The sequence below is a fragment of the Ahaetulla prasina genome, chromosome 6 (assembly GCF_028640845.1).
Source record: "Ahaetulla prasina isolate Xishuangbanna chromosome 6, ASM2864084v1, whole genome shotgun sequence".
NCBI lineage: Eukaryota > Metazoa > Chordata > Lepidosauria > Squamata > Colubridae > Ahaetulla > Ahaetulla prasina.
The window spans coordinates 64799663-65334783 of record NC_080544.1 but is presented as its reverse complement, the minus strand read 5'-3'; the positions used below and the strand labels follow the sequence as shown (position 1 = coordinate 65334783).

Below are 535121 nucleotides of genomic sequence, written 5' to 3'. Positions count from 1 at the left end.
GATTTTTGGATTGGCAGGTCCAGGGTAGTTCCAGCTTTGAGGAAGGTCTGGCCCAAATACTGTTTTCAGAGATTTCTCTTCTCTTAGAAGACGTTACAGGGGACAGGTTTTCTGAAAGAAAACAACAATGAAAAAGGCTGAGCCTAATGCATAATTTGGTTTCCTATAATTCTGATATAGCATTGTCATAAGACAATGTTGTCCCCTCACAAGGCTGTTGTGGAGATAAATGGAAAAGTTTAAAAAAAAAGAAAAGAAAGAAAAGGCAGATGAAGATGTCAATATCCAATAAGTATTTGCAGATTGTGTTTCAGCCTCATAAATAGCAATTCTGCCTCAGAGAAGACTAATTAAGCAATACTTCATAAATGTTGTGACCCAGGCCCAAGTAGGTAGTAATAAACTTCGTCCGTGGAAAAATAAACTTTATTTGAACAGCTGGGAATTACTTCATTCCCAGTGTCGTTCAACTCAAAGTAAAACAAATGCCTCCCAAACTTCTTCAATTATCTTACAAACCTTAGTCCAATTAGGCAAACTGTCAAAGGCCCTTCCTGGCAAATGTCCAGATGCCACAAAAACAAAGACGTACACGAAGCAGAGGATGCAGCTACAACCTTGTTTTCCGGCAAGCTGAAACACCGGTGCTGGTCTGTTTTAAGTCTTATGGGAGGGGCAAATCATCTCTTGGCCGTACTCCCGAGTTGTCCTCTCTGCTTGAGCTGCTCTTTCCTTTTGGCAGCTCTTCTCATGCGTGCATTAGGAACAGGCTCCTCCTGTTCCTCTGCCTCACTACTATCAGTCTCTGGCGGCTCTGGAGTCCGCACTTCACTTCCCGATAGCCCTGGCCACTTCCCTGGCCTCACCTCAGCCTCATCACTGTCCGACTCCATTGCCAGCTCCGTAGGCTGCTGACAGACCACAACAATAGAATATATACTATCATTGACTGTCACATTGATGAATTTAGCCAAACTTGTGTAATATATGTTGTTAAGTTGGAAAGTGAGGAAACAGGAGCCAGGTCTATGTGAACAACAGCTCTTTATTACATAGTGAGAATCCAGCAAATGTACAGTAGGACAAGCTCTCCTTACATAGTTTCTCACCCAGGGTGCTGACCAATCATCATCGAGTTTTTTCTGCTTAATTTTCCCTCCAAAATTAGATACATTAGATACATATGTATATGATAAAATACGGGACCGCCTGCTGTTACCTCATGCCTCCCACCGACCCGTACGCTCACACAGAGAGAGACTTCTCAGGGTGCCGTCCGCCAAGCAATGTCGGCTGGCGGCCCCCAGGGGAAGATCCTTCTCTGTGGGGGCTCCTACCCTCTGGAACGAACTTCCCTCGGGTTTACGCCAAATACCTGACCTTCGGACCTTCCGCCGCGAATTGAAAACACATTTATTTATTCGCGCGGGGCTGGCTTAAATTTTTATTGGTTTTAAATTTCTTATTATTAATTTTTAAATGGGTTTTTAGTTTTATATATTTTAAAGTTTTTTAGGCCAATTATGTAATAAGTTTTTTAATTTGTTTTTTAATTGTATATTGTACTGTTTGTTTTACCTTGGCTGTACACCGCCCTGAGTCCTTCGGGAGAAGGGCGGTATAAAAATTGAATAAATAATAATAATAATAAAAATAAAAATTCAGTGATCATGAACTTTATTTTTTTATTTTTTTATTTATTTTTGTCACAACAATATATGTAATTATCATACAGAAAGGTTATATAGTATATAAAGGTATAAGCATATATATATATATATATGAAGAAGAAAAGAAAAACAATAGGACAGGAACGGTAGGCACGTTTGTGCGCTTATGCACGCCCCTTATGGTCCTCTTAGGAATGGGATGAGGTCAATAGTAGAAAGTTTTTGGTTAAAGCTTTTAGGATTATGGGAAGAGACCACAGAATCAGGTAAAGTATTCCAAGCACTGATGATTCTGTTACAGAAGTCATATTTTCTGCAATCTAGATTAAAGCGGTTGACATTAAGTTTAAATCTATTGGTTGCTCTTGTATTATTGCAATTAAAGCTGAAGTAGTCTTTGACAGGAAGGACATTACAATAGATGATTCTATGAGTTAAACTTAGGTCTTGTCGAAGTCGACGGAGTTCCAAGTTTTCCAAGCCCAGGATTTCAAGTCTAGTGGGATAAGGTATTTTGTTGTTTACAGAGGAATGGAGAACTCTTCTTGTAAAATATTTCTGGACACGTTCAATTGTATTGATGTCAGAGATATGGTGAGGGTTCCAAACAGGTGAGCTGTATTCTAGAATTGGTCTAGCAAATGTTTTATATGCTCTGGTTAGTAGTGTAGTGTTTTTTGAAAAGAAGCTACGCAAGATTAGGTTTACAACTCTTAGAGCCTTTTTTGCTATGTATTTGCAGTGGGCAAATACATAGATCATTTGACATGAAAACTCCAAGGGGTCTTTAACGGGATGGGGGTCATCTGTAAGGTAATGTCCATCAAGCGAGTACTTAGTGTTTGGGTTCTTTTTTCCTATATGTAAGACTGAGCATTTGCTGGTTGAAATTTGGAGTTGCCAAGTTTTAGACCAAGCGGTTAGATGATCAAGGTCTTTTTGAATGATAGATGTATTATCAGTGGTGTTAAATAGTTTGACATCGTCAGCAAAGAGAACACAATTACTTAAGATATGGTCACAAAGATCATTAATGTATAGTATGAAGAGTGTTGGTCCAAGGATGCTACCTTGAGGAACGCCACTCTGGACAGGAACAGGATTTTATAGAGCATTGCCAATTTTGACCACTTGTTGTCTGTTAGACAGAAAAGCAGATATCCATTTGTGAAGGGGTCCTGAAATGCCATAGGATTTTAGTTTTAGGAGAAGTTTATCGTGTACTACTGAGTCAAAAGCTTTGCAGAAGTCTATGTAGATTGCATCTATTGTTTTGCCTTGATCAAGATTTGTAGTCCATATGTTTTTACAGTGGAGAAGTTGTAAGTTGCATGATAATTTTTTCCTGAAACCAAATTGTTTATTGGAGAGTAGGTTGTTTGCTTCTAAGTGTGAGGTAATGGATTGGTTGATGATTGATTCCATGACTTCGCAGGTGACGCAGCATAGAGAGATTGGTCTGTAATTTTCGACTAAGCTGGGGTCTCCTTTTTTGAAGATAGGGATGACTGTGGCCAGTGACCAAAGTTTGGGAAGGGAACTGGTAGTGAAAGCTTTATCAAAGAAACTTTATCAAAAAAACTTTATGATCATCACTCTGATTAAGGTGTTGTTTTTTTTTGCTGAAATAAGAATAATAGGATTAAATGCTTTGATTAAAAAAATATTAGTTTATTTAAACCAGGGAGACACAAATTAAGTTCCCATCCCTTCCTGTGCCTCTCCCTGTTCTTGACTCAAAAATTCGATAACAAAGTTTAATTTTCATTGTGATAGTAACATACAATTATTCAAGTCATGGGGCGTAGCCATGATATCTATTTTATTTTTAGTTTCTTGGAATAGGAAATGGGAATAGAAATGGGAATAGGAATACCTATTTCTTGGAATAGGTATAGCTCCTGCATGCCATCCAAGGGCCAAAGGATCTCAGAGCAGATGGCATATTTCAGATTTAAATTGTATAGCTTGTAAAACATCTGGTTTAAAACAATATTAAAAAGAGGACATTCATATTGCAAGCTATAACTTAACAAAAGTTGGCAAAGAAAAACAAAAGACAATTCAGATTTTTGTTTAATACAAAGTTTTATTTATATTGCTAGAAAGTTCACTGAGATCCAGCAGATACAGATAAAACTGGTCCAGAAAAGCAATACTGTTGGTTAATACGGTATAAGAAAGACCTGAGATAGTATTTTGAGTGTCGAAAGCAATTCCAGTCTAGAAACCCAGTGCAAACTATGATACTCTTGTGAAATATCCTGGTAAGAAATAAACACTTTTTTTACATTTCAGAGTAAAAATCCTCACATAAAATACTGGATTTTGTCGTATAAAGTAAGTACTGTAACTACTGTAAAAAGTAAGAGCTTTATAAAGAATAACTACATGAGGATGCTGTATGTTTGAACTGAGATAAATGTTCTTATTCTGATTCTGGAACCTACATTATAATCTTTTACGGAAAAATACATATGATCTCCAAATAATACTAATAATACAGTACTCTAAATTAAAGTACATTAGACATCTATTCAAATATTCAAAATCTCAAACTAGCATAACATGAGACTTTAAAATTTCTATTTCAGTAATATAAAGCTGATACCTAAAATGGATAAGTGTAAAATAACAAGAAGCCAAAGATAGTCACCCTTTTGAAAAAGTGGGGAAAAAACCCTATTTTATTGACCAATTTGGTGACCCAATTTTATAGCTATAGTATTTTTGTCTGTAGTTATCTACTCAGAAAGCCCCAGAGAGGTATCGGTAGAGGAAATCTTCCTTTCAAAAAAGCAAGAAAAGGAGTAGCACTTCCTGAATTTTTGCTAGCTTTCCTCCTGCTGCAGATGTGTCAGAGGGCAAAATCCCCATATGTGTCTCCAGAAGAATATACAACAATATTATGTGGTAGATTTTATGCTTTGGGAATAACTCTTCAGTTGACTATCTGAAAACACCAGGCGAATAAACTGCAAAGCAAACAGATCAAGAATATTTTTCAGGTTTGGCTGCATGTATCTTGGAAATGGAAATAGTTGAAAAATACTTTTTTGTTCTGAATAAATGGTCATAAATTTGATTAGTAATTCACTTGCTAGATAAAATGGCCTTTCTATTGCAATGTCTGTGATAGGGATAATTTCAAATATCTATCTAAGAAAAATTAAGATGTCCTAAGGGAATGAACTACTATGGACTGCTCTAGATTTTGAGCAGAATGTTGTGGCAATAAATCATATTCTTGGAGAAGGAGTCATGAATGTGAAGGGTTGAAGTAGGTGTCTTGAACGTCTGCAAGCTTAAACCATTAATGTTTTTCCCTTAAAAGCCCCTAAAATGCAAGGAAAATTCTGAAGACTTGCTCCTATCTATTGTGGAGACCTGGTGATGAGCTGAACTTTTTATAGCTTTGTACAATACAATCAATTTTGCATGAGAACTGTTGTACAGAAGAAATTCATGCATAAAAGAAACAAAGGCATGTGCCTGGAAAATGATAAACCTTTAAAACTACAAGGTTCAGAGCTATTTTAACTTCTAGTTTTATATGAAAATGGATGCTCAAAAGTCCAAGTGGCAGTGTAAATGCTGCAAAATGCATACGTTCTATGCCATGTAAAAATATGAGCATTGAGAACGTGTCAACAACAATAATATGGAACAGTGTTTAAATCCTTAAGCACCTTGTTAATTCACACATAAAGGCAAAGAACACCATGCCATAATGTAATAGGATTGTGTGGATCTTTGACAAGATACTCTGCTTAGTCAGATATCCACATGAAGCACCCTTTTAAAACTCTTTTGTGAGGAAATACCTGTGTTTATTTGGCAGATTAGTTCCTTCCTTCTACAGCAGTAGCTTCTGTAATGCAGACAGAGTTGCAATTGAGTAAGCAAGTAAAAGGTTGGTTGCAAAGGCTAGGGGAGATGAAAAACTGGTGGATACAAGAAGTTTTTGAAGAAAAGAGGATGGAATTGGCAAGAACGGTAAAGCATTCTCTCCTTTCCCTCCAAACCTTTTTATTTGATAGTTCTTTACAACAAAAGTCTAGCTGGAGTTTAGTTTTTGCTGTGTCATTTTGTTGTTGTTGTTTACATAACATGAATTTTGCAGACTTTTCTTAGTTATTCCCAAAAAGTTTGATAATTCCAGCAATATCCCTGAAGTAACTATATTGCTTCTTTGGGTAATCTACACATCATTCTTACTTACAACAGAGATTACTAATGTAAAGGTCCTGATCCTTTAAAGCTAAAGATCTCTGCTTCTTTTTCTTTCCAGAAAGCAAAACTCCTGTCAATGTAACAGTAGATATCATCATTACTGCAGTTATCTAGTTCAAAGTATTTCCCTGAGACCTGCTCTTCAGGCTCAAAAACACTACCTGATATCTTCGTTTTGGTTATTGTTGGATTTGTTTCTATTGACAGCCTTTGGAGCTCTGTGGTTTTAGTCATGTTGTTATTACCAAAAAAATGTTCCTTGATATCTTCAAAACTATCTTTCCAGTTTCTTTTGCCTGCTGCAATCTCATCAATCACTGCTTTGTGAAAGGCACGCACTGTTTCCCACTGATGTCTGCTCAGGTGATTGAAAACTTCAAAGCAAAGGAGATGTCTTCCTTTACGTTCTTCAGGTGTTAGATCCAGCTCCAGGATATGGAAATAGCCAAGCATAAATAGCTCAAGACTCAAACTGTTATAATCAGTAGGCTTACCCTTGACATAGGGTAAGAATTGTTCTGGAGAATATATTGTGTGTTCATGACTTTGACGTCTGATCTCCTGAGATGGCAGCAGAGAAATGACATCCTTCCAGTGACCGATTAACTTCTTGATAGCATATCTCTGATGAACTAAATGGACAAATCTCTTCATTTCTTTCAAGGGGTTCTGCAAAGGGTCCTGCTGTTTTCTGAACTCTGCTATAACCTCTACAAGACCTGCTTTTATAGGCTGCTGAGTACTTAGAGTCTTCCTAGTCAGCAGTTTCAAAGAAGGAGCATATGCAGACTTCTTCCAATGACTTAGAAAAAGTAGCACAATTCGTTCTTTTCGGAGGATGGCAGATTGTGTGATTGACACACAGCTCCCACCTGCTTTAGAGGACAGTTGCTTATAGACGATGTTGGAATCACTGGCACTTTCCACATCTCCAAGCTTATGTTCTCTACCACTTAATTGCCTTTTGGTCTTACAGATGCTAAATAATGTTTGAAGTGTCGACTCCTTGCTTGTGTCATGTTGCAAGGACATGTTCTTCAAAACTTGGGGTTCAAAAGATTTGTGGTAACTCAAAAGATTATGTTTTTCAAAATTGTCTCTCAGATTTTGTACAGAGACACTACTTTCTATGATTTTTTTATTGGCTGAATCGCTTAGGAAAAAAACTGTTTTGCCTGACTTCTCAATAGCCCTCTCTTTCTTGGTTTTATTTATATCGTTAAGAAGTAGAGACATATTTTTTACTATTCCAGACACATGGTTGCACCAGTCTAGTAGCTCCTGGTTGTCATCCTGGGAGAAAGATTGAAGAAACTGAGGGTTAACTGTGACACTGATAATGGGAGATGGAAAAACACTCTGTAGCTCTTCTGTTAGGTGTCCCAGCTCATTTTTAAACTCCTGGTATTTCTTCTTAATCTGCAGCTTCTCAACCTGGTTCTCTAAGTACAGCAAATCATCATTTGTTAGTAGTTCCCCAAAAGGGCCAAGGATAGCCTTGTGATCCCGTGAGTACTGCCAGACATCAGTATCTGGTGCCCAGCTTCCTTTGTTCTGGACAGGGCAAAAAAGAAAACAAGAAGAAATTGTATCAAGTCATGTTCACTTAAAGGCATAACTTCTCAGCCTGCCATGAACAAATCCTCAAGGACATTACTAGTGGAGTTACAGCATCTTAGATACATTTGGAGTCAACATGCCTTATTGACCACACCACGTATGCAATTGGAAGATATTTTAAGATAATCTAATGTCTCAATAAGAAATGAATCTAAGTGAAAAAGAACAAACTGAATATTATATGACATGGAACTTATTTTATCAATGGTTAGATAATAAAAATGGGAGTTAGAAACAGGGAAACAAAAGAAAAGGTTTAGTGAAATATAGAAGATATTTTAAGAGAGAGAAGTAAGTTTTATTATTATTATGTTTAATATTATCATTTTAATATTATAGAATTATTGTTGTAAATCTTGATTATCATTTTACAAAGATATTTGTGCCTGGATGACACACTGTTTAACTGAAGATGGAATTAGTGTATATATATGTATGTATGTATGTATGTATGTATGTATATGTTTTCTGAGGTTTTCGCAGGTGTTTGTATGTAAGTCTTTGGTTATTTGGGTTTTCTCCCGCGTAAAATTGGAAGTGTCTTGGCGACTTTTCGACGAAGTCTCATTCGTCATCTTCAGGCTGGTGTTTTCAGCTTCGTGCTACTAGGAGCAATGTGTGATCGCAGCTGTTTCTTCCTTTTAACTGCTAGTGTGGGTTTGAACTGATTGGTTGGGAGCTTAGCTGTGTTCTGATTGGGTGGAGGTGTGTTCTGATTGGTTGGGTGTGTGTTCTGTTTGGGTGGGAGCTTGGTTGTGCTCAGGTTAGTCTGAGTTGCAGGAGGATTTGAGTTGATGAGATGCATTGCTGTTGTTTGGATTATCGTTTGTGGTCATGCTGCATCTTCATGGTGGGTGTCAGTCTGCTGCATGTATGGATTGGAGGGGTTTGAAATGGCTAATGATGCAGCTGCGGTCTGGCTTCTGGTCCGTGGTCGTGCTTCATCATCGGTATGGGTTTGAGTCTGCTTTCCGCGTGGATGTGTGGTGATGACATGCTGTGTGGCCCTCGTGGGTGTGGTCTGGCATCATTCCTCATGTTAGGGACTCATTTGTCGATAAGGGCGGGTTTCCAAATGGCTGGTAGGCGGGAGGTATCATCTTGTTTATTCATGCAGTGTGGGCGTTTTTCTATCTCGATGGCTTCTCTGATTATTCTGTTGTTAAAGTGTTCAGTTTTGGCGATAGTTCTGGTCTTTTTAAAGTCAATTTTATGTCCTGTGGCTTTAAGGTGTTGGACCAGGGAAGAAGTTGGTTCTTCTTTTCTGACTGAGTTTTTATGTTCTTCAATGCGTGCTGTCAGGCATGCACTTATTTTTCTATTGGTTTGTCCAATGTATGTGGTGGTGCAGGCGGTGCATGGGATTTCATATACTCCTTGATTTTCTAACTCAATTTTGTCTTTGGGGTTTCTTAGGATGGTGGATATTTTTCGGTTTGGGCAGAATGCTGTCTTGATGTTGTGTTTGTGGAGGATCTTGCTGATTCTGCCTGTGGTGCCTTTTATATATGGGAGGAGGGCTTTGCCATTTTCTTGTTCTCTGTCTTGGATTTTAGTGGGGGTTTCTTTATGGATTAGTTTGGTAAACTTATTTCTTTGGAATCCATTGAAGGTTAGTACGTTAGTGAGAGTGTGTAGTTCGGTTTTTAGGTGTTGTTCATCAGCTAAGCATTTTGTTCTGGAGATGAGTATCTTGGCTACGGAGTTGATCTGTGCTGGGTGGTGGTGTGAGAATGCATGCAAATAGTGGTTTGTGTGTGTTTTCTTCTGGTAGATGTTGTGTCCTAGGGAGCCATTGGATTTCCTGTAGACTAAGACATCCAGGAAGGGAAATTGGTTGTTAGCTTCTGTTTCCATGGTGAATTGTATTTTGGGGTGTTGGCTGTTGAGATGTATGAGGAAGTTGTCCAGTTTTTCTTTCCTATGTGGCCAGATTATGAAGTTGTCATCTACGTATCTGAGCCAGAGTTTGGGTTTGTGATCAGATTTTTCTAGAGCTTGGGTTTCAAAGTGTTCCATATAGAGGTTTGCAATGACAGGTGAGAGGGGTGATTCCATGGGTGCTCCTTCTGTTTGTTTGTATTTTTGTCCATTATAGATGAAGTATGTGTTGGATAGGCAGTGGTTAGTCAGATCTAGGATGTGCTTGGGGGGGTTATATTTGTTTTGGATAGCTGTTAAGGCTTCTTTGATTGGCACTTGGGTGAAGAGGGGTATGACATCGAAGCTCACAAGTAGATCGCTGGGCTGTAAGTTTTGTTTCTTTATGATCTCTATGAACTGGAATGAGTTTTTTACGTGTGAGGTGATGGATTCTGCATAGGGCTGTAGTTGTTTGGTGAGAAATTCTGCTAGGTTTTGTAGAGGGGAGCCTATGGAGCTGACTATGGGTCTGAGTGGGGTTCCTTCTTTGTGTATCTTGGGGAGACCATAGAGCTTAGGGCATCTGGATGATTTCTCTCTGGAAATGATTCTTTGCTGGATTTCTTCGCTTTTATTTTGGATCTAGTGGTTTTTTCTAGGTAGGTGGTAGGGTCTGTGTTTAGGGGTTTGTATGTGGAGTCTTGGAGTAGGTTGGTTAATTTGGTTTGGTAGTCAGATGTGTTCATAACCACCGTGGCGTTGCCTTAGTCTGCTGGTAGGATTATTATGCTGGTGTCTTCTTTCAGGTTAAGTAGTGCTGTCTGTTCCTCTTTGGGTAAATTGCTTTTGGGTGGCTTGCTGGTGCAGAGGATGTTGGTGATTTCAAGTCTGATTCTGTTAGCGTCATCAGGGTTGATTTTGGTCAGGCTGGTTTCAACTCCGCATATAATGGTTTCAGTGGGGATGTATTTTGGAGCAACTGCAAAGTTGAATCCTTTGGAAAGGACATCGGTTTTGGGTTTGATGAGGATCCTATCTGAGATGTTATGCACTGTTTGTTTCATGTGTGGCTGTGAGGGTGGAGGGGTTTGTTTCTGGTGTTCTTGTAGTCTTCGGAGTTTGTTGGTGTGTGTGTCTGTCTTGAGGGTGGTCTGTGTTTCGGCTCTCCAGACGGCGAGTTGTTTGGATTTGTTCCAAAGTGCGGGGTGGATCTTGTTGCTGAGACCGGTAATTATCGTCCGGTCTCCAACCTTCGCTTCGCGGCAAAGGTTGTAGAGAGTATGGTGGCATATCAGTTTCCCCTGCACCTGGAGGAAACTGTCTATCTGGACCCGTTCCAGTCCGGCTTCCGACCCGGTTACAGCACTGAGACGGCTTTGGTCGCGTTGGTGGATGATCTCTGGAGGGCCAGGGATAGGGGTTATTCCTCTGCCCTGGTCCTATTAGACCTCTCAGCGGCTTTTGATACCATCAACCATGGTATCCTGCTGCGCCGGTTGGAGGGGTTGGGAGTGGGAGGCACCGTTTATCGGTGGTTCTCCTCCTATCTCTCCGACCGGCCGCAGACGGTGTTGACGGGGGGGCAGAGGTCACCCCGCGCCTCACTTGTGGGTGCCGCAGGGTCGATTCTCTCGCCCTTCTGTTCAACATCTATATGAAGCCGCTGGGTGAGATCATCAGTGGCTTCGTGTGAGGTACCAGCTGTACGCTGATGACACCCAGCTGTACTTTTCCACACCGGCCACCCCAATGAAGCTATCAAGTGCTGTCCCGGTGTCTGGAAGCCGACGGGTCTGGATGGGGAGAAACAGGCTCAAGCTCAATCCTCCAAGACGGAGTGGCTGTGGATGCCGGCATCCCGGTACAGTCAGCTGAGTCCGCGGCTGACTGTCGAGCGAGTCATTGGCCCCGATGGAAAGGGTGCGTAATTTGGGCGTTCTCCTGGATGCACGGCTGTCTTTTGAAGATCATTTGACGGCCGCTCCAGGAGAGCTTTCCACCAGGTCCGCCTGGTGCGCCAGTTGCGCCTTTCTAGACCGGGATGCCTTGTGCACAGTCACCACGCCTTGTGACGCCTCGCCTGACTACTGCAATGCTCTCTACATGGGGCCCCCCTTGAAGGGCATCCGGAGGCTGCAGTTGGTCCAGAATGCAGCTGCGCGGGTGATAGAGGGAGCCCCTCGTGGCTCCCGAGTGACACCTATCCTGCGCAGGCTGCACTGGCTACCTGTGGCCTTCTGGGTGCGCTTCAAGGTGTTGGTGAACGTCTTTAAAGCGCTCCATGGCATAGGGCCGGGTTACTTACGGGACCGCCTGCTGCTACCGAATACCTCTCACCGACCCGTGCGCTCTCACAGAGAGGGACTCCTCAGGGTGCCATCGGCGCGACAGTGTCGTCTGGCGACACCCAGGGGAAGGGCCTTCTCTGTGGGGGCTCCCGCCCTCTGGAACGAGCTCCCCCCAGGACTTCGTCAACTTCCGGACCTCCGAACCTTTCGCCGCGAGCTCAAAACTTACTTATTTATCTGCGCTGGACTGGGTTAGTTTTTTCAGTTATGGGTTTTTAATGGTGATTTTATAGTTTAGGGTTTTATATCGGTCGTTTGACCGTTTTTAGTTTTAAATTGGCCGGTTAAATATTTCATTTTAAATGTATTTTAAATTTATTGTGTACCTATGTGTTTTAATAAGGCTGTACACCGCCCTGAGTCCTTCGGGAGAAGGGCGGTCTAGAAATCTAATTAAATAAATAAATAAATAGTTTGAGGTGAAGTGTGAGGAGATCTAGGAGGAATCTTTTTGTGTGGAGTTCATTTCTGATTAGGGCCAATTCTGTTCTTTTTAGGATGCATTTGGTGGCTGCAGAGTTGGAGTGGAATTTCAATTGGAAGCATTTGGGGATTAAATTTTGATCTTGGCAGTTGCATAGGAATGCGAGGTCACATAAAATGGAAGCTCCTGGGACTTCGAGTTTTTCATAGGTCCTGTAGATGGTGGATTTCCTCCCCGTAGAGGTGCAATATTTGTTTTCTGAGGTTTTCACGGGTGTTTGTATGTAGGTCTTTGGTTATTTATATGTATATATATATGTAGGTCTTGGCATTTTCAGGTCTTTTCCAGTGTAAGGTTGAGAGTATCTTGGCGACGTTTCGACAAAGTCTCACTCATCATCTTCAGGCTGGTGTCTTCAGCCGACCAATCTGCAAACACCCACTCCATCTACCAATCAGGATGCAACCACAGAGCCAACCAACCCGCTCACAGCAACACTCCCCACCTCCCCACCAGTTTTTATAGAGAGATGGCAGCTCTGACCACTCTTGCTCGAGAAGCATGAAGCCGAAGACACCAGCCTGAAGATGATGAGTGAGACCTCGTCGAAACGTCGCCAAGATACTCTCAATCTTACACGGGAAAAGACCTGAAAATGCCAAGACCTACATACCTATACACACACACATATATATATATATTCTCCTACATCAGGAGGTGCGGGATGACCCTTTGCAGGGACGAGCCGAGGAGTTTAGCGGTTATCTATACGATAAAATCGCTCAGCTGAGGGACGGTCTGGATCGAATTTGGGATGATCCAAGCGAGGGAGAGGAGGCACGTCTTGTTGAGTCCATTTGGGATGAGTTCGACCCTGTGGCTCCCGAGGACGTGGACAGGTTGTTGGGGAGGCTTCACGGCACGACATGTTTACTGGACCCGTGCCCTTCCTGGCTGGTACTGGCCACTCAGGAGGTGACACGAGGCTGGCTCCAGAGGATTATCAACGCTTCTTTGTTGGAAGGGGTTTTCCCTGCCGCCTTGAAAGAGGCGGTGGTGAGACCCCTCCTTAAGAAGCCTTCCCTGGACCCAGCTGTTTTGGGTAATTATCGTCCAGTCTCCAACCTTCGCTTTGTTGCGAAGGTTGTAGAGAGTGCCGTGGCGTGACAGCTTCCTCAATACCTGGATGAAGACGTCTATCTAGACCCGTTCCAGTCCGGCTTCCGACCCGGATACAGCACGGAGACAGCTTTGGTCGCTTTGGTGGATGATCTCTGGAGGGCTCGGGACAGGGGTTATTCCTCTGCCCTGGTCCTATTAGACCTCTCAGCGGCGTTCGATACCATCGACCATGGTATCTTGCTGCGCCGGGTGGGGGGGTTGGGAGTGGGAGGCACCGTATATGGGTGGCTCCCCTCCTATCTCTCAGACCGGTGGCAGACGGTGTTGACAGGGGGGCAGAGGTCGACCGCGAGGGCCTCACTTGTGGGGTCCCTCAGGGGTCGATTCTCTCGCCCCTTCTGTTCAACATCTACATGAAACCGTTGGGTGAGATCATCAGTGGTTTCGGGGTGAGATACCAGCAGTACGCTGATGACACTCAGCTGTACTTTTCCACCCCTGACCACCCCAATGAAGTTGTTGAAGTGCTGTCCCGGTGTTTGGAGGCCGTACGGGTCTGGATGGGGAGAAACAGGCTCAAGCTTAATCCCTCCAAGACGGAGTGGCTGTGGATGCCGGCACCCCGATTCAGTCAGCTGCAGCCGCGGCTGGCTGTTGGAGGCTGTTATTGGCCCCAAAGGATAGGGTGCGCAACTTAGGTGTCCTCCTGGACGATCGGCTGTCGTTTTAAGATCATTTGATGGCCGTCTCAGGGGCCTTCCACCAGGTTCGCCTGGTTCGGCAGTTGCGCCTTCCTTGATCGGGATGCCTTATGCACGGTCACTCATGCGCCGTTACCTCTCGCTTGGATTACTGTAATGCTCTCTACATGGGGCTCCCTTGAAGTGCGCCGGAGGCTTCAGTTAGTCCAGAATGCAGCTGCGGGTTATAGAGGGAGCTACACGTAGCTCCCATGTAACACCGATCCTGCGCAGGCTGCACTGGCTGCCTGTGGCTTTCCGAGTGCACTTTAAGGTGTTGGTTATGACCTTTAAAGCGCTCCATGGCTTAGGACCTGGGTACTTACGGGACCGCCTGCTGCTACCACATGCCTCCCACCGACCCGTACGCTCCCATAGAGAGGGACTTCTCAGGGTGCCGTCCGCCAAACAATGCCGGCTGGCGGCCCCCAGGGGAAGGGCCTTCTCTGTGGGGGCACCCACACTCTGGAATGAGCTTCCCCCGGGTTTACGTCAAATACCCGACCTCCGGACATTTCGTCGCGAACTAAAAACACATCTTTTTATCCGCGCGGGGCTGGCTTAAATTAGTTTTAAGGGAAATTTTATTAATTTTAAATGGGGTTTTTAGTATGGAAAATTTTAATTTCAGGCTAATTTAATAAGTTTTTAAATGGTATTTTAATTTGTATATTGTGTTGTTCTTACTTTTGCCTGTACACCGCCCTGAGTCCTTCGGGAGAAGGGCGGTATAAAAATTAAATAAAATAAATAAATAAATAAATAAATAAATATATATGTTTTCTGAGGTTTTCACGGGTGTTTGTATGTAGGTTTTTGGTTCATATAAGATTCATTATTTATATATATATATATATATATATATATATATATATATATATATATATATATATATATATATATATATATATATATATATATATATATATATATATAAGAAATGAATCTAAGTAAATGTTTGTCTACCTACATCATAATTCTATTTGTAACTATAAATTATATAGGTTTTTAAGGCATCCTTAAGTAGAGGGACAATATATTCCACCCAAAAAAAGCAGAAGATGTAATTCCAGCCACCACCTACCCACTACAAATTTAATGATTTCTGTAGTACCTTGTAGCTTGCATGAATTTGGGGGAAAAAAGTACCGTATATACTCGAATATAAGCCGATCCGAGTATAAGCCGAGGTCCCCAATTTTACCCCAAAAACTGGGGTAAACTGGGGACTCGAGTATAAGCCGAGGGTGGGAAATGAGGCACCTACCGGTTGGGGAAACCCTCCCTCCCTCAGCTGAGAAAGCTGGCGGCTCCCCCGCCCCGCCCTCTCACTGCACCGGCAGGGCTTCCGCCGGGTAAAATGTGAAAAAAAAAAAAAGCAAACTCGAGTATAAGCCGTATATACTCGAGTATAAGCCGAGGGGCTTAAAAAAACAAAACTCGAGTATAAGCCGTATAGACCCGAGTATAAGCCGAGGGGACGTTTTTCAGCACAAAAAACGTGCTGAAAAACTCGGCTTATACTCGAGTATATACGGTAGTTTTCAACATAATGAGATCAAAACAAAATATTCAACTGGAATTATAAATAAATAAATATGAGTTAGAAAAGAAATGAAGAGGCACTTTTTATTCTATTAGCTGAGTGAAATACCTTCTTGTCCACCTCTTCTTCAGATGTTACTTGAGCCTGTAATTTTCGGACCATCACTTGCCGTTTCCATTCTGGGATACAGAAGCCTTGCTCATCATGGGTAGGCACCAATGCATCAAGATCCAGCGCTCCCAGACTGTCTAGCTTTGATATGGTATTTTGTGTCTTCGTTTTTCTACCCTATATAGGGACAACTATTTCAAAGTTTAAGAACACCTCACAATGGCTGCTCAAATAGTTTAAACAGTTATATAAGTAAAAAGTTATAACAAAATTTTCTCAAGAAATTAAGATTAAGGAAAGGAACAGAACAGAAAACTAAAATGTGTAGGTTAGCTTTATCTTTTCTGAAAATCTATGTTTGATTAGCCAAATAGCATGACCTTGCAACATTTAAAAAAAAATACAATTTAGAAGTTTAGCTAGAAGAAATCACCAAGAAAGATTATAGGAAAGCCAAAGAAACACAAAAAATATGAGACAGATTGAAAGATAAGCACTCAATGGACAGTCTTTGAGAATTCTACTGTGAATCTTTGGTTACTTTAGAGATTTATTTATCTTCAATGGACTCAATTTATCTTTAATAGACTTTAAAAAAATTATCAGGCAGAAAACCTATTAATAAAAATGAAACCTTAATAATATTCAAGAATAATTTATTCGACTGTTGAGCAATAGATAAAATAAAAAATTGAAAGAAAGCTGTTTTGACAGTGGATGCAGTAAAAGGAAGGAAGGAATTGGAGGACTCAAGCATTCTGCTCAGGAACATGTTAAGCTTTTTTAAAAGGTGTTGGGTAAAAACCTTACCAGCCTATGTTAAATTTCTGAGTAAAATACTCAGAATTCAGGATTAAATTTAACAATCTAATAACTGGCACCTGACTAATAAGAACTCTTTTTTGTGTTTTTAGATCATGAAATTTACAGTTAAGAAGAGGTTGGCTTTTCAGACATGATGTATCAAAAGGTTTTATGTTAACAATATAAAACAAGGAAGACTGTGGTATTCCAAATGAATTGTAGAGACCATCATACTGGGGACAATCTTCACAAGAGTTTTATCCTGGCATTGGATATTTCACTAGGACTTCCACTTCCCAGTCTCTCAAAAGCAGTTTTGAGACAATATCATCCCTGACTGTACAATACAGAGAACAAGTTTTTAAAAAATGTAAAAATCAGAAGGACAGCCCCTGAAGAAATGGAAATTTCCTAATCCTGGGCAGGGGTGTCAAACTGGTGGCCTGCAGGCTGGATGCATCACCCACAGGCCATGCGCACCAGAGCTCCGCAAAGGGGGGGGGGAAATCACGATACATCATGTGACAGCAACGTGACACAGTGAGTTTGACACCTGTACTCCAAAGGAAAATAAAACGAATTGCTTGCATGTGCAGTTCACTGATCCATGTCATTGTACTGTAGCAATTAAGCTAGTTCACCTGGGCCAGGAAGGTTTGGTTTCAAATCTTCAGTCAGCTACAAAACCCAGCAAGCTTCTTTAGAACAATCAGTCTCTCCAAGTACTATTTACTTCACAGGATTGTTGAAGGAAATAAAATTAGGGAAATGTGCCCTGAACACTCAGAACAAAGGCAGGAAATAAATGAAATAAATCAAATACAACAATAAATATTTGTTGTGTATAGTTGTCTGACCAAGCACAAAAAATATGAGCACCAAAACTGTTAAAATTTTTAATTTTAAATAATTTTAATCTGGGTTATTATTTATAAATTTTAAGGGTTTTAAATTTGATTGTTTTAATTCCGGCCATTTATGAATTATGCTCGTTTTAAGTTCTTGTTTTAATTGTATATTGTGCTGTTTTTTATGACTTGGCTGTGCACCGCCCTGAGTCCTTCGGGAGAAGGGCGGTATAAAAATTTAAATAAATAAAATAAAAATAAAATAATAAAACACCTTTTCCCTTGAAAATCATACTAAGGCAGCTAAGGCCTAAAGCCTGAGAGGCTTCCTAACATTAAAAAATTCTATAAATGAAGAAATTGATAAGTTCCTCAAAATAACAGAATTCCAAAGAAATATTTCTTTCAGTATAGTTTCAAATATACCAACACTGAATCAGAAAAGAATCAACTCAGTTTTCAAAAATATCAGTATCTTAGGAATCAAAGGTCAAGAATTGACCTTATTTAAAATTTTTATTTTTAAATATATTTTTAAAAGGTCAAAATCCCCAAAGCTTTAACCAAAGACTATCTACTATTGACCTCACCCCATTCCTAAGAGGTCTGTAAGGGGCGTGCATAAGAGCACCAACGTGCCTACCATTCCTGTCCTAATGTTCCCCTTGATTGTATCCAACTCGTATAATTATTTCATGCTTATACTTATATATATGCTTATATTCATATAATTATTTTATGCTTATGCTTATATATACCATTGTGACAAAATAAATAAATAAATAAAATAAATAAACTGACCTTAACCTGGTAGAGCTGTGATGTGGGAATGTCCTGGGACAACTGGCATATTCATAATCATATGATGAAATGTACAGCTAGTGCTCTTAGGTTTTTTTTTAATTATATATTTTTTATTTTTTTCATTATTTATTTATTATATTTTATTCATTTTATTCAATATGAACAATTAATATGGAATGAAAATAGATCAGTTTGCAGTTGCTTAATTTGGACTTTATTTTTTTCACGTTCTCATATTAGTTCTGTTTTAGGTGTTTGGTGAACATATGCTGAAAAAAAGAACTATGTTTGCACTTTCTGTTTCATTCCTAATTTGTACATGACCCTATTATAACTCTGATGAAATGTTTAGACATGACAGGGAGAACATTGAGAAATCTGTTTATTATGGAGTTGGTTGGAATTGGGGTCATATCCATTGCTCTCCCTGTCATTTACTTCTTTATTATTTTTAAAAGAATTTTCCGAGCTCTAGTACACTACCAGTTGGCTGCCCATTCCCAAGGGAGAGTCAATTTGGCATGCCATTTGTATATATACAATGGTTATGAGGTGGAGAGTTGGTTTTGCATTGTGAACTCACTCATAGTGCAATGAAGAAGACAAAAATATGAGTATGTGTATTCTTTCTGCAGCAGAGACATAGCATAGGAACAACCTCCTTCTTGGAAGTTTAGAAGAAGATAATTTGTATGCTTGTAATATATTGTTCTAAGTACACATGATTTTCTGAAGATCCTTGATATGAATACATCCAGGAATAGAGACAGGATTTTCCCTTTATGTGATAGAGTTCAATGTCTTTCTGCCATGTTTATCAATTATATTTGATAGTAATTAAGTTTAATAGAAAAAGTACCTGTGTAACTTTACTCACTGGGTTATCTTTGAAGAGTGTAGTAAGCTTCTTTCTAAATGATTGATGCCTAACTTATAGTTGACCAACAATATTTCATTGCCTATTCTATCTCAGAATAGAGCAAGCATTTGTCTTTGGAAATATAAAAGTAGTTTGTTGATTTTCTATGAAGAAACCTTAAACCTTCCTTAAATGGAAGTTGGGACTTCTATTTCAATCAGCTTAGCATAGCAAATAATGATAAAGGAATGAGAGAGTTATAATCCAATACATCTGGACAAACCAAGATTCTTTTCAGAGACATCCACGGAGACATGCACTCAGGCACAAATAGCAACTCTCCAGAATTTCTAAAGCAATTCGAAGATGGATCAGAATAAAAACTTCCAGACCTTACTTGCCTCTGTACCACAAATAACTCATTTAATTAAGAACTACTGTATGTCTAATCTTGCTTGAGAGATCAAGGCAATATTAACATCTACATACAACTACACACACATAAATTTCATAAATAATTAAAAAAATGAAATAAAGAATCCCCAAAAAAGCTTATAAGACCCAAAGCCCACCGATATAGCTATTACCTGGCTATTCTCCATAATTGTGTTTCCATTCAATATCTGCAGATAATTTCTAATTCTTAGTATTTGATCAATATTGGTGTTCTTTTGCTTCAGTGCTTTGACTTTGAAAACTTGAGCTTCTTCACTGTTAGAACAATATTGTTCATTGTCCTAATGTGACAAAGAGACAAACACATAGTTTGCTTTCTCTTCTTATTCCTGAGTACAGAAAAATGTAGTTATACCTTCTATGAGAAACCAAAAGTCAGTCTCAAAGACACCTTCAGATGCACTGCTGCTTACCCTGAGCATATGGCTTGTTGGTTTAAATATTGTTTACAAGTACCTTCTCTGTGCTGCCAATTCAGTCCCTGAGGTTTCTACATCTAGGCACAAAAAATAGATGAATAGGGTTTAGTTTTCACAAACTTTTTGTAGTCAGATATGCCCAGTATAAGTATATCCTCAGTGAATGAAGATTTTAAGGCATGGAATGGGTATTCTATTTATCATATAAGACTGGGTAGTGTATTTAAATCTATTTTATATTCAGTCTATTAAAAAGTTTTAAATGTTTAGTTGACCAATCATCTGTCTTTTAAAAACCTGATTAATCAATTAGTTTGAAATGTATTTGCTTGTTACCAGTATTTCAATATAATGTTGCCTTTGATCTTGGAAGCTAAGCTTTTTTATTTATTAAGAATTTTTATATGGCCACTCAACTCACTCTCAGTAATTCCGGGTGGCTTACAAAGATACCCCCCCCCCAAAAAAAATCTAATAACTCCACCCTTATCTTTCTCCCCTTGTTGGCCCTAGTTAGTAATTGGATGGGAAACTATTGAGCAAAACGAAGGATATAGACTAGATTGGGAAATTGAAAAACAATCCAGAAGACGATGGTGGTTGTGTAACCAAAAAATTCACCTTGACTTGAGGTGAACAATTATCATATAATGAGGTAACTTACCATTTATTTATTAAATTTATTGATCACCTATCTTACCACAAGGTAACTTTGGGTGGTTAGTATTACCCCTAGTAATATAATGTTACTGTTCACCTTTAAAAAAAAGTCTCAATATTCTCCCGTCCAATTAATGGAAATGCATTATCTGATATCAGGGAACCCTAACAGAGGAACAAAACAAAATGAGGTAGCAGAACTCACCCCATGAGATTTATATATTCTGAGACAGACATGCATTTCTTGGCCGCTGGTACATCTCTGAGCAGAGATACATCTCCCCCTAGAAAAACTCATAGTGTTTGTGCTCCAGCAGGCAGAAAAGATGACACTAATTATGGGATTTTCTCAAATTTTGTGGTCTTGTCTCACTGTTGAGTTAAAGTGTTATCTATCTGCCCTTCATTGGGCAGAAAGCAACACCAGTTGAAAATTGACTGTCCCCATTACTGGTCCCTATCCTTCTTTTGATTCTTTCCAAGTCTCTGCCAATCATCTAATTTCCCTTAATGCATGATTTAAGACTGTCTTTCATTTTAGGTCGGAACAAAATGAAAACAACGTATTGCCTGAAAAGCAAAGAAACATTGTCAGGGCGTATCACAGCTAGGTAGAACTGGGGGCATGGCCAAAGATTTACATACCTGTCTTGCATTGCCATTTGTTTATGGAGTCCATTTGGGAGAGAAGAAAGAAGATGAGGCAAATATTGTTTTCTCTGCCTAGATCCAGTTTTAGGAAGATCAGAAATTCTAAACAAACCAGTGAATATGAAAGAAATAAACAAAGCTAGAGAATTCATCATTCTTCCGGGAGATAGACATAACATGTACTGTGTATCAGTCGCAGCAGAAGGGGTGGGGGTTAGGAAGTTACAATTAGCATTGCATTAATATTTGAAGTCTGGGCATCAGATGGCAGAGTTACATGAAGGGTTAGAGCATTGGCACTGTGAAGAAGGGTGTTGTCTGACTGCCTTGGCTGTCCATTTTCTTTTTCACTTATTTCTTAAAATATACAGATTTTATAAACAAAGAAAACAGTCAGCTAAGTAGCCAACAGACAAAAAACACCTATTTGTCTGACAATGCTCAGGTTTCCAACTGTAGGAATTGAACTAGGTTGAGCAAATGCCCAAGCATTGGCTGGTTGCTTTTAATTTCACCTTGCACCTATGTGCAAAATCACTCTTTGAATTGATTTTTATTTTATGAGAATTTATTTATTCTTGGTATCTCTGTAGAGGTAGTCCTCGACTTACAGCCATAATTGAGCCCAAAATTTATGTTTTTAAATGAGAAATTTCTTAAGTGAGTTTTGCCCCATTTTACAACTTTTCTTGCCATGTTTGTTAAGTGAATCACTGCAGTTGTTAAATTAAGTACACAGCTGTTAAGTGAATCTGGCTTCCTCATTGTCTTTGCTTGTCAGAAGGTCACAAGAGAGAATCACATAAACCTGGGACACTGCAACCATCATAAACATGAACCACTTATCAAACATCCGACTGTAAATCATGTGACCATGGGGATGCTGTAATTGTCATGTGAAAAATGGTCATAATTTACTTTTTACAGTGCCATTGTAACTTTAACAACAATAATAACAATAACAACAACAGAGTTGGAAGGGACCTTGGAGGCCTTCTAGTCCAGCCCCCTGCCCAGGCAGGAAACCTTACACCATCTCAGATAGATGGTTATCCAACATTTTCTTAAAAATTTCCAGTGTTGGAGCATTCACAACTTCTGCAGGCAAGTCATTCCACTTATTAATTGTTCTAACTGTCAGGAAATTTCTCCTTAGTTCTAAGTTGCTTCTTTCCTTGATCAGTTTCCACCCATTGCTTCTTGTTCTACCCTCAGGTGCTTTGGAGAACAGCATGACTCCCTCTTCTTTGTGGCAACCTTTGAGATATTGGAACACAGCTATCATGTCTCCCCTAGTCCTTCTTTTTATTAAACTAGACATACCCAGTTCCTGCAACCGTTCTTCATATGTTTTAGCCTCCAGTCCCCTAATCATCTTTGTTGCTCTTCTCTGTACTCTTTCTAGCGTCTCAGCATCTTGTTTACATCACGGTGACCAAAACTGAATGCAGTATTCCAAGTGTGGCCTTACCAAGGCATTATAAAGTGGCACTAACACTTCACGTGATCTTCAGACTTTTAAACGGTCTCTAAACAAACTGCTGTAAGTTAAGGATTACCTGTACAGCTGTGCTTCAAATAACTCCCAGCAGTTCACAATAAAACCATAAACAAAGTAAACAAACAACATTATTCAGCAGTAAATCAATTAAATAGGCACTGGGACTTCATCCCACTGGCACTTAGTGGATATCAAAAGCTCTGCAAAACAGCATTGTTTAAATGGCCTTTGAAGGTCAATGGGTTAGGTGTCAATCTACCTTCTCTTGGGAAGCTATTCTAGACTGAAGGGGCTGCAACATCCTTTCACAGGACAAGTGAACAGATTCTTTTGAAAAAAATGTAATATGTATTTTAGTATATTAGTTTTTAATATATTAGTATATATATATATATATATATTATTTATTTTTAAAATTGGGTATTTGTTGTCTTAAAAATTAAGCAGATGCAGGTAAGTTGAAAAGCAACATTAGGAGGTGTGGAGGGGAGGGAAGTGTTTGATCTTTTTCCTGCTTCCATTCTATTGCCATTTTCCAGGACTAACTCATATTTCAATCTGCAGCTATTGCAAATAGAATAGAATAGAATAGAATAGAATTTTTATTGGCCAAGTGTGATTGGACACACAAGGAATTTGTCTTGGTGCATATGCTCTCAGTGTACATAAAAGAAAAGATACGTTCATCAAGGTACAACATTTACAACACAATTGATGATCAATATAGCAATATAAATCATAAGGATTGCCAGCAACAAGTTATAGTCATACAGTCATAAGTGGAAAGAGATTGGTGATGGGAACTATGAAACGATTAATAGTAGTGCAGATTCAGTAAATAGTCTGACAGTGTTGAGGGAATTATTTGTTTAGCAGAGTGATGGCCTTCGGGAAAAAACTGTTCTTGTGTCTAGTTGTTCTGGTGTGCAGTGCTCTATAGCGTCGTTTTGAGGGTAGGAGTTGAAACAGTTTATGTCCAGGATGCGAGGGATCTGCAAATATTTTCACGGCCCTATTCTTGATTCGTGCAGTATACAGGTCCTCAATGGAAGGCAGGTTGGTAGCAATTATTTTTTCTGCAGTTCTAATTATCCTCTGAAGTCTGTGTTTTTCTTGTTGGGTTGCAGAACTGAACCAGACAGTTATAGAGGTGCAAATGACAGACTCAATAATTCCTCTGTAGAATTGGATCAGCAACTCCTTGGGCAGTTTGAGCTTACTGAGTTGGCGCAGAAAGAACATTCTTTGTTGTCCTTTTTTAATGATGTTTTTGATGTTAGCTGTCCATTTGAGATCTTGCGATATGATAGAACCCAGAAATTTGAAGGTTTCTACTGTTGATACTGTGTTGTCAAGTATTGTGAGAGGTGGAAGTATGGAAGGGTTTTTCCTAAAGTCTACCACCATTTCTACGGTTTTGAGTGTGTTCAGTTCCAGATTGTTTTGGTTGCACCACAAGGCTAGTCGTTCGACCTCTCGTCTATATGCGGATTCGTCATTGTCTCGAATGAGACCAATCACTGTTGTGTCATCTGCGAACTTCAGTAGCTTAACAAATGGATCATTGGAGATGCAGTCATTGGTATACAGAGAGAAGAGAAGTGGGGAGAGCACACAGCCTTGGGGTTGAAAATGTGAGTTGAAAAAGAATTTAGGTTCCCTTTTCAGGCCTGTATTTAATCTGAGGTTATATTAAAACCCAAAATATCAATTTCAAAGAAAAAATAGCACATCCCTTACTCAATGTCACTGTTCTAATTAAAACTGGAATATTGTAGCTAGGGAATATTCACATTATATCTATTTATCACTTAAATAGATAACTTCTCCCATTAGGGCACTACTGTAATGATGTTACCTAGTTTGGGTAATGAAATGTCTGCAACAAAAACAACCAAACTCAGAAAGCATCAAGGACCCCTCACTGTTGCAAATCTCTGCAAGACATTATTAAAAATCCTCCACTGAAATTCTTATTTCTAAGATGGGAATATACTACTACATTACCCAGTTTTTGAAGCTATCTTTCAGTTGAAGAATTAATTCTGTGAGGAAACAATGTCTGTGCTTGAAGAAGAAGCAGGATGAAATCATCTGATATAAGAAGAACTGAAAAAATGAAATTTGATGTTAATGAATAAAGCCTGCATATTCTGTCAAATGTAAGGTAAAGCAAATAACAGCATGAAAATATTAATGCCATCTCAGGCAGGAAAAGCCTTATATAAATGCAGTTCATGATCCTCTAGACATGTTCTGTGTCTGTGCCACATATCTTTTCTGTTCACAAAAAGGAAAGAACAACTGGAAATAAGTGACTAATAAAGAAAATACGAAACCCATTCCAGACTGTAATAGAAACAGTTGTCTGATCTCTGCATCCCACTAAACCTAGTGGTTTCTATTAATCCATATTAGCCCATACTGCAGGCTGATACTATAACGTTGGTATTATGGTTTTCCTGGGTTTTGTGATCTACAGAAAGATAAATGCTATCTTCTTTCTCATCCATTTTAAGAAACCTTGCCACAGTAAACAGGTAATGTGTCTTCATGTCTGAATCATGATGGGTTTTTATACATACACAAATCTCTTCAAGTTATGATGAGAATGAAATTGACAAGTAATGCATCAGCAAGGTATTTTGATCATACTTGCCTGTAGGAATAAAAGACTACAATGTTCTTTTAACATGCAATGCTGAAATATCTATTAAATCAACTGGAGAATCATCTACTAATTCAGCTGGAGAATCACCTGGCATACCACCTCTGTGTATAAATGTCATGTAAACATATTATTATATATTAGATGAGAAATTAAAATACTTGAAGATTCAACAGCAGAAATTATAGGAAAAAGACAGGTGCATTTGTCTTGGGAAAAAACAGGCACTTGCAAATCTGACTCCAGAAACTTAACTATATAATATATTTGCCAACAATTTTCAGTTGTAATTTGGGGGCCAACTTACTAGATCATTGCTATAGCATTGGAAGTCTATGTAGTCCTCTGAGGTGAAATGATTTAGATCAGCTATTCCCAAACTGGCATTTCTAGATATACAGAAATTAGCATTTTAACCAATAAAAGAATGGGAAGATTAACCAAGTTTATTTGAAATGTTAGATCACCTAGGAGTACTTTGAGAAACATTATATTCAAAATGTATTTCAGTGAGATCCTTAAGCATTATCCTAAGTGGTTTTTAACTATACAAATTTGGCTGAAATAATCATGTTATACCAGTGTTTTAGGCTGTGAGTGGGTCCTACCTTATTATGTATAATGGCAGGCTGTGCTATGTCAGATAAAATAAGATCACTGGTGCTTCATAAAATATTGATGAATTCTGTAGTCGCAGATAGGATACATGGCCCTCTTGAAGGTATCAGCATGTCTCAGCTAACCAGACCAATGTAGATGTCAGGGTTAAGTAATAGACCCACAGCAAACAAAACTCAGAGGCAGATGAATTCCTCAAAGAATAGCTTTATTGGCACAAATCTGGTGAAACCCGACTCTGAAGGTTCCTGTGGTTTTCACCTAATTAAAAGAGAAAGTTTTCTCTGAACCCCAATAATCAGTCACATGGTCCAATCAAGATGCTGTCTGGTTGCCTGATGACCTCACTCCTCCTTCCACGGACAAGGTGTGAGAAAGTCCTTGGTTCCCAAGAGAAAGTATTTTATTTTGTCTACAAAACCCCAGCTGTCTCTAATCCCCCCTCCTTATCCCTCAGCTCCAGTGTGGCAACACTGAAGTTCCAAGATGGCTCTGGTCAGGTCAGCTTCAGGGTTAGAATAGAAGACTGAGTGGTTGTGGATGCCAGCATCCTGGTACAGTCAGCTGACTCCATCGCTGACTGTAGGGGGTGAGTCATTGGCCTCCATGGAGAGGGTGTGCAATCTTGGCGTCCTCCTGGATGTACGGCTGCTTTAGAAGAGCATATGATGGCCATCGCCAGGGGGGCTTTTTATCAGGTTCACCTGATACGCCAGTTGCGTCCCTTCTTAGACCGGGATTCCCTATGCACGGTCACTCACGCCCTCGTCACTTCCCGCCTGGACTACTGCAATGCTCTCTACATGGGGCTCCCCTTGAAGAGCACTCGGAGGCTCCAACTGGTCCAAAATGTAGCTGCGCGGGTAATAGAGGGAGCAACTCGAGGCTCCCATGTAACACCCCTCCTGCACAAGCTGCACTGGCTTCCGGTAGTCTTCCGGGTGCAATTCAAGGTGTTGGTTACCACCTTTAAAGCGCTCCATGGCATAGTACTGGGTTATTTATGGGACCGCCTGCTGCTGCCGACTGCCTCCCATCGACCTGTGCGCTCCCATAGGGAGGGTCTCCTCAGGGTGCCGTTGGTCAGACAGTGTTGACTGACGACCCTCCAGGGGGAGGGCCTTCTCTGTGGGGGCTCCTGCCCTCTGGAACAAGCTACCCCCAGGGATACGTCAACTCCCTGACCTCTGGACCTTCCGACGTGAGTTGAAGACATTCTTATTTCATCGCGCAGGGTTGGCTTGATATAGTTTTAATTGGGGGTTTTCTATTAATAGTTTTAGTTTCTAAGCCACATTGAATTAGCTTTTTAAAAATATTTTTAACTTTTGTATTCCTTGTATTACTTGGCTGTAAACCGCCCTGAGTTCTTCGGGAGAAGGGCGGTATAGAAATTAAAATAATAAATAAAATAAATAAATCTGCGAACTTCAGTAATTTAACAGATGGATCATTTGAGATGCAGTCATTGGTATATAGAGAGAAGAGAAGTGGAGAGAGCATACAGCCTTGTGGGGCCCCTGTGCTAATTGTACAGGTATCTGATGTGATTCTGCTTAGGTTCACCTGCTGCTTCCTGTCTGTTAGGAAGCTTATGATCCATTTACAAGTGTATTCAGGTACCACTAGCTGGTTTAACTTAGTTAGAAGAATGTCTGGAATGATGGTGTTGAATGCTGATCTAAAGACTACAAAGAGGACCCTTGTGTAGGTCTTTGGAGATTCAAGATGTTATAGGATGTAGTGCAGAGCCATATTAACAGCATCATCTGTTGATCTATTTGTTTGGTGTGCAAATTGAAGGGAGTCTAATAGTGGATCCGTGATGGTTTTCAAGTGAGACAGCACCAGCCTTTCAAAGGTTTTCATAACTATAGATGTTAGAGCAATTGGTCTGTAGTCATTCAGTTCCTTGATGGTGGGCTTCTTCAGCACTGGGATGATAGTAGAGCATTTGAAGCAAGAAGGAACATAGCACATCTCTAGCGATTTATTGAAGATTTATTGAAGATGGGGGCCAATTGGTCAGCACAGACTTTTAAGCAAGAAGGAGTTACCTTGTCTGGGCCTGGAGCTTTTCCTGGCTTTTGTCTGTGAAATAGGTCTTGTACTTCCTTATCTGTGATCACTATGGGTTGTGAACCCAATGGGATAGGGTCAGTTGTAGGAGGTTTGGCTGTTGTTAGTGTGTCTGAAATGGGGATTGTGGAGATAGGTGGCTGTAGTTTCATTTCAAACCTGCAGTAAAACATGTTTAGGTCATCTGCCAGTTGTTGATTTCCTTCAGTCTGGGAAGGAGGTTTGCCATAACCGGTGATATTTTTAAGAGTTTTCCACATGTTTGCTGGTTCATCTTTTGAGAACTGATTCTTTAGCTTTTCAGAGTAGCTTCATTTTGTTGCTGTAATCTCCCTTGTTAGTACATTTCTGGCCTGATTGTACAGCATTTTATCACCTTTTCTGTAGGTTTCCTCTTTGGAATGACGTAGACAGTAGAAGTAATAGCTGGATAATATGGAAGGTTATTATTTATTTATTATCACAGTATGATGAGAAATTAGGGATGAGTTCTGGTAAAAATGGATTGGATATTGTCTATTGTATATATTAGTATACAAACTTGGCTTTGGCAAAACGTTATTACTTGGACTGGTTTCCAACTATGCTCACATCCTTGATTCTGACACTGAAATCAACACTCTTTCCTTGTAGACTCAGGCTCAACCCCAAGTGGGCCCAACAAGTGGTTGCTGCTTTGCTGCTTTTCCTTGTTGCTGTAACTGCTTGTCTACTCAGAATGTATATTACAAAAACAAAAGGAGAGCAAGCAGCAGAAAACTTCAAGGATAAGCTTTAGGCCCTCTGGAAATCTTTGTTCACAATGCCAACAAGGACACTGTCCTGGCAGAGGTATTAGGTCTCTATGCACTGAGGCAACCATACTGAGATACCTCCTGCTGCCACATTACCTACAAGCAAGGAACCTTCATTACTTAGCCATGGTGGTAGTACCAGTGTCAAATAACTTATTGCTGATATACTGCTGAGAGACAGACCAAATTAAGCTGCCAGTAGAAGACTGCCTTCTATCATCAGGACAGCCTATCCCACTCTACCCCCTCCTTTCTACCTGACAGGTCTTTTCATCACACAGTTTGATAGAACCAAGTGACAAAGGAAAGTAGGTTCAGAAAATGCATCCTCCTTTTCTTAATTTGGAGATATCGTGTCTCTCTGTCTTCTTGACAGGCAGCTGATCTACATTAGCAGTCAAATTCTATTTTTCTGATGTAATCGCAAAATAGTTTGGTTTTTAGGTAACAGTCATTTAGCATTATGCACAAATTCTTAATTCTCAATGGTGTTAATTATGGTTTATTGAAAAATTAATTAATCTGGATTGTTTTTGTCCAGTCTTTCCTAAGAAATTAGTTGCATGGCAGCTTCTAAAGATTCTGGATCAGAGGTGGGTTTCAGCAGGTTCTGACCAATTCTGGAGAACCGGTAGCGGAAATTTTGAGTAGTTCGGAGAACCGGTAGTAAAAATTCTGACTGGCCCCGCCCCCATCTATTTTCTGCCTCCCAAGTCCCAGCTGATTGGGAGGAAATGGGGATTTTGCAGTAACCTTCCCCTTGATTGGGGCGGGAATGGATTTTGCAGTAACCTTCCCCTGGAGTGGGGTGGGAATGGAGATTTTACAGTATCCTTCCCATGCCATGCCCACCAAGCCATGCCTACCAAGCCACGCCCACAGAACCAGTAGTAAAAAAAAATTGAAACCCACCACTGCTCTGCATGAAGTGGGTTATCTGGACCCTCTCAAACAGGATTCAGGCTGGAATATGGGACAGAGATGGCATTAATCATACTCTTGGTTGACCTTTGGCAGAATCAGGATGGAGTTGTTCATCCTCTCTCTTTTTGTTCTCTCAGTGGCCTTAAAAACCATTGGCCACGGTATCCTTCTAGATTGGCTTTGAGAGTTGGGGTGGATGGTATTGAGTTGTGCTGGCTTCTCTCCTTCCTTAAAGGTTGGTTCCAGTCAATGTTGATAGGGGAGGAAAGGTTCAGCCTATGACCCTACTTTGTAGGGTGTTGCAGGGCTCAGTCTTCTCTTCCCTCTAATTTAATATCTACAGGAGACCACTAGGTGTGCTGATCCAAATATTTAGGATTGAGGTATCATCAGTATGTTGGTACCCAAATTTGTATTTCTACCTTGGATTGCCTGAGTGACTCTGTGGATGTCCTATCTCAGTATCCAATTAGCAAGGGTCTGGTTGGAGTGCAATGGGCTTTGGTTAAACCAAGCAAGACTGAATGGCTTTGGGTACTTGGGTCTTCTGGTGTGAGTTTTTTCCTACCTTTTGTTCTGAATGGGTGGCACTGCTTCACATCACCTGGCGTGCAATCTGGGGAATTGTTTTGGTTAATGGCTTCTGTTTGGAAGAACAGTGGTAGCTATGGCCAAGAGGGTCTTTGCACACCTTTGAGTTCTATGACAATTGCATCCATTCCTGGACTATGACTTTGCTTACTTTCATTCATACCCTTTTGATCTTCTGTCTTGTCTACTAAAACACACTCTACATGGAAATGCCCTTGAAATGCATTCATAAACTTTGGCTGCTACACCATGGATTGTAAATGGTGTCCATTATTCAGCATATGTAACAGTAATGCTATGTGAACTGCTTTGGCTGCCAGTGTTTCCTGATGCAATTCAAGGTGCTGGTTGCCATCTTTGAAGCCCTGCATGTCTTGGGATCAGGTTCCCTGATAGATCCTCTTCTCATAGTTGTTTCCTCTTCCAATCTGCTTCAGAAAGATGGACATGCTCCAGATTCCATTGTCCAAGGAATGCCAACTAGTAGGGATTAGGAGATATGCGTTTTCTGTCATAGCCCCCTTTCTCTGGCACATTCTCCCTTCTGAGATACCTGTTGGTCTTTTAGAAGGCCTTGAAGTACTGGTTATGTGCACAAGTCTGAGGTCCAAGTGTGTGAAGGATGTTATTTTCTTTAGTTAATATTGACAGACTACAATATCTGTTAGTTACTTTATATACAGGTTGTCCTGGATTTACGATCCCAAAATTTCTGTTGCTAAGCGAGACATTGTTAAGTGAGTTTCCCCCCATTTTATGACTTTCCTTGCCATATTTGTTAAGTGAATCACAGTAGTTGTTAAATTAGTAACATGGTTGTTAAGCGAATCTGGCTTCCCATTGACTTTGCTGGTCAGAAGGTTGCAAAAGGTGATCGCATGACTCTGGGCCACTGCAACTGTCATAAATATGAGTCAGTTGCCAAGCATCTGAACCCCATGGGGATGCTGCAATGGTTATTATTATTATTATTATTATTATTTATTTGATTTTTATACCGCCCTTCTCCCGAAGGACTCAGGGCGGTGTACAGGCAACAATAAAATACAGACACTACAGTATACAATTTAAAATGCAAGTTAAAAAACTTATTATAATTAGCCTAGAACTTTAAAAATTTATAAAAACCAAAACCCCATTTAAAATTAGTAAAAAATTTAAAATCGATAAAATTTATGTAATTTAAAATTTAAAATTTAAAATTTAAGCCAGCCCCGCGCGAATGAAAAGATGTGTCTACAGTTCGCGGCGGAAGGTCCGAAGGTCAGGTATTTGGCGTAAGCCCGGGGGAAGTTCGTTCCAAAGTGTGGGAGCCCCCACAGAGAAGGACCTTCCCCTGGGGGCCGCCAGCCGACATTGCTTGGCGGACGGCACCCTGAGGAGTCCCTCTCTGTGAGAGCGTACGGGTCGGTGGGAGGCATACGGTAACAGCAGGCGGTCCCGTAAATGTGAAAAACATTTTTCATAAACCACATTTATCAGTGCCATTGTAACTTCTAATGATCACTAAATGAAGTATATCGAGGACTACCTGTAATTAATTTTTCTTTTATATTGTGTTTTTAATTGGTTTAATTGATCTTATGATCTTATGATTGTTGGCTGTCCAGAGTCACTTGTCTAAGCTATAAAAAGTGAATAAATAAATAAATGGGCAATACATGTAAAGACATCAATTTTGGGCTGCTTCTAATAGTGGGTATGTTCTAGGCTGGAGGGAAGGAGCTGCAACCCAGGTAGGCAGAACTGGTATCCAATATTTCATCTAATACATTATCAAATTATATGCCACCATTATAACAAAAAAAAAATAAAAAAAAATAACAACCCAAGAATGGAAGCCTGTAAGATTTATACAAAAGCCCAGTGTCCTTATATCTTGGTCCATTTGTGGGGCCACAGATATTGCCATGAAGCAAACTGGTGGGTTTTTTCCCCCGTTAATATTTTATTAGGAACCTGAGTGGTGACAGAGGCTCTGGTTTCCTATTCCAAATCTCAGGCTATTTTCTATTTTCTATGCTTTGTTCAATGAAACCTAAGCCCTTGATTAGGACTGCAGAGTTAATATGTCAGGTTAACCACAGTAGCCGTTTCAATGCTTTGCTGAGCATTCCCTCATGACTGACGGAAGGCATGACTTCCCCAATATGTTCTTTCCAGAAAAGTTGGAATTGTAGTTCTCAGATTGAAGGCCAGGATTGGTAGAAAACCTGGTTTTCAATCACAACCAGTTCGAGCAGAATGGTAGATTGGGAAACAAGAACTATATACCTCATACTGTGCTTTCATCCCTCATCTTCATCTCCCTACCTTTCCTTTTGCTCTTTCAAGTGATAAGGCTCAGGCCTCCTTGGGGTTTTTTCTCCCTTCCATTATTTTCATCTTATGTTTTGTTTTATTTATGCAAATCTTGGAACTTCTTTGTTTGTTCTCCTTTCTTTTTTGCAGTAGTCTGGATATGCAGTCATTTTAACCTAGCATCTGTGAGAGATTGTGAGGGGATGAGGAAGAAATGGGAGGAACTTGAGACATGAATAACAATAGATAGAAGAAGATGTTAATGACTTAGGTAATTCTCAACTTATGACCATTTGTTCAGCAACAGTCTGGAATTAAGACAGCTTCTGACCATCAAAAAAAATTGCACCCAGTTGCATGTTTGTGATCTAGTTGTTTGGCAATCTGTTCACACTTATGACCATTTGTGAAGCACCCTGCAATCATGAGATATCCATTTGCAATCTTCTCTACCAGCTTTCCCCAGAAAGTCAATGGGAAAGCTGGCAAGAGAAGGTTGCAAGCTGCTGCTGTCTGCTAAGAGGACTTCTTCTTGTCTCTTGGTGCTGGCTTAAAGCTGCCTGCTTGGGGGGTGGGCAAACTCCTTCAGCATGGTGCAAAAATGAAACTTGGATCCTGAAGATTCGAACTCAATTTCTGCAGCCCAGCTGAGGAGTTACCTTCCACACACAGAGGGTCACTGAGCTTGGCAGGCATCTCTTTTGTTCTGCCAGTTTAACACCCCAGGATATTGCTTAACAACTGCAATTGAGACTGCTGAGATTGTGATCATTGAGCAAAGCAGCCATATGGACATCTCGCTTAACAATCACTCAGTGACCAAAATTCTAATCCTAACCATGGTTGTAATTGAGGACTACATGTCCCTGACAAACAGCAACTCAGCCTAGGGTGCAGAAAGACTCCAAAGAGATTCAAGACATTCTACTTTAGTGAACTTATTCACTATAAAATAGGGCTAGAGCAGGGGTGAAATCCAGCACGTTCTGACAGGTTCTGGAGAACCGATAGAGGAAATTTTGGTTAGTTTGGAGAACCAGCAAAATCCACCTCTGGCTGGCCCCAGAGTGGGGTGGGAATGGAGATTTTGCAATATCCTTCCCCCAGGAGTGGGTGGGAGTGGAGATTTTGCAATATCCTTCCCCCAGGAGTGGGTGGGAGTGGAGATTTTGCAGTATCCTTCCCTTACCACACCCACCAACCCACACCATGCCCACCAAGCCACGCCTAAAGAACTGGTAGTAAACAAAATTGGATTTCACCACTGGGCTAGAGGTTCCATTTACTATTTCCAAGATCTAACTGCTTCTGATGTGGCTGGAATGAGATCATCCCAAGTGCCTTGATTTTTCCTGAATGATGTTACAGTTTGTGCTGGTGTACCACAGTCACATTGTGGGCTCTCAGCCATTCCCCTCTTAGATCTTGCCTTAGTTCTGGCATGGCCTGTCCTGATTCTATTCAGGTAGCTCCATATTTTTCAGGGCAACTGCACTCCTGAAAGTGGTTTTGTTGGATCTGAGTGATCTGTTTCTTTGTGGTTATTAAACGTCAGCCATCTTAACTACCATTCTTCATATAGATCATAAGACTGTGGTATGTTAATCCAAATGTGTTTCCTAGACTTAAACCTGGTGAGGCTTAATGGTAGTTAGATAAGATGCCCTCATTGAGATAAAGTTATAAGATCATCTCAAGGTTGAAGATTTTTTTTCCTACTTGCCAAAATGATACAAAGTATCACATGTAGTAGATACAACCCTCATTGTATAAAAACTGCTTCTCCCAAATTAGACATATGCAGCAAATCGCTAAGCTATCTGTAAGGGAAGAACTGGAAATGTAAAAACTGTTGCTCAAAATTATATATGTTTAATTTCAGCAGCATGTACTTTTATGTAAATATGCCCAGAACTTTGATAATGCATTTTAAACTTTATGTGTGCATATGTATATGTACTAGACAGTTCAATAATATTCAGTAAAGTTTACTTCCAAATAAATATGTTAAGATTGCAGCATAAGGCCTAATGCTTAATACTTCCCATTAAGTTCAACAAAAACACATTAAGTCCACAGCACACATTGTAAATGATTAGATCTGTACATTAATGAAGGATGGATGGGATATACTGTAATTTAGCAAATGAATAAATAGTGGGAGAAAACATTTTACATTATTCTAGTAATGTCCTAATATTTGTCCTCTCTAATTGAACAGCTGCTATTCAATCCTGTAGGGATATGTAAAATGGTTCCTTTGCAAACAATGAGAAATGTTCAGTCTGTTGCAATGTCTGTTTCCACACAGTGGTGCCCTAGATATAGCAGGCTCTTTCAAATCCACGATCCTATTTTAGAATACGCCACTTCTCATAATGAGGAACAACTGATAAATGCCAGAAAGCAACTTTTCAATGATGAGGGTTAAATATATATAACAGTAAAATCCAACAATTGCTGGCATTTACAACTAATCGAAGAGTATACAGGCACTACAATTATATGTGGTATAAACAAAGTTCAACACTTCTCTTGTTTCTATAGTGTATGTTTAGAAAGTCCTTATCAACTTACTTTCACACTATTTTCTCCACCTTCTTCAGCTGTTGTATTTTGGCAAGTTGCTCCATCACATGCTGGAATTGCCCCACTGTTTATTTTTGGTTCCCAAGAAGCTTTGCTTGCAAGCCAGAGATTTGAGAAAATCCTCCTTGCTTGCTTATGATGCATGAAAGACTAGGTCCTGATTCAGAGTACTATTTGATTCTGATTGCTATCAGCAGCTGGTTTTGTTCCTTGGTAGCTAATATAACAGCAATTTGCTTTCCCATCTATCTGAGCTTTCTTACTGGTTTTCTTACTTTCTCTGATTTTTAAAAATTTTATATATCAAGCAGGTGATCAATGTTTCTGATTATGTGGTAAAAGATGATAGGAATCCCAATTTCAGTTGTGGGCTTAAGAAAGGAACACAGGCCTGGTAAGAGATAGCAGTTTTTTTATTTTATTAATTCTCCTTTCTTTTATGACATTAACTCCTAAAGTCCATACTTTAAATGGACGATCAAATGTAAAGCACATTTTATACTCTAATTTATAAAATAGCAAAAATTAAAAGTTGCACTGTTAAACTGCTATTTTAACTGCTTTATAGGCTATAAAAACCTGAAGAAACTTTAATTACTATTTTTCTTTTTGAGTTTCCTTTGTCCCCATTTGCTTTTTTCAAGTGCAATTCCATATTTTCATCATTTTCTGGTCACTTGAAATGGAATAAATTTACCCTCGATACAAATATAATAGCTTATACAAGTTCAGTAAGTTGGCAGAAGAAAGTTGGCAGAAGCACTCTGTTATATACAAAAATTTTAATACTTTTCAATATTAATTCCTCATGACAGACTACACTGTATTCTATCATCATTTGCATGTCTGAATATCTCTCCATCCATATTCCCTTGTTTAGATAATCTTCTACTAAGACATACCATTTTCTTACTCTAATGTTTACCACATATTTAACTTCAGTTTTCACTCTAATTTTCCTATCAAAAACAGCTTAGTCCTTCATAAATAATTTCAGTTCGATATTTTTGTATCTGACATTCAATCTAATTTCACAGAAAACATACAGGGTGAAAACAACCCAGAACCATATAGCTACAAACTTAAACATATGTTTTTGTCTCCTGCACAGGGCCTGCATCACAAACATGCCTTATAAATTTATCCATAAATGTATATAAATTTCTTAATAAATAAATAAATACACCTAATTTTGGATCAGGGACAGAAATAGATGAGGGATCAAGACAAGAGCCAGAGAAAGGAAACTGTTTTATGAGTTTTTTTGCAAATCAAGACATATTTCCAAATTATAAGAATATAATTAGAATTTAAACTGTACTGGGTTTCAAAACAAGAACCGATTTGGCTGGACAGAGGAAAGAGACTACATTTTCCAAACACATCTCCCAAGAGCAGAGGGAATGGATAATCGGGAAGAGATTCAATCACGCTGATTTCAAAAACTACTGTTATGTAAAATATCCTTGAATCTGTGAAAATCTGGATATAGAACTCTATAGTTATTGTTCGATGCAAATATTTTAAAATAGAACAGTTGAACATGAAGGAAACTGGACAATTAGATATTTGATAGGTTCCTATAAAGTCTTTCTCTCAGATCCCACAATGATTAGACAGAAATTCAACAAATAAACTTCCTGCAGTATCATACTTAAAAGAGATGGGCAAGGCCAACTCTCAAAAAATGAGATTAATACAGAAGAATAAAATGCTTAAATTAGCTTTAAATTACAATCAACATAAAATCAGATACACGAATTGGTTGCTTCTTTTATGTTGTATCTTTCTATGAATAACTAAGCAATTGTATTTCATGCTAGGACATAATTATACTTACATTTTACAGAGGGCATCTGTTTATAGTATAACCCACTTTGACCATTTAGTAGCATATCATGCTACCATGTAAAACAAATAATACTATGAAAGGTCAGTGAGTGAGTTATACTGGAGAATTTCCTATTAAAACCTTAGCAAGTATAATACTGAGAAACCAAACATTGCCTCTTTAGCTCCATCACTATTAGCAAACAATGTTTCAGTGGATGCAGTAAAAATAAACAAAGCACAAAAACGGTAGACCTTATTCCACTTATTCAAGTCAATTCCAACATATTTCTGAAATTCAACATTTAAAGCTGCCATATATATTCCCAGCTGCCATTATCACTTCTTTTGTAGGATTTTTCAAGTGAGAACAGGTCTCCTATTTATGATATTTATGACTTTTTATGATTTGTAACAAACAGTGACGCTGAAACCCAGCTTCTATCCCAGCACCTGCTTCCTCTCGAAAGGGAATTACTGTTGCCGGTAATTCTGTCTTCTTGCCATTCATGGCAGAAAGGGACAGCAACAACCCAATTCAGATCCTAAATTGCCTACAGCATAATTTACTTTTCAGTTAATTAGCTATTAGATTTATATCCTACTTTTATTTTGCAAAACTAAAGTCAACATGTTTAGCTACATAAAACTATAAATAACCCTTTAATGCTAAGTTAAATGGAAGGAAACAGGCCTATATGTAACCAATATTTTGTTTTTCTCTGTTACTTAATTCTAATAGATGTATTATACTTGATAGAAGTATTATACATTCTTTCACAATGCATATGCATACATGTATTTACTAGAGTAGAACAATTTATTATAATACATTTCTGGGTTAAACATAGACATCTCCAAGGCAAATCCCTGATCGTTTCAAATTTAGAGATTTACTTGAACATATATGTATGCATATGTCTGGCATATACACATTTATATGTATATAAATGCATATACCTTCTACCTATTGTCTTCATATCTATGGAGATTCTCCTTTTTCCAGGTCATGATTGTCCCAAAGGTGTTTTTTCAAAAAAGCAAATAAACTTCTTGGGGTTTCTTCTTTGAAAACTTCTCATTCAAGAAGCTGAAAAAGGATGAGAAGTGAAACATTTCAAAGAAAAAAAAAACAATATAGTCCACTTGCTTTTTGGAAAAAAACATTTTGGGACAACCATGACCTGGATGATTGAGAATCTCTATAGATATGAATGAAGAAGCTTCTAAGATGAGAAGTAAACATTTTCAAAGAAAAAAGAAAGTAAGTCCAGTTGCCTTTTGGAAAAAGCACCTTTGGGAGAACCATTATATTCATATTTGTTTTCTGCTCAGCACCAACTCTAAATATCCAGTAGAAATATTTCCTTGCTCTTCCTTCTGCTTGGTAAAATGTGTTAAAAGGTATAATTCACCAATTGGATTTACTGGTGCTAAATTTGAGGGGGGGAAACCAGTGCTCACAAATGCAGACAGTGCTCCTAGGTATTCAATAGATGTAAACAAATTACTTGATGTTCAACAAAAATTCTATTTCATAGAATTGATGGGAACATAATAGCTCACAATATGTCAGACGTAAGTATGGCACATTGAGCAATGGACTATCAAGACTAGATAAACTCACTTCCTGACACTGATGAACAGAACATTTTGTTGTTGCTGTTGCTGTTGTTGTTGTTGTTGTTGCTGCTGCTGACTATAAGTATCCAGCTTACTGTAACTCAGTCACAGCCTGTTTCAAATCTTCTACAATCAGATCCACATCTTCTTTGCTTGTATCACGGCCCACACTGAGGCGTATGGCATTCTGTGCAACATTATAAGGAATTCCACAGCTAAGCAGAACAGCTGAGGGCCTGGAGAAAAGACACAATTAAAGCAAAATATAACCTTTAACGTTGTCCATGGGGTCACAATGGGTCGGACACGACTTTGTAACCAACAAATAACCTTTAACAGTATTTTTATCATGGTGATCTGAAAAGCATATAGAGAATTATGCATAGCTCCTCCTGTTCAAAAGATATTTATTTCTAAGATATTTTTGTTTCATTAGAAATTCAAGTATGGTCAAGTTGGTATGCTGAGGTCTACAGAATTCCAGACTTCATAAGGACGATAGACAATTAAACCACACAATTCAGTAATTAATAATTAGATTAATGTAAAGAGATTAATGTTCAATAATAAATATGATATGGATGACAAGCTAAACATTAAGGGCTTTTAAGTATGGAGAAAGTGGTTATTTATTGTTAGCACTTTAAATGATAAAAAGTTATTATATACAACACACACTCCTAATGACTTATGGAACCAACTGTGATGAAAGATTGTCAATTTTTAATACAGTATGTCATTGCACCAGTTACCGGTAATAACAAATTTAAACTTCAAATCCAGGTCTTTTATGTAGCCAAAATAGAACACCTACACCTGAGAAGCTAGCATGAAAGGATTCAGAAGAATCATATCAAAAAGAATTTTTTTAAATTAACCATTTTAATTAACTCTTAAAGGCCCAGAAGGAATAATATATAGAGAGTCAACTGGTAGCAGATCCATGGAGGAACACAATTATTTAAATCATATAATATTTGTTCCTATTTCATAGAATAATGGATTGTGAATGGTGCTTATTTCTTGGATAATATTATAGATCAGTGAGGAAGGGGGCAATTACAATGATGTAAGGGCTGTAATTATTTATCATAATATTTTGTCACATGCCATTACTAGCTGTTAAGAATATAATGAGTTAGAATGGTTCACTAACTGCTATTTGAGAGCTTACACAGAAGGAAAAATAGATCTTCTCCAACTACCAAATATTGCACTTAATTGGATAAATGGCTTAGATATTAATATATCTAGATAAAGGTAAAGGTTCCCCTCACACATATGTGCTAGTCGTTCCCTTCCGTCTAGGGGGTGGTGCTCATCTCTGTTTCAAAGCCGAAGAGCCAGTGCTGTCCAAAGACATCTCTGTGGTCATAAACACCAAAAGAGCATGGAATGCTGTTACCTTCACACCAAAGGTGCTCCCTATTTTTTCTACTTGCATTTTTTATGTGCTTTTGAACTGCTAGGTTGGCAGAAGCTGGAACAAGTAACGGGAGTTTACCCTGTTATGTGGCACTAGGGATTCGAACTGTTTGTACTTGTGGTAATACTTGTACCACAATGAGCTCCTTTTATATATTTTTATTAGTTATATCCATGTACTCTATGCTATATGCTAAATAAACACTAGTTGTTAAGCAATGTAGGGCAATGTCAATTAGCAGGAGCACTAATATTGTTACCAATGCATAGCTTGCTTATTACGACAAAGGTGGCAACATAATGTTTGGGAAGGTAGTATGGTTGCTGTGGCTCATGAAATTCTAAAAGTATGGATAAAATGGCACAAAATACTTAATAATGTCTTTCTTCACAGCATGTTAACATTATCATCACCAACTCTCCATAATTCTTGGGTAATATGATAAATTGAGAGCTGTGATGACTCTAAGTGGTTAATTCTTTGTAAAATACACACATAAACAAACTTCTATACATATCCCCTCCAATTACAGGAATCTAATTCCACAACACCAGCTACTTACTGGTCACCTTTTTCAGAGTGGCAGGCTGCCCCAACACTGGCTAGCAAAGTCCTACAGCGTGAGAGCACCAGCCAACCTACAGAAAAAAACAAGATATATATCTGCTTTCTTCTCATGAATTACCTATCTAAGTATGGAAGAAATACATAAAATGTGCTTGTAGTTTTGCCTATGATATCAAGTATAACTGGGATATAATTTTAAAAAATCAATCCTTGTTCATACTTTGGTAGAATTGGCATCTCATAAATGTTGACAACCAATGTTAGGATTACACATATAAAATTGCTACAACTAAATTAGAACATGGGAAATATACATTTCAAATCATGTTTCAGGGACAAAACAGCAAAATGCTTTCTGACTAATTATAGAATTCATTTTGTAAAAAAATATCTTTATATCTTGCATCTGTAGTTGGCATTTTTATAAGGAAATTACAATGCAAATTTGACTAAGCACACAAAAGCATGCTGATAACTTCTTGATTTGGTCTAAGGCAGAGAGATTAGTTTTAAAAGCAATTAATATTAAATTTTGTATTGATCACTAGATACAAAAGTCCATAAATCAATCATAGACTAGCTCCTAAAGAACAGTGCAAGTAAAGACATAGATGTTACCTTGTAGACCTGAGCCCAATATAGAAAAATTACAGGTGTTGCAAAGTCGTTTAGAGCCTTCCAGTCGACAGTTAAAATGGATATTTTGACTTCCAAATATAGTCTAGAATATGAAGTAACACTTTTTATAAAATGTCAATTAACACACACGCACATACCACAGATATCACTGAATTCAATAAAAAAATAAAAGCATCTTATAATTTTAGATATATAAAGAAATAAACATATTTATGGATAGTATTGCCCTTGTGGCAGTATAACTTTCAGTATAGCAGTTACAGGATTAACTATCACCTTGCTCACAGGTGTGGGGAAGAATATCTGAAAGGTCTTGTGTTATGTCTACCTTGTTCTGGCAAATAGGGCATTTGTCACAATTCTTGTAGCAATGAATCCCAAGAAAGGCAATTCAAAGAGGCTTCAACTGGTAGTTCGGCAATAGTCACTGGGTTAATCCAGACATGATATATGTATCTATAATCTGAACCAATGTGTTCCCTATGTCATTTCTGTCCATTTGCTATTTTTAGCATTCTTGCCTTTTGCTCTGCTTCTATTTAGATTGAAAGGCATCATTGCCCCATGACTGTGTTTAGTACAGGGTAATATAGCTTTCTGATGTCATCTCTTGCTCCCATATAAAGACTGCAGAACTATACAGAAAACTGTCTGAAATTACTTCAAGCCTTTCTTCCAGATAATCCCGAACATTCCTCATGTGAGCTTCATATAGCTCAGAGTTTTCATTCACCAATTCAGCTGCCTGCAAAAGAAGGTGAGAATATCAGATTAAATATTAGAGCCAAATTCAAAAGGAATCATTCAGTTTCCCTGTACACCTATGATAATTATTTTCATTAGCCATTTCATTTGTCATTAGGTAGACATAAAGCCAATATGATAGAACCTCCTCCACAGGATCCCCCAAACTTCCCAATCTACTGAACAAAATCCAATACCTACAAAGCAATCTTATAGACAAGAAGTAATAGTTTCAGTTTACTTTATTGTAACTGCACCTTGTACAACAAAATTAAATGCCATCTTCAGTGTACATCATACATAAGAAAACTATAAAAAATAAAACAAAAACACACATCCTTCACATTCTATACAATTGAATTGAAAACCCAATTCTGCATTAATATTACACTATACAGTAGAATTCAATATAGTTACTGTTCTGGGATAGAAGCTGTTTTTCAGCCTATTTGTCCTTTTTTTATTGTCCTTTACACTCTGCCAGATGGCAAAAGTTCAAAAAAAGGTTGACCAGGATGGGATGGATCTTTAAGAATGTTTTGAGCTTTCTTAAGGCAACGGGAGCTATAAATCTCTTCCGAAGAGGGGAGAGGGCAACCAATGATCCTCTAGGCAATTATGTTGACCCTCTGGAGTGCTGTCCTATCTGCCACTGTGCAATTGGCAAACCATACACAGGTGCAGTAAGTTAAAATACTCTCTATAGTGTAGCAGTAGAAGGTCACCAGCAATTTTTCATTCAGTTGTTTCCTGAGATAACAGGAAATGTTGGGGTATTCTGCAGTATGGCTTACACACTTCAAAAATAATTGGGAGAAACCTGAAACTCTTTTTCAAGGCTACTCAAAAACCTAATTTTTTTAATCAATACCAGGTAGGTCCAGAAGGTTTTTTTTTTCTTTTTTGCAAATGATTTTCAAAGCACGCAAAGCATATTTTGCAGGACCCACATTCAACAATTAGAGCCATTCCCTAGAAGGGATGTAACAAAAGGAGGCAAATCACAAAAGCACTGGTTCCTATAGACTCCACTCCCTGCCATTTGTTTATATTTTATCTTGATGTTTTACTTTTAGTTTGATAAGCTACTTGTGCAGTTGCCGAGATTGAAAACTTCAAGATGCTACCAAAAAAAAAAATTTGTGAGATTGCTTTAAACACCTGATTGCAACATCTCTATCACTATCTCACTATATGTTAAACTAACCTGAAAGTCTAAGTCTAGGTCTAGAACTTTGGATCCCCATGCAAACAAAGAAAACTTGGCTCAAATTATGAAGACTTGGCTCAAGAATCTAGCAACTAAAGAATACTGGCTAATATTAATAATATTATTATTAATAATAATATTGGCTAAGCCCAAGCAAAGAAATCTCAAGAGAATCTGGAGAGTTACCTTCCTTCAGCTATATGTGTGCTGCATTTAAATCTATTGCTGATACCCTTTTCCTCTTTTTAAAAAACCATAGTAAAGACACACTATTCAATAAGACAGCTTTTATTCACATTGCATATTTGTATTATTTACCATTTTTAAAACCTACCTTGCCAAGACCAGCAATCATTGGAGTATTCTCAGTCCTAAAAAAAATAGCTTTTAGTCATACACTTTAAGTTGCACAAATACAAGGTCTACAACTGTGTGAATTGTTTAACACATTACATACACACTTAGCATAACAAAGATATTACATTATTTCACCTGCATTAATGTATGAAGTAAATAAACACTCCTAATGAAAATCAAGATACTACTTAGAAAACAGAAAATCCTCTCCATATTTTTCCTGCTTATTTGCATTTTCCCCCCAAATATTTCCTTTTAATACCTTTTCTTGCACAAAGTATACTATTCACTATAGCATAGCAGTGCAAAATGTGTGGCATGGCAGGTGTCAGTGCTGCCTGTGATTGTTTTTCAAACCAGTTTCTCAGGCATCAGCCCTGACCTCTACTCTTCATAAGTGCCTATTACTCTACTGCTCTTCCAAATTCCTCTCCCTCCAGTTTCCCCTCTACTGTGCTCTCTGCCGCTCCATCATCTTTTCTACCTTCTGTGTTACATCTACTTGCAGCTTCTCTTCCACCTCTGCTTCCTACCTACCTAGATAAAATCTCTCATCCTTTGTTCCTGTGATCTTTATTCATTTTCTGTTTCAGTTGTGTTTTCATCATTGCTGCCTCAATCCAGTTCCCCTCAACCTTCTTCCAACTCAATTCATTTTATACTCTTCTGCAATCCTTATCCTGCTGCTTTTCCCTTCTTTTACACATTTTCTATGCCTATCTGCTACTCTCAGCATAGTCTGCTCTCTCCTGTATTCTTTATCTTCTCCCCTCTTCTTATCTTATTTGCATTTCCTTTTTCTGCAATTTAAGATAAAATCAGACAACTGGAATTGAAAAGCAGAGCACTGAAATAGATAGGGATCCATCTATTTAATTTCCCATACTTTTTGATTCAGAGATATAGAGAGAGGCATTTTTGTGTTTGTACTGAATTATAAATTGAATTGAGAAAGGGGGGAAAGGTAAAGATAGATGTATTTCTGCAATAAAATTTTAATTTTTAATGATTACCATTTTTAACTGATTCTGTGCCATCATGTTGGTATCGACTCTTGCTGACAATATAGACAGACCTTCTGCCACACAATATATTCCTAACCTGGCCCTTCAGGTCTTCCCATGGCATACATGTCACCATTGTACCTGAGTCCATTCAGTTTACTGCTGGTCTTTCCTTTTTTTTCCTTTCCACCTTTCCAAGTGATCCTTCTCAAGACAGCTAGGTCCTTGCATAATTTGTCTAAAACATAATATTTTCAGCTAGGTTATTCTGCCTTGAGTGAGAACTATGGATTGATTTATGGCAGCATAGCAGGTATTAAAAGAGTACTTTTTATTTACTTTTACTTGCTAAAAAAAAAAATACTCCATTCCTGCTCGTAATGGGTTTTGCCCCACTACTCTCTTTTAGATTATATTCCTGAACATGTTATCAAACATGCCTACATGCTTTTGAACCAAAGAAAGTTATACATCCTGCCACAGTGTCACGATACATTTGTCTCTAACAATTCAGTTGGTTCATCCAGTGCTCCTGTTCACTATACCCTGGGCGAAAGCTCCATTCCTGCCCGCCTCCAAACAGCATGGGATGAAGGGGAGTGTTCATACCAAGTCCTCGCACATACAAGGCTCCAATACGTGGGGCATAAAACTGCAATTATAAATCACAAAAGTAAAAGCAATATATAAAAACTGAAGGCAGATAAATTATCGTTAACAATGCAAATAAAGGTTCCTAACAAGAAAACTTATTGAACAGAGTAATGAGTGAAGAGTCTTCTTCAGCAGATAGCTGGCAGACACATTTAAGCAAAGAGAGCCATTGGCCAAAGAAGAAGACTGCTTGCAGATACTCTATTAAGCAAGGATATTGGACCAGATGTCATGAAGGTTTTTTTCCAACTTTATAATTTTTTCCTCCTGTAAGAATTAAGTGGAAAATGTAACAGGAATAATGCAAAATGATACAAGTTTTATGGAGAGGAAGAAAGCATGTTAAAGCTGTCACGTGGAAGAGTCCTAAAATTAGTAATTAAAAAAAAGATTTAATGCAAAAATTATTCCTGAGGGCCATCTGCTGGAGAATTCTTAAAAGACCCTCTGAAGTATTATTAAAATCAGATGATGATTCTCATCACAGAATTATAGAGCTGGATAAGGCAGTTTGGCAATGGATTGGGCGATCTATTCCATGTAAGAATTCAAAGTAAAAGGCTCAGTGCTGAATGGCTACTCAATCTCTGCTTGAACAATCCAATGTAAGGGAGTCAAGCATCCCTCCGGATAATCTCAGCTTTATATACATAACATAACATAACATAACATAACATAACATAACATAACATAACATAACATAACATAACATAACATAACATAACATAACATAACATAACATAACATAACATAACAACAGAGTTGGAAGGGACCTTGGAGGCCTTCTAGTCCAACCCCCTGCCCAGGCAGGAAACCCTACATCATCTCAGTCAGATGGTTATCCAACATTTTCTTAAAAATTTCCAGTGTTGGAGCATTCACAACTTCTGCAGGCAAGTCGTTCCACTTATTAATTATTCTAACTGTCAGGAAACTTCTCCTTAGTTCTAAGTTGCTTCTTTCTTTGATCAGTTTCCACCCATTGCTTCTTGTTCTACCCTCAGGTGCTTTGGAGAACAGCCCGACTCCCTCTTCTTTGTGGCAACCCCTGAGATATTGGAACACAGCTATCATGTCTCCCCTAGTCCTTCTTTTTATTAAACTAGACATACCCAGTTCCTGCAACCGTTCTTCATATGTTTTAGCCTCCAGTCCCCTAATCATCTTTGTTGCTCTTCTCTGCACTCTTTCTAGAGTCTCAACATCTTTTTTAACATCGTGGCGACCAAAACTGGATGCAATATTCCAAGTGTGGCCTTACCAAGGCATTATAAAGTGGTACTAACACTTCACGTGATCTTGATTCTATCCCTTTGTTTATGCAGCCCAGAACTGTGTTGGCTTTTTTAGGAGCTGCTGCACACTGCTGGCTCATATCCAAGATCCCTCTCACAGGTACTACTATTGAGCAAGGTACCACATATACGGTACTGGTGCATTTTGTTTTTTTGGCCTAAATGTAGAACCTTACTTTTTTCACTGTTGAATTTCATTTTGTTAGATAGCACCCAATGTTTAAGTCTGTCAAGATCTTTCTGTAACTTGAGCCTATCTTCTGGAGAGTTGGTTATTCCTGCCAGCTTGGTGTCATCTGCAAATTTGATGAGTTCCCCATCTATCCCCTCGTCCAAGTCATTGATGAAGATGTTGAAGAGTACTGGGCCTAAAACAGAGCCTTGGGGTACTCCACTGCATACTTCCCTCCATGTGGATGTAGTTCCATTGAGGACTACACGTTGAGTGCGGTTGGTCAGCCAGTTACGAATCCATCTGGTGGTGGTGCTGTCTAACCCACATTTTTCTACTTTATCTAGTAGTAGGTTATGGTCTACTTTATCAAATGCTTTACTGAAGTCCAAGTAAATTATATCGACAGCATTCCTCTGGTCTACTAATTTTGTCATTTTGTCAAAGAATGCGATAAGATTAGTCTGGCATGATCTGTTTTTGACAAACCCATGTTGGCTTTTGGTTATTACTTTGTTTGCTTCTAGGTGTTCAGTGATTCGTTGCTTATCTTTTCCAGAATCTTCCCCGGTATTGAGGTTAGGCTGATAGGTCTGTAGTTTCCTGGATCTGTTTTTTTTCCTTTTTTGAAGATGGGAACTACATCAGCTCTTTTCCAGTCCTCTGGCAGCTCCCCTGTGCTCCAGGATCTTTGAAATATATAGTTCAGTGGTTCTGAGATCACGTCTGCCAGTTCCTTCAGAACCTTGGGGTGTAATCCATCCGGTCCTGGTGATTTGAACTCGTCTAGGGTAGACAGGTGTTCACTTACCATTTTCTTCCCTATTTTAACTTGTGTTTCTAATCTGTTTTTTGTAGTGCTGTTTTTGATAGGTTGGATTGTTTTTTCCTTTTGTGTAAAGACCGATGCAAAATATGAGTTAAGTAGATCTGCTTTCTCCCTGTTGCTTGTCACCTTCTTGCCACTTTCTCCCAGCAATGGGCCAATTGTTTCCTTGACTTTTTTCTTGTTTTTAACATGTTGGAAGAAGCTTTTTTTGTTATTTTTTACTTTTGTCGCTAGCCTTTGTTCATTGTGAGCCTTAGCTTTCCTCACTTCATCTTTACAGGCTCGGGCTATTTGCTGATAGTCTGCCTTAGTTATTTGCCCCTCTTTCCACATTTTATATTTGTCCTTTTTGTCTTTCAATTTGTCAGATAGTTCTTTATGCATCCATGCTGGTTTCTTTTGAGATCTATTATTTTTCTTCTTCATTGGTATTGTGTTAGACTGTGCTTTTATAATCTCACTTTTCAAAATTTCCCAAGCTTCTTGAGTCGTTTTCCCCCTGAGGATTCTCATCCATTGAATCCTTCTCAAGCTCTCTCTAAGTTTATTGAAATTAGCTCTCTTAAAGTCCAAGACTCTAGTTTGACTTTGTTCTACTACTTGTATTTGCTTAATACAGTAGTGGCCAAAACTGTGGAAGCCTTTTGGGAAAAGTGTATTTTCTAAAACTAGCTAATAACACCACTTTTTTTTGAGTAGTACCATAAAATTATATATCAATGGAAAGATAATTTAATCAAGAATGTAATGCAATAACTTTTATGAAGGATTTGCTATTAGAATAGCAGTTATAAAGAAGAAAAGTGAAACGAGATATACAAAAATTATCACTTAGCTGGGTAACCTTTAGCATGAATTACGACCTTACAACGTCATCCCATGGAGTGAACCAAGTTTTTTAGTTCTGCAGCTGTTATAATGTGAAACCAAGATTAAATGATTGCTTCTATTAACTGGGTTTTATTGCTGGGTCGCTTCTGACTAACAAGTTTCTTTAGTCAATTCCATAGATTTTCAATTGAGTTAAAGTCTGGGCTATTCCCAGGCCATTCCAGCAATGGAATATGATTATCTTGAAACTCCAAAAAAAAAGTGATATTATTAGCCATCAAACCTCAAAAATACACTTTTCCCAAAAGGTTTCCACAATTTTGGCCACTACTGTAGTCATTTCTCTCAATGTTCCCACTACTTCCACTTCTTGATATTACAATTGGCTAGTATCAAGTCAAAGATAACAGATACTTTTGTACCTTCCTCTTTGAAAAAGAAAGTTATCAGGAATTTCCTAGAGGTATCAAACTTAACAGAGTGTGCTTCCCTAAAGATGTGGCATAATTAAATACTTTATTACTACTGTTTCACTGCTTTATATTCTGTATACCAACATGCATAGTAAGAGTATTCAAAGCAGAGTTTACTTTATAGCTATCTAACAAAAGACATTCCAAAAGCATTACACATAAGATCTGTAAGAGAATAGTTTTTAGAAATGACAAACCAAATTAGAGGCACAGTGGTTTTTAATTTAGTGAGAACTGCTGTTCTTGTGTATGAAATTCTCCAAAGTTCAGAAGAGGTCACAACAAAGAGATAGTAGTCCAAACAGAGAAAAATATACCTTGTGCCCTACAATAGTGAGGTAATCTACTCCCAAGTCCTGGACATCCACTCGCCCCTTTCCAATCATCTGGGCTGCATCTGTGTGCATTAAGATCCATGGCAGACCAGAGGCCTTTCTCTTGTGGTTGATAACTTCAATCTGCCGACTGAGTTCTGAGATGGGCTGAGAGAAAAGTATCCTGTTAGGTGTCAAGAGATATAATTTTATCAAAAACACTACCTTTCCCTCCCTATTAGTATTTAGTAATTCATTTTTGGAACTACTGAAATAGAAAAGATATTATATCAACTAATATGTTCTGTTTATCACATTGGTTATAATTCTAGTCTCTCAAAATTGAAGAATAGGCTATGACTAATAGGCCTATTGTTATATTGGTATTACCATCTTTCTACATCATAAAATCTATTGTTAACATTTGCCTGCCTCCCTAAAAAGATTAGCATAACTGAATCTACCTAGGAACTTAATATTGATCTTGTTCTACTTATTTACCAAATTTTATAATAAAAAACTAAGCCAAAATGTCTTGCATACATATATAGCAATTTAATAAACAAAAATCTAATAACCCATGCTGGCAAAAATAAAGCCATTGTTGTAAAATATGGGGGCAAGAACACTGGCGTAAATAACACAAATTAAGAAATTTGAAGATATTAAATGTTAAGAGCAGCCACCCTAAAGAATGTGTTTTGACAAATCTTTGGCATTAGTTTAGCAAAAGGGAGATCAGAAATAAGTGTGTATGAAAGCATACATATAATTTATTTAATATTTAAAAAATTTTAATTTAATGTTTTAAAAGAAAAAAATCACAATTTTATAAAATGTGGTAAATGTATAAAATACTGTAGGGCAGACAAAGTTTGTCCATCAGTTACAGAAATATAAATATATTTCAGTGGATTCATTATATTTTCATACATGAATAAACCTATTCCTGATGGCTTTATTTATTTGTCATCTAAACATCATTGTAAACATTGACTCATTCTTGGAATACAACCAACTGAAACAACCTCACAGTCATAATCATGTGTCATTTTCAATTCATCAGTCATTGACTGAAAGCACGCTGAATGAATACAATAATAGAAAATGTTTTACGAGAATACCTGTCAGTACTTCCTAACATCTGGAGTAATCTCAATTAATTAAAAATCTATCTATCTTCCTTAAATTTATGAACTTTATGAAGCGGGACTGGCATAATTAGTGATGTATTTTAATTGGGTTTTTTAATATTTTTTAACTTCTTAATTTAAATTTTAATAATCAGCCTTTAAAATTTGCTCTTTTTAATTGTTGTTTTAAATTGTATACATTTTTGTTTTATTTTGGCTGTACACCGCCCTGAGTCCTTCGGGAGAAGGGCGGTATAAAAATTTAATAAATAAAAAAAAAAATAAATAAAAAACTATAACAATTAAATTTACAACTCACCATTACAACCCCAGTTTCATTATTTGCTAGCATTACAGAAACTAAGCAGGTAGTTGGATGGATTGCTGCAACAACATCATCTACTTCCACTCGCCCGGTTACCTTTGATACTGGCACGAAAGTGGCTTCTATAAACCAGGATAAAAAGAAGAAAGTCATCCCACAGTTCAATTTGCTCAAAAGCAGTTGCTATTTTTCTTACAATAGGTTTGAAGGATGCCACAATGGATATCAGAGAAGTTCCAGCCAAACCACTCAGCAACAGAGACTGCACGATGTAACAGTCATGAGGAAGCCTAAAAAGTTACAGATTTAAAGGCAGAATTTAAGGAAAAAAGGGAACTCCTCAGGAATTCAGCAGCATCTTGAAAGCAGGGTATAATTTAGTTCCTTTATTTTATAAAAAGTTAAGAGGTAAGAAAATACTTTTATAATTAATTCTGTCAGGTGCAAGAAACCAGGAACCAAGGTTATTCAAATGAGTAGAAATTTATTCCATTTTAGCTTTTTGCAAGAATTTGAATTATTAATGATCAAGGCAAATTATGGGCACAAAGGGGACTCCAAACTGATGATGCACTTGCCCCCTCGACACAGCCTATAAATTCCTTGCCTAACTCCATATAATTAAATAAAAAAGGAGGATAAAATTCTAATAATAATTTAAGCTCATAATAATAACTTTTTATTTAACTTTTTTTTACATTCCTTCTTCAAGTTTATAACCATTATCTTCTACAATCAATGATCTAAGCTAAGATGTCTGAATGAAATGCATGCATTTTGCCTCCAGAGAATAAGATGGTCTTGATGGAGATAACACAGAAACTGTTGGTTAGACAAACATATGTGAAGTATCTTTTAAAATCCAAAATAGCCAGATAACATTTGGAAGCATCTCACACAGAAACTGCCCCAATTCACTGAACTATAAGGAAGTGAGGTACAGCGCAAATAGATTTGCAAGATTTCATAGATATTTTTTAATAGTTGCAGATGCATACTTGTTCTGAAAACTCATCTACCCATAAAAAAACAAGAAAGGTAAACTGGGGGTGACACATAGCATCTTGAGAACATAAATGGGATAGTGAGGTAAAGAAATTCATAAGTTCATGTTCTACTAAATTTGCATTTTGTGAATGGCCATGTCCCCAGTAACAGCCATTTTGTGAAACATCTTCACCTCCATTTCAAAAGTGCCACCAAAAATGTTGATGCCCTAGCTACAAAATGTCAATTGCTCACCAGCTTTTTGTTCCTTCACTAGGTGCTCTACAGGGAGACGAACTGAATCATGTTCAATGCAAGATATAATGATATGTGGAAGTGACCCTAAAGTCTTTTCTTCATGGCTTTCTTTTGTTGCAACAGTACTTTGTTTGCTGCTTTTCATAAAATCCTTCACTGCAGTATGAATCACTAAGTTATTTGCCTGGAGGAAAAGAAAGAAAGAAATACAAATCAGATCAAAGAGTCATTTGCCAAAACATAGGATAGAGACAGATTTTTCTTGCAGCTAATTACTATTTTTTGCTGATTTTTCTCATCCAGAATTTCATTTTCAGAAAATAAAAATAAGGTATTTTTAAAAATAAATGCCAGATCAAAATAGTGTTAAACAATATCAAATATCTTACTTCTGTCCCTCCAGAAGTGAAAATAATGTCCTGGAACGGTCCTCCCACCATTTTAGCCAGATTTTCACGAGCTTCATTTATGATCCTCTTTGCTCTTTGACCTGTGGAGGCAAGACACAAAAATGATTCATATAAGGTAAATTCTGGGGTGGGGTGGGGGTTGTTTGTTCCTCACACTAAAGGCATGTGCATTTTAATTATGGGCTTTTCCCCCAGTTGCACCTAATCATTATACAGAGATGTCCTGCCAATACCACTTTTCAGTCTTGTACCCATGAAATTACCTTCATTTTATTCCATCAGTGAGAAAGGCTTCAGTCATCCTTTGTTCTACTTTAGTGTTAAAATGGCATTTTCTTCCTTAAATAAACAACACTCAACACTAGCCACAAGGGGTGCTAAAATGCTATTTCTTCTCCCACTGTTTTGGGGGCAAAACATAACTTACAGCTCTGAAAGTTATCCAAACATTATTGCCCCAGAACAATATTAATGAGGCTAGGTTTTATAATATCTAGTGATGGCTACCAGATGCTAAGAACACATAAGCTATTTTGCTACTTCGAACTGTAAATGCCAGGTGTGGTTGATGGTTTGACTAATTTTACACACTTTTTAAAATTTATTTGTATTGCTTTTCAGTAACACATAAAATCTGTTTTCTGTTAAATTATATGTACATACATATATATTGCATGCTATCCTACCATCTTTTCCAAGCAGCAAGCCCATGTATTATTTTTTAAACAATGAAAAAATGCAGTGTTGCATGTGTACGTACATATAATTTTTTTTAAAAACAGTCATATTTAAATGTTACTAGGGCTAACTAGGGCTATATCTATTTTCCCTAGTTACTACTAGAGGACTGAAGACTGTAATGATTCAATGTTTGAGTCTTCTAATAAATCCTTAACTGCTACTCCAATAACCCTTCAAGATTAGAGCCCTCCTTTACCACTAGGCATGCTTGTACCCCAAAAAGATGCTTTCACAAAACACTTCTACATTATCTTTATCAGACCTGCTTCATAAGAACTGCTAGGATTGCCCCATGCTTCATACATGGCTTCTTTAACTGTCTCAATCACTTCTGGTGCCAGAGGGGTGGTTGCATTGTAATCCATATAAATTTTCCTATAGAAAATAGAATAAGAAAATGGTTATCAACAGAAAGATGAACCACATAGATTAATACCGTCACCTTCACACTAGGTTGCAGTGTGTATTTTGGAAAATCTTCTTTGATAAATCTTTTCCATTGCTATCCACTTTTTCAAGCAGTGACAGTACTGTATTTCACCTCCAAATGTTACAAAATTGTATTTTTATACAATTCTGAAAATTTTCATAAAATTGAGGTGGACTGCCTCATCAAAACCTTTTTATACCTTCATTAATTTTGGAAGCATTTTGTATATAGTTATGACTCTGAATCAGACATTTGAAATTGGCTAATAATCTTGGTAATCTGTATATTCAATTCCAGGATAATGTTCTTGAATGAGTTTTACAACCCCAGCCCATGCAAATTCAGTTTAAAATAAGCCCTACTGAGTTCAACAGGTTTTATTGTAAAAAAAATCATACATGAAACAGCAAGCTCTCAGTACTTACATTAAAAGCAGAGACCATAAATTGGTAACAAATAAGTTACATACCTGCTTGAGGAGATATTATTTTTTCCATTATAGTTTAATTTCTCATTAGTCTCCATTGTTTGTTCCACTAGTATCATCTTCAAGGTGGACTCTTCCATTCTCAGTCAGCCTCCTTGTAAAAAAGTGACCTGCGCTGAAACAGAAAAATGTATCATGTCACTCTCAAGTTCACAATTTGTTTCTCTGCAGTGGCCTGCCAGCTGTCCGGTTCAGGTACTTGCAGAAAAAGCTAAAATGCCTTAGAAACTCCTGCAAGTAGATATGTTGGCTTCAAAAGAAAGACGTACAAAAGAATCCAATGCAGGTAGACAGAATGAAGGGCTATCTTAAATGTTTGGCAGTAATTGCTTCTAGGCAAGGAATGGAGCAGAGAATACAAGGCTGGGAGAGCCTAAACCCAGATGATCCATGGTCAGGAAAAGAAATCAAGGAGATCCCTGAATTTGGTTGCCATTACCTTTTTATAACTTTGCTGTCAGAAAGACATTAGGACAGCCATAGTTAATTCTCAAAACATTGTGTCCCCAGGATCTTAGGTTAAATTGACCACCAGGAGGCACAATATGACTGATTTCATCATTATTGACACTGCTCAGATATGGGTAGCCAGATGATAATTTAAGAATTTCAAATCTTCTCCCAGGAATTGCACTCACGGACCTTCATACTTTTGGTAACTATATATAGTGCGTTAGTTTATCCAGGTCCTGGAGTTTAACAGTTTCAGGAAGAATTTTTTCCCCGAACGCCATCACTCTGCTAAACAAATAATTCCCTCAACACTGTCAAACTATTTACTAATTCTGCATTACTATTAATCTTCTCATCGTTCCCATCATCCATCTCCTCCACTTATGACTGTATGACTGTAACTTTGTTGCTTGTATCCTTACGATTTATATTGATATTGTTTCCTGATTCCTTATTTGTACCCTATGACTATCATTAAGTGTTGTACCTTATGATTCTTGATGAATGTATCTTTTATGTACACTGAGAGCATATGCACCAAGACAAATTCCTGTATGTCCAATCACACTTGGCTAATAAGAAAAAATTCTGTTCTATTCTATTCGAATACACAGAAGCTGGATAATTGCAATATATAAAATGTGGATATATACAATCAGCTTTCCCTTATTATGCCCTCAGAGCAGAAAAGTAATGTCAAATCTTTGGCATCATTACTATTCTCAGGGAGGACTGCAAAGAACTAGTATATGACAAAATAGAGCCATTATTGGGTTAAGTGAACCAACAATAAATCTTCTGACTCTGTATAAAAAGTTGAAAGATTATGAGATGGCCTCTGAGATTGCAACTGTGACTAGAATCAATTAGTTATATTAGCAAGTTATATTAAATTAACACATTAGTTCAAGCAGAAGCAGAAAAAAAACTTTTAGATTTTTAACTAGGTATTAATTTGTATATATATTGTTGAAAATCTCTTTGAATCCATCTTTTTCTGTCAGTGGTGAAACATTTTATGGACACCAGTAAGGCATAAGAGTAAGAAAGGCTCTCTGATTTAGGAGGTAGCAGAGTTATAACAATAAGAAGTCACTCACTGATTCACCCTCTTTTCTCTCTTTTAAAGACATTTATTTGATTGGCATTGACAACGCTTATGAAAGTGAACTCCATTCTTTAGCTCTATTAAGACATGGGAAACTCATGACTCTCTACATATAATTAAATTATAACTCTCAGAATCCTTCAACACTGGTTATGCTATTGAAAACTACAGTTCAACAATTACTATACTGAAATAGGGAACCTATCTAACATTTTAGTTTTGCAGGAAGGGAACTTACATTGCCTTACTAAAATCAGCTGACATTGTTAGTGCAGCATTGAATAAGACTAAACAATGAAATCTTGTATGATATTCAGAGCGTTTAATTCTCATATATTTGATAGTATAGGCTCAACCAAATCTGTCCAGTTTTCAACTTTTCCATCTTCACCTCTTTCTAATTGCTATCACTCAGTAGTTGCTCCTTACTACTGGATCACAGTAGTAAAGACTTTCATCAGTCAAAACTAAATTAGCTCATTAAATATTTGACCCCTTTCATGGATTACTGCCTCGTCGTGGCAAAGGGTCTTGCGTAGCTCAATGAAGCTATGAGCTATGCCGTGCAGGGACACCCAGACGGACAGGTCATAGCAGAGAGTTCTGACAAAACGTAATCCACTGGAGAAGGAAATGGCAACCCACTCCAGTATCTTTGCCATGAAAACCCCATGGACAGTACAAAAAGGAAAAAAGATATGATGCCGGAAGATGAGCCCCTCAGGTCGGAAGGTGTCCAATATGCTACTGGGGAAGAGCGGAGGTAGTAGTAGCACCAGAAAGAATGAAGCGACTGGGCCAAAGCCGAAAGGACGCTCAGCTGTGGATGTATCTGGTGGTGAAAGGAAAGTCCGATGCTGTAAAGATTTTTTCTCCATAGGAACCTGGAATGTAAGATCCATGAATCAAGGCAAGCTGGATGTGGTCAAACAAGACATGACAAGACTGAACATCGACATCTTAGGAATCAGCAAACTAAAGTGGACAGGAATGGGTGAATTTAATTCAGATGACTATCAGGTATACTACTGTGGGCAAGAATCCCTCAGAAGAAATGGAGTGGCTTTCATAATCAATAAAAAAGTAGGAAAAGCAATACTGGGATACAATCCCCAAAATGACAGAATGATCTCAGTCCGAATCCAAGGCAAACCATTCAATATCACAGTAGTTCAAGTCTATGCCCCAACCACTGGTGCTGAAGAAGATGAAATTGACCAGTTCTATGAAGCCCTACAGCCCCTGATAGAATTAACACCAAAAAATGATGTCCTTATCATCATGGGAGATTGGAATGCTAAAGTAGGAAGCCAAAAGATAACCGGAATAACAGGCAAGTATGGCCTTGGAGTACAAAATAAAACAAGCAGGGAACAGGCTGATAGAATTCTGTCAAGACAACACGATGGTCAGAGCAAACACTCTTTTCCAACAACCTAAGAGACGACTCTACACATGGACATCACCAGATGGTCAACACAAAAATCAGATTGACTATGTGCTCCGCAGCCAAAAATGGAGAAGCTCTATATAGTCAGTAAAAACAAGACCAGGAGCTGACTGTGGCTCAGATCATGAGCTTCTTCTTGCAAAATTTAGGCTTAAACTAAAGAAAGTGGGGAAAAGCACCAGGCACTCAGGTATGAACTAAATCATATCCCTGATGAATATACAGTAGAGGTGACAAATAGATTTAAAGAATTAGATCTGATAGACAGAGTGCCTGAAGAACTATGGACGGAGGTTCGCAACATTGTACAAGAGGTAGGAACTAAAACCATTCCAAAGAAAAAGAAATGCAAGAAAGCAAAATGGCTGTCTGAGGAAGCTCTGCAAATAGCTGAGGAAAGAAGGGAAGCGAAAAGCAAGGGAGAAAGAGAATTCCAGAGAATAGCTAGAAGAGATAAGAATGCATTCTTAAATGAACAGTGCAAAGAAATAGAAGAAAACAATAGAATAGAGAGGACCAGAGATCTATTCAAGAAAATTGGAGATATGGGCATGGGATGATAAAGATGGGCATGATAAAGGACCAAAATGGCAGGGACCTAACAGAGGCAGAAGAGATTAAGAAGAGGTGGCAAAAATTACACAGAAGAACTATACAAGAATGAGCTTAACATCCCTGATAACCACGATAGGGTGGTCACTAACCTTGAGCCAGACATCCTAGAATGTGAAGTCAAATGGGCCTTAGGAAATCTGAGCAACAACAAAGCTAGTGGAGGAGACAGTATTCCAGCTGAGCTATTCAAAATCTTAAAAGACGACGCAGTAAAAGTGCTACACCCAATTTGCCAGCAAATTTGGAAAACTCAACAATGGCCACAGGATTGGAAAAGGTCAGTTTACATTCCAATTCCAAAGAAAGGCAATGCCAAAGAATGTTCAAACTATCGCACCATTGCACTCATTTCACATGCTAGTAAGGTTATGCTTAAAATCCTACAAGCTAGGCTCCAGCAATATGTGGATCGAGAACTACCAGAAGTACAGGCAGGATTTCGTAGAGGCAGAGGAACTAGAGATCAAATTGCCAACATACGCTGGATCATGGAGAAAGCTAGGGAGTTCCAGAAAAACATCTACTTCTGCTTCATTGACTATGCTAAAGCCTTTGATTGTGTGGATCACAACAAATTGTGGCAAGTTCTTAAAGAAATGGGAGTACCAGACCATCTTATTTGTCTCTTGAGAAACCTGTATGCGGGTCAAGAAGCCACAGTGAGAACTGGAACGGAACCACTGATTGGTTCAAAATTGGGAAAGGAGTCCAGCAAGGCTGTATACTATCACCCTGCTTATTTAACTTATATGCAGAACACATCATGAGAAAGGCAGGGCTAGATGAATCAAAAATTGGAATTAAGATTGCCGGAAGAAATATCAACAACCTCAGATATGCAGATGATACCACTCTAATGGCAGAAAGCGAAGAGGAACTAAAGAGTCTCTTGATGCGGGTGAAGGAAGAGAGTGCAAAAGTTGGCTTGAAACTCAACATTAAGAAAACTAAAATCATGGCATCCATCCCTTTCAATTCCTGGCAGATAGATGGTGAAGAAATGGAGGTAGTGACAGATTTTATTTTCCTGGGCTCCAAGATCACCGCAGATGGGGACTGCAGCCAAGAAATTAAAAGACGCTTGCTCCTGGGGAGGAAAGCTATGGCAAATCTAGACAGCGTACTAAAAAGCAGAGACATCATCCTGCCAACAAAAGTGCGTATAGTCAAAGCTATGATTTTCCCAGTTGCAATGTATGGCTGTGAAGGTTGGACCATAAGAAAGGCTGAGCGCCAAAGAATTGAGGCCTTTGAACTCTGGTGCTGGAGAAGACTCCTGCGAGTCCCTTGGACTGCGAGGTGAACAAACAAGTCAGTTCTAGAGGAGATCAACCCTGACTGCTCTTTAGAAGGTCAGATCCTGAAGATGAAATTGAAATACTTCGGCCACCTAATGAGAAAGAAGGACTCACTGGAGAAGAGCCTAATGCTGGGAAAGATTGAGGGCAAAGAAGAAAGGGACAACAGAGAACGAGGTGGCTCGATGGAGTCACTGAAGCAGTAGGCATGAGTTTAAATGGACTCCAGAGGATGGTAGAGGACAGGAAGGCCTGGAGGAATGTTGTCCATGGGGTCGCGATGGGTCGGACATGACTTCGCAACTAACAACAACAAATATTTGACACAACACTGCAGTTCCAGTGTTCTGTTATAATTCAGTTTTAGCATCCTGAATTAAAATAATTTAATGTTTTCTTTCTTTATCTTCATCTTCCTTCTGTTTTTAAACTGCCAAACTCCTCTGGGAGAGGAGGCTCATACTTTCGGATTCCTTGAGTGCATTATTTAACAACACTACATTTAACATCAACTATTATTAATATAAATATCAATCTTATTAAGTTAAACAAATCTGTGCCAAGGATAGCTTTTAAATTTTTAGTTAATCTGATAATAAAGAAAAATTTTCACCAAACAAAAACGATGGCACAGTATCAATCAAAAGATAAGCAGACTTTTCCTCCAGGGAAAAAAACCATAGCACATCTCTGCTTACAATATCCTGGAGAGAAAAACGGAGAAGCTATCAATCACACAACCAAGCGACCTTCTCACCAGGGTTAAATGTCGACTTCAACTAGGCGACACAATTGTTACACAAACTTCACGGCGTCGCCATTGGTTACTGAGGGAAATATTCTCAACGCAAACGAGTCCGCGCCCCTCCTATTCAGCCATTAGGGATTGGCTGCGATTGCAGCCATTGAAAAAATAACCCGACACGCAGCAAGAGAAGCTCTAGTCTAGAGTCTAGTCTAAGCACTGACATATAGTAGGAAGAACGGCAGGCTCTTACTCTAGTCCCGCCCTCGTTGGCAAGGTGACGGTGCCCCCAAAGAAGAGCTGATTGGCCAATATTCGAATATAATTTTCGATTAACGGCAATTTAAATAGGTTCCCTTTGGAGGACCAATCGAGTTTCTCCCCACCGAAAGCCGATTGGCTAAGAGCCTCCCTGTTTTGTGAGTCGAGCAGTTCTTTCGTCGATGAGGATGGTGCCATCCAGTTTTAAATGATCTACTCTCCCCCGACGCGAACCCCCTTCTTTTTTAAACCGTGATGTCGTTTATTGACGCCCCTTACTAGATGGTGGTGATTTTTTTTTTCTGTGCTGTGCTGTTATTCAGTCGGTTCTTTTTCCCGCTAGGAAAAAAAGTGGGCCTGTCAGTTTTCCAAAACTTGGTGGGCCCTTACCCACGTTTCGTCTCCGCTGACTAGTCAAAAACGAAACGCAAGCTGTAATGTATTACTGTAAGTTTTGGCGGGAGTTTTAGGCGGGAAATATCTCGTTCCTGATTGGTTGCAGCCTCAGGCTGAAGTGTATATAAGGAGAGGTTTTTCTCCAGAGTTTTGCTGGGTCACACTATATTAAAGAGCTGTTGTCACTAACCTGGTCTCCTGCCTCGTCAATACCCAAACCTAACATTGGCGACGAAGGTGGGATCTTGAGGCAGAGCACCAGAACAGAGCTGAACTCACTACGAGAATCAAACCCAGCAAGGTGATAGCGAATGCAGCGATGACCGGCTACACGCCACCCACTCCGTTTGACCCTGCCCAGGAAACATGGGGAATATATATGACCCGTTTCGAAAGTTTCCTGGAGGCAAACGAGTTACAGGGAGTCTCCGACAACCGCAAACGGGCTTACTTCATAAGCCACTGTGGGTCCGCAGTCATCGCCGTCGCAGAAGCTCTAGCGGAGCCAACACCGCTACACTCCGTATCGTGGCAGACCCTTCAGACCCTCCTGAAGAATCACTACGCACCAGCCCCGTCCAAATACGTTCGACGGTACGAGTTTGGGGAGCGAGGCAACAAGAAGGCGAGTCTATCAGCGACTACATGGCAGCCCTGAGACAAGCCTCCAAGCATTGCGAGTACCGCGATCTGGACGAAGAGCTGCTGGAACAACTTATACGGGGGTCAGAGACATCCGTTGAGGAGACGGTTACAGCCAAGAGCAACCTGACATTGGCAAACGCCTGGACGAAGCCAGAGCCCATGAGATGTCCAACCATGCAGCAGACACCTTACAAAGCGACTCACGCCGATGGCGGGCGCAAAGCCGAGCACAGTCCACCACGAAGAAACCTATCGTGAGTCAACCAGCGAAGAGGAGGAAGAAGTCCACTACACCGAAAATCGACAAGGAAGACCCGGAGGAATGCGGAAGTTGCGGGCGACATCAGCGCCAAAGATGTAAGTTCAGGGCGCCATTTGCGGCGGTGTGAAAGGAAGGGCACCTGGCTCAAGTCTGCCGAGCACCCCAACCTTCCCACCGAAAATTCAAATCGCCAATCAGAGCGGCTCTGAGTCAGAGATGCAAACCCCACATTCCCGAAATTTCAAACCAGCCAATCAGAGCGCGAGATCAGCAAGGCGACCCGCGATTGGCCAGGAAAGAAAGAGCGCGAAGTCAAACCGAATGACTGTTACCATAGACCACGCAGCTACCCGCATCGAAGAAAAGATCTTCACTAACCCAACAATTGAAGGCGTACCGTGCCGGCTGGAAGTAGACACAGGATCCGCCATCACAATCATGTCCTGGGACACTTTTGTGAAAGCCTTGCCGCACATCGCAAAGCGCAAGCTACAGAAACAACGGCTCCGGGTGCAGGATTACCAGGGCAACCGCATCCCTGTTCGAGGGACAACGACCGTCGAGGTCAAGTACGGAACATACGAAAAGACCCTGCCCATCACGTTAGTCGAGGGAACCTTGCCAAGTTTGCTGGGGCTAGACTGGTTCAGGCGTTGGGAATGGGGTGACTGGCGTCCACCGGAGCGGATGCAACCTGCAAACGCCCTAATGGAGGAATTCGCAGACGATTCGAGGACCGTTTAGGCAAGTACAAGGGACCCCTATATCCTTCAGTTTAGACCCCAAATAGCTCCCATTAGGTTAAAGGCAAGGAGGGTTCCTTTGCACTCAAACCTAAAATCGACAAAGAGTTAGATAAATTAGTCAGCCAGGGATACTAGTGCCAGTTGACCATGCCAAATGGGAGACGCCAATCGTCACCCTATAAAACCAGACGGGTCCATAAGAATTTGTGCCGATTACAAGGCTACCTTGAACAAAGCATTGCAAAAGAGCGCCTACCCAGTTCCAGTAGTGCAACACTTATTGCACTCACTAGGGCACGGACAAGTTTTCGCCAAATTTGACTTGGCACAAGCTTACCAACAGCTACCCGTAGTTGCTAGCACAGCTGAAGCCCAGACCATTGTAACGCACTGGGTGCCTTTAAGTGCACCCGTTACAGTTCGGGTGAGTGTGGCCCGGGCTATTCCAAAATTTGATGGAGCGGCTCCTACAAGGGTTACCGAGTCGTACCCTATTTCGATGATGTGTTGGTATCAGGGAAGATTTAAGAGAACTGGGAAGCGGTTAAGGAAAGTTTTGGCCATTTTAGGTCGGCAGGATTAAAAGTCAAAGCAAGCAAGTGTCAGATAGGGGTCGAATCTGTTGAATTTTTGGGCTATAGAATAGACAAAAAAGGGATTCACCCCACTGAGAGCAAAGTCAAGGCGATAAAGAGAGCCCCAGCACCCAAAAACAAGACAGAACTCCAGGCTTTCCTGGGTCTGGTAAACTTTTACGCCGTGTTTTTAAAAGACAAGGCAACCGTTGCTGAACCGCTGCATAAATTGCTTGGAAAAAACACTGCTTGGTCGTGGGGGAAGTCAGAGAATAGGGCATTTGAGGCAGTAAAAAGTTTGCTATCAAGCGATAGCCTGTTAATACAATACAACAACAGACTGCCGTTAGTATTGGTTTGTGATGCGTCCCCCTATGGAGTAGGAGCTGTACTTAGCCACAGACTCCCAAACGGCACTGAAGCCCCTATAGCGTTCTATTCACGAACGATGTCCCCGGCTGAGAGGAATTACAGCCAGCTAGATAGGGAGGCTCTCGCAATAGTGTCAGGGGTGAAAAAATTTCATGAATACGTTTTTGGGAGAGACTTTGAAATTATCACTGACCACAGACCGCTATTGGGATTACTGGCTGGCGACCGCCCAACGCCAGTGGCACTATCACCCCGGCTGACCAGATGGACTATTTTTCTGGCCGCCTACTCTTACAAACTGCAGCATCGACCTGGAAAAGAGCTGGGGCATGCGGACGCATTGAGCAGATGCCCATTGCCGGGAAATCGAGGACCCTACTCCGGCACCCCTGCTCTACTAATTGACTCTTGGGACTCTGGGCCAGTCACATCGCAGGAAGTGGCTCGGCCTCCTACCGGACGTTGTCTTAAGAACTGTAATCGGTTGGGTTCAGGGATGGCCATGGGCACTGCTTTAGAGAATTTGTAAAGAAAAGAGGGAATTGTCTGTGCAAGGGGTGCCTGCTCTGGGGGATAGGGTGGTAGTTCCAGAGAAGCTGAGGAAAAAGTCCTGAACTACTGCATGAGGGTCACCCAGGAATTGTAAGGATGAAGGGCTAGCCAGGAGCTATGTCTGGTGGCCCCTAATGGACAGGGAAATCAGTGACAGGGTTGGCCGATGCCAGGTATGTCAGGAATCCAGACCACTACCACCCACGGCCCCAGTGTTGGAGTGGGAGAAACCCCAAGGCCCTTGGTCCCGCATTCACATTGATTTTGCCGCCCTTCCACGGCCAAACATTTCTAATTGTGGTGGATGCATTCTCCAAATGGCTGGAGATCATCCTAATGAAATCCACAACCGCTGGAGCCGTCATTTCAGCACTAAAACACCTATTCGCCACGCACGGGCTACCGGACACCCTCGTGTCCGATAACGCCCACAGTTCACCGCAGCATTATTTGAAGGGTACCTGGCTGAAGAGGGCATCCGACATGCCTCTCAGCGCCGCTCCACCCCGCGCCGAACGGCCTTGCTGAACGCTTTGTTCGAGTGCGAAAGAAGCGCTATCACGGCAGCCCCGGAGACTGGCAGGCACAAATCGACGATTCCTAACCGGCCCAACACAGGACCCCTGTGTGGCCACCGGCCGCAGCCCAGCCGAGCTATTAATGGGCGGAAGCTAAGGTGCCCGCTAGACCGGCTACACCGAACTACGTGCAGGACGGGTTCAAAACAAAACCAGATAGACTCCGGGAATTAAACATAGGAGACTCAGTGTGGGCACATAATTACAGCGACGGCCCAAACTGGAAGAGGGGATAGTCATAGACAAACGGGCCCCAAATCTTATCTAGTGGAAATAGACGATGGCAGAGTTTGAGGCGCCACATAGATCAATTAAGAAACAGATTGAGCGATAAGGCAGAATTAGGCGAGACCAGCCCTGACTATGATTTAATTAACCCCACAGCTGACTGGAGCCGAGAACAAACAGAAAGCATAGAACCAAACAGAGACTTATCTGAGTCAGGCGAGGTCCAGCGACACCCTCAGGTCCCTCTAGAGGACAGCAGGTCCGAGCCGGCGACAATCCAGGGCCGGATGGCCGGGAGGAGGAGCTCAGAGGAACGAAAAGTCCCTCCGCAAGCTCGACTCAACTCCAGAAAGTGAACTGCGCAGGTCCGGGAGAGTCAGGAGACGCCCACGTACCTGCAGGACTACGAGAGAAGTAATATGCAAATATTGGCAAAGTGCCTTCTGGGAGGGAAGGAGTGTAATGTATTACTGTAAGTTTTGGCGGGAGTTTTAGGCGGAAATATTCTCAACGCAAACGAGTCCGCGCCCCTCCTATTCAGCCATTAGGGATTGGCTGCGATTGCAGCCATTGAAAAAATAACCCGACACGCAGCAAGAGAAGCTCTAGTCTAGAGTCTAGTCTAAGCACTGACATATAGTAGGAAGAACGGCAGGCTCTTACTCTAGTCCCGCCCTCGTTGGCAAGGTGACGGTGCCCCCAAAGAAGAGCTGATTGGCCAATATTCGAATATAATTTTCGATTAACGGCAATTTAAATAGGTTCCCTTTGGAGGACCAATCGAGTTTCTCCCCACCGAAAGCCGATTGGCTAAGAGCCTCCCTGTTTTGTGAGTCGAGCAGTTCTTTCGTCGATGAGGATGGTGCCATCCAGTTTTAAATGATCTACTCTCCCCCCCCCCGACGCGAACCCCCTTCTTTTTTAAACCGTGATGTCGTTTATTGACGCCCCTTACTAGATGGTGGTGATTTTTTTTTTCTGTGCTGTGCTGTTATTCAGTCGGTTCTTTTTCCCGCTAGGAAAAAAAGTGGGCCTGTCAGTTTTCCAAAACTTGGTGGGCCCTTACCCACGTTTCGTCTCCGCTGACTAGTCAAAAACGAAACGCAAGCTATAGCTGACGATTCCTGGTAGGTTAATGCTGTTTTCATCAGCCGCTCGTTAAAAGCCTGTGTGGACCATAGAGATGGAAGGAATGCCCCCGATAGCAAGCCGTAAATATGCCCTTCTTCAAGATGGCGGAGGTGGGTTCGCTTTTCCCTTTTTACTGCCTCGAGGTCTCGCGGGGTTTTACTAAAAGGATGGTGCACGGCGCGTGGGCCTGTAAGTGACGCCTTACCGTTGTTGTTTTTTTTCCTCCCGTTCTGATAATCTGAAACAGGAGGGGAGGGATGAGGGGAAAGGCGGAATTGGAGTTCACCGGACTGGGTTCCGCTGTTGCTGGCCTACGGGGGGAAGAAAGGGCCTGGGCTTCAGATGGCCTGCTATACGCAAGTGGGCAGAGACTAGACGAGGCCGCTCCACCCCCTTTCCTTATGGGTCCGGTGGCCCTTTGCTTTTTCTACGTAGCATCCTCGTTTGGGAAAAGCCAAATGAAGTGAAGTAGCGACAGGGATCTGCCAAATGGAGAGACGCTTCTCATTCTCTGTTTGGAAGGACAGCGCTCAGTCACTCACACCCCAGCGAGCAAATAAAGAGCCTATAGGTATTCTGGAGTTTGCTGACAGCAGAATAGATTGAGGTGGCTGGTGGGGTTCGTCTACCCTGTTTTGGAAAGCTGCTAGGTTAGAGAACAGAATCGGGCGGTATACAATTTGAATGAATAATTGTTATTATTTATGTGTTGCAGCGAAGACACTAACAGTTTTGTGGCACCCAAATACTAATACATATTATCCTATTCATCCATTAAGAGTTCTTTGCACCCTTCTTGTCTTATGTTTTCTTTGGCCATCTGCGTGCAGACGTGCAATTTTTTTTTTTAAATTGCAAGATGCTGGAAATTATAGAACTATAAACTAGCTCTACAATGTAAAGTTTGTATTTTGAAGGCTTCTTGCATTATTGGATAAAATAGCACTCTACATGGGAGTGCCGATTACTCTCCCCTGTGTTTCCATACTTTTTCTTCATATCTAAAAACAGTGCATTCTGTTTGGGGCAGCATTTCTTTGCACATATGTTTAAGAGTAATTAAAGTGTGCAGGATTAATATTTAAGAATGTATACGGTTCTGGAAATTCAAGTTTAGTTTAAATAAACTTTGCAGCTAAGTTGATTTTTTCATAGACTACAGCTTTTGAAAAGATGCAGAGAATTTCCATTGTGTATAATGAAGAGCATAAATAGTTAAAAGTTGGTAGTATAGAGCAGGTTTAATGTAGTTGTGATTAATAACTTGTTATGTTCAGCTGCAAATGGCTCCAAAAAATTCCTTGGAGAGGATTCTTACTTGGGAATATTGCAATTTCCACCAGTGGAAAATATACATTTATTCATTTAATACATATATTGCCAAACTCTAAAAGACTTGTGTGGTATAACAGAAAAGCGGATTAATTGAGAAATAATGGCAAAACTATTAATTTTCATAAATTATAACCAGAAATATAATAGGTATATGTACTGGAAATTTAAACTTTTTTCTGAATAGGTCAACTTTTAAGGAATTTCTAAAGGGTAAGAATAATGGAACCATTTAGATTTTTGGTGGGATGGCATTCCACATGGGGTTTCCATTCCATTGAGAAATAAGATGTCCTTATTTTTCCCTAGAGAAGAAGGAACCTTCAGCAATCCAAATAGAGGTCTTTGTCCTGAATAGATAGAAGCTATTAAAAGATGATCCTGAATTATTTTAATTTATATAGGCATCCAGTTGTCATGTGAATTAGGGCATAGTAAACAACTGCAAAATTTTACAATATAATAACATACAGAGAAAACTTCATTAAATCAAAAATAATTTAAAAATAATCAAGATGGTAATAAAACCTTCTGGCCAGTTCCTGTGGGAAAAAAGAAGTCTTAAGAGCCTTTAAAGAACAAGGCCAGGGACAAGACTACATGGTATCTAAATCTCAGGCATGAAAGCAGAAAAGACATGCTTCCTAGACCGTGCCAAATGACACTGCTTACGTGACAGGTGCATGCCTAGTCTCCCAGATCTTATTGGATGCTAAGCTGAAGTTGGGCTTTAATTCATTTTGAATTTGCCTGTTGGTCAGTGGATTCCAATATTATGTATGAAAAGCATCTCTCATCTGTGGACAAATAGTCATTTTGGTCCAACTGTAGCTTCAGATTAATTTTAAAAGACAGATCCTGTAAAACATAATGCAATTTAATCAAGAGATGGCAATGACATGACTTTGTTGCTTTTATTTTTCGTTTAGGTTATATCCCTGAGTGGTGGTGTAATAGTGACATGGGCAGTATATAAATTTAATCAAATAAATTACTTTGTTCCATAAACATTGTTTTATAAATCTGTATTGTTTGGGGAAAAATTAGTTATCTCTGTCAGTAGAGGTAATTGAAAATAGAATTATTTCAGTAAATAAAATAATATACTAATGTTTTATTCAGTTTAATGAAACAGTAAGCTACTTACTCATTTACACATCAAAAGCAATGTAATCATGCTGGCAGAAGGAAAGGGTCAAGTAAAAGAGAGCCTTTTTTTCTCTCTCCCTCCCCTCCCTTTGCAGAGTGGAGAGATTGGAAGAGGAAGAGATTTCAAGAGTACTATAAGCTGTGTAGTTTGCCTGCAACTCTCAGTCTTAGGCTGCCAGTATAATTGCATTGCTTTTGACAGTAGGTGGACACTTGAGCATTCCAAAGGGTGGGGGAGTGGTAAGGCAAATGAAAGCTAAAGGTGTGAAACTGTATTGTCTCTTCCAGCTGGAAAGCATAGTTTGTGATTTCCCACGATGACTGCTTTGCTTAGTGGCGGAGTTGCCGATCCATATCATGATAGTTAAGCAAGAACTACTTGTATAGCATTTTTTAATTCAAATTCTCATTTTCATTGTTGGTGTTATTTCAGCTAACGTCTCCCTTCTTTTTCAGCTTTTGATATAGAGTGACTTTAAACAGGAATTATGGCAGCTTTGGATAAAATAAAAGCAAAAAAGACCCTGGGAACTGTTGATTATGTAGAATCATCTGAATTTGCACAAGGAATTCTGCCTACAAAGAAGGATGTCATTCAAAACATGTTGTATTTGTTGCATCCAAAAAGGGCTGGACAAGCACAACGATCCAAAGAAGATGCTGCCCAATTACTTGCTGAACTTTTGCAGGAACACTGGTTGTTTTGCAATCTATATACCATAGCAACACAGAGCATAAAGAAGCATATTCTGAAAGTATATGAAGAATTCTCAAAATTATACCAATCCAGAAAGCGAAGAAAAAATGAACTGTTTATTCAGAAAGCAGATGACTTCAATAGGAGTTCAGAACAGCTTTTTGATATATTTTGTACAGACACTGTTACACGAGAGAAATTGGAGCAGTGCAGTGGTGTTAAGATGACAGATACTGAATGGAAATTCCTTGAAGATCAGAGGAATGAGAGAAAAATGTACTTTGAGGACTTTGTGGACAAAAAACAAATGGAAACAATAGAAAGACGGAGAAAGGTTGAGTCATTAGAGCATTTTAGGAAAATTGCAGAGGAAGAGAAAGAAGCTCATAAGCGGAAAGAAATGACTTCAAACAGGGATGAACAGCCAGTTGAAGATGTTAATAAGAATAAAGATGACTCCTGTCTTGAATACAACAAGGGAATTGGAGGCTTTTCAGATAAAGCAAAAAGAAAACGTCTGTCGTCTTGTTGGGTAACTGGGACAGCAACTTCAACAACTTACAATGAATCAGTTCCTTCTGAAAATCAGCATCTACGTATGAATATCAGAAAAGTCAGACCAGGATTCTATGAGACTTTTGACAAATACAAGAACTGCTAGTTTGGTATCTGACCTCTCTGGAGGAATTAACTTAGATTTTATGGTACCCAGATTATTTGCAAGTTGGTGTAGATAATTATGTTGGGCTCCCTTATTGTGCAACAGCAGCACCAAAAGGATTGGTAAAAATAGTCCATGGAAAAGGTTAAGATGATAGTCATTTAGTTTTATAGCAATATATTCACAAAGAGAAAATATTAGTTATGAAAAAACTATAACATTTGCAAAAGAAATCTCAAGTTCCAGTGCTTATAAGCTTAAAAAAATAAAGTAGACATGAACAGGTTACATTCCATGAGAATAATGTATGTATTTCAACAAACTGCTTAGGAAGATAATGCTTTATCCGTTATGTACAGCATTTGAATCAGACCAGGCATACTAAAAACCTTTTACTAAAAACATAATATGAAGATCTGAGAAAGAAAAAAAAAGAAGAGTAAATTAATTAAATAATGTGTTTTATTCCAGCTCTGCATCTCTGGAGATTGGAAGACCATATCCAATTTATTAACCTAAGAAGCTATACATGGCTACTGAAAGGAACAGAATTCCTAGTCTTGTATAACATTGGAATATTCAGGATCACAATAAACTGCAAACTCAAACCATGACAACTAAAACTCTGTCCCTTAAGGAAAAATAATAATTGGTCCCAGTGATTCAGAAAGTGCTGTTATTTTCTAGGGAAAAAAGAAAACAAAAAGCGGTCTGGCCCTAAGAGATGTAGTATATATAACTTGCAGTTGATCCACTGAGATTCAAATGGTTTTAGGTATTTGCACAAAAAGTAATGGATTGCTTATTTGACCTAGTAGATAAATAGTTGCTAAGAAACCCTACACTTTGGCAAACCAGTTCTTGTAGATAATTTGATAGTTTATTGGAAAAAAACAAGAATTTTAAACAATGGCTTTAGATACCAGTGTGCTGGTGACAGCTATCATTTTTCTGAATTCTTGGCAATTATCGGTGGTAATTATGTAAAAAAAAATCTGTAGTTAAAAGTAAGGGGAAGATGTGTAAAATACAATATGATACCATAAGGTGAACTTGCCTAAAGGTTAAAGAAAAAAGTCTCAGACTGATAATTTTGAATGTGTAAACTGATGTTTGCAACATTAGCTACTTAGTCATACCAACTGACTTTGTAAGTTGATTCTTTAAAGATTTAAACCTGAAAATAGTTTCAAATCTTTACCTTATAATTCTAGAGTAGTCCCATGACGAGATAGGTAGCAAATGAATTCAGTAATGTTTTAAGAATAATTCTGCATAAATTAGGTAGATATATTACAAGAGCTGTGGTGGCACAGTGATTAGAATGCAGTATTGCAGGCTAACACTGTCATCAGCCAGGAGTTCAAACCTGACCAGCTCAAGGTTGACTCAGCCTTCCATCCTTCCAAGGTCGGTAAAATGAGGACCCAGAATGTTGGGGGCAATATGCTGATATTTGTAAACTGCTCAGAGAGTTCTGTTCTAGCACCATGGAGGGATACATGTCTTATTGCTATTGCTATTACATATTTTTGTTTCATTTCACATCTAAAAGCTTTTTTCTGTATTTTTAGCATTATATTTTCCATGTATTTCCCTATAACAACATGACTACTAAAATAAACAATACACACAGTACAAATGAATATATGACTAAACGAGTCCAAACTGATTTTAATTATGTAATTGTTTTGTAAGGAAAATATCAATTTGAATGCTAAACTAGCAACAAAAAAATAAGAAAAGCAGTGTTGGATTTACGCATATTGGTTAACTGTGTGCCTCTGGGAAGCCTCCAAATAAAGTGCTGTATGTTGATAATAACTCCTATTACAATTGTTCTTTAGATCCTGGAATTCAGAGGCATAAACATATCCTGGAAAATTGCAATGGCAAATCTTCTGCCTAGAAAACTATATACCCGTAGTCCTCGGGAATGAAGCTTTAAATTCTGGTATTTAGAGCCATATAACATCTAATTATTCATATTCTGATACTTCCAAAAATGTTTTGAATCCTCCTTTAAAATCATCTAAAAAGTGACTTGTTTTATAAAAATGAATTTATATGATTAAATTAAGTGGTGTATAATATGGAATAGCTTCTTGAATTTCCCGCCATTCACCTTCACCTGATAATCTCTGATTCTGGTGTTATGAAGAAGAAAACAGAAAATTAGACCTAGTTGAGAAGTTTAGTACAGTAAATGGGGGAAATGAGTCATGGGCCTTATTTTTTCTTTGAAAGTCCTGAAGATTAAGGAATATACAAACTAAACCACTTGATATGTTTTATATAGGATGTAGTATAAACATTTTAGAATAATGGAAACTCTGAGAATGAAATCTTGAGAATGGGAAATGTATGCCTCCTAGGTTAATTCCTTTATACCTACCTTTTACAGCCAAAGGAAGATGATCAAGTATGTTAACATTGTCTGTATTAAGCTTACTTGAGCAGTACCGTGATCAGCTACAGAATAATCAATTGCATGACTAAGACAGTTTTCACTGAAATGTAAGAAGGCTCTCAATTAACAGTTTTAATTGTTTTATAAACTGAGTTTCATAAACTGAGGTTTTTTTCTGGCCAAGAATAAAATTGCTTAAAAGCATCATTCTGATTGTCTGCTATGCTTTTCATCAATATATTAAAGCTGTGTGGCCTTTATGAATATTAAATGGATCAGCATCTCCCTGATTTAACTTTAATTGGAAGATGCATCTGTTCCATTTGTCAATTTTTTGAAGTTGAAACTGGAGATTGAACACAATTTTATTCTTTCTCAACTCTTTGCAGTTTTTCCTTTTATTGTTTTGATTTCTAACTTGCAATTCTGTTTCTAATACTGATTGTCTGAATAAACATTTCTGACTGCTGCTCTTTCCTGTTTTAGGTCTGATATTATAGAAAACATTCATCATGTATCCTGGAAGAAGAGAATAAATGCTTATGATACAACAGTCTCTGTAATCTACTGTTGCACTGCATAATAATAATAATTGATGTCTAAAGGTCATTGAAATAGTGTTTGGGTGGAACCAGTCCTACCCATGAGGGGACCCTAACCATAACTACTTAGAAGGCCTGCCTCTTAATCCTACTTCTTTATCATTATATGGAAATAGAATCAAGTTTGATGCTTGGCCTGAATGAACAGAATCTTTCTTCACACGGCAGTTTCTAATATATCACAAGTGGTCATATCAAGTTAAAATTCCATTCAAATTTCCAGTCAGAATTTGCTAATCGATTGGGATTGCAAATATGAATAATCTTTGATACCAAGTTCACATCATTGATTAGCAGCTGAATCATTCCAACATATAGTCAAAATTTGCAGCTGACACAAAATACGTCCAGCTTTTGGGAACAGGAACTCTGTCCAAAGTATGCTTGTACCTGTCCATATTTTTCTAAATATGCACATTCACATTATTCAATAGAGCACTAATGCTAACTTGCTTGGACCATATTTGCAATTCTGAGATGCTAAAAGTACTTTTACAAAATATATATGAGATTTACTTCCCATCATCACTACCATTTCCTATAGCTCTTAAGATGTCTTTTGCTATGTTAGTTTGCCTTTAGTTTTTTGAGGGTACACATGCATACTTCATAGCATTGGGTTGTAGTCCCATTTAATGTGGCAGTTTTGAAAATAAGCTTAACGCTGGTACTATATTTGTAATAAATCAGTTTACTTATTTAGCTTTATTAAAAAGTAACAAAATAATGGAACCTGGTGATCACCAAAAAAGGGTTACCAGATACACAGTGCTGCATAAGGAGAATAAAATTTTGGGCTTACATAAAACCCCATTCATATTGTATACAACTCAATATACCATTGTTAATTATAGTGCGATCTTTACACTTTATTTGGAAATGATGGATGACAGTATTTTGACTTTATTTTTCTAGTTCTTTGCTAACACAGTTCCTAGAAATAATGGCAAAGCTTTATTTTGATGAAAAATACATTTGTTTATTAGCTTGTTCTGAACTGTAGGAATAAAATGGATTAAATGCTGAAACTTTTTTGGAACTTGTTAAATTTTATTTATTTAGATTTACTTATCAAATTTAGAAACTGACCATTTCGCTCACAGAGCAATTTTGTTAGGAGCACTTTTTTATGCAAAAATGAAGGGTGGGGTTTGATTTTGTCCACCCAGGAGGATTCCAGGCCCTCATTTGTCACCTTTCCTTATATGTCTCAAGGCAAAATTGCCTTGTCTTTAAGCAGACACTTGATTGTTTTAACAGTATTTTTATAACAGTTCTCCCATTTTTGTATATAGCATAATAAAGCCAGTAATTTGCTATCAAGATTATGGGAATTGTAATTCAATACGTGTAAGAAATATTGGTCCCTGCTCCTGTGTAGCATCAAGTCAATCATGGTTTATACATAGTGAATGGAATTGCATGAATCAAATGAGCAATACAGATAAGCATCATGAATGAATTCAATGCTTAACTAGCAACAGCCCTCAATGCTTTCAGGTAAGTCTTTCCCAATGCCAATTTCAGCTGAATTTTTAATTTCACTTGAAATTCTAATATAGCACATACTTCTGTTTCTTGCAGTTCCCACTTCATTAATGAATTTGGGTGAGGTACAATGCCATAATAAACATACTCATGTAAGTATGCACAGTTCTAAAAATGATGCAAGTTAGTTTTTCTAAAGTAGAATGGACATTTGTGGATCTAAAAAAATACATCAGCAATCCACAAGATGATTTGAGTTGTATACTTTTATTTCTTTGGTGATCATTATTGTGGAATTTTCCTAGCTTCATTTTAGTGAAGATATAATGATTAAGTACCATGGAAAGTCCACAAATTTTGTCAAGAATAATTTAAAGTGCTTTGAAACCAATTACATATTTGGGAGTAATGATATATTTATTTTGCATGAAATGCAGTTTATGATCCAATTCTCACAGAATTACCATATAAAAGAACGCTACTCACAGCTTTTAGCTGTCACCTGATTTTCATGGATTGAAACAATAGAGTAGTATCAGGTTTTCTAAAACACTAAAATTCTAGGAAGTCCACTGAAATTCTGAAAAATGAGTTAATGCACAGATCATCCTAGGATTTTATTATTAACAAATAGTGTTAACCACATTATTTATTACTATAACAAAAAGCATTAACATTACATTATTAAAATTGCTTTAACAACATTACTTAAAACAGTATAGAAAAGAACTGAAAAGTCTAGCTTCTCTTTTTCCTTTCTTCCCTGAGCAAAACATTTTTTCCAAGTCAGCTGAAATAAAACATCATTTGGTGCTGAAAAACTGCCAAAGAGACAGGGACTTAGCTTTCTGTAAAGCCATAATGTTCAGTCACAAATTTTTAATTGGCAACTGTAAAGATAAAAGATTAGATTTTAAATTTACTGGTTTTAATGGGTTTTTATTATTTATACTGTTTTTAATAATTTGGCTATAGAATAAGTTTTTTAATCGTTGTTTTAGTCTGTATTTATATGTATTTTAATTGCCTGTGAACCGCCCTGAGTCCCTAGGGAGATAGGGCGGTATATAAATATGAAAAATAAATAAATAAATAAATATTCAAATCTCCAAATATTGCTGATCATCTGCCAACATCTATCTATATACCGGTACTGACAAGTTCATCTTCATTCGGGATATAAACCACTTGATGCTATTCTTAGGCCAATTTCCAATTAATTATATTCTTCCTAAACTGACTTTCTAATTCTGGTACCTTCAAATGTGTGAGGTCTACAACTCCAGAATTCCAATTCTTTATGGAAATCACAGACTAAAGAAGATTGCCCTAGGCTCTGACTGCTCTTGACCTGCCCTCCCATATTTGTATTTTAATTAAATTATGACAATAACTTCTCAAACAGCATGGATATAGGAGCTCAATATTATTATATTCCTGATTAATAGTCATATCTTTGCAACATAAAAAAATTAATTGGCAACTCTCTCATGCAAGTTATGGAGCCTTATCAGAACTGTAAGGGACCAGAGGTGGGGTGGGGTGCACTTCCCCATCCACAGTACAACCTTCTCATTTTCCAGTCAAGAAAGGTAATACACAATGTGTGCAGATGGCACAGGGTGGAGTGAAACACTGTGAAAGAAACATGATATTTCAAATAATAGAGCAGTCTAAATAGGCTTTACTGGAGAGAGCTTTTATTTCTCAGATTCATCAGAGTGTTATTACTGAGTTTCTGTTTGTATCTTCAATCAAATTTTGTTGCTCTTGTTCCACATACCACCTCCTCCCTCCTCATCTATCCTTATTTCAAGATGGAGCAATATAAAGAGCAAACAGAACTACAGAAAGCAGATATTGTGCTGATTACCGTTTAGGAGGTGAGACCAACAATTTGGTCTCTCTTGATTATTAGGACAGCTGGCTGTCAAAGCTAAATACTTAGAAATATTGAAAGAAATGAAAAACAACAACCAAGGAGTCATTGGAAAAGACAAATTATAGGCAGAAGCATCGTCTTTTTGCAAACTATGTTTGGAAGTCTAATGTTCCAAAGCCAGCGAGGCTGGCAGAAAGGTTCATAAAATAATGATGATCCTTCAGAATATCTTACCTCAAAACTGGGGTTTAAATTATCTCCAGGCATTTTTAATAAGGTTTGATTCCTGCAAAGTTGATCCAAAAATAAACTTGGAAGATTAGTTTACTCCTTTTGTACATATGTTTCTGTTCCAGGATGTTCAATTCCAATAGAGCATTAGGGGAAGGAGATTTGAGAAAATTACTGAAGATTTATCGCACAGAGATTTCAATGGCAGTGGATGATGTCTTCCCATTACTTCATGGACTTGCTGATCATGAAATTGTCACTGAAGAGATGTTCAAGGTGAGAGGGGAAAAAATCTGGGTACTATGTAGCTCTTCAGTACATAATATTGGAATATATCCATTTCTTTTAAGCGATTCATTTAATGTGTTACAATAATTTGCATATTTGCTGTTTTATTTTATACAGTATTATATATAGCTCATGTTCAGCTACACCTTTGCTGATCTATCTATCACTTTTTAACTTTGTTTAAAGTTTCATTACTGCATTTTTTCTTTCACTCTGTGCAAATTATTGAAATGCGATGGTTTTTCAGACTACTTTGTATAATTTTTTATTTAGGCAGGTAGGGTGAAAAATCAACAGAGTCTGAAACTGTATATCCTAGGTATTAACTTTTAGTATCAAAGTGTGAATGAAAGTGTTGTCTCCCAATTTATACGCCAAAGTTTATGGATATAGTTTGAAATAACTGCAAATGACTAAAAAGGAATGCCTGTCTAAAGACATTAGTTTAGGTAGAGAGTAATCTGTGGGTACTGGTAACTTTTTCCCACTCTTTTAGCATTACAGTTTTGCTTCAATTTCTAAAGCACTTTCAAGACTACTTATAATTCCAAAAAGCTCGCATTCAATTTTCCTCAGTTTCTAGCTTTTTTCCAAAAAAATTTTCATTTTAATCCTTTCTTTGCTATATTGAAAATAACTACTTAAATTTATAAATACTGTACTATGTTCTATTTATTACATTATATTGTTTGATTTTTTCCCCCCAATATACATTCCTTTTGCATGAAATTTTCTGCGTACTAAATCTCTTTTTTTTAATTAATTTAATTTATTTGCTGCTCATCTTGTTTCGAAGCGACTTTGGGGAGCTTTTTGTACATCTAAATACCATAGATGTATAAAACATCTAGTATACTGCATATTAAAGTTAAAGTCATCCTAAAATATATACACTTTAAGGCCAGGTTTAAATTTTACTGCAACATTCAGAAATAATCAAAATTTAATTTTGTGTCTTAATTTGTGATGTGCAAATTAGATAAATTGCATCAAAATTATTTCTCACTCTTTGTTTATAAAATAGAATATTCAAATGTTGAGACTATTACCATCACTAATTAGCTACTACTCAAGAAGATGGACTACAACAAATAATATATACTGCATGTTAAGCATTTTGAAGGAATAAAATATATGTGAGAAATAGGTCGATTTTGCATTTCTCCTCTCTTTGTCTTGAAGGATACTCTCCACCTGAAGGAAACCGAAGGTTGCCACAGGGCTTTTTATACCATGTTGACATGGTTGCTAAATCAGGATTTATCTTCTATAGAAGATTTCTGGAGAGTCCTTTTCAAAGAGTACAACTTGGAGAGGTATTCCAAGCTTCAGTCCATTTGGAGCAGCTTTCCTAAAGGTATAAGATGTCATTATGGCCTTAAAATGGAATTTTTAGGAGACAGTGAGAAGTTGTGAGGTAGTATAGAAATTGGGAATTATGGGAGTAATCCAAGTTGTATCTAATTGGCTGAATGTGGTTCATTTTAGTATTAGTGTATTTGGGACATGCCTAGCACATAAAAGTGATTGTAGTACAAGCTAAAATTCAAGTTTAATTTAAAGCCAGCCACTTGATATAATGATGAAAATGTGAATTAATGAGTCATGGTAGCACATTTAAAAGATCTATCTTGTGGCATGTATCTGTCTTTGCTAAGGAAGAAGTTACCTTCTATATGGTTGGAGATAAATTTCCACAATTGTAGGCAAGAATCTCAGTCAGTCTCAGTATTTCTCCTTGTTTTCAGATATGGATTTCGGCAAGCATCGCAAAACAAAAAAAGTTGCCATTAGTCCAAAGACTGTGACTCAGCACAAATCCCAAGGAAAGAGAAAGATAGAAGAAAAAGACCCTTTGCAATTAACTCAGCCTTCAGGGAAAATTGATCCGCACTTTGGTATAGAATTATTTATTGTGTTTTTACTGTATCTTGTGGGATATTGCAGTTTAACTAAAATATGAAAAGAATGAGTTTAAAGAAAAAAGGAAACTCCTCCCTTCCCCAAAATCTAAGCATCTCAGAAGAGGAATTCATTGTAATGACGTCATACTGCATTTTTCTCTTTTTATAAAATTAAAGACATGCAGTTGGAGTTAAACATTTTTTTACAGTTTATTTTCTCTACTAATGACTCTCAAACTTCTGAGAAAAGTATAGTTCTTACTATTATGCTAATAAATAACATATAATAAGATTAATTGTTACAGGTAGTCCTCAATTTACAACTATTTGTTTAGTGACCAAATCTGCAAAGGCACTGGAAAAAGTGGCTTAAGACTGTTTTTCACACTTAAAATTGTTGCAGTATCCTCACAGTCATCTGATCAAAATTCAGGCAATTGGCAACTAGCATGTATTTATAACAGTTGCACTGTGCTAGGATCATGTGATCACCATTTGTAACTTTCCCAGCAGGCTTCCGACCGGCAAAGTCAATGGAGGAAGCCATATTTGCTTAACGACTGCATGGTTCACTTAACAACTGCAGTGATTCACTTAACAACTATTGAGAAAAAGGTCGTGAAACGGAGCAAAACTCACTTAACAACTGCCTTCCTTAGCAAAAGAAATTTGGGGCTCAATTGTAGTTGTAAATTTAGAACTACCTGTATTGTGCATTTTGCAAAAAAAGACAGTATCTGCTTTCAGTATTGCAAACCATCTTATAAATCAACAGGGCCCCTTCCTAAAACAAAAATTGTGAAGAAATCAGAAAATGCTGAGGTACAACAATACCCTCTTCCAAGTGGTAAGTTTATTACTTTGCTATACTTGTTGAATACGCTAATCCAAACTGTTCGGCTACTTCTGTGAAATGATCTACCAATCAAAATAAAATTTAAAACCATGAACAATCTTGTTTCATTATCAGATCTCATTAGATTTTGAAATGTCTCCCTGAGATCTGAAAATGGAACAGAGAATTTCACAATAATTTGACATCTTTGTTTGGAGTCTTGTCAGTGAAATATCACATGACTTGGACAAGTTTTAGATTTAATTTTGAAGTCTTTGGTTGCTAGTCTTTGACTAATCTATCAAACATTATACTATGCCTTGATGTACTGCTCACTCAGATATGATCCCAAATCATTAGAATTCTGAATGTTTAAGGTATTGTTCAGCATACAAATTATTTGTTTAGCCAGGGGGCCTATATATTACATTTGGTCAAAAAAAAATATCATGAAAGGCCACTCGGTAATTTTTGCTGAATCAACTTCTTATTGTAGCAGTTGATCTTAGCTGCCTTTTGATTATTTCATTTAAGTCTACTCTTTGCATGTAAGAAAACTGATTAATTATAAGATTAAAATAAGAAAAAACAGATCATTAGTTCAATATTATCTGCAGCCATCTCTCCGCAATTCTCGTACCCAATTTAAAGAACATTCTACTTGCTAACTATTCTCTTCAAGGAACCAACTTGTAATGTAATGGCTAGGGCATCAAGCTAGAAACTGGGAGAGCATTTCTAGTCCCACTTTAGGCATAAAACTAGATGGGTGACCTTGGTTTTCCCCTCAGAAGGAGGCAATGGCAAACCACTTCTGAAAAATCTTGCCAAGAAAATTGAAGGAACTTTTTCAGAAGGTGTCCAAGAATTAAACAAGATTGATAGAAGAAACTGATAAGGAGAATATTTCAATGTTGAAATTAGAGGTCATTGGTTCTTCCTGAGCTTGGTTGTTTTCTTGCAGACATTTTATTACCTAAACTAGGTGACATCATCAGTGCTAGTATGGAGTGGGGTTTGCTCTCAATTTATATTCTAGTGGTTTGCCCTGTTGGTGTTGGTGGGAGTGGTCTTGGAGGTTCTTTGGTTGGGCTGTTTAGTATTAATTTGTTTGGCAGTTTCTTGACTGAGATATTGTCATTTCTTAATTGTTGGTCCAATGTTAATCTTGGTGTTAATCTATGCACTTCTGGGTATTGATTGTTGGTGTGGAGGTGTTTTGGTCTATTTGTTCCCTTTTTGCTTTGTTGATTGTTTCTTTTGAACAGTATGTTAACAGAAAAAAAAGTCTTCAAACAGAAATAATAGACAATTTCAATGTCAAGATGAAGAATTTCCAAGGGAATGTTAACTTGATCATTTGTTATAATAGCATTTTAAAATGGTATTTAAGTAGATTCCATTTTTGCATATGGGGATCTGAAGTATAAAGGTGGGAATCTACTGAACAGTTAAGAATTGAACTCAGCTCTTTCAAAGTGCTTCATTCTACTTTAGAACCACTTAAACAATGGCACAATGATATTCTCCATATTGTGTTAAACTTCTTTCTTGCTTTGTTGTAAAATTTATATCAAAGCTAACTTATTTTATACTGCTGGGCACATGCAGAAAAGATAACTATACTTCACAATATGTTGTTTGAAAAGATTAATTTGGTTTAATATTCCAGTTGCAGCTAAGGTTAAATTATCTCATAGGAAAGACACAATTCCAAAGATGTCAAATATGTCTTTTTCCAGGCAATGCTAAGAAATTTGTTAAAGTTGGGGATGAATGTTATACATCAAGCACACTGGAAGAACTTGGAGAAAATAAAGCTTATGAAAAGAAACCCAGCATGAATAACAAAGAACCCCAGGTTTCTGAATATGTATAATTATATAGTATTATCAATTCTTATTCTCTTTGGATCTTTAGCAATAAAAAGTAATCTATGTTGGGCTGGTTTCTCTGTTTAGAGTCAGTCTCACTATGGCAAGGTTATAGTGACCCCACAGGGTCTTCATCCATGAAAAGGAAATCCAAGAGCTTCTATTAGTCTTATTTATATAGCACCAATACAAAATAGTTTTCAGCAAGTGTTGCATGCATCTGCCAATCTGTATTAAGATGCAAAACTAGCAACTGAACGTGAATATGTGAACATGACTATTCAATATGAATAGGTGAACAACAGCAGGAAAAACATTTTCATACTGGTTCCACATGCAAGAGACAGATACTTCTGCTTGATACTGCATTGTTTACTTTACATATTTGTAGGAAAGTGTGGAATATGGATGCATTATTTTAAAGCAAAGGAACAAGTAATGGCTTTTGTATGTGTGCAGCCTATGTACTCTTTCCTTGCTACCTCACCAAGTCTTGCCAATCACTATTACTAAAACTTACTAAATTATTAAAAGCACAATTTCTTAAGATTTAAGCCAGTGATCTCATGAAATTGCAATGTAAGCCATACTATTGTCATTAAAAAAAAGTCTCTTAACATTATCTAAAACTGAAGTGGAAAACTATCTCATACAGTTTCTATAATTGTCCCATCTAATGTGGCAATACATCATGTTCAATATCTTGCTGAGGTAAATAAGAAAGGTGAGATTGTAGAAAGAACCTGTAGACATATTTTTGTTGGAAACTGCTGTTTAGATTAATTCTTTACTGTATAGGTAGTCCTCAACTTACAACCAGTCGCCTAACAGCCATTCGAAGTTATAATGGAAACTCCAGCATGATTTATGACCCAATTCTGGATTTTTGATAGCTACACAACCTCCTGCAGTCCCCTGATCGCATTTCAGGGCTTTGGCAACCGGCTCAACTTTAGAGCTAGTCACAACAATCCATGGTCATATGACTGTGATTTATTTATTTATTTATTTTGAAGATTTCTGGTCTTTTTGACTGATTTCTGGCAAAAAATGCCCATAGAAATATGTTCACTTAATGATCATGGCATTTGCTTAATGACTGTGGCAAAAAAATAAAAGTCATAAAATTGGGTCCGATCATGTGAATACTTTGGATTATGACCTCGATGACTTATAGTTAAAATTCTGGACTCCATTATAGTCATAAGTCATGGACTATGTGTATATGACAATATTCTAATATAAATGAAAAAAATCCATAATTTTTCCTTTGATAGGAACAAGTGGGGGCATGATGGGAGTTGTCCTATGTGTTACTAATAGTTAATAGTCTAGCTTTTTCCTAATCTCTAGTATATACCCAATGTATAACTTGCTGAATCCATCAGAGTGGGAAGTCCCAGTTTTCTTTATCTACTTAAACTGGTGTCAGATTCAAGGATTTGGGTTTGACTATGATGTATTTTTTTTCCTTCTTAGTGATGTGCCATTTCTATCAAGATGGAATTCCCCAAGTATTTCAAAGCGTATAATTACTCTCTTTCTCACCTGAATTATTTTTAAGTTTACGTTTCTCCCTGAATAGAGATAGGGGCTTGGGGAGATTCAGGGCTCCGTATGTTAATTATGCTTAGAGATACCGCCCTGTTTCTACAGGTGTCTCTTCATAGTGCAGTTTTTGTCTCACTCCCAGTCCAGGGTGGAGGGAGCCTAAATTTGTCTTTAGCCGTTCCAGTTTTAAAACAGTATTCTCCATCTTCTCTCAGAAGTCTTAGAGTATGGATGAGATTAGGACAATTTATTCATGATCTTGATGCTGCTGCTGTCAAGAGTTTTCATCTAGTGAGCTTCTGTTGGCTTGCTGAGGATGCCCTTGCCATTTGGTCAATATTCACTGCCCTCCATGGCTGCTTTGGCTTGGGTTACAAAAGAAACTAGATAGCTGATTTCTGCAATATCTGACTCAGGCTTTACAAAACATCAGGTCTTTATATACATAAGTCTTCATGGATCTTGAAGATATTTAAAATAGGCTACTGGTCAAGATAAACTGAGAAATGATAATTTTAACAAAGGTCTAGTGATTTAAGAATAGAATAGAATAGAATTTTATTGGCCAAGTGTGATTGAACACACAAGGAATTTGTCTTGGTGCATATGCTCTCAGTGTACATAAAAGAAAAGATACCTTCATCAAGGTACAACACTTGCAACACTTAATGATAGTCATAGGGTACAAATTTAACACTTAATGATAAACACTTAATAATAGTCATAGGGTACAAATAAGCAATCAGGAAACAATCAATATCAATATAAATCATAAAGATACCAGCAACAAAGTTACAGTCATACAGTCATAAGTGGAAGGAGATGGGTGATGGGAACGATGAAAAGATTAATAGTGCAGATTTAGTAAATAGTTTGACAGTGTTGAGGGAATTATTTGTTTAGTAGAGTGGCGTTCAGGAAAAAACTGTTCTTGTGTCTAGTTGTTCTGGTGTTGTTCGTAAGATCGGCAAAAGCAACCTCAGTAGTATGGAAAGAAATTAGTTCAAATTGTAATGTTGTTTTGTTTTAATCATTCCACAATTTTGCTGGCCAGAAGAACGATGATGAATGTGCCATCTGTAGGGATGGTGGAGAGCTGATCTGTTGTGATGGATGCCCTAAGGCCTTTCATCTTGGTTGCCTTATACCACCACTGACAGAAATTCCAAGGTAAAAACAACTTTTATCCATCTAAAATTAATGTAGCCTTGGGTACAGATTTACAGCCATTTGCTTTCTTTTTAATCATGTTTTTTGTAGCCTTTACAATTAGTTAGTTGTAACCATTAACTTAATGTTGTTATCTTATGTAGCATGCTCTCACTGAGTTTTGTAATTAATTTTAGGGTCCAGGCTATAGATGGGATTTTGTATTTATTATTAAACAAATAAAAGATGACAAACATCTGGCTTATAATTAAAAAAAATACAGTTATCAATACCTTCTCAAAGTAAAAAATGAATAATTGTGAAAAAGATAGATAGATAGATAGATAGATAGATAGATAGATAGATAGATAGATAGACAGACAGACAGACAGACAGACAGACAGACAGACAGATGCACATTATTAGATATATAATAATAACAACAGAGTTGGAAGGAACCTTGGAGGCCTTCTAGTCCAACCCCCTGCCCAGGCAGGAAACCCTACATCATCTCAGACAGATGGTTATCCAACATTTTCTTAAAAATTTCCAGTGTTGGAGCATTCACAACTTCTGCAGGCAAGTCGTTCCACTTATTAATTGTTCTAACTGTCAGAACAGTTATAGTAGCTATGTACATTGTTTATATATAAGGTATATTCAAGTCAGACACAACTTCTGAGATCTGTAAAAATATTTTCCAACTTAATCTGTCCTCACTGGCATTTTGAGAAAAATTGGCACTTCTTACAGGAATATACCACTGATAGCCTTGGTCGCATCTAACCACCTTATCCATTGTCTTCCTTTCTTTCACTTTGCTTAACCTTGCCAGTCATTCTAATCCATTATCTACTGGCATCACAAGCCCAAGTATATGTGTGTCTGTTTACATAAATTCTTTACAGTAACTGTTCTTTATTTTTCCAGGAAAAATTTACTGTGGGTTGTTTTTTGCAGACCACATTTCAAATCCATAATTTGAAGATATCTGATTTATTACATTTGTTCTTTTTCAGATTTTCAGCTAAATATTGCCATTGGCAAAGGTATTGCTTTAACTACTCTGATATTTATTATGCAGATTTGCAGGCATACATAGTGTACTTTAACTGGAGGAATGTTAAAATATGGATGAAGTATACTTATGGACTGGTTGTGTGACATATTTAATGTATACTTAAATATTGCCTATGTACCGGACATAAGAAGATATCTCAATCAAGAGAATCAACGAAGAGAAGAAAATAACAAGAAAAAGAAAATGAGATATCCCAAAGGTGTTTTTTTCCAAAAGACAACTGGACTTTCTTGGGTTTTTTCTATGAAAAATTTTGTTTCTCATCCAAAAAGCTTAGATGAGAAGTGAAATGTTTTCAAACAAAAGCCAAGAAAGTCCAGTTGCCTTTTGGAAAAAGCACCTTTGGAACAACCATGACCTGGATAATTGAGAATCTCCATGGATAAGGAAATGAAATATTTTATTAAAAAAAATCAGAAATATTGCAAGAAAATGTACAGTTAAGGTAGAACTGCTGAACAATAATAATGAGAGAAATCTAATAGAAGCAAATCTATATATATAAAAGCCAAATACCACTCACTCATCACAAAATCTCCAGAACAGTGCAGCCTACAAACTTGAAATTTGGCACGTATGTTCCTCTTTGCTTCTAGGTGCTTACTAAGAAAGGATTTTTCAAAATGACCATCAGATCATTAGTATTTCATAAACAGTACATTAACATGATAATGCTAAGGCGCTAGACATTGTACTCCCCCTCCCCACCTGAAAAGAACTCTGTTCCAACTGCCAGTCGCTTTTATATTAACACACTGTGATGCTACCCCTTCGCTACACTGAGCGTTGGCATGGCCAACAAGTGACTCATCTGGCCTGTGGGCTGGGACATTCTACGCCCCCTCCCCTCTGTTCCAACTGCCAGTTGCCTTATATTAACACACTCTGATGCTAAGGAGTTACACATTCTACATTAAGTTTCAGGCTTTAAGTGTCAATTTATCACGTTTGATCACATAGTTTCGTAGCGAAGCATGGGCATCCAGCTAGTAAATGTTATAAAGGCTTGTAAAGAGATTGAATTCTTTACAAACAGAATTATTGAATGACAGAACCATTTGTAAACCAAGAATAAGGAACAAATACTATTAGACATGAAGAATGATAGGCTGTTGATCAGCTGTCAAGTGGTAAAGCATCAGGTACAGAGATAATACCATTGAACTGTTTCAATTTTTAGAAGAGGTAGTGGTTAATGTCCTAATTTATTTATTTGCTGAAACCTGCCATCTGGATATGCTTCTTCCATTACTGCATTACTGAATATGCTTCAATAACTGTCTTCCAGTTATGTTCTAGAAACATCAATATTCACTCATCTTCATGATGCTGCCCTTGCCTTATCTCCATAAGATAAGGGAATGAAACAGCTTGAGATCATAATAAGCGTTAACAGTTTTAAAGTAATATTTTTCTGCTTAAGTCAGTGCTAATACATCATGGCTTCAAGAAGTATAAAATCTGTATATTTAGTCATGCTTGTGTTGGAGATTAGATCAGCTGACCTGCTGTATATGAGATCAGAGATATGTTTAGGAAATGTTGGGAAGTCTAGCCACAATCTCCCAGCCTCTGCTGCAGCCATTTTCTCCGAGGATTTGCCATTTCCATTAGCATCTTGCTTTCTTTCACATTCATTATCCCCTTTCTTCCTGCTTCTCCATTCTGATATAAACTTTTCTTTGGGCATCCACCATGGGAAGAGAAAAGGAAAACACTGCTCCATTATTTTATGTGGCAAAAAGAAGAAATATTTTGCAATTATGCTGAAGTTAAATATTCTAAAATACATTTCTGCCTTTATATACTTACTTTGTGTCTATAATTGCCCATGTCAACATATGACTCTTTTGCCCTACCCTCACTTATTTCACTCCAGAAAATAATGAAAGCAACTAAATAGTTTTTTCTGCCAATTTCCTCATATTTACAATCATCCCACTTCTCCCCACTCCTGTAAAAGAGTAAGACAGGACAGCAATTTTATGCATCGTTGTGTGTCATTTTAAGGATAAGAGAGCAGCACTAACTCAATGTGTATAGGAGGAAGTTCTAGATGGGCAGAATTTGATAGCCAGCATGAACAGCAGACATTGTGTACAAAGAGCAGCAGCAGCAGATATTGATAGATATAATTCCATGTGCATTGTGAGATCCTAAGTTAAATATAATGGAGAATGCTGTCCTTATAGCAGTGCCGAATGTGATTCAACTGAGAACTACCTCAAAAAATGTGGATTAAGGGAGAAAGCAAAATATTTTCAGCCAGAAACTACTTTGCATGAAAGAAACAGATTATATATAAGGTTTAAAAAGCTTGTTAATTTATTTTTCCTTTTTTCCTTTGTATATTTGACTATCTACCTGTCTTTCTGCCTTGGAACACTCATCAGTGGGACATGGAGGTGTGATTCCTGCTCATCTGGGAAAGCCAAAGAGGACAGGGGCACTGCAGAGGAGAATAGAGAGTCCTTTACTCAAAGTCAGGTATAACCGTGATTTTTGACTTTCCATGTCAGGTGGTCATTCTGGCTGGAGTTGATAGGAGTTATCATGCCAGATATCAGAAGCATATCAGTTTGGGGAAGTCCGCCATATCTAAGTAGTTCTAAAATCTGCTGTTTTTTCCAATAGTTGACTGTCCATTTGCTCCTGCGTCACAGTTCCAGTTTCCATTCTGGAAAATGAAAACAGAATGAATGTTGTTCAAAGCTATGCATAGATATTTGGTGTACAATGTAATTAAAGAACTTCTGTCACTCCAAGAACATTTTGAGATCACCATATGACAGATCTGAAATATGTAATTTGTACAGTTTGCATTCCTTTCTCCGTGCAAATGCTTCCCTGCTGCAGCTGAATAAGGACTAGGGTGTTATTAAATTTTCCTATCTTCTCAGGGTGCTGTTTATGTCCAGAGAACAATTGAAGATGGGAGGAGAGTTCTTATCAAAGAACCTCTTTGTGCCTCCTTCAGGCAGCCCCTCCCATCTTTGCTCTCTATGTCCGTGGCAGCTCCATCCACAGTACAGAACGCTGGAACAGAGAAACAACTGGTCAGTACATTGTCTTTCCATGAATTTTTCACATTTCAGTGGGTGAAGCCATCCTGTATGTATGTATGTATGTATGTATGTATGTATGTATGTATGTATGTATATGTATGTATGTATGAATGAATGAATGAATGAATGAATACAAGGCTCAGATGGATGAAACAATTTGTTGCCATGTTTTTTACTTGGCTGCTTTGATCAGAAGAGCTGTATGGTAAGGAATAGCCAACACTCCAGAAGATAGGCTCAAGATACAGAAGGATCTTGATAGACTTGAACATTGGGCGGTAACTAACAAAATGAAATTCAACAGTGAAAAAAGTAAGGTTCTACATTTAGGCAAAAAAACAACAACAAAATGCACAGGTACCATATATGTGGTACCTTGCTCAATAGTAGTAACTGTGAGAGGTATCTTGGAGTCCTAGTGGACAACCATTTAGATATGAGCCAGCAGTGTGCAGCAGCTGCCAAAAAAGCCAACACAGTTCTGGGCTGCATAAACAGAGGGATAGAATCAAGATCACATGAAATGTTAATGCCACTTTATAATGCCTTGGTAAGGCCACACTTGGAATATTGCATTCAATTTTGGTCGCCACGATGTAAAAAAGATGTTGAGACTCTAGAAAGAGTGCAGAGAAGAGCAACAAAGATGATTAGGGGACTGGAGGCTAAAACATATGAAGTACGGTTGCAGGAACTCAGTATGTCTAGTTTAATGAAAAGGAGGACTAGGGGAGACATAATAGCAGTGTTCCAATATCTCAGGGGTTGCCACAAAGAAGAGGGAGTCAAACTATTCTCCAAAGCACCTGAGGGTAGAACAAGAAGCAATGGGTGGAAACTAATCAAGGAGAGAAGCAACTTAGAACTAAGGATCAATTTCCTGACAGTTAGAACAATCAATAAGTGGAACAACTTGCCTGCAGAAGTTGTGAATGCACCAACACTGGAAATTTTTAAGAAAATGTTGGATAGCCATTTGTCTGAAATGTGTAGGGTTTCCTGCCTCGGCAGGGGGTTGGACTAGAAGACCTCCAAGGTCCCTTCCAACTCTGTTATTATGTTATGTTATGTTATGTTATGTTATGTCATGTCATGTCATGTCATGTCATGTCATGTCATGTCATGTCATGTCATGTCATGTCATGTCATGTCATGTTATGTTATAAGATAAAAGTTTAAAGCAGTGATATGTTCTTATCTTTGGCAGATCACACTCCAAGAGATGAATGGGCTAGGAGTAAGAATGGGGCAAATTCAAAACTAACTCTGAAACTGTTTCAGTTTAAATGTAATTAAAACTAATTTAAGTAAATGCTAGAATTATGTTTCTCAATATTAAGAAAATTTGAGTAAATAGAATACAAGAGCCAGTTTGGTGTAATGATTAAGACTCCAGGATAGAAACTGAGAGATTGTAAATTCTAGTGGTAACTTAGGCACAAAGCCAGCCAGGAGGTCTTATTCATTCCAGTATATTTTCTTGTGGGTATTCATTCAGGTACACTGAAATTTCCACTGCTTCCAACAGTTCAGTACTTTTAGCATTCATACCCAATAACATCAATTACTAAATAAACATTATCTTCTTCTAGATTTTTTTTTTATATAATCAACCAAACTTCAACATTTTATAAAATTTTCTCTCTTAACTTTTTAACTTATATACAATTAACATTTAACCCAATTTTTTCCTCCCCATATTTCCATATCAATGAGTTACCAATTTATTTATTTTTTTTATTGAAAAAGTTTTACAAAATTTCCCCCCCTTTCCCCCTCTCCCCCTTCCCCCTCCCCCCTCCCTTCACAAGCCCCCCCTCCCCCCCGACTTCCCGGAACAAACACAAGGTATAGTAAAAATAAAACAAACATATACTAAAAATTTTTCCTTCCTAACTAAATTATAATTCTACAATTCTCATCAATTTCTAACCTCCCCCAAAACAATCAAAAATAATACATCCTAATCATTCAAAGGCAGTCTGATAACTCTTAGTCTGATATCTGTTTTGAATATAGTCAATCCATTTTTTCCATTCACTTAAATATCTTTCTTGCGTATTGTCTTTCAGAAAGGCTGAGATTTTTGCCATCTCAGCCAAATTGGCAACTTTCAATATCCATTCTCCTATTGTAAGTACTTCTTTTTTCTTCCAATACTGTCCTATTAGTAATCTTGCCACTGTTATTAAATTTAAAATCAACTTAGTCTCAATTACAGTACAGTCCATGATAATTCCCAGCAAAAAAACTTGTGGCAGGAACTTTATCTTCTTTTTCAAAACATTTTGTAGAATCCATCAAATTCTTATCCAAAAAGCCTTAATATTTTTGCAAGTCCACCAAATATAAAAATATGTAGTGTCATCACAATTACATCTCCAACATTTTGCTTGCATATCTGGATACATATACGATAATTTCTTAGGATCTAAATGCTATCTGTAAAACATTTTATAAAAATTTTCCCTTAAATTTATTTATTTATTTATTTATTTATTTATTTTTCACATTTATATACCGCCCTATCTCCCTAGGGACTCAGGGCGGTTCACAGGCACATAAAAATACATATAAATACAAACTAAAATAACAAATAAAAAACTTATTCCACATAGCCGAATTGTTAAAAACAATATAAATAATAAAACCCATTTAAAACCAGTAAATTTAAAATCTAATCCAGTCCTGCGCAGATGAATAAGTGTGTTTTAAGCTCGCGACGGAAGGTTCGGAGGTCCGGAAGTTGACGAAGTCCTGGAGGGAGTTCGTTCCAGAGGGTGGGAGCCCCCACAGAGAAGGCCCTTCCCCTGGGTGTCGCCAGACGGCACTGCCTAGCTGACGGCACCCTGAGGAGTCCCTCTCTGTGAGAGCGCACGGGTCGGTGAGAGGTATTCGGTAGCAGTAGGCGGTCCCGTAAATAGCCCGGCCCTATGCCATGGAGCGCTTTAAAGATTGTTACCAAAACCTTGAAGCGCACCCGGTAGCCAGTGCAGTCTGCGCAGGATAGGTGTCACACGGGAGCCACGAGGGGCTCCCTCTATCACCCGCGCAGCCGCGTTCTGGACTAACTGAAGCCTCCGGATGCCCCTCAAGGGGAGCCCCATGTAGAGAGCATTGCAGTAATCCAGACGAGACGTCACGAGGGCGTGAGTGACCGTGCATAAGGCATCCCGGTCTAGAAAGGGGCGCAACTGGCGCACCAGGCGAACCTGGTGGAAAGCTCTCCTGGAGACGGCCGTCAAATGATCTTCAAAAGACAGCCGTTCATCCAGGAGGACGCCCAGGTTGCACACCCTCTCCATCGGGGCCAATGACTCGCCCCCAACAGTCAGCCGTGGACTCAGCTGATTGTACCGGGATGCCGGCATCCACAGCCACTCTGTCTTGGAGGGATTGAGCTTGAGCCTGTTTGTCCCCATCCAGACCCGTACGGCTTCCAAACACTGGGACAGCACTTCGATAGCTTCGTTGGGGTGGCCCGGTATGGAAAAGTACAGCTGGGTGTCATCAGCGTACAGCTGGTACCTCACACCGAAGCCACTGATGATCTCACCCAGCGGCTTCATATAGATGTTGAACAGAAGGGGCGAGAGAATCGACCCCTGCGGTACCCCACAAGTGAGGCGCCTCGGGGCCGACCTCTGCCCCCCTGTCAACACCGTCTGCGACCGGTCGGAGAGATAGGAGGAGAACCACCGATAGACGGTGCCTCCCACTCCCAATCCCTCCAACCGGCGCAGCAGGATACCATGGTCGATGGTATCAAAAGCCGCTGAGAGGTCTAATAGGACCAGGGCAGAGGAACAACCCATATCCCTGGCCCTCCAGAGATCATCCACCAACGCGAATTCTGTGCCTGTGTAAATTTAAAATTTCTAACCCAATTTTTTTTCCCAAGTTTCCAATAATATTGGCTCCTGAAAATTTTCTGCCCACTTTATCATACAGTCCTTTACCAAATCCCTTTCAGAGTCAATTTCAAATAAGACATTATACAATCTCTTTATATACTCCTGAGATTGATTTCTAATTTGCTTTACCAAATTTTCCTCATTCTGGACTATACCAGTTTTCTGATCTTCCTTCCATCTAGCACGTAATTGCCCGTATTGGAACCAACTATAATTTTTCCCTTCTTCTTTTAATACGTGCAAAGATTTTAATTGCAAACTACCACTTTCAGTATACAAAAGATCTTTATATGTAGTCATTTCCTGAGTCTGTTCTAAATTTATGTTTTCTATTGTATGTCTAGGACTTGCCCACATGGGAACTTTATAATTTAATTTATAAAAATATTTCTTCCAGACACGCAAGAGAACAATTCTTAACACATGGTTTTTAAAAGCCTTATCCACTTTTTTTATCATAAATTAAATATGCATGCCATCCATATAATAAATCATAACCTTCTATGTTCAAAATTCTCTCCTCCGTTAGATTAAAGCAATCACTTATCACAGACAGAACAGCTGCTTCATAATATAATTTAAAATTAGGCATTTTTAAGCCTCCCCTTTCCCGTGAATCTTGAATTATTTTCATTTTAACCCTGGCCTTTTTACCTTCCCATATAAATTTGTTAATTCCAGTCTGCCATTCCTCCAAATTTTTGTCTTTCTTAATTATTGGTATCATCTGAAAGAGGAATAAAAATCTAGGTAAAACGTTCATTTTAATAGCAGCTATTCCCCCCAACAACGATAACTGCAATTTTTTCCAAACCATCAAGTCCTTCTGAACTTTTTGCCATAAGACCTCATAATTATTCTTATACAATTTCACATTTGATGGTGTAATATAAACCCCTAAATATTTAACCTTTTTTACAATTTCAAATCCTGTTATTTCCTCTAATTTTTCTTTCTGTTGTTTGGTCATATTTTTTATTATCACTTTTGTTTTGTTCTGGTTTACCTTAAACCCTGAGACCTTTCCATATCGATCAATTATGTCCAACAGAGATACACTTGAATTTATAGGATTTGTTAGAGTAATCACCAAATCATCTGCAAAGGCTCTCACTTTATATTCATGTTGTCTAACTTTAATTCCCTCTATCTCCTTTGATTCTCATATTTTATCCAATAGTGGCTCCAAAGTTAAAATGAACAGTAATGGTGATAAAGGACATCCCTGTCTTGTTCCTTTCACAATCTTAAAAGCTTCTGTTAAGTTACCATTAATTATTATCTGGGCTGTTTGCTCTCCATAAATTGCTCTAATTATTCTCACAAAGCCATCTCCAAATTGCATTTTTTCTATTAATCTAAATAAAAAGTCACAATGCAATCAATCAAAAGCTTTCTCTGCATCCAAAAAGATAAATGCTGCTGATATAAAATTTTTCTTTTCTAAATATTCCAATAAGTTAAAAATCTGCCTAACATTATTCTTCATCTGTCTCCCTTTTATAAATCCAGATTGATCAGTATGAATTCTACGTTGTAAAACTAACATTAATCTGTTTGCTATTATTTTAACAAAAATCTTATAATCATTATTTAAAAGTAAAATTGGCCTATAATTCACAGGTTTAGAACAATCCTGTTCCTCTTTTGGTATCAATGAAATAAAAGAAGTTCTTCATGAAGGGGGAATTCTTCCTCCTAATTGTATTTGATTAAATAATTCCTTTTTTTTAAATTTACATTTATATCCCGCCCTTCTCCGAAGACTCAGGGCGGCTTACAATGTATAAGGCAATAGTCTCATTCTATTTGTATATTTACAGAGTCAACTTATTGCCCCCCCAACAATCTGGGTCCTCATTTTACCTACCTTATAAAGGATGGAAGGCTGAGTCAACCGTGGGCCGGGCTTGAACCTGCAGTAATTGCAGGCTGCTGTGTTTTAATAACAGGCTTCTTTACAGCCTGAGCTACCACGGCCCAATCCTTAAGTGGATCTAACATCTCATCCTGTAAGTTCCTATAATAACTTACTGTAAGCCCATCTGTACCAGGAGTTTTCCCCATTTTTAATTGTTTAATTACCAAAATAATTTCTTCAGAAATTATAGGCCGATTTAATTTTTCCCTTTCTTCTAAAGTTAAACTTTTAACCTTGTAATCTTTCAAATAATTATCAATATTCATATTCAATATTTTATCTTTAGCATATAAATTTGTGTAATATTCTAAGAAGGCTTTCTTAATTATATCCTGTTGATATCTCTCTTTACCTTTATATTCTATTTTTTCTGTAATACATTTCTGTTTTTTCCTTAAAATGTATGCTAATCACCTACCAGGTCTATTTGCATTACAAAAGGTATTATGTTTGGCATATTGTATATTTGTTGCCACTTGGTCAGCCATTATCATACTAAATTGATTCTGTAAAATTGCATCCTTAATCTTTTGGTCCTGCGGGTTATGTATTAGTAATTGTTGTTTCTTATAAATCTCCTCTTCTAAGTACCTACGCTGTCTTTGTTGCTTATTTCTCTGTCTATTGTTAATATATATTAAGACACCACTCGTAAAGGCTTTACTGGCATCCCAAACCATTTCTATCGATGTTTCCTTATTCAAATTATAATCAAAAAATTCTTTCATCTGCTTTTTACATTGATTTACATTATCCTGATATCTAAACAAATTTTCATTTAATCTCCATGTTCTTCTGCCTTCTTTTCCATATTGCAATTCCATCCAAACAGGACTATGATCAGACAAACATCTTGGAAATATCTTAATTTTCTTCACCTTAAAAAGCAAATCATTAGAAGTTAAAATAAAATCAATACGTGAGAAGGATTGATGCCTATCAGAGAAAAAAGTATAATCTCTTTCCTCCAAGTTCCGCAGTCTCCATACATCTCTCAACTCAAAATCTTCTGTCATCTCAAAAAAAGATTTAGGCAACTTTGCATGTGCAAGTATCTTCTTAGAAGAAATTCTCTTGTCCTTTCATGTATCTATTACTCCATTCCAATATAATACACGATTTATAATCCCATAGAATCAACTTGTCATACAACATTCTGTAAAATTTTTCTTGTTGCTGATTGGGTGCATAAATACCAAGCAGAAGAGTCTTTTTTGTTTCTAATATAAGTTCGATGGCAATATATCTTCCGTGAATATCTGCCTCTATTAACTTGGCTGGTATATCTTTTCTCAAATATACGACTATACCATGTTTTTTGTCCAAAGCTGAGGCAGCAAAATGTTTACCTAACTTTGAATTTATTAAGTATTTTTGATCTGATAATTTAATATGTGTTTCTTCTAAGCAAATCACATCATTTCTAAATTGTTTCAAATAATGAAATATTTTTCTTCTCTTCTGAGCTGAATTCAAACCATTAACATTCCAAGTCAAAATTTTATTTGCCATTACTGGCCTGCTGAAGCCTTTGAGCGATCAGCTGAAGATCATCCTCCCGTATCTTCGGCCTTGCTCTTCCCACCGCTTCTGTAGCAGAATCCTGAGCTTTACTTTGAGTTTGTTGCTCCTTTTCTTTACGCTTGAGGGCTCCCCTCGTCACTCTTTGTTCTTGTGGTTGGTCCTCAGATGGTAACATCACTGAGATCACCTCAGCTTCCACACCAATTTGAGTCTCTTGAATTCTTTTTTCTATTACTTCTATTTCAACTTTCAGCACAGTAGAAAGAAAATCTTTGGCCTTAAGCACAGTATCAATACGATATCTTCTTCCTTGATAATACACTGTCAAACCAACTGGAATTTCCCATCTAAATTGAATCTGGTACTTCTTAAGTTCTTGTGTAAAAAATATAAAGTCTTTCCTTAACATCTTGGGAGGAATCTCTTTCAAAACCTTCAGCTCCTGTTCTTCTTTTTCAGGTTTTTCTGATATGCAACTTGTAAAAATCTGATTTCTCGCTGTCCGTTTCAAAAAATAAACCACAATGTCTCTAGGAAATTTCTTCTGCCTGGCAATCCAAGAATTAACTCTGTAAATTTTATCAATTTTATAAGCAACCTCTTATGGATCAAGTTCAATAAATTCAGCCAGGGCTTCTGATAAAAAATTTTTTTAGATCTTCGGCTTTTTCTTCTTTTAACCCCATAATTCTCAGAGTTCCTTCCATCATTCTATACTGTATCACCACCACTTGATCTTCATTTTTGTCCAATTTTATTTGCATTCCTCCCATTCGATTATCTAATTGCTGGTTTGACTGAACAATTTCTTGCACTTCCTCCTCCACCCCCTCCAGTCTTTTTGCCAAACCTTGAAAAGCAATCAAAATATCTTCTCTTATCTTTTTATTATCTTCTTTTATTTCTTTTATGTCTTTCATCATCTCCTTAAACTTCTCTTCAAACACTTTTCCTTGTTCTTTAATCAAATCCTCCAAAGCTACTTCAGAACCCCTTCTACCAGCAGTCTTAGGTGGTTTAGTAGCCATTTCAATTTTTAAAAGTCAGAGAATTTAAGTTTAAAAACTTCTCTATTCTCCTTTAAGTATAGGAGAGCTCAGTTCGTTACAATCCACAAGTAACGTTTCCTAGCTTCTTAGTTACGCAGCCTGCTCATTTTTACTTTACTTTCACTTCCTCTCAGACGCCATTTTAAACAGTCAGTTAAAGCAAGGGAAAAAAAGTTTCTCTTTTTAAAAGGTAGAAGTCAGGAAATCAAAAATACTTGCAATCCAATAATTGTTCACTCGTGCTTGTTCCGTCTGCATGTAGAAATCTACAAAAAGAAATCGATTGAGCAGAGATGGACACCTTCCTCTTTTCCTGCTTTTGGAGGAGCGCACTGAAGATCGGAACAAAACAAAGCCCCTAGGGAGATCTACCACTCCCCCGCTGCTCTCTTCTCTCCCTTTCTCCCAGAGAGGGAAATTGAAGCCGGGAACAGCTGTTCTTTGCTGTTTTCACCGGCTTTTACAATATCCGGTGCAGAGCGCCTTAATTAGGCACCCAGCGAGGAAGTTGGTGCCTACCGGAAGTCCAGGTTACCAAATATTTTATAACCATTTTGTCATACAAGCCTTAACCAATTCCATTTCTTTTTTTAATTTTTTCCCAACACTTTATATGACCCAATATCAATTTTTGTCCAACATAACTAAATCCACCATATATAATAAAATAACATCAATATAATATTTCTCCCACATTTAAATTACAGATTAAGACATATACACCCCAATTTAATTTCCAAATACCATCTATAAAGCATTTTATATAAGACAAAAAATTTTTCCTGAGTTTTATACTTATCTAATTAACTACTTATTAAAGCCAATTATAAATTATCCTTTCTACTTTTTATATCCAAAAATTTTGCTTGTGATTTACCCTTTCCCATAAAAAGAAGCTCTTTTCGTTTGAAATTGTTGCTTCTTTACTCCTTGTTCTTTACGTTTAGTAATTACAATCATTCTTTGCTCTTCCCCTGCTGCTTTCAACCTTTCTTCTTTAGTCACAGCCTCTACTTTAGATTGTATTTGCTTTGCTACCTTCTCACACTTTTTAACCACATCCACTTCTCTTCCCATTTTAACTTGTGTGTGGTGTTCCAGCCTTCAATACGCTAGTATAAAAATCTCTTGCTTTAAACACCATATTAAGTTGATATTTCTCTCCTGCATAATTTACTGTTAGTCCAGCTGGAACATCCCATCTAAACCATATCTGACAATTTCTAAATTCGTCCACCAAAAAAGCAAACTCTTTTCTATTTCTTAAAATTTCTGAGGGAATTTCTTTTAACACTAATACCTCTTGTCCTAATATTTGAGTTTTATTTTTATAAGAAGCTTATAAAATCTCAGTCCTAATCTTCTTAGTTGTAAAATAAATCACTGCATCTCTTGGTAACTGTCTTTCTCTTGCAACCCATGAATTAACATGATAGATTTTTTCAATTTGCATTTTAAGAGCTACAGGTTTCTGTCCAATCATCTGTGCAAAAACCTCTGCAAAGACATCTTTTAAATTCTCTCGCTTATTTTCTTTCAAACCTCTCACTCTTAATGCAGATTCCATTACTCTATATTGCAACAAAACTTTTTCTTCATCTGCAGTGTCTACCTTAGTCTGAAGCTCCTCTATTTTATTTTTTAAGTCCAAATTAACTTGATTAACTTCTTCAACTCTTTCATCCAGCTGATTTGTGTATTCAAGAAAACTGTTAAATGCTGCCACTATATCTTCTTTTATTTCTTCGTCCTGAGCTTCAAGAGTATCTTTAACTTTCATTATTTTCTCTTCAATTTCCTTGAACTTTTGGTCTATAGCAAAAATTTGAGCCTTTAGAAATTCCTTCAACTCTTCTTGTAATTTATATATTTGAGCTAACGAGGCACCAGTTTCCTTAAAAACAGCAGGCTTTAATTGCACAGAAGCCATCTTACTTAAACTTTATACTTTGCAACAAAATCAAATCTGTTCATAAACTCCTTATTTGGGTTGGGTAAATCAATTCTGCAGTTCTTCAACTTTTCTCTTTAACATTTCTTCACATATGTATACAACCCAGCAAGTTTAAACAGAGTTAAGGGCGCTAACGCTCTAACGAGGACTTCCTTAACTTTCGTTTTCACACCCTATTAAGCAGAGGCGCCATTTCCTTTCTTCTTAAGTACCGTTCAAAGATCGAGTTGAGGTCTGGTGCTTACATAAGCCTGTCCTCCTGCCTTTGCTCCGTCTGCTTAAAGTAAATTAAGATTGATCATCATCTTGATAACAGAGATGGTCGCAGCATTTTGTTCTGCATTAATAAATTAATGCAGAGGATCCTGGATCCAGAGCTTTCGTCAGGCTTAAATAGGGAGCTCTTACTCTTTTTGCCCCTAGAATTTTTTCTGGGGCTCTCGGCGAGCTCTACCTCCGCCTGGCAGCTCACCTTTCCCTCTTCTCCCTAGGGAAAGGTTTCCAAGCCATCAGACAGCTGATGAGCGCTGTCTGAATGACTTTAACGTGATCACGGGGCTGACGGTCCGAAATGACCGTCTCTAAGGTCTGCGGCGCCACCAGAAGTCTCAACCATACCCATATTCTAACCCAATAATATTTTGCTTCCGTACATGTCCACCACATATGATAATAAAATCCGTATACTGTCTAGATTTGCCATAGCTTTCCTCCCCAGGAGCAAGCGTCTTTTAATTTCTTGGCTGCAGTCCCCTGCTGCAGTGATCTTGGAGCCTAGGAAAGTAAAATCTGTCACTACCTCCATTTCTTCCCATCTATTTGCCAGGAATTGAGAGTGCTGGATGCCATGATCTTAGTTTTCTTAATGTTGAGTTTCAAGCCAACTTTTGCACTTTCCTTCTTCATCTGCATCAAGAGGCTCTTTAGTTCACTTTCTGCCATTAGAATGGTATCATCTGCATATCTGAGGTTGTTGATATTTCTCCCGGCAATCTTAATTCCAATTTTTGATTCATCTAGTCCCGCCTTTCTCATGATGTGCTCTGCATATAAGTTAAATAGGCAGGGCGACAGTATACAGTCTTGCCAGATTCCTTTCCCAATTTTGAACCAATCAGTGGTTCCGTGTCCAGTTTTCACTGTTGCTTCTTGATATAGGTTGCTTCTTGATATAGGTTTCTCAAGAGACTAATAAGATAGTCTGGTACTCCCATCTCCTTAAGAATTTGCCACAATTTGTTGTGATCCACACAGTCAAAGGCTTTAGCATAATCAATGAAGCAGAAATAGATGTTTTTCTGGCATTCCCTAGCTTTCTCCAAAATCCAGCATATTTTGCCAATTTGATCTCTAGTTCCTCTGCCTCTTCAAAATCCTGTCTATACTTCTGGTAGTTCTCGATCCATATACTGCTGGAGCCTACCTTGTAGGATTTTAAGCATAACCTTACTAGCATGTGAAATGAACGCAATGGTGTGATAGTTTGAACATTCTTTGGCATTGCCTTTCTTTGGAATTGGAATGTAAATTGACGTTTTTCAACCCTGTGGCCTGTTGAGTTTTCCAAATTTGCTGGCAAATTGAGTGTAGCACTTTTACTGTATCGTCTTTTAAGATTTTGAATAGCTCAGCTGGAATACTGTCTCCTCCACTAGCTTTGTTGTTGCTCAGATTTCCTAAGGCCTATTTGACTTCACATTTTAGGATGTCTGGCTCGAGGTCAGTGGCCACCCCATCGTTATCAGGGATGCTAAACTCGTTCTTGTATAGTTCTGTGTAATTTTGCCACCTCTTCTTAATCTCTTCTGCCTCTCTTAAGAACCTGCCATTTTGGTCCTTTATCATGCCCATCTTTGCATGAAACGTTCCCTTCATATGTCCAATTTTCTTGAAGAGCTCTCTGGTCCTCCCTATTCTATTGTTTTCTTCTATTTCTTTGCACTGTTCATTTAAGAATGCATTCTTATCTCTTATAGCTATTATCTGGAATTCTGCATTCAACTGGGTGTATCTTTCTATTTTTCTCTTTCCTTTCGCTTCCCTTCTTTCCTCAGCTATTTGCAAAGCTTCCTCAGACAACCATTTTGCTTTCTTGCCTTTCTTTTTCTTTGGGATGGTTTTAGTTGCTACCTTTTGTACAATGTTGCAACTTCTGTCCATAGTTCTTCAGGCAGTCTATCAGATCTAATTCCTTAAATCTATTTGTCACCTCTACTGTATATTCATCAGGGATATGATTTAGTTCATACCTGAGTGGCCTGGTGCTTTTCCCTACTTTCTTTAGTTTAAGCCTAAATTTTGCAAGAAGAAGCTCATGATCTGAGCCACAGTCAGCTCCTGGTCATGTTTTTACTGACTATATAGAGCTTCTCAATCTTTGGCTGCAGACCATATATCTTCATCCATGGGATGAGGTAAATAGGTAACAGTAGACCTATTAAGGAAGCTACAGTTTGATGTTCACCTTACTAGATATCATATCTAGTAATTTTAGCATTTTGGAAAACTTGAAGTAGCTTGATCCCAAAGTTTTGTTTTTTCTTGTTTTTAAATTCTAAAACAACAAATTCTAGATTATTCTCTTCCCTATATAAACTAGGTTCAATCAAACAGATCTAGTGTAGACTATTGGTTAAGCTATTGGGCTAGGAATGGGGAGCCCTCGGAGTCCACACACAGCCATGAAAGCTTACTAGATGACTTTGGACCAGCCACTGTCTCTCAATATAATTTACCTGAAAAAGTTATGGGGGAAAATAGGAAGAGCTTCAGGAAGTGCATACATGCTTCCTGGAGCTTCTGTTACAAAAGATAGATTATAAATGTAATAAACAGTCAAGAGTTATGAAAGTGTTTCTAGTGTTTAATGTTCAATTGCTGCAATAAAAATATACTCTTGTTTTTTTCCCCATTATCCTGGATCCCAAATAGCAAAAGCACTTAGACTTAGTTTTAGACTGTAAAGCACTTTACAATCCTCTCTAAATGGTTTACAGAGTCAGCATATTACTCCCCCAACAATCTGGGTCCTCATTTTACTGACCTTGGAAGGATGGAAGGCTGAGTCAGCCTTGAGCTGGTCAGGATCACTGCTCCTGGCAGTGGGAGTGAACCAGGCAGTTTCAACCTATTATTGCTAAGGTTTTCAAAGTTTAAATGTTTATTTTTTTAAGTTTTGTCATTTTATTGTGTGCTATAAGGCTAAGAATGGCAATGTAAGTAGAGGTCTAAGCAATTACGATAAGCTGTTAAACACTGGATAGAAAAGATGGTATGTAAAGTACAAAATTATTCTCAAGAAGGTAAAAAAGGACCACTTTTTGCTAGAAAATTACTTTAAATTGTGTTTTTTCAGAAATTAACCATTGGTGACAAATGCGGTATATGCCGCAAAGGAGGAGATGTGATCTACTGCAATAAATGTTTCAGGGCTTTCCACTGGCGCTGCCATTTTCCTGCCCACACAGATGAAATCAGGTATTAATTGTGCCCAAGAATAAATCTTCATTTATTTCCTATATTTGTCAAGCCTTGGGCATCTGGCTTAGTGCAAAACTCTTGTGAAAAAAGGCCCCAGCTGTTATAATCGAAAGTGAGCAGGAGGAGAATGGGGACCTGGCACTAAATTGATGTGGCTAATATGGCTTCTAGAGGCATATTTGTTCCTAATTTTTTCCAAGAGAGTTTTAAAGTTTTAATTAAGGCAAACCTTCAATCTCCCTCTTTTACAGCATTCTGTACAGGTGCAAATTCACATAACTGAATGATCCACCATATCACCATCACTCTAAATCTCTCTGCATATCAGAAACAATATGATAAGGTGGAAGGCTATAGTCCAAATGTTTGTGCTGCTGTTTGATTAGATAAAAGGTTTATGTGAGGAAAAAAAACAGTAAATCATTTGAGAATCTACTTGGAGTCTAACATAGCTCTATCCAGTTTAATAACCATGGAATCTGAAATCAACTCTTATACCTTGAGGGAATACTTAAGATTGTTTTTACATTGTGTTCCAGTGGAATCCTGATATGTAAGTCCTGTTTTGACAACTCTACAGTTATCAGCTTGGAAGGAGACTCTCACTCCAATGCTCAAACACTACGAGCAGTAAAGGTCAGATTTTCCTTTTTTTTCCAGCCTTATTGTGCCCAGTGGATTAAGGACACTCTGGTATATACACAGATGGCCTTCATGACTTTTCATGCTTCAGATGTAATATGCAACTCCCATCATTGGCTTATACCTTGTTATCTGAGATTAATGGGAGTTACAATCTAAAAAATTCTGAATAGACATAACTTCCCTGAGTTCCAATTGCTAAATCTAGAGACTTTCTTTATTAGCCTTGATCAGTATGCTGAACACATTCCGGTTTCTTAGACAAAAATATTACTGCTCCTTGAAGTTTAGAGTCTTAAATCAACAACAAATATCGGAACATAGAGAAAAGGTAGGAAGAAATCTACAATTTCTATTTGAAATATAGTTCTATTTGTAAAGTTGATTGTACCTATATACTATTAAAATTTTGTGTCTGTAAGCTTTAACTGTGAAACAATGCATCACAGGGCAAAACTTTTTCAACTAAGGTCTTACAATGGGCTACATTACTGAATGCTGGCACCCATTGCTTCTATTGGAATGAAATTTTAGAAAGTTCTTGCTGTTTCAACACTGCTATTGTTGACTGCTGCCACCATGCTGCTAGGGTTATGTGATCCTAATTTACAGCTTCCCTAATACCTGCCCACAAGCCAATGGGGAAGCCTGGGAAACTTTCAGAGAGAAAGTCCATGGGGATCACATCCTTCCATTAAAGCTTGCATGGGAGAAAGTCAATAGGGAACCTTGCAAGAGACTGTCTCAAGTTGTTCAGGTAAGTCTCCTGCACCCACAGAATCTCTGTCAGTTCCTCTGCACTCACAAATATATCTGAAAGGATGACCCAACAGGTTAAGTTATAAATATAAATGAATGTGTCAAATCAAAGGATTCATTCCAGAAGTGAATTTTGAAGAGAAATTTGAAGAAAAAGACAGTGTGATAGTCTCCATATGTTTAACTATGACACAACGCATACAACTTTTATTTGGTTATCTGTTAATCCATTCCTGCAGCTTATTCTTTTGAAGTGTTGCAAATGGCTTCTGCCTCAAGCTTAGAGGACCATTTTCATTTCCAAAACCTCAGTGTACTAAAAATCTTATATCCAGGTTCCTCTAACTAGACTGAATATAGTGAAGATTTTTCTTCTGATGATTAATGCACTGAGCCCTTTCTGGAGAGATGCAGGGAGCAGCAAACAAATGCTGGACCCACTGAAGGAGTATGAAGATAGATTAATTTATTTATACCTGACTTTTTAAACTCTCATGGATAAGGCTTTTGTTTCCCTTTTACCATAGCTATTTTGCACAAAATTTACACCAGCTTTCTGTAACTTGATACTCCCCAGCTGTGTTAGAGTAATATAGGGGTCCCTAACTCCCAGTCCACAGATGGTGCCAATCTGCGGCCCATTGGGAACTGCTCTGTGCAAGCAGCAGGCAAATACTCCATTGTGCCACTAGCGGGTACACACATGAAACCATCCCCTCACCCCCCTACCCCCCACTACCATTGCTGCTGCTGCTGCCATGACCGCTGCTGGTCCATGGAGTCCAAAAGATTGGGGACCACTGCCTTAGAATATTGGCTATTGTTAAACACATGAACCTAATTTATATAAAAACTTAAGTACTAAGGCTATAGTCCAGTCCATACAGATTGTCCTCAATTTATGACCCATCTGGGACGAGAACATTTGTAGTTAAGTAGTATGGTCATTAAGTGAGACGTGTGTACACCTGATTTTACAACCATTTTTGCCAAAGTAATTAACAAATCACCGTGGTGGTTAAGCAAGCATCACATGACCATGATCATGATTTGCAACCTACAAGCTTCCCAATTGACTTTATGTGTTGGATCCATTGGGGAAGGTAGCAAATGGCAATCACATGACCATAGGGACCCTGCAATGGTTGTAAATATCTAAATACTGTAAATTCTCATAAGTTTTTTTTTCAGTGTGTCAGAACTTTGAATGGCCACTAAACAAATTGTTGTAAGTTGAGGACTACCTGTATTTAGTATGAGAACAAATCCTATTGAACATGTGGAACTTATTTCTGAATAGATATGTATAAGGTTGCATAGTAAGGAAATATTTTGAATTCTAGGTGCTAGAAGATTCTGCTGGAACTGAACCTGCATTGAACAAAGATGATTTGGATTCACTCTTAGGGGAGGTAAATAAAGTAAACAGTGATGTAGGTTTATTTGTTTGGCTCTGTAATATATCTAATGTGGAATTTATAATGCATTGGCGAGCTTCAGCAAAAATCAAATCCTTCTTGGTAATATTCAGCATTTGGCATGCTAGTTTAACAAATTCAGCCACAAAATAATTTGCAAATTTCTGGAAAAAATGGCAGATCAGAATTGGATGTGGTTTACCCTGCACAGGAACAGTGAATCTGTTTTTTAAAAAATGTAAAAATAGTTTAACATTTGCCTTTATTGTGTAATCTATTCCTATGAATTGTCTTCTTTCTATATTCAGATTCTGATTATTTTATTTTCTCTATGATCTTCCAGAATACGTTTGATGGGATTTTGCATTGGGCATTCCAGAGCATGCCTCGTTCATTATCAGGCACCCAAGGATTTTTCTCATAGTAGTCTTGGTGGCACTATTTTTCAATATCTAGTTCCATTGCTATTGTTCAGTAACATGAGATATAATCTCATTACAGTTCAACACTATGTTCAAAATATGTTTTTTATGTTTTATATATTTTAATGTCATATTTATACCAATATGATTGTTCCCTTAAATGTGGTGAGTTTTAGTTGTCAGAATGTACTGATAGTGTTTATTTAGTGTTTATTTAGTAACTGTACAATGATGATGAAAAACCAATCTTTGCATTTACAACCTTCATGGGTCTGTAAAGCAAAAAAAAGAAAAGAAAAAACTGAAGTAACATCATAAGCAGCTGTAATTTCATTTACTGACAGCTTTGCTTAACCACAGAGTTCCAATTGTGGTAATTAAACTAGAACTTCATGCTTATTGTTAATTCTGTAACTGAGCAGGTCAACAAATTATTTTTTCTATTAATCTCTTGTAACTGTTGGCATGATGGTAGTATCATAGTAAAACATTCAGAAAATCTGCAGGTGGTGGTGGTGTTCCCAGGGACTTAATTTGCCTTCTGTGGAGAAAAGTTGGATTCAGCTCAGGAATTCCTAATGACTATTAGAGGCATGGACCTGTTCCTGGTATAAGGGGTCAACACATTATCACTTTAGATGGGGTTTTTGTCTTGGGCCAGCCAATTTGATCTATAACTTTGGGGCGTTAATATTATGTTCTGCCATGATCAAAAGACTTGCATATTATAAAGTGACTTCTAAATTTCTGAATGCCATAACTTGATAAGGAAGATCTGGTGCCATACCACTCATGAAATAAATGTGCCTATCTTACTGGTCTGCCCCAGGCATCTAATGGAGTTCCAGGGTGGTGGTTGAGGTTTCAGTAATTTCATCTACTACTTAGACATGCATTCAGGACTTTGGAACAGATGGGCTGTAATGTACCCTAAAATTGCCAGTTTTTCTAGTACTGCTCCTATGTCTAATATAAAGAATTAAACAAATTAAGCTTTTGCTTTCATCTATCTCTGTGCTTTAAAATAATAACCTCGTATACACTCAATTAATAAATCATAGAAGGAAGTCCGGGAGCTTTTATTATTATTTGTATACATCATCTTGCTATTGTTACAAAATTTTGAAAAGTCAGTACACTAGGTTTGATAAATAGAGAGGGAAATGGGCAGTTATGAAATATGAAATATAAATAAATAATCTTACTATTCTGGGGAAAAAAAACACATTAATACAAATTATGTAGGTGTTTGTGCCATGAGGTATATTTTCAGCAACAGTTGTATTCTTAGTTTGAGTTGGTGCAAATAGCAATAGTGAACTGACAACTGATAGTAAACTTTTTTAAAAATAAGTTTTTTATTTTTATTTTTAAACAAACAATTCATTAATCAATCAGTGTAACATCTGGGTACAAAAAATTTTGTGTCATCATATTCAACATTTATCATCGTTTTCTTAGTACATACTGGTATTTATCTTTCTTCTTACATTTAAATTTAATATAATACAACGTATTTTCCCCAGGTTTCTTATTTTTACATTGTCTATTGTCTATATTCAATCCATTGATAAAATTGTCCCCATACGTTGTAATACTCAGATTCTTCCTTCCCTCTGATTGCTAATGTTAATCTACTCATTTCTGCACATTCTAATATTTTCTTAATTAGCTCTCTCTTTGTAGGAATTTTTAGTAAATCTCAACTCTGTAATCAAATGGAAATACATCAAAGGTTTTGAGATGCTCTGAATATTTTTTTCCATTTCTGAAAAGTTGAATGTAAAACTATCAGTTTCATTCTTTACCTTTTTAACTCTTGCACACAATTTTCTATGTTTGTGCAAAATGCTGAAATCCAGACATCCCTGTCATCAAAATGTGAAATAATTTATTTGTGCAGACTGGCATTTTGTTTTCTAACAATGATATTGACTAAGATTGGATACAAGGTTGATTCAGGAAGTTAGTCCGCAATAATTAAATTATAAGGTTGGAAGATTAATAGAATGTTCCTAGTTTAAACTAATTTTACTGCCATTAATAAATAATAGCAGCTCTTTGATAGTAAAAAAAAAGAAAAGCCAGTTAACTAGTCAGTGAATGTAAAATATTCCTGATTAAACATAAATAAAACATAGATATATATAGCAGTTATATTTACATATAGTGCTTTCCTGTTTCTTTGCAAACTGTTGCATTCATTTAATTGTAAAAATAGATACCCATGAGGGTATTTTAAGTTTTTCTGCTAATAGCATATTTCGCACGAAGACCAGCTAGCTGGCGCGCATGCACGTGACGGAACCCAGAAGTGCCACTGGTCACCGCGCGCAAACGTACCGGCCAGCTTCTCTCTTCCAGGTTCTGATGCTCCTGCGTGCGCGCATGTTCCAGTTTCAGCACTCGGTGCTGGAAAGTTAAAAGTTCTACGGTCACTTTGCAGGAATAGTACTTGACCCAAGATTGTAATGGAACAAAAAAGGATAATTATCACTTCTTGTAAATTCATGAGGGAGAGTCAAAATTCTAAGTAATGCATATTCTAACAAGATGGAAACTTCTTCATAGCTCTAACTAATGGTTCCCTACTATCCAACTCCTTCAGGATTATAGACTAAAATAATACTTTGTGCAATCTGAAATGATGTCTATAGAAATTCTCAATCATCCAGGTCATGCTTTTACAAAAGGCAACTGGACTTTCTTGCTTTTTCCTTAAAATGTTTCCCCTTTCATCCAAGAAGCTTTTTCAGTTCTAATGAGAAGCAAAATGTTTTCAGGGAAAAAAACCAAGAAATTCAAGTGGCCTTTTGAAAAAGCACCTTTAGGATAACCTGAAATTATGCTGAACCAGATAAATATACTTTAAACTTGAATTGCCTCTGAATACATTTCTTACTGGTAAGTAGCCTGTACTAGATACTCAAATAATACATAACCTTTCCATACCATCTTGCTCCAGTAGGCCATTACCTACCAGCTGAATAATACATCAGAGGCCTTGTAAGTTATAGTGTTTACATACCAGTACTTTTCAATAGCAAAAGGTCTCTGAATAATTTAAGGAAAAAAATTGATATATCAGAACTATAGGGTATAACAAATAGGGCTGCAATGCCTAGGAAAATAAAATAATAACTAGTATTCAAAATGCCATAATATATGATCTCATATCAGTCTATTTGAAGAGAATATTCTGGTGCTGAGGTACCACCACTTAAAAGCCTCTCCAATTTAAATTTTCTTCATAAATTACAAAATGTTTATAACGTTAGAGATTTGTAGAGAGAATATATTGCACCAGTAGGCACCTCCTTAAATCAAATATTGCCAGGCATGCCCATAAAAAGATGTAGAAATAAGAAATTGCTCATACATGTTACATGAGCAACCACATGTTTTTTAGATAACCTTTATCCTGTAAACTTGCATTTTTAAAAACAGATAATACAATAATCCAGCAGAGGGCAACACCAGTTTTTCAAATTTCAAATTCATGCACCATGTAAATCTAAAAACTTAATGTTTCCTGTAATGTTATGTTCACTTGCTTCTGCTGGCAACAGAAATTATAGATGAACTGATATATTTCTAAGAAAAACATCAGAACAAAGCCAGCTTGTAACATCTTGTATTTCAATTTAAAAATTATAATGCTATTTCGCCACTGACAGCTCTGTTTACATATTACTTTGGTATGTCTCAATTTTTACTTCAGAAAACTTGAGCAACGTAATCAATTTTCACATCAAATAATTGATCATTTGTAGACTCTGCCTCTTATTTTAATATAGGTTAAATTATTATGTTGGATTTTTTTTTTTAGTCTGACTTGTACGAATTCAATCTTATACACTAAAAAAGGGAGAAATGACAAGATCTGGAGTTATTAGGTATCCTTTCTTTCATTTTAGCTGTTTCCTGGATGTAGCTATCAGCAAGGACACTGAATAATAAAGTTGCAATCTCAAATAACCAATAGATACTTTAGGGTTTTTCCAGAAATACCATGTAGACACATATGGCACTAATAAAGTCACACCTCCATATACATAATTATTTGCAAAAAAAACCCATTTGTTTTCTTTTTGACAATAATAATAATAATAATGTTTTAATTTGTATACCGCCCTTCTCCCGAAGGACTCAGGACGGTGAACAGGCAGATAAAATACAAACAGAAACATACACCATAATTAAAACAACCCTTAAAAAACTGATTCAAATTCGCCAAATTTAAATAACATTATACCCCATAAAAAATTACAGAAAGTTAAAACCCACAATTAAAAATTAAAATTTAGAATTTAAAATCAGGCCAGTCCAGCCATACGAAATAAATAGGTTTGAAGTTCGCGGCGAAAGGTCCTAAGGTCAGGTAGTTGTCGAAGCCCGAGGGGAAGCTCGTTCCACAGGGTAGGAGCCCCCACAGAGAAGGCCCTCCCCCTGGGGGCCGCCAGTCGACATTGTTTGGCTGATGGCACCCTGAGGAGTCCCTCTCTGTGGGAACGCACAGGACGCTGGGAGATAGAGGCCGGCAGTAGACGGTCCCGTAAGTAGCCCGGTCCTAAGCCATGGAGCGCTTTAAAGGTGGTAACCAATACCTTGAAGCGCACCCGGAAAACAACAGATAGCCAGTGCAGTCTGCGCAGGATAGGTGTTATATGGGAGCTTCGAATCGCTCCCTCAATAACCCGCGCAGCCGCATTCTGGACTTGCTGAATTCTCCGGGTGCTCTTCAAGGGGAGCCCCATGTAGAGAGCATTGCAGTAGTCCAGACGAGAGGTAACGAGAGCATGAGTGACTGTGCATAGGGCATCCCGGTCCAGGAAGGGACGCAACTGGCGGATCAGGCGAACCTGGTAAAAAGCTCTCCTGGAGACGGTCGTCAAATGATCTTCAAAGGACAACCGACCATCCAGGAGCACGCCCAAGTTGCGTACCTTCTCCATCGGGGCCAACGACTCGCCCCGATAGACAGCCGCATCTGCAGCTGACTGTACCGAGGTGCCGGCATCCACAGCCACTCCGTCTTGGAGGGATTAAGTTTGAGCCTGTTCCTCCCCATCCAGACCCGTACGGCTTCCAAACACCGGGACAGCACTTCGACAGCTTCGCTGGGGTGGCCCGGGGTGGAAAAGTACAGCTGAGTATCATCAGCGTACAGTTGGTATCTCACCCCAAAGCCCCTGATGATCTCACCCAGCGGCTTCATATAGATGTTGAACAGGAGGGGTGAGAGAATCAATCCCTGCGGCACCCCACACATGAGGCACCTCGGAGTCGACCTCTGCCCCCCTGTCAACACCGTCTGTGTCCGGTCAGAGAGGTAGGAGGAGAACCACCAATAAACGGTGCCTCCCACTCCCAACCCCTCCAACCGGCGCAGCAGGATACCATGGTCGATGGTATCAAAAGACGCTGAGAGGTCTAATAGGACCAGGGCAGAGGAATAACCTCTATCCCTGGCCCTCCAGAGATCATCCACCAGCGCGACCAAAGCTGTCTCCGTACTGTGTCCGGGCCGAAAGCCGGACTGGAACGGGTCTAGATAGACAGCTTCATCCAGGTACTGGGGTAGCTGACATGCCACCACACAATGTATAAATCATTCATGGCAAGCATTAATATTGTAATACTTCTGAAAGAAACCATTTTCTAACCAGCATTTTAGATTTTAATTTTTCCTAGGCAGATAAATAAGGATTCCCTGTAATTTTCAGTAATATTTAAAAGAGTTTGTCTTTCAAAATTTTGTATTTTGAAAAATATTCTGTCCCAGTGGAAATCAGGAAAGATTTAGGCCCTTGCAGGAGAAACAGCTGCTGAGCCTTCAGGGGAAGAATAGAGACACTCTAGAACAGGACACAGGATTGTGATTCTCTAAAGGGCAGAGAAAATGCAGCTGTTGATTGTTCACCTTTGAAACAAATTAGAACAAATGTGTGCTGACTAGGCCTATCACCTTATGAAATGTGCTTCTATATGGAGAAAGGATCAAAGATGTAACAGAATGAACTCTTGAGTCTTCTCAAGTCTTCTGAAAATTACTTATTTGTGTAAATCCATATGGGGATAAATGATACTTCAATGAATACCTATAACTACCTAAATACCATAGCTTTTGGAGACTGAAGAAAGAACTCAAGACCCTTTAGGTTCTGATAATGTTGTTTTTAGTCAATGGAAATCAGTTGGAAAAAGAAAACAAATGATATTGAAAATGAATGATTGGTTATAGCCATAGCCAATATTTGTGCGAGAGATTTGAACTCTAGAATTATGATGTAAATTACCTGGATTATGTCCTGCTGGCACAAAATTGGTTGCACCTCCTAAGGGTTGCTAAAATCATATAAATTTTTACAACTTTTGTAGAAATTATGGATGAAAATTCTGAAATAATGACCCTGTATTTTAAGTGAGAGTGTTTATATAACTATATATAAACCTATTAAATCATTCATTGAAAAATCAGGAATAACAACCCATGACTTTTGTTATTTATACATTCTAATGCCTAGAATGTATTTATTTGGGAAATAAATAAAATACTGTTGGGTTAAATCTGTGATAAAAATGAATGTTTTGCTACAAGTATATTTTTGTTTCAAATAATACCTGTTTTCACAACTGATATACTATTCAAATAATGGCAAAACGATATACCTAAATTTGTATGGCAAGGAGAAAAAGCTACAATTTAAATATAAAGTGTTACAGTATGCAAAGGAAAGAGGACAGGGATTTGAAATTGTATTTTGCAACTTGTCTGGAGGAAAGAATGGTTGTTGCTGAGAACAAGAGTCATTTAGAGTTAGATGGTAATTTGACATGGATATTTATAGTGTAAAATAATGTTAAAATTAATGTAGCTTTTAAAAACCATTTTATTAGATATGTCATATTGAGAATATGGAATAAATATAAACCCAGATTGTGTCTGAAAACACTTCTGTGGATCTCAGATTAAGAAGCATTTCACAGAAGAGAAAAGTAGCCAAGGACAAATGACTGACATACTGGGAATTATTGGAAAATCGAGAACTAAATAAAGAAAGCAACTAGTAGGAAAAGGGCATAGCTGTCAATAGTTTCCCCATTTACACTTATCAAAAATATTCAAAATGGAAAAAAAGACTTATGGTATGGAACAAAGTAAGATAGAATTTAAAGTACAATTCTGCACTGAAATGTGAAATGTATTAAGTTTTGTTAAATTTTGAAACAGGAAGAATAGGTTAAAATATGTGATAAAGTGGGTTAAAAATTTTGTTATATACAGATGGATCAGTGAAAAATATGTGGCTAAAAGGGTTGAAATTTACATTATATTATGATCTTAAAGAGAATGTTTATAAAATTATATACTGTTGATAATGGACATGAGAGAAATTATCTAGAATGTATAAAAGCACTTCAAATGTATGTTGGAAATGTGAACATGAAGGGATGTTCATATTCAAGAACAAGTAAAAAAGCTAAAAAGTTATGTGTTCAAATATATATATTGATTCAGAGGATTTTAAATATTAATATTCAATTGAAGCAAGAACTTTTCCTTTTAGGGTTGATGGATACACAGTTAGAAAAGATACTGTGTTATTTCAATATATGACTACTTGTATTGCAGCAAGATTATTATATGAAGGAAAATGGAATGATTTTGCACTATTGTACTCACTATGGAGGGATGTTTGGTGAAATTGATGGATCTTGCTGAGATAAATAAACTGATTTTGACTTCTTGGATTAAATGAAAGACAAAGTCTACATTTATTGGAGATTAGAAATCCTTTATGGGCTTTTTGTGTAAAAATGAAAAAAAACAACTTCTGATTTATGGTTTTGATGATTAGACAGGATAAATTATGGAAAGATGCAACTTTAGAGTTGCATAATGCAAACTTAGAGAGATTGAAATATAATTGTACATGTGAAAGTATTTTTCTCGTATTTTTCTGTAAGACCTTGACTATTGAATTTTCCATTTCTTTGCCAATTGATCTATAAAAGCATTATTTTTATTATCATTTGTCTTTAACTTTTTTTTGCAAAACAGTTAAGAAGTTGGCAGACAGGAGAATTAAAGTCTCATTATTTAAACACATACATATCCATGCACAATCCCTGTGCCCAAGAAATAGAAACATGTTCTCCAATAATTTGGCAAAGTTATTCATACTTGGCTTGTTGGCAAAACAACACAAGGGCTGACTAGCTGACTTTAGCTTCAGCTGGAGATAGAAGCACATCCTGTTACCATTATATGATGATTCATTAACCACTATTCGATGCAAGTGTGAACTGAATAGCTAAAAATTGAACAATTTCCTTAATTCCCCATTTTTTAATTGGCTGAAACTATTCTTATATATGCTATGATATTCGACAATTATTACATTTCATTCTATATTGCTATTATCACCCATCCCCAAAAGAGTAAGTGCAAGAAAGATCCTACCTACTAAATTGTTTGAAACCAACAATTAAATGAACACAAGGAATAAAAAGATGATCCAAAGGTAAATAAAATCACATCTTTTGACATAAAGGCTGTGCTTTCTTAATCATGCTAGAAGCAGGGAACGTTATTCAGTGCTGAGGCATATGCACATGATCAAAGACTTTTTTTTATTTTTCTTCACGTATTCCAGATAAGCCTTGTGTGCATGTGCTCACCCATTTAGAACTAACTCTTCAAAACTATATTTCAGGCAATGACTATGTCTGTTCTTTTCTCATACTTCTCTGACCCTTCTGTTTATGCCCTTATAGATACATAGTCTTAACAAGACTTTAAGGGCTCATTTAACAAAACTCTTTTATTATGTGGAATAAGCAAAGAAAAAGGGTTAAAATATGCTCCTTCGGAATTTCCACTCCTTTGGAATTTTTCTCCGTCTGGACTTCCTCAAGATCAACATTATTTATGATGAACACCAGTGCTCTGGGGCTAGAAAAGAAAACTAGTACAATTACTAGGAAGAGAAACCTGAATCTGAATATTTCATTGGTATTTTTTGCTGCGTGGGTTTTTCTGATACTCAGCTTTTATTTTCAGGAATTCAGGTTATCTTAAAAATAAGTAATATCTCAGGCAGTATTGTGGACAAGTTTGCCATTACTGTTTGAAGCAGGCACTTAACAGGATTTTAGATAAAGATGTTACTTTCTACCAGTTCTGACTGGCTAGCTCTTCAAAAAAATTAGTGGTTTATCAGATTGATTTTGTGTGCCAAAGATACCGGTAGAATAAAAGCATAAACAAGATTATGGTTACTGTACTTTCATATAGAAAAGAAAATCTCTGCTGATTTCTTCTGGAAGACAGAAAGTCAAAGCATAGTGTTAATAATGTTAAATTTGTGACTTCATTCTAGATTATTTTAGATCTCAGGAAAAATGTGAGAGATGTGCCTCTGTAAATTTAAGGAAGTTCCCTCCTGGGATACACAAATTGCAAACTCTTGCCTTGAAAAATATAATAGGAGCCATTTAGGCTAAGTTTTCAGTTTAGTGCAAAAATTCACAATAAAACAGCTCCCTAGATGTTTTAGAAAACATAAAGCTTTTTTCTGATATCTGAAGTACATTTTTTTTTCAACAGCTATAGTATGTTATCTATAACAAGATTATGTTTTCATTTCTCTTCTGACATAATTATAACATTATTCTAGAACCCTCTGATAATCTATATTCTCTTAACTTCTAGTCACAGTAATCTCCACATGAAAAGGTACATAGGAAAAATTAAAGAAAACCTATCCTCTGACATTTTTTACCTATCCTGTGTGCTATTAAAGGAAAGGATAATGAAACATTTTATTGAGGAACTTAATAAAAATCTAAGGAAGTTACAAAAATCTAAGTTACATGCCATTTGGGGAGTTTAACTTTGAGATCAAATTGCTTAATACCAATGTCGCATGAAACAATATAATTAGTAACAATTTAAAACTGCAGAGATTTTACACACAAGCACACATGTTTTTGAATGGTGATCATTCTGGATTAATATGTAAAAGCATGAATTACAAAAAAAGCATTCTTAACACTTTCCTGCTTTTTCAACATTTGTTCTAGTTATATTTTTAATTATTTTCTCAAGTAGTGATATGGATCAGAATTTTGATAGTAATTATTTAGCTAAAAATAACCTTCGCAATAAAGGGTATTACCTTATAGTTACCACTTACTTTACACTTTTATTAAAGCATGTATGAATGTACATGTATACATATGCAAGTATATGCAATTTCCTTTCTTCCCATAATCTCTGCACATGCCTGCAAAAGCAGAAGTAGGGACCAGAATATTCTGCTGTACAAATTCTATATGTAATGTTAGCTCCTATCCTAATTATTCTCATTAATTTTCATTTTCCATAGTAAAGAATAGTCTAAAAGGACAAGCATCTTTAAACATCTATAAAAATAGTAGTTCTCACTGTTGTATCACTTCCTTTTTTTTCTGCATCATTTGGGATTACGAAGCCTAATTTTAAAAGGATTAAAAGGGAAACAACCTCTTCCTTAATAGTAGCACTTAGAAAACATGGCTGTTGTTTTTATTACTATTATGTCCTGCACTTGTAAAATAGATTATGAAAAATGTTACATGCAGAATAAGGGAAAACATATAAAATAGAACAAGCATTAAAGCACAAATAGGACACGATTGGTTCTTCTTATATGTGGCAAAAAGCTCAAAAGGAATAAAGACAACTACATTCTGAACACACTAAACATTTATGTTATTGCAATGGGCCTTAGTTTGAAGTTTCCATTTAATAGTAATATTGCTACATGAGACATAAATCTCACAAGTTCAGTGAAATTTAAATTCCAAGATAGTGTGCATCAAATTGCAGCCTTAATATCCTACTCCTAAGATTAACAAAAAGTAAAATGTTAATGGTTTCTATGCATGTTTATTAATTTTTTATACCAGTACTCTGCACATCTTGTAGAGGGGAAAGTGCCAGATATCTTAAAAATAACAGCGGGCCACAAAGGAATAGCTGTTGTGCTAATCATCTATTTGATATTTTCTGATGGCAGCAGTGGATTCATTTTTTTTCCCAATATGCCAGTGGGCCACTTAAGAATGCTTTATAGGCTAATGTGTTGTGCCTGCTTTTCACTAATTTACATGACTGTCTAAAAATATTTCTGACCATAAATTCTGTATCATACATATTTACCTGGTGATAAATTTCCAGTGAATTCATTCTGAGTCTAAGATTACTCTATTTAACTTTATTGCCAGGTAAATGCATATGTCAGAAGCCAATCTTATCTATATATCTAAACATACACAATTCATTAAAGATGTCATATATAGAATATTAGAACAAAAGACAGAGCCATACTTCAGTTTGCACTGACAAATTGGCAATGATATATCTGGTTAGTTTCTGACATCGCTTTAAATAGGAATGAATATAGTGTATAGTGAGGTTATAGCTGTAGGCTCTTTGGGCTATAGACCAAAAATGATGATATAACAGGAGCATTTATTTTCTAAGGAAAAAAATCCATCATTATCCTGAATGGCTGATGTTGAGGCCAACAGGCATTTTGGCACCAGGTTTCCTATTCCATTTGACTTAAAATGTATTGGCATTTTGCAAAATGAAATGCAAACCTTGCATAACATTTATTTCCAAGTATGTTTCAGAATCCCGTAAGATTTCCAAAGGAATAAAAATGGGTAACTGCAAGCCAGTGCTTTGTTTGGAAGTGTTCCCAGATACACTGAAAAAGGAAAGTGTAAACATGAAGAAGAGGGATTATTCTACTACTAGTTGCAAAGCATTTTAGGGAATCAGTGCTCTGCAAGGGTTCTTGTCAGCCATTTTGTGAACAGGCAAATCCTCCAACTGTTATTTGGAGAGCACCAGAACATGTTCCCAAAATTTCACACCAGCTCCAAGAGATATGGCATTCCTGTTTTAAAATATACTGTTTACAATTTAATCTTAAATCTATCCAAGGCAGATTTGTTATATACTTTTCCTCTCTTCCATCAAATCTGAAAAGGCATTTGTGACATCTGACAGCCCTTAACAGAAGACAGGAGATGCAAAGAGAAAGGGAAAACGAAAACCAAATGCACATTAGAGTGTAGCTTTAATCACTATTATATATTATACATTTTCATTATTAAGTTAAGATCCAGGCCAATCCACTTTTTGCTCGGAGGTGGAATACAGCGGTTCCTCAGCTATCATAAAAGTGCAACAACAGGTGTTTGTTACAGCCAGAGAGAAATAAAAGATCAACACCGGATTCGGTGGCAGGTGCAGCGGAAAAAAAATAATGGAGGAAGCTTTGTCTGTAGAGTTTGAGCTTCCGCGACAGGGACAACCTCAGAGACAGAGACTTTAGTGCGATGGCGCGCCAATCCCCGGCGCCTCCTTAAGTCTCAGCCCGGCCTCTCGCCGCTTCCCCGCCCCCGGCCCTCCTTCCCCGCCAATTCGCCAAAGTCCTAGAATAAAGTTTGCTGTTAGCGGGGCGGGTAAGCTTTTAGCAAAGAAAGGAAGCGAGCCCAACGGCGGCGGCGGTTATAGGGCACGCTCGTTCTTTCTCGACCATGGCCTCGTCAGAACTGGCCCAAAAGCTGCAGAGACGACTGCTTCGAGACGGCAGCACCTCGGAGGCGCCTCCTGCAGAAGAGGATGACAGCCTTGCCCCTGAGCCGGCCGGCTCCGAAACGAGCCCCGAGGACCCGGCCGAGGATCCGGCCGAGGACCTCAGCGGGCTGAATGCCGCCGCTGATCCGGAGCTGAGCGCCAAGCTGACTCGCAGGCAGGACATCAACGCGGGCGCGGCACAGCCCCGCCTTGCTCAGGTCTTTAATCCCTACACGGAGTTTAAAGAGTTCACTCGCCGGCAGATCAAGGATATGGAGCGCTTATTTAGACTGTAAGCATCGTCTTAGCCCGCACGATCCCTTTACCGTTCCTCTTTGTAATTTTCGATCTTGGCGAACTTGAAACTTTTGAGTAGTTTTCTGTAGTATTTATTTCCAAATCCTTGACGGATTCCCCCACGTGTGTTTAAAACAAACCACCCGTGCACCTCGGTTCTAACAGTGGTTTCTTAGTATCGATGAAGTCTGTGGAATCGTTGAAGTTTAAAATTTCCAATCTTTTATGCGGAAGTTCAAAATTTCTGATATGACTCAATCATGAGGTAGTAGAGGAAGGACCTGGAAAAAGTTGCTTATAACTGTATCTGCACTGACTGAGGTCAATGTTTAATGAGAGTATGATTGACTCCAGAACAGGAGAGTGCATAATACCTATATGCTAGATATGTTTTCTTCCCGGAGAAAGTTTTGTAAATTGTAGTAGTAAGGTTTACTTTTGAGTAAACTTTTACAGAACTGTCCTGTGTATCACATTTTCCTCAGCTGCTCTGATAAATTGAAAGGTAATGTGAAAAGTCACAATAAAGCTGGCTAGATTCAATGGAATTTAAATTAGCACGCGCAGGATTGCAGATTAAAATTTAGAGCAAATTCTGCAGATCCTGTAGCTCTTTTCAAAAAGTTGGTGTGGTTGTTTGCTTTTGTACTTCTGTGTTTATCATTTTAAAAAGATGAACTTCACTAATCTTTTCCTTCATATGTATTAGTTAATCTTCAAATTTCCAGTTCCTTCTTTTGCTGTTCTTGCAAAATGGAAACCTGTAGTGTTTCTTTGTGCCAATTCTCTGTATTGGGGGAAAAAATACATTCACTTGCTAAATTAAAAAGATCTTCAGTCCATAGAACTAGAAGGGTCAAGTTAAGTCTTCCTATTGTTAGGCTTGGTATTATCTCTGTGGTCAGGTTTGGAGCAGCAGTTTATATTTGGCCATAAAAATCACACTGCAACAAAAAACTTGACCTTCCCCACTCCTGCAAAGTCAACCATAGTTATATTTAGCTTGTGCTTTTAAGTAATAAAAGATGTACTATTTGTCACTTGTTCCAATTATGTTACTAAAAGAGGAATTGAAAAAGACTTTGGCCTGATTTGCTGTACATTTTTGATTGCTATTCCAACTTATTAACTATGTAGTTATATAGCTGCTATTTATAAAGCAAGTCCTAGTGTTCAATATATTTTAATGGAATAGCAAACTAAATTAATAGTATAGACTGTGCTCAATTGAATTTAATGGGATTGGCTTCTGAATCCTGGGCCTTTTCATCCTTGTTCCTAACTATAATACAGACATGCCTTGGTGACATCGTTTTTTTAATGACATCCCAGGGATGTCTTCATCCTATCCCCACCCCATGAGTGAGACAAATTTAAATAATTGTGAGCATCTAGTGCCGTGATGGCGAACCTATGGCACAAATGCCACAGGTGGCACGCGGAGCCATATCGGTGGGCACGTGAGCGTTGCCCTAGCTCAGCTCCAGAGCGCATGCGCATACCAGCCAGCTGTTTTTTGGACCTTCTGGGCCCACAGGAAGTCAGGAAACAGGCTGTTTCCGGCCTCCAGAGGGCCTCCGGGGGGGGGGGGAGTGGGGAAAGCCGTTTTCACCCTCCCCAGGCTCCTAGAAAGCCTCTGGAGCCTGGGGAGAGGGAAAAACAGGCCTTCCAGTCTCACCGGGCCATCACGTGCTAAAAGCGGGAGAAACGCGGGGGGAGTCGCATGCTCGGGGGTGCAGGGAGCATTGAATTATGGGTGTGGACATGTGTGCACGTGACCCCACCACACTCCCCCGGCTTTTGGCATGGGACAGCAAAAAGGTTAGCCATCACTGATCTAGTGGAAGCTTGAAGATGTGTGAAATCTGTTTCACTTTGCCACCCACTATGTCAGAGATAGAATCACATGACCAGTAGTAAGTGGGATTAGAGAGGTGTTTACTGCCTGTTTCAAGCTATTTTTTCCTTCCATTTCCCAATCTATTTCTCTGCTGTCAATCTGCTGGACATGATGATGCATGGAATATAAGGAAAATAACTTCTTGCCAGGGCTTATAATGGTATCAGGGTGAAGTGGCTTAACGGGCTGAAGTAGCATTATATACAGAAATGTTGATATGCTTCCCTCCCATTGCTTCCTGATGAGGAAACTGTAAGTTGCTATTGGTCAATTGTATAAAGAAAGAAAAGAGAAATGTTAAGTGCCTGTGATTTAACTATTTTCATGATTGTTTTTTAAAACTTTATTCAGAATGGGATATAGGTGGAGAGGCACAGGAAGGAGACAGACGCTCCCATTCCTCTTGCAGCACTATGATTGGTGGATATTTTTCCTGTAGCCTGGTGATAGGCAGAAGAGAGAGAACAGCAAACTTGGAGGAATGAACCTGTCATTTTGCTGATTGTGAATGCACAAAATTAGGATAGCAATTTCTGCAGTGAGTCAGAACAGAGGTAGTAGCAGGATATGGATCAGCAATGGGGGTGGCAAATTTCAGGTTTTGAAACTGAGTAATTTTTTGCTCACTCAAATATAGTTGGCTAGATTTTAGTAGTAGGAAAAGGATTTTTGATATCTTGATTGTCATACTGGAATTGGGAAAGCCCTGGTTCAGATACCTACTTAGTAACTGAGTTACTTTGAGCCGCTCCCTGACTGAGCATACACATTGTGGTATGCCATTGGCTTGTTGAATAAATGATTTACAGATCATACAGTAGTGACTGAATTCAGATTATATACTGAGCTGTTATTAGTTACTAAGCTAAACCTGAACATAGCAATTTACCTGTTACATTAAACTATTATGTGTCCTGGTTATCGGTGGTTTATCGTGACATGTGTTTACCATGATGTGTTAACCCAGTCACTGTTAGCACTATCACTTAGCCTGCAGAGGCGAGAGAAAGTACGGTATTTATTTATTTGACTTATACGGCCATCCAATTCATAAGTGTGTGATTGTTTTTGAAATTTTATGTTAACATTATCAAAATTTGCTTGATGCAGTTGCAGGAACAATGATTCCCAGAAGAAACAACTTATGAGGTTGAAGAATCAATGCCTTTACAACATGTGGTATGACAGCTGCAATAATACAAAGATTCCTCTCTGACATGTATCTTACAGGAGATGTTTCTGCTGAGTTAGGAGTTAAATTCACACCTTTGAGATAGACATCTAGATTCATAAAGCACATTCCTTGCTTAAGGAAGGAAAATTGTGCAATCTGTGCTACTCATGGAAAAAAAAATCTTGTCTGCTCAGCTCTCCTAGAGAAACTGAAACTGATGTTTTTTCCCCCTACCTTCCTCTTCCAATCCTTCAGCAGCCAATACAATTCTTCGTAGTTTGTTACAAATGCTTCCATATGTAGCTGTGCTAACTGAAGTTCCTGATTGAGAATATGATATCAACAAGATACAAGTTGTCCTCAATTTACAACAGTTCGTTTAATAACTGTTCAAAGTTATAATGGCACTAAAAATGTGACTTATGATCATTTTTCACCGTTACAACCTTTGCAGCATCGCCATGATCAAAATTCAGATGCTTGGCAACTGGTTCATATTTATGACTGTTGCTGTGTTCCAAAGCCATGTGTTTACTTTTTGCGACCTTCTCACAAGCGAAGTCTATGGGGAAGCTAGGTTAATTTAACAACTAGGTTACTAACTTATCAACTGCAGGGATTCACTTAATAACTGTGGCAAGAAAAGTCATAAAATGGGACAAAACTCACTTAACAATTGTCTCACTTAACAACATAAGTTTTGGGCTCAATTGTGGTCATAAGTTGAGAACATCCTGTATTTATAGCTGTAGACCACAAATGAGCTGTGGACAAGTGCTCAAAGATGTTTTTTCTTTTTACTTTCTAGTTTGCACTGTTTTATGAAAGTCACCTTAAAAGGCCTTGGTTTCAGTGTCTTTATTTCACTCAGACATGTAAATAGATGCTAATATGTAAATAGTGAATAGATAATAAGATAGCATACTTTACATCAAATTCTCAGAAAAAAAATTCAAAAACAAAACCTACCTGAATTTCTGGAATGCATTTGTTAGTAGATAATGTAACAGAATCTTAAAAACTTCAAAATCTATTCTCCAAGTCAGCTTATACTCTGTGCAATTCAGGTGGAGTGTTTAGTCTTCTGCACTAAATACATCTTTGTATCCTGCTCTGCCTTCATCTTTCCAGAGTCTCTTAAACATTCCATGTTATTTACTTACCTGTGGTAAGAAAAGTTTACCCTTGGGTGACCAAGAAATTTATATGAAAAGAAAAAGTCTGTTATTTTTTCTTTCCAATTATTGAATGCATATGTTTATGCATATTATTCTTAAAACATATTCAAAACTAAAATAAAAGTTTTTATCATCAAAGTTACAATAGCCTCGGAAAAGTTCTTTTTTGTAACCTCTAAAGCACTTCCAGCTATTGTAAAATGTGCCACGTATCCACAATCCCATGATTATAGTTTGGGTTTTTTGCAAACTGTTTGCACTTATGACCAGTTGCCAAGCCCCTCTGTGATCGGGTGATCGCTATTTGCAATCTTTTCATAGAATCATTAGGCTGGAAGGAACCTTGGAGATCTTCTAGTTGAACCCCCTGCCCAAGGCAGGAGTTTTTATACCATCCCCAACAAGTGGAGGTCATATCTTTTCTTGAAAACCTTGAAAACTCCTGGAGGCAAGCTTTTCCATTGATTAATCGTTCTTACTGTTAGGAAATTCTTTCTTATTACCTGGTTGAATCTCCCTCTGACAAGTTTCCATCCATTGCTTCTTGTCCTGCCCACAGATGCTATGGAGAATAAACCAACACCCTCTTCCTGTGACAGCCTTTCAAGTATTGGAAGATTGATATCATTCTTCTCTGAGCCTTCTCTTCACTAGGCTAAACATACCTCGTTCCCTTAGCAGTTCATTGTATGATTTAGCCTCCAGATCCCTTATCATTTTTGTTGTTCTATTCTGTACTCTTGCTAGAGTGTGAGCATCATTTTAGAACTGTGGTAACAAAAACTAGATGTAGTATTCCAAATGTGGTCTCACCAGTGCAGAACTATTACTTATCATGATTTTGATGCTATTTCTCTGTTGATGCAGCCTAGAACTGTGTCAGCTTTTTTTGGCAGCTGCAGCATGCTGCTGATTCATACTTAAGCAGTGATCTACCAGGACACTAGATCCTGCTCACAGTTACTACTGTTGAGCCAGCCACCTCCTATTCTATATCTGTGCATTTTTTCTGTCTAAGTGCAGGATCTTACTTCTCTCATCACTGAACTGCATCTTTTTGGATAGGACCTAATGTTCAGGTCTGTCAAGATCCTTCTGACACTTGACACTTTTGACACTTGAGTTCATTTTCCAAAGCAATTAGAACTGCAGAAAAAATAATTGCTACCAACCTGCCTTCCATTGAGGACCTGTATACTGCATGAATCAAGAAGAGGGCCGTGAAAATATTTACAGACCCCTCGCATCCTGGACATAAACTGTTTCAACTCCTACCCTCAAAACAACACTATAGAGCACTGCACACCAGAACAACTAGACACAAGAACAGTTTTTTCCCGAAGGCCATCACTCTGCTAAACAAATAATTCCATCAACACTGTCAAACTATGTACTGAATCTGCACTACTATTAATCGTCTCATAGTTCCCATCACCAATCTCTTTCCACTTATAATTGTGTTGTAAATGTTGTACCTTGATGAACGTATCTTTTCTTTTATGTACACTGAGAGCATATGCACCAAGACAAATTCCTTGTGTATCCAATCACACTTGGCCAATAAAATTCTATTCTATTCTATTCTATTCTATTCTATTCTATTCTATTCTATTCTATTCTATTCTATTCTATTCTATTCTATTCTATTCTATTCTATTCTTGGCAATTCCCCCCAGTTTGTGTTGTCTGTAAATTTAATGTGTTCCCCTTCTATCCCTTCATCTAGATCATTTCTGAAGATGTTGAAGAGCCCCCTTCTACCCCTTCATCTAGATAATTTCTGAAGATGTTGAAGAGCCAGGCCTAAGACCGACCCTTGAGATATCCTACTGCATGCTTCTCTCCATGTAGACATAGCTCAATTGAGAACTACATGCTGAGTGCAGTTGGTCAGCCAACTGTGAATCCGTCTGGTAGTAGCACTGTCTATCCCACATTTTTCTACCTTACCAAGACGTAGGCTGTAGTCTACTTTATCAGAAGCCTTACTGAAGTCCAAGTGTACTATATTCATAGCATTTTCATGATCCATTAATTTAGTCACTTCGTCAAATATGGGAATAAAGTTTGTCTAGCATGATCTGATTTAACAAACCCATGCTGGCTTCCTGTATTGTCCTTGTTTATTTCTAGATGCCCACAAATCCACTGTTTGATTATCTTTTCCAGGAATTTTCCCAGGTATTCATGTCAAGCTGATTGGCCTGTCATTTCTTGGATCCACTTTTTTGCTCTTTTTAAATATTGGAACCACATTAGTTCTTTTCCAGTTCCACCGTGCTCCAGAAGCTCTGAAAGATTTCATCCAGTGGTTCCGAGATTACATCTGCCAGCTCCTTCAGTATCCTGGGATATAAACCATTTGGTTCTGGAGATTTGAATTTATTCAAAGCAGATAGGTGTTCTCTTATTAATTTCTTATCAATCTTTTTTGCTGGTTTCCCCAGAAAGTCAGTGGGGAAGCCAGCAAGGAAAGTTGCAAGCTGCTGCCAACTGCCAAAAGGACTCCCTCTTGTCTCAGGGGACTGGCTGAAAGCTGCCTGCTGAGTAGGCTCAGCCCTCTACTGGACTGTAGAAACAGGGATTGGATCTCTAACCTAGCTGAGGTGTTATCTTCCGCATACAGAAGAGCACTGGGAATGCCATTGTTTTGAAGGCTAGAAAGATTTTTAGCCTTCAGAACAACGTCTTTCACTAACTTTCTAGCCTTGTAGCAGTAGATAGTGAAATGACTCCGAATATTTAGAAGTGGGGATCTGTTGTGGGCTAAATCTATCATTTCTGGATTAATTGGCTGTATCAGTTAATTTACCGGTAGCTTTAGAATTTGCATAACATTCACTCCATGCCCCACGGGATAAATTTGTTTTTAGCAACAGGTTTTCAGTTTCTTGCCTTTTTGATACCAATCTTGTTCCTTTTGGGTCATCGTGATTTATGTTTGTGTCTGGATCCTACAGCAGAGGAACCCAGCCTAATGTCTTAGGACCATATTTAACATCCAAAGCCTTGAGTGACAGTAATTTAAGTAGTTATTAAATTTTAAATTTTAAATATAAATGAAAAGGCACTAGTATAGGGCAATGTTAATTTCTTTTGATGTAAAAATTTGGTCTTTTCCCTACTTTAATTGTGAGTGGGATAGATATTAAGTAGTAAATACAATTACCAACATTGTGTCAACTAAAAAGCTAAAGTGCCAGTTTGGTGGATATTTGAAGGTACGAGAAAAGGAAAACTTACGTGAAACATACTATGGAGGTCTTTTTATGCAGACAGCTGCTTATGCACCTTTCATTATTTGATCCTAATTAAATGTATATAACGTTTGCTCATAGTTACCCTTAACTTAAAATGAGGGCTTTTTAGAAAGGAAAACATACAGTTACTAATTAAACTTAATCATGGCCTAGAGACAAGCTGGGGAGAGAGGATAGATAATTCCAAGAGGGAAAATGCTAATAAGTCTCTTCCAGATGAAATAACATGTGGCAAAACAAAGCAATTATTATTCAGCATGAGAATTCCACAAGAGTTTTAGTCAGTTTGAGTAAAAAATTCATAAATGCACATAACAAAAATTTTAGCCAAACCATGGATTAAACTTTCACCAACTACTTCAGTATTTCGTATCTTTTCAGTATAAAGTATTTTATATTTTAAAATGATAACTGAACACTTTTTAGAATGATAATGTACACATTTGTTTATGTAATCAAAATATTGCTGTATAAAGCCTAACATCTTCGCTTGTAAGGGTAATTCCTTATGACAGCCTAAGCTGCTTGTCTCTCCTGCTGCTCCTAGCTGTTCCTAAGCTGCCTTAAAAAATTCCATCTGGATTGTACTGGTTTTGTAATGGGGCTAAGTGGATGTTCAGACAGGACAGCAGCCACAGTAGGCCCTGGGTGGTAGTTCTCTTGCTTTTTGTCCTACCAATTCATAAGGAAAGTCAACCCTTTCTAGTTGTTTTTCTGTGTTAATGGGTCTCTTAAAGTCTGCCTTTTCTTTTCAGCAGTAGCTCCCTCCTTCATGATGTCTTTGCCTTTCCCTTTGCTTTCCCAGTTATTTGTGCACCTGTATGCATTCATACTCCCCTCATGTTTTCTTCTATGAAACTAACAGACCCTTTTCTTTCCCCATTCTGTATTGTTCAATCATTGCTTTGATGGTACAATGATTGAGAAAAAAAGAACATGTTATTTCATTTAACTTTGTGTGGCAGTGAAATACTGACGGTTCAAGTCCATAAAAGAAAAGAACTAGAGTTGTTGGAATTTTACAGCTTTATTCCAAAATTCCTAAGCTATATGTTAAAGGTGATTTGTGTTCATTTTTTTAAAAACAGAAAGTACAGTGGTGCCTTCTTGACAGATGTTAAGGGTAGAATGGAGTTATGCTGGTGGAAGAGTTGAAAAAAACGTAATGGCCATGACACTTTATTGGACTCCATGATCTTTATAGAACTTCACTGAAGTAACTGGAAGAGTTAAAAAGGAAGCTGGTGAGTAGCAGGGAACATAGCAGTCCAAGATGAAATGGCCATGTAGGGCAGCAAGCAACTTCTGGAAAGGAGGGGACATGCCAGGCACTATTCCTGATCACAGTGGGAGATTTTGCTAAATTGGAATAAAGCACAATAGATTAATAGCACAAAAAGACTTAAGATGACAAAAGTAATTTTGAAGCAGAGCGTCAACAGTTGAGTGGAGAGGTGAATTTGTGATACGCTTGGAGCAGGTGAAAGGCAACATCCATTTTTGCATTCAAGAGATGGTGATAGGTAAGATCTGGACTTTCAGCTTGCCCTAAATTTAACAACCTGATCAGCTTAGAAAAACAATATTGATAACAGGACTGTAATTGGAGCACTTTAGGGTCTGGGACTACTCATTAAGATTATTTTCAGCCCTGAATGTCTAATAATAATAATAATAATAAATTAATTTTAAACATTTACTTTAAAAAAAAACATTTATTGCTGATTGTTGGCCATGCCAGCAAGTTCCAGAACCAAACTACACTATGTCTAATATTCCTTTGCTGTCTGAAAATCAGAAACATTACAAAATTCAGATCATGATTTCTGCTCATTCTACAATTAAACCATGATGCTGCTTGATATTGAAATAGTCAAGGGCATTGTCACTTTGAACAAGGCTACATACCTGAACCTCTATCTTTTTAAAGTGTTCATGGGACAGTTTTGTTTATAAAGAATGTAAACAGTAGAATAAGAAACTGAAGACTGCTACAGTGGCAACTTTACAATGAGTCTTCTTTTTGGTTTATGGAAAAGTCTTGTAATATAATTCACAAAAGTTTGTATCGATTAGGCTCTTCAGTCACAGCATGGTTATTTCTCTATTAGTCATACTATCTTAACTAGCAAAATGCTGAGTTTACTTATTTTTTAAAACATTAGTAGCTCTTCTATCTTCAACATAAATATTTCTGTTCATAGGAAAATGGGCTTTGTTGTCTGCAATATTCCTAATACAGATCAGTTGTCATTTATTCATGCTATTTCTAGTGCATTTACATGTCCTGGTATATTTTTCTTCTTTTTCTGCTGGTATACTTTCATAAAATTTATATTTAAAACTTTCTGTTCTCAGAACATAGGTTCTGTGGACAATTTTTTAAATTATTTTGAATAACGAAAGTAGAACTTAAGGCAGACTGAAGAACATATTTAAAATATATATTTAAGAATGTTTAAGAAATAAGAACATAATAAATAATAACTTGATTGATCTGTTTCTTCTGAAGTGTGATATGCAGGAAAAGAGTTTGAATGACCAACACTTCTTTCATTTTAGTGGCATATTAGGTTGCAAGTAATCATGGCAGGTTCATGACTATGAATTTAGGAATGCCTCAGTCATACAGAAATTGTGAATGAAGATAACATTTTAATCTTTAAATAAGGGCTGTATATCTTTTTAAAATATTTTGACATGCTTATTTAAAAAAAAAACAGGAAGTGTTGAGACAAGGGATAAATATGTAAAGGTAGTCCTCGACCTGCAACGGTTCATTTAATGACTGTTCAAAGTTACAACAGCATTGAAAAAAGTGACGTATGACTGTTTTTTACACTTATGACCATTGTAGCATCCCCATGGTCATGTGATCAAAATTCAGATGCTTTGCAACTGACTCATATTTATGATCATTACAATGTCCCGGGCTCATGTGATCACTTTTTGCGACCTGACAAGCAAAGTCAATGGGGGAGCCAAATGGACTTAATAACTATGTTGCTAACTTAATTGCAGTGATTCACTTAACAACTGTGACAAGAAATGTCATAAAACGGGGCAAAATTCACTTAACAGATGTTTCGCTTAGCAACAAGATCAATTGTGATCGTAAGTTGAGGACTACTTGTATTCCTCAACTTTGCTCAATCTAATACAGGGGTGAAATCTAAAAATTTTCCCTACCGGTTCTGTGGGTGAGGCTTGGTGGTGGTGGGTGTCCTGTGATTAAGTGGGCATGGCCAACTCAATGTCATTCACAGCCACGCCCACTCAGTCACATGAACCCCCCCCCCAGCCATGCCCACAGTAGGAAAACTTTTAATTTCTATTCTGCCTTTTTTCTTTTTGCAAGATGCCTGAAGCTGCAGCCTCTTTTTTTCAGTGCGCCTGGAGGCGCTTCTTGCCCTGAAAGATGCAACAGCTGCAGGCTTCTTGCAAGCGAAAGTTACTGGAGCCACTCCCCTTCTTGAACGTGGCCTTGCCCAGGATCCGCTGCCTGCTCCCCCTTCACCATGCGGCATGTCCTTACCTTCCTCCTGCGGCTGGCTGCCAGGGAAGGCAAGTGCTGAAAGATGCAGTGGCTGCAGGCTTCTTCCAAGTGAAAGTTACCGGAGCCGCTACCCTTCTTGAATGTGCCGCCACCATCGCCTCCCTGTTCCATGCGCCGGCTGCGTAAGCACACACCCAACCTACTTCTGATGAATGAATGAAATAAATGGTGTGCGCTTGCACAGCCGGTGCACAGAACAGAGCGGCGAAAGCAATGGCAAAATGCAAGGTGCGCGAGTGCGCGAGTGCGCAGTGCATGCCAAAAGGAGGCCTGGGGTAAGTAGAGGCATGGGGTAAGTGAGGGGCTGTGATCAGCTGTGGCGCGCAGTCTTTTTTTTTACTTTTAAAAGCATTTTTTTACAACCTATTTGGCTGAATAGGTTGTAAAAAATGCTTTTAAAAGTAAAAAAAAGGCTCTGACAATTTTTTTTTTAAATTTACATTTATATCCCGCCCTTCTCCGAAGACTCAGGGCGGCTTACAGTGTGTAAGACAATAGTCTCATTCTATTTGTATATATTTACAAAGTCAACTTATTGCCCCCCCAACAATCTGGGTCCTCATTTTACCTACCTTATAAAGGATGGAAGGCTGAGTCAACCTTGGGCCTGGTGGGACTAGAACCTGCAGTAATTGCAGGCAGCTGTGTTTTAATAACAGGCTATCTTACAGCCTGAGCCACTCAAGGACCCTTAATTGCGCAGCTCAGCTGTGATCATCAGAGCCTTTTTTTAACCTTTTAAAAGCATTTTTTCAAAGAAGCAGCAAGCAGGTGACTGGGCGATTGGATGGGCATGGGTGGGGGGCCCCAGGGATTTTTGCTACTGGTTCTGCGAACTGTCTGCCGCCATCGCTACCAGATCAGCTGATCCGGTCCGAACCGGGAGCATTTCACCCCTGGTCTAATAGCACTAGAAAAAGCATGCATCATGGAAATAGTTTCGTATTTATTTCTCCAAATGCTTGTGTGGGGAAACTTTATTTTTTATTTTGCACACAGGTTCCTCATGTGCCATCTCAGAACTGGGAATATGAATGCATAATCCTGGTGAAATTCAGATGCCTTGGATTGGTCATGAGGATGACTAATAAGTAATTACCAATACAATTACACTCACAGTTCTCAGTATGAACAGTCTGATTAGGTGGAGGCCTTTTGCCAAAGAAAATTAGCCTCTTCTTTAATGGGAATAAAAACAAAGAAGCAAGAAGAAATTACTGTTCTTTTGAAAGGAACACTAGGATTTCCTTGCCAAAGCCAAGTGAAATGAATACTGTCTTTGGGATCTGATACAAAATTCTAGCGTTGGGCGCAGCATTTCCAGCAGTGAGTAAGACCTGCTTTCTGGGAGCAGCAGTTTCCCTTGTGTATGATACACAGTCAACAAACACACCCACTTTAGGAATAGGGAGTGAGTTAGATGGAACTTTGATATGGATTTTGTTTTCTATGCAGTTGTTTTACTGCATAGCTTGGGAGTGGAGCCATACTACATCTTTTTATTTTCTTTTTGACTATGATCCAATCTCTTGTGCTGTAGCTAGTCTCTCTCCTTTGTCTCTGTGCTCTTTGAGTCAGCTAGTCTCTGTGGTATGAAGTTCTTTCTTGGTTAATCTAGTAAGAAACATGAAAAAAAATTCCTCAATCAAAAAGGGAACTGGATTTTCTATTACAGTAATCTTCTTTATTCATAGCTATCAGGAGTCTGGCAAATGTACTAGTAAAAAAGCAATATATTTTTACAAAGATGCTTCTGCTATTTAATTGAGTTGTTAATTATTGTAATGGTGTACCTTGCGATTCTTTCAGTCAAAATCTGTATTAAGAAAGAATTAATGTATGATATATATATATATAAACACGCCCTTATGTTACTTCAATCTTTTAACCTTTTTGTTTTGATGAAACAGCTCTCTTGAATTATATATAGAATGTATTCAATCCACAGACCCAAAATCTAAATACAGGTGATCCTTGACTTACAACAGTTCATTTAGTGACTGTTCGAAGTTACAACGGCACTAAAAAAAGTGACTTATGACCATTTTTCACACTTGTGACCATTGCAGCATCCTCATAATCACATGATTTATACTCAGATGCTTGACAACTGACTCGCATTTATGACGGTTGCAGTGTCATGGGGTGATTTAATCATCTTTTGCAACCTTCTGACAAGCGAAGTCAATGAGGAAATTATATTTACTTAACAACCATGTTACTAATTTAACAACTGCACTGGTTCGTTTAACAAACGTGACAAGGAAAGTCGTAAAATGGGGCAAAAGTCAACAAATTTCTCACTTTACAACATAAATTTTGGGCTGGATTTTAGTTGCAAATTGAGGACTACCTGTAGTTTCAGCTCTACTTCAGGGCAGGAAAAAGCTAATAATATGACATTGTAATCCTAGCCATTATCTCAAATGACCCGTTTTTTGTTTTTTTTAAAGTATTTTAACTGAAAATTCAAGCACATACTGAAGTTCTGCACTGATACCACCACTCCACCCTCATGCAGGAAATTCAGATTATAAATTGCAATTCTTTAAATACAGGTGGTCCTCAACTGACAATCACAATTGGGCCAGAATTTCTGTTGCTGAGCAAGATTGTTGTTAAGTCTCACCCAATTTTATAACCTTTCTTGCCGTGGTTGTTAAGTGAATCACTGGAGATGTTAAAGCAATCATTCAGTTATTAAGCAAATCTGATTTCCCCCAATGACTTTGCTTGTTGGAAACCATGTGGAAAGGTCAAAAGTGGAGATCACGTGACCCTGATGCAACTGCTGAAAATATATGCTGGTTGCCAAGTAAGTAAATTTTGATCATGTGACCCTAGGGATGCTGTTCAAGTAGTCGCAAAATAAATGGTCATAAATTGAGGACTATCTGTATTGTCCAATGAAAATTTCTGAAGAACTTAAAAGCTTACTCTAAAACCTTTGGTTTGCCATAATTTTTTTTTTAATTTGAATTTATATCCCGCCCTTCTCCGAAGACTCAGAGTGGCTTACACTGTGTTAAGCAATAGTCTTCATCCATTTGTATATTATATACAAAGTCAACTTTTATTGCCCCCAACAATCTAGGTCCTCATTTTACCTACTTTATAAAGGATGGAAGGCTGAGTCAACGTTGGGCCTGGTGGGACTTGAACTTGCAGTAATTGCAAGCAGCTGTGTTAATAACAGACAGACTTAGTCTGCTGAGCCACCAGACACCCTTTTTGTCTTTTTGGACTTTAATTTTTTCTCTTTTCTTTTCTTTTCTCTTCATAATCTTTTTGGACTTTAATCTTTTCTCTTCATAATCCATAGGCCTACCTTAGTTGCAATTCTTTTCATCTTAATTTCTCCTATCCTAATTAGACTTTAACATTTGCTTTGCATAAAATAATCTTCCCTTAATGTTTATCATTTGCTTAAAACTATCTGCCCATACCTTGTTCTCTCCAGCAATTCGCTGTATTTCCAATTAGCTCATGTTATTTCTAGATTGGCCGAAAAATTTCTGGTTTTTATTTTCCTCATCATGGATTTGGAAGGAAGCAAATTAGGCCATATTTGCTCAGGGCAGATATCCAAAGCAAAGAATTAACCTCCGCTGAACTTCCAGTGAAGGAGAATTAAACTCATGATTTTCTAACATATATCAGATATCCAAAGCAAAGAATTAACCTCCGCTGAACTTCCAGTGAAGGAGAATTAAACCCATGATTTTCTAACATATATCAGCATCTGCCTTCTAACCTAAATCCTTTATTGTGTATCTGATCCAGGACTTCTGTGAGACATCTGCCATTTATTTGAACAGTGCTATGATAGTCCAGTTTGGTATAGTGGTGAAGATGCTGGGCTAGAAACCAGGAGACTGAATTTAGGCTTTCCTTAGCTATGAGCGCTAAATACATGATTTTCAGCTACTCTTTCTTCAACCCAATCTATCTCACAGAATGTTAGTTGCGGGGCAAAACACATTCCTTTTCATTAAAAAAATTATTGCTTGGCAATAGTAATTGTGTTTTTACCACCTTTGATAATTTTGGAGCAATCTTTGCTAAGCTAAGCTGTTAAAAATGTGTGTCTTCTTTGTAATTGCTATCAATAAAAGCAAGATAGCAAAAAGTTTTCCAGACTAGAACCATCTCCCTAACCTCTTTCTTTCTAGTGTTCAGACTTCTCATTTCGTAGCAGGCAGCAGTTAGAAATGGGTTTGTTATATCTTATTGACTTTAATTGAATTCTACTCTATAAAATTCACCATATATGGTGAAGTGAGCAGTGAGATGGGTAGCATATAAATTTAATAAATAATGAATAAAATATACACAAATTACTAACACTATCTTTTTGTCATTTCATTTTTATGTAATTCTTGAAATATGTGGCAATATAAAATATGCCAATAATATAGTTCCTGGGGCACTCCATAGTTTAATAAGGAGATCTAGATATGAAGTACCACAAATAATGCCTTAATCTATTTGTTGGAAAATGAAAAATAAATATTACTGGAGGCGTGGCCAACGTCGCGGGCGAGACAGTCACACACCCTGGTACTTCCGGGGTATGCACAGAAATCCCTCCCGCTATGGGGGTCCGTCCATTTCCTGGTTCGGACCATAGCTGCCTCGAAGGGGCAGCGAAGAATGGCGGAGCCGCCGGAGTGAACGGGGAAACTGCAAACTCCCTGCAGCTCCGGATTCCTTTCCCCTACCCAGCGGGGAGGAATGCAGGTGCCATCAGCTGCAACAAAGCCGTGGTGGCCACAAGATTGGGCAGAAGGATGAAGCACAATAGAAACAGACTATTGAAGTTGGGTGAGTTATCACCAACTCATGAAGAAACCTTATTTTGAAATTGGCACAAGCTTTGAAAAAAAAATTTAAACTAGCGGCTAAACATACTGGAAAGTGAAAGTGGAAGGAATCAATTTAAAGAATACACAAATTCTGAAAAGTGAGGGCTTGGAATGAAAGTTAAGAGCCCTAATTAAATAAGAAAAGAAAGTAAATATTTTTTAATTAAGCAATTGTTTTGAGATTCCTGGAAGTTCCGAAGGACTATTTAGGATATAAAAGAAACAAGAAAAAAGAGTTAAAGGGAATACTGCACTGATTTTAATGGAATATCTCAAATGCCTCTACCCTCTAATTTGGGACCAGAAAAAATTCAAAGAAATTATTAAAAGGGGAGAAGATTTTGAATAAAGACAAAAGCTAAGACAAAGGGAAGATGTGGTTTACCATCATAGAAATAAAATGGACACTGTGTCAACTGGGATTGTAACTTAAAAGAAGATATTTAAAGACAGAGGAAAAATGAAAGAAATAAATTGTTTCTCTGAGTTTAAGATACCTATAATGTGATTTTATGATGCATTCAAGAAAAAATGTTGGAAAATTGACCTTCACGATCTAAAACATCTAAGAATAAGAAGAAATTTAATTGTCACCTAAAATGACTACTTGTTACTTGTGGTTTGCAATTGTATTAAAGAGTGACATCTAGGGGCAGAGGAAGAATGTAAGAGTGGAATAGCCTTCGTTTTATGACTATTCCTGCTGAGATGGATGATGTTGTGATTACACAACAGCTTTAAGAAAGGATTCTGGATAGCTGACTTTGGATTATAGAATTAAGAGAAAATTTTGTCATCTAAGTAAGAACACAAGTAACAAATATGGAACAAAAGAAAATATTTAAAACAAGAAGAAACTTGATTTAAAATGTCTAACCTGTTATTTGTGATTTGTAATTGTATTAAAGAATGATTTCTATAGGCAGAGGAAGAATGTAAGAATGGAATAGTGGACTATTCCCACGAAGATGGTTATGTTGCTGTGATCGCATGACATTTTTAAGAAAGGATTTTAAATGGCTGTTCTCAAATTTATATTAAGGAATTAAGTAGAGAATTTTTAACATTTATGTAAGAATACAAGTGACAACTATAGAATAATTATTAATGATGTTTTGGGGAATGGAGGGAAAGACTGCAGAATAAATTGGGGTGAGAGGGAAATGAGTGTTATCATGTAGAGGAAAAAGGTTATTTCTTTTGTTTTTATGAATATATAAGGTAACAAAAATTATTAGTGATAAAAGGGAATAGTTGAATACAATGAAAGAACTATTGGGGGAAAATAAGTAGCAATTACCCTTTTTAAATTTAAGGTTTTTTTATTGAGAATTGAATAGATGGAAAAAATTTTAAATATATGTTTTTTAGAGGCAGAGGAAGATGATAAGAGGGAATAGTCTTTGTGAATTCAGGACTATTCCTAAGTGAGAGGGAAATTATCTATGTGATCGCTGGGCAGTTTTAAGAAAGAGTTGTTAGATGGTCTGACCTCTGATTAAGTAATACAGAAATATGTTCAGATTTGTGAAATTCAAGAAGTTAACAGAAGATTTATCAATGATGTTTTGGGGAATTAAACATGGGGACTAGACTTCATTTAAATAATTTCCAGAATGGGATGGAATAGTATTTTTTTAATTAGCTATGTGCAAATAACAATTAATTTTAAAAAGGAGAAGAAAATATATTGCATTAGACCATAATGGGAGGTGAAATTTGAAATATGTTTAAGAATGTACCTGACTGATAATCTGTTCACAATTTTTTTTTATTATTAAATTTATAAAAATAAAAAAAACTTTTTTTAAAAAAAAGGAATAAATATTACTGTATAGAGATACAAGCCCAACTTTGAACCTGTACCACATAATGAGAATAGCAAAATGCCAGTATTTTTCTCTCTCACTGCCTTGATTGAAAATTGTCCAATGGCAGCTCTCAAGATGCCTCATACTCTATTAGGGACGGATAGATAGGATAATATATCTTGAGCCTGCTGAGATATGTTTACAAGACATTTTATCAACACAATTTATTGTGTTTGCTCTGATGTAGATCCCACTTTTACAGAAACAAGTTGCATAACTCAGGCAACATTTTGTGGGGTTATCTTTGTACTTTCAGAGAATATAGATAGGATTCTCGAAAATGAGTTCTGCTATCTGTGGGATGTATCTATGCCTGCACAGATAGTAGAAGTCAGGAAGCTGGGTGAATCATATACTTTTGGATTAGAGGTAGTAAATGCTCATTTGAAAGGAGGTGGATGGGCTGTTAATATACCACTTTCAAATAGGTCATCTCTTGATTCAACCAGGCTAAATAGCTTCCAATCAGTATTCATCCTTCTTGGAAAAGTTTGTGGAGAAGATGTTAAGACTACAACTACAAAGAATCTTAGTGCAAATTATGTAGATGAAGCAAATTATGTAGATCAATTTTAGCTGGGTTTCATATCCAGGAATGGGACTGAAATTCTGTAGGTCATCTTGGAAAACTTGAATAGGAAGGTATAGCCCTCGTACTCTTGGGATCGCTCAGTGGCATTCAATGCCATTGACATGATAATCGTTTGAACTATCTCCCAGGGTTTGGAATGGAAGTACAGTTTTACAGTGTCATGTTCCTACTTAAGTTTGTGCATAAGAGTACAAATGTGCCTACCATTCCTGTCCTATTGTTTTTCTTCTTTTCTTCATATATATATATATGAAGAAAAGAAGAAAAACAATAGGACAGGAATGGTAGGCACATTTGTACTCTTATGCACAAACTTAAGTAGGAACATGACACTATATATATATGCTTATACCTCCTTATATTTCCTCATATATATGTTTATATACTATATAATCTTTTTGTGTGATGCCTATATATATTGTTGTGACAAAAGAAAGAAAGAAAGAAAGAAAGAAAGAAAAGAAAGGAAAGAAAGAAAGAAGGAAAGAAAGTAAGTGAGCAGATTCAGTTAGTGGTAATGGGGGGGAAAAATCAACTGAATGCCTGGTTGTTCTGTTTATGGTTCTACGGGGTTCAATTGTTTTCTTCTGTGTTGCTTAACTTCTATATGAAACTTCTTCACAAATGACTTACTCCTTCAAATCTCTTGTTTTTGATTATTTATGTCATTCTGTCAGGATTTCATGAATACTTCATATATCCTGAGACTAAACATAATTACTGCCTTTTGTTTCAATTAAACCAATTAAACATAAACTTCCTTTTTAATAGCACATTTCTTTCAACAGTTATATTTTCCTAAGAAAAGAAATAAAAGTCACTTTGGTATAGTGGTTAAGGCATCAAGCTAGAAATAGGAGACCATGATTTCTAGTCCTGCCTTGACACGAAGCCAGCTGGATAACTTTGGTCCAGTTGTTCTCTCAGCTTTGGGAAGCAGGTAAAGGCAAACTCCTGAAATCTTGTCAAGAAAATTGCTGGGACTGTACAGGAGGTCACCAGAAGTCAAAAACCAAGGAACCAAGAAAAAAAAAAGCAGGAAATGATGAAACAAGTCTGTCTACTGGCTTGTCTCTTTTACCACTCTTAGAAACTGTGTGTATATACTGGAACAAGAATGACAATTTTTTGTGGAACCGTTGAGGGTTGTTAAACTGTAATAAATTCTAATTTTGTTTTTATATTTTAGACTCACTTCCTCCTCCACAGTAATTCAGTTGTTCTACTCCCACCCCCCCAATTTTGACTTTTTGTTAAAATTCTCAGAGGGCAAATAGATTTTTCAGTATTATCAGTTAGGCTCCTTGGCATTTTTTAACTTGATATGGGCCATCTATAATGGGTTTCTTGGATTGTGATCAACATTAAGGAAGAGTTAACATGTGCTACTTTTTCAAGTTTACTTGATTGCAATTTATTTCATTTATGGAATTCATAACTACCTTTACTGAAACTCAAAGAGCATTATCTTTTATATGGCCTCTGTCATACAAGAAATACATCTGCCTGTATTAAGGATAATGAATGGTAGTTTGTTGTTTCAGATATTCTCATAGGCAATTTATAGTAAGAGAAGGAAATATAATAAATTATAAAATTTCCATTTATTTATTTGACAAATCCTGTCTTATGTGTATTAAAGGTTTAGTATGAAAAGAAATGTAAAATCACTAATCCAAGTAAAAATACTTTAGATTAAAAAGTAAAAGAAAATGGGTGGCTGAATGCTGCTACTGAGGTATGATGAAATCTTCACCCTTTACTTAGGTTATCATTGAGCTGTTTCTTGTCTCGAAAAACAAGTTTGCCTTCCTTGCTTCACAAGCTCACTGGCTAGATTTGTACTTTTTAAAATGGTCTCAGAAAAAAAGTGCTCCTTTAATTTGTGTTTGTATACTGCTGAGCTGTTTCATCTATGGCTTGCTCTTGCTGAATTGAAAACAGATTGAATATTCTGTAGCCACTTCGCTTTTTGTGGCAGTGTAACTTTGGATAGCTATGCTTTGAAGGAAAGATCTGGCACAGCATACTGAACACCTATTGTAATACTATGATAGAGCAATGCTTTGCCATCTCAACCCACTTCTGGCAAGACCCAGTTTCTCACAATCCTTGCTTTGTGTTGTTTCTGTGCTGGAATGATGGATATGAGAGACTGCTTGCTGGCTGTGGATCCTGAGTCAGTTAACCCTTCTGGAGCTATTGCTGTTCTCGCAAAACTGCCTTACAATTCGTGCAGCTCCCATAAAAACCTCTTTTTCAGAGTGGCAGGATGCCAGACTTCGCTTTTGTAGTTTTTGTTTGTGAAATTTTGATTTGGGCAGTGACCCAGTAGGCGGAGAGAGAATGAGAACTAAATTTCCTGGGATTGTAATGACTACTTCTGTGTTACAGCCCTTTTTTGAATATAGGAAATACCTTACTGCAATTCTTCTATGATTGCAAGTGCATCATCGTTATAAGAAAAAAAAGTATCCTATTTTTCTGTGTGTTCTGCAAGTGTTTAAGGCTTCTTGTATGTTACTTTTACAGAATTTAGCATGGTTGACATTCTTAACTGATAGTTGAGATTCATATCTGCTACCTATCTTTTGGGGATAATATAGCCCATTATCTTTACTAAAATCATTTATGTGCATGTTTTTATTTTTGGACTGTGGAGGCATCATCATAAAATGTAACAATGAACTATAATCCCTATTGTGTGATTATTTATCATCCTGACTTCAGAGAAGGGGTGGGTAATTCATTTTCCTGAGACTGTTGTGGAGGCGTGAACCAATAGGGCGGTTGAGGCCACTACCCTGGGCTGGACAGGGACAGCCAAAAGGGCAGATGTGGTCCATGGGGAGATGAATGCTCAGGTCTGCTTCAGATTCTAAACTTAATCACTAAACAATCATCAAAAGCTTTAGTAAAGGTAAAGGTTCCCCTCACGCATATATGCTAGTCGTTCCCAGCTCTAGGGGGTGGTGCTCATCTCTGTTTCAATGCCAAAGAGACAGTGCTGTCCGAAGATGTCTCCATGGTCATGTGGCCGGCATGATTAAACGCCAAAGGCGCACAGAACACTGTTACCTTCCCACCAAAGGTAGTCCCTATTTTTCTACTTGCATTTTTTACTTGCTTTCGAACTGCTAGGTTGGCAGAAGTTGGGACAAGTAACGGGAGCTCATCCGCACTAGGGATTCGAACCATCTTTCCATCCACAAGCTCAGCGTCTTAGCCACTTAGCCACCCCGTCCCCTTCAAAAGCTTTAGAAAAAGCTAATTTGGCAAGTTTTGAAAAACATTTACAATGCACAAATGGAGGTATAAAGTATAATATAGAGAGGGAGTGCATTGCACCAATTGGCTGGCTGTTTGTGTCCTTTGGAGTTGTTCCTCCCCCAGTGGAACTGAAATATGATCTTCTTACAATCATCCATATCTTATTTACTTCTGTTTAAACTACAAGTAATCTTCAATTTACAATCACAATTGAGTCTAAAATTATGGTCATAAGTTGTGCCAATTGTTAAGTGAGTTACCACATGATCGCACCAGGTTTTACAACCTTTTTGCAGCAGTCATTAATTTGATTGTTAAGTGAACACAGCAGTTGTTATGTGAATCCATTGTCTGTGAAATGGCATTTTTTGCTGGAAATGTCAAGTAAATGTCCATTTTGGAAAAAAAACCCATTGTAAATCATGTAATTTGACCACAGGATGCTGCAAGTGGCCATAAATGCAGGCCAGTTGCCAAATGCCCAAAATTTGATCCCATGACCAGGGGGTGGAACTTGTCAGAACTTCAAATCTCTGTTGTAAGTAGCCCTGGGGAGGCCTGTTGTAAATTAGAATTGTTGCTAGGTGATTGATTGTAAGTCAGCGACTAGCTGTATGGAAGTCAAAGACCACTTGAAGGTTACCATGGTCCAGAATGTGTCTATGCAGATAGTTATTGGTGTTTCCCAATTTACCGATGTAAGCTGCAATGACTATTTGTCATTTTCTAGGTGTAGTTAAAGATTGTTCTTCATGTGTAATGCCTTCATGACTTAGGATGTGGTTATCTTTGAGATGATTTGTTATTGTTTTTAGATCAGGTAAAGTTAGTGAGATCCAGATGCCAGTATAAACCATTTTCATTCTGTGGAACAAGATGACATGCCTGTTTTGTAACTGTGTCTGTATTATGCGGCAGCATTCCCTCTGAAGTCCTTGCAGCCCTGACCCTACTCTGAAGTGAATATTGTATTGTATTGAATATTGTATTTTGGTCTTTGATTATGACTGCTGATTATGTGTCTTCTGCCCCAATACAATGTATCAGTTGCTGGCATTTGGTTGTTGTTAATTCTGTTATTGTTTTTGTTTCTCCATATTGTTTTTATTATCTTATTTTAACCCTAATGTATAGGCCATCAGAGTTACTTTGGCGAAGTCCTGAATAGACTATCATGCACTGCCTAACAGTGTATGTTCCTGAATACCCAGGATAATTTCATACGTAACAATGGAATACTCTAGGCTCCTTTCCATTGGGAATTGCTGAAGTTGCACAACTAGGGATAGATTAGGATTTTATATCCTTTACGACCACTATGGACATATCTTAACTATACTTGCCTCTATGCAATACTGCTCCCAAGAAATTTTACCTCCCACCAAGCAGAATAAACTATTTTATTTATTAGGCACCTGAGAGTGTTGAAATGGATCATCTGATCAACGAATTCTTGGGACAGATCAAACTGAATACAGATTAAGGTCCATTTTAGGAAAGTAGAAATGTATCTCTGATACAGCTCTCATTGGCCCAAGAAATCTGTATAATTATAGTCCAGTTTCAATTATTCTATTTTTGGAAAAGGTGACTGAAAAAGAAATAGTAATTTTATAGTGTCAAGTGTAGCTGAGACACACAGTTTATCTGGACTCTCAGCTAGGATATTATATTGAAATTGTTCTGTTTATTTGGTGACTAACCTGTGCTAGAAACTGGATTGGAAAGTTGGTTTCTGTTCTTGGTGACTGTTCTTTCTTATTAATGACCAGTAAGCAATCCATACTTTTGCACATTGTCTCTGTATGACAGTGGGCTGGATGAGGGAGAGCAAATAGCACACAAATTTGTAAATAAAAGATCTGATTTTGGAGTTAGAGGTTCAGCCAGTTTCCTCGAAAGAACAGGTTTACAGTCTGGGAGTGCTGGGAGTGCTCCTTAGTTTTCAGTTGTGACTGGATTCATAGGTAGCAATTGTGGCAGTGATGGTGTCTCTAAGTTGTCTATGAGTTGCAGTTGGTGACAACCAGGTTGTTTACTGGTAGCAAGGTACTAGAATCATACACCTTTAATGTAGGATCTGCATGGATTACCACTTGCTGATTGGGCACAATTTCTGTAGTAGAGCATTGAATTTTAAAACCTTAAATGACTTACGGCTGTAAAAGGATAATTGTTTAAAGGATCACCTCTATCATTATGAAATTATCTATCATTATAAAACCCAGGTTTTAAGTTCTGCAGAGGAAGCTTTTTTGAAAATGTTTCTGCTGTCAAAAGACCTGTCTTTATAACAAGCCAAAGAAAATCTCCTTTGGCATTGCTGCCAGCATGCTCCTGTGTTGCATTTGGATCCTGATCTCTTAGTATTTAGAAAATCTGTTTTTAAAAGAGCTGCATGTCTTTTGCCAGGTTCTTAATTGATTTTAGTATCAGCTTTGGGGTTTATTTTAGATTGCTTTTCTCTATTTGCATTAAAATATATTAGCTGCTTTAAAAATACATCAACATTTTAATGAATTTCCTATTAGCCAAAATTAGAGCGCTGAAAAAATGTAGTTAATTGTTGCTTTTTTTCTATCCTAAAATATATTTCTGTAGCAAACATCTGAAAGACTTAAGTCTAAGAATAATACCTGACTTTATGACTCCTAGGGTGTTTGCCCCAGACTATGTCTCATCTGTGCATATTATCTGTGTTTCTTAATTGTTCCCTGATCCACTTCGCTTTTCTATTTCTTGTGAATCAGCCCTTCTTATCTACAAAACTGGTTTTTCTCTTTGTAGATTTTTTTTTGGTTACAGGAAGTGGGGGGGGGGTAGCCAAAGGGACATTCAGACTAAAGAGGAACAATAAAAATGTAGTAATGATTCATCTTATTTTTGCTGCCAGTGGCAAGGAATTTTATGTATGTGAAATGCTCTTGTGTTGCTAAACTTTATATCATCCAATTTTAGATTTCAGTTCATCTAGAAACCCACAAGCTAATCTATGTGCATGTGCTAATTATGTTGTAAACCTAGGATTCTTCGTTAACTTTTTAAATCAAGAAGCCAAAGTTCTTTCAATAATAAGAAACATATTTTTTCAATTTTCTCAAATTGAGAGAAGGCACTTTAAAATCCACAAAGGATATTTTAAAGAAGAAATCATAACAAAAATACTAGTATGGTGCTTCTTTTAAAAATAAATGCCTCTTTTAAAAAAATGATTAATATTTTTTGAATTGTTAGTTTCTAAAATTCTTTATGCATATTTGGATTATGTTCTGCGATTGTTGCATAGATCTTTCTCTATTTTTATGTGTGCTATTATATATGTCTGTCTGAGGACAATAATTATTCCAGGCTTAATCCAGGAGTTGACATGCCAATAAAATTGTTTATTATTGTATACAAACTTCTACTATATGAACAGATAAGGTACAGAGTTTCTTTTTAGAGCTTGGGAAAGGCCAGCACCTGAACCACTCTTTTGCTCCACAGTGACTCTCAGAGCAAGGCTACCTTGTTATGTGGTTTTCTTGCTTGGTGTGATTTTGGGTTCCTTTTAAAGCCACCTCCTTGTCCAAGTCTTTGCCAACTGTCACATCAGAACTGAATGAATCTTTTCTACTTCCTGTCAATCTTTTTCTGACTCAATTAAAATTTGGATGACACGCTGAGGATTTTTTAAAAATTACTCTATTTTAAAAAAGAAATACCATATTGAGGACTAAGGGATGAATAGGATTTAATTATACCAAGGAAAAACATTTTTTTCTTTTATGTATGAGTGACAGGCTGCAATTCATTTTTTAATCTCAGGTGGTATGTTTAATTATTATTATTATTATTATTATTATTTAAATTTTTATACCGCCCTTCTCCCGAAGGACTCAGGGCGGTTCACAGCCAATTAAAATACACAATGATACAATAAATACAATTAAAATACAGTTAAAAAACTTATTGAATTGGCCAAGATTAAAATTTAGAATAAAAACCCATTAAAAAACCCATAAATTTAAAACTAACCCAGTCCAGCGCAGATGAATAAGTGAGTTTTAAGCTCGCGACGAAAGGTTCGGAGGTCCGGAAGTTGACGGAGTCCTGGGGGGAGTTCGTTCCAGAGGGCGGGAGCCCCCACAGAGAAGGCCATTCCCCTGGGCGTCGCCAGACGACACTGTCGCGCCGACGGCACCCTGAGGAGTCCCTCTCTGTGAGAGCGCACGGGTCGGTGAGAGGTATCCGGTAGCAGCAGGCGGTCCCGTAAATAGCCCGGCCCTATGCCATGGAGCGCTTTGAAGACGTTCACCAACACCTTGAAGCGCACCCGGAAGGCCACAGGTAGCCAGTGCAGCCTGCGCAGGATAGGTGTCACACGGGAGCCACGAGGGGCTCCCTCTATCACCCGCGCAGCTGCATTCTGGACTAACTGAAGCCTCCGGATGCCCCTCAAGGGAGCCCCATGTAGAGCATTGCAGTAATCCAGACGAGACGTCACAAGGGCGTGAGTGACTGTGCACAAAGCATCCCGGTCTAGAAAGGGGCGCAACTGGCGCACCAGGCGAACCTGGTGGAAAGCTCTCCTGGAGACGGCCGTCAGGTGGTCCTCAAAAGACAGCCGTACATCCAGGAGAACGCCCAAGTTGCGCACCCTCTCCATCGGGGCCAATGACTCGCTCCCAACAGTCAGCCGTGGACTCAGCTGACTGTACCGGGATGCCGGCATCCACAGCCACTCCGTCTTGGAGGGATTGAGCTTGAGCCTGTTTCTCCCCATCCAGACCCGTACGGCTTCCAAGCACCGGGACAGCACTCGATAGCTTCATTGGGGTGGCCGGTGTGGAAAAGTACAGCTGGGTGTCATCAGCGTACAGCTGGTACCTCACACGAAGCCACTGATGATCTCACCCAGCGGCTTCATATAGATGTTGAACAGAAGGGGCGAGAGAATCGACCCCTGCGGCACCCCACAAGTGAGGCGCCGCGGGGTCGACCTCTGCCCCCCCGCCAACACCGTCTGCGACCGGTCGGAGAGATAGGAGGAGAACCACCGATAAACGGTGCCTCCCACTCCCAATCCTCCAACCGGCGCAGCAGGATACCATGGTCGATGGTATCGAAAGCCGCTGAGAGGTCTAATAGGACCAGGGCAGAGGAACAACCCCTATCCCTGGCCCTCCAGAGATCATCCACCAACGCGACCAAAGCCGTCTCAGTGCTGTAACCGGGCCGGAAGCCGGACTGGAACGGGTCTAGATAGACAGTTTCCTCCAGGTGCAGGGGAAACTGATATGCCACCATATTTCTACAACCTTCGCATGAGCGGGTTGGAGACCGGACGATAATTACCTAAAACAGCCGGGTCCAGGAAGGCTTCTTGAGGAGGGCCTCACCACCGCCTCTTTCAAGGCGGCGGAAGACTCCTCCAACAAGGAAGCGCTCGTAATAGCCTGGAGCCAGCCTCGTGTCACCTCCTGAGTGGCCAGCACCAGCCAGGAGGGGCACGGGTCCAGTAAACACGTGGTGGCATTCAATCTACCCAGCAACCTGTCCATGTCCTCGGGAGCCACAGGGTCAAATTCATCCCAGACAATATCACCAAGACCGCCCTCAGCCGTCCCGTCCGAATCGCCACAATTCTGGTCCAGACCGTCTCGAAGCTGAACGATTTTATCGTATAGATAACCGTTAAACTCCTCAGCACGTCCCTGCAACGGGTCATCCCGCTCCCCCTGGTGAAGGAGGGAGCGGGTCACCCGAAACAGGGCAGCTGGGCGGTTATCTGCCGACGCAATGAGGGAGGAGGCGTAGCAACGCCTCGCTTCCCTCAATGCCACTAGGTAGGTCCTAGTATAGGATCTAACTAGTGTCCGATCAGCCTCTGAACGGCTGGACCTCCAAGAACTCTCTAGGCGTCTTCTCCGGCGTTTCATCCCCCTCAGCTCCTCGGAGAACCAAGGAGCCGGTTGGGATCTGCGCCGGGTCAGAGGCCGCAGAGGCACGACACGGTTCAGCCCCAGCCGCAGCCCGTTCCCAGGCTGCGGCTAGTTCCTCTGCCGTGCCGTGAGCCAGATCCTCAGGGAATGGCCCAAGCTCCGTCCGAAACCTCTCTGGGTCCATCAGGCGCCTGGGACGGTACCAACGTAGTGGTTCCGTCTCCCTGCGGTGCTGGGTAGCGGTCAAAAAGTCCAGGCGAAGGAGGGAGTGATCTGACCATGACAAAGGTTCTGTGACTATATCTCTCAAGTCCAGATCCTTCAACCACTGACCAGAGATGAAAATCAGGTCCAGTGTGCCTCCCCCGATGTGAGTAGGGCATCAACTACTTGAGTCAGGTCCAGGGCTGTCATGGAGGCCATGAACTCCCGAGCTACTGTCGATGACGAGCCAGCAGATGGCAATTATGCAGATGATTTTTTAAATATCATGTTTTCACTGATTTTTTCCCCTTCCATTCAATCGTGTTTGATTCTTTGACACTGCCTGGACAAGTCCCTGCAGTTTTCTTGGCAAGCATATTCAGAAGACCTCCTTCCTAGGACTGAGACAAAGTGGTCATCCCAAGATCACCCTCCTGGATTTGTGCCTATGGTGGGACTAGAACTCATGGTTTCTGGTTTCTGATACATTAATCACTATACCAAACTGACTGACTGGATTTCAAATATCAAATAGCAGTGTGGCCTGTTGGTTAAGGCAGCAAGCTAGAAAGACAGGAGACTGAGTTCTAATCCTGCTTTAGGCATGAAAGCTGTCTGAGTAACTTTGGGCCAGGCCAGCCACCATTATTTATAAAAGTAATAAATGTGGGATAAAAAAAATCTAAAAAAGAAAAAATCCCAACCTTTATTTATCATTTCTCTTTCTGCATAGAAAGCAAATTTGAGTCATAGGGAGTCATTTGCTTCAAGTATGATCCTGCTAAGGTTGCAGGATCTGCTATCTCCCCGTGCAGTGGGAGAGAGAGAAAACACAGGAATTGTTGGCTGAACAACGGACGAAATTGGCCCTGGTTAGAGGGTGGTATTTGGACTGATTTTGACAGAATATTTGGGAGTTACGTTGGTTAGCTTGAGCTGTGTTATGTTTTGTGTGCACTTCACCTTGTCAGCCAAGCAGCCTAACAGTGTCCTTTTAATATTTCTTTTTCTGCTTAGGTATGACTCTGGAAAGGATGGATACATCGATCTTATGGAATTGAAGCTGATGATGGAGAAACTTGGTGCACCTCAGACACATTTGGGTCTGAAGAATATGATCAAGGAAGTGGATGAAGACTTTGATGGCAAGCTCAGTTTCCGTGAGGTACATGCTAGTAAGAAAGATATGCAATGCAATAAAAATGTGGAACTTAGCTACTACTTCTGCTTTTCAGCTTTTAGGAAAAAAATAGAAAATGTGCAGTACATTAAGAATAAGATTTCAGTACCCTATTTAGAGTAACACAAGAGGATATTCAAGGATATAATTTCCCAAAGGAATTCCAAAGAATTAGAGTTTTCTATTTATATATTTCCGCTATCCACCCCAAAATTTAAACTATGGAAGTCTTATGCTTTAAAGATATTGAAGTATTACCTGACTTGTATAGCATGTTAAGTCATGTTTACTTGGTAGTAATCTACTTATTTATTAGATTTATATTCTGCCTTTATTTTGTGAGATTCAGAGTGGAATGCATAATGTTCCTATACTTATTTTTCTTACAACTAGAACCCCGTGAGTTAGATTGAGCTGGAAAAATGTGATCCAAAGCCACCCAGCTGGCTTCTATGCCTAAGGCAGGATTAAAATGTACTTTTAAGTGCTGAGAGTCCCGGTTGCACTAAGCCATGGAATATAAAACATAATAGAACCAGTTTGGTGCAGTGGTTAAGGCACCACGCTAGAAACTAGGACATTGTGAATTCTACTTCCATCTTAGACATGAAAGGTGACTGGGTCACCCTCTGTCAGCCCATCCCACCTCAAAGAGCTGTTGTGGGAGGAAATGGGAAGAAGAATGAATATTAAATATGTTTACCACCTTATTTATAAAAATAATAAAAGTGGAATATAAATAAAATAAATAAAATATTGGTTTTGTTCTTCCTAAACACTAATATATGCTTGAATTTGCTTGGTTTTGACTCAGCATATTGGGTAAGAACTATAGTTGGACTGTAGGGAACTTACTCTACATGGATGAGCCTCCTATTCACCTCCTCTTCCTCTTTCCCCTTGTATGCTCCAATCACTCAGACACATACTGCATTGAGCACAATAGGGATTAATATAATATCCAAAGCAGAATCAGAAGACAATTTTAAATTGTGTTTTCTGAACTATGTTTGGCACATAAATAATACTTTATCCATATCAGAGCCATTCATTTGTTGAGTTTAAGACTAAGGGGTGAATTGTATATACGTACAGAGTCAGGGAAAGGAACATGGAAGAAATGTTCAGAAATGTTTTGTAAGCAAAAAAGACAACAGTGTTACTTAAGACCTTGGAAGAGAAATAATATTAAGAAAAGAATCAGGTTGGTTGGCCCCTGCATGACTCAGTGAAGTGTAAGAGGGAAGGAAGGAGAAGTACAATCCGACTTGCAAAATTTTGTTATTTTAGCCTACAAAAAAGCATCCTTCTTATCTTCCTGTGAAGTTTAGTTTTGCATCTGATCTACATTTAGGAAGACAGGAAGACAGGAAGAGCCTCTTATCCCCTACAAAAATAAGCAATATTCACTTGCTGGGTACTCTCCAACTTCAGATGCTATGGCATGGTACAAAGTGGATAGTCCTGCACAAAGCAAGTGCCTCTTCATTCAGATATTGTACATGCATTGTGAAAACTATTCTTTATGGAACAAAAGTTTAAGGGAATCATACACTTTAAACAATGTATCCTATATTTTTGTACTGTATGTGGGGAGAAAAGTACTTCATTCAAAATCCCTCTGGAGGCATATTATAAAAATTAGCAATAAGCGGACATTCGTTAAATTGCATAGACATGCACTTACGGTAATGGTTTTAATTGTTTAATATTTGTAATGTAAACTGACTCTCAAATTAATAGTCATTAATTAATGTGTCCATAAGAGACTGCTTGACACATCCCAGAGAGCCAAGGAGCCTGGCAATATGCTATGAGATATAAATTTTTGTTATATAATTAAGGAGAAGTGCTTTATGAAAATGACCAAACATTGTGAAGATGCCCAAAGCATTAGTTCTTATGTACATATAGTTTGGAGCTTCCTGAATATAAAAACCCATAGAAATATATATGAATTATTTGATTTTGCCCAGTTGCAAATAGTATACTCAGGTAATTCGCTGAATGGAAATGTAGCCTGTTGTACTCAATGAATTGGAATCTGGAAGGAACAGTTTGGGACAAGGGTAGATTGGTATCAATAAGTTCCTTCATTCTAGGACTAGATCTCAAAGATGGGGAGGCCCATGGTTTCCCTCTCAATTGGGAAGAATCTTATTTGTTATCAGATTTTGCACAGAACGTCAATAGGTAATGTGGAAAGAAGTATCTCCCCACAGTTACTTGTTTTCTACTGATATATATGCTTAATGTTTATAATAATTCTGCATGGAACTGTTTTTGAAAAGAGAGAGAATATTGCATGAAGCTATTGAATAACTTGCTAGATTAAAAAAAGTTTCACCGGATTTTAGTTTGTTTCTGGGAATATTTCACATACTGGCTTTAAATCAATAAAATCCTGAATGGTTTAAGAGTAGACTTTCCAAATTCTCCTAAGAAATTCTCTTCAGAAATTTCAGGAATATTCTCTGGCTGATCTGCAGACTCCTCACAAGGGAAGGTAGGTTTAAATCTCCTGAGACTACTAACAAGGCATAGAGGGATCTTGAGCATGGGTGTCAAACTCGATCGTGTCACGTGATGTATCACGATGATTTTTGTCTTTGTGGAGCCGGGGTGGATGTGGTCTACATGTGACACATGCCAGTTTGACAGGCCTGATCTTGAGGGACGGGAGGAAGAGCTACTACCAAGACAACAGTCAAACAGAGATAAAGGGAAAGTGGGTGGGTGGGAGGAACACATTCGTACTTGGAAGAGTCTGTTACTGTAACTTTACAATAAAAATAGTACTGATCAACCTACATAACTTTCCTAATTGATCTACCTTGAAGGGCAAAGGAAATTCCTACCGCTCTGGTACAGCTGTAGCATAGATGTTGTGCATTAGGGGAATGGTATAATAAAAGGATAGATCATTTTTTGAAACAGACCTAGAGTTAATGTGGAGCAAATAAAAAGATTAGTCAATTGGATTGTGGACTAACCTGAAGATTTATTTCTCATCTTTTGTTTTAATTCATAAATGACTACTTTGAGATGTAATAGTCAAAGTAACTGAAAGTTACGACTTTATGTTGATGTATTACTGTAATAATAAAAACTCTTAAAGCCTTTCAGTGTAGTTCATCTAAAGCAGGGGTGTCCAAAGTTTTTTTGGTGAGGGCCAAATACAGAAAAATAAGCAAAGGCCCGGGCCACACACTTTCCGTTGATTTCTTTAAAGAAATATTCATTTTCCCACCGTGTTTGAAATCTTCTACACTCACTTGCTATCTTGCGTTTCTTCGGTGCTGCCATTTCTGGTGACTCGTGGTAAATATTTTTCTTTGCTTAATTTTGTTTAGTGGAGAAGCACCTTTTCTGTGACTGGCTCCATCTAGTGTTGAAACTGAGAAGTGCAACAGAGTTGAGCTCAAGTGCCATGTTCAATTATATTTTCAGAATTTGCTGCGGGCCAATAAAAACTGACCCGCGGGCCGCAGTACACATTACTACCTTACTGCTGATCCCTGTCCTGCTTTCTGTCCTATGTGGAGTCCTGATTTTGGGTATGCAGAGCAGTAAAGCCACTTTGCTCTCCTCCTGTTTATAATTGTCACGAGCCTTGGGGAGGACATTTGTTAATCACAGCATGGATAACAGGGGTGCAATTTTGAAAGAACACTAAGCTCATATGGAAGGGTCGACATGGCCTGCTATACGAAAAGCACCAGTTTAGCATCAGAACACAGAAGGGCAACTTAGGGTATCTCAGATGTGGATTAGGGAGATGAAAGCAGTGTTGTTCAGACATGGAAGAAGAACAAAAAAAAAATCATCTTGCATATTAGCAAGCACTTTATATTTCAGCAGCATTGAATGTGTGCTACTAGAGAAAAGGCATGGAAATTCCCTGAGTTGTTGTGTTCTAGTTTTGCAATGGTAATTTATTCTGATCTATTTTTACATCTGGTATTTAATAAAGTTAATTTTTACTTCTTCCAATTATCACTCTATCAATGTGTAACTAATTGCCACATACCATTCCAGGCCAGATCTCAAAGTGAATAACATGCATATAAAACAACAAACTTGCTACAAGTAATTTATTTCATCAGGAATAATGACTACATCTCTGTGGTTTTTTCTTGTTTTAGCCACCCTGTTCTATGTTTTATCTAAATGTCTATTTTTTGCTGTGAAATGTTTGATTTGTTCTTTGGGCTCTCTCTTTTTTTATAAAAGGATTGTCACTACCCCTAGGGCTACCAGATCTGGGCTATAGACACTAGACTAGATTTTACAAAACCATACTGAAAATTCTAGTATTTTGCTACCACCTAGTGGTCATCCTTAATTTTGCAGCCCAGAACTTGTAACCTTACTAGCAGAGCAAAATGGAATCTGCATTTGTAACCTAGTAATATATAGATTTGCAAATGCAAGTTGTCTTAGATTTTTTCAAGAGGAATTTATTCATGTCAGAGGTTTCTGGAATGACAGTTGTTCTCTGAGAATTCTAAAGGGTACCTTATTCTAGTACCTTCAAACACTAGAATATGATGTATTGAATAAAAAAAATGTGTCTTGATTGGAAGCTTTGCTACAGATATGTTGCTTTCTTTATTTTCTGAATAGTGATTTGATTTGGTACCTGAACATATACAGATAGTATGAATTATATCCGTAAATACTGGTATAATATTGTGAAGAATCTCTAAAAAGTCATGTCAATGTGAACATTATGAAATCACTAGCTACTTATCTATGGTAGAGAGAACTTTTTCTATTCCTATGCATAGAGATGATCTGGATTTGGCAGCTCCCATCTGACCTCTTCCAGCTGTTTAGATGAATCATCCCCATGTGCCTCTCTTTTTTGCTCTGTCAACGGGTATTACAATGTGTTTCTCTATTCTCGTGGCCAAATGGAGGAAATCTGTCTGATAATTCTGAGAACTATAATTTCCCCACAAACAGCTATGCCAGTGTACCTACTGGGCTAGATTTGTATTTTGTGAACTAGAGTGTCACTGAATTTGAAGAGCTTCTTGTTAATAATAAATATATAAGGAAGCTTTCTTGTGAAGGTGTTATATGAAGGTGTTAATCTTGATTTATGCCAGGTCTTCTACCCCCTGAGGCACCCTGTGCTCCACTTCCTGCTCCTCAGGGTCCCTGCAGGCCTTGAGTCTGCTCTGCTTCCTTCCCTACCAGCCTCCACACCCTTCTCCTCATCCCATGTCACTAATTATGCACTTACGTTTCAAAGATCTCTGGAGCTTGGGTTAGGGAAAGAGTGCAGGCTGCTGCATTCCTGGGCCATGTAGTGAGATCCTGAAAATAACCGCCATTTTCAGAGCAGCCACAATTCAGTGGAAATGCATCACACGGCCCAGGAATAGAGTGACCTGCCCCACTTCCCTAATCCATGCTTTGGAAATCTTTGAAAGGCAAATGAGGAGGAGGCTGTGGGCCCAGTGGTGAAGCAGGCCCAAAGCCTACAGAAACCCAGTGGGGGGATGGAGCTGTGGGGGGACAGTGTAGCATCCCTGCAATTTTAGGTTGAATGATCACAGGCACCCTACAGCAGCTATACCTTTGGAACTGGGTCTAAGTAGCTTTTGGGGAGTTCACCATAACATTGAATAGTTGCTAAGCAAGTCCTTATTGTCAAGGACTTACATAATATAACTGGGATGTTTTCTTAGATTCTGTACAATTTTTCAGTTAATGAATTATTATTGATACAAGATTGCCAGCATGGATAAGCTGCTAAACTTTATGTTTGTATCAGCTTCCTTGCACTGAAGTTCTGTTTATTCATGAATTAGACCAGTGGTTCCCAACCAGTGTGCCGCGGCACTAAGGGGTGCCGTGAGATCTTTTGAGGGTGCCGGGAACTTTTGAGCTACGGAGATTTTAAATATCTATTTCCTTATAAGGGTGCCGGGAACTTTTGAAAGGCTTTCCAAGGGTGCCTCAAACAAGAAAAGGTTGTGCCTCAAACAAGAAAAGGTTGGGAACCACTGAATTAGACCAATGAATTGGAGAAAATGCATCAGTTCAGGAGTAATGAATATGATTTAGATGCAGGAACTAGCAAAATTGCTTTAATTTGGTCAACTATGTATTCTGTTCTTCAGCAAAAGGTTTCAGAAGCTAGCCTACATATTTAAAATATTCCAAGTCTTGACAACAGTTTTATATTGCTTACCAAGGCAATTCTTGTACAGCTCATAGCAGTTCTATCAATTCTATAACTAGTTTCTTACAAAAGGCATTTTCTTGTCCTTATTATATCAAGAAATAAACCATATTGTTTTATTTCTATGGGCTTGTCATGGCAACTATGGCAGAAAATTAACTCCCTTAGTCAAGAACATCTTTATCATACTAAGAATATAAAAATCTGAAACAAGAGTTGAGATGATGACATTCAATGGCTTTGTGGTTGTCAGCCATTAACTTCAAAATTCCCTCTCTCCAAATATTGACTCTGTATTATGCTCCACACCAGCATTCCAGGTATATATATTTGCTAGAAATTACCTTCCCAGCTCAGCCACCTAGATCTTAGCAATGATAGTATACTCAAGGTTGCAAGCATACCTAATACTCATACATCCTTCTATTTTCCCCACAACAACAACCCTGTGAGGTGGATTGGATTGAGATTGACCCAAATTCATCCATCTGGCTTCCATACTTAAGACAGGTCTAGAACTCCCTCTAGTGCCTTAACCACTAGACTATCTGCCAAGTTCCCTTGACTTTGCCTTTATCACATTCCAGCCCATGAATGAAACAGGCGGAAATCATCTTTAGCTGCTCTGATCTAAAATAGTTTTTTGTCCATTAAGCCAGCAGTGATCCATGATAGTGTAATGGTGGGTATATTCTTTTTTTTTTTGTTTACATTTATATCCCGCCCTTCTCCGAAGACTCAGGGCAGCTTACAGTGTGTAAGGCAATAGTCTCATTCTATTTGTATATTTACAAAGTCAACTTATTGCCCCCCCAACAATCTGGGTCCTCATTTTATCTACCTTATAAAGGATGGAAGGCTGAGTCAACCTTGGACCTGGTGGGACTAGAACCTGCAGTAATTGCAGGCAGCTGTGTTTTAATAACAGACTTCTTACAGCCTGAGCCACCACAGTGCAGAAATGATCTAGCAAGACTAGAGAGTCTGTCCCATTTTATTGATGAGTGCATTCATTCCACTGATCACCATTTAATGGCTTGGGAGATTTTAACAGATGGCTTAGCCATCTAGGCATTTATAAGCCACCCATCATAATATTTTAATTTTGTATATTTTTATCATATTGAAAAATTGTGTGTGTATGTGAGGGGAGGAATGATTCACTTAATGGCTTTCCATTATTGCACAATTGGAATTAAGACATTACCATTTGGCAGTAAGGTTGAAAAGATGCTATAGAGGCAGGATAGATATTGCCAATAGAAGACATTTTATGCAAATTTAATTTTCTGACAGCTGGAGAATGGTAGATGGTACTGTAACTTAACCAAGTCATCGAAGAAGGCACAACATTAAGATAGGATGACTCATGATTTCTCTTGAAATAAGACACCAGGGGTAGGAGATTTTAAGTCCTCCATTTGTTATGTCAAAATTCACAAGGGGATTGAATTGCCAGTTTCCTCCAAGAAGACATCTTCTTAATTGTTTGTTTTTCTCACTGCATGAAAATTTCTGTAGATTGTTTAATATTAGGAACAAACTGGTATTCTGAGAGGGGAATCCAGAGATTCGATGTGTTAGCTCAGTCCCTCCATCCTACAGTAGTCTTTAGTCTCTGTACGGTATTGCAGTGAGTAATGACTTCATCATCATGCCAAAGTCTTTGTTTACAGGCACGCTGAGCCAGAGAATGTGACTCACTGAGGAATTGTTAAGTACTGTCCTAGCAAATAGTACTACATGATTGGATGAATACACCCATTCTAACTATGGCCTGAAACAGTTTAGCAGTTTTGTAATCTTCTCCCACCCATCCCTGGGGCATTTAGAGAGTTTAAATTTTTTCATTTCAGATGCTATATTAGTAAGCTACTGGGAAAAAGAATGAAAGCTTGGGAACAAACAGTTCTGCCAGATGCTTAACTTCTTGATTAAAATATATATATAATTATTGGTATCATTAGATTCTGCTGTCCCCTAGTGAAGAAAAAAAAAGAATTCTGCACAGAATAATAGTGAAATCAATGCTATCAATTATATGTAGTAAAAGTTGCAGCCAGAATTGTCTGTAGAACTTGATAAATTATTTTGTGGTTTTATCTGCTAGGAGTTTATAATTTGTCTCTATGTAAAGTGGAAATACAATTGAATCCATTCAATACATGGATATGTTGAAATTTGGAATATAATCTAACTAAAAGCAATAACTTTAAATAAAATACCACTCTAAAATTTAATAGCATTTTTGGTCTTCTTTTAAACTTCTCTTTGGCCTTGGGTTTCTCATCAGAATAAGGGAGATAAAAAGTGCATTCTTTATTCCTCTCTCATCAATTATTTATTTTTAATAGCCTTCCTTAGAGAAGCTGTAGGTTACATGTTCTTCTTAGTTGTTTGTGGGGAAGTTGGGACAAAACATTTATCTAATGGGTCTCCTCCTCTGTCAGTAGGCCCTAGTGCTGTGATGCCGAACCTATGGCACATGTGCCATAGGTGGCACACAGAGCCCTCTCTGTGGGCATGTGCACCATTTCCAGCTGCTCTTCTGGTTTCTGGCACGCACATATGCACTGGCCAGCTGGTCTTTGCAGGTGATGGAGCGCCGGAAAACGGCCTAAAAACGGCCCAAAAATGGCCTGGAAAATGGCCCAAAAAACAGGCATGTGTGCGCTAGCCAGCTGCTCTTCGGGTTTCCGGTGCTCCAGCGCACGCAAATGCATGCATGTTCCGGTTTGGCCACTTGGTGCTGAAAAGGTTCTCCATCACTGCCCTGGTGGATTTACCAGACTGTAATGGCAATGTTTCAGCAGAATGGGACTTTAAAAAAAATTCCAATCAATGTCCTAGACTAGAGCAATGTTGCCAGAAAGGCATTAATGGGAACTATTTTATGGGGTTGGCTATATCACAGCTACCTGGTGCTGCGTGAAGCACTAAGCAGTTGCTCAAAGATACCAATTGCTGCTGCCAACCTTTGAGTGGGAGGAGTAAGGGAAGTAACAGTGTAGAAAAATGTTAACCTAATCTTCCCCAGTGTAGTGTCCTCTGTGTGTATATTTATTTATTTTATTTATTTTATTTAATTTTTATACCGCCCTTCTCCCGAAGGACTCAGGGCGGTGTACAGGCATAATAAAAACCAACAATACAATATACAAATTTAAAATCCAATTTAAAAAACTTATTTAAATTAGCCCAATAATTAAAATTTACTCTACTAAAACCCCATTTAAAATTAATAAATTTAAAATTTAAAATCCCAATTTAAGCCAGCCCCGCGCGGATAAAAAGGTAAGTCTTGAGTTCGCGACGAAATGTCCGAAGGTCAGGAATTTGGCGTAAGCCCGGGGGAAGCTCGTTCCAGAGTGTGGGAGCCCCCACAGAGAAGGCCCTTCCCCTGGGGGCCGCCAGCCGACATTGTTTGGCGGACGGCACCCTGAGAAGTCCCTCTCTGTGGGAGCGACGGTCGGTGGGAGGCGATGGTAACAGCAGGCGGTCCCGTAAGTACCCAGGTCCTAAGCCATGGAGCGCTTTAAAGGTCATAACCAACACCTTAAAGTGCACCCGAAGGCCACAGGCAGCCAGTGCAGTCTGCGCAGGAGCGGTGTTACATGGGAGCTACGTAGCTCCTCTATCACCCGCGCAGCTGCATTCTGACTAACTGAAGCCTCCGAGCGCACTTCAGGGGAGCCCCATGTAGAGAGCATTACAGTAATCCAAGCGAGAGGTAACGAGCGCATGAGTGACCGTGCATAAGGCATCCCGATCAAGGAAGGCGAACTGCCGAACCAGGCGAACCTGGTGGAAGGCCCTCCTGGAGACGGCCGTCAAATGATCTTCAAACGACAGCCGATCATCCAGAAGGACACCCAAGTTGCACCCTATCCTTTGGGGCCAGTAACTGCCACCAACAGCCAGCCGCGGCTGCAGCTGACTGAATCGGGTGCCGGCATCCACAGCCACTCCGTCTTGGAGGATTAAGCTTGAGCCTGTTTCTCCCCATCCAGACCCGTACAGCCTCCAACACCGGGACAGCACTTCAACAGCTTCATTGGGGTGGTCCGGGGTGGAAAAGTACAGCTGAGTGTCGTCAGCGTACTGCTGGTATCTCACCCCGAAGCCACTGATGATCTCACCCAGCGGCTTCATGTAGATGTTGAACAGCAGGGCGAGAGAATCGACCCTGAGGGACCCCACAAGTGAGGCCCCTCGCGGTCGACCTCTGCCCCCTGTCAACACCGTCTGCGACGGTCGGAGAGATAGGAGGAGAACCACCGATATCGGTGCCTCCACTCCCAATCCTCCAACCGGCGCAGCAGGATACCATGATCGATGGTATCGAACGCCGCTGAGAGGTCTAATAGGACCAGGGCAGAGGAATATCCCTGTCCCTGGCCTCAGAGATCATCCACCAATGCGACCAAAGCTGTCTCCGTGCTGTATCCGGGTCGGAAGCCGGACTGGAGCAGGTCTAGATAGACATCTTCATCCAGGTGTTGGGGCAGCTGTCGCGCCACGGCACTCTCTACAACCTTCGCAACAAAGCGAAGGTTGGAGACTGGACGATAATTAGCCAAAATAGCTGGGTCCAAGAGGGCTTCTTAAGGAGGGTCTCACCACCGCCTCTTTCAAGGCGGCAGGGAAAACCCCATCCAACAAAGAAGCGTTGATAATCCTCTGGAGCCAGCCTCGTGTCACCGCCTGAGTGGCCAGTACCAGCCAGGAAGGGCACGGGTCCAGTAAACATGTCGTGCCGTGAAGCCTCCCCAACAACCTGTCCACGTCCTCGGGAGCTACAGGGTCAAACTCATCCCAAATGTGCTCAACAAGACGTGCCTCCTCTCCCTCGCTTGGATCATCCCAAATTCGGTCCAGACCGTCCCTCAGCTGAACGATTTTATCGTATAGATAACCACTAAACTCCTCGGCTCGTCCCTGCAAAGGGTCATCCCGCACCTCCTGATGTAGGAGAGAGCGGGTCACCCGAAACAGGGCGGCCGGGCGGTTATCTGCCGACGCAATGAGGGTGGGCGTGGGCGCCTCGCTTCCTCATTGCCACTAGGTAGGTCCTAGTATAGGTCCTAACTAGTGTCCGATCAACCGGGCGACTGGACCTCCAGGTGCTCTCTAGGCGTCTTCTCCGGCGTTTCATCTCCCTCAGCCCCTCGGAGAACCAAGGGGCCGGACGAGATCTACGCCGGGTCAGAGGCCGCAAAGGCGCGACACGGTCCAGGGCCCCGGCCGCGGCCTGCTCCCAGGCCATGACCAGTTCCTCAGTCGTGCCGTGGGCCAGATCCTCAGGGAATGGCCCAAGCTCCGTCTGGAACCTCTCAGGGTCCATCAGGCGCCTGGGACGGAACCACCGTATAGGTTCCGTCTCCCTGCGGTGGTGAATAGCGGAATGTCTACAGTTGCTATAGTTATGGGAGTTTTTAAATAAAGATTTAAATAAGGGATGATCTAGCCACAAATCTTTATCTACATGGACCGTAAACAAATACATTTTAGGAATAAATGCAGAACTTTAATTTTGAATCTCCAATCTTAGACTTGGAGTTTAATTTTATTGATTTATTTTTTCTAAATAGTTTCCCATTCTCTTATTTCCCCTAGTTTCTTCTGATTTTCCATAAAGCTGCAGCTGGAGAACTTAAAGAAGACAGTGGATTGATGGCTTTAGCAAAACTCTCCGAAATAGATGTGGCTCTTGAAGGAGTAAAAGGAGCCAAAAATTTTTTTGAAGCAAAGGTAAAAACATATGTAAGGTGTCTCAGAGTTTTCCAAAAGTCACCATAAATATTTAAATGTGTAGAAAATAATGTCACAAAATGAATTTTGTTATTTAAATCAATTGATTTAAATCATGGCCCTGGAATGTGGCCATTGTAATGCTACTCACAAATTTAGTGAATTTTTTTTCTCTGCACAAGCTGTGTACCTCTATAATAAGATTAGCCCCACTGAATACAGTGTGTTTTACAATTGTTACAATGGTAATAATGATATTAACCATTTCATACCTGAATTTTAGGTTCAAGCTTTGTCTTCAGCAAGCAAATTTGAAGCAGAAATAAAAGCAGAACAAGATGAGCGAAAACGTGAGGAAGAGGAAAGACGGCACCGCAGAGCAGCCTTCCGAGAACTCAAGTCAGCATTTACTCAGTAGTGGAAACAATCCGTCACCAGAAATTGGTGTACATACTTAAAAGCTTTGTCTGTGATTAGACATCTACCTAAATGGAAACAGAAGTGATTTGATGCCTCTTTTTCTTTCTTTTTTTCTTTTTGAAGCTCCTGTTTAGGTGCTGGAGGATGTGCCACCAATGGTAGCATTCAGAAAGTGCAACTGCTAGATGTAATTCCAATAGGCCTTATACTGTAATAATAATTGCTTAGAAGAATTAAGTGTTCTAATAATGAAGTCCCATTGGCAGATGCTGAAACTCCTCATAAATAAATCGAATACTGGCAATTTCATTTTTTATCATTCTAAACAATCCTGCTTCAATAGTTATAAAATATTCTTCAGAATTTCTTTCTATATAATGCTTGGCTCTGCTTTACTTTCACAATAAGACCTTGCTTCTCAGATAAGCTGGAATGCTCTAATGCCAAGTGCTCTGCATATTAGAAAACTGAGCTGATGGTGGAACTGGGGAGGAAGGGATAAAGGACATTTCTAGTTATTAGATTTTTGCTGCAATCCAAAAATATTCTTATCTGAATGACAGGTTTTTTCATTCTGCTGATTCAACTTCTCCACCAAGTTAAACTTAAATACTTCTTAATTTTTCCATGACAGTCATGAGAAAATGTTTAAGAGACACCACAGGCCACAGCTGGAAAGAGGAGTCAGGAAATCCAAACTGCACAAGTGAAATTCCATGTGTATTTTTCTGAATCTAAGCTGCTATTTAAGAGTGCTGAATACATATCAAGAATATAACATTCACTCTTCAGTTTTTCCTCTTTTCTATGTAACAAAGCAAGGAATTGTTCTGATCTTAGGTCTTCTGCCTTAGTTCTGTACTTTTGTGGTCACATTCTTTTATATGATTTGCATGGGAACCAGAACCTTTTTTCCTTTTTTCTTTCTGTGTATTTTAGTCATTGAGTTTTAACAAGTAACGAAATTTCTTATCTATAAGAGATTAAGGGAGCAATATGGTTTAGGGCACATTATCTTCATACTACTTGTTGATCCTTATTGAGAATTAAACTCCTTTTTGCAGAGTTACCACGTTCATAAGATGGTGAAATTATTTGCCAGTTCCAGCAATTTGTTTGCAAGAAAAGCAAATTTCAAAGCAGAACCTGTAATATAGTTCAACAAGCTTCTATTGTATACAGAATTTACACATGGGTATGTCTACATACATAGAGAAGAAAAATGCTTGCTGCTTTACTAATCTTGCCATCAGATTGCAAACAAATATATTCTCTATTTCTTTGTTTTCACATTTAGCTTTTTATACTGTGATACTAAACTGTGAGTGCAGAATAATAAAAAACAGCCTGTTGAATATAAAATAGTGGGTAAAAGAATTGCTAGTAATTGAAGCTATTTGCAAATCCACAGATTATATTTGATAAAAATTGCATGTTTTAGCTAAAATATTTATAATAAATGTTTTTGTACATCACAAAGTTTGGGTTTTTTTGTATTACATATATAAATACATTTTTAAAAACTGGTGGGAACTAAAGTTGAAATCCTGTATCAAAATAAATTTGCCTCATTTAACGAAAATAGGTTTACATTTATGCTCTGAAAAATATGAATCAGTAATTGTCAAGATCAAAACTAAAGTATATTTGTGGAATTCCCATTAACTCTGTTGTTTTGTCAATGACATTTGAATTATTGCTATGATCACGTGAATATATCTGGTATGAATCCCAGAAAAGATACTTCTTAATACTCATGAGCCTAACACTGAATTGTTCTCATTTGCTTTTGATGTGTTATTTAGTATTTGACTGAAATGTCAACTATTTCCACTGTTTATAAAATTGCTTTGACAATTGCTCTGAACGAGTATGTATTAGTACAACCATGCTGAAGCTTCTGTTTAATGAAAGAGGCTATAACTAGCTTTCTTAATTTGGTTTACTCGGGAGATAGCAGGCATCAAAACTTCAGAGATCCTTTTCTAGAAAGCTAACAAAGAGTTTAAGTTTTTGGAATTTTTTCTTTTAAAGTCTGTGATAGGTCCTTGTTTATTGAAAATGCCTTTGAGAAAATGAAGACAGGAAGGCAGTCTGAGGAAATATAAATGGCAAATTATAGTACATTTCATTGAAAGATACTTAAACTTCTTTTCTTTGAGCTCCGCCTAGTGGATTATTTCTGTATTCAGTTTGAACTGCAAATATTATTTTATATAGAAATTTGTTATAAATACCCAGCCAATAAATGGAATGGGAGAAACAATTAGAGCAAATGAAATTGCTCTTTCTCTTTACAAGCTGTATTTTTCTTTTGCTGAAACTTTAAATAACAAAATTAACAATTAACAAAAAAACCCAGTGCTTAAATCTTATTCTATATTATGCTCATTTTTCTGATTATTTAAAAATATTTACACAGTTATATTTGAGAGGAGTTTTTTCACAAGTTAATTTTAGACAATTGGGAAAGTGTTGTAAGATGGCAGTGAGGAGAGGAAAATAGATTGGTTGCTACGGGCATGCATCAGTGATACAATTACTTCTTGGAAAGTGAGCTTTGAATGTGCAAGTTCTTACCTTTTACCATGCATAATGAAGGAAGAAGAGAAATTTGAGATAAGAAAAAATCGTTTAGCAGAGGATAGAAGTCTCTGATATTTATATTCAACTATATTTAATTTTATCCCACTTTTATTCCTTTATAAGTAACTCTAGGAGGTGAACATACTGTATTTTTCGGAGTATAAGACACACTTTTTCCCCCCTAAAAGAGGGTGAAAATTTGGGTGAGTTTTATACATTGAATGTAGCCCCACCGCCGGCCCCCACCCTTTGGCCTCTGCCTCCCAGCAGTTTACCTCCTTACAGCAAACAGCAAACAGCCAGCAATTTACCTCCTTGCAGCAAACAGCCGTTTCAGCTTCAGCATATCCTGATTAGCACAAGCAGTTGATTGTCGGTTGGATCAGCCTCCCGACCCTCAGCTGTTTCAGGCTGCAGGAATTGCCATTGTCTATTGCCGGGCGGGCCTCCGCTGTTTGCTGCAAGGAGGCAAATTGCTGGGAGGCAGATTTTTTTTTTTTTTGTGCTAATCAGGCTGTGCTAAAAATGAAAATGAAACTAAAGCAGTCTGTTTGCTGTTTGCTGCAAGGAGGAAAATTGCTAGTAAGCAGAGGCAGATTTTTTTTCTTGTTTTCCTCCCCCAAAAAGGTAGGTGCGTCTTATAGTCCGGAGTGTCTTATACTCCAAAAAATATGGTACCTAATGCTTCTTCCTCTTCCTATTTTCCCCACAATAATACCTTAATCTGTAAAATAGATTGGGCCGAGAAAGTGCAAGTAGCCCAAAGTCATCCAGCCATCTTTCATGCGTAAGGAGAATAGAACTAAGTTCTAGGTGGCACATTAACCACTACATCGTACCATTATTTATAATTATTTATAGCCATAAGAGAGCTGAGTATCAGTGCAGCATAGCAGTTAACATGCTGAACTAAGGTCAGGGAGCCTCAGGTTTAATCCTATCAGAAAAGTTCACTGATAACTTTGGGCCAATCACACATTCTCAGCCCAGTAACAGTAACGGAGTTGGAAGGGAATTTGGAGATCATCTAGTCCAACCCCCTGCTCACACAGGAGACTTATACTAGGGATTTGAACCGCCTATCTTTCGGATCGACAAGCTCAGTGTCTTAGCCACTGAGCCACCTAGGGCCCCACCCTCATGTTAAAATGGGAGAAGGGAATGCTGTGTTTATCCTCCGAGATCCTGGAGGAAAGATATAAACATTTAACAATTTTTGACAGCCCTTGTAATGTAGTCATTTAGGAACTGGTTTGGCACCAGAACACCAGGTTCACCTGCAGCTACAGAAACTTAGTGCTTTGTACCCTGCCAATCTCATAGGGTTATTGCTGTGGGGGAAAATGGAAAATGCGCTGCTTTGAGCTCCTAAAAACTATGAAGAAATGAATATCCATATAAATGGCAAATACTTTTTAAAGCGTGTTTGGTCTCATTTTTGATCTTTAAAAATCGAATAACTTATTGTAATCAAGGCTTATATGGAAAATGAAGAATACCATTCTTACCAAATTGCATCTGTCTATGCATTTCAAATAAAGTGAAAAACATGCTATTGATAGATCAAAGAAAGAAAAAGAACACAAATCTTAAAATACAAGTAACATTTAGCTCCTGTTATCAGCAGAAAGTGATACTCTATTTGCAATAAATTAGGAATAATCTGATTGCACATAATTAAAACTCTTTATTATTTAGACTAGATGACTGCAATATATCCTTTAGAGATTGCTTTGTAATCCTTGACTTACAACCACAATTGAGTCCAAAAATTCCATCGTTAAGTGAGTTTTGCCCCGTTTTATGACCTTTCCTGCCACAGTTGTTAAGTAAATCATTGCACTTCTTAAGTTAGTAACATGTTTGTTAAGAGATTTTGATTTCCCCATTGACTTTGCGTGTTAGAAATTCACAAAAGATGATCACGTGACCCCAGGACAAATATGTCACACACAAGCCATGCCCATCACAGCTCCACGAAGGGAAAAAACATTGCAATAAGTTATGTGACAGCAGCGTGAAATGGCAAGTTTGACACCATGGTTTAGATTATATTCTTGTTATAATAGTCCAATACATATTACACATTGATATGATCTAAATGAGAACACGAACACAAACCTGCTAAATTGGGAAGGGATTATTTTTTGCTACAAACAGCCCATTTAAACAAGCACACATTAAGATGGTTGAACTAAGAATTTTTATTAGAAAAGGATACAGTATTAATTGAAAAAATAGTAAAAAGTATAGTGATACTTAGTTTATTGCAGAGGTCTGCAACCTTAAACACTCAAAGAACCATTTGGACCCATTTCCCACAGAAAAAAGAACACTGGGAGCCAAAAAATCTGGGTGGGTGTGGCCAACTCAACATCACTCTCACCCAGTCACATGACCACCACCCCTCAGCATGCAGGTTTTGTGGCTCCTGGTGTTTTCTGTGGGAAACGGGTCTCTCTCCTTCTGTGTATCTCTCTTTCTGTGTCTCCTCTCTCTCTCTCTCTCTCTCTCTCTGCGTCCCCCCTCTCTGTCTCTTCTCTCTCTTTCTCTGCTCTCTCTCTGTCTTCTCTCTCTGTGTGTGCCTCCTCTGTCTCTTCTCTCTGTGTCTGTTCTCTCTTTGTCTGTCTTGTCTCTCTCTTTATGTCTCTTCTGTTTCCTCTCTGTGTCTCTTTTCTTTCTCTGTGTCTCTTCTCTCTCCCCTCCTCCCCAGGGGGAAGGGACCCCTGAACTGGTGGTGGGAATCTGACGTCCAAAGAAAGAGAGAGAGAGAACAGATGTGAAAGATCTGCTCTAAGAACCCTAAAAAAAAAACCCCAAGTGGTGCATGTTTGTAAAGCAGCCCCCTTCCCATGCACATCCATGTGCAAGAGCAGGTTGCTGTTTGTGTATAAAAGAAAAGCTCTTTCCCATTGAATCTCTGTATGTCTCTCTGTGTGTGTGTGTGTGTTTGCACAAGAACAGACAGAATAATGTAACTTACCCATGCAGGTGCAAAGCCACTTAAATGGCCACATAATAGAATTCTTGTTGTTTGTTGCTTGTAGGGGCCAGTGTCGCAATGGGACAGTGTTCCCCGGGGCTCTGGGGTGAATGCCGAAATTCCTGCCATTTTGGGGGTTCTCAATAAACCATAGCTGTCCTGGAGGGACAGTGAAGAAAGAAGGCACCGGCCAGCATGAACAGGGAAGTTACAAATTCCCTGCAGCACCATCCTACATCCAGCCTTCAAATCAACGACAGGAAAGGCAGCCATTAGAAGCTGCCAAAGTCGGGACAGCCACACAAGAAGATTGAGCAGGAAGTGAGATCAGAACAGTGTATTGTTACCGGGTGAGTGATTGGCCAACTCGCAGGTAAGAAGAAAAAAAAACTTTTAAAGCTCAAAAATTTTCCGGCTTGAAGTTAGCGGCTAATTGGCATGCGTGAGAGGAAGTAAACAATAAAGAGGATTTACAAGACAAAAGCCCTAAAAGAAACAATGTTCCATCTGGATTTAAAAGTAGTTTTGGAAGAAAATATAAATATTAAAGGGAGAAGAAGATTGAGAGAAAGTATCTTCTACTAACAAAAGGATTTCATAGAGGAAGAAAAAGAAACTGCTTTTGTGATTAACGAGTGACATTTTGTTGCCAATAGTCCTGGACTGGAGAGAATCATTGCTGGAGAAGAAGAGAAAAAAAAACCAGCATTGTATTGTTTAGTCTAAGAGGAAAAGGATATCAAAGGAGTCTTATTTGAACAGCTGTGGTAAGAACTGGAAAATCTGGAAAACTGGAATTGGAAAAATCAAGATTGGAATTTGGACAACAGAAAAAAATAAAAACATTTGAACTGGATTGCATTTGGAAACAGAAAAAAGCAGGGGGAGAGAGACAATATTTTGGACTTGAATTTGGACTATATATAAGTTAAGATAAATAAATCTAAAAAGTTTTTCTCCTCACATTGAAAACATGGAGAATTGGGAGGAATTATGGGAGATGCTTCAAATGGTGCGAGAGTTCTTTAATGGGAACAAACAAGCAGAACTGTGGCTTAAAAATAAAAAAAGAAATGATGAAATTATGAGAGAACAAGAAGAACAAAAATATAATGGTGAAAAAGAAATGAGTGAGGATAATACAGATGATCATATTGGGATCGATAGAGAAAGAATAAAAATGAGAGGGGGAAAGATATTTTAAAAAAGAGGGGGGGGGAAAGAATGAGGGGGAAAATTAAAGTGAAAAAAATAGATGATTACACTGGGATTAGCAGTGACAGAACAAAGAGAAGAGGAGGATATAGAGAAAAATTGAGGGGGAAAATTAAAAGAGTAAAAGTAAAAGAAAGGTGGAAAAGAGGATGCAAGAAAGGGAGAAAGAAGAAGATAAAAGAATGGGAGAAAGGGAGAAAAATATTAAGAGATGAGATCTTGGAGAGAATATAAGAAAATGGTTAAAAGAAGGAGAAAAATGAATAGTAGAAAAGAAACTAAAATAGTGGTAGAATCTTTTTTTCTGGAATAATGGAAATTAGAAGAAATATATGGATTATTTTAAAAAAGTAAAAAAGGTTGAAATGAATGAAGGAAAATAAAAAAAGAGCGAGTAGGAGGAGAAGTAAATTAAATGTGGAAGATATAATGGGATATATGTTTTCTTTTTCTGTTTGTGAGAATGCATGGAATGAGAAAGAATTAAAGTGGATGGTAAGGAAATGAATTTTAAATTTATAAAAGAATGGAAAATCCAGCAGATGAAATGTGAAAGATAGTATGGTTTATAAGTGAAAATGATCAAAATTAAGATGTAAAAGGGAATAAAATTGAAATGTTAGTAAATGATGTATACTATTGGAAAAAAATAATAAGTATTGAATTGTGAACAAAAACTTTAAGAAAAAAAGAGGTGGAAAGTTGCATTGATTGTATGATATAAATGGAATAAGATGAAGACAATGTTAATAATTAAAATATAGGAGGGGAGGTTTGAGAAAAATGCATAATAAATGAAAAAATTGGGGTTGTTTGGACACCAGAAATATTGATATGAAAATAAATACAGCAAGGGAGTGAGATAAGAAGGAGATGGAAAGGGAGAAAGAGGGAGACAGAAAGAAGAAAGGGAAGAGGAGAGGAGGAAAGGTAGGGGAAATAAGAGTAGGAGAGAAGGTTAGAAAGGGAGGAAGTAGAGTGGAGGGGGAGAAAGGAAGGGGAAGTAGAGACGGAGTAGGAGAGGAGAGAAGAAAATAGGTAGGAAGAAAGGAGGGAGGGAAAAGAGTGAGAGGAGAAGAAAGGATTGCTGTGAAAAGCAAAAGATGAAATGGAAGAAAGGCAACCCCAAATATATTTGAATATATTAGGATAAAAATTGAAATAGTTTTAAAAAAAAGAATGAAAGAGAATGAACATGAATAAAAATGGAGAAATTAGAACTTGAGGGCGAAAGAAGATGTGACTTAATAAAATGAGCAAGGAAATCTTAGGAAATGAATAAAAAATATGAAAAAAGAACATTTTGGGAAAATTGTAATTAAGTAAAATATTTGAATATATTGAATTGTATAAGATATGATATGGCCAATACTCTGTTCATAAATCATGTATGTGTGTAGGGGGGAAACTAAAAAAATCAATTAAAACTTCTTTTAAAAAAATTCTTGTGTGCCTGGCAAGGTCCGGTGGGCCAGGCACAGATAGAGACAGATCGTTACACTCATCCAGTACTTGGTCTCCAGGATAAGCCAATGCACCAATGGAGTGACAGGAGCCACAGCATCTCCAAAGCAGATCAGGTGCAAGACAACCAAGGAGCGTGCTGGCAACTGCGGCGACTCCCCTTCCATCCAAAGTGCGACTCCCACACTTGGCGGCCACAAACCTGTTGACTTCCCTGCCACAGGATGAGGCCGGGAGAAACGTGCACGTCTTGAATCTGTGCACGCCAGTCACTCTGGGGCTGCTGCTGCTGCTGCCACTTCGGAGCCTACTGAGGATGGCAGACTACTAGTCAGTGGTGGGATTCAAGTAATTTAACAACCGGTTCTCTGCCCTAATGATTTCTTCCAACAATCAGTTTGACAAACTGCTCAGAAAGTTAACAACCGGTTCTCCCGAAGTGGTGCAAACTGGCTGAATCCCACCACTGCTACTAGTGTGCCGACGATCAGTTGGGAGGTGGGGCATCACAGCAACTGACATCCAAGAGCAAGCTGCCAGAAGAAACACCCTCGAAACCCAACACATACAGGGTCACTTCACTTCTGCTCTGGAATATGGAGTGAGTCTCCCTCCCCCACCGCTGCCCTTACCTTCTCAGGCCAGGCGAAGAGTGACTGAGAGGGGAGGGTGAAGGGCGGGGCCAGCCAGTGGTGGGTTCAACAAGTTTTAGGTAGAAAGGAGTATCGTGCGTGCGTGTGTGTATAAGATTATAATGTTGAAGTATTTCAGTAACAGACTAGGTTCATGCACATCGAATCTTTTGGTTTTGACATAGCATACTAGTTGAATTCAGCTATTATATCTTATGAATTAAGATTCATTGATTAATGCAATTATGAATTGTAGGAAGTTAGCACCCACCCCTCTCCTAGAAGAATGAAGTATTCTAGGAAATATTAAAAAGGCAGAATATTATATTTCTCTAGATGAAAAATATCTAGGGAAGAAGCAGACTCACTCTTAATAGCCCCCACCCTCCTCAATAGCCCACAGCAAATGTCAAGAGATAAAGAGATAGCTAGGTCTATTCATAAGCAAATGCCTTCACCCAAGATCCAACAAAGATAGGATTAGCCCTCTACCCATCTAGCAACAGAGCTCATCACCTGGCACAGCTCAAATTCAAAGCCCAACAGAGGCTATAAATCTCTCTCTTTTTTTTATCCCTGTGCTTTTTTGCCCAAGATCTCAAAACCATGTGGTCCTGTCCATCAATAAACCATCTTTTCAAGCAGTCTCCATGTTTCCAGTGTCTTTCTCCCCACTTGGAACTGAACCCAGATGGACATTTCTTCCAACAGAACTCAGGCAACAAGCTGAAATTTATCCAAGCCGTGATTACTCAACCCATGGTTTTGTCAAATTTATATGGCCACCTATCTCATAAACAAGTGACTCTTGGTAGCATACAACAATGGTAAAAGACAGTATTGACAATTATTAATAAAAGCTTTAAAGCTTTTATTAATAAAAACTTTATTAATTTTATTTTATTTTATTTTATTTATTTTATTAATAAAAACTTTTATTAATAAAAAGCTTTAAAGCTACAGGCATGTTTTGACTGCACTGATTGGAATATTTTTAAAGATACCTCTGCAGACCTGGATGAACTCACAGATACTGTAACATCATATGTCAGCTTCTGTGAAGACCTATGTGTACCTACAAGGAACTTGCGAATACACAGTAATAACAAACCTTGGTTTACACCTAAACTTAAGCAGCTACGACATTCCAAAGAGGAAGCCTACAGAAAAGGTGATAAAATGCTGTACAATCAGGCCAGAAATGCACTAACAAGGGAGATAAGAGCAGCAAAAAGAAGCTACTCTGAAAAGCTAAAGAATCAATTTTCAGCAAATGAACCAGCAAACATGTGGAAAACTCTTAAAAATATCACCGGCTATGGCAAACCTCCTTCCCAGGCTGAAGGTAATCAACAACTGGCAGATGACCTGAATGAGTTTTACTGCAGGTTTGAAAGGAAACTACAGCCACCTATCTCCACAACCCCCATCTCAGACACACCAACAACAGCCAAGCCTCCTACAACTGACCCCATTTCATTGGGTTCACAACCCCTAGTGATCACAGAAAAGGAAGTGCAGGACCTATTTCACAGACAAAAGCCAGGAAAAGCTCCAGGCCCAGACAAGATAACTCCTTCTTGCTTAAAAGTCTGTGCTGACCAATTGGCCCCATCTTCACCCATATTTTCAATAAATCACTAGAGATGTGCTATGTTCCTTCTTGCTTCAAACGCTCTACCATCATCCCAGTGCCGAAGAAGCCCACCATCAAGGAACTGAATGACTACAGACCAGTTGCTCTAACATCTGTAGTCATGAAAACCTTTGAAAGGCTAGTGCTTTCCTACCTGAAAACCATCACGAATCCGCTTTTAGACCCTTGCAATTTGCATACCGAGCAAATAGATCAACAGATGATGCTGTTAATATGGCTCTGCACTACATCCTACAACATCTTGAGTCTCCAAAGACCTATGCAAGGGTCCTTTTGTAGACTTTAGTTCAGCATTCAATACCATCATTCCAGACATTCTTCTAACTAAGCTAAACCAGCTACAGGTACCGGAACAGACTTGTAAGTGGATCACAAGCTTCCTAACAAACAGGAAGCAGCAGGTGAAGCTAAGCAAGATCACATCAAATACCTGTACAATTAGCACAGGGCCCCCCCAAGGCTGTGTGCTCTCCCCACTTCTCTTCTCTCTGTATACCAATGACTGCATCTCCAATGATCCATTTGTTAAGCTACTGAAGTTCGCAGATGACACAACAGTGATTGGTCTCATTCGAGACAATGACGAATCCGCATATAGACGAGAGGTCGAACGACTAGCCTTGTGGTGCAACCAAAACAATCTGGAACTGAACACACTCAAAACCGTAGAAATGGTGGTAGACTTTAGGAAAAACCCTTCCATACTTCCACCTCTCACAATACTTGACAACACAGTATCAACAGTAGAAACCTTCAAATTTCTGGGTTCTATCATATCGCAAGATCTCAAATGGACAGCTAACATCAAAACATCATTAAAAAAGGACAACAAAGAATGTTCTTTCTCGCCAACTCAGTAAGCTCAAACTGCCCAAGGAGCTGCTGATCCAATTCTACAGAGGAATTATTGAGTCTGTCATTTGCACCTCTATAACTGTCTGGTTCGGTTCTGCAACCCAACAAGAAAACACAGACTTCAGAGGATAATTAGAACTGCAGAAAAATAATTGCTACCAACTTGCCTTCCATTGAGGACCTGTATACTGCACGAATCAAGAAGAGAGCCGTGAAAATATTTGCAGATCCCTCGCATCCTGGACATAAACTGTTTCAACTCCTACCCTCAAAACGACGCTATAGAGCACTACACACCAGAACAACTAGACACAAGAACAGTTTTTCCCCGAAGGCCATCACTCTGCTAAACAAATAATTCCCTCAACACTGTCAGACTATTTACTGAATCTGCACTACTATTAATCGTTTCATAGTTCCCATCACCAATCTCTTTCCACTTATGACTGTATGACTATACTTGTTGCTGGCAATCCTTATGATTTATATTGATATATTGATCATCAATTGTGTTGTAAATGTTGTACCTTGATGAACGTATCTTTTCTTTTATGTACACTGAGAGCATATGCACCAAGACAAATTCCTTGTGTGTCCAATCACACTTGGCCAATAAAAATTCTATTCTATTCTATTCTAAAATGAAACAAAACAGGAAAAATATATTTGAAAACAATGTGTAAACTTGCCATAACTATAAGTGTTCATAATTTTAAATATTCCTGATTCTCCTACAATATCTCTCTGAATCTATTTACACCCTTTCTCGGCAACCCAAAGTACAGTGTAAGAAGACGAGAGAGGACAGAAAAGCCACTCTGAATATGCAAACAAGATGCAACATGGCAAATAAGGTTGCATGCTAGAAAATAAAGAGGTAGAGCTGTAACCCCAGTGTTAATACCAGTATCTGTAAAGAGGGAGCAAACGACAGGAAAGAATAAGCTAGGATGGGCAAATTGGGTGTAACCAAGTGTGGGAATTTTTGAGTTCCTGACTCCATCTGTCCTGAAATAAAATTATAGGCTGTTCTTGCTTGAAGACAGAAACTAAGCAAGAAGAACTAGATAGAAATTTTAGCTGGAACAGATGACCAACATTCCGGTTGAACCTTGTAATTTGCAGCTGCTGTGTGTGATCACCCAATTACTGAAACTGTTTTGGAAGTATCTAATGGTCTTTGCTCTTGGGATCTGCCTTTTCCAATAAAATAAATGAAAGGCTACGTAACGTGCTGTGCAGGAATCCTTTATTATGTGTTGAAAACAAACTACCTTATATCAAGTTTACGATGAAAATTACATACTAATACAACGTAATAAAATAATTTAAAAAAACACCCAGACACACGCGACTTTCGTTTTTTAACAGCCTGATAAGACTGAAAAAAATATATCACACGGATCTAAAAAGATGCGACAGAGCAAGGCATTTCCTCTTCGGGAGAGAGAATCCTTCAATACGATCACATCGCTAAACCACAGTCGGCTTCCTTGGTTTGACGTAGTGTATTACGCGAGCCCGGCCGCTATGAACCTAAGTCACCACTTATATAGTTCAGGATTTTGGAGAGCGCGGCTGTGTCGTAAAAGGAGGAGAGAAAAAGAAAGCTGGACAATCTACATTCTACACCAGCGAGCGCCGCATTGGAAACCACTTCCTTGTTCCGCGAGCCGCTTCCTCTTACCCAGCTTACCGAAAGAGGGCGGGGCCACGGCAGTGAGGTCACATGACCTTGCGTGGTAGCGCGGTAGCCATCTTGTGTTGTTGGTGCTGAGGTTTGGCTTTGGATCCGAGAGGTTCTCTGTCCGCGACCTCAGGTAAACCGGCTGTTAGTAGGCTCACCTCTCCTCTTTCAGACGCGACTTCTTGCTGAGGTTCTTAGTTTTCTCTCTCTGATCCGTGTTTGACTCACTGCCATGGGGTGGTTGTTTTTTGGCCTGAACACACCTAGGCCTGTCGCTGAGCACCGGCTTCCCATATGTCTCGTATCCGGGGAAGCGCCCGGAGACGGGCGAAATGGGCTTGAGGCTGCCGTCGGCGTTTATTAGCTGTGGCATAGGAGTTACTTAGATAGTTTTCAGGGTCCGGGTGAGCGAAACGAAGCTTCGGTAAGGCGAAGGCTCACTTGGCTCTGACAGTTCACCAAGCAGAGAGGGGCTTCTCCCTCTCCATGCGGCATATCGGTAACATTTCTGAGGCTGGCTGGCTGAAACTCTGGGCTCTGCGTTCCCACGGAAGCGTGTTTATATTCCCAATTGCTGTGTATCCTCTCTCTTAACTCGTAACAGTCGTGCTGTTTTCTTCCAATCCCGTACACATGTAAGGGATTGGGTCTACATTTTTTTAAAAAAAAGGAAACGGATCTAACTTTCCAAGTACACATTTTACCAAGTCCAAGAAGGAGGGACCCTTGACCAATTTGTCGAGCGTAAGAATCGTATTTAATATCTGTAAGTTAGGTAGTAGGGTGTACTGTAAATGGATGGTTGTGTAGTTTTTAATAATGCACCAGCCTAGGCATGATAGAGAAACTGATAATATTTGGTAACTCCTATTTAATGAATAAGAATACAGCTCAGAAGAATGACAGGCAAATTGTGCTGTATATAGGTGTTGGAAATGTAAATAATTTAAGCAAATAGAGGTGGTATTGATGAATTCTCAAAAGGGGAAAACAGCTTTATGGTTACTTATTTGTATGTTTAAAATATGTATTCTATATTTGGAATTTTATGAATTTAATAGATACAGTGAAAGAGTAGCGTAAATTCCATATGCCTATTTTCATAATACAATAAAAATTACTTCTTCCTAGCCTGTTTAGGCTTAATTTGCCATACTTTCTGCAAGAGATCAACTGGAAAATCATTCTTCTCAATTAGGTATTATGCATCCAAACTAATGTAAAATAGGCATAGATGTAACTCACACATATTATCCCTCTCGTAACTAAACTTTAATTGGTTGGGTTTACACAAAATCATGCACTATAACTTACAAATCTCAGTGAATGGATTCACACAACACACTAAGGTAGAAAAAAAGCAAATTGTGCTTTGACTAAGTATAGTATGTGAACATAGTTAGCTGTGAATTGACAGCAAGGTATAGGTGTAAAATCATTAAAGGTTGAATAGGTATGAAGGTGGTTGGCCCAATTTTTGGTAGAAACTGGTAGACTTGAGTTATAGTCCCACAATAGGCATGAAAACTGGCTGGGTGCTTTTGGGCTAGTCAGACTTTCTCAGCCTGACCAAATTTACAGGCTTGTTGTTAGGAAAATAGGAAGGAGTATTATGTGTGTTTGCTTCTTTCATTTACATAAAAAGTAATACAGGCAAATAAAAATCTAGTAAATGGTCTCCACTCTGTTGATTTTCCACAAGAAGTTAAAAACAGTTTTGTCAGGAGGCCTCTAGAGAATGAATGATGTCACTAATTTGATTGTGTTGCTGATGCTGTGGGGGTGGGTAGATGGGTGGGGGTTTAAAGGGTTTTTATCATATAGTAGATTTTTAAAAATTTTGAAAGCTGCCAGGAATTATCAATGTGTGAGTTCGGCGGCTGTATAAATTTGTTTAATAAATAACCAAAATAAATAATAGCAATTTATTATCTCAATGATAATAGTAACAGTGCAATAACTATAATGCACACTAAAGGAGCTTACAGGGAATTTGCCACAAAGGCTTAGCAGTACTGATTGTTGAAAGTAAGTCCATTTTTGATTAAATAATGATCAAGAATATGACATAGGCAAACAAGTAGGTTTGGAAGATAGGATATACAATGCAATTCTGGGAAACAAAGTATGACAAAACTTGGTTGAACAGTGAGAGAACTAGATGGTTTTTAAAACATGGAGTTGAAAAATCAGAGCATTCTTGCAGGTAGTATTTTCCCAGTAAAGTTGAGTTGTGAAAATATCAGAAAATACATAAGGAATTAGTTTCTTTTGAAAGTAAAGTACCGTATATACTCGAGTATAAGCCGAGTTTTTCAGCACGTTTTTTGTGCTGAAAAACGTCCCCTCGGCTTATACTCGAGTATATACGGCTTATACTCGAGGTTTTTTTTTTCTTCTTTTTTTCACATTATACCGGATGGCGCAAACTTGGCGGGCTTTTGCATTAGCGCGGGGAAGCCCTGCCGGTGCAGTGAGAGGGCGGGGCGGGGGAGCCGCCAGCCTTCTCGGCTGAGGGAGGGAGGGTTTCCCCGACCGGTAGCTGCCTCATTTCCCACCCTCGGCTTATACTCGAGTCCCCAGTTTACCCCAGTTTTTTGGGGTAAAATTGGGGACCTCGGCTTATACTCGGATCGGCTTATATTCGAGTATATACGGTATGTGAGATAAGTGCAAAGCTAGCTCTACTAAAATCTGACAATTTTCTCACATGGCAGTTGCACATGTAGAAATATTTAGCTACATGTGTATAGATTGTTAAACCATAGTGTAGTGTCTAGATATGTGAATGAACTTTGTTATTCTTTACTGCTGCTGTAAGGGAAAGATTAGAAGTATTTCCATCTATTTCAGTTTATCACAGTTTGCTGTGTCATGATTTGGAATTGAGATGAGCTTTAACTGTAATATAGTTGAACTGAGCAAATTTACAACCCATGGTTAGAAGTTGGCATTTTAAACTGAATGGTGTGAACAAAACAATTCCAGGCTTATTTTTAATGTTTAGATTGTATTATTTCATGCTCAGTCTATTTAAAATATTTTTTTTACCTTTGTTTCATAATCTTCCATGTTAAAGGCTACAGCAGACTTTCAATTTATTATGCTTTTATCATTTTATTTATTTGATAATATACATAACCTGCTACAATCAATGGTAGTATATAAGGAGCAAACCAGAAACAGAATATCTCAAACATATTAAAAACAACCACAATAAGAATATAATATAGAAGATGGAAACATACAAAATAGTGTCTAGGACTTTCCTGAATGAGAGAAGGGTAAGGACCAAGCATACTTGCAAGGACATATTCCAAAGTGTGGTGGTTGAAAAGGCCTTCTCCGTGACCTAACCCAGGCTTAAGCTCAAGGTGGATTTAATAGGCAATCTTTAGACATTTAGGCAGGCATGGTTGTCCTGATATATCCCAGTACCATTCCAGCAACAAAGCTTTAACCTTGTAATACTTGACAAATCTGAAGAAGTGGATTTTTTTTGGTATTATTTATCCTGAAGGGAATTTGAGGAGCATGGTGGCCTAGTGTTGAAGACGCTCACCTCCCACTCAGAAGGTTGAGAGTTCAATCCTAGGTAGCAGAAGATGTTTTTCTCCTAGGGCCCAAAGAAAAAATATCTGCTGCGAACTTGTAGATGTCAGGAACTTAGTGAAATACTTTTGTCTTTCCACATAAACTGCTAAATTATAATATTACTAACATTACTACTACTAACATTATGAATATATTGGATTGTTTATGAAGACTAAACAGTGTTTAGTCTTCATGAACAATCCAATATATCTAATTCATTGCAACAAACCTTCAGATTTCAAAAGCATAGCTAACATTCTTCAGATTGGAATAGTTGAAAGTAGGCTTATTAGTCAAAACTTTCATCCGTTATTTTCCAGAAAGCTGTTGATGCTAGGTACTCCTTAATAGAGCCTCATATTCCATGTAGTTATAGTTGTGATTTTTGCAAGAATACGTCAAGCTTATTCACGGCTGTCTCTATAAATTTATTAATATCTTTATGACTATATCCTCAAGATACTTCATTGAGATAGGAAATACTCTTAGGTTCTTAATGAATACTGTTTCGTACCAAGTAAGCATACTGTTGATTCCATAGTTTACTCATGTATCTGCTTTATACAAAAATATTAATTACAATAATTGAACTTATTAATTACCATAATTGGTGAGCTATGTCAGTAAACATGCTTGAATCTATTACAGAACTGCACACAACCATGTCCATCTATGAATGTAAGCATTTAAGAGCTTCTCCTTTATTCATAAAATAATCAGTGTGATAAACTATAGTGATCTAACAAAGCTAGAGATGATTGGAAGGATTAATAGTCTTAACTATTAATGCTGTCTTCTAATGACTCATCTTGAAAGCCTTAACTGTTCATTCCTCACACACTCGTTCGCTTTAGCTGGTTGTGCATAATTTCCTAAACATTCTGATTATTGCCTGGTTTTAAAAAGTGAAACTTTGTTTTTCCTGTGAAATATTGATAATCCAGAAAAAATTATCCAGTCTCTTCCAGTTTGATACCATATGCCAGGAAGGGTACAACAGCATATATCTTTTAAAACACTTTATCAATTTTGCTACAAGGACTTTAGATTAAGTTGAAAATGTGATTGTGACATCTGTTGAATGTTTTTAAGTATTGATTTTTATTTACTTATTTATCCATGAAATTATCCATAAAATAGCCAACCAATCCAGTAGACCCTGGATACCGTATAGTATCCACTATGTGATTAAAATAATTGAAAACAAAAAATGAGAAAGCCTGGACTAAATACAACCACAATAATAAATTTTTAAAAAGACCCAACAAACACATTAATCCCAGGAACAAAACCAGGTTTTAAGGATTTCCTGGAAGCCAAGAAGAGTGAGTTCCTACCACCCATACCTCTGGTGAGATGCTGTTCAGTAACAGAGAAGCCATGCTTCCTTGGTCTCAAAACATGGCAAAATTTCATAGAAGAGACTTGGAGTGGATCCACTCTTCCTGAACAAACTGGGCAGGCAACAACGAGAGATAGGTACCCCGTTTCCCCGAAAATAAGACCTCCCCAGATAATAAGCCCAATCAGGCTTTTGAGCGCATGTGCTAAAATAAGCCTTCCCCCCAAAATAAGCCCTTCCCGAAAATAATTAAATGCATGCGCAGCCAGTCCCCACCATGTTCTCTGGTTGCTTGCTGCGCAAACAATGCGAGGTGAGGAGGCGAGGCTGAAGTGCTGGGAATTATGGCTGGAAGCACATGCACGGCCTCAGGGGCGAATAGCTGATGAGTGGCTGTGTCAGCAGCAGCCATGAGGTGATCATGCTCATCGCCTCCTGCACCTCAAAAATAATAAGACCTCCCTGAAAATAAGGCCAAGTGCTTATTTTCAGGGGTCAAAAAAAATAAGATCCTGTCTTATTTTTGGGGAAACATGGTAGTTCCTCAGACAACCAGGCTCTATGCCATGGAGGCTTTACAATTAACAGCCAGAATTTTGTATTGTAATCCGAAGCCAACTAGCAACTCATGCAGCTCATGCAGCAGCAGTGACATATGAGCATAGTGAGAAGCCCCTGTTACTGTTCACACCACTGAATTTTGAATGGACTGGATTATCTTCTAGGATAGTCCTATGTAGAGTGCATTGCACTAGCCCAATCATCAGATGACTAGAGCATTACTGAAGAGTCTTTCCAAGAGAAAATAAACAGTTTACTAGAGGGAAAATAAATGATTTTGGGTCTTTACAGACATAATTTTTTAAAAAACATCTTCACAAATTGATTTAACTCTCTGGGCTATGTACTCTTTAATATTTTGGGAGGATTTAACATTTTATAGGGATGATAATATTGTTAGAGCCTTAATATATGCATTTTCTTTCACTTCTTCCAAAACGAAAGAAATTTTCCAGCAGGAAATGGCCCAACTGTTAAGTACTTTGCTTCTGTATTTTGATGTTATAATATAATATGGCTCTAGGGGATGCAGAAATGACTGGGTGACTACATGGAGTTACAGTTGTCCACCTCTAGTTTAGATTAATATCCTGAGCTCTATAAAATATTTTTGAAAAGATCCTCAGTTCTTTTAAAAAAACAGCAGACAATATTTTCTTTTTTGCTTTTGCAGAGAATGTATGTTAAATTTTCTTAACAATTTCATGAGGAGGCTGTGAGCAAGGTTTGTTAAAAACTTGTATATACTGGCTTTTCGTATCATACAAATTTGACTGCTCCTGTTTGATTCTTTAATAAGTGATAGCCCTTTCCATGGTTTATTTGATATGGTCAAAACAGAATGTTTGGCTTTTCTGTAATAACAAGTAGAAACTAAGAAAATATGGGGGAAATGGTTCACTTAACAGTGTAACTAGCATAACAACTGCAGTGATTCATTTAACAACTGTGTCAAGGAAAGTTGTAAAATGAGGAAAAACTCACCAACTTAGCAATGAAAATTTTGGGCTCAATTGTAGTTTGAGGAAATGTGACTGTGGACTATTGTATTATTCCATTAAATAAAGATAAATGTAGCAAAGATGAATGCAAAAACTTGGGAGGGGGGGTGTTAGTATGTTAACCATGCCATGAAAATATTTGAGAAATGCTAATGAGCAAAATTTGGGAAGATTTGCAACATGGTTTTTGCATTGAGAAAGGTATCAGTGTAATGTGAAAAATGTATTGAATGTTTAAATCAATCAGGATAGTGAATAGGCTTGAAATAAGGTATGATTTGTGCAAATATAGAGTTAAAAGTTGGTTGCTGAATGAGACAGGTATGTGATGAAACTAAAGCATGCATAGGAATAAATAGAATGGCTCAACATTGAGCATGGAATAAGTATATATAGATGTCTCCTTGGTAAGCCATGGATATAGGAATGAATATATAAGAGAAGTTTGTGGTAATATTAGAATTGTATTGGTTGGGGACTAGAATATGTGTGTACTTTATTAGCATGTTGTTGGCTGAGAAGTTAATGTTTTATAGTAGATGTTGGCGATAGTATTTAGCAAGAACACAGATTGTTGGTTTATGTCCCTGAACATGAGTGCACATGTAAATTTAAATAAAAATGATGAAAAATTAAAGGAGTTTAATTTTTATATTTTCATAAGATGCTTATTAAATAGGAAGAAATGGATGGAGAAATTTTAAGGTGGACAAATGCTGATAGAAACGTAGTGGGTGGTATATTGTCTATTTCAGGGAGTAGTGAAGAAATGAAAATAGCTGTTAATAAGAGCATGCTTCTGTCATCTGATTATGTGAAAATATGAATTGTGTATGCTAAGAGAAACATAAGAGTAATGGAATGTCATACTTAAGAGTATATGTGATAATAAAGAAAGAGATGGAATCAGGAATATATAGATGCTGAATGTATATGGCTTGAATACTGAAATGAGTGGCCAATATGAAAGAAATACTTTGAGATAGTTTAGTAACATAGACATAATGACTGAGGATTGTATTGCCAAAAAGTGTATATAAGAAGACTGAATGGGTCTAGAGGAAGCAATTGAATGAAAATGATGAGATTCTTGAAAAGAGAGCGAGAGAGAGTGATGCAGGTTTAAACAACTTTTTATCTTTTACTTATTTTAGACTAAAATCCGTATATGCTAGTGATGATTAACCTGTTCGGCACCAAGTGCCGAAACTGGAGTGCACATGTGGTGGAGCGCTGGAACCCAGAAGAGAGCAGCTGGTCCAGCGCACATGCACACCAGCTAGCTGCTCCTTCTGGATTCCGGCATGTGCATGCGTGAAGACCACCTGATTCCGGGTTCCGGAAGAGAGCAGCTGGCTGGTGTGCATGTGTGTGACAGAACCCGGTAGAGCAGTTGGTGATAGCGCGTGTGCCCACAGAGAGCGCTCTGTGTGCCACCTCTGGCACGTGTGCCATAGGTTGGCCATCACGGCTATATGCTATAATTTCTTCACTGGGGAGCAGCTTGAAATCCATGATCGATTGCCTTTTCTGCATTTTTTTTGTACTTCTGCAGATACAGTGAACAAAAACTAATCCAACTTCTGATTGCAGTCATACCATAGATTTATTTTCTTGGAGGCTTGATTGTCAAAGAAAGAATCTTTCTTCTTATTCTACTATGTATCCCTTTGTGGTTTTTGCAGGTCTGCCACACAATATTCAGTCCTTCAGATTTTGGGTCCAAAAAAGTAGTTTTTCTTTGGAAACTACTACAGAATACAGGCTTGAAAAGCACTGGGAGCTGATGGAGGAAATTGAAAACAGTTAAGAACTCAGATACATAGTTATGTCTCACTCCCAGAATTTTTTTAAGTCTATCACCAACATTTTATTAATGCTACTCTGACTTTCTGTGGATATTAATGTAATCTCCCATATAATACATATGTCTTCATCTTTTTGCAGTCTCTCTCTAGTATTGAAAAATGACCAGTGTCCTATCTTGCCACCTCCCTAGGTAACAATGACAGGTTAAGTGTTAAAATCTGTTTCTATTTAATAATACAATTTATCTTATAATTGACAAATTTAATTGTAGATTTAATTTTTTTATAAAGTTAAATAGAGCTCTACTTTAACTTTTTAGGTATGGTGTTTGCTCTCTCTCTCCCTCTCCCTTTCCCTATCTCCCCCTCTCCCTCCCTTTCCCTTGTATGCACTCATTACAGTATGATAGACCTATTGCTATGTTTTCTGAGTGAGTTAGCAGAGACGCATGTGTGCTAGCAAGGGAGAGTTGCTGGGGGAGTGTTTTAGTGTCCTCCTGTTTTAAGAAGCCTCCAAACTCAGGTTAGTGTAGGTTTGTAGAGGAGTATAAGTGCAAGCTTTCACTCAAAGCAACCGAACAATTAAGATAATCTTCAACTGTATTGTATTCTTTCCTTGTTGAATGTTTTTGCTTCTTTGGTTGGATATAATTTGCCACTGAGAGGAACAGATTAAAAGACTATTCTTGCCTTTGGATCATTACACTGATCCATGGCAGAAATATTTTAGTGCATTATAGAGCATAATTTGCAGAAGCAGGAACTGTGTTTTTTGTAGTTGGCTGCGATTGGTTGGGACTTGTGGGATTTCTTCATGCTTATAGCACTAATGTCATCTATATGGACTTTAAATTTGGTCAAGGTTCATCTCATCACTTTGGATTGATTTTTTTTCTTTGAATGATTTTTTTAAAAGATCCAGGGCTGGATATGGATATATAGGTTCAAGAGTGGAACTACCATCAGCCATCTCTTGTACATGGATGACATCAAGTTGTATGCTAAGAGTGAATGAGACATCAACTCACTAATCACCTGACATGGATCTCCAGTGAGGACATTAGGATGTCATTCGGACTAGAGAAGGTTGGCTGGATGGTAATCAACAGAGGGAAAGTAGTTAAGATGGATGGGATGGAACAATCAGAGGGCCACATAGCAGACATACAGACCAGTTACAAGTAATTTGGTATGCCATAGTCACATGGGAACTATGATGAGGAAGTAAAAGGGACATTGACTTACCTGAACGTTGCTTTTCTGTGTGTTGGTAGGATGATCCACTAATGGGTTAATCTACCATCCAATCGTCAGAGACTGAGTGAATATATTTATTTGAACTGCTTAGCCACGCCTCCTGCTCGTTAAGCTGCAGACTTTTCCATGAAGGCATGATCCTCCAGAGAACCTGGATCCATGAAAAGAAACAGAAAAGGAAAAAAATACCCCCCCACCCGGACCTAGTTGAGGAAGCCTAAAAGGTGGGTTGGATCATCCTACCAACACACAGAAAAGCAACGTTCAGGTAAGTCAATGTCCCTTTTCCTATGTGTTGTATGGATGATCCACTAATGGGATATACCCAAGCCTATGGACCCTGGGCAGGAGGCTGACTACTCCCTAGGAACTGGGTGGAGTGTACACTCTGCAATACCCAACATCCAAAAGATGCCTCAGCCGAAGCATAACTATCTAACTTATAATGACGTATGAAAGGGGATAATGACGACCAAGTAGCTGCCCTACAAATGTCAGTAATAGAAGCCTGTGTGGCCCAAGCCGCTGTAGTTGCAGCACTTTGAGTTGAATGCGGTAAAATTCTACTTGGAACCGGCTTAGATTTGACTTCATATGCCATGGAAATAAACGTTTTCAGCCATCTGCCCACTGTCGTCGAGGAGACCTTCTTCCCCATTGATGACAAATGAAATGAGACTAATAGGGCCGCCATTTGGCGAAATGATGCTGTACGTTTGATGTAATGGCATAACGCCCTCTGCACATCCAATGTGTGCCAACTCTTTTCTAGAGGATGACTAGGATCCAGACAAAAATATGGAAGAATCAACTCCTGGGCTCAGTGGAACCAGGAGTTCACCTTTGGCATAAATGATGGGTCCAATCACAGAAGAACCCTGTTGGAATGAAAAACACAAAAGTCCTTCTGAACAGATAAGGCCGCTAACTCCGAAATCTGTCTGGCCGTTGTGATTGCCAGAAGAAATGTAACTTTCAAGGTCAATAATCGAAGGGAAGCTGAACCCAGTGGTTCAAATGGTGCAGCCATCAGTGCTTGAAGAACCAAATGGAGGTCCCATGTAGGATAGCAATGCACCACTGGAGGGCGAAGATTTGTAGTACCCTGAAGAAAACAGCGCACCTTTGGATGTTGCAAGAGCGTCGGGTAAGCATCACAGTTAAGAATGATAGACAAAGCCGCAATCTGACGTCGAAGTGTGGAGGAGGCTAACCCCCTGTTGAGACCAGCTTGTAAGAAGCCTAACACATCAGGAATCAATGCTGAAGTAGGATCAATGTGATGCTTCGAGCGCCATAGACAGAAGGCTTTCCAGGAAGCATTATAAATGCAATTAGTAGAAGCTCTTCTACACGCTTATGTGGTTTGAATTACTTCCCCTGGTAGGTTATCCTTCATCAGGAGGATACTCTCAAGTGCCAAACGGTCAAGTGGAGCACTGAGGCTCCAGATGAAGTACTGCCCCTTGGCTGAGAGAGATCTGATCTTGAGGAATCCTCCAGGGACGGGTCACCGAAAGGCCTACTAGGTCGGCGAACCAAGGACGGCGAGACCAATATGGAGCCACCAGAACGACCTCCGCTGTTTCCGCCAGCATCTTTCGAATCACTCTTGGAATGAGAGGGATGGGTGGAAACACATACAGTAGACCCTGTGGCCAAGGACATCTGAGGGCATTGCAACCCTCTGCCTCTGGACTCGGAAACCTGGAGAAAAAGCGTGGAAGCTGCTTGTTTTCCTGGCAAGCAAACAAATCTACGATGGGGAGACCAAACCTCTGTACAATCTCCTGAAACAATTGAGGATGAAGATACCATTCTGATGGGTCTAGCTGTGCCCTGCTCAACCAATCTGCCTGAGCGTTTAGAACGCCTGAGATGTGTTCTGCTTTCAGGGAACAGAGGTACTGCTCCGCCCAGCTTATCAGCCTCTCTGTCTCCTCCATGAGGAGCAGGGAGCGAGTGCTGCCTTCTCGGTTGATGTATGCCTTTGTCGTTATGTTGTCCGTTAGGATCAGCACATGCTGACCCGTAACAGTGGGAGAGAAATGTCTGAGATCAAGTCTCACCGCCCTCAACTCTAGCCAGTTGATGCTGTTCTTTTTCTCTGCCCACGTCCACGTGCCTTGCACCACCTGCGAATCCAGATGAGCCCCCCAACCTAGAAGGCTTGCATCTGATGTCACTGTGATTCACTCTGGTTCCAGAAACAGACAGCCCTTTTGAATTGCTGCTGACTGCCACCAGTTCAAGGACAGACGCACCTGCGGCTGAAGAACAACTTTGGACCTGGAATTGCTGTGTCCTGCCTTTTGGAGCGGCAAGAGGAACCACTGTAGAGGATGAGTGTGCCGTCTGGCCCAGGGAACGATAGCAATACACAAAATCATCTTCCCCAGCAACTGTGACAACTGTATCAATGGAACCCAACACTGCCTCAGAACCTGCAACACCAACTCCTTGAGACTGGAAATCCTCTCCGGTGACAGGAACACCTGACCTCTTATAGAGTCTATTACTGCACCCAGTTGACGGATGCGTGTAGTTGGATGAAGATGGCTCTTCTTCAAATTGAGAGAAAAGCCATGGTGCTGAAGCGCTTGAAGAAGGATTTTCCTGTCCGCTGTTGCTTGGGACTGTGATGTTGACAGGAGCAAAATGTCATCTAGGTAGCACAAAACGCGTACTGGAATCCCTCTGACAGACGCTGCCACTGCTGCTAACAGTTTTGTGAAGGTTCTGGGGGCCAAAGAAAGCCGGAAAGGCATCGCCTGATATTGAAAATGCCGGTTGGCATAAGCGAAGTGCAGGAACTTGCGCTGCATTGGATGGATTGGCACATGTAAATACGCCTCCTTGAGGTCTACTGATTGTAATAGGTCGCTCAGCCGGAAGGAACACAAAATTGACCTGAGGGATTGCATCTTGAACATGCAAAGGATGTAACGAATGAGGCCTTTTAAGTTTAAAATCCCCCTCCAGCCCCCTGAATTTTTTGGAACTAGAAACAGGGTGGAATAAAACCCTGTCCTCTCCTGAGCAACTAGAACTGGTTCTATTGCCTGTATGTCCAAGAGCTGACTGATATTGGCTTCCATGAGATGTCTCTTGACCGTGTCCCGGGAAACAGGGCACGGAAAGAAATGGTTGGGAGGGCTGGAGCAAAATTCTAATGTGAGGCCATGCCTCACAGTCCGTACCACCCAGGCATCGGTCGTTGAAGTCTCCCAATGTTGATGAAATAACTGGAGACGACCACCTATGGGTGCCTGAAGAAAGGAGTCATTTACCTCGTCTGAAGAAACGGTTTCTGGCTCCTCGAAAGGGCTTTTTGGACGGTTGTTGCCGACGACCTTGATCCTGGGACCCCGATCGACTGATTGATTGTCCATATCCCTGTGAAAAGGGGCGTTGAGAATAGGACCCACCTGAACCTGCTTCCGCCCGAAAAGACTAACGTTGAGAATAAGGGACATATCTGCGTTCTGACTCCTGTAGGAAGGTGATGGCAGGACCTTCCTCTTATCTTTGTCCTTAATCAGAATAGGGTCCAATATATCTCCAAAAAGGACAGGCCCCTTGTAAGGAGCAGCCGCTAAGCGCCACTTTGATTTCATATCCGCCTTCCAACGGCGAAGCCAGAGCAGTCTGCGAGAAGTGATTGTGGATGCCAAGGCACGTGAGGCAAACTTTGCCACATCTAAGGAAGCATCTGCAGAATATTCCGTAGCTGCCACCAACTTGTTGATATCTTGGTAACTTGTGCATTCTCAGGTGGTATACATTCCTGCAATTGACGTAACCAAACCAAAGATGCTCTATTAAAAAATGAGATCGATGTAGCAGCTTTGATGGCCCAAGCAGCCGCTTGATGAGTCTTTCGAAAGACCATCTCAGCTTTCTTATCATCCGCCCTCAGCCCTTCACTAACATCACCAGATATAACCGAGGAGGGAGTTAGTCCAGCCACTGGTGTATCTACTGAAGGTAATTGGAGAAGCTGATCAAGAGCAGGATCAGAGCAATACAATTTTTTATCTTGACCACTAGGGGCCGCCAGGGAGCCGGGCTGAACCCATGGTTTTTGTACTACCTCTGTAAACAAGGTCAGGCAAGGAATAAATTCTTGTTCAGGTTTTGGTATCCTAAATAAATCTTCATTAGGATTATCAAAAATTTGAGTTTGGGAAGTGGAGCTCTCTTTCAATCCCATATTAGTAGCAACCTTTGCCTTGTGTAGCAGAGATTTAAAAAGGGAAGGGCGGAAAAGGCCTGAAACTGTGGGTTTGTCAGGAGCAGTGCCTTCATCCTCAGACAGTTCCAACTCTACTGGGCAATCTTCGTCTAAATTAGAATCCTCACTATGATAAGACTCATAATGAGATGAAGATTCAGCAGCCCTGGTTCGAAGCATCGGAGCCTGGGGCCTGGGCAAAGGCACATTATATTAAATGTGAGCCCCTTGTTGCATGCTAGCTGCCAGAAATTTTGAAAAGGCATCTGAAAACAAGGCCTGGAAATCCACTGAAGGAATTGGATTTCGTTCTTCTTTTTCACGTAAGCCAGCAGCAGTTGGCGTGAAGGTTGCCTCCGCCCCATTGCGCTGCGCCAAAGGGTGCAATTGAGATGAGGTCACAGCTGTCGAGGGCAAGGCAAATGGAACCTTCTGAGTAGCTCCTACCACTGGCTCTTCTTGTATTCCTTCAGTCACCTGAGGGGGCAAAGATTTTCCTGCCTGAGAGTGTAACTCAACCTCCCTGGCAGAAGCACACTGTGGTACAGACATCTGTGCATTGAGTTGTGCAATTTCAAACTGGCGTTCTAGGGCTTTGTGCCTTCTCTGGGCATCCCTATTCCCCCGGAACTCCTTTAGCTGCCAAAACTGATTCAGATTGAGCAGTGCTCCTGGCTGACTTAGAACTTTTTGATTTTGAAGAATGCCCCTTGCATGCTTGGGGGGGCTGAGCTCCTGCTCCAAGTCTGAAGAAAGATCAGACTCAGCCATAACAAAAAAACAGAAATTGAATCACAATCCCCTGAGAACACAGGCCTCAGGAAAAAAACTTTGATCCCAAAAGGGGCAAACCTGGCCTTTAAGTCTGGAATGATCTCCTCCTCCATCGATGGCTGCACGAAATCTCAGCTCTGCTCCCCCCGCACTCAGGCAAGTCACGAATCCAGTCAGAAAGCATGGACACCAGATAGAGTCCTGAACACTGCTTCGCTTCTTCCAGGGTCAGCAGACTGCTTTTGCGGGTAAAAAACTTTCAAAACAGCCAATCGGTGCTAAAACCCTCCCCCGCACCGATCTCTCCTCCCGCTGCAGTCCTGGTGAAAAAAAATGGCTGCCACGACCGGGAACTGGCTCTGCGCAGCCTCTGTTGCTTCCCCAGCCAGTAACAAAAGGCGGGAAGACTCAACAAAGCCCTCTCAGTGCTGCGAAGACTTCCTGGACCTCAGAGTGGAGCCACGGAATACCGGGCCCAGCTCCGGAGCCGCCCACAATGAGAAAAAAAACAGGTGGGGGAGACTTTTTCCGATGGGCAGAGAAAAGCCAAAACCAACCCACCGGCGGCTAATTCAGTCACGGAGGTGATCTGCATAAGAACACAGCTCCGGATGGCTGCTTCCTTTGTTTCTCTGGGTGGAGGGGTACTGCTCCCCCCCCCACCAGCAGCCCAAAAATCACTTGCCTGATACCAGAATAAAATCCTTAAATCCAAACAAAGTTAGTGCAGTTCAAAAGAAAACCCAAAAAATTTAAAATAAATACTCTGACTAAGGATTTGTCAGACAAACCAAAATTAGGTCTCTTTCTTATGACTGAGTGAAAAGTTTGGAGCTTAACGAGCAGGAGGCGTGGCTAAGCACTTCAAATAAATATATTCACTCAGTCTCTGACGATTGGATGGTGGATTAACCCATTAGTGGATCATCCATACAACACACAGGAAAAAAGCAACATCCAAGTACCACGAAAGAATCACAGGTCCTGAAGAGCCAGATTAATGGGAAGAACAAGATCCATGCCATCAACACTTATGGCCTACCATTCATCAGATACCCTCCTGGTATAGTGAGCTGGCCAAAAAAGGACATGGAAGCTGCTGATGTGAAGACCCAGATGTACAGAGGTTCCCATCCTAAGTCCAAAACCCAAAGACTGTAGATAGTTGGGGTCTGGTGAGTGTCAGAACTACTGTCGTGGACAAAACCCAGAGCATCCATGAATAGATCAGCAAGATGGCATCCAAAGAATAATTTCTGAGAGAATGCCTGAGTCAGCAGAGAATGCCTCCCAACAGACATTGGAGGAAGTGCCATAGCAAGGCAGAACCCTGCATAAGATATACCATTGACAGATAGCTGAGGTGGCAGACATTGGGAAATCCTACTAGTGGTTGAAAAGGCTGGACTAAAAGCACTTCGGCACTGATCATAACAGCACAAGAATAGGCACTAAGCACCAGATCCATAAAAGTAGGGTTCTACTAGACAGGATCCAAGGTACAGAGTATGGAGGGTGGCTCCAACAGATCCCAGGAACATCAGAACTCTCTGTCCTAAAGAATGCAGTGCTAGGAACAGTTAAGATCCCACACAGAAGCATCAAACTCTGAGGTCTCCGGTAAAGGAGAATATTTTCTCTAAAAGTATTTAACAGACTCATGCTGCTTCTGACTGTGATAAATTATGAGTGAATCCATATATCCCTATGGTTTATATTGTTTATTGCATTTGTCTTAGAAGAAAAACCCTTAGTACACCTGGAAGTCATAGGCTAGTAGATCAGGGCTATTTGTGAAGTGTGTGACATAGATATTTGTTTGTAATTATACATTTATAGATATTATATAGCAAAGCCAAGAATCTTTCTCAATCACACAAGATGGGACATCTGTCTTCTGACTTGTATGTTATACTCCTATATTTTGGAATACAAAGTTAGTAAAAAGATTAGTTGCTTCTGCTCTCCCAACTCAAACATTGACAAACATTCTCTGCCATCCCTACCCCAGATTTTAAGGTAGAGAGAATTGGATTGGTAGCAAAAATTAGGTGTTCATTATAGAACATCCTGAGAGTAATGCTGGGTTCTTCCAAGCTGATGTGAGCATCTTTGCTAATGTTGAAAATGGAACGGTCGAATTTTAATTGAGACTATGTTTTATGCATTTATTGAAGACCTCCAAGGTCCTTTCCAGCTCTAAGGTGGCACTAGAAGTCATATATACTATTATGTATTCATAGTTTGTGTTCTCTTTTTCAGGTTAATATTTTTCAAAAATGGCAGCAGAAACTCAGACACTTAACTTTGGGCCTGAATGGTAAGTCTGTCTGTCTCTTTATTTTTTTCAAAATATTTTTTCTCTGAATGTTGATAATAGCTGGTTTATCAATATATTGCCTCAAATGGCTGTTTAGAAAAAATACATAAGGTGTTGAATTCTTTTTTTTTAAATTGCAACTATGTAGGTTATTTATTTAAAGAATTTGTATGGCTCCCTATCTCACTAAGATAGTGATGTTAGGCTGCTCCCAGCAACTACTAAAAACATTACATAAAGCACTTTCTCATCAAGACTCCATAACTATCCACACTACTGACCCCCAACTCAACACAGTCCTGTAGAGGGGAGAAGGAGAGCCAGGGCTCATTGCCTTTCAGAGGGCTAAAAGTCTAAAATGCCCCCCCCCCAAACATCAGGTGGAAGACTATTCTAAATCAATATTTTTAGTTTGAATTGTGTTGTGCCATATTGGAGAAATCTCAAATCAATTTTATGATGGCCTGTGGTGATATAATTAAATGTTCTTTTCCTAAACTGTCTTTCTTTCTTGAAGAAAATATTGATATTCACTTTGCTGTTTCCTGCCATATTATACAACATAGGGAAACCTGTGAGATCAGTGTATTTCCCTGTGTTTATTTCTCATTGTTGCTTGTACATTATTTGAAAAAATAGTGATGAGTCAGTTCTGTATTACCCTGTTTCCCCGAAAATAAGACCCAACCGGAAAATAAGTCCTGGCATGATTTTTCAGGATGCTTGTAATATAAGCCCTACCCCCAAAATAAGCCCAATTAAGATTGTCAGCCAAATGGATGCATTTAGTACCGTATTTCCCCCAAAATAAGACCTAACCAGAAAATAAGCCCTAATACGTCTTTTGGAGCAAAAATTAATATAAGACCCGGTCTTATTTTCGGGGAAACACAGATCTAAATACAGTAAAACTGACTATGGTTTTGGGCTTCACAGTAGTCATTAAGCAAATGAGAGCCTTATTGAATTAGCCAGTTGTCCATCTAATTCAGCATTCTTGTGCTGTATAAGGCCAGTCAAGTGGATTCTGAAAATCACATAATATACAATAAGATGATGCACTCTTTTGCTGTCACTCTAAATAAAAGGAGATTTCTTGAGGTGTTAATCAGCAAGTAGAAGCTTGCATATTATGGACATATGATTTGAACAGATGATAAACAAGAAAGAATGCTTGGCCAGGTTGAGGGAAGTTGAAAGAAAAGAAAACAGGTGAGAAGATGGATGAGCTTAGAGTAGAATTCTGTGAATCAGACCTGATTCAGATTGATATTTAATACAAAAAGGGTGTGATTCAAGCTGACAAAGATATTCTGGGGCACACTGATTTTGAGGCAATTCAAATTTAGACTATACAGTATATAGACTATAATGCCAGAATCAGTTTTGGGCCAACTGGATAAAAATAGGAGTCATAGGTTGTTTAAGGTGAATTAACCCTACCAAGTTTTAGTGGGTTGTAAATATTGTAATATTTCATGGACATCATTTTGAATGGTTTCATGGCAATAAATTTTTGCCTTACATCTTGTTTAAGTAAGAGATGAAACAAGAACAGCACAAAAGCTTCTAAATCAGTAGTGTTTCCAGGAATGGGGGTAAAGTACAGAATAACAAAAGTAGCAGTATGGTAGTGCAAGCTCTACCCCTTTTCCATATCCATTGTAATTTTTCATGCATATCAGAAGGGATGGACCTTGCAGCACAATGTTGCTTTCAGCATCCTGATGAAAGTAACAGAATCTTGAGGATACCACTGCTCCTGATTATTCAGCAGTCTCTGAATTGAGAAGCATAATACTCCAATTGAATAGTACAATATTTTAAAACTACAGGTAGTCCTTAGTTTATGACAGCAATTATGAGTGGAATTGATGTCGCTAAGCAATGTAATTGTAAAGAGTGATGTTAAGAGACGGTGCTTAGCAACAGCAATTCCGGCAATCTCAGTTTTGCCATTAATCAAGCAGCACATGGGTCCTTTGTTTTGGAAAGCCAGCAGGGAATATCAAAAGTCATAATCCGAACCGCCATTCACCACCGCAGGGAGACGGAACCTATACGGTGGTTCCGTCCCAGGCGCCTGATGGACCCTGAGAGGTTCCAGACGGAGCTTGGGCCATTCCCTGAGGATCTGGCCCACGGCACGACTGAGGAACTGGTCGTGGCCTGGGAGCGGGCCGGGGCCCTGGACCATGTCGCGCCTTTGCGGCCTCTGACCCGGCGTAGATCTCGTCCGGCCCCTTGGTTCTCCGAGGGGCTGAGGGAGATGAAACGCCGGAGAAGACGCCTAGAGAGCACCTGGAGGTCCAGTCGCTCCAGCTGATCGGACACTAGTTAGGACCTATTCTAGGACCTACCTAGTGGCAATGAGGATGCGAGGCGCCCACGCCCACCCTCATTGCGTCGGCAGATAACCGCCCGGCCGCCCTGTTTGGTGACCCGCTCTCTCCTACATCAGGAGGTGCGGATGACCCTTGCAGGGACGAGCCGAGGAGTTTAGCGGTTATCTATACGATAAAATCGCTCAGCTGAGGGACGGTCTGGACCGAATTTGGGATGATCCAAGCGAGGAGAGGAGGCACGTCTTGTTGAGCACATTTGGGATGAGTTTGACCCTGTGGCTCCCGAGGACGTGGACAGGCTGTTGGGGAGGCTTCACGGCACGACATGTTTACTGGACCCGTGTCCTTCCTGGCTGGTACTGGCCACTCAGGCGGTGACACGAGGCTGGCTCAGAGGATTATCAACGCTTCTTTGTTGGATGGGGTTTTCCCTGCCGCCTTGAAAGAGGCGGTGGTGAGACCCCTCCTTAAGAAGCCCTCTTTGGACCCAGCTATTTTGGGTAATTATCGTCCAGTCTCCAACCTTCGCTTTGTTGCGAAGGTTGTAGAGAGTGCCGTGGCGCGACAGCTGCCCCAACACCTGGATGAAGATGTCTATCTAGACCCGTTCCAGTCCGGCTTCCGACCCGGATACAGCACGGAGACAGCTTTGGTCGCATTGGTGGATGATCTCTGGAGGGCCAGGGACAGGGGATATTCCTCTGCCCTGGTCCTATTAGACCTCTCAGCGGCGTTCGATACCATCGATCATGGTATCCTGCTGCGCCGGTTGGGGGGATTGGGAGTGGGAGGCACCGTATATCGGTGGTTCTCCTCCTATCTCTCTGACCGGTCGCAGACGGTGTTGACAGGGGGGCAGAGGTCGACCGCGAGGGGCCTCACTTGTGGGGTCCCACAGGGGTCGATTCTCTCGCCCCTGCTGTTCAACATCTACATGAAACCGTTGGGTGAGATCATCAGTGGTTTCGGGGTGAGATATCAGCAGTACGCTGATGATACGCAGCTGTACTTTTCCACCCCAGACCACCCCAATGAAGTTGTCGAAGTGCTGTCCCGGTGTTTGGAAGCTGTACGGGTCTGGATGGGGAGAAACAGGCTCAAGCTTAATCCCTCCAAGACGGAGTGGCTGTGGATGCCGGCACCCCGATTCAGTCAGCTGCAGCCGCGGCTGGCTGTTGGAGGCGAGTTACTGGCCCCAAAGGATAGGGTGCGCAACTTGGGTGTCCTCCTGGATGATCGGCTGTCGTTTGAAGACCATTTGACGGCCGTCTCCAGGAGGGCCTTCCACCAGGTTCGCCTGGTTCGGCAGTTGCGCCCCTTCCTTGATCGGGATGCCTTATGCACAGTCACTCACGCTCGTTACCTCTCGCTTGGATTACTGTAATGCTCTCTACATGGGGCTCCCTTGAAGTGCGCCGGAGTCTTCAGTTAGTCCAGAATGCAGCTGCGCGGGTTATAGAGGGAGCTACGCGTAGCTCCCATGTAACACCGCTCCTGCGCAGACTGCACTGGCTGCCTGTGGCCTTCCGGGTGCACTTTAAGGTGTTGGTTATGACCTTTAAATCGCTCCATGGCTTAGGACCTGGGTACTTACGGGACCGCCTGCTGTTACCACACGCCTCCCACCGACCCGTACGCTCCCATAGAGAGGGACTTCTCAGGGTGCCGTCCGCCAAACAATGTCGGCTGGCGGCTCCAGGAAGGGCCTTCTGTGTGGGCTCCCACTCTGGAACGAACTTCCCCCGGGTTTACGCCAAATACCCGACCTTCGGACATTTCGTCGCGAACTCAAGACTCATCTTTTTATCCGCGCAGGGCTGGCTTAAATTGGGATTTTAATGTTTAAATTTATTAATTTTAAACGGGGTTTTCTTAGTATGGTAAATTTTAATCATTGGGCTAATTTAAAATAAGTTTTTTAAATCGTATTTTAAACTTGTATATTGTATTGTCGGTTTTATTATGCCTGTACACCGCCCTGAGTCCTTCGGGAGAAGGGCGGTATAAAAATCAAATAAAATAAAATAAATAAAATAAATAAATAATAAATAATCACAAAACTGCGACTGTCTGAAATGTCAGAATTGCAAACTGGGTACTGAGCACCCAGATTGAAATCGTATAGAACTGTCATGTATAGAACTTTTGAGAACTTGTCATAATCATAACTGGTCATTCAGCACTATTATAATTTCAGACAGCCAAAGATACAACAAATGGTTGTTAATGAGGACTGCCTGCAGTTACAGCTCTGATGTTTCCATAGGCTTTTTGGAGTGCCCGTTTTAGAATGGTACTGATGAATTACCATTAACCTTTTTAACCTTGCTCTTGTGGGTTTGAGTTCTCCTTATGCTCCTTGTGAAATTCTCAGGCACCACAAGGATTGTCATAGCTGGTTAGCTAGCTTATGCCACCCACTAATGCTAGTATTCTGACTGACACTGGCCTTGATGTTCAAGGGATACCCAAGGCAAAGAGGCAAATTTCTTCTTTTGGATAGCAGTCGAAGAATGACTGCTGCCTTTTCTTTACAAACAGTGAAGCTTTACTGTGTCTGATCATTGGGCTTTGGGGAATTGCAGAAGAGTTGACATAATTAGTTGCCAAAGCTGGCCAATTATTAGTGGCAGTATTCCATGGTACTAAAATTATGGCTTGCTGACATTGCTCTATTTTAGTTATTAATGAAAGATATCAAAGGCAGGTTGATAATGAGACACGGTTCCACAAAAATAGGCTACAGAGAAAGAGGCTGACACACACAAGGTACAGAGAAAGAGGCTGACACACAAGGTACAGTCATAATTCTTACCATCTTTTGTTCTTAAAAACATTTATGTCAGCCCCTTGACACCCGTTCACTCTTTTTTTGAGAGACTTACATCTGCTCCAGTCATTCAGAATTTAAATGTAAAGTTTGATACAAGAAAAAAATCACAGTTTATTTGCCTTGAGTGTAGCAGAGTTGAATTCCAGGAGTGCTGGCAGACCCACACAGAGGTATATCATATTTATGGTGACAGAAAAGAAGTGCTTAGGGCTGACAACATTGAAAAATTAAAAGCTGGGAAAGAGAAGTTTTAAAATGAATGAAATCCAAATAATGGCCTTTCTACCCTAAAATAATGTTGATAGGCAACAAAGTTTAATATAGATGTCTGGTACTTGGCTCATTGAAGACTCCATGCAATTCATCTCCTTCCCTCTTTTCAGAATTCTTTAAATATACTGTATAAGTGAAATTGTGATACATATTTATTTATCAAATTTATATGACCACCCATCTCACAAGAAGTCACTTAGGGAGACATACATTAAAAAAAATGAAAACGATAAACATGTCAAACACAATAATATTATACCCACGTACACATAGGGACCAAAGGCAAGATCTTTCCTCTCCAGTCACTATCAACTGGAACCAACCCTGGAGAAAATGCCACTCATCCCCAATCATCTGAGACAGTCCAAAAGAATACCATAGTTGATGGTATTAAAAGCTGCAGAGAGGAAAGGATGAATCCACAGCCCTCATTCTGTTCTCACCAGAGATTATCTAAAAATACTCCACATTTTTCTCTTCTTAAAAAAAAAAGTTTTCTTTCTTTCTTTTCTTTCTCTACTTGCTTGCAGCAAAGCAAAGTTCTGCTAAAAACTGTATTCATATTGGTAAATGTGAACACAATTGTGAACACATATGATACAACAGCCACTGGGCCTATCTATCTACCAATAACTTTTATTTAACTTTAGTTCACTCTATAATTTTTTTCTGTAGTTTTGAGGGAACAAATATACTTTATAGAAGTACCAGAGCATTTTTTTTCAATTTTGGATTGAAATTTCAGTCAGTGGTTCAGTCACTTTTTTTTTAACCCTTCGCTTTAGTTTAGATCTCATATGATCTATCTATAAAGTTTGAGGTTTACCCAAATTTCACTTACACATTAAATGCACCATTATGTATTTTTACACCTGCAGAGATCAGTCACTTTGGATCAAATTAAAAGTTATTGTTTGCTTAATCCCTAATTCATATATTATTAAAGTGTTGTATTTTTAATATACTTATTTCCAGGCAGAGTTGCATACCTTATGTGCTGTTCAGAAAGTAAATATTTTGCAGTTCTACAGGATATTTTCCCTGTTCTCTTCTGTTCCATCTGTTATTAATAAACATACTGGCCTTGTACAGATGTAACTGGCTCCCTGCAAATTCTGCTTTGAAAGTCAGCAATCAGCCTTGGGAATGCAAGCTCTGTCCTTTTCCTGGAACAAGTTTCTACCATCTTTGCTGATAATAAATATACTGGGTAGCAGAGCAAACCAAACTTAATGCAAACCAGATTTCTTTTAATTGTATTCCAAAGACATGGTAAACCATATTACCAAAGACATGGTAAATCATAAATCATATTTATAAGGAAACTAATTTGTTTTAGAAAAAAGAGTGTAAAGACAAGGCTGCTGTGACTGCTTTTTGGATTTTTACCATTGTTATATTGTGTTGGTCTTGGAATTAAGAAAGTCATTACTTGTTACATTTGGGGGGAGGATAAGTAATATAGTAGAGGCTGCAGGCACTGATATGCCTCAGAAAAAATATTTTGTGTCCACTAGTTTCCTTCCTACCTGCTTCTGGGGTGGCTGCATTGAGATCAATCCAGGTGCCTTGAAATTTCCTAAGGAGACATTTCTGAATTATCAAATGCTTATAATATTTCCTGAGATAGTTGACCTAATCTGGTAACAAAGCCACGCTGATGTTACCATGCATTAGACTTTTTAGACTATTGCTTTAGGCAACAGGGCCCAATTTGAGTGTAGTTTCCTTTTGGTTGTTCTGTTATACTGTCTGGCCATCATTTTTATTTTTGTATTTTATATTTATATCTTGTACATGTTTTAACTTATGTGGATTTCAGGGGAGTGTATTTGTTGTTGTTGTTGTTGTTGTTGTTGTTATACATCACATTGTTTGAGTTGAGCAATTTTAGAAACTTAGCTAGTAAGTAAGTAAATAAATAAATAAGTAAGTAAGTAAATATTACATTGTGTTTGGAATAAAGCTACACTATAAAAGTATTTCAAAGCTTCAAGGTGGGAATAAAATAGCTAGACTGATTATTTGAATATATAGAGAAATAATATTCAAGTAATTGAACATTGCTTTTATTTTATTTTGTTGCCATGAAAACAGTGGCCACAAGGTGGCAGCAGATTAATAGGATAAAATTCTAGTTTGCTTGCTAAATCTTCCATTTCTTTTAGTAACTGAGGAAATGTCGCTTGATACTTTTAGTAAAAAAGTTTTATTTCCATTTTCCAATAACCTATTCAATGTACAGTCTCTTATTCAACATTAGTCATTAACTTTCATTTGTTACTTATTCGGACCTGCCCAGCTACCACTTCCTTCCTTAACAAACCTTTCCTCCTCCCTTCTCTACTTTCTTCTACTTTCTTCATCCTTCCTCTCCTTCGCTTTTCTACATCCTCTCCTCCTTCCCTACTCTTCTCTTCCACCTTTCTAACCCTCTCTCTTTCCCCTTTCTTCTTCCTCTCCTTTCCACCTTTTCTACCTCTCTCTTTCCTACCTACTTTCTTCCTTCACTCTCTCCTCTCCTTTCCATTCCTTCTGAAATGGCAGCTGAGCAGCCCGATTTCATTTCAAATTATTTCTATTTCTTAATTACATATCTTCAATCATTCCTTTACATTGATCCTTCATCTCCCCTCTCCCCTTCCCTCCTCCCCTCCCACCCCCCGAGACTTCCCAGAACAAAGTATAGGGTATAAGATTAACAATCATAAATTAAAATACAACATAAATCATAATCCATAGTCACTCCTCTCTCTAAGACCTTAACTCCCCTTCCAGAAACAAAAAAGTTCATTCTTCTTCCAATCCATTATATATCAGTCCATTCCACTCCTAAAATCTTCAGAATCTTCCAATTAAATTAGTATTTCCAGTTCATCTATAAAATACATAGTTTTTAATATTCAATCTTCATCAATTCCAATCTTCATCGATCAAGACCAAGACGATATTCCATCTTCCAGTATTCATCAGAAATTCTTTTATAATATACCTTTCTTCCTTAAACAGTCTCCCAAATATTATTCATATTTCCAGCTTAAATTCTTAAATTTTTATCCAATCTCCAAAAATAAACAATATTCTATCTTCTCATATCTTTAATATCACTTACATAAATCAAATAACATTGCTAATATTAATATTTCTTCAATTTACCTTACATCTGTCAAATAACATTATTAAAATTATAACTTATATCCAAAATATATCAATTATAACAATTAAATTCTATTTAACCAAATACCAACATTACATCCATAAATTTTTCTATCTGTCCTCCAAAAGTTAAACAATATTCCATCTTCCCATTCCTTTATACCTCACATATATCAAATAGTAACACCTTATACCCAAAATAAGTCAGTTGTAAAAATTAAACCCTATATATATATATTTAAAAAAAAATACCATCAAAATCACATCTTAAGCATTCTCCTTCCCCTTGTCTTCTATCTTACACATTTTCCACCATATGCTCACCAATCAGCTTAACATCTAACAATAAAGAATTTCCAATCTTTAATATATTGGTGTAAAATCTCTTGTTTAAAAACTTATTAAGAAAAGATAAGCCTCCAAAAGTTCCTATAAAAAAATAATAATTCCATATTTGAAGTGAAGTTTCCAAGATTTTAGTAGTTCTGTTTGCTTAAGAGCCATTCTTAAACTGTAACATCTACCAAAAAGAGAAAAAAAAAATTCAATAAACTTTTCTTCTTAAACATTGTGATAAAGAAAAAGGTAAAAAGAAAAAAAAATCATTAACAGTTCTTATTCATTCCATTTAAAAAGTAGCTTGTTATGTTCTTCTCTTCCTTTGTCCTTTTATAGTTTCACTTTCCTTTGTATATTGCAAACACCATTTTAAATCCACTCAAGTTGAAAGTTAGTTCAAAGGAAAGCTATTTAAGAGCTGAAGTTAAGATTTATTACTTGCAAATTCTTGCTAGTCCTCCTACTTTGTTCTGTCTGTGTTGAGTTGTCTTTAAAAATAAATCTTGGCACAGAGATGGTCGCGGCTTCTCGTTCTGTATAAACAGAAGCACGGAGCTTCATCAGGCTAAAGGGGAGCTCTCACCCTTCGATCCTCTGGTTAAATTCCAGGGGCTCCCGGGGAGCTCTACCCAAACCTGACCACTCTTCCCTCCCCCTTTTCCCGGGGAGAGAATTCCAAACCGTTTGACAGCCCATTTACGCTGACAGGGACGGTTTGACGAAACCCAGGGCAGACGATCCCAAAGGAACGTCCACGAAGCCTGTGTTGCCAGCGGAAGTCTCATCGCTTGATACTTTTAATAGATCTCGTTTTAATAGTTACTCTATTATTCAACAATAGTTTGCTACTATTATTTACTATCTACAAATGAGGCTTCAGAATATTTAGCACATTAGTGGAAAGTATAAAAAAGATGCTTGGTGGAATGATGAAATGAAAGTGATTGTGAATAAGGAAAATTGTATATAAGAAAATGATTCCCCTATCATGACAGCAACCAACAGATAATTTGGAGTATTTAAACATTGTATCTCCTCCTGACTTTGGATAGATTTCCTTTATAGCAGATGTCATGAATTTTATTAGTTATGCCATCCTTGTTGCCATGCAATAAGCAAATGCATCACCTCTTCTTTTTTCTAAACAGGGTTTTTGGACATTGAACTACTTTGTATCATTAAATGCCTTTCTCTTTGTAATTGATATGCTTTGTAAGATGAACACCTAATTCCATGTTGTGGCATTGCCTCTGCCCTGAGATACTTAATTCAACAAGTTTTCCAAAGTCATGGTCTAATGAGTCACAGAATAGTTTTGGAAAGTTTATTTAAATTACTGGATATTAAACACCACCTATCTTTGGGGAAAACTGAGGGGGGCGGGAAGAATGAAGGAGCAAATGCTAGTTTAGAACAATAACAGATGCAAATGTAGGATTGTACTCCTATAGTGACCTAGCCTGAGACTGTCTTAACTACATCCTTTGTACATGGGGACCCACAATTTCTTTCTTTCTTTCTTTCTTTCTTTCTTTCATTCATTCATTCATTCATTCATTCATTCATTCATTCATTATACTGATGAATGATAGCAGTGTTCCAGTATCTAAGGGGCTATGACAAAGAAGAGGTGTTCAACCTATTCTCCAAAGCACCTGAAGGCAGAACTAGAAGCAATGGATGGAAACTAACCAAGGAGAGAAGAAGCCTAGAATTAAAGAGAAAGTCCCTGACAGTTACAACAATTAATGAGTGGAATGACTTGCCTTCAGAAGTTGTTGACACTCCCATCACTGGAAGATTTCAAGAAGAGATTGGACAACCTATACCATGTCTGACATGGTATAGGCTTTCCTACTCGAGCAGGGGATTGGACTAGGAGACCTCCAAGTTTGATTCCAACTCTATTATTCTGTTATTTTATTATTAATATCTGATTTTACTATTAAGAACCCATATAGTAACAAATTATTTAGTTTGATTAAAGAAGACTCATTGACAACATAGAATGATAGCTAAATATCAGTGAGCATACTTTCACTATAATTAAAAAATTGAAAGTAGGTAGGTTTTACCTTTTTTTGGTTAACAGTATATGATGAACTTCCAATTAAAACTTTTAAGTCCATAGTTTAATTTAAATTAGACATACATTTATTAAATTTATCATGTAATTCATTGTTTAATCAACTTTTTTTTTTTAAAAATGGGGGCATTTATGATATAAAAGTCAGAAAATTATGTAGTTTTGGCCCGTCAAAATACAAAGCACAAAAAGATTTTTGTATTGTACTCATGCTTATTGTATTATTTGCTAATCCAATTGAAGAGATGATGTTTGGCATAGCATTGAAATGGAAGAGGGAATTCAAGTATGATAAGAAGGTCACAAAAACTTAAGAGTAAGAGACCTGTTTAGAAAGTTATCTCAGCCTTTGAAATAATGATTGTACATGATTATTTCAAAGCTTCAAACATTATTACTGAAAAACTGTCAACTTACCTGACCCTGCCACATTATTCAAGTTAATAATTCAGATTAAAGTAGTTCTGTGCAGGTTTTAGTTATAATGGACTAAATATGCATATTCGGGATAGTTGATTTGATATACATTTTAGGTTATATTCTGCTTTCTTCAAATGCTAGGAAAGCAGCAGGCAGGATGGAAGCCTGCTGCTTTAATACTGCAGTCCATTGAAGAGCAGGCTGTGAAGATAAATAGCTAGATAAAGGAAAGGAAGAGGTTAGCTCTGGAATGCTTTCTGCGTGCTCAGCTAGTCTCTAACTTTTACAAGATGCTGTTGGAAGTCCTTAGTACTAGCCTCTAATATAAGAGTTGATATGTAATTAAAAAAACAGTGATCTTTTTTTAGGCTCTTTTGTAATGATGAAGTCTTTGGAAGCCCAACCAATCCAGAGTATAGTGATCTTCCTGTATCTAGTGCTAGACTCAAAAATGTTATATCGAAAAGATAAAATTTGACAACATAGAAATGACTGGGAAACGAGCAGGTTAGTTGCCACACTGCGAAACTCTAATTCAATTTATTCTTATTGCTTGGTTAAAAAAAAAAAAGGTAGAGATGTTTTGAAGGACTTACTGTAACTGTTTTTTTCAAGTGGCTTCTGTATTATAGAACGTTGTCAGAGCATATTAGTTGTAAAACTAATATGAATAGAAAAGCAGGTCTGGAGTTCTGGTGGACCGGAGGACCGTCAGCCAGTTTCATTGCTTTTCTCTGTCTTGAGTTGTAGCAACTTCAAATTTAATCTTTTCTCCTTCTGTATTTGATCACAAAACATTTCAGGTTGAACATTATATAACAGACAATAACAGATGACAGATATGAGAACACCTGAGCAAGAAGCTTTTCAGTAATCTTACAGTGCTATAATTTTTTACCAGGGGGTGTTTGGCTCACATGAGTCCTAGGTTTATATAGAGACCTGTTTGGAGCATTCTACAATTTAAAAATTGTTTAGCAAGAATCATGTCCTTCACCCATACTATGCAATTGGGCATCAGTCCAGCTAAACCATTTCAGCTTGTGATCACTGCAGCATCGGCATGTTTGTTCTTCAGTTGATTATTCTCCTGCTTTATTAAAATTATTACAAGCACTGCTATTTATCTACTGAAGACACTTGCAAGAATTGCAATTATTCTTTGCACTCGCAAACCATTGGTGACAAGATTTAAGAGTGATGAGCTCTTAACCTATTACACCCTTATTCTTCCTTTAAATTCTTATTCGTGCAATGTGCTAAAATATCTTTATAATATACTAAAAATATTCTGGTGATCAAATTTTCCATCATAGAGAAAGGATATTTAGATGTGTGCCACTATCACTGGCATTTATTTATTTAGCAGTGTTAATAAACTGCCAGATTATCTAACATTCTAAGTAAAGAAAAATAGCAATAATAAATGGCAATAATTTTAATATGAAAAACAGAATATGGAACCAAGATGGAAGCTCACAATCAATTCAAGGCAAGCCTTACTGGAATAATATAATTTTTACTATATTTGTAATAAGGAAGGTTAAACAAAATATACCTTACAAGAAGTGTAAATGTGCAGGCTCCTACAGAAATTGCTTATGAAGGACTCAAAGTATAAGCTTGCATCAAATGATTCCAAAAAGGGCAAAAAGAAAAAGGATTCTGGTGTGACATGAATCTTCATAGCCATTGTCCTAATGAGAAAATTACATGTATAAAATATTTAGTTTCATTGATTTCTTTCCCCTCCAGGCTTCGAGCTCTATCAAGTGGTGGGAGTGTGACATCTCCTCCTCTCTCTCCAGCTTTGCCAAAGTATAAATTAGCTGATTATCGTTATGGGAGAGAAGAAATGTTAGCACTTTTTCTGAAAGATAATAAGGTAAGTACGGGGAAAATAGTCATATCTGATTATATTGAAATCTGTGCATAATTATTAGGTTATGACACTACAATACAAGAGTAAACACCTTAAATTCAAATGTGCTAAAGGAAGATTTTAAATAATGATTAACTAGTGAAAAGGTTTATGTTCCTCTAATCAACAGTTTTTGTTGCTTGTTTTTTAAAGGTAAAGATTGTGTAGTTTTGTTTTAACTAATGCATTTGAAAAGATTAGTAAATTAATTGAGTTGTATCAAAATGTCCTTGTTGAATGAAAATATTCTTTAGATTCATCCACTCATATTTTTTTTCTTTTATTCCATAAATTATTCATTACATTGATTACTTTAATATGTGGACTAATCCACTTAAAGTTATGAATATTTTGTGGACTGGCTCCACTGCTGCCATCACTAGTTTTTACTAGTATTCCATCTTGTATACTAGGTGACACTACTCCACTGCCTAGAGAATTCATTAAGAGAACTCACATAAATTTGTTACTTAACTGTAACTGCAGCTCATAGAATGATTATGTAGGCATATACAGCCAGTTATAGAAATTTTTCCTGTATGAGAACTCGTGACTCCAGGCATGGAATCGTGACTCCAGGTTTTCTGGCTGTATGGACAGGGTTCAAACTTAGAGAGAGACGCCCCCTTTGCAGACCTCCCACTTTCAACTCTGTCCTGTGCTCGTGAGATATTTGTATCAGCAACACCAATTCTTCCACTATTGATGACAGTTGCAGACCAGCTGAACAAAGCTGGTGGCCTGGGATACTTGTCTGCTGGAATCACAGGTTATTGAAACATAGAATGAAAAGATAAGAAGGACTTAATATAATTTAGTCCAAGCGTCTGTCCAGTACAGGAAATCTACTACAGCATCTCCAATACATGGCTGTATCTAAGCTCCATCTAAAAAACTACAGAAAAAGACAGTCCACCAATTCTTGAAGAAGTCTGTTCTATTGTTGAACAGCTCTTACTATTAGGAATTTCTTTTTTCGTGATGTTCAATCAAAATCTACTTCGTAATTTAAAAATATTCTTATCTTGTTCATAGAGCAGCTGTAAACAGTTCTGTTATGCCATCTACATGATAGTCTTTTGAAAACAGCAGTCATATTTCCTTGCAATTTTCTCTTCTGTAAACATAATTTCTAACCATTCCAGTTATGTTTTTTTATATGGGTACCTTATCATCTTGGTTGCTTACCTCTGTACACATTTTAGTTTGTTGAAGTTCTTTCCAAAATGTGGTGCCAGAACTGGATGCAGTATTCTAGCTATTGCCTAATCAATACTAGAGAGAAATAATGACTTCCTTTGTTCCAACAGTATATCTCTGCTGATGCAGCCTAACACTTCCTTTGTAATTTTGCAAATGCATCAGAGCTGCCCGAGTTGTTTGATAGTGAAATGGGTGGCACATAAGTTTAACAATCAGTAGTTTATTGGCTCGTGTTCAGTTTGTGATCCACCAAGATAAATAGGTGCTTTTCATGTATTTTGTTTCTTTTGGTACCTTCAAATCAGGTTTATTCCTGGCTACTGCTGGACTAGTCCCTACGATTTTCTTGGGAAGGTTTTTGGAAATGGTTTACTATTGCTTTCCAAGGACTGAGAGTGAGTGACTGATCCAAAGTCACCCAGCGACTTCATGCTTAAAATGGGATTTTAACACATGATCGCTTGGTTTCTAGTCTGGTGCCTTAACTATACCAAATTGGTTTTCTTTTAATGTGTACTGCTGCCCAATACAGGTATTTTCATCCTATATTCATGCCTTTGATTTTTCCTACCTATCTCTTTGTTCCTGTTGAAATTCATCTTGTTGACTTCTTCTCATTGTTCCTCTTTGTCGACATTCTTTGAATCTTGGCACTGTCTTCCTAATGTTTGTTCCTAATTTTCTATCATGTAAAATTAATAGTCATATTTTCTAACTTCTAATTTGAGTCATTTATAAATGTGTTGAACAGGATAGGCCTAAGCCCTAGAACATAACCTGTCGTACAGCACTCAATTTTTCTTTCAGTTTGACATACCCTGTTCTCCTCGATTGCTGGGCCAGCAGATAAGGCCAAGTGCTTATTTCATGGTTCAAAAAAATAAAAGACAGGGTTTTATTTTTGGGGAAACATGGTAGAACTGTAAATGAGTACAATTGTTCTACTAGCTCTGTCCGTCTAATGGTAACATACTCTACCCATACTTTGATATTTTCTCTACTAGTCTCATATCAGATTTTGTCAAATACTTTTGTTATAGTCCAGGAGGCATGGTCATGCGATGTTGCACTTTACAGTCTCTCTGCTGAGGAACAGAAATTCTGGTCCTAATTACAATAGTTAAGAAAGGACTATCTGTAGTTTGAGCGGATTTAGAGTTTTGGGGTTCTAGAGTGGAATTCTATATTATCAAAATTATCAGTCTTATCACTTTCCATTGTTGCACTACAGTACATCTGTTTATATTGCTGATATGCCAGAGCCAATTACATCTTGAGTTCTCAAAAGTATAACTTACTGAGTCATAGAACTTACTACTATGGTGACATTTACCATATCATTCAACCTAATTGAGGTAATGGTACTTATTGCAGAGAAAATTTTAAATAATATTAGTGTGGATCATTGAAAGTGAATCCTTTTGTGGTTGTCCTGCTGATGATATTGACATTTTCCTTCCATTGTTCATAAATGCTTCGGAAAATCACTGCTTCAATACTGCCTGATACAGTCTTAAAGATATTGGTGTTTTCACCAGCTGATCCAACTCTTCAAATCCTAGCAACAGATTGTAGCAGCCATAGTTCACACTACAGAATGCCTATTTGATTGTCGCCCAGGTCTTCCACTATGACAAATAATATAATTTCTATGACAAATAATATAATTTCCAGGAATTATAAATCAGGGTACTGATGAGCATTGTGTCGGTGGACCTGATTTTGATTGCGAGTTTTGCAGGTGTTGATACCTTTTTTTTTTTACTACTTGCTTCTTCTTGGAGAGAACTGTTTTCATTCAATTTTCATGGCTGCCTGTCTCACTAAATGACACTTCAGAAATTAAAAAAGTAAATTAAAATTTAAAAATAAAAACAATTACAATAATACAAAAACTAAAAGATATGGCAATTGAGAATAAATCATCCATCATAATCCCTTAATTAATTAACTAATTAATTAACCTTAACAAGGAAACAGATCCCTGCGAATACTTGGGGCCCCAGACCTGGGCACAGCTCTTTTAAGAGCTTATGAAAAACTACGAGAGTTGGGATCATTCTAATTTAAAATACAGATAATCCTTGATTTATGACAATTTATTTAATGACAAGTTACGATGTAACTGGAAAAGTGATTAATGAACAGTTCACATACTTAATAACTGTTGCACTGTCCCTACAGTCACATGATCAAAGTTTGTGCGCTTGGTAATGTACCCGTATTTTTTGGAGTATAAGACACACCGGACTATAAGATGCACCTTAGTTTTTGGGGAGGAACATAAGAAAAAACTGATTGGCAGGTGGATTGGCCTCTTGGAATTCCCCCAATCAGCTGTTCCCAGAGGTGAATTTTAGCAACAGGTTCCTTGGTTGTGAGCTCTGTTCCTTGCATTTTTTTGCTTTTTTTCCTGCCTCTGAAACTCCATTTCAGAAAAAAAAAATCTGCCTCTGAAAGCCTCCAAAACAGAACTTCAGAAAAAAAGCCTCTGAAGCTCTGTTTGGGAGCTTCTTTTCTGAAGCTTCTTTCAGCCTCTGAAACTTCCGTTTGAGAAACTGCATGGGCTACATTCAGAGTATAAGATGCACCCAGATTTTCACCCTCTTTTTTTGGGGAAAAATGTGCGTCTTATACTCCAAAAAATACGGTATTTATGTCAATTGCTGCATCCCAGATCATGTGATTGTCATTTGTAATCACCTCAGAGGGCTTCCAACAAGCAAAGTCAATGGGGGAAGCCAGGTTCACTTGAAAGCCATGTGATTTGATTAAAGATCAAGGCAGAAAGATTGTAAAATTAGGTGCGACTCATGTAATGACCGCCTCACTTAGCAATAGAAGTCCTATTTCCAATTGTCGTACACACACATACATGCACACACATTGTGGTATATATATACACACAGACACATACTTATAATAATGAACTCAGAACTTCAGAACTCTTAATATATACTTCAATGATCAGACAATTCCTTGACCTTGAATTCAGGGTGCTTTAATTTGCTTTTAATTGATGGTTTTCTTCTGGGAATTAAATTTCCATTTTTTTTTTTTAAATGCAGCAGCAGATTATGATCACACTAGGAGTTTTTCCTTATTATCTCATCTGACTTTCACTTCTAATAGTTATAATGTTTGAAGAAACAGAGTTGATTTTTAATATACAAATAGCATTTTTTCATGAAACTGATAAATGCTCATAAATATATGCAAAGTCTTAGCAGTAAGAAAAGTTCTCTATACCTTCTGATTAGTACAGTTATCTTATAGTGCCCAAGTTGTTCTGTATAATCTAATTTTGTGAAGGCCTGGTCCTTATGTATTTTAGGATTACAATCTGTGGGATTAGTGCCTTTATCATTAATATCCCAAGTAGTTTCATCTAATTATTAAGGGGAATTTCAGCATCTTTCTAAGCCAAATAATATCCATCAGTGCCAATAAACTTTATAGATAGATGTCTTCATATTTAGAGGAAAATATTAGAGCGTTAAATTCTGTAACCAGAGGAATTGTCTCCTGTGTGAATAAATGCAGAAGGACAGTACTGATTTTATTTTGCATTCTGTTGCCAGCAATGGCTTTCTACGGTATTATTATGAATCAAGACATCTGTATCAGGTTCTCATGTTAGCCAGACCTATTACAATATTCGGGAAGTTTTAGAGAACATGTTTTGGTATTCAGCAGGTAACATTCGTTTCTAGTAAATAAATATACTTATTTTATGGCTTTTGCAGAGAAGCACAACATTGGATCAGCTGTTTGCTTGCTGCAAAACATCCTCAAGGTTCTATTCTCCTTGGAAACAGATGGCCTTTCTGTTCTTTTCTTCAGACTTTAAAAGCCATCTTAGATTCCCATTTTGTTGATGGGGTTTCCATGTTCAGCAAATAGCTTAAATGTTTCTAAAAGGTTTGCTCAAACTATATTTGCTTAGGTAAGCAATCCTGGCAATTAAGAGAACCTTTCTATAGTCCTGAATCTATTTATGTGCAGACTCTTTAACCTTAACAACATTTAATCTCAGACTGCTGAACTGGCTCACTGGCATTCTTGGTTGCCATTTCTCTGCCAGTATGCTCTATACTATGTGTGTGCATTTGCTGTACTTCACCCTAATTGTCAAGTGATTTTGCTTTTTCAGTTGAATCTGGATATTTCTCTTCCATCCTTCTTTTCAATACTGACTATTCTACTAGAAATTTCTCTTTACTGTCTGAAGATGTATAGGGTTTTCTGTCTAGACTAGATAAAATTTTTCTGTAAGTCATAGATACTAGATATTGCAGATGTTTATGGGTTTTTATCATATTTTCTAAATAGTTTGCAAAATGGCAAAGTTTTGAGTGTTCCATTATTAGAGTGGAAACACTGAGACAATGGACAGCAGTACAGCAATCATGTTCTCCATAGGTTTTCTGCCAGAGAGCTTTTATAATCATTCTGCTTATAACTCTCCTTATTTAAAACTGTTGACTTAGTATACAAATAAAAACAGACATTATATTTCATGGATTGACCCTGGCCTTATTTCTTTCTTATATATCTGCCTTTTTGCCCAGCAAGTAAGGTTCCTACTCATCCATATTTTGTTAGCAGAGACCACAAGGTAGAAGGATAGGTTGGTTACCTGAAATTATAGCTCTCTGAGTGGTTATCTGTGAAGTTACACAATCTACTTTTCCCCCTAATGCTTATGTTTTCTTCTGTTGGTCATTCTATTCCCTATTTACCTGCTGTGTTAGTTGTTAAGAACTCAGGAGAAAATAGGAATTACATTGTTGGGATATGCATACTTATTTATTATTATTTAGATTTTTATACCGCCCTTCTCCCGAAGGACTCAGGGCGGTCTCCCGAAGGACTCAGGGTGGTGTACAGCCAGATTATAAAAACAATACAATATACAAATTAAAACAGAGACTTACAATAACATATTCTATAAATGGCCGAAAATATAAAACCATCAAATTCATAAAATTCATAAAAATACCCCAATTAAAAATATTTAAAATTCAAAAAGTTTAAAAAATTTAGGCCAGTCCCGCTTGAATAAATAAGTGCGTTTTCGATTCACGGCGAAAGGTCCGAAGGTCAGGTAGTTGACGCAAACCAGGGGGAACTGGGAGCCAGGGGCATGTTTCCCTCAAATTTTTCATTTGTTCTGAAATAGTGTCAACAAGTTGGTGTACAGCATTAAAATCCATATGTATGATGGTGTAGATGACCACTCAAAGATCTATTGTTACAGGTCTGCAACCTCTCCTTTTTTTTTAAATTTCCCCTTTAGATACCCTCAGACCTTCTGGATAAGGAATTTCTACCTATTCTACAAGAGGAGCCCCTACTACCTTTGGCACTAGTACCTTTTACAGAAGAAGAACAGGTTAGTTTTTTTTTTAAAAAAATGGGTATTTTTATGACAATTTAATGATAGAAAAGTAGATTATTCAGTATAGCACATTTACCATTCAGGTAAATAGAGTCAATTCAGCTATAAAATTTTTTCCTTATTATCATGCATGATAGTATATACCACATAAATATTTTATAATTTAAATATTAAGTATTGCCATATATTCTAAATACATCTACTTACCAAATTTCATATTGGCCAATATTAAAATTAAAGAATTGTAAATGATATTACAAATATATGCCTTGACCTAAGAAGTATTCAATGCCATTTTCAAATATTCAAAAAAAATTTTGTTTAAACTTATTAATGTATCACAGAGTAAAAAAATATATGGTAGTTCTGATTTTACAGTGTCATTCTATTTAGTAAGTCTCATTATGATAAAGTAGAAGGTAAGAATATTTTACACACACACACACACACACACACACACACACACACACACACACACACACACACACACAGTCTCCCCAAAATAAGACCCAACCGGAAAATAAGCTCTAGCATGATTTTTAAGAATGCTTGTAATATAAGCCCTAACCCAAAAATAACCCCCTGTTAGGATCGTCAGCCAGACATACGCACTTGGTGACATATTTCCCCCAAAATAAGACCTAATTGGAAAGTAAACCTTAATGCGTCTTTTGGAGCAAAAATTAATATAAGACCTGGTCTTATTTTCAGGAAAATGTGTGTGTGCATGCGCGCATGCGTGCACAACATACACACACACAGTATATATTAGACATTGTTTATTTCATTTCAATTTTTTTGCCTTTCTGATTACCAACATGATTCACATTTAAATCTGAAGTCATTATTTATTTAATAGACATTACTAATTAGTAGAAGCATTTACTGGGTAGATAAAGGAGAAGAGCTGGGGACAGAGGTAAATGTATTATCTTTTCAGAGTCTTTGTGTTGCCACAAGAGATCCATGTCTATTCCTTTTTGAATTCTGTTGACCTTTATCAAATGCCAGTTTGGTGCTGACCATTAGTTGACCATATTTTTATGTACAGATTTGAATAAATCTGTTGTGCAACTTTATGAATGATCCTGATACTTTGCATGAAACAAAAGCACCCAAATCTGTCTAGATTATGTTTCCACAATTGGCATATCACATCTTAGAAGGTCCCATTTTCATTAGTTACTCATAATATCTCAAGATAGTACATTCTGCAGCTACTCCTCAACTTACAACCATAATTGAAATCTGAAATCTGGTCATAAGGCATTATAGTTGTATGTTGAGGTATCCATGTGATTGGAACGGTCATTATATGAATGATGCAGTTAATTGAATGCTGTGATCATTAAATGAATGCTGTGATCATTAAGCAAATCCATTCATTTGAATGGGCATTTTTTTTTGCAGGAAATTGGCACAAAACATCACGAATCACAGTCACATGATCATGGCATACTGCAACAGGTCATAAAACTGACCTGCCCAATATGCAATCACATGATCATGGGGCATAGCACAACCATTTATGATGGATGGGGTGCTTTACTGGTCATAAAGCACTTGTTTCGTGGCTATTGCCATTTCGAATGGTCCTGAAATGATTAGTTGTAAATCAAGAACTACCTATATGAATATCGCAGTGAAAAGGTCAACTCACTGAGGGTAAGAGGACTCCTATATATTCTAGAACAGGGGTGTCAAACTGGATTTGTTTGAAGACCGGATCAGCATTGTAGTTCTCCACGGGCCAGCTGGGGGGAGAGACAGGACACACGCCTCCTGTAGCACTCTGCTGGCCAAACAGGGGTGTGGAGGGGCCGCATGCAGGCTCTCTGTGCCCCGTTTTGGGTGCCAGAGGCACCCTGGGCTGGTCCTTTGCTATTTCCAGGCCAGCCCCATGGACCAAGATTTAAGCACCCCCATGGGCTGAATCCTGCCCGCAGGTCTTGAGTTTGACACCCCCGTTCTAGAATATTGTTTTCTAGCTTCTTATAGATAGGAAAATTGGAACTGGGCTATAAAAAATGCAAGAAACTGGTATCATCCAGGAGTCTTTTTGATCTAATATGGTAGCCTAATTGAAAGTCAAAATCAATAAGAGCTGATCTCAAAAATATACTTAAAACCTAGATTTTATTTCAATGCCAGTATTAAAGTATTGCTGGTTTAAATATATTTTAACTATTTCATCACAGAATTTTGCACTGGCTAAAGTTTATAAAATGTTTTTAAAGAAAGATTTTGGTACAGTGTATTAAAATAATTTAATTGGAGATATCAAAAAGTATTGATTAACTTATCAATGTTGTACCTTCCCAATGAAACGGCATCAGTACTTTCCAGTTTGCTCAAATGTGTTATTTTCAGATACTATATAAACATTCAGTCATCTCTTGATTGAAAAGCACTCCTATTATAGCTCTATAAAGCAAAGTCAGGATTTCTAGAGTTGATTAACACGTCTAGGATACATTTCTCTGACCCAATAAATCTTCCCTAACACTACTATACTCATTAGAGATTCAAATGAAGTTTAGTATACCTATTGTTTCATCTGATCTGATTAAAAAATATCAAACTGTTGAGCCAGCATTACAGTTGCCAGCATCATAGTTCAGACATTTATTTGAAACCATGTTCCCGAACTCTGAAAACAAATGCCTTAACTTTTTGTTGAAGAATTTCCAGAGCAGAACCACGAAATGAATATAAGGAAGGATTGTATTAAATACACACTAAATACACGAAAAAAGTAGGGTGTAATCACATAATCTGCTCAACAGCTGCCTTTAGTTACAAATGTAATTCTTGACTTAATTACAGTCATAAGTTGAGGACTACCTGCAATAGATTTGATGCCTGAATCATATACCAAAGCGATGTTAGTTTAAATTGCAATTAAATTAAATTATAAAACGTTTCCAAACTCTTCCTTTTATGCATATTAGAGAAAGAAAAATAGGAATGATTAAATTCAAGATTTACTTACATAACAGTAACTTAATTGTGAGTTTCAAAACATGATATTGGTTATTTGAACTTCAGCATGGTTTAACGTAACACTGCATTGTTGCTGTAACATATGTTAGTTACTGTTACCTTCTAGATCTAGGAGCTCAAAGAGACCAATATGGGGACCTCCCCCTATTTATTCCCAAAACAATTTTGTGAAGCAGGTTGGGCTGAAAGATGGCTGTTAACTCAGAATTACTTAATAAACTCCATGGTTGAATGAGGACTTGAACCTAATTTTCCTTAATTCCAATCCAGTATTTTGAGTACCACACCACACAATCAAGGGAAGTACATTTTATATGATATATGCATTCATATCACCATTCTGGTGCCAAAGAACTTTATGGCCTTTTTCCAAGCAAGCTTTTTAATCCTTGTATTACATTGGCTATAACACTAGCACTGTAGCTTATTTCCTCTATGTCATTCTTTAATAAAAACATCATAATCATGTAGCCACCCAGATAATGTATATCAGCAGTCTCCAACCTTTCTGGCTGGAACGGCGGAGGGGAGAAGGGATGGATTGCGTGAGTGGTGGCATAGTGTGCGCATAGCTCCATTTGCACCCACTGCTGACACAAATGGAGCTGTATGCGTGCACATGCTTGCCCGCCGCTATGCACACAAGTGGAGCTGTGTGTGCACGCTTTCCCAATGCTTCTGTGGCCTGTGGCCTGGGGTTGGTGACCGCTGATGTATATGTAACTGTTTCTAAGTTAACTTCCTTTATAATGGGATGGCTATAATTGAATTTTAAATTCTTTTGTGTATACTCTACCACTGAATCAAAGACTGTATTTTAGAATCTTGTATAAATAGCTGTTTTTATAATCGGCAATGGAAGGAAAACAACCAGAAATTTAATCATTTTAATATTGATAAATAAGTTGATATACAGATAATACTCAACCAATGGCCAGAATTGGGTTCAGAACTTCATTTGTTAAGCAGTATGGTTGTTAAGTGAGTCATGCTTGATTTTATGGCTTTGCTTTGATCATTAATCACCATGGCTCTTAAGCAATCATGCGGCTTCCCCCGTTGACTTTACTCATGAGACGCCCCTTGGAGGATTGCAAATGGTGATCATGTGGCCCCCAATGCTGCAACAATTGTGAATATATGCCTAAATTTGATCACATGACCAAGGGGATGTTGCAAAGGTTGTACGTCTAAAGACTGGCCATAGTTCACTTTTTTCATTGTCATTGCACCTTGAAATGGCTGTTAATTGAATGGTTGTAAGTCCAAGACTACCTGTGACCACCATTTGGGTACAAATAATCTAGCACTCAGTATTGCTTTTACTTATTGTTTTAGTCTGTGGAGATTCTCAGTTGTCCAGATCATGGTTGACCTGGTGCTTTTTCAAAAGGCAACTGGACTTTCTTTGGTTTTTTTTTTTTCCTTGACAACATTTCACATTTCATCCAAGAAACTCCTTCAGTTCATAGTTATTGTTTTAGTATTTTTTTTCTTTCTTTCATTTTTTTAAACTAAGATCATTTGCATTTATTTCAGTTAATGATAAATAGTGGTGGTATTAATAAAATTAGCTATATTTTAAGTTTTGCAATTATTTGCAATTATAGGTTTGTTTTATATGATCAGTTATTTATTCAAATAATGAAACAATGAATTTTAAATATAATTATACATTTTGTTGGTTTACTGATATTTTATCTTCTATACACTGCCTTCTCTAATTTACTTTTTTGTGTGCAATAATTTATTTCAGTCTTAAATGCTTTAAAATATTTTTAATAAAAAAGTTTAATAGTTCATCAGTCATTATTCATTTGCTTTGTCATTACTGCTGTAATATTGATTTGGTGCTTCACTGTGCTTTCAGTTGCAGAATAATATTGGAGTTGAGTATCAAATATGTTTTCATTTGATGATATCTTCAGAAATGTTTTTGTTACTTATTTCTTACTTTTGGCAGAGAAATTTTTCAGTATCTGTAAATAGTGCTGCTGTCCTACGATTGATGGGACGAGGAGGAGGAGGAACAGTGGTAGGGGCTCCTCGAGGTCGAAGTTCCTCTAGAGGTCGAGGTGAGATTTTTTAATAAACAAAATGTTATGGGTTTTTTTAAAGAATTAAACAAGATATTTTTGCTATACCTATACCATAGACTTTTTTTCTGTTTTGAATGAAAGAAAAACAAAAAGTTAAAAATAATAAATATAAACCAACACAGAGAATGTACCCCAAACATTTGTAATGGAAAGTTAAAAATTTATAATATGAGAAAAAATAGTTCTGAAGCGTAACTCATAATATTTCTAGCCACTGCTCAATTGTTCTAATGTACTAATATTCAACGTGATCTATCTAGAAATGAAGATAAAATAAAATGGTTTTATATCTGGAATGTCATAAAGATATTTCTAAATGCTCTAGTTGTAATGTGGAAATAAACAATTTCTGCTCTCATTGGATAGCATAGTCATCTAAAACCTGCCAAATGAGTATCTGGTATTCCTGTCGGAGCAGTGCTTATGCGAACTGAAATTGAGGGAGGTTTTGATCTTCCCCTTGCCATGGTCAGATCCCATCCTGATTACCATGGGATTCTCTGGCACCACCATCCACTACAAAGAGGCCAGACCATTAGATCAATCTGCCCCCAGTAACTGATGGACCCTTGGGTTTCAGAAGGAGATGGGGTTTGTTCTCACTGGTCTGTTGCATGATTAATCTGAAGTGAGAATAAGATGGTGGCTGAAGCCTTGGATCAGATTGTACCTATGCAACGTATCCCCTCTTTTGGATTATCCCCGTGGTTTATGGAAGAGTTAAGACAGATGAAATGAGAGAAGAGAAATATAGAATTTTATTGGCATTCTACAGGAGATGAACCTGACCAGATAAGGGTTAAAGCCTTTCAAGGCGTACTACAAGGTCTGGTAAGCATCAGTATTTCCCCATATTTATTTTGTCTGTGGATAGCCATCTTGCAGCCCTTGCAGGAGTGTGCAGAAGAATTTATTCAGCATCTGCAAAAGTTATTCATATTCTCTCACAGTTGGATGCTGGCCTTGTTGCCAGTCTATGGGAGATGCCTGGTCTGTCTTGCCTGGTTATCTGGAATTAGTTTGAACATATTGGGCCTGTCAAAGTGTATAGGTTCCTTAAGACTGTGAGTTCAGCCACCTTCTATTTTAACTCTTAACATTTTATTTTTTATATACTGTTCTTATATGTTGCTATTTTGTTGTATGTTGCCCAAAGTCCTCCTTTGAGAGAGATGAGCAGTTCAGAAATGTGAAAACATGCAAATGTTATGCTGTATGAAGCCACACTCCTTTTTTACAGCTTTTAGTGCCCACCCTAAGTATTTATTTGCTGACATTTGGCAGCAGACTGCCTAATAATAGGAGGACAGCTTCTCTCTAATTTCCAGCAGAAAATAAAATGTTTGCTAAACCATCTAACAAGTCTAGCATATTTATAAAATGGAAAAGAAATATAGCTTAAAATCCAAGTGCCAATTCCTGTGAAGTTGCAGCGCCACCACCTTGCTCACTTCAGTTCATAATTGAATCTGCCTACTTCTACATTAAGGAGTGTTTCTATGATTGATCAGCAACCATCCTCACCCATGCTTATTTTCTTGCCTCTTTCTCTAAATCTATTCACATTGTGCTCAGAACCACAAATATAGCCAAGATGCTTTATCATTCTTTAAAGATAAATAATAAATGTTACATCAAGTCAGGCAGAAGAAAGTTGATTTCAAAGTTTTCTTTATAAGCTGGCATGTTGATGTTGCAGGACTTGGTGTTGCTTGTTTCATCAGAGATAGAAGAATGAGATGGGATGTTTGGTTTGAGAAATGGAAGAGTAATATATTGAAAATGTTTATAAAAATAAAATGGATAGTCACGGTGGAAGAAGTGCTGAGATCTCAGCACTGTCACATTGCCAACAAATACTTTTCTTTGATAAATTGTCAGTCATGACCCAGTGGTTGACTGTTTCTCATGTAGGTTAGCTGGATAATATTGAATTCAGCAAATGACTAGATTGATAGAAAAGGAGTTGAGAGTTCTGTATCTATATGAAGAATATCTACAAAGCAATCACATAGACTGTATGTAGGTTAGCTAGGGAATCTATGCCATCCTTTCCCAATTTGAGTGCCTTGCGAATAAATGGACACTACTAAGAGCTGAGCCCCAATATCCTGAGCCAAATTAAGAAAGACTTGTGTAGAAAATGTAATGGATGATGGAGATGAATTATATTTTCACACTCTTCCTCCGCTAAATTTGGTAGGGAGATATAATTTTTATACCTTTTAATATGTCTCATCTGTATATCTGCCAAAAGAATATTTGAATTCAGTTTTGAAAATTGTGAAAGGTAATGAGGAAAGAGTTCTGTTTTATCTTTTAGGCAGAGGTCGAGGAGAAAGTGCTTTCTACCAAAGAAGTTTTGACGATGTGGAAGGTGGATTTGGAAGAGGAGGGGGCAGAGAAATGCATAGGTCACAGAGCTGGGAGGAAAGGTAATTCTTAAATCATATACAGTATAATGAAATTGTTTGCTTTTTTAATGGAGCAGTCCTGGCTGTGCTTTGATGTTTATGCTTCGGTTGGAACTATTTCTAAGAATATATTTCTTAAAGTATTAAATCAGAATGTGACCAGTGTTTGTCTCTATTTCTGTATATAAAAATATGCTTTATTTTATTATAACTTTTGTACTTTTAATGTATATTATGCTGAGTAATTTTACTACAAATTACAAGTGAAGAAATGAATGAATTTTAGATTTAGCACTGGTAGCAGATGCTATCCCAGAGTATATTCAATTTTTTTTTTTTTGCTTAGTTAATATTAGAAATAGCCCTAAGATTCTTATTATTCTTAAGAAGTATGGAATTACGAGATCCAGATTATTTTGTAAAATATATTGTTTTAACAAGATACAAAATATTACTTACTTAAATAACTATATTAAAATGGAAGGTATTATGTAGTATTGGTGATTTATAAAATTATATTAAAATGTTATTCCTTAGAAATTATATTATTGATGGTTTTCTGAGGAACATAGATTAGTACTTACTTTCATGTTTATCCAAGAGCATAAATAAGAATAGAACTTGCTAATAGTGTTGGTTCTTGTGTATCCTGGAAATATGTTGGTATTCAACAAACAGAATAGCATGTGAACTCAAAAGAGCTTTAGACTTGTTTCAATAGTAGATATATCCGTGGCATTGGAAAAATATCATGTAAATTTAGGAACAAACAATTATATTATGGGAGAACATCAACATTATGGGAGAAAATAATTGAATTATATATATAATTTAAATAGAAGGAGAAAAAGGTAATTAGTGGAGAGTTCTGTTCACATTGGTTACATTTGATCTTATAAAAGCATGCAGAAAACAAACAAGCATGTTATGCATTAATGTGCAGTAAAATAGGATAAATCTATTGATAATATGAATTAATTATAAGAGCCTGTTTAATATAACTAAATATTGAACAAATTGATATAATGCAAGTGTTTTAATAAGTATATCTCCAAAATGGTTTTCATTATTCTGTCTCCATACATTCATACATTCATGAATTTCTAGCTTGAATTTTCTTTTAAATTGTGAAAATGAAGCACTTCTCCTAAAAAAGCATTCTTGTATATTTGTTTTTCTAATTTTTTTTAGAGGAGACAGAAGATTTGAAAAAACAAGCAGAAAAGAACCAGGTATGTAGGATCTTTTCTCTGAAAACTTTAGAGATATAACAGTCGATATTCTCTGTAGTCAGTTGTTATTTAAATTCATATATTTGAATATGAAATTATCAAACCCAGGAATAGTTTCCTTGTGCAAACAACCTTCCCATCTGGACACTTCATGTATTTGGAGCCTTCCCAAATTAAGTTTTGGAGCATTTAAATAAATTGTATATTGTCAATTGAAAAAGAAAACAAAAAACAAAAAACGAGAAGAGTCTGTTTGGGGGACACAGTTGCACTGATTCTTATTACTGGGTGCCTTACATTCTAGTCAATTCTAAGCCATGAAAGTCACTGGATGACTGTGAGCAAGTCATTCTCTCTCAGCCTGATCTATCTCACAGAAGTAATAGCTATGCTAAAAAAAAAAAAGAGGGAGAAAGCAAAGGGAGAATGCCTTTGAAGGACTACAGGAAGTTCCATTACTAAGATAATCCTCGGACAAGCACAGATTGAACCCATTCCAAGAAACAAACCTAAGAAAATATCTCAGACAGCCCCTCCCTAATTTATATGAGAATAAAGCAAGGGAGAAGAAAAGCACATTCATACTTTTAAGATTCTGTTACTATAATTGTTCTAATAAAAGGAGTTTTCAACCCATATGGCATTTGTTTGTTAATCAAATATAGAGCTGACAAATATGTGTATTAATTTGAGAAACTGAACAAAGGAAATATTCAGTTCAACATGATTTTTTTTAAAAAAATAACTCGTAAAGTTTCTAGAATAAATACTGGACCAAGAACCATATTACCTAAAAGATACATGAGGATTTTTCCATTAATAATTATACCTGAATGAAAGTCAGTACTGGGGGGTGTCCAAGAATACTTTAAAATCTAATGAATTATAAGACGAAACCAATGAAAACAATGAAATGGAGACAGGATTGAGGGAGAAATTACTGATTTCCTCTTAGGGAGAATGAAAGTTCACTCAATTCTATTTGAAGTATAGGGTAAGTGCAGATTCTCTTGACAAGTGAAGACTGTCAAATCAGAAATACTACAATAGTCAGAAGAAAATCTTGATGGCAAGGTAGAATGTTGATTATAGGCACATGGAGGTGATAAATGAAGAGAAACAAACTAGCATGCTAAGTCTACACAATTCATTTCAAAGAGTAAACGTTAGTGAGCTCATTGAGACTTATAAATAAGTATGCATGCTTGCATCTACACATAGAGACCTATTATTAATCTGTTTCTTTTTTGTGAGGGGAAAAATGATATCTTCCCCATTGTCAATAGAATAACATGAATTACAGCTTTATCCCCATTATAGCAATATTCTCTGTATACTTTTGTGGGAATAAAAACCACTAATCTTAGTGAAATTTACTATAGAGTAGGAATCCATAGTTTTATCTTTACTGAGCCAAAATTTCCTTTTTTTTTCTGTTTAAGTATATATATATTTAACTTAATTTTAAGATTAAAATGAATCTTAAATAATTACTGATTAAAATTATTTGGCTATAAAATAAGATATTCAATTTGTAAAATTAATTGATTTTCTTTTTGTCTATATGTATGTATGTATCTATGTGTGTGTGTGTGTGTATATAGCTGTATGTGCACATGTGTATTTTATACAGTTTTACAAATTGAAAATTATATTTTGCAGCCAAATAATTTTAATCAGCTATTATTTAAAAAATCTTTATCCTACATATGTAAATTTTTAGGTAAATGAATCCCTTATGTGGGCTTCAGTAGCAATTGGCTATCCTATTTGACAAGATGCGAAAGTTGGACAATGTGAAGTATTTTTGTACATTCTTTTGTGGGAAGGATCGTCTTAAATCCAAGATCATCTTAATTTTAAATAAATGTTATAATTATTTAAGATGTAATTCTGAATTCTTTTGCAGTTTAAAAAATACCTCTTTTAATTATTTAGTGGGCTATTATTATTTTTTTAGAATTCACATTCTTATTTTTTCCCCATACTAGTTCTATACAGTAGGCTAATTTGGAAAGTTATAAGGCACAAAGTCAAAACTTTAAGCTTGAGTTAGGATTTTAACTAATTTCAGTAATAGAGTTAAATTATATAAGTACCTGTGGATATTTGCACTAATCTCCAAATAATGCATTCAGGGTAGAGTATAACTGGGATTAGTAAACCTGATGTTAGAATCAGAATTATCACTTTATGTTTGAAATCTGAATGCCATTTGTACTTGTTAATGGTGAAATTGCCCACCCAAATGTGTATTTTGTTGTCAGCATAAGCACTTTTCTACAAAACCTTTTTAACAGTATCTCAAATTGCTAATGTTGCAAGTTGCTTTGTTAACTAATATTAAATTGTAAAAGACTTTTGGGGCAGATAAAATTAATGCTTCTACTTGAATTTGGAAGCATATGACATTTTATCTGGACTGTTTACTTGTAGATTGAAAGTTTGCATTTGTTTTATTGTACATATCTATATATTAGAACTGTAAAATTTAAATATTATAAAATTAGTATAGTTAATCTGGAATTTGATAAAAATTGGGCATATAGATCAAAAGGAAAAACTTTTATAATCACCATGTTGTAGAAGGGAGACAGTTGTTTAAAGTGATGGATAAAAAGGTAAAGTACAAATGCAATTTAATGAATTTCCAAAGTGATAATTACTATTGCTGTTTGGTTTCTGCATTGAGCTAAGCCATAATCACAGTACTCAATAAATGAAAAGATTAAAATCTCAGCATAGATAAGGGCAAAATTACTTCCAAAACATTGTAAGAGAACATGAGTTTAGTGGTATATTGTGATGATATTCCAGATTATTTTTTCTAAAGCATGGTTTGTCATGACTCTCACATCTCTTCTTCAATTGTAAAACACATTTTTTCCATCCTGAGAATATGGTATGATTACGCTTAAGATTACATACATGAATATCATAAATAATCTTAGTAAAATATTGGATCTCATATGCTTTAAAAACTTAGCAGCTTTGAATTGGCAGCTAATATCATTGTGAAATTATCGGTAATTAATTGTCCAGAGCCCTACCATGTTCCCAGTTGATCATAGCTTCCATAATTGTCAGGTATAACCCATTCCTTAGATTTGGGGGAATAAGAATAAGCTTCATAAAAAGTACTTTATAATTGGTAACAAATCTCAACAGTAAAACAAATCTCAACAGCACACCAGTATATACATATAAATACATTTATCCAAGTTCAAGAGCAAAAAAGCTAAATTCTTCATAACCGTAAGTTAGAAATGAAGCCATTTGAAAGTAAAACTATTAAAACCTATACCATGTTCTTCTGAGAAGAACCTTTTAATCATCCTTTACATAAAAGCACTTGGAAGTTCTGATGATGCTTTGTAGTCTTTCTTATGTGTGTTTACATAGGACTTATTGACTTCTCCAGCTGAAAAAAGATTGAAAATCCACAAAATGGTTCTTTTAAACTTAGAAACAGCAACAGTATTAGTTCTGATAAACTGTTCTGGTAATAATCATGAATCAGTTGGCATAAAGTCTAATGCTCAAAGTCTGGTAATTAGATTTCATGTTTGCACAATTATTTTGTCAAGTCTAATGTTTATCAGCACTTAATGAACATAGTATGAAAAGATAAATAATTGTGGGAAATAGTGGACCTTTCTGATGATAGAATTATCCTGCAAGACAGAAAAAGAAGAATTCTTGACAGAAGAATTATGAATACAGATTGATGTTTCCTGATGTCTGCTAATGTCCCAATGCACAGTATTAGAGTCCAATGTGTCTTAAAATTTTTATCGTTCATTTTCATCACAAAACTGCCTAGGGATGTTGAACTTGTTCTTAGCTGCTGGAACAAAGAGATTTGGCAAATGCTTGCGATTTTCCTTAATAAACAAGCACAGCAGGATTGCAATTTCAGTGCCACAGAAAATACTAGCAACATTCTTCATAGCATGTTTAGGCATCAGCATATTCTGTTGTAACTGTATATCAAGGAAAGGTTAATTTGAGGTCCTATGGGATCTTGAGAATTTCAGGTGACCATTCTTTTTAGAGGAGATAAAAGTTGTGTCCATTTTTCCATAGTATTTACCCTCGTGTCATTTAATTAAATTCCTTGAACAGCTCTCTGAATTTACAGTCTTCTATTTTAGGTCAGTGCAGTTTTAATCATAGTCCATTGAATCTGGCAGGAAGTGGTTTTTTGTTTTTTTAAGGATTTGTGCAATGGTTTTTGTCCCTGACTTTTTTGTGCAGTTCTTAGTGGCTCATCCAGTACAATGGATAATATGCTCTTTATTCTGCACGTTGTTCTGAAGTCGAAGGTACTCCTATAATAAAACAAATATAAGAAACTAGAGAGGATAAAGACAGCATTGATGTGATAGTGGCATTTCGTTGTGTTCAAAAAGTGGCACACATTCAGAGTTCATTCTGTCATCTGTGTCTCACAGATTTGGAAGCTATCAATATGTTGTCCATTGATGCGAATCTCCATTTCAGTCCTTTTTGAACTTTTAGTGTCTGTTGCTGGAAGTTCTGGGATTGTTTTATCAAAATTTTCCATTTTGATTTGATACTCCCCTTTGGCACCACGAGCGAGCATAGAGGCAAAGTGGTGATGTAATACAATCTCTGACGGGAGATAGGATGTCCTCCTTTGACATGTTTCCCCTGTGCCCTCTTGGGTGGCTGAAAGGAAGACTACTAGCTCAAAGTGATGATGAGCCTCCCTTTGTAAAAGAATGGCTAGAGGACTTGATGGTGTAATAGAATGGTAATATGTCAAGGGAAAAATAAAAAATGGGCACTCTTCAGAAGTTATGCTATCCAAATGAAAATCCACAGTAGTTTGATGCAGTTGACCAGTTTCACGTTCTTCATAAAGAACTGCAGAGATCCGAACACTGGTGAGTGGACTTGGGCGAGTATTAGCCACTTGGAACATTAAGTATGGCTTTCCTTCTTTGTGTGTAACCACTGCAAGATAAGTGAACCGGATGGATAGAGCTCGATTCTTTGGTCGGGCAATTTTTGCTACAAATGCACCTAGATAAAAAGAGAATTTAAATATAGATCATGCATGTAGATGTAATTTTTTTTGTGCCAGTTGATACAAATGAAGCACAAATAAGTATATCACATTATTTGAAGCAGAATAATATAAACGAATGTCAATTTTAAACATTGTTTAAAATATAAGTTAATATTTATTTTTAGGACAAGAGCTATTATTTCCTATGATGTAATATTTCAAGCTAATATTTGTATCGTCTCTCAATAGATTTGTGTTGCAATAAATTTTATTATGGTAAACCAGTTTTTAGTTATTGGTAATATGAAAATGTTATTTTTCTATTCATTGTTTCATTTTACATTATTATAAATAAATTTGTATATTTACAATGAATATATGTATAATAGAAAATTACAGATACTGACCAAAAATATATATAGCTATGCAATAGAATTTATAGAAGGATGCTTATCTCTATTGTATTTAACCCTCTATACTGGGTTAAAACCCCTCAAATGACCATCTTTTTAGATTAAAAAAAAGATGTACTAAGCATATTTACAGAGAAATGTCTTATTGAACTAAGTAGGATTTACTTTGTTTGTACAGCTGCTTTGCATCTTGTTAGTTTAAAACCATTTAATTCTGTGGGGGCGGACCCCATCTGTACAATAGATAACACTGCTAATTTAAAATCCTTTGTACTATTATTTTACTAACATAAAATGGAAATATAGCATGTCAAGCTGTTCTGAAAATAATTTTTAATAGTCAGCAGCACAGACTTTTCCTTCTTTCTCTTTTCTAACTTCACGACAGAATTTTCATATAAACCACATCGTTGAAACACTTAGTAACATCTATTTACCTGTGATAAAAGCTTCCAGCATTAGACCCAGTACCATTTGAATAGCAAGTAGAGCAATTGCACTTGGACAGTCTCCACTTGGGAACATTGTGCCATAACCGATTGTGAGCTGTGTTTCCAGTGAAAAGGAAAAAGCAGCTGTAAAGCTAGTGATGTACTTTACACAAATCGTATGGTTTTCAGGTGGGGCATCATGATCAATCTCCAGATCCCCATTCATTTCAGCTAAGAAGTACCAGAGAATTGCAAAAACAAGCCAATGGAGGACAAAAGAAGCCGAAAATACCAACATCATCCATCTCCAGCGCATATCCATTAGTATTCCCCAAGCGTCTTTTAAGTATGCAATTCCTTTTCCTTGGGCACCATCCATCTGGAGCGTGCTATGCCCATCTTTAGTGACCATCCTTGGGTACCGTTGAGTCAGCAGAGGAGAACTAGGTTTGGTATTGTTGCCTTCTATCGCTTCTGTCCTCATCTTCTGAAAATGAAAAGTAAAAAACTGTGGGACACTTGTTTATCTATTCACATGATGATCAGAGATTCTGACATATTGGCAGTGGACTAGATGCCACATGCAGCTAGCCAAGGAAGTTTTAAAACATGCACTTCTGAGAAAATTAATTTTGGAGAGCCAGGTTAGTCACGATGGAATAATTGTTACCTTAAAAAACAAAACAAAACCCTAAATGTCAGATGACTTTTTCAGACTTCAATTTAGAAATGTTAGCCAATTTAGATTTTCTTGTGTGTTTAAAAGTTTAGTTCTAAAGTAGAAAAGGAGCATTGCAAGTGTTCATCATCTGAATTAAATAATGTGTTTATGAAACATTCTATAATAGCTATTTGTAATATAAATTCTGTTCTTTTGGTGGCAATCTTAAGGCTGTCATATCACACCTGTTGCATAAAATTTCCCTCACAAATTTCTGTGAGTTTCTGTCTACATTTTCACGGCTTCCAACCATGGTATTCTTATTGTCTAGAATTGTGGTACCTGGGATGTAGCCTCTTCTGCTGAACATACTCAGGCCACTGCTGATGTAAAGCTGTATTAAAAAGGGGACAGAGAATAATACGGAAAATATTATGCAATTATATAAACTATTAAGAAGTCCTGAGGAAAAAAATGCCAATGCTAAATTCCAAATTTGTCAAAGAGAAACAGAAATGAGGCTTCTCTTATATATGTATGTATGTATTTAATGTTTAGTCTGGTTTTCAAAGCAAATTCATTCATATGGGACCTATAGATGTTAAACGTAATTTTCTATGGCATAAGCTCATTCATATTTTTAAAAGGAGCTCATATAATTTCAGAAATATAAGAAATATCCAGTCATGGTTTCTTGTTGTTAGAGACTTTGGAATAAACATTGCTTCCATGTTGTCATCAGTTGTTCTTTACGTGAATGACATGTATGCATGAGAAGGCCATGTAAATAAATAGTGTGTGGTAGTTAGACACAGTGCAGTGTATAGATTTTGCTTGTGCTCCAGGTATCTTAACTCAAAATTGGAGGTTTTGGTGAGGCTAAACTAAATATTTTTAGAAATACTTAGTACCCTGTAAATCATATTATTTTGCTTCCCCATGATTACTTCTTTTGAAATATAATTATGTTTAATATTTTGCTCTTTATTTCCCTCTGCAGTGCTAAACTAATCTAGAAGCACCCATCAATTGTCCTTTCCTTTTATTCTTTAATTTAAAGAATGGAATAGCTTGTTATAAACTTAAGCTGAACATAGTTCATTTAACATGTTCATATTTTAAAACTGCTTTAAACATGAAATATTTTATGTTCAGTATATCTAAATTATATTTTAATCTTATATAGAGGCATAATGTGATCACTAATAGATTTAAACATATTTTTATCAATCTTATGAGGAAATTATGAAAACTAATTCCACTATATACAAACACATTCTTAAAGATAGGGAATAAAGTCCAGAAACTATGCAAAATATAAAGTTGTTTAGATCCCATTAATGCCTCATATTGTCATACAGTGCTTTTGAAGTCTGACCTGCAAGAATCACAAAAAAAGTTTGTTTTACATGAGTGGCAAAGAAGATTAAAAAATCTGGAATATGTATTTTAAAAACTGGAATATGTATCCATAAAAGTCAGTGGTCTATAGCTGGAAATATTGAAGGCAAAACCATGCCTAATCTGATGGGACAATGAAAATAATAGCAGCAATATTTACTTGTTTGCATATTAATACAGTACCTTAGAGACTGTTATCTTTACAACAACTATATAAAATAAATCAGCATTATTACTTCTATATTACAGGTAAGGGCTCTGCATATGTAGCGAAAGCAAGATTAACAAGTTATACAATTCACAGCACAGTACCTTTATATATTATGCTATAGTAGTAGTGCAGAAAAACTGTGCCTCAATTTCATCCGAGGAAAAGTTATGTCCCTTGATTTAAAAAGTCTTTTTCTATTCAGAAATGGTATGAATTTCAAAGTGTTTTAAAATGTTAACCCTAATTTAACTTTAATGTTAATTTTTATGCATTGTTTTAATTATCAGTTATATTGTATACTGGGCAGAGCTCTTCTGTTAGGGAGATACTTGGTTTAGATATATGAAATATAAACAAATAAATAAATAGCTTATTTATATGAAATATGAGTTTATATAGTTTTAAAATTGTAATATGGAAAACTTCAATGAACTAAATAAGCCATCTCCATCACAAATAAAGAACAATCTCTACAGAGTGTGTATTGTATTACAATGGATGGATCTAGCTAAGGCCAGTAGGCCTCTTGTGCTTTTTGTGATAAGTGTTTGTAATTTTACATCTGAAATTCATCAATTATATTTTAAATTACACCTCTGAATATCACTTTATCTATTAAAATTTGGATCCTTCCTTCCTTAGTAAATGTATGTTCTGCTTTTTTTAGTAGCTAGTGATGGAGAGAAAATGAAACTAGTAAAAACCCATTTTGAAACTAAGGCAAGTCATTAAATTATTAAAATGTGCAGTTTTGTTACTAAATTCACATTGAGTTCAGTCTAGCTATCATAAATGTAGAGAAATTAACATAATGAAATTTCCAAGATTTTGGTTTCTTTATCTAGCAGACATGGTAGGCCAAACGTGGATAATGCAGATTCACACAGTGTGAATTTTCAGCAGACCAGTAAACTGCTTCTATACAAGTCATTTTGTAGGATATGTAGGTACAAAACAGGGTCCCTACTAAAATAAATGTTAGTATACTAACATGTTTTCATTAACTCCTAGGAATAGTTAAGTGAACTGTGATATTTTAGTGGTCCTGTGCTCAGAAGTGAACAAGGAGTTCTAACATTCACTTGTGTCCCTTTATTTTTGATATGTGCTTAATTTAAGAGGATAATTTTAACTGCACTTTTACACTTGTGAAAGTAATTCTCAAAATTCTATATAATCTTTCACTCATCTGTTATACAGATTTACAAAACTGCTATTTTTATTCCTGTCCTAAAAAAACCAGTTTTTTTCATCATTTTCACTTGCCAGACAGTTGATACTTTCTTTGAAACATCCTACCATCATCTTACGTTCTTAGTTGTGGAGTAGATATGTAACTGGGTTTTTTTGGTCTTTGTTTTGTTATATACGTATTGACTTTAAATGACACTGCCAGTTTTTAAATTATGCATTCAGTTTGGACATTCCTCACAATATTCTTCACAGTTTTTATATCATTGTGTATAATAAAGCATTGTCCACAAACGCTTATCTTTTTGACACATTTGGAATTTTGAGAATTGACCATAAGCACTTGTATAAATGGCTACATTTTCTTTTTACAAAATGGCTGATATGGTACCATTCATCTCATGTATTATAATAGTTTTTTTTTGTTTTTGTTTTTGTTTACATTTATACCCCGCCCTTCTCCGAAGACTCAGGGCGGCTTACAATGTATAAGGCAATAGTCTCATTCTATTTGTATATTTTTTTACAAAGTCAACTTATTGCCCCCCCAACAATCTGGGTCCTCATTTTACCTACCTTATAAAGGGTGGAAGGCTGAGTCAACCTTGGGCCGGGCTCGAACCTGCAGTAATTGCAGGCTCTGTGTTCTAATAACAGGCTTCTCTACTGCCTGAGCTATCCCGGCCCAGTGGAGGTTGTTTTTGTTTTGCAGTATACCAGTTTTGAATTTAAGGTTTTCAAGGAAAAAAACTAGGACCCTAATCCTAAAGACATTGAGCATTTATTGTGTACTGGTTCCAAATTGCCTCTTTAAGTTAATTATTCCCAATACAGATTCTTAGGAACCACCTGAGTATTTCCTTCACTGTTTAAATTACATATTCCTCCTTTATTTTTCAATATTGAATAATCTTCACCCATTGTTTCCTGTACAATAAGTGCCATTCAGCAGGAACATCCAAAACTAGAGGAGACTTTTCATCAGTAAGGAGGCTGTAGGTAGAGTTTTAAGTAAAGAAGGCAGTTTCCAGTAGTCCCATTATGCATAGTGATCTGAATTCAAGCTATGATCTGCTGGAAGCAAATGTTACACTTCTGTCTTTTTTTGAGTTAAAAGCTCAATGTTCAGAACATTTTCACATATAACCAAATGCTAAACATTTATGGTTCTATAAATAGAACAAAAAAGAATTTCAAAATAGAATAATTGAATGCCATCTCTTGTCATTAACTCTGTTTTCTATTCTGACTTCTACTTTAATTGGGAGAAAGCAATTTTGAATTTTGCATAAATACACAAAAACTGGATATGTCAACAAACTATAATGTATAGTAGTTAAAATGGAGTCCAGAAAACTGAAGCAAAAATAATGGATCATATTTTACTGATGCAGCTAAATAAGCTTAGATAATTCAGAATCAGAGCACAGCATGTGAAATTATGTTTTCCTTAGCATGTAACAGTCCATTTTATCCCTCAAAATGTTTTTCTATCTTCAAAATGTTAGTTGCTTTAATAATAATATTTTCAGTATTTATAGTAGTTCCAGCTTAACTCTTATATTGAGGTGCTTACCAGAATATTACATTGTACCTTAAGTAATGAATTTATTATTTATCAAAAATACTGTTGGCTGATCTGAAGAAAGTGATATTTTAATCTGTTACTGGAAGAATATTACACTGTATTCTTGATTCATCATTCTTAACAAAAGAGAAATCCTTAGTGCAAACTTTGCATATCTTTCAAACAAGCTTTTGGACAGTCTGGATCAGGTACTTGATGAAATTGACAGAACATGTCCTTATGAAGTTATAAAATAAGAACAAGTTGCAATGGATGCAACTAATGGAACTAATTTAAAGAGAGATAACTGGTTCTGATGGATGACTTATTCCTTAAAGGAGATGAAAATATATTAAATCAGAAAATTGATTTAGGATAAATTTTACTTAGGGATCAAGAGAAATCTGTTAAAGTTCTAAAGCCTTGAAATATAAATAAGCAACAAACTATTTTCAAAAATGCCCATTATTTGAAGAGGTCAAAGAATTTTTTTTTTCAAATTTAAATTTAATTCTTTTTTAAAATAGGAGGATTTATAAGGTGGGTTTTGGCCTTGTTTGACCAGGGTTAAAAGAGGAAAAAAGTTATATCTGGTGGCCCTTATTGGACTTTTGCTGGTAAAAATTGATTTATGTAGCATTTTGATTTTGTTTTCCTTACTTAAGATATGAGCTATGGCCGAAGAAGAGTAATTTTTTTCTTTTTTCCTTTTTCCCCCCTTTTAACCCACATTTGTATTTTTTGTTTGTTTGTAATTTTTGTACTTCGTATTGACTTTTATTTGTTACATGTGTAATTCTTAATAAAATTGGTTTGAAAAAACATATTTACAAAAAGTAGTTAAAATTATAGCTTTGGACTGGAGTTTTACTACAAAGTTCTAAGGTTATAGAAATACTATTTATTAATGGCCTGTCATGTTATACTGAATATAAGTTGCATGTAAATATGTAAATTGTATGTAATGCATAATACTGTACATTTTCACTTAAAATTAAATTTAAAAGTAAATTTGATATATGACACTGTCATTTCCCCCACCTTCCACTACCCACTCCATAATAAAACTTACTGATATTACACATGGCTCATGGAGTAAGCAAGAGTTCTGTCCACTCCCATTGTCACCCCCTTTACCATTCCTGATGTTGCTCAGCTATTAATAAATATTGCATGTGTTAAATAATCTTGCTTAATAAAACCAGAAATTAGCATCTATGCACAAATTGTTAGTGAACTTCCTAGAATTATATATCACATTTTGAATTATTTGTGGTATATATATATAGGGTGGTAATTTATAAAGTACATGAGCCATGACAGGTAAAGTAGATGTAGGCATAAGTTCATCTTGAAGTTAAATCTTCAAATCTATGCTGTTGTTGTTTTATACCAATGGTATTGACTTGTGCTTTATTCCTCAAAAGTTTTTCCAATATTTCAATTCATTGTGGTCTCCTATCCAAATAATAACTAGGACTAATGTCACTAAGCTTCAGAGCACAGACAAGTTCAGCTAGATTCTTCTCCTACTGAGATGGAATTAATCTAATTTGGTGCAAATTGACACCAAGTGAATCTATTAGTGTACAGATTTAAAAGGTAAATAAGATACATTCAGATGTCATTAGTCTTACATGGTATATTTCTCATTGACTTTATCTTTTTAATTATTTGTTGTGTTGAATAAACTCTTGAGAATAGTAAAGCAGAAAATAAGACCCTTCATATGTTTAGAAAATAAATAACTTCTAAATAGCCTGGAAAATGTAGTCTGCACAACTCTAAAATTCTAGATTAAATAAAAATGTAAGATATCCTTTTTATATAAAAAGGTAAGCAAATTTACAAATTCAACAGTATAACCGGTATTATACCAATCTTTTACCATCAGATTTAAAACAACTACATACAACTTCACCCAATTTTAAAACATTTTTTTACTCCAAAGGCTGTAATTTCCCCCCCAGAAAATGTTGCTATGCAGAATTAAAATATGTGCAATGTTAATTTGTCTTGTTTTGACTATGTTTCTTCTAGAAACTGATTGTTTTGTGTGAGCAAGTAAGTTTAATATATATTCAGTGTTGTTTAAACATCAATATGTAAATTCTGTAAATGTACATGTAAAATGTACGGATGATCTATATAGATCATCTGTGAACTGAATGATAAAATTCTGAAGATTTATTTTTAAAGTTTTCTATCAGCAGATTGGCATGAGATATTTCAAATCAATAATATGAGGTCATTTGAATAGCCAAAGAAAAATTAATTTAAATCTGCATCACATCTTCCACCTTTTTCCATTCAGTAGAGTAGAAGATAATATGTGATTAAAAAAAACATCTTCCAAAGTCACTTAAATTATTATTGATCGTTGAAAATAAAAAATATAGCAAAGATTTAGGGAAAAATTGAACAATTTTTCTTGTGCTAAGTTAATTTCTTCAAGACATGTTGAAATTCAAATAAAAATGTAAAGATTCCCAGTCCTTTGGAGATAAACTTCACTGGGTAGAGCTTGAAATTTAATTATTAAATACTATTATATTATATAAAATTCTAGCTTTTCTGAAAATCACATTTCTAATATGCAATCACATAATTGTTAAATGTGTTTGTATTTCTTATTTAAGAACTATACACTTTACATCTTACCATAAAAGAATACTCACATGGCTATAGATTTCACTGGCAATTTTATCATATAATGTCAATTTAATTCAGGCAATCAATTTTGATAACTTCCCAGCTTTATACTTTGGTAGAACTGGAAAGCTATGTTTTATCCTAATGTTTCTATCAATAGACATGACTTGCAGGAAAAAAATTCTTTATAGGCTTTGATTCAGGAAATTATTAAATATTGTAAGTTTTCCTTTGGAAAAATTAAAACAGAACTGAAAATCTTAATATGCTTTGTTAGCATTCTGTACTTACCCGTGTCTTTGTAGCTTTTATCTGTGTGGCAGGGAAAGGGAGAAAGGTGGGTATCTTGAATATGGAATATGCACCAAGATCTTGTATCTGTCTGTATACAGTGGTCCAAAAGGAAGGAAGAAAAAAAAAACCAGTTTTTCTAGTTTGGAAGGATATTTGTTCAGAATGGGCTTACAGATCTCATTCCACAGTATATAATGTGGGGGGTTGGTTTTCATATGAAGCTGATTTGATTGGTCATTTCATCTGCAGGGGGGCCAATTAGCTGTGGTCATGTGGAAAAGAATGCTGATTTGTTAGAACTTTCTTTACCCAACAATAACCTAGCTGCTATGGAGAAATGCACAAGACCTTACTTGGAGAAAGGGGTGCATTTTTTTCTCTTAATCAGGATGGGGCTTTTAGGTTTGCATAATCTTACTTAAAGCTTTACTTGCTGGTTCAAAGGAATGACATTCCTCAGAATTGTTTTCCATTCATTTTCTTGAGGTGCTGTTCATAAAGTTCACGGTACTAAAAATATTTTCTTCCAAACAAAGGCAGGCAGGTGAAGATGTACTTTCCGTTTCACTTTCTTCCTTTTAATTTTTTTTATCTTAGAGCTGGAAATGTCCTTTATCTTAGACTTGGGAAATAATATCATTTGTAGATTGATACATATTTGTTACTTTTAAATAGTTCGTAACCAAATATTCAAGATTTAGTATCATATCGTTCTATATTTTGCTCCTTAAGTCAACTTTGTTCATAAGATTGTCTTTACTGGATATAATAGAAAAGTATTATGATGGAACATAATAGCTATAACCAAAATGAAGCACAATTTCACAGTGAATAAATCTATGGCATTCAGACTTTATACTGTGGAATTAGTGTGGAGTAATCTGATTAGTAAAAAAAAATAGTTCAGATGAGGCCCACAATGGCCGCTTTCTAGAAACATTTACAAGATTTGTTGAGATATTTTTATATAGTATTTAGTATTTGTGATATCTGGAAATAGTTAAGTCTAATTAATTAGTGACTAGTAAAGAAATTGCTACAATGAGGTTCCTATCAATCTAGAACTACTTATATGATCCGTCAGTAGTTTTATAATGCATTGCACATTTTTCTTTAGTTAGTTGCTGATGTAGGGACTTTGATCGAACGTCAGACCTAAGAGGATCTGAGAAACAAAGACTGTGATTGTTTGTAGTAAAACTACGGAAGACCCGCTGTGAAAATTATTAATGTAGACCAATATAATGCTACTTAGAAACCGAAAATCTCTCTCATGTATTTCCTTTAAAAATCCACAAAATATAAATCATTAATTCTTTGTTTCATTAGTAGAAAATGCGTTAATACATGTTGAGGCATAGCACTATAAAACTGAGGCAGGCACAATAACTTTTGTATATACTAGGACCAGTAGATAGTTTTTATTCAAGCATATGGAACTACAAAAGATTTTCTTCCCTAACTTTTCAATATATATGTTTTTTCCTTACATATGTCCTTAACAATTAGTTCCATACAGTAATAGCTTTAATCCAGTTTGAGAGATACCGTGAAATGTTGATCTGTATATGTGGTAGGGCTTGGCTATTGTGCAAGGTATGAAAGTTGTTTAGAATTAGATTATACTATGGGACAACCCCCACTCCCCATAATTCTATGGAAAAGCATGTATATTTGAAAAGTTGTGATTATCTTTTCAGGGACAGAAATGAACAAAGCTGGTATATATGTTAAAATGTGGTTGAATGCACTTCAGAAATTATAGTTAAAGTAATTATAATTGTATGCATGGATTCATAGATATACAGTATAATTTTCCCATAAAAAAACCCTTCCACAATTTTACAGCTTTTTGTTGTTTGTATATTTCCTTGGATTAATGCTATTTATTATCTTAAATTAAGAAAATTCTCAGGAAACCCATCCTCCTCGTTACGATAGTGGAAAACAGAATGGGTGTTTATATATCTTATAGAAAGATAGTTGACACTGTTATTTGCTTATCCTAGTTTTTTTTAACCTTCAATAAACAAGTTCTCAAAGGTTTGTATTCCAAAATACAACACTTTGAAGTTGGTCCTTTTAAAACTTCAAATTACATAGCTGTAGACTTTGTTGGCTGGATGTCTTTGTTGTATCTGAACTTTTCCATAAACACCATCACAGGCTTTGGGTCAGACATGGAATGCAGGTGCCCTTTAACTGCTCCTTCTCCTCAGGAAGTCCAGTCAATTAGTTTGAGGCAAAGTCACAGATCTTTTTCTCTTTTCTTTTCATCCTGGGAAATCATGGCGAAACACCAACCACATGCCAAGGAATCTAAGCCCAATAAAATGAATATACTAGCAATATAAAATTCATGGATGTTTACAGAAATTTAAGTACATATATTTAAAGTTAATTAGTCACAGATATTCTTGGCCTCCAATTTTTTAAAAACTTTACAGCATAATACATCTGAATCTTATTAAATAGATTTTGAAAAATTTCATCCATATTAATTTTTATAAAAGCTTTTTTATTAAACAAGTTTTTAATAAAGCTTCTATACTGTTGATGGACAAATTTGTATTGCTATACAATTAAGAGTCATATATTCCAGCCATATCCATTTTTATTCAGAAGAAAATTACAGTAAATTTAATTGACTTACTGTTTAGTGCTTTAGTTATAAATATGGGTATGCTAAGCCCACCCCAAATTTCTTTTAAATTTAATGAAATGTGATTAACTGAATAAGATGGCACTGACGCTTTCCCTAAATGTTATACTCTGCTGAATTTGGACAGAAGTAAAATAACAGAATTTATACAAATGAGCACAAATACCCATATTTTTATAGGATAAGCAATATTGTGGAAAGGAAACTCAGAAATTAAAGTCTTGAAATAAGTAAAAGAAATATATAAATAACTGAAAGTAGTTAATATAAACACCATTTATTTTATCCTTCTGTACCTTTCTGTTTTTGAAAACTACCCTTGTTTCCTACATAGCCCAAAATTGCCTCATTTTGTTCTTCAAAATCATCACTGGTTTGTTTTTTTTAAAGATGTCATTGGCTCCATCCAACCAATGCAGCTTCATTTCATTATCTGTTCAATCTAATCATTCTTCCTTTGTATATTTGTTTTGCAGCTGCATTTATTCATTTCTTTCTGTATCAACCCACCTCGATATACTGTTTTCATATTTGACGTTCATTTTTATTCACAGCACATTCATTCAGCACTTATTAATCCTGTTTCCTCTTATTTTATCACTCATAGTTCCTAAGTACCTTGTTTTCATTTTTTTTTGTCTCTTCTGAGCAGTTCTCAGTTCTTTTACACAATAGTTTTTACTTTTATATTAATTTCTTGCAACAATCTATGCTATCCTGTTATCTTTCTGTTAGCATTTGTAAGTATCAAAATTTCTCCCCATCTTTAGCAAACATTCTACCAAGGCAGGAAGTATTTATCCATCATTTATCCTTCATTGCAATATTTTTATAACTTATAATATAGAGGAAAGAAAAATACTAATCACAGAGCCATGCCATCACATGTATCTTCACATTCTCAAACAATGTATTTGTAACATTTTCACAAATGTTTCTTGTATGTGCATCCTTAAGTACATTACTCCTTAGTCAATATTGAACTATTTGCTAACTATTCCATTCCCATAAAAATTTTAGTTCAGTTATAAACGGATCCTACCATATTTATCAACCAACGTTGTGCAAAATTTTCTATAATTCAACTTATTTACTTTTTCATATACTTTCTCTAAATAAAAAAAAAATTCATGCATTCATTTTTCAGTGACCCGTTGTGTACCAGCTGCTTAGCATAAAATTGGCATTGGCGCTTTTCAAATGTTGCTCATTATCACATTTTATATCCTTTTAATCAGAATTCTGCCAATACCCTTTCTTATACTTCTATTCTACTCAGAGAATAATATTCTTCCAGTCATGAGGCAGAGCTGCAGCCTTCATAGATATATTGAACAAATCACATAACTAATTCTCAAGCAAACCACATCCATATTTTAACATGTCTTTCTAGTAATGCCATCTGCAAATGTAGCCTTACTATTTTTCAACATTTAAGGCTTTTTGTTCATCCAGTTTTTTCAACATTAACTTTTCTAGTGTTCATTTCAATTCAGTTCAACTCTACAAGATACCTCTGATCAAGTTTCTAAAATGTTTATTCCAACATTCCCTCTCTTTGGCTTCAATCCAAATCATTTCATCACTTTTATTTTTAATTCCATTCACTCCAGGGTTCTCCTTGTTTAGTCCTTTTCACCTATTTTCAAACGAATTTTATTTCTATCAAAATCCCTCTGCATTTTCTTTGCTCCTCTTAACCATCTCATGCCCTTCTTGAATGCAACTATCTTGCATTGCACTTGTCTTTTTCATTATTATTTGCAGCAATCATTCTCTCATACACATTTTTCTCATTCATGGTCTCTTTTGTTTCCTCATTTTATCAACTATCCTTTTTCATATTTTTCAGTAGTACACATCTGTGGTACTCTATGTTATTTAGACATTATACTCTTCATTTATTGCAAGTGCATGTACAATATGCCATAAGATAGATAGATAGATGATAGATAGATAGATAGATAGATAGATAGATAGATAGATAGATAGATAGATAGTAGATAGATAGATAGATAGATAGATAGATAGATAGATAGATAGATAGATAGATGTGGCACTCTATTATTGTATTTGTTTGTACCTGCCTTCTTTTTTATTATTATTATTATGACAGTATACATAGCAAACGAGATAACTATGCTGGATTTCGTATCACAGATCACTAGTCGAACACTTCCCAAGCGTTTAGGACAGTGTGATGTATCGGCGAATTATGCGAGCAGATCCCAGTAAGCCTTCTGCAGCTGACCAATGGTGAGCTTGTCAGCGCCAATTGCTTTTAAGTGCTTGCCTAGATCTTTAGGCACAGCTCCCAGTGTCCCGAGTACCACTGGAACCACCTGCACTGGTTTATGCCAGAGTCTCTGCAATTCGATTCTCAAATCTTGATATCTGGTGACTTTTTCAAGTTGTTTCTCATCGATTCTGCTGTCACCAGGTATAGCAATGTCGACTATCCACACTTTTTTCTTTTCCACAATCGTGATATCCGGGGTATTGTGTTCCAAAACTTTATCAGTCTCTATTCGGAAATCCTACAGTAGTTTTGCATGCTCATTTTCAGTCACTTTTTTAGGCTTATGATCCCACCAGTGCTACAGGTAGATGGTAGTTGTAACACAAGTTCCAGTGGACCGTCTGAGCAACTGTGTTGTGATGTTGTTTGTAGTCTGTCTGAGCTATTGTCTTCCAATAGCTCAGTATGTGATCAATGGTTTCATCCGCTTCTTTGCAGTGTCTGCATTTGGGATCATCAGCAGATTTTTCTATTCTGGCTTTGATTACATTTGTTCTAATGGCTTGTTCTTGGGCCGCAAGAATCAGGCCCTCTGTTTCTTTCTTCAATGTTCCGTTGGTCAGCCATAACCAGGTCTTTTCCTTATCTATTTTTCCTTGGATCTTTCCAAGGAACTGTCCATGCAGTGCTTTGTTACACCAGCTGTCAGCTCGAGTTTGCACTATTATTATTATTATTATTATTATTATTATTATTATTATTATTATTATTATTTTATTTACACAAAATGACAGTATACACAGCAAACGAGATAACTATGCTGGATTTCATATCACAGATCACAACAACAACAACAGTAATAATAATAAAAAATTACTGAAGGTGGTGAACCTATCCAACACACCTTCCTCCTCCTATTGTCCTCACAACAATTGTGTGAGGTGGGTTGTCTTCACTTTGCTCCAAGGAGCTTCCATGTTCACATTTTGTACATCTGCTTTCCATTTATTCTCTTGGAAGATTAATCAGCATTGTAATACTTTTTCAAATAGGCCCCATGTTGTCGCTTTCTGCAGTCATAGTACTTTCACAGTCACTTATTTCCATTTCTTTCATGTCTATTTTTCTGCATGATCTCTACTCCCGAAAGATATTCAAAATCTCATGACTCTTGTATCTTTCACTAAATAGTAATTATAAATGATTAAACATGGTTTAAGATTTATATTTTTGACATGTATTTCCATAAAGAGACATACTTAAATCCTATATTAGAAACTGATCTTTTTCTAAGCAGATATTACCCAAACAGTTACTTCCATTCATTCTTCTTTTTTGTATCTTTTCTTTTGTTCCAAGTGCCCTTATGTTACTTAGCTAAATCATTACTTTCCTAGTGAACCACATTTTTAGAAGGTTATACAGTACAATTCTCACAAACTCATTTCTATTCCATCCATTATCAGCATTCACTGGAGCATAATATGCAACTCTCTCCAATGGATTCCTACTTCAATGCAAACAAGTCTCCACCGTGACTATTTCAACCCCCTACAAAGCTATCTATAAATAAATTATACCCAAACCATATAAAATACCCTCTTTATTCTTAAGCTACTACTATATTATTTGAAATGCAGCATTTTGTATATCATGCTAAAAGATACACAGTAATTCTTTTAGCTGCTTTCGGTGCACATTTTTACAAATGTTGTTTCTAGATTTGACTTAGTGTAGGCAAGTAGACCGTGCAGAATAACATTATATAGGTATTTTAAACAGAAACTAGATGCAGCTCTTAAGAACACCTTCCATACGAAAAACAACAGAATCTTGTGCTATTGTAAACTTCAGTGTGACCAGGAATAGTATCGTGATACTTCTCAACTATGATAAAGAAATCTCAGTGAACATTAGGTGGCATTTGTTTATGGAAACAAACTGCAGATGCTCCTCGATGGACTTGTTGCAGTGAACATTTGACACTCTTAAGGGGTTGCAGCTGTGTGGTAACGCCTTTATGAAATCTTTTTGAAAACACAGCTTATTTCCCCCCCCCCCCATGAAAAATGAAAATTGTCTTAACATAAACACAAGGAAACATGCATTTGATATTTTATTCTTTTAGCCAAAGGTGTTATGATAATTGTACACTTCTAGTTTATATGCCAAATTTCTTCAATGTTATACATACTTATCACAAAATAGGTTTTGATTTTTTTTGTTTAGTGAGACCAAATTTTGAAGAAGCTGGAACTGCAACAGTAGGAAGGAAACATGAATTTATACGCTCTGAAAGTGAAAATTGGCGCATATTCAGAGAAGAACAAAATGGTGAAGATGATGATGGAGGTTGGAGACTTGCTGGTTCGCGAAGGGATGGTGAGAGGTGGCGACCTCATAGTCCAGGTGAGGCAATTCAGGCTAATAAATAAGTCAGTATGCAATTTAGAAATGAATCAAGAGAAAAAGAGAATTAAAAAATATGACTCTGTTGGTAGTCTAGTGGAGGATTAAATCATGTTTTGCAAATAACTAGGTGATGGCAGCTTTCTTAGCTTTAAAATTAATTTTTTTCCAGGTGTTCTCAAATTCATTTATTTTACCTTAAATCCCGATAGAAGTATTTTCAGTTAGCTTTTGGATTGGTGTGGAAAGAAATATTCGTGGGAATATTTCATTGTATTCTTCCTGACATCAAATATGAGCAATAAATATACAACAAAGCAACAGTCTTCCTTAGCTTAAATAGAATTTTAAAGAGCTGAATCAGTACCTCATGATGATCAGATGTGAAGGTTTTGCTTAGGATTTGAGTCATTCATTTAGCATCATCTTGTTTAACATAAACAATGAATCTCATTTATTAAGAAGTAAAACCTAAATATCAAAGATACGTCCTGAGGTTAAAAAACTGGAGGGGGAATTCTGCTAGTTGAAAAGAAACAGATACTAATGTTCAGACACATTGAATATTGCTGCATTCAAAACTATAGAATGATTAGAGAAAAGACATTCTCTCTACTTACGACTGGAAACCTGTTATGGACTTTTTGTATAAAAACGGAAAAAAATTTTTTTTTATTAGACAGGGTACATTATAGAAAGAAGAGCAATATGAGTAAATCTAGACAGACCAAATTCATTTAATTATTTTATTGATTCAGTTTCTATAGCTGCCCATCTCAACCAAGTGACTTTGGGCAGTTTACATTCTAAAATTATAAAACAAAACAATTTTAAAAAACATTAAAACAATAACAGCATCCAGAAAATAATTAGAAACAGCATCTGTGATAATTAATTAATCAATTAATACTAAGGCCAAATCATGGGACCTTAACACATTCTCAGCCCCAAGCCCGGGTGCAGTTGTATTGCTGTGAAGAATGTCAGAAGCTACTTTCATTTTTACTTTTCTTCAAGTTTTTTCTTTTCTTGCACTTGTTGTTTCTTCTTTGATTTGTTTCATTTTCTTTTTTCTTCCTATAGTTTCTTAGTTTTATCTTATTTAAAGATTTTGATAAGAATTATATTAAATATATATTTAAATTATATTTCTAAAAACTATAGAATCAGAGATATTGACCTTCCTCAAAATGTTACCTCTTCTAGAATATACAATAATATAACCTACAACCCTCATTCTTATGCAAATTAAGTCACAGTTACATAGTCATCGTCAAAGCAAACTTTGGAATAAATGTATCAACTACAGATATTTTCACAGAATATTATTACTGGCATCTCGTTCCAAAGCAAGGAGAGACTTTATAATAGAATCAGAAGCCACAGATTACACACCATACTTCAAAATCCAGAAAAAAGAGGAATACTAACTAGTAGAGAGAAAGAAGAGACTGTCTCTTTGGAGTAGAGAATAGATACAAAAGAAGTATCATTTCTCCTTTTGTGGAATGATAGAATGTATGTGTCAGATCTCAAAGGAAAGTATAAACGTTTTCTGATAATCCCATCAAAATGAAAATTATTAGATTTCATAGTCTAGTGAAATTATCCTATTAGCAGAGGCTGATTGTTATGACTGAAGAGATAATGAGGTTTAGCAATTCTGTGGACTAAATAAAACTATTGGGACATTAACTGAGTGATGAGTTGATATAGTTCTTGTGGACTTAGTTGTAGTCCATAAGATACAGGTAGTCCTTGATTAACAACAGTAGTTGGAACTGTAATTGTTGTTGCTAAGTGATGTGGTTGTATAGCGTGATGTAAAGTGATCTTATTATTTAGTAATGGCAATTGCAGCAATTGCACTTGCAATCATTAAGCAAGAATTGCACAGGTTGTTTAGCAAGGGCCTCCTGTAACCACTTGCTTCTCCACTGATTTTGCTTATGAGAAACCAGCAAGGAAGGTTGCAAAACATAATCACATGACTATGGGATGCTGCAATGTTGCAGTTGTGAGCTGTGCACTGAGCACCTGGATGTCGACGCATCAAGCATTTGGTGGGCTTCTCATGAAGGCTGCTAACGAACGACAGACTCATGGACTTCTCGGGGTGAGAGCCTGGAGAAAGTCTGGGATGAGAAGCCCAGAGCAAATTCCAGAGCCCCCTTTTATTGTGTATAGGTAAAAATGGGTGGTTACAAAAGGTAAGCAGGGGAGGTTACATATTAGCATATATTCAACATGTGAACACATGACTGCAAGCACATCCACAAGCCTATGATTTTGGGAGAAAGCTCGTGATTCTTGGGAGGAGTATTGTCATGAGGTGGCTCTTTGTTCTCCGCCATGAGGTGGCTGCTCTTTGTTCTCTGCCTATTGCCCACGTGGTACAGTTGCATAGCAATCTACACAGGCTACAAGGACATCACTCCCACACGTGTCTAAGGCGTTCTACAGTTACACTATTCATGCTACACGTAGCAACAGAAATACATCTTGAAACATCCTGACTCTGCATGTTAACAAATCTCATATAATTGTATGTAGGAGAAACTTCTAAGCAGCTTTGTAAAAAGAAACCTTATCAGAAAAGGAATGTCCTGTGGCTAATCACAAAAGTGTTGATACATTTCACACCATCGTAGAGGCCTGCAACCTTGATGTTGCTGAACAAACAAGTTTCTGCTTATTTCTTTTGTACATGATAAAATTAGCCAGACTTACTTATGCTTGATCTTTGCACATAAGCAATTTCTCAAAGATTGCTCATGCTTATATTTGCACATAAGTAATTTCATAAACAATTTCATAAAGGAGTTCATATGGCTTTATATTACAACACCTGGATCAGGAATGCATGACCCAGGGGAACTCTGCAATGGCCAGAATTCTAATGATCTGTCATAACTACCACTCATTCAGTGCTGTTGTAAGCTTGAATGTTCATTGAACAAGTGGTGATCATACAAGGACCACAGGGGTGGGTTCTACCTTTACTACTGATTCGCAACAGGAGCATGCGTGTGCTCTTCTGCGCATGCACAGATCATCCATGATGATGTCCGGGTGGGTGGGTGGAGCCTCCCACTGCTTTTACTACCAGTTCTCAAGAACCAGACCAAACCAGGAGCAACCCACCACTGAAGGACCACCTGTACTTATATTACTATGGCTTTAAACAGTAGTATTTTGGGGTAGCATTTTTTGGAATGATACAGTGATCATTTATAAACTGCCTCTGTCAATGTGGACCATAGACTAGTGGCGTTCTGAAGTTCTGTCACTTTGTCCTCTCTTTTCCCTGTCCTCTTTTCCTCTATCCCTTTCTCCTTCCAAATAAGTTCTTGCCCTATGGAACTCTTTTGTAAAGTTACTTTCCCGCCCCCCTTAGACGGCCCTCGTTCTGCAGGCTGGAGAGAGCACATGGAACGACGGCGAAGATTTGAATTTGATTTTCGAGACCGAGATGATGAAAGAGGTTACCGAAGAGTACGATGTGGCAGTGGCAGTATGGAGGATGATAGGGATAACCTTCCTGAATGGTGCTTAGAAGATGCTGAGGAGGAAATGGGGACTTTTGACTCATCTGGGGCATTCCTGTCTTTAAAGGTAAGGAACTTCTAGTGATTTGATATGTGACATGAATTATGTGTAGCTGGTAGAATAAATTTTGATGTATATATCATCCTTAGAAAGTGCAAAAGGAACCAATTCCTGAGGAACAGGAAATGGATTTTCATCCTATAGAGGAAAGGGAAGATCAGTCAGATTCAGAAGAAAATCATAATGAAGAAGCCAAAGAATTAGATAAGACCCTTTTGAAAGAACGAGTCAAGACAGACCGAATAATAGCAGGTAAGAGAGATTTATCAGATTTACGCTTCATCTGTTGTTTCAGACTGTCCAATTAGTTACGTAGGTTTATTCATTCCATTTCAGAAGAAACAGAAGAAACAGGGAAAGAATCTTCACCATCCACCAGGTCAGGTACCTCACCAAAATCACAGTCACAGGAGCCATTACCAATAAGCCTCTTTGAAAGGAAGGAAGACTGTATTTCGGTAGCAACAGAAAAATCAGAATTTGAAGAAAGCCAAATGGAGAATATTCCACTATCCAAAGTGCCCAATAGAGAAGGTAATCAAAATAAGTGTGGAAGATACAAGAAATTTAAATACCATTGAAATTGGAACCATCTGAAAAATGGTTCCGAAAGAATGAAAAGATGGTTTAAGCACTTTTGAGTGATTACCAACAGCATTAACTGCTTCATTGTAACTGTTTACTCAAATATAGCAGCATTTCACTCTTGGGTAGACTTTTGAAAACTTAATGTGATTTTAGTATATTTCATAGATGACATGTGCTGCAAAAAATTACAAATTTTGAGAGCTAACTATATAAATCTTTTTAAAAAAATAAAAATAGGTTGGTTAATGCATATTTGTACATATATTAATACAGTGTTTTTGGTGATAGCTTTATGCCTTGAGAAGATTGCCCTGTCTCCGAGTGTCAGCTGTAGAGAGATAGTATTTTTTAAACAAGGACTTAGGTGGATGGTGAGTCTAGGAAGAATAATAATTAACCCAAGTCCTTGGGAAGCACCTGATAGGTGGACAAAAATGATAAATCCAGTCTCCACATTTGCTTGGCTGTGCAACTAACCATAGTATATTAAATGTATATGTCATCTAAATCTCAGTGGTTCTGGACAGATCATAATCAAAGAAACTAAAATCATTAAAAGATAAAAAAAAACGGCAAGTGCAATCACACAAGGTGTCTCACTCTCCATCGCCAAAGCCCGGGGTTAAGATCCAGGTTTTTCATGGCTCTTCTGAACAAATAGTAATTAGGAGCCAGATTTGGCCTGCAGATTGCTTATAGTATAGTAGTATATCAGTAGTATAATATATTTATTTTATAATTTTAACTCTGAAATTGGGGTATGAATATGTTATTCAGTCAGTATCATGGAAGCTAGCTAGAGCATTTTAAATGCAGGAAGCTCAAAGGGTATTTTTTCTGTTACTTTAAAAATAAATTGTATACGGGGAAAGCAAATATAAAGATGATAGAAAAGAGAATGCTATTTCTGATTAATTATGTAATACTACCCAAAATAATTTTGTATTTGTTGTTTTCCTCCTTCTAGACTCTCCTTCTACTGTCCAGTCTTTGCCACAAATTCCTTCAGAAGCAGTTTCCACTATCCCTCCTTCAGATTCTAGTCCAAATTCGGCCTTAAGGTGTGTTCAAGCATCAGTTATGGCTGCTCCTGGTATGGGAAATGCTCTTACTGACCCTGATGATGAAGAGGGCCTCAAACATTTAGAACAGGTAAAAACATCTGTAAATTATTAATTTTAAAGTTATTTTATATTTCCCTTAGATACATCTGTCAAAAAACCCCTAACACTTTCATGTCTGTTTGTAACCTTCAGTTGAGTGAAAATGGAAGGTATAAGGACAACAATTATTAAATCATAGTAACTCAAATGAGCTAACTTACAGAATGATCCCAAATGAGCTAATTTACAGAATGATCCAATGAAATTTGGGGAAGTTGTGGCTGTTTCAGTGGAAGTACACCTTTCAATTACTCTTCCCAGAAACTTGGAGGTGGTGCAGCACAAGGGAACATGAGAAGGCTACATTACTGCCTTGTTTCCTACTTTCCTCTGGCTCCTGTACCCAACCCAGGCCTTCTGATAGAAAAATAATGAAATGCCAGCACTTAGCATATAAAAACAAGTATAGATTTCAAACAGGCAAAGCAAGAATGAAATATTATACAATGAAGTCTTTGAACTAAATCTATGAACAAAAATATTCATAGAATAAATGAAGTATTAAACCATTATCCTACTTTCATTAATTTAGGCGCTATGAGAAGATGGCAGAGTTTGAAAAGGGGAGGTTTGCTAACTCAGAAAGTTGGGGAGAATGTTTTTTTCCCCTACACTCAATGTGATTTTGATATTTATAACAGTTGTGATTGATGCCATTTTAATAGACTTTAAAAAGCATCTCCACTTGTGCTACATAAAATGGAGTTATCTTACCACTCTGATAAAAAGGAAAGGGACTTCAGATCTACAGTGATTCTTCATCTGTATTTTAATTACTTCCTGGAAATGTCTTGCTTGAGGATAAACAGTTTTCATTTATTGATCTATAATTTGCTAGTTTCATAATCCTGTAGTGCTGTATTATAACTTCCTCTGCTTTATTAGTAGATGATACCACACAGTAAATTTGCATTTCGCCATTCAGTCTAGCCCCAGCACCTCAATCTTCCCTTATGCCTCAGATAGATGTGTCATCTCTTTTTTCTTGGGAGTCTTCTACAAGATCTTCTTATGTAGCTAAACAGTTTGTTTGGAGATCATATTAAGCATGGATTATCACTATCAGGTTTATACATTTTGGTATTCCTCTTACATTTGAACTTTGAAAATGATACCTTTCAGCATTTCTTCATTTTATGCTCCATTAGACGGTATTCTTTTAAAAAAAATTGCAGATGTAGTGAATCATGAGAAACTTGGTCTACGGCTACCCAACAATATATCATCTAGTCCCTGATTTCTCTAGTTTACCCCACACTGATGTCAAAATAACGGCTATCAATCCTTTCATCTTCTCTCATTGAAATTTGCATTTGTAGTAGCTGTGAGCATACCTTTCCTTGATCCTGGTATTTCTGGTACTGGGTGGATGAGGGTTTAACAGGCCTTTCTTCACTTACCTTGTCATATTTGGGACTCAGAGACCACCCTGAAGATCATGTTACTTGGTTGTAAATAGAACCTTTGTGTGACCAAATGTGAATTCATGTAACTGACCGACTGATGTAAACTTGATGTTAGTGATCTCAAAGTTCTTTTCACTGATTTGTGATTTACCATAAACTTAATTTAATAAGTAATTCACATTCAAGTTCTAAAGCACAATTATTATTATTATTATTATTATTATTATTATTATTATTATTATTATTATTATTATTTACATTTTTTAATTTTTTAATATAATAATTCCATCTTCAATTAAACTGTGTGTATCTTTGTAAAATGATAATCAAGATTTACAACCATATTCATTACATTAACATTAATTCTATAATATTAAAATGATAATATTAAAAATAATAATCATAATATTTACTTCTCTCTCTGAACATATCTTCTTTATTTCACTTACCTTTTTCTTTTGTTTCCCTGTTTCTAACTTCCATTTTTGTTATCTAACCATTGATAAAGTAAGTCCCATGTTATATAGTATTCAGTTTGTTCTTTCTCCTTAATTGCTAGTGTTAGTCTATTTGTTTCTGCTCATTCTAATATTTTCCTGATCACATTCTCATCTGTGGGGATTTCTTCACTTTCCCAATTTTGTGCAAATACAATTCTAGTTGCAGTTAATATATGGATAATTAAATATGCATTCCCCTTACTATATTTTTCAGTAAAATCCCCAACAAGAATATTTCTGGTTTTAAATCAATATGCTGCTTTATCATTTTTTCCAGCCACTTATGTATTTTTGTCCAATATTATTTTTGCTTTTGAGCATGACCACCACATGATAATATGACCGAGGTATCTGATGGCACTTCCAGCATTAAACCAACTTATATTTAAACATCTTTGCCAACCTCGCTGGTGCAAAATGCCATCTATAAAACATCTTATACAGGTTTTCTTTGTATGCAGTTGACATTGTTAATTTATAGTATAGCCTTTATTGTCATTGTACATCATGTATACAACGAAATTGGTTTTAGCCTCACTGGTGCAATCTATGACAAAAAATGCAAATAACATAAATAGTATAAAGAATAACCCCTATACAAGTAAGTAATTAGGGGAAAAAAAGAAAGGAAAAGAAAAACTAGTCATACGTTTCCGTGTGTGTGTGTGGAGTGATTGTGGTTGTGTTTAAGAGTCTGACAGCCCAAGGATAGAAACTATTTTTAAATCTATTTGTTTGGCTGGCTATGCTTTGATGTCTTCCGCCCGATGGTAGAAGTGCGAAGAGACACTGACCACTGAATCATCTCTGAGTATCTTCCTTAGTCTGCTAAAGCAGTGAGACCTGGCAATGTCATCCAGTGGTATTAGAGGGCAATCAATGGTTTCCTGTGCCAAATTGATCACTCTCTGTAGTGCCTTCCTGTCCATAGCAGTTAAATCAGTGTACCATACTGTAATGCATTATAGTTTCTATCCCACAGTTTCTGCCATTTGTCTAACTCTATTGCATAACCAAAGTTTTTTGCCCATACATTGTCTCCTTTACTTGTTCTTCTTCCAATCTCATGTCTAATAAGTAGCTGTACATTTTCTTTATCAATTTTCCTTCTGTCCCTGTTAATATCTTGTCCAGTTCTGTTAGTTCATTATAAAAACCATATAGTTTAACATCTTTCTCATATCTAGAATATATCTGCACTTGTGAGTATCATGCCATATCAATCCCTTGATCGCTCCATTCTTGTTTAGTTTTGAGTTCCTCCTAAAGCACAATTATTGTTGTCTGCTAAATCAGTGCTGTATTGACTAACAAACAAACAACATTCTTTCAAACTGCCTTTTAATGTAGAAATTCATTTGTTGATTTCATTGATTATGTGACCAGTTTTCATTGAACATCCTAACACGAGGGGTGAAAGGCTCCCGGTTCGGACCGGTTCAGCCAAGCTGGTAGCAATGACGGCCAGTGGTTTGGAGAACTGGTAGTGATGGCAGCTTGAGGCTCTACCCACCCGCCTGGTTGTCGTAACTTCCTGGTTTTAACCAGGAAGTAACCTGTTTTTTACCCTCTGCACATGCACAGAGGGTCGGTGTGTGCATGTGATGCAAGTACACGCGCGCAGTGCGTGCACTTCCAAACCAGTAGGGAAGATAAGTAGATTTCACCCCTGCCTAACATATATAATTACCGTATTTTTCGGTGTATAAGACGCACCTTTTTACTCCCAAAAAGAGAGTGAAAATCTGGATGCGTCTTATACGTCGAATGTAGCCCCGCCCACCCGCTGGGAAGGAGCTAGCAGCTTACTCCCTTCCCCGAAGCTCTGCCATGCTTGCCTGCCTTCCACGTCAGCTTCCGGTTGCCTGCCTTCTCAAGTTGGACACCGGGAAGGTAGCTCGCCACTTGCTCATTGCCTGCTTGCCCTTCAGTCAGGGGCCGGGGCACCAGGCCTTTCCCTGGAGCTGCTGCCTTTCCCTGTCGCTGCCCGCTTACCGCCCACTCCCCCTACACCTTCGGCCAGGGGCCGAGGCCCATTCCCCAAGGCCCTGGAGCCGCCACCTGCTCTTCCTTTGTCACGCGGGGTATACTTACCTTCCTCCAGCGGCTGGCTGCCAGGAAAGGCAAGCATCCAAAAGTTACCGGAGCCGTTCTCCTTGAATATGCCGCCGCCATTGCCACCTTGTTCCATGTTCCAAAAGTGCAGCTGCGCAAGCCCACACCCAACCTGCCGCAGATGAATGAATGAAATAAATAATGTGCACTTGCGCAGCCGGCGCATAGAATAAGGCGGCGATGGTGGTGGCATATTCAACAAGGAGAGCAGCTCCGGTAACTTTCAGATGCTTGCCTTTCCTGACAGCCAGCCGCTGGAGGAAGGTAAGTATATGCCGCGTGGTGAAGGAAGAGCAGGCGTTGGTTCCAGGGAAAGGCTGGAATCAGGGAATGGTGCATTCCCTGACCCAGTTGAGGCAGACGGTGAGCAGGTGGTGGCTCCAGGGCCTCGGGGAATGGGGTGTCCCTGGGCCCTGACCCAAGGTGAAGGGCAAGCGGGCGGCGAGTGGGTGGCAGCTCCGGGGAAAGGCCAGAGTTGGGGAATGGTGCATTCCCTGATCCAGTTGAGGCACTTTCCTTCCCGAATCGACCTGCCACCTGAAAATGTTTTCCTCCCTGGTTCCCCGAAGCACTTTCCTTTGCATAGCATAGCAGGGAATGGGGGTGGGGGGGTTGATCGGTTGTTTGAAGGGGAGGGGGAAGGTGCACGCTCTTAACTGCACGTGCTGTGGTCAGTTTGGGAGGAGGAGAGGCAGAGAAGCGGCGGGTCCTGATGCTTTGACCCTCTGCCCCCCCCCCCCTCAGGCTGCCCCGGATAAGATCTCCACCATGAAGCTGTTTTGAGGAGGTTGCAGATGGCTTTGTAATACTTGCTAAGCTGGCTCTTCAGCCACAGCACCCGGCACCTCTACACCATGAAGTCCTTGCAGAGGACTTTCACTGAGGAAAGAGCCAAAGTCGGCAACGTCCAGGAAGGCGCACCCCCCCCCCCTCCGTCAGCCTGGGTCCTCCCCTGTTTCTCTTGTAGAAGTCAGCCAGGTCCTCCGAGACCTGCTTGATGGTGGAGATTTTATCCGGGTGCAGCTTCCCTCTCCCCTTCAAACAACCGATCAACACCCCCCATCCCCATTCCCTGCTACTCTATGCAAAGTGCTTTCCTCCCCAAATCCAAAAAGTGCGGCTGGCACTGCCACCTGAAAATGCTTTTCTCGCTGGTTCACCAAAGCATATTGGAGGGAAACTGGCCGCTGCCTGAAATGCGGTTCTGCAAATTGCATTGGGCCAATGGGCAGAGGTAGAATTCTTTTTTTCTTGTTTTCCTCCCCCAAAATTAAGGTGCGTCTTATACTCAGGTGCGTCTTATACACCGAAAAATACGGTATGTGCAATATAAGACCAGTCTTAAGGATTTTAAATAGCTTTTTTTTTGTTTGTTTGTTTACATTTATACCCCGCCCTTCTCCGAAGACTCAGGGCGGCTTACAGTGTATAAGGCAATAGTCTCATTCTATTTGTATATTTTTACAAAGTCAACTTATTGCCCCCCCAACAATCTGGGTCCTCATTTTACCTACCTTATAAAGGATGGAAGGCTGAGTCAACCTTGGGCCGGGCTCGAACCTGCAGTAATTGCAGGCTACTGTGTTCTTAATAAGCCTTAATAACAGGCTTTACCAGCGTGAGCTAAACCGGCCCTTTTTCTTTTCTACCTCCAACCATATTAATTACATAGGTATTTTCACTATATTTCAGTGATTGTTTACCCGCTATATTCTTTATAGCAAATTCTCTTTAATTATAGCAAGCAGAAAAAATGGTGGCATATTTGCAAGATAGTGCCTTGGATGATGAAAGATTAGCAGCCAAACTTCAAGAGCAGAGAGGAAAGGGTAGTTCAATACCACTACACCATGAGTCCATGCAAAAATGGTTCTACAAAGATCCTCAAGGAGAAATTCAGGGTAAGTATTTTGGTTTGGTTTGGTTTGGTTTGGTTTGGTTTGGTTTGGTTTGGTTTGGTTAGGATTTTTTGTTTCATTTTGTTTTGTTAGAAACAAGAGAGAAATCACATGATGGATGGATGGATGGATGGATGGATGGATGGATGGATGGACGGACAGAATTTCCATTGGGAAAATTATCAGCTATAACTGTTAAACATGTCAGCAAATTTAGTATGTCTAGCAATTTCTGAAAGCCAATGCAGTTGTAGTGATTAGAACGTCAGAATAGGTCTGCGGAGAATCTGGTTTAAAACTCCATTCAGTCAATACTGCTTAGGAGATGACATTGGATTAGTCATGCATTTTGATAATCTGGTTCACAATGTTGTGAACATAAAAATGAGGTATGTATATTACTTAGCTCTTTGAAGAAAAGTCAAGTTAAGAATACATATATTCTAGAGCTGCCTTAGGTGAGTCGTTTTTTCTCAGCTCTAAGACGGAGGCAATAGCAAACCAATTCTGAAAAAACCTTGCCAAGAAAACTGCAGAAACTACAGGTAATCCTTGAGTTACAACCATAATGAAACCTGACCATCACCTCATAACTCATTATAATCATAAAGCAGATCAGTCACATGACCAATCTAATTTTATGATCTTTTTTGTGGTGTCTATTAAGAAAGCCACTGTGGTTGTTGAGCAAACACTACAGTTTTGTGAACTAATAGTTCACTAAGAGCACAGTTTTGCTGAAAACAGGAACTAAATGCCAGTTTTTGGCAAAACTGTCATAAAATGTAATTACGTAAATGGCCAAACATCTGAAGTGTGGTCACAACCATGGAATATGTGACCATGAAAACTTTGAATCCAAGTCATAAGTATCTTTTCTTCCCCTCTCCCCCTTCCAGGGAGATATGTCAGGCCTTTGAATGGTCACTAAGTAACTATTTGTAAGTCAAGGATTATTTGTAGTCCAGAAAGTAATCATGAGTCAAAACTGACTCAAGGGCACTCAATAAATAAATAGGTAAAATATTAAAAATGATCCCTAATAAATTTACATGCATTTGTGATTGTTCGTACAACATTGGTTGGATGTTTTTTAACTTATTTCTGGGGATTTCAACTTTGTATATATGTTGGTGGGTAATTTTGCAGGTCCATTCAGTAATCAGGAGATGACAGAGTGGTTCCAAGCTGGATATTTCACAATGTCATTATTGGTGAAAAGAGCATGTGATGACAGCTTCCAGCCCCTTGGAGACATCATGAAAATATGGGGCAGGGTCCCATTCACTCCAGGGCCAGCATCACCTCTGCATATGGTAAATTCATAAACTGCATTAAAACAATTAGACAAGACAAGCTGATTGTAGGAAATTATTTATATGCTTTTTTACTGTAGTGAACTTTAGGGAGACTGTCTCAATTTTCCATGTTTATTTTTAAGAGAGAGGTGCAAAAAGCCTTGTGTGGAGCAAGAGAGTTGTATGCATAGTACTTACTATTAAGGCAGTCAGTTTTCCTTTTCACTGATTTTCAAAGCTGTTATTCAACAAGCTTTTAAGTAAAATTGTTTCAGGTATTACTATACCTTGGATATCAATGAAGGATATGTATCATTCTTATTTGGGCTCTCAAACTAGAATGATCCCTTATAGCAGCGGTCACCAACTGGTGGTCCATGGACCACTGGTGGTCCGTGAGAAAATTTTGGTGGTCCGCAGAAAAATTATTTGCATTTTTTATATTGCACTAAATCAGGAGTCCTCAAACTACGGCACCTGGGACGGATACATGCAATGAACGTTTGTTGCTGCAGAGAGTCTCCCCCTTCGGGGTCTTTTTGTGTGGGTCGGAGGGGGGCAGAAATTCCGACTCGGGGTCTGCTTCAGCCTCCTGGTGTGGGGCTTTGGGCGAAGGCTGGAGGGAAATGCCGCTGGTGTGAAGAGCCGGAGGTCCTTGTTCCAGTGGGACTGCCTCATGGCCTGGAACTGGCTGACCATCTCAGCCCACTGAGCCTCCAGGCGCCGATACCTGGCCTTGCCCTCCTGCAGGTCTTCCCTCTGCTTGGAAAGCCTATGTTCCTAGTCCTCAGTGAGATGTTTTTGCTGAGCCTCCTTCTCTGTCAGATCCAATTTGAACTGAGCCAGCTGTTTTGCCAACTCTTTCTCATGGTGGCTACTTAGCTCCAACAACTGCTTCCTATTGGGGCCCTAAGGAGCCCGGGCAGGGAGGCAAGGGGTGGTGGTTAGGAGGGGAAGTGAAGTAGAGGCCGGCGAGGTGCTCCTCGATGTGAGTGACATTGAGTTGGCCACGCCCACTCAGTCACATGACAACCTAGCCTCACCTACCCAGCCAGTTATTAGGCAGATCATATTAGTGGTCCGTGGGATTTAAAATTATGAATTTGGTGGTCCCTGAGGTCTGAAAGGTTGGGCTTATAGCATGCCCTCATATAGAGATTGATTCCACACTGTAGACGGGAGACTATTTCATTATATGTTCTTATGAATTTACACCTTACCTGAAAAACATGAGGCAAAGTAAGATTTTATCCATATGGGAACTCATGAGATACACACAATGATTTCAGTTGGTATTAGATCTTATGTGATTCAGATGCCTGTGCTGGAAATTGAACACTTAGGTCATTGAGCTTTCTACAGTGTTCCTAGCTTTTATGAGCTATGATGGCCCATGTCAAATTTGCAGAAAGGGGATATATGGATAATTTTGGCAAATGCAGCCTATCTGGGCTCAGATATGTCACTTTACCTGATCATTCCTGGTGACTATGTGACTATATCAGTGTAGTTTTCTTGGCAATACTATGGTATAATTTAAATTTTCTTCTACTTTTCATTGAATAAATTTATATTTATTTTATATTCCTATTTTTATAGAAGTATTGCTGATTGGCTATGGGTTCAAAAAATATTGCTGAGTAAACTTATACCTGGAACTTCGTTTTTCACATGCAACAGTATTTTTAAAAAGAGAAAATGTTTATTAAAACAATCCCATACATCTCATAATATCATAGAACCAAATTGCTTTAACAATTCATTTGAAAATAAAATAGATCCATGCTATTAATGGAAAAGTTCAAACAGTTGTGCCACAACAGAAAATATATTTCTTCTATTCCTATCAGTTTAATCTTACTTTAAATATTCAAAAAGTCCCTCTGAAGCAGATCTTTTAAAATGAGCAAATATTTGAGAAACGTGGTTTGTGCCCAAAAACAAATTAGCAGCTCTTGATAAGAGAAAGCATATTTCCAGTAAAGTGTGAATTAGTGAACAACTTGGCCACCAGATTGTAGAGAATGCTGTTCAAGATTATTCAATTAAAGAGCATTGCATTAATCTAAATCATGTATCATAGCAAATATTTGCATATTTATCTAAATTGCTTGATATATATATTGTACACAATTCAGCTCTACTTGTAGAATTTTAGTTGCCATTATAGAACTGTTGTTTTGTTTATGTACCATTACATATGGTACACAGAAAATGAAATAAAGCTGAGCCTTCCTTCTCCATAAAATACTTTAATACAGATAGTTCTCAGGTCACAACAGTAATTGGGATCAGAATTTCTATTGCTATCTTAGTGCCTGTAAGGCAAGGGACCACCTTCTGTTGAACTCTTCTCATCTGCCTATTTCTCCCCCCCCCCCAATCTCTGCCCTTTTGGCTGCCATGAACAGTGGTTCTTCTTGGCAATAGTGGCGCTGGGGCTCAAATAGAAGCCCACACCCTTCAGCAGTCTTAGCAGCTCACCCAGTGGGCTTCTACTTCAGCACCAGCTCCCCTGCCACTGCTGAGGAGTACCATCTCAATCTTTATACCATGGCAGCCCTACAGCACAACATCCCAGCCACCCCACTGCCCTGTGCTTTGCAGGTTCTCCCATGTTCAGCTGACCTTGGCCATGTTCCTCCTACTGATGAGGTGTGCCTGGTCTGGCCCTATACAAGGCAGCTGCTGACTGTGTCAGGCCTTCTCAATTTTCTTGCAGCATTCTTGTGATGTTTCAGAAGCTTTCTGAAGGCTTTCTGAAGCTTTGCGAGAACAGCGGATGCAGCTTTCTTGTAATGCTTCTGAAAACCTCAGAAACTTTCTAAAGTCTTTCTGAACCATTGTAATAATGATGTAAATGGCCTTGGGGGGAAAAAACCTGATGATTGGCAGCTGCTTTGCATAGGCCCAGGCTAGGTATACCTCATCAACAGTAGGAGAGTCAGTTGGGCATAGCAGGGCGGTGGAAGCAGTTGTGTCTTTACTTTGTGGCACTGGGCTGGCGGCCCATAGTGCGGAGTTGGAGGCGGCATTCTTTGGTGGCAGTGGTGCTGAAATAGATCAGTGGAGGCCAGCTGAGATCCTTGAAGACTTCAAGCCTCTACTTCAGGGTCTGCTGCCACCAAGAATTGCCACTCTGCAGGGAGGCTAAAAAGGTTGAGATGGGGAGAGATAAGTGGGGGAAGAGAATTTTAAGTGCCTCTGCAGACCAGATGCTGCAAAGGCCATAGTTTTAGGGACCAGTCAAATATACTATCCATTCAGAGTTTGAATTGTCACTGAACGATTGGTCATTAAGTGAGGACTACCTTATGATCAAACAGGTAGTACGGTTTCCTCCAAGTTTGGTAACTAATTTGTTTACACCCTTAGGGTGAGTTGGACCAAGAACGTCTGACTAGACAACAGGAATTGACGGCCATGTATCAAATGCAGCATCTCCAGTACCAGCAATTTTTGTTACAGTAAGTCTATTGAAAGTCTGTGGGGTTTTTGGCTGATGACTCAAAGGTGTGTAATAGACTTGATGTTCCTGGGGGTATTCGTAGCACAGAAAACGATTGTTGGAAAATTGATCAAAAATGTGGAAACTGCAGTTCACTGTTTTAAAATGTAAGATCATTTACATTTAGCGAAAAAGAATCCTTCGGCAGGGTACAGTATTAGCCATAGCAATGGAAGGAAAGGATTTAGATGTACCCATAGTTGATGATTGTAAAATGAGCAAACAGTGTGGCCATACAGCTATGAAGGCAAATACAATTCTGGGTTGCATCCATCACCAGAAGGAAAAAGGAAGTTCTAATTCTATGTAGGGATTTAGTCAAAGCCTATTTGGAATACTGTATCAGTTCTGTAGACCTTACTTAAAAAAAGATATTGATAAGACTGATTGAGTCCAGAGTTGGGCAATAAAAATGGTGCAAGATCCAAGGAAAAAAAGATATCAGGAGAGCAGGAGGAACTGAGTATGTACAACCTGGAGGACAGAAGGAAAGGGGTGACATAATTTTTTTTTAAATTTGCATTTATATTCCGCCCTTCTCCGAAGACTCAGGGCGGCTTACACTATGTCAAGCAATAGTCTTCATCCATTTGTATATTATATACAAAGTCAACTTATTGCCCCCAACAATCTGGGTCCTCATTTTACCTACCTTATAAAGGATGGAAGGCTGAGTCAACCTTGAATTGAAACCTTTAGCTATATTAAGGGTGTGAATAAAGTTCTAGAAGGCAGTATTTTCTATATTAAGCAAAAGTTAAGAATATGAGGGCATAACCTCAAACTGACAGGAGGGAAGTTCAAGTGATGTTAGAAAATATTACTTCACAGAAAAAGTAGTAGAAGCTTGGAACCAATTTTTAGCGAAGGTAATGAGTCAATCATCAGTAACTGAGTTTAATGTCTGTCATCCAACAAAATTTTAAAATAAAAATAAATTTAAAAATTAAAAATTAAAAATAATGAATAAATTAATTAATTAAAAAGAAAACAAAAAACAAACTCAAAGGGTAGATTCAGTGGACCACTAAGTTTTTTCTGTCATCAGTTTTCTGTTTCTTTGATGTCCTTTTTTAGTGGTCTGGAGTCATATCTGTTAATTATCTACTCATCCATATCAATTTGTAATTTTTTGTAAGCTTAATGTCAAGGTTCCAGAAATACCTCTTCTGCGTAAAAGAAACTCAGAGACATTTCTTTTCCAGAGTTCTTTACTAGCATGAGGAGACTGGCACACAATGAGTGCAATTCCAAAACTGAAGTTCCGGATTCTTTTCCCCAGTTATACAAACCCCAAGAGTCCCACCCCCCTGACCCCTTTGATGGTCACATGGTCCCACGTTCTCCCAGTCCATTCGAATATCTTCTTGCCACTCTTCCTGCAGATGTGAACCCCATCCGACCTTGACCGTCTGAAGAATGTTACCATACCCCTCAGCCCCCCTTCTTCCCCTCAGGGGAAAAATGTGGCAGCGTCTGGAAACCTAAAGTCTAATATGGTTTCCAGGCCTGACACTTATTTATTGTTAATCTTTTTCAAAGTGCAAATTTTGCTCTTATTTTATTATAAAAATTGGGGATCGCAATTCATATATAGACCTTATTTTTTTAAACTTTATTTACACTGAAGAATATACAGTGCAATATGTTATACATAGTACAAATTTTAAAAAACAGATAACTAACATGGAAGAGAATCATCTTGAGCTTTTGTAATAATTTAAAAATTTTCTTCTTTTAAGTATATCTTTTCAGAAAGTGAACTATAAAGATGATGATAAAGAAATGGGATAAAGAAACATGACAAAGGGAAATATTTCAGGACTTCAATATAGTTCTGTGATCTGATATTAGTTTTTTCATTAATGTAGTATTCTTTGTTTTAAGGTATCAGTTAATGTGACTTCCATCCCAACACTCCATAGCATATATCAGGGTTTTCTTGATTCTCTAAGGGCTGCAAAAGGGAGATGTAGCAATACTAGCTTCTGCAGCTTATATATATACATAGTCAGACCATTGTGTATTTCCAGAATCAGATTACGTGTGTGTGTGTTATATGTGCATGTATTAATGAAGGTTTAAAAAGTTTTTTAAAAAATGATTTTATACGTCAGAATGACTTTTTTGCATTTCCTTTTGAAGACAACAATATGCACAGGTGATGGCACAACAGCAAAAAGCAGCTGTCTCATCTCAGCAGCAGCAGCAGCTGGCTCTCCTTTTGCAACAATTCCAGGCACTTAAAATGAGGTAAATATGCTGGTTCCAAGGCCACCAAGGTATTTTCTCTGACAAATACACCTCTTTATTTGCATGCAACCATCTGTCTCATTCATTCTTTACATTATTTACTTTGTATGTTACCAATGTATTATACTATTGAAGGAATGCTTAGTGATCCAGCAGAGAATTTTGTCCATTGAATGGGATGGGTAGAATTTCCTGGGATTCCTTTTCTTTCAAGAGTTCATATTCTGGTGTTCAGGGAGCTATGGTAAGAGATCTTCCTGAATATCATGTCCTCATTCCAGTGAAGCCTCTGCAGAACCAAATCACAGGGTAACATGTACTTTCAAGATTCTTCAGCTTCCTCAAATGGAATGGAGATAAAAAAAATCTTACAGGTAGTCCTCAAGTTATTCCTGTAATGGAACCTGCAATTATAGCTATGGTGGTTATAAAGTAGGTCACCATATGACTGGATCTGATTTTATAAACTTTTATGCTGGTTGCTAAGCAAATACTGCTGTTGTCTGGAATGAAAGAAAACAAATGTATTAAAACAAGATAGCTTTTGTCTTGCGTGAGTGTGTTTACTCCCAGTCTTTATGTTATAGAAAAGTTGAACAGAACATGGTGCCACCTGTAACAAGGTCAATGTCAGACACTAGTTCAATTTGGGAACTTCAGTCAACTGCTCCACAAACTACTGGTAGGAAACAGTTTTTGATTGTGTCTATATTGGCTGCTTTTAGATTGAATATTAAAAGTTATTTATAAAACCAAACTTTCTGTAAAATTGCAAGTAACATAAGTTCTGAAGCTGTGGTTTGAAATTCATAGCAAGCCAAGATCTGTAACCATAATTTTAAGTAGTTATGAAACAATGATTTGTGGGATTTGGTTATAATAAACTATAATTGTTACTGAGATATTCTGTGCTCTTAGAAGTTACCTAATCAACATACAGCTCTCTTAGATTTATATAAATAGGACCTTAAATAGTTTAAAGTAAGGAAGTGAATGTTACTGAATGCTTTCTAAATATTTTGATTTGATTTCTTCTGTATTTTTATTGTCACTGTATTGATTTCTACCATTGTCTCAGCATTCTGGTCAACAATAACCCCTTTCTACATTTTTTCCTTGAGAAATCCAGCTGGATTTTATGTTCCATATCTTTAGACCACACAGGAACCCAATCCTTAGGAACAACAAAGGTTTCCAATATAAGAATTTGCCAAAGCTATGTACTGTAAATTCAATTAATTGACTAGAGAATATATTACTACCGGTACTAACTTAGTCTTATTCCCAATTTAAGTATATTTTTATATACTTGAGTTATATATATTACACATCTGCAGTCTCTATTTTTTCTCTGTTTGCTTTGAAGTCTGGGAAGGAAGTAGTGTCTGGGATCTCCCAATCGATACTGCAACTCAGGGACCAGCTTTAGAACAGTTACAGCAGCTTGAAAAGGCCAAAGTTGCAAAGGTAAGGAGCAGTGTATATGGTATGAAATTGTTTTTACTTCAACCTCTAATTTATCTTTTTATAGCAGTTTACTGTGATGTAGCAGATTCTATTTGCCATAATTAGAGTGCAACATTTTACAATTGGTTGATTAACTGTGTGTTATCAAATTGGTGTTGACTCTTAGTGATCACATAGATAGATTTTCTCCATGACAATCTGTCCCATCTTGGTCCTTCAGCTCTTTCAGTAGTGCATTACCACATCCACCTTGCTCTGGTTGTCTTCAGAGCTTTTATGGGAGAACAAATCGTCATATTATGTGTCCAAAGTAAGATAAATAGATCGCCTTGAGTGAGAACTCTGGGTTGATTTGTTCGATGATCTATTTGTTTTCTTGGTTGGACATTAAATAAAGAATAGTTAATTCTGGAGCAGATATTGTTTTAGCACATTATAAAGACAAAATACTGGGAAGACATTCACTACTATATTTGTAGGGAAGGATGCTAAGTCAAAATCATATACTAGCAAGATTCATGCAATTATTTATAGAGATAATTCTATTGTCATATTTCCAGTATTACTCTTAAATTTTAGCTAGAGCAGGAACGGAGGGAAGCTGAATTAAGGGCCAAAAGAGAAGAAGAAGAGCGTAAGAGGCAGGAGGAGCTCCGGAGGCAACAGGAAGAACTAATTAGGAGACAAGAGGAAGAAAGAAAAAGAAGAGAAGAAGAGGAGTTAGCTCGTAGGAAGCAGGTGACAATTCAAATATGTTCAATATTTATTTATTTATTTTATTTATTTTATTTAATTTTTATACCGCCCTTCTCCCGAAGGACTCAGGGCGGTGTACAGGCATAATAAAAACCAGCAATACAATATACAAATTTAAAATCCCAATTAAAAAACTTATTTAAATTAGCCCAATGATTAAAATTTACTCTACTAAAACCCCATTTAAAATTAATAAATTTAAAATTTAAGATCCCAATTTAAGCCAGCCCCGCGCGGATAAAAAGGTGAGTCTTGAGTTCGCGACGAAATGTCCGAAGGTCAGGAATTTGGCGTAAGCCCGGGGGAAGCTCGTTCCAGAGTGTGGGAGCCCCCACAGAGAAGGCCCTTCCTGGGGCCGCCAGCCGACATTGTTTGGCGGACGGCACCCTGAGAAGTCCTCTCTGTGGGAGCGTGCGGGTCGGTGGGAGGCGTATGGTAACAGCAGGCGGTCCCGTAAGTACCCAGGTCCTAAGCCATGGGCGCTTTAAAGGTCGTAACCAACACCTTAAAGTGCACCCGAAGGCCACAGGCAGCCAGTGCAGTCTGCGCAGGAGGCGGTGTTACATGGGAGCTACGTAGCTCCTCTATCACCCGCGCAGCTGCATTCTGGACTAACTGAAGCCTCCGAGCGCACTTCAGGGGGAGCCCCATGTAGAGAGCATTACAGTAATCCAAGCGAGAGGTAACGGCGCATGAGTGACCGTGCATAAGGCATCCCGATCAAGGAAGGCGCAACTGCGGACCAGGCGAACCTGGTGGAAGGCCCTCCTGGAGCGGCCGTCAAATGATCGTCAAACGACAGCCGATCATCCAGAAGGACACCCAAGTTGCGCACCCTATCCTTTGGGGCCAGTAACTCGCCACCAACAGCCAGCGGCTGCAGCTGACTGAATCGGGTGCCGGCATCCACAGCCACTCCGTCTTGGAGGATTAAGCTTGAGCCTGTTTCTCCCCATCCAGACCCGTACAGCCTCCAAACACGGGACAGCACTTCAACAGCTTCATTGGGGTGGTCCGGGGTGGAAAGGTACAGCTGAGTGTCATCAGCGTACTGCTGGTATCTCACCCCGAAACCACTGATGATCTCACCCAGCGGCTTCATGTAGATGTTGGACAGCAGGGGCGAGAGAATCGACGCCTGGGGGAGCCCACAAGTGAGGCCCCTCGCGGTCGACCTCTGCCCCCTGTCAACACCGTCTGCGACGGTCGGAGAGATAGGAGGAGAACCACCGATATCGGTGCCTCCACTCCCAATCCCTCCAACCGGCGCAGCAGGATACCATGATCGATGGTATCGAACGCCGCTGAGAGGTCTAATAGGACCAGGGCAGAGGAATATCCCTTGTCCCTGGCCCTCCAGAGATCATCCACCAATGCGACCAAAGCTGTCTCCGTGCTGTATCCGGGTCGGAAGCCGGACTGGAACGGGTCTAGATAGACATCTTCATCCAGGTGTTGGGGCAGCTGTCGCGCCACGGCACTCTCTACAACCTTCGCAACAAAGCGAAGGTTGGAGACTGGACGATAATTAGCCAAAATAGCTGGGTCCAAAGAGGGCTTCTTAAGGAGGGGTCTCACCACCGCCTCTTTCAAGGCGGCAGGGAAAACCCCATCCAACAAAGAAGCGTTGATAATCCTCTGGAGCCAGCCTCGTGTCACCGCCTGAGTGGCCAGTACCAGCCAGGAAGGGCACGGGTCCAGTAAACATGTCGTGCCGTGAAGCCTTGCCATGTTAAAAAAAGATGCAATTTTTCCAGTATTGTGCATGTGTGTAAGAAAGAAACATTGTAGAATTTAATTTTATTCTTATACTTTTCTACCTTATATAAGTAGAGCCATCTTCAGGGCCGCTCTGAATGTCTGTCAGATACAGATAATTCAGATTCACTCAGAATTGAACCTGATTGAGCAAGGCTAATTGAGGTGCCCGAAGCATGATTTTGTAGATTTACCTGAGATAAGTGACTTTGATGAAGTAGACAGAATCGGCTTGCAAGCACCAGCAGGTGTGCCTTCTCTGCTATAGCCCCTGCCCTCTTGAACATTCTGTCTTCAGAATTACGATGTCCCCGAATGTGGCTTTTCATAGGGCCAGGATGACCTTATGATGTGCCCAGGCTTGGAGCCAGACATAAATTAAGGGCCTCATTTCTTGACCATATTAACATCCATACATCTATGGTGGTAACTTTACTCAGCACTATGCCACTCAGAGACACTTATTGAGATGGGTGGCTATAGAAATCAAATAAATAAAAGCATGTTTCATAGTGGTGCAGTGGTTAAGTGTAATATTGCAACAAAACTGCCCAAAGCATGGAATTTGATCCTGACAGGGCTGAAGGTTGACTCAACCTTCCATCCTTCCGAAGTTGATAAAACGAGGTCCCAGATTGTTAGGAGCAATATGCAAAGAATGCTGACCTTGTAAACCGCCCAGAGAGTGCTGTAAAGCACCATGGGCTGGTGTATAAATCTAAATGTTATTGCTATAGTCTCAAAAAAGGAGAATTATGTATTAAATGGAAAAAATCTAAATATTTAAAAGCAATAATTTAACCAACATTCCAATTATCTTCTGTTTGTATTTTTAAAACTATAACATAATTTCCTGAAAAAAAAATCTTGTATTCTGTTTATTTGTACTCTGCATGTAATAATTGCTTAATAAGTTATAAGGTTTTCTCTTTCCAAAAGGTAGGCAGAGATTTCAGATGGTGCCAATAAAATTTGCTATCTTAAATTTTAAAAAAATGCTTGAATTACACGAACAGCAATGTCAAAGAAAACCCACTGTACTTCTGCCCATCAGTTCCTCCATCTATACTGCTTCATTTTGAAGGAGCCAAGGAGCTTTCTTGTTGAAACATTTTGTGCAGCAAGAAAACAACCAGCAGAATCTGTGCCACACTCAAGGAAGTGAGGCATCAGGGTGGGCAGATAGTGCCACAGTTATGTATTATGTATACAATATTCAGCCTCCTCATGTTACTTGTAAATTTTAAATAAAGAATGCACAAATAACCTTTAGGGGCTAAAATAGAAATGAAGCTAAATAAATTTGTGGGGTCCTTGGTGCTCTTTGAGCTTGGTGGTTTTCTTGCAGACATTTTATTACCAAACTAGGTAACATTATCAGTGCTAGAAGGGAGTGGGGTTTGTTTTTGTTTTTATATACTAGTAGCTTGTGTTGGAGGGAGCGTTCTTGGTGGTCCCTTGTTACTAAATTTAAATTGTTTTATTTTTCACTGGCAATAGGACAGAACTGACACAAAAGGAGAAGGATAATTTTCTTCGTCATGTGCTATAGTTATTCCAAGTTGCTATTAGCCCTGGAAGGAAAGCTTTAATCCACATCAGTGCTGAGAATAACATACTAGCTGTACTGCATCAGTCCAAGCCCAGTCTTTATCCAATTAATAAAAGATGTGTAACAACACAGATTTTCAGGATCTGTGATACCAGGTTTTTAGTAGTCGAGATTTCTCACTACTATGACTATGACCTTAGGGGGGGGTGTCTTATACCTTTTCAGCACCGAGTGCCCAAACCAGAATGCATATGCATATGCGTGCGCCAGAGCACCAGAAACCCAAAGACCAGCTGGCTGGAGCGTGCATGCCTGGTTTTTGGTTGTTTTTTTGGGGCCGTTTTTCAGCACTCCGGTGCACGAAGACTAACTGGCCAGGGCATGTGTGCCAGAAACCAGAAGAGCAGCTGGCGACCATAGGTTCACCATCACAGTCTTATACTTTTAATCTTATGATTATGTTACCAATAAAGAGACATGGCTATACAGTCTTACTGGGTACTAATGGTGCAGTCTAACTTTTCTTTTTGTGTAAGGAGGAAGCTCTCAGGCGACAACGGGAACAAGAAATTGCACTAAGGAGGCAGCGAGAGGAAGAGGAACGGCAACAACAGGAAGAAGCACTTAGAAGGTTGGAAGAAAGGAGAAGAGAGGAAGAGGAAAGACGGCAGCGAGAAGAGTTGCTTCGCAAACAGGTGAAAAGAAAGATGCTGATCTGTTCAAAATGAGTAGACCTGGTAATCTCTGCTGCCTTCATGGCAATAGATATTGCATATTTCTTCCGTAGTTATTACTATATTTTTAATATGTCATTATAAATGAAACAGAAAAGAGATTGTTATTGTTTAAACACAAGATTTTTAGCAATTCAAAATTGATAAATGAAGATACTACCTCGACTGGATAAGCTTTTAAATGGACTTTGAAAATCTGTTTTCCCAACATATCAGGGTGTTCCTCTTTGGTGTGCAGTTTTTGTTCAGTTTGAGTGTGATTCTTTTCTCCCTGTTACATGTACTGTCATGTTTACTTTTTGTTTTATCTGTTTTCCTTAGAAGTTGTATCTGTTTTTGCATTCAAGTCACCTAGTTGGGGGTAGATGTATGAGTTATATAACTAATACATAAATACACTAGAATGTAATGCACTTTTTTTGGAGAATTTTATTTTTATTTTTTAAAAATAAATAAACCACATACAAATCTTTTGAACAAGATATCAGTCAGGTACATAATTAAACACTTTTCAAATTTCACCCCCTTATTGTATTTTTTATCCAATATTTTTCCCTTCCCCTTTTAAAATTTTATTATTTGCACACTTCTATCAAAACATCTGTTCCACCCCTTTATCCTGAATAGTATTGAACCAAATCTAGTTCCCACATTTTTGCCCCCTCCTTCTTCATTAAACAAAATACAACCATACTTATCCCTAATATTATCAAAGACAGACCAGTAACAAAAAAAGATAAAAACAAGGTAATCTCTACAAAATTCTCTCCTACATTAAATCTTACCTTAATTTCAAAAAGGTCTCCCATCACTTATTATTTCATAATCCCATTCCAAATAAGAAAAAAATTAAAATAATAAACAAGATAAAAAGAACAAATTGAAAAGGAGCAAACAAATCTCATTTCTCATATAATTCCATAGTTATATTCAAATATTCTATTGGAAGTTTTATCTCAAATTATTTCAAGAAAACTGCACATTTTCTTAACTTATTAGATTCCTTGTTACCCCATTCCTGCTCTTCTCAATATTTTTATAATCCTCTAATCTTTAACATAAATTTTAGTTTTACATTATTATATCATGCTTTTTATATTCTTCTCTGTCATTGCTGCATGCTGCTCATTTCTTTAATATTCCAGTTCTGTAATCATTTCTTATATTTCTTGCTTAAATGACAGTTGTATACTCTTATTGTCCATTGATTTCTACGTTATTCTTTGATGTTGTAAGTCTTAAAGGTCATCCATCTAGTTGCTGAAATCCTCCTTTAAAATTGTCCTGAAATCACAAAGACATTTCCCTCCTGTATTTCTTCTTCTGCCTTTAGGTGTCAGTCTTTAGTCTACAGTTACAATCCACAATTAACAAAGTATCCATTTTCAAGCCGCATCTTTTTTCTCTTGTTTGTTTGTTTCAATTTATAATCTTTAAATAATCGATAAAAGCCTCCAAAATTCTCTGAAGTCAATTTTAATTAAAAGTCATATTTTTCTCTGTTTTCTCTATTCAATTAGGGCGCTAGACTTAGGTTCCAAGCCAACTTTTGTCAGGTTTAGGTATCATTAATTATTTCCTTCTGTTTTCATTTCCTGTTTAAATTAACAGCTATTTCTCAATTTTTCTTTAAATGCTTGTTGGCAAAATTGCTCCTAGTGCCTCTTCGTGAGCTGGTATTAATTCACCCGGGTTCAATATCTTGTTCAGTACTTATGCTTTATCCTCCTGCCCGTTCTTGTGGCCGTCCCGACTTGAGGCAGCTGGTGATGGCTGCGGTCCTCCTCGCTGGGTCGAGAGAAAAAAGCTGGAGCTACAGGGAATTTGCAACTTCTCTGTCTGCTCCAGCGGCTCCCTCATTCTTCGCTGTCCCTACAGGGCAGCTATGGTCCAGACTGGATCCTCATATCCAGGGGATTTTTGGCACTCACCCTGGAGCTCTCGGGGTTCGTGTCCGTTCTGTCGCAACGCTGGCCATGCCTCCATTTTTGAGGACTGTTTAGTTGAATTATTTGAAGTTAGAAATCTACCCAATAGTTATGTTTTGGAGCAAGTTGCATTATTTAAAGCAGAGAATACCTACGTGTCTGTATAATTGCTTTGAAAGTAAACATTTTAATCTAGAACTTCAGAAGATTTGCTTTTTTTCTGAACTGGAAAGGAAGAGGAGGCTGCCAAATGGGCACGTGAAGAGGAGGCCAAGCGTCAGGTAGAAGAAAACCGACTGCGCATGGAAGAAGCAGCAGCTCAGCAGCGGCAAGAAGAGGAAGAACGGAAGCGGAAAGAGTTGGAACTCCAACGGCAGAAGGAAATTATGAGGCTGAGGCAGCAGCAGCAGGAAGCTTTGCGTCGATTGCAGCAGCAACAACAGCAGCAGCAACTCGCGCAGATGAAGGTATCAATGCTTCTCAGTGTACCTTTTGTATTGTTTTCAAATAAATAATGACTATTGTTATCAAGGGAATATGAATTATGCTCATAACGAGACTAGAGATTCATCCTGTTAATTTTGCAAAATCTGTACAGTTGTTGCTGTTTTTAACTTTAGATCAGAATAAGTATATCTCTTATTTCAGTGAGCTTGCTGTTCTGTGTTTCGGGTAGACAGAGAACAAGCCCTCTTTTGAGCTCCGAAGGAAGCCCATAGTATTTCTTTACTCCCTAAACCAGGGGTGTCAAACTCAAGGCCCGGGGGAAAAATCTGGCCCATGGGATGTTTAGATCTGGCCTGTGGGGCTGCCCTGGAAACATCAAAGGACCGGCCCTGGGTGCCTCTGCAAGCAGAAATGAAGCTCAGGAAGGCCGTACAATGGCCTCCCGAAGTGCTCTGCCAGTGAAAATGGAACTTGGCAGCTCCATTTTTGGCTATAACGGCCTCCTGCAGTGGTCTACCAGTGAAAACTGAGCTTGTGCCACCTTCCCAAGCTCCATTTTCACTGGCAGACCACTGCAGGAGGCCATCGCAGCCAAAAACGCAGTTCAGGACTATGGGATCTCGCCGTTGGAGCTTGAGGGCCAGGCTGGGGCCTTGCCCTCTGCTGCAGAGGGCTCTGGACAGCCTGCGCCATCATCCAGGATCCTCCGCATGGCCTGAGAGGAATAAGGTGGCTCCTCTGAAGGACAAAGGTTTGGCGCTCTCCCTGGTCTCACCTTCCTCCGCTGGGGACAGTGAATTCCCCCAGGCCAGCTGACACGAATGATATCGAACTGGCCACGCCCAACCTGGCTCCTGGAGGTCAAACGCAACCCTGATGTGGCCCTCAATGAAATTGAGTTTGACACCCCTGCCCTAAACAAAAATGTTTAAATTTTGTCAAGTAGCATGTGTTAATTCTAAATTTAGAACTATGAGAGGAAATAGGTAATCCTGGTTTAATGACCATTCCTTTAGTGACCTTTGTTACAATGGCGCTTTAGCTATAGCTATGGTCATTTGATCAAAATTCAGACATTTGGCAGGTCGCCTGCATTTACAGCCATAGCATGTGCTTTAGCTCTCCCCACTTGTTTACCTCCTCCACCCTTCTCTGCCATTCCTGCTGCCCTGCCCTTTGCTACTCCAACTAATCTTTGCCTTTTTCTTCCTCCTGCTACTGACTGAGTGTACCCAGTTGATCCAGCTCTTGGGCCTTTGCCATGCATCACACCCTGCATTCAACCACCATTCCAGCTGACCTTTGCCATCTTCTCCCTCCTGCTGTTCACAAGACACTGTTAGCTGAGGCAACTGCTGGCCTTTAGCAAAGCTTCAACAGGAGGAAGAATACACAGAAGGTGAACTGTGGGTGGGAAGTGGAGTGAGGGCAGCTAAAAAATTAGAAATGCAGGAGAGATAGGCAGGTGGGGGGAACTGAATGCGAGGCAAGCTTGGCAAGACAGCAGAACCTCATCTGCCAAAGGGAGCTCACCAGTCCTGGATGAGGAGGATGCAGCAGGACAGAGCTGGTCATTTGTGCAGGCTAAGAGAAATGTGAGTTCCTTGTCTAACAACGGCATGGTCCTTGTCTAATGACCAGAACCAGGAACAACTGGAGCGGCTATTGCTAAGCAGTGTGGTCACATGTTTCACCTAATAACCACTTCACTTAGCAGTGGAAATTCTGGCCCCTGTTTGGGTCATTAAGCAAAGACTACTTGTGCAATATTTCTGGCGGTCACAACATTGGGTTTTAATTCCATTATATTTTTTTTCTACAAGAAGCTGAAACTGAATAGTTCACGCAAAAGATGCTAACTTATATAATTTACAGAATGTGACTATTTTAAAGACAGATTGTAATTTTTTTCTGAATCTTGATCGGTGAAGAAATCTACAACTCCAGCAAAACAAATACAGGTATTCCATGACTGATGACCACAGTTGGATCTAGAATTTCCATTGCTAAGCAATGTGATCATAAAATGCAATGTCATCTGACTACATCGCTTAGCAACAGCAATCCTGGCACTTCCTGTTGCTGCTGTTAACAAATTTCAATAGTTGTTAGGTGAGGAACCCACCCCAATCTAAACCATTTCAGGTTTGATCCCTCCCAGCCACAAGCCTTAATTCTTCTGTTGTTTCCCCTTCAACTCTCCCCAACTGCTTATTCCTCTCCCCCCATCTCTGCCCTTTTGGTTGCTCTGCACCCTGTCTTGCATCTGGAAGTCTCAGCAGCCCCTGCTCAGCAATGTAGTACAAAACTATCTCATCCCAGGAAGCTCCAACGACAATATGCCCAAAGCCTCAACATCCCAGGAAGTGCCCCAGTTCCAACTGTAGTTGACTTTGCCACCCTGTACTCCAAGGCCCCTACCACTCCAGCTGACCTTCAGTGTCTGGTCCTGCGGCTGACGAGGTACATTCATCCTGCCCCTTCCCAAAGCAACTGCTGACCATGTGAGTTGATCTACCCCAGGTCTCATGAGGAAGCCACTGTGCACAACCTGGGGAAGAGATCTCGTGCAGCCAGCAGATGCCTTTGAAGAGTCAGGCAGGGACCATGGAGTGCAGATAGTCAAAAGGATATAAATGCCAGGGATAGGTAGGTGAATCAGGAAACTTAAAGCATCCCTGTGGTTGTTAATTTATTTATTTATTTATTTATTTACATTTATATCCCGCCCTTCTCCGAAGATTCAGGGTGGCTTACATTGTGTAAGGCAATAGTCTCATTCTAATTGTATATTTATATACAAAGTCAACTTATTGCCCCCCCAACAATCTGGGTCCTCATTTTACCTACCTTATAAAGGATGGAAGGCTGAGTCAACCTTGGGCCTGGTGGGACTCGAGCCTGCAGTAATTGCAGGCAGCTGTGTTTAATAACAGGTTTCTTACAGCCTGAGCCACACTGCGGCCCAGTGTGTGCAGGCTGTGTTAAGTGTGTGCAGGCTGCTAATTGCCTAAATTTTGAACATGTGAGGGTGAGGCACTGCAACAGCTGTAATCTTGTGGACCAGTCATAGGTCCCTCCATTTAGCACCACTGTAACTTTGAATGGTCACTCAACAACTGGGCGTAAGTTATTTGTGTATAATAAGCAATGTTGTATTTTTATGCATTATATTATACTGGTTCTTTTTTCCCCCTGTTTTTCAAGGTTGCCCTGTATGGCAAACCATTTCACATTTACCTTAATCATTCTAAATAAAAAGTTTGCCCAAAGGCTCTGTCTCATGAATACTTCTACAGTCTTACTTTTGTTAATACATCTTTTTTGGTTTTCCCTTCTGAATTACTGGTTCTTCAACTGTTTTAGTTGTTTCCCTTCTTTTACATGGGATATTTAAACTCAGTAAAATCCAATTATTTTTCACAGTTCTCTGCCTCAATCTTTAGTGCTGTAAAAACTATTTCTCTTTGTTGGCATATGAAATTTATATTGAGCTACAAGCTTGGGTGTCATACAGAAAAAGATTGCAATTGTACAGTATAAGAGAGTAATAATCAAACTGTGGTTAAGTTAATACCGGTAGTCTTCTTGTTACCCTTTTTTATTCTTTATCTCATTTTTGATGTATTTCTTGTGTTTGTTAGGAGAATCTAACTTGCATTTTTTGTGTACAATTGTTCCTAGCTCCCTTCTTCTTCAACATGGGGTCAGCAATCCAGTTCAAGAGCTTGTCAGTCACAGGCAACATTATCATTAGCAGAAATCCAAAAGCTTGAAGAAGAGAGAGAGAAACAACTTCGAGAAGAGGTAAATGTTATAGTTTCCAAACAATAAATAGTTTTGGGTAGCTGCTGAGAGAGAACTTTGGAATTTGTTTCCTTAAGCCTGGGATGTGCATTGGGAAAGACATTACATGATTCTACCCATTCTTTTCTACTTCTGAAAAATCCACTGTTGCTTGCTAATATGAGTGGTGGCTACTAGAGGGCACTCCTGTGATGTTTTGCAATCAAGTTTTGCATTTACTATCTTCTAGCAAAGGCGTCAACAGCGTGAACTAATGAAAGCTCTCCAGCAGCAGCAGCAGCAGCAGCAACAGAAGCTGTCTGGTTGGGGAAATGTTGCCAAGTCTGCTGGCACTACAAAATCTCTCTTGGAGATACAGCAGGAAGAGGCAAGGCAGATGCAGAAGCAGCAACACCACCAGCAGCAACAGCAGCAACAACAGCAGCAGCAGCAGAGCAGAGCCCGCAGCACTACAGTGAGCAGCTCCTACATTTTAATGTTTATAATTTCTCATTTAAGTCAAGGCAGATTTAAATACTTCATCCTTTTTGTTCCCCAGCAACATTCAAATCGGCATACCAGCATTGGCAATTCAGTATGGGGCTCTCTGAGCACAAATCCTAGCAGCCAGTGGGCATCAGATCTTGTCAGTAGTATTTGGAGTAATGCTGATACAAAAAATTCAAACATGGGATTCTGGGATGATGCAATCAAAGAAGTGGGCCCTCGTAATGCAACTAATAAAAACAAGAACAATGCTAGCATCAGGTAAGAATATATGTGGTTGAATTTTTTGACTGTTAGACAGTGCCAAAGCTTGCAGCATTTCTTAGAAATGGTTCAGTGAATGAAAGTTTTCTATCAAACCACAGCACAACCAGGATTGCTTATTTCATCTTATGTGAGGTTAATTGGTATAATAACTGGGAAAAGTATTAGGCAGGGTAAAAGGCCATTACATGCAGTGGGCTATCCAACTTTGTCTTAAGAAGAACCTGGAGTGATTTTTGCATTTCCAAAAGCTAAGTCTGGCTTTTAAAAAAAAGATTTATTTATCCTACCTATATTATGTTTATAAATAAATCAAGGCAGAGAACATCTCTTATACTCCTTCCTTATTCTATTTTCCCCCCAACAACCAACCCTGTCAGGTGAGTTGGGCTAAGAGAGAGTACTGGTCCAAAGCCTTCCTCATGGCTTTCATGACTAAGATGGGACTAGAATTCACATTTTCCAGGTTTCTAGCAAGGCACTGCCAGCCTGCCTGCCTAAAACATTTGTATAGCCACCCATCTTAAAACTGAACTTTGGGTGGCTTACAATCTACTCTAGCATATATATTAGGTCCATTAATATCTAGGATGATGCACACAGGGCAAGACTTCTGCTATGACCACCTCCCTGTGACATGTGTTTTTCAGGATAGAAAGATGGAAGGTAAGTCATTGAACAGTGGGGAAGGATAGCCAAGCCCAGTATGGAGCCAAATAAGTATGAGTAGGAGCAAGTGGATAGATTGTAAGTCCAGCTGGCTGCATCTATTAAGATTATATCTTATTGTACACCCATATGATTTTTTAATATAATTGATAGATTGCTGGATTTTTCTGGTTTCTTCCTATACTGTTCCTGGCAATCTACATCTCTTCCTCATACTCTGCAGTGATAGTGTTTTTCTTTGTCCCAGTAAATCTATAGGTGTTACAAGCAGGCATAATAAGAAGGTAGAAGAAGAAGAAAAGTTATTGAAATTATTTCAGGGAGTTAATAAACCTCAGGATGGATTCACTCAGTGGTGTGAACAAATGCTTCATGCACTCAACACAGCTAACAACTTGGATGGTAAGCAGTAGTAAAAGGTACAAGCATCTTACAATATATACCATGCATGCTACCACATATTACAAGAAATTTTATCATAATTGCATTCTAAATCCATGTAACTGTTTTGTAGTATAAACAAATATGAGAAAATTATAGAAGATCCAATACTCATTGCCCAATATTCTCGAGGAGTGGAGATATAAATTGTGCTGCATAATATCACTTATATTTTTGAATCGTAGATCTTAGCGCAGGATTTTCTGCATTGCTGAAAAATTAAATGAAGTAGGAGTAGTCTGTTTGTTGTTTTCATTAGCAAGTTATTCAGTGACAATAGGAAACATTTTTTGTTTTTTTATCGAAGCAGAAATAATTTTGTTTTACATAAAGTTTTTTAAAACGTTTATCAAATAGTTGATACTAGAAAGCTCTTGTCCATTGCATTGCATTACTGAACATTCTTTACAGAGTTCTCACAATTGAATCTCTCTTCTTGTTCTAGTTCCCACATTTGTTTCTTTCCTGAAAGAAGTGGAATCTCCTTATGAGGTTCATGATTACATCAGAGCTTATCTTGGGGACACCCCTGAAGCCAAGGAATTTGCCAAGCAGTTTCTTGAGCGCCGTGCCAAACAAAAAGCCAACCAACAACGGCAGCAGCAGGTTCATATTTCTGTTTTGGGGAAATATTTCCAAGTCAGAAGTAGATATTACTCGGGCAGAGAAAAATGCATCAAATGGATGTGGAATTGTTCTTAAAAAGGAGAGCATGTTTGAGCGTGGATGTATTAATATAGAAACGTCATCTTGAAGCTTTTCTTAAACATTGTACATTGTACAATGTACCTTATACATTGTACAATGTGCCTTATACATTGTAAGCCGCCCTGAGTCTTCGGAGAAGGGCGGGGTATAAATGTAAACAAAAAAAAAAAACTGTATGTAGATAAAAAGTACCGTATATACTCGAGTATAAGCCGAGTTTTTCAGCACATTTTTTGTGCTGAAAAACGTCCCCTCGGCTTATACTCGAGTATATACGGCTTATACTCAAGTTTTTTTTTTTCTTCTTTTTTTCACATTATACCGGATGGTGCAAACTTGGCGGGCTTTTGCATTAGCGCGGGGAAGCCCTGCCGGTGCAGTGAGAGGGCGGGGCGGGGGAGCCGCCAGCCTTCTCGGCTGAGGAGGAGGCTTTCCTGACCGGTAGCTGCCTCATTTCCCTCCCTCGGCTTATACTCGAGTCCCCAGTTTACCCCAGTTTTTTGGGGTAAAATTGGGGACCTCGGCTTATACTCGGATCGGCTTATATTCGAGTATATACGGTAAATAGAATAAACCATGGTCATAGGGAAAATGTCTTATCAGGTAACTGATAGTATATGAAAATATCTTCTGATACATTCCTACAATAGAGGGAATGCTTCTTAGGAAAGTACACAAAGCTCAATTTTACCTTAAAATGTGTCCTTTATTTCCAGGATTCTGTATGGGGAATGAACCATAGTTCTTTGCATACAGTCTTTCAAACTAATCAGAGCAACAATCAGCAGTCCAGTTTTGAAGCAGTGCAGAGTGGCAAAAAGAAGAAGAAACAAAAAATGGTTCGTGCAGATCCAAGCTTGTTAGGTGAGTTTTAGAACCTTCCAATTATAATTAATTTGTAACATTGGTGTGCCTTCAAGTCAGCCTTAACTTCTGACAGCTGCCTGGACTAATCCCTGCAGTTTTCTTGGCAAAACATTTTGGAAGTAGTTTGCTGCTTCCCTTTTCCTAGAGCTGAGGGAGAGCAACTGCCCTAAAATTATCCAGGTGTCTTTGGGCCTAAGGCAGGATTTCCCAGTTTCTAGCCTGAAGCCGTGATCACATCAGACTGGCTTTCATAATGTAACATCATTGTTCTAAATATCTCGCACATTTTTCTGAAATAAACCAGAAATTTAATATGGTATGTTAAATAAATGGAGTCCCACAAAGAACATAGAAACTAAGATAGAAGAGTTGGTGAAAACTATTTTTTCTCCTCTTGGGATTGCAGTTTTATTTATCAGTCAGCACCTTTTTGGTCTGCAGAGTTTGCTTCACAGTAATCAGATGTACTGATTGCTTACTTCTGCAATCAGATGTATGCAAGAAAACAGTTGCCAAAGTTTTATGTACATATCTGCACATTTAAACTTCATATGCTCCATTCTGTTGATTTGTTAGATTTCTAAAAAACAGTAGATAGTGGGTATGTATTTTTTTTATAAAATATGTGATTAAGAGAATTCTTTAATAATACTTTTATTACATGCATCAGTGTTTTAAAAATACTGAACTCTTATACTAGAAAGTTTTTTTTCTTAACTACAAACTATAATTTTATATGGTTGTTTAATTACATGTAAATTGGCAAGTATGAAACATTTCATCGGTGAACTGATAAACTGTAAACTCGGATCTGTCTTTTTCAGGTTTCTCAGTCAATGCTTCATCAGAAAGGCTCAATATGGGAGAAATAGAGACTTTGGATGACTACTGAGTAAATACCACTCACCTGGCTTTTCCAGTGTCTGTTAACCATGCATTCTCCACTGCCAGACAGTGTCCTTTCTCTTCACTGCTGTCATCGTTGCCTTGCAAATGGATCACAGAATCAATCATCTCAGGCTGCTGTTTTTGCTTCAACAAATGCTTTCTTCCCAGGATTGCACAGCCACCTTCATTTATATTGGTCTTTGGTTTTTGTACTGGGTAGACAGAAAAGAAGATTTATTCAGAGGTTGAATACAAAGCACTGTGAGTGATTTTTTTTTCCCCCAAGCTATTTGGAAAGCCATCTGGAGGTCTACATATGGTAGCTTCCTTCCCTTCTGTCATTACTTTCACAACAATAAGCCCGTGCAATCATGGTGGAGAGCTCATGGTTAACAGATGTCATTCAGAACCAAAATGCCATGCAGATACTGACTTCCATGCCTTCCAGTTTCAGGAGGTGCATTCATAAATTAACTGTAAAACTGCCAACAGCAGAAATTTTTTGTGGTGGGCAGCATTCAGCTTGGATTGGTCTGGCATTGCACATCCCTGTCAGCCTATCTTCAGCACATTGCATTTGGGGAAGCTCAAGTCTGTCTTCATTAAGTGGTGGTGTCAACGCTACTTGAGTGCAGGCTTCGGCGCATCCAGCCTTCTTGAACAATTGGGGACTCAAGTTGTGGGAGGAGGCACTTACTTCAGGCTGAATTTCTCCTGTAATTCTCTTTCCTCCATTGTAATTGGGCCAGTTATTTTGGACCCTTCTGCTGTGAATTTGTCTCGTTTCAGAGACACATAGGATCTTTACCATATGTATGTTCATCAGTTGGCTTTGTATGAGGATTTGACACTACCTTTGGAGCATGAAATGTAGCCAGATTTTCATCTGGTTACATATGATGGTGATTCAGGATTTTGTAAGTTCTGCAGCAGCATTATGCCAAGGAACAGGAGATGTCGTCTTCAAAGAAAAATAAATGACACAAGGAATTTGAGCATTGGCAGTGTCTATGTTTGTAAAAAAAAAAAAGAATAAAATGCAGTGTGCTGGTTTTTGTTACATAGTACACTCTCCCATTACTTCCACTGTGCCCATATTTATATCATCCATCTTCTCCCAGTTATAGTCCAGAATTCAGTGCACTTAGGTACCTCCACCCTCATCCCCCACCCCAATCTCCCACTTGCACAGTGAAGTTGCGTGTGAAGATTTTTTTGAGTCATCACCTGAAGAAAACAACTGAAGTTGCTTTAATTTTTATTTCAATTAATTTTCCTTAATTTTCCTCTCCCTTCCTCACCTTTCAAATGCCAATTTGTACAATAACTGTATAGAGATGGTTGTAAACTTGTAAATAGTTTTGCATCTACTAGCACAGAGAAACCTGTCACAAATCTGCTCTCCTGCTCCCCTTTACTTTGTACACTTATGAAGCAGGGGGAGGTGGTAGTTATGTTTACAACAGATCTTTAAATTTCCTCTGAACTCTACATAATAAGAGGGAGGGGAGAAACAAGAAGTTTAAAAAAAATAAAACCTGGTTGTATTATTGCACATATTGTTTGCTTTTGTCAAAGCCAGTTTTGGCAGTCTTTTGTGGTGCTAAACTCAGCCTTGAAGTGCTACAAATACCTATTTGCTTAATTGACAAGCAAGTACACAGGAGCTGGAGGGACAGCAGTTGCTTTATTTTGTAATCCTGGAGGAATGTTGCTGGTTTTTCTACTGATAATTTTAGAGGTGGAAATAAACATCAAGGCTGCAAATGTTTGACAAAGATTTCACTCTTCACTTTTTTCCATTTGAAGACATTAGCTTATTCACACTCTTGTTTTGTTTATGTAAGAGACCATGTCTGGGTAGTTCCTTTTACAGTTGTAAACATCTAGAATAGAGACTTTAATAAGCCCAGTATGATCAAAACAGCAAGTAGTGTTGTTTTTTTCAAACTAAAAAAAATGGCTCCCTAATCTACTTGTAAAACCTTCGGGAGAAGGGCGGTATAAAAATTGAATAAAATAAATAAATAAATAAATAAATAAAAGATGCTGTCTTTTGGGAACAGAGGTGATTTTATGTGACTCTTAAATGTCGACTTAACACTTAAGTCTACACTCCTTAACAATTAGTTTTTGTGCTAGATTTCAATAACTGTTTTGGGATGAGTTAAAGAAATAAAAAAAATCAGATTAACTATGTTTCAAATTTTGTATAAACATTTTAGAATGTCCACTTCCCTTTCTCTAAATTAGTGTAACTGAATATTTTTTAGAGAGCCCTATAGAACAGTTCTGTACATCTCATCTCAAAAGTAAGTCCTATTAAATTTTATTAGACTTGCTTCCAAATAAGTGTTTTATAATTGCTGTCTTCGCATAAGTCTCAATTTTTTAAAAGTGAGGTGTAAATAAATTATGTAAATAGGGATGTAGTCCTTATCTTAGATCAGTTTGCTAGTCCAAGAACAATTCTGAGTATGTAAGAAGCCACTTCTAAATTGAATTAATTTTAGTAAAAATTGGCATGGGTAAAGTTTGAAGCTCAGGAAACAAGTGCCTTATTTGAATACTACTACTACTACCACTACTATACTGATGATGATGATGATGATGATGATGATGATGATGATAATAATAGCCTTCCTTTTGTATAATCTTGTAATTCATGGAGAGATGGATGACAGATTGAAATCTCTAAATAGAACCTGACTAATTTGCAGTCAATTGACAAAGATCTCAGACTTAAATTAGACAGAGTAGACTGATACTATCTATGCAAAACACTCCACTATATGAACCTGTGGAGTCCATTAAACAATTGTCTTTATTCATGTCAGAAGCACCTACAGATAGACATATAACATTCAATACTGAGCGCGTAAAATAGGCCATAAAAATATAGCACATTTAAAAGATGTAAAATAAGTAGAATGAGAACTAAATGATATTAATAATTTAATAAATAATAGTATTTTTCTTTGAGCCACCATTTGTAGTTGGTGATCTCAAGATTCTGGTAGAAAATGGATGTTTGCAACTTGAACTCTGTACTATAATGGATAAGACTGTCATTAACTCTGATTTATTAGAAGCTTTTCAAATTTTAGTTTGGACAGATTTTAATATTTAAAGTCAATTCTCTGCAGAATTAATACTGATAGTTACAATTATCCAAATGCCAGTTAATTACCTTAACATAAAGATCATCACGTAGGGAGCTTTCTCCCTTAACAGGTACAAACTGAGCTTTAACTGAAACCCTCTAGAATAATAATCCTGGCAAGTGTGATACAACTATTAAGTACTATTTCAATTACAATGTTCAATGGTGCTGGGTCATTTAAATAGTTTTAATGCAACTCATTTCAAAAGTATTACCTTGCTGAAAAAAGGAATAATGTTCCAGATCACAGAGGTTCAGATGATGGCATTGTAGGATGTGCTATGATTTTTGCTGCTACTGTTTATTTCTTTACATTTTTTTTATTTTATAAACCATGTTGAATTGTGCCAATATACCAAATACGTTTATATATTACCTTTTTAAATATCAGTTCGCCAAACTAATATACAGCAGTGGTAGCCTGTACTAAGTCAACTGTTGTCTATCTCTGTGGTGCCAAGTAATAAGAAACATCTTTTCACATTTTTCCAGTTACGGCCAGGTGTGAGTAAAAGTGAGTATTTGCCAGGGGAACAAATACGGCAGTTAGAGATGTGGAAAATTTTTGACTGAAACTTTGTGAGTTCAAAACAGTGTTTTGAGGATTTTGGAAGTGTTTCAAACCCAAAGCACTTCCAAAATGCTTGAAACAGTAGTTTTACATATGAAATGGAAAAGTCTGCAGTTTCACATGCAAATAATTTGAATCAAAACAGTTTGAGCGGCCCAAGTGGCAGAGAGGATCTTAGCCTTGGATTTCAGACTGACTACAGAAACACAGTGAAGTTTTTCCTTGCAAAAGTACCAAGCTTTTATATGCATACCGATATTAATTATGATTCAACAAGAAGTAATTTAAATTTATTTGAAGGTAATTCAAATAGTAATTTTATCATTTGACTATTAGTACAGTGTAGTTAGTTCGGCTATTGAACTGGGGCTGACATTCAAAATTTGCAAGGGAAAGAAATATAATTGTAATATATTTAATAGTATAAGGAAAATGCCTATAAAGACTCAAATGGAACTCTTATAAAATAAAACCATTGGTCTTTAATAGGAATAAATAAAAATGAAACATTTATTTAAAAACTACCATTGTGCCTCTGTATAACAATTTACAACAATCTACTCTTCAAAACTCAATCCTATAAACTGAAGTTAGATCAAGGATGTGTATTGGTACTTAAAATAATTTTTCACACTTTTATCAAAAATAAAGCTCACCAGAATGAAACTAAGTTATTTGAACAATTCATAGTTTTTCCAGTAAATTGAGCTAAACAAAAGTCATTCACTGCAGTTTGAATGTACAGTTGCTGCAAATAATTTCAAGTGCCTAACTGATCTTAGCTGATTTTCTAAGTGCTCATGTAAATAAGTATGCTGAAGCAATTTTCTTCCTAATGAAAATTTGACTTCTACCTCTAATTTATTCAAAAATACTTTCTGATATATATTTGAACATAAGGATTCCGGCTTTTCAAGGCATTGAACATTTCTGGAATATTCAAATATCTCCTCATCATTTATATGATTCTTTCAGGTTAAAGAAATTCGGCCATGCCTTAGCAAACAGGAAAATATCTTTCACAAAATGTCTGGAATTTAAATCAGAGAATGGTTAATAAACATGGATCTGATACGTGGGATATATTTTAAATTCAATCAAGAATTGGTAGATAATGTTGAATTCAGAAACTTCTAACATCTGTTACTTTAAACATTATGTGATTGGCATCCTTCTGTTTTGCACTCTCACACCCTATGCAAACATATGCCTATTTTAAGTATAGAACTGTTTAATGAATAGGGTTATTCATTGCTATCCTAAACTTAAAATATGTAGTCCAGTTATTGGAAGCATAGTGCAGCCTTTGGGGTTTTGCAGTTAACTGCCAATTAATGTATGCCTTACTCTGTTGGGGGAGGATTGAGTTTCCAAGGGCCAACTGTAGAACTTGGGGGTGGAGAAATAAAACAAAATTGTTAGAAGGTGGGACTGCCTTCTGGCTTAAATCAGTTAATCAGCCAGACTGCATGCGTAAATGAGGCTGTAGAGTATTTGCCGTTCTGCTTATGTATATTTCTACATGTCTAGAGATTTGAGAATTGGCCGAACAAGGTTTTGATTTAGCTTCAGCAAATTGATTCCTGATTGAGAATTTAGAGAGTTTGAGCATTCCCTGAAGCATCTCACTTTTTTTGAAGAGGCAATGCCCCATACCAAGACATTTCACCTCATCCTATTGACACTGACTGGAGTCCTGATCTCTTTTGTAAAAACTGGTAAGTTGAATTTCTCTCTGGCCAACATTATATTTCAAATAGCATTTCCCCCTTCCCCTTTGCCTGTGCATTCTCTGAATTCTAAATTTCTTTTCCATAAAGATAGTATATAGATAACTAACATGTTATAATAATAATAATAAAAACTTGAATGAGATTAAAATTTACATGTTTATGAGACTAAAGTTGTGTAACTAGTTTCAGTTTGGTTAGCTGGAACATAATTCAGCTTTAAACCCTTGATGAAGAGGCTGGAACTTCTTAAATCTTTATTGATACAGTTAACTTGGGTGTGTTCAGAAAAAGTCCTCATATAAACATGGGACATAAGTTTCGGATATAATTTTACACTGGGAATTATCATTCCATTTTTAATGGAAGTGTTTAATTCTGTATCTGTGAAGATAAGAGTGATAGCGCTTGCTGAAACACAAAAACAAATCGTTGAAGTAAGATGTATAAGCCACATGCAAGTTTCTGTGTCATTCTTAGGGGTTTTATCTCCATATGGTTAGCAGAAAGATTTATGATACCAGATGAATTTATGATACCAGATGTATTTCAGGATGCTTAGTTCAAATAATAGATTGCAGAACTGATTTGTGGATGGATTAATTTCTCCAATTTGCGCAGTACTATGGAAGTTATAATTCAAATCTCAGTGAGATTCAGTATAAAAAAATTATAGAAACAGATATTATTATAAAAAATGTTAATGTAGGGGTGTGTGGGTGTCTGTGTGGGTGGGTGGGTGTATATGTGTGTTCCTGGAAAATAAATGCAGAATAGAATATACATTCAGATCTTAACCATGAACCAATACAACTGCTGAAATTATTGAGGATAGCATAAAATATTCCTCCAAGCAAAATGAATACTCATGTTCAGAGAAATAATGTGCTCTCTTTTAGTGCTGACTCTGTCCCTTGTCTCTCTCCCATTTGAAGTACGTAGTTCTCAGAGATTTCAGACCAAAAATATGTTCTTGCACTGATGTTTGAGGTTTCTTTACTTGGATTATTTGGTGGGAATCACACCTGAAATTTTTAAATAAAAGAATACGCATTGTACCACTGACCCATAGTCCTTTGCCGCTTCTTGTGTCCTAGAGAAGAACGTTGATGCAGACTCTGATTTCAAGGTTCTCCGTCCAGTGCAAAAATATAGGCTGTGCAGATATTTCTGGAAATAAATGTTATTTCAATTACAAGTACAAGTGGGAGAAGAATATAGAAGTGGAAGAGGTTTCAGAATATCATAGTAAATATATTTGAAGATATGTATATTTTTTCTGTCATTTGGATTCAAAGCTCGGCAGATGTTAAGCTACTCAGTTTTTTTATTCAACATTGTACATTTGTCTTGCTATTTTTAGAACTCTTACAAGTTGGACAATTTCCTATTAAGCAGCAAAGAAGACTAATCTCTATTTTTCACATAAGAAATTAAATACACAAAAAACTCATTTCTGTAAAATTATGACATTTTTTAAAAAAACAAAGTTGTTCTCAAATTTTTCTTAAATATTTGATAATGATATCATGATAATGAACGGGAACCAGTTTGATGTAGTAGTTAAGGCATGGGGCTAGAAACCATGAGACTGGATTTAGTTCCATTTTAGGCATAAACCTAGTTGCATAACTTGGGCCAGTCATTTTTTTCTCAGCCTTTGGAAGGAGGCAGTGGTAAATCACTTCTGTAAAACCTTGCCAAGAAAACTAGGGACTTGGCAGGCAGTTTCTAAAAACGAGACCAGCAGAAGAAGAAAAAAAATGAATGAGGATGATTTACTTTGATGTAATAAAATTTAGAAGATGCTCAAGAAGAAAGGTTTTTTGTTGTTAAGGAAAGACATTCTGATTCATTCTCAACTCCCGCTAAAGGAAAATAATCATGAATGTTCTTTGCAACAATATGGGCATTGTCTGCCATTGCCTTCATTCAGGATGCTTTTTAATTAGCTGACAGCCTTTATATTTACTGGTGGTCTTTTGACCAAGTATAAGTCCTTTCTTAACTTCTAAACCCAATCAAGTTCAACCAGGAGTTGGAAATTTGTAATCAAAGGCTTTTTTGTGAAATTGTATGCTGAAATATGTGTAACGGATCTTAAAATTATCTAAGAAAAAGCAGATCAAGCTAATCCGGCAAGTGTTGCTTTTTATAAATCTGGGTTAAATTCTGGCAAGCAACTGAATTGTTTTCAAGCTACTTACGCTGATCGCTTTATGATCTGCTCTACAATTTTTCCTGCATGCTGTAGGTTTTAATACTGCATACAAGATTCCACAGCCAAATGGAAAATCTTTCTGTTTGTAGGAGAATAAATTATATGTCTAGTTTTTCTGTTTTATTTTGTTCATGCAGCATATGAATATAGTAATATAATTAGCATGCATTTACCAACTGGCTGTTTTTAACTAATTTCAATTCACGTGTACTTGTAACTGAAGTGTGCAACGATGCCAGTGCACATCTGCATTAGTTCTGAACAATGATATGAGTAGTAATAATCAGTTTAATTAGGTTATACAGATAGTCCTCAACTTACAACAGTTCATTTAGTGACCATTTAGAGTTACAATGGCACTGAAAAAAAGTGACTTACGACCATTTTTCACACTTATGATCATTGCCACATCCCCATGGTCACGTGATTTACATTCGGATGCTTGACAACTGACTTACATTTATGACGGCCGCAGTGTCCGAGATTCATCTTATCCCCTTTTGTGACCTGACAAGCAAAGTCAAAGGGGAAACCAGATTCACTTAACAACCGTGTTACTAATTTAAGAACTGCAGTGATTCACTTAACAAATGTGACAAGAAAAATTGTAAAATGGAGCAAAACTGACTTAACAAATTTCTCAGCAACATACATTTTGGGCTCAGTTGTGGTTGTAAGTTGAGGATTACCTGTATAGTATGCATTATAAAGATTACTTTTTGCCCTTTGTGTTTTGATTTTTTTTTAAATGAATTTTTCCAGCTTGGTTCGGGGTCGGTGGGGAGGCAAGGGGGAAGGCTGCCAAGCTCAAACAGAATGATGGAAAGGGTTGGGCCAGCATGGTGGTACACCTGGATGGGCATTATAGACAGACTTCTTGTAAACAAGTTTTGTTTAACAAGTTCAGCCTCTGCTGACCCAGGACTCAGAACTGCACCACAGTCTTCCCTTGTGCCTCCGAAGAAGGGCTTCATTCATCCACACACTGGCCACATGCCCATGGTGGCTACCTGGATCCAGACAGTCACTGTTGGTTTCCAAGAGCATTTTGGTCCCTACTTGTCTGTGACGATTGCTCGGCTTTCTGAAGCAGCGTCATCCAAACTGAGCAAGGAGATATTCCAGTCAGCCCCAAAGGAGACATGAAAGCGGTTGAGTCAAGTACCTGAAGTTTTAAGTTAAAAGTCTATAAAGAGAAAGTAAATAATAAAATAATAGTTGTATTATCCATTTTCCTTATGGTAATAAAGGCTAGCTTGAAGTAAACAGGCTTAGTGCTGCCTAAAAATAAGTGAGCTTAATGTGTGCAGAGTCGTATTTTGGATTCTGAGAAGACACAATCACAATTCCCATTGTGCCCTTCTCAGCAAAAGCTCACTGTTGATATTTTGTATATTTAAATTCAGCGCACCTATTTATTTCAAAAACCAATAGATCCTTTTTCCTAACTACCGTAGCCACTTTTTTTCTGTATCAGTAAATCTGAAAAAAGCTAAAAATAATTCAAAGCACTCTGCATTAAAACAGTATTGCAGTGGTGGTTACTTCAAATTCCTGCCTAATGCTTAAATAAGGAGACAATCCTATGTATCAGAATGTTTAGTGGGATGGAGATGATCAATTCCGTATCATAAAATTTCATAGCTGCCAATATTTCAAAGTCAGAAAGGACCTGGTTGGCAATTTCAAGGTGCTCTGCATAGCACAACAAAATTGTTTTGCTCCTGTCTTTTCTTCCAGGGCAGGATTGTCTCTCTCAGACTCTAATGAGATAATCTATTGGGGCTAGGTTTTGCTTCGTGTTTTTTTGTGTGTGCGCCTTCCAGTCATTATTGACTCTTGGTGACTGCCTGGACAAATCCATGCCATTGTTCTTGGCAAAATTTTCAAAAACAGTTTTGCCCTTTCCTCCTGAGGATTGAGAGAAAAAAATGCCCCAAGGTCTTCCAGTTATGCCTGAATCAGGAGTAGAACTCATAGCCTTCCAGTTTCTAATCCAGCTGCTTTAACCAGTACACCAAACTAGCTTTCCACTTTGTGCAGGTCTAATCAAACAAGGCATCCAAATGATAGTTTCTTATGTCCCTTCTTTAAAGTTTGTGCTTTGAAATGTAGCTTTTGCCATCCAATTCTGCAAATATTTCAAGGGCCATGTATTAATTTTGATTAAGTGGGTAGAGCAGATAATAAGGAAAGTTATCCGACTGACCCTTGTTTGTTGGCTTAGAAGTTAGTAAGAACATCAGTTGAAAAAAACTCTTTGTCAGCACATCTACTTATGAGTCTTACTAGATGGACTGGAATATATTTCGAGGACAGTGAATATACAGTAACTCCAAATTCAGTAAAAAAAATAAAATAGTAACAGAATAGGCTGGCTCTTACAACCACAAACACCTTCCACCCCCGCTTGCTCCTATTCAGTAAAACCATTCTCGAGAGCAAGCTTTTATATAAAATGTTTAGCTAAATTATTATTTACCTAATGTAATCTTATATGTATTCCAACGCGAATTCCATTAGGCTTATTCCTAAGTAAGAAAGTAATAAAATTGTAGCTTTCTTAAGCAACAAAGGAAGAATTCCCTCACCTGTCTCCTCAGTTATGATCATTGGCTCACAATATAGAAACAAACTTGCCATCTGGAAAAACAATTTGTGCTTCATGTTGCATGCATCAGCATAGCTAGGCCTTTTCATATATGAAGTTGTTCTGGTCTGCTCTTCATTATTTAAGCAAATAATAAACTTATGAGTTCCTAGATGCAGAAGAAATCACCTGCCCTAAAATATAGGGTGGGAGGGGTTAAGGACTGTAGATGATTACAGTTACTATTTTATCATTTTTACAATTACATGACTATGTTTGCCCTTAAACATAAGAGGAAAGTCCCATAAGCAATGTGTAAAATTACGTTATAAAAATTGCAAAGCAAAGCAAAACGAAATGAAAAACATTCCTTAGAAAGGGGTATTTCCTGACCACCCTACATACTCCAGTCACTAGGTAACTGAAGGGCTGCATACTTTTAAAGAGATCTTTTTGGCATGTCCATATATCTCTGTAAATTCAGGTTGGCCAAGGCAAAGTCCTTCATATGGACCATCTAGGATAGATCAAAGCCATGTGGCTTTTGGGGTTGTGTGAAATCTTTCCCAACAATTAGTACCATCAAAGGAAACTTTTTTCTAGGGAATTTTTAACAATTGAAAGTGGATTGTGTTTTAGCATCATATTAAGCAAATCCTAAAAAAACATGATGTTTTGTCCTTTCCTTCCTTCCTTCCTTCCTTCCTTCCTTCCTTCCTTCCTTCCTTCCTTCCTTCCTTCCTTCCTTCCTTCCTTCCTTCCTTCCTTTCTCTTGTTTGGTCCAATTCTGTTGGTTGATTGACTAACGTAAGCCTTTGGAAGGATCAGTTTGTCTATATAAATGTGCACCCACACACAGATTGAGGCTGTGTTTCTATTTTGTTGATGTTCCTTGGCTACTCCTGCAGTCCTTTGGGCCAGGCATTATTTTTACACAGGTTTTGTAACATGATTAGGTAGTTCTGAAGGGTAGTTCCAGTTTTCATCTGGGTGTGATATTTCCAGTGCTTCAACAGAGCTCTGTAGAATGTGTCCAGTTCTTGTTAGGGCCTCTGTTTCAAGCTGCCTAACAAAACGAGCTTTGATTCCTGTCTTCTGGCCTACCCATATACAAACACAAATGGCTTTTCAGTTTTTTCAGGGATGCTTAGGGGGGGAAATGGACATGAATTGCAGCATCAAAGAAAATGTAATTTTCTTGGAATCTCACCTCGTAATTGCAAAGGGGGAGGAGATTCTGCCCCCAGTCTTCCCTAGTTCTAGCACTTTGTCATCTGCCTTGATTTTCCTGGCAGTTGAACCAGAATTGGTTGCAGCTGGTTCGGACCAGTTCAGGCAAACCAGTTGTTAAGATTCTGAGTAGTTCAGTGAACTGGCAAATTCCACCACTGGCTGGCCCCGCCCTGCCTACCTTGTCCTGCCCTGCCCAGTCACTCCTCATCTTGCCCGCTCACCCCTCATCTTGCCCGCTCACCCAGCAAGGCTACTGCTGCTCTCTGTCTGGCTCCCTTGCTTGCCTTAACCACACAGTCTCTGCAGGCCAGCCAGCTTGCCTGCCTTCGCCACTGCGGCTGCATCCCACCCAGTGTTCTCCCCGTGGCCCAGCTGAGCAGCCCTGATCTGCCTGGGTAAGCCTGCAAGCAAGGTCCAAATCCTGGCCTAGCTGCCTCCCATGTGGCCTAGCCAGCTTGCCTGCCTTCCACCACAGCTGCATCCCACACGGCGCTCTCCCTGCCCAGCTGTACTTACCTCTGCCTCAAAGCTTCTGTTTACTGGACCCGTGCCCTTCCTGGTTGGTGCTGGCCTCCCGGGAAGTGACACGAGGTTGGCTCCAGGGGATTACCAACGCTTCTTTGTTGGAGGGAGTTTTCCCTGCTGCCTTGAAGGAGGCAGTGGTGAGACCCCTCCTCAAGAAGCCCTCCCTGGACCCAGCTATTTTAGGTAATTACCGTCCGGTCTCCAACCTTCGCTTCACTGCGAAGGTTGTAGAGAGTGCTGTGGCACGGCAGCTACCCCAGTACCTGGATGAAGCCGTCTATCTAGACCCGTTCCAGTCCGGTTTCTGACCCGGATACAGCACGGAGACAGCTTTGGTCGCGTTGGTGGATGATATCTGGAGGGCCAGAGACAGGGGTTATTCCTCTGCCCTGGTCCTATTAGACCTCTCAGCGGCTTTCGATACCATCGACCATGGTATCCTGCTGCACCGGTTGGAGGGATTGGGAGTGGGAGGCACCGTTTATCGGTGGTTCTCCTCCTATCTCTCCGACCAGTCGCAGACGGTGTTGACAGGGGGGCAGAGGTCGACCGTGAGACATCTCACTTGTGAGGTGCCGCAGGGGTCGATTCTCTCACCCCTCCTGTTCAACATCTATATGAAGCCGTTGGGTGAGATCATCAGTGGCTTTGGGGTGAGATATCAACTGTACGCTGATGATACTCAGCTGTACTTTTCCACCCCGGGCCACCCCAACGAAGCGGTCGAAGTGTTATCCCGGTGTTTGGAAGCCGTACGGGTCTGGATGGGGAGGAACAGGCTCAAGCTCAATCCCTCCAAGACGGAGTGGCTGTGGATGCCGGCACCCCGATACAGTCAGCTGCAGCCGCGGCTGACTGTTGGGGGCAAGTTATTGGCCCCAAAGGAGGGAGTGCGCAACTTGGGTGTTCTCCTGGATGCACGGCTGTTGTTTGAAGATCATTTGGCGGCCGTCTCCAGGAGAGCCTTTCACCAGGTTCGCCTGGTTTGCCAGTTGCGCCCCTTCCTTGATCGGGATGCCCTATGCACAGTCACTCACGCTCTTGTTACCTCCCGCCTGGATTATTGCAATGCTCTCTTCATGGGGCTCCCCTTGAGATGCACTCGGAGGCTTCAGTTGGTCCAGAATGCAGCTGCTGGTGATAGAGGGAGTCACACGTAGCTCCCATGTGACACCTCTCCTGCGCAGACTGCACTGGCTTCCTGTTGCCTTCGGTGCATTTCAAGGTTTTGGTAACCACCTTTAAAGCGCTCCATGGCTTGGGACCTGGGTACTTACGGGACCGCCTTCTGTTACCTCATGCCTCCCACCGACCCGTGCGCCGCACAGAGAGGGCCTTCTCAGGGTGCCGTCCGCCAGACAATGCCGGCTGGCGGCCCCAGAGGAAGATCCTTCTCTGTGGGGCTACTCTTTGAAACGAACTCCCCTGGTTTACGCCAAATACCTGACCTTCGACTTTTCGCCGCGAACTGAAAACATATCTGTTTGTTCGCAAGGGCTTTCTTAAATTGTTTAGTTTTAACTTCTAAATTTCTCTTTGGTTTTAATTGGGGTTTTTTAGATTTTTAATTATTTTAAATTCGGCCACATTGTATAATAAGTTTTTTAACTGTATTTTAACTGTATATTGCTTTTTTTTATTCTGGCTGTACACCGCCCTGAGTCCTTCGGGAGAAGGGCGGTTTATAAATCTAATAAATAATAATAATAATAATAATAATAATAATAATAATAATAATAATAATAATAATAATAATAAAGCAGCTTCTGCTGCTGGAGTGGGTGGGAGCAGCAGAAGGCAGCTGGGCGAGTCTAGTCTAGGTGAGTGAGGAGCAGAGATCAGTGAAAGAAGGCAGTTGAGGCAGAGAGTTGGGCCGCGACCACATGGCAGGCAAGCTGGCTAGGCCACGTGGGAAGCAGTTAGGACCAGTTGAAAGTCAGTTTTTTTCATTGCCATTGTAACTTTGAATAATGACGTTAATAAATGAATGTTAAATTGAGGATAACCTCTATACTGAAGCTTTTTAACAGGGCTAGTGAGAGATCCAAATTCAAAGGGCAATATGTGATGCAGGGTGCTCACAGATGTGCTTGTGGTGCCTGTGCTCCCAGAAGCACGAAGCTGAACCTGAAGATGACGAATGAGACTTCGTCGAAATGTCGCCAAGACACTTCCAATTTTACGCGGGAGAAAACCCGAATAACCAAAGACCTACATACAAACACCCGCGAAAACCTCAGAAAACATATATATATATACAACCAAGGACCAGAAGCCAGACCGCAGCTGCAACATTAGTCATTTCAAACCCCTCCAATCCATACATACAGCAGACAGACACCCACTATGAAGATGTAGCACGACCACAAACACGAAGCCAAACAACAGCAATGCAACGCACCAGTTCAAATCCCCCTGCAACTCAGATTAATCTGAGCACAACCAAGCCCCCACCCAAACAGGACACACCCCCAGCCAATCAGAGCACAAAAAAACCCCCATCCAATCAGAGCACAGCCAAGCTCCCACCCAATCAGTTCAAACCCCCACTAGCAGTTAAAAAGGAAGAAACAGCTGCAGTCACACATTGCTCCCAGAAGCACGAAGCTGAAGCCTGAAGATGACGAATGAGACTTCGTCGAAACGTCGCCAAGACACTTCCAATTTTACGCGGGAGAAAACCCAAATAACCAAAGACCTACATATATATCTATATATATAGTTTCCAGAAGTGTTCAATACTGCAAATTGCATTTTGCCCATTGAATGTGCTTCACTACAGAGCCTTCTTTCCCTATCTTCCCAGTGCAATCATTACATTGTTCCTTAAATACTTTTTCCCAGCATATACGTCCATATCATTTGTAAGTAGAAATATGCATTTTCCCTGCCAAGTGTATGTCATATAATCAGTCATTACTTGTAATGAAGCTGTGCAAAACCTTATGTGGCTATATTTGATGTGTTTTCTTAGAAACTTAGATAAAACATCTCAGGAGGACACTCAGTAGAGTATCTGACAAATTGTAAAAAGCTGACACAATCTGGCAACAAATGATACATACCCAGAGCCACAATATATTTTTTAATTTCTATGTATAAATTTGGCTTAAAATTTCAGTTTACAGGCCTCTTTTTAGGTGTTCTTAATCATTCCAGTATAAGAATTATGCTCAAATTTGCTATTAATTACAGCATGTGCTCACAAAAAAATTGAAAGAAAAATCCTTAATGTGATACATATTTTTATCACCCTTTGTTGCGATGGGGAAGATATTTTCAAAATTATTTTTTGAACCAGATACCTCAATCTGATCTGATGGTTTCCAGTTTAAATATCCTTAGTTGTCTTCCACATGCTACCTAAAATTTTAACTAAATGCAGCTGTGGATTTAAAAATTACTCTGGCTGCATGCCTTTTGAGGCTGACAAGCAAATTTGAGAAAGTCTACATTTGTGAGGAAGGTGGGGGGGCGGATTTGTGCATGCAAAACAGAATAATGACCAAAATTCACTCCTCCTCTGCTTGGACAAAGCAAGATGAAGTAAAGAGGAAAACCTGGATTTTGCTTGTATTCCGCTGGTCACTATAAAAGTTAAGAAATTTATCCTTGCCATTTTAAAGAATTTTGATATTTTTTATTTCCAGTTAATAAAGATTTATTTTATAAAGTTGTAAGGTGTTATTTATTACATAGATTACTATTTAATTATTAAAAATAAATATTTTTTCCAGCTGTAATCTCCTGAAGTAGTCCATGTATGATATAATATTAAGATAAAAATATATGAAAATATAAAGTACATAAAATTCCATAAAATATAATTGGATTGTTCAAAACTTCATTTCAAAACAAGCAGACTTGAGCATCAGCCATGTTTTCCCCTTCAAAACAATCATGCTATTATCTATCATCTCTCTCTTTCTCTCTCTTATCTATCTAGCCTTCTTGCCTATCAAAAAAATCATCTGCATACCAGTTGCTGAGTTACTTACAACCTTTCAGACTTTAACCAGCAGAGGGCAGTGCTCTCTATTTTTTATAGCAGTTTCTGTTAGAAGATGTTTTTTAGGTACAAAACTACTGATTGTGGCTTAGACTAATGACAGGAAGAGCAAATTATCCGGCTTTTAAAAAAAAAAAATCCAGTGAAAGCCTCATCAGGAGAGTCCTCCCGTGGGCTTTTTTCTGTAGCTGTGCTGCAAAGGCTGCTAAAGGAGACACCTACCTTTAAAAAAGTATTCTTTTAGAGAAGATCTTACTCCCTTGGAGAAATTCTGAAAAACTTCCTTTCCACTTTCTCTGCTTGTTTATGCTCAGCTGTACTGGTACTTTTTAGCACAGGTTTTGGCCTGTTCTGGATTGCCAAAAACACTAAATGACTTGTATGTTTTTCCCAGCAGAATACTCACAAGAACCAATCCCAACATTGTGGAATGATTCCCCAGAGCTGCAGTCAGGTGGAGGAGCTTTAGAAACCACCCCTCCTGCCCGCTTCTCAGATTCTACAGGATTCCCATCATACACATCTGATTATGAATTAGAGGACACAACCCATCTCCACCAGCTGGATAATGACAATGGTATCCGTGCTTGGCAGTGAGACTGATTATTGGGCGGGTCCTAGTGACATCTTGTCAGGCCTTCTAATGAAGTTGGGGGCCAGAACTTACAGATCCCCCTTTTCCACTGATTACCTAACGAGGCTTGGCTGGCTATATCAATCCAATGGGATCTTTTAGGATTATTTTTGTTTCTCTATTACAACTAAGTTTACAAAGGTTTAAGGCAGCGGCCCCCAAATTTTTTGGGTATCAGGGACTGGTTCCATGGAGAGAGGTTTTTCTGCAGAGTGGAGGGGGCATGGTTTTGTATGCTGCACAATGGACCAGACCTGGGGTGAAGCTGGATTTCAATTGTGCTTGTGGAATTCTGACCAGAGGGTACTCAAACTGATTGGTTGTGTGTCTTTCCCATTAGCAAGGAGTGCTGCTTATGGCAAATGTGCACCTGATATCTTAGTAGGCAAATGCAAAATGTGAGATTTGGGAATAGGATGTTCTGAAGAACAAGAGAGCTATCTTGTTCAGACCACTGCTGTGCCTCCTCTAGACCAGGCTTTTTAGTGGTCAGTTGATAATTTTCCAGGAGTAAATTGTTCAGACTAGAAGTGATTCAAGTTATTCTGAACATCCCAGATGGATCAACAAAAATAGAATACTGTCCTCTATTTTGACTTGTTTTTAAAACGCATTATCATAAATAAAAATGTATTTAGTTTTAATCATAATAAGTAGTCATGAGAAATTGAAAACAGGAAGCTACCACATTTAATACAAGCTAGACTTGTGCCATTCAGATCATAATCTGGCTCTGCTCAGGGACTTCAACTCTACTCTTGCTGTGACTCACTGGTTCAGCTTTAAACACACATACACAAAAGGTTATCCAATTATCTTTATTTTTCGTATATCAACTATATATCAATTTTATGCTATTTCATCTCTAGTTTAAGACTTCAAAATTTAGTCTGGTTAAAATTTTGCCAATTTGAATTCAAGGAGTCACAAGGCAACCTATTGCAACTTCAGCTGGAATATAACATGTATATTTTTAAATAGTATAACACCTGAATATTAGCAGTTATCTTGGCATGATGAAGAACTGGCTTGCTATTGCAATCTTCTGCAATTTCCTTTCAACTGTGGTCTATTTTAAAGTACTGGCCTTCCCAGTTGATCAGGGTTGCCTGCAGAGGGGATCAAAAGGATGACCATAATCATGTGATTACCTTCTTTTTTAATATGTATCATGGGCATCCTTTACAGAGGGAGCAATGATTCCCTATTTTGGACAGCAGCTGCTTATCTTTTTAGCTCTACCAAGGATCACCTGGTGGTGACCCAGACTAGGAGTGCAATGTTCTTGCCTGGAGCTTTCTTTCCCCACTATTGGAGTCTTAAGCAATATAAAAATGGAGGGGAAGAGCCATAGTTCTTTAGCCCCCACCCTTAAATGTAGGTATCAGCCATTCATTTAGAAGATATGGTAGGATCATTATATATTTGATATAGTTGAGCAATTGCAGGGGTATTGTATTGTCTTCCTGCAACTGCGATTTTAGGCATAATTTACTAAATTATTTTGGCCTTTGGGTTTATCTCATTTTTAACTAATTTATTATTGCATTTGTTTGCTGTATATGCCAAATCCAAGTGCTCTTTCTTCTGTTCTCTTTCATCTCATCTGCAGAGTCTCTGGGTCCTGGGGCTATCGGTGCCATAGTGATTGCTGCTCTGCTGGGAACGTCTGTGATTGTGGCCTTGATTGTTATCACTCTACGAAAATGTTCTGCTTCCTAAAATTAATAAAAAAATGCTTTCCTCCCCAAGCATACTCTTGTCGAACCTTCCTCTTTACTCCATGCTTGCCTATTTTGGGAGAGAATAGGAAGAACAAAGGTACACCTGCATTTCAGAGGTCAACCTGTCCTCAAGCTACCTTGGACCATGGTCCTGGTGCTGCTTTCCTTTCAGACAAAAGACCTTGAAAATGCGGAGTTTAATAATTGCAGTTGGATGTTGGGTGGGAGGTACATCTAGACTGATTTGAGAAGCTGCTACAAGCATCAAGTTCCTGACAAGAAGACGCTTTGCACCACCAAATATGAAGCCCATACATTACTGAAAGGCCACATTACGTTCATGCATGCATTTAAAGGCACATATTAAAAATGACTATGAAGGTTTGATCGCTAAAGCAAAAATAAAACCATAACCAGCAGCTTAACTTTTGATTCCTGAAATACTGGTGCTGGGGAGTAAGAACAAGCTGTTCTGTATTTATTTTCAGATGGCCTGATTTTATATACTGTTATAATTAAACAAGCCTTTTTTCCCCTAAATACGTTTGCTCTGGCTTTTTTTTTAAAAGCAGCCAAGTTAGTTTTCTTAACATTGGATATAATTTTGGGGGGAGTTGAGGAACACTAAGGTTAAAAAAAAAACTATACAAACTTTTCCTGTTTGTGTAGAACAACAGCATCATTTATTGCATACCCTTACGAACATGCATTTCTATTTATTTGACCAATAATATATGACAAGAGTGGTGCAACTACTATAAACATCAGTGTGAAACTCTACTCACATCTCTCAAATGGTTAGTTTGGTTTGGGAGTTCATTGTGAAGTAGCATATTAGCCCAGGCTTAGTTGTGTCAAGGGGGTGCTTGCTTGCTTACTGGCTTGTGAGGTTAGAACCACACTGGCCATTTCTATGAGCCATGCAGCCACTTAAGATAAGCTTTTGCACAGTTCTATTATATATGTTTGGTAGATTTAAAAAGGAGATTGAAACTTTCCAGTGGTAGATTTGGCTGAAACCCTCAAACTGTATACTGTATCACATCATCTAACCTAAAGTGAGCTCTTCTTTCCATTTACAGAGAGCTTTCTCTGACAGGGTTTATCTATGCTTGCTTAGATATTGGAATAGCTTCTCAGAGTCTTAAATTGTTCTTAAAATATGTTGACTTGAATTGCAATTGTTGGGCTCCAAATTTTCCCCAGTTCCAGCCAGCCTGAAGAATTGTCATGGATTCTGGGATTTATAGCTGAACATAGGTTCAGAATCATAGGTTCCTCATTCCTTCTCTAAAATATTAATGTATCACAGATATTGATTATATTTCATATTTATTAATATATAACAAGAGATTCTTTGAAAGATGGCTTACTTCTATTGCTACAGGATTTTTCCCAAACCTGACCCCTACGAATGTCTGTAGGGCTAAACTTCCATAAAGTTCAGCTAACATTACCAGGTCATCCTTTTATAAAGACACACTTGCTCAACTTATTATAGGAACTGATTTGTACATTGCTACAATTTTTAAGTGATATTTTCATGTTTTTATACAATCTTATCTCCTTTATTATTTTGCAAGTAAATTACTCAAAGGCACAGCAATGGCACAAGCAAAACATGATTGGTATTAGATTAACATTGTGAGATGGGAATGGACGCTTTCCCTTCAAAACTCAGCCACTTTGGTATTTTTAGGCATGTATCAGTATAGCTCAAGAAAAACAATATCTTAAAGCAATTTGGAAAACTCTAATTTTGTTAGCAATGAAATACTAGGATCATATTTTAATAATACTGGTCACAACTACATTGGCTAGTAACATATGAGTGAGTGAGGTTTTTTCCTAATATAATGATTACAAAAGTTCTCACATATTCACGCTCTGCCCTTTCAAGCTGAAAAGTCTTACTACTTCTGGAAATCAGTGTTACTGATAATGATAGAACAGGATCATTTAGACCAATGGCCTTTCATATTATGCAACAGTTTCATCTCTTCAAAACACTCTCATTTTGGGGCAAATTAACACTTTGTTATATTTGTGCCTTGCAGAAAGGACATTTAATAATTTATTTTAGGAGTATATAAATAAATGCTTCTTGATGATGGCTTCTGTGACATTTTTAATATGCAAAATGCTTTACAACCTTTTAATCTATTAAGCTCAGGCCCATAGCTGACCATGGGGTTTTTCCAAAATTAAAAGGATCTTGATGCTGTTTATGGTTCTGTATTAAATGAGCAGACATTTCTTATTCTTTTGGCTCAAGGCTTTCCTGTACGCAAGTTTAAAAGTACAGACTTCATGCACTTTGCTAAGGGTGCACAACAAATGAGTAAAAACACATTTCTATTACTTTGATACAACTTTGGAGACATTTAATACAAACATCCACCTTTTGCCTCAGGTCCACTGAATTTCTTTGCATGGGCATTGGCTGTTATTGGTGCACAATCGCAGAGCAAAGGAGCAAAAGACAGAACTTTATTGTTCTGACTCTGAGTTACCGATGCTTCCTAGATGTAGCATCCATCTGGAATGTTATGAATAGCTTATTTGGCTGTGAAAACATGTTCTCTGCTTTTCTTTTACTTTTTTCAACATATGCAAATGCTTCAGTGTATGCAAGAGATTCAAGCAGAAAAATCTCTTCAAGGGATATTTTCTCAAATATTGCATTCTCCTATGCAGTTTAGTGCAGGATTTGCTTAGGACAAACCTTGTAATAGAATGGTCCCCAATCTTTGTGGCTTGGCAGCTTGGTTGGGGGGGGGAACTGAGCCGTGTGAGCGGCGGGCCGGTGCACACACACATGCAGCCCTTGTGCAAGTGGTGGGCTAACATGCATGGGTACAGCTTGACTTGCACAAGCAGTGGGCCGGCACACGTGTGCAATTGCCTGCCAGCATGCCACTTGTGTTCTGGCAAGCCACTCACATGGCCCAATTCCAAATAATCCACGGCCCGTACTGAGCTGCGGCCCAGAGATTGGTGACGCCAACTTTAATATAGTCCCCATTCTGGCACTAAATCCAAACAAAGCTATACTCTGTCTGGTTACCAGTGGTAAATGTATGAGATAACTATGTTTGGATAAGTAAGTGCAGTTAGTGATTGCTTAGACAGGGAGTAATGGTTCTTATAAAACAGAACAATTGATTCAGTATTGTCCCTGCATAATGTGGTTTGTCATTTTGAGAAGTGTAGATTACACAGGTCAATAAAATAGGATGATAATCTGAGTTCTCAATTGCAACCAACTGATTCTTATTTTAGAAAATCTACTTTGCATGCTTCAATCTTACCTTCTAGAACTTTGAAGTTCATAACCAAGACACCCACGTAAATAAATATTGTGGTGCATTTTAACTACATAACATTGCACTTTCTAATCTTTTTGTTACCTCCACCTTTCTTCCAAAACACAAGAAGAAACTAGTTTATCACATGAGCAGTTCAAACTCAGTTCTTAGGAGAAACTTCCTGAGTATAGAAATATGGAAGCTGACCATTTATAGTATAAACTTTCAATGTAGTATTGTCCATAACTTCATTATCTTTCCATAAAATCAAATGCTGCACTTTTTTGTACCATTGGATAAGATGCTAAAGAACCAAGTTGCTGGATTTATGGACCATGACATAATTTTCCCAGTTGCTCAAGTGATTAGTTTCTTCATCATGCAGAGTTAATAAATTTACAATCTTCAGAGTATGCAGTACAATAGGAAAGACATTTACAGCTTCTACATCTGTACAGGTGAATGACAGCCTCTCTTCTTTTCAGTCTGTCTTCAGAAAGACAATCCAACTGGTAATGAGAATGCAAGGAAGCCCAACAGTTCATAGGTGAAAGGATTTGCTTGCCAAAAGATGATTCATGTGCATTCTCTCAAGTACTACATTTCATTGTCTCGGCCTCTGGCATAAATAGCTTCTGAAAAACAGACGGCTAAGCAATGATCATTGTCTATTCCTGCTGCCCATCTTCCTCCTCTGACTGTCATCAGTTTTGTGCACTCGGAAACATTCCTTTAAATTTTGAGATCGAATCTTGGGATTCATAATCTCTTCACCCATAGAACTGGGGAACCAACCTCTTTCTTGATCATGCAAACGTTCCCCGAATATCCAGCCTAGAGTAAAAGACAAGATAGTGATGGTGGAAGAAATGTACTAATAGAGATCAAATTCATATTGTCTTAATAATTCAATATGCAGAAAGTATTTTATTAATTAGAGTGTATTGTGATGGTGGCTATGCCATCTTAAGTATGAAGCAGATGTTATTACTAAAGAAAATGTAAGAATACAGCTTCATTAGCACTGAAATACCTTAATATTACTGCAGTTTTAAATAAGGCTATGACAAAGTATACACTTATTCATTTCCTTGGGCAATGACTGCTGGAATGCTCAAATATATTGCAGTCTCCCATCCTTAATGATTCAGATAAAATAGTGTCCCATTGTAATGGAACTGGGACATGACTCTGCGTAAGTCTTGCTGCTCTTACCGTCATCTGTCTTTTCCAGAATGTTGAGAACATCAGCCAATTCCAATGAAAGCTCATCTGGTTGCTGGGCCACGTAAGGATGGACACATTGTACTTGAGGGCAATCTGTCAAAGGGAAGGAAATTAATTTAGCTTGCCAATCATTTATGAGGGGGAACTGCATGGGTATTTTTAACAGAAGTAGGAGCTAATGAAATCCTGGTTTGTATGAAAAACTTGCTGCAAAACATAGTGTGCAGGAATCTCTCTCTCAATGTTTCCAGAAGTAGTGTGCCACTGACTCCTTCCTAGAGTGAGACTGATCCAGAATCACCCAGCTGGCTCTGTGCCTAAGGAACAACTAGAACTCAGCAACTCCTGGTTTTTAGCCTGGTGCCTTAACCACTACACCCAACTGGCTTTCTCAGCCAACGATACCTATCCTGATTTAAAGTCTAGAAGAACTGAGATTGCTAAAATCCAATAAAAGAAGGTATAGCATGTTTTTCCAACCTGTTTGGATAGCACCGTCCTTTTCACTTACCCATAAGCCTGGATGTGAAGGAAACAAACTTTGTTCGTCGATTTGGGGCCAGCAAAATCATCCAGCGTTTCATTTCACTTCTATGTGACATATACAGGAAGATATCACAGCAGTCAGAGTTTTCCATGCACTTTTGGAAAGGTTAGAAATCATGCAACTCTTACAATTAATTGTTCCTGCCAATTTGCAAATTTTTCTTCTGTATGGATAAATATATATTTTATTCCACTTATGGAGGAATCAGAAAGTTCATAACACTTCTTTTCTATAAGTCCAGTGACCATAAGATATATAAGAATGCATTTATATTATTATTATTATTATTCCTTCATTTAAAATATTTTTTCTTGCCGCATGCACAGCATTAGGTCTTCATCTTAACACTGAATGCTTCAGCATATGTAAACGTATTTGAAAATCTATAGGCACTTTATCGTTCCCCTTCTCATGTCATGCATCTGCAAAATGACTCATCTGCAGTTATGTATTTAAAAGATATATATGGCCACCCATCTTAAGGAACTACGGGTGGCTCACAACAACTAACAATTTGTTAGAATGCCTTGCAGAATGTAATGCAATAAGTGGTGCACGGCTACAAATATCTGTGAAAATTGAGCATATTTCAGTAACGTTTGGTAGACTACAAAAATGTAAATTCCACTATATACTCCTCTTACTTTTCAACTCTTGCTTAAAGTATGCATTGTTTTCTGAAAATAAAGCAGTTGTTTCCCTTTCCTAGTTTCAAATTAGACAGGATACAATAAACCTGTATCTCATACATAAAGGACTGACCATGGAGAGCATGTACTTTGATTTCAGAACAGAACATACAATATTTACTCTGGACCTTAGCCTGAATTTATATAGCTTGGATGGAAATACTATACATACTAACTAAAGTAGGAATAAAATAGAACAATAAAATGCAACTACTTGAGTGCTAATGGTTTCAGTACTTAAAACTATTCTGTACATAAAAAACCAAGGTTTAAAGAAGAACATATTCAACTATATAAGGAGTTCTACAGAACTGCATAAACAATCATAATCATGTTTATGAGACTAAATCTATAGGACTTCTAAACTTCTCATAATATGTTCCATCTGCCTTTTGAAGAAGATATCAGCAAATGAAATGGTCAAATTAGCCTGGGAAAAAATTGGTCCACATACTTTAGCAACCTCCAAAACTCCTGAATTATTGTCAGCATTGAAATTTATTTTGGATATGACTTGTTTGCCAAAAAACTGAAATAAAGAGTTGCAGTATCTCCTATTAACAAATATATGGTGATCCTTATGATTTTAAAATGGGATTAATTCCACAAAAGACTTTTGTCCATGTTTATTAAATACCTCAGAAGAAAATCTAGCTGTCTCATTATTCTATAAGGGTAAAATGCATAAAGGAATCTGAGCCAGACCCACTACTGCCCATCTGGTTTAATACTGATTACATGTTAATATGGTAATATGATCAACATCCTTTAATATATGAATGTTCTTTAACATGTATCACTTCCCAAAGAGACATGGGATTACCAGGCATGGAGGGATGTTGTAAAAAAGATTATGTTTCAACACTGGAAGGACAGAGTAACCTCATTATTACCCACTGATTACACATATCATAGAATCAAAGGGTTGGAAGTGAGTTTGGAGATCTTCTAGTCCAACCCACTGCCCAAGCATATGGTTGATGATGCATGTTCCCTTTCTGATTGTGAGATGATTATCTACTGATGCAGTGGAAATACTAATCAATATTATTCCATGTAGCTTATTTCAGAAATTGGGCTGAACAGGTTCCTTTATCTATAAAAGCAAAAAGCAATAACAAATTTAAAAAGGAGTTACCACAAAAAAATCCCAATGTGACCTCTTCTTGGAATTCAATTATTATGGGATGGCATTAGCTTTGTTTGCATATATGATGTCCACAAAACAATTTACCTTCAAACAATAGTTTTGTAGCCAAAAAAAACCTAGCCCCTTAGCACATTTTATATTCATTTTAGGAATGTTCTTGAACAATGTATTCAAGAATGAGAATAAAAAGCTCCCAGTAAACGGGGGTGGGGAGGGAGAGAAACAATTTTGTTTGGTTTTTCTAATTTCAGTATGGGGGAAAAAAATCATGACCCTATCCTTAATTCACTATTTTTGGGGAGGAGAAAACGAAACCATTCTTGTTCTGCCCAAGAATTAGAGACTAAAATTTTCTATGCCTAATCATGGGGGTTGTAAAACAGGCAATTACATTAAAGGGAGCTAATTTTAGTGATAAAAATAAATTATAAGGTAGTTTCTGCTAAAATTTATACACAGAGCCATTTCTGAGCTAATTTCTGTGCACACGTGCATGCGAATAAAAAAATGGAATACGGATGAGTTGCCTACAAACACTTTTGCTCACCGATTAGCCTGGAAAAGCTAAAAATCCATAATCCATTAAGCTGGAACAAACTGAATGGGTTCACCCACAGAATCCACCCAGTTGCATGTGTATCACTTGCTCTACTCACTGGGATAACGCCTTCAACATATAGCTGACTTCACGGTCATCTGCATTTTCTAGCAGCCTCAGAATAAATACATTGGCTAAGCTCTGTCCTTGGTCCTCCAACTCTTCCACTCGAAGAAGGCCTCGGGGAGCAGAATCAAAGACTTGGTACTTGTCACTGGGGCAAATGAGAAAACGGTTGTTGTTATTATAGGCTGGGTTACAGTTTCTTTTAAAATGGGACAGAGAAACAGACAGAATATACTTGTCAGAGATGAACCAGAATAAAATATTTCTCAAGATTAGAATAAATGACTTACTCTCAATTATAAATTAAAGGGACCTGGATATAATAAGATCCCTCCTCTGTTGCAAGGTTCTCCTAGAGCAGAGGTCTTCAACCTTGGCAGCTTTAAGACTTGTGGACTTCAACTCCCAGAATTCTGGGAGTTGAAGTCCACAAGTCTTAAAGCTGCCAAGGTTGAAGATCTCTGCCCTAGAAGGTTACTTCAAGAAAAAGTAAGCATCAGATGACCTGGTTTATGACTGAATCCACAGCTTGGAAAGTAGCCCAACTCACCTTGTATTGCTCTGGGAGTTGGAGGTGGGGGAGGGTTTCCTCAGTCTAGGTTATTGGGAATATGGGGAATATATGCTGGTCATGTTGTAATATAGATTTGATTTGATTTGGGGAAACTAGCCCAATCTCTTATTTATGATACAGCTTCAAAAAATATAAAGCACCTAAAATGACTTTAACTTCTTTGTTTTCTATTAGAATAGGATAACAGATTCAGCAATGTCTACGGCGATTCTTAGTCATCCAGGTCATGGTTGTCCCAAAGGTGCTTTTTCAAAAGGCAACTGGATTTTCTGGTTTTTCTTTGAAGACGTTTCACTTCTCATCCAAGAAGCTTCTCATCCAAGAAACTTCTTCAGCTCTGATTAAGCAGTGTTTGATCATGATCCAGCTAGGCCTGTGGGGACCTGATGGGGTGGGATGGTGGCAGTGGTGAAATCCTACTGTTTCTGTCTGGCTCGCGCAAGCCAGTAGCACGTAGTTTGGCGAACTGGTAGTGGCGGCAGTCCAGACGTCATTACTTCCTGGTTTTAACCCTCTGTGCATGCGCAAAGCCTTCTGTGCATGCGCAGAGGGTCAAAAATAGGATGTGACGATGGCGCACACACACTTCTGAACCGGTAGGAAAGGTAAGTAGATTTCACCCCTGGGTGGTGGCATAGACAGACAGGGGGTGTTGCAGCATTTTTGCACTTGGTCATAAAGAGGAATGGTTGTGGGGGCACTGCAGAGGTTTTAACTTTGAAACCGGCTCATAAGCATTCTGTCGTAACTTCAAATGGTTGCCAAGTGACCAGTCTTAAGTCAAGGACAACCTATATTCCATTTTCAACCCTGGCTTATATCCAGCGTCTCAAACTAACCCGTAACACAAAAGAAAAAAAAGTTACCAAAAGAAGCCCCTCCCAAACACAAAACGGCTTGACTACCATCATCACCCAAGGCCTGGAAGAACAATCAGGTTTTTAACAATTTGCAGAGAACCAGGAAACTAAGAGCAGTCCCAATCTCCAAGGAGGGGTATCATTCTAGAGACCAAATTTGGTTAAAACGATAACAAGTGCTAAAAAGATTTGTCAAACACTTTATGCCTGCAGCTAGGGCTGTAGTAACATGAGATCCTTTGTATGATAGACAGGCTCTAAAATATTATTGTTGTAAATAAACAATATATTAATATATTGTTATTGTCAATATATGTATTAATATATTTAATATATTAATATATAATTATTAATATATTAATAAACATTAATGAATAATGAATAATAATTTCTCCCAGAATTGTTAAATTTCCCTAATTTAGACTTACCCATTAATTTGTCTGCACAGTACTAGTAAGTCGTTGAAAAGGAACAAGTAGATTTCTCTAAAGAGTTTCTTTGTACGTAGTGTACGGGATGTTTTAGGGCCATTCATCTGCTGGAGTTCTCCCTGCTTTAGTAGCCAGCGGGAATGAGAGATGATGGGCACAGACTAATGATGGAAAGAAAACAGAGATCATAATCAAGCAGAATTTACTGTTAAGAAAGGAAAGTTTCCCCCTTAAAACAAGGGCTAAGACCTTTGTTATGGTTATGATTATGGCATTATGGTCCTTGAAGAATACGCCCCTATAACAGGGGCATAATAACAATAACATAATCAGAAGAGCTGAAAGTATGATCTATCTGGAGGTTTTGTATTAAAAATCGGTTACCTTCCAAATATTAATAGCATGACTGTGGTCTTCATGGCTACAAAATGATACTAAAGGACTATTACTCATCTCTACCTTAGAATGGATGGGACCTATATTAATAAGCGTTACACTCTTTGAAAAGGTGAAATGCAGTGTCAGTTTTTAACATTGCTACTATTCCTATTACCCTTTGTTAAAGATCTTTATAGTAAATGTGAAATAATGATATAGAATGTAAGTTATATGGGATGTAGCCAACTAGCAGGGATGGTATCTGAAGTAGTATTGATCTGAACAATTAACAGGGACCTCTGGAGGATTTATGATTAGTCCATTTCCTTAGAATTTCAATAGATTTTTAATTCCTCAAAATAACATCTTGAATCTGTTGTTTGATTTACATTCCCTAATTCCTTCAGGAACTCAAAGCAGCATGAACTGCATTCCTTTCTCCAATATTTCCTCACAACAAAATAAAAAATAAAAAGAATTGGCCTTCTTTATATGACAGAAGACAAGATTTGAATCCTCAATTCATTATTCAGTATAAATATTAACCATTTCACTCTAGCTAGTCCTTCTATAATATAAGCCAAGAAAAGGAGATGTAAATAATGTTCTACTTAGTGAAAACTAGAATACTTACATTCATATTTGTTCTCAAAATTCATTAGATCTTCGTCAAGCAAAGTCAGCCCCAAACCCTACTTTCCAGATAACCCGCTTCCATAAAATTCTGTACATTCTTTAAAACCCAATTGTCTTCTCATCATGATTTACCAGCTTATATTTATACCTTGATCTTAAATTCCAATTTCTTCTGGATACTGATCATCTGCTCTGTGCGGCTCATCTTTCTAACACCTTCATTACATGCCTTCACTATCTAAAAGAGAAAGATAATGAAACTTCAGAAATAGTGTTTCTTGTCCTAAGATCCTACCTTGGAGCTTACATGGCAGTTAAAATGAAGGGGCCATTCTAACATTTTATAACAGCAATAAACAAACATCACAGGGCAATCTAAGTAGTTAATGACATTAATGTACATTAATGGGTTAGGCAAGTTCTTGTTTACCTGCCTTTACTATTATTGTAGGTGCATTTGTCAGCCCATTCAACATGCAGGAATGATATCAACATGTGGAATGATATCAAAATTCCCTAAGGTCTTCTAAAGATTCCCTGTCACTCAAATTCTTCCTATTGTCATAATTTCATTCACTGGGAGAAGGTATTGGCAAATCTCTTCCATATTATTGTTAAACAAATAACATGGATATGTTCATGAGTCACCAGAAATTGAGCTCAATTCAAGGGAAACTTTATTTTTCTTTTGTTCATTTTTGATATTTTTATTTAAGAAATCTTCTAGCCTAGATTGTCTACAGATTGGTCACTCTTTTTCACTGTGTAATTAGACTCATTTAAAAAATATTCTCTGACTATATGACTTTAAACTATGGGCAAAAACATATAAAATCTATAATGCCTCTAAAATTTAAAGTTTCATTCAAACAGGATGGGCAAACTAATTCAATTGCACTAAAATATTTGGCTGTAAGACTTAATACTGTATGCTATTAAGATCCTGGCCCCAGTGATAGTCAGGGCTAATTAAGAAATTATTTTTGAATAGTTTCAAAGATATATTTTTACTTGCTACGTAACTTTTGGTATGTACCTGCCAATATGTTATGAACTGTTCAACATACTGGGATTCTGTCAAATTGCAATTTAGTTCTCATTATTAAACCAAGAAAGAGTGCAGAGAAGAGCAACAAAGATGATTAGGGGACTGGAGGCTAAAATGTATGAAGAACGGTTGCAGGAACTGGATATGTCTAGTTTAATGAAAAGAAGGACTAGGGGAGACATGGTGTTCCAGTATCTCAGGGGCTGCCATAGAGAAGAGGGAGTCAAGCTATTCTCCAAAGCACCTGAAGGTAGGACAAGAAGCAATGGATGGAAACTAATCAAGGAGAAGCAACTTAGAACTAAGAACAAATTTCCTGACAGCTAGAACAATTAATCAGTGAAACAATTTGCCCCTAGAAGTTGCAAATTCTCCAACATTGAAAGTTTTTAAGATGTTGGATGACCATTTGTCTGAAGTGGTGTAGGGTTTCCTGCCTAGTCCTTCAGACTAGAAGACCTCCAAGGTCCCTTCCAACTCTGTTATTCTATTCTAAACCATGCCAAGGTCAGAATATGTAAGTTGGGTGGCTAGATAAATTTGTTAAATAAATATAGTTTTTATAGTGACCCAATGATATAACTGCCAGTAGTATATGTGTATAAGATCCGCAAGGTAAATAAAATATAAAATAATTCTACTAAATTTGAAATAGAGAATGCATAGTTATATAAAATAAGATGATGGCATCCAACTAATCAAAAGCTTTCCAAAAGAGCTCCATTTGAACTTGCTTTCATAATGCTAACAAGATTGAGCCTCTTCTGGTCTCAGGCTTGTAATGGCTGAGATTTAACTAAGTTAATTCTAAAGAAAATTCTGGAGATACCCAGTGATACAATATAGGGCTCTATAAGTCAAAACCACTTAATTGTACCATGAAATTTACTGACAAAGTAATGCCAGCAGCACAAGGGGAATATGGACCTAGCATCTTAGCTAATGCATGGGTTGCTCTGTTTTGAACCAAGCAGACTTTCTGAGTGGTTTCTAAAAGCAGTTCATGTAGAGTAAATTGTAGCATTTCAATCGAATGGTGATAAGCATGAGTCACTGTCATAAGGTACTCCCACTCCAGGTAAGGTCATAATTGGTTTTTGTGTGTGGTAAAAATCACACAGTAGCTTATAACAAGTTTTAAATAGAAATAAGTGTTTAGCTTTTTATTTATTTGAATTTATTATTAGATTTTTATCCTGCCTTTATTACATTAAAAGTAACTGAAGGCAGCAAATGTACTATACTCCATCCTCTTCTTATTTTTCCCACAACAAGCACCTTGTTAGGTGGATTGGGCTGAAAGTGTGTGACTGGCTCAAAGTAACCCAGCTGGCTTTCATACCTAAGGCAGGACTGGAATTCAGATCCTCCTAGTTCCTAGGCCAGCACTTTCCTCACTTGACCAAACTGGTTGCCTATATGTGTAGGCCTTATGTATACCTGGATGGACTAGACCGGCGGCAGAGTTGTCATCCTGCATAGCCAAGGGAGGGCAGATACCTTCATACTTCACTTCTTATCAGACACTGGTTCAGTTTAATAGTAAAATTTGCAATTTGGCCTAGCCTAGAAATACGCATTTAGTCAGAAAGGACACATGCTCAGGGAATTCCTAAAATGGAGTTTGAATGAAATGAAACACTTTAAAAAATATATGCCATGACTCAACAATTTTGGGATCAAAAAAGTAATTCTGCATTTCTAGATGCAAATCTGACCTATTAACGGTCTTTGAATGGTGGCAGCTAATTAAATTAACTGCTCTCTATGGATTTTTATCACCTTCAAGTATTTGACAAAAGCTTTGGATCCGAAAGTCTGAGTCTGTTTTCCTCAGAAAACGCATTTCCTCTAAAGATCCTCACAGGTGTGTCAATTCATCACTAATCAACTCCTGCTTAGATACTTGCTTGAATTGTTTTCTAAAGGAAGTGAATTTCATAAAAAATATTGTATCAGGCTTTTTCCTGGCTTTCAGCTCATTAAAAACTGCATTTGCCTAAAAAAGAAACTGAAAAACCTAAACAAGCTTACTATTTCCAGTTCCTTGTGAGCCTCAAGAGCAGTGATTTCACGTTCAGATTTTTCTTCCACTTTCTTCAGGATATTCTGCACAAAGACCAGGGAAAATGTTATTAACTTGCTTTATAGAAACCGTATACCTTGTTCTAATACAACAGGATATTTTAATAGGGATTTTCTTTGTGTTCCAATTCCAGATCAAATATTGTTTGTCTACAGATATGTATATACGGTATGTATTGTTAAGTTGATATTATTGTTAAACAATACTACTTGAATACATGTATAAGACTTTGGTGCTAATTTAGTACAAATCTTCTATTCACATCCTAATACCTCTAAATGTTTCTTATTGGCTTTTCATTTCCCATTTTTTGAATGTTGTCATCTCCTTCACAAGTGGCACCCACATAAGAATGAAAAGAAAATATAAAATTATTGTACCTGTACCAGCAGCTTCAGCCTAGTGATTCTTTGAAAAGGCAAAATCAAGAAAGATGAGAAAGGCAGGCCTTTGCATTTTGGATCCAGTTCCAATTGTAAGACCACCTCCCGGAAAGCTGGCTTGTCTTGGCTGCCGAAACAGACAGATTGAGAAAGGTATTTGTTATTTCCTTTTGTTTTAAACCTGTAGGAGTAACTGATCTGCTCTATGTTATTCTTTTAATCCATGACACTACCTTTCTCAATACTCCTGGCCTTTGGCTTGGATCTTGTTTTGAAAATTGTGGTGCAAAAAATATTAGCACTCTGAATGTTGGTTTATGGTTGAGTCTATTTATAGTATTGGGAATGGAAAAATAGACTTTTTATGTGCAAGCAAAAGTAATGTCTTCCCTTGTGTAACATATACAGACTTAGCTGCCTATGCTGTGTGTGTGGGTGTATGTGAATGGAGAGTGTGTCCAAGCAGTTGACTCAGAGACTTAATTATACATTTTTACACAGTCAGATTATTGTGGTACGGTGAAGTGCATATAGTCATAGAAGACAGCTTTCTATAAGATGCTTGACCGAGGGAAACCTTGCTGGCAATAATAACATGAAGAATGCACCTGACCCAGATGGGTAGTTTACACTGACAGGCATAGTCTGTCAGTGATATGGCTACTGTCAATTCAGTGGAACATAAAAGCAGCTCACAATATTTATTTATGTTGCAAGGAAGCTCATGTTATTGGATTCCTCACAGCCAAGAAAAGGCAGTATTGTAAGGGAACTTTTTGTTCATAATGAACTACAATAGAGGGAAACCTCTGGAATAAAAAGATGAAATCTAAATTACTGGTTTAAGGCCAAAACGCAAAACAGTTCTTTCCAAGTTAGGGCTGCATTTGTTATGACACAGGCCAGAATCCCAAAAACAGCAGGTGGATCAGGAGAAAAACTTAATTTATGTTTAAATGTAAGTAAAACTAAGTACAGATAAGCCTTTATTCCTCAATTGTGTATTTACTAATTTCCTTCCTCACTTACATTTAAAAATTACAGTTTGATAACAATTTGAACATCTCTGAAAGCTGCATCCCAGGCTATCAGGGATTTTTTATTGAGCATTTCTGGTTTATAGGTTCAAATAAATCCTGAACCTGGTGAAATCCAGATGAGTCACCAATTTATTTATTTGTTTTTGAAAGAAGAGAAGGAATGGATGGAAAAACCACAGGCCAATTGGGCCCTGGAACTGGAACAGGAATATAATTATGCAACACATATACAAAAGGAAGCACATTAAATGAAACATCCATTATAATGCTAGCTTTTCTTTGAAAGTTTTCCCATTGACTTTCTATCCCTGTTTTGTTGCTTAATTCTCAGTTATGAAGCAACTTCAAATGCAGTCATTGTAAAAAAAAATGCACTACTTCTCTTCTAATTATAACTGATCTTTTTTAATGATTTTTACTGTCATTCAATGTTTTGATCAGAAGTGATGCAAGAAGGGATAAAGTCCCACAACACCATGCTTACCACACTTATTTACTTCAGTCCACTTTCTTTCCAGTGGTATTAATTCCTGAATTTATCTTTCCTATGCAAAAACTGTTCTCAAAACAAGAATAATTTCCATCCTGTAGCATCACAGTTCTCTAATACTGTTCCCTACTATTAAATACTTGTTAAGGACCAATTTAACCTTGAATCACAGGAATAAATTTTAGTCAGAATGGCAGTAACAGATTTGCTTGTATAGATAGTCCTCAACTTAGGACCATTCATTCAGCAACCATTCAAAATTGCGATCGGGCTGAATGAAAGGACTTAATAACCCCTGCCTGAAATTGGAGCTGCTGCAGCACCCACACAAATATCTGAACAAAATTCAGGCACTTGACAATTCACCTTCCCTAATGACCAACCCTTAAGGACCCCTTACCTATCTTCTTCCCATTTCACCCTGCTGGGTCCCCGCAGAGCTTGGGCTGCAGAAATGGTATTGAGGAAGGAGAGCAGGTTGTTCTGCCCCTCTGCCTCCCTAGGCCATGAGGCACTGTCCTGGAAGCAGGCACAATTTTGGAGTGCCCACAATTTATTAACCTTCCTCTGGACCTCAATTTGACTTAATTTCTGAAATACAAAACCATCTTTACTGAATATATTTGGTACAGAGGACTTCAGCATGAATCACAATGAATAATTCAATTTTTAACTGTAAATGTTAACTGTAAATATGGTTCTGCCTAGCTTTTCTTAAATGACTTTGGTAAAAATGTTCCTGCCCTTATCAGGATACATCTTGGTTCAAGGAGAGCAAGGTGTATTTTTATTGTTAATTTTTATGTGTGCGCTCAGAATTGTTAGTTCACTTTTTAATATAATGAAGATTTTTTTTCTAAAAGACTAGCGTTATCTAGTCATTGGTCTGTTCCAATGTTCTGAACCAATCTTCATTAACCTAGTAAAATCAAATGTGTTATCAATTACAAAAAGTCTCCCAACGAAAAGGATCTCATAATTCCATGGGCACACCGCTTAAGAGATTCTGTCCTTCTATCAATACTGTAGATATGAAGAATAGGTATACTGCCAAGATTAAAGGAGGGCAAGGAGATGCACTCCCCTCCCCCCCACCTTTAATTATCTGTTATAAAAATTGTGCCATGCAGACTGAAGGACAGGACAACGCCCAAAGGTAAAATCTCTTTCTGACCAGGTACATGTCTTTTTGTCTTTTATTCTGGTATGAAATGAATCACATGTTTAGCACTTAATTATTTGTTTGTAATTGCAGAGACAATTACATCGGCAGAACTGATAGGTGTTTGGCTTTCAGAATAAAGGAGCATCTTCTGAAATGGGTCCAAACAGCCTTGAGTAATCCAACAAAAGAGCAAATCATGGCCATAAAATGCTTTCTTCAGCCATTGTGGGATACTATCTTATGGGTCACCAGGTAGATCAAAATTCTGCATTTAAAGTTCTATTGTGCCATCAGAGCTCTCGTTTCCTGCGTTTTGCTGGGGCAGTTGCCATTAACTGTTTGACGCCCTATCGTGTGTGCAGAAACGGCTTTATGTCAATCTACCCCTCCCATGGGCATAAGGCTTGCCATTGGTTGCTTTCCTGCATACGTTATAGGCTTAATTAATGCTCTTGTTAGATCTTATATTTGAGGCTGATTTTAACCGTGTTATTGTAATATAGGTACTGATGAGTCAATACGAAATGCTTGCACCTACCTCTGTTCGTCTTTTGACTGTATTGTGTAACTTAATTATACATTGACCACAGACATGAGTTCCTAAAACCTGAGGAAAATAAATTCCCCCTGTGAGCTAACTATTAAGATCCTGAAGGTTATCCAGTTGCTGTGCTGGAATTAAATTGTTTAATTAGCAAAGCCATGCTTGAGAAATTACACTCACAGAATTTGCTTGTAAGCTCTTTCCTGGTAGGTCTGGTTCGACACATAAGTGACATATACTGAGAAGTGGTTAACGGTATGCTGATGGACAATGTCACAGACATCAGAGATTACAATGTTCTCTTCTACTCGTTTTTCAAGATCTAAGAGAAATCTAAACGAGAAATCAAAAATTAATAATTCAAATAAATATAAAAAAAACATACAGTCAACAAAGAGAGAAAGCAAGGATTGTGATAGAATTTTCAGTTTGTGTTTTGCTTCAATTCTTTCCAGCAAGAAGCATAGAAAGTTGTAAAATATAGTCTCTAAAATATTTTCATTTTTATTTGCATTGCTGAAGATCTCTGTTCGTTTTATACCACATTTAAGCCATGTGAGTATTATATTTGAAAGTTCATTATTTTAAAAAAATATTATTCAGTGCAACCTAACATATGACTATCTAGTCATTTTCACTTTATCTGATAAATAAGTTTAAGTAACTTATTACAAAATGTGAGCAAAATATACTGATGGTACAATTTTCAAGCTGAGACAAACTAAACCCTAGATAGATTGTGGAAAAATAATGTGACAAGAATTTAGTGAAAGATTATTGTTTTTATTTTTTTAATTAATGACCAATTCTTGACACTATTCTCTGTAAATTAAAGATTTTTGCCCTCATTTCATGGGGAGGGAGAATAGCATGCATACATGATCACATACCCATGGCTAGACGTTTGCTTCCCAGGAAGAGATGTAGCTGTATAATGAGGAGTAATATAATCCTATTTTATATATATATCTATAGGTGGAGGAATTAACTAATGTACATTATGACTGATAGTCACATAACACTGCAGTAAAAATCTGGTAAATACATAGAGAGAAAGCCAGAAAATTTAGTAGTTCGAATTAATTCTGAAACATTGCTACTCTGGAATTATTTATGTCATATGAATCTAACCCTTGACAAATGAGAGACCTATCTAACTCGACATTGTTTTTCCACAATGTTCAACTGAAAAGACACACTGTCTTTAATTCTAGAGATAATATATGGGATAAACAGAGCTGCTCTTAACACATTGCCCCCTCTGACAATGCCTGCAGGAGGAGTTCAAAAAGGAACAGACTGTGGAAATAAGCAGTGAGGTTCCATCCATCATGGTGACATCCATAATTTCCACAACCTAATAAGTCCACACTTTCCTACAGCAGCAAGAAAGTGGACTTGTCTGGTGTAGGTTTTTTTATATGGCTGCTTCTGATGCAAAAGATATAAGATTTAGCAATCTTACCATTTCAGAGAAGCAATTTTGAACAATACTGTACATTTTACTAACATTATTAATAATCACTATCTGTCCCTTTCCGAGAAGATGAGTAACTTTCTACCCATGATAACAATCATTTAAGGATTTACCGTTCACTGACTGCCATGACATCCAGAACATTGGAGAAGAGGATGTGAGCCTCTGAAGGATGCAAAATCTTTTTCAGTCGATCATTTTCCATGAAATGACATATTAATAAATTCAAACTTTTGTAGTATGAAGCTTCTGAAGTGACCAGTTCAAACATAGCCTGCAGGAGAATTCCAAAACTATATTATGAAGTCATGGTTCCAAAACCCTCCATTATTGTTAGTGAACTTAGTTTTATCAGAGGGACAGGGTGAAATTTAACAAATCTCTGAATATACAGTATAATTGATTCACTACCATATTCAGAAGAATATAAAGCATTGGAAAACACATACATAAAAAAATCATATAAATAATGACTGAAGAAATGGGAGCTTGCTAGGATGGTTTATGCACACTGGAATAAATATGTAGATTCTGAAGACTGCTATTCTGGTTCAGTGTATGGCATGAGCCATGGTGGTGCAGTGGTTAGAGTATAGTACTGCAGTCTGCTTCTGCTGACTGCCAGCTGCCTGCAATTTGGCAGTTCAAATCTCACCAGGCTCAAGTTTGACTCAGCCTTCCATCCTTCCGAGGTGGGTAAAATGAGGACCCAGATAGCTGTGAGCAATATGCTAACTCTGTAAACCGCTTAGAGAGGGGTGTAAAAGCACTGTGAAGCGGTATATAAGTCTAAGTGCTAATTGCTAATCTATACTTATAGCCAGTCCCATAGACTTCTATAAATGCTCATCTATGCAGATGAAACAGAACATCTTGTTGGGAATTTTTAAGCAGTTGAACCAAAATCTGTAGATCTAAAAGAGCAATGTACCTTTTCTTACAACCTGAAAATATTTTCTAAATCAGATAGTATAGTCTTAGGACGCAAAGCTTCCATTGTTTAGTGTTTTTCATCACACTTTAAATAGAAAAAAAATGTCACTGTGTGAATTGATAAGAATTACATGGATTTTAATTGAAAGGGAAAGGGGAGTGATAAGAATGTTGTAACAGTGAAAAAAACACAGCTTATGAAAAAAAAGCTGTATGAAATAGACTGAAGATAAACATTCCATTTCAGCATTATTGCCAGCTTTTAATTATCATGGATTCACATAAAGCAGATAGTTCCTTAATTGCCTAGTATGGGAATACTGTTTCATAACAGAATAGACAAAATGAAGCAGCAAAACATCTCAGAGACAAAGCAAAGAAGATTGCTCATAATTGGGGAAGTTTCCTCAAGCTACCCTTTTCAGAAAATTATTCAAATACCCTGTTTCCCCTAAAATAAGATATCCCCTGATAATAAATCCAATTGGGTTTTTGAGCGCATGTGCTAAAATAAGCCCCTCCCCCCAATAAGCCCTCCCTGAAAATAAGCCCTCCAAAAATATTTAAATGCATACGTAGCCGGTCTCCACCATTTCCTCTGGTTAGGGTTAGAGAGCTGGAAATCAGGTAAGACGTCATTATTATTATTATTATTATTATTATTATTATTATTATTATTATTATTATTATTATTATTATTATTATTATTGCTCCACGCACCGCAAAATAATAAGACCTCCCCAAAAATAATGCCAAGCACTTATTTTGGGGTTCAAAAAATATAAGACAGGGTCTTATTTTCAGGGAAACATAGTGTATATATATATGTCACATTTCTTTAACATTTCAAATATATTTGAGTAAAATTCTGAAATGGATAGCAAGATGGAAGGTGTCTTGATTTACTCCAGCACAACCATCCTAAATAATCGGTACTGAACTGAAACATGAGGCTGTTTTCCCTTTCTGAATATCATTAAAACATTTCCCCTTTATTTAATTAGCTCGTTGTGTTAGTTATACATTGATGGGAATCATATTTGCCTAATATAGCTGGATATAGTTAAATCTATCTATCTATCTATCTATCTATCTATCTATCTATCTTTCTATCTATCTATCTATCTATCATCTAATTCACATCTCATGAGAAGTGACTCTGGGGTGTGCATAATGGTCAAGAAAAATAATACTTGCATGAAAATAACATTTAAAATAGAAAAATCAACATTAGAAATGGACATAATTAATTACACACACACACACACACACACACACACACACACACACACACACACACACACACACACACACCCTAAACAGAGAAAGTGGAATAGTGGAACCATCTAAACAAATCTCTAGTTCCCTAGGACCTCCAGGCCTGATGGTAAAACCAGGTCTTGAGGGACTTCCAGAACATCAAATGAGATAGAGTTAATTTAATGTTGGAAAAGGAGGGATGTTTCTTAAGGCAGGAACCACAGCACAGAAGGCCTATTGCTTGGGACCCATCAAACATAGGTTCCTGGCTGATGGTGTCAGCAGCATGCCCTTTCTGCCTAGTGGGATGGGTTAATATAATTGGGGAGAGGGCAGTAGACATAACTGTCTGCAAGCTGCATTCTGCACCAGCAGAAGTTTCTGAATACTTTTCAAGGACAGCCTCATACAGTAGTCACAATAGTCCCATTCTGGGGGTGACTGGGCATGAGCTGAAGCTATGCAAAGGCCTTCCTAGGCATGACAGCCACCTGGTCCTCAAGCAGGGTTCTTGATTGCTTACAGGAACTGTCTCGGGCCAAGATGACAAACCTATGGCACACGTGCCACAGGTGGCATGTGTAGCCATATCAGTGGGCACGTGAGCTCAGCTCCGGCGGGCATGCGCACACTGGCCAGCTGATCTTTGGGCCTTCTGGGCCCACCAGAAATAGGGAAACAGGCTGTTTCCTGCCTCCAGAGGGTCTTGGGGGTGGGGGGTGGGGAAGGCTTGTTTTTCTCTCTCACCTGGCTCCAGAGCCTCTCTAGGAATCTGGTGGGGGGGGTGACAACGGCCCTCCCCACTCCCCCAGAGGCCGAAAACAGGTCCCACCGGAAGTTGGCAAAGGGCCATTTCTGGCATCCGGAGGACCTCCAGGGGGTTGGGGAAGGCTGTTTTCGCCCTGCTCAGACTCCTAGAGAGGCCCTGGAGGCTGGGACAGCAAAAAATGGGCCTTCCGGTCCCACTGGAAGTTGGCAAATGAGCCATTTTTGGCCTCCGGAGGACCTTCAGGTTGTGGTGAAGGCCGTTTTTGCCCCCCCCCAGGCTCCTAGAGAGGCTCTGGAGCCAGGTGAGAGAGTATACTGGGCCTACTGGGCCATCACATGCCAGGAGCGGGTGGAGCAGGGGGGGTCATATGCGCATGTGCAGGGTGCATAGAATTATTGGTATGGGCATGCGTGTGCATGACCCCCCCCTCCTCTCCTGGTATGTGATGGCAAAAAGGTTAGCCATCACTGGTCTAGGGCATCCAGCACAAAAAATGGCAGTCCTAGAATCAGTAGGGCCCAAACCCCAGACCCACTTAGTTTCATCAGAATTCAGCTTAAGCAGATTCTTTCGATTCAGATCCTCAGAGTCTCTAGATACCTGGATAAGACATTCATAGTACTGCTTAATTTACAGGGGCTGAGATGCATAGTTGGGCATCATCACTGTACTGATGATATCTCACCTCATGGCAATGAATAAGCTCACTCAGCAGCCTCATGTGCACATATTCATATTTTCATATAACCTTTTTTAGGTGTAGTTATCATATTACACTGTGTTAGTACACATAAATAACCCTACTTGATTCAGATAAAAGTTGCATATAGCTACATGTTGAAAGGAAAAATTATTTATTTACAATGCACTGCTGCTCATCGGTTGCCTATCCAAACATGAAGACACATCTGCATTCTATTGCAAAGAGTCAGTAACTAGAACTGAATCAAAACAAAAGTCTTGCTCTTAGCAATGAAGGTACCAGTACAGGATTGCAAGGCAAGAAATAATGGCCTAGTTTCTATGGCAACAAGGATGCATTCCCTCTTTCCCCTCCAATCACACAAAAAACAGCTCAAAATCTTTGTTAACATTCAATGACAGTGTCAAACAGCTAAATATAATTGCCTATATGACACTTGTCATCATTATATTCTGAAGTTGAGAAATGCACTATGTATAACCACACATTGAAAAAATGATGGAATGCCAAAAGTGGCACAAAACTAACAATATTTCAAAAAGATTTTAAATTGCAATCATCAATTTACCCTAAAAATTTCAGTCATGATTGTGATTTTAAATTTAGTGACTGATGATGTTACCCAGTTTGGTAATGAAACATCTGCAAAAAAACCAACAAGGTCAAAGAGTACCAAGCACACCACAATTTTTATTTTGTTTTATTATTATTTATTAGATATGTGTGTTGCTCATCTTGTCTAGAGGCTACTCTAGAATTATAAATGATTATAGAATTTTATATATCACATGTGGAGTTCTGTAAGCCACTCAGAACAACTTTAACATTTAAAAATGTTAACAATCATCAGCTGCACTGAACCACAAATTTAACTGACCACATTTTAATGTTGGTAAATGTGTGAACTTAATCATACGGTTTAGGAGTATTGCACAGCATCTTATGCAAACCCAAAAAATTAAAAAAACATTTTTTTAAAATCATGGTTAACTATGGGTAACAGGTTATATAAACTAGCTTCTTACATAATTGCATTGTTATGAAACAAACTATAGAACTTTTAATTCCAATGTTAACAATATATATGCCTCTAAAAATATTCCAGTGAGGTAAAAGAAATCCATCATCTCCCTTGAAATAAGGATTAACACTAGGGTAAAAAGCCAATATATGAGGTCAGAGTATGACAGGTATATTCTTAAGTAAGATTTAATAAAACGTATTCAGGTTTTCAGAAGACGATTAAATATATCCTCCTGGCATAGTCCCCAGGGCAGAATACTGATAAGAAATTTAAATGTAATTGCTTAGAATTATTACAAAAATATTTTCACATGCTAGTAATTAAATTGTAAATTCATGTAATTGTTAGGTGGCTTTTCAAACCATCTCCACTATAGTCACCTTCTTGGTCATTTCCTCCTTGTCAGCATGGTACAACAACCTGAGTAATATCTCCTTTAGCTTGTCTTCCTATTTTTTTGCATTGTTAAATCACTCCTGTTTAGCGCAAGGAAGTCCTGGTGATTCATGTTTTTTTTTTGTACTTGATGCTCAACAGATGTCTAGATAATTAAACTTATCCATCAGTGATATAGTCATTTTTATCATTATTCTCCTTACTTATGTTGATCTAAAATAATTCAACCTGCTACACTGTGCACTTATTGTCACTGGCAGTTAGCCTAATTTCAAGGTTTACTGAAAAGGAAAATCATAGCTTCCTCATATACTCTGGTCTTATGCCCATCCTGTTTGGCAAGTCTTTAAAAAGCATATATATATATATATATATGTATGTATGTATGTATGTATGTATGTATGTATGTATGTATGTAGTTTTCAGATAGTATTTTAATAGGCATTTGTCTATTTATGTGATACCAATAACCCTGGGCGTAGTTCCAAAGGAACATATTCGTTTTCTAAGCAATTTCTTCTTCCACGATAGAAACAGAATATACTTTCAAACTGCTTTCTTTTCACTTGTGATTTCTTTTTGAATTAAATGAATTTAATAAGGGCTGATCCCCCCTTACTGGAAACCGTGCTTACATGCACGTAGACCCAAGGAAAACACCAAGCAAGAAAGAGTCAAGTAACTTTAAAATACGGATGCAAAAATGATGTACAGGTAGTCCTTGAGTTATAACAGCAATTGGGACCAGGATTGCCATCACTAACCAATGCAGTTGTAAAGGGCAACATCGCATGACTACATCACTTAGTGACAGCAATCCCAGGCAGTCCTGATAGCTGTCGTATCTCAAGACTTGTGAATTTTTAAGTGGGAAGAGGTGAAAGTTGCAGGTATGGAACTTGGGGGTGATGCAGTGATGCCAGTGGTGGGGAGAGGCCAAGATAGTGTCTGAGAGGACTGAGATATGCTATATAGAAGTCACAGGAGGCCAGGAAAGGCTGGCACAAATTGTATGTGAGAATCACAGAAAGTCAGGAAAGAGCCAGCAGAGGTTATGTATCAACAGGGAGATGCTGTGGGAGGAAATAAAAATGGGAGCAACTTATTGGGGTAACTTGCAACTTTCCCTGCCAGCTTCCCCACTGAATTTGATTGAGGGAAGGAGACAGGGAAGGTTGCAAATGGTGATCACATGGCCATGGCTATCTGCAACACTGGAGTTGCAAGCCAGGCACACCGGCACCTGGATTGCAATCGTGTGACTTCAGGAATGCTCTGATGCCTGGAACTTGGAGGGCTGGTCCTGTCCATTTTTTTAGCACCCTTGTGCCTTTGAACAGTTGCTGGATGAATGGCCCTAAACTGAGAACCATTTGTATGGGGTGGGGTTCTTGATTCATTCAATTACTCCAAAACAGATCTTCAAGCCTACATTTTACTTGTTATATCAAATTGTTCACAGCACTTTAAATAAGACAAAGTGGAGCTTTAATGAAGGAAAAAAATCTTCTCACCCCATTCTCACTTCCTGTCTCTCAGTCCCAGATTAAAAATAACAAAAAGGGAAAATATGTATTGCAAATCACTAATTACAGCTTGACTGGAAACCAACATTTATCATATATGTCTCCATAGAGATAATTAAGACAAGAGCAGAAAAAGTAACAACAAAAAATAGGATTAAAGCAGAGCAAATATTGAAACCGCTGCAGATGTGCAGGTTCTTGTAAGGAGTCCAGGACAGTCTGGATCATAGGGAAGAGACAGTGATGGGATCTGATTGAGGGCAAGAAAGAAAAAGTCCCATCCTGCTTGTCCTGAATCACTGGCAGTTCCTGTTCAGATTCATAATTAAAGATAGTTAGGTGGTTCTTTTTCTTAGAGGCTACCATCCAATGTGTTTCTATATGGTATTACAAACTACTATTTGTATCTCTGTCTTTCTTCTAACAACAAGTCTTCTAACAACGAAGACTTTCCGGTAATGGTTAAGATACCATCCTGGGTAAAGCAAACACAGATCTCCACCTATCATGCTTCTAAGCAAGGCCCAGGGCCCTTCCCATCATTCCCAGTCTAGGAAATGTCCAGAAGACAATTTAATTCCTTTTCACTGATATCCTCTGATAAAGTTTCCACCACTACATTTTAACTGCCACTGCAGTAAAGCTAATTTTCAAGGTTTGTTTCTCATTGTTCCCTGAGCATATAATCACAGTTCTATGCTCTGTATTAAAGTAGTCTCTCCTGACTCATTTCAGAATTGCCGCAATCTCCTGTTTTTATTTGGTAGATTATGTAGAGTTACTATTTAAGGAGAATAGAGTTCTTCAAATCCCAATCTTGATGACTTTGTGGCACATTCATAAGTTGTCTTTGCAACAACACAGATATGGTTTCCCATGCCTTCAAATGATGGCTGCGTAAAGGTATCCTTGTCCCTGTTTAGTCACATCTTATCTGACGAAGGCTGGAATAACACATATAATGGGAATACTAATGAAAACAACATCCTTGTATTTTCTATATCTTTGCTGTTTTTATGTATATTATACAGTTTTTTTGCAAGATTTGATCTCGATATACACTTTTCTTTACTTACATTAGTTTAACTTTAATTTCAGAATGGCATGCAGTATTTGAACACTATTTGCAAATGGAAAGAAACTTCAATAGGACAAACCATTCCTAAGCATTAGGCACAAGCTATGTAAATTAAATTGTATTTTAGCTCAGACCTGATCACACACTGCGATTATAAAAAAAAGTAGCATGCTTCATTTTTTAATGAAAGACAGTTTGTGCAGTGGCTTTAGTCACCAGGGTAGAAAGTAGGAGACCATGAATTTTATTCCTGTCTTAGACACCACTGGATGAATTTAGGCCAGTCAATTCCTCTGAGCTCTAGGCAGAAGGCAATAGCAAACCACTTGCACAAATATTTGGAACTCTCTTTAGTGCAAGCACAACAAATGTTTTTCATAGCTCCCAGATTCTGAACTTGAAATAGCTGAACATTGCTAACCAGAATATTACATTAAATGGAAAATATAAAACCAAGTATGGAAAGTCCTCAGCTTAGACTTCCGCTTGGCTCCACCTTTCTCGCTGGGTGCTAATTTATGGCACTCTGCGCTGGATATTGTAAAAGCGGTGTAAATAGCTTTCGAACAGCTGTTCCCGACTTAATTTTCCCTCTCTGGTTGAGAGAGCAGGGGAAAGAGCAGGGGGGAGAAAGGTAGATTCCCTTAGGAGCTTTGTTTTTGTTATGCAAAGTCCTGGAAGGTCGAGTCCCTTCGAATCCCTCCTATCTCCATTATCCAGCTTGCAACAGCAGGAAAAGAGGAAGGTGTCCAAGTTCTGCTAACAATTGATTTCTTTTTGTGGATTTATAAGCAGGCGGAAGAAGCATGAGTGAATAATTACTGGTTTGCAAGTATTGTTGATTTCCTGACTTCCTCCTCTTTTTAAAGAGAGAAAAATTATTCTTTTTTTTTTCCCTTCTCTTAAAATGGCGTTTTAGACTAATAGACCAGCCTTGCTGCGAAATCGAAACTGAATGGAGACATCATCTTATTGTGTTGGATTCTGGTTTGTTGGATTATATTACGTTATTTAAGTATTTCATAAGGGGATTTTCAGCAAGAACTTTGTTATGAAGGTTCTTTCAGAAGAATGGATTCGTGACTTTATACAGGATTATACAGAAAGAATGTATTTAATTACTCAAAAATACGAACTGAAACAGGACTTAAATGCAATGGATGAAGATATGATCGTGAATAAACAAGTTGATGTAAAGAAGTTTCCTTTAAATAGTTTGGATGAAATGTCAGAATTGGAGGCTGTCTCCCGAACTGAAAAAACTTATAGGTTTAATGTTTATCAAGAATTCCCTCTTTGGATTGATGGAATATATGGTAGTATTTTGTGGATTTTTGAACGTAAGGATTTACTAGGCAATATTGTGACTGACTTTTCAAAAGGAAAAATGAAGGAAAGACAGAGATTAATGCATCAAAAAAAATGGCAAGAGACAAAAGTACTATTCTTTGAATTATTAATAGACAAAAATATTATTGTCCCTGAAAAACAATGACGAAGACCTGGAAGAAAAGGGTTGATTATATGTTTTATATCTAGTATAAAAGACTAGGTATTTGGATTTATACTGGATTTTGACGAGGATGGACTAAATTTGAATAGCTACTGTAACTCTTGGTATTGAAATTTTATAATGTGTTGTATTGTATCTTGAATAGAATATTTTTGAAAGAGTTTATGTAAGGAAGACCTGGGGGGAAAAATTATATGGTTATAGAAGCTATAAGGGAGATATTTTATGAATTGGATTGGTTTTTTATGTTTTAGTTGGTTTTAAATACTTTAGGATTAATTTGTTTTATTGATTTATATATTTTGTTATTTTTAATTCTTAATTTTCTTATTATATATATATATATATATATTTTCTTCTTGAAGGATTTTGGTTGTGTTAGGAGAAAGTCAGAGCTAGAAAGGGAAAATTGGTATAATAGTTTTGGAGGAAAATTTTCTTAGCATATATTTGTTTTATTTTTAACTATACCTTGTGGTTCATCCGGGAAGTCAGGGGGGAGGGGGGAGGGTTTAGTGAAGGGAGGGGGGTTGGGGGAAAAGGGGGGAAAAATTTTTTTGTAAAACGTTTTGAATAAAAAAAAAAAGAAAGAAAGTCCTCAGCTTACAATCATAATTGAACCCAAAATTTCTGTTGCAAAGTGAAATATTTGTTAAGTGAGTTTTGCCGTATTTTATGACCTTTCTTGCCACAGTTGTTAAATGAATCACTACAGTTGTTATTACAGTAACACTGTTTTAAGTGAATCTGGCTTCCTCATTGACTTTGCTTGTCAGAACGTTGCAAAAAGTGATTACACAACCCTGGGACAACCCTGTCATAAATGAATCAGTTGCTAAGCATCTGAATTTTGATCATGTGACCATGGGGATGCTGCGATGGTTGTATATGTGAAAAACAATCATAAGTCACTTTTTTCAGTGCCACTGTAACTTCAAATGATCATTAAATGAACTGTTATAAGTCAAGGACTACCTGTACTGAAGCACAGAGCCAACACTGACTGAGGGCTTATTATTATTCCTTACAGCTCTTCAACTAACTTTAGAAATTATTCAATCAGCATAACTCTGAGATGTCATTGATGTGTAGTTGATTTGAAGATTATGGTGAAATTGACAATATGACTGGCAATAATATGAAGATTATGGTGAAATTGACAATATGACTGGCACTAAAATCAGGTGGAGTTGATACTGAAAAGCTCACTCTGTCTTTATGCATTTTGAAAGAAGGCTATCTGGGATTAATTTTATGGGAAGTGGGAAACGAATAGTTAAATCTTACACATTATACACAAAGCAACAAGAGTGGGGTATCTAATATGGAATAAAATTCTATTTACAACAGAAATCTTGGCTTCTGCAATAAATTAAAGCTATAACAAGTCTATTCTCAATTATAACATAATTTTAAAAATTACGTAAGAGTGACCTAAATTCAATATCCAGAAATAATGAACAATTTTTCAGCGTTTTTACAGGATAGAAATGTGCTGATACGTATTAATCACGATGGTAAGAGATTCTCATGATGTGCAATTCAGAGCCCAATAATCATATTCCAAGATTTTGCTACACTAAACTATGAATGAATTTGTGCAAGAAAATAAAAAGATCATGCTAAGAAAGAACAATGATTCAAAAATCCACAATATATCATTTTAGAATGTATATTATTATATTTAACTTCTAGAGATAGCTTTCTAACACTTGTGTCTCTAATTTCTCTACTCAAGTAGTCCCCAACCTTTGCAGGTTGGCAGTCCGGCTTGGTGGGGGGAAGGAAACCTGACTGCGTCTGTAGCTGGACTTGTACAAGTCGAGCTGCATGTGCATGTGCAAGTGTGCTGGCCCTCCGCTTATGCGGCCCAGTTACAAATAGGCCACAGGCTGGGGGTTTGGAACCCTGCTTTACTGGAATCAATAATTCCTAAAGTGTTTGTTTGTTTATCCCAGCTTTATTATTTTTTTATAAATAAATAAATAAATAAATCCTAATGTTACTTTCTATCAAACTACTCAGGCTCTGATTTTTGTAATTCTCTGAGTTTTTCTAAAACTTCTTTGCAAAATAGGAAGGTATGCTGTGTCAGTGGATCAGCAATTTAGTAATATGTTATATATTTTAGTTAAAAAATCATCAACAATGTAACATTCAAGGTTTTAAAATGCTTTGGGGTGACTGACCTTCAATGACGTGTACTGTTGACTTTGTCAATCCATCCCAATAAGTCCTTCTTTAATTAGCAGATTTTTCTCTTTTAAACAACCTGAGCCTGGACTATGACCCCTACACATTGATGTTACTTATTCACTAGCAGCTCACTCCTGATGGAAGAGCTAGAGCCAAGGCTGAGCAGGATCAGAATTTTTTTTAACTTTTTTTTTTTAGAAAAAACAAGATGAAATTAGTTCAAAATTATATAAAGCAGTAAACATTCTAGTAATGTTAAATATTTGTAACTGACATAAATGAATCAACCAATAGTTATTTCCATGAAATATCAAGAGTGTTTCCTCTTTCTATCTCTTCCCCTTAAGCTGGTATTACCTCTTGAAGCTTGATTTCATCTGGCTGGAGAATATTCAGAACACCACTGCTTCTGATTTCTGGAAGATCTTGCCATAAATTGAACCTTGATGTAGAATTCCTGAGCAAGTTAATTTGGGGGACAGTTTTGTTTTCTAACACATTTGCAGTTTCAGTTTCTGTTGGTGACTCTTCAGTAGTTGAGCCTTCTTCAGTGTCTGTCTGGGAATCCTGCAGCCGCCTGGTTTCAATCTCATGACGCGTGGATTTATCCCGATATTCTTGATACAACAGACCTAGAAAGTCAGAGAATGCATAGACTGTTACTAAATTAGCCCCATATTGCATGTGAAATAAAGATGTTTCAGAATTTGCCCTCTTGAGATAAATCCAGAAGTGGAAATAACCAAGTTGTAGGCACCATATAAAAAACCAATGCAACTTGAGATAACTGTAGTGGGCAGTGGGCAGTGTACTGCTGAGTGCTTCTATGGACTCTGAGACTATAAACTCATCCTAATGGCCATATCAATTTGTTCTTCATCCCTGAGACTGGAGGAAAGTGCATCAGAGTTTATACTGATACACTCATGGTCAGCCTTTAATATGTTTCAACTACGAAACTGGGCACTGAACTAATCAATTTAATGTAAGATAGTTTCAGAGCATGATCACTGGTTTCCTCTTTGTAATTTTCTCTTTTCCCTTTTCCCCCAACAATTTCACCTACCAGCAAGAAAATAATTAACTGCTCTCTGAAATATGTGTGTTTGGGGAAGGGTGAAGCCATATTTAACTGGGAGTAACAGATAAATCTTTTTCTGTATTCTTTCCTGGATTTGTTTTTTCTGCCATCTCTTTTCCTTTGTTTTCTATTGTTTTTGTTTTTTTAAATTGTTTCTTGGTTTTAAATGTTTTTAACAATTTGTAAACTGCCCAGAGTCATTGGCAGTCAGGTGGCATATAAATCTAATAAATTATTATTATATACACAACAGCTGCCAGTTCTTTAGTTGGTGTTGGTCTTCATACACATTGAGTTCTTCCCAAGAACCTACGATAGAAAAATTTAGTAGTGTTGTATATGTGCAAATCCAGGCAGTGTGGCCTTTTGTAATTGACAAGATGGAAATTTTTTCTATTTCTAAGTGTCATCCAAGATTTTTTTGTATAATACCCAGTGTGCTGATAAACACTGGAACCTCAACAGCCACTTTATGCCATAATCTTTCAACTTCAATTGTCCCGATCTTAATACTTTGTGATCTTCTCCAGTTCTTATTTTCTATTCTACTATCTCTTGGAATTGCCTCATTGATTACCTGCACTTTCTTCTTTTCCACCACAATTAAATCCGGTGTGGTATAAGCCAAGAGTTTATCAGTTTGTATTCAGAAATCACGTGGTATTTTGACTTGACTACTTTTTCAACTATATGTTGCCACCAATTTTTCTTTACTGGCACATGATAATTTTTACAGATGTTCCAGTGAATCATTTTGCTGACTGTGTTTGTTGTTATTTATAATCAGTTTATTTGTTGTTATTTATAATCAGTTGAGATCTTCTTGCACAAGCTGAGTGTAAGAACTGCTATTTCTTCTGCTTCTTTGGACAATCTGCATTTTGAATAATTCGATAATTTTTCAATTCTGGCTTTGATTCAATTATTTTGAATGACTTGCTCTTGAACAACCAAAATCAAGTCTTTCATTTCTTCTTTTTTTATGTTCCACTTACCAGGTTTTATCTTTATCCACTTTTCGCTCAATCTTTTGGAGAAATTAACCATGTAATGCTTTTTCTTGACAGCATTCTGTTCTTTATTATAGTATTTCAATATTCATCTTTTATCTTTAAATAACCAGCCAATGTATGCTGTTCTTCGACTGTATGTTTGACTTGAAGTAAATCTTTGCCTCCATTTCTGCAAGGCAGGTATAATCTATCAATATTACTACGAAGTTTTAATGCATAGTAAATAGTCACTAGTTTTCTTGTTTTTTGGTCCAAACTGTTCAGTTCAGTTTGTGTCCAGTTAATAATTCCAGCAGTGTATAATATCACAAATATGGCCTAGGTATTGATGGCTTTGATGATGTTTCCATCAATTTTGTCTTTACCAATTATCTTTGGATGTCTAAAATGTTATTTATCACATTTTAACTTGTTCATGCTTCATCTTATCCAACTGTAAAATGCCCACACAGGCTTCATTCTGATTGCTCCTGATGGTTTGGCCATTCGACATTTCAAATCCATTACTGTTTGTGGTTTTACCTTGATTTATTGTTACTGAAGCACATTTGCCTAAGCCAAATCCATTGCTACATCCGTGCTAAAAATTCTTAGGATATTTGTCAATTTCAATTTCTGATTTTTCATAAAGCTATAGATCATCCATATAAAGCAAATTATTTTGTTATTTAAATAAACAAATGTTATATAAAAGCTTTATTATCATTTCTGTTGTTTAATGGCCAAGATTTTTTTTCCTTCAAAATAACTGAAATTGGGATCACAGCAATGATAAATAACAAGGGTGATAATGAGTCACCTGGAAGATGCTTCTCCTATTGTTGATAAGCTCACATTAAGCTCACATTTTTCATTTTTAGCCACCAATTCTGTCTTCCATTGCTTCATTATTTTTTCTATAAATATTCTAATGTTTTTACTGACACCACCTATTTCCAAACATTTCATGGTCCAACTATGTGTTAATTAATCAAATAGTGTTTTTATAATGAATCCAGACTATATGTAAATTGGTTTTTTACCTTTTGAAATGCTCCAAAACAATTTTATCAATCAGAAGTTGATCTTTTCTACCTCTGTTTTTCCTTTTATTTCATTTCTTTTCTACTGGGATTTGAAATATTGGAATATTGTTATTTTCTTCAAAATCAGGGATGTCAAACTGGCAGCCCACGGGCCAAATGAGTCATGTGTAAGTTATGCCCACCCCAGTTCCGCAAAAGGGAAAAACATTGTGATACATCACGTGATGGCAATGTGATGCTGCGAGTTTGACACCCATGTTCTAAATAATCTCAGGTGCTGTCTACTATTATACCCACGAGTAATTTATACATTTTAGGCAAGCATGTTATTGGCCTATAATTTTCTGATAGTGTCTTTTTGCTTTTTGTTTTGAATTAGCTTTCCCAGCTACAAACCAATTTCTGATGTCTCTTTACTCAATACTTCATTAAACTGTTTAGTTAGAATTGAATGTAAGTTGTCAGATATTTGAGCCAAAAGCCATGCAACTGATCATTTCTAGGAGATGCCCAGTTTTTAAACATTTTCATTCCATTTTAACCACTTCTGCTATTATTAGTTTTTCCATTTGATTTTGACTAAATTCATCTTTAATTCTTTTATCCATCCAGCAAATGCCATATCTGCAAAGAAGCTGAAGAAACAGTGGACCATCTAACTAGCCATTGCAAGAAGAATGCATAGATCGAATACAAACAATGGCATGCCAAAGTAGCAACAATGGTACTTTGGGACATCCGCAAAAAATACCATTCGCCTGCAAGCAAGAACTGATGGGACCAATAAAATAGACAAAGTAATAGAAAACGAAGAAGTTGAAGTGTTCTGGGACTATAGAATTCAAACAGACTATTATCTGCCACCTAACATCTTAAACCTAAAACTGTCAATATGAAAAACAAAAAAGTCTGGAAATTATTATTAAAAGGGAACTGAGTCACCATAGTGGTGAATGCCCTGCTTCGAAAGAGGAGGTAATGTACCCCCTCTTTAAGAAGCCACTACTTGGCCTGGGAATTTTTGATAACTACTGGCTGGTCTCCATACTTTTATTATGGGGGAAGATTGCTCAGAGGGTAAAGGGTCTGGAGTTAATATACAGTCACCATGCTTTATTGAATAAAACATGGTTGGATTTGCACAGAATCCACAGAAAGAAAAGGAATAAAAAGTAAATTACAGCTTAGAATATTATATGAACTCCATTTCAGGATGTGCATGAATGAAAAACAGCAAATAAAACAGAAATAAGCTTATAACATTTGATTGGGGGAATGGAATTTGGTGCACCATTTTCTATTAAATATTTTGAATTAGGTTTAGAATATTTCCAAACAGTCCTCCTCTCTTACATACAAAGGATGTGTAACTGTAACCAAACAATACACATGAACATCCAAAACTTCTTTACTTCTCTATGATTTCCAATAAAGTTACAATTTTATTCTTTGTAATTACTTCTCTAATTGCACCGTTCTTACTCTTACATAAAAGAAAATTTATTTTCCTGGCACAGAATAGGATTAGGGATGAAACTTCCTCTCTCCATAAAGTGGTTAATGGAATTATTTAAATAACATAATAGGTGAAACACAACAACAGTATTTTATTCCCATCTATCAAATTCACATGTAATCTGACCTAGAATTACACAGACACATGAAGAAAAATTATAGAGTGAAAACATTTTAAGATCTCATAATTTTAAAGGTATGAAAAAATTCAGTAATATTAGTGGTTTTCTGCTCTTCAGAGCAAAATATGAAATAAAATTGCAACAAAATCACTATATTAAAAAAGCCAAAATAAAACATTACTATTTAAATAAGCCAAAACTACATAAAAATCTATCATGAGCAATCAATTCAGGTTTTATTGCATGTTTAATACCTTCAGATTTAAGCTATAACAATAAAGGACCAGTCTTGCGTATGTTATGAAATGCTGCAGAAATATCAGAACTCCTTCACAATTAACATCAAAGACCACCAAAAACATCAAATACAAATAAAATATGTATCATCGTCATCAATTTTCATCTTCCTTAGAAATTGCAGAAATTTGGTATTGAATTTTTATTGGCCCTGCTCTATAGAATGAAATCTTGCAGTAAGCATCACTGAAAATATGAAGATATGACCCTCACCATATAAATGCTGTTTCAAACAAATCTAAATGTCAATTTCAAAATTCTAAAAGATTCATTCTAAAGTCATTCAAATTTCTGCTAGGTTTCTGTCAAGTTCCTCCATTTTAAAGTTTAACAACGCTTAAATAATTTTTTCAATTTTATAAAGTATTGAATTGACATTGTATATTTAAATACAAATTTTAATAAAGTTACATTTTATTTCAAGTTGTAAGTATTTATTCAGAAGTTACTTTTATGGATCAATGCATAGTACTAATATTGTACATACAACATAACTACATTTAGAAACATGCATAGTTTGTCACAGGAAAGTCACCATAAAAATGGTTTTCTTGCAAACTGTAGCTTTTTGCCGCAATCAGTTTGTTTTTGGAACACTAGTCAAAGTGAGATTAAAATAGCAGTAGGAGAACTGTATCTTGGAAACCATGCTAGCTTCCCACACGTAACTGAGAAACAGAAATTGCTTTTAGACATGTTATGGAATGATACATAATGTTCCTTGAACTACATTTTTTAAAAACATATTTTCAATACTTGTTGAAAATTTACTTAATAATCAAAATTTTGCTCTAGCATTAATGTGCACATTAAATAATGAAAGATGAGAGATAGGAAAATTATTTTGTGCTTGAAGGTGAAGTTGGATGTGAATGAAGTAAATATAATACTTTAATATAAAGGGCAGCATGTATTTAATGTGTTTTATATTATTATTGATGTGTTTCTGCTGCATATTAATACAAATTATTTTCAACCATTCAAATGGTATTTAAATTTTACAATTTAGTTTCCGACTTTATCTCCTTCTCTGCATGTTGTTCTGCTTCAAAACAGTCATTCAGAATCAACTTCTCCTAATCTCCATCCAATAAGACATCCAAACTTTTATCTGCACAAATTTGTGACAGCACAGAACCGGAACTTCAAAGAAAGCCTATGTGTGGGGAGAGCTGCAGGGACAGGGGTCAAAAAAGGCAAGATGGCAGCTGCAATCATGGCCCCACCCCTTTTTTGTTGTGGCCAGCAAGTCTTTTTTTTTGAACCCTTCCCTTATTAGTTTTGTTTATCAACTAATATTGCATGCCTCCAGTACATGCCACCTGCTAAATATAAACAAACAAACAAGCAAGCAAGCAAATGAATAAAAGCCCTTCCAAGTGGCACTCTTGGAACCAAATGTTATCAACCCCCGTTCTTAATGACCCTGTTCCTTAAACTGCTTTTCTCAAACAGAACAGGCATGGAGGTCTTTAAATACGTCTTCCCACTCCAACGCAGCTCCCAGTTCTCAGGATTGCATTGGGCAGGGTTCCCTTACCTATTTCCTCAATGAAGTTCTTCCAAGAGTCTGCGGTCATGGGGTGAATCATTTGCAGCGCTTCGGGGAAAGCAGCCGGGCAGTCAGTCTGCTCAGGGGTCTCCTCCGGAAAAGAAGTTGGCCCCGCCATGGAAGGAGATTCGCTTTGGTAGACGGAGAGAGGGAAACAACACCGCTTGAGCGTCAGTATCTCTTTCGAGCCTCTTTCCCAGCCTTTGCCCGGAATCCCCGCTTTCCCAAGGCAGCGACTAGCCGGGCTGTGTGAGTGGTTGCGGAATTATGGCAAATCAAAGTGAGTTAATCGGGGTTTCGGTCATCAGCCTGCGGCTGTCCTTCCTTGACGCTACCTGCGAAGAGGCATAAGGTCTCCCTAACTAGAAGTCTTTCGTTCTGGTCCCCGGGGCAGGAGGGGGACTCGGGTATTCTTTCGCGGAGAAAATGTAACCGCGCTAGACGCGGGCAAATGAAAAAGGAGGGAAGGTAGCCAAACGGGGGCGAGGCTCCATAGACGGCGGAGTTAACTCTTGCGCGCCCTTTGGGGGCTCAGGGAGAAAATTGGGGGTCTGGGAGAGCCAGCGCCAGCCAGCTGGCTGGGGGCTGCAGAGCCTCCCCTTTCCCTGCTGGAATCAGGCGGGCCCGAAAACAAAACTGAACTTCTGGAGCTTCTACCAGGAAAGGCGCAGCAGCCGGAGTTGGCGCTCTGGAGAGGAGCGAGTGGCGACGCGGCCGTGGCTGGGGCGGAAAGGGCGCCCCCGCCGAGGACGCGCGAACTCATCCCACTTTTTTGAATCCCTCACCTGCCAGCCGGGCGGCCTGCGGCCAGGCTCTCAGCGGATCCTTCGTGGTCCAAGGCGCAGGCGGCGCTGAGCGCGGCAGCCAGCAGCTCCATGCGAGGCGGTGAGGACGGCGGCGGCAACGGCAGCAGGAGCGATTCCGGCAGCAGGCGGCGGCGGTGGGTGCTGCTGCTGCTGCTGCCGAGCGATTCCGCAGCAGACGCGGGACCGGGGAAATCCGGGCGGTTGCCACGGTAACCGGGGTAGGAAGGGAGCAGCCTGCGCAGGAGGGGAAAAGGGGGGGGGCGGAGGGAGAGAAAGAGAGCGAAAGATCGGTGGCGTGGGAAAAGAGGCAGCCGCCGCCCCCTCACACTTTTCCTTGTCTTGTACTTTTACCGCTCCCAGGCACCCACTTCTTCTGCCGAAGTGGAAGTTGAAACACTTTCCCCGAATAGCTGCTTTTCCAAACGACCCGGGCAGGCCCAAAGGTCTCCTCAGAGGGTGGTCTTAGGGGAGCGCCGGGGGGTCGTCAGACAGCTTGCTGAGTCCCGCCAGTTTTCCTGCCCGAACTGAATGGTGGTTTACTTTCAATAAAATAAAAATATAGGAAGCAAATTGCCAGCTTCCAGCATTATGGTATTTTCATTTCCCAAAATGAATCCATCTCAGCTACTTTCCAAGTGCAAAAGACATTTATCTATAAAGAATGGGCCATAATGGTTTGGGATTCCTAATCGCTGTTGGCATTACATCGTGGGAAAACATGGAACCAAAATAGATTTGTCTGTTTTACATGGAATCCAGCATGGAAAGATCCATAAGAATCACAGATCTGATTAAATCTGGGGCTTTTAGAGGACAAAAAGTGAATCCAAGGCATTAGTTCTAATAGATAATCTCAGTTTGTCATGAACTACTTGAGCCTATTGTAAAATTACAGATATCTGTCTATGGAAAAAGAGATGTAATAGCCACTTACATTACCACTTGTGGCATAATTATCAAGGTGCAGAACTAGCACAAAACCCTGAATCTGATCCACACAATCTGATCCACACAATTTTACAGGACTGGGATTCACTGAAACAACTACAAATCATAATCCATGTCCCCATTTGCACCTAGCCACAGCACAATCATGCAGTGGTAAGACTCATTTTTCCTCTTATCCCATGACATCATCTTAATCTAGGCAACAAGTTAAGACAAAGCTTAAATCATCTACAGTTGTACCTTGCAGCCTCAAGGTGTACAAAATGTTAGCTTTGTGTCTAGGAATGAGCCAACAGAGGCAGGGGATGAAGATAAGAATTAGGATGGACAGCCAGTTTAAGGTAGGGATGAGCAGATAGTGGGGAAATATCCATCCATCTTGAAAGGACCTCAGAGTCCTTTCAAGTCCAGCTTCCTTCTTAATGCAGAATTCACTACACAATGTTGGCTTTCCAGCCTTTCTTTGAAGATGTCCACTGGAGGAGAACATGCTACTATGCACTTCAGGAGGCAACCAAATAAATCAAATAAATAAAAATCAAAATCAAATAAATAAACTGCTCAGAGTTGCCTTGAACTGTGAAATGGACAGCACATAAATGTGACAATATTCTATTCCACTGCTTGAAAACTATGAGGACATTTCATATCTGAATCTATTTCATTGTGGTTTCAAACCACCAGTTCTGGTTTGGTCCTTCAGAATGATAAAGAACAAGTCCTGCCTGCGCTATTCAAAGGCTCTTTGAGTAATTAAAGATTGCAGTCATAGTCTTAGATAGACTAAATGTACCCAATTCCTTTAACTATTCCACCTAGGACTTAATTTCCAGTTCTTTGATCTTGGTAGACATCCTCTGAACTTGTTCCTTGTCCATAATAGACTGCATTGCCAAGAACTAGACCTGGAACTGAAAATACTGCTTGGGCAAAGCAAAGTAGTACATGCCAAAATAGCTTTTGCCATATCCTGTCAAGAATAAAAGAGCTAATAAAATAAAAGTTGCATATTTCCAATCCATCTTTCTAATATTGTTCATTCTTCCTCAAAAATGTGTAGGATAATGATGGATGACATGTACAGATAATTGTCGACTTTCAACCATTTGTTTGCTGACCATTTAAAGCTAAATGTGACTTATGAGTGTTTTTCACAAGCCTATTGCAGTATTCCTGTGGTCATGTGATCAAAATTTGGACATTTAGCCACTGGTATGTATTCATTTATTTTATTTATATTTCGTATTTCTTAAGGGCCCATCTCTCTTGGAGGAAGACTATTTATTTGTGAGCGCTGTAGTGCCCCAGGGTCATGTGATCACCTTTTGCAACCTTCTGACAAGCCAAGACAATGGGGAAGCCAGATTCACTTAACAACCGTGTTACTAACTTAACAAATGCTGTGATTCACTTAACAATTCCAGCAAGAAAGGTCGCGAAATGGCACAAAACTCACTTAACAACTGCCTTAGCAATGTAAATTTTGGAGTCAATTGTGGTCGTAAGTCGAGGACTATTACCTGTATTACGTCTAGAAATCTAGAAGTTTTCTTTCCCTGCTGTGAAACTGACTAGAAGAGATAAAACTGGAACTTGTTAGAAGTTTGTAAAATGAATACAGAATGAGCATTCACAGATGAAATTCACTAGCAAATGGGAATTTATAGGGGAACTTAAGTGAACTTAACAGCTGCGCGGGTGATAGATGGAGCCCCTCGTGGCTCCCATATGACACCTATCCTGCGCAGACTGCACTGGCTTCCTGTGGCCTTCCGGGTGCGCTTCAAGGTTTTGGTGACCACCTTTAAAGCGCTCCATGGCATTGGGCCGGGTTATTTACGGGACCGCCTACTGCGACCGAATACCTCCCACCGTCCCGTGCGCTCTCACAGAGAGGGTCTCCTCAGGGTGCCGTCAGCGAGGCAATGTCGTCTGGCGACGCCCAGGGGAAGGGCCTTCTCTGTGGGGGCTCCCACCCTCTGGAACGATCTACCCCCCGGACTTCGTCAGCTTTCGGACCTTCGGACCTTCCGCCGCGGGCTTAAAACATACTTATTTAATTGTGCAGGACTGAGCTAGATTTTAAATTTTGGGTTTTAAATTGGGTTTTATTTCTATTTTTAATTGGACGGGCTTTAGAATAAGTTTTTTAAATGTTTTATATTGTATTTATATTCTATTTATCTGTTTTTAGTGCCTGTAAACCGCCCTGAGTCCCTTGGGAGATAGGGCGGTATATAAATATGATTAATAAATAAATAAATAAAAAAAATAAAAACTTGGCAGAATAATTTGTTCTGGCTACCTGGAAGGAGGGAAAGCCAAACCTCACAGTCTGCCAAGTGGTTTGTAAGAGGAATGCACTTATGAACAAGCATAATTAATTTTAAAATATTGTTTCTATGCAGATCTACATGCTACAGACAAATGATATTGTAAAAAAATAAGTTAACATAACAGCGATTGGAGCCTATTATTGCATTGCTGAAGAATGTATAGAAAGAAGGGGAAAAGAAATCTCAGAACCACTGAACTATATCTTTCAAAGATCCTGGAGCACAGGGGAACTGCCAGAGGACTGGAAAAGAGCTGATGTAGTTCCCATCTTCAAAAAAGGGGAAAAAACAGATCCAGGAAACTACAGACCTATCAGCCTGACCTCAATACCGGGGAAGATTCTGGAAAAGATAATCAAGCAACGAATCACCGAACACCTAGAAGCACACAAAGTAATGACCAAAAGCCAACATGGGTTTGTCAAAAACAGATCATGCCAGACTAATCTTATTGCATTCTTTGACAAAGTGACAAAATTAGTAGACCAGAGGAATACTGTCGATATAATTTACTTGGACTTCAGTAAAGCATTTGATAAAGTAGATCATAACGTACTACTAGATAAAGTAGAAAAATGTGGGTTAGACAGCACCACCACCAGATGGATTCGTAACTGGCTGACCAACCACACTCAACGTGTAGTCCTCAACGGAACTACATCCACATGGAGGGAAGTATGCAGTGGAGTACCCCAAGGCTCTGTTTTAGGCCCAGTACTCTTCAACATCTTCATCAATGACTTGGACGAGGGGATAGATGGGGAACTCATCAAATTTGCAGATGACACCAAGCTGGCAGGAATAGCCAACACTCCAGAAGATAGGCTCAAGTTACAGAAAGATCTTGACAGACTTGAACATTGGGCTCTATCTAACAAAATGAAATTCAACAGCGAAAAAAGTAAGGTTCTACATTTAGGCAAAAAAACCAAAATGCGCAGGTACCGTATATGTGGTTCCTTGCTCAATAGTAGTACCTGTGAGAGGGATCTTGGAGTCCTAGTGGACAACCATTTAGATATGAGCCAGCAGTGTGCAACTGCTGCTAAAAAAGCCAACACAGTTCTGGGCTGCATAAACAGAGGGATAGAATCAAGATCACGTGAAGTATTAGTGCCACTTTATAATGCCTTGGTAAGGCCACACTTGGAATACTGCATTCAGTTTTGGTTGCCACGATATAAAAAAGATGCTGAGACTCTAGAAAGAGTGCAGAGAAGAGCAACAAAGATGATTAGGGGACTGGAGGCTAAAACATATGAAGAACGGTTGCAGGAACTGGGTATGTCTAGTTTAATGAAAAGAAGGACTAGGGGAGACATGATAGCAGTGTTCCAATATCTCAGGGGTTGCCACAAAGAAGAGGGAGTCGGGCTGTTCTCCAAAGCACCTGAGGGTAGAACAAGAAGCAATGGATGGAAACTAATCAAGGAGAGAAGCAACTTAGAACTAAGGAGAAATTTCCTGACAGTTAGAACAATTAATAAGTGGAATGACTTGCCTTCAGAAGTTGTGAATGCTCCAACACTGGAAATTTTTAAGAAAATGTTGGATAACCATCTGTCTGAGATGGTGTAGGGTTTCCTGCCTGGGCAGGGGGTTGGACTAGAAGGCCTCCAAGGTCTCTTCCAACTCTGTTATTATTATTATTATTATTAAGAGAGAGAGAGATTTATAATATTTTTCTCTGGCATTAACACAATGACTAGATTTATGCAATATGTTCAGTTTGATAACTTTTAACCTTACTGTGGTTGTTTGTGACTCACCATTTTGTGCAACAAAACCAATTTAGCTGGCTTATTAATATTCAACGTATTGTACAAATACATAAAATATATTATTTCCATAATCAAATTAAATACGTTGTGCAAAATCAAGTTTATATATTCTAGCACCTTGTGCTCACATTTCAAACTTAAAAAATACTGCACTATATTCAATATTGTGTGTTTCCTGGATAGCAATTTGGTATATAAAATACAAATTGATGCCTAAAACACCAAAGGTATTTCAGCACCAATCTTGCAAAATTGTCTGATAACAATTTTTATGGAGATGAATGAAATGTGTTTTGTTGAGCAAAGTCTAGGTGATCTAAGTTTAGGTGATCTGGACAATAGCCTGCATCTGTCTTTGTATGAGTTTACCATCCACCATAAGACCCAATATGTATGAGAAATATGCATTTGATCTCTTCATCTATGCACTAAAGAAGGGCTGTCAAACTCCTGGCCCACGGGCCAGATGTGTCACGCGCTGGCCACGCCCACGCCTGGTTTAACGAAGGGGGGGGAAGTCCCAATACGTCACGTGACATCGCCTGCACTAAAACATCCTTAAGGATTACTTATTATATTTTTATACTGCCCAATAACAGGAATTATTTAATGTATAGCATCATTATTTTATTATTCCAAATATAATTTTAACAAATATTTTTTAAATTTCCACAGTGTAGAAAATTATCCAGTATTTCCTGGGTTATTTTTTACCCAAATACTAACTAGTTTTGATCCTATTTAATTTTCAAGGTCATCTAGTTGTGCTCAATACAGTCGGTTAGCTGGAAGAAAACTAAGTTGCATATTCTATACCATATCTAATCAATCTCTAAATATTTTATCAGAGAATCCAATTTAACTAATTTCATAACCAATTTCACCATGCTGTTAGAATTTTCCTCACATATACTTCCTACAAGTATTTTGCAACATATTGAATTTGGCAATAAACAAATATAAAATGAATTTAGAGGGAAAATAGCAGAACAGATTGGTGCATATGGTGCATTCATCCTAGCTTAGGACTTTTAATATCTTATGGAACAGGTTATTACAGTACAAACATCGGTGATTCCTCATCCATGACTAGAAAACCTTGCATGCAGATAATTAAACCATAGGAAAGAATAAAAGGAATGATCCACAACGTAATGATCAGGAAGTTGGGAATATATCCCTCGTTAGTAAAACTGTCTTCTGAGTCTTTCCTCTATATTGAATTGAACCCACTATCTCACTACGCCCCATGTTCCAATCTATGGAGATGTTTCAAAAGGATATAATGATTGAGGATGAAACAATCACTAAGAGGTTTTCCATATGCATAATGCACCTATTTACTCCCCAAATTGCCTGTGACTGCCCTACTGAGATGTCAGTCATAGTCACACAACTTTCTCAGAATAGTGCATTATTCCATCATTAGATGATGATATAAAAAAAGACACCTAAAGAGTCGTATAGATGACTTTGAAAGCATCTTATGGTAGCCTAAAGTCTTTTCATGCAGTCAAGAGCATAAGGGTTTGGATTGTCATGGATGTTCTTGTAAATGAAACTATTTTTATTATTATTTCTTATATAGTTTGCCATTTACTGCCAGTCCATTAACCCATTTCTGTGTTTTCCATTTTTTTTATTAGAGAGATTCTCCATGGTCTCAACCAATTTCCTTTTATGTTTCTCAGAGGTATTGAGATGGTGGATTAGATGGCTTTTAGCTCTGAGCCAGCAGTGCAATTATTATATTCATTTGCTGTCCAGCTTAATTTTTTTTTTACATGTTGCAGTGTAGAAGGGGAGCTATTTTCATTTTTTACCTATTTTAGCACATATTGGGCATTTATTTTTATACAATGAAAATTAAGAATTGAATCCACTCTTTTCCATCAACATAGAGACATCCAGATATAAACTACATAAAGACACATCTATTACTGGGATTTTAGAATTCTAGTAATTACTCCCATTTTCTTTTTGACATAATTTGCTTCCATAGATTTACCAGTTCTGCAGAGATCGTTCCCCTGGAAAAGAATGGATGCAGATACATTAACATTTCAAATCCTTCTGGAATTGGATTTAGGTAAAAGAGAGATGCAGATGACAACTCCTTTTGCCCATACAAGCTTTAGAGAACATTGGAGGGGGATTGTGGAATTATACAGCTAACCCTTTCCCAATACTGATGTATGACATGGCTGCACATATATAATTATGGCAGAAACTTATTATACCATGTGTTCCTTTACTCACCACATATACTGATACATACATACGTACTAAGATCCTTGTATGAGAGGGGATTCTGATTTTGCCAACTTCTTCCACCACATGTGGAATTCTTGACATATATTAATGTTTATAGACAAACTGTTTCATCATGCTGTCTAAACAGATTAGAATGATTTCTATCAGAATTTATGTGATTATTACATAAAGATTTGGAGCTGAGATAGATTCTATGGCCCTCTATTATATGTTTCTTCAAGAGAGTCAGAGGACAGGATGAACCTCTTTAATATCCTTTTTTGGTTCACAGATATTTTTCAAGCATTGCTTTGCTTTTATGGTGTTATTTTTCAAATAAATGCTTGTAAGTCTTCCTCCGTGGCTATTTAAATTAGGTTGGAGGGTTTAAATATATTCCACGTTAGAAATTTTAGATTAAAATTATTCTGTTATACTTCATTTGGCACAAGCCTGAGTTAAACAGGTGCAGTATAAAATTGAGTTGGGGCCATTTTATGCATTTGCATTTGAAAGAGAATGCATTATGTGAAAATATTTTTTTTCCTTAAAAATTCTGGCAATGCTTAAAAGGATTTCAAAGAGAAGAGCGAGATGATATCACCAGTTTGGCATTTGGTTAATGAATGTTGTAGTCATTTCTTACAGATGAAAATAAAAATGGTATGTCTATTTGGAAAAAAATTAAGCAAAGTGGCAAAATATAATTTCTGAATAGGGTTCTATGTTTTACAACTCAACTATTAAACTTGTTTGCTTTGTTTTACATCAGATTCATTTGGGGAACAGGGGATATTCCTATTCAAACAATGGTCAGCTTCTTTAACTATATAATAATAATTGTTCTCATGAAAAACCTGACATTTTGGCCAGATCTATTAGTCCGGCTACAATACAGGCCTAGCTCTAAATTTATGTCCAGAAATTGCTCATCTAAGAAGTTGCTGACATGGAAGTGATGTTGGAGGAAGAGATCAATAATGAGTGTGCCCCATTTTTAAACACTGTTGCATGGAGGTGCTAGAACTATTATGTGAATCCAGTTCTGTCCCTATAATTGGTAGATCCATAAGTAGTCCATGGAGGACCATGAAGCTGGAGAAGAGTAGGCAAAAGGGCATTCCATCAACCAAAGCAATAAAAAAATGGTAAGAAGGACTGTCTCCTTGTCGGCAGAAGCAGTGCAAACGTCGTAATTCACTCAGTGATGACATAGTGAGCAACAAACAGCTGGCAGCATGTTCTGTTCTTTTTCCTTAAATGCACCTTATATTAGCTCTCTCATTTTGATGAAAGGAACGCCATATTGTCAGCATTTTTTCATAGATGTTGTGATGATGTATGTACAAAACTGCAGGATGTGCATTGTGTGTCTCAACACAGAATTTTGTCATTTGCCTTTCCCAACTCCTGGGCAGGGATGCTTGTTTAGCACTTTAAAAACTGCATGTACATGAGGCCATTTAAGACCTGGTTTAGAAAATGGCAGTCAGGAATTAAATAAACAAATGCCCCTGTAGAAGTCAGTGCCTTCAGGCAATGTCCTAAGGAAACAGCATTAATAAACCATTACCAGGATTTATTTATGTCACAGTTAATGGGACATGAAGACAAGCCTTAAATCTCTCTTTATTGGCCTAAATCCAATCCATTACTCTGCTTAGGCACTAGTCTAAAAGACTGTTAGCCTCGGCTATATCCGTGAAAAAGGAATGGGTGTCACCCTCATATTTGCAATGCATGAATCTTAGCCTCTCATAATCTACTTGAGAATTCTCCTCCATGCCCTGCCTTCACTGGAACTCCTACTGATATGCCTTCCTTTCATGTCAAAGGGAAGCTCTCTTTCCTACACTCTTCCAGAGACAATATGATCGTATTTTATGAATGCTTTTGAAAAAAGTGTCTAAAAATTGCTTTAGATCACAAAAAATGGGTTCTAATTTATCCACAATGTGATTACTTCAGTGACTGGTTTCAGTACATTTCATGTATCCAGAATTGTTCTTTCAAACCCAGACATGAAACTGAAGCTTAGTTCCATTTTGAACACTTATATAAACTTTCACAATTTAATTTATCTTGTCATACCAGCTGAGGTCAAAACCACTTACCGTATATACTCGAGTATAAGCCGACCCGAATATAAGCCGAGGTACCTAATTTTACCACAAAAACTGGGAAAAACTATTGACTCGAGTATAAGCCGAGGGTGGGAAATGAGGCAGCTACTGGTCAATGTAAAAAATAAAGATAGAGCCAAGTAAAATAACATGAATATTTATTTGAACGAAAAACAATAAAAGTGCAAAAGGGGGAAGGAGGATTCCCAGCTTTAGAAAATTTAGAACTACGCCGCCTTTGGTATGACCTGAGCATAGCTCATAAAATTATCTGCTACAATGTACTTCCTATCAATGACTACTTCAGCTTCAACCACAACAATACACGAGAACACAATAGATTCAAACTTAAAAGTGAACCTCTCCAATCTAGATTGCAGAAAATGTGACTTCAGTAACAGAGTTGTTAATGCCTGGAATGTGCTACCTGACTCTGTGGTCTCTTCCCAAAATCCCCAAAGCCTTAACCAAAGACTATCTAGTATTGACCTCACCCCATTCCTAAGAGGTCTGTAAGGCGTGCATAAGAGCACCAGCGTGCCTACCGTCCCTGTCCTAATGTTCCCTTTAGTTGTATTCCTTTTATGTATTCAATTCATGCTTATATTTATATAATTATTTAATATGTATTTGACAAAATAAAATGAATAGAATAGAATAGAATAGAATAGAATAGAATAGAATAGAATAGAATAGAATTTTTATTGGCTAAGTGTGATTGGACACACAAGGATCTACCACTTCTTTGGATGCCCTTCCCAAATTGAACACTGCAAGCATGAAAATGAGTCCTCCTTTAGCTTCCAAGGGACCAGGGTGCCTCTGAAGGTCAGTGCTCTAAGTACTAAGAACCCAGCACAAATCTAAGCCTGTATGCACACCAACAGTGAAAATACCCTGCACAGTGTCTCTTGGAAGAGAAGGTTAATTTTCATAGACGTTGGGGTGGCTCTTTTTTTTTTTTTTTGGCAGGGCAATAAGGGTCTCTAATATCATTAAACCCACTTTAGAAGTCTCTGTGTGTGTGTGTGTGTGTGTGAGAGAGAGAGAGAGAGAGGAGGCCCGCTGAGCAAAGCGGCGGCGGGAGGCCGGGGAAACGCGAAGTAGTCGGAGATCTGCTTGATGGGGCGGATGGGACCTGGGCAGACGCCGATGGCCATGTGCTCCTGGATGCTGATGGGCGGCTTGTCGCCTTTGCGGTGGCTCATGCAGGTGGCGCCCGGGAAGGAGGCGGCTGCGGGGCTGCTGCGGGAGCCGCTGGTGCTGCTGGTGCTGTTGATGCTGCTGCCGCGCCGTTGCTGCCGCCAGGAGAGGCCGTCGCCAGCCCGGCCCTGCGCGCCGAGCGCCCGCCACGCTGCTGGCTGCTGGAGGAGGCGGAGGAGGACGGGAGGCGAGCAGCGGCGGCGCGGCGGCGGGCGGCGGGCGGCGGACGCGGACGGCAACGGTGGGCGGTGGAGGTGATGTCACCGGCTCTGCCCAGCCCTGCCCAGGCGAGGCCAGCAAAGGGCCGGGCGAAGGCGACCGAGGCGGGCTCGCAGCCCAGCTGAGCCGCTACGGAGGGGGAGGGAGAGCGGGGCCGGCTAGGCTCCGGGAAGGCAAAACGGGAGGCGTTCGTCCACCGGGATAGACTGCTGCTGGAGCTGGAGGCTCGAAGGAAAGGGAAGGGGAGGGGCGGCTGAGAACGGGCTCGTTTAAGGCTCTTCCAAAGCAGCCCTGCTGAACCGCTACGGAGGGGAGGGAGAGCGGGGCCGGCTAGGCTCCGGGAAGGCAAAACGGGAGGCGTTCGTCCACCGGGATAGACTGCTGCTGGAGCTGGAGGCTCGAAGGAAAGGGAAGGGAGAGGGGGGTGGTGGAGCTCAAGGTTCTTTAGCCCTAGACACCTGCCCCGCTAGAGAAGGGAGGGAGATCGGGCCGGCCAGTCTCCGGGAAGGTAGACGGGCCGGATTCTTACTTCGGGATAGACTGCTGCTGGAGCTGGAGGCTCGAAGGAAGGGGAAGGGGAGGGGCGGCTGAGAACGGGCTCGTTTAAGGCTCTTCCAAAGCAGCCCCGCTGGACCGCTACGGAGGGAGGAGGCGGGGCCGGCTAGGCTCCGGGAAGGCAAACGGGAGGCGTTGTCACCGGGATAGACTGCTGCTGGAGCTGGAGGCTCGAAGGAAGGGGAAGGGAGAGGGGGGCGGTGGAGCTCAAGGTTCTTTAGCCCTAGACACCTGCCCCGCTAGAGAAGGGAGGGAGATCGGGTCGGCCAGTCTCCGGGAAGGTAGACGGGCCGGATTCTTACTTCGGGATAGACTGCTGCTGGAGCTGGAGGCTCGAAGGAAGGGGAAGGGGAGGGGTGGCTGAGGACGGGCTCGTTTAAGGCTCTTCCAAAGCAGCCCTTCCAAAGGGCTACGGAAGGGAGGGAGAGCGGGGCCGCAGTAACTGAGAAAAGCCTGACGAGGGGCGGCTGGGCTACCTTCTGGCCTCGCGAGTCGGCCGTCCGTCCGTCCGTCACTTCTCGGCTCGGCAGCCGGTTTTGAAAAAGGTTCCGTCGCTGGGTTTCGGGACTTTTGTTTTTTAAAAACACCACCTTCCCTTTTCTCCCTAGTTGGGCGTTTTCCCAGTTCCTGTTTTTTCCGCCCTTGCCTGTTGAGTTTTACCTGACAAGTTTCTTGCGCTTCCTCGACCTCCCTCCTCCCTCCGTCCTTTCCTTCCCCTCCTCCCTCCCTGTCTTGTTTGTAGCCCCAGCGTCCCCTTTCGGTTGTATTTAAATCCAGAGCTTGAAACCTCCTCAGTGGGAGGAGAGGAAGCGTCGATTTGGCAGCTGACCGCACTTGCACGGGCTGGGTAAGGAGAGCCCTAGGCGGCCTGCGGCGCCGGGGAGGGAGAAAAGAAGAAGCAGCCAAGAAAAAGGTGGGGTGGGGTGGGGAAATGAATTTAGGAGGGCGAGCGTGTGTGTGTGTGTGTGTGTGTGTGTGTGTGTGTGTCTGCGCCCGTCACCCGCGAGGAATGCCAGCTATTTCTTTGAAGGCGGGTGTGTAGCCAGGCGCCTCCTTCCTTCGCTTGAAACCCGGAGGGTTTTCACTCTTCGCCTCCCGCGTGTGTATTTGTCAACAATTATAACTCTTCGGTCGGGTCCTTGCCTTGCCTCGCCTCCTCGTGCCTCTCTGTCAACGCTGTCAACAATTATAACTAACGCGCGGGTAATTGTGCGTGAGGGGGTGTGCGCGTGTGTCCACATAGGAATAAGTACGCATGCGCGCGCACTAACGAGAGCTAGCTGCCTGCGGTAGAAAGGACTCGCTGCAAGAGGAAGGGCTGAACGGCTTGGCTCGAGTATAAGCCGAGGGGGCGCTTTTCAGCACAAAAAACGTGCTGAAAAACTCGGCTTATACTCGAGTATATACGGTATCTCTTTCTATTGTAATGCAACAAATGGAAGACAAAAATAAATAACTAAATGGCCACCCTTCTAGGTACTCAATTTTCCCAAATGAAATCTTATTATGATCCAAATGCAAAATAAGTCTAATATCATGCATATATCTCTTTTTAATAGTCCATTTTTATCTATGTCATGATAATAATTATATTAAGGTTACAATGAGATTTATAAGCTTCCTAATCAAATGAAATATTTAAAAAGGTTTGTAGATTTACCCAGATATAAAAATATGCATATTCTTAATTTCATGCATTTTTTAATGGGCAGATATGAAACAATGAAAATAAAAATGACAGGGTCAGCTTTTGTTTCTCGAAACACTCCTACATTTACATTAACACCTAATCTCCCCTAAAGCAGGAGAGAGCAATAACCTAAGCTGAACCTTCAGAAAATTGAGAATTCAAATTCTCAGAACCTAAATTATAGAGTCAGAGAATCTTGGCTGGAAGGGACCACAGAGGTTTTCTAGTCCAATCCCCTTGCTCAAGCTTTCTACCATCCCAGTCAAATGGTTCTCAAGTCTTTTTTAAAAAAAACCCTCTATAACCTCAACTATTTTTAACTCAATATCTATTGGATTCTAAATGAAATATAGGAAAGAAGACAAATCTTTAAACATGAACAAGTGACTCTAGCTTCCCCGTTGACTTTGCTTGTCACAAGGTCACAAAAGGTGATCACATAATTCTGGGATACTGCAACTGTCATAAATAGGAACCAGTTGCCAACTATCTGAATTTTGATTATGTGACTGAGTGGATGCTGCAACAGTCATGAGGAAATGGCAGTTTTTTCAATGCCATTGAAACTTCAAATGGTTACTAAACAAACTGTTGTAAGTCGAGGATTACCTGTATTTCTCCTCTCCAGCAGCTGGTAGCTGTTTTATACAACTTTTTTACCCTGAGTTATGTGCTATGTTCTCAACTGCTCTGTAACTACTCCTCCCCATGTTTTCCTCACCTTTTCTACTAGTACATGTCTGTTTTACCCTGCCTTAGTGGCTGGAATCATTCAGCATTTTCTGTCACAGTTCTTCCTGCTTTAGTAGTTAGGTTTGAGATCTGTGGAAGGCTTTCTGAGGAAAGTGAGGATTCTAATTCTCTGTGAAAATTTGAAGCAATATCTGAATTTCAATATTAAGTGATTGAAGTTGAAATAGGTTTTGCTTCTGGGATAAACTGATATTGGAACTCCTAAGCCAATAATTAGCAATTCTTTTTGCACTTAAAAAGCCCATTGAGTGAATTTGGGAATTATTAAAGTGGTCAGGATCAAAAAAATGTCTTTTTTGGGAGGTGGGTTTTTAAAAAGATGATATTCTCTTCAAACTTCTTTGAATGGAGGAAAATCAGCCCTTTAAAAGTTTATGTAGAACTTAAGACATCTATGATATTCTTTGGGTCCTTCTCCATACAGTTTCAGAATTGGGACAAATATTTTGGCCCTGCACACTTTAGAAAGCACCTTGGATTGCCCACTTCTGTCCTAGACCATTATTCCCATAGGTAGCCAGCAGGCACAATCAAAGTCTACCTTCTTTTCTTATACAGGGATGGGCAAGCAGGCAGATTGACTGGTTGATAGGCAGTTGAGAAGGTTGGGTTGTTGCAGTGGGCAACACTACTTGTGACAAAGGTGTGAGAAGAATCCTGTCATCTTTTCTAATTAACTTTTCTAGCCAACCAAAAGACCACTTTTAAAAGTATTCCTATATCATAATGGTTTCCAATCTGGCTTTCATTTGTTCTTTATTATAATGCCGTCTGAAACTGTGCACTGCTAGACAACATGCCAGTCTTGACAATCAGGAGTCAAACAATTTGGCTAATGAGATTAAATAAATAAATAACTGAACTGAACTAAGAGGATGGAGGACAGAGGAAAAAAAATAAAGAAACAGAAATCAAAATGGGAGGACAATATTGACTAACCAATTTTAATCTTAATAAAATAAAAATAATGTTACCCTTTCTATTTTATTTCTGTATTTTCAGGGAAATAAGATATTATTTTTCTTACCTTTGAAACCATTGTTCTTCTGTGGCTGTCATATTCGGTTTTATGTGTAGAGACAGACTCTTGTGAAATATATGCAACAGTTCCTCTTTGTTCAGAAGCTCATGTTCGGTATTACCATTTTTGAGTGAGCCTTTGCATTCAGGAAAAAAGTGTTTATAAGTGTTTATAATTTGCAAGAGGAACAAGAAAGAGATGACAGCTATGTTCAGTGAGCAACACTGATGCATCTTTTTATACATTTTCCAAAATACTGAAGAAAACATAATATATTTAGCTGGGTTTGTTTCTATTATCCTACAAAAATCCCAAGCTTTAAGACCTCATTCTTTTCAGAGAAAGAAATAGTTTATTTGAAAGGTTTCCTCTGATTGCAGCTTTCAATATCCTTCACTTTATGAAACAGAAGGATGAAAGTAATGTGTGTTGTGATGCTTTCAGAGAAAAATGCTAACAATTGGATGTACTGTAGACATCAGTAATCCCAGAAACAGTAAAGTAGAAAGGAGTCAGGATGGTAATGGTCAAATTTGCTAAAATGGAAAAGTAAGGATATCATTTTTTAAATACATTTATATGATTTATAAAGCTGCCTATGTCACAGAAGTCATTCTGAGTGGCATACAAAGATTTAAACCATAACCACAACATATAAGCTATGATGCCCTGGTTTAAACAATAAAACTCAAAATAAAAAGCCACATCACCAAGAGAATGTATTTAACCTACTAGGGGGAGGTTGTACCTGGGGGAAGAACCAGGTTTTCAGTGCCTTATGAAAGGCTAACCTGGTTCAGAGCCATCCTCTGGGAGGAGATGTTGTTCTCTGCAGATGCAGCCATAGAGAAAGTACAGCTGCAGGTCTAACAAGTTGGCATTGATTGATGGAAGGGACCCAGAGTATTCCCTCCCTGCTAAAACTAGGGAGCATGAAAAACAGTTGGGGACAGGCAATCCCACAAATAGCCTGGTTCTATGCTTTATAGAACATTTTTGGGAGTATCTAACACTTTGAATTGTAATAGAAGCCTATTGAGAGCTACCGCAGCTCACAGAGCAGAGGTGTTATATTAGTGTGTTGAGAGGCACCATAAACTACCTGAGCTGCAACCTTCAGGATCATCTACAGCAGGGGTGTCCAAACTTGGTCCCTTTAAGACTTGTGGACTTCAACTCCCAGAGTTCCTCAGCCAGCTTTGCTGGCTGAGGGACTCTGGGAGTTGAAGTCCACAAGTCTTAAAGGGACCAAGTTTGGACACCCCTGATCTACAGCTTTCAAATGCTCTTGGGGGAGCCCCATGTAAAGTTTATTACAGTAATCAAAATGAGAGGTGATTAAAGCCTCCTTGTCCAGGAATAAGAAGCATTCCTCACCTTCTGGATCCAACTGCTTGTCTTTTACTGGGACAATTTAATCATTCAGGAGGGACGTGGATCTAATACACAGCTGGCCAAAGTCACAGAGTAAAAGATCCTGCCTATCTCAATTAGGGCCAACAGGTTTAAACTCCTCCAAGACAACTGCCTCTGGCAACTCCATAGATCTCTACAACTCTTAATGAATCTGAGCAACTTTATCTGACAGATGCCTAGATTAATCTTTAGGGGTTACCCTACCTAGGAAGGTCCTGGTTACCCTAAACAGAGCTATTGGTTGGTACTCTGCAGATGGAATAAAGGTGGAGAAATAACTATATTGTGCCACCCTTATTGCCATGAGCTAATCCTTAAATAATACTCTTTCCCGTGTTCTTTGTTTTCTTTCAGCAACATTCTTGGTGTCTCTTACATTAATTCATCACCTGGGATTCCTTTGAAAACCAGAAAGCCTTTTGGAGTCCATGGACATAAAGTCTGCATAGGCATGACTTAGAACTAAAGCCAAAGTTATCTTATTTCAGGTAGTCCTTTACTTACAACCACAATTTAGCCTAAACTTTCTGTTACTAAATGAAACATTTGTTAAGTGATTCCCCCCCCCCATTTTAAAACTTTTCTTTTCACAATTGTTACGCGAATCACTACAGTTGTTAAGTTAGTAACATAGTTGTTAAGTGACTTCTCCATTGACTTTGCTTGTAAGGTCACAAAAAGTGATCACAGGATCCTAGGACACTGCAACCATCATAAATATGAGTCAGTTGCCAAGTCTCTGAATTTTGATCACATGACCATGGGAATGCTACAACAGTCATGTGTGAAAAACAGTTATAAGTCAATTTTTCACTGTTGCTATAACTTTGAATGGTCACTGAATGAACTGTTGTAAGCCGAGGACTACCTGTATTCCAAGCAGCAACTAAAGTTTCAGTTCAAACCTACCAGAGCTCTAGGAATAACCCCAAGCTCCCTTTGGAACTCAGTAGGATCTATCAGATGCCGGGGTAAACCACTTGATAAGTCCTGCTTCCCTATAGGCAGGGATGATGCCACAGAACTCCAGAGCCAGCAGAGAGTGATCTATTCATGACAAGGGACTAATGGTAACATCACCAGCTCCAGATCCCATTCCAAGTGCCTTTAGATTAAAAACAAGGTCTACTATATGCCCTTTGTTGTAGTCAAGCCAGAGATAATTTGGGTTAGATCCACAGTTGCCATGATAACCATGAATTGCTAAGCCACTTCAGAAGGCAGGTCTATACCCAAAGATGGCAAATAGTTCCCTGAAATCCCCTGGAAATTTAAGATTGAAGAACTCCAGTGCTAACCAAGCCACAGATTCTAGCAGTTCCACTAGGGAGGTTGCTATATAACAGGAAAGCTGCTACACAAGAATACCAATAAAGGAGAATATTTATAGCTCAGGGTTAAAATGAGGCATCCTTGATGCTCTCTGAGCTTGATTGTTTTCTTGCAGATGTTTCAATACCTAACATAGATAATCAGTGCTATCAATAGTCCTTTCTGATCCCTGTAGTACAATATTATAAAGAGGATCTTACACTGGACAATCTGCGGAGCAGTGCCTCTGACAGCTGTTATGGATTCTCAGGTAATAATTGCCATACCTCCATCCTGACTCTGGCTTTGCAGCTGATGCTACACACAAAACTCAGCAGGGCAACTTTAGAGAGGGAAACCCTCCCACTGGACCCAGGCAGGTTTTGGTGTTGCAAACAAGATCAGATTTCTCACCCACAATTAAATTACGGGTGAGGTCAATTTTATTACAGGCTAACTGTGTATTAAACAATAGCAGTCAGGAGCCAGTGTCTGTTCAGCCTTGATTACCAGGCCTTGGGGCAGACTACAAGGGGCGGAAAGATGCTCTGATTCAAAACACTGAGGTCATTTTCTCTAAGAAAGCCCATCCTCTGTCTTCCACTCTATCCCTCTCTTCTAATCATTACCCTTGCCTGTCCCTTCTTTTCTACCCACCCAATCTTCTCTGAGCCTAGTTTCTCTACTCCTATGCCAAAGAGCACTAACATACCACCCAACATAACAACAATACTAACACCAGCTGGTACCAGTCTCAGGGATGCTTCTGTCTCACACTCAACATCCCTTTGCTCAGGAACCAATTCACCACCATCTTGCAAAACCTCATGTCAATGCTACCCATTCTACCCAACCCAACTCACCCTAGCCTAAACCATCCTGTTTTCATCTGGGAGTGGAGGAGCCCCACCAATCTACAAGAGCTGCAACCCACCAAGATGGAAGAAACTGGCAAAATGGACCCTGGTCTGTGTGGTTACTCCAATAGCAGCTGCAGAACATAGGCTAATCCTATTTAAAGTTCTTACCTGCTCTCATTCCCACTGCCATCCCATGCCAAAACCTGGAGGTGGGCAGCTCCCCAAAAGCCAAATAAATCCTCCTCTGGCTGCTCACAAAAAAGCTGATGCTTCCTTAATAGCTGACAACTGGAATATGTCTGGCACAATTCTAACTTTACAAGAACTCAGCTCTGAATCACTTCATTATTGTCTTCTGCCATGCTCCTATCTTCCCTCTCCACTGATACTCCAGTTCTTGAACTGACCACAGAAACTACCTTTGGAACTGGCTGCCTTTTCCTACTTTCTCCTTTGAATTTTATGCCTCCTGTTAGTTATTGATTTTTGTGCTTTTTTCATCTGGTTACTGGCAGCCTTACTGGCCTGGCCTAGGCAGGACAATATTATTTTAAAAGTCTGTCCTTGCTAAAATGAGCACTAAATGTAACCTAATCTGACCCATGGGGTAAATGCACCGTGACACTTTATATTTTAGGGCCCTTTATTAACAGTTTATTTTGCTATTAAATATACATTTGTTGGTCATTTGTTGCACATCACTTTTATGCCTTCTTTGATGCCTTTCTAACATGAATACAACATTCTGCAAGCAAGGTTTGGTGCTTTAAAAATGTACTATTCTCTTGAGAGGTGTGTTCATTTTCTATGACTGCAGCACTGAATATCCTACATAAAGTAATAAGACTCAAATGAACTTTTTAAATAAAACTAGTAAAAAGAATCTTTTTTTCTCAGCTATTTTTAAAATGTACACATGTATATTCAATTTAGCATTTGCATAATTTATTTACTGTTAAACCTGCTTTCTTTACACACAACATGTCATCCTATAAGTCTAGAAAACATTTTTATTTCACTGTATGTGTCCTGTTTGTCCTTATTTTTGACCAACAAAAGTGTAAATCGAGAATCAGCTACCCCTTTGACCTTAATACTAGGACACAATTTATCCTATGGCCAATTAACCATACTATTCCAGCTAGCCTCCACCCTCCCTGTGTTCCACCCTCCCTGTTTCCAAACCCGTTATTTTTCCTTGTACAAGAAAAATAATTCTTCATTTAGATTTAACCTTGGCAGCAGACAACATTATTTCTCTTACTACCATCCTAACAATGGCTTCCTACTGGCAGGAAAGGTGAATATAAATCATAAAAACAAATAAGATCAGATCTCATCTCATCTCCAAAGAAATCAAATGCTCACTTTCAATGGTATAGTAACAGAGACTGACTCAGTTTTATAAACAAACAATATTTCAATGTTCTCAAAGAATTAGCTGAAAGATAAAAAAGCTCACCCATTCTTATTGTCCATTCATTTTAGCCAACGCTGCAAGAAGTGATTCCCCATTGGCCAAATGTTTAAATCTTATGGGGGCAGGTGGTAATCCACTTAGATTGGAAGGCTGAAACTTACTCTTCCCTAGTTTGAATAATATTAACTGAAAGAGAAACTCACTGCCTCCTAATGAAGCCAGGAGTTCTGGAGAATGTATGGATTCCTCTTCAGCTTTTTAGGTGAATAAGCACTGGTTCAACAAGGAAACAGCAGAGAATATGCAGAACAGCAAAACTTTAAGGCTTATACCCTCCATCCATTGGAGAGCAGGCTTTGTTTCATAAATAGATTTTTCTACAGTACTTGAAAAAGGGTTGGGTTGTTTTCAATTGCAATGACTCTGCTGAATGCCGGTCAGAGGCTTGGTGCAGTGAGTCTCTGGAATCCAGGTGATTCAGTGAGGAAAGCTGTATGGTATCCTGTCAGCACAGTGCCTTGACAGGGTGGAGAAGATGTCTGCCTTGCACACAAAAAAGCTTATTTTATCCAGAGACTATATTCAGAACAGGAGCAGAATATTAAATAGTAGGTTTTAGTTTTTGGCCGTCTGCTTGCAATATTACAGTGACAGAGAGATCTACATTGTATGCCATAGGAATAAGGAATGGGCCTGGTCATTTATAACAAATGATAGAGGAAATCTTGAATTTATGACCACAATTGGGACCAGAATTTCAGTTGCTAAGCAAGGCAGCTGCTAAGTGGATTTTTACAATCTTTTTTGCTACAGTTGCTGAATGAATCACTGCAGTTGTTTAGTGAGTCATGTGGTCATTAAGCAAATCCGGTTTTGCCTATTGACTTTGCTTGTTGGAACTAGCTGGGAAAATCACAAATGGCGATGATTCTGAGATTCTGCAACCACTGTAAATACATGCTAGTTTTTGATTCACAAGGCTGTGAGGGTGCTGTGGTAAGGGCAAGAACTGGTCCTAACTCAGTTTTTTCAATGCCGTTGTAAGTTTGAATGGTCCCTAAACAAATGAGGACTGCCCATATTGTCATAAAGAGCAAGATGAACCTCTGTCCCAAGGAAGGAAAAAACACTGCTGCTTCTTAGGCAGCCTCTTTCTCTTTTGGAAAAATAATGGACTTTAAGTGGGCATCAGAGTAACACTTCTTGGCAGGAATAAAATCATTAGTTTGGTCTAGTCGTGAAGGCACCAGGCTAGAAACCAGAAAACTATGAATTAAAGTCCTGTTTTAGGCCATGAAAGCCAGCTGGATGACTTTTGGCTAGTCATTTTCTTAGTCCAACCCACCTCACAGGGCTGTTGTTAGGGAGAAAATAGGAGAAGGAAAGTGTATTTGATATATTGACCACCCTGAGTTATTTGTAAAAATAAGAAAGGCAAGATATAAATTAATAAGTAAATCATTTTGAATCCCTGAATAGTGTACATAAATGCTAATACAAAAAATTATATGTGATGTCGAGGGGCAGAAATGCGTATGGATTTGAGTTATTTATATCTCAAAATTTTTAAATAATATTCTATTACGCTTTTGAAGATTCATTTCTATGATCCCATTTCTATTTTTGAGTAAAAATATGAGGCTTCCTCATTTGTATAAAGTATTGTGGTAATTTCTTTTCCTTCCTTTGCGGCAGGTTTGGCGAAGTAAATTAAGACTCAATTTAAATAAAACTTATCAGATCTTGCCATGTTTGGCTTTTTCTTTTCAAACTCCCCCCCACTTTCAGACTTACTGTAACTTGATACCCAACATCTGACTGAAGCAGGCACCCAGATTCTAGAGTCCTTGTAGACTGACATTGTCTCACTTCCCCTGGTTTTCCTGTTAGTATCCATAATTTTAAATCTCAGTGGGAAAAGAAGTAAGGCTATCCACTTAGGCAGCTACTTACCTTCAAAATGTTCTGTTTGAACTTCTTTACTACTCCTTGCTTTCTTTTTGTTTCGACGTCTGATAGAACGATAATATATGGAATTTCTTCGAATAGGAATGTAATGTGTCTTTGGTTCTTTCTCAGTTATACTGTCAGATGTCTCAGAATCATCATCAGAGATCAAGTCCAGGCTTGATATTGCCTGTGGAGGACTATCTTTCTGGATACCATTGGCTGATCTCCCACGATGGTGTCGTTGTACCTCTTCCAGTTTTTCTTTCTCCATAGCAACAGTTTTTATTCTTTAATAACAAGGAAGCAAATGAGGAAGCTTCGTACATTCCATCAGATCTCTCTGCTTGAGAATTAAAAAAGAAGAAGAGTACAATGTATTTTTATATGAAGAATAAATCGTTGCTTGATAACCATTTAGAAATTGATACCCTTCTTGATTATTATTCTATACCCCGTTAAGATCATTAAACAGGTTGACATATTAATTGAAAGAAAAATCATTTTCAAAACATTAATCTAGATATGATTCACAATATCTTGATCCCACAATCTGTACTACTATGAACTGCATTTACATGGAAAAGTTATGAATTAACATTGCAATTTAGCTTGCACTTCAATAGAATTGTTTAAAATGGAAACAGTACAAATAATGATTTAAAATATTCAAACACAAGGTCCTTGAAGAAACACATTTCTGATCTAGGATTATCTTTAACAGTAAGCTAAGCAGAGGCTGGAAACAGAAAAAAAAATCCGGTAACCAGATTTAAAATCCTAAACCACAATTTGGTTTCACCAACATTCATCTCTTATTCCATGTGCCTCTCTTCCTACCGCAAGATTAGATGACATACAATATACTGGTACAAAAAGTCAGCCTAAGCAATGGGGAAGTCTGTTTCGACCAGGGTTACCAGAAGTCCAGTAAAAGGAGAACATATCCTCCTTTTTATCCTTATGTCCTCTGTCCAGTAGGTATAGTCTTAAAGTCAAATATTGTCCAGGTTTTGAGTATCTCTTCATGAGCAGCTTTTCTTCACAACAGCACTTCTGTAATAAGGGCTAAGGCAAGTTAACAAGCTCCCTTTTGTGACCTTAATTAGATATTTCTACCCTTCCTTTCCCAGCCTGTTCTGCTACCTGAAATTGACTAAACCTTAATCAGTTACTGGCTAAAGACATTTGTCTCCTAACCCTCCAGCACATTCTTGCCATTGAAAAACCAGTCTTTCTGATGTTGAAAAATATAATCTCATGTGCATGTAGATCTAAGTACTTTGGAGCAATTTTATACTGTAGTATTTATCACAGATGCCAAGAAAGTTAAACAATGTGTCATCCTTCCCCATCTCAGTTTGTCTTCCTTTCCAATTGTCAGTGTCTTCTTTTGCCCATCCAGATATCTGGTAACCCTACCTTTTTCTAGTTAACCAAAATTGTCAGTAGCAATAATTGTAAAATCCCAATATCAAGGATTAGAAAGTCTGTTTATTTTAAAGCCTTTACCTCCAGATGCAGTTAATATCTTTAACAGTATGCATTAACCATTAATGCCTTATTCTTATTTATTAATTTGTTTGCCACCCATCTCAACACAATATTGCATCATATATTAATTGAATTATAGCTAATTAATGGATAATACGGTTTGAGATTGAGAATACATGACAATATATGGAGTGCTATTTCCCTCTATCCTCTCAGATCTCATAAGGTCTCTCCTGTTGTATAGTGCAGTGATGGTGAACCTTTTTGGTACCAAGTACAAAAAAGGGAGCGAATGCGCATCTGGGCCGCAACCCAGAAGAGGAGCTGCCCAGGGCACATCCGCACGCCTGAAAATGAACTTCTAGTTTCAGCTACTGAACTTCTGGTTTAAGACAGCTACTCTTCTGGGTTTCTGGTGCGCATATGCATGCAACAATCAGCTGGCCAGCACGCATGCTTACATAGGAAAACAGAAGACAGTTCTTCCAGTTTTCAGCACTGCCGCATGCAAAAAGTCCAGCTGATTGTCATGCACGCATGCACGCCAGAAACCTGAAAGAAGAACGGGCAACGCCGCATGTGCCAGGCAACACTGCTCTGTGTGCCACTTCGGGCACATGTACCATAAGTTTGCCATCATGGCTATAGTGAAATTGCTTCTGGAGACAGAGAGCTAAACACAATTCATCAAATCACATACCATGCCAAAGTATAGTTAGCATAAACTATAACTTCTAAACTCACTTCAAATTAAGGTTAATTTTGCTGCCTGATCACAAACCAAGGAGAGTTTATTATTTTATCTAATGTTTATGTCACCTTATTTTATAAATACTTTGCAAATAAAGCTTTCATCTTCAGTGATACTTTGCTATATTTCTTCCCATTCTGGAGTAAAAAGAAATCACGTTGACATAAATTGGGCTGACCCAGGGTGAAATGCTCCTGGTTTGGACTGGATCACCTGATCCGGTAGCGATGGCGGCAGGTGGTTCGGAGAACTGGTAGCAAAAATCCCTGCCCCCCCCCCCCGCAGCCCCAGCTGAGCCACATGATCATCAGAGGGTTGTTTTTGTTTTTGTTTTACTTTTAAAAGCCTTTTTTCTTCGGCTGAAAAAATGCTTTTAAAAGTTAAAAAAACCCTCTGATGATCGCGCGGCTCATCTGAGATCGTCCGAACCCTTTAAAAGCATGTTTTCTACAAGCTCTTCCGCTGAAGTGGTTATAAAAAAATGCTTTTAAAAGGTTCTGGTGATCAGGCAACTCAGATGGGATCGTCAGAACCCTTTAAAAGCTTTTTTCCCTCTGGCGATCCCAGCTGAGTTGTCTGATCATCACAGGCTTTTAAAAGCATTTTCGGCCGAAGAGGTTGTAGAAAAAAGGCTTTTAAAAGTTAAAAAAAAAAGTTGGCCATGGCCACTCAGTCACATTAACACCCCCCCCACTAAGCCACGCCCACAGAACCGGTAGTAACAAATTTTACATTTCATCCCTGGGCTGACTCTCCCCCCCCCCCAAGTATCCTCAATGTACATCTAGAATGAGGCTATACTATGCTTCTCCTTAAAATAGACCAGACTAAAAAATCAATGATATACATATATGTAAGAACAGCAATTGTACCAGGATCTTGCAAATCTGAATGAACTTCCATCCTTTGTTTCTTGGCATGGGTTCAACTTGTGCTTGTCTGATCATTAGTAGCAGCAAAATTCCCCCTGTCTTTCAAGGCAATTCCCAAGGTCCTCTATAGAGATTACTCAAGTAAAATAACATACTAAGTGTACAGAATAAATGCAGAAAAAAGAAGTCTAAATTATTTATCCGCTGCTTCAATGCTAAACATTAATTTTCTTGAGAATGAATGCAAAAAAATATCAGCGATATGTTTTAACCTTTACTAACACAAAGATGAGAACTTTTGAGAGTCTCTCTCTCTCTCCCTTTCTCTAGAATAGTCAGAAATGCTTTATTGGTGTCAATTTCTTCAAATGAATAGTTATAAATTAAAAGGTTGGAGAGGAGGCCCTCAGAGTGCCAACCACCCCCAGAATTCAAAGATCCCTACAGTACAGGTATTCCTCACTTACAACCATAATTGAGTTCAAAATTTGTGTTGCTAATCAAGATACTTGTTAAGTGAGTTTTGCCCCATTTTATGACTTTTCTTGCCACAGTTGTTAAGTGGATCACTGCAGTTGATAAACTACACCATTGTTAAGCGAATCTGGCTTCCCTATTGACTTTGCTTGTCAGAAGATCAGAAAAAGGGATCACATGACCATCATAAATACGAGTCAGTTGCCAAGCATCTGAATTTTGATCACATGACTATGGAGATGTTGCAATGCTCACAAGTTTGAAAAATGGTCATAAGTCACTTTTTTCACTGCTGTTGTAACTTCAAATGGTCACTAAATGAACTGTTGAAAGTTGAGGACAACCTGTATATTCAGCCTCAAGTGAATTATGCATGGTGGAAGGGAAGGGAAAGGAGAGAATTGGACTCTACTTGGTAGAACATTTATTGATTGATTGATCAATCAATCAGGTTTGTATAATTGCCCATCTAAAAAATGTGATTCTGGGTGACCAATTATTAAAACAACATTCTGTATTTAACTGTTTTTAATTTTAAAAAATTAACAGCAGTTAAACACAAATACATCTATCTTAGATACAATATAACAATCCTGTGTGATCCCCATATCTCTGGAATTTTGTGGATATTTAATTGATAAATAAATATTCTTTTATCCCAAGTGGAGTAGTCAGTGGTGAAATCTGAACCAGTTTACTACAAATTCGCTGGCCACTCATGTGTGCCGCATACCAAACGCACGCTGTGCACATGCATAGTCCGCGCCAAAAGAAGGCTTGGGAAGGTAAGTAGAACAGTGTGGTGGTGGGGTGGTGGTTGATCAGCTGTGGCGCGCGATCGTGGGAACCTTTTTCAAAACTTTTTTTTACTTTTTTAAAGCATTTTTTACTACCTATTCGCCCAGGCCGGTAGTAAAAAAATGCTTTTAAAAGGTAAAAAAAAAGAGGCTCCGACGATCACAGCTCTGCTGCGCGATCATTAAGCCTTTTTTTTAGTAAAAAAGTGATACAAAAGTTAAAAAAAAAGTTCTGAAGATTGCGTGTCACTCAGCTGATCATTGGAACTTTTTTAAAATACATTTTTAGTACCGGTTCAGCGAACCAGTAGCATATCAGGCGAATCGGCCCAAACCGGTAGCATTTCACCCCTGGGAGTAGTTAACTATCTGGGTGGGCCTTTTCACTACTTACTGTTAAGAATACTAAGGAATAAGTCAAGCCTGCCAACATTTTCAAAATCAGGTACAGGCTCCTGGTTATTTCATTATGCTTTCCTTGGTAGCATAATACACGCTATTTGCTTTTCTCTTCCCTCCCCCAAGATACACATTTGGTCCCAGAAGCCCTAAAGAAAAAATATTTGTACATTTAGTATAATAAGGCAGTCAATTAGGTCAAGAGTCCATGGACCGGCACCGGTCCACGGCATGCCAGCAACTGGTCTGTGCAACTAAGTAAAGCCCCATCCGTGGGATGCAGGCAGCATGCAAAACCACACCCCCTCCGGTCCACGGAAAAACCTTTCTCCATGGAACTGGTCCCTGGTGCTCAAAAGGTTGGGGGCCACTGAATTAGGTGCACCACTTCTATGCACATTGGCTCCATATACCACTCCATGGAAGAGCCTATGTCAAAAAAGCTGCACTTTATGTACCTATTAATGATCCATGGACTTTCCTGATTTGCACATCACCACAGCATGTCCCAGAACCTTGTTTTTTCTTGTCTTCCATTGATCAAATACAAATACCTCAGGATGTCCTAAGTCAAACATTGCTAGTCAGTTAATGCTTTCCCCTTAAATTCATAGCAGTTTTACTATGTGTACAAGGTGATGAGCTTCACCAATCCTTTCAGGCAGTACATTATGCTGGTATCCTTTACGCCACCTGAAGAAGCAGTGAATAGGAAGAGCCCAGAATGTGTTTTAATTCTAGGTAATGCTATATTACAGTGCAGAGACTTAAAGAAGAAAACATTTATTCAAAGAACACAGCAGATTGCCACAACTCATTCCTTCCTTTTTTTCTAGCCAATGTAAAACTATATATAATGTTTGGCTAAATTGCTCCTTGCACTCCTATAAACACCTACTCAGATATGAATCCACTTAAATTCAGGGAGGCTTTTGCTCAAGTAAGATGGTAATAAAACTGCAATCTTCTTAAACTGAATTAAAGAAAACAAATAGAATCAGACAACTTTTCAACTTAACTTCTGGAGGAGAGGAGATACATCCTTCATCTCCATTTTCCTTGTTTCTCAATATCATGATTTACACCAAAGGTAGCTGGGTTTGCTCACAAATTTCTTTGTTATATTCCTAGCTCAAGCAAAAAGCAAACTTTGCAGATGTACTGATTTTTACTGGGGTGGGGTTGGAGAAGTGTTTTCCTGAAGGCTCAGCCTTTGGCTGTTTCAGACAATCCATGATATTCAATAGGTATGCAAATACAGGTCTCACAGCAAATTTCACAGGGAATGGGAAATGGGAAGGTACATCAGTGTCATATTGACTTGCCTGCAGAAGTTGTGAATGCTCCAACACCGGAATTTTTTAAGAAAATGTTGGATAACCATCTGACTGAGATGGTGTAGGGTTTCCTGCCTGGGCAAGGGGTTGGACTAGAAGGCCTCCAAGGTCCCTTCCAACTCTGTTGTTATATTATATTATCATATTTCTAAAAGTATTTGTGCCTTTCTGACAGTATGTGTCAGTGAAATATGAATTCTAAATGAATTCAATGTGAAAATTATTTGATTTTTGGAATAGCCAAATTAGATAGGAACATCAGAGAAGGGCTAAGTACTTTAATTCAGAATCTACTAAGGGGCTACATAACTGAAGGGGAGATTCTTACTGTTGTGAGGTGGGGACTAGCTATAAACATTTGAAGATGTTCAAAGGTTAATAGAAAGTTAGTGTAAGTGTGTGATCTGTTTCAAGGAATGAATGTTTGTCAAAAATAAAAACAGCTACGTATAAACTTTTGCTTCTTCCCATTTGGTTACATGGAAGTGTCAGGAGAAACTGATGTAGAATGGGTTAAATTTATAGTTTATGGTAAAGGTTTAAAAAACGTGAAGCAAGAAGAGATAGGACCAGGAATGAATGGGCACCAAATCAATTGGAGTGAATAGAAAAGTAATATGAAATAAGTCATTGGGGTAGTGTGATCATACACTGAAAAGGATTTACAAAATTGATATATGATGGAAGAGGGAAAAGGTTGAGAGAAGGGGAAAATGACCACATGACTGGACTAAATTTTATTTTTGACAGTGATAAAGTAAGTCATTGCAGTTTTTAAGTGAGTCCAGCATATTCAATGGGCATTTTTTTTTCTGCCAGAAAATGGCAAAACAGCATTTCAAATCCCGGTCATGTGACCACAGAATGCTGCAAACTTATCATAAATACAAGCTGGTTACCAAAGACCTGAAATATGATCAGCAGAGAGAGGGCGGCAATCTAACTTTGAGGAAGGTTCATAAGAAGATCTCTCTCTCTCTCTCTTTTTAAGTCCATCATAACTTTGACTGGTTAAGCAATCAGTCATATGCCAAGGACTACCTGTAGACTGTACTCTAGAGTTACTCCTTATCTTTTATGTGCTGACAATACTGGCTGCCAGCCAACAAGATGGGAAACTGGATGCCTGCCTCAGTCCAGTGATATGCAAACTCTGGTTGAATTTTAAGAAGACAATTATCCTTTTTACCAATATTTTAAAATGGTAACTGTGAATGTAGTCAACAAACTTGGCATAGATCAAAAACAGGAATCCAGGTAGAATGCCCAGCACAGCAAAAAAAACCAAAATTCTGTTTATCTATTTAAAATATTTATAAAGCCCCTCCCCCATCCTTCTAACAAACTCACAAATATGACAGCTGAGGCTTGAAACATTCTTAAGGAGGAAGGCCAAGAAATCAGCCATGTTGTATCTCTACCTCATACATAACTGGGGAAGTTTATTCTTCAACATTGGCTCTTCTGTAGGCTTGCTTCTTGGCAAATCTCTCAGATCTACAAAGTTCTGCTTTCTGGTATTAAATCTTTATCATATGCCAATGCTTAGAATGGGCTAAGCAAGGCACCCTGGGGGCTTGTAGGAATTTCCTCAGTCAGAATGGAGTCATTGGTTCCACCATTACTTCAATCATTCACACCAAGACTATCTATGAAGATTCTGAGTCATCCAGGTCATGGTTGTCCCAAGGGTGCTTTTTCAAGAGGCAACTGGACTTTCTGGTTTTTCTTTGAAGATGTTTCGCTTCTCATCCAAGAAGCTTCCTCAGAGAGAGCTGAAGAAGCTTCTTGGATGAGAAGCGAAACGTCTTCAAAGAAAAACCAGAAAGTCCAGTTGCCTCTTGAAAAAGCACTTTTGGATCACACCAAGACTATTTTCCCTATGTGTCTGCCTCATCAAAGGACATGTCCAGCAGAGCCATGACACTATCTGCCCCTCAGAAATTACTACATTAAACTTACAGTTGCTAAGTCACTGAAAGTGAATATTGATTAGTGGTTCCCATGCAAGTAGTCCTCAATTTACAACTACAACCGAGACTAGAAGTTTCATTGCTAAGCAAGATGATTATTAAGTGAGTCAGACCTGATTTTGATGCAAGCTAGATATTACAGCTAAGATACATTGTTAGTTCATATTCTCATCCAGCAAGTCTTAAGCATCTGTATATTCTGGATCCCATTCTATTTATAATCTATGTTGTCTCCATGGTGCTAGCAGTGAAATAAATGGAGTTTCATCCTCCAAAACTAACTGTAAACCAATAGCTGTGCATCTGTGTACTGATGCATTTGCTGCCTTCTCAACAACTCAAGTGGAATCTCTTACTGTTTGGGGAAAAAAAATCTATTAATTGTACAAAAATGAAAGTGACAGTCTTCACTGAGAGATTTGTCAGGCACAAACGTAAATGATTAATGCCTGGTAATAGTACAGTTAAGTACAGACTTTCAAATACTTTAAGGTTATTTTTCAGCTCTGGAGGAAGCAAGCATGGTCTATCTCAACCTCTGCATATAGAAATTTGGTGAGTCAATTATTGCAGGCCAAGATTACACTGATTGCACAATATTGTTAAGTTGCTGCGCTGTACAGGTTTAGATATCCATACTTATTTATTATGACAACAAAATGATGAAATGTACATTATAGTGCCACCTGCCTTTTTGTACTTGTGCTGCAATATCACATGGATATACGTAAAGTATAGAGTCTGTGTCATAGCATTGTAACAGACTTGCTCCCTTGCTGCTTACAAGTCCATTTGTGTAGGAGAGACTGGCAGAGTCAGGGGAGGAATCAAGCAAGGCATCAGTTTAGAATCTCTATAGTCACAGAAGGATGAAGTCCAACCCATTCTTGAATACTGTTGATTCTTATCTAGTTTTACACAGATGTAAACTATTAGTCTGAGAAGACTCCTGTGCACAGGCTTAAGCAATAAATCAGTAATTTTGAACCTTTACATGTGGACCTGGTTGTTTGTGCCTGACAATTAGTACATGTAGATTTCACACACATCTCCAAGGTAAATCTACCCAAGCTTATAATTTATTAGATTTTTCCTATTGATATATAGGTCCTTAGTCTTGTCACGGACCTCATCTTGTTGGGTTTGGCCCAATGTTCAAATCTATTAAGGTAATTTTGAATTACCATTTTTGTCCTCTAAGGTATTCCCTTAGCTTGTTGTTACTTGGAAATCTGGTAAACATTCATACATTCCTTCATTCCATAAATTCTTTATAAAAATGCTAAATAGCACAGGATGAAGGATTGAGCCCTGGGGGTTCCTTCTCAATACTTTGTTCAAGCTGCTACAAAACCATGCTTAAGCTACTTTTGGTTACAGATGTTTAATCATTTCCAAATGCTCTGAACTGCAATGCCATTTAGCTTATACTTATCCATCTTGTCAATAAGGTTGTCATATCATAATTTATCATACAGTTTATTGAGATCAAAATACGATGCATCTTCAGCATTCCTTGGACTATTAAACTAATCACTGGCATAAAAAGAGATTTATAAGGATTTATTCTTGATTATTCCATGCTGGTTCCTATTAATAGCAGTGTTCTTTTCTAAATGTTTATAGTGAATCATAACAAATTTAAAAGTGCACAAAATTTAGATAATCTATTTACAACCATTTTCATATACTTAATTATTTATGAAGTTGTATTTTACACAATTTTTCTACTTTATGTTTTTTTGTATTCAAAGTTGGATTAATTAATTGCCTCTCATAATTTGGGGAAATGCAGATGCTTAAAAGATTGTGTTCTAGTTCACTTGTTAATTTAGAAAGTATGAATTTAGTTGGTTTCCATTAAAATAAGAAGCAAAATTATCCCCCTCTTTTTTCATGTCCACATCTTTTCTCAGTCCAATAGTTCAGTAAATATAGCATTATTTTCTAAACGGGACAGGACATATGTATATTTTCAAATTTAAAAAAAGTGTTTGTCATTATTTTAATTGTATTCATCCTTATTCCTCAAGCTACGCCTGTGCATATTTTTTCTTCAGCTTATTCTGATCAGACTTCAGGAAATGTCTACAAGAATTCAAAGTATGAATTGTTATGTTACCTATCACCCTGTCCACACCCTGATGACAGGGAAAAAACAACAACTAGGTTTTCAGTTGCATAAAACATGTACTAGCAATTTCAGGTTTCTTCCTCTTACTTACAATAAGGAACTAATTGCTCAGTGCTATTAGCTTAAAACTGCCCATCTAATTTCTGTTTTTTTGTTCTTTCCAAATGCTCTATTAACATTCAAGAGTGCCATATTCATACCTGAATCAGTGTATATACAATTACCAATCTCATAGCAAACATCAATGGGCAATATCAAGTTCCTGCAGGTGGACATATTGGGTAAATATAATCAGAGACACAATAAACAGTAGGGCTGCCAGATGAGGAGGGGTATAGAACTTTGGAAAAATACTAGAAGGTAATAAAGAGGTACAGAAAACTCTATTTGCTGCTAACTAGCGTTAGAACTATATGCAGGGCCTGTAATATAAGAATTCAGTCCATAATTTTTAATATAATTCTATTTCTTTGGGAGTTACCTTTTGCAATGTGATTTGTAACACTACGATACTGAATAAACTAGAATAATATAATCAATAGAACTCTAAGCTCATACTTAGTTCCACACTGTTACTTATTCAGTGATTTTGAGCAAGTGACATTAACTCTTTCGAGGAGTTATGAGATTAGCAATGTGATTGATTAAAAAGCCAATTAATAACAGAATAGAAATATATTTTACATGCTTTTCTACTGAATCTGATATCATCTGATCTTGACCCGTGTGCCTTCCCTGTATTTCTAGAACCTGGCATAATACCAATGTTATGTACTGACCTTATTCCCTAAGCAATGGTTTTAGTGAGGACCAAGTCCCTTCTACCATTCTCATGATAACCTCTAGGGCGGGGGTGGGGAACTATGGCCCTTTTACGATCTGTGAACTTCAACTCCCAGAATTCCTGAGCCAGCATAGATCTGAGAGTTGACGTTCACAGATCATAAAAGGCCATAGTTCCCCACTCTGGCTCAAGGGGAACTTTTGGCTTGATTGGAACATTCAGTGAGGAGGAATTGTCTTGGGCTGTATATAAATATATATAATGCACTTAATGTATATAAATAACAAACTTCCTTAATTTTTATAGGGCCTTGTGGGACTGCTTTTCTACCTTACCAGGGCTACAGACTGGTTCAGACAGCAATGCAGACTCACAACATCATTGTTGCACAACTGTGGTGTTCAAAGAGATTCTAGGCAAATTCTACTCCATTTAAATACCCACAAGATTTAACTTAGCCTTAACTCTCAAAATTCCTCAGCCAGTATCGCTATGTGTAAACATTTGAAGATTTGATTTCTGCAACCAAGTTTGGGGAAGACTGGTTTACTTCAACTTAGTTTGTGTACATATTTTGTTTTCTTTAGAAGTTTTCTTCTCTCGAATGGGAGATATATATTTTTAGGCAATCATCTTAAGTGAATTTGTTTACTTCTAAATTACTACAAATACCTGATTGGCAACATGAAATAGATTTAGCAATATCAAAGAAAGAAATGTGGTATATTATTCTATGCTAGGCGAAGGGCACTGCTGCAAGCTATGAAGTGATACTTCTTTCTCTGTCCAGTCAGCAGATGATATTTCAGGATAATAAGATGGACTTGGAGAATGTTTTGCTTAAGACTTGAGAGCCAGCTGTAGCAACCAGGGCAACCTGTTGGGCCTTAGATGAAATAAAGTATAACATTTTTCTTTCTTTTCCATCTACGAAATTTAATTATATCCTTCTGATTGCTTCCCTGCATCAAACAATTCCTCCTGTATTATCTAGTTATACGTCAGAGATCTGCCAAAGCTTATTCTATTATATAAATACAACAAATTTGTCAGTATCAGACTAACATTTTTCTTAAAGTCAAAATGTATAGAGCCCAACTTCAGCACAAAAAAGTTCATACCTGAATTCTGCCTTGTTGTTATTTCATTATTCTTTGACTCATTGGTAAAAGTAGCAAACCCCTATTTATAGAAAACTGTACAGAAACTCTCTGAAAAACACTTTAGTTTTTATTTTTGAAGATGAAAGAAAGGAGGGAGGGAGGGACGGAGGAAGGTCTTGAACCTTGGGATCAACTCCAGAGGGTGCATTTTTCAACAGGAAGTCTTCAGGGGGAAAAAATCAGAAGTTTATTATTCACCTGAAGTTTGCATAATAGTACTTACTCAAGTGATCTTATAGCAGTCTGACTCATGCTACAAGAGTCACAGCCTCTGTAACTAAAGTTCTAAGCCATTAAAAATTTTAAAAATCAGGAATAACACTGAATATACTCTCCCTACTCTATGAAACTGAACACTAGTTCACATGACCAGGTAATGTAATAAAACTTTAATTAAACTATCAAAGGCCAGCTCATGTGAAAGAAATCTTTTAATATATACAAAAGCCCTCTTGTTTGGACAGCTCTCCTATAAGCATGGAGATCAGAACCTCAGTGATGTCAGTAGGACAACTTGGAAAGGACAGGGCTGCTTGCTGTTCGAAATATTGAGTTGCGGGATTGCTAGGGATATTGGAAATTATAGTTCAATCTTCTGTGCAGAAGAGAAATACATTATTACGACATCTCTGACGGATAGTCATCCAACACATTCAGCCAAGGAGACTTCCCCATCCTCTGAGGTTTTATTGTAGCATCTGAACAGATCTACTATCCTATGATGACTTGTAGCAGTGAACTAGGCTCACAAATATGAAGCATGGATGAAATTGGGCAGACAGAAAGTGATATAGGAGAAAGTGGTGTGAAAGAGAGGGACAAAATAGCAATGGATTAGAAGATGCTGCAAACATAAAGAAATATGTAAGACCATGGGTACCTGTGGAGGGCATGGTAGGGGCAACTGAGGACATATTCATGATGAAATCATTATGCACAGACTGTGATTTATGTATTTGCTTCAGATGTGAGGCAAGTACACAACTGCAGCTTTTGCATGATGTGCATGTTTCGTCATGTTGACATCATTACAACGTGTTATGAGCATTGCTGTGTAAGATGGAAAAGTATGGGTGAGAAGCAGGAGAAAGAGCTGGCTATGTTACCCGCTTCTTTAGATTTCTGCACGATAGCGTCATTGTGTCTCTTAAAAGCAAGTCTAAACATGTTCATTTCAAAAGCATTTTAGCAAACATGAAGACACAGAGTTGGCTGAGCTCCAAGGGAAAACAGATTATTTTGAACGCTCTGTCTGAATTTCATTTATAATATATACTGTAATGAATAGGATATTTATTTATATGACCATCCATCTTCATTGCCACAACTTTGGTATGCTCACAACAATCCTCCCCCTCAAAAAAATGTAAAAGCAGAACAGACTGTGCTTTTTAACCAAAGCTTTTCAATGTATTAATATATATAATCCCTGAATTTAACCTCACTGTTTCCCAGTGCTTAGGGAGAAGAGGTAGTTTTTTCCAGCATTCCAGAAGGCTGAAAGTTTTGGGGGGGTCTCTGAACCAAAAGGAAGGGTATTCCACAGGGCACGAAGTGCTGCAGAAAAGCACACGTGTTTGATCTCATTAGAAGGCAATATTTGAGGGACCGAGAGTAGGCCTGCCCTGTACAACCTGGTGGAACAGGCAGAGACCCAAATCATTTATTTTTATTTATTTATTTATTTATTTTGTCACAACAATATATGTAACTATCATACAGAAAGGTTATATAGTATATAAAGGTATAGAAGAAAAGAAAAACAATAGGACAGGAACGGTAGGCACGTTTGTGCGCTTATGCACGCCCCTTATGGTCCTCTTAGGAATGGGGTGAGGTCAATAGTGGAAAGTTTTTGGTTAAAGCTTTTAGGATTATGAGAAGAGACCACAGAGTCAGGTAAAGTATTCCAAGCACTGATGATTCTGTTACAGAAGTCATATTTTCTGCAATCTAGATTAAAGCGGTTGACATTAAGTTTAAATCTGTTGGTTGCTCTTGTATTATTGCAATTAAAGCTGAAGTAGTCTTTGACAGGAAGGACATTACAATAGATGATTCTATGAGTTAAACTTAGGTCTTGTTGAAGGCGACAGAGTTCCAAGTTTTCCAAGCCTAGGATTTCAAGTCTAGTGGGATAAGGTATTTTGTTGTTTTCAGAGGAATGCAGAACTCTTCTTGTAAAATATTTCTGGACACGTTCAATTGTATTGATGTCAGAGATATGGTAAGGGTTCCAAACAGGTGAGCTGTTTGGAACCAAGGATCATCCCAAGGATGATTTCACAAATAATCTAGCCCCATGCCATGCAGCGTTTTAAAGATTATAATTTAAAGATAACCCTGAATTGCACCTGGGAAGAAACTAAGATTTGTGCAACAACTGAAAAATATGTGCAAACCAGGGGGTGCCCAATACCACATAAGCTATAGCATTTTAATGTATGGATGGTCATCAAGGATAGGTCCATACGGAGAGTGTGATAGTAGTCCAACTGGGAAGTGATCAAAGCACGAGTGACCATAAACTAGGCCTCCTGGTCCAGAATATTGTCAACTAATCTTGTGCAGATGGACGCAACTGTTAACATTTCACTGTTTTTGTTTCAAACAGAATATCTTTTTAGTTGTGTATTTCTTTATGCATTACTTCAGATTATTTAACTATGTGAACATTAATGGGTGTGGACTGAAATTATAACAATAAGTTCTCGGTATGCCTTTATCCCAACCTGTTAACTCAGTAATGTACCAGTATTTACATAAGTGTACATTCATACCTATCAAAGTTAAAGTGAATAATATTTTAATAACAGGACTACATGCTTACTCAAAGTAAGATGCTGATTTATAGGATTGTTGAATTCAGGGTGGTTATTCCAAGTTCAATGAAAATATACAATTAAACTATAAATTTAAAAGGTTTTCATTTTTGCTCTTCTGTTAACCATCACATTTGTCTTTACAATTGCCTTAAATGCAATTTCAAAAATTACTTTTCCTCCGTAAATGCAGTCTTCCTCTCTCAGACACCAAAAACGCTGCCTACCAAAGGATCAACTTTTATTTCTTTCATATATGCACACGCATGTATGCACACACACGCACACAAGCAAACTGACTCTTTTAAAAAGTAGAATTCTCATTTTGGTATTCTCATAAATGATGTCAGAGCATGCCAGGTGATTTAAGAAACGGGGGGGGGAGGGGGGTTGTGTCTGGACAAGCAAAAGATCCCCAATAGGGGGAAACTATTCTTTTTTTGTGGGGGGGGGGCTTTTTAAAAGACCTTCCAGGTCAGTACTTCTCAATCTCATCAACCTTAACATATATGTGGATTCCAATTCTACACAATTTAAAGTTGCTGAGATTGAGAAACACTATTCTAGATGGAGGGTTCCCTTCATTATCAATCAAAAACCATCACACAACCATTTCATCTTTTCTGTTATAACAAATATCCTATGGTAAGAGAAAAATGGAAAAAAACAGAGTAAATATTGAAAAGATTAAAAATTAGAACATGGAAATCCCAGGCCTTGAACTGGCTTCTTTTCTCTGACACAGATTGAATTTCTAGGCTTGTATCCTTCGTAGCTGTCTGAGATTCCATTCTCATTTCTCCACAATAGAGACAGAACATTTTCACTTACCTAGTTTTGTTGTTTAAGCCGTTTCCTCTTTCAGCCCAAATCTTCTACCAACAGCTTTTCACCTACAGTTGCAAATTCTGTTCACTTCTTAAAGTGATTTAAAGAGCTTACAGTGAAGTTCTGAGGCCAGGACTGGGAAAATTCTTTTTGAGAACAGCAATGACCTTCAGTCAGAGCACCTGTCATCAGACTTATGTGTTTGGAACAAGGTTTTACCAAGACACTGTTTACTTTGTTTCCAGAGTCACAGCAAGCCTGATTTAAAGCAACAGGTTTCTTTTATTCATTTGAATGCAAACACAATGCCAAGCGTCATTTATGCTGCTTAAGAGTTTAGTCATCAGGCTTTGTCAAGCCATTGAAATAAGGTCTGGGTGAGAACCTAAAGTCACATATTGACATGTGAAGACTGCAAAGAATGAAGGCATACTATTTATTTTTTATTTATTCATCATATTTTGAAATCGCTTCTCTTCCTCACAAGGATTCATATACTATATGTGATGAAGGCAAAGTGGAGATATATCAAATCCTGCATCTGTTAATAGCAGTGTCCCCCAAGGCAGCGTTCTAGGACCAACACTCTTCATACTATACAAAATGACATTTCTGATCATATTATAAGTGACTGCATTCTTTTCACCAATTATGTTAAACTATTTAACACTACCAACAATGATGCTACCCTTCAAAAAGACCTTGACCTTGTGTCAGAATGGTCAAAAAATTGGCAATTCCAAATCTCAACCAACAAATGCTCGGTCTTACACATTGGCAAAAAGAATCAGAACACAAAATACAAGCTAAGTGGACATGACCTTGTAAATGACCCTCACTCTGTCAAGGACCTTGGAGTACTCATATCTAATGATCTAAGTGCCACAGCCCACTGTAACAACATCATCAAAAAGGCATTAAAAATTGTAAACCTAATCTTGCATAGCTTCTTCTCCAGTAATAATATACTACTAACCAGATCATACAAAACATTTGCTAGATCAATTCTCGAATACAACTCATCTGTCTGGAACCCAGACTGCATATCGGACATTAATACAATTGAGCGCGTCCAGAAATATTTCACAAGAAGAGTCCTCCACTCCTCTGCTCACAACAAAATACCTTATGCCACTAGACTTGAAAATCTGAGTTTAGAAAATTTAGAACTACGTTGCCTTCGGTATGACCTGAGCATAGCTCATAAAATAATCTGCTATAATGTCCTACCTGTCAATGGCTACTTCAGCTTCAACCACAACAATACATGAGCACACAATAGATTCAAACTTAAAGTGAACCTCTCTAAACTCGATTGCAGAAAATATGACTTCAGTAACAGAGTTGTTAATGCCTGGAATGCACTACCAGACTCTATGATCTCATCCCAAAACCCCCCAAATTTTAAACTAAGGCTGTCTACTGTTGACCTCACCCCATTCCTAAGAGGTCTGTAAGGGGCGTGCATAAGCGCACCAGTGTGTCCACTGTCCCTGTCCTAATGTTCCCTTTAATTGTATTCATTTTATGTATTCAATTCATGTTTATACTTATATATATTATCTAATACGTACTCAACAAAATAAATAAATAAATAAAAAATATTAAACATAATGAAATTGGACTGCTTTTCCAATACAGGTAGACCTTGCTTAGCAACTGCCTCACATAGTGATCATTTGCAGTTATGACAATGATAAAAAAGTAGCTTTGACACCAATCCTTGCATTTATGACCTTTTCAGGTCAGTAAAGCAAAGGAAAGCTGAAGTAAGATAATAAGCACTGTCATGGTTAACTAAATATATCTATTAACTGGGCAAGAGATGAATGGACCTAACAAATTCACTCAAAATCATAAGATGGAGAATATTTAAAGGAGTGGATGGATTGCTGGGGCGCCTTTTCCAATGTATTGAAAATATGTCTACTCCAATGACATATCGGAGCAAAAAGTAGATATATAATCAATTCAGGAAAAAAAAACCACATACTTTATCAAATATGAAAGCAAAGACTTCCATCAAATATGAAAGAAAACAAAAATCTAGGAATTTTCACCAAGATAGGCTGTGTTATCAATCAAAATACCGTTTTTAAAAGTTATTGTCCCATTATCAGCCTATTTCAAGAATTACCAATACTTTATATTCGTAACCCACTCACCAGTTTTGTTTTTTTTATAAAAAAATATTGGGAACTACTGATGCCTCTTTCATAACAAATGACACTATAAGTGGAATACAATATTACAAATGAGTGCTCCATTGTTCGATATGCTGTCATTACATTCTTGTTCGGATTATTTCTGAATCCTTTTATTAGTGCACCCACACATCTAATTTGCATTTTATAACGAAAAGAGAATCACTGCAACCACCTTAATTTAAGATCCACAAAGTAACAAATAAGAATTAATGGATGTTGAAGAGCTTGATTTTGTCCTCACTTGTTGAATTGCATATCATTTCATTTCCAAATGACTCATACTTAGTTTATCGCAATAAAGCCAGTGAGAAATCAAGCCTATAGCAGAAAGCTTTTCACTAGTTTAATAAGAATTTATAGTTAATTACATCATTTGGCAATTTGCTTTTTTACTGAAAAGGTAACAGGTTGGATGGAGGGAAAGAGATTAACATATGTTGTCCATAATCTACCAAGGGAAATCACTGAATTCCTATGAACTCATGTGGCTTATTATCTTTTGTCTCTAAGGGATGACATGTAGCATATGCCATTAATGCAGTCTTTGATGCAGGCAGTTCCGTTGTAGGATCTCTGCTCACATGGGCATACAGATAGTCCTCGGTTTATGACGACAATTGAGCCTAAAATTTCCATTGATAAGCAAGACAGTTGTTAAGTGAATTTTGCCCCATTTTCTGACTTTGTCAGAAGGTTGCAAAGGGTCATGTCCATGACCCTGGGACGCTGCAACAATCATAAATACCTGCCAGTTGCCAAGGGTCCAAATTTTGATCATGTGATCACAGGGATGCTGTAACAGCCATAAGTGCACAGGTAGTCCTTGACTTACGACCACAATTGAGCCTAAAATTTTTGTTGCTAAGCGAGACAGTTGTTAAGGGAGGTTTGCCCTATTATATTACCTTTCTTGTCACAGTTGTTAAGTGAATCACAGCAGTTGTTAAGTTAGCAGCACGGTTGTTAAATGAATCTGGCTTCTCCATTGACTTTGCTCGTCAGAAGGTCACAAAAGGTGATCACTTCATCCTGGACACTGCAACTGTCATAAATATAAATCGGTTGCCATGTGTCTGAATTCTGATCATGTGACCATGGGGCTGCTGCAACGGTTGTAAGTGCCAGAACCGGTCATAAGTCACCTTTTTCAGTGCCATTGTAACTTCGAAAGGTCGCTATTGTAAGTCTAGGACTACCTATATAATATGGTCATAAGTTCACTTTTTCAGTGCCCTTGTAATTTCAAACAGTGAATGGTTGAAAGTCAAGGACTCTCTGTATATAAATTCACAAGTGCAAGTATAAATCATCCCGTAGCCACCATGAACATAAATGGGGGCTACTTCCCACTGAAATCCCAGAGCACAAACTCTGTATAAGTTTCATTTAACATAAATAAGAATGCAACTATATACTTTCATTTTTTGTGGACTAAGTGGGAAAAAATCTCATCACTTTGGTATCCCAATTTGACATTTAAAAATTATCTCTGATGGCATGTTCATACATTTTCTCAGGTTTCTTTATCTTCTATTACCTTCTACCTGTAGACCTCATTTAACAACCACAGTTGGGACCAGCAGCTTGTGAAGTGGTCACTGAGTGAAACCATGGCTGTGCTTATTGCAGTTTTGTTTGTTTTTTTGCTTTACATACCTGCAAAGATTACGAATGCAAGGATTCGTCACAAAGTTACTTTTTCATTACTGTCCCAGCTACAAATAGATGCTAAATTGAGGCAATTACAACACAAGAATTATCTGTATTACCTTCAATGTGAGGTTAGAACATTATTATTACTATCATTATTAACAACATTAGGAACCACTCATTGTCAATGACAATAAGATTTTATACTACTGTAAAGCTACAATTTAAACTAATTATGTCAGTAAAAGAAAGTAATGAAACTGTTTATAGATAGGTAATGATGAGCAGAATCAATTAAAGCATTATACCAGACAATACTTTTAAAATATAATTGGAATAGTTAATATTTATCAATAGTTTTCATTGTCTGATTCAAAACATCCATCACAGATGCATTTTAGAGCTCTTAATCTCAATATGATTTAAAAATCTCAGTATGATTTACAATGCCTGGCCTGTTTTTAGAGTTACTTAATCCCAATGGAATTTTTCCTTGTGCATGAAAAATAAAGATGTAGCATTTAACTCAGATTTGTTCAGATTAGCTCTCATAAAAAATGCATCAGCCCATTGTACAAAAGATCAAGAGTAGGACTGTATATCTGCTTCAAAAGAAATGAAATAACTAATGGCTATTTTCCATCTTTTCAGTCAGTTACATAAAATATGGGTTAAGGTAAACAATGTGAAGAATGTGCTTCATTTGTTAATAGCTTTTACCTGCATCAGAATATGGTCTTATGTCAGGAAGACCTTTGGCCCAGAGTTTTGTGCATGTTGGCCAGGGCACTTTTTAAATGTTGTGTCCAAGTTATATCTTACAGGTAGAAATGATACCTTGGCAAAGTTGAGCCTTTTGAAAGATAAAATGGTCTCAATGTCCTGTAGTTATTGCTCAATTTTCTTTGCAGCCATGCTGATATAGTGAAATGTAGCAAAGTCCATCAATGCTTTTAAAACCCTTTTAAAACTTCTGTCTTATCTCAGTGTACTAATGTCAGTACTTTGGGTTTGTCACTGGTCTCCGTCCCCTCATATCCTATGAAACCTGGAATAATTTGTTTTGGGATAATTGGCTGCCTTCCTTCCCCACATCCCCACATTCTATCTGCCATTTTCTCAAGGTTCTGAAATGTTAAATCCTGGGCATTTCTGCCATTATGCAGAAAAGCCTAAATGTTCTGTGTAGGAGGGAAACTTTAATCCAAGTGGAAGAGACTCATTATGTGTTGAATCTAGGCCGATCTCCTCATGCATCAGAATAATAGGGGGAAGAAGAATGAGAAGAACATTTCTCAGCAAGAAACCTTCCACATGCATTTAGTGGCAGATAGAAAACAGGTTTCTGCTAGAATAGACAATAGGAGGTTATAATAATAGCCCAGGTTACAATTGACATCTCTGCTTCATTTTTTTTCAGAATTTACCTTTATCTTTGTGGTCTTCTGGATGTTGTTTGTTTGCACCAGGGGTGTCAAACTCAAGGCCTGCAGGCCACATCTAGCCTATGGGGTGCTTAGATCTGGTCCATGGGGCCGCAGCAAAGGAAGCAGCAAAGGACCGGCCCGCAGTGCCTCTGCCAGTTAAAACGGAGCTTGCATGGCCCTCCTGAGCTTTGTTTTCGCTGGCAGAAGGTTGCAGAAGGGCTGTCCCAGCCAAAAATGGAGGTCTGGAGCCCGTTTTTGCTGGCAGAGTGCTCCGGCCATCACAGGCATCCCCAACACAAGTGATGTCAAACTGGCCACAGCTACACTGGCCATGCCCCCTCCCTCCCTCCCCCAAGGTCAAACACAACCCTGATGTAGCCTTCAATGAAATCGAGTTTGATACCCTGGTTTACACCATAGATAATTGACCCAAACTGATATTAGCAGTGAAGATCATGGAAGAGATACAAGATTAAGGTAACAATGATTGTTCAAAGTTTCTTGGAAAACTTCAAAACAGAGTTATGTATTTGCACATCACATCCAAGATTACCTAATATGTCAAATTTTGTCATGGGATGATAAGCTAAAATTGTGGTTCACTATTTTGTTTAAATAAACCAGTGAGTTTTAAAGCTTGGCATTCTGTCTGTTGCAAGTGATTTTTTTACTTTTGATGTGTTTATACCTCTATACTTTGCTTCATGGAGGTTTGCAGAGGATAACCTTTTTTTAAATGTTCACAAATGCACTACAGCAGATAACCATTTCACCATTTTTGGGATATTTTTGTTTGTTTCTTTAACAAATTTTAGCCCAAAGTTCTTCAGAAACTCAGTTTACCAAATCAAATCACTATTGTATTATCTGCTTTAACTCCATTATTATATGTAGCATTGTTAAGATTGCATCATGTTATTATTTTGCATTGTTTATTTTAGCTGATTGAATAAAGATTCCTCATTTCTACTTGCTAAATACACAGTCAATCAAATTTCAGTGTTCTGCATTCAATGATGCAGTGCAGAATGACTTTTTAGGTTGTTGGAAGAAAGTATTTGCTAGAAACTATGAATGCTTTGGGAAGAACTCTATCAATGTGTCTCCTGCTTAATTTTATATACCAAATACAAAATATTCTCATTATTCCAGATGCTGCCTATTTCCAAATTTAGCATTTCAATCATCTACAGCAGGGGCGTCAAACTCACAATGAGATGTTGTCATCATGTGACATATTGTAACTTTTTCCCCTTCTCTAAACCGGGGGTGGGCATGGCCAGCGTGTTACAGATCCGCCCCGCGGGCCTCAAGTTTGACACCCCGATCTACAGCATGGGTGTCAAACTTGCCGCATCACATTGATGTCACTTGACGTATCAAGACGGTTTTTTGACTTTGCAGAGCTGGGTGTGCACGGCCTATGCATGATGCATCTGGCCCATGTGCTGCCAGTTTAACACCCCTGATTTACAGTATAATATCATCTCTTTTGGTGTTCTATTGACAAGGTACTGTGAATTGTCGTAAAATGTTCTGTAGTTTTGAGGTGAAAGCACATATAGTGCATTGTAATAGTGATTGGCTTGAACTCAAATAGAAATCGTTTTGCTATTTTGTTAATAAAGATGGCTGTTCCATTTCTTCTATAGTTTTCTTCTCTGTGTAGAAGTTTTGATGTTCCACTGGTGAAAAATAAAAAAATTATTTCAGCATTTATATTCAGAATGTCAACACTTGTCTTCAGATTTCTGCAATCACAATATTAAGTTTGTGCTAGTTCATGGTTCTGACATTCATCCATTTACCAAAGACTTTGCAGTATCATTTTTAGCACTTTGCCTTTGATCAACAGTTAAACATCATCATAGTTTTTAATCCTGCCACTGCATAAGAAAAAGTTTAATTCATACTTCTGGTTTCCTTCAGCAGTTCATTACTGTAGATATCTTCTAAACTGAGAAGTTCATCTTCTAGTATTACACTGACATTGTCTCAATTGAGTGTTGCCATTTCCATTCATATCAGCAGATCATACAGAACAAATCAGACTAAATGATACTGAAGAAAACTGAGAAATTGATTTATAGTAAATAAAATCCCAATAAACCACAACTAACTTCCTATCCCACAACCAAAGCTATTGTCATCATACCACATATGTTAAAAGTCCAGAATTACTTTACCACTAATAAAATAAGCTGGGTGAGATTGTTACATTAATTTTGGTAGTTTTCCATATATGGGCAAAGATCAGCACGCCCTCTGGTGGTCAACTCATTGCCAAGACCTGCCTATACCTTAAATGCATAAGGGCTGTTTAAACATTCGCAAAGTCTTCTCTTATAGAATAATGTTGAGATTAATTTCTATGACTCTTATATTAAAAAGTACAGGTAGTCCACCACTTACAACAGTTCATTTAATGACTGTTCAAAGTTACAACGGCACTGAAAAAGAGACATGACTGTTTTTCCTATTTATGATTAATAAAGGAAAATATTTGTACCTCAGGGATGATATGAGGGGTCCTTGGTGCTCTCTGAGTTTGCTTCTTTTCTTGGAGATGTTTCATTACCCTAATCAGGTAACATCATCAGTGCTAGTTATGCTAGCTATACTTATGATCATGGCAGCATTCCAATGCTCATGTGTCAAAATTCAGATGGTTGGCAACTGACTCATATTTATGACGTTTGCAGTGTCCCAGGGTCATGTGATCACCTTTTGAGAACTTCTGGGGAAGCCAGATTCACTTAACAATTGTGTTACTAATTTAACAACTGCAGTGATTCACTTAACAAAGGTGGCAAGAAAAGTTTTAATTATGGGACAAAATTCACTTAGCAACCGTGTTACTAATTTAAGAACTGTGGTGTCTCACTTAACAACTGTGGCAAGAAAGATCATAAAATGACGCAAAATTAACAATGATAATTAACAATGAAAATAATTGCTACCAACTTGCCTTCCATTGAGGACCTGTATACTGCACGAATCAAGAAGAGGGCCGTGAAAATATTTGCAGATCCCTCGCATCCTGGACATAAACTGTTTCAACTCCTACCCTCAAAACGATGCTACAGAGCACTGCACACCAGAACAACTAGACACAAGAACAGTTTTTTCCCGAAGGCCATCACTCTGCTAAACAAATAATTCCCTCAACACTGTCAGACTATTTACTGAATCTGCACTACTATTAATCGTTTCATAGTTCCCATCACCAATCTCTTTCCACTTATGGCTGTATGATTATAACTTGTTGCTGGCAATCCTTATGATTTATATTGATATATTGATCATCAATTGTGTTGTAAATGTTGTACCTTGATGAACGTATCTTTTCTTTTATGTACACTGAGAGCATATGCACCAAGACAAATTCCTTGTGTGTCCAATCACACTTGGCCAATAAAATTCTATTCTATTCTATTCTAGTCTATTCTATTCTATTCTATTCTATGTCTCGCTTAGCAACAATTATGGCTCAATTGTGGTCATAAGTTGAGGACTACCTGTATATTATTTTTTCGGAGTAACTTGTTCTTAGGCAGCCAGTTTTGTATAGTAGCTAAAAGCACTGAGCTAAAAATGAAGATAATTCTGGTCCTGCCTTATCCACAAAGCCAGATGGGTGACTTTGGGCTAGTCACACTCTTTTAGCTCTAGAAAGAAGACAAGGACAAACCACTTCTGAATAAAGTCACCAAAAGACCGTTCAAAGTTACTGAAAAAAGTGACTATGATCATTTTTCACACTTATGACTGTTGCAGTATCCCCATGCTCATGTGGTTTATATTCAGAATGCTTGGCAACTGCCTCACATTTATGACGGTTGCAGTGTCCTGGGATAATGTGATCCCCTTTTGTGACCTTCTGACAAGCGAAGTTAATAGGGAAGCCAGATACACTTAACAACCATGTTACTAACTTAATGATTGGAGTGAGTCACTTAACAAATATGGCAAAAAAATAATAATCATAAAATGGGGCAAAACTCACTTAACAAATTTTTGGACTCAGTTGTGGTTGTAAGTAAGTAGAGGACTACCTGTATAGATTTCTGCAGCCCAGATCTGGTAGCTTTGTTATAAAGATAAAGCCGAGAGAATTTTTAATCTGTTAGCATACTAACAGTCACTCACCTAGCAGGTTATGTATATTATACAAACCTAAATTAGATATGGGATTGAGATATTTTAATAAATTAAATTAAATTAATATTTATAGCAAATGCATGTTCTAGTCCATATTTTTCATATTTGACAACTTCAAGCTGTGTGCAGTTCAATTCCCAGAATTCCCCATCCAACATGTTATGTTGAATTATAAACTAGGAATGCATATTTAAATTCATAAGTCCAAAATTAGGAATAGTAATTATAATTTAAACAGAACTACATGTGATCAGGTTGCGGAAGACTAACCAGAGCAGGAAGCCTATTAAGCTATTTCAGCTTCTTACTTCAATATACATGAGGAAAGGGTTTGTTTTTTAAATTGAGATTAATTAACCAACATTTTAAAATCATTTGGCAAGTTATATGTATATAAACTGACTGAAATACAGAATGAAACTTTTCATATTGCCTTTTTAGAAAAAAGGTCAATAGTTGCATGTTTGCCTACTATATAACTTAAACTAGGCCTACCATATCTGTACAAATATTCTATTTGTTGGCAGCAAAGTATTACAGTTTTCTAAATCTCTTCAATAATACAAGACATTTGGATTTTGGAAACCCAGATATATTAGGTCTAAAAAAAGGCACAGGAATCCTGTTTTCTTCCTGGGACGTTATGACATTGTTAGGCTTGATTAAATTTGATATTGCTTTTATAGTTCTATAGGCAGTGGTGAAATCAATTTTTTCTACTACTGGTACTGTGGACATGACAGGGAAAGGATATTGCAAAATCTCCATTCCCACCCCACTCCTGAGGGAAGGATATTGCAAAATCTCCATTCCCACCCCTCTGGGGCCAGCCAGAGGTGGTATTTGCCGGTTCTCTGAACTGCTCAAAATTTCCGATACCGGTTCTCCAGAACCTGTCAGAACCTGCTGGATTTCACCCCTGTCTATAGGTATAATAAAATTTTACTTATCCCTGAATTGAATCTGATATAAATACCTTTCTTCACTGCTGTGAATTGCATTAGGCCTGCAAGGTGTATAGTACCTAGAGTTTCCAGGCATCCCGCAAAAGTAGGACATGTCTTCCTTTTTCTACTCATGTTCTCTGTCCAGTAGGCACAGCCTAAAATCAAATATTGTCAATGTTTCTCAATTCCTGAGCAGCTTTTTTCTCAGACCAGCAGTTTCTTAATGTGCTAATGCAAGTTAATAAGCATTGCTGTGGTGGCACAGTGGTTAGAATGCAGTATTGCAGGCTAATTGTGCCAGCTGCCAGCAGTTTGATTCTCACTGGCTCAAACTTGACACAGCCCTCCATCCTTTCAGGGTCGGTAAAATGAGGAGCTAGATTGCTGGGAGCAATATGCTAACTCTGTAAACCACTTAGAGAGGGCTGTAAAGCACTATGAAACGGTATATAAGTCTAAGTGCTATTGCTATTGCTCTGCCACCTTAATTAAGTTTATAATGCTTCTTGAAACTGACAAGACCTTAATCAGTTACATGTTGAAAGCTAGCCAGTCCTGTCACTGAAAAACTAGTCTTTCTGATACTGGAAAATTAATTTAATACACACATAGACCACTTTCCTTTCCTTTCCTTTCCTTTCCTTTCCTTTCCTTTCCTTTCCTTTCCTTTCCTTTCCTTTCCTTTCCTTTCCTTTCCTCCCTATAAATGGTTACAGTATCTTCCTCTTAGCCTCTCCATTTATCCTCCTTTCCTATTCTTTATGTCCTCCTTTGCCTGTTCAGATATCTGGTAACCCTAATTTTATCTGAATGTTACTTGATACATATTTCTTTGTTTGTTCTAGTTTGGTATTAGAATTTTACTTGGATTGATTAGCTCAATTGATTATTGAATCATGATATGTGACACTGATTGACTGCTGTTATATAAAAATTTTATGAAACAGAAACAAACTATTTACAATATTATTTAAAAGCAGAATTGGCCATGACACTTGTATATGTGTCTATTCTCATGCTTTAAGTTGTCTTACAGTTACTTATTTGTGATAAATTGCACTCTTATATAAATTTTGCAGAATTATTTTACACAAATAAAAAAAGAGCTTTCAAGTATTTTCTCTGCTCTAAAACTAAATATGTCTAAAACAAGTTATTTATAGAAGCAAAGTTTCATTTGTCTCTATCTGAATGTATTGTATGTAGGAGTCTCTATGTAGGAGTGCTTGTCCTGAGTTGGAGGATTCACAACTCAAAGGTTTATGAAACAGACATACCCAATTATAAGCTGTGGAGCCAGGAATACCAATTACTGGTGTGTCTGACATAAATCAAAAGGCAAATGGTATGACATGAAACTGTCAGGAAAATTAATATTTATTTTTATGATGAATTGATAGCAAACAGAAAAAAAATCAGTCCAGATCTAACAAAATCATGAATATAGGTCAAATTTTATTAATCATTGACCAGGTGTTTTGGGTTTTTTTACTGTAAATCTTTATGCTACATTTGATGTAAGAATAAGCCTGGTAGTTCAGATATTTGGTTTCAGCAGTCAAAATCTAAATACTTATACTTGGACAAATTCAGTATTAAATTATTGAAAAGCAAGAAGAATATGAAGGCAACATTAATTGTGGTATCTTAATAACCACAACATTATTCTCTGTGCCAGTCTGCTTCCCATTTTTCCAGCAAAAATTATGTAAGCCTTTAATATAAATATCCCTAATTAGTATGAATATATCCAATTCCAAATGCGTATTTCAAAAATAGCAGCTCTAATTTTGTATAGCAGCCCTAATTTTCTGTACATCAATTAGTCTATTCTTATCTTCCATTCTCTGCTATGCATGTGATTGCTCCAGTCAGCTTAATAACTTCCCTGCAAATGTATTTTCCTAAGATTAAAGGAAGAAACACAATAAGAGGCAAGATAATAGCAAACACCGAAATATTAACAGTTTGACATAAAATTAAATCTGAAGCAAAAAGCCCCTCAAGAATTCCTGTCCTTTTCACCAACTTTTGCTTTGGGAAGAACACATTATTGGTAAGAACACATTATCATGATTATATTAAAATTCTGGATTTTTCCATTTCCTCCTAATTTATTTGTCACAAGAAACCAAAATATTGGTTTATCTGACCATAATTATTATTGTTTTTTATAGTTTGCTTTGTTGTTTCTAAACTTGAATCATTGTCAAAAACAATGGGAGAAGCTTTATTATTGACAGATGATTAGATGTTTCTATGAAATGTGCATAACAGGTGGAATAATCATTCATGAATGCTAAGAAAACAGGCATTGTTGGGAGAAATGAATCATATCATTCAATACTGGTTTATCTGAAATAAAACAAATCTATCTGAAAATCTTTGAACTGTGAACTGAAACTGAAACTCTTAAAATAGGGCTCTTCCTGTATTTTGAATGTACGACTTTATACTCTTCATGTGAAGTTGTCCATGCAAAGCGATGGGTCAGAGGGCTGCCTTCAGTTTTTATGGCCTCAACAAGAATACCATCTAGGCAAGCAAATTGGGGGAAGAATAAAAAACAAAATTCAGATGCTGTAGGACAAGGGTCTCCAACCTTGGTCCCTTTAAAACTTGTGGACTTCAACTCCCAGAGGTCCTCAGCCAGCTTTGCTGGCTGAGGGACTCTGGGAGTTGAAGTCCACAAGTCTTAAAGGGACCAAGGTTGGAGACCCTTGCTGTAGGATCATGGTCAATATATAAGAAAAATAGCACAATATTTAAAGAGCAGTTGTGTGATTAGTTATCTTCATTCAGATATATATGTGGCTCCTTATATAGCCCAGATGGTATCATTTACAAAAAGAAGCTATTAATAGCTTTGAGTTGAATAAGGCAATGAAAACTGAACATTTTATTTATTTCAGAAATTTATATGGCCACCCATCTCACGCAATAGGGATAAATGGGAATAAAATTGAATTATTATCTCTAGCTATAGGGAGAATTTATACATCATGCAAAGCAGGTTACTGTTAACAATGGTTTGTTAAGAATCAAGAAACTATAGCAATAGGAACTATACTACAATATGTCATAGTTTACAAACCAGAATGTCTGGGTTCATGAATCACACTGAATGACAGAGTGACTTTGATGTGAAACCACGGCTGTTTGTATGTAGGTCTTTGGTTATTCGGGCTTTCTCCCGCGTAAAATTGGAAGTGTCTTGGCGACGTTTTGACGAAGTCTCATTCATCATCTTCAGGCTTCAGCTTCTTGCTTCTGGGAGCAATATGTGATTGCAGCTGTTTCTTCCTTTTTAACTGCTAGTGGGGGTTTGAACTGAGTGGGTGGGAGCTTGGATGGGGTGTTTTTTTGGGGCTCTGATTGGCTGGGGGTGTGTCCTGTTTGGGTGGGGGCTTGGTTGTGCTCAGATTAGTCTGAGGTGTAGGGGGATTTGAGCTGGTGATCTGCATTGCTGTTGTTTGGCTTCGTGGTCGTGGTCGTGCTACATCTTCATAGTGGGTGTCAGTCTGCTGCATGTATGGATTGGAGGGGTTTGAAATGGCTAATGTTGCAGCTGCGGTCTGGCTTCAATAGAACTATCGCCAAAACTGAACACTTTAACAACAGAATAATCAGAGAAGCCATCGAGATAGAAAAACGGCCACACAGCATGAACAAATGAGATGATACCTCCCGCCTACCACCATTTGGAAACCCGCCCTTATTGACAAACGAGTCCCTAACACGAGGAATGACACCAGACCCACACTCACGAGGCCCACACAGGATGTCACCACCACACATCCACCCAGAAAGCAGACCCAAACCCACACTGATCATGAAGCACGACCAAGGACCAGAAGCCAGACCGCAGCTGCAACATTAGCCATTTCAAATCCCTCCAATCCATACATGCAGCAGACTGACACCCACTATGAAGATGTAGCACGACCACGAACACAAAGCCAAACAACAGCAATGCAGCTCACCAGCTCAAATCCCCCTGCAGCTCAGACTAATCTGAGCACAGCCAAGCTCCCACCCAATCAGTTCAAACCCCCACTAGCAGTTAAAAAGGAAGAAAGAGCTGCAATCACACATTGCTCCCAGAAGCACGAAGCTGAAGCCTGAAGATGACGAATGAGACTTCGTCGAAACGTCGCCAAGACACTTCCAATTTTATGTGGGAGAAAACCCGAATAACCAAAGACCTATATACATACATACATACATACATACATACATACATACATACATACACACATACACATACACATACACATACATACATACATACATACATACATATATATATATATATATATATATATATATATATATATATATATATATATATATAATTTGTCCTTCATATAATGTTTGCACTAATAGTAATATTTTCTTTTCAGATTAATGTTTTCACTTGCTTACTTCAACCATGAGATGGCCAGCAGAGAGAGGCCTCATGATACTTATTATTCCACCGGTCAAGGAATTCCAATCGAAGACAAGGGCTTTCTCTGCTGTTGCCTCACGGTTTGGAACATCTTACTTTCAGAAGAAAGGCAACCTCTCCCACTTCTGGTTTTCCAGAAGAGTATAAAGACTGACTTTGCCAATTAACATGGGAGAAATGGATTCAAGAGTAAGATACAACCTTGGGGATGACTGGTGGCTTGAAGGTCCCTCTGCCTTTTCACTTTTACATTCTAACTTTTAATTTTGTTCTTAACTTTGTGTGCTTTTATTCACATATTTAAATTGTTTTATTATGTTGTTATAATCCATCCAGAGTCACCTGGGTGAGATGGGTGGTGTAGAAATATAATAAATAGTAAATGCTGATACGGGGTTTATCTAAAATGTATGATGGAAAGAATTGCTCCACATAGACATGGTGTCATATATATGACTTTGGATAAATTTCTTGAAATGATGGGATAGTCCCATCTGCTTTCCATTTGCAAGCTTTTGTATTTCTTTCCTGAGCATTCAGGTTTGTCTCTTTTTGTACATCTTTTGTACGTTTGTAGGAACAACTGCAAAAAAATATCTACCTTATGTAGTTCCAGCAAGGTACAATGAAATTATACTAGGAACTAGGAAGAAAGTATCTGATGTTAGATATTTTTCTATATAATTGTGTATTGTCTTCCAAAGTAAGGGGATCAGTTCTTAAAAAATTGGCAAGTTTGGCAACACATGGTTTCTTAAGAAATCTTTCCTAATTTGCATCATTACATCTATTTCTCTTGAAATGCAAATTCTCAGCATTACAGCAGAAAAAATCCATGCATGTTAAGGAAATAATTTGAAGTCTACCTTGTTTGCAGGTACCCCACTGAACATATGCTTGTTAATATAACCTCATATCCATTCTACAATGGGATAAAGTCACATGGGCCAATGGAGAGTTGTTTAATTATAGTAAGTGTTTGAAATATTGCATGCATTTTACTGATTGCATGATAATATAAACACCTGCCATAAGCCATCTATAAAACAAGAAGTTATTAGAGAGTAAGAAAGTTAATATGAAAATGAGATGGAACGGAATCATTTAGTATAAGTGGCTATGTAAAGCATCATAAAAGTATCACAATATCATATGCTGAAATCATATTTGCCAGCCTTGCCAGCAGCAATGCTACTTTCAGGACAGCATAAAGCTTAACGAAATTCCAACTCAGGCTGAACAGATAGACCGTTTATATCTTTGACATTAGTTTGCAAAATTCCTTTATGTGATTATGGACATAATCCCCCTGATGTAGAAGATTGTAGATCTTAAACATTAATATACCTGTTTGTTTCAGAGCTTTATTTTTTAACTCTTTATATATACTCTCTCCATGGAAGCCTTATGGAACTTTGTCTCACTGGCCTATGCTGCTACCTGATGCAGCTTTATAGTACTAAATCTATAGCAACAGCAATCGCAAGACCTCTTGAGGTGACATATCTTTTCTTATTCTCAAGATACAGAATAATAATTAGGTTTCTTGTTGTTCTGCCTGAATAGATGTTTAGAAAACATTTTATAGAGCATACAGTTCCTTGAATATAGAGTGGTGATGCAAAACACAACCATTCAATGTTTTTAAAATTAATTTTACTCCATGTCTTGCAATCCCTGCTTGAAACACTTTGGACAGTGTTTTTAGTATAGTTGCTATCCACTGCAGACAGGAAACCACAGATTTTACAGTTATGCAAATATTATTGACCTGTCAGCTTTCTTACCAAATATAGCACAAGCTCACACACACACAAACACGCACACACTGTACACTTTGGAACTCATTTGTAAAGAATCTCACCCAAATCTTGTTCTTAGTTTGTAGCACTGAAGGTCTGGGGACAAATGCAGTTCAGCCTTTGATCTCAGCCTTTAGGGAAACATAAGCCAAAGTTCATGTTACCAACTCAAACTTTGCTTGAACCTCATCCAAAATCTAGGATGCACCTGATCGCTCAAAAAATTAAGAAGTCTTTGTTTGGATTCTTCATAGTATTTAACTTATTGTGAGAAATGCATTCTTTACTCAAGCCAGGAAACATATAGTAAGTGGTTGATTGCCGGTTCCATCTTTACTTTGAGCCATATTAACCAAATTATACTGATAAAAGGGACCCATTAAACACACCAAATTTTGCATAATTTGGAAGAAGATGGCACAGTTGTGGCTTCTGAGTTATTTGTATTTTCTTCTATGTTGTATATCTCTGTGTTTGTTCCTTCTTTTTCTTGTATTCCATCTGTTTGTGTTTGCATGTATTCATTGGAAAGCATGAGGCTGCTCTGCTCTCATCACATGACCAGGAAGGAAGAATGAGAAGAGGCTTAGAATGGAGCAGTCACCACATTTGGAGCCTGTGCCAGGAAAGGCATTGGTGGAATAGTTCAGTCCCCTATCTCCCTTTGCATTGGGTAGGGTCCTGGCTTGACCCAGCCCAATATTAGCTCAATGTTTTGTTTGCCAGTTTCTTCCTGTTCTGGTTTAGACAATTATTATGCAGATAGTCAGAGTCCCAACAGCCCTTTATCATTTCTTTCCAACATTCCACTGGGTTGGAAAAAATAATAATTTTGCTGGAGGGCACATTTTCAGCTCAATGGCAAGAGAAATATCTTTCTAACTTCCATCATCACACAATGTTCCAAAAATAATCTACAGTATAGCAGTTATCTTGGCACCTAAATAATCTGGCCTACTGCTAAATCCCTTTGAGGTTGTTTGTAAAACAAAGGGATGCTGTAATGAACAACCAACTAGAAAGATTAACTGGAGGAGAAACACTGGAGCAAGAGCTTTGGTCAACCTGCTATTCTTCATATGTCAGCAAAATCAGAGGCAATGACAGATAGAGAGCCCAACTTGCCTTGTGAATTGCTGAGGACAACACCAAGGCTTCCTCTAGATAAGAGAGAAAAAGTTTTACAGGAAATTTTAGACCACACATTTGGAGATATGGAGATATGAATACTACCAAGAACCCAGTAAAAAAAAAAAGTCTTTTTAATATTATTTTATCCTATATCTATGGAGATTCTCAGTCATCCAGATCATAATTGTTCCAAAGGTGCTTTTTCAAGAGGCAACTGGACTTTCAAGCTTTTCTTTGAAAACGTTTCACTTCTCATCCAAGAAGCTTCTTCAGCTATTTTATCCTATCTTTCTACTCCACTTGACAGCTAACAATACTTAAAATGAGAAATACAAAACAAACCAAGTTCAGCAGCTAAAGGAAAAATCTGTACAAAAATCAGTTACTAATCGAAGTTTTAGCAAAAGACATGCATGTTTGCTGCAGTTATAAAGGCAAAGGGAATGGAAACCAGCACAGTTATTGAAGGAAGAGATTCATGATTCTCTTCAAGAAAATGCTTTAGTCTAATTCAGGGATCTCCAACCTTGGTCCCTTTAAGACTTGTGGACTTCAACTCCCAGAGTCCCTCAGCCAGCAAAGCTAACTAGCCTAAGTGCATTTTAACTATAATTTTAAATTTTAAAGGTTGTCCGTTTTAGTTAATTGGCCTATTAAATATTTGTTTTAAATTTGTTTTAAATTTGTTATTTATATCATGTATATTCTGTGTTTTTAATATGGTTGTAAACCGCCCTGAGTCCTTCGGGAGAAGGGCGGTATAGAAATTAAATTATAAATAAATAAATAAATAAATAAATAAACCCTGGGAGTTGAAGTCCACAAGTCTTAAAGGGACCAAGGTTGGAGACCCCTGGTCTAATTGACTTATATCAGAGACTACATTCATTCTGTCATAAATACTAGGACACTTTTATTTTCTCTTGCTAACATTTCCCACAAGTGCAGGGTCAAGGTTTTTTTCCCCCAGATCATCCAAGTATTGATCCCATTATTTGGGATGATCTAAAGTTAGCACAGAAGCCAGAATGTCCTAAGATATTCAAGATGGTCTGTCCTTTATCAGCAGGTTAAACTCTTCCAGCACAATCAAGAATCACTAGCCACAATTAGCTCCTATTGATATCTCTGAAGACTTACTCACTTTTCTCTCTTCTTGCTGTATGAAAACTCACACTGTAAGTCAGATATAATAAATGAGGGGCAAGGAAAACAGAAGCAGAGGAAATGAAGAAATTAGATTGTTATGTTTTATTAATGACAATTTCATTTAGGGACAATGTGATTAAGAATAAGCTAATCCTTTCAAATTTTTGCGAAGTTGAAAGGAAGAACTAAAATGGAATTCCAACTACTTGGTGAAGGCAGTACAGTTGAGAGAGTGAATGGGGAGGTGTGTGTGGTTGGCCCATTTCATTTGACTTAATTTGTATGAGGAAGTTCTCTGCTCTGTTTCCTTTCTCTCTCAGCACCATTAAACAGGAAGCTGAGTGAGTTGCAAGCAGCTGCTGAGCTCTGTGAACAGACAGCTTTGGGATCTTTTCTTAACTGCTGAGTAGTTAATGTTTCTTCAATTTAAGTTTTATTTTTTATGTTGGGTTTTCTCTTTTTTAAATCCAAGGCATGGATCAATGCTGGTACCATGGAAGCATCACTCGTTCAAAAGCTGAGGACTTACTTTCTAAAGTAGGCAAGGATGGAAGTTTTCTCGTCAGGGCCAGTGAATCTGTCTCTTCAGCTTACGCCCTCTGTTTGCTGTAAGTATGGCTGTTGTTTTTTGCCTCAGTTCACCTGCTCTTTTACTGATTTAATTCACAGAGAATTGGAAGCAGGATCTTGTCTTTATATGATGGGTGATAACAGTTAAGAGTGTGGAAGGAGCATTAAAAGTACTTGGCCAATTAAGTCTCATTATAGAATAAATTATCTGAAAAAATGCTAACATATTTACCATAAATATGGTAAAATAAATTTCATAATAAATAAACATATTTAAAGGTAGGCAGTAGTAAAAGGGTAATTTTTAGAACATTTATGGAGTTAGCCATAAGATTTCATTTTGTTATTTTAATTTTAGCAAACTGAAATCAGAATAGACACTAGATTTAGCACTTGGGAACCAAATTTTCTTAGGAACTGAGGTGTGATTGATGTAATGATGCATACCTGTGTATGCAAAAACCTGATAAAGGATGTTGGCTTTATTTACCTTAGATCAATAAGATATTGCTTTGGGGGGGGTTTATGCTGGTGGAGTGCATACCTGGGAATATAGGAAAATATCTGAAGAAAATCATTCTTTTATTTGCAGACCATTTAATTATATAGAAAGTCAGTTAATATAAATGATGTAATTCAGCAGTAGAAGGATAGGCAAATTATATCCTTCAAGATTTCCTGGGTGCAGAAGTTCAGCAAAATCTAAATGGCAAAAGTGCCTCCTCCTTGTAGTTGTGCAATTTTTGTTATGCATGTGAAGAACTATGAATAATCAAAAACCAGTTCTAATTCTAAATTGTTCATACACAGAGACCCTCACACACAATTTAATGAGAAAATTATGCAGAAAATTTGCATTTTTGCCAGTAATGTTTTCTTTTCCACTGCACTCTACAGAAGAAATTCAATCATTTATGACTGAAAGATGTTGATCCTCAGTACAGTAGCCTTTAAAAATGCTTTTCTCAATGAGCAACTGATTACAGTAATTCCAAATAAAACCTCCAAATTATGAGTGAGATAAACTTATATTTCCACTGGAGTTGGTCATGGTTCTATTATGATGGTTGGTTCAAATATTACACTAAATAACAGCAAAATGTTTTAACATTATTTTATCAAACTAAACCATCCACTCATACAAATATATACATTATAGCTTATTATGACCAAATTAGTCTTTGATTGTACCTGATGAATAAGAAAAAAAGTTGTAAAGAGGGTATGAGAAATCAAAATAACAATTAGTCTTTATATTCTGATTTTTTGTCTAGTTTACTGTAGGGCTTCTGGAGAATATAGTCTGATTACTAAAGAAATAAAAGCATTGTTTGCTAAGTTGTTTTTTTCTTTGTTTTGACATATACTATATCTCTACTTGATGTTATTAAGTAATTCCTCTAAAGATGCTTGTCTGGTGCCTAGGTTATGATCTTTCTAGTGCTAAGCCACAATGTGATTTGTTCTGACATTTAATTTGATAATTGAATAAAGTTTATAATCATTAAAGATATTATCAAGAAGTTAATTGATACTAGACATACCAGGTTGAATTCCTGAGTGGACAAAGAGTAGAGGTAATATTTAAGTAAACTAATAAGAATGTCCACAAGGTATGGTCAATGCATATAAAAATAGGCATAGCTTCAATTGCAAAGTCATGGCTACCATTTTGAGTTTTTTGACCACACCTATAAATGTTTCATTAAATAATATTCTGAAATCCATTTCTAATTTCTGGAAATACCTCCAGGCAACAGTTCTAGAATCTAGGTAGTTAGAAGGAAAAACAATAGTTTAAAGTCATTTTAAGAACAAGGCATTTATGAGCTAGTATTGATCTTGAATTGGCAGCATTCTGAGCAAGGGAATCTAATTTAAAAATATGAGATAATTCATTGTTTATTTCCTAGGTTTAGGCACGTGTTGATCTGTTCATGGTGTTTTACTTCTTGACATAAGATTTCTTTCATGCAAAAGAAATGAAACATTGAAACCCTCCCTGAATGGAGATGGGAAATTTTCAATAGTATCTTAAGCAGATCCATATGTTTTACAAAAAAATTATAGCCATCCATTGAAACATTTTTTTCCAATCAAGTTATTTTTAAAATGTCCTAAATGAATATAAATCCAGTTTCTAGCACTAAAGTATATATTTTAGTAAATTACTTGGTGTCGTTCTTATTTGATTTATACCCTGCTTTTCTACTCTAGTGAATACTCTTGATTGTCTCATTAAATAAAAAATATTTAACATTAACAATAAAATAGGTGTTAAAATCATTTAGTAATTAAAACTCAGGGAAGCTTTGATCTGATATTATATTACTGGGATCTTGAAATTCTAGTTCTTGCAACTTTTTTTTAAAAAATGTTAGTTTTTGTTGCTTTTAAAATAATAACAAAATTGCTTTTAATATAAGAAAACAGAACTTAAAGATAATAAAAATATATTCATTGTCAAATAAAAAACACATAGAAAGCATTTTTAAAAAGCAGAATACAACAAAGAAACAACCAAAAAGCATAGTAGGATATATCATTTTAGCAGTAATTCAATACTATATATACTTATCCGATTTAAATATTATTCAATATGTATATATTTCTAAACCATTTGTATAACAATCATGTTTTTAATTTGCTGGATTTTGTATAAATGAGCCTTATATTTCATTGTTTATACAAATCTTATGTAGGCAATCCACTCATAGATGATGGTCAGGTCTTTAATTCATTGAGCGAAAGGGACCATACATTTATCTGTACAATGTTGCAATATCTCTGTTTTAGTTAAACTATGAACATGGGGAATCCTTTTAGTTGACCACCTTCAAATTCCATGTACTAGGTATGTAGTTCAAGAGAATGTTATACTCTGAAAATTTTAGCTTTTGTCACACAATCATCTTTATATAATGCACTACTTACTCCCAAAACTTAGTAAGTATAGGACATTGTAAAAACATGTGTGTCAAAGAGTATTACTGTTATTACATCTTCAACAAAATGCTGGTTTTCACAATCTTTTTCTATACAAATGTAAAGGAAATCAATAAATTCTAATGTTTTGTTATGTAAGTTGTAATTTGGCCACTTAATGAGAAGGAAGGACTCACTGGAGAAGAGCCTAAGGCTGGGAACAATTGAGGGCAAAAGAAGAAGGGGACGACAGAGAATGAGGTGGCTGGATGGAGTCACTGAAGCAGTCAGTGTGAGCTTAAATGGTTTCTGGGGGATGGTAGAGGAAAGAAAGGCCAGGAGGAAAGTTTTCCATGAGGTTGCAATGGGTCAGACATGACTTTGCAACTAACAACAAAGTTGTAATTTGAGGACCATTGCCTTCTTTCTGTAGAAGTTAAGACACTATCCCATTGTTTAGACCAGGGGTAGTCAACCTTTTTATATCTACTGCCCGCTTTTGTATCTCCGTTAGTAGTAAAATTTTCTAACCGCCCACCGGTTCCAGAGTAATGCGCCATGTATCATAGTCTGTGCATGCCTCTTGTGCATCGTGGATTGGGTTTGGGGGGGTGGGCGCCGGCTACCAGCTCTGCTTGTCTGTTACATCTGGGTGGTGTGGGGGGAGAAGTTACAGTCATACAGTCATAAGTGGAAAGAGGTTGGTGATGGGAACTATGAGAAGATTAATAGTAGTGCAGATTTAGTAAACAGTATTGAGGGAATTATTTGTTTAGCAGAGTAATGGCATTCAGGAAGAAACTGTTCTTGTATCTAGTTGTTCTGGTGTGCAGTGCTCTGTAGCATCGTTTTGAGGGTAGGAGTTGAAACTGTTTATGTCCAGGATGTGAGGGGTCTGTAAATATTTTCACAGCCCTCTTTTTGACTCATGCAGTATACAGGTCCTCAATGAAAGGCAGGTTGGTAGCCATTGTTTTTTCTGCCATTCTAAATATCCTCTGAAGTCTGTGTCTGTCTTTTTGGTTACAGAACCAAACCAGACAGTTATAGAGGTGCAGATGACAGACTCAATAATTCCTAGAATGATATCAGCAGCTCCTTGGACAGTTTGAGCTTTCTGAGTTGGCGCAGAAAGAACATTAATCCTCTAATCAGATTCTGGTCATTTATTACAATGCTTGTGTGTGTGTGTGGATGGATGGATGGATGGATGGATGATGGATGTAGAGATAGAGAGATTTTTATTTTATATTTTTATTTATTTATTTGTCACAACATTATATATAAGTATAAGCATGAAATAACTATACGATATATAAACATATATATAATCATAAGTATGTAATAACTATATGAAATTGGATACAACCAAAGGGAACATTAGAACAGGAATGGTAGGCATGTTGGTGCTCTTATGCACGCCCCTTACAGACCTCTTAGGAATGGGGTGAAGTCAATAGTAGATAGTTTTTGGTTAAAGCTTTGGGGATTTTGGGAAGAGACCACAAAGTCTGGTAGTGCATTCCAGGCATTAACAACTCTGTTTCTGAAGTCATATTTTCTGCAATCAAGATTGGAGCGGTTCACATTAAGCTTAAATCTATTGTGTGCTCGTGTATTGCTGTGATTGAAGCTGAAGTAGTCTTCAACAGGAAGGAGGTTGTAACAGTTGATTCTATGAGTTAAGCTCAGGTCGTGTCGAAGACAGTGGAGTTCTAAATTTTCTAAACCCAGGATTTCAAGCCTGGTGGCATAAGGTATTTTGTTGTGATCAGAGGAGTGGAGAACTCTTCTTGTAAGATATTTCTGGACACGCTCAATTGTATTAATGTCCAAAATGAGGTATGGGTTTCAGACAGGTGAGCTGTATTCAAGAATTGGTCTAGCAAATGTTTTATATGCTCTGGTTAGTAGTGTAGTGTTTCTGGAGAAGAAGCTACACAAGATTAAGTTTACAACTCTTAAAGCCTTTTTTGCAATGTAGTTGCAGTAGGCTTTGGCACTTAGATCATTTGATATGAAAACTCCAAGGTCTTTAACAGGGTGGGGGTCATCTATAAGGTAGTGTCCATTGAGTTTGTATTTAGTGTTCAGATTCTTTTTTCCAATTTATAAGACATAATAATAATAATAATAATATTTTAATTTGTATACCGCCCTTCTCCCGAAGGACTCAGGGCGGTGAACAGGCAGATAAAATATAAATACACAATAATTTAAAAACAACCCTTAAAAAACTAATTTAAATGCCCAAAACGTTAAAAAACATACTCCCCTGTAAAATAACACAATTTTAAAAACCCATCCAATAAAAATAAAAATCAGGCTAGTCCAGCCATATGAAATAAATAAGTTTTAAGTTCGCGGCGAAAGGTCCTAAGGTCAGGTAATTGTCGAAGTCCGAGGGGAAGTTCGTTCCACAGGGTCGGAGCTCCCACAGAGAAGGCCCTCCCCCTGGGGGCCGCCAGTCGACACTGTTTGGCTGACGGCACCCTGAGGAGTCCCTCTCTGTGGGAGCGTACCGGACGATGGGAGATAGAAGCCGGCAGTAGGCGGTCCCGTAGATAGCCCGGTCCTAAGCCATGGAGCGCTTTAAAGGTGGTAACCAATACCTTGAAGCGCACCCGGAAAACAACAGGTAGCCAGTGCAGTCTGCGCAGGATAGGTGTTATGTGGGAGCTCCGAGGCGCTCCCTCAATAACCCGCGCAGCCGCGTTCTGAACTAGCTGAAGTCTCCGGGTGCTCTTCAAGAGGAGCCCCATGTAGAGAGCATTGCAGTAGTCCAGGCGAGAGGTAACAAGGGCATGAGTGACTGTGCATAAGGCATCCCGGTCCAGGAAGGGGCGCAACTGGCGGATCAGGCGAACCTGATAAAATGCTCTCCTGGAGACGGTCGCCAAATGGTCTTCAAAGGACAACCGGCCATCCAGGAGCACGCCCAAGTTGCGTACCTTCTCCATCGGGGCCAATGATTCACCCCCGACAGACAGCCGCATCTGCAGCTGACTGTGCAGTGCCGGCATCCACAGCCACTCCGTCTTGGAGGATTAAGTTTGAGCCTGTTCCTCCCCATCCAGACCCGTCGGCTTCCAGACACCGGGACAACACTTCGACAGCTTCACTGGGGTGGCCCGGGGTGGAAAAGTACAGCTGGGTGTCATCAGCGTACAGTTGGTATCTCACCCCAAAGCCACTGATGATCTCACCCAGCGGCTTCATATAGATGTTGAACAGGAGGGGTGAGAGAATCGACCCTCGGCACCCACACATGAGGCACCTTGAGTCGATCTCTGCCCCCTGTCAACACCGTCTGCGTCCGATCAGAGAGGTAGGAGGAGAACCACCGATAAACGGTGCCTCCCACTCCCAACCCCTCCAACCGGCGCAGCAGGATACCATGGTCGATGGTATCAAAAGCCGCTGAGAGGTCTAATAGGACCAGGGCAGAGGGGTAACCCCTATCCCTGGCCCTCCAGAGATCATCCACCAGCGACCAAAGCTGTCTCCGTGCTGTATCCGGGCCGGAAGCGGACTGGAACGGGTCTAGATAGACAGCTTCATCCAGGTACTGGGGTAGCTGACATGCCACCACACTCTCTACAACCTTCGCCGTGGCGAAGATTGGAGACTGGCCGGTAGTTCCTAAAACAGCTGGGTCCAGGAAGGCTTCTTGAGGAGGGTCTCACCACAGCCTCTTTCAAGGCCGCGGAAAGACCCCTCCCGCAGAGAAGCATTTGTAATCCCTGAGCCAGCTCGTGTCACCTCCTGAGTAGCCAGTACTAACCAGGAGGCACGGATCCAGTAAACATGTGGTGGCGTTCAGCCTGCCCAGCAACCTGTCCATGTCCTCGGAGTCACAGGATCAAAGTCATCCCAAACCACCTCAACAAGACGGGCCTCGGGACCCTCGCCTGGATCTACCCAATTTTGATCCAATCCGTCCCGAAGCTGAACGATTTTGTCGATAGATAACCGTTAAACTCCTCGCACGCCCTTGTAGGGGTCCTCCGCCCCTCCTGTTGGAGGAGCGAGCGGTCACCCAAACAGGGCGGCCGGGCGGTTATCTGCCGACGCAATGAGGGAGGAAGCGTGGGAACGCAGCCCTCATTGCCACTAGGTAGGTCCTACTATAGGACCTAACTAGTGTCCGTCAGCCTCAGAGCGGCTGGATCTCCAGGCACTCTAGGCGTCTTCTCCGCGCTTCATCTCTCAGCTCCTCGGAGAACCAAGGAGCTGGTTGAGACCGACGCCGGGTCAGAGGCCGCAAAGGCACGACACGGTCCAAAGCTCCAGCCGCGGCCCGTTCCCAGGCCGCAACTAGCTCTTCAGTCGAGTCGTGGGACAGGTGTTCGGGAAATGGCCCAAGCTCCGTCAGGAACCTCTCCGGGTCCATCAGGCGCCTGGGACGGAACCAACGCATTGGTTCCGTCTCCCTGCGATGGTGGGTAGCGGTCAGAAAGTCTAGACGAAGGAGAAAATGATCTGACCATGACAAAGGTTCCACAACTAAATCATTTAAAACCAGATCATTAAACCACTGGCCAGAGATAAAAATCAGGTCTAGGGTCTAGACAGAGCATTTGTTGGTTGAGATTTGGAGTTGCCAATTTTTTGACCATTCCGACACAAAGTCAACGATATATATATATATATCATATATATATATATATATATATGTGTATATATATATATATATATATATATATATATATATATATATATATATATATATATATATATATATATATATATATAGAGAGAGAGAGAGAGAGAGAGAGAGAGAGAGAGAGAGAGAGAGAGAGAGAGAGAGAGAGAGAGAGAGAGAGCGAGCAGCAGGCATTGTAAAAAATGACCAGAATCTGATTAAAGGTTTAAGTTCAGGGTTTTGGTTCTTGTCAGAGCCCTGAGTTTGGGTGATGTGTTAGGGTCTGATACATACATACACCTCAGTAGATTTTCTCAGCTGCTCTTGTAGCAGCAGTGGCTAATCCCTGCCTCTTTCTATCTTTCTGTCACAAGGCAGATCCACAGCTTTCTCCACTAAACAGCTGAGAAGCTGCATGCTTTAGCCTATTCCAGTTGCTGCTGTGCTAACTTCAAAACTATCAGTTTATGTCAAAAATGAACCATCCTAAATTTGATGAGAATTAGGTCTTCTGGTTAGTGCTATATAAAATCTTAAGACTGTACGGTAGTCTTACAAAAGATGGAAGAAAGTCTGTTTTTTATTATAAACTTTCTGGCTCTTCATATAACAATTATAATAATTATTATAACTAATAAGTATAATTTTATTTTAACCTTCCTTTTATGGAAAGTTTATTTTACAAAAAAAAAAGTTTGACCTTTGCTCTTCAGTAAGAATATCACAGTATATGATTTAGCAAAGTCCTGCCTCTAAAAAGCTGATTTGCAAGTAAACCAATTTCTTCTCTCATCTATTCTAAGTGCTTGGCAGAAAAATTCCACTTTCTGGAAAGTGATCCAATTCCCCCCCCCCTTCCTAACGAAGATGGTGAGGGTCACAATTAGCAATAGGAATAAAACTTCTACTGGCATGAAGCAGAAACCCTTTTCATTGCCCCTAATTGCATTGTGGAGAAGACTGTTTCTGTCAATTTCATGGTTGGAAAAAGGAGGACATCGCTAATCCCCAGTACTAGAAATTCTAAAGTCCTGCCCTCCCAGTCTTAGAATTTGTTTAATCCTAATCTTGCTGCAAAACTACATTACACTAGTATCAAATTTAGAGCTGCATAATTCTTTTGTGGCCTAGTCTACACTTTGGAAGAGGAGCATCACCCAACAACTTCAACCAAACTTAGACAAACATAACCCCACATGACCCCATGGGAGTCTGACAGTAGCCAATAGAATACATGTTCTTGCACAGGAACAGGAAATTCAAGTGCAAAGCCCAAGAGAAGATATAAGCCACCCTCTCTCAGTGAGACTCCAAATGGTCAGCTACCCAAAATCACATGTGCTTGGTGGTTCTGCTTCATCAATAAATGGACCATCTTTCCCATCAGCCACTAGCCTCCATTTTATCTCCAGTGCCTTTCTCCTGGTTTGGAACTGAACCGGATGGATATTTCTTCCAACAGTATTTATTTCAGTCTTGCCTCATTTCAATAATGAGGCTCTCCTATCCCTTTTCTCTTTCTGGAGGTTGATACAGAAACAAACATGGTTTAAAGTTAGCAGAAGTTGCCTTCAAAGATTCTGCAGATTTTTTTTTTAAAGTGACTATAGATGGAACAAAATGATATTTCTTCGAATGACATTGAACTTCTTTTTTAAAACCAAATTTGAATTTGACTAACAATTCTGATGAAAAACAAATCCATGGTTTTCTCTCCCCTTTTGTCTCAGAAGAGTCTTCTAAATTGCCTTGTGTAATAACCTTCCCTCATTCAGAGTTTTATGAAAGAGACTAACATTATCTCTTATTTCTAAACCTTTATCATTTCCCAATTTTTATTTTTCTCCTCTGAGAAATTTACTTTGAAATTGCAAGTTTTCCTAAAATTGTGACTTGAAATATTTTTTGTGAAGCGTTGCCAATCAATAGTTTTGTACTGGCATTTTTAAAAAGTTATGAATTAATTCAAATTTAATGAAATTTGTACAAAGCAATCCTGCTCTCTGCTAATTCCATTCTTCTGAAACAGGAAGTTTCCTACTTTTTCTACTTAAACATCATTTCCATTAAACATCTTAACTGTACTGATATAAAACGCAAGGTCCTTCTTAGCCACACCATGAATATTGCTACCAGATCAAAGTGAGACACAGCAGATGATGTCGCTTGGGTTTTACCAGAATATGAATACAATGCAAACACAAATCCCTAGGGGAAAAATAAGGTTATTACACTCAAAACTGAAAATCATTATTTAAGATAAAGAATAGTTAACTCAGATTTATAAGTAAAAATAAAGAGAATATAAAATGTGGTTATTAATGAATGCAATGTATTATCATTCACATATTAGGAAACTTTTAAAAGTTATCTGGACTACTGTATATTGTTAGAGATATATTCTATGACATGTTTATCAGAAAAAATAAACCTAAATCAATCCATGAAGGGGAGGTTTTTTGTGTGTGTGGATACAAATAGATGGAAATCATTGGCACTTGGCATAATAGGTCCCAAAGAAACAAGCCAAAATTAGCTTTTTGTGAACAATCCTGTGGCATTATTAACTTTGAAGGCATACATTTGCATTTAATAAACAATCATGGTAACCACTGGTGGAAATGCAGTCAATGAATCTTCAGCAACTTAAACTAAAAATGCAGATTGCAAATCTGGCAGTTTGAAACCCAATATATGACATTTTTGCCATTTATTCAATGCACCTTTGGCATTTATTCAGTGCACAATTTGTTTAAGCAGCTGAAGCATCAGCACACACTCCAACTGGAGAGAGTTCTTAATTGGAGAAAAGTGTGAATCCAATCCAGCCAGAGGAAGCCAAGCCATTTGTGTCAAGAGCCCGGCTCCGTTTCATGGTTGTAAAGAATTCGAATGTATGTGCCATAATTATGCACAATGTGGAGCCACAGATATACAATGATACACTGATGACTGATTCTGTGACTCAGGCTATGTATCTACAACCAGAAGCAGCTACTTTCTCTTCCTTTATAGCTGAGTGTAAAATGGCTTTGTCAGCTGATTTTCACTGTAATAGTTTTCCAAGCACCCTTTGATTGTTTAATTTGACAACCGCTCTTAAAAAGATTGGAAAATATTTTGTGGCCAGAAATGAAAAAAAGCAGCATACACATGTCCAGAGATGCTTTGTGTGTATTTTCTGATTTAAAATATTTTGATTTAATTTTTTTAAAAAAACAAGCTTGAAATTCATCATATGAATCTATTAAAGCTTTGGGAATTTCTGTTCTTTAAAAAATAATGTTCTTGGAGACAGAATATGAATATGAATCTTCAGATTTATTTTTACAAGTATGTAAGGAAAAAATGGAAATAAATATCAAGATTGAAAATTTTCAGATAAAAATACTACAATATTGTACTGCAATATTTTAGCTTATCTTACATTGTAGAAATAAAGAAGGTTGACAAGACTTTTTGTTAACAAAAAAAGGGTTTTTTAAAGGACAAAAGCCTTTAGCAGTAGACTGCTATTGGCAAGACAGAACTAAAAGTATAGTGTCTGAGAATTGACAGAACCTTTCATATGGAAAGCTAGGGTGGATGCAAACCTTATAAAAAATCTGAGGACTGTTGGGAATATTGAATGGTTTCCCAAGATGATTTTTTTTCTTTCTGAACTATTTTTAAGGTTTTCTCTTCATGTATTCCAGGTATCGGAACTGTGTATATACCTACAGGATTCTACCAAATAAAGAAAATAAACTAGTGATCCAGGTAAGCCCAAGTTGAATGCTAAATATGGAAGTCTCTTTTCCTGTGTCTGCTCTCTTATATGAAGTCAGCAAAGAAACTTAACTTTCTTTCCGCAAAATAAAGGCTTGTATACAACACAGTCACCTGTTCCACATCACTTACAAGTACTGGTTCTGATACTGAAAGTCTGCTTAGAGGAACACAAGGATCAGTTTCTGTCTTCTTCCAAGCTAATCAGACTCTGCCTCCTTTTCTGACCTCTTGTTTGGATGACTGAAAGTATCAAGCACGGGGTGGGCATGGCCAGGGTGGGCATAGGCAGCTCGACGTCACTCCTGTTGGAGGCACCTGTTATGGCCCGAGTGCTCTGCCAGCAAAAACAGGTTCCTGAGCTCTGTTTTTGGCTTCCAGGGCCTCCTGCAACCCTCTGCCGGTGAAAACAGAGCTCGGGAGCCTGTTTTTGCTGGCAGAGTGCTTGGGCCACCAGAGGCAGGCTGCATGCCGTTTTCACTGGCAGAGGGTTGCAGGAGGCCCTGGAAGCCGAAAACGGAGCTCGGGAGCCCATCTTCACTGGCAGAAGCAATGCAGGACGGTGCTTCGCTGTTTACACGGTGACCCCGTGAGCCAGATCTAAGTAGCCTGCGGGCAGGATTTGGCCCCCAGGACTTGAGTTTCACACCCCTGTATTAGTGTGATGCTACTTTTATCACCCTTTTCCATCCCTTAGATGCTGCTGTTTGGCAATGATTTAATGAACAATTTTATTAATTAAAATCTTCCAGTATTTTTATAACTAGAGTAAGTGAAGCGGGCTTCTAAAACTTATATGTCATTAACGGTCCTTGGATGTCATTCACAGCTGTCACTGTTGCCATCAATCTGCAGCAATATTGTTTTCTAATATAACATCTGGCTTATTTGTACATCTTATAGCACTCTTGCCATCCTGTTCTTGCTATTCTTCTTATTTTTTGTTTTTTTGGGGGGTTCCCCCCCAAACTGTATATCTGTAAAACAATTAAACCAGTTACATGTTACTCTCAATCCAGTGATATCCCCACTAATAAGCAACATATAAAATAGCAACATTTGCTTTGCACTCTTTTCTTCGTGTTTTCTTTTGGTCTCAGGCAATGGGAAGACATGGAACAAAAAATGTTATTTTTTTTTCCTTGCCTGTTTTTCAGTTTACACATAAACAGGTGAGCAACTCTGAATAACACATAATAGTTTGAAACATTTATTTCTGCAAAGCTGCAGAGTTGCTAGCTACCAGATTGTAAGCAGTGTCAGCAGTAGAAATGCTCATTCCTTATACTGCTGCAGCATTGTACTGTGGCTTGGCACAAATACCTCCTGTAAGTCCTAAATGCAAATGATAGCACACAAGGGACTTTTCATACCCATCCTGCTTATTTCACAGGAACACACTGTGCATTGAGATGTGATGCTGTATATGATTATAAGGTTACTGCATGGTATTCATCTTTATATGCCCACCAAGCAGAAGTGCTTTGGAAAAACTACCCAAAATAACAAAACAGTGTTTTGATAATACTAAATAGTCTTACAGAGATGGACTTGTGAGGTCAATAGTTCTAAATATTATTTGAAGCTGATCTGTCAGTGTATATTTTGTTACCACAGTGACATATGATCTTTGCACTAAAGTCTGCTTTATTTGGGAAATTAACCTCAAATCCTTTACAAATAGTCTTCAACTGACAAACAAAACTTTTGTAAAAACGTCCATTGCTAAGCGGGGCAGTTGTTAAGTTGTACCTCATTTTACAACCTTTTTTCTCACAGCTGTTAAATGAATTGCTGCAGCTGTTAAGCAACTTGTGGTCGTTAGGTGAATCTGGCTTCCCTCATTGACTTGCTTGTTGAAAGCAGCTGGGAAGGCTACAAATGGTGATCATACTGCAGGTCCCAAATTTTGATTATGTTGCAACAGTCGCTATGTGTGAAAAATGGGAAGAAGTCCCTTTTTTCAGTGCTGTTGTAACTTCAAATGGTCACTAAATAAATTGTTGTAAATCAAGGATTTACCTGTATCTGGGGCCAAAATGTTGGGTTTCCAAAAATCTTGTTTTCTTGCTTTGGTGCTCTCAGCAGGATTGACTGACTTACTAGAGTAGGGCAGTGGAAGTCATTCTGTTTGGATTCTGATTCCAAGATGGAATTCCCTTCTCTTCTGGAAAGGCTTCCAGATGGTCAGATTTCTTGCTGAATTATTCTTCTGAGAAGAAGCATTATTCTAAGGCTGCGTGAAAAATCTGTACCTGAATTTCAATTCCCAGCTTTCTCAGTAAATATAGCCAACGATAAAGAGTTCTAAATCCACAATTTATGGAGTAAGAAATTCTCAGGCTGTTGGGGAGGGGGTCTTTTATGTGAACCTTAGAGCATTTTTGTAGTTAAGAGTGTTAAATTTATATGTGTGTATCTGTTCCTACTTCAAATTAGTTTGCCTGTTTAAAAATTATGCACAATTATTTTTAACTTCTTTAAGGGTTCAGTAGCGCTATAATACTTTTTGTGTGATGTTCAAGGCTGTTTTTTTAGCTTTTATAACAGAGCCCTTTCCTTGCATCCTGATATCTAGAGGAAGAAAGCATAATTTGCAATCCAAAACTACATAAGATGAATAGCCTAACACAGGCTGAATGTCTCTCCTGCTCATATCCTGAAACAATTCTTTTATTTAGCATTAGCCCTTCATTCATTGTTGCTATGTCATATTTTGGTAAAGAGGTCTTTTCATTTTGTTCTTCATCACTAATTGATCTCAGGACATTAGGATTGTGTGCAAGGAGGCAAAACCATGGGCTCGTTTGGAGCATCTGGTTATTCTTCATTTTGCTTTGCCTCTGAGACCAGGACTGCGTGTAATAGGAAAGTGATGCATAGTGAGAAAAGCAGCCCAATAACCAGGATCTTTGTTGACCTGATGAAGCTCCAAGTGAGTGGTGTAATTATGCTTTCTTATCACACAGAAAGTAGTTGGCTTACTGTTTCCAGTAAATATTACTTAGTACTATTACTTTCAGTGAACCTTATAAAAAGGTTAATGATGTGACATGATGGATTTCCCATTAATATGGGAGGGGGGATGTTGCATAATAAGTTAGCCTATTAAACATTTTGATAAGTTCTAGGGTAAGAAATAGGACCTGTAAATTTGTGGGAATAAGCAAAGTGGTAGTATTTTAGTTATATAAGATTTAAATAATGTGAAATTGAAAATATACAAAATACATTAAAAGAACTACAAAGTATCTATAAAATTTATCCCGCACAAACAAAAATTGACCAACAGCAACTATCTGACTTTTTTCCCTAGCCTTTTGTAGAAATAATGAGTTCCTCTAGTGTGATGAGTGATAACTTGAACTATATTCTGCATTTCCTGCAACTGGCCTTGCTGCTGATGTCATCAACAGATTTGAGCTGTGCAGAGGATACAGAGTGTGTCAGATCTCCTGTGAGCTATTGTAGAGAATATAGGCTACGTAGGAAGAATGTCACTCTCTGCGTTTAACTTTCTATTAAAGTAGCCCGGCTACTTGTTTATTGTTAACAACAGCAGTCAAGAATATTGGTGCAGATACAGATTTAATCCTATTTGAATTAAACTTTTATAGTCCTATGCTAATTATGGCTAATTCAGAATCCAGCCCAGAATGTGTGCTATCCCTACATTTGCCCATAGGAGTGCATACCAGGGCACAACTTAGGAGCGGTCACATGAATAATAATTTATTATCCAGTGGTGGGTTTCAAAATTTTTTATTACTGGTTCTGTGGGTGTGGCTTGGTGGCGTGGCATGGCATGGCTTGGTGGGCATGGCTTGGTGGGCGTGGCATGGGAAGGATATTGTAAAATCTCCATTCCCACCCCATTCCAGGGGAAGGTTACTGCAAAATCCCCATTTCCTCCCAATCAGCTGGGATCAGGAGGCAGAGAATAGATAGGCCAGAATTTTTTCTACTGGCTCTCCAAACTGCTCAAAATTTCCGCTACTAGTTCTCTAGAACTGGTCAGAACCTGCTGAAACCTACCTCCAGTATTATCTTTTTGTTTTTGGAATTCAGAACTAATGGTTTATTTTTTTACATTTTGTCAGGCTTTGAAAATCTTAATCTAATAGAATGCATACAATATTAAATTCAACTTTTTTGAATGTGCTGAAAGAGTAAAGAAGACATTGCAGCAGCTTAAGAAAATTACTGTCAGATTCAATCACTTCAATTACAAGTGATTATTGCCACAGCAGGAATGTAGAGAATGTAATGGTACCTTGATGAACGTATCTTTTCTTTTATGTACACTGAGAGCATATGCACCAAGAAAAATTCCTTGTGTGTCCAATCACACTTGGCCAATAAAATTCTATTCTATTCTATTCTATTCTTTGCAATGGTTATTAACAAGTAAGTGGAAGTGGAATGCTAAAGTTTTGATTCTTAGGGAAGCTTTTGAGAGATGAAGTAGAGGGACTAGAAATGCTGTAAACGTTTCATCTCTTCAGTGATTGATAACTGTCTATGGATTCACAATAAGATATGGCTTGTAACCATGAACTTCAGTCTTACTGGTGCCTGCAGTAAAATATTCACAGTGTTTTATAATTCCCTATATTCGTCTATGTTTTCTGGGCCAATTAAAAGTTTAGGTCCTAAACATCTGGAGAGCACAGGGTTGCCTAGTCCTGTATTGGGTAAAACAAACTTTTGTTAGTGTTAAAAACCCAAGCAGTCATAAATTAGCAAGAGTATTTTGGATTTTTATATCGGTGTATAATCTAGATCTCAGATAACTGAAGGATCACCTCTTTCAGTGGTGAAATCCAAATATTTTTACTACCGGTTCTGTGTGGGTGATTTGGTAAGCGTGCCTTGGTGGGCATGGCAGGGGAAGGATATTGCAAAATCTCCATTCCCACCCCACTCTTGGGCCAGCCAGAGGTAGTATTTGCCGGTTCTCTGAACTACTCAAAATTTCCGCTACCGGTTCTCCAGAACCTGTCAGAACCTGCTTGATTTCATCCCTGGCCTCTTTCCACATATTCTTGTCTCTTAGTTAAGAATTCCCGTGGACCTTTTCTCTATTATAGATTAAACGGGGAGATCCTAGAAAAGAATCTTTATGTTTAGGTAATACTATGAGCATACTCCCTGCCTCTTTCCTCCCACAAGATCTTTTAGGATCTTATTTTAAATATTTAAAATGCCAGCTAATCTAGTCTGATATTAAACAATATATTTATTATCAAGTTAATCAGACAATTGATTTAATTACATTTATGATATCTTAATTTAGACTTCTAAATGTTGGTTCTAATTGTTTCATTTATTTATATCTAACTTTTGCTATTGCTTTAATTGTATTTTATTGTTTATATTTTAAATCATTTGGAGGCCATCTAATTAAAGGGGATAGAGAATTTAAAGTTTAACTATTAAATAGAATTTTAAAAATGCTATTCTTGTTCATGCAGATTAACTTTCTCCAATTCTATAAATGACATGTGTAATTTATACCATACATAGTGTTATTATTTGCTTGAATAGTTGACTGAGAATTATGGTAGTTGTAGTTCCACATATTTGGAAATTACGTTGGAAATGTCTGATGCAGAATAAAGCTGTCCAATATAACATGGCTTCCTTCATTTGTTTTATGCTCTGGCTAATACATATCAGTGTGCAGAAAATATTTAACACAATAGTCTTTCCAGTTACAGAATTGAATATAAGAAATACAAAGAAGGATAGAACTAATCTTTTGTCAATAGTTGTTGGAAAGAGAAAATACTATGTGATGTTTAATTATATTCTGCTTTTAACACATTTTAGGTGATTATCACTGACACATACAGGACAGACTTAATTTTTCCTGGTAACCCTGGGAAACTAGAAGATTTTCAGAGACAAGTGGATGTTATTTAAAATCTTGTCATACTAACTAAGCATTTGTTTTAAAAGCAAATATCTGCTCTTTGTAGTTGCTGAAGTAATTTTAATAAGAACAATGCAGTGTTACCCGAAGCCATAGCTACATATAGTTATCTCAAGTTGTCTCCCTTGGATGTCTCAAGTGCTTTGTGGATATTAGAGAATAGATATCACACTAGGAAGCAATTTAAAATTCTTTTTAAAAGGTTTAAGAGATTCTACATTGTTTGTAATGCTAAGTTGATGGACAATTTAAAAATACAAATGATTATAACAGGGGATGAATTTTATAAACTATCATGAAAATGATTATAATAATTGGAAAAACACAAGGATACCAACACTGATGGATAACAGTTGTTATCAAACAAACAAAACATGTCAAACAAAAGCTACTAAGGGGTGGCTTTCGATTAGCATCTTCAAGACTAAACAGGGGAAGAAAATTTTGTGAGTCCCATGCCTCACTTCATTTGATACAGAATCTGTTTGATATTCCAGAACTTTAAATGTTGTTGTTGTTAGTCATGAAGTCAATCTGACCCACTGCAATCCCATGGACAATGTTCCTCCAGACCTTCCTGTCCTCTACCATCCCCTGTAGTCTATTTAAGCTGACACTGACTGCTTCGGTGACTCCATCCAGCCACCTCATTCTCTGCCGTCCCTTTCTTCTTTTGCCTTCAATCATTACCAACTTTAGGCTCTTCTCCAGTGAGTCCTTCCTTCTCATTAAGTTGCCAAAGAGTTTCATCTTCAGGATCTGGCCTTCTAAAGAGCAGTCAGGGTTGATTTCCTCTACCACTGACCAGTTTGATCACCTTGTAGTCCAAGGGACTTACAGGAGTCTTCTCCAGCCATAGTTCAAAGGACTCAATTCTTTGGCACTCAGCCTTCCAACTTTCACAGCCATACATTGCAACTGGGAAAACCATAGCCTTGACTATACACACTTTTGTTGGCAGGGTGATGTCTCTGCTTTTTAGTATGCTGTCTAGATTTGCCATAGCTTTCTCCCCAGGAGCAAGCATCTTTTAATTTCTTGGCTGTAGTCCAGTGGTGGGTTGCTACTGGTTTGCCCTGGATTGTGTGACAGCAGTGGGAGGCTCTGCCCACCCTACCAGATATCTCTGCGCATCTTCTGCAACGCGCAGAAGAGTTGCAAGCATGCTCGAGCGTGCAAGTGCCCACAAATGAACAAGTAGCAACAGGATTTGAAACCCACTACTGCTGTAGTCCCCACCTGTGGTGATCTTGGAGCCCAGAAAAATAAAATCTGTCACTACCTACATTTCTATCCCAACTATTTGCCAGGAAAGAAAGGACCAGATGCTGTGATCTTAGTTTTCTTAATGTTGACTTTCAAGCCAACTTTTGCACTCTCCTCCTTTACCCGCATCAAGAGGCTCTTTAGTTCCTCTTCACTTTCTGCCATTAGAGTGGTATCATCTGCATATCTGAGGTCATTGATATTTCTCCAGGAAATCTTAATTCCAACTTGTGATTCATCTAGCCCCATCTTTCTCATGATGTGCTCTGCATATAAGTTAAATAGGCAGGGTGACAGCATACAGCCTTGCTGAACTCCTTTCCCAATTTTGAACCAATCAGTGATTCCGTGTCCAGTTCTCACTGTTGCTTCTTGACCCACATATAGGTTTCTCAAAAGACAAATAAGATGGTCTGGTGCTCCTATCTCTTTAAGAACTTGCCACAATTTATTGTGATCCACACAATCAAAGGCTTTAGCATAGTCAATGAAGCAGAAGTAGATGTTTTTCTGGAATCCCTAGCTTTCTCCATGATCCAACGTATGTTGGCAATTTGATCTCTAGTTCCTCTGTCTCTTCGAAATCCTGCCTGTACGTCTGGTAGTTCTTAGTCCACATACTGCTGGAACCTAGCTTGTAGGATTTTGAGCATAACTTTGCTAGCATGTGAAATGAGTGCAATGGTGTGATAGTTTGAACATTCTTGGCGTTGCTGTCTTTGGAATTGGAATGTAAAATGACCTTTTCCAATCCTGTGGCCACTATTGAGTTTTCCAAATTTTCTGGCAAATTGAATGTAGCACTTTTACTGCATTATCTTTCAAGATTTTGAATAGCTCAGCTGGAATATTGTCACCTCCACTAGCTTTGCTGTTGCTCAGACTTCCTCAGGCCCTTTGACTTTACATTCCAGAATGTCTGGCTCGAGGTCAGTGGCTACCCCATTGTGGTTATCAGGGATGTTAAGCTCATTCTTGTATAGTTCTGTGTAATTTTGCCACCTCTTCTTAATCCCTTCTGCCTCTGTTAAGTCCCTGCCATTTTGGTCCTTTATTATGCCCATCTTTGCTTGAAATGATTCCTTCATATCTCCAATCTACTTGAAGAGATCTCTGGTCCTCCCTATTCTATTGTTTTATTCTATTTCTTTGCATTGTTCATTTAAGAATGCATTCTTATCTCTTCTAGCTATTCTCTGGAATTCTGCATTCAACTGGATGTATCTTTCTCTTTCTCTCTTGCCTTTCCTCAGCTATTTCCAAAGCTTCCTCAGACAACCATTTTGCTTTCTTGCCTTTCTTTTTCTTTGGGATGGTTTTAGTTGCTACCTCTTGTACAATGTTGTGAACCTCCATCCATAGTTCTTCAGGCACTATGTCTAGCAGATCTAATTCCTTAAATCTATTTGTCATCTCTATTGTATACTCATCAGGGATATGATTTAGTTCATACCTGAGTGGCCTAGTGCTTTTCCCTACTTTCTTCAATTTAAGTCTAAATTTTGCAACGAGAGGCTCATTATCTGAGCCACAGTCAGCTCCTGGTCTTGTTTTTACTGACTGTATAGAACTTCTCCATCTTTGGCTACAGAGCACATAGTCAATCTGATTTCTGTGTTAACTGTCTGGTGATGTCCATGTATAGAGTCGTTTCTTGGGTTGTTGGAAAAGAGTGTTTGCTATGACCATTGTATTCTCTTGACAAAATTCTACCAGCCTGTGCCCTGCTTCATTTTGTACTCCAAGGCCAAACTTGTCTGTTATTCCGGTTATCTTTTGGCTTTCTGCTTTAGCATTCCAATCCCCCATGATGATAAGGACATCATTTTTTGTGTTAATTCTATAAAATGTTGTAAGGCTTCATAGAACCAATGAACCTCATCCTCTTCAGCACCAGTGGTTGGGGCATAGACTTGGACTTCTGTGATGTTGAATGGTTTGCCTTGGATTTGAACTGAGCTCATTCTGTCATTTTGAGGATTGCATCTCAGTACTGCTTTTCCTACTCTTTTATTGACTATGAAGGCTACTCTATTTCTTCTGGGGGATTCTTGCCTGCAGTTGTATACCTAATGGTCTTGTCAGCTCTTGTTTGACCATGTCCAGCTTGCCTTGATTCATGGTTCTTACATTCCAGGTTCTTATGGAGTATAGAACTTTACAGCATCAGACTTTCCTTTCACCACCAGATAAATCCACAGCTGAGTGTCCTTTCGGCTTTGACCCAGTTGTTTCATTCTTTCTGGCACTACTAACACTAGCCCTCTGCTCCCCCCCCAGTAGCATATTGGACACCTTCTGACCTGAGGGGCTCATCTTCCAGCGTCATATCTTTTTTTCTTTTTGTTACTGTCCATGGGGTTTTCATGGCAAAGATACTGAAATGGGTTGCCATTTCCTTCTCCAGTGGATCACATTTTGTCAGAGCTTTCTGCTATGACCTATTCATCTTGGGTGGCCCTGCACCGCATAGCTCATGGCTTCATTGAGCTATGCAAGCCCCTTAACCATGACAAGGCAGTGATCCATGAAGGGGGTAATTACAATACTGTAGTATTTACACTGGTAGATAATATTCCCTTCGACATCATTGCCTATCATCGTGAATTTCATCCATTTAATTATTATTTTTTTCAACCTGTTTCAAATTTCCAGTTATACTTCTGTAGGATAAATTCATGGAAGTAGAAACCGAATGTAAGTTTACCTGCCTGGACAACATACAGCCTGAAGTATGCTGAGGAATATTTCCATTTTCAAATCCTAATCCATTCTTTTTCCCCACCATCCTTTCATAAGTTTTTTATTTCTGCAGTTAGTTAAAAGCAAAAGATAAAATATCTTTAAAATTTCAATAGTACAATGTTTTATGTTGACTTCCTTTATATAATGTGAATAGCAAATTTTTAAATATATGTTTTTCAGGAACAGCTAATCTTGAGACAAGTTATGAACAATTTGCTGTCAGACATTCCAGCCTACATCACACTCCTTGTCATCCCCATTCTGCTTTCTTTTTCTCTGCATAGATTTTTAAAAATAGTCTAATTTATGGTTGGCTTGTATTTTGAGAAGAAGCTCTTTTCCCCAGCTGCAAGTCTTTCTAAGGTTATAGGATTACAACAGTATGTTTATAGAAGAGTTTACCATAATGTTGATGTAAGCCTTTTAGCTGAAGAAAAGTTTTAAAGTACCTGTCAAGAACCCTGCTTTATTTCTGAGGTCTAAATGCTTGTATGGAATGAATCACATTTTTAAGATGTTAAAATACTTCCATTCATGTAATCAACAGTCAAGCTTCAGGTGGAGACTTTACCTTCCCACTATTCTCTGTTGGCAAATAGTGAAACTGCTGATGGGATAGTAGTTTTCCATCCCCAGTATGTGAAAAGAAAGTTTCACCACTGTCACGAACCAAACATTCTGTCATTAATGGCCATCCAAATAATTTGTGTTGAAGTTGCTATCCCCAGATCCTAAGACTCATCATTCCCTCCAGATTCCATGAAGCAAACTTCAAACTTTGCCATTCCTATGCCAGGTATAGTGGATTTGTTCCCATTTTAATCTGTGATAATTGGAATATATATATAACAAATGATAACAAGTAAGAAAAAGCTTACTTTTGCAACCTTGATTAATTTGAGGTGGTTTGTTTGTTATGGTTACTTTGTAATGGTATTTTCTTATTTCCAAAGGAGTACTTTACTCTGCAAAACAAAGATTTGGGTAAGCATGTAATAGATTGAGTGGTCCATCCATAGCGGCTTTGTCCAATGATGGCATTTGTAGTTCAACACATCTGAAAGGCACTATGTCAGGGAAGGTTGACATTAAAAGTTCCTAATTTTTTTTAAAAAAAAGATTGTCTTGATGGCTAACAAAGCACCATAAATTAATCTGTAGATCAAAACATGATCAGGTTACTAATTCATCTCCAGTTCTTCACAGGAGGCCAATCTAAATGTAACTGATGTGTACTGATAATATAATGTTCTGCACATTTTAGAACTTACAACAGTGGCATTTGCCTTGTTCTCCAATATGACAAATAAAGTGGTGAGTCTGAGTGTGAACTATACAAACCCTAAATTTATGAAATGTTTGTATGGAGAAGTATTGCTACCTGATCCTTCTATTGATCTCAAGTGGTTCAGTCAAAGCATTGGTTTATGAAAACAGCCTTTGCAATTTAGGGATAATTCTTCTAATATGTTTTATATTTAACAAATATATTGCTTAGATTGCTACTGTATTGCTATTGTATTTATCAATATATTATTCTGCAAGTTGCTTAGAGTTTTTAAAGTCATATTAGGATGATTCTTCTTCATAATTCTAATATTGGTTTCAATATTGATTCCAAACCCTCTTTCTGAAGCAATTGCTATAGCCAAATTTTTATAGTGTTCTTTATTCAGAAGGAAATGTAAAAGTTTATGTTTTTAAACATAAGACTAGAAGTAATTTACAATAGATTGACAATGGTCTTCATAATTTCTGTAAATCTGAAACGCTAACAAAGAACAAAACTCCCTGTCCAACTCCCTGAGCTCTTGGCAAGTTCTGTAATAATAAAAACCTACTCTAATCAGTGTAAAGGGGGGGGGGAAGCTTTATGTTTTATATTCAATATAAACATGCTAAATGAGAGGAAGAAGCTAATTAAATTAAATCCATCCACCACCAGATGGATTCGTAACTGGCTGACCAACCGCACTCAACGTGTAGTCCTCAACGGAACTACATCCACATGGAGGGAAGTATGCAGTGTAGTACCCCAAGCCTCTGTTTTATGTCCAGTACTCTTCAACATCTTCATCAATGACTTGGACGAGGGGATAGATGGGGAACTCATCAAATTTTCAGATGACACCAAGCTGGCAGGAATAGCCAACACTCCAGAAGATAGGCTCAAGATACAGAAAGATCTTGACAGACTTGAACATTGGGCGCTATCTAACAAAATGAAATTCAACAGTGAAAAAAGTAAGGTTCTACATTTAGGCCAAAAAAACAAAATGCACCAGTACCGTATATGTGGTACCTTGCTCAATAGTAGTACCTGTGAGAGGGATCTTGGAGTCCTAGTGGATAACCATTTAGATATGAGCCAGCAGTGTGCAGCAGCTGCTAAAAAAGCCAACACAGTTCTGGGCTGCATAAACAGAGGGATAGAATCAAGATCACGTGAAGTATTAGTGCCACTTTATAATGCCTTGGTAAGGCCACACTTGGAATATTGCATCCAGTTTTGGTCGCCATGATGTAAAAAAGATGTTGAGACTCTAGAAAGAGTGCAGAGAAGAGCAACAAAGATGATTAGGGGACTGGAGGCTAAAACATATGAAGAACGGTTGCAGGAACTGGGTATGTCTAGTTTAATAAAAAGAAGGACTAGGGGAGACATGATAGCTGTGTTCCAATATCTCAGGGGTTGCCATAAAGAAGAGGGAGTCGGGCTGTTCTCCAAAACATCTGAGGGTAGAACAAGAAGCAATGGGTGGAAACTGATCAAAGAAAGAAGCAACTTAGAACTAAGGAGAAATTTCCTGACAGTTAGAACAATTAATAAGTGGAACGACTTGCCTTCAGAAGTTGTGAATGCTCCAACACTGGAAATTTTTAAGAAAATGTTGGATAACCATCTGACTGAGATGGTGTAGGGTTTCCTGCCTGGGCAGGGGGTTGGACTAGAAGGCCTCCAAGGTCCCTTCCAACTCTGTTGTTATGTTATGTTATGTTAAATTTCACCCCTTTTCTTGGGGGGGGGTGTTATTGAAGCAGAGTTGCAAGTCAAGCTAGCCAAAAGTCAGAAGAGACTTAGCATAAATTATTCCCAGGGAAATTGTATACTACTGCTTGAGTTTGGCTTTAGGGAAGACTAAAATAAATTTCATGAAATTCTGCCAATGGGACTATATATCCTGGCCATTTTGTAGTGGATTAGTTCTCTAACAATTCCACAGACTAAACTAGTTTCAGAATGAGGATAAGAAAAATATTTGTTTCACCTTAGTGGTTTCAGCTTTAGTTTTCTGTCTTATGCCATGCCACTAGAAACAGAAAAAAAGTAAACATCTAAATAGCTACAGTTTGCTTCCTTTGTCCCCCCACAAAAGTAACATTATGAGCAGAAGACACAACATATCTGCTGATATCCTAGTTCTAGATTATAAATGTGAAAAAGAGAAAAATTATACTTTGAATTATATATTTTAAAGAAATGAAGAAGGAATTAATATATTTAGTTAAGTATGATATATACATGTTTTTCTTGTGCCTAGTTCCTTAACGTATAGCTGCTGCTTTTTACCTAATTCTACCAGAAGAGCCCCTAGGGACACTGCATTTTTTTCCCTTTTAACAACCCTGTAATCCCTTGCATCGGGGTGGAGCCAGGGCGACTGAATGGAGCTGAGCATTTACTGGCTGGATGTCCTTCCTGACACCTATGTAGAACTCAAAGCAGATATTTTCTCTTTGCACCCAGAGAAAAAAATAGCTGTTGCTACCTAGGACTGAACTCACAGCCTCCTGATGGGAACAATGCATTGCAGTAGCCTCATTCACTGTAGCCTTAGATAAGATAGGCTGGCTATTTTACTGGACGATAAATTATGCATCACCATAACTGATGAAAAGCACTTAAATCACTTATCTACCTACTCCACCTCCCATCAAGTCTCTCTTGTCCATGGCACTTTTATTAGTATTAGTATTTAGTATTTATTGAATTTTTATACCGCCCTTCTCCCGAAGGACTCCGGGCGGTTTACAGCCAAGATAAAAACAATGATAATGTACAGATAAAACAATAATTAAAAAACTTATTAGATGTATGGCCAAATTAAAACATTTAAAACCTTAAAAAACCCCATAAAATTTGTATCAAATATTAAAATGGTAAAACTATTTAAAATTCCTAGGCCAGTCCTGCGCAAATAAACAGATACGTCTTCAGCTCGTGGCGGAAGGTTCGAAGGTCAGGCAGTTGACGAAGTCCAGGGGGAAGTTCGTTCCAGAGGGTGGGAGCCCCCACAGAGAAGGCCCTTCCCCTGGGGGCCGCCAGCCGACATTGCTTGGCGGACAGCACCCTGAGAAGTCCCTCTCTGTGCAAGCGTATGGGTCGGTGGGAGGCATTCAGTAGCAGCAGGCGGTCCCGTACGTACCCTGGCCCTAAGCCATGGAGCGCTTTAAAGGTAGTAACCAAAACCTTATCCTCTCTCTTCATGGTTTATCCAGTAGTTTCCTTAGCAGTTGTAAAGTGATAAATGTGGATCTTTAAAGTCTTAGATCTATTTGACCTAAAGGAGCACAGAAGAACGATTAATAGATTTTTCTTTTGGAAAGCCCGATTAATTTTAAACTCACAGACTTATTCTTAAATTTAGTATTACTGTGCCAAGTCAGTAATAGAAAGAAAAGAAGAAGCTGCCCAGGGACTGATAGTGACTTTTATGGACTTCAGCTGGCATTCCAGATTGTTTTCTGTGGTTATTTCTCACTTCTGTGCAAACTGCTTGTTTCTATTTCTGTTCCTCATTTCATGAAACTATTTCATAAAACCAAAACCAAGTGTGTATAAGTGTATATATGTATGTATATGTTGATTGGATATTGTTGCATTCTTTAATATGTTTTTCTAATATTAGTATTAATTGGTATTTTTCCCAATATTAATTTCATCCCTGTTTGACACCTGATTTTAATCTCAGGACTGTGCAGCCTTCCTAAAATTCTCTTGTTTGGGTTTATGAAATCCATAATCCCAACCCACTTTGTCCAGAGGCTGATAAATAGCAAAGATGGAAGTATTAGAGAAGAAATGAATAGAATTTTTTATTGGCCAAGTATGATTGGACACACAAGGAATTTATCTTGGTGCATATGCTCTCAGTGTACATAAAAGAAAAGATCATCAAGAATTCTAAGGTACAACACTTAATTATAGGGTACAAATAAGCAATCAGGAACCAATCAATATCAATATAAATCGTAAGGATACAAGCAACAAAGTTACAATCATACAGTCATAGGTGGAAGCAGATGGGTGATGGGAACGATGAGAAGATTAATAGTAGTGCAGATTTACTAATAGTTTGACAGTGTTTATTTATTTTATTTTTTATTTATTTATTTTGTCACACAGTATATATAAGCATAAGCATGAAATAATTATACAATATATAAGCATATATATGAGTATGAGTATGTAATAACTATATTAATTGGATATAACGAAAAGAAACAATAGGACAGAAACGGTAGGCACGTTTGTGCTCTTATGCACGCCCCTTACAGACCTCTTAGGAATGGTTTTTGGTGTTGAGAAAATTATTTATTTAGCAGAGTGATAGCATTCGTGAAGAAACTGTTCTTATGTCTAGTTGTTCTGGTGTGCAGTGCTCTGTAGTGTCATTCTGAGGGTAGGAGTTGAAACAGTTTATGTCCAGGATGAGAGGGGTCTTAAATATTTTCACAGCCCTCTTTTTGACTCGTACAGTATACAGGTCCTCAATGGAAGGCAGGTTGGTAGCCATTGTTTTTTCTGCAGTTCTAATTATCCTCTGAAGTCTGTGTCTGTCTTGTTGGGTTACAGAACCAAACCAGACAGTTATAGAGGTGCAGATGACAGACTCAATAATTCCTCTGTAGAACTGTATCAGCAGCTCCTTGGGCAGTTTGAGCTTTCTGAGTTGGCGCAGAACATTCTTTGTTGTGCTTTTTTGATTACGTTTTTGATGTTAGCTGTCCATTTTAGATCTTGCAATATGGTAGAACCTAGAAATTTGAAGGTCTCTACTGTTGATATTGTGTTGTTTAGAATTTTAAGAGGTGGAAGTATGGAAGGGTTTCTCCTAAAGTCTACCACCATTTCTACGGTTCTGAGTGTGTTCAGTTCCAGATTGTTCCGGTTGCACCACAAGGCTGTATGCGCACCATAGGGCTGTACCTCCCGTCTGTATGCAGATTCATCATTGTCTCGATCACTATTGTATCATCTGCGAATTTCAGTACTTTAACAGATGGAGCATTAGAGATGCAGTCATTGGTATAAAAAGAGAAGTAGGGAGATCGCACAGCCTTGGGGGGGCCCTGTGCTAATTGTACAGGTATCTGATGTGATTCTGCTTAGCTTCACCTGCTGCTTCCTGTTTGTTAGCAAGCTTATGATCCACTTACAAGTGTGTTCAGGTACCTGTAGCTGGTTTAGCTTAGTTAGAAGAGTGTCTGGAATGATGGTATTGAATGCTGAACTAAAGTCTACAAAGAGGACCCTTGTGTAGGTCTTTGGAGATTCAAGATGTTGTAGGATGTAGTGCAGAGCCATATTAACAGCATCATCTGTTGAGCTATTTGCTCGGTATGCAAATTGCAAGGGGTCTAAGAGCGGAAACGTGATGGTTTTCAAGTGGGACAGCACTAGTCTTTCAAAGGTTTTTATGACTACAGATGTTAGAGCAACTGGTCTGTAGTCATTGAGTTCCTTGATGGTGGGCTTCTTTGGCACTGGGATGATAGTAGAGTGATTGAAACAAGAAGGAGCATAGCACATCTCTAGAGATTTATTGAAGATATGGGTGAACATGTGGGCCAATTGGTCAGCACAGACTTTTAAGCAAGAAGGATTATCTTGTCTGGGCCTGGAGCTTTTCCTGGCTCTTGTCTGTGAAATAGGACTTGCACTTTCTTTTCTGTGATCACTAGGGGTTGTGAACCCAATGGGATGGGGTCAGTTGTAGGAGGCTTGGCTGTTGTTGGTGTGTCTGAGATGGGGATTGTGGAGATAGGTGGCTGTAGTTTCCTTTCAAACTTGCAGTAAAACACTTTCAAGTCATCTGCCAATTGCTGATTTCCTTCAGCCTGGAAAGGAGATTTGCCATAACCGGTGATAGAGTTTTCTATCACCGAGTTTTCCACATGTTTGCTGGTTCATTTTTTGAGAACTGATTCTTTAGCTTTTCAGAGTAGCTTCTTTTTGCTGCTCTGATCTCCCTTGTTAATACATTTCTGGCCTGATTGTACAGCATTTTATCACCTTTTCTGTAGGCTTCCTCTTTGGAACGAGTTTAGCTCTGCTTAAGTTTAGCTGTGAACCAAGGTTTGTTGTTACTGTATATTCTCAAATTCCTGGTGGATACACATAGGTCTTCACAAAAGCTGAGATATGATGTTACAGTCTCTGTGAGTTCATCTAAGTCTGCAGAGGTACTTTCAAAAACATTCCAATCAGTGCAATCAAGGCAGGAAGGAGAGTTAAATGCATTTCTCTTCACAACTTCTTATATTTTTCACGTTTAATATTATTTCCGCTGTTGCTTTCTGTGCAATGATTATGGATGATTTCTCAAGAAACAGATAAATGACCTACCTGAAACTCCATCAGTAGATTGTGCTTCTTTCAACATTCTACTGTCAAGGCTGCTTTCTGTAATGAATTTTAATGCTGAAAATTGCAACAATTGATTTGGATGGAGTGACAGTTCTATCTGAAATTTCATTGACATAATCAGTCAAAATGATTTATATCCTAAGTTACACAGAATAGTGCAATATAACACAGGTTCAAGGTGTTATCTCTCTGTCTTTTTCTTAATGAAAAAAACTCTATCAACAAAAGGAGGTGTTCCATTGGATTCTACCAACTGTTGTTAAACTGGAATTTGTTTGTTTGTTGTTCTATTGCAAAATTGCTTTGGGGGCAAAATTATTACCAGAAAAATAATACAAAATAAATCCACTTAGTAAAACAAATGGTTTTAATCACCACTTGGTAAAATATAACAAGCATCACATAAACTCAAAATTACATATTTTTAAAAGATACAATAACATTCCATTTATAATTATTTTTAAAAGCCTCTGTTATTAAATTATCTCTTTGCCTAATGCAATAATAATAGCAAACTAGGATCAATAGTGTTCAAATTTGAAAGGTAACTCATATCTAAGGGGTTACTATTACTTCAAAAAGTAACTAGGTATAAACCAAGCATAGGAGCACAGTGGCTCAAGTGATTGGAACACTAGGCAGAAGGTTAGCAAGCCTGCGTTCGAGACCCAAGAGCTCCTGTGGGGTGGGGTTGAGCGCCTTTTCTTCACTCCAGCTCCTGTCAGGGACATGAAAGGAACCTCCAAATGGGCTTCTCTGGGCAACGGTGATGCCTCTGGCTAATCTTTTCAACCCAGAAGCACCTCGGTGCTTCTGACCTGGATGAGAAAAAAAACCCTAAACATAAACATTGCTCAGATGATATTCAAGCCTTTTTAAAAGGAGATTAGACAAATTAATAGGGAATACTCTCATTAGTTCCTAGTTGTGACAATTATATATTATCTTCAATAGGAAGTACTATGCAGTGAAATGCCATTGCTGGAGGATTGTAAGACAGAAGCTGCTATTATGATTATGTCCTGCTTATGGGCATCCCAGAACAAATGCTGGATCAAACAGGTTTCACTTTGATGTTTTCTAGGGAGAAATTAATAAGACACTGTCACCAAAATTCACCCCTTAGGAAAAGTGCAGCTATTATAGGAAAGAACATGAATAGTAAGTTAGTTTAGCATGCTGATATTCTATCAATGTTTGAGAGATCTCAGCACAATCTTTTTTAAATATTTCCAAGTCACTTGAAAACATATCAGAATGAATCGGGAAGCCACAGTTCATCTCCTGTTGAGAACATCATTTTTTTAAAAAAAGTACTAAAATTAAATTTACTCGAACAATTATTGTCAAAAGTTTACAAGACATTATTAAGCAGAGCATTAAACAAAACAAATGGGAAATTAGGTGATTAAAAACAAGGGGATAAATAATTTAAGACCAAGGTCAAATACAAAGAACCTGAGACCAGGCATTCCTATTAAAATAATAATAACAGAGACAACAACTCTATCTCCCTTTTATCTCTTCCCCCCAGCCCTCTCCGCAAGTCCTTGGAGAAGCAACCAACACTCTGCTGGTTTTTAGAAAAATGTTAAAAATGGAATTATGCTGGAGAGCTTTTTCCTAACCTTATATCTGCAACCATCATGCTCTCTTTCCTGATTCCACATTCTTTATGGCTGACTTGTTACTCTTCCCTTTTTTTAAATTTTATTTACATTTATATCCCGCCCTTCTCCGGAGACTCAGGGCGGCTTACAGTGTATAAGGCATTGTGTCATTACCTTATCCAATGATATAATTTAAAACTAAACCTTCATAAGAAAGTTATAAATTTAAAAGGGAGACCTTTTGGCCATTCCATCACAATTAATCTATAATTTAACAACTGGTTTATAATAACTAGGTAGAATGGACATCCTTCTCAGAATAGGTATCAGCTATGAGGAGATATTCATATTCATAGCCTTTTTGCTTTCATATAGCTCCATAGATATTTTCAACCATCTGTTAATGTCACAATTACTGTATCTACATTTTACAATTGGAAGAATCCAGATCTCCCAAGAAGAATATTTTCCTAGGAATAATGATCCTTAAATGTTTAATTAAATCTCAGCAAAAGACACAAAGGCATTATGTTGCCTACTGGAAAAGTGTTTTATTTATTACTGTGTCTTTTGTGTTCAAAATATTTGCACTATTGCTTTACAACCTCCATATGGCAATCATTTTTTCATAAATTTTCCAAAAATTTAACTTGTAAATATCTGCATCTAGAGAAACCACTACAGCCATTTCTTCATTTTCAAAATCTACTAAAAATCTACTAATAATCTGAAATCATCAGAAATTTGACGATCTTTTATAAAAGTCAGAATTGTTACAGCCATATTTTTATATATTTAATTGTATGGTGGATATGTTTTATTTATGTACACTGGCAAAATTGTAGAATTGCAGCAATTTATCACTAGCAATGACATAGAATGATAATTTTATGGTCCTTTCTGTTTTTTTCAAAATAACCATATACTGTAGAATGAAAAAGAAAAAACATCTTTTTTTAAAAAAACGTATCTCTAACAGTGGAGGAGTAAAGCTCCTTTGATGTTTATAAACTATTCTAGCCCTTCGCTGATTCTATCAATTCAATTGTTCCAGATATCTCTTGCAACATTAGAGGTGGTGCTAAATCTTTTGAATAAATATAAGAAACTTCAGGAAATTTTATTTTCTTTAAAAAGCTGTCCACTATCTATGACTAAGATTATTTGTCTGATAGCCGTTTGAGTTCAAGTAATGGTCTGTGTGAAGCCTAACAATGAAGGTGTAAAAATTAAAAGTCATATAGATGAACATGTTATACAAAATGTTTGAAATAAATAAATAATAAAACCGAGTGAAACTTTAATTGGTAAATTTGTCATCTCTAGGTCCAAAAACTAGTGGTCTTTTTTTATCATCAGTTTCCATTATCTTAGATCATTTTGAATCTTAAAAAAAAAGTGAAGAAAAAATGAGGAAGTTGTTTCTATCTGAATCATAATTACAAAGAATTGAAGCAGTTAGTACTTGAAAATGGAAAATAAAAATAGAGAGGAAGGGACAATGGAGGGGGGGAAACTGTGAAACAGTAAATAGCTGCGCTTGCAGATATAAATTGAAGTTCAGCTAAAATGGAAAACTCTGCATGGTTTGCTCTTCCAAGAACACCAAGACAATGCAATTGTTTCAGCTGCTATTCCCAACCAGTTAAAACTGAAAGAGGTAGATGAAATGATTCAGCTAATCTAGCCCAGAGTGAGCAACAGACAACCCTCACACATGAACATGCTCACACCTGCATCTCGGCATCTTTTTTTTGCATCCTAAGTGCTCAAAGGTCATGCTGCCAAATTGTGGCTATCCAAATTTCCACTTTTTATGAAAATGCAGTAAAACTTGTTAAGCATCTTTGGTCTATCTCAACCCAAAGAAGCATTGGGGGGGGGGAACTAAATGTTCATTTATCTTCCCTCCAGGATCATCGAGTATCGCTGCTACCTTCTGAGGTCCTGAACAGCCAAACAGATTAAGATGCAGCCCTGGTGCAAAAAGATTGACTGACTCACGTGTCAGAAAAGAACTAGTTGTGTTATTCTCCAGTTTAGAAAGAACACAATCACCTTTCCTTTCTTTAAATGGCTAGAAAAAAGCAGTTGGCAAGAATTAGAATAGAATAGAATAGAATAGAATAGAATAGAATAGAATAGAATAGAATAGAATAGAATAGAATAGAATAGAATAGGACTTTATTGTCACTTTGAATGTACACTAATTGGCATACATTAAAATGAAATTAGGTTGCAAACAGCCCTCAAAGGGTCTCCACTGAAGCTGAGGCTGGCAGGTGGGGAGGAGAGAGAATGCAGAATTTCCACTGGTGAAGTGAGAAACATGTGCAGTCTAGATGTGCCTGTGATCTTGCTACAGGTACCTGTAAGATAGTCTTGTTTAATGCCATTCATCTTTCAAGACAAAGAAGGGTTATTTTTTCCCTTGGATTGGAATTCAGCATGTTCAGCTTCTGTGGCTTTTAGCATGGTATCTGACACTGCTCTGGATGAAAGAGACCAGGAAATAAAATGAGTTACCTTACTTTTAGCATACATACTGTAAAGAAATATCTGCGACTAATAAATTAAACCAAATTAATTATTATTAATTATTAAATTTATATGGCACTCATCTCACTGTTTGAATTATCCATTGTTTAAAGCTCTTTTGGGGATCAATCTACAAGTGAAGTAAGGGAAATGTAGGCAGAAGAAAAACAGAGGAAGAATATGAAGAATGGGCTGTAGGATCCACAGGAAGCACTTAATAAGAATTCCTGCTTAGACATAAAATTGTTAAAAACCTAACTCCGGCTGAAAATATGGGGAAAGGTGTATTTAAAAAGAATTTGTGCTTGCTGTGCTTTCATTGTATTGCTAAGTGTCTTATTAACAACTTCAACATGCTTATTTGGTTGAAAATCTCCACCAGCAATATTTGATGCATGTATCTCTCTCTCTCTCTCTCTCTCTCTCTCTCTCTCTCTCTCTCTCTCTCTCTCTCTCTCTCTCTCTCTCTATATATATATATATATATATATATATATATATATATATATATATATATATATATATATATATATATATATATATATATATATATATATATTTGTGGCACCTTTAGGCATGTGAAGGTGTTCCAGTGCAATATTTCAACACCTTAGATGAATTGATAGAGTTTTACAAGAAAGAGAACATGGGGCTGGTCCGAAGCCTTAAATTCCCAGTCCCGCATGAAGAAGAGGAGACAACAGATGATCTAGAAGAAGACCTGGGTAAGAAGTTCAAAAAATAGTAATTTACATTATTACTGATCTAAAGTTGCCAATTTGCAGGAAATAATCAGTTTTACAGTGGAATTGAATTGACCTGTTGAATTAAGGACTGTTGGATACTTAACTTTATCCCTTACTACACACATCTCTAACAATTCTTTGAAACAGAACACTGCCTATCAATCAACAAACCATAATGAATATAATTCAAGAATATTATCTCATCCTGCTCTTCAAAGAGCAGAGAATGCCCTGGGAAAATGCAAAGCATTTTATTAGTCTCCTAATTATATACTTTGAGGTATTTCCCTGTTGTATGTCAAAAAATATAATAAAATAATCCAAGAAGATCTATTGCTTTACTAGTTTTGGAATATTGTCTTCCTTTTAGTCATAAATACCAAGCTAAACCACAATTCTCTTTAAAATGCTTATTTTTTATTTTTGGATTGTACTGTGTTGTAGATTATTCTCTTCACCGATCATACTGTCAAACTGATATCTACTTAATACTGCTTTTGTTAGATTTTTAAAGTTTCTCTGGCAGTATATTTTAGATCTATGCAAGCACAAAATGTTACTTGAAGTTTCCGTCTTGCTTCTTCTGACATGACAGTAGAAACATATTTGACAATATACTCTTCTAATGGTTTACGAAGTTAAAACTCCAAAACAAGGTTAAAGCAATAGAATTCCAATTAAATTCCAATTAGAAGCAAACAGATGAAAAGTCGCATCTATAATTCTAATTACAATGTACAAAACTTTTCAGAGGAGAAAGGCTTTAACTATGTTTCAGAAGCTCACAAGATTATACATTTGACACAGCTGTAGCCTCAACCTAAATCAGACTAATCCTGAGTTGGAGAACTGGTTTCCATGTGAATCCTTTGTAGTTGTTCTGGTTCTTACGTATAGTCCTTTAAACATGCTGGTGCCACGGCTTCATCCAGAGGGGAGTCTTCAGTAATACTCTTCCCTCTTTCTCCCAGGGAAATCCCAATTAAAATAATAGCGATCCTGTGGTTGTACATATTAATAGATTTTTCTGTTAGTATTATTCCAACAGCTGGGTGGAAATACAAGTGATTAAAACAGAAAGAAACCTTTAATCATAATGTAGAGATAATGCTAGAGCTATTAGAAACTAAAGTCTTGCCTCTAAAGCAGGTGACCAGTCCCATCCTTGGGCGTGCTGTTTGCTGGAGAAAGGGGAAATCTGTTGCGTCAACAGATCAAAAATAAAAACCCCAATTTGTTCTCTTTATGTTTTCCTGCTGCAGGAAAGTAAAAGATCTGGTGTGTTGCTACCTTACAGCTTGATTTTTGTTTTGTTTTGTTTTACGGTACCCATTTATTCCTTTCCTTCCTTGTGGTGGGTCGTTTTTCCTTCTTGGCCAAACTTCTGTGTTCCACCTCACTTTGCCCACCTGATTCTCTACTTTTATACCTTCTAGTCTTCTTTCCTTTCTGTTTTTATTTTCCATACAACCTCTAACCCCTACAATTCAATATTCAGAAGTCTTTCATTTCAACAATAGTTTATCTTTATTTCTGATCTCCACTTCTTGTTTACTGTGCCCCATTTCTGAAGGTTGTGATTCCCCTGATGCCTTCATAGGCGTAACCTTGTGTGACCACTTGATACATACTCTTTGCATATTCTAGACTATTGCATACTCTAGACTATTCATTCCACTTTCTCATATAACTGGCATCTGCATAAAACAACTTTCTTTTTTCTTTTTCTTCCTGCATGCTCATCTAAATTTAAATCTGCATCAATCCATCTATGTAATAAATCTGATGACGTGAGCTTCAGCTCTTTTAATAAAATCTGTAGAGGGAGGGAGGAATGGAGGAAAGGAGGATATTACCATTGAGGGTTTTTTGTTTTGCTTTAGTTTTAATTCTTGAAGAACAAGGGGGAGGAAAATGGATACTATCCTGCTGCTACCTTTCTCCAATTTCTACATATATAGAAGGAAGTCTGGAGGAGTGTATTTATGTGCACCTAAATTTATTTATTTATTTATTTTATTAATTAAATTTCTATACCGCCCTTCTCCCGAAAGACTCAGGGCGGTGTACAGCCTTATTTAAAATACATAATATACACAATATAAATCACAGATTTAAAATGCATTTAAAACGAAATATTTAACAGGCCTAATTAACTAAAACAGTCATAGACCGATATAAAACCCTTAAAATTTAAAATTATAAATAAATTAATACATTAATAAATTAATTAAAAACACTTAGGTTAGTCCTGCCCGATTGAATAATAAGGTCTTCAGTTCCTGCTTGAAGGTTCAGAGGTCGGGGAGTTGGCATAACCCTGGAGGTAACTCGTTCCTTAGGGTCGGTGCTGCCACAGAGAAGGCTCTCCCCCTGGGGGCCACCAAACGACACTGTTTGGATGATGGCACCCGGAGCAGGCCCACTCTGTGGGAGTGCACAGGTCTTTGGGAGGCTATTGGTGGCAGAAGGCGGTCTCGTAGATAGCCCGGTCCTAAGCCATGGAGCACTTTGAAGGTGAGCACTAACACCTTGAATTGCACCTGGAAGGCTACTGGCAGCCAGTGCAGGCCACGCAGGATAGGTGTTAAATGGGAGCAACGTGGTGCTCCCACTATTACCCGCGCAGCCGCATTCTGGACTAGCTGGAGCCTCCTGGTGCTCTTCAAGGGGAGCCCCATGTAGAGAGCATTGCAATAGTCCAAGCGAGAGGTAACGAGGGTGTGAGTGACTGTGCGTAAGGAGTCCCGGTCAAGAAAGGGGCGCAACTGGTGTATCAGGCGAACCTGATAAAATGCTTCCCTGGCGACGGCCGTCAGGTGTTCTTCTAGGGACAGCCGATCATCCAGGAGAACGCCCAAGTTGCGCACCCTTCCCCTGGGGGTCAGAATTTCACCCCCCACAGTCAGCGAAGGCGTAAGCTGACTGTACCGGGACGCCGGAATCCACAGCCACTCTGTCTTGGTGGGGTTGAGCTGGAGCCTGTTCCTCCCCATCCAGACCCGCACGGCCTCAAGACACCGGTCCATCACCTCAACAGCTTCGCTGGGGTGGTTCGGGGTGGAAATGTACAGCTGAGTATCATCAGCGTACAGATGTAATCCACCCCAAAACCACGGATAACCTCACCCAGCGGTTTCATATAGATGTTGAACAGGAGAGGCGAGAGAACCGACCCCTGAGGCACCCCACAAGTGAGGCACCTAGAGGTCGATCTCTGCCCCCCTGCCAACACCGTCTGTCAGAGAGATAGGATGAGAACCACCAATAAACAGTGCCCCCCACCCCCAATCCCTCCAACCGCCGCAGCAGGATACCATGGTCGATGGTATCAAAAGCCGCCGAGAGGTCTAACAGGACCAGGACAGAGGAACATCCCCTGTCCCAAGCCCTCCAGAGGTCATCCACCAACGCGACCAAAGCCGTCTCGGTGCTGTATCCAGGTCTGAAGCCAGACTGGAATGGGTCTAGAAAGACAGTTTCCTCCAGGTATTGGGGAAGCTGAATGGTATATGAGAATCATTCCTTCATGATTCTGGACTGTGAGTGGGTCTAGAGAAGACCAACTTTTTACTTCAGAGAAAGAGGACATCAGTCAACTGGGGCATCCCAGCAGATCAGGCAACTCTGGAGCAGCCTGGACAGGTCACATTATAGTTCTGGTGCCTTGTGGTTTTTAACAATAAACACTTGATGTGAACACAGAAATAAATTCCAGAACAATATGTAATGTTAGCTTTCATTTGTCTGTTAAAGATTTTTTTTTTCAAATTCAGTTATATTTTATGCCACTGAGTTATAGATCCTTCCACATAAGAATCTTTACTGGAAATTCATTAACTGGTCAGAAGAGGAAAACATATTTGCAGAAGAGTCAGCTGGGATCATGATAGAGAGATCAGTCATGGATCAATGCTTAGCCTTACAACATCTAACTAAGGAATATATATTCCCACTTGGAGGTGGTGTATGTGACTTTAATTGATTTTAAAACAATCTTCAACTTAGTCTCCAGGGAATAGCTGCGGTTGAAACTGGGAAGATCTTCTGTTGATACTTCTTAGGCCTTATGAGGGCATAACATTACTTATCCAAATAAGACTTGACAGCCAAGATATTTTTCTGGCCTGGTGCCTACTTATGAGGATGTAAAGCAAGGTTATATTCTAGTCTCCTTTTTATTTTATTTTTTTATCTCATAAATATTAGAACATCTTTCTCCAAACCTGACTGGTAAACCTATCACACATCTCTTACATGCAGCTGATGCAGCCATCATTTCTATTTCATCCATTGGTTTGAGGAAAGATCTAAAATCAATTGCTTCTTACTGTATAGTCAACTATTTAATTATTAATTATGAAGAAACTGAAATTATGTTCTTTTTAAGCTTCTAGATGCAATCATAAACGAGAAATAAATGAGAATAGAACAAGTTGAGGCCTTTAAATATATCAGAACTGTTTTTTATCCCATTGGCCAAATTCAGTTCCTTAAAAAGGTCAGAAGTGAAGTTGTTATATTGAGGTTTCGTGTGGGTGTGCGTGGGTGTGTGGGAAAATGTACATGTACATGTATGCAACAAGAGGTGATTATCTCCTGGTGTACAAGAAGTAAGATCAAAATAATATCATAGCTGTCATATGGCTTCCAAATATGTGCATATAAAAATCATTAGAAGCTTTACAATGAAGCTTCTTGAGGAATCTCTCTTTGGTTCTTTGTTGTGTTCTAACTCAACTCTTAAGCTGAAATAGTGCCAATTAAATCTTAAAACCCCTATCTGAATAGTACTGGCTCAAATTAATTTTCAATCCAGGTTTTCTGGCTTTTTTGACTTTTCAGGACAAATTCAGAGTTTTTAGTGAAAATTATTTGCTATCACCTGTTTCTTTTTCCATTATCTGATAAAGTGCGATAATTTCCCCCAAATAGATTAAGCTGAAACATACTGACTATACCATAGTCATTCAATTACTTTCATGTCTATGTGAGGATTTATACTTAAGTCACCAAAATCTTTATCGAGCTGTCATTGTACCATATCAACATACATAGAGGTTACCGTATAGAGAAATATTTATTTATTTATTATTTATTTTATTTATTTATTTTATCACAGAGTATATATAAGCATAAGCATGAAATAACTATACAATATATAAGCATATATATAAGTATGAGTATTTAATAACTATATTAATTGGATATAACGAAAGGAAACAATAGGACAGGAACAGTAGGCACACTTGTGCTCTTATGCACGCCCCTTACAGACCTCTTAGGAATGGGCTGAGGTCAATAGTAGACAGTTTTTGGTTGAAGCTTTGGGGATTTTGGGAAGAGACCACAGAGTCAGGTAGTTTATTCCAAGCATGTTACTGAGGTCATATTTTCTGCAATCAAGATTGGTAAGTAAGAATAGTATTCCATTGAAAAGGAGAATGTTTTTAACAATTAAAGTAGTATTTTGAGCCCCTAATTCACAGTGTGTGCATATTTTCTTTTGGTGACAGATTATTCGCCTATTCCACCTGTATTACCTCCACGCAGCATTTCAGTTCCAGTAAGTGAAACAAAGGAAGAGCTTTTACCCAATGATTATGTCCAGATGACAGAAGTTAGCAAACCATCTCTTTCTGAAACCTTGCTTCAGCGATTACAGAACCTCGATACCAGCAAGTAAGATCTATCACCATTTCTCTCAGGAAGAATGAGAAAGTCTGGAATTTTCCACATTTCCTTTCACAGTTCTCTTGAAAAAAGGTTTCCAGACAACTCTAGGAACAGGCTAGAGCATTTCTTTGTAAAGGTGTCCAGGAAACTGTAAAAGCTAAGAAGGCCTTCCTTCAGGAAATGGAAAGCCTGTCCTAATGAGGGGGGGGAAAAACCCTCTGGCAAAAAAAGTGTACAGTGGTAATATGCCAAAAAACAAAAAACCCAGAGGCAAACAAAAATCAAAGAGAACAATAAGAATGTCTAAAAGTTGAACTTTTAGGTGACAAAGTTATTAAATGTTTCCTTAGGGAGGATGAGGAACCTGCAGAGAAATGGAATGAATTCTTTGCCTCTTTTACTGAATAATTATGTACAACAAAACTTTAATAAACCTTTTTCTTAGCAGACTACAGATGTAATGGACCAAATTTCGGTGTAAATATCCTCCCCAAATAATGCACGAACTCTTTGTTTCAACCAAAGCATCCAGATGAGGGAGCAAAACAGTGGTTTTCAAACCGTTTCAGAGCATGGGAACATCATTATTTTAAAAAACAAAAATTCAAGAGAGATGGGGCTTCTGAATGTCAGCTGATAAGCACTGCCATTTCTGCTGTACCTTAGCTACTAAGGGGGAAAACGCTCTCTGCAAGAGACTGAGGAGGGAAAAGGAAAACTCTCTCCAAAAGTCTTTTTTCCTGCCTTGGTCCTACAGAACCTCTTCAAGGTCTTGAATTCATGGAACTCTATTAGAAAAACAAATTCCTAGAATATGTTATCTTTCTGCCTAAGAAATCTTACTGAAATATTTTAGCAGGACAATTATTACTCCTAAATGTCCATTACAGTGCAAATTATATCATTTATGTCACTTTACATTGCTTGCACATTACGCACAAATGCAATTTGTGTAATGAAGTTGTGATTTAAATGATATAAACTACCATGAAAGATACAAAATAAATAGGACATTTTTGTAACATCTCACTCCTGGCACCCCACCAAGAATTCTTAAAGTTATAATTGATCCCTCAAATCAAACTCAATGCAGAAGACCGGAAGATAATCCATGGAATACCAGTTTTTAAAAAAGGGAGATCTGGGAAATCTGACAAGTGAGTTAAACATCTGTTCCAGACAAATTAGTACAATTAGTAATCAAAGAATGAATAACTAGGCACAGAGAGGAAGAAGTCATGCTGGAGAAACATCCAGATCTTGCTTTACTAAGTTTTGTTTTTGTGGCTCATCAACATGGGTGCAAGTATCTAAATTTATCAGTTGTGAGATAAGATATACTATTTTTAATAGAATTGCTAGCTGGTTAAAAAGCAGATAGCAATGAATAGGAATAAACGAACAATTTTGTTTGTGGCAAAAATAAGAAATTGAGTGCCTAAAATATAAGCTTTAAACTTGTTCTTAAATCATCTTGACTTATAGACAAGCAGCAAATTGCATAAGTTTGCACATAATACTATGCAGAGTGATAAAAGCCAAAAGCAATTGTGGGCAACTTCATAAGCATCTTTTTAAAATGCATGAAGTGGCAGATGGAAGTCAATTTATAAGTGAAAAATAATATGAGGCAAAACTTTTAACTTTATATAAACGTTGATGGTGTCCAAGCTGTTTGAAACTAGTCAGGATGTAGCTCAATGAAGATGTCAGCTCATTCTGTGACAGCTGTGGAAAAGGGAAATGTCATGCTATGGTAATAAGGAAAGGGATTTAAACTAAAAATGCCAACATCATAAGCTCCTTACACAAATGTATGATGCATCTTCGTCCAGAGTACTATGCCCAAGTCTGGTTGGGCACTTAACAAAATATAATAGATGTAATGAGGGGGAGGGGGAGTGCAGAACACTTTCCATATGAAAAAGGTCAGAACGCTTGTGACTCTTTAGCTCAGAAAAAAGCACTTGAGAGGACTTGTAACTGAGGTATATAAAATCATGCATGGGGCTGAAAAAAAATAGTCAAGAAAAATACTCAAAGACCAGGGCCAACAAGCAAAATTGTTTGGAAGGAGTTTTTAGCAAGAAAGAAGGAAGCAGTTCTTCACACAGCATATAATTAATTAGTGAAAATCATTACTACACAATACAATGATAGTCATAAAGTTGAATGGTTTTAAAAGAAATGATTTTAAAATTGAATAAATTCACAGAAGTCACATCTTTACATATATATATTTATTTATAAACAGGCACAGTGTGGGCCTAAAGCTACTTTTATTGGAACAGCTGTAGTAACACAGAACCATGCAAGTCTGAATGTTCAGCCTCTTCAACCTCTTTTATTTTCATGTGAATAGGGGAGAGGGGCATCTTCCTAAACCTCTTTCTTGCTCTGGGCTCAACTCATGTTTATCTGGTTGTTGCCTTGGTAACAGATCTTTCTTCTGTCCATCAAGGCTGTACTCTCTATACAGGGAAATAAAAAGCTTAGAAAGAGTTTGCATCTTCCTTAGAAGCACCCCAAAGCATCTAGTTGTGTGTTGTGAGAATCAAAAATGAGTCTTGGCTTATTCAGTCAGCCTGTTCTTACACTTTTCTGTTCATAAGTAGTATTTTATAAAAATAGAAGACCAATTTTTACTAAGTAAATGTTTCTGCTTGTACTACTGCAGTGATAGCAGAAATGGAAACTGGAAATGATCCATTTTCTGTTCATTTCTAAAATGATTAGGAATCCAGCAATTTTAGTGACCATATTAGAGGCAGATAATTCAAAAGAGTGGTCCCACTTGATAGGAGGGTGGGGTGCAAAATTATCTTATAGATAGCAACAAATTTGCTGGCTGGATGTTCTCTCAGGAAAAGGTTAGGAGGTCTGGTTTTGTGTGGGTGGTAGACAGGAAGAAAGCCTTCCTCCTTTGGTAAAACAAGCTATTCTTGCACGATATATCAGCAAACAAGAAACTGATGAAAGAAAATGTATGCCTTGGGTTGCAATCTTATAGGAGCTTCCTTGGGAGAAACCCTAACTGACTCTATCCCTCTTCCACCCCACCTTTTCACTTCCAACATTGTTGAGAATAACACACTCAGATGATGCATACTAGTTCAAATCAGGGAGTTCTTTAATTCGTATTCCTTCTGTAAATGTATAAGGAGGCTTAGGCAAACTCCTCTTAAACCATCTTCAGCAATGGAATAATTGTACTAATCCTCTTTATTAGTATTACCGAAGCACTTTGAAAGTAAAAGATAGATGCTGCTCTACAATTGTTTACATTTATATAGTTAGCTTGTGTTTTGCCCTGAGCATATCAGTTTTTGAAAATTACATTTTAAATCATTAGTAGACAGCATCTGATCCAGCTCTTCTAGAAGTTATAGGACTAAATGTCCCATCAACCTACATTATTGACAAAGTAGCAATTAGCAATCTATAACATCTGGAAGGTCATATATTGCCCCTCCTTGTCAGCAGGTGAGCAGAGCTCCTTTCTGCCACAATTCTTGCCTTTTGTCTCTCTCCTACTTTTATTCCTTATAAGTAATAATTACTGAGCTATACAAAACTGTTGTAATTCTCTCTCACCAAGGATTTTTTCTCCCATTTGCCCAAAGTTAGGTACATAAACTTATTGCTTGATTTGGTTTTCAAGCTGTTTATTTCTTTCACAGTATTCCAGAAGAGCATCTCAAACTTATCCAGGATTATTTGAGAGTTCATATGACTAATGATGTTGAAAATGTACAACTGGGCTCGTGGAATCTCCCGCAGCTGAAGAAACTACTTACAGGACTCTGCAAAGGAATCTTCAAGTAATCACAAATTCATTTGTAGGCATATTTCAGTATCAACAGTTTGGGAATTCTGTTTATAACTATTTATATAAATCCTTGACTAATTAGTTACAAGTCATTGCTCCTTTGGCCTGAGCTCTTAACATGGAGATTCAAAATCATTAGACCCGCACTACATGTGCTAAAGCTTAAGAACTAAGAGTAAGGCTGAGGGAGGAATTTGTTCAATGGGGAAGTAAAGGCCATAGGGCATACAAACCAAGCTAAACCTCCACTTAACTAAGCCAATGTTGCTTACTTTCAACCAAATTGCAGCTGAACCAAAAAGAAATGCAGAACATGTTGTTAGATTGTAGAAGTCTGAAGCTATTTGAAAACTGGGAAAGCATCTTATACTTGTTCATAGCTATTTGCTGATTGACTGGAGAATTTTGGAACCTGCTATCCTAATGGATTTAGAGAGGACAATATTGGAGAATGCTAATGTAGTACTGCATAACCATCTTGTTATAAAAATGAAGTCTTTATATACATGGCTTTTGCATTTCAGTGAGTTGTCTCGGACGTTACCTTCTCTGGAATCTATACAGATGGTGTTCGATCAACTTTCCCCGAATACCCATCGACATTCTCAGGTATGATTTCATGGAATTGGCAATAAATCTCTCAGAATCTATATTAACTTAAAAGTGGGTGGTGGGTGGTTGCAGAATATATGGCAATAGTTAGCAAAGCATTCTTCTTAGTTGATTTTTTCCCCCAATTTGTTTCTTAATTGTATTATGTTTAATATGGGCTACCTAGCAGTAATCCAGAAATAGGTAGGAGCTGCATTCTTTCTTCAGGAGCAGATAGATCATGGTCTGGAGAAGTATGCAATGTTTTTAATGTCATTAGCCTCTTTTCTATGTTTGATTGCAATGCCAACTAGAATGCTTCCTGGATATGGATAATCACAAGGTGTCATGGATTGATAACCTCATATTTTTATTATTATCATGTGTTGCTGCCCTTATGGATAGAGTGGGACATGTACCTAGCCATTGTCCTCTAACACTAATATTGAAAGACCTGGATTCGGTTACAGTTTTCTACTGAGCCAATTTTAAAATGTTAATATTAAAGTATGAAACTTTAGACACCTATTCCCACATTCACACTGCCTGGAAACATTTAGCATGATTGAAGAATTTAACTGTTTTAAACTTATAGGGGAATGATCTATATCAGTGGTCACCAACCAGTGGTCCGCGAGAAAATTTTGGTGGTCCGCAGAAAAATTATTTGCATTTTTTATATTGCACTAAATACTATTTATCTTTTTAAAAAATTCGTATTAGTGGTCCTCAGGATTTAAAATTATGAATTTAGTGGTCCCTGAGGTCCGAAAGGTTGGTGACCCCTACTACTATTTTCTCTCAGCCTAATACATTTTTGGTCACTGACCCAGCACTGCAGGTTGGTTATTCCATCTCTGAATGTTATATTTTTCATTGTTGCTGAAGATGATGGCCTGTAGTTTAGTGCAGGAGTCTCCAATCTTGGCAACTTTAAGACTTGTGGACTTCCCCTGGTTTAGTGGAAGCTAGCTATTCTGGGAGTTACAGTGTGATTCCGTTTGAAGAAAGCTAATACAGATAGTTCTAGGATGGTCCATAACAATCTGCCTTGGTACATATATAAAAGCTTCACTATTTCATATGCTCACCTCTTCCTGTGTTCTGCTGAAAAAACTTTCTTTCCGCCCACCCTAATAAATGAAGCATTTAAAGTTCTTTTGTGTCTGAAGCCCTGGAAAATCTTACTTGCAACTGTATAATGTTACTATTTTGTCTGCATGGCTTAGCTCTAAACCTATAATTACAAGATCACTTTCCATCATTTGCAACTTCTTCTCATTAAAACACTTGATTTGAAATGGTTCTTTTGCACTTAACCTTTCAGTGTAGCAAATTCAGTTCCATTCTAGTCTGATATTCGAATTACTGATAATTCACTGGGATAATAAAAGTTTACAATGTTTTCTGAAATATATACACAGATGATAAAATGCCAGACTTATTGGGAAAATAGTATTCCTTTCGTTCTTATACTTTTCTTTTTCTATGACTCTCTTACCAGTCATCCTTTGATGTCAATCGTGCAAAATTGGTTCAGTTGACAAGTTTGCTTTCTTCTATAGAGGATAAGGTACAGTGACTTTTAGATATCTCTCTGGTGCCACTTAATCTTTAGATGTACTATATTTTCTTATTTAAATACTTTTGATTATTTTTTAATACTTTATTTTTTTTAATGTCCCCTTGTTTCTTATACTAGGAAGTAAGATCTTTAATCTTCCTAACAACTCATGTGCCAAATTGCCAAATGTGCATTTTGAAAACCAGTTATTTATTTATGAGTTTTTTTCTGTTGTGTGAACTGAAAATTAACGCAAAAAATACCTGGTCATGTGTCATATGCATTTTAGGTTCTTAGAGATGCTGAAGACTGAAAGCATTCATTACTTTATTAAATGAGAATTGAACTTCATACAGTTACAGTCTGGAGCTCAAAGAAGTTAGATTTTTTTTTCTTTTCATTGACCATTGCATGGCTAAATTGGTCAGTTATTTATAATAAGTGTAATCTATTGTACAGTTTACAATAAAGTGTTCCTACATCTCCTAAAGTCTCCTTCTGTTGAAGTTTGAAATTGTCAGGTAGAGCTATTCATTCTTATATTTTTACAGGTGAAAAGAGTACTGATTGAGGGGCCAGATCCCACACATCGACGTTCACTTATCCCTCCTGTTACCTTTGAGGTGAATTTTAAGTATTATTTTGTCACATAGACAATTATTTATAATTCTTGCTACAATGTTCTCACCTATTAAAAAAAACATGTTCATACAGAAAGTGATACAGCACCAAGGCAACACTTACTCTCTTAAGAAATATTTAACATAACATTAATATAATCACTGTACAATTAATATAATGATAATATTAGAGGGATAGCATCAATATCACGTGTGGTTCTAGTACCGCTTTACAAAGTCTTAGTAAGGCCACACTTGGAATACTGAATCCAGTTCTGGTCAATATAAAAAACAAAATACAATATTTTTTAAAAAAAACCACCTTGAGACTCAGGAAAGAGTGCAGAGAAGAGCAACAAGAATGATCGGGGGCTAGAGGATAAAAGATATGAAGAACTGTTACAGGAATTGGTTATGTCTAATGAAAAGAAGAACTAAGGGAGACATGACAGCAGTGTTCCAATATCTGAGGGGCACCCACAAAGATGAGGGCTATCAAACTCTTTTTCAAAGCACCAAGAGACAAGATGAGAAACAATGGATGTAAACTAACCAAGGAGAGAAGCAATGTAGAACTAAGAAGAAATTTCTTAACGGTGAGAGCAATCAATCAATGGAACAGCTTGCTTTTAGAAGTTGTGCATGCTCCATCACTAGAGGCTTTCAAAAAGAGATTGGACAACCATTTAACTGAAATGGTATAGGGTCTCCTGCTTGAGCAGGGGGTTGGACTAGAAGACCTCCAAGGTCTCTTCCAACTTTATTATTCTGTGCTCTATGTTCTATGTTATGTCTCTGCAAGTTAGCCATATAATATGGGAAGTATGTATAAATAACATTTCTTCTGTTCTCATAGGTGAAAGCAGATTGCCTTGGGATTTCTTCCAAGATTCATCTTAAAGTTGATGTGGAGATGGGAAAACTTATTATTAAGAAATCTAAGGATGGTCCCGAAGATAAATTCTACACCCACAAAAAAAGTAAGTGGGTAGATCACTTGTCCCATTTTCATTCACTCAGCACTTTTGCTCACCTGGGAACAAGAGTATGAGGAATTACATTTTTTTCAGGTTTGCTTCAGACATAAATTTTGAATATGCAAATGTATAACTGCAGAGATTAGACTGTAACTTTCTAATACTTTTATAGTGAACACATTCAGATAGTGTTTTGATTGAGCAACAGACACTGGCGTACAAACTTGAAAGTGAAATTTTATACATGAAATGCCTTAGCGGTTCAGAAGGAAGTCTGTTTTCATTATAAATGGTTGTTACATTTTGTGTCTTCAAAGACGGAAGATTGATTATTTTGATTGGTGGTGGTGATAATTTTCTTTAGGTAATCAGACTAAAACTGCAGGTGATAAAGAAATAAACTTACTGTGACATTATTTAAGAGCTAGCTTTAAAGAGAAACTGTAGGGTACTTCCTACTTCTGATTGCTGTTTCATCATAGAAGCATAGGAAGGAGGTAGAATGTACAGTATTTTAAACCTTCATGAAAAGAAATAATATGGTACAACAGAGAGGCTGAAGTTAGTTCCTAGTTCCTACTTCTCTATTTTATTTAAAGGTTCAAATAAAGCATGAGAATAATATGGATTCTCTTAAACAAGTGAATCGTGAACTATGAAGAATTTTGTTCTAAAAACAACATTAGAGGAACTGATATGGAGCAATCAGTTTGTGACATGAACAGATAATTTAGAGTGTTCTAGCAACCAAAACAGTATCTAAATTCTTATTTTATGTTCAGCTGTTATTTTATTGTTGGTTTGATAGACTTATATGTTTGTATTATGGAGGTTTTTTTAAAAAAATTTCCTAGTAGGTGTTGGAGAGCACCCATCTCAGTCAGGAGGAGGGATCAAATGAGGAATTAGCATGGATTCATAAATGCAAGGAGGCAAGGTCTTTGAACCATATCTAGCCTTTCCCAGGTGTATCTGCCAGTCTGGGAAGATTCCTGTGAAAGTGGCATAGAACTATAAAGCAGCTAGTTTAAACTCTACATATGTTGCTCTGATTGTTTGTGCCTAACAATAGATCTTTTTAGGCCTGATCTACCTTTCTTGTTTGCCCTAATGCAAGAGTAGGCTACTTTCCAACTGGAAAGAGTAGGATTATCAGCCCAGCCCATATTTGCTTGAAGGTGATCAGACAGTATTTTACTGCTCTGTGCCAAGTGTAGATTTTCCCTCTTTGCTGGTGCAAGCAAGCAAAGAGTTTGCTGTAGAAGTTAGGCAAATGCTTCAGTTGCAAATGGCGGTGTGCATTCTGGCAGGTATGCCTTCCCCATGCCTTGGCCATTTTCTACTGGTGTAGTGAGCTGCCTGCTGAGAGACAACCTTATGTCCTCCTCCCATCAGTGCAAACAGGAAATAATGAAACACCGTTTCTTTGCTTGTTTAGCAGGTTCAGCAGAAAGAGGCCATTTCTTTATTGCCTCCACAAACGTTATACCCAGAGAAGGGAGAAATGGTGGTACGTGCTTTCCTGGCTTGGCTAGAAGGGGAAAAGAGGATGGGAGATCTACCAAACAGGGACTGGGTTACTGCAGAGAGAACACCTGGTCATCATTATGGCCAAAGTTGGGACGTACATTTTTAATCATGGTTAAATTTTATTCTGTATTTGAGCTTATTAAGCAAAAGATTTTTGAACCAAACACTATAGAAGGGTTAGGCTGACAGTGGTGAGAACAGCTTCTGTACCCTGATGTTTGGCACTTATAGATCTTCTTCAATCTGGTTTTAGGCTTGGCTCTGGGACAGAAAGTGCTTTGATTGCCCTATGAAATGACCTTTGATAAGAAAAAAACAAAGTGTATATGTCTATTGGTTCTTTGAAATATTTCAGCATGATACTATCAATCATGGTATCATTTAATTTATTTAAGTGACTGTTTAAAATGAACAGAAACAAAAGCAAAAACAAAAAAAAGCCAAATAATAAAAAGAAGATTGAAAGGAGATTTGTAGGCAATATAAGAGTAAATATAAATGTCAAAGTAATACCAAATTAGTGCTGCTTAACTCTATCATGTTGGACTGAGTTAGGTTATGTAAAAGCTGAACCATTCTGCTCTCCTCAGTAATTTTCTGAAGTAGGTAATGTAGCATCAGAATAATTGACACAGAGTGAAAAAAGGTGTTTCTAGAAAGGAATAGTGGGAGATTATAGTTCTGCTTTGTGGTATTTGCTTGGGAGTCAATTTTAGTCCCAATGTTATTTTATATCTTACATGGAACCTCTTGGGGTAATGATCCAGAATTGTATTGCCATTAATAAGCAGAGGCCTTATTTTGGATCACCTTTTACTTTTATTTTCCAGTTTTGTTTGCATTTCATGCCCTAATTGTTCTGGGGGGAGTTCCTGAAGTTTTAGATTTATTTTAGTAACTGTCTAATTTTTCCAGAACATTGGTTATTGCACAAATTAGAAATGGAATACAGTTAGAAAAACCACTGGAAGTCTCAGTTACAAAACTAACACCTAAGAACTTGTTAATATTCGATATACTAACTCCACAAGACTGAAGAAGACTTACATAAATAGAACATTTGGAATGGTCCAAAGCCTACTGAGAGAGCATGTGGAAATAAGTAACTGAGAATCATTTTCCCTCAACTGATAGTTGAAGAGAGATCATGTACCAAGGTTGTTTAAACAAAACACTGAATTATTCTGGATAATAAAGCACAATATAAAAGTGTTATTATCCTTAAGGCATTTTTGAAGGGAGGCAAACAGCAGTTTTGAGATATTTCATTAATATATTGATTCCATTTTTTTTACCATTAGTTCAAACTAAGTTTTCCCAGCAGAAAAACCAAATGAAGTATATATAGTTTCCCTTAATGTTTTCATAAATGATACTTCATTTAATTGTTCTCAATTTGATTACTTTTAATTCACATGCATTTCAACACTGAACATTTCTGTCTGACATTTTCTACTTTATTTACAATATTCCCATGTAATGCTTCCCAGAACAAAAAATGTTTTAAAGCAGCTTTACTTACTCTTGGGACTCATGATATTGCTCTTCCTTCCTTAGGCCCAGAAGCCTTTCTTCCAGAGGAGAGCTGCAATACAAAATTGTTGTTGTATTGATTTGTACATCCATGACTAAGCAGTGAACAAAATTAAAAATGTAAAAACAATTGAAATAATACAAGAATTAAAATACATGCATATATAGTCACCAAAATCACTGAATGATGACTCAGAATCATAAATTCTGAAACTGTTTACATTTTTATACAGGATAGTCTAGCCAGAAAAGAGGTTTATTTTCAGTATCTGCATATCTTTCATCTTCACAGCTGCTCAAGGAGAAGAGATTCCAGAGATTTCCTTAGGAAGCTCAACAGGAATTGGATGAAGCCCAGATCTGGGTTTTACATTACCTTCTAATTTATGTAGGAAGTAAACATTACCAATAGTAGTATTCCTCATTGCACATATGTTTTATATCTGCTATGTTTTACAACTCTTACTCAATATAGATTCATTAATTAAAATATGACTCATATAACAGAAGGAAAAATTAAAAACTCCAGGCCTTTGTATGTAATGCTATTTACTTTAGAACAATAGCATTTCCGCTCCTGCATTGTAGCGGACTACATATCTTCCAGTAAGGGAAGATAATAGGCACTTTTAATACACAAATGGACAATTGACAGGGTTTTAAAAAATAACTCTTGCATAAAGTATGCTGGAGTATAACTAAGAAGCCAACATACAATAATTAATATTATTGCAATCAGTAAATAATATAATATGGTGTTCCATTACCCATAACTTCTTTTTATCTGATCTGGGTAATAGCACAATATAGAATAGAATAGAGCTGGAAGTGGCCTTGGAGGTCTTCTAGTCTATAAAAGTATATAGGTTATAGGTTGTATAGGAGAACCTATACAATATGTTTAGTTCAGTCTTTTTTAAAATCTATTTTAGCAATTGTGATTGTTGTAGCACTCCTACATCAAGTAAGATTGCTGTTTTATTAAAGTTTGTAAGCTTTTATTTCTTTCAAAGTCATAACTTGCCCTGGCAACTTGTCAGGTTATCTGGTCACCTACAAAGGACAACAGTGCTGTTGCCTATATTTAAAGTTTCTAACTTTAGAGTCTTTACAGTTTTCTTTTCCACCTTTCCACCAAAATGATGTTTGCCACCTATGTAATGTATAGACTATGTATGTACGGTGTTTTAGCAGCAACTGTGGTGATGATGCATTGGGGGGTGGGGCAAATCTCTTGATTTACTGGGAAATCCCCAACACTAGTTCCACAGGGATGAAGGATCCATTGCCTGGCCATCTTAAGTTGTTCCACACTAAACTGTTAAAGAAGCAGAGCAGAAATAGGCAGTAGGCATATGGCATATTTATGTTGGCATACTTTCTGTTGCTTCCTAAACTGTAGAAAGCACATTAAAGCACAATTGCCTCAATTTATACAAATCTAAGTCAATCACTTTGAGTTCTGTCACTAATTACATCGTCTCTATCCATTTTTAAATTATCAACAGAATAAGCTCTACAAATATCTTGCTCTAATAAATGATATGTTTAACATTTATCTTGGGATGCAAAATGGAGAATTATAGCATGCGAGATATTTTCCAAGTCAGTGAAGTCACATCAGCAGCTTTTAAGAAATAGTAAAGTTGTCAAACAGCAGTTTTGCTACATCCCTACTAGCATGGTTCTCTTCTAATGTGAATTGTTCCTTTAATTGGAGTTTAGATTTCAATTTAGTTTCTGTTGGTTATAAAAAATGCACATCAGTAGCTTTCCCAATCATCAGTGCTGACTTCTGTGATAATCTCATACCTTTTTACGAAATGGTGAATCGATACGCAGTTTGTGTGAGACATACGACTCAAGCAAGAGGTCTCCTACTTAGGCAATCCTACGGTTTAATGAGCAGAAGTTATTCCAGCATGATGACGCTTCAAAACCACAATAGATTTGCACTGAGGCTTAGTTTTGAGCCACTGCCAATTTTTAAAATGCCTATCATAGTCCAGTAAGATTGTGCAATTCAAATCCTGAGAGGGAAGACATATTGTTAGCATGGGCTCTCTTTCGGTTTCAAAATTTCTAAGATTGACTTCGTTTTTGTCCCGTTTAGTCTTACAGCTCATCAAGTCTCAGAAGTTTCCTAACAAGCTGGTCATTGTACTAGAGACAGAAAAAGAAAAAGCACAAAGGAAAGAATATGTCTTTGCTGACTCTAAGGTAAAATGCTCCCTTCTGAGTGTTTTAACATAGCAGAAACATTACTATTTATTTTATGGCATTATTTTCATTAATTACAAATCCAAAATGATGCATTTATTTATTTAAAACCTATCCCTTTTTTCTGTTCCAGAAATTGGTTCTGAGACAATTTATAGAGGTTTTCAAGAGATGTATTTGAGGATAAATAAATATTATCTCTAGCTGTTCAGCTTGGATTATCAGAAACAAAGAAAATAAACTGTGAACCAGAAGAGAAGAATGCTCAGTTTAATTGTTCAAGAGCTCTAGACAACTTAACTCTGGCATATCTGTGTAAATTAGATAGGATGCTATTGCAACTGTATTTTGCTGTGTATGCACAGATAAGTACACAAAAACTCCTCAAGATAGATCTGAAGGATTACGGGTGAGGTATTCAAGAAGTACTAAAATAAAATAATAAATAAAAATAAAAATAATGAACAACAAACAATATAGCTTCAGAATTAGGTGGTAAGACCATATAAGTCATACAAATGCTATTAAATAGAATATGGAATAAACATATCCTTGACACTTCTAAATAAAGGACATCCCCAGGCATGCCCAGATGTCTATTATTTGATACGTGAACCTTGTTTTCCTGCCCATCTTGATTCAGCCTCATGTTAAATATATACAGGGAAGGTCATTTGATCAAGTTACTTCAAGCTATTGACTTGAATTTGTTTAAAATATCAGTTCCTTGTTCCAGACTTATTTTCTATTGGCAAAGAATGAAGATTTATGTATTTCCTACAAAGCAATCCAAGGGGTTTCCCTCCTCCAAATTGTTTGGGTAAATTATACTTAGGATTCAGGGTAATAATTAAAAATCTTACATAGCAAACTCATTCTAGTCACCAGTAATTTATTTCGTTCTTATGGAACTGTGCTCAGTTGGACAGTAGAATTAATTCTAATTAATCTTAAACACTGAATCAAATCCAGTTTTTAAGGAGATTATATATTTTCTCTAGGAAAGATAGCTGTCTTTCTCCATAGGTATAAGACATAACCTGAATTGCCATATATCCAAATTAAGAATATTTAATTTAGGCCATATTGAATAAGTTTTTTAAAGAGTGATTTTATTACAATGTATTGTATTGTTTTTATCTGGCTGTTCACCGCCCTGAGTCCTTCGGGAGAAGGGCGGTATAAAAATTAAAATATTATTATTATTATTATTATTATTATTATTATTATTATTATTATTATTATTATTATTATTATTATTATTAAGAATTCAAATTTCAAATCTGGGTGGTTTATAAAACTATTTAAAACCAATTAAGACAAGCACATATATAAAGACAAAATATAAAGACGTTTTTGCCCCTGAAGAAAAGATAGGATATAAATTGACTCAATAAATAAATGCTGTTATTATGATATTACATGAATGCTTAAAACAGTACACAATAAATGCCTGGGAAAAAGAAGAATCTATTTGTTTGCACTGAGGATATTGCATTGGATTCAAGGCCTGTCTCCCTGAGGAGGTCATTCCATGAATTCTGAAACTGAGAAAGTCATTTTATTATCTTCCTCTGGATCAGTGCTGGAATTCATTTTTTTTTTTACTTACTGGTTCTATGGGTGTGACTTGGTGAGTGTGATGTGGCTTGGTGGGTGTGGCAGGGGAAGGATACTGCAAAATCTCATAACATAACATAACATAACATCAGAGTTGGAAGGGACCTTGGAGGCCTTCTAGTCCAACCCCCTGCCCAGGCAGGAAACCCTACACCATCTCAGTCAGATGGTTATCCAACATTTTCTTAAAAATTTCCAGTGTTGGAGCATTCACAACTTCTGAAGGCAAGTCGTTCCACTTATTAATTGTTCTAACTGTCAGGAAATTTCTCCTTAGTTCTAAGTTGCTTCTTTCCTTGATCAGTTTCCACCCATTGCTTCTTGTTCTACCCTCAGGTGCTCTGGAGAACAGCCCAACTCCCACTTCTCTGTGGCAGCCCCTGAGATATTGGAACACTGCTATCATGTCTCCCCTGGTCCTTCTTTTTGTTAAACTAGACATACCCAGTTCCTGCAACCGTTCTTCATATGTTTTATCCTCCAGTCCCTAATCATCTTTGTTGCTCTTCTCTGCACTCTTTCTAGAGTCTCAACATCTTTTTACATCGTGGCGACCAAAACTGGATGCAATATTCCAAGTGTGGCCTTACCAAGGCATTATAAAGTGGTACTAGCACTTCACGTGATCTTGATTCTATCCTCTGTTTATGCAGCCCAGAACTGTGTTGGCTTTTTAACAGCTGCTGCACACTGCTGGCTCATATCTAGATGGTTATCCACTAGGACTCCAAGATCCCTCTCACAGGTACTACTATTGAGCAAGGTACCACATATACGGTACTGGTGCATTTTGTTTTTGGCCTAAATGTAGAACCTTACTTTTTTCACTGTTGAATTTCATTTTGTTAGATAGCGCCCAATGTTCAAGTCTGTCAAGATCTTTCTGTAACTTGAGCCTATCTTCTGGAGTGTTGGCTATTCCTGCCAGCTTGGTGTCATCTGCAAATTTGATGAGTTCCCATCTATCCCTCCGTCCAAGTCATTGATGAAGATGTTGAAGAGTACTGGGCCTAAAACAGAGCCTTGGGGTACTCCACTGCATACTTCTCTCCATGTGGATGTAGTTCCGTTGAGGACTACACGTTGAGTGCGGTTGGTCAGCCAGTTACGAATCCATCTGGTGGTGGTGCTGTCTAACCCACATTTTTCTACTTTATCTAGTAGTAGGTTATGGTCTACTTTATCAAATGCTTTACTGAAGTCCAAGTAAATTATATCAACAGCATTCCTCTGGTCTACTAATTTTGTCATTTTGTCAAAGAATGCGATAAGATTAGTCTGGCATGATCTGTTTTGACAAACCCATGTTGGCTTTTGGTTATTACTTTGTTTGCTTCTAGGTGTTCGGTGATTCGTTGCTTGATTATCTTTTCCAGAATCTTCCCCGGTATTGAGGTCAGACTGATAGGTCTGTAGTTTCCTGGATCTGTTTTTTTTCCTTTTTTGAAGATGGGAACTACATCAGCTCTTTTCCAGTCCTCTGGCAGCTCCCCTGTGCTCCAGGATCTTTGAAAGATATAGTTCAGTGGTTCTGAGATCACGTCTGCCAGTTCCTTCAGAACCTTGGGGTGTAATCCATCTGGTCCTGGTGATTTGAACTCGTCTAGGGTAGACAGGTGTTCACTTACCATTTTCTTCCCTATTTTAACTTGTGTTTCTAATCTGTTTTTTGTAGTGCTGTTTTTGATAGGTTGGATTGTGTTTTCCTTTTGTGTAAATCTCCATTCCCACCCCACTCCAGGGGAAGGATAGAGCACAAAATCTCCATTCCCACCCTACTCTGGGGCCAGCTAGAGGTGATATTTGCCAATTCTCTGAACTACTCAAAAATTCTGCTACTGGTTCTCCAGAACCTATCAGAATCTGCTGAATAGCACCCCCACTCTGGATACCCCCATCACCTGACTTTTTTCTTCAGAACTGGAGGGCCAGACTCCTATTGTCACAGGCACTATAATCAGCCACTATATTTTCTCATATAGCCCAAGATAAGGTAAGAGGAGCCCTTCCCTCTTTTGCAGTCAGTGAATCTGCAATCATATCTGCAATATGTGCCTTTGTATGAATAATAAGGGTTTCTGTACTTGTGCTGGGACTCTATTCCGCCAGAACACCATCAGCTCAAATGAAAGCATTTTTTTTTTGCATGTCTCAAAAGCCCCCTATTGCACACATTTTATCCATTAAGATCAGCTCTCTATGATATCTCTACGTTGTCTTAGGAAAGGAACTATTCTTACTCATTGTGTATGGAGATCTATGGGTGTGCTTATCACTTGAACAGGGTTTATGGTAATCTAATCTTATGGCATCCCACTATGACTGACTATCCCATCATTGGCTTCTGAGCAAATGTTGTTTTTTTAAAAAGTGATAGCTCATAATATAATCTTTCTCTTTTTCTGTGTTTATGCCCACAAAACAGAAAATAAGAATACACAATTTTTTCTTATTTTGTTATCCATGGAAAGAAATTCCAAGTACATCCGGAGAACATTTCATCAAAAAAATAATACCATAAAAATAATACCATCTCAATACCTGTTCTGTTTAGGAATGCAATAAACTGACTAATCTGGATTCAAATTCTAATAGATTAAAGACAACAAAATCAATTGTTTTATCTCAGCAGTTTACTGAAAATTCTTTGAACAGCTATCGTCCTATGACAGAAGTAAAACTAAGGAAGGATTTGAACTGATCTAAATATTTCTATCTTTAGCATTTTCTCTAGCTTCTAAATAATCAAAAACAGTCTTAAGTTACTAACAATTGAAATGTTACCAAATCTAAAGAGATCACTTACAAGTTGCTATTTAGGTTGAAACTTTCTATGGACACATGTCATTGTGAAAGCATTTTTTCAGCTTACAGTACATTTAACAAATGAAGGGGTTCTTTGATCAATAATACTGAGTTAGTTATAATATTTCTTTTTTCTTTTGTTTTTTTACCACTCCATTTTTCAGAAAAGAGAAGGCTTCTGCCAGCTTCTACAGCAAATGAAGAACAAACATTCTGAACAACCAGAGCCTGACATGATCACTATCTTCATTGGGACCTGGAATATGGGTATAAATTTCAAATTTATGTCCTAGCCTCTGCTGTACAAATTACTGTCTCATCAAAAAAAAATGAAGAGTTTCCATTAGGAAACGGGAGATAGAACAGGTCTCTAGGTCAGATATTTGCACTAGCAGAAAATGATAACTAGCAACCTGTGATAACTTGAGTTGTATAGGGAAAAAAATCCGGTCCACTTTATTGTCTGCCTTAGAACAGCAATGTTCTGATCTGGCAAGCTTATTAGAGATTCTTTTTTAAAAAATTGAAAATTTTCTATTTATATATATAATGGTTCCTGACATAACACTATTGAGCCTTTCTATTAATCTTCTGCTACTTTATTTAGATGTTAATATAAATTGCCCAAAAATGTTTTCAGTAATTTACATCACACTCCTCTGATAATGTACTATTTCCTAATGCAGCTTCTCTCCCCAGTGTCAATAACACAATTACTGTACTGTTCTTTAGAGAATAGCATACTTTCTTTTCAGAAGTGTGTGCCTATGCATGTTTGTGGATATTTTTGAATGGGAAGGGACAAATGCTATTTAGACTTTGACTATTGCTAACATTTGTGCTGGTATGGAACGTGCTGAAAACACAATGCTTAAAACGGAATCTGTGATAAAATTATTTTCTACATCCATGTCACAGATTTTCCAGCTACCTCACTGTTATGTTGCTCAATTACTTTAAGATGAATGTACGTAACATATAGATGATTCCTTACTATTCTTTTACATGGCAGAGTAATCAGCTTATTCACAGCTCTGTGGGCTTCTTTCCTCCTGTTTGTTTTTGATTTGTTTTAAAATTGCATAGCAAAATAAAATAATCTACAGATGTAGCTTTCTGTCAGAACTGCAAAGTTTATAAAAGCTGGTTGATTCTCCCCCTTTTACCATTTATTTAATTATGAAACTTATTTGCTGGGAAATGCAGGAGTACCCTGTTCAACAACAATAAAGGTAGAATAAGGCAATAAATAAATAGTTCTATATATGGTTATGTCCATAATCAAATGGGATTTTACATACTTCAGGGTCTAGTGGATTAGAAAATAAGGCAGTGTTTGTTCCAGTTTTAATACCTGAATATTATCAAATAGGGCTATAATGTCTTTTTATATAATATATCAATCTATGGTCCTCTTGCTTCATTTTACAGCCACTGAGCACTACTAATTCATAGTGACAAAATGATATTTTTTGTGGTTTCTATTTTTAGTTACTTTTTAAAGCCTCCAAATTGGCTGAGGTTTAGAAAGCTTTAATGCAATTTACTTTATTAAATACAATAAACTTGAGAACCCAGTTTCATAGATTTTTCATTCATCTTCCTTCATAGTCTACCTTGCAATCTGTGGTCTTCAAAGGCAAAAAACCCCATATGCCTTAAAAGTGAACCAGCACTAGCTTCAAAGAAAGTTGTTCAACCCTAGTAAAGATTTAGCTAGATTCATTATTATGGTAGTTTCTTATCCTCATTTTGGTTTGGGATTTGCTAATCAAGGTGATGCTCCTCCACCAAAGAAGATCAGTTCCTGGTTTCTCTCCAAGGGACAGGGTAAGACCCGTGATGAGACAGCTGACTATATTCCACATGACATATATGTGATTGGAACACAGGAAGACTCCTTGGGGGAAAAAGAATGGCAAGAGATTCTAAGGCATTCGTTGCAGGAGATTACCAGTATCAGCTTCAAAGTGGTAAGAATGTTTATTAATGTTTAAAATTGTGGTTGGAGACTACATTGTTCTATTGGTCCATGCTTTTTCGAAATGATACATTAGATGTTCCTAAAGACCATTAGATATAGTGATAAAGTCTTCAAATCAAGCTCAACTTGTGACTTCATGGACATGTAGTTTCCTTGCCAAAGAAACTGTAGGATCTGGATGGAGCAAAAGAATCTCCCTTTGAACTAGTTTCAAATGGAGTCATCAGCAAATATTTGGGCAATCCAGTAACATTAGTTCTGACAGTTACTATGGATGGATGTAATCCATTGAAAGACTTAGTTCATGATCTGGAATTCTGCTGGCCCTTGGCTCCTGCTAAAATAGCAGGTGGCACTCATGGCCAGGGATTCCTTTGGCCAACTTCAGCTGAAGAATCACTTGGATCAAGATGATCTGATGACAATAATTCATGACCATCATCCAGGGATGAAATCTAAAAATTTTCCCTACAGGTTCTGTAGGCGTAGCTGAATTGGTGGGCGTGGCTTGATGGTCAGATGACTGGATGGGCATGGTCAATAACAATAAATAATAAAAATAATAAACAAAGTATAAAAAACAATAAGAGGTACCAAAACCAACTTTCACACTTTACACACACACAAAATGCCACACACAGCTTTCTGAGATTTTGTGTGTTTGTGTAGTTAGAGTGAAACACTACAGAAACACACCAAATCTCAGAAAGCTGCACAAATATTTTATTACATTATTTATTTTATTTTATTTTATTTTATTTTATTTTATTTTATTTTATTTTATTTTATTTTATTTTATTTTATTTTATTTTATTTTTTATTTTATTTTATTTTATTTTATTTTATTTTATTTTTTTATTTTATTTTATTTTATTTTATTTTATTTTATTTTATTTTATTTTATTTTATTGTGGACTTCAATTCCCAGAGTTCCTCAGCCAGCAAAGCCAGCCAGCATTAGTTGATCACTGAGGAAATAGATTAGCTAAGCAATTGATTCTATCTGGGCTGAAAGTGACACTGCTTTCGGGCTGGGAAAAAAGCCATACATTCATCAGTAATCAGGTAAATGTCTTAGAATCTCTACATGTTTTCTACAAGTAAGAGTACAAGTAAGGTTCTGCTGATGAGGAACTCAGGTGAGATCGCCAGAGGAGACTTTAAATTTTTTTTTAAGTTTAAAGGCTCTGCCGATCTCAGCTGAGGGGTGGGATCCTCAAAGGCTTTTTTTTACTTTTAAAGGCATGTTTCGGCTGAAGAAAAACCGGCTTTTAAAAGTAAAAAAACCCACCTCTGCTGATGGTGCAGCTCAGCAGAGGCGGGGGAGGCAGGGCCAGGGATTTTTGCTACCGGTCCTCCGAACCAGCAGCCACCATCACTACCGGATCATGCGAGTCTGGTAGTGGAGTCTGGTAGTGCATTCCAGGCATTAACAATTCTGTTACTGAAGTCATATTTTCTGCAATCGAGTTTAGAGAGGTTCACTTTAACTTTGAATCTATTGTGTGCTCATCTATTGTTGTGGTTGAAGCTGAAGTAGTCATTGACAGGAAGGACATTGTAGCAGATGATTTTATGAGCTATGCTCAGGTCATACCGAAGGCGGCGTAGTTCTAAATTTTCTAAACCCAGAATTTCAAGTCTGGTGGCAAAAGGATTTTGTTACAAGCAGAGGAGTGGAGGACTCTTCTTGTGAAATATTTCTGGATGCACTCAGTTGTATTAATGTCCGATATGCAGTGTCAGTTCCAGACAGATGAGCTGTATTCGAGAATTGGTCTAGCAAATGTTTTGTATGCTCTGGTTAGTAGTGTAATCTTACCGGAGAAGAAACTACGCAAGATTAGGTTTACAACTCTTAATGCCTTTTTGGCGATGTTGTTACAGTGGGCTTTGGCACTTAGATCATTAGATATGAGTACTCCAAGGTCTTGACAGAATGAGGGTCATCTACAAGGTCATGTCCACCTAGCTTGTATTTTGTGTACTGATTCTTTTTGCCAATGTATAAGACAGAGCATCTGTTGGTTGAGATTTGGAGTTGCCAATTTTTTGACCATTCCGACACAAGGTCAAGGTCTTTTTGAAGGGTAGCAGCATTGTTGGTAGTGTTAAATAGTTTAACATCATCGGCGAAGAAAACGCAGTTACTTATAATATGATCACAAAGGTCATTTATGTATAATATGAAGAGTGTTGGTCTTAGAACGCTGCCTTGGGGGGACACCACTATTAACAGGTGCAGGATTTGATGCTTGAACTTTGATACTTAAGATCAAGGATTTGATCTTGAACCATTCACTCTCACTTAGTCTTAGAGACTGTGCTATTGCAAACCACTTCTGAAAAATCTTGCTAAGAAAACTGCATACTTTGCTTTTTTTAGCTTAATGGGGTCAAATTTTCTACTGGTGACCAAAGTTGTTCTTATAGTGGTGGTGCAGGGGTGAAATTCAGCAGGTTCTGACAGGTTCTGGAGAACCGGTAATGGACATTTTGAGTAGTTCAGAGAACTGGCAAATACCACCTCTGGCTGGCCCCAGAATGAGGTGGGAATGGAGATTTTGCAGTATCCTTCCCTTGTCATGCGCACCAAGCCATGCCCACCAAGCCACACCATGCCCACCAAGCCATGCCCACAGAACCAGTAGTAAAAAAAATTGAATTCCACCACGTGTGGTGGTGATTATTTGAACATGTATGCTTCCAAACTAAATAACTTGGTGGTTCACACCAATCATACAAAAACATTACAATAACATCAACAAAACATACAAAATAAAGACAAAAGACGGCATACATGATGGAAGTGAGGGGTCTCATTCTCTCTTTCTAAAGACCTAGATGAAGTAGGTATGAACTAAGTCCAATCCTGCTTTGTTTTTCAAGATGAACGGAGTGCCTAATTAATTTTTACCAACTTCACTTTCTTCAAATTGCCTAGTTAGATAATATAACCTAACTTTGATTAATTTTGATCACACATCATGTTCGTAAGTGTGAAAAATGGTCATAAGTCACTTTTTTCACTGCTATTGTAACTTTGAATGGTCACTAAATAAAATGTTGTAAGTAAAGGACTACCGCTACACAAACAGCAAGATACTATGCTATAGTATGATAAAATTGCTTTTATCGTTCAGCTACAATGTTAGCTAAAACATGGCTTGATTATAATAGTGGGACTAGGTACTTAGATTCGTTCCACGGTTCTTAAATGAAAAATATGTACAGAAAATATAGTGTTAACACCTCTTCAGCATTCTTCTTCTGTTCAGTACATTGTTTCTGTACATAATTGGTCCTCATTAGAATTTTGATCATGGCAACTTTAAAAAAAACTCAGTATAAGTTATTGGAGAAGGGTTATGTATAGGTCTCTAGTTATTGTAATCCAGATACCTAGATTTAAGTGGAAGTGTGCAGCAGCTGATTTTTACTTTTTTTAAAAATTAGATAGCAACCCACACTCTCTGGAACATCAGGACTGTTGTACTGGCGAAACCCGAACATGAAAATCGCATAAGCCACCTCTGTGTTGATACTGTGAAGACTGGAATTGCAAACAGGCTGGGTAAGATTTGGGCAGACACCCAAAAAGGCATTTTAAATGGCTATTTTTCAGATGTTGACTCTCCTATGCTATAAAATAAACTGGAACAAAGTTACCTTTGTTATATAGAGGTCTCTAGTTATTTACTAATGAAATTAGTAAATAAAATGTTGTAAGTAAAGGACTACCGCTACACAAACAGCAAGATACTATGCTATAGTATGATAAAATTGCTTTTATCGTTCAGCTACAATGTTAGCTAAAACATGGCTTGATTATAATAGTGGGACTAGGTACTTAGATTCGTTCCACGGTTCTTAAATGAAAAATATGTACAGAAAATATAGTGTTAACACCTCTTCAGCATTCTTCTTCTGTTCAGTACATTGTTTCTGTACATAATTGGTCCTCATTAGAATTTTGATCATGGCAACTTTAAAAAAACCTCAGTATAAGTTATTGGAGAAGGGTTATGTATAGGTCTCTAGTTATTGTAATCCAGATACCTAGATTTAAGTGGAAGTGTGCAGCAGCTGATTTTTACTTTTTTTAAAAATTAGATAGCAACCCACACTCTCTGGAACATCAGGACTGTTGTACTGGCGAAACCCGAACATGAAAATCGCATAAGCCACCTCTGTGTTGATACTGTGAAGACTGGAATTGCAAACAGGCTGGGTAAGATTTGGGCAGACACCCAAAAAGGCATTTTAAATGGCTATTTTTCAGATGTTGACTCTCCTATGCTATAAAATAAACTGGAACAAAGTTACCTTTGTTATATAGAGGTCTCTAGTTATTTACTAATGAAATTAGTAAATAAATGTTTATTTGTTTATTCATTTTATATGGTAACCCATTTTACTCTCACTGGGTGGCTAACTTCATTAAAAAAATAAAAACACAAATTCAACTTAAAAGCTAAAGGGAAACGTATAAAAACCACTAAAGAATATACAAAGTGCCAAGGCCTACAAAAAACATGGTATCTCATTCAGTCATACAGTCTGATTCAACTACATTTATGGCCCCAGCACCTGGAGGAAGAATAATGGAATTGGGGCCATTCAAACTGCAGGGGGACAGTTTTGGACAACAGTTGCCGTAACAAAGAAGACACAATAAAGGGATCTGAAGCTTGCCTGAAGTATGCCAGTTCTAATGGGATGAGCAGAGAAAATTGGAGATTGGTGATTCGGTAGATAATTGCATGCCATGGAAGATTTTATAGGTGACAACCAGCACTCTGAATTGCACCCAGAAGCCTACTGGGTCCAGTGCAGCTCATGGAGCTATGGTATTATATGGTTATTCTGCACTGTCCATCAAACTGCATTTGCTGCTTCATTCCAAGCCTTCCAATTTAGCACATAGAGTTGGCACATAGAGTTTTGCAAACAACCCACATATTATGAACCAACTCTAATGGTGGAAGGAGACCCCAAAGCCCATAACTACTTAATCTTACTAGGGTTGTGCTGAAGCCTTACTTACAGCTTCTGAGTACCAAAAAAGAACATCAACAGCATGTTTTGGTTGATCAGGAATAAAGATGCATAGTTATGTATCATCAGCACTGATTATATTTTATCCCATGAGGTCAGTTGATGATCTCACCTAGTGGTTTCATGCAGATGTTTAACAGAGAACAGAGTCTAAACCACTTTACAAAGAGGAGTCTAGGGCTAGATCTCTCCCTACCATTACTAATGGAACCAGCCTCAAAGTAGGAGAAAAAACATTGTATAATGGTACTTTCCTGCATAATGGTACTTCCGATTCACAATCCATTAAATTGTTCTTAAAAGACAATTTTAATAAAGATGAGGATAATATTGGTTATCTCCATAAAAACTGGAACTAGGTTTGGAATATTTTCATTAAACTGGGTATTAAACAACTGAGCCAGTTCAGTTGGAAGTTATCATGAACATACTTTTAAAAATATTTTATACTATGAAAAAACTCCCAAAGTTCTATACAGTAATATTTTTTGTAATTCAGTCTTTAATGATAGAGCAGCTCAAGCTCATAATACTATACTTTGGGATGCAAGGAATCTCATACTGACATAGAGTCCTATTTATCCTGCTGGTCAGATTTCATTCACAGAAAATTCCATGGTTAGAAAACTACTGCTGGGGTTTTCCTTGTGTTCCTGTTAATAGAACCCATAAGGTTTTTAGACAAAACATTATTGAAACAGATGTCGGACCCCCAAGAGCTAAGAAACACATGTAGAATTACTTCTGAACAGTTTATTGTATTATTTTTCATCGATAGACAGAAATCTTGCAAAATTAAGCAAGTATTTGCATAACTAAAGATATATTCTAAGAATTGCTACGGCAGAACCTTCTTAACTCTGTCTCCCAACAAACTACCTAAGCTTTGTTGTCTCTTACTGGAGTTCTGGAATGGAGCCCTACTTCCTGGGAATCCAGATTACATCCCACCACAACAGGATTTGGGTTGATGTAAGTTCGCATTAGATTTTAAGGCTCACTAACTGCTCTATATTGTGAAGATGGCCCTAAATCAGGCAATTGAGCTATTCTGTCTTTATGCTTCAATCTAAGTCTTCCCATTTTTGACCAGTCCTCAAGATCTAGTCATCAAATTGGTTCTTCATATAACCTGACCTAAATTATGATCATAACTTTAATTTTTTGCTTCCCAAAATCTAAAAAAACATGATGTGCTTCATTTTAAAATGTCTTATTTTAATAAAAAAATTAACCAGATGCAGAAAAGAAAATAGAAACAGTAAAAAAATGAAAATAAAAAAGCATAAAAGAAGAAATAGATACAAAAAACTCAATCCTTAACTAGCAAGTTGAATGCTGAGTACAGAGGGAAATACTAATCACATTCTCTATAACATCAGGAGAAAATGAATTAATTAGTTTTCAAGTTTCCCATATGTACCTTTTTACAACTATTCATCTCTATGTAAAAATGAATGCAACTAAAATAAGAATTAACTGCTTATGAAAATATTATTTGGATACAATAAAATAATAAAAAATCTGTTTATGGTTTCCATAGCAATTAGTGAGATATGCAATTGTTTCCCTAATAACAATTTCCCCTGGAACACCATTGATGCCACTCTGATAGATTTTTTTCAGATGTATTTTTTTCTATGAAATATCTCTACCCAATAAATGATTGCTATACATACATACAGTACATACATACATACCATGTTTCTCCAAAAATAAGACTGGGTCTTATATTAATTTTTGCTCCAAAAGACGCATTAGGGCTTATTTTCCAGTTAGGTCTTACTTTGGGGGAAATACGGTACTAAATATGTCCATCTGACTGACAATCTTAGGCTTATTTTTGGAGTAGGACTTATATTATGAGCATCCTGAAAAATCATACTAGGGCTTATTTTCCAGTTGAGTTCTTTTATGTACACCGAGAGCATATGCACCTACAAATTCCTTGTGTGTCCAACCATACTTGGCCAATAAAGAGTTCTATTCTTGAGTCTTATTTTAGGAGAAACAGGGTACATATATACATACTGTGTTTCTCCTAAAACACATCCCACCCCAAAAAGAAGGCCCAACACTGTTTTTTGCGCATGCATAAAATTAAGCCCTACCCAAAAAATTTGGCCCTATTTAAGTGCATGCACTGCCAGGCTTGCCAGAGTGGACGATGGCAGGTTTTTTCGAGTAAACCACTACCAGTAGCTGGAGTGACCATTACAGGTAGGCAAGGGTGCACAAGGTGTGTGGGTCACATCGCTCGCTCTTTTCGGCCATGAAAGAACCAGCCCGGTGGCCAGGCGAGGTGGTTGGGGGGGAAATTAAGACATCCCTCGAAAAGAAGGCCTAGCGTTTTTTCGGGGGTCAAAAGAAAATAAGACCCGGTCGTATTTTCGAAGGAACATGGTACACATTACATAATATTGTAATTAAAAGAAAAACAGGGAAGGAAAACATTTGGAAGGACAGTAGATAATATATAATGTCTGTGTGAGCCAAGATATAATGGGGGGTTGAAGAAAATAAATCCACCCAACCAAAAACCTCATAGAGATCTACACTACTTTTCATATTAAGATTTGGCTCATAGAAGTACTTCCACAAATCATTATAATCAACAACTTTCTCTAAGTTGAATGATAAATTATATCGGGTATGCCTATACAGATATGATGGGAATCCAGGGATGCTTAGTATCTTTGTAGGTATATGTATCTTTATATTACAGTTTACTTTCAGAAATAACTTTGCAATGCAGTATACTATGTGTTCAATTAAAATTAACATTATAAGGACTTCTTGGTCTATTGTCAAAACACTAATAGATTGATTGAGTTTTGTTGAGTGGAAAAGAGAAATTCAATTTTTGCTTTTTTAAAGAGTTTTAAGAAAATCTTCAGGAGGTTTCTGTTCCTCAGTTCTGCAACCTCAAAGAATTGTTTTAGCTTAACCAGCAAGAGGAAGGTTTTATTTTTAAAACTGTTCTGTTTCTTCTTTCGTTTTCTTTTTTCAACAGGCAACAAAGGAGCTGTGGGGGTGTCATTCATGTTTAATGGAACCTCCTTTGGGTTTGTGAACAGCCATTTGACTTCAGGAAGTGAGAAGAAACAGAGGTAAATTATTACTACCTTCCTAAGGGCCATCTGAGGCACCAGCTGCTTGCTACTACAGAGTTTCCACTGAGTACAAATGGATAATCAGATTCAAAAAGCTAGAAGCTAGAACTTATCACTGTGAACACCAGAGCACTGGGCCTTCCTTTTTCCTCCTGTGATGAACTGCTGAAGGTATTTTTTTCAGAAAAGATAACTAGAAGATTCATCTCAAGGCATAAGAAATATGGACCCTTTCAGTTGTTGCCCTAACCAATATGATCAGTGGTATACAGGTAGTCCTTGAATTACAACCACAATTGAGCCCAAAATTCTGTTGTTAAGTGAGTCATTTGTTAAGTGAGACATTTGTTAAGTGAGTTTTCCCCATTTTATGACCTTTCTTGCTACAGTTGTTAAGTGAATCACTGCAGCTGATAAGTTAGTAATCCAACTGTTAAGTGAATCTGGCTTCCCCATTGACTTGGCTTGTCAAAAGGTCACAAAAGGGGATCATATGACCGTGGGACACAGTGACCATCATAAATATGAACCAGTTGCCAAGTGTCTGAATTTTGATCACATGATTATGGGGATGCTGCAAAGGTCATATCTGAAAAACGTTCATAAGTCATGTAACTTTGAACTGTCACTAAATGAATTGTTGTAAGTCAAGGACTAACCCTAGATATGTTGAGAATCAGAATCCTAGAATTCTGATCTAATCCATCATTGTGTTTTCCCAGTGATTACCAATATCTTTACTCAGAACTGAAGGATTTAGAGCAAGGGTGTCAAACTAAGGCCTGCAGGGGCTTAGATCTGGCCCACAGGGCTGTCTTGAAAACAGTGAAGGACTGGCCCATGATGCCTCTGCCAGTGAAAACAGAGCTTGGGAGGTTGCAACAGCCTCCTGCAACCCTCTGCAAGCAAAAACAAGCTCCATTTTGCTGGCAGAGGGTTGCAGGAGGCTGTCTCAGCCTCCCAATCTCCGTTTTCATTGGCAGAACACTCGGGCCGCCACAAACGCTCCCGACACAAATGATGTTGAACTGGCCGCACCCACCCAGCCCTCAAGGTCAAACACAACCCTGATGCGGCCCTCAATGAAATCGAGTTTGACACCCCTGATTTAGAGCAGCATGTTATGGATCCCACTACAAAAAATATTAGATGGGGATATAATACCTGTTTATGTTACTTACATGAAAACCTCTAGAACATGAAAACCTCTAGAAAGAGTGCAGAGAAGAGCAACAAAGATGATTAGGGGACTGGAGGATAAAACATATGAAGAACGGTTGCAGGAACTGGGCATGTCTAGTTTAACAAAAAGAAGGACTAGGGGAGACATGATAGCTGTGTTCCAATATGTCAGGGGCTGCCACAAAGAAGAGGGAGTCGGGCTGTTCTCCAAAGCACCTGAGGGTAGAACAAGAAGCAATGGGTGGAAACTGATCAAAGAAAGAAGCAACTTAGAACTAAGGAGAAATTTCCTGACAGTTAGAACAATTAATAAGTGGAACGACTTGCCTTCAGAAGTTGTGAATGCTCCAACACTGGAAATTTTTAAGAAAATGTTGGATAACCATCTGACTGAGATGGTGTAGGGTTTCCTGCCTGGGCAGGGGGTTGGACTAGAAGGCCTCCAAGGTCCCTTCCAACTCTGATGTTATGTTATGTTATGTTAAAACCAAATATCTTCAATGATTACAGTACACTGCAGCCAAGTGTTTAATACCTTTCCCCATCGGTCACAATTAGTAAAAGCTTTGGAGGCAGTCATAAGAAACCTATAAAAACTGATACTAAATTGTAATTTTTAATTTTATATCAGCTTTATAGTGGTGACTGCTCTAACCTTTCATTGGTTGTGCAACTTTCATTGGTTGTGCATCACCTAAACAGGTCATATTTAGCATACTGAATGTTCATTTTTTAAAGTAAATATCCTTATAATGTCAAGCTTCTAAGAGTCACTTAGGTGAGATGGGCAGTGTAGAAACGTGATGAATAAAACAGCATGATTTTTGCATTAGGAAACTCAGAGAGATTCTAAGGTTGCAGATTTATTAGAATGTCTTTAGGAGGAAAATGTCATCTAAGAGGAATATCACAAAATTGGGTGATGAAATCTGAGCATGTTGGGTTATTAGAGGAATCTCAGCTGTGCTGTTAGATATTGGTGCTATGTGACTGACACATACTTTACCCATCACATCCAATCTTCTTAGGATAGGCAACTATATATTCCACAGCTAGGCAACAAAACTTATTTCTCCAAGATCACAGCAGTGAAGATTTATTTATTTATTTTGTCACAACATCATACAAAAAGATTATATAGTATATAAACATATATATGAGTAAATGTTAGGAGGTATAAGCATATATAAGATGTTACCTCAGGGGTTTAAAAAAGTCTGCAAATAAAAACCATGGCCAAAAAACCATCTAATAACTAAACCTGAGCTACGTTTATTCTCTACCATTGCAAGACTGAATATGTTTAATATATTTACTAAGGATACAGCCAGATTACTGTATTAAGATGTAATCCAATATGTGAGTTGGTAGACAGTATGCTGCATAAATTACCTTGCCCTTATTACCACCAATCTCTATTCTCTCTCAGTAATGAGGCAATTTTAGTATGCAACATAATGTGGGATTGTGTTACATGAAAGCACATAATTATGTCAGATTTCTTGGTCTGGACACATTTGGCTTAGGTTGGCTGTACTGACCGACATCTGGCATTTGTAAAGAAACATATGTGAAGTAGACTTTGGGAGATGCTGCATTACATTATACCCCATGCTGCTATTTTCTTCTCAAAACAGAACTTTATTCAAATAGCACCTCTGGAAAGAAATAACAGTTTACAGCAACTCTTACCAAAAACAGTAAAAAGACACAAACACACAAACAAATGGAGGGGGGAAATCATTTCTTATGCACTGTGGTGTTCTCATCAGGACTGGAGCACTGTAATTGTTCTTCCCCTTTTCTTTTCTTTTTTCTTGAAGAGTCAAAGATATGTTTTTAATACAAAATTAGAATATGTGCTACATATATAGATTCAAGAAACCATGTTTAAATATAGAACATACAGAAGGCGTTATGTATTGAATATAGTTGTGTTAAGCCCTGCTAAGGGCTAAGTGAAATGAATTTTTAGATGACCCTAACTGTTAACGTCAACTGTTTTGGAGGGAAACTTTTTTATTTATTTATTTATTTGTCAAACACAACAATATATATATAAGCATGAAATAACCATATGAATTGGATACAACCAAAGGGCTTTTTCAAGTATTATTATTGGTTCTTGGTTCCACTACATAATAGAAGGCATTGCAACAGGTTTCTTTTTCTTATCCACAGAGATATTTATTATGTAAGAGCCATGATGGTGCAGTGGTTAGAATGCAGTATTGCAGGCTAACTCACTGCTCACCCCAGGAGTTCGATCCTGAGTGGCTCAAAGTTTACCCAGCCTTTCATCCTTTCAAAGCCCATAAAATGAGGACCAGATTGTTGGGGGCAATATCCTGACTGTGCTTAGAGAGGGCTATAAAGTACCATGAAGTAGTATATAAGTCTAAGTGCTATTGCTATTGCTAATAAACTTGTTTGTCACCATGAGGTAACTCTGGGCAGTTTATATTATTAAAAAGAATAAAACAATACAAAAACACATATATGATGAGAATAAAACACTACAAAAATACACTTTTTTTCTAACTTTGCTGAATTCAGTAATTTCAAAAGCCATAGTCAAAACAAGATGTAAACAAAGCTCTCAAATGTTGGCTAACATGGGCGAACTGTATTATGCTTTCTGGACTAAGAAAGTCAGTATGCCAAAGTTACTAAGCAGCATACCATTTCCAGGCGTATATATAGGGAAAAAATATAGATCATTGAAATTATAAAGTCTCTTGATCGAAGAAAGTACTAGATGATTAAGTGGTGATTGTTTTGTTTGTGTTTCCTTTTGCTGAAGATCAACAGGGAACATATCTATTCCAGTACCATTATATGCCTTAATCATTTAGATTTGTATGTAGATTGTATGTCTATAACCCTTTGGCTCTATGAAATTGGAACTAGAATTAGTTCCAGAAATCCAGCTCATGGGCCTATATAAAGGAAAGCAGATGAGCTGTGTTAAATCACCATAAGTTCCCTCCTTTCTATGGCCCAGTTTCAGCTTCCTTTCGCACTTCCACATTCCCATGGCAACACAAACTACAGGTCCTTCCTTCTGTCCACCTGGCATGTTCATTGCTTAATGATGGCCTGCACTGGGGGTTGGTTCTGTATTAAAAGGAAGAAATGAAATTTGCCCTTGAACTTGTTTTAGCATAGCTACTCTGATATTCGAAAATAACTGGCTACTGTTCCTTTTCACAGGGAATGAAGTAACGTGATGTGTATCACAAGCAGCTTTTATTACTTTTTCACACAAGGAATGATCTACAGTCAGAATTTGCTATTCCAGAATTTTACTGATTCAACTACTTAGAGATTTGGAAGTGTAGAAGAATAGTTTGACAAATGAATACACAATCCTTTTTGTGTTCAAATTTGAAGGTCTTCTAGACAAAACAGCCATTATGGTACTTGAGCAGGATAAGCCTCCTGTTTATCACATGATATTGACAGATGGATCAGAGGGTTTTCTCTCTGTCTCTCTTTCTTGTAAAAAGAAAATTTTACCAACTTTAAAAAAACAACCACAGAAATATAAAAGAAAAATAGATCATTGAAATTATAAAGTCTCTTGATCGAAGAAAGTACTAGATGATTAAGTGGTGATTGTTTTGTTTGTGTTTCCTTTTGCTGAAGATCAACAGGGAACATATCTATTCCAGTACCATTATATGCCTTAATCATTTAGATTTGTATGTAGATTGTATGTCTATAACCCTTTGGCTCTATGAAATTGGAACTAGAATTAGTTCCAGAAATCCAGCTCATGGGCCTATATAAAGGAAAGCAGATGAGCTGTGTTAAATCACCATAAGTTCCCTCCTTTCTATGGCCCAGTTTCAGCTTCCTTTCGCACTTCCACATTCCCATGGCAACACAAACTACAGGTCCTTCCTTCTGTCCACCTGGCATGTTCATTGCTTAATGATGGCCTGCACTGGGGGTTGGTTCTGTATTAAAAGGAAGAAATGAAATTTGCCCTTGAACTTGTTTTAGCATAGCTACTCTGATATTCGAAAATAACTGGCTACTGTTCCTTTTCACAGGGAATGAAGTAACGTGATGTGTATCACAAGCAGCTTTTATTACTTTTTCACACAAGGAATGATCTACAGTCAGAATTTGCTATTCCAGAATTTTACTGATTCAACTACTTAGAGATTTGGAAGTGTAGAAGAATAGTTTGACAAATGAATACACAATCCTTTTTGTGTTCAAATTTGAAGGTCTTCTAGACAAAACAGCCATTATGGTACTTGAGCAGGATAAGCCTCCTGTTTATCACATGATATTGACAGATGGATCAGAGGGTTTTCTCTCTGTCTCTCTTTCTTGTAAAAAGAAAATTTTACCAACTTTAAAAAAACAACCACAGAAATATAGAAGAAAAAATAGAAAAAAGAAAAAGATTATAAAAGGAAGAAAAAGAAAGATATTCAAAGAAGTGACTTCCACTCTTTGCAACTAATACAAACATACTGTCTGTAAGTCCTAATAAGAAAAGTGCCAATTCCATCTGAATATTAATTTTTAAAACAGTGTGCATCATCATATGTATTTGTATCCAGTATCTTTTCACTTTTTCATAGTGCCAACAGTGATTATAAGTACCTTGGACATTTTCTCTAGTGTCCTATATCAATGGTACATCATTCTAAAAAAAGTTTTCTTGTAAATTGAAAGACAATATGAATTTTTGTCCTTTTAAGCACATTGTCTCCCATTGATCCATTTCAGTATTATAACCAACATTTTTGCCCATTTTACCATACATTACTTGCTCTTCCTCGATTTGAAATCATGGTTCTGAGAGTTCTTAATGCATTTTTAACAACCAATATTTTGTCAAAATTCTTTTGAGAATGTATTGTTTTATTGCAAAACAGCGATCAAATTTTCACAAACACATGGAAAATTGGAGAGGGAAATTCTAGCAGTTTAATATCTTGTGTATTTGACTGACATGTGTTAAGTCATGGGTGAAGGCACAAGACACAAAGACTCCTTTAGCTTGCAACAGGTTTATTCAGCTCCAGATACAGAATGAATTCCTGAGCCGTGGCAGCCCCTTTTAAACGGGAACTGTCTGCGGCTTCAGCCATTGACGCGTGCTTGTTTTTCCCACTCTGGTTCTGGTCTCCTGATTGGTTCCTGCATCAGTCTATTCGATATCTAACACCCCTCCCCTCTCGCCTGACGCTGTCCGATCTTGGTGTTGTTTAGGCTACGTAGTCCCGTAAGTAGGAGGGCTTCTTCTGGGTGCGACTTGACCTGCGCAGTTCAGTTGGCTCGGAAGCTTCAGCTGGAGAGGTTGGATTCTGTGTCTTTCGACTAGGTGCCTGTAGAAAGTCTCAACCTAGTTGTAGGCCTGGTTTGCTCTTTTTGGATATTTGTTGCCTCATTCTCCGGAAGGATTTCTGGGCTGCTTCTTACTTCGGGACATCATCACTGGACCTCAGCTAAGTGGCCACTGATTCTCTCTGGGATTGAGAGTTACTTTTGTGTGTGGTGTAGAGCCTGGTCTGTTTCTGTGGTTTCTATGTGGTGTTTCCTTCCTTCCTTCGCGGTTTCCCTTTGTGTTTCGTGCTCCTTTCTAACTATTCACCCTCGGAGTTGGTCTGTATGTCTCTTCCACCCCCGGCCATCCTCTGTTTCTATTCTGTAGGATAGTGGGCCTGTAATTTGTGTTATTCAGGTCAGTATCCATAACAGTTCCGCATAGTAATTTTTAGTATATACCTTATCTCCCAATTTAAATGATCTACATTTGCTAGTGGAGTCTACTGGGGTTTCTGGATTATATTGTAGGTACAGTCTATCTAGCTGTGATCTCAGCTTCCTCCCCCTTAGTAGTTCCGTGGGGCTTCGGTGTGTAGTCGCGCTCGGTGTTATGTGTTGTATTGTTAGTAATTTGTCTATTTTGGCTTGGATTTCCCCAGGGCCCATTCTAGCTAGAGTCTCTTTGGTCGTTCTCACAATCCTTTTAGCTTGTCCATTAGTGGCCAGATGTCCCGGTGCGGACAGTGCATGCCTGACCCCTTGGTTAGCTAGGAATAGCTTGAATTGGTTCGTGGTGAATTGGGGGCCGTTATTGGAGACTACTAAGTCTGGTAGCCCATGTGTCACCAACAATCTCCGTAGGACTCTTATGACTGCTTCTGTGGTGGTCGATGACATGAGGTTTGTAATGTATCTTTAAAAGTTTTGGCGGGAATTAGCACGTTGCTGATTGGTTGAGGCCACCGGCCAACTGTATATAAAGAGAGGTTTGCCCCAGCACGGGCTGCTGGGTTCACTGTATATTAAAGAGCTGTTGTCACTACCCTGGTCTCCTGCCTCGTTATTGCCCGAACATAACACTGGTGACGAAGGTGGGATCCCGAGGCTAAAAGCACCAGGAAAGAGCTGAACGCACGACAAGGACCGAACCCAGCAAATTCATGGCGGAAACGCAGCGACGGCCGGCTACACACTGCCCGCGCCGTTTGACCCATCCAAGGAGAAATGGGGGACATACATGACCCGTTTCGAGAGTTTCCTCGAGGCGAACGAACTGCAAGGAGTTCCAGACAACCGAAAAAGGGCATATTTCCTGAGCCACTGCGGTCCCGAGGTCATCGACATCGCAGAAGCCCTGGCAGAGCCAACGCCGGTACAATCGGTATCGTGGCAAACTCTGCAGAACCTATTGAAGAACCATTTCGCGCCAACACCGTCCAAATACGTGCAACGTTTTGAATTTGGAGAGCGCAGACAGCAAGAGGGCGAGTCCATCAGTGAATACATGGCCGCCCTGAGGAAAGCCTCCAAATATTGTGGGTACCGAGATTTGGATGAGGAACTGTTGGAGCAACTCATCCGTGGGGTCAGGGACATTCGTTTGCGGAGGCGGCTGCTATCCAAGAGCAATCTAACGCTGGCAAACGCTCTGGACGAAGCCAGAGCTCATGAGATGTCCACCCTAGCAGCGGAAACCCTACAAAAGCCGCTCACACCAATGGCGAGCGCAAAATCAACTCCGGTCCACAACGAAGAAATCCAGACCGAATCAGACGGCGAGGATGAGGAAGGAGTTTTCCACACCGGGAGACCGAGAAAAGAAGACCGAGATGACTGCGGAAGTTGCGGAGGGCAACACCAGCGTCAACAATGCAAGTTCAAGGACGCTACATGTCGGCGGTGCGAGAAGAAGGGGCACCTAGCTCAAGTCTGTCGAGCACCCCAACCTTCCCGCCGAAAATTCAAACCAACCAATCAGAGCGCGGGATCGGAAAGGCGACCCGTGATTGGTCAATACAAAAAGGGCGCGAAGTCAAATCGAACGACCGTGATAGTGGGTCGTGCAGCGACCCGGGTTGAGAAGAAAATCTTCACAAAACCGAAAATCAAAGGAGTGCCGTGCCGACTGGAGGTGGACACAGGGTCAGCGATCACAATCATGTCCTGGGACACTTTTGCAGCTTTGCGAACATCGCCAAACGCAAACTGCAAACACAGCGGCTAAAGTTCAAGACTACCAAGGGAATCGCATCCCTGTTCGAGGACAACATCCGTCCGTCCGCCGAGTACGGACCACACAAGAAAACCCTGCCCATCACGATAGTCGAGGGACCCTGCCAAGCTTGTTGGGACTAGACTGGTTCGAGCATTGGGCATGGGGTGACTGGCATCTACAGAAACGACTTTAACCTAAAGGACACACTCATGGAAGAATTTGAAGATGTTTTCAAGACTGCCTGGGCAAGTACAAGGGACCCCTATTTCTTTCAACTTAGATCCTCAGGTAGCCCCATACGGTTAAAAGCGAGGAGGTCCTTTTGCCCTTAAACCCAAGATTGACAGGAGATAGACAAACTAGTCAGTCAGGGGATACTAGTGCCAGTCGATCATGCAAAGTGGGAGACGCCAATCGTCACCCCAGTGAAACCAGATGGGTCAGTTAGAATCTGCGCTGACTACAAGGCAACTTTAAACAAAGCCTTGCAAAAAGCGCTTACCGGTCCCAGTGGTGCAACACTTGCTGCACTCGCTGGGGCAAGGGCACGTTTTGCCAAATTAGATTTGGCCCAAGCCTATCAACAACTGCCCGTAGACGCCAACACAGCGAAGCCCAGACAATTGTGACTCACAGAGGTGCTTTCAAGTGTACCCGGTTACAGTTTGGGGTGAGTGTGGCACCTGGTCTATTTCAAAATTTAATGGGCGACTTCTGCAAGGGCTCCGGGGTGGTCCCTATTTTGATGATGTATTGGTATCAGCGAAAATTTAGAAGAATTGGGGAGCGTTTGAGAAAAGTTTTGGGCATTTTCGGTCAGCGGTCTAAAGTTAAAGTGAACAAATGCCAAATAGGGTAGAATCCGTAGAATTCTTGGGCTACAGAATAGACAAGGAAGAATTCACCCCACTGAGAGCAAGGTCAAGGCAATAAGAAAGGCTCCAGCGCCTAAAAACAAAACAGAGCTACAGGCATTCCTGGGTCTAGTGAACTTTTACGCGGTCTTTTTGAAAAATAAGGCAACCGTTGCCGAGCCGCTACATAAGTTACTGGGAAAGAATACTGTTTGGTCTTGGGGAAAGATGGAAGCCAGGGCTTTCGAGGCAGTAAAAAACCTACTCTCGAGCGATAGTTTACTGATCCAGTATCATAGCACAATGCCATTGGTATTAGTTTGCGATGCTTCCCCCTACGGGGTGGGTGCTGTGCTCAGCCACAGGCTTCCAAATGGCACAGAAGCCCCAATAGCCTTCTTCTCCAGAACAATGTCCTCGGCAGAGAGGAACTATAGTCAGTTGGATAGGGAAGCCCTAGCTATAGTTTCAGGAGTAAAAAAGTTTCACGAATACGTCTTTGGTAGAGACTTTGAAATTGTTACCGACCACAGACCACTGTTAGGGTTACTGGCTGGCGACCGCCCAACTCCTGTGGCACTCTCGCCCCGATTGACCCGATGGACTATCTTTCTAGCTGCCTACTCCTATAAACTGCGGCATCGACCTGGAAAGGAGTTGGGACATGCGGACGCATTGAGCAGATGCCCACTGCCAGGGGCGGTCGAGGACCCCACTCCGGGGACACCCATACTGTTAATTGACTCTCTGGACTCTGGCCCAGTCACGTCTAAGGAGGTGGCTCGGGCTTCATACTTTGAGAACTGTAATTGGTTGGGTTCAAAGAGGGTGGCCCGCTGCGCCGGGCGAGCATTTCAAAGAATTTGTTAAGAAAAGCGGGGTGAGGGGAATTATCAGTGCAAGGGGGTTGCCTGCTCTGGGGGGATAGGGTGGTTGTTCCAGGGAAACTGAGGGGAAAAGTTCTGGAACTTCTGCACGAAGGTCACCCTGGGATCGTGAGAATGAAGGGGTTAGCTAGGAGCTATGTGTGGTGGCCCCTAATGGACAAAGAAATTAGCGACAAGGTTGGCAGATGCCAAGTGTGTCAGGAGTCCAGACCACTACCACCTACGGCCCCAATCCGGGAGTGGGAGAAACCCAAGGCCCATGGTCCCGTATACATATAGACTTCGCCGGCCCCTTCCACGGCCAAACATTTCTAATAGTGGTGGATGCATTCTCCAAATGGTTGGAGATCATCCTGATGAAATCCACAACCGCTGAAGCTGTCATTTCAGCACTAAGGCACCTTTTCGCAACGCACGGGTTACCGGACACTCTAGTGTCAGACAATGGGCCACAGTTCACTGCGACACGTTTTGAGGGGTACTTGGCCAAAGAGGGCATCCGACATGCCCTCTCGGCGCCTTTCCACCCTGCGACGAACGGCCTTGCTGAACGTTTCGTCCGGAGCGCGAAAGAGGCATTGTCCAGAAGTGGCCCAGGCGAGTGGCAATCACAAATTGATGCATTCCTAACGGTACAACACAGAACCCCTTGTGTGGCCACTGGCCGCAGCCCAGCAGAACTACTGATGGGACGAAAACTAAGATGCCCCTTAGACCGTTTAAACCCGAGTTACACACCAGACGGGTACAAAACAACAACAGGAAAAACAAGAGAACTGGCCATAGGAAGCTATGTATGGGCACACAATTACGGTGATGGCCCAAGCTGGCTAAAGGGAACAATCATAGACACCACGGGCCCCAAGTCGTACCTCGTGGAAATAGAGGACGGCCGGGTGTGGAGACGCCACATAGATCAGCTAAGAAATAGAATTAACACCCGACCAGAGATAGATGGGACGGGCCCTGACTACTCATTGATTGAACCCACAGCTGACTCAAGCCGAGAAAAAACGGGGGACTTATCTGGTTCAGACGAGGTCCAGCGACACCAACCGGTCCTTCCTGAGGCCAGCAGGCACGACTCGGCAAGTAATCCAAGGCCGGATGGCCTGGAGGAGGAGCTGAGAGGAACGAGCAGTCCCTCCCGTCAGCTCGACTCACTCCCAGAGAATGAACTGCGCAGGTCCGGGAGAGTTAGGAAACGCCCAGCGTACCTGCGCGACTATGTAGAGAAATAATATGCTAATTATATGCAAATATGAGTAAAGTGTTTTCTGGGAGGGAAGGAGTGTAATGTATCTTTAAAAGTTTTGGCGGGAATTAGCACGTTGCTGATTGGTTGAGGCCACCGGCCAAACTGTATATAAAGAGAGGTTTGCCCCAGCACGGGCTGCTGGGTTCACTGTATATTAAAGAGCTGTTGTCACTACCCTGGTCTCCTGCCTCGTTATTGCCCGAACATAACAAGGTTTACTTCTAGCCATTCCGAATATGCTTCAACTATGATTAAAATTGTGTCCCCCTGGCAGGGCCCTGCAAAATCAATATGCATGCGGGACCATGGAGTCTTTGGGCTTTCCCAGTCATGTCTGGGTGCTGTGTGTGGTGCTGGCCATGATTCCTGGCAGGGTGTGCATGTGACTACCCATGTTTCTATTTCTTTGTCCATTCCCAGCCACCAAACATAATTTCTGGCAAACACTTTCATTTTTACTATTCCTGGGTGCCCCTCATGCAATGTTACCAAAATGTCCTTTTGGAAAGCTTTGGGAATGATGACCCTGTCCCCCCATAGCAAACACCCCCTTAGTCCTGAAAGTTCAATTTGCTGGGTTTTAAAAGGCTTGACTTCTTCACTTACAGTAGTCTCCGGCCAGCCTTCTAAAACCCAATTCAAAACTTGCACCAAGGTTCTGTCTGTCGCGGTTGCTCTCGCGATGTCGGTGGCTGTGGTTATCGTGCTCGCGAGAGTCTCTATGATCAGGGTGGTTGTTGCTGGTGCAGGGTCCTCCACTGGTTCCGGTAGTGGACATCTGCTGAGGGCATCTGCGTGATCAATTGACTTTCTTGGTCGGCATTTCAGCTGGTAATTGTAGGCAGCGAGGAATTCCGTCCATCTCAGCATTCGCGGGGATAGTACATGTGGTGTTGGTCAGTCGCCTGCAATAATTCCTAGGAACAGTTTATGGTCTGTGATCAGTTTGAACCTTCGGTAGACATATACATGGAACTTCTTGATTCCAGCAACTGCAGCCAGTGCTTCTTTGTCAAGTTCACTGTAGGTGCGTTCTGGTTTGGATAGAGTTCTGGAATAGCAGGCAATGGGGGCTTCTCTCCCGTTCAGCATGCAGTGACTTAGTATGGCTCTGTTTCCAAATGGGGACGTGTCGCATGTGAGCCTTAATGGGAGTGTTTTGTTGTATTGGACTAATATGCTGTCGGACGTTAAGATTGTTTTTACTTTGTCAAATGCACTTGCTTCCTTTTTGTCCCCATGTCTAGTCAGTCTTTTTGTCCAGTAAGTGGTTTAATGGCTTAGCAATGGTCACTTTCTGTGGCAGGAAAATGTTGTAGAAATTTAGTAATCCCAGAAAAGCTTACAGTTCCGTTTTGTTAGTTGGGGTTGGGCCTTCCCAGATTACCTTCAGTTTCCCCGCAGTGGGTCGTATTCTGGAACTATCAATGAGGTAACCCAGGAATTCTGCCTTTTCCACTGCCAATTGGCACTTGTCTTTTTTCACTTTTAAATCCACTTCCTGGAATCACATTAGCACTGCCCTCAGTCTTAGTTGTAACTGTTTCCTATTGTTGGCGGATATTAGTATGTCATCGAAGTATGGGACTACTCCATCAATTCCCTGTAGCAGGTGCTCCATGAGGCTCTGGAATAATCTTGGGGCCACGTTCACCCCAAATTGTAACCGCCGGCATTTGAATGCTCCCCTGTGTGTTATTATGGTCTGAGCCTCTGCTGTGGTGTCATCAACAGGCAGCTTTGCTCGTCAGTTTTGAGCCGTAGAGCAAAAGGGACTCTTTGGGGTTTTATCCTGATAGGGGCAATTTGGGGGTCTAGGTTAAATGAAATAGGGTTCCCCGTGTACTTGCCCAGCTTTCTGTTGAACACGTCTGCAAAGTCTTTCAGGCTGTCCTCCTCCCAGAGATCCTCTTCTATTTGGTTTATTCCCATCACGGCCAGGCCCAACGGTTCAAACCATTCCAGTCCCAATAGGCTGGGCCTGTCCTGCTCTACTATGGTTAGGGGTAGCTGTCCTCTAAAATACTTGAATTCTACGTTGAAGGTTCTGATGCCTCTCACTGGGTTTCGGTTTCCTTGATAGTCTTTCAGTATTAGTTTCTGCGGCTTGAGTATGCGGGTATTTCTGGCACCAGCTACTTGATGGTTACCCAGGATACCATGGAGAGGTATGATCCGGAGTCGACCTCCATTTTGCATGGTCTCCCCTCAATGGTAACAGTCGCCACCATTTTCTTTGCTTTTCCCACGCTTGAGTGGCCCACTATTATTGTCTGGTGTGTCTTACACCTTTCGAATCCATTTCCCTCACTGCACCAGTTGTTGTGCCTTGCTCGCCCCCACCCACCCGCTGCAGCCGGGCCCCTCTCATCTCCTGCTATCTCAGCCAGAGATTGATAGTGCAGAAGAATGTCCTGGCATGCCTCCAGCCCCCAGCCCTGGCACTATGCCCGGACAAACCGAGCAAACAAACCTCCCTCCGATAGCATGTGCGCCTGAAGCCAGCCACGAGCTGGGATTACCAGCAGCTGGGGATGAAACGATGCAATGGATAGATCCACACTTCTGGAGAATGGAGAGGCGATGTCAGCAAAAGGAAGGGAGGGGCAGGCCTGGATAAGTGCTGAGTCATGGAGCCACACCCCATGGCCTATATAAGGGATCTGCTTTCTGGCGTTCTTTGAGTCAGGCAAAGTCTAACTTGGATTGCTGAAGTCACATCCTGGTCTCCTGCCTGCCCTGAGAACTCTGACAGAACTTTGGCAAAGCTGCAGAGGCTTCGCAGCCTCACTTGATACGGACTTCCCCGACCCGGCCGTCAGAGGAGGAGTGGGACACGACACCAGTACCTTCCAAACGATTGTCTCCAGTTGCCTTCTTGGGGTCTCTTGGTTTGCTGTGGAGGGCTGGACTGTTGGGATCTGCGAGATACTTGTTGAGATGCTCTGCAGACCCTAACAATGTGTCCTTTACCCTTGATTTGCTGGCAGATGGCAACTCAGAACCTGCATTCTGCCCGGGGATGGTTTCCCTCACAACCAGCACAGCAAGGTCCATTCCTCTCCTTGTCTTGGTTTCTCCCCTTCAGTTCCACACATCTCCATCCTCAGACTCGGTCTCAGCATCCTCATAGTGTACGGTGGATACCTCTGTTGTTGGTGGTGGTCTGTTCATTTTCTTCATGGTGGCTGCGGATTTCTGCGAGTCTTCGGTCGCTGTTGCTTCTTCCATGGCTTCCTTCCAGGAATTGGCAAAAGGGTTAGGTCTTGTAATCCCAACACCAGGCGGTCCCTCATTGCTTCATCAAGATTTGAGAATTCGCATGCAGTCGCGATTTCTCGCAGCATCGCAACAAATTCGCTGATGGATTCTCCTGGTCTTGCTGGTAGAATTCTTGCTGGTCTTGCTGGTAGAATTCTTGTCTCCTTATCAGTGAGGATGTTTGAGGGGCGTAATGTGCTTGCAAAATTCTTTCCATTGCCAGCCAGGTCATTGTCCTCAATTCAGCTGGGGGCGCTAATGCCTTTGCCATTTTAAAAACAGTGGCTCTGCAGTGTGTGACGAAAAGTGCCCTTTTCCTCTGTTCCGACAGGCTCAACAGGTTGTTGGCTTCCAGAAACATATGGAAGTGCTCCATGTAGGATTCTCAGTCTTCTTCCGCAGGGTTGAATGATATAGGCGATATGATGGAAGACATTTCAATCGGGTCGATGTTCGAATTTGATGGCCGTTGCTTCCACGTGGTATTTCTGTTCAAGCCTAGTGTCTATTGTCCTTGGCCAGATCCCACCTTCATTGCCAGCGTTAAGTTATGGGCAACAACAGTTCATTTAGTGACCATTCAAAGTTACAATGGCACTGAAAAAAGTGACATGACCTTCTTTTCACACTTACAACACTTGTAGCATCCCTGTGGTCATGTGACCAAAACCCAGATGCTTGGCAACTGACTCATATTTATGATGGTTGCAGTGTCCCAGGGTCATGTGATCACCTTTTGCGACCTTCTGACAAGCAAAGTCAATGGACTTGTTGAGGACTATCTGTATATCAAGCACAGACTGTGGCCATTCAGCTCTCTGAGTTCTGTGCTCCTAAACATTCAGATATGTCTGTGTTTACAGTGGCTTCTACAGTAATCCACAATAATATCAAAATAACATGTGGCAGCATTAAACATGTAGTACCTTTATGTACTTGCATCCTGGCATCTGATTCAAATATATAAGATGTGGCATTTGCATGATGATATTGTGATACACATTTCATAATTTGCCCGCTTTCTCTCCAGCAGATGATTATGCATGTTAATAGCATTTTAATGCTATAATGTCCAAATAAATTTGCCAAACTACCTGGATCAGCCTTTAATTGGATTAAAAAGTGGTGGGAAATGGAAAAGCTAATCATTTTGGGAGTCCCTATTGTTTCTAATTAAGCTGAGTTGCAAGGGGTTTCTTTCACATTATACCCAGAAGAAGAAAGGAAAATTAGCAATAACACAGTAATTTCACTACATTTTGTAAAGATAGAGTATTTCAGGTGTTTATTGAATTGTGGAAATGATGACATAGAGAGTTATATCAGCACAATGATGTTTAATTACTTTAGAAGACAGCTGGAATAACTAATGATGAATTTAAGCTGCCTCTGTGGTGGTTTGAGGATGACTGCTTCATGAGGACATAGCTGGGTGTCTTTATGCCATAGATAGCTGGATGGGAAGATAAGCCCCATGATTCATTTAAGTGTAGTGCATCTCACTAGTCCATTGATCTACATTGTGGTTTGTAGGGAAAGTGGTGGCTATTAAAAACTGGCAAATTAGCACCTTTTTTTGCAGAAAGATGGCAGCTTCCTCTATTGAAAATTGTACATTAAACAGTGCTGAGATCAGTTTCACAGAAAGGCTAAAAGATAACTCAATTAAAAGCAGCTCTTTCCTTAGCAGGCTTCCCTATACAGGATGCTCTCCAGATGTGTTGGATAACAATCCTACCATACGATTATATATATAGGGAGTGTCAGTTTAGGAGAAACAGCTGCATAAAAATAATAATCTATTTGTACATTGCTTTGGTATAATTTGGGTATATATTTTAAAATATTCTGAAATTATCTAGTTTAACATTGAGTTATTGGTGGTCATGATCAGGATCTATGCAATTTAATATATACTGAGCATCCTTTTCTTATTTTATCAGGCGAAACCAGAACTACATGAGTATTCTTCGCTTTATGTCCGTGGGAGACAAGAATTTGAGTCCATTTAACATCACTCATCGTTTTACTCATTTCTTCTGGCTGGGTGATCTGAATTACCGTTTAGAATTATCCCCAACGGTTAGAGAACCATTTTAATTCCCTGCCAATTGATCACACTTAGCATTTATGTGAAGTTATTTTAAAGTGTTCATAATATTTATATTTATATTACTTCCGTTACTTTGGTAAACCTTACTATATAGCTGATCTGCAAATTAAGCTTCTATTAACTTAGATATTGCAAATAAAAATCAGAAACTAAGAAAGTTCATAGCTGAAATGAGATTTGAACCAGAAATTTCCTTGCTCACAAAGGTACTCTTATGAATTATATGGGAATGTATACTTGTAGTTGCAAACGTTGTCACTAAATTATTTCTACTGGTATCTTGTTTTGCTCATAAAAACTTTTTGTGCAAAATAAAAATTCCCTGCATAGTAGTTAGGGTACATCAGTTTTGGTTTTCAGCAAAAGTTAAATTTGCGCTATATTAATTGGCAGGCTCTTTTATGAAAAAAAATGACTATTGAATTTTAAAAAACTGATAAAACAGAATATTAAAAAAGAAATGTTTGAAAAAGATAAAAGAAAGAAAAAGAAGAATTAAAAGTGTAAAAAGAAAGGAAAATATATTGTATAAATTATGAAACCTTGTGATTTCATATTCTACATTTTCAAGTATAAAAACAGGGGAAAGTTTCTTAGTATAGAAACCCAGATGTTATCCAGCCTCTGTTTGGGCATATTCAATGAAGAAGTGTATACAACCTCCTTACAGGGCATTCACCTCAAAAGAGGTACTGTATATACACATAAATAATGGACAGTATCCTATCATTTCAATATCCCCAAGCTGCTGCTGCTGTTATTATTACCGGTATTATTAATATTAAACTGTGCATGCTGCCTGATTCCTAGTGACTTGGGTGGTTTACAATTTATTAAAAACATTTAGAAACAAGGAAACAACAAAAGCAAAAAGAATAAAGAGGATAGAAATTACATAAATAGAAAGAATGAAAAAGGGGGGCCTTTAATCACCCCTCACCCAAGGTGAGTTGACAACACAAGAGCACAAACACTGATTTCAACCACAACTGTGCTACTGATTCATTCCACAGGGGGGAAAAAAAGCCTCAATCCATCTTCCTTCATTGGGATTTTGAGCAGTTAATATAAACTAGGACAGATTGCTCAGAAGGAAAGTCACTGAAAAATGCTGATTTGTTGAGCTGCTTACACCATCCATTTTAAAAAGGATTTATATTGTATTGCTGTTTCCATTAATGACATAGCCATCCCTGCCCCTAAATCATAGTGAATTTCTGAGCATCAGACCCTCCTAAGTGTTTTCCCCTGGGTGTTACAGTAGAGTTTATTCTGTTTTAACAAAGGTGTGGGTTTCCATCCTATAAATTATATGTTCTATATTAGCTATAAGCAGATACAGAAGACTTTAGTAGAAATCGGAGCCGCAATGCTTTGAAACAGTTTTGTTTTTTTAAAAAAACCTTTCCCTGCATTCTTCTCTCATGTCTTCTTAACAATAATTTGGTTTAGGCCTTCAAATAAAAGAAATGAAAGCAATATTTCCTCATGGTATTAAATAACACTAAAACATTTTCAGAATTCAAGTGTTAAGACTCAATCTTATATAAAATTTTGTTTGCCCCGAACACATTTTTGTACTTAGATTAATTATATATAATCAAGCATTTATTAAACATAACTTGTAAGAAATATGGGTTTAACATTAATTATAATACTTCCCTTTGTCTCAGGAAGCAGAAAATATCATTCAGAAAATCAAACAGCAGCAGTATACAGAACTGCTTAATTTTGACCAGCTCCTCATTGAAAAGAAGGATCAGAAGGTGTTTCTGCAGTTAGGTAAGATTGTTACTAAGTTCATTTATTAAGCCTAAAGTCAAATATCCTGAAAAATTAGTCGATAAGAGAGAGAAAATTGAAGGATTAATTGATTCGTGATTGTCAGAGTAATTGCTTGATATAAAAAATGCCATCATGTAATGTAACTTATCAGAGACTGATTTATGATTCATATTAAGTCATAGTTTCCCTTCTGAACCAAATTAGATGAATCATTGCAGAAATGTAAACTGAATTATGCTTTATGTGATATATGAACCCAACATTTCTGTCACTCTTATTCTCTCTCCTCTTTACGTAATGGCATAAAGTGCTCCATATGGTAAGAGACTGCACACAAATAACTAAATATGTGCATAAAACTGCTATAGGAGACAATTAGAATGATCTGCATGAGGTTGCTGTAGTGATTTTTGATACTGAGTTAAAACAATAATCAGCCATCTGTCTATTTCAGAGGAGGAAGAAATAACATTTGCCCCAACCTATCGCTTTGAAAGAAACACCCGGGAGAATTATGTCTACACCAAGCAGAAAGCCACAGGGGTATGCCATAACTTCTAGCATATTGTAGCATTTCAATTGATAATTGTTGCCAGCACCATTTTCTCTTTTCGATAGACATTGCAGTGAACAAAATAAAATCAATAGCTTTTTGGCAACCTCCAGACAGTGATATATTCTTGATATTGAGTCGTCTTTTGTTTGCAGATGAAGTACAATTTGCCATCCTGGTGTGATCGAGTACTCTGGAAATCATATCCCTTGGTGCATGTGGTGTGCCAGTCTTATGGTGGGTAGATAACAGATTGAAAATAGCAGCAAAGCTGGCTTAAGCGGAAATGATTCAGAGCAGAATCTGTAGAATTGCCTTTCATTGCCAAGGTCTCAACAAGAGACATCCTATCTTTGATAAATGCTTTCTCCCTAAACTAAGATATGTGGGGGAAACAGAATGGGCTGTGAATAATTGTAAGAGAAGTACACCTTGCATACTTCCTTCCCCCACTGAAACTAAGTCAGAAAGGTTTTTAGTTGTAAAAATTATTTCTAGGATATTCTGTTTTCCTCGGTTAAAATTGTGAAGTAAGTGAGGTCTGATCTCCAAATGAAATTATATTCAAAGCACAGTTTGTGTGTGTATGTAATTATTTCTTTGGGAATTTTGGTTCCTGGTCAGATCGGAAATTAGAAAGTTTATAGGTTTTTCCTCATCAGCTCTTAATAACACATAAATATTAAATCAAAGTTAAAACAGAACTGTAACATGAAATGCTAATATAAAATTTAAAAAATAGTACAAAGAGGACAAATTAATTTAAGTCTAGTACTGAAAGAACAAAAAAGACAAGTCTTAGGAAGATAATGCCAAAGAGAATATGCTGTACCTTTGTTTCTTTTCAGCAAGTGGGAGAATCCTAGGAAAGACAATACATGGGAGGATTCATATTATTATTTTTTAAATAACCTAGTCCCAGTTGCTGGGGGTCATGGGAATTGTGTGCTGATTATTGAGTTCTTTTCTCTTTCTTTCACTTGAAAATAGAAACTTTGTTATGTTAAGGATCAGTTAGGCCAAGTAATTATCATATTCTTTCCTCACTTAGAAAGTTAAGAATATAGACCCTTAACTGTCTTTCCTATCATAGGATGCACAACTGACATTATGACAAGTGATCATAGTCCTGTTTTTGCTACGTTTGAAGTTGCTGTCACATCTCAGTTTGTTTCTAAGAATGGTGAGCATTTCCCCCCCCTTACTAAGTAAAAATGCAAATCTTTACACCATTGTTTTTATGTCTTTAAAATTTTTGCAGAATGCTGTTATTGCCAACTTTAATATATGCCCTCTTTTTCCCAGATGATAAGTACACAGACTCTCTAGGACAGATTGAATTTCTCCATTGCAGTGCTGTCCTCAAGACAAAGTCACAGACTAAATTCTACATTGAATTTTACTCCAGCTGCCTAGAAAGTAAGTGCTGTTCTTCATATTGTTGTTATTAAATTGTTGTTATTAAATTGCATTGAAGAGATTAATGGGAGAAATAAGGCTGTTCTAGATGATATCCCATTCACTGTTTTACCGAATATTTATATTAAGTATGAAATAATAAGCTACTTAAAAGCTCCACAGTGTATCTTGTTTATATTATCATTTGAAAGGCAAGAATCTTCGTTGCAGAAAATCTCTGGTCTTCATTACTGGTTTTGGACAATATATTTGTTTGTTTTATTTGTTTTGTTTTATTTTTTACAGGCACTTTTATATTTCCAGACCCAAATCCAAAAGGATATTATAATACATTTTTGCTTATAACATAGATCAAGAGATGAAAGTGAAAGATTTAATATAAACATCTGAACATGTTTATACATGTTTGTACAAGCATATACACACAGAGAAAGAGGAAGAGGAAGAGAGAATGAGGGAGAGGGGGGGAGGGAGGGAGGGAGGGAGAGAGAGAGAGAGAGAGAGAGAGAGAGAGAGAACACAATCCTATACAGTTTCTATTCAAAAGACGTCCATGTGGAACTTCTCCCAGGGACAAGGTACAAACCTCAGTTATATATTATGCAAAAAGTTGACTCTAGTCACAGATCTCTCGCTTTTGTGTGCATTTGTGACCTATTTTAGCCTACTTTTCTTCCATATTAGGTGAACCTTCTAAAAGGCCCTTTCCTATTCATAAATTGACCAAACCTTTGTGTTCGCCAGTTTCCACATTAGATCTTCAAATTAACATGTCCTGGAACATCTGTAGAACTGTTGTGAGAGGAACACATAAGAAGCCATGTGTTTTGGCCTGAGTTTTGAGAAAAAAAATGATTCATTTTAAATTGTTACTATTTGATATTTGTTCATAAATAATATCACATACGGTATATTTACTCTACAGTGGCTACAAAGATAACTGTTTATAAGTATCTTTTATACCTTTGAAATCCAAATTAAAGGGCTGAAGCCTAATATCATTATAAATTAGCAGCCTAAAGTAATTGTGATTTTGCAAGATCAAGAATTAATATATACACACAAGATCAAATTATTGCTTTGCAATGATGCTATAAACATAAATATACATTTGTATTTAAGATTATATTTCTGGATTCTTAATTTTGAGCTTCTTGTGTTTGCAACAATATATATCCAGAATGAGTTATTTATGTTGTGCTTTGTCAAGGGGCCAAACTGTATTATGGGGTGGGGTGGAGTGTTATCCCATTTCCATTACTTATATGTCATATAGTTCTGTTAACCACGTTCCACACAAAAAAGGCCGTACAGAGATTTGCATATATTTCTATGGAAACCATGTGTTAAGGATCTTAAATTAGAATTTCAGCTCTGCTATCTTGAGTGGCGTAGGAAGACCTGTCATATTTTCCTTCTCTTCTTGTCCATGCAAGTACTGAGCTTCCTAATGATTTTCTTAACCGGAATAAAATATTGAGAAGACAAACAATAAGTTCATGTGCAAATGCACTTTGTAAACACTCATTTAGGATTATAAACTGAAAGTCACAAGTGCTTTCCATTCTGCTGTCCAGAAACAGGAATAATTATCAGTTTCCCTTCGCTGCCAAGTTTTGTTCATTATGGTTTGTTTGTTTTTTAAATTTTGCAAATGTCTGTGATATCGCTCCTGCTTTTTCAGCTGGCAACTAATTTTCTTTTTTAACACTTTTACAGGCTTTGTAAAGAGCCAAGAGGGAGAAAATGAGGAAGGAAACGAAGGGGAACTGGTGGTAAAATTTGTCGAAGCCCTTCCTAAGGTCGGTTGATAGATTTTGTTTCAATGTAACTTACATAATAATTGATTTAATTCTATACAATCAATTATGTAGATCAACCAGTGAATTTTATTCCCATCTCAGACCAGTATCAGATTCATTATAGTCCTTCAGATAGTCCTCAATAAAAGAGAAAATACATACAGGTTACATAAACATATAAAATCAATATAAAATACAACAGTATTCTCTTATTATAGGGAAAGAGTGCTGATGTGTATCTTTGTATGCTTTCTTCTCTTCCATGAGACGGTACCAAACTTATTAACCTATCGAACAGAATTGTTGCTACTTGTCATGTAATTCTAAAGTCTTAATCTGCAAGTAATTTGCTTCCATAAAAATTATCTGGGGCACCTTGAATTGTTTACATCATAATGAGGGGCCATCCTAGGTTATGGGTGTCTGTACAAAAAGATGTGGGCCAAGGTTTCTGCTTTATCTACATCACCCAGTCAGACACTTTCGATAAAAAATTTCTCTCACCTGCCATCCATGCCATACCATGACAATTATTTCTGCCATACGGTCAGCTGTTTTAAAAATGATTTCTGGTTCGCCCCACACCGCTGTCCCATTCTCAGTCCATCTTAAAGTCATTCTGGCTTTTCTGACAAGTTTCGCCTCTTATCCTGACACCAAAATGACACAATTTTTGCCATGAATACAATCTGCATGATTCACTGATCAAATAATTGCTGCTGTAGATAGGGATTGAGATCTGTTCAGTTCACATTGGCAATCTTTGGCTTGGGCTAAAGATGAGGCCAGATGCTTGGCTACTGCAGAGGCATCTACCCTTCAGTACTTGAACATGATTTTTCATAATGACTGTCAGATAGTACTTCTCTGAAGAACACTTCATTTTTTTGAATGCAGGCTTACCAGCTACACAGAAGAATAATTTATTTATTTATTTATTTTGTCACACAGTATATATAAGCATAAACATGAAATAATTATACAATATATAAGCATATATAGGAGTATGAGTATATAATAACTATATTAATTGGATATAACGAAAGGAAACAATAGGACAGGAATGGTAGGCATGTTTGTGTTCTTATGCACGCCCCTTACAGAGCTGGGTTCAGCATGATGCTCTTTTCATGACTTTTTGCACAATATATCATGGTTATTTATGTCCTTTAGTAATGGTGGGGCATTGTTTTACCCATTCAATTCTGCTTTGGCCACATGTTCTACCATGAAGAGGATGACTGTTATAACAGACCAATCACAAGTCCATGTTTCAGATAAGTCAGTTTTCCCAGTTTGAACCTCTTTAAATACTTTAGACCAGAATTGCTATCCTTTGAGGCTGTATCTGGAGGACATTAGTTTGGAAAGAGGTAAAATAGAGTGCAGAAAGCTTTTTTGGAGTCTTGTTCAAATCCTCAGATTAAATGAACACATGGGTGAATAAATGGCTTGAAAGAACATGTTGGATTTCCAGTTAAGCACTGCCAAGCAAATCTAAGAAGTCTAGTTAATTTCCTTTGTGTTACATTCCAGATTCCAAGATTAAAATTTGGAAGAAACCTAATGAGTTTCTTCTCCTTCAGTTCAACAAGATGTTCTGAGTGATGGACCCCCATTTCCACCTCAGGATAGCTGTGACATTGAACTAACTGAACACACTATACTCTATACTTCTAAATTCCCAGCATTCATTAGTTCTTTTATTTTAGGTGAACTATATAAAGTAAGTGCAAATGACTAAATTTGTAGAAATATATCCCTGCAGGTATAGGATCCAAGAATCATTGTCAAGTATGTCCTTCTGCCAGTATAATTTAGTATAACAGAAAATAAGACAAATCATCAAGAGCAAAATTACACATTTTGCACATATTTGACCAGGGGAAAAAACTCCTTGAAATCCAGAATTTACCTCATTTATGTACAATGCAAATAAGTGAGCAGTTTAAGTGTAGACACTTCATAGAAATAGATACTGTACTGTTTACTAATATTAGATTTCATAAATATATTTTTTCCTCTAGTTTTACTGAATTCTTGAGTTTTCTTTGCAGCTAACTCCAATTATTTCAGACCCGGAATATCTGCTAGACCAACACATTTTGATTTGCATTAAGTCTTCAGACAGTGATGAATCCTATGGTAAGATTTAGACAAACATATGCTAATATCCCATTCATACAAGTGGATGTCCAGTATTTTCTTAAAAACCTCCACTGATGAAGCACCTACAACTTTAGAAGGCAAGTTGTTCCACTGGTTAATTGTCCTGTTAGAAAATTCTCTGTAATTCCAGGTTGCTTCTCTCCTTGATTAGTTTCCATCCATTGTTTCTTCTCTTGCCTTCTGGTTCTTTGGAAAATAAGTTGATGTTCCTTGTGGTAGCCCCTCAAATACTGGAATACTGCTATCATGTCTCCCCTAGTCCTTCTTTTCTCTTCTCTCATCAACCTAGCCCATTGCTAATCTATAGCTGTCTGGATTGGAATTTCTGAACGTGTCTTAAAAAGCAGACAAGTACAGTAGGGGAGATGAGCAGTTTAGGGAGCAATATGGAATCTCTCTATTTCTGACCAACATTTAATCCTAGTATCTATCTAGCTTCTAACAGTAAAATACCTCTGGAAATTAATCACAACTATCATTACTCCATATGCTTCTACCGGTATGTCCTTTGCACATTGTTTTGCATTCAGTGTAATTCTATGCAAGTCTACTCTCCAAATCTTAAGGAAGAATGTATATGATTGCAGATATATTCCTAATTATTATTATTATTATTTATTATATTTGTATACCGCCCATCTCCCGAAGGACTCAGGGCGGTTCACAGCCAAAAAACAACAGAAAAACATATAATACATATAAACAGCTAAAAGAATAGACAGTTAAATTCAATTGATGCCCTAAAACTTTTAAATACAAATTTAAAACCTCAGTTAAACCCCGTTGTTTAAAAATCCCAATTTAAAAACTACGTTCAAGCTAGTCCTGCTCTTCGAAATAGTAACGTCTTCAGCTCGCGGCGGAAGGACCTGAGATCGGGGAGTTGACGAAGCCCCAGAGGGAGCTCGTTCCAGAGGGTAGGGGCCCCCACAGAGAAGGCCCTCCCCCTAGAGGTCGCCAGCCGACATTGTTTAGCTGACGGTATCCGGGGGGGGGCCTCTCTGTGAGTGCGCACTGGTCGGTGAGAGGCTAATGGTGGCAGTAGGCGGTCCCGTAAATATCCCGGCCCTAGGCCATGGAGCGTTTTAAAGGTGATAACAAGTACCTTGAAGTGAACCCGGAAGACCACCGGGAGCCAGTGCAGACTACGCAGGAGGGGTGTTACATGGGAGCCACAAGGTGCTCCCTCTATCACCCGCGCAGTCGCATTCTGGACCAGTTGGAGTCTCCGGGTACCCTTCAAGGGGAGCCCCATGTAGAGAGCATTACAGTAGTCCAGGCGGGATGTAACAAGGGCATGAGCGACCGTGCATAAGGAAGCCCGATCCAGAAAGGGGCGTAACCGGCATATCAGGCGAACCTGATGAAAAGCTCCCCTGGTGACGGCTATCATATGATCTTCTAAAGACAGCTGTGCATCCAGGAGGATGCCCAGATTATGAGCCCTCTCCGTGGGGGCCAATAGTTCGCCCCCAATGGTCAGTGATGGAATTAGCTGACTGTACCGGGCCGCCGGCATCCACAGCCACTCGGTCTTGGTGGGATTGAGTCTGAGTCTGTTCCTCCCCATCCAGACCCGTACGGCCCCCAGGCACTGGGACATCACTTCAACAGTCTCGCTGGGGTGGTTAGGGGTGGAAATATAGAGCTGAGTATCATCAGCGTATAGATGACAACTCACCCCAAAACCACGGATGATCTCACCCAGCGGCTTCATATAGATGTTGAACAGAAGGGGCGAGAGAACCGACCCCTGCGGCACCCCACATAAGAGGCGCCTTGGGGTCGATCTCTGTCCCCCCGTCAACACCGTCTGCGACCGGTCGGAGAGGTAGGAGGAGAACCACCGATGAACAGTGCCCCTCACTCCAAGTCCCTCGAGTCAGCGCAGCAGGATACCATGATCGATGGTATCAAAAGCCGCTGAGAGATCTAATAGGACCAAGACAGAGGAACAACCTCTGTCCCGAGCCCTCAAGAGATCATCAACCAGCGCGACCAAGGCTGTTTCCGTGCTGTGACCAGGCTGGAAACCAGACTGGAATGGATCAAGATAGACAGTTTCATCCAGGTACTGGGGCAACTGTCGTGCAACCACACTCTCGACAACCTTTGCCACAAAGCGAAGGTTGGAGACCGGACGATAATTTGCTAAACTAGCTAGGTCAAGGGAAGGCTTCTTGAGGAGGGGCCTCACCACCGCCTCTTTCAAGGCGGCAGGGAAAACACCCTCCATCAAAGAAGCGTTCACAATTTTCTGGAGCCAGCCTCATGTCACCTCCCGGGTGGCCAGTACCAACCAGGAGGGACACGGGTCCAATAAACATGTGGTCGCATTCAATCTCCCCATTAACCTGTCCATGTCCTCAGGAGCCACAGGATCAAACTCATCCCAGATAATAACATCAAGACCTGCCTCCCCCACCCCGTCCGGATCCACCCAGTCTGTGTCCAACCCTTCCCGAATTTGAGCGATTTTATCAAACAGATATTGTCCAAATTCCTCAGCTCGACCCTTTAAGGGATCCTCTACCGCTCCCTGATGGAGGAGCGAGCGGGTCACCCTAAACAGGGCGGCTGGGCGGTTATCTGCTGATGCAATGAGGTTGGAAAAATATTCCCGTTTTGCCAGCCTCATCGCCACTAAATAGGTCTGAATTTGAGACCTAACTAGTGTCCGGTCAGATTCGGAGCGGCTGGCCCTCCAGATACTCTCTAGGCGTCTTTTCCAGCGCTTATAACTAATAATTGATTAGTTATGTGTGAGGGGAAAAAATGTCCCTTGCTATCTGATAGAAATTAAGTCCCTTACTGTTCTCTAGGTGAAGGCTGCATCGCCCTTCGAAGTGGAGCTGCAGAATCCCAAGTCCCTATTCAAACTGTGTTGACACACCATGGAGAAAAGACAGGGATCTTCCAAGGTCAATTCAAGCTACAGACATCCCAAGGGAAACAGAGAGAAAAATTATATGGTAAGCCAGTACTCCAATCCAGTCAAACTTTTTGGCCATGAAAGGCAATTGAGTCTGAAAGAGCTGTTTTTGTTTTTCTAGTAGCTAAAACCAGCCAAAAATGGTTATGTAAGCGAGTGGGTTATAAGACTTGTTTTATAAACTAGTGTTGTTCCATTCTAGACTCCCTCTATGGTGCTGGATAACTGACCTAGGCTTGTTTAACACATATGCCTAGTTCAATATATGAACTTGGCTGCACCAGAAAACTAAGTTGTCACCTGAAATTTATGGGGAAAGGCCCATAAATGTTTGTGAAAGATTGTTAGTATGTAATATGGGTCAAGGAAAAGATGTTCAGCAAACTGGTGGAAGGAAATGGGTTATTCACCTCCTTAGAAATAATCTGTATAGAGCTTAAGTATGGATGAAGCTTGTCAGAGTGGTGACATCTGAGTTGTATACTCATTCATTAAAGACTGAAAAATAACAAATATGGGAAAGGAAGGAATTAGAATGATTGAAAAGATCATGCCATGAAAACAAGCATTTTAGCAATAAAAACATTTCTCATTATCAAAACAATGATCTTGGATACATAGAAATGTACAGGATCTAGTTTTAGCTTTCCTACTTCCGAACAAATGAGAGAAAGGGAGCTCTCTGCCTTACTATCTGCAATATAGATATGTAATCAATGGTGGGTTGGATATAGTAATTGGATATAACAAAAAGAAACAATAGGACAGGAATGGTAGGCACGCTTGTGTTCTTATGCACACCCCTTACAGACCTCTTAGGAATGGGGTGAGGTCAATAGTAGACAATTTTTGGTTGAAGCTTTGGGGATTTTGGGAAGAGACCACAGAGTCAGGTAGTTTATTCCAAGCATTAACAACTCTGTTACTGAAGTCATATTTTCTGCAATCAAGATTGGAGCGGTTAACATTAACCTTAAATCTATTGTGTTCTCGTGTATTATTGCAATTGAAGCTGAAGTAGTCTTTGACAGGAAGGACATTGTAATAGATGATTCTATGAGTTAAACTCAAGTCATGCCGAAGATGGCGTAGTTCTAAATTTTCTAAATCCAGGATTTCAAGTCTGGTGGCATAAGGTATTTTGCTGTATTCAGAGAAGTGGAGAACTCTTCTTGTAAAAAATTTCTGGACACATTCAATTGTATTGATGTCAGAAATGTGGTATGGGTTCCAGACAGTCGAGCTGTATTCAAGAATTGGTCTAGCAAATGTTTTATATGCTCTGGTTAGTAGTGTAGTGTTTTTGGAGAAGAAGCTATGCAAGATTAGGTTTAAAACTCTTAAAGCTTTTTTTGTGATGTAGTTGCAGTGGGCTTTGGCACTTAGATCATTTGGTATGAAAATTCCAAGGTCTTTAACAGGATGGGGGTCATTTGTAAGGTAATGTCCATCAAGCTTGTACTTAGTGTTTAGGTTCTTTTTTCCAATATGTAAGACTGAACATTTGCTGGCATATATATATATATGCCAGAAGCACGAAGCTGAAGCCTGAAGATGACGAATGAGACTTCGTCGAAACGTCGCCAAGACACTTCCAATTTTACGCGGGAGAAAACCCGAATAACCAAAGACATATATATATATATATATATATAGATATATATATATATATATATATAGAGAGAGAGAGAGAGAGAGAGAGAGAGGTCTTTGGTTGTTGGGTTTTCTCCGTGTAAAATTGGAAGTGTCTTGGACGCTCGACAGTCTCATTCGTCATCTTCAGGCTTCAGCTTCTGAGCAATGTGTGATCGCAGCTGTTTCTTCCTTTTAACTGCTAGTGGGGGTTTGAACTGATTGGGTGGGAGCTTGGCTGTGCTCTGATTGGATGGGGGTTTTTCTGTGCTCTGATTGGCTGGGGGTGTGTCCTGTGTTGGTGGGGGCTTGGTTGTGCTCAGTCTAGTCATATCAGCAGATATTTCTTTCTCAGGACACAATGAGAAAATATCTGCTTCAAACTCCATGTAGGGGTCAGGAAGAACATCCAGCCAATAAACACTGAACTCCATTCAGTTGCCCCAACTCTATTTCGCATTAAGACATTATAGGGTCGTAAAAAAAATCCATGTTTCTTTCAACATTGTGACATAGATGTTAGATATGCTACAAAGAAACATACAAGTATATTGAATGCAGCCAAAATATATCAATTGAATGTGTGTGTGTGGTAAAACAAGAGGAGATAAAAATATGAATAGATGATGAATGTGAATATAAAAGTGAAATAGCCAATATGAAAGAAATGAGGTGGTTTTGCCATGTAAGAAGAATGAAACTAATATTAGTGAAAAAAAGTAAATGGATCAAGAGCAAAGAAGGATGAAGAAAGATCTTGAATGGAGTTGATGAGATCCTCAGAAAAAAGAGGTAAAAGTTTAAAGAACAAAAAAGCAATACATGAATTAGTATACAGATGTGGTAGAAGCAAGTATGGTTTGCAAAGATAGAAAAGATTTAAAAAGCATAGTGATTGAAATTGGTATAAGCAAAAGTTAGTTAGATTTCCATTCTCCTGCTTTTAATTTCATTTGCTCACTACTTATTCTTTTTCCTCACCATGCATAATGTTGCTTACCCAAATATGGAATGGCCTGTGAGATACTCATACTCCATCTGAGGTGAATGAGAAGTTGCACAGTTGGCAGTGTTTAGCATCTGATTTTAAATTGCTCTCCTGCTTACCATTCTCTCAGGCAGCAGTTGGGCTTTCTCACAGTGTAGTAGTTTTATTTGATCGATAGTATCCCAGATGTACTTTTCTTATTTTCACTGTACAGGTCAGCCACAATGGTCATTTAGATCTTAAGTTAAATGTATACTTCATGAATACTTTAGGTTATTTAGTAATGATTATAGCATTATAAAGGTATAAAGAAGCACTGATATTTCATTTGAATCTATTTGCCTTCAGATTTTGTGAAAATTGAACGAGATGAAACTGCTGGACAAAAATCAATCAGAGGCTTGAGCTGTATAGACCATGCCAAAGAATGGGAACAAATCAACAAGTAGGTTGAAGACAACTAATTGTCTATATGCAAACATGATTGATACACTACATCTATACTGCCCTATAGAATGCAACTGCATTACAAACCACTACAGTCTAATATTTTTCCAAATATTAGTATCTCACTCTTTCTCCAGTGATAACCTTGGGTTTCCTTAGAAAAAATATTTGACATTCTTCATTATATTTTTATTATCTGTCAGGTAAAAATCCATGGAACCAACTTTCCTAGTTCTTTACTTGCCTATATTATACTATTGATGTATGTAATGTGATATACTATAGACGATATAGTGCAATACAGTGCAATATAGGGAAATAAAGAACTAAGAAAGTTGGTTCCATAGATCTTACCTGGCAGATAATAAAAATATAATGACAAATGACAAATATTTTTTCTAAGGAAACCCAAGGTTATGATTGGAGAAAGACTGAGATACTAATATTTGGAAAAATATTATACCCAAAATATTTTTAGTATGTTTTAATGTGATACACACGGCATACCAATAATATGCCATTTTGATTGTTGATATAGATAGTACAACACTAATTTTTTCATGTTGATCCCAGAACATTAATCATCTTTAATCATAGTGTTTTTGTAACTGCTATATCCCACATCTCTGTGACCTCAATTCAGCAATTTCAATGTTCATCTTCCCAGTTTTTAGCAGTTGTTTGTCTCACAGCTGTCAACAAGAATAGTAGTATTTCTTTACATAATATGTTTTCATTCTCACCTCATTTAACACTAATTATAAGACAACGTAATTTTTTGTTCTGTAATCATGAAGTATTCCTTAAAGACATAGTACTACAGCCATCTATTTACTTTATGTTCTCACCAGAAATGAGAGAATCTGTCAGATTCTTTCAAACATATGGGGTTGCTTTCTTTGTAAATATAGTTTATAGTCATAGCATTAGCTATGAGTTTTAACAGAATTCTCTGTCATTTTAAACAAGAGTATTTTTTTAATTCCCAAAGAGTATCCCATTCTCTTTCTAAATCTTTTCTGTGTTTATTTAGTGCCACTCAATTCAGTTTTCAAGAATAGTATTTGAATGATGGTTTAAAATGTTGCAAAAGGCTGGACTGATGTCCATGTTCAGATTCACCCCCATCTAGGAAGTTAAATGGGTAATTTTGCTTTGAGCTCCTGGAGGAAATGCAAGCTATTAATATAACAAATATGTACTGTACTAATACATAAAGACTGAACATATATTTAGACATATTTGAGGCCATTCTTGTAAGTTGTCAAGGTTTTAAGACACCTAATTGTTTCATTGTTCACTGATGTTTAAAAAATGTGCTATGAAAATATTCTCTTTCAGAAAATTTCAAAATTCTCTAACCTGTATTTTCCCTGAAAGGGTTACTATTTCCAGCAGGAAATCCACTCATTTGGTAGCCAAAGAAGCAGCCGCCATTGCTCGGTTTCGTGGAAATGCAGTAACTCTTGATGAGCCTTGCAGAGATGATATTGGACGGTAAGCACAGAACAGCACCTCTGAGGAAGCCTCATTGTATATTTACACTTTACACTACAATTAACTAGATCAGCAGATAGCATAATACTTAAATAACACATGAACTTACTCCTACTTTTCATTATATCCACTTTATGGCTGAACTGTCAGCAAAAGTTCAAATTTATAATATGAATTTATTTTTTCTCTTCAAGTGAAGAAATTGTATACAGGTAGTCCTGATTTATGACCACAATTGAGCCCATTGCTCAAATTTCCATTGCTAAGCAAGAAAGTTGTTAAGTTAGTTTTGATCCATTTTACAACCTTTCTTGCCCCAGTTCTTAAGTAGATCACTGCTGTTAAATTAATAACCTGTTTGTTAAGTGAATCAGGCTTCCCCATTGACTTTGCTTGTCAGAAGATCGCAAAAACACATGCAAGTTGCCAAAATTTGATCACATAACCATGGGGCGCTGCAATGGTTGTTAAGTGTGACAGTCATAAGTCACTTCTTTTCAGTGCTGTTGTAACTTTATATGGTCACTAAACTAATGATTGTGAGTCGAGGACTACCTGTACAACCTGAGGCCCAAGACCGTTTATGGCTTCCAAAAGCCTTAGGTGCAGCTTCATATATAATAATCAATACATAGTGGAGATAACTTTCAATGGGACAGAAAATGAAATAAGAAAAACATGACTGGAAATATTTACACTATTTATGTTAATTAAAAGTAGATGTACATGAAATGAAGTCATCAGCCAGTTCATTTTGTAGTACAGTCCCCAGAATGTCATCAGGTACAAATAGCAGGTACAGATTTTCGGACAGGAAAAAGTGTATATCCCTAATGTATATCCCAATAAACATCTGGGGCAGTGGTGGGTTGCTCCATGTTCTGTCCGGTTCTTGTGAACTGGTAGTAAAAACGGCGAGAGGCTCCACCCACCCGCCCAGAGATCATAATGGATGATCTGCTCATGAGCAGAAGTGCGTTCCCATTGCGAACCAGTAGTAAAGGTAAGTAGAACCCACTCCTGATCTGTGGGCAAAATATAGTACAACTGGCCAGAAAAGCACCATAAAGTTAAAAAAAGTGAGAAGCTATTGACAATGTCTCTTCATTATTTCTCACTTTCATAAGATTTGAAGTAATTTAAATCAAAAAGAGTGTTCCACTTGGAGCAATGCTCCTTCTTTAACTAGAAACTGTTGTTTTTCCATCTCCTTTAAGTTGGTCACCGGTGAAAATGATATTTCAGTCTACATTGAACAAATAATGTTCCTTATCATAACAACAACATCACCAACAATTATAGGTGGTGCCTGCCTGCCTGTCTACCCGCCTGCCCATCCACCTGTCCATCTATCATCTATCTCATGAGTGTCAGACTCGTGGCATCACATTGCTGTCACGTGACATTTTGCAACATTTTTTTCCCTTCACGGAGCTGGGCTGGACATGGCTGCATGTAACACATCCGACCCATGGGCCGCCACTTTGACACTCCTGATCTATCTCATTTAACATTCCATTAAAACCATCATAAAACAATAACAAAAAGATTGCCTAATGAATCTCAGCTAAATTCTAAATGTCCCTTCAGAAGATAAGGTATTCAATGTCTTCCTGGATGCTAAAAATGATGGAGCCCAAACGCGGGCCTATTTTCTGGTTCAAAGCCCTTCTACAGAGGTAACACCCTAAGCAGATTGTTTTTCATAGTGTCTGCACAGGATGTGCAGACTCAGGTTGGGAAGTCTCTGAGTCTCTGATGTAATTTAGCCCCACTTCATATGTAGCTTTATAGCCAATAACCACTACTTTAAATTGAGACTGGTGGTCCACTAGTAAACAGCGCACCCACAAAATAGAGTTATTTTGCAATAGCAGGTTTTATCCACTAGCAGCCTATCTTCTACAGTCTATGCCAATTCTAGTTTCCATATTGTCTTCAAAGAAAGGCATGTGCAGACCATGTTGCAATAGTCCAACTACGTAAGAAATTACTTGCTATTTCCAGGTATTAAGACTGCAACTTGTATACCAGCCAAAGCTAGGCAGGAACTGCAAGTGCAGGAGGATCACCTTATCATAGATATGCTCCTCCTACAGTTACTGTAACAGTAACTGATATTTTGAAAAGCCTCGATGTTAATGAGCAAACATCATTTCCATCTTCTGGATTACAGAACCCAAACCGATCTCTCCCAAAGGTTTCATATAGATGTTAAAAGTATGAGAGAGACAAATGACCAGTAGGGTTCCTACAAATGACTCCTATACTAGAGCAATCATGGCAGAGGTGGAATTCAATTTTTTTTATTACCGATTCTGTGGGCGTGGCTTGGTGAGCATGGCAGGGGAAGGATACTGCAAAATCCCCATTCCCACCCCACTCTGGGGCCAGCCAGAGGTGGTATTTGCCAGTACTCTGAACTACTCAAAATATCCGCTACCGGTTCTCCAGAACCTGTCAGAACCTGCTGAATTGCACCCCTGAATGGCTTGATCACCTGACTGGAAACACCACCAAAGATTTTTTTTAAAAATTTACATTTATATCCCGCCCTTCTCTGAAGACTCAGGGCGGCTTACACTATGTTAGCAATAGTCTTCATTCTATTTGTATATTTATATACAAAGTCAACTTATTGCCCCCAACAATCTGGGTCCTCATTTTACCTACCTTATAAAGGATGGAAGGCTGAGTCAACCTTGGGCCTGGTGGGACTTGAACCTGCAGTAATTGCAGGCAGCTGCTGTTAATAACAGACTGCATTAGCAGTCTGAGCCACAGAGGCCCCTGATAGATAGAGCAGAACCATTGCAGAACTGTGCCTTCAAAACAATATCACAGTAGGTGATATTGTTTTGAAGGCAATATTACAGTAGGTGAATGTCAGAGACTTCCAGGAAGGCTGTACTCTTCAGTTCAGATTCTGATACATTCAAATTCAGATTCTAATGGTCATCTCCTTTTGTGACCATTGCTCTTCTGTCCCCTGTCTGGGCCTGAGAACTTAATCAAATGGATCCAATAATCCTATTCTAGAATTCTTGTGTTGAGACTGACAGAAATGACCTTAGAGAAATTATGCAGTGACTGTAAAACACATTTTAAGCCTAGCAAATAAAGAAAGCATTAAAAAGAAGCGCAAATTGACTTTGCCTTAACTCCTTCAAATGTCTCCAGAATAGCTACATTCTATTATAATTATTCATTTCTCTTACTCTTAACTTTTTCCTCAGGAACACAGTGCCCTCAGAGATCAACAATGCCAGCTACTTACGGATGGCTGCTACCTCTCAACCATTCACTGCAACAACCCAGTTTAAGCAGATCCCTTCACCAGATCAACAACCTACCCTTTGGAATTACGATCCACAACCAAAAGATAATACTCCACTATTGGGGTTAGAATCTCCTACTACACCTTCCACTCTGTCTCCTGGATCTCCAAGAGTTACTGCTCCTTTTGCAACTAATCGAAAAGATCAACTGTAAGTTTTATATTACTTGGGTCTAAATTTAGACCATTGAGGTGGCCTAGATTTCCCATATTTTGCTTTTTCTTTAGCAGACCATTCAATAGACCATATAATTTCTAGACTTCAGACAATAGGATTATGTAGCAGGACAACTATAGTCACTGCTATTTTATGAACTCCAGTATTTCTATTTTTCTGCTTAATCAATATTTTATTTTCATATGCATTCACCATCATTTTGAATCTTTCCTTGGCCAGCTCCAGGCACTTTGCTGCCAAAGATGGAATCATGCCAAATCCATTCAACTGAAGTTGCATAAAACTCAAGGCAAATCAAATTATTTTTGAACATAGAGTTGATAAACCCATGTGCCTCTCTTCCCTTTTCAACAATATAGAACAATTAATAGAAAAATTAATTAATTAATATAACCTTTTCAAAACATTTCCAAACTTGGTATAATGGTTACATAATCTTCCTTTTTCTCTTAATTTACTAACCTTGACAGGTACAGTGAGGTGAGGAAAAGCATGATAGAACCATTGCTGCAAGATGAAGCATTTTCAAAACCAGAGATGATTGATAATCCTCTGTATGACTTCACAAAATCCAAGGACAAGCTTCTATTTAAGAGAGAACAGGAATTGTTTAAGGTCTCCCGGAAAGAACTCCCAACCATTCCTGATCAAAACTTTCCTTTCACCAAGCTACAAGAGACCGATGGCAACAAACCTTGCAAACAACAATCCTCCCCACCTTTCCTTGTCCCCACACATAGATTTCGTTCTTATACCTGTTCTAATCAATCTGAGGAAAACAGTACAGGGAAAGAAAAGATTCAAAACAAGCAGAAGCCTTGTTCCAATTTAGATCCTTCTCTGTCAACTTTCAAGAATCCCATTAAATTAACAAGGTCTGAAGGAGTGCCGAATAAACCACCTCTTCCATCTAAAAGCCAGGTGGTGCTTGATATGCAACACATCAAGGGCCGAGATTATCGAGAAAGCTCAGAACTTCCATCTCAGAGGAAACACCAAAATGAGGATGGGACTGTTGGCAGAGCAGCTGTGCCGGTAAGTTTAACATAGTATATAGCATGTACAGTTTGAAACAGGAAACAGTTCTTCAGAATTTCAGAAATGGGTTAGGTCTTTTCTCAGCACAATCTGGAAATGCTAATGATTGAATATGGAAGCTTTTGCATACCAAGTATGTATGTGGTGACTGAGTAACCTAATCTATTTCAGTGTTGTTATATTTTATATAAAATGGAAGGCAGATTAAGGAAGCCATAGATGGTACCTTAACTTTATCTGGAACCATATAACTATTCCAAGAATAATTTGCTTGAATCCAATCAAGGAAAAAGTTGGCACAAATCTTTGAGGAGCTAATTTGAAACAGTGGCAGTAGTAAGACAATTTACTGTGGGATATTTTTGTTTCTTTTTGTAAACTAAGCAAATAGCACTCAGTCTTCTGCTGGTCAGCATCTGAACCATTTCATTAACTCTTGTAAACTAATATGCTAAATTATAACAACACTTCATAATCTTTAAATATCTATTTAAATAAGTTTAATGGAGATAATACTGCCTTTTGCAATGTAGACCACAAGTATTTTTTGCACACTTAAACAAATGTACAGACAACTAAGTAGTCTTTGTTAATTGAGGAGAGTGATATGGCTGAAATAAAAGCATCTCCCTGTGAACTGACAGAGACAAGGAAGTTAAATGTGTGTTGCCTGTTCCTGAGCAATGTAACTTTTCATTGATTATTCTGTCATAAGGATGGATATTATTCTTGTCTTTTTAGTGAAAGAAACTATCACTGATGAAAAACCCAGACGAATCCTGAAAAAAAGTAGCATGAACATTTCTCAGAAATACTCTTAATATCCTTTGACTTGGTACACAAACCATGTAGTTGAATTTTTAAACAAGAATAAATCTTTCTGCATCTCTCTCTTGTGATAGTTCACATTATGAAACATAAGGTAAAATTAATTAAGACCAAAATTGATTTTAAAAGACTGAGATGAATGAGTGCTATAAAGCTTAATTTTTTTTCAATTCCTTCAAGGGCAAGAAAGTTGTGAATAATTATGGGAATTGGAAATTATATCAGTTGGATACATGTAAAAGTATTATTCTGATTACTATGGTATGTTGCAGATTAAGACAAAATATATATTTTAGATAATGGCCAAGTTTCCTAAATATTTTTACTTGGTGGTTTATTTAGGGGGAATAAAAACCAAAAGTGTATAATTTCTGACCATGCACAAAGTGCTAACTTGGTTCTTTAAGAAAACACAGTGAGTATGAATTTTCAGCAACTATAAAATTTCCTTGGGACCATAAATTATCAATAATTGTCTTAATTTCCAGATAATTCCTTATTTTTTATTTATAATGTGAATAAAGAGCAGTACACTTGAGTAACTGAAACTTTCCAGAAAGATTTAATCTGTGTGTGTGTGTCTTGTAGTTTGCTTTATATAGTATACATATTCAATTCATATTGACTTAGTTGTAATATCACATTGGCAATTACTTGAGTCAAAATATAATAAAAACAATCTCTCTTATCCTGGTTTATAAGCAGCTAGACATATTTGGGCTTAATTACAATTAGATTTTGATGGTGAGTCTAATGAATAATCTATTCTTCTTTTAAAATAAGTTTCCATTCTGGTGGAAAATGTGATAGAATCTGGAATAGTTTCTAAATTAACAACTTGGCAATGTTTATTTTAAGGAATTTCAATAACTACACATAGAATTACTTTTGTCTAGTGCACAACAGTGGCAATCTTGTCAATTTCAGCATGTTGTAATTATTCAGGATGATATGCCTTAACCTCTTCAAAGGAGGCTGAAATGCCATCATTTTTGTGGAATCTTTTTAAATTAAACTGGAAATATATCAGAGGTTTTGAAACATCTCTGAAGTAGAAATTACTAATATTTCTGACTTATGGGAAAAAGTACTGGAATATCAGGTCATGGAATATCAGTGCATGCAAGTCTTAAACTTGAGGTTAAAATTAATTCACCTAAGAGTTTATCCAAGTATATTAGTCTAGTCAAGAATGTAACAAAAGAATGGACTGTATCTCTGTTGGCTGTGACAAGTTCTGGTTTCTTTTATGAGTAATAATATGTATTGGTAGATGGATGAGTAAATATTTCCAAGTTTAAAATAATTTGAAGTTAAAGATTCAGTATTATTGTGAATTATATTTAAAACTCATGAAACCTGACCACTTTTGAGGAACATTGATTATATCAAATGTGAGTGTGCCTGGAGATTTATACAGAGGGACAAGAAAAGTCCTATTATCTGGATATCACAGACTGGATTCAAGAAATGTATCACATTTTTAAAGATTATTTTTACATACTAATTAAGACACAATATTTTTCCATGTTACACATTTCATAATATTTTGCAAACGTAGACACATTTTTATGTGTAATTTGATATATTGTTATTAAATGAATATGTCATCTATTTAGGTGATTTATATTAAATTAGTATGTTAACTTGTTTCTTTTTCTTTTCTTTTAGTATTATAACTTAATAACTAATTTGTTGGATTTGTGTACATTAATGTCTTCCTCTTAATTTGCTTTGTATATATTTTAAACTGCATCAACGTAATTAAAATTATTTCTAAAATTGTACTATCTTATTGGCCACAATGATTATTGCTTTTTACTTTGTATCCATCTGAGACTTTAGGTAAAAAGCTTTGCAATAAAATTGTGCAGTGAATAGTATCTTTGATTTTCTGTGGTCATTGCTAATTTTAGAAAAGCAGTCATTCTTATCCAAAAGAAGCAAGTTATTCTGATTGGCCACTGCAAATTGTTTAAGGTTATTAAACAACGTGTTGACATCCTCATCTCTGATTGCTACTGTTCAATAGATTTATATGAACTAAGTTCCATTTGCCTTCCGTTGTCTGTCATGTTTCCATGACTCAAAGAAATTTGAAGGAGACATTTTATGCTGCTGAAGCTGAATGGAGCTATAAACAAAGTGCCTGGTGAAACTTAATTGTGGTGGAAGGTAGCAAATGCAGCAGGCTGTTGTAATAGGGTCTATTTATTTTCTCATATTAGCCCAGAACAGAATTAAAGAAGAGTAAATGGGCAAAAGGCTGTGCAGATTTTTTTAACATCCCATTGACAGAGTAAGTAGCAGTGCTGGCACTCAGGAATTTTTAAGATTCCTTCATGCAAAAAGTTTACTGAAACAAAGCAGCTTGGGTTTAGAGCAATACCTGATTTTACAAACTCTCAATTTTATGGACTTTGATCCAGTAAATATTGGAAATAACAAGACAAAAATCAGGATTTCAGGAAATAATGGACTTCATCCCAAACAATAGAATGTCGAAACAATCCAAACAACGTTTTACTATATTTTATATTTATCGGTGTTTTACTGCACATAATATTTGTTGCTTTTAGGTATTATTTCATCCTTTTTCATTATAATTATGGTTTGGGATTCAATATTTATAAATACTGTACTTAATGAGCCATAGCTTCAAGGGGAGTAAAAAGAAATAAAAAGTGCAGATGGCAGGATAATGGAGTACCAATGCTCTTACCTGGCTTTGATCAGCTTTGCCCCACGTCTTACTCCTGTGGCGCTCCAGACATCTGTTCCTGTGCTTCATTGCCCAAAGCTCCTCAGTAACCAAGAGATGCCCCAGGATTGGCACAAAGGCTGCATGCAGTCCAAGGTTCCATCCAGCCATCTATTCCTAGCAGTGACTAAAGCTTCAGCTGAGCCACCCCCAGATCCCTTGAAAATCCATTGGTTACTTGAAGGAGTCCAATCAAATGGCCCTGTCCCCTCAGAGAGTGACACCAGTGACTTGGAAGGCAATCTAAATATGACCTGACAATTATGGGAAAATTGGTTGATTTTAGATAGAACTCTGATTCAACTTGGGCTGCTGTTATCTTCAGGCTGAGGTTCTGTATCTGCAAAACCATATCTATGAAGGGAAAGTCCTACTAAAATATTACTGATGTTTTAGAAATGGATTGATCTAATTGTCAGCTGAGTTTTATAACTCCCTATGCGCATTACATATTAATAATAATATTGTGTTTTGTTTTACATAATTTCATTTATCTGAATCATGGATCAGAATATACTGAAATTGTATACCAGGACAGAGAATGTAAGGACCATTGCAATTCTTGATTTAGAAAGATTATCTGAGAGCAAATTCTTTCTGAGAATCAGATATATTACTTTTGTCACCTAATTAATTTATCCTAGCCACTTCCCATTGAGTTACTGTGAGGACTGAAAAGCAGCTTGTTTCCCACAGATAGATTTCCCAACTTCTCAGGTCTAAAAATAGCCATGTTCTTTTAGTGTGTTAAATTTCCATGGAGATCCAGCTGTCATGAACGCATTTTAGCTACAATTCGTAACACACAGAATACAATATTTTAAAAGCGTGGTTGCTTCGCTCTACCACTACCCCAGTTCTAACTGTGCAGCCTATCTTGCCATTCCCTTTAGCCCTACAGAATGAGATTCTAAGATTTAACTAGAACATCAATAGATTTAAAATCATATTAACAGAGTATCACCATCTTTGTTGAAGATCAATATGATTTTACAGTCATGGTTTTACTATGAATTCTAAGCAACTGGAATACGAGGGTGAGTTGTAGAACTGAATATACCTCTTTCTTAAAATAAAAGTTCCATCCAGACTTACCTACTAAGGTTTCTTGTAGACAGCTCTGTGGTGCAGATTTAGAAACGTAGAAGGGATTTTGAATATAGGTGAAAACGATAGCTTCCCATACAGCACTGCATTCAGGGATAAACACCCACCATACTTAATTGTGGAAAAGTAGAAATTATACAGTAAGAATGCTGATTATGTATACTACACAGCCCACTCCAACTTGTTCATGATAATGTTTGATGCAAAGGTAGCTTTTCTTGAAGGAATGAATTCTGTGGCTCTCCACGTGATCTTGAAATTCAGTGATTAATAGCTAATAGTTGGGTAATGCAAAGCATTCTGAAGAAATACTTCTCAGGATGCATTAATGCAAATGAAGTATTTCTCTTTGGGATCTTAAATCAGCTGTGCCTTTTGTATGACTTGCATTAGTAATTGAAAACTGTGCCAACTGGTTTACGTGGGTACACCGGGCAAACTATGCATTGCACTTGCCAGCTTGTTCCTTTCTTGGGCATGCACATGAAACAGTAATTGGGGACAGCCTTCAAACCAGCTACACACAAATTTTCAGAGATGTTCACAGGTTGTAATCGAACCTCAAGATGGCAGCCGCAATGGTGCAAACAAACAACATAAAATACAGAGCTTCTCTCACTCTGCCTTAAACACTGTCGTTACTTTTTTGACCACATCTTACGGCATCTCTGCAATGGAGGTAGTCCTTTTGAAGAGAGGCATTTGTTTTATGCTAATACACTTTGTGAAGCAATTTTGAATGCTTGGTATAGCAAATAGTGAGGGATATTAGGACTTGCATTTGACAACATCTGAGGTGCCACAATTACAAGTTTCCTTTTGGTATTTTGCTTCTAGCAATGAATGATTTAGAAATACCATTATGAGTGAGATTTTGCCTGTTTACAAATTCTATAGACCATGGTGTTTCACCTTGCTCCTTTAATGATGCTAGGCAGCATCTAAGAAACATTAAAAACACTGTAAAAACAAATTAAATAGGACTGGTATCAAACATGAATGTTAACAGTAACATTAAGAGGTTAGGGAAAATAAATTTTAAGATCCTCCTGAAGTTTAAGGCAGAAGAAATTTACTGCAGCTTCAGTGGAAATTTATTCCATGCAATGAATCCTGCCACAGAGAAAGCCAAACTAATTGTCGTTGTTGAACTTAACCATGGCAGGAAGATGTATTAAAAATATGTTGAAGATTTAAGAGTGCTAGATGGACTTTACAGGAGTAAATTATCCTGTAAGTAGTTAGGATTTCAGCCATATACTGGCATATTTGACAATATACAACACAGGACAGAAGACAACAGATGAATCTGTGCTATAAATTGCTGTGAACAGATGTACTTTGCTATATTGCAAAAAAAAATATCCAAAAACCAAAAACCTTTTTCTTGCTAATTTATCCTTTTTGTACATTTTATTTACAGTTCATATTGCAACAGCTGTGATATTCACCCATCCAAAGTTATCTGTAGATTTATGATAAAGTTTCATACAATTATGCTTAATTTTAATTATTCTTGTTCTTTATTTTTTGTTGTGGCTAACAACAACCCAAATCAGTCTCATCCTCAATATTTTAATTAAGGGCGCCGACTTGATAGCTTAAATTAAATTGTTTATTGTAATCTGATTGGATAACAAAAACAAATGCAGCATTCATGTACTGTTTTTTTTAAAGGAAATAAACATTTTACCTTGTGTAGAACTAGCATCCACCCTTCTCTTAGAAGAATAAAATATTTTGGGAAATATTAAAAATGCAGAATATTTCCCCTAAAAGAGAAATAGAAATCTTAAGACAAAAACTCAGCCTCAGCTCTTTGCTCCCAGCAGATATTTTGGTTATTTACAAGCAAAATAAACTGGGCCAGCTTATCTAAAACACAAAAGACCTTCATCCTCAGGACATAATAGGATTAGCCCTCTACCATCTCACATGGCACCTGGGAAGATTACATCACCCAGCAAGATTCAACCAAGCTTGGGACTCAAGAAAGTCTACAAAGTTATCCCTGCATGGGCCCATGGGAGTCTGAAAACCCTTCAGAATACATTTCTTTCACAGGAACAGGAAGCTCCAAGGTGGGGCCCAAGAGAGGGTATAAATCTTTCTCTCTCACCTATGTGCTCATTTTGCCCAGCACCTCAAAAACTATGTGGTCCTGTCCACTATTAAACCATCTTTCCAAACAGTTTCCATGATTCCAGTATCTTTCTCCCCACTTAGAACTGAACCCAGATGGACATTTCTTCCAACAATTGTATATAAGCAAATATAGATGGGAAGAGCAAGCAACAAAATATACACTATTTTATAAGAATTTGAATTGTAGAGCTGGAAATTCTAGGGCTCCGATTTGCAATCAGGACCTTGAGTCCATATAGAGAAAGCCAAACAAGTTTGATTGTATAAGAAGAGCTGTTGCTTTGTTACGGAACGGCTTGTTTTTTTAGTTGCACCAGTAGTCCAAAAATAGCCTTGTCTCGTTAATGAGTAGAGGAATGCTGATAGGATTAGGCACAAGTCCTTAAAAGCCTAACATCTGCAGTTAAATAAGTCTGCAGTTTTGCAGATATCGTATATTGTTGCCTGTTCCTTATTAGGTTAGTCTTTGACCACTAAATCTCAGCCTTGGCAATTTAAGATGTGTGGACTTCAATTCTCAGAATTCTCCAGGCACCAGATGGAGTTCAGAAACCTGCTTTAAAGAATGGCAGGGGGCTGCATCTCCACCGCCTCTACTGAATTTCATTCTGTTAAAAATGACCAATACGTCTTCCTTTTCAGCAAACAAGGAAGGTGATGGGATTTTGTTCTGTGAAAGGAAATTTCCTTGGGTATGATGGGCATATGCAAATAGGGAAGCAAAATCTGGTCTCTAAGTTGACAGCTTTTATTTCAGCTATAACACACTCCCTAGCCATATCTAAGAATTTGGTTACAGATTGACTAATTTGTAATTTGATGATTACTTACACTTTTTTTATATTGAATAATATAAAATTTAATTAATTATTATATTAATTATTATAGTAATTTTTTTAATTAATTATTATATAAAAATAATATAATGAATAATATTACATTATTCATGTCCCCAAAGCAACAACCATCTATCTGTCTGTGCCCTAATAAAAGCTTAATGGTAAAAGGCATCCACAAAAAGATGTTAATTTCTTCATATCCAGCAATTCCCTTCTCTGAAAATCTGCCAAAAGCTGCTGGTGGTAACAGTAGCAGATTTGCTCCCAGCTACATTTAATATAGGGACATGGTAGCTCAGGGGCTAGGACGTTGAGCTTGTTGATCGAAAGGTTGGCAGTTGGCGGTTCAAATCCCTAGTGCTGCAGTGTAACGGGGTAAGCTCCCGTTACTCATCCCAGCTTCTGCCAACCTAGCAGTTTCGAAAGCACGTAAAAATGCAAGTAGAAAAAATAGGGACCACCTTTGGTGGGAAGGTAACAGCGTTCCGTGCGCCTTTGGCGTTGAGTCATGCCGGCCACATGACCACGGAGACGTCTTCGGACAGAGCTGGTTCTTCAGCTTTGAAACGGAAATGAGCACCGCCCCCTAGAGTCGGCAACGACTAGCACGTATGTGTGAGGGGAACCTTTACCTTTACCTTTTTTACTTTTAATATGGCCTGAGATATATTTAAACTTTCTGTTTCCGGCAGATATTACTACATAAGGAGAATATTTAAAAGTACACGCCACAGAATTAAATTTTTGCTATTCCAATTCAGACACATAGCGTTATTAAACTGTATGGATTTAGAGCAGTTATTTGTCAACCTCAGCAACATTAAGGTGCATAGTTCCATATTTTTTTAATTTGTCACATTATATATAAGCATAAGCATGAAATAACTATATGATATATAAGCATATATATAACCATGTATGTAATAACTATATGAAATTGTATAATCAAAGGGAACATTAGGACAGGAACAGTAGGAACGTTGGTGCTCTTATGCACGCCCCTTACAGACCTCTTAGGAATGGGGTGAGGTCAATAGTAGATAGTTTTTGGTTAAATTTTCTCCATTAATTCCTTCACCAGAATAGTGGTAGAACCTTTTTATTTTGCTAGATCTTGATTTTTAAGTTTTTCTAAGCAAAAATGCCAGTATGGGTTTCTTGAACCAATCTTTTTTAAGACCTAACAATTATTTTGAACTGGGTAGCCTTACTAATGGGATAAATTAAATTGAAAACAATTGATAGCTGTGACTGCATTTGAACAGTCCAGAAAAAGTATACCCAACCTCTCCCAAACCATAATTGTAACCACCAGGATCCTTCAAAAATCATTTCCCAATTTTGATTCTCTGAAGAGAAAGTTCAGACAGGACGTAATTATATAATGGTAAAATGTCCTTTGAGTGGAGCTTGATTCCTAGAAATCCATTTCATTTATTTATTTATTTATTTATTTATTTATTTATTTTGATTTTTATACCGCCCTTCTCCCGAAGGACTCAGGGCGGTGTACAGCCAAATAAAATTCAATATATAAACATTAAGAGAAAGTTAAAAAAACATATTATAATGTGGCCCAAATTTTAAAACAAATTTAAATCTTAAAATATAAATAACCCCAGTAAAATTTCAGTCCAGTCCCGCTTGAATAAATAGGTGCGTTTTCAGCTCACGGCGAAAGGTCCGAAGATCAGGCACTTGACGTAAGCCAGGGGGAAGTTCATTCCAAAGCGTAGGAGCTCCCACAGAGAAGGCCCTTCCCCTGGGGGCCGCCAACCGACATTGCTTGGCGGACGGCACCCGGAGAAAGCCCTCTCTGTGTGAGCGTACAGGTCGGTGGGAGGCATAAGGTAACAGCAGGCGGTCCCGTAAGTACCCGGGTCCTAAGCCATGGAGCGCTTTAAAGGTGGTAACCAAAATCTTGAAGCGCACCCGAAAGACCACAGGAAGCCAGTGCAAACTGCGCAGGATTGGTGTTACATGGGAGCAACGAGTTGCTCCCACTATTACCCGCGCAGCTGCATTCTGGACTAACTGCAGCCTCCGGGTGCACTTCAAGGGCAGCCCCATGTAGAGAGCATTGCAATAGTCCAAGCGGGAAGTGACAAGGGCATGAGTGACCGTGCATAAGGCATCCCGGTCAAGGAAGGGGCGCAACTGGCGCACCAAGCGTACTTGGTGGAAGGCCCTCTTGGAGACGGCTGCCAAATGGTCGTCAAACGACAGCCGCCCATCCAAGAGGACACCCAAATTGCGCACCCTCTCCGTTGGGGCCAATAACTCGCCCCCCACAGCCAGCTGCGGCTGCAGCTGACTGTACCGGGGTGCCGGCATCCACAGCCACTCCGTCTTGGAGGGATTGAGCTTGAGTCTGTTTCTCCCCATCCAGACCCGTACGGCCTCCAGACACCGGGACAGCACTTCAACAGCGTTGGGGTGGTCCGGGGTGGAAAAGTACAGCTGAGTGTCATCAGCGTACAGATGATAACTCACCCCGAAACCACTGATGACCTCACCCAGCGGCTTCATGTAGATGTTGAACAGGAGGGGCGAGAGAATCGATCCCTGTGGCACCCCACAAATAAGACGCCTCACGGTCGACCTCTGCCCCCCTGTCAACACCGTCTGCGACCGGTCGGAGAGATAGGAGGAGAACCACCGATAAACGGTGCCTCCCACTCCCAACCCCTCCAACCGGTGCAGCAAGATACCATGGTCGATGGTATCGAAGGCCGCTGAGAGATCTAATAGGACCAGGGCAGAGGAACAACCCCTATCCCTGGCCCTCCAGAGGTCATCCACCAACGCGACCAAAGCTGTCTCCGTACTGTGACCGGACCGGAAGCCGGGTCTAGATAGACAGCTTCATCCAGGTACCGGGGGAGCTGCCATGGAACCACATTTCTACAACCTTCGCCAGAAAGCGAAGGTTGGAGACTGGACGATAATTTCCCAAAATAGCTGGGTCCAGGGAAGGCTTCTTGAGGAGGGGTCTCACCACCGCCTCTTTCAAGGCGGCGGGGAAAACCCCTTCCAACAATGAAGCATTTATAATTCCCCGGAGCCAGCCTCGTGTCACTTCCTGAGTAGCCAGCACCAGCCAGGAAGGACACGGGTCCAGTAAACATGTGGTCGCATGTAGCCTCCCCAGTAACCTGTCCACGTGCTCGAGAGCCACAGTCTCAAACTCATCCCAAATAACCTCAACAAGACGTGCCTCTGCCATCCCACTTGGATCATCGCATATGATGAGCATATGGAAGTGTTTGGCCAGTTTTTTTAAATTTTATAGTTTAGCCTACCACTGATATTTCCTGATGGTTTCCCATTCAAGTTCTTGTTAAGTATAATAATGTTTATTTTTAAAGATGTTAGCTAGCTGCTGCCACAGTGAATTACAATTAACTTAAATATAATCAAAATTATATTTTCTTTCCCTAACCACTTTTAAAAGTGCAGCCTTTGGCCAGGTTGTGTGCCTGTCAGGAAGGAAGGAGAAAGAAATCATTTGTTTCAACAATACTACATATTGGAACTAGATGGCTCTAGATGGCTCTGATCAAACTTAATAGTGATTTAGGTTGTCCTCATTATACTATATGACTTACATTTATAGATTGGTTTTACTTCCTCATAATCTGTTACCCATCAGAGACAATTTGTACAGTCTTAGTTGTAGAATTACAGGAAGGAGGGCTGAGGGTTTTGTTTTGTTTTTTAATTTCAGACTAAAAATAGTTAAAAGCTAACGGTAGTCGAAACTTCTATAAAGCAGTATATACTATGCTCAATGGTATACATATATTAGCTGTTTAATTGCACTAAGCACTCATTATACTGTCACTTACTCTGGCTCTACTGTGCAAGACAGTGACAAAGCTTTTGTTGTGCTCTCAGAAGAGCTATTTTTAACTCTGAGTCATGTTTCTTGGCTCTTTCCCTATTAAAAATTAGAAGCACCATTAATTTCTACAAAAGCTACCACACCAATCATTCTACTTCAAGATCTTTTGCTTCAGTTTTCAATACTTAAGAGCCCAAAATTTCTGAAATCAATACAGTAGATCCTTTTATGATACTCTACAGTCTAATGGTCAATGCACCTGACTTTTCATCACCATATATGACTGAGGGCTTCCAGTTTGAAGGTCTCCAGAGTGCGTGTAACATTCAGACTAGCTATCAAGTCATGCTTTCCCCTCACAATGAAGCTTATTATTTTATAAATTTTAAATGCACACATTATTTTTAGTCTGTTCCACATTACAAGCTAAGTTGTCATGTATACTTTATTATTCTCCTTTGTAAATGGCTCTTTAACATTTTAACTTTTTCCAATTCTGGTAAGAGGTTGAGCCTTGGATCACTCCATCATGGACTGCAGTAGGGCCTGGACCTTTTCTGTTGTTTGATACCTCCCTGAAGATGGGAGAGGTCAACCACCAACACAGGTGAGGAATCTCCAACATAGGCTGGCTAGATATGATGGAGATCCTGACTTAGTGCTGGGAAGCTATTAAGATCCAGATGGTGAGAAATAAGCTTAGATTGAATCTTGCTCAGACAGAGTGGATTAAGAAGCTATCTTAAAAGCACACCACCTTTAACATGCTTATGTAGATAGAGCTGATCTGCATCTTGAGGTTCCTCATAGACTCGTGTTTCACACGGAACATAGAGATAACCTTAGAAAAAATATGTGGAGACCATTAGCACAATTTGAGCTTTGCCCATTGTTCAAACTTCAGTAGTCTAGGAAAACAAGAACACTCAAGAAACTTAAATTACTCCATCTTGGCTCTTTTAATGTAAGACAACAGGAAGGGAAACATTGTCAGACATTCAAAATTATAGCCTATATCAATAAAGAGCCTGATTTATATCTCTGGTCAGTGGCGAAATGATCTGGTATTAGATAATTTAGAAACGGAGCCGGTGTCATGGTCAGATCATTTTCTCCTTCGCTTAGATTTTCGGACCGCTATCCACCACTGCAGGGAGACGGAGCCAACGCGCTGGTTCCGTCCCAGGCGCCTGATGGACCCGGAAAGGTTCCTGATGGAGCTTGGGCCGTTTCCTGAGGACCTGGCCCACGGCACGGCTGGAGAGCTAGTTGCGGCCTGGGAATGGGCCGCGGCTGGAGCTTTGGACCGTGTCGTGCCCTTGCGGCCTCTGACCCGGCGTAGGTCTCGCCCGGCCCCTTGGTTCTCCGAGGGGCTGAGGGAGATGAAACGCCGGAGAAGACGCCTAGAGAGTGTCTGGAGGGCCAGCCGGTCAGAAGCTGACCGAACACTAGTTAGATCCTATTCTAGGACCTACCTAGTGGCAATGAGGGAGGCGAGGCGTTCCTACACTTCCACCCTCATTGCGTCGGCAGATAACCGCCTGGCCGCCCTGTTTCGGGTGGCCCGCTCCCTCCTGCATTCTCCTCCTATCTCTCCGACCGGTCGCAGACAGTGTTGACAGGGGGGCAGAGGTCGACCGCGAAACACCTCACTTGTGGGGTGCCGCAGGGGTCGATTCTCTCGCCCCTCCTGTTCAACATCTATATGAAGCCGTTGGGTGAGATCATCAGTGGCTTTGGGGTGAGATATCAACTGTACGCTGATGATACTCAGCTGTACTTTTCCACCCCGGGCCACCCCAACGAAGCTGTCGAAGTGTTGTCCCGGTGTTTGGAAGCCGTATGGGTCTGGATGGGGAGGAACAGGCTCAAGCTCAATCCCTCCAAGACGGAGTGGCTGTGGATGCCGGCACCCCGATACAGTCAGCTGCAGCCGCAGCTGACTGTTGGGGGCGAGTTATTGACCCCAAAGGAGGGAGTGCGCAACTTGGGTGTTCTCCTGGATGCACGGCTGTCATTTGAAGATCATTTGGCGGCCGTCTCCAGGAGAGCCTTTCACCAGGTTCACCTGGTTCGCCAGTTGCGCCCCTTCCTTGATCGGGATGCCCTATGCACAGTCACTCATGCTCTTGTCACCTCCCGCCTGGATTATTGCAATGCTCTCTACATGGGGCTCCCCTTGAGATGCACTCGGAGGCTTCAGTTGGTCCAGAATGCAGCTGCGCGGGTGATAGAGGGAGTCACACATAGCTCCCATGTGACACCTCTCCTGCGCAGACTGCACTGGCTTCCTGTTGCCTTTCGGGTGCATTTCAAGGTTCTGGTAACCACCTTTAAAGCGCTCCATGGCTTGGGACCTGGGTACTTACGGGACCGCCTTCTGTTACCTCATGCCTCCCACCGACCCGTACGCTCGCACAGAGAGGGCCTTCTCAGGGTGCCGTCCGCCAGACAATGTCGGCTGGCGGCCCCCAGAGGAAGATCCTTCTCTGTGGGGGCCCCCACTCTTTGGAATGAACTCCCCCCTGGTTTACGCCAAATACCTGACCTTCGGACTTTTCGCCGCGAACTGAAAACATATCTGTTTGTTCGTGCGGGGCTTTCTTAAATTGTTTTGTTCTAAATTCTAAATTTCTCTCTGGTTTTAATTGGGGTTTTTTAGATTTTTAATTATTTTAATTTCGGCCACACTGTATAATAAGCTTTTTAATTGTATTTTAACTGTATATTGTTTCTTTTTACTTTGGCTGTACACCGCCCTGAGTCCTTCGGGAGAAGGGCGGTTTATAAATCTAATAAAATAAATAAATAAATAATAAATAAAGAGAAGCTTTATTATTTTTTGTGGAATGTAGTTGCTGATCTGAGCTACCTAGCAAGACTGATACCTGTAGCTGCATGAAAACAGATGGAAGCTACAGGTGGACCACTGAATACTACATCTTGTGCACTAGTTGCATCCTTTTATAGCTCAAGAGGCTTTATGCCTACTCATGCCCTTGTCACCTCACAACTGAATTACTGCAATATTCACTACTTGGAGCAACCAGTTTGTTTCAAGTCAAGATGTTATTATTTGTGATGTTCTGCTGTAAATGCTGTGGGATATGTTTGTGATTGCTTTCCCAATCCAATTAGATATGGGAGAAAAGATTTGCTGAGGAGAAAAGGTTTGCTGAGGAACTCATCACCACCGGAATAACCATCCTCAGGGATTTAAGCCTTCTTTGTGATGGCCTTACTTTGGAACAGCTTATTCCTGAATATCTGAATCACCCCCTCCTTTTTGAGAGAGCTGTAAACTCATGTCTCTTCAGAACAGCATGTCTCTTCAGAAAAGCATTTAGAGATGAATAAGATTATGCTACCCCCAAATGGTGGCACATCAAATTGATTAATTATAATTGTACTGAATAGTTTTTAATCTTATTGTATCAATAATGCAAGTTACTAAGAGCTTTAGAAAATGGAGTGACATAAATGGTATAAATAAACAAACATATAAACAAACAAACATGTCATTTATTCATTATCTGGGACCAAAACAGTTTTATCTTGAAAAATTAGAAAATGACCTTGTACCCAATGATAAATCTAGGTAATCAAGCCAAGTTTCTAAATCTTCAAAATGGTGTTCAACTGAGGTCCAGACCTGAAAAATATGAGCGCAAAAGTTATGTATGATGCATGTTTGTTTATTATGAATATTACAGTTTAGTACAATAAAGTTTCACATGAATACAACTTATTTATTTATTTATTTTATTTATTTATTATTCAAACTTTTATACCGCCCTATCTCCCGAAGGACTCAGGGCGGTTTACAGCCTTATAAAACATAAAATATAATATAAATACATGTTAAAACAACATTTAAAAAACGTATTCCAAATTTAAAACTATAGTTAAAATACAAAACCCCATTAAAATTAAATTTATAAAAATCAAACCCTAGGCCAGCCCTGCACGGATAAATAGATGTGTCTTAAGCTCGTGGCGGAAGGTTCGGAGGTCGGGAAGTTGACGTAATCCTGGGGGGAGCTCGTTCCAGAGGGTGGGAGCCCCCACAGAGAAGGCCCTTCCCCTGGGTGTCGCCAGTCGGCACTGCCTGGCGGACGGCACCCTGAGGAGTCCCTCCCTGTGAGAGCGTACGGGTCGGTGAGAGGTAGTTGGTGGCAGCAGGTGGTCCCGTAAGTAACCCGGCCCTATGCCATGGAGCGCTTTGAAGATGGTCACCAAAACCTTGAAGCGCACCCGAGAGGCCACAGGTAGCCAGTGCAGTCTGCGCAGGAGAGGTGTCACGTGGGAGCCACGAGGGGCTCCCTCTATTACCCACGCAGCTGCGTTCTGAACCAACTGAAGCCACCGGATGCTCTTCAAGGGGAGCCCCATGTAGAGAGCATTGCATTAATCCAAGCAAGATGTAACAAGCGCGTGAGTGACCGTGCATAGGGCACCCCGGTCTAGAAAGGGGCGCAACTGGTGAACCAGGCGAACCTGGTAAAAAGCTCTCCTGGAGACGGCCGTCAAATGATCTTCGAAAGACAGCCGTCCATCCAGGAGGACGCCCAAGTTGCGGACCCTTTCCATCGGGGCCAATAATTCGTCCCCAACAGTCAGCTGCGGCTGCAGCAGACTGTACCGAGATGCCGGCATCCACAGCCACTCCATCTTGGAGGGATTGAGTTTGAGCCTGTTTCTCCCCATCCAGACCCGTACGGCTTCCAGGCACCGGGACAGCACGTCGATAGCTTCATTGGGGTGGCCCGGGGTGGAGAAGTACAACTGAGTATCATCAGCGTACAGATGATATCTCACCCCAAAGCCACTGATGATCTCACTCAGCGGCTTCATATAGATGTTGAACAGAAGGGGCGAGAGAATCGACCCCTGCGGCACCCCACAAGTGAGGTACCTCGGGGACGACCTCTGCCCCCCTGTCAACACCGTCTGCGACCGGTCGGAGAGATAGGAGGAGAACCACCGATAAACGGTGCCTCCCACTCCCAATCCCTCCAACCGGTGCAGCAGGATACCATGGTCGATGGTATCAAAAGCCGCTGAGAGGTCTAATAGGACCAGGGCAGAGGAAAAACCCCTATCCCTGGCCCTCCAGAGATCATCAACCAACGCGACCAAAGCCGTCTCCGTGCTATAACCGGGCCAGAAGCCGGACTGGAACGGGTCTAGATAGACAGATTCATCCAGGTACTGGGGTAATTGACATGCCACCACACTCTCTACAACCTTCGCCGTAAAGTGAAGGTTGGAGACTGGACGATAATTACCTAAAACAGCCGGATCCAGGGAGGGCTTCTTGAGGAGGGGTCTCACCACCACCTCTTTCAAGGCGGCGGGGACGACCCCCTCCAACAAAGAAGCATTTATAATCTCCCAGAGCCAGCCTCGTGTCACCTCCTGTGTGGCCAGCACCAACCAGGAGGGGCACGGGTCCAGTAAACATGTGGTGGCGTTCAACCTCCCCAGCAACCTGTCCATGTCCTCGGGAGCCACAGGATCAAATCCATCCCAAACAGTCTCGACAAGACGGGTCTCTGACATCTCACCTGGATCCACGCAATTTTGATCCAGACCATCCCGAAGCTGAGCGATTTTATCGTATAGATAACCGTTAAACTCCTCGGCTCGCCCTTGTAACGGGTCATCCCGCACCCTCTGTTGAAGGAGGGAGCGGGTCACCCGAAACAGGGCGGCCGGGCGGTTATCTGCCGACGCAATGAGGGAGGAGACGAAGGAACGTCTCGCTTCCCTCAGTGCCACCAGGTAGGTCCTACTAAAAGACCTAACTAGTGTCCGATCAGCCTCCGAACGGCTGGATCTCCAAACACTCTCTAGGCGTCTTCTCCGGCGTTTCATCTCCCTCAGCTCCTCAGAGAACCAAGGAGCTGGTTGAGACCTACGCCGGGTCAGAGGCCGCAAAGGCATGACACGGTCTAAAGCCCCGGCCGCGGCTCGTTCATTTCATTTCATTTCATTTCATTTATTAAATTTTTATACCGCCCTTCTCCCGAGGGACTCAGGGCGGTGTACAGCCAAAAGGTAAGAAATATAAAAAATATACAATTAAAACAACAATTTAAAACCGAGCAAATTAGAAAAAATGGCCAGTATTAAAAATTTAAAATTTAAAACCCTAAAATGATAAAACCCCCGTTAAAATTTAAAAATATTAGGCCAGTCCCGCTTGAATAAATAAGTGTGTTTTCAGCTCACGGCGGCTCCCAAGCTGCGACTAGTTCTTCAGCCGTGCCATGGGCAAGATCCTCAGGGAATGGCCCAAGCTCCGTCAGGAACCTCTCCGGGTCCATCAGGCGCCTGGGACGGAACCACCGTATTGGTCCCATCTCCCTGCGGTGTTGGATGGCGGTCTGAAAATCTAGACGAAGGAGAGAGTGATCTGACCATGACAACGGCTCAATAACTACATCTCCTAAAACCAGATCACTCATCCACTGACCAGAGATAAAAATCAAATCCAGTGTGCCTCCCCCGATGTGGGTGGGGCCATCCACTACTTGAGTCAGGTCCATGGCCGTCATGGAGGCCATGAACTCCCGAACCGATGCTGATGATGTGCCAGAAGAAGGCAGGTTAAAGTCCCCCATGACCATGAGCTAGGGGTCTCAACCGCCACCCCGGCAACCACCTCCAACAACTCGGGCAGGGCTGTCATCACGCAGCAAGGAGCCAGGTACGTGACTAACAAGCCCAACTGACCCCTATGGCCCCACTTCACAAGGAGGGATTTATGAAAATTTTCCTGCCTAGTAAACCCTAGGCCTAGCCTGTTTGTGAGAATGCTGTAAATAACTACTGAAGAAAGTGTGCAGAGATTGGATGGATGGGTGGAAGAAAGAAAAGTGCACAGGAAGGTTATTTATCACAGACAAGATTCACCCACGTACATAAATCAAAATTCTATAATGGTAAGGAAGCTCAAACCAATACAATCCCTCAAATACCTTCAAAACAAAATATTTAAAATTTCTAAGACAGCTACTGGAAAATAAAGATCACAGCGGAGGAAAAAAGATATTTGGAACATATTGTTTTCTACCACCTGTTTCACTCTGTAAAGCCAACATAAAATTGCAACTAACATTTTCTTTTCCTGGATTCCTGGATTAGACTGTTAAAATCGCCCCCGTTTTAAAAGGAAACAAATAATCTTTCACTGCCATCCTTATTTAGGAAGAAAACCAAACAATTCCCCAAAGCTAAATTGCGCGATCCGTTATCATCGCTCGCGCTAGATAAAAGCCGTCTGGAGCTGAAGGAGTAAACACATGGAGGATACAAACCGAGAGCCATAAAAACAACGCACCAATTATAACAAAGACCTAAGTTTTGTAGCACTCTGGTTTACTTCGGCGTTTCTCGACCTTGGCGGCTTTAAATTGTGTGGACTTCAACTCCCCTAATCTCCCAGCCAGCGCACCTTAAAAGTCGCCAAGGTTGAGAAACTCTGATCTACTCTACGCGGTATTTGCTGGCAGAGAAGTTGGGCTGAGCACCGCGTGGAAGGGGAGGGGAAAGGTAACGTCGACGGCGGCTCGCCCGGTGTATGTATCCCTAAGAGCGCTCCTCTATCGATCTGTGTAGCCGGGGCAACGACGCCACAATTCCCCGGCCAAAGTGGCACGCAGCAAAGCCGCCACTTCCCAGCATCCTTTCCTAAAATGGCGTATATCCAGGGAGCCCTGACGAGCCTCGTCTGCAGCCATTTTCTACCCCGCTTTTGCCTTGACGATTGCCGAGCAGCCCGCGTTTAACCAGGAAAGGGCGCTCGCAAGGATGGGCCGGCGAGGTAGTAACTGACTTAGCGACACGCGGTTGCTAACTGCGCGATCCACTTTCTGCAGGAAGGGCGGTCTTGTGAGTCAGGCATCGAGATCGGGGCCTTGCGTGATTAGCCTGCGACGCAGGAAGAGAAAGCCCGCTAGTGACGCCATCTCTCTCGGACCAAGGGGAACTCTGTGAAAGACTGTCGCGGAAATGGATGGGGGCTGCGGCCCGATCGAGGGGTGCGCGGAGGGGCCTTCCAGGTGAAGGCAGCACCCAACTGCCCCCCCTCCTACTCGATGGTCAGCGGTGAGTTTTGCCCGTTGGTCTGGTGTCTGTTCCTGGGTGGGCCCGGCAGCCAGGATGACTGGACGCCTCCCAATCTTCTGGTCCCCTTCCACTCTCTCTCCTGATCTTCTCGGACATGACCCCTTCCTCTTTCTTTCCCAACCCCGATCGGGCTGCCTGACTTGCCTCCAACTGCCTTGTTATCGTTACCATATTCTTTAGAGTCCTGGATCCAGCTCTCCTACACCCACTCTGTCACAGGGGAAACCCGCAGCCAGATGACTTTGGTTTTTTGGGGCAGGGTGTAACGTCCCCGATCTCCGGCAACATGTCTGGTGGACTTAAGACATCGAGTTTCCCCACCTGGAAGCGGCATATCCTGGATGAACTGAAGCGTCGAGACCGGTTGCAAAGACAAGCCTTTGAAGAGATAATCTTGCAATGTAAGAACTTTCGGAAGAATCAACTGAAAATCTTCACTTTAACTAGCAGGCTAGAATTGCCAGTGAATTCAATTATAAATATTTATCGAGTAGATAAAGGATGTTTTTTGCTACTGTAGTTTGATTGATGAGTTTTGGGGGCTGTTTCAGTAAACTTCAATAAAGTTTCAGTAAACTAGCAAAATTTCCCAATTAACTGTTTTGTAATTCAATTGAATTGAATACAATTTTTCTTCAATAGGTTCCAGAAAATAAATCTCAGAGAAAAGCAGAAATGATACCTTATATGAAAAAAGGAGTGTGTGTTACTAGTTTTATCTTTACCTATAATTTTATACATAAATTTATAAATACATTATCGTTTCTTAGGCCAGGTTCACATAATACATTAGGCTAAAATTTGTTGACTGGTTTGTGATTCTGTGTTGTGCAGTCATTTGGGCTTTTTTGTGGCACTTCTATGTTATAGACACCCAGACAATTGATGAATTCAGTTAACTGGATTAATGTATTATACAAATAATGTTTTAGAATGTATTCACTCCAATGAGGCATAATGCTATTTGCATATTATATTTGGTGTGCGTGTGTGTGCGCGCGCACATGCGATTCCTTTGAATTGAGTTTGGAAAGTGTTTCAGAAATGGCTTGTCATTGCCTCCTTCCAAGGATTGAGAGAGCTGGCTCAGCTGGCTTCATGCTAAAACACAATTAGAACTCTTGGTCTCCTGGAGTTTAGCCTGGTGCTTTAAGCACTACACCAAACTGGCCCATTTTTGTGGACTTGGATTTAAATATAGATTCCCAACTCTGAACTTTGAATACTTCTTGTTTACATTCTGCTCAGGGACAAAGAAGCTTCTCATTGGCTCAATAGCATAAGGAGAATTACTTGATTGCTTGAGATATTTGTTCTCAGGCCACAGTACCCGTTTGGTGAGAGGGATTTTTTGCAATCTGGAACAATCTTTTGTGATTATATCAGAGAACCCCCCTTCCAGATTCTGTTATTCAAAATACCAGGTTATAAAGTAGAACAATGACTTATTAAATGACTCATTCATTTACATAAACCTAGTTGTACAAGTCTGAACTCATAATCCTATTGTGTACTGTGAGAGAATGTCTTGGTTAGACATGTTTTCATTAAAATACAAGAGCATGTCTGAAATAGGTATAATTTCTCTGTAAATGTTTACAGAGCATAGCAAACTTGTTAATTGATTGCACAACTAATAACATTTTTTCCCATTTTTTAAAATTAAATATTTTGGACTGTTAGATAACAAGCTCTTGGAGAAGTCAGATTTCCATTCAGTGCTGGCTGACAAGCTACAAGTGGAAAAGTATGATTTGCCAAGCCGGCATGAGATCAGGTACTTGTTGAATCAATTCTAGTGAGAGTTATTATGGCTTCTTTAAAATCAACAATATAACAGGGCATTTTGCTCTTCTATGTAATATTCATTTCAATTTTTTCACCATTAATAGCTACTGCAAAACTTTGTATTTAGTGCTGTACATGTTGTACACGTGTTATTATGTTAATGTAATCTTATTTTTATAACATATGTACTATTTATATAAGTAATATTCAACTTACAATCATTCAATTTGTGACTATTTGAAGTTACAATGGCACTGAAATAAGTTACTTATGATCAATCGTCACATTGTCACAGCATTCCCCATGGTCACATGATCAGAATTCTGGTGCTTGGCAACCAGGATGTATTTACAGTCATTGCAGCATCGTGATGTCATGTGATTGCCATTTGCAACCTTCCCAGCAGGCTTCCAAAAAGCAAAGTCAAAGGGGGAAGCCAGATTCACTTAATGACCAAAGATACACTTAACAACTATAGTGACTCATTTAACAACTGCTTTGCTTAACAGTGGAAATTCTGGTCCCAATTGTGGTCATAGGGCAAGGACTGTCTGATGATAAATTATGCAACTGATGCAAATTACGTCAAATTGTGTAATGTCATATGAATATATAAATTCATGCAAAGTATTATATTATTAAAATGACGTTCATAATATATTGAATGATTTTCAATTTTTTTGGACATTTGAAATGATAGATAAGCCCTCCTCTCACCAGACATCCAAATGGTCCTTAAACGGAGACTTCATTCTTTTAAATAGAGAACAGTAGCATAAAGTACCAAGATGAATGGGAACTGCTTAATGTAATTTCAATGAAATATCAGTGGAAAATCAATACTACATATGGAGATATTAGTTCTTGTTCAGTATAGGTCCTTGCTCAGTGACCATTCTGCTACAGTTCAAAGTTACACTGGCAATGAACAAATGGTACTTATAACCAGTCTTAAGTATTCCAGCCATTGAAGCATCTCTGTTGTCGTGTCTCTGTTGAATGCAATTTCCAACATTCACTGCTGGCTTTTCACAAGTAAAGTCGATGGAAAAGCCAGCAGTAAGTCAGAAGTCACTGTCCTATAAGGTCTGTGTATAATAACAGCAACCAGGACTTAAGAATTGCTTTCGTAAGCAATGTAGTCACATGGCTTCACACTTTAAAATCTGAAAACTTATTGATGGAAATTCTGGTTCCAATTGCCATTTTAACCTATCTATAGGTTGAACATCTGCATGATTAAATAAGTTTATTTATCTTACCTACTGTTCCTTTGGAAAATTCAGCCCAGGACATGATGGTGCAAGAAATGATGCTCATCTTCAAGAAGTAGCTCAATTAAGGATTAAACATCAAGAGGAATTGACAGAGCTGCACAAGAAACGGGGCGAGGTTAGGAAAAAATTGTGCTTACTTGCAGCAGTACAATGCGCATACTGTTATGTATTTTTGTCTATGCCATAAGTTTCAGAACAATAAAAATGTATGTCTAAAATAACTTTTCTAGTAAGCAATCAGCCTTTCAGCTTTTCTGTTGTTCTCATTGTAATAAAAAATAAATATTATTGTAGACAGTGCAGCATATACTCCATTTTTAATTAGGATACTTTGCTTTTGTGATGCCTTTCTTCATCTGTTACTAGAAACCTGGAAAATGATGCTTATTTTTTTAAGATTTTCTGTTTAGAAATTTAAAAAGGTTTATAAAGGTACAATTTATGGTATCTTTCAGCTACATTATGTAGTCATGATTTTCTTTTCATTTTTGTATATATTGATTGTTTAAGTTTGTTCCAGATGGGTTTGTGAATCTGCCAAATGAATACAGAAAATCTTGCTTTTGATTGAGAGACATAAGATACATTCTTAATAAAGTGCATGCACCAAAAGAGACACAAAACCCATTGTCTATATTAAGAATTGTAGTTCTTCATTAACATAGTTAACATAGTTAATTATTATTAATATTAATTGACATTAACATTAACTTTATCATCCCCCCGCTTTTTTTGTAGTTGGCTCAATCTGTGATTGACCTAAACAATCAAATACAACAGAAGGACAAAGAAATACAAATAAATAATGTCAAGTGAGTAAAATCCATTTATTATCAATAGAACTTTATCTTGGTCCTAGCTAGCTTCAGATTTTTATTATATTAGTTGCTTCCATTGAAGAATTGCAGAATATTTACAGAAGATATCTGAACTGGAGACTGAGTGCCATGATTTATGCAACAAGCTTCAAGATCTCGAACGAGCTAATCAGACTCTTAAGGATGAATATGATGCTCTCCAAATCACCTTTACGGCTCTTGAAGAAAAATTAAGAAAAACCACTGAAGATAACCAAGAACTAGTAACTCGTTGGATGGCAGAAAAGGCTCAAGAAGCTAATCGCCTCAATGCAGAAAATGAGAAAGATTTAAGGTATGATAGTATTTTCCATGTAAGTGTGTGAGTTCAAACTAAATCTGTATTAGAACCCATCCATAACATTTCTTCTTTCTTTCTTTCTATGCATGTGCCCTGTATGTCTTTTTTTTCATTTAAAAAAATTTAATTACATTTAATTTAATTTAATTTAATTAACAGAACCCTTGGATGTGGTTTTGAATCCTTTTAGACACAGAGGTTTCTTCAAGTTGAGCTCAAATCCTAGTGACTCATCCATAAGTATAAAAATGGTTTTCTGTTGTCTTCCTGGGAATGTGTTTCAATTTCCTAGTCTGATCTGATATTTTTTGATAATTTATCCAGTTATTAATCAAGCTTTGACTTGACTTGGATTTTGAGCTAAACCAGCTTCTGAGGTCTAGTTTTTAAATCCTTATGTTTGTAAAATTTTGATGTGAGGTTTAAACTTGCTTTCACTATAAAATAGTTAACATTAGCTCATAATACTCAGATTATGCTCATTCAAATGACCTCATTTTTCCCTTTTTTTAAAATAATGTGGAGTGGCTATTATTTCTAAAACAGTAGACTCAATCTAGAATTAACATCAGTTTCTGTGATGGAAATAGTATCTAATAATTCATAATATATCAGTATGGAATCAGCTCTTAATATAGGCACTGACTAGAGCTATTTTATTTAAGAAATTGAGTACCCTGTAAGAATTACAGAATGTCTTCAAGGCATTAAAACAGCCTAGTTAAGATAAACATTTTTGGGCAATTAAGTTTTCATTTGGGCCTAGAGACATGAGAACCAGCATATTCTGATGAGCTTTACATTTTACTAGTGTCAAGATATAAATATGCTTTTGAGGCAAAAAATCTATCCACTGAGATTTCTATCCCAGGAAGCGTAAGGCAATAATTTCCCCTAATTATCAATTCCTTAATACAGCTGTTCAGATGAATATTGATAAATATTACAGAGTTGACACATACCGGTATTTTCTAATATTTTTCTGTTAGGAGAAGGCAAGCTCGGCTTCAGAAAGAACTAGCAGAAGCTGCTAAAGAACCACTGCCAATTGAACAGTAAGCATTCATCAGTCTAATTACTTCCTAATGACAACATTATTTCCATTTCCAGGCTGAAAATATAAAAATGAATTATCCAACCTGCATGTTTATTGTCTTCTTACTATTCATCAGCATTCCAATGTAAACTGTGTGGTCAAATGATAAAAGTTCCTAATTTAACTAGCAACAACATTGTGGGGACTGGAGGTAAAGATGGTGACTTTCTTAGTTTGGGCGGGGGAAATTATGTTCCCCTTTCCCAACTGTGATACTATGCGTTCCTAAAAAAATCAGAAGCAAAGGAGCAAATTTATTTATTAGTAGCAACTTCAGGTGAGCAAGCCTGGTGGATTTTATACCTTTACCTTCATTAATGTTTTCATCTCCTTTCTTAGCTGAACCATAATAGGGTTAGATTTCTTCTGCCAAGCTAAATTTCTGATTTTAAAAAAAAGTTGCATCTTTTTTATCTTTAATTATTATTTTTATATCACTTAATTTTTTGATATTTACTGACTTTGCAATACCTTTGTTAGTTCTATATTGACTCAGATTGTTTTTCTTTATTTTGCTTTTTTATCTTGGTCTTCTGAGCGTAATACGTTCCTTACAACTCAATGGCTACATCAAGTGGAAGAATTCTCAATTCATCAGATTAACCAGCCATAATTGTTTTTCTTTAAATAATTATATGAACATCTGACTGTGTAGTTTAGAAGTTACTGTATATAGAACATACTTTTCTTTGCTTCAGTTGAGCTTATTTTATTGCATTGTTTACTAAGTGAATTTGTTTGGGCTAAGAATTAAGTTTATTTTTAAGTTTATTTGTATTTTTAAGTTTATTTGTTTTAGTGCATTGATACAGTTCTAAAATTATTCTAAAGTACAGCAAGTTTATTCCTGCCTAACTGTAGAAGAAAAGGCAGGGCCTGGGGGTGAAGTTAAGAGAGGAATCCATCTGGAATAATTACGTTCTCTCAACAATCCAAGCCCAGCACCCACTCATCCCCTTGAATTCTGTTAATTATCTAGTGCCAGTTTAATCCTGATGATTAGTATAGAATTGAGCAATACTTAACATGTGATCCTGATTCTTCGCACCTGACCACAACTTAATTTCCTGAATATATTATGATTAGTATTACAAGAGGGCAAATAGTATGATTAGAAATTATAAAAGGCAAATAAAATACAGCCATGGCATAGCTAATTCTTTTGTTCAGTTATTGTTCACGCCATCTCTAAGACATATGCTATTAAAAATAGAAGTGAAATTCTGTATTTGAAATAGTAGGGGAAAAGGGCTGTTTAATATGAAATGCCTGATCTTCTTGAACATTCAAGAAATGATCTGTCTGTTTTCAGGGATGATGATATTGAAGTCCTTGCTGATGAAACCTCCGATCCAGCTGAGGAGACATCTCCAGTTCGTGCTGTCACAAGGACAGCAAGGTAATATGTGAGCAGAGATGTTTGAAAATATATTTGCGAAAGAGTTTATGAAATATTTTCATGTGGGAAAAAATTCATAGGTATTCCTGATTTGCTTCAGGGAATTCATTTTGAGAAGAAAATATTGAGAAAAATATTCTTTCCTGGATAGATGAATTATAAATTTAATTGATAACAGATGCTAGTATGAAAATAATTTATCAGCTATATGCCCTTTTGTAATAAAATGAGAATTGCACAGCTGATGTTTTTTGCTCCCATTTATTTTTAATGGGATACAAATGGGAAAATTAATTATTGAATTATGCCCAGAGAGAACACTCCAATAGTTGCAGAGTTTAGTGATGTTATTTCTACTGAATTTTTGTGTGGAAATGTCTATTTTTCAGTATCGTTAGCTAGGAATGTTTCTGAATTGTATGGCTCACAAATAAATATAGGTCTCTCTTTTTCTATCCACATCTGCTTTTTACCATAGCAGTGTTTTTTTTTAAATTTATTTACATTTATATCCCGCCCTTCTCTGAAGACTCAGGGCGGCTTACAGTGTGTAAGGCAATAGTCTCATTCTATTTGTATATTTACAAAGTCAACTTATTGCCCCCCCAACAATCTGGGTCCTCATTTTACCTACCTTATAAAGGATGGAAGGCTGAGTCAACCTTGGGCCTGGTGGGATTCGAGCCTGCAGTAATTGCAAATAACAGGCTATTTTACAGCCTGAGCCACCACAGCCCTTATTCCTGACATAACTGGAAAGAGCAGCATAAATAAAGCTTTTGTGGCCTTGAATTTAAACGTGCTTTATCAGTTAGGAAATGGCCTCTTACAGCAGGGCTGTCAAACTCCTGGCCCACGGGCCGGATGCGTCACATGCTGGCCCTGCCCACGTCTCGTTTAGCAAAGGGGGGGAAAGTTCCATGTCACATGACATCATGAGTTTGACAGCTTTCAGCTTTCAAGAGTTGGGTTTGTACCAACATTCTCAGTTTCTTTATGGCAAGCCCATCTCATGGTAATAGTAAAGGGAGACTCAGATCCTTTCTGTGTAAATATTAACAAGATCAAAATTATAAAGGTTGCAAATGTTAAGGGCCATGCTAGTTAATACTGCAAGCTTTATAAAACATTGCCAGTTAGCCCATCTAATGTTGGTGACAGCTGCAAATAATAGATTCTTTGACAAACTTCTTTCCAACTCTACATTGTAATTGAATCTGCAAACAAAACATGCAGAACATAAAGTCTTTCCATTGGCTCAAAAGCAAAAACATTTACACTTCCTGTTAAAGGCTATTTTAAGTCAACCATCACATTAGTCCTGAGAATGTGTTCTGCTTTCATATAAGTATACGTTTAATTTTATTCTCAAAATTCCATTGAATTATATCTTTTAGGGAGCCTTTTCCTTCCTGCTCACATAACAACAGTGTTCAATTCATAATTGTTTATGCAAGCTTTTGAACCAAGAACCAAGATGGTGGCTTTTTGTGCTGTCCTGTTACCATTTGCTTTCCTTGCTGAATCTGGGGCTTCAAGATTGAGAGTTATGGGCTTGTGTGTTCTGATCTCCTTGAAAACTGTCCTCCCCTTCTCTTTAGTAAGCGACTCTCCCAGCCCACTGGAGGCCTTCTGGATTCTATCACTAATATCTTTGGGTAGGTTGGTATGGATTTACCTTTTCATTACGTATTAGTTCAATATACAGCAGCACTTCAGTAATACTAGGCATTCAAACAATTTTTCTTATGTCAAGCCTTCTTCTAGCTCCTATCTCTCCTTTTCTTTTGTGTTCAACTCCTTCCTTCTGCTGTGTGCTGACCTCTGATCTTTCCCTCCAGTCTGTCTGAGTCTCCCCTTTTGGGACATCACTCTTCTGATACTGCCAGGTGAAAATTTGCTTGAAATTATTCACGCTTAATTTAGCATGTGATGAAGATTGCTAAATAATTGTCTCGGGTTGTTTCTGTAGCATTAAAAAGACATTCCAGTTAAATAATATATAGATATATCATGGACGCATGAGGTATAACTTCCTAGGAAAGAAATGCTGGACATAATCTACATGATTGCTGTGCCCAGTCATTTTAATTATTTTTTTATGTTACGTAAAAGCGCTCTGTTAATAATGTGAGTTTTAAATTAGCATTAATCATAGATTATGCACTTTAGCAACTAAATAGAATTTACCTTGTATAGGAAAAAGGATTTAACAATAGTAGATATTGTTATAGAAACAAATAAACAAATATTGGTGTACCTCAACTCAAACAATTTTAATTTGGGATTCAGTACAACAGTTGTAATGGTGATAACTTTTTCCCCACTCTGGCATAGGGAGTTTTTATGCAATTGTTTGGGTTCATGTGAGAAACCAGATTCAAAGGCTATAGAGTCTCTAATATGCACAACCATCTCTGGGTATTGATTCCCTGTTTTTGTTGAATACTTGAATTCTTTTTTAAGACTCCTTGCCTTTCCTTCCATTTTTACCTATTGTGTAGTTGAGGTCATCCCCTTGCCTATAGACTGGAGACATAGCTAATTTTCTTTATATACTTATTTGCATATCGATGTAACTTTCTCAGGAGACGTTCTTTATCTTCATGTCCTATCCCTCAAGATAATACTGATGTTCTTCCTACTGCAAGCAGAGAGGTCCGATTACCCAACACAGCAGTGTGTTTCTTTGTAAGTATGTCTTGGATTCACTGTCTTAAAAAATGAACATGTTTTACTGAGTAGTTTTCCCATTTACTTTTGGGTGATACTTTGCAGTGTAAGCGTGTTAAGTGCTTCAGGTTTTATTTCATGTTCAGTCAATTATTTCTTTGTTTTCCTGATGAAATGTATGTTCCTGACATGGCTAACCAAAGGGGCTTTTGTGACTTTGGAAAGAATTGTAGCGTGGCTTTTGCAACAAGAAATTGGGTTTTTTAAACAGCCAAAATCTGAGAATGCTAATAAATACCGAGGTCAATGATGATTACAGAATGGTCTGATTGTACTAGTGAAATTGCACATCCACAACTTCCAGAGCTCCCAACAGTTTTCTTTTCTTCCATCTATGCTCCAGTAATGCTGTCAGATGTTATGAAGCTGCTGATATTATGTGGGTATCGTCAGTTCATGTTGCTTGCAGTCAAAAGCACTTAGGGTTGACTCTCTCCCAACAAAACCAGTCAAGGAGCTGATAGTTCTGGAATGTGTTCTAATGTGCATGATCTTTAGTTTTCAAGCTGAGACCTCTTTATTTCTTGCAATTTTTTGACTCAGTATCACTTTTCTACTTTTAACTTCTGTAGTTTTTTTTTTAATTAAACCCATAAAGTCATTAAAATAATATGATCACATATATGGAATACTTTTATGAATGACTTGGAATAAAAACACAATAAATATGTTTCTATAATGTAAGCATTTAATCCTAAGTGAAATCTCTTCATATTGTACAAGTACTAAACATAATCTAGGAAAAATACAAACATGCAGACACAAATACAAATTTAGCAGTTGGTTTATTTTATAAAGGGATGCAGTGGCTCAGCATTAAAGATGCTGAGCTTGTCAACTGGAAAGCTGACAGCCTGGGTTCAAGACCCGAGCACTGTGGGACGGGGTGAACTCGTTACTTCTCCAGCTCCTGCCCAATTAGCAGTTTGAAAGCATGCAAATACAAGTAGATAAATAGGTATCACATTGGAGGGAAGTAACAGCGTTCTGTGCCCCTCTGCGTATAATCATGCTGGCCACACACTGACCATGGAAAAGTCTTTGGACAATGCTGGTTCCCTTGGCTAAGAAACAGAGATGAACATTGCCCCCTAGAGCCAGACATGACTGGACAGGGGAAACCTTTACCTTTTAGCCTTATAATTCAAAATTAGCTCAGATTTTCTTTTTCATTCTGATATATAAAATAGTCAGATTTACTGTTTTACTAATATCTCATTCTTTTCTTGATTGCTTTTCAACAGATAGTTTTTATCATTTTATCAGTATTTTGCTGAATACAGCATTTTAGGAGGTAAAACTGTCCCAGGCCTTTGTTCTGGTTTTTTTTTTAAAAAATTGTATTTAGTTTTTTTTTTTTCTTTCATTCAATCATGACCAATCTGCCTGGACAGGTCCTTAAAGTCTTCTTGGCAACATTTTTTAAAGTGGTTAGTCATTGTTTTCTGCCTACAGTTAAGAGAAAGAGACTAGCCCAAGTCACCAACTGGCTCCAAGGCAGGATTGAAGTCACAGTGTCCTGGTTTCTAGTCTGATGTCTTAATCAAATTGGGTCTCATAAAGTTTCTTATAGATAGCTTTGAACAGGAAATGCATACCGAAGAACTCAAGAGTTGACAGATTTTTTGTTGTTAATATTAGAACCTCATTCAGTTCTTTTATGTATGCTGCCAGAGGCTGCCAGATCTGGATCCTGAAATCGTCAGTAATTATTGTCTGTATTGTTTTTCATCTTCCTAGGATGCACACGATGGGGAGGTTAACGCAGTCCAATTCAGTCCTGGTTCTCGTTTATTAGCAACAGGAGGCTTGGACCGGAGGGTCAAAATTTGGGAAGTTTTTGGTGGTAAGTCCTTTGAAGAAATATAGATAAAAGAGATAAGAGGTTTCAATTCATGGAGACATGCTTTTTTGCTTCAGAGATTGATTCCACAGTTGATATCTTTAAAAGGTAGCTACATTTCTGAACTAAGAAATTAATGTAGGAATCCTAAAATAAATTCCTTAGTGCATTGGAAAGATAAAATGTCTTTTCCAGACAATAGAAGAGGATATATGGGTCTAGTGATGCAGCGCAATCTTGGTTTGATAATCCCTACCATTTTCATTAGAAGAATATAGTGAAATAACTTAGGTTTGTGAAAGAATTTTCTGCTCCCAAATTATGAAGAGTATCATTGTAAGACAGAGTAGTCAAAACTGAGTCTTAAGTCCTGCCTTAGATATAAATCAGCTTTATGAATCAAAAAATAGAAGTGACGTATCACTAATTCTGAATGATCAGTTCTGTGGTTTATATCTTTGAGATATGTTTCTTAGCTAGATTGAATGAAACTGATGGACATTCATGCTTTTTCTTGCCTCCTAAATCTTTTCTTTTGTATTACAGATAAGTGTGAATTTAAAGCCTCCCTATCTGGCAGTAATGCAGGGATTACTAGTGTAGAGTTTGATAATGCTGTAAGTATGGATGTATTTCTTTTTTGCAAATATGTTCTGCCCTGCTTCACTGGCCCATCACTTATGGCATTTCCAGAAGAACAGTAAATATAAAAATAAATAATGGAATAGGATTGAATTGCTGCACAATGCAGTTTGCTTGGTATCAGTATATATTAACTGTTCTGGAAATACCATAAGTGATGTGCTAGATATTGATACCATAAAACACTAATAATCAACTTTCTAAAATACCCATATTCATAAAATATTCTCTTGATTTTAATCCAAGGGTAATGAATTGCAAAATATGAATAATTCTATATTTTAAAAGCTATATTTCTCTAATTCAATCCAACCCTCAAATTCCAAAGCCAAGTTGATTTTTCCCCCTTGTTAGAAATCTAACAGCGGCCTCCAAGTCAAAAAAAATGGATCAAATTATTGTCTCTAAGCAAAGCAGTTAATTTCACCATCTCAATTGGCACCATCACTTTCAAAAGCCAGTTTGATTTAGTGGTTAAGGCACCAGACTAGAAAGCAGAAACCATGAATTCTAATCCCTCCTTACGCATGAAAGCCAGTTAGGTGACTTGGGCCACTGGGCCAGTCACACCTTCTCAGGCCAACTTAACCTCATAGAGTTGTTATTTTGGGGAAAATAGGAAGAGGAATGTTGTTGGGTATGTTTGTCAACTTGAGTTATTTAGTTAGAGTTAGTTACAAATAAATGAATAAAATTCTTCCATTGTGGGCATATTTTCTTCTTTCCTTTTTTGGGCAGATAACAACCTTACCATTGATGTCATATTTAAACACAAAGTTCCATGTTTTTTTCTCCAACTGATTATCTGCCCTTCCTAAAAGAAAACCAATTATGTCTGATTTCAAAATTTTCTGAACCTGTAGTTTCTGATATGTCCATCCTCTTCCTTGAGTAATACCAATGTACTGTACATTAAAAGACATAAAAGTGGTATAAAATTATCATCTTTTTAGTAACACTATTTTATTCTGGGGTTTTTTTTTTCCTTTTGGAAGTACCTGCAAAAGTTAGGCCTTTTGCCTGTAAAAATAAGCGGTATATGTACTTTGGGAATATACCATGAGCAGGTTATTTTTTAATAATGCGGAGGCATATAACTCAAGTCTGTACTACTCTACAAGAGAGGGCAACAGTGTTTTGCTGAGGTCAGTGATGAATAGTAAAAGGTCTGATTTGCCCAGAATATTGCTTCCTGTACCATCTAACTCCCAGCAGTTATTCTGCCATCAAGCTGTAGAAAAGCTATGTGTGGAAGAATATTTGCTGATACATTGTGATATATTCAGCTTGTGTCCTTGTAGAGTATTGAGTAGGCACCACTGAAATTGTTATCCAACATAAAACAATAAAGGAGTTTTAAGTATTGGAGGCAATTAGATGGGTAATATATGAACTCAGCTTTTTAAACTGAGACCTCTTAATGAAGCAAAACATCTCTGTGCAGGGCACTAGCAACAGAAAAAAGAATTCGGAATGGGAGAAAGAATGGATGAGGCAAATAAATGGGAAGATAATGGAGGGAAAAAATTGAATCAGGATAGACAAGAGGGGGAGAATATGTAATGGTAATGAAGCTTAAAAACTTGTAAATAAACCCCAAATGAAGTGATAAAATTAGGCAATTGAGATAAGAGATCATAAAATAATGTGAAACAAAATTACTTATAAATTGCAGATTGTAAAAATGGTTATTATAGAAAACATTTTAAAAATCATTTCCATAGGGTTCCTACTTATTAGCGGCTTCAAATGACTATGCCAGTAGGATCTGGACAGTGGATGATCATCGGTTACGGGTAAGTATTTCTTCCAAGACATGGCGCATGTGCCTGATTCTGACAAGGTTTATAACTATAAAAAAGATGTTAGAAATTGGGTGTGATAATGGAGGTTAACCCTCAATAAATTAAAATTTGAGTTGCCCTTTAATCGTCTTTTACCTATTTTTATTTATATGACTTGTTTGATATTTCCAACACAAAGTGATTTGAACATACTATTTGGAAACAGATATTAAGTATTTTTTCCAAATTAATACGATTCTGAAATAATTATATAATCTTATAACTATGCAAATATTCTAATAGTAACTAAACTCTATAAAAATGGATAGTAACAGCACTAGGTTGCCAAACTTTTGAAACTGGTTTGGTAAACATAAAAGTACATTCTGTACTCATTACTTTCATTCTCTAACCCACTCCTTTCTTTTACCATAGCTCAGAAGGTAGGAGGATGTTTTATATGCAGACAGCTTTAGCTTCAGTCCCTGAGAACCCTGCATTAAAAATTAGCAAACTGCTAGAACTGCTCTGCCATAGATTATGAACTGTTACTAGATTTGCTAATGATCTTCTGTATATTGCACGTTATTTAATAGTAAGTACAGGTAGTCCTCGACTTTCGACCATAATGGAACCTGCCCATTTCAATCACAAGTCATGATAGTAATTAAGAAACAACACTCATATGATCACCTCACTTAATGACTCCAATCTTTGGTCTGTCTCTGATCTAGTGCAGGCCCAAGCCTACACTGCAGCACCTCCCCTAGCTCCCCAAGCCTCCCACGGACTCCCATATCCCCTCAGGCAGCCCATGCTCTGCTTCCCACCCCTGGATTCCTGCAGGCATTGGGCCTTCTTTCCTGCCTCACTGGGTCGACACTGGCCTTGGGCCAGTTTTTCTGCCCTATTGTTTCCCATACCCTTCTTCCCATCCCTCATCATAGCTTGGCCACTTACTTTTTTGAAAGATCTCCTTGAGCAAGCAGCCTCTCCATCACACAGCCTTCCTACACAGTCGAGACCACGTGGAGCCATCCCTGAAGCAGATGCCATTTTGGGAGTGGGAAGAAGGGTTTGGGACTGCAGGGACCCAGTGGGGCGGGATAGTTGGGAGACTGCTGCAGCATCCCTGTGATTGGTCTAAAGACAGTTGGATTGTCAAATGCCCAAATTTTGTTCATGTGTTTGCGGGGTGGGCTGTAGAGGCTGTAACTTTAGGAAGAGATCATAAGTTCCTTTGTCCGGTGCCATTTTAATTTTGAATAGGCACCAAATAAACACTTGTAAGTCAAGGGACTACCTGTATTAAATTATAGGAACTTGGAAAGGACTTCTCCTTTAAAATTGTAGAACTTCACTGATGAGTCAGAGGCCAGATAATGGTTTTCTGATGGTCAACCAAATATTCCTAGGAAACAAAACAGGATATAACAGTGAGCCATGTCTTGTTGCATATTCCCAGCATAGACAATTGTAGCTTTCATTTACTAACCATACCTGTGCTCCATTGTTAAATATAACATTAATGAAAGAAAAAATACAGGTAGTTTCGACTTACGACCACATTTGAGCTCAAAATTTATATTGCTAAGTGAGACATTTCTTAAGTGGGCTTTGCCCCATTTTATCACCTTTCTTGCCACAGTTGTTAAGTGAATCACTGCAGTTGTTAAATTAGTAATACAATTGTTAATGAATCTGGCTTCCCCTTTGACTTAGCTTGTCAGTTCACAAAAGGTGATCACATGTCCCAGGTCACTGCAACCTTCATAAATATGAATCGGTTGCCAAGCATCTGAATTTTGAACATGTAATCATGGGGATGCTGCAACAGTCATAAGTGTGAAAAACAGCCATAAGTCACTTTTTTCAGTGCTGTGTCTTTTGGCGATCACTAAACAAACTATTATTAAGTCAAGGACTACCTGTATATGCAACCTTTTGGAGATCAAATACCAAAACCATACTTGTATATAAAGGCTGTTTCTTAATTCTCAGTGTAGAATGAAGACTAGGTAATTCTTTAAAATTCTATTTCTGTTAAACTATTGAATAAGTGAGACCAAGTGTTGTAAAAATTTGTTTTCTTACATAATGTCAATTTCTCTAGCACACGCTTACGGGGCATAGTGGAAAGGTTTTATCAGCAAAATTCCTTCTGGACAAAGCTCGCATTGTATCTGGGAGTCATGACAGAACACTCAAGCTATGGGACCTGCGCAGCAAAGTCTGTAAGGAAGCCGTTTCACAGTTTCCCACATGCATCAAAGGGACAAGAAGAACACTCATTGACTGATTACCTCTCAAAGCATTCAAAATTGCTGTTCTGTTAATCTTCTGATATGTATATGGATTCAAAGCTGGCTTCTTCCCTTGGGGTAGGACACTGAAAATGAGGAATGTTACTAAAGACTCATTCCATTAATCAGTGGAACTAAACATTTTACTGTTGCCCCAAGTGTCATCTTGGTAGTCACCACTGACTGATGTTTTTTTAAAAAATGATTTTCTAATAATAAGTGAAATAGGTTTTGATTTCTAAATTTTCTTGACTTTGAAGCCATATCAGTCATTGGAAAAAAATAGCTAGTCTGCTACTATAAAAAGACTGACCAGATACCAGCATTTAAAAGATCTTATATTGTTTGATTACCTAGTACTCTTACCCAGAGTAACTGGTAATGTTTCTTTTCTTAGTATTTATATGATGCTGTTAAAATAGTTTAGGTGATAAGTTGATTTCATCTTCTTGTACATAACACAGATTCTCTATGCCATTGTAGATCTAGGCTAACTTTGCTGTTACACCAATTGGCATTCTCCCATTTGGATAGTACTTTTCCTCCTGATAATAGGCAGAAGTGGTAGCTACCATCTAGCTCAGCTCATTTCTATTTATCGTTCTGCTAATATAACATTGATCCAAATGCTATCCAGGCATAAAGTGTGCAGGTGTTAGCAAATATTATTGGGTGCAAATATTACTGGGACCCACAGTTCAATATTCAATGTTTTCAAAACCAGAAAAGTATGCTGGTTTAAGAAAAATATATTTCCTGTTATTGGGCTGAGATTGACTTCTGTCTTTTGAAATAGGTGCTCCTGATAAAGAAGTATATTAAACAGTACTGCTGCCAGCAAAGACTAACTTTATACTATATAACATACTGCAAGAGCTGCTAAACCTTTAAGCAGTTGAGGAAGTGTGCGCATCCGTTAATGCTTTTTTTAAAAAAGATTTTGTGACTTCCAATTTTGTAGAAATTTTTAAATTGTGTTTATAATAGTGTTCATACTTTTAATGATTTAATGAACTGGCATTGCAAAGATTGGTGAGGAGTTAATGGCATTGAGCCCTTTTTTCCTTCTGCACATATAAGATACTCTAGCTAGCTGTTGCAAATTGTGTATAACTTGCAAGATTTGTATTGCAAATTCCTCCAAGTTCATGGAAGGAACAGCTTAGCAAGCTTTGCAGTTTGCTTCATTATAAATCACTGTGAGCTTTTATCTAGAGTGCTACTTGTAATAATTAAAATAAAGAAGGTAATATGTAGAGATATTTTTGGCAAAGGGACATTTATCTGGGTTATTTATAAAGTAAATCAGACCATCTCAGATGTTATGGGCTAGAGATGTGGTGTTACTTAAAAGTATCCCTAGCAGTGGGCCAATTGTCTGAAGTTGTGTTACCAAACTATCTCTAGATGTGATTGCATACTTCCATAAGAAAAGTATAAATGGATACCAAAAGCCTCCAGAGGCCTTAAATCTTAGCCTAGACCAAAAGATCCAGGGAGGTGGCTAATGGAATAGAGCAGAGGAATTCTGGGAGTTGAAGTCCATGCATCTTAAAACGGCCCAGGCTGAGAAACACTGAAATAGAGAACACGCCACCTCATCTGTGTGTGCACTTTGTGCTCTCCCTCTTCATCCTGCTTAGTTTTGTTTTAATTAAATTTTTAAATTTGAAATATTATTTTAATGTTTTATTGTGTATTTTAGTTAGTGTCTGTAAGCTGCCCAGAGTTGCCTTTGGTAAGATGGGTGGCATTTAAGTTTGATAAACAAGCAAACAGATAAAGTTATTATGCAGCTTCCAGCTAGTTTAAGAGGTCCATCTACTACTATTTCTCTGGCATCCCTTACAATCTGGAAGCATGTAGATTAAGGACTCTATAACTTTTAAACCTTATATAAAATAGAAATTTTAAACATTTATTTAATAAAATAGTCATTCTCTTTCAGCTCAATTTACTTCACAGATTGGTTTTGTGAGGAAAATAGGAGATGGAAAAAGTATTAAATATATTAGTTGCCTTGAGCTATTTATAAAAATAATAAAAGTGGGGATTTTTTTTAAAAAAATGCTCTGAATTGCAGCCATTTTCTCCAAACCCAGAGAATCTGTTAGCTACCAATTAGTCACTGCTACCAAGAATAAAAGAAAACTATTTTTATTTATTAATCTAATTTATATAGCTGCTCATCTCATCAAAAGTGACTCAGGCAGTGCATAACAACAGATAAAACAAAAGATGCAAGAACAGCAAATACAAATATAAAAATCATAGTTAATTATTGAATATCTTAAAAATATAAGCATAAGTGAAGGAAGCATACAAAATGACCCCCTGAACAGTGGCGCTATCTAAACAAGTCTCCAGTTCCATGGGAGCCTCAGGCCTAGTCACATGATCTTAAGGGCCTTTCAGAATATCAGAAGGAATAGACCAATCTAATATGTTTCCATTCATTCTTAAAAAATTAGGAAATTGCTCTTTATGTCTATGCTCTCTTTTCCCCTTCTTGTGCTTCAGAAAATTGATGGGGTTGAATCTTGTACCTAGCTAGCTAGTTAGTTCATATTCCTAGCTTTTTTAGTTCTTTCAAGGTAATAATCTTGAAAGGTAAAAACCTAACTACCTAAGACATAGGGTAGTTTTTGATCTATAAATTGGAGAAATACCTTTCAAAATTCTCTTCTAAAGATAGACGGAGAAATTTTATGGCTGGTTTCTCTGAATTTCTGTAATTGAAGAAGCAATTCTGCACCAACACCTTAACAGAATTTGTTTTACTCAGGATTTGAAATTGAATGTAAGCATACAAAGCCAAGGAATCTTGTCATCCCTGGAAATATGATAATACAGTGAAAGCATCTTTTCCTCCATCCCTTGTCTAACTCAAAACTACATAAGTGTACTTCCCCATGAGAATTTCTCCAGAATTTTGTTCTGATTGCAATATCTTCAAAACAAATTCTCTGCCATAAAATTCAATAATATATAATAAGGAAGAATATACAGTAAAATCTCATGCGCTAACACTAGTTTAAATAACAATTTTAGGAGGCTTTTGTAGAAGAAAGATTGTGGATTCAATTACATGATGAGTAACTTCATCTTTTTAAAGGTATAAAAACGGTGTTTGCTGGCTCCAGCTGCAATGATCTTGTCTGTACAGAACAATGTGTAATGAGTGGACACTTTGATAAGAAAATTCGCTTTTGGGATATTAGGTGAGTGCAACTTCCTTTTGAAATAGGGAGAGACCATTTTGATGTCACAATGATTCCAGTAAGATCAGAACCTTTTGACTGCAAAAGATTTTACATGTTTCAAATGAAGAGTGATTGTCTTGCGATGTGAACTCATACACTTTGAAAAGCATGTATTAATCAGACATAAGGAGAGGAGAGATACATAAACAATACCTAAAGCCATACTTAGATTTTTGGTTCACCCGGATCAAAGAACTTAGAAATATGATCCTGCTTCCAAACCTGAGAATCCCAACAATACAAGTGGTTTAATGACCAACACCTTCACATTCAGCTTTTAGGAAGCTCAGTACTCTCATGAAGAATATAATGCACTTAGGGCCAATGGGGGGAAAAACTTTTCTTCAGTGACTGCCACAAGAAGGCTAGTGTCCTAAAGTAAATTTACCTATTGCTGTTTTAAAAAGGCTAGCTTTAAACACTTTTTGTTCTAAGCAGCAAAGCAGTATATCACTTAATCTAATGAGCACATCAGTTATGCTCCTGATTATGCCCTTTATCCACTGCAACATTTTTAATGAGGCTTCTTGTACACCACCAAGCTATGTTCCATTAAGGAAATATTAACTTTGTTTTTAGAACTGAAAGTGTGGTACGGGAAATGGAATTGCTGGGAAGAATTACAGCTTTAGATCTCAACCCTGAGAGAACAGAGCTGCTTACATGTTCTCGTGATGATCTGTTGAAAATTATTGATCTCAGAATCAATGCTGTCAAACATACATTCAGGTGAGTATGCCTCTGCAAGTGAGTTGCAGATTTCTCATCTTTGTCAAAAGCCAGGAATTCAGAGCTTGTTCTGTTGACATTTAATGGTAATAAGCAGCCTGTTCTTGAAAAATATCATTGTTGATTGCCCATGACATCCTAATGTAGATGTTTGTGCTTAATAATAGAAAGAAAAGGGCCTGATTGGTTAAATTATTGTTTTTCAGGTTTGTGTGGCCAAGCTTCTTATAGTTGCCTATAAAATGAATTGGAAAAATACATTTAACATTTTGTGGTTGGCTTTTTCTTCCAGTGCTCCAGGATTTAAATGTGGGTCTGATTGGACTAGAGTTGTATTCAGGTAAGAAATTGAGCTACCAAAACTTGAGTTGGGTGTGATATTTCCTTCTGGCTTTTTATTATTTTATACAGTACCCTGTTTCCCCTAAAATAAGACATCCCCTAATAATAAGCCCAATCGGGCTTTTGTGCACATGGCAATAAGGCCAAGCACTTATTTCAGGGTTCAAAAAAATATAAGACAGGGTCTTATTTTCAGGGAAACACGGTATATAGTGGTACTTGCTTAGCATATTAGATTAGATAATTAGATGAAGTTATTCTGTATTGGTATGAAACTTCAAGAACAGGACTACATTCTGTTCCCACTGATGAGAAGAAAAGAAAATTCAGAGCATCTAATTAGTTGTAGTGTTTGTAGGTGTTCATTTTATACTTATTTTTAGTGTTTTAGGTAGGAGGGAAACTAATTTAGTATCACCTTTACAGTTAAATATATTCATTCCATTTGGTCAAACGTCTGTTCTAGACTTTTGGGAGATTTCCATCAACTAATGACACATTGTACTACAAACAGCAATAACACGTTTTGTCTCTGTTCCAAATCTGTGATTTTTTCAGCCCTGATGGAAATTATGTTGTGGCTGGCTCAGCAGACGGATCACTTTATATATGGAGTGTGCTCACTGGAAAAGTAGAAAGGACACTTTCCAAGCATCACAGGTGAGTCAAGATTATTAAAATCTGAACAATACATTTTGGAGGAGATACTAGCCTACAAGGCAGCCTTCCTGAAGCTGATGCTCCCTACATGTATTGGGGCCATTATTCCCAGACTGCAAGGCTAGTGTTAAGTGCTTAGAATATTACTGGAAAACATGAAGAGGTCAATGACAATGCAACTTTGAGCCAAATGTTTCTCGTTCTACTTAGCGAATAGCAATAATCTTCAAAAATAGCTCTGTGGAGACTGAGCAACATTTCTTCCTTAATTTAAATTTTATGTCTTTCGGGGATCTAATAACATTTATGTCATCTTTTTTGTTTCAGCAATCCCATCAATGCTGTGGCATGGTCACCATCTGGAGCCCATGTGGTCAGTGTGGACAAAGGAAATAAGGCGGTGCTGTGGTCTGAATTTTGACCTAAAAGTGCAAAACACTAGCTTGCCAAAACAATGCATGGGAAGGCAAAGTGTCTGTCTATCTAGAGAGGAGAGAAGTTCCGTATCTGGCTCTCACCCCAGTTTATTTGCTGAGTGCATAAGCTTGACTTTAGCAAAGAATTATTGATGCATCCATCAGGAAGAAAACTGGATCCTGATTACAGTATGTTGCTGCTATCTAACTGTCATAAGGTTTGGGTGTGGAACTGGTCATTTTTAAAATGCACCATCTGCACACTGAAAAGTTTCTTACACCAGATAGCAGCAGTCCTGAAACAATATTCTATGGCATTTCACTATTGAGTGCTGTAGCAAAAGTTCCTGTATGTCCTGACTTTATGCATGTACTCATACATGTGTCTTCTTCTCTGAACTAGCTAAGAGAGGAGGTGAAGGATCCTAAGACATAGAATGGTGGGATCCAAAGTGTAATCTTATTTGAGTAAGCCATGAATTTGGCAGTTGCATCTGTGGGAATTCTAGTACTTAGCAAATCACAGCTTCTTGTACCAGCTTGATTTGTGGCAGGCAGAATTGTCTAAAAAACAGGAGGTGTATCCTCCAAAGGTTATCCAGGCAGCAGTGATACAGAAGCATTTTAATTTGTGCATTTTGGGTTTTAATTGTGGGATACAACAAGAAGTTCTGCTGTAATGAAGAATGTATGATAGCATGACGAGCACAAAAACCAAATCCAGAGCAACTTCTGCTATCTTGCAGTTTTATATTGAGGGCAAAGGACATGAAAGGAAATAAACACCTGAAGCTGAATGTCCTGGTGCTGGCAAATCCGTATCATTTGCCTCTGACTTAAATGTGCAATATTCTTTCTGTGTTGGAGCTCTCTCTTCTCCCTCCCTCCGTCCCTGCCATGGAGGAGGCTTGGGGGGGTGTATGTGTCCTTCGGTGGTTAAATGCACAATATGTTTGAGGAGAATTTGTGGCATTGAAGATTCATTAGCCAAATACTTTTCCACATTCAGTGGGCTGTGATACAAGCCACCAGCATTAAATTGCCTTTTCATTTGCACTTTAATTTTTCTTCCTTCCACAACTTATTTTGTATTGCTTGTATTGGAGGGCAGGAGAGCAGGATTCTTTTGGGTCTGGGGTTCTCATTAGATCCCTTCACTTTGACAACTTATGCAGAGGAAAATGGAAAGTACATGGGACAAACTTTATTTATTGTACTAATCTGTCCACTAGTACTTGACTGATTATAAATAAACCAATATCCTGCTTCTAAAAATGCATTGCTTTTACTTTATTTTTTATCTGCGTTGGATACAGTCATAGGAATGGAAAGCTGTTTGAAGAGAATACTAAAGGCTCTATATAAAGTTCAGCTGCAAATATATTTGCAAAACCTACAATGAGATGCTGGGGGAGAATGAATAATGCATCTACTGTTTCAAAAAAAGCTCAAAAGCACAGTAGGGATAATCAGAAACAGTTTTGAAAATGGACTGCCAACATTGTAATGTAAATCAGTGGTGTGACCACATCAGGAATATATGCAGTTCTGGTTGCCGCAACCTTAAAAAAAATCTTAACGGAGTTAGAGGTTGTTCAGAGGAGGGCAACAAAGATGATCACGCGACTCGAACTGCTTCCCTATAAAGATTGCAACATTTGGGGGGTTTTTTAGTCTAGAAAAGAGGCAAAGGAGAGGGGATATGATTGAGGTGTACAAAACTGCATAATGTAGATAAAGTAGACAAAGAGTAGCTATTTTCCTCTTCTACAAATATTAGAACCAGAGGACACTCAGTGGAATCCTGAAAAAATCAGGACAGACAAAAAGTGTGGTTTTTACATAATGCATACATGGAGTCCTTGAATTATGACCACAGTTGAGCCCAAAATTACGATACAAGTGTTATTGGGGGTGTTACTTGGAACCCTGACATACTTGTTAAGTGAGTTTGCCCCATTTTATGACCTTTCTTGCCACAGTTAAGTGAATCACTGCAATTCCTTAGTTAATAACACCGTTATTAAATGAATCTGTCTTTCCTATTGACTTTGCTTGTCACGAAGTCATAAAAAGTGGTGACATGACTCTAGGACACTGCAACTGTCATAAATATGAAATAGATGCCAAGCATTGAATTTTGATCATGTGACCATGGGGATGCTGCAATGGTCGTGTGAAAAATGGTCATGTCACTTTTTCATAGCATAACTTTGATCACAAAATGAACTGCTGTAAGTCAAGGACTACCTTTATTTCAACTTTGAAAATTGCTAACACAAGAAATGGTGCTGACTATCAGCTTGACTGGCTTCATAATATGGACCAATTCATGGTAGTTGTGGGGATTAATGGCTGTTAGCCTTGATGGCAGGGTGATTGCTTCTGAAGGTCATCTGCTGGGAAACTAGTGGGCTTCCTTCTGCAGTTGTTGACCATTGCAAGAACTAGCTGTTTGACCTGGGTTCTGATTCAGCAGGGCATTGCTTATGTTCTAGGAATGTCTTTAGGATATTCATGCCAGCAACAAGATTTGCATTCTACTATAGTTTCTTTATCATCATTAGGAGGCAAAGCCATTGTTATTGCTTGCAGTTCACCTCTGATACCAGCATCACATCAGAAATGTATTTGTGAAGAAGACGGCTCATCATTTCACATGCTAACGGGGAGAGAATTATACTGTACATGTACAGTTACTAAATGTTTAATTTTATTTTCTCCGGTGGTTTACTACAATCTTAACCAACTTGGGTTACCCTGAGCCTTTCTAAATCTCTGATGATGCTTTCCTGATGAAAGGTTTGCAAACTTGATATTTCCATATACTTCATATAAATGAATTTGAGCACAGCAGAACCAATAGTAAACATATCTGATTATGTTTAAAAAAGTGCTTTGTGATACAGTGCTTCCCGGGATTTGTCGTGCACGAGAAATCAGATCCACATATATAGATTTGAAGATGACTATATTAAATTCTGCCTAATATACAGGAATCTTTCCAAATTGCTTGCCTTCTCTTGGGATCAGATAGATAAGGATCTATGAAGTTTGGGGGGATCAGTTCAGGATCTTGCGTCTGCGCAAGGATTCAGAGCTAATTCCCCACTTGAGTCTTCTTCCTGCCTGGCTGGGTGTTTCATAACATTGTACCTTCAAGCAGTGCTCTTTTTCTGTTGATGCCCCTAGTACCAACCCAATACTGCTCTGGTTCACAAGTCTTTCAATCTTGAAGCAGACAATGT

General features: G+C 38.2%; 11 protein-coding genes, 1 long non-coding RNA gene and 2 other non-coding genes across 40 annotated transcripts; 9 read left to right on the top strand and 5 right to left on the bottom strand.

Moving 5' to 3' along the window:
* Positions 1–5903: 5903 nt before the first annotated feature.
* Positions 5904–19650, bottom strand: ESPNL (espin like). Its single transcript, XM_058188431.1, has 3 exons — positions 19580–19650; positions 15675–15854; positions 5904–7457 (listed from the first exon to the last, which is right to left on the bottom strand). The coding sequence occupies exons 1-3, from the start codon at positions 19592–19594 to the stop codon at positions 5904–5906; spliced, it is 1749 nt and encodes a 582-aa protein (XP_058044414.1). The 5' UTR covers positions 19595–19650.
* A 16831-nt stretch (positions 19651–36481) lies between these two features.
* SCLY (selenocysteine lyase) lies at positions 36482–65721 on the bottom strand. Of its 13 annotated transcripts, none has more exons than XM_058189254.1 (13): positions 65603–65721; positions 53965–54097; positions 53328–53440; positions 52304–52404; positions 51912–52098; positions 50664–50791; positions 49215–49379; positions 45189–45295; positions 43617–43653; positions 41990–42073; positions 41308–41410; positions 40685–40760; positions 36482–38932 (listed from the first exon to the last, which is right to left on the bottom strand). In XM_058189254.1, the coding sequence occupies exons 2-13, from the start codon at positions 54060–54062 to the stop codon at positions 38788–38790; spliced, it is 1344 nt and encodes a 447-aa protein (XP_058045237.1). In that variant the 5' UTR covers positions 54063–54097; positions 65603–65721; the 3' UTR covers positions 36482–38787. The 13 variants fall into 13 exon arrangements, 10 of the variants coding, with proteins under 10 accessions (XP_058045237.1, XP_058045238.1, XP_058045235.1 ...); XM_058189255.1 differs by lacking the exon at positions 65603–65721 and adding an exon at positions 65333–65465; XM_058189252.1 differs by lacking the exon at positions 65603–65721 and adding an exon at positions 60192–60478.
* On the top strand, positions 65180–72111 carry LOC131201403 (uncharacterized). 5 transcript variants are annotated; one of them, XM_058189266.1, is made up of 3 exons: positions 65837–65968; positions 68167–68241; positions 68335–72111. In XM_058189266.1, exon 3 carries the CDS (start codon positions 68367–68369, stop codon positions 69234–69236), a length of 870 nt encoding a protein of 289 aa, XP_058045249.1. In that variant the 5' UTR covers positions 65837–65968; positions 68167–68241; positions 68335–68366; the 3' UTR covers positions 69237–72111. The 5 variants fall into 5 exon arrangements, with proteins under 5 accessions (XP_058045248.1, XP_058045245.1, XP_058045246.1 ...); XM_058189265.1 differs by lacking the exons at positions 65837–65968; positions 68167–68241 and adding an exon at positions 65180–65393; XM_058189262.1 differs by lacking the exons at positions 65837–65968; positions 68167–68241 and adding an exon at positions 65180–65507.
* On the top strand, positions 71078–112697 carry AIRE (autoimmune regulator). Of its 3 annotated transcripts, none has more exons than XR_009155831.1 (14): positions 71078–71190; positions 72133–73748; positions 73833–73888; positions 75975–76125; positions 77320–77494; positions 77886–78035; positions 78817–78888; positions 80619–80737; positions 83356–83471; positions 86925–87018; positions 87432–87587; positions 101314–101435; positions 101978–104251; positions 104601–104680. XR_009155831.1 is itself a non-coding variant. In XM_058189250.1 (14 exons), coding segments are annotated over exons 2-14 (1404 nt in total). In that variant the 5' UTR covers positions 71078–71190; positions 72133–73886; the 3' UTR covers positions 104682–112697. The 3 variants fall into 3 exon arrangements, 1 of the variants encoding a protein (XP_058045233.1); XM_058189250.1 differs by having other exon boundaries at positions 72133–73888; positions 101978–102074; positions 104183–104251; positions 104601–112697; XR_009155832.1 differs by having other exon boundaries at positions 72133–73888; positions 83359–83471.
* A 4165-nt stretch (positions 112698–116862) lies between these two features.
* Positions 116863–160436, top strand: EFHD1 (EF-hand domain family member D1). Its single transcript, XM_058189267.1, has 4 exons — positions 116863–117611; positions 146428–146575; positions 158403–158537; positions 158821–160436. The coding sequence occupies exons 1-4, from the start codon at positions 117280–117282 to the stop codon at positions 158953–158955; spliced, it is 750 nt and encodes a 249-aa protein (XP_058045250.1). The 5' UTR covers positions 116863–117279; the 3' UTR covers positions 158956–160436.
* An 11634-nt stretch (positions 160437–172070) lies between these two features.
* On the top strand, positions 172071–275483 carry GIGYF2 (GRB10 interacting GYF protein 2). Of its 4 annotated transcripts, none has more exons than XM_058186964.1 (28): positions 172071–172169; positions 188870–188927; positions 202135–202264; positions 208803–208898; positions 213871–213982; positions 216330–216441; positions 217612–217652; positions 238639–238818; positions 242216–242433; positions 242517–242679; positions 242764–242961; positions 243983–244167; positions 249941–250100; positions 251247–251413; positions 254771–254862; positions 257049–257156; positions 257744–257838; positions 258523–258623; positions 259203–259361; positions 263226–263384; positions 265585–265818; positions 269483–269605; positions 269835–270059; positions 270144–270352; positions 271272–271426; positions 271911–272071; positions 272890–273037; positions 273865–275483. In XM_058186964.1, the coding sequence occupies exons 2-28, from the start codon at positions 188887–188889 to the stop codon at positions 273930–273932; spliced, it is 3840 nt and encodes a 1279-aa protein (XP_058042947.1). In that variant the 5' UTR covers positions 172071–172169; positions 188870–188886; the 3' UTR covers positions 273933–275483. The 4 variants fall into 4 exon arrangements, with proteins under 4 accessions (XP_058042947.1, XP_058042949.1, XP_058042950.1 ...); XM_058186965.1 differs by lacking the exon at positions 172071–172169 and adding an exon at positions 181846–181867; XM_058186966.1 differs by lacking the exon at positions 208803–208898.
* On the bottom strand, positions 221946–224015 carry KCNJ13 (potassium inwardly rectifying channel subfamily J member 13). Its single transcript, XM_058186971.1, has 2 exons — positions 223538–224015; positions 221946–222701 (listed from the first exon to the last, which is right to left on the bottom strand). The coding sequence occupies exons 1-2, from the start codon at positions 224013–224015 to the stop codon at positions 222082–222084; spliced, it is 1098 nt and encodes a 365-aa protein (XP_058042954.1). The 3' UTR covers positions 221946–222081.
* Positions 275484–290115: 14632 nt separating the features above from the next.
* SNORC (secondary ossification center associated regulator of chondrocyte maturation) lies at positions 290116–292675 on the top strand. Its single transcript, XM_058186972.1, has 2 exons — positions 290116–290547; positions 292217–292675. The coding sequence occupies exons 1-2, from the start codon at positions 290343–290345 to the stop codon at positions 292324–292326; spliced, it is 315 nt and encodes a 104-aa protein (XP_058042955.1). The 5' UTR covers positions 290116–290342; the 3' UTR covers positions 292327–292675.
* A 15-nt stretch (positions 292676–292690) lies between these two features.
* Positions 292691–367696, bottom strand: NGEF (neuronal guanine nucleotide exchange factor). 2 transcript variants are annotated; one of them, XM_058186968.1, is made up of 16 exons: positions 367505–367696; positions 351677–352016; positions 344723–344852; positions 329814–330068; positions 329017–329159; positions 322781–323055; positions 311139–311299; positions 309729–309881; positions 306307–306436; positions 305875–305949; positions 302941–303030; positions 301776–301939; positions 299906–300061; positions 297375–297454; positions 296852–296956; positions 292691–296470 (listed from the first exon to the last, which is right to left on the bottom strand). In XM_058186968.1, exons 2-16 carry the CDS (start codon positions 351942–351944, stop codon positions 296298–296300), a joined length of 2358 nt encoding a protein of 785 aa, XP_058042951.1. In that variant the 5' UTR covers positions 351945–352016; positions 367505–367696; the 3' UTR covers positions 292691–296297. The 2 variants fall into 2 exon arrangements, with proteins under 2 accessions (XP_058042951.1, XP_058042952.1); XM_058186969.1 differs by having other exon boundaries at positions 351677–352013.
* Positions 367697–386772: 19076 nt separating this feature from the next.
* INPP5D (inositol polyphosphate-5-phosphatase D) lies at positions 386773–493362 on the top strand. The gene is made up of 28 exons (XM_058188718.1): positions 386773–387033; positions 398261–398324; positions 420653–420803; positions 426341–426506; positions 430181–430321; positions 430854–430938; positions 432425–432493; positions 433036–433107; positions 433961–434084; positions 439258–439364; positions 443954–444056; positions 445566–445762; positions 449230–449347; positions 453845–453941; positions 470837–470975; positions 472680–472788; positions 473246–473334; positions 473500–473581; positions 474438–474527; positions 474650–474763; positions 476483–476565; positions 478623–478710; positions 481557–481706; positions 484635–484731; positions 486114–486230; positions 489467–489718; positions 490216–490780; positions 491525–493362. The coding sequence occupies exons 1-28, from the start codon at positions 386900–386902 to the stop codon at positions 491525–491527; spliced, it is 3606 nt and encodes a 1201-aa protein (XP_058044701.1). The 5' UTR covers positions 386773–386899; the 3' UTR covers positions 491528–493362.
* On the bottom strand, positions 475109–494510 carry LOC131201109 (uncharacterized). Its single transcript, XR_009155787.1, has 4 exons — positions 494334–494510; positions 490208–490330; positions 476600–477215; positions 475109–475595 (listed from the first exon to the last, which is right to left on the bottom strand). It is a non-coding gene; the product is annotated as an uncharacterized LOC131201109 (long non-coding RNA).
* Positions 494511–510022: 15512 nt separating this feature from the next.
* ATG16L1 (autophagy related 16 like 1) lies at positions 510023–533148 on the top strand. 5 transcript variants are annotated; one of them, XM_058187288.1, is made up of 20 exons: positions 510023–510419; positions 510621–510841; positions 512124–512217; positions 513515–513620; positions 514244–514317; positions 514406–514657; positions 515653–515718; positions 517072–517158; positions 518760–518816; positions 519000–519047; positions 519747–519849; positions 521632–521737; positions 522281–522351; positions 524101–524172; positions 526274–526394; positions 529579–529684; positions 530306–530455; positions 530748–530795; positions 531356–531457; positions 531785–533148. In XM_058187288.1, exons 1-20 carry the CDS (start codon positions 510328–510330, stop codon positions 531876–531878), a joined length of 2070 nt encoding a protein of 689 aa, XP_058043271.1. In that variant the 5' UTR covers positions 510023–510327; the 3' UTR covers positions 531879–533148. The 5 variants fall into 5 exon arrangements, with proteins under 5 accessions (XP_058043271.1, XP_058043273.1, XP_058043274.1 ...); XM_058187292.1 differs by having other exon boundaries at positions 510284–510419; positions 510700–510841; XM_058187290.1 differs by lacking the exon at positions 518760–518816.
* Positions 520133–520405, top strand: LOC131201520 (small Cajal body-specific RNA 6). The gene has a single exon (XR_009155887.1). It is a non-coding gene; the product is annotated as a small Cajal body-specific RNA 6 (non-coding RNA).
* Positions 523521–523791, top strand: LOC131201519 (small Cajal body-specific RNA 6). Its single transcript, XR_009155886.1, has one exon. It is a non-coding gene; the product is annotated as a small Cajal body-specific RNA 6 (non-coding RNA).
* Positions 533149–535121: the final 1973 nt, after the last annotated feature.

Excerpts from the sequence above, each read along its gene's own strand:
- ESPNL (XM_058188431.1), bottom strand. Across the intron at positions 7,458-15,674 it reads AAGAAGAGGTGGACAAGAAG|AACAAAGGAAGCTGGGCACC; the intron begins GTATTTCACTCA and ends TGCCCTGTCCAG.
- KCNJ13 (XM_058186971.1), bottom strand. The coding sequence starts at position 224,015 with ATGAGGACAGAAGCGATAGAAGGCAACAATACCAAACCTAGTTCTCCT. Across the intron at positions 222,702-223,537 it reads GCTGGAAGCTTTTATCACAG|GTGCATTTGTAGCAAAAATT; the intron begins GTAAATAGATGT and ends CTTTTTATCTAG.
- GIGYF2 (XM_058186964.1), top strand. The coding sequence starts at position 188,887 with ATGGCAGCAGAAACTCAGACACTTAACTTTGGGCCTGAATG. Across the intron at positions 216,442-217,611 it reads TCACAGAGCTGGGAGGAAAG|AGGAGACAGAAGATTTGAAA; the intron begins GTAATTCTTAAA and ends AATTTTTTTTAG. Across the intron at positions 244,168-249,940 it reads GCCTCAAACATTTAGAACAG|CAAGCAGAAAAAATGGTGGC; the intron begins GTAAAAACATCT and ends CTTTAATTATAG.
- AIRE (XM_058189250.1), top strand. Across the intron at positions 78,036-78,816 it reads GAAAATTGATCCGCACTTTG|GGCCCCTTCCTAAAACAAAA; the intron begins GTATAGAATTAT and ends ATAAATCAACAG. Across the intron at positions 78,889-80,618 it reads ACAATACCCTCTTCCAAGTG|GCAATGCTAAGAAATTTGTT; the intron begins GTAAGTTTATTA and ends GTCTTTTTCCAG.
- LOC131201403 (XM_058189265.1), top strand. The coding sequence starts at position 68,367 with ATGGCAGCTTTGGATAAAATAAAAGCAAAAAAGACCCTGGGAACTGTT.
- INPP5D (XM_058188718.1), top strand. The coding sequence starts at position 386,900 with ATGGATCAATGCTGGTACCATGGAAGCATCACTCGTTCAAAAGCTGAG. Across the intron at positions 434,085-439,257 it reads ATTCTACACCCACAAAAAAA|TCTTACAGCTCATCAAGTCT; the intron begins GTAAGTGGGTAG and ends TGTCCCGTTTAG. Across the intron at positions 470,976-472,679 it reads GTTTAGAATTATCCCCAACG|GAAGCAGAAAATATCATTCA; the intron begins GTTAGAGAACCA and ends CCTTTGTCTCAG.
- SCLY (XM_058189254.1), bottom strand. The coding sequence starts at position 54,062 with ATGGAAGAGTCCACCTTGAAGATGATACTAGTGGAACAAACAATGGAG. Across the intron at positions 50,792-51,911 it reads AGTGAAGGAACAAAAAGCTG|AAGCCACTTTCGTGCCAGTA; the intron begins GTGAGCAATTGA and ends CCTGGTTTATAG. Across the intron at positions 49,380-50,663 it reads ATGAAACTGGGGTTGTAATG|CCCATCTCAGAACTCAGTCG; the intron begins GTGAGTTGTAAA and ends CTTTTCTCTCAG.
- NGEF (XM_058186968.1), bottom strand. The coding sequence starts at position 351,944 with ATGGAGAAAGAAAAACTGGAAGAGGTACAACGACACCATCGTGGGAGA. Across the intron at positions 306,437-309,728 it reads AGAGCTTACAAGCAAATTCT|CCAAGACAAGCCAGCTTTCC; the intron begins GTGAGTGTAATT and ends CTGTTTCGGCAG. Across the intron at positions 296,471-296,851 it reads TCTGGAAAAGACAGATGACG|GCTGGATATTCGGGGAACGT; the intron begins GTAAGAGCAGCA and ends CTTTTACTCTAG.
- ATG16L1 (XM_058187288.1), top strand. The coding sequence starts at position 510,328 with ATGGGGGCTGCGGCCCGATCGAGGGGTGCGCGGAGGGGCCTTCCAGGT. Across the intron at positions 510,420-510,620 it reads CTCCTACTCGATGGTCAGCG|AGTCCTGGATCCAGCTCTCC; the intron begins GTGAGTTTTGCC and ends CATATTCTTTAG. Across the intron at positions 514,318-514,405 it reads ATACAAATAAATAATGTCAA|AATTGCAGAATATTTACAGA; the intron begins GTGAGTAAAATC and ends CTTCCATTGAAG.
- SNORC (XM_058186972.1), top strand. The coding sequence starts at position 290,343 with ATGACTTGTATGTTTTTCCCAGCAGAATACTCACAAGAACCAATCCCA. Across the intron at positions 290,548-292,216 it reads CCAGCTGGATAATGACAATG|AGTCTCTGGGTCCTGGGGCT; the intron begins GTATCCGTGCTT and ends TCTCATCTGCAG.
- EFHD1 (XM_058189267.1), top strand. The coding sequence starts at position 117,280 with ATGGCCTCGTCAGAACTGGCCCAAAAGCTGCAGAGACGACTGCTTCGA. Across the intron at positions 146,576-158,402 it reads GCAAGCTCAGTTTCCGTGAG|TTTCTTCTGATTTTCCATAA; the intron begins GTACATGCTAGT and ends TATTTCCCCTAG. Across the intron at positions 158,538-158,820 it reads AAAATTTTTTTGAAGCAAAG|GTTCAAGCTTTGTCTTCAGC; the intron begins GTAAAAACATAT and ends CCTGAATTTTAG.